At 40.0% G+C, this 528,294-nt stretch overlaps 24 protein-coding genes, 4 long non-coding RNA genes, 1 other non-coding gene and 1 pseudogene across 72 annotated transcripts; 15 read left to right on the top strand and 15 right to left on the bottom strand.

Annotated features, from left to right (window-relative positions):
- Positions 1 to 32,471: 32,471 nt before the first annotated feature.
- On the top strand, positions 32,472 to 38,111 carry LOC120563415. Its single transcript, XR_005639950.1, has 3 exons — positions 32,472 to 32,720; positions 34,159 to 34,504; positions 34,644 to 38,111. It is a non-coding gene; the product is annotated as an uncharacterized LOC120563415 (long non-coding RNA).
- A 10,403-nt stretch (positions 38,112 to 48,514) lies between these two features.
- c2cd4a (C2 calcium dependent domain containing 4A) lies at positions 48,515 to 50,206 on the bottom strand. The gene is made up of 2 exons (XM_039809187.1): positions 50,082 to 50,206; positions 48,515 to 49,967 (listed from the first exon to the last, which is right to left on the bottom strand). Exon 2 carries the CDS (start codon positions 49,938 to 49,940, stop codon positions 48,594 to 48,596), a length of 1,347 nt encoding a protein of 448 aa, XP_039665121.1. The 5' UTR covers positions 49,941 to 49,967; positions 50,082 to 50,206; the 3' UTR covers positions 48,515 to 48,593.
- A 2,593-nt stretch (positions 50,207 to 52,799) lies between these two features.
- On the top strand, positions 52,800 to 134,293 carry tln2b (talin 2b). Of its 8 annotated transcripts, none has more exons than XM_039808504.1 (58): positions 52,800 to 52,940; positions 81,374 to 81,547; positions 81,636 to 81,733; positions 82,013 to 82,142; positions 84,438 to 84,593; positions 85,037 to 85,179; positions 90,752 to 90,879; positions 91,173 to 91,236; positions 91,443 to 91,547; positions 94,027 to 94,182; positions 94,741 to 94,842; positions 94,959 to 95,035; positions 96,106 to 96,289; positions 97,574 to 97,687; positions 98,109 to 98,217; positions 98,838 to 99,046; positions 99,281 to 99,379; positions 100,066 to 100,233; positions 100,579 to 100,873; positions 102,899 to 103,065; positions 103,878 to 104,006; positions 105,976 to 106,089; positions 106,246 to 106,359; positions 106,475 to 106,609; positions 106,790 to 106,918; positions 107,058 to 107,160; positions 108,177 to 108,385; positions 108,817 to 108,936; positions 109,122 to 109,319; positions 109,832 to 109,971; positions 110,511 to 110,604; positions 111,077 to 111,166; positions 111,285 to 111,407; positions 112,002 to 112,145; positions 112,374 to 112,535; positions 112,682 to 112,822; positions 113,547 to 113,728; positions 114,968 to 115,100; positions 115,205 to 115,306; positions 115,431 to 115,601; positions 117,251 to 117,397; positions 119,061 to 119,162; positions 119,302 to 119,421; positions 120,021 to 120,167; positions 121,449 to 121,615; positions 121,981 to 122,164; positions 122,599 to 122,724; positions 124,349 to 124,465; positions 125,000 to 125,185; positions 125,642 to 125,749; positions 127,163 to 127,268; positions 127,808 to 127,813; positions 128,337 to 128,461; positions 130,643 to 130,768; positions 130,871 to 130,933; positions 131,056 to 131,238; positions 131,334 to 131,459; positions 132,364 to 134,293. In XM_039808504.1, exons 2-58 carry the CDS (start codon positions 81,412 to 81,414, stop codon positions 132,490 to 132,492), a joined length of 7,641 nt encoding a protein of 2,546 aa, XP_039664438.1. In that variant the 5' UTR covers positions 52,800 to 52,940; positions 81,374 to 81,411; the 3' UTR covers positions 132,493 to 134,293. The 8 variants fall into 8 exon arrangements, with proteins under 8 accessions (XP_039664438.1, XP_039664436.1, XP_039664432.1 ...); XM_039808502.1 differs by having other exon boundaries at positions 112,374 to 112,559; positions 130,646 to 130,768; XM_039808498.1 differs by having other exon boundaries at positions 112,374 to 112,559.
- Positions 123,176 to 125,071, bottom strand: LOC120563952. The gene is made up of 2 exons (XR_005640035.1): positions 124,972 to 125,071; positions 123,176 to 124,682 (listed from the first exon to the last, which is right to left on the bottom strand). It is a non-coding gene; the product is annotated as an uncharacterized LOC120563952 (long non-coding RNA).
- A 12,384-nt stretch (positions 134,294 to 146,677) lies between the features above and the next one.
- tpm1 (tropomyosin 1 (alpha)) lies at positions 146,678 to 159,623 on the top strand. 14 transcript variants are annotated; one of them, XM_039808386.1, is made up of 10 exons: positions 146,686 to 146,931; positions 147,358 to 147,483; positions 147,674 to 147,799; positions 151,034 to 151,167; positions 151,549 to 151,666; positions 152,710 to 152,780; positions 153,591 to 153,666; positions 153,895 to 153,957; positions 154,082 to 154,151; positions 159,122 to 159,623. In XM_039808386.1, exons 1-10 carry the CDS (start codon positions 146,818 to 146,820, stop codon positions 159,202 to 159,204), a joined length of 981 nt encoding a protein of 326 aa, XP_039664320.1. In that variant the 5' UTR covers positions 146,686 to 146,817; the 3' UTR covers positions 159,205 to 159,623. The 14 variants fall into 14 exon arrangements, with proteins under 14 accessions (XP_039664315.1, XP_039664313.1, XP_039664311.1 ...); XM_039808375.1 differs by lacking the exons at positions 147,674 to 147,799; positions 159,122 to 159,623 and adding exons at positions 154,725 to 154,803; positions 155,831 to 156,638; XM_039808376.1 differs by lacking the exons at positions 147,358 to 147,483; positions 153,591 to 153,666; positions 159,122 to 159,623 and adding exons at positions 152,993 to 153,068; positions 154,725 to 154,803; positions 155,831 to 156,638 and having other exon boundaries at positions 146,687 to 146,931.
- Positions 159,624 to 161,118: 1,495 nt separating this feature from the next.
- lactb (lactamase, beta) lies at positions 161,119 to 164,739 on the top strand. Of its 2 annotated transcripts, none has more exons than XM_039808237.1 (6): positions 161,119 to 161,705; positions 161,821 to 161,887; positions 162,551 to 162,741; positions 162,830 to 163,142; positions 163,243 to 163,408; positions 163,658 to 164,739. In XM_039808237.1, exons 1-6 carry the CDS (start codon positions 161,328 to 161,330, stop codon positions 164,181 to 164,183), a joined length of 1,641 nt encoding a protein of 546 aa, XP_039664171.1. In that variant the 5' UTR covers positions 161,119 to 161,327; the 3' UTR covers positions 164,184 to 164,739. The 2 variants fall into 2 exon arrangements, with proteins under 2 accessions (XP_039664171.1, XP_039664172.1); XM_039808238.1 differs by having other exon boundaries at positions 161,122 to 161,693.
- Positions 164,740 to 165,935: 1,196 nt separating this feature from the next.
- LOC120563825 (pro-neuregulin-4, membrane-bound isoform-like) lies at positions 165,936 to 167,121 on the bottom strand. Its single transcript, XM_039808239.1, has 5 exons — positions 167,034 to 167,121; positions 166,790 to 166,820; positions 166,594 to 166,687; positions 166,261 to 166,413; positions 165,936 to 166,097 (listed from the first exon to the last, which is right to left on the bottom strand). Exons 2-5 carry the CDS (start codon positions 166,797 to 166,799, stop codon positions 166,025 to 166,027), a joined length of 330 nt encoding a protein of 109 aa, XP_039664173.1. The 5' UTR covers positions 166,800 to 166,820; positions 167,034 to 167,121; the 3' UTR covers positions 165,936 to 166,024.
- A 2,677-nt stretch (positions 167,122 to 169,798) lies between these two features.
- On the top strand, positions 169,799 to 199,475 carry tmem266 (transmembrane protein 266). 2 transcript variants are annotated; one of them, XM_039808234.1, is made up of 11 exons: positions 169,799 to 170,421; positions 171,887 to 171,995; positions 180,192 to 180,380; positions 190,515 to 190,669; positions 192,762 to 192,835; positions 193,863 to 193,919; positions 194,139 to 194,277; positions 195,023 to 195,138; positions 195,758 to 195,950; positions 197,520 to 197,582; positions 197,676 to 199,475. In XM_039808234.1, exons 2-11 carry the CDS (start codon positions 171,982 to 171,984, stop codon positions 198,311 to 198,313), a joined length of 1,638 nt encoding a protein of 545 aa, XP_039664168.1. In that variant the 5' UTR covers positions 169,799 to 170,421; positions 171,887 to 171,981; the 3' UTR covers positions 198,314 to 199,475. The 2 variants fall into 2 exon arrangements, with proteins under 2 accessions (XP_039664168.1, XP_039664169.1); XM_039808235.1 differs by lacking the exons at positions 169,799 to 170,421; positions 171,887 to 171,995; positions 180,192 to 180,380 and having other exon boundaries at positions 190,604 to 192,664.
- Position 199,476: 1 nt separating this feature from the next.
- etfa (electron transfer flavoprotein subunit alpha) lies at positions 199,477 to 207,835 on the bottom strand. The gene is made up of 12 exons (XM_039808236.1): positions 207,707 to 207,835; positions 206,378 to 206,527; positions 206,070 to 206,151; positions 205,709 to 205,791; positions 205,338 to 205,437; positions 204,499 to 204,609; positions 203,730 to 203,831; positions 203,522 to 203,590; positions 203,329 to 203,411; positions 201,991 to 202,056; positions 201,353 to 201,433; positions 199,477 to 199,972 (listed from the first exon to the last, which is right to left on the bottom strand). The coding sequence occupies exons 1-12, from the start codon at positions 207,743 to 207,745 to the stop codon at positions 199,937 to 199,939; spliced, it is 1,002 nt and encodes a 333-aa protein (XP_039664170.1). The 5' UTR covers positions 207,746 to 207,835; the 3' UTR covers positions 199,477 to 199,936.
- Positions 207,836 to 209,942: 2,107 nt separating this feature from the next.
- On the top strand, positions 209,943 to 214,679 carry isl2a (ISL LIM homeobox 2a). Its single transcript, XM_039808216.1, has 6 exons — positions 209,943 to 210,130; positions 210,588 to 210,777; positions 211,158 to 211,417; positions 211,965 to 212,251; positions 213,189 to 213,356; positions 214,004 to 214,679. The coding sequence occupies exons 1-6, from the start codon at positions 210,073 to 210,075 to the stop codon at positions 214,118 to 214,120; spliced, it is 1,080 nt and encodes a 359-aa protein (XP_039664150.1). The 5' UTR covers positions 209,943 to 210,072; the 3' UTR covers positions 214,121 to 214,679.
- Positions 214,680 to 216,761: 2,082 nt separating this feature from the next.
- scaper (S-phase cyclin A-associated protein in the ER) lies at positions 216,762 to 279,995 on the bottom strand. 3 transcript variants are annotated; one of them, XM_039808213.1, is made up of 31 exons: positions 279,668 to 279,995; positions 275,611 to 275,728; positions 271,160 to 271,236; positions 270,285 to 270,482; positions 267,677 to 267,777; positions 267,108 to 267,224; positions 266,354 to 266,481; positions 265,964 to 266,250; positions 265,108 to 265,458; positions 263,241 to 263,408; positions 263,060 to 263,126; positions 262,854 to 262,971; positions 262,277 to 262,388; positions 261,698 to 261,838; positions 261,258 to 261,413; positions 261,014 to 261,156; positions 259,206 to 259,287; positions 258,957 to 259,109; positions 257,847 to 257,954; positions 253,815 to 253,951; positions 249,322 to 249,387; positions 248,505 to 248,631; positions 240,620 to 240,735; positions 232,307 to 232,430; positions 230,316 to 230,545; positions 228,501 to 228,656; positions 225,947 to 226,181; positions 224,218 to 224,367; positions 218,200 to 218,391; positions 217,381 to 217,429; positions 216,762 to 217,043 (listed from the first exon to the last, which is right to left on the bottom strand). In XM_039808213.1, the coding sequence occupies exons 1-31, from the start codon at positions 279,833 to 279,835 to the stop codon at positions 216,946 to 216,948; spliced, it is 4,473 nt and encodes a 1,490-aa protein (XP_039664147.1). In that variant the 5' UTR covers positions 279,836 to 279,995; the 3' UTR covers positions 216,762 to 216,945. The 3 variants fall into 3 exon arrangements, with proteins under 3 accessions (XP_039664147.1, XP_039664148.1, XP_039664149.1); XM_039808214.1 differs by lacking the exon at positions 279,668 to 279,995 and adding an exon at positions 278,562 to 279,068; XM_039808215.1 differs by lacking the exon at positions 265,108 to 265,458 and having other exon boundaries at positions 216,878 to 217,043; positions 279,668 to 279,994.
- A 2,087-nt stretch (positions 279,996 to 282,082) lies between these two features.
- Positions 282,083 to 287,107, top strand: rcn2 (reticulocalbin 2). Of its 2 annotated transcripts, none has more exons than XM_039807685.1 (8): positions 282,083 to 282,139; positions 282,649 to 282,789; positions 282,892 to 282,994; positions 283,090 to 283,286; positions 283,363 to 283,476; positions 283,577 to 283,670; positions 283,783 to 283,922; positions 285,050 to 287,107. In XM_039807685.1, the coding sequence occupies exons 1-8, from the start codon at positions 282,101 to 282,103 to the stop codon at positions 285,191 to 285,193; spliced, it is 972 nt and encodes a 323-aa protein (XP_039663619.1). In that variant the 5' UTR covers positions 282,083 to 282,100; the 3' UTR covers positions 285,194 to 287,107. The 2 variants fall into 2 exon arrangements, with proteins under 2 accessions (XP_039663619.1, XP_039663620.1); XM_039807686.1 differs by lacking the exon at positions 282,083 to 282,139 and adding an exon at positions 282,162 to 282,472.
- Positions 285,802 to 292,884, top strand: pstpip1a (proline-serine-threonine phosphatase interacting protein 1a). 2 transcript variants are annotated; one of them, XM_039807684.1, is made up of 15 exons: positions 285,802 to 285,929; positions 287,266 to 287,366; positions 287,463 to 287,537; positions 287,692 to 287,726; positions 287,827 to 287,933; positions 288,063 to 288,125; positions 288,459 to 288,563; positions 289,619 to 289,664; positions 289,887 to 289,966; positions 290,490 to 290,588; positions 290,695 to 290,791; positions 290,986 to 291,073; positions 291,181 to 291,257; positions 291,609 to 291,703; positions 291,794 to 292,884. In XM_039807684.1, the coding sequence occupies exons 1-15, from the start codon at positions 285,900 to 285,902 to the stop codon at positions 291,920 to 291,922; spliced, it is 1,227 nt and encodes a 408-aa protein (XP_039663618.1). In that variant the 5' UTR covers positions 285,802 to 285,899; the 3' UTR covers positions 291,923 to 292,884. The 2 variants fall into 2 exon arrangements, with proteins under 2 accessions (XP_039663618.1, XP_039663617.1); XM_039807683.1 differs by having other exon boundaries at positions 291,606 to 291,703.
- A 178-nt stretch (positions 292,885 to 293,062) lies between these two features.
- tspan3a (tetraspanin 3a) lies at positions 293,063 to 298,106 on the bottom strand. The gene is made up of 7 exons (XM_039807689.1): positions 297,975 to 298,106; positions 296,018 to 296,209; positions 295,575 to 295,649; positions 295,256 to 295,357; positions 294,965 to 295,120; positions 294,647 to 294,730; positions 293,063 to 293,865 (listed from the first exon to the last, which is right to left on the bottom strand). The coding sequence occupies exons 1-7, from the start codon at positions 298,035 to 298,037 to the stop codon at positions 293,773 to 293,775; spliced, it is 765 nt and encodes a 254-aa protein (XP_039663623.1). The 5' UTR covers positions 298,038 to 298,106; the 3' UTR covers positions 293,063 to 293,772.
- On the top strand, positions 298,052 to 307,902 carry si:dkey-24l11.2 (uncharacterized protein LOC100034462 homolog). 3 transcript variants are annotated; one of them, XM_039807680.1, is made up of 12 exons: positions 298,052 to 298,184; positions 303,410 to 304,027; positions 305,184 to 305,243; positions 305,350 to 305,402; positions 305,486 to 305,630; positions 305,766 to 306,148; positions 306,242 to 306,470; positions 306,581 to 306,695; positions 306,909 to 307,026; positions 307,127 to 307,238; positions 307,320 to 307,432; positions 307,663 to 307,902. In XM_039807680.1, exons 1-12 carry the CDS (start codon positions 298,077 to 298,079, stop codon positions 307,730 to 307,732), a joined length of 2,124 nt encoding a protein of 707 aa, XP_039663614.1. In that variant the 5' UTR covers positions 298,052 to 298,076; the 3' UTR covers positions 307,733 to 307,902. The 3 variants fall into 3 exon arrangements, with proteins under 3 accessions (XP_039663614.1, XP_039663616.1, XP_039663615.1); XM_039807682.1 differs by lacking the exon at positions 298,052 to 298,184 and adding an exon at positions 302,710 to 302,863; XM_039807681.1 differs by lacking the exon at positions 298,052 to 298,184 and adding an exon at positions 302,744 to 302,792.
- ch25hl1.2 (cholesterol 25-hydroxylase like 1, tandem duplicate 2) lies at positions 299,022 to 300,041 on the bottom strand. Its single transcript, XM_039807688.1, is given in 3 exon segments — positions 299,022 to 299,586; positions 299,588 to 299,816; positions 299,819 to 300,041. Coding segments are annotated over 3 exon segments (813 nt in total). The 5' UTR covers positions 299,943 to 300,041; the 3' UTR covers positions 299,022 to 299,126.
- Positions 307,903 to 309,218: 1,316 nt separating the features above from the next.
- On the bottom strand, positions 309,219 to 313,412 carry kti12 (KTI12 chromatin associated homolog). Its single transcript, XM_039807687.1, has 9 exons — positions 313,167 to 313,412; positions 312,035 to 312,086; positions 311,893 to 311,945; positions 311,746 to 311,801; positions 311,558 to 311,637; positions 311,228 to 311,387; positions 311,038 to 311,100; positions 310,123 to 310,191; positions 309,219 to 309,421 (listed from the first exon to the last, which is right to left on the bottom strand). The coding sequence occupies exons 1-9, from the start codon at positions 313,315 to 313,317 to the stop codon at positions 309,278 to 309,280; spliced, it is 828 nt and encodes a 275-aa protein (XP_039663621.1). The 5' UTR covers positions 313,318 to 313,412; the 3' UTR covers positions 309,219 to 309,277.
- A 1,495-nt stretch (positions 313,413 to 314,907) lies between these two features.
- Positions 314,908 to 324,854, bottom strand: znf592 (zinc finger protein 592). Its single transcript, XM_039807927.1, has 9 exons — positions 324,707 to 324,854; positions 322,004 to 324,210; positions 321,565 to 321,743; positions 321,312 to 321,485; positions 321,070 to 321,229; positions 319,863 to 320,123; positions 317,850 to 317,962; positions 317,268 to 317,409; positions 314,908 to 317,154 (listed from the first exon to the last, which is right to left on the bottom strand). The coding sequence occupies exons 2-9, from the start codon at positions 324,188 to 324,190 to the stop codon at positions 316,648 to 316,650; spliced, it is 3,723 nt and encodes a 1,240-aa protein (XP_039663861.1). The 5' UTR covers positions 324,191 to 324,210; positions 324,707 to 324,854; the 3' UTR covers positions 314,908 to 316,647.
- A 39-nt stretch (positions 324,855 to 324,893) lies between these two features.
- On the top strand, positions 324,894 to 336,062 carry slc28a1 (solute carrier family 28 member 1). The gene is made up of 19 exons (XM_039807928.1): positions 324,894 to 324,998; positions 328,356 to 328,806; positions 329,019 to 329,098; positions 329,175 to 329,251; positions 329,535 to 329,626; positions 329,761 to 329,950; positions 330,044 to 330,185; positions 330,423 to 330,536; positions 331,320 to 331,394; positions 331,501 to 331,581; positions 331,701 to 331,781; positions 331,950 to 332,075; positions 333,148 to 333,278; positions 333,378 to 333,546; positions 333,926 to 334,123; positions 334,652 to 334,733; positions 334,816 to 334,914; positions 334,994 to 335,099; positions 335,240 to 336,062. The coding sequence occupies exons 2-19, from the start codon at positions 328,803 to 328,805 to the stop codon at positions 335,358 to 335,360; spliced, it is 1,968 nt and encodes a 655-aa protein (XP_039663862.1). The 5' UTR covers positions 324,894 to 324,998; positions 328,356 to 328,802; the 3' UTR covers positions 335,361 to 336,062.
- A 51-nt stretch (positions 336,063 to 336,113) lies between these two features.
- alpk3a (alpha-kinase 3a) lies at positions 336,114 to 351,241 on the bottom strand. 7 transcript variants are annotated; one of them, XM_039807920.1, is made up of 17 exons: positions 350,979 to 351,222; positions 350,394 to 350,715; positions 349,945 to 349,977; positions 349,444 to 349,565; positions 348,825 to 348,942; positions 347,347 to 348,685; positions 341,314 to 343,762; positions 340,772 to 341,059; positions 340,234 to 340,521; positions 339,678 to 339,825; positions 338,994 to 339,121; positions 338,864 to 338,899; positions 338,491 to 338,765; positions 338,292 to 338,380; positions 337,974 to 338,191; positions 337,832 to 337,880; positions 336,114 to 337,740 (listed from the first exon to the last, which is right to left on the bottom strand). In XM_039807920.1, exons 2-17 carry the CDS (start codon positions 350,531 to 350,533, stop codon positions 337,401 to 337,403), a joined length of 6,060 nt encoding a protein of 2,019 aa, XP_039663854.1. In that variant the 5' UTR covers positions 350,534 to 350,715; positions 350,979 to 351,222; the 3' UTR covers positions 336,114 to 337,400. The 7 variants fall into 7 exon arrangements, with proteins under 7 accessions (XP_039663854.1, XP_039663855.1, XP_039663858.1 ...); XM_039807921.1 differs by having other exon boundaries at positions 350,394 to 350,673; XM_039807924.1 differs by lacking the exon at positions 340,234 to 340,521 and having other exon boundaries at positions 350,979 to 351,234.
- A 608-nt stretch (positions 351,242 to 351,849) lies between these two features.
- Positions 351,850 to 361,287, top strand: malt3 (MALT paracaspase 3). Of its 2 annotated transcripts, XM_039809729.1 has the most exons (16): positions 351,850 to 352,023; positions 352,972 to 353,168; positions 353,427 to 353,497; positions 353,592 to 353,713; positions 354,134 to 354,272; positions 354,451 to 354,626; positions 354,822 to 354,918; positions 355,387 to 355,422; positions 355,556 to 355,759; positions 356,658 to 356,835; positions 357,045 to 357,119; positions 357,294 to 357,421; positions 358,786 to 358,935; positions 359,538 to 359,692; positions 360,348 to 360,464; positions 360,596 to 361,287. In XM_039809729.1, the coding sequence occupies exons 3-16, from the start codon at positions 353,455 to 353,457 to the stop codon at positions 360,932 to 360,934; spliced, it is 1,959 nt and encodes a 652-aa protein (XP_039665663.1). In that variant the 5' UTR covers positions 351,850 to 352,023; positions 352,972 to 353,168; positions 353,427 to 353,454; the 3' UTR covers positions 360,935 to 361,287. The 2 variants fall into 2 exon arrangements, with proteins under 2 accessions (XP_039665663.1, XP_039665664.1); XM_039809730.1 differs by lacking the exon at positions 352,972 to 353,168.
- On the bottom strand, positions 357,277 to 363,404 carry LOC120564599. Of its 2 annotated transcripts, XR_005640125.1 has the most exons (4): positions 363,059 to 363,404; positions 359,970 to 360,078; positions 358,756 to 358,915; positions 357,277 to 357,382 (listed from the first exon to the last, which is right to left on the bottom strand). It is a non-coding gene; the product is annotated as an uncharacterized LOC120564599 (long non-coding RNA). The 2 variants fall into 2 exon arrangements; XR_005640126.1 differs by lacking the exon at positions 363,059 to 363,404 and having other exon boundaries at positions 359,970 to 360,129.
- A 25-nt stretch (positions 363,405 to 363,429) lies between these two features.
- On the top strand, positions 363,430 to 363,501 carry trnah-gug. The gene has a single exon. It is a non-coding gene; the product is annotated as a tRNA-His (tRNA).
- A 996-nt stretch (positions 363,502 to 364,497) lies between these two features.
- On the top strand, positions 364,498 to 431,121 carry LOC120563869 (FERM domain-containing protein 5). 5 transcript variants are annotated; one of them, XM_039808320.1, is made up of 15 exons: positions 364,498 to 364,889; positions 409,487 to 409,591; positions 413,031 to 413,073; positions 414,355 to 414,433; positions 416,833 to 416,930; positions 417,701 to 417,824; positions 418,785 to 418,872; positions 419,056 to 419,144; positions 419,780 to 419,843; positions 419,947 to 420,038; positions 420,940 to 421,014; positions 422,006 to 422,074; positions 422,266 to 422,372; positions 425,708 to 426,045; positions 426,225 to 431,121. In XM_039808320.1, the coding sequence occupies exons 1-15, from the start codon at positions 364,788 to 364,790 to the stop codon at positions 426,270 to 426,272; spliced, it is 1,521 nt and encodes a 506-aa protein (XP_039664254.1). In that variant the 5' UTR covers positions 364,498 to 364,787; the 3' UTR covers positions 426,273 to 431,121. The 5 variants fall into 5 exon arrangements, with proteins under 5 accessions (XP_039664254.1, XP_039664250.1, XP_039664252.1 ...); XM_039808316.1 differs by having other exon boundaries at positions 364,499 to 364,889; positions 425,708 to 431,121; XM_039808317.1 differs by having other exon boundaries at positions 364,500 to 364,889; positions 419,956 to 420,038; positions 425,708 to 431,121.
- A 49-nt stretch (positions 431,122 to 431,170) lies between these two features.
- blm (BLM RecQ like helicase) lies at positions 431,171 to 441,024 on the bottom strand. 2 transcript variants are annotated; one of them, XM_039808315.1, is made up of 22 exons: positions 440,445 to 441,024; positions 439,583 to 439,640; positions 438,868 to 439,495; positions 438,618 to 438,753; positions 438,081 to 438,184; positions 437,846 to 437,960; positions 437,112 to 437,752; positions 436,361 to 436,537; positions 436,126 to 436,244; positions 435,915 to 436,028; positions 435,676 to 435,774; positions 435,437 to 435,585; positions 435,235 to 435,341; positions 434,754 to 434,914; positions 433,536 to 433,731; positions 433,125 to 433,315; positions 432,894 to 433,038; positions 432,558 to 432,757; positions 432,249 to 432,441; positions 432,030 to 432,152; positions 431,733 to 431,922; positions 431,171 to 431,599 (listed from the first exon to the last, which is right to left on the bottom strand). In XM_039808315.1, exons 1-22 carry the CDS (start codon positions 440,537 to 440,539, stop codon positions 431,422 to 431,424), a joined length of 4,119 nt encoding a protein of 1,372 aa, XP_039664249.1. In that variant the 5' UTR covers positions 440,540 to 441,024; the 3' UTR covers positions 431,171 to 431,421. The 2 variants fall into 2 exon arrangements, with proteins under 2 accessions (XP_039664249.1, XP_039664248.1); XM_039808314.1 differs by having other exon boundaries at positions 438,868 to 439,640; positions 440,445 to 440,539.
- Positions 441,025 to 443,771: 2,747 nt separating this feature from the next.
- On the bottom strand, positions 443,772 to 447,907 carry ctsh (cathepsin H). The gene is made up of 12 exons (XM_039809038.1): positions 447,749 to 447,907; positions 447,505 to 447,536; positions 447,178 to 447,283; positions 447,020 to 447,090; positions 446,824 to 446,928; positions 446,033 to 446,119; positions 445,859 to 445,914; positions 445,683 to 445,764; positions 445,515 to 445,583; positions 445,328 to 445,434; positions 444,333 to 444,458; positions 443,772 to 444,243 (listed from the first exon to the last, which is right to left on the bottom strand). The coding sequence occupies exons 1-12, from the start codon at positions 447,819 to 447,821 to the stop codon at positions 444,174 to 444,176; spliced, it is 984 nt and encodes a 327-aa protein (XP_039664972.1). The 5' UTR covers positions 447,822 to 447,907; the 3' UTR covers positions 443,772 to 444,173.
- Positions 447,908 to 449,306: 1,399 nt separating this feature from the next.
- Positions 449,307 to 472,883, bottom strand: rasgrf1 (Ras protein specific guanine nucleotide releasing factor 1). Of its 3 annotated transcripts, none has more exons than XM_039809034.1 (27): positions 472,526 to 472,883; positions 468,562 to 468,668; positions 468,083 to 468,230; positions 466,072 to 466,164; positions 465,737 to 465,990; positions 464,842 to 464,921; positions 464,492 to 464,685; positions 463,040 to 463,149; positions 461,813 to 461,931; positions 461,153 to 461,313; positions 460,132 to 460,195; positions 459,677 to 459,819; positions 459,460 to 459,542; positions 459,127 to 459,378; positions 456,830 to 457,200; positions 456,627 to 456,746; positions 455,535 to 455,705; positions 455,212 to 455,318; positions 454,381 to 454,493; positions 454,217 to 454,277; positions 453,361 to 453,464; positions 453,181 to 453,265; positions 452,879 to 453,076; positions 452,703 to 452,782; positions 452,425 to 452,542; positions 452,270 to 452,338; positions 449,307 to 452,010 (listed from the first exon to the last, which is right to left on the bottom strand). In XM_039809034.1, exons 1-27 carry the CDS (start codon positions 472,799 to 472,801, stop codon positions 451,918 to 451,920), a joined length of 3,774 nt encoding a protein of 1,257 aa, XP_039664968.1. In that variant the 5' UTR covers positions 472,802 to 472,883; the 3' UTR covers positions 449,307 to 451,917. The 3 variants fall into 3 exon arrangements, with proteins under 3 accessions (XP_039664968.1, XP_039664969.1, XP_039664971.1); XM_039809035.1 differs by having other exon boundaries at positions 459,127 to 459,375; positions 472,526 to 472,801; XM_039809037.1 differs by lacking the exons at positions 449,307 to 452,010; positions 452,270 to 452,338; positions 452,425 to 452,542; ... (2 more) ...; positions 453,181 to 453,265; positions 453,361 to 453,464 and adding an exon at positions 453,474 to 453,941.
- LOC120564211 lies at positions 468,906 to 478,375 on the top strand. Its single transcript, XR_005640080.1, has 4 exons — positions 468,906 to 469,054; positions 469,831 to 469,947; positions 477,474 to 477,593; positions 477,970 to 478,375. It is a non-coding gene; the product is annotated as an uncharacterized LOC120564211 (long non-coding RNA).
- Positions 478,376 to 517,312: 38,937 nt separating this feature from the next.
- On the top strand, positions 517,313 to 520,854 carry ankrd34c (ankyrin repeat domain 34C). Its single transcript, XM_039807746.1, has 2 exons — positions 517,313 to 517,741; positions 518,662 to 520,854. The coding sequence occupies exon 2, from the start codon at positions 518,712 to 518,714 to the stop codon at positions 520,296 to 520,298; it is 1,587 nt and encodes a 528-aa protein (XP_039663680.1). The 5' UTR covers positions 517,313 to 517,741; positions 518,662 to 518,711; the 3' UTR covers positions 520,299 to 520,854.
- Positions 520,855 to 521,673: 819 nt separating this feature from the next.
- The window catches only part of LOC120563780, an 8,357-nt pseudogene continuing 1,736 nt past the window's right edge, over positions 521,674 to 528,294 (bottom strand).

Raw genomic sequence — 528,294 nt, 5'->3', positions numbered from 1 at the left:
ATGAAAGGACTCTTCCCGTTACTCTCACAATAACCTGAGTGTCTCCGCTCTGCTCTGATAAAAGTTCAGATTGACAGCAGTTTGGAGAAAATAGGCTTTAAGATGCAGTGTTGCGTACAGCTGGCATCGAACGTCACTCTGGCAACCGGCATGCATGCACCGCTTGTTGCGCAACAATTACAAACACCATGCTTTCTGCATGTGATCAGCGGGCAAGCTGCGAGGCGGAACCCCGCCTCTTAAAAGCGGTGCACGTGGACTTTGACATGGGCCTGCCCTCTCAGTACAGAGCCAGACTGCTGATAGACAAGTCACTGATAATACTAAAAAAAAGCACTATGCCAAACACTAATGAACCTATGAATTGATCAAATCATAGAAGGAATATCTCTTTAAACACTATACATCTGTTAAAAAATAAATAAATGTGATTGTATATTAATATTGATTAGGCTGACATGAAGGTCTTTTCTACATGGTATTATTGTCTTCATGAATATTGCCATCATTTACATAACAGCTTGATGATTACATTTGATTAAAACCAGTATGTCTACTTTTACACATGAGCAAAGTTAATTCAATAGGTTTTAAAATACAGAAAGTATACACTATGTTTTTTTCAGCTACCTATTTTCAAGTTAATTTAGTGTTTGCACCTAAAATGATATTATACAATGCTATCATGTATTACCATCCTGCTACTTTCTTTTATGAATAAAGATCACTGACAGACAGCATCAAAATGACAAATAGGTTTGTGTCATGAACTAACCACGACCAAAACAATGCACATACACAACAATGTATTTGACTGCATGCACATCCATTAGCTGTGGTATACGACTACAATATGCTGTTAATTGGTAAAAATGAAAGTAATGTACTTTAAGTGTCTTAGATTTGGTCTCCTCTGCTTAGTGTCAGATTTTTGTTCAGCTTTTGTAACCTGTGTCGACCTTTCATTTATTTGTTGGTTTTGAGGTTGGATGAGCACGTCATTAGTCTAGTGACATCATTTAAAGGAAGGTAAATAGTGTCAAACATGGCAGTGAAACAGAAGTTGAGAGACACAGCACAATCGTTTTGTAATACTATTGTCTAGTAATTAAGTCAACACATTTAAAAATCCCTGAGCATGTGTAGGTGCGAAAAAATTAAAAAACATGAAAAAATAAATACAGTGGATCAATATAAAAATACAGAATACACTAAATCCTACAAAGAGTAAGGTCAATATTTGAAGTCTGGATGAGTCACAGGGGAGGACTTTACAAAAAAAGAATCTGTTTTCATGTTTCCTGTGCGGTGATCCTTGCATGTAACTCACCAGCATGAGTATGATATAACTTTTGGAGCTGTGCTGCGTTGAAGGCCGACTTTTTGACTGAAAGCCAGAAGGAATCTCTCACTGCCAAGCGAAGAGGCCAAGTTCCATTAGATCTGCTCAGCTTTAGCTCCTCCAAATTTACCTGACATCCTGACCCATTGCAATTTGACCTTGTGAACCCTTCTCTCACATTCCACGCCTGTTGCATGTTTTAGCATCCAAGATGAGAAACTTGAACTTGAGAGACGTAAACACCCAGAATTTTACCTCTGAAAAACACCTACAGAAATAGGTGCAATATAATTATACAACAAAAACACACATTCAGGCTAACACACTGTACTGTGTTTAAACCGAAAAGGATGCAAGGACAAGTTTGATGCTGCCATTTTAATTTTTGAGTTAAAATGAATTATGCTGCTGTCCCATTGTTGAGCAGGGTAAGGATGTGGTGGATGTGAAGCGAGTAGAGTAAGCATGCCTGCCTGTGTTTAAAAATGATTGATTAAGCTGACACCAGCTCAGGGGTGCAACACCGCTCTATTTTTCTCCCTCATTATGTAAGGCTATATTTCAAATCAGGAGTGCACTGGAGGAAGACACCAGACAGGACACCCTTCAAATAAAAAGTTTATCAGACAACAGCCAAGGAGACTGATGAGTTTCCCCTCCAATCTTGTCTTGGGAGCAGCGATAGAAAAGTGAGAAAATAAAATGTGTTTGTTAAAAGATGATAAAAAAACATTTGAGCAGTTTGGCAACAAGCACAGTATCCATGTTACAGTTCATTTTGGAAAAATGTTTCAATCTAAATTCACAATCAGGCAGAGTACAAAAGGTTACATGTAGGCTATGATTTTTTTAAATAATGTATTATTTTTCTTCTGAAAAAGACATGTTCAGCTGTGTTTACAAAAATATTGCTCATAAGTTAAAGCAGATAGAGCACTATGAAATTCCCTCTTCTTCTTGTACTGCACTAGTCTATTTAAATAGCATGAACAAAATATGAATTCTCAGAATGTCATTTTTTTCATGCGGACATGGTGACACATCTTTGTTGCCTTACAAATCGGACATCAGAACCCGAGCCCGGCAAACATGTCGTTCTTTGCATGCTAATGCAGTGCAGGGTGCCAGTGTGTAATGAAAGAGACATATTAATGGCCTTTAACTTATTCATGCGTCGGAAATGAAGAGGCACAGTCACATTTTGAAACGGTTGACAGAATAAAGAGCCAACATTGGGGAAATGATTGTATTTATGATTTCACTCTGACAGATGAAGGTATCAAGAGATAGACAGAGTGACACATTTCTGACAGTTCAAAGTGTTAAATGATGTGATGTATGGCAACATACTCGAGCACGGGGGCACCCCGCTCTTATATATTTTCACTTTAAGAATCAGCGCCTTACAAGTGCAGACCAGGGAGGCAGCTGAAAAGTCACTGCTGTTATTTCAGCACACATGTGAAGTACTGTATATTGTACAGTACAGTATACACATAAAGCATAACAATGACAACATTGAACTGCAGGATAGCTACTTATTAGATGGCTTCACACTTTTACGATTTTGGCAAAATACAGATGAATCCAGAGTGTTGCTTTACTCTAAGTGTGTAGCCTCTCCCTCAGAGACAATGCTACCAATAGCACCACCTAGCAGCAGCTTGACCACAGTAACTCACTGTGTCCACACTCAGCCTCAGGTTGCTAACACATTATGTCTACATCTTTGTATAAAGAGGAATCCATTTTCATACTAAATCATGAGTGCATTTAATCAAATTTAAATCTACAATTTCCACAAGTTTTTTTAGGGTCATATTAACAAACATGTAGGAAATAAGAGTGTAATTGGTGCCTCATCTGGTCAGCCTATCCCACATCGAAAGCTGTGATGACAACTGGGATTTACATTTTTGATAACAACTATTCCCTTCATGCAGTTAAATAATTTCAGTACTATCTGCAACCTGAGGATTAAATAAGGATATTTTTTAGGTAACAGACTATTGATATTTATTTTTTCATAAATAGTCTTACTGCATCTATAGTTTAAGATGGGTATATTACACATGATATTCCAAAAAACTGGACTGTGGAAAAAAAGCAAAGAAATAAAGACTTGCGGGTTAGAGTGAACTCTTTTCTGTCAGAGCCAGAAATTGACTCATGGCATGTGCGTAGAGTTCATATGACTAGGGACCGGAATGATTTTCTCAGTTAAAAATCAGGAGGTGAAAAATGGCGTGGTTATTTGTGCCTGACAGAAGTTAAGAGCTTTTCCCTGAGGCCCGCTGCCTCCCTGCTGACCGCAAGGCAGCCTTCTCCTCCGGCATCCACTCACCTTGTGAGATCATACCTCTACACCGGCTGCTGGGATGGCACATCCTGCGACTCCACAACAACTCTACTGTCTCTGCATGAGGACTCTTTTTGTTTTTTTTATTTGTGCTTACAAGTTTGTGTATCACTGTGTCTCTTTTTGTTTGTGTGTGAGCTGTGTACAGAATTTGAATTCTGAGGCAAAGCACAGAGGCAGGTAAATCAAGTGCAAGGTCAAGGTTTTATGCTTGTGTAATTAGTTGTGCGATTGCTGCCTGGTTCTAAGGCTTATCCGAGAATCATGTGTGGCATAAACAAGTCCCACAGGAAGAGATCAAAGCAGTGTCTGGGGATGGAGGATCTCGATTAGCGTTTATGTTTTAAAGGTTCAGATGATAGAAAAATATCCCATAACCAGGACGGAATAGTTCATATGGTCCCATATGGATGTAAATGACTGAACGTGATGAGTTCACCTAACACTACTGAAGAGTGGAGGATCCATCCACTATCCACTCTGCTTATTAATGAAATGGCCCAGAATAACACATTTATGTGCATGTACAATCACTTGAAATAATTCTCATTGTATATCTAATTTCAGAATTATGTACATACATACACAGTGGTTGAGAGAAATAATAGCCACAGAGGACATTATAATGATACCCAAATGTGTTAAATGAATGCCATGTAAGGAGGCACAACATGGCATACATACGATAAAGCAAGTAGGCCCAGACATTACATTTTTAACATAACTAGTACAGCTCAAATATGTTTAGCTTGTTCCTTAGTTTGGTATCAATTATGATGCCAAATCAATGTAATATGCAGATCTTACAGGACAACATTATTTTGACTCGTCAGTCAACAAAGCACCATGGTCGGCAGCCTATACTGTTGCATGTGATGATGAAAACAAGACAGCGGCACACTGCCTGCCTGATCCTATCTGACAATCCTCGCCCATTCGACATCACTGTGCGGTCTCTGATGTTGGGCGGCTGCTAATTTAGCCTTTAGCTCCATGGTACCGTAAATCACAACACTCAGGAAGACAAATGTCAGAACACATGTTGCCAGACTGTGTCTTTGAGCAGAAGATTCCTTTAATTGGGTGTGCAGGGACTGGGTCCAATCCCCAGCACCCTCCTCTTCTTCCTCCTTCCTCACTCTCCCTCTCTCTTTGCCTCTCTCAACGTACTAACAAAAGGCAGAGAGATGAAAAAGACAGCGCCAACCCATCCCTACTTTGTGCCATTATAGAACAGACACACTAGGGGTAAAGAGGTACGATGCTGAACATCAAGGAGAGCTTTATATAACTCTCTTTTTATTCGCCTTGTTTCATGTTTATTTTACTTCTTCAAGCTATCATGTCTGATTGACACTGCTCCCTGTCATAACAACCATTATTCATCGAACCAGCTTATGGAATACAGTGATAGCTTCTGGATATATTTGTCTGAGTTTAGGAAAATGTGTAAAGAATCAAAAATGCTCTCCAAAGTATGTTCGGTGTCATCTCATCATCAGTGTTATGATTCCACCCTTCCCCTTCCTCTGCTCACGCACACTCTGAACTTCAGCAGAGGGAATAGAGATCATAAAGAATAGATATTCAAAGGCTTTAACACAAAAAGACTTTCCTCAAAGCCTGCCTCTCTCTGGATCCGCTGGGCTAGGGAGGGTGAACTGTCCATGCAGAGAAATCACAGGACTCAAGTCAAAAGAAGTATTTAGTCATTTTTAAAAAATTTTTATATTTTTTTTTTTTTTTTTTTTTTTTTTATTTTTTTTTTTATTTTGTTACTCAGATTGTAAAGTGTTTATTCAAATGAAGTCTACAATTTTGCCAAGTTTGAAGTTAAAATGCCTATTTATTATAACCCACACTGTGAAAACATATATTTAAAAAGAAAACTCCTTCAGAAAACTGAAATCGCTTCAGATCTAGTGACCACAAATCTAACTTTAATACACCCCATGACCCAAGTTTAATTATCAGATATGTTTTCCTCTGAGCAATGCCTTCCCCAAAGCTCAATGATTTGTAATAATAATTATAGTAATTGTGTATAATAATAATAATTAAAATAATTCTGTTTTTCTTCACTAAAAGTGTTCATTTAGTGGAATTATTTGTTCAGTGTGCGTGGAGCTCAATGGGCTCAAGTTTGAGTGTCAGGCCATGCAGATTACATGCTGTAAAAGTTAAATGGAGCTGTGATACCGCTGCAGGTAAAAGGAATTTGGAAAGCAAATTAGATATTTCATATACTGTGGGATAGATGAAGCTGTTCTGAAAAAAAAATCATAGCCATCTCATATCATCACTCTCTTCCAGCAAAACCTGCAACTGGAATAGCTTATTTTTGCTACTGCGTGAGAAAAGAGGACATGAAAGGATATGCTACTCACACTGATGTTAATGATTGATTGATTAAAAAACATCACAAATACCAGCCTTTCAGAACAAATATGTGGTCACTCAGACATAAAAACTTTCTTTTTCTAAGCTTTCACAGAACTCCAAATCTAAACAATTAGAAATAACATGAACACTCTGAGCCTCTAAAATGCATTGTTTTGATACATCTGTAGTACCAGCTATGTCATATAAGTCATGTACAGTATGTCATCCATGTACGTCACAAAGCCCATAATATATAGTTTTGTACATTAACCCGGCTATAAACAAATACAGATATTTAAAGGTGGGATTCATAGCCTGTTTTTGTTATATTGTTGTAATATTCCACTGAATCTAGACTCTGTTAGCTTTATAGAAACAGTAGTCACTAGTGAAGGTAATGCAATTGGACCCACCGAATGCAGTTCTGAAGTCAAACTTATTTTATTGAATAAGAAAGCACTCATAGAATGGCCAATAGCGTGGTGTGTTTGGGGCACTAAAGGTTGGTCATTGGGTCACTAAAATCAATAGGTTTCAGTCTTTTTGGAGCATTAATTTGAATAAAAAAGTCTGGGTCTGTATGAGTAGTATATTGTATATTTGTGTTGCCTACAGTTCCATGCAGTTGAGCTTGATTTGTGTAGAAATATAAAAGGTATAGCCCAACTGATACTATTCAATACATCCCTGCTTCTAAATGAACATAAACATCTCTTTGGTACTTCTGTACTGCAGTTTCTTGTCACTTATTGGCATACGAGTTCTGGCACATTTATTTCTGGTTAAATTATATTACTTTTATGTCAGTACATGTACACATCACAGCAGGTTTATTTGAAGCAACTGTAATTCGCAGTGTAAACTATGATAACCCAGTCTAGGGGTCTCAGTGGTCAAAAGTGACTATATTTGTGCATGTGGTGGAATCTCAACTAAATTAAACACTCAAAATGAATCCTACAAGAACTGAAATTAATCGGATTATGTCAGTTTCAAACATGCAGGGTATCAGTTATATGAAATTAATAAATAATAAATGTATTATAAATACAAATAACTTTTCCTGAACTCAAGTGATAGCTCACATTTGCTGTGTTGCAAACCTTGAGCACTGCACTCTTATTTACTGCAATCATCCGACATGTGATTCACATCATCTCTGTTTGTTTAGGCAAGGCCAGGCATAGCAGTGGGGAGCGATGGGCCATGAGCTGCACAGCACCACTCTAATGAGCAGAGCTGGACACAGACAAAGAGAGTCTGGACTCCATTCAGCATCTCTGCCCATTATCTGGCTCTGATCCAATACACAGATATTCATTCCTGTTCCTTTTAGCAACTATGGTTTCAAGTGCATGACGCTGTCCACAAAAGGCTGCACAAACTTTAAATTGTGATATTTTCCATTGTTGTAATCTAGAGAGAGCACTGATTTACTTTCGTAAATTAATTTCACAATAGCTATAACCATCTATCCAGACTTGAACTCTTGATGAATCAGTGGATTTGGATTCATATGCATTCCATTCAACCAGAGAGTGAAAACACTTGAAATGTAAAGAAATTTCAATTTTTTTTCAAATATTGTCAACATCCTTGATGAACACTATCAATACCATCATCTCATTAAAGAGCAATCATCAGTAAAATGTCACAATGACTGACAAACTATTACCTATTAATAATTTTTTTTTTTTATAAATAAGTCCTGCCTGAAGGAATGCAGACTTAAATTATTTTGTTTACATCTTTACAGGCTTCATGAATTGTTCACACTTCATTCTCTTTCAAATAGGTTTCTTTAGCTTAAAGTGTGACCAAAGTTGGAGTTTTTGAAACTATGTTTTTGAAACCGTGTGGGTTGCTAAATGTCAGTCTCAAATTCACCAAGACTAAAATAGACAGCCTGTAAAGAAAATTACACAGAGACAACCGCCAAAGCTGTCGTTTCCCCCAAGGTTTGCTTAAGCCTGAATTGTTCACAGTAATGTTTGTCTTCAACAACAAAACAAGTCTCTTCTCTTTTTCCTAGGTGGGGTTTTTTCCCCCAGCCAGACCCCGTAGTGAGCAGCAGGCACCTTTTATTGATCAACACAAAGTCCCAAATAAATGAGCGAGGAATGAGAGCTATGCTCCAGGGAGTTCAGGGGAGCTGGAGCTCCATAGGTTCCCATCAATTTTAATCACTCCACTAATGAAGAGGCTCCTCTCTGTTGGGTGTCCATAACTCACTGTGCCAGAGCTACCTCCACTACCTCAATCAAATCATTTCTACACAGCCCGCTTCTCTTCACAACTCTAATGACCTTTTCAAAATAAACAATGCCTGCATTAACAGAGCTGAAAAATTGTTAGATATGAATAGAAATTTTACAAAAAGAGTGCACACAGGACAGAGTGAGTTAATCAAGCTCACTTCAACTTGTGCGCCAAGACACAAAGCATTTCTGTAATGCATTCACAATTTAGGCAGAGTGATATTCCTTGCAAAACATTTATCAGTTGTACCAGAAAGAAAACAATTATTTGATTAAAGAAAAACACATTTTGAATTGATGTGCTTATTTTTGATGTGCTTATTTTCTAAAACTGGAATAAAACAATTCACAGAAAAAATATTTCACAGATTGTAATTTTATGCTGTGATTCATATTTTATTTTTCCTTTGTAAAAATTCCAGGATCAAAACAATATTCCACCTGGGCAACACCATATACTGAATATAATATCCTGTTCATATCGTCCACATGCAGTTGCAAATTCCTTTTGTTTCCAATTTGTCATTAAATACAGCTTCAAGCCCTCAAATGTAACTTTTAGATCTGAGCCTTCCTGGAGAGAAGCTCCTCATGCCATGATGGTGTGTAATCTCCTCTGTCTCATCCTTTTTTACCCTCCAAATATTTCAGAAGTTATTGAAACTCCAGAACTCTGTGAACTAGTGCTTCGTGTACACACACACACACACACACACACACACACACACACACACACACACACACACACACACACACACACACACACACACACACACACACACACACACACACACACTCATATTTTACTTCTCGTGACGTCCAGAATCTTTCTCCAGCATCTGCTCCGCTCACTGTAGGTAAGGGGAAAAATCCATCACCTTCCCCCTGGGTTTGCATAAGCCTCTCAAAAGAGGTGAGTCACTGCCATTGGGCTATTTGTTGCCACGTTTGGGGATTTGCCCTGTCTTTTTTGAATTTGATATTTGAACTTTTTTGTGGGCATGCTGGTGAATAATAATAATAATAATAATAATAATAATAATAATAATAATAATAATAATAATAATAATAAATTGAATTTGTATAGCGCTTTTCAAGGACTCAAAGTCACTTGCTCAAGTTCGACCCAGGCTGATGAGAGGCATTATGTGTTGCGGCTTTTGAGGCGTCCTTTCCCGTTGTTTTTGACCAAGCACGTTTACATGAGACGCCAAAGGAGACTTTTAACGTCAAATAAGAACGAGAAAGGCTCCTGACCGAACGTCCTTATTTTACGAGTTGGGTGTGAGAATGTGTTGGTATTTGCATTGAAACCTATTCTTTCCTTGAAAATGTGATAGGATAGTTCTATATTGTATGACTTACGCAGTATACTGTAAGTGCACTGGGACATTTTTTCACACAACATAAAAGAAAGCCGTTATATGCCATTTCATCCAATTTTACTGTGGCAGTGCAATAATATGCACACTATGTAGAGACATTTTAAAAACAGACAACAAAAACTCTTCACTGAAAACACACAGTTTAACTGCAGTACTCTTGGGGTGATCTCTCAACTGGAACACATTAAATTCACGGTGATTAACAGCTTGCTCTGAGAGCGAACATTGATATTTGATCTTTCATTTGTGATGTAGCACATGGGGCACTCTTTGTGTGTTGTTGTTGTTGTTGTTGTAGCCTGTGGGCACACGGCACTGTGTGCGCAGGCAGGGGCAGTGGGCCAAGTGGACAGAGACTTTGCTCTCGTCTCCTCAGCTGGCCTGACCTGTTCATACATCCACATTAGGAGCGGATGTGACCAGCTCCAAGTGTTGCTCTTTATTGGATTGGCAATACTCATGAAACATTGTTGCATTCGAGAAAAAAATTAGTATTAAAAATGAGTTTTATGGTTGTAAAAGTTAGAGTGCAATGGGCTGCTGGGTAGCTCAGTTGGTAGAGTGCATGCCCATATGTCAAAGTTCATTCCTTGTTGCAGAGGCCCAGGGTTTGATTCTGACCTGCGGCATTTTTTTTGCATGTCTTCCCCCTCTCTCTCCCCCTTCATGTCTAAGCTGTATTAAAGGCGAAAATGGCCAAAAAATAATCGTAAAAAAAATAAATATATATTATAGTACAGTGATATCTAATGTATTCCGAGCTAGTTTTGCTATTCTATATTGCTGCAGATATGTTGTGTTACATGCCTTTGACGGACAAGGATGAAATATTTCTCTATGTTAAACTAAAATTAAAGAGTAAGATAATGACTACAAGCTGATGAATGAGTTTGTGTGGCAGGCATGTCTTTGTCAAAGATGCGTTGGTTATTATCGATCAAACTAAACAACCTGATGGAGCTGACTGAAAGTCACCTTGATATAATTCTGGCTATCAATCATTTGGAGTGCACTCTTAGTCATGGTTGGCAGTGCCATTAGCATCACCATGGCATTGTTTGGTGAAGACGACAGGGCTGTTCCGCTGTGATTAACACAATGAAGAATCATATCCTCCTGTCCCGCTGCAGTGTCTATTGTTTCCCATTTAGCTCGCTAATCTCCTCTGGATGCTTCATCTCCGCATTATAACCATCCCAAAATGTCTCAAATGTCACTCGGAAAGTGTTTGTGTGTGAAATATTGTACACTTGCCTCTGCATTTGTATTTTTAAGCCTTGCATTGTCAAGCAGTTGTATCACAATAAAGGAAATCTACCATGGATAATTAGTTGAGAATAAGGTGCAGAGAAGCCAGGAGATTGCTGAAGGTTTTTTTTTTCCAAACAGACCTCTTAAGCCTTTCTTTTTGCTTTTGTAAACAACACTGCATGTTCAAATGGCACTTACATTAACTGAAATTAGCCTGGACCAGAACTACTGCACAGATCAATTATTATGATTGTGTGCTTCATCTAAACAATCTCAGTATCAGATCTGAGCTACTATTTATCCTTACTGTGTAATCATCCTGTTTGTTAGACCACTATTCACAATGCTATAGTCCTCTGGACATAATACCTGGCAATATCTTTTGCTCACAATTATTACCTTTATTATACACCAACATCCAATTACTAGCTGTTCTGCTGCCAATGTTCACAACAGAAGCACAGAGAAGCAACTCGCTCAACACCTGGTGTGGGATCAGGGAGCAGAACACATTTGCCCTCTGGTCTCCCATGAACTGCATTCGGCAGCGAACTATGGGCTTCCTAAAGGTTCTGTGTGGTTGGGAGACATATGGCTTAGCCTGGTGTTATGTAACCCTCAACCCTCACCATCTGCCTGGAGGCCCAGGTGTGCAGAGCTTGCCAGCCACCAACTGAATCCAACACCACTGGAGCTCTGTCATTCATGGGGTTTTTAATCTCGCCACCATACCTTCCCTTGTTTCAATTACCAGACATGCACGTGTACAAATAAGCTGTATTAATAACTGTGGAAGCCCTTTCTCGAATTTGGCTTGACAGAGGAAGGAAGCACTGGAGAAGCTTCTGCTGTGGGTGTGAGAGGGAAGGTGTAGGGGGATAGTCATGCCCGGCGATTGTTGACAGGAGGGCCCAGTGCACAGAGCAGGCTGGGAGTTATTGGAAAATAAATCATAAATCATCTCACGTCAGTGACAAGGAAAGGCCCTCACAGAGCACATCTCCTGTGTGGCTAGTCTGACTTCGTCTGATCGCCTGCTTCTGTAATACTAATGCTAATACAGCTCTAACGAGTATGCACGCACAGCACCACGGAAGGATCATTAAGAAGAAGAACTGAGACATGGATGAGGAAGGAAAACTTGAGTCCCACTAGCTATAATAACTTTGACCTCTCTCTGAGCACCACTAAGAGTTCATGCTGCAAAACCCTCTATGTTCCCATGAGGCATCACGGTTCGTTTCTACTCCGAGGTAATTTAGCCAGCAACTCATCCCTTCAGTATATTGGGTGTGGGGGGGGGGGATCTATAGTGAGCCAAGAAACATTGTGGGTGGCTTTATAGCCAAAGCTCTGACAGGTTTGTAGTCAGAGTGCAAATGCTGCAAAAAAACAACAAATGTATTTGCCTTTACAAATACAGTGCATCCAGTCAGGTGATGGAGCCTTTAGTAAATATCGAGTGGAGGGGTGTCCCAGCAGCGTGGTCTGCAGGTTTATCTGTAGAGAGAGAGTACAAAGATGAGCCCCCATGAGGATTCAGGGAGAGATGGCTTGTGTTTGATCACCCATCAGGTGTCAGCGATGTTTCGGCTGTTAAAAACACAGGAGAGGCTGCCGCTCTTGTTTGTGCCAAGCACATCTCTTCAAAGAGCTCCGGAAGCTCTGTAGCTCCTCATTTAAATGTGAAAGTTTCTTTTAGCTGATAGCGAGCGCTGGTGGATCTCCTGTTGACACAGGACATTTTTTCCTGTGAAAACACATCACTGTTGTTTTTCTGCCTCGTGGTGAGAAGGTGATTAATGACCAATTTTGAGATTCTATCAAAGCAACTGCGCTGCTCTGCAAATCCACCCTAATTACTACACATTGTTACAAGCCTAGGAGAAAGAGAATATCACACGAATGCTGAGACCAGAGGAAAGAATGACTTTTTGTATCTAAAATATATGTTTAAAGATACTTTAATAATGTTTAATCATTTCTACCTAGATAATCACTTAATTTCTTTAGTGATGACTTTCCTTTTTTTTTTCTTTAACCGCCATCTCTGTAAAAATCCAATGCAAGCATGCTCTCAGCACACACTTGATCAATTTTAATTGCCACAGTTCTCACCCCTTCAATATCAACAGAAAGTTAAAAGTAAAAGTAAGAAAAAAGAAAGAATGAAATGAATTCCTGCATACTATGATATGGTAAATGTTAGCGCCTGCTGCATCGCACTCCATATCACTTCGCTCCATATGAAAAATAGTTTGCTATTTTGGAACCCCCTGGCAGCCATAGTGGATCACCACAGACCCAGAGCTCATTTATCTTTTGTCAGAGATGAAGCCAAACTAACGCCATCTCCTGAAGCTGCTAAAGAATGAGGAGGGACGTAGGGAGGGTAAAAATAAACCCGGAGCCCAGGTAGCTACACAAAGAAGTCACTCTACAAGTAATGGGTGGCTTTTGAAAGTGGAACTCTGTTTGGAACTGTCTCTCCGCCTGGAAATGATACTATTTAGTGTCCAAGTTTACTCAATTACCTTTGCTGATTTTTATAAGATTGGAGACGTAATAAAAATGGCTGGACGTAACAGCAATGTTACCTGGCTACATTACCGTCCAGTTAAATTATGATTTTGTTGGATCCCTGCAAGTATGATAAGGTTAGGAGCCAAAATTAAGAAAGCTTCCATAGGCGTCATATTAAATTGCTCCCAGACAAGCTCCAGAACAAATAAATCATCTAAAAGAAAATACACTACTTTAACACTGGTGTTAGCATAAGCACACTTATGCTTTATAAATTGCATCATTATTTGTTTTCTATATTTATATATATTGTATATGTTTAAGTCTAGAATCTTGAAATAATCATTAAATAAGTATTTGAGTTATATGTAGAAAAATAACAGCCATACTGTTTAATCTAAATTACCATTATTTTCAATACTATTTCACAATTCAGTGACCACTTGTTCCACAACTACGTGTTCTCTAAACATCTACATACACAATCCATAAATGTGTATCTTTGTATGCCTCATAAACACTGCTAATTAAGTCACAGTTACAGTAATAAACACAGTTTGGGCTGTACTGAATGTCAATTTTATTTACATTCTAAGCTTTTATAATTAAGACTTGAATGTCTGTCCTCATATTTTATTACGTCATCATAGTGCTCAGTCGTCATCACCCTTAAAAAATATCCATATACAAAATTTCAATAAAGTGACTCATCGGATTAAATGACTTACTTACAAATTTCTTTAATGAGTATAACTCGTCAGTTTCGTCAACATAAATACATGTAGGCAGGAGGCTAATCCAATAAGGCCATAAAATAATGATGAAATAATAATGCCGCCCTTAGGCTTATAGCAACATTTTGCTACGATGGAAAAAATTCTTTAGAGTTATTGGAAATGTTTGGATCACACAAGTAAGAAACAATCCTACACAGCCACCACCGGAATCTAATTCTACAAATAGTATAATACTAATCTTTATCTGCAACAGTGCAGAAATACCTGGCGTAAACAGAATGAATAGACATGCACACACACACACACACACACACACACACACACACACACACAATACACACACACACACACACACATACACAAACACAAAAAAAACACAAAAAAAAACACACACACACACACACACACACAAAAACTGCGCAGCATTCGAATGTTGATTTGGAATTTGAACGTCAACGTTATCAATGATGCTTTGAACTATTTGGTACAGCCCTAAACACAATAGGACCACAATTTCTGACTTACTTTTGCTTCAGTCTGTAACTCTGTTTCTTAGCAGTATAACACACATTGAGTCATGATAACCCCAAAATGCAATTTTCCAATTTAGCAGGGTCACATTGGGGTTTTGAGCTAGCAGACAACATTAGCGTCTCTCCCTCATCTCTACCCTTCCTCTTATAGCACCAGGTAATGTACAAGGACCACACTTGTACAACACAGTCAACACAATGACAACCCAATCCATAAAAACATAGGAACCTGGCAGCCATGGCCATCAGCCATACTCTGCTCAAACTAACACTACTCTAAAACTACTCTTACTTGGTTTTAGCTGTTTACAGAAACCTTTGATACCCTGCAAACGTATATCCCTGTTGCCATGAATAAGCCAGTTAAAAGAATTCCTTTACACCTGCGGTGCCCCAGATAGATCGGTCTGCCAGAAAAAAGACTAGGCCGCCAGCTACAGCCTTCCTCTTTGACTCAGCTCTAGTAGAATTCTTCTATTACAGGGAATATAAATGACAGATCTTGTGGTAATAGTAATAGCAAAAAAACTTACACACCTAGTACATGCAGACTGTTACTGACACCATCAACATTTAAAAGGCACACCCACAGCAACACAACTCCTAGTAAAGAGGGCAGCAGGATTATATTTTTTTCTTTGGGGACATATCAAGTGCAGATATATGCACACACAAACACATTGTCAAGTCTCAAATGGAATTGACGGCTCAACATTAAAAATCAGTGCCCAAAACCGTCCCAACAGTACATCCCAACAGCTCTATTTTAGTATTTATTTCTACTGTCTACAGGTTAGAAACATAAATGGAATGGCTTTCATGAGATAACAGTTCTGGAAATAGCAAATGCACTTGGAGGAGAAAATTCCTACAGAAATACTGTATGTCACAGTATAAATCATTCTCTGCATTCCACACATCCACAAGTCATATGATTAGCCCTCCTGTGCATCTTTTCAACTCTCTACATGATTGACCAGATCTGTGGCGCAATAAACTGTAGCTGTAGCATATCTCTCTGACAAGGCAATGATAGAACAGTCTGTGTCTACTCAGAATGAGCCATCTGTGGGTCCTGGTGGTGGCTGCTTTGCGGACAGTATGACAGTCCTCAGGTATATCTCTCAGCATGGCGCGGGTTGATAGTGTAGTGGGCTGCTGTGATACACTGCTTGGTTACTGTTACAGATGAATGACCCTGATGTGTCTGACTCTCCGTCTGTCTCCACCCCTGTCTCTATCTGTGTACCTCGGAGAAGTTCCACAGTGGAGGCAGGCAGACAAACGCACCCAGAACCAACACACAGCCAGTGGGCTTGTCATTGGGAGAACACACCATGACTTAAAAAGGCCCAGCTGTGATTGCCTCTCCATGCCTGATGTGGTCTGATGATGGCTCATCCCTGGCCCGGAGATGAGAACCTGATGAACTGTCAGGAGGCAAACAGCTTTAAATGAGAAATTGACAGACAGGAGCTGCATATGGGGAACATAATAGACGCATTGGGATGCTTGGACATCTCCTTGCAGGTGGTAATGTGATGGCTTCTCTGTGTCCCCCTTGAATACACTACAGTGCTATACAACACCAACAATATATCCAGATAGTGTCTTGTACCCTCTCTACTTAAATACAAAAACTGGCCATATTTCCATTGCAGTGTCTTGTTAATTATAAAACTGCTGAAACAGACTATGCATTGTTTCATGTTGCACAGCTATTATCAAAGAAATGTATTATTCTTCCTTGCGGTAAAAGATTTCATCACATCTGCAGAGCTCGAGAGCCGTTTGACTTTGATCTTAACGTGTCTTTTTAATCAAGTTCCAAAAGAGACGTCTTCATTGTTGCAGGCCCTGGCCAGACAGCACTGGGAGACATATGCTAAGTTTATCTTCAGCAAATAGATCAGCACAGTGCTTTAATATTTTTGCTCTATAATGGTCTTCTTTCCCATTGCACTGGGCCCATTTGGCATTATTTGCTGCTGGGCATGACTTCTTAATAGAATCGGAATTCCAATTTGACTCTCCCGCTAAGCAGTCTAAATTTGAAGACAGGCTGTCCACAGCCTTGGAAAGTGGAAGGCGGTAATTTGAGCAGACCCCCCTAGCATTACAACTGCTGTATGAAGCATAATTCATGGTTAAGTTTTTTTTTTCTTTGAAGGCTACAAATGAAATAACAGTGTTTTTACTGTTTTCACATCTATTCAGTAAGATTAAACTGTATTGTCTTGTGATATAGGAAGGCAATCTGTTTGCTTGCCTGCCCCCTGCAGAGTGGTCAAGGTACAGGGTCGGAAACAGACGAGCCAGGCCGGGGTTGGTAAAGATTCACACGTTTGCTCAAGGACACTTCAAAACGATGGATGTATTCTGTCATGGGGGCCTGAACTCAGACCTAATGGATGAAGGACAGTCTACCACATCACAAACGTCTAACTAGTATTTTAATTCACTCAGCACAAAGACGTCCAAATAGATTGTGCACCTAAGCTGTAATAGCAAGGGCATCAATAATAAAATATTAGCTTTAAGGCACGAGACACAAAGAGGCTCCTAATTGAGTGTATAATTACCAGAACATGAAGGGAGGCAAAGTGGCTCATCAGAGCACTAACAAGCATGTGACCAGTGGTTTCTTGAGAAGCTCTTTGAGAATTAATTTCTTACGATTGCCCTGGAAGTGAATGCCTCCTAAGGGTGCGTGTGACGACGGGGAGCCAAAAGCATTGCATCTTATGTGCCCTCATAAAAATAGCATGTGGATGTCTTACGAAAAGAGATAATGAATTCAACTTGAGCATTCGTCATTTAAAGATGATTTATGCTATCCATCATACACGTATATTTACACCTAATGAACCAAGTCAATATACTCTAATGTGATCAGTTGTGAATCTGAAAAACAAGGCAGTTCAGTGTGTGGATGGATAAAGAGGGAGAGACAAGAGAGATGAAGAGAGAGATGGCTGCCCAGTCTGCTGGCACTCAGACCCAGCTGGGTTATGGGGAGGCAGTGGCTGCCTAATGAGCCCATCTTACCCCAGAGAGCTCACCCCACTCCTCCCCCTAGAGTCCCTAATATAAGGATGAAGGACTGCACACACTCCATCACTTTCACATGTGTTGCTTTTCCAACACACAGCAGGGGAGCTGATGAAAACACAATCTTCGTCTATAAAACGGCCACTTGCTTACCAGTTAGTGGCCCGCTCATATTGCCTTAAACCACAGGAGAAACAATCATACCCATCAGCACAAATACTTGCACATACAACTAAGCCATTTTTTTAATCACCTCTCTGTTTTCTTCTGTGTCAGCTTTCACCAGGACTCATGAAACATACTCAGGGGATCTGTTTTACAATAAAAGCACCATAATGTCATTACTAATGACCAACACTACGGTGGCAAAGGTGGATGCTGCTTTGTGTTTAACAATACTATGAACACACTTTCCTTGGCAGTTTTAAAATTCATTGCTTGTTCATGAAGTCCATCTAGCTTCCTTAGGCTTGTAAAAACCCTTCTTAATGGCCTTTGCTTTGTAAGGCCAAAGCCATAGTTCAACCTTTGTGGCGGAATACTCCCTAGACAGTTGTAAATTCCAATAAAAGGCTCATGCCAAAGTGAGCGTGAGTGAGTTATTCTGTTGAGGAGGGTGGTGGGCAGATCTCCAGTGCGCCCTCTCCACAGCTCCCCCAGCGCCTAATGGTCAAGGCCTGTCTCTGCGAGGTAAATGTTTATCCTACAATAAGAAAAGAAGAGGCTCACCACAAACAGGAATACAGAGGCCAGCATGGGCAGGGAGATAATGAGCTACTATCAGCCTTTCTGCCTCAGCCACAGCCAATGCTCATTAGAGCCCTGGTGATGGGCAGGAGAGTTGAATGCACTCAGTCAAGTGGTTCTCCACTCTTCCACACGAAAAAAAAAACTGCCTTCATATTTAAAGCGAGAGAGAAAGAATCAACAGTAAAAATATTTGAACAATCTATTCAAACACCTTGTGGATTGTACTGGAGGCAGGCGGCCAGAGAGCAGTTGTTGAGAATGGGCAATGAAGAGATGGCGAAGACTTGCAGGCAGTTCAGTGGGGTTTTTTGTCATTGGCTGCCAAAATGGCTTTGATTTACTGAGGGACCTATTGATAATTAATTGTATCATCTGTTTCCTCCTCCACTCAAGCCAAGAAAAGCGAACCCCAACTCTTCATCAGAGGCCTGGGCACAATTCATACCAACAGAGACGGTGATTGGACCAATGCTGGCTGTGCAATCTGTCAGCAGATGGCAGCTAAAACTAAACAACTCTCAGCCCTGAAGAGAACACAGACTCATGAGCCCAGAACTTTGCCAAGGTGTGGAGGAAACAATTAATAGTCTACTTATAAATCTACCACTCTGGATACTGTTTACCTAATTAAATAAATTGGAAGGAGGGGTGCTTCCTCATGCCTGCCTTAAACTGTAATGGTTGACAAACGGTCTTCTTGATTTAATCATTCCTTAATTCAGCCACTTAAATATAATTACAGGTTAAAGCTATCATCTAGAGTTTTGACTGTCCATAGTTCCTGTCTTCCCGCTGTTTCACACAAACACAGATCCCCCACACATCTACGGAGTGGGCGCTGTCTACAGCAAGCTACAGTACATGGCCGTATATGGAACATACTTTTAGCTCAATAATTCATAATCTTGGAGGGATGCTGAATAATTGAAGTGAACTTGGAGGCCTTTCAGCTCAGCGGAGCTTTGCATGTAGCTGATGGATCTGTGGGATTCAATGCACATTACAGGGGGAGAGGGGAAATATAGTGCTAAGCTGTGTTTCTGTTTTCACTGCACATTCATTGATCAATTATTCAGCCAGGCCCTCTGACTGTGACCTACAGTTCTGAGAAGAGGCCTGAGTCTTCTCAGCTTAAGATGGGTCTGTGACAGCATTTGCTTCTCTTATTGTGCTGCATTTCATGCTCCAGCCAGCATGCTCTTATACAGTGCATCTCATAAAACACACTCAAAACTTCTTTCTGAAACGCTCTCATTTTCTTCAGCTGTGGTGGCCACCGCTTCAAATATTACAGTAACCATCTTTCATCTTCTTAAATGAGTCAAAGTGGTGAGGCTGCTTATGAAATGAGCAGCATGGCATAGCATAGGCAACTTGGTTTTTTCCTTGTTCTTCTCTAGTCTGGGGAAAGAGGTGAAAAGGGGGGGGTTGCTTTTAGAGAGCTGGGGGGGGTCCCCCGACTGAGCGTGGCTTTATCACACAGGCCTTCTCATGATTGCTGGATCTTTTAATCAAAGACATTATTTCACAGCAAAAACCAGCCTCGCAGCCAACATGACTGGGAGTGTCTAATTAACACAAAAGAAAAACACTGTGCTTGGGCAAAGTCCCTTAAAACAGTGACCCCCATCCCTGCATTCTTAGATTCCCAAGAATGCTGTTTCTCACAGTCTGAGGAATTTATGTGGCTATTTTAGCATGTTGAGCATAACTGAGCTTTCTATGCAGACAAACAAACAAATATTGCAATAAAGGCTTAGTTTATTGTTAATCAGTCATGAGCTCATTTAAATTCATAAAAGAACTGTAATGTTCACTGTAGGACTTGAGAAATGGTGCAGCACACTCACTTCTCAAGTCTATCTGAAAAGTACAGCAAAAGCCGTTGGACAAAGCCAGAGATTGTTTGTTATGCAGAATCAGCCCTCTGGGATTAAGTCTGCATTGTTCAAAGCTCAAATAAAGTGAGTATACCTATTGAGGCCAAAAGACATCCACACTGAATCAGAATAGCCTGATATACAACCGTTTAGAGGTCAAGCTGAGCTTTGTCTGCTATGATTTATGATCCACTTGCTCACCTACAGCTGTAGGGGAGAATACATGTCATATAACATTGCTTTGTTAGAAAAACACAGTTTGATACCGTTTTGATAGATGGATTTGAAGTTACCCGGGCTTTCTGACATGGGCTGAGTGTGTTTTAGACAGAGGTGTTTAATCTTCATCCTGACTGGTAGGCTCCTCACGTCCCCTGAGCTCCTTGTTTTCCTGTATTGATTAAAATCTGCCCTATCCACCTTCCTGGTGTAAGAACTCCTTCAAAGAAGGCTCAGTGGGATTATTCACTGAGAAAAACTTACCCCAGTCTTTGTTCTACTGGTTGCTCTACCTTGTTCAATGAGGGCCAATATTGGTACAGAAAAGACGTGGTTATGAACTACGTTTTGTAGTCAGCCCCTTTGTGACTGGTATATTTTCATACTGTATCAGGTCATTTATCATACACTAATGCTACATCACAAAGCTTATTTGGAGGATCTAAACTGCAAAGAGAGAAAGCCAAAGGTGACCTTTCTACGGCATGGACAGCTCCCTGTTATTTCAGTTTGACCCTTGAAGCAGCAGTCTGCACAGAGCAAATGAAGCAAGGATTGAGACAAGGGATTAGTTTGGAAATGAGCCCTGCCCTATCTTTAAACACGGACTGGCTGAGGACTGGGTAGCTTACCTCTTATCTTTTTTTCATTGTTGCCAGAGCTGAGGAAATAATTTGAACACACACATTCATAGGTCCGTGTCTGTGGGTATGTTCTACAAAAGGTATGATGGCAACAACCACTTAATTCGTGATTAGGGCTTTATTCAAAGGCGTGTTTATTCTCCCAGGAATTCATTAGATCCAGAAGCTGCTTCATTTTTTTTTCCTTTCCTGCGACTCATTCCCCCAGTGAGGTGATTTAATGCTAGTCTCTAGGTGATAAAAAACTGAAGAGCATGACCACAAATACACTGAATACATTAGCTCTTTTTTTCCCTACCAAACACAAGGAAGGTTATTCTATCATGCAAATTACCCAGTGCGCCCAACACATTTCTCTTGCGTCTCATTCCGCAGACATCAAATTATTTTAAGTTTAGTGCCAGGTGACTTACCTGTAGTTTTAACATTGCTATTGAGAAAAAAAAATAGTGCTGTTGTTGTGGCAGCTAAAACTATTTGAAAAACATTCTGTGCCATGAACTTTTCAGTGAGGATTAATGTGATATACAGGAGAGAAAGTAAACACTTTAAAATAAAGAAAAAAAAAGCCGTATTCTAAGGTGATACAACTTCCCAGTTGTAGTTCATTCACTTCAACAAATATTTATTTTAACTTGTTTACTGAAACGTTTTACATTTTCACTTGAGAAATGTTGACATAAAATTAATCTATTTACAATTCATACACCGACACAACTTCTAATTGCAATATTTATTATTGTCTTATTTCTCTCAAAAATACTATTTTGTTTGGTGTTTTTCATATCTTAAAAAAATAAATAAAAAGTTGTTTTTTGATTGTAAGATTGTGATTCTAATTCATTAGTATGGAAAAAACAATGGGTGACTATTTTGACTGGCAGATAGCCTATACAGTATAATGAGAATTAACCTGAATAAATCAACAGCTGCACGCTATGCAATTTATATCTTAGATAACATATATCCTGGTATCACCAGTGAACATACTACATGAAATCTATTTCTGTATGAAAATACACATACATCCAAGAGGAGCATATGGGACAGTAATTATTCTCACATAATGAAATGCAGTAAATTCCTAAGGTGTAATTATAATAGGAAAGACTTCGTTCCACTGAAGCCGAGGGCAGAATGTTTGTGACCATGAAGCAGCGCAGCTGCAGAATTCAATGAAGAACTTTCATCAGTTGATGGGATTTGTTCTTTTTCCTCCTTCCTCATTTTGGTGAGCATCATTATAAACTCAAACTATAAGCTGTTATGTGGACAAGCAATTTTGAAATCCAAACAACTTTATTTTCAATTCCAGTCAAGATCAAAAAGTCACCAGATGTGTCACACTGAATCAAAGGCAAACGTATATCAAATGATACACAAGTCATATAGAATATTTCTTTTTGATGTAATAGGGTTCCATCCATATAAACATCACAATGTGTACATAGTTTCACAATTCACATTCACGTTTTTTGAACTCACATAGATACAGAATATACTTTGTGATATTGACTTTTTAATTTCTTTAAAGTTTGAATGACTAAGGGCTTATGGGGAAAGTTGAGGGTAATATTGATAACACAAGCAATCCAATCAGGATGTTATGCAAGACTGTTGTTGTTGTTTTTAACAAAAATAAATTATTTTATAAATATTAATTTGGTCAATTTAACTCCACTGTTTTATTTTAGTTTGAAACCAATTTGGAGTAAATTCACTTTGCACCTGTACAGTAGCAGAGACTGTCCATGTTAGGGAATGATATGTGTGCTGTGAAGGCTATGTTTCCAGACGGCTTTGAGCTGAGCTGCAGTGCACCATCTGTAGGGGCCAAGGGGACAACTGTTGCTCATTAAATTAGCCAGTTCCATCATCCTGATGCATCAGAGGAGGACCTGGGATCTCTGTGACCTTTCTCTCCCCCACAACTAAGCCCTTTCCTTCACTAATATAGATGCAAACTCAAGTAGGTCAAACACCAGGTATAAATCTTCCTTGGCAAGTCGCTACGGCGTTTGCCAGGTATGCACTGCAGGCTGGCGTGACGGACTGTGAGTGGAGGTGTGGCTCAAGCATGAAGTGGGCACGCTGTTGCTGCTGCCAGCAGGCTGGGACCAGCTTGCCGCTGGCCGAAGGGTTTGCCTCCTACATGGGGACCAGTTGGCTGCTACAATGTGTTTCTGAAAACAGATATTTGTTATCAGAATCAGGCTGACGGTGCATTTACTGTATATGAACAGTTGGGAATACAGTGTTGCTGTGAGCACAGATTCTAAGGTTTCAAGAAAACTAAAACTCCTAAAGAAGAAATGTTTGCATTTTTCACCTATGCAGCTCTAGCAGGAGTAAGGTCAAAGTTCCTTTTTATACACGGCCCTTGTTATGAGAAAATAAATAACTGGCATGGCCATAAAGCTTTTAAACTAGTTATACAGTCTATTTCAAACAGTAATCGATTTTGACCTTTGATGTTTAACTGCAGACAAAGAGGTCTTGCCCTCACTGGGTAATAATATAACAATGAGGAGAATCTCTTGTGTGATTAAAATTCTACGGACACTATAGAATAGGAAGTGAGGATACTGATTTACCACAGTAAAACCTTTCTAAAATGTTGCCTAAATGCCTTTTAGGGACCTTTTCAACAAAACTCCCTGCAGTGATTTGCAAATTTGTACCTGCTGATTTAGCCAGACAGCCAGCTGATCAGCTTAATGATGGTAGCCAAAATACTTTGATGTCATGAGCGAGAAATGAAATGTAAATGGCACAATGCTAAAGTTGTAGTGTTAGCAGTTGTATTAGCAGTAAATGTCATAACTGTAGTTATATTCAACAATACAAATTTCTGTACCAATTGTCTAAATGTTTTCAGATTACTGTTCAGACTAATTTACTTTGTGTACGACCACAACACCACACATGATGATGAAATGACAAATGGAAAAGATTGAAAGACATTTTTTCTTGGGAAAGCATTTCAAAAGAAAACTGCCTTTCTGACAATTTCTTATGGTCTTGTGTCACTCTTGTTGAAAAACCTGCATTAGTGACACCTCAAAGTGATCACACTGGCCTCTCTTACACACACACACACACACACACGCAAGTTATGAGTCTTTAAAACTGTGAAGATGAAAATGATAATGATAAGGATAATGCGTAATAACCAATATGTAACTGCTTCACCTTCTCACAGCAGTAGTAATGTTTAGCATACGGTGTCATTCCCTCTCGGGCCTTAAACACATTTAGGAAAGAACCTCATAAACTCAAAAAGTTGATTTGATTTAAGAAAATGATAATGTTGCGCAGCTCATTAAAGCAAACAAGCTCAGACAAGTCGAGCATAGGCTACCTGCCCATGTGCCATATTTTGTTTCACAAAGAATAACTCCAAGCAAAAAAAAAAATTCTTTAGGTGTTGGTGGACAAAATCAGAACCCAAAGGTTGAGTGACACGAACAATACTAATAATATACAGGTCTGTGTAGTTATTTCCGAAACAAACCTGCAACAACATTTTGACCTCTTGAAGATAGATCTATTTCAGAAAGACATCACCTGCATGCTCAGGTTATTCAGGTGCGTATTAATATTAATATAATGCGTATAGGTACGTGTTAACACTGCCTTGCTAGTTTGACCAGCAAGAATGAACTTCAAAGTATGTTCATTGTCCCCCCCCCCCTTTTCTGGACATAGTTATGCTTGAGCTCTCTACAGCAAGGATTAACAAAGCCAAGTCATCGACTACAGACCTATAGAAAAACGCAGCAGCACAGGTAGCAGTCCTGATGACCTCAGCATCACAAGAAGTAGAGGAGCGCGACTAGGCAAGGTGTGATCTCTGTTTCTGTTTTTGTTTTCCTCGAGACCACAGAGGGTGGGGGTTGGGAGAGGGTTTTTGATCTTGTTCAATTGTGTTTGTATGTTCTGTATGTTCAACAATCAAAAACAAAAATAAAATATAAAAATAAGAAAAAATGTATCTTAAAAAAAAAAAGTATGTTCATTGTAGTGAAGGATATATATATCAACAAAATGCAATGATATAGCTTTTTTATTAAATGGGACAGTGTTTTTTTATCCACACTAGCAGCAGTAGAATCTGGAAAAACTTTATTCTTTCATTTAAAGTAAGACTTGTTTTATAAAATGCCTCATTTTAACAATCAAATGGATAAAAATGTTACAAAGAAGGGCACCCTGGTGACCGCGGGGTTAAAGTGCCAACTATGAACCGTACCGTCCTTGTGGACCTTGATTGCATGTCATTCCCCTCCTGTCATGTCTCGATTGTAAGCTATCAAATAAATGCCTAAATTGGACAGAAAAGAAGAAGAAAAACATTTAAAGCAATTCCTTTATACAATTTAAAGATGGTTGTCTGTATCTATGATAAGAGACAAATCACCGGGGGATGACACTGACTGGCCAGAATCTGATATTTCATCAAAAGGCAAACATCTGTCAAATGTATTCACAACTCAAACCCTTTAACCATACGCACAGTAACACACAATGAACAAATATTTATTCCCTTTTAAGTTTCTGAACTACTTCAAAATGGAACACTGACACAAATAAAACTCTGTCTAGAGGAGTGCTCCCCGAGTTTCAGAGGTTGAGGAGAGTTAGCAGAGGTTGCTGTGCTTAGCCAGTATAAAAAATGGAGGCCTGTATTGAGTTTGTAGGCCTGCGGCCTCAGGCAACGGTGATAAATCCACCTGTGAGAGAGCTTGTATCAGACAGGCCCAGGCCACTGGCAGATAAATCGACTGGCCCGTGCCCTGACTGGGAGACGCGTCCCTGTGGGCTTCCCTGCCGCTGAGAGTTATATTTCCAGCTCTGTCCCTCATAGGTTGGCGCAGCGCTTCAGGATACGAGCAAGCTAAATGAAACACTAATGCACCAAGTTTCCCATCAGAAATTTCCATAATTCATTTCCACACATTTCCTTGAGAGCACACTGTGGGATTTGAGGGAGGGGCTGGGAATCTAAATGTACCAGCTGTGTAAAAAGAGGTGTCTGATCAACAGCTCAGTGGCTGGGGCCTTATGGTGAGAGCCAGCCACCTGACCTTACAGGTGTATTCCCTATCTTTCTAACAAGAAGGGTTTTTTTTCACCAGAGCGCAGCCAGAGTTGGTATAGTCAAAATGCGCTCTGCCTCCTCTCTCATTCTCTTTGGATTTAGAGTTTATACAGTTGAGAAGATCTATTATTTTATTTTGCGCATTTCAAAGAAATCCCCTCTCTCAGCCATTTCATTTTCATCAATAAATAAGCCAGATTCTACTCTTTCATTCAGCTCTTCAATCTATGTTGAATGATTTGAGGGGCTTAAAAACTGCTTCAGCAGTTCTCTTTGTGCTCCTGGTTAAAGATTTCCCTCCAGTTTGTTTTTGTTGCTGTTAAATTACTTACTAAAACCATTTGTTATTTGTTCTCTGGAATTCTCTCTTACCTGTAGACTGCAGAGCAATGAAGATATTTCTTTTGATGTTGTTCTCTCAGAACAAATGCTGTTGGTGTCTGTTGGTATATGGAACAATAGCCTGAGATGTCCAGTATTACAGTCTGCACAAAAAGTTCAGAACATATTTCATAAAAGGCCATTTTCAAGCTTAAGATCCTTTTAGAACTGTGGCTGTCCCTAACTCTTTGCTCATGGGTTGTTACTTTTCCATCCAGTGTACAGTTAGAAATAATGTTAAATAAAGGTGAAGGTGAATTACCCTTTTGAGACTTACAAACAGAATGCAATTTCAAAATAACTAATATGTTATAGGTTCTATAATATAATAATAATATTGTTATAATAATATGTTCTATAATAGTAATATCCTCCAAGAATAATGAAGCCATAATGAGGCTTTGCAAGCATTGTTGGATGGAGAACAAATGGTTTGTACCAACAGTGTTTAGAACACAGAAATAGTCTGAACACCAGGTGCTGTAGAACAATATTCCCTGCAGTGTGATGAATTGGTTGACTAAAGAGGGTATTCATCCAAAAGCACCATAGTCTGCAATATGTGATTGCTAAACCTGACACAGTCTAAGAGAAATGGCATGTTCTAACAACTTGCAATACATCTTATTCTTAAAGATTACGATGGCACACCTAATGGTCACATTCACATTGAGCAAAGAAAATAATATTTCTATATCAAATCTCAATAATCCTCATGATTGTCATCATATATTTCCAGTATCAAAACCAAATAGTAGAAAACATGTTACTGATGAAGGGATGTCACTAAAATGACATTCTTTTCCCCGCAACATCATGCCAAAGCCACAGACAGATGGCTTTGATGATAAAATTAAGTGTTCCATTGTCTAGAAAACAATCCTAATAGCATTTTTTTTTCTGTGTTGGTAAAGACCAAGAAAAAAAGAAAAACAATCCTCCAGGGGAGCTTTTGCCCGAGGTAAGACACAGGTGGAAGGAGCCCAGAGCAGGGTCACAGTAAAGATTTATACTATGTACAAAGTAAAGAACAGAAGAAAAATGGCTGTTCATGTAGCGTCTCAGTGAAGCGAGTGAAACAGCTGTTCACGGAGTGAGGAAGTGGTCAGGTAAGACAGGCCTGGAAATAATAATCACAGGCCCATCTGCTGGCCTGGGACTGCATGGCCCCCGGGCTCCCAGCACAGGCCCTCCGTATGGAGCACAGCACAGCCCTCGCCCCAGGAAACCTGGCCACGCCGCACTAGGCTGCTGACACTGCCACATGCTCTCTTTCTGTCGCCGAGCTAGCGTGCAAGCCTGTGTACTGTCTATATGATACACTCAAGTTAAGGTGCCACTGCAGATACTATCTATAACCAACTGACTGCTGTTAAATGTAGTATACATGTAGGATCCTATTTATACTGTATCTGTACCTCAGGGAGAATGCTTAAACTTAAAGGAACAAAACATCCCAAACAAACCTCTGTTATGGGTGATGAATTGTTGTTTTACTACAAGTTCCATTTCAAGAAATGGGTTCACTAGATATGAGGACAAAGTTTTAGAGCAGAAAGACCAACAACAGGGGATCAAGGGCCAGTCTCGTTCCAACTGCCAAACTACTTAATTCTGATCATTAATTTAGTGACTAATAGCAGTGTAAAATGGCATTTTAATGTAACGTTGGATTAAAACACATTTATCATATTAGAGAGCATATCAGTGATTTCCTGGCTGTGCATCCTTGATGGTTTCTCCAGGAACAAATCAATATTGTGCTGTAATTGAGCGATGAGGAGGGTGAGAAGTGTGAACAGCCTAATCATAATTAAAGAGCGGGCTGCTGAATATGAGGGTGAACTAAGGCTCTGAAAGATAAACAGTGTCAGCAAGAGACGCTGCACCAAAAAAGCAAGCTGTGTTACAACTTTCCTGTGTTGTCTGAACTTACTTATGAGAGACTAAATTGGAAAGATCAAGGCTACAATCACCCACCTTGTAAATTCTGAAAAAAACTGCTCCGAAGTTGAGAGCAAGTTAAGGTTGCAACAAACCCTCAATGGATGCATTTATAATGGGTGGAGACATGGAATCAAAAGGGTAACGACATTCTTGTTATTCTTTAGTTCTCTACACACAATTTTACGACTAATCATAATAATGAATCCCCATATTCACTTCACAGTCTGAAATGTGATGCAGATAAACTTCAAAACCACTTAAAGAAAGCAGATGCTTCCTCAAAATCCACCTGCTCACACTTAAAGCAAACGCATATAAACAGGCCTCCACTTAATCACTCTTTTCTTTTCTGTCTCTCTCACACAAACACGCACACATCACACACACATATTCTTTGCTCTATGACACGCCGTCAAAGCACGCAACACAAAAGCACCTTTAATGTATTGGAAGAAAAGTGGTAAACAGATTTGCATCACTACCCCACATTATCTGCTGACACCCAGAAATGATTTGTTTTATGCACACTTGGCCTTGAAGTTTGCAAGCAGGTTGTCAGTGATGATAGAATTGAGGTAAATGGTGTAGACTGAGAAAACAACAACTTTGCTGAGGTCCCCACTTTGAGTTAGAAGGCGAACTGCTTAACGCAAAAGGCAATTTTAATTGTATCGATTCAGCCATACAAATGTAGAATTCTCTACAAAAGTCTGCAAGTCAGCACAGTTTCTGTCTTCTAATGCAGCCAAAAGGAGCTAGTTTATTTTGTAAAGCCCCTCAACCCAAGTAGACAGCACACAATCATAGGATGGGGTTTTAGTTTCGCATTCTCCAACACAATGCTCAAAAGTTATTTGACAGGAAAAAAAGTGCAGGTTGTTCAAAGCCCTTTTTAACAATGATCCGTATTGCAAAAATGCAAACAGCGAGAAATATATTTTTTTGCACTTGCAATTTTATGTCATTTGTCAGGTGGGGAATAGCAAAGTGGCCTTTGTTGCTCTTTTAATAGGTGAAAAACATTCTTATGTTGTGGAACAAATGAAGAAGTTTCAAAGATGTGCTATCAGAAAATAAACCATGCCAGAAAGAAATGACAAAAGCCAGACAAAAAACCTACAATTATGACTTCCAGTTAAACAACTCCTTGTGAATTACAGGAATTAGGATTTCTAGTTTTTAGCTGTAAATTTTCATAACATTGACCAGCTGTTTGAGAGTGATTCACATGCCAATAATATATGCCTTATTGCTATTTCATATTATGTGTCAGATGGTTCTTCGACATGTGAATGGTTTATTGTTCAGATACAATCATGACAGCGTAATGCCCTGGGCCAAGAGGCTGCCTTGGTAATTGATATATATGCAAGCAATCAACCAATGCTAAACAGGAGTAATCACATAATATGAAATGTGCTTAGATTTAGGTATTAGGCTTTGATAACAGATAAGAAATTGTCCATTTTACTTTTTTCGGATAGTGAGTTTGTTTTCTTAAGAATTAAGGTTCTGATTAGTAAATACTTAACAGCAACTAGAATTGTACTAGTCAAAAGTACCAGCAAGCTTCTGAGATACTATTTAAATTCAACTGTGCAAAGTAATAATTAAAAAGGACAAGTGAGAATTTAAACTTCATTTAAGTTTATTGCTTGTACAAATTCCAATGAACACAGTCACTGTAAAATGTAGTTATTTATTAATGATCATATTAAACTCTGTGAAAATGAACCACTGTTAATGCTAACTGCATGGGAGTTTCAAAATTCATGAACAAATCAGTTATGACACTTCGAACCAGTAGTTAACAGTGACATTTTGATTTTATAAGGCATTTGTCTTATTATTTATTAAAATCTATGTATTTAACATCTAGCAGTAAAAGCTGTGGAAATGGGCATTTCCAGGGTAAGTGATACTGTTCCATAGGAATGCACATTCATACTGTACAGCTTCAATTATATTACATACCTTTTTATTATTTTGTCTGTTATATGAGCAGTGGATATTTATGGTTAATTAAATATGGGCATTTATGATATGAAGTCATATGTGTGCAACACTGTATTGGGATTATTTCAATTTTTTTGTGTGCATTTGTGCTTGTGTTTATAAGTGCACACTCTATGTGTATACGCATGAAAGCCTGGGAATGTTTGTGTCTTTGTTTACACAGACAGCCTATCTGACCATATGACGCTGCCTTCCATTGACATGTAGTAGATGACAGGCCCGCTCTGATGGGGATGGTCATTTCCCAGGTAGATCTGGGGATACCGTGAGGGATGGGCTCTGTGTGGCTGTCACAAGATATTACCAGACGGCACATAGTGCTCCACACACTCCATAAGCCCATGAAGATGATCACATTTGATACACAGATGACATTCTTTCCCTGCTGTGACAACACGGGCTCATTTTTCTGCTCTGACATCCGTTGTTGTGTGGGTGTTATTCGAGTCAAATCTATCATTTTAATGGAGAAGTAGTCAGACCTGAGGATTATTTCAGGGATAAATATATCATCGTCTGTTCGTTCGGTATCGACCGAATGTCATTGTGCCCTGACTAACTCTTTCAAGACGAATGCCTTAAGATACCGTAAAGCATACATAGATGTAGGCCCCATACCATAAAAACATCAAGTGAAGAAGAGTAGCACGCTGTAGAACCATTTGCATAGGCTCTGATAACAGGCTCTTTAACATAACCGCAGAGGGATAATGAACAGGGTAATTATGGTACCCTTAGTGGGTACAAAGAAACAATAGACTCATCAATTAAAAATCCAAAAGGACTGCTCTTGTTTAGCCCCATGAGTGCAACAAAGTGAATTGTCCACCATGATTTTAGCTTTTTGTAAATGTCTTTAGCACAGTAGATCTGATGATACTCCAATTTGCCAGGAACCAGTGCACAGGGGCACAATGGAGTATTCCAGCATATTGCTTAAACCATGGCCTCTGAAAGCACCACTAATTGCATCTGGGATTTGGTTATCCAATCCCACAGTGCATTGCAGCCGGGCGAGGAGCAGGGGGGTGAATTAGAGGCTGGCAGGGTGAAGCTTCTGCTTGCTGAAGCCTTGACAGTGCTTTGTACTGAATGATTGTTCTCCAGACAGCTGACGGAGGTAGCGGCGCACGCAGAGTTGTTTGAAAGCCCAAAAGGATATGCGGCTGCATCATCAAAGTCCAGCAAGTCTTCCATGTGTCAGTGAGAGATTAAGCTCTTCCAGAGAGGGCAACGCCTCTGATCACTCTATTCAATCGATGGGATTTGAATAAAGGAATAAAAGATCAGGCATTGTGTATCTGGGTGCTGTGCAACCGCTGGATAGGATTAAGGCATGTTGGAGCTGTAACAGTGACAGACGCCATCAATCACAAGTTCCCCACACTAGTTAGCTAAAGTTGATATTAGCCCTAAATAGGACACATCTGTTTGTTGCTGCACACTCTCTGACTTTAATTAATTCTCAAGTCATTTTATTTTTAGGCACAGGGTTTTTATTTGTTGCTGCTCCTGTACATGTGCACAAAAATGTAAATTGCATCCTTCCTTTGCTCACAGTGAGGGGCTCACATACACTGTGAAACTGCAAATTAAGCACGCACACACAAGTTCACGTGCACAGCGGAGCACACTCGCACACAAAAACAAACAATATGAAAGTCACTGTGCAAACAAACTTTGGTCTGGTGGTCTGCTTCGGCCTCATTTTCCTGGCTGAGTTCTCTATCATCGCCCAGCGTCTCCTCCACAGGCTGTGTCAGATAATAGCTTCCTTTTCTCTACTTTTCAAGAGAGAATGAGTCTATTCCCTGGGAACAGAGTTCAAGGGCAGGTCTGTGTAACCCAGAGAGACAGACTCGTGCCAAGACCTTGGCTTCAGAACCTGGAAATGGCCTAGCACGTTTTGAACGCGTATGCCGCACTGACCAGGAGCACCAACTCTCCCACATCAGGCTGAGGTGCGTTGATCCAGTTCAGGAACTTGGACTGTCCTTGCCTTCTTAACCTCTAAGTCTAACCTACCACTAATTGTTCTGACTGACATCATCTTGCATCAGAAAAAGTGGTAGTTTCTTGAGTTGCGGTGTGTAATACCAACATAACTTGCTCTGACTTGCGTCGTTTCTTTCCCCACTATTGTCTTCTCTCTCTTAGCTCTTTCCTCTTTGTACCCATCATGTCCCACAGTGGGGCATAATTACTAGAATCCTTTGCCTGGCTATGGTCTCCTATTATTAGCCTAGCGTTTAAGCCCTCTCCCTGGTCAGATGGTCAATGCTTGAGGGCAATATGTCACACTACATGGGCACAAAAGGTAGCCAAACAATGCCTATTGAGGACCAGGTGCCATTGCAGTAATACCATTTGGCTGCCATTCACTATTGTGGTGCACAGTGCTTGTTGATACAGTACATTAATTGCTCGTGGTTTCAAGCAACCATCTTAATTAATGCACCCATGGACAAGGTGTGTGCACTCAACTGTCCATAGAAACTATTATGACAGTTGTCTGGATTAGCTAGTTGGCATCCTTGAATGACTCATATAAAGACACAATGGCAGAGAGGAGAAAATATGACTGCACCCCACATAAAAGAACATGCAGTAGCATAGTTGTGGTATCATTACGATGGCTTTTCATCATTATGCTGCATGAGAGAAATGGCCTTTTTTGCAAAGATATTCTTGGCGATTAAGCTAGCCTCCTTAATGATGTTTTGGAAGTTAGTGTTCACTGAAAAGAATGAATTTGATTGGTATTTTTGACATCCAGTCTTTCTTTCATTCTTAAATTGGTGCTCTATTTTCAATATAGTATGACATAAAGCATCAAAATGTTCTGCACTTGATGCTGCATCAGAACAATTGTTTCTCTGTTTCTATCCACATTAAATGAGAATCCAGTGATTCCAATCCAGTGATACTGCAGACATTGGAAACATGCATAATGGTTTATTTGTAACAAGTAAATAATGTGTTGATTATTATTTTTGATTTAATTATTAAAAAACAAAAACAAATACCGCATAAAGCAAGTTTAAATCAGATCGTTTGTCATTTTTTCTTAATAAATGACTTAGGCTAACTTAAAATACAATTAACCAACTATCAAATTGTAACTGTTCTGTCATTTACTCATCAATTGATCTGCTAATTATGTCAGCATAAATATATATTCATGATAATAATAAATAAAAAATAGTTTAACCAAAATTGTTACCTATTCCAAAAACTGTAAATATATTATATACATGTATATATATACATTTTTTTAACCTTATAAGCTGGTAACCTTCAGTACTAGTGTTAAATGTCTTTTTACTGCCATACATGTATTGGTATGTTTTGTGATGCTGAAGTTAGGTGGAGACTGTGGTTTTTCTGAACCCTCCACAGGCTCTAAAGGTGGAGGTAAAGGTGGGATGCAGAAGAGGCCTCTCTAGGTCCGGGTCAGGCCTCCTGCAGCAGCAGCTTGCCTCCTGGATAAGAGCAGCAGACCCCAGTCTCTTTACTTACAGCCCGCTGGAGCAAGAGGTCGACCCACACCTGAACCCTCCCCAGCACACAGTGGGCCGCGGGGCCCGGCAACACACAGGACAGCCGACCTGCTTTGACCTCTTCGCCCCTGGGACCCCCGCCAATAAGCTCAGGGACCACTCAGAACCTCTCTGTTAACACACTCTGCCCCCCCAGCACCTCAGCCGGAGAGCGCTGCACTATTCAAAAACACACACCCACTCAGGTACGTACACATAAACAAAGAGACACATCAAACATTATACAGGCATCACATACTGCCTCATGCAAACACAATCTGTCACACACAGCCATGTAATGCATCTCTCTCCCTCTCTCCCTCTGTGTCTCTCTCACTCACTCAGGCTGTCTCTCTCCCCTCTGTCTGACTGTTTCGTGCGGAGCCATCTAGGAGCTCAGCATTAAACTAGTGAATATCTCCATCTTGTGGACAATGTTTGTTTCATTATGAGAGATGTGGGGCAAATATTCATTGTCTGTTTAAGTACCAGTCAGACAGGGTCAAAGCATAGATTCTCTTTATGTTGTGGACTTATACAGTTCCTCTTTATATAAGCTGCAGCAACACATATGGTTGAGGTATATCAGAGCATCCACAAGGCAAACAGCAATTACTTTTCTTGAAATTAGCATGTGAGCCAATTGTCTCTGTTGTAAACAAGGTATGTTCATGTGTGAAATAATTTGTCCACATCCACAGCCTCCCAGGGTCAAAAAGGCGGCAGGGTGACTTTATCTTGAATGTCACTTTGTTTTTGGTTGGTTAGACAGTACCCTCTCTTGGATTGGCTTCTCGGATGAAGGCACAGGTGAGGCCCACAGAGGAGCAGCCCCCTCTCTCCACAGCTTTTCCTCTGCTAAAACAGCCCTACATTTTAATATGCAACATCTGTGCCGGGAGAGCCTTCCAAAATGGCTGCTCCTTGGAGAATGACGGTAGAGTCTGCTCAAACTTGGGGTTGGGGCATTTGGTACTGCAAGGTTCTGCACAGATGTTAGCATTCACAATGTCACTCTGTCCTTTGCTTCAGTACCCAGGGAGGTCTATTTTAAGGGAGGTTGGTATGTTTTCTTCCTTAGTTCCCTGAGATCGCTTTATCTGTAACTGTCATTGTAACAATTCTACATAGACTTGTTCAACTGAACCGGGACTGCTGTCTCTGATCAGTAAGGTATGAAGGAGCTTCCTGCCTGTTAATTTATCATTCGGTCTGGTCCTACTATATGGTAGCAGTGCTACAAAGATAGACTTGTTCGAAGTAGTTCCGTAAGAGTTACAGTACAAAACATCAGGCAATCACATTAAAAGCATTTGAGGAGATAAAGAGAATGGTAAAGAATGCCTAGACAAAGCCACTGTTGTCTCCCTCGTCATTTCAGTTGCATGAATTCGTAGCATTCGTAACATTAGCTCAGTCGCACAGAGCCGTGTTTGTGTCTATGCCTTCACAAAGAATTGGGAATATTTTCTGAACAGAGATGCCATGACCTAAAGGCTGCTTGTCAGTCAGATTATTCAACTGATTCTCAAACAAGACTCTAGACAAGGCTGTGAAGGATCAGGGGGAGAAAGAAGGGACGAAAAGAGAGAAAGAGTGAAAGCAAGGAGAGGGACATGTAGAGCGCCTAATGCATCGCTTACACAAAGAAGATGCTCATATTTAATGCTCATCATTAAGGCAGGGTTTGAGCATGGAAGACGCTTCTGCTATTTTCCCACACCCCTTGAGCCAAGTCCTTGTGACAGCCCTCCACTGCATCCCGGCAAATTATCCGCATGAGCTGCGGCGAACAAAAACAGCCCAGTGCGGGGGAAGTGAGGCCCAGCTTCAGCTCCACTCCTGTGATTCGGAGACACGTCACTTTGCATCAGCTCCAGCTCTCCAAACCACATCATCTGCAAGTGAGGACAACAAGACCACTCCGTGGGGAGAGGACAGTTGAAGAGAACAAGGCAAATAAGAATAAAAGGAGATAAGACATAGTAGGAATGCTGGAGAGGAGAGAGGAGAGTGAGAAGAGTGTTGAGGCTTTAGGAGACACTTCCTAGGTGAAGTCAATGCTAATCAGTGGAATTGAAACATTGTTAGCAGAGCCATGATACTGATTTCTGTAAAAAATATTTTGGCCGAATGATTCATCATAGCCTTGGGCTGTAACTGCATGACAAATGAATCATTTAGATTTGCTAAGTGAAAACTGTATTCCCCTGATCATACTCCATTATGAAATGAAGACACAAAACAAGTACTTGCAGTACATCAATATATATGATCATAATACAAATAGCACTAAGAATCCCACTACAGATATTAGATCCACTAACTTGTGAAATGCGCATCCTACATTCTACAGTCTTGCTAGTTTCAGCCAGTGGTTGGTGCTTAGCAGTCCTGTGTTAAACAGAGTCAGGGCACTCTCTGCTGGACATTGCTAAACTTGCAGGACCTGTAATCTAATAAAGGTAGACACTTGTGATTTTTTTTGCTAACTTCATTTTAGATGTTTGGAGAAGTAAAGGTGCCTATGGCCTCTTTCTCAAGGATATATTCCGAAGGCCAAGGATACTTGAGAAAAATGGAGTTACACCAAAATAAACCTGTCTTCCAAGATGCATGTGCACCAAGCCTAAATTGGCCTATTTAAAGGCATAACCATAGACAGCCTTTGAATAATATTGACTTGCAAACGATGCTGAGGTCAAGGACAGGAAGCTAGACCACGTTAGTTGGCACAAGAGTGATGGAAAGTAAACCAGATACATTTAGGACCGGTGCAAAGTAAAAAGTCAAGTACTCTAGCTATTTTTACAAATAATGAATGATTGGGTTTCTGGAATGAAGAAAAAAATAAGCTCACAGGAAAAAAACAAAAAAATCATTATGAATATGTGGTAGTATTTTGTGGTACAAGTCAATCAATATTTTATGCTTACTTCCCATGTTTAGGAATTAATTAAATTTCATATTTAAAGCAAAGTAGTGTTACTTTTTTTCGTTTTTAACAGTACATTTCTGCATCATGAATCCATTAGGCCTACTTGTATTGTGTGGTGGTGCTATTTTTGCAAGCTCTAATGATCACAAGAATGATGTGCTTTAGAGGAGGATAAAAAGATTGCAGCAAGCTGAAAAGCCCTAATGTGGTATCAACTGAGGAATCTGTTGTTTCATGCGGTTGTCTTGTGATACTAAATGAGATTTTTACATCTTTAAGAATATAAGAATTAAGTGAGTTCATTATCTTTGACTGGGTATTGACGCAAGAAAACCAGTAACTTAAACCACCAGTAAAACAAGTGTAATTTACATATCAATTAGAAAAGAAATAAAGCAATATCACATCCTTATTTTTTTAATAATATGCTGTGAAATCTCAATTTTTTTTTTCTTTCTCATGAAGCACTTTAAAAGTTGTAAAATGTTCATTGTCAAATAATCCCTATGTTTTTTATTCCTTGACAGCCTAATGATACTCCAGCACTGGTCGAGTATTTATTGAACACACACAGAGTACGTGCAGGCTGTCTGTCTGAATCATTGCTCTCTTGCTGCAAACCACTCTGTACAGCCGAGCACACTATCCATATTCATGTGATTTTTGCCGGAAGGCATTGGTGTCTACTAAAAATAGCATGGTGAGAGAAAGGGTCTCACACTGTGTATCCTAACATGTATGAGCGCAGTCCCTGTGATTGGGTGTAAACAAGTGTCTTTGTCGAGACCATACTTCATGTTGTTGAGTAAACACTTGTAAATAATTGCTCTGGGCCAGAATAAAGAGATATTCAAGGTGCATGCCGTAAATCAACAGTCATGCAATTTCTTTTATTTGTTTGCACACTTCAATAAAGCAATCCCTGGGTGGTCGGTGTATTTGTGTGAAGGGGATATGCTGGTACATGTCCATCAATGTCTGTGTAGTACAAGTATAAGAGCAGACATGCCTGTGCATATACATAGGGTTGGTTTTGTGTAGAGGTGAAATTAGCAAATCTAGCTGTTATTATGTGAACCAGACAATGTAATAAGACAGGCACGCAGCCTATGAGGTAAACCACCAACCAAATTGTTACAGGCCTAATCCTAACAATTAAAGAATTACCATTAGCAAACATCCCCATTGTTGAAATAGGCCATCATCTTAACATACAGTTAAAGAGTACTTACATTTCTCACATTAAGTGCCAAATACTAAGTAAACCAGTACATTTCATATACATTTAAATCCAGTAAAGCACTATGTTTCTTCAACAGTTGGTGAAGCAATACTGTACACAAACATTATATTCTACTTTTAGCTTGGTCAGTCAAATGTACTCAAACGTAACTAACCACAAAGAGGTAATTACCACTAGCAATGTGTAAAGGAAACATTCTGAGTCAAGTTGGGGGTAATTAGCTATTTTAAGCCAAATACTATACAGATTTTCTTGGACAAAAGGGAAGTGTGTTCAAGTGTATGCAGGCACGTACTAATGTGGCAAAGATGCAAGTCATTTCCTTTTTGAAGAAATAAAAAGGTGCCTGGGGCTACAATCTGACTTCACTAAAACCGGACATTGGAAACTGTGACAAATGTGTATGTGAGCCTGGGAGAATAAGGAGGTGGCTGTGTGGGTGTGTATTAGCTGAAAAGGACCAATCCGACCCGAGAAGGACTAGACATATTCAGTAGTGAACTCTTTCAAGTTAAGGACCATATTTACAGTACCTACAGCACAGAACACTAATGTGTTCAAATGAAAATGATATCCCCATTACACTGCCAGCTACAGGAAGTTCAACCCTACTGGCCCTTACTGGCAATGCGTGATCTTTATTTCAGCCACTCAGACAGCTGGGGATTTATTGATGCTAATGATGATGATGTCCCTGTGACTTAGGTTACACGTTTCATTTTTCTCTTGTAGGTCACTGACGTTTGACTTCCATCTCTAATAGTCTTTTTTATGTGCTTCTTCCAAATCTCTCTTTGTTGATGCAGCAACGCCATTATACACATCAGAAGAGGCTGGTCCATAGAGGTAAAGGAGGTTGCTCCTCCTCTATTTTTTGGGAGGCAAGAGGGATATCAAAATTAAAAAAAGTAATTGGTTGAAATAAACCATTATGAAATTTCAGTATAATTTGTAAAATAAATTCTGTCTCTTCTTTGGAAAAAATCCATTATTGAGATTTTGATTACTGTCTGCTGCAGGTAAGAGGGGAAAGGGCAGTCTTGGGGCCAGAGGACAGAGGAGGATGAGTCCCTTCTGACCTCCATTGAGCCATCGTAAGGCGTGATCTCCTACATCAATTTAATGTACAACATTTTTTTTATTGGCCAAAACACGTAATATGATGCTCCAAGGGAGGACGTCCTCCCTAACCAATCAACAGCCAGGATACAAGATTGACATTGTGTTGGTCCAATGATAAATTCCTAGTGTGAGTCACTTTAACTGGCAGTAAACTTCTCTTTTCTTTTTTACAGTCTGGAAGTAAAGTGATTAATGAATGATACAGCAGCATATTAGAAAATGACTATGTGCAAATTAAGAACTAGCACATTAATCACATTACTAAAAATCCATTTTATTTAGTCCTTTTCAACAGGGGCATAATTTTAATTTTTTTCACTCACCTCTCGCTGAACTGTGAACTGACATGTGTACCAACACATGCAGCCTCACATGGTGGGAAACATGTGCCCTGCTGAGATCTGAGCTTTGTGGCCTTTGAAACTCGCTTTCAACTCACTGCATGAAGCAAAGGATGCCCAGCTGTGGAAAACACACAGTATTGTAGCTCTCTGAGACAAACTAGGTGCAATAATTTACCAATTGAATCAATTAAGGTTTAGATCAAAGAGGCAAATTAGTGATTCACTAAGCTTCCAGCAGATTTGGACGCCTGCATTGCAAATCAAAACACAATTTTTTCCATTGTGATAGTGTGGCAGAACAGCAAATGAAGTGAATAATTATCCAACACTTCACAGATACAGTGGTGTGGGATGCTATGTCATATGGAGGCTTTGTCGCACTTAATCAGTCTACAGTCACTGCTGCTTCAGATGTCTTTTGGTTTATACTTTCACTGCCAGCTCCCTCTTGCAAAATAGTGGATGCCATAACAATTCAACATCACTAAGTTAACATCGTTAAGAATGTTGGTAATTGAGCAATAGTCAAAAAACAATTATAATGCAGGTAAGCTTTTAATTATGATTTATGACAGGTTCCAACTCATGGCATGGATTTCTAATTAACTGAATAAAGACTGTGTAGAGAGCTTATGTTTGGCGTCCAGGCTCTGACCTCATCATTCCCCATAAGCATACACCAGGCTCAGCCCAGCAGAGACAGGGAATTGAAATGGATAAAATCAAACCCAGTAATCCTAAAATGCAGCAGCAGGTTAGGACACAAGAAGTAGCGCTTAAATGATTAGTTGATTAATTCTTATGGCTGATTTACGTTCATTAGCCCACTTAATTGGCAGACAATTAATAAACAACCATTTGCTTGTTAAATGGAAAATACTGTTTTTGACTGTTGATCAGACAAAACAAGCAAGTGTAAGATACCAGATGGATTCTGAGAAATATTGATGGAGATATTCCACAGTTTTCTGAAATTTTAACCAATCATGTTTCCAGTTCTATGTTTGGGTTGTTGACAGGGAAGCTTGCAAGTGAAAATGTTACTTGATTAGCAGCAGCACAAAGTGGTTTGCACAATTTTGACATTGTAGAGCTAGCAAAGCAAAATAGCGAGCAGAGGATCCAAAGTTTGAACCACAGACTGTATAATATTAATGGACAAAGCATCCGGTTCGGTGAAGTGCTGCAAATGCGGAAGTGCCATAAACCTGAATTCTATCTGAATTCCAGCGACACGTGCGGTTGCAAAAGAAGGTCGGTGTCTGTAGAAGTCTATGAGAAAGTGACCCACTTCTCACTTGATTTATTACTTCAGTAAACATTTTCATAATGAGTTCATGGTCTCAATTGCTACTTTTAAGTCTTCTGCAATACAGAATGATGTTAATTTTTTTAATTATGGTCTCGTTGATTTTAAAATCGGCAATAAAGCAGGGGGTGTTTTAGGATGCGGCTATGATGAGATTGCCAGTAAAAGTGTGTAACGTAACGTGGCTCCTCCCTCACTCCTCCCTCTCGTCTAAAATCGTCACATCCACAACCAGGATGGCTGCGCCCGTAATGGCAAACTCGGCGACTCATAGCAGATCTCCACAAACCAATGGGTGATGTCACACAGGCTCTGTCCATTAATATTATACAGTCTATGGTTTGAACAGGCCACGCTACTGCAAAGGGTGCGCGCGATACACAATGCAGTGACTAGCATCTTCGTTGACATGATTAAGATTCCATTGCTAATACAATAACTCCATTAAAAAAAATAAAAAAACATACCGGTACATAAATAAAATACATTTGCAGTTTGGGTAATATATTTGAAGTCACTTTTTGTAATTAAACTAAGCTAAAAAGTCATTCTTCATTCTTGCATGGCTGCCACCTCTCACTCATTAGTTTGGGCTACCCACACTTTTTACAAAGCACTGAGTACATAAAAAGGGCCTTGTTTACCAGACAAACTGCGCACACTGTGTGTGAGCACCCCAGACTGACGATTAGATCACAGAATAATGGGGGTTGCACAGTTTTGACAGCCCTTGTCGATCCAAGATTATTTTTGATATAGCAATTCTACTCCTCCAGAGATGAAAAGCTAAACTCTATCCGTAGTTCTGTACAGGATGTTATACCATCACCTGTTTGATAAAGAGATCTGAGATAGTTTTATCCATAGAGAAAATATATTGTAAAAAAGCTTTTTGAAGCACTGTACTATTCATATTGAGACTGCCTGTGGCAGAAGCAAAACAATATGTTCCAAAATGTCATACCTATTTTGAGAAACAACAACATAATTCATACAGTATAGAGGAGTTGGCATTTAAATGTCTTATCATTGTTTTAGTCCCTTGGGGCAAGACATAATTAACATTAACATTAACATTCTGACACTCTGTGAAAAGAATACATATCTAAAGATACCTAATTAAAAACAGAACTTGGATTGTGGAGAAAAAGCGGCACCCACAAGCTCTTTGCTTTCATCTTTATAACCCGCCCCAAGACACCTCAGTCTGTGCAGTATTAAGCAACACCTTGCTCACAACCAAAGTTGAGACATTTTTTAAGGCAGAATCAGTGCTTAAAAAGCAGCCAATTCTTTCCGCATCAGATTTATTGTGGCTGTTATATTCTCTGACATTGACTACCATGGAAAATTAGGCTTATGCTAACTTGAAAGTCAAGTCTCAGAGCTTGGAGTGTGAATGTTTTATGGTTAAACTCAGCCGTCTTACCTAAGGCAAACTCTTTCCTCAGTGCCACGGGTTGTGAAACACTTGTACAAAATGACACTGCAATTTACCCTAGTCTGTATCAGTCGGTTGCCTAGTAAACCAAATTGGCAAACATAGACCCATCACCTAGCTTCCATGTTTACCCTCAGTTGAATAACGTGACTAAAGGCTGTGGACCATTTGTTATCTATTGTCTGTCCTTGATGCATTTGTTATATTTACAGCCTTTTTTATGAATCATATGATGATACTGTATTTCCATGTACCGGCGGGAATTGATTTTCCAAGTCAGTGTGCTTCAAATATTAAAGATGTGAACATCTGATATAGCCTACTGGTTAAGTCATTGTCATTAAATGCAAACTAAAGTAAGAGACATGTGTCTCCGCCACCCCAATACTTAATTCCACCTAATACATATAAACACTAATAACTTCACCATACCACGACCGAGCTTTGGTTTGTGTAATAGTGCTGGTAGACAATGAGCTGAACAAATCCTTATTGAATTTAGAATCTCTGAATTAGGAACAGGGTTTCTGTTTTCATGTTTTTAAGGTACTGCAGTGCTTTGAAATCATAATTAAGCTTTAATGGATTTGTTGGTTCTTCAAAATGCAAGCAGAAGAGCCTGTGCGTCATCTAAGCGAGACTTTTATCTGTCTCACTGGTTCATTATAATGAAAATGGCAATGAATTTGGTGTTTGCGGAACTAGCATGACATTGGATTTCTCCTCTAAAACATGATAATTAAGTTGACAAATGATATAGAATGAGATCATAAATCGACTCTCCGCAAATAAAAAATTTACTCTTCAGTCCACAACTTTTAGAATATTTTAAAGTCAAGGACAAACAAAGTTGAGGGAATCGGGACTGTGAGGCCCCTCTGTGGTTTGGATGTTGGTTGTGTAAGTGGATCATAGTAAGTAGGACAGTTAAAATGACACAGACAGACCTAGATGTGTCTCATAGCCTCTCCCTCTCAGGGAAACTGATCAAGCACCAGGCGGTGGGTGGACTGGGCAGACCAAAAATACTGACCATAATCATCCAATGCAAAGAGCTTTGATCCAAAGTGAGATTTCATCCATTTGAAATTATGTCACACCATTTAAGCTTTATAATCAAGTGTAATTTTATTTAAAAAGACAACTGATAAATGAATTCATTGGTAAATAATAACACATTTGACATTTGAGTCTTGACACTGATTGGTTTTGTTTAAGAGTTCTGTATATGTATACAATTATTGACGTTATAAATGTTCTATCCACCTAGACAAAGTACTTACAATTATATGTAAATGCATATTTGTCACAGAACGCTGTGAAGTATTTACAACGCATAATCCAGACTTTGCCCTCCCACTTCATTTTAGATGCACAGGAAGGATCTATTGGCAGCTGGTTTTGGATACAAGCAGCAGCGTGACTGAAGCTGAGGTGCATCTGAATCAAACAGACAGGGACAGCCTCTATCAACTTATGTGTCGAAATAAAAGCATCTCACACATGAAAGGCAGGATCTCCATGGTTTCCCCTGGAGCTGGGCCTTGTTGCCATGGGAGTGCAAGGCGCTATTGCAAGAGGGGAAAAAAACGCAGAAAGACAGGCGGGAAGACAGTGTCATCTTTTTATGTACAGTACCTAATCATGCACAGTTTATTTTGCCATGAGTTTAAATATACTCATCAGTGTGATGTTATCACAATTTTGCTTTAAGAATAAATGTAAAAAAAACTCTTGTTATTATTTTTTTTATTATATGTTGTGTATTTAATCACCATAATTGTGTTCACATCTGTTAAGCTGGTCTAAAGTTAGCATTAATTCAACAAATGACCTGTGTCGTGGCAGACTGTTTACCTAACTGTTTAATGGCTATTCAGACAGTATTGTGCAAGCCCTGTACTGTTTGTCCTAATGCATTTAACCATCTCATCAGCATGTGTCTGTTCACAAGTGGACTCAAACACATGCACATCACTGAGGGCAACTGAGAAATGAGTGTAACACAAGGCCTCATGAGTTATTATTAGCCTCCACTTTTTACTGACATACTGTCAAGATATCCAATAATCAAACAACTGCTTGTGAGTGATTACTTACCCTGGCCTTCAAACACCTTGGTTCTGTTTATATAGGTCTGATCAGATGAGGAAGTCCAGCATACAGTATGTTTGGTTGTTATGTACTGAACAGGTCACGCTTGGACTCTGCTCCATACAGTGCCTGAGGTGATTGAGTGGGTGCTGTAACACAGGGCAGGTGCACAGGCTAAGTGATGAGTCTGCTACGTGCAGATGCGGCATGATTTGTTTTCAGCTTTATCTTAAACGGAGAATTTCTATACAGATAAGAATATGTTAGGTGGTTGCATCGGGTTGATTTTGTGCCATTGTAAAATAGATGTCACTGACCAGACAGAGGCAGAATGAATGAATGAATGTACACTGTGACACTGGAAATGTCAATAGGGTAGGATATACTTAGTCAAATCAAATATTCGTAGTGAAACCATAATGTCGCTTTTGTCAGTTCTTCCAGTCGTCTCAGCACACAAGTGTCATTCAATCATTTTAAGCTAAGCAGACTATGTTGTAAAAAAAAAAAAAGACATTATATAAAGAAATTAAATTCATTTTCATATGAATTTTTAGTGTATTATTTAAATACTGCAGACTCCAGTGAGTTTGGAGCATCATCAGGCATTGGCAGTGTGTCTGTTTCAGTCAGATCTGGTTTCATCCTACGTGGTGTGTCCTCACACAGCCTAATGACGCAGCTAAAATATAACGTATGAAGCCTGCTCAAGGCTTCCACTAAGGGGGCCATAAACTGTGGTATCATGACCCTGAAACAACAATCACTCACAGCATCCGTACTGACATCATGGAATATTTTGACCTCTTTTTATTTGAGTAATTTGATTAATGCTGTTTAATATGTAACTGAAGATCAAATTTCGTTTGATGACGTGTATGCAGTATGCTCAACCAATAAAAAACTACTTTCTTTTAATGGTCATCTGCTCCGTGTATGCAGTCAATGAGCTCAACCACTTTCCTTATCAGCTTACAAAATAAGTTCCTTACTGTTCTATCAATGTTAGGCATCAGAATACTTTGTCCTGACAACATCATGTCTATGAAAAAAAAAACAATTCACAGGAAATTAATAATAATAAAAAAAAAAAAAAAAAAAAAAAAAAAAAAAAAAACGCCCTTCTTCACCAATCCAAAAAAAAAAAAAATTAATTACCAAAAAAAAAAAAAAAAGGGGGGCAAACACCTACTGGTGGCTACATTGGTCAAATATGTTTACAGTGACATTTTACGGTGTACGTTATATGTTTTGGCACAATATAGGAGCCTGGTAAAACAGAAAATAAGATAAGGAAACTGGTTTAAACAGACTCATTTATGCTGGAAGCTGTGAAACAGACAGGTGAGATATGGCAGGGGAAGGGGATACTTTACGTTTCTTGGTATAAAAACATTGTGTTTCCACTTCAAGAAACTAGAGAAGACTGGAGGTTTTGCAGCAAATAGAGAGCTGAATGGAATTAGGATATTCAAGATATCCAAGTATACCTAATAATTTCTAAATGTAGTTGTTATCGATTCCAGCTCATTACTTTGAAATTGTAAATGTGCATTAAGGCAATGACATCCTGGTGAGTGAAGGTAACCAGGCAACTGTTTTCAGACACTTGAGATTAAGCCAGTGTGCTTCCCCCGTTGTGCGTTTGCATTCATGATGCAGAGGGAGACAGATGTTTCCTGTAGATAATATGAAATCACTTCTAGTAATAAGTACAAAACAACAAATTCAGTACACATACCAAATCTTGTATTTCTATTTCTCAGTCATGCAGTATGTTTGAAACAGGTAAGTGAGAGATCAATCTTAAGTTTATACCAATGTTAGTTATGGAGAAAAGGGCAGTTTGTTTTCCAAAGAAAGGGAGGTGAAATAATTAAAGAAATAGATGTGTGATGATTTTATTGGTTGGACTTAACACGTTGCAGCATGAAATCAATACTGAAGATGGATTTCCAGGATGTAGCCGTTTTCCAGGAGTAATATGAATAGCCAATAAGCTTGATGCTGTTATTCAGTGTCCATTGACAGATTACATTTTTGTATGGGCAGCACTAGCTTGGATCAAAGCCCCTAATGTTGCTGTAACCAATGTGCTGTATAAAACCAACGCTTCTGCCTTTTTTAATGAAGATGGATCAGTGGAAATCCCTCCCAATCCTATCAGTGGTTGACCACCAAGGGGAATCACTAGTAATTCTCATTTATTACAGGGTATTTCACAGCTGAGTCAACACTCAATACAAAAGTGTCTAACAGTATCAGCCTCCTCACAGGATCTGGAACATCCTATTCAGAGAGGTATTGTTGAAAAATGTAGGTTGTCTGTGTATAAGCGTTTCTTTGTCAGAAATGAGATGCTCCTATTACAGTAACACAAAAGCGTGTTAGGGCCTTGTATTGTAGAAACGCAAAACCCTTATTTACATCAAACAATTGAGAAGAGATTGCAGGTCTGAATCTGTAGTTCAAACTGAAAGTGAATCATGAGCTATATTTGTCCAAATGCTTTTTTCAGTGGCCCAATCCAAACTGTAAAATCTAGTGAAATATTTGTAGTTGTAAAGCATGTATCATTACAGACATTGAGCTTTCAAACCAATCTTCCAGCAGATTATGATTATATCTTTGGTGGATATAGCTATTTATATGTATCTCCTCACATTACTGTTTGATGTTTTGTAATATACTGTATAACCAGCAGTTGTCAGTCCCCTATCAGAGCTTTTCTGGGCCCTGAGAAACCTATTAATCTTTAACTAGGAGCTATAGTGGCAGCCAGTGCTTTTAAGCCTGATCTTTATTGCTGAAAACAGCAGGATAGACGCACCATTAGGAGCTCCTGCTCTGTTCAGTTGAGTAAACATGTATATATATTGCATAGAGAGATGCTGTTTTTAGTCTTCAACATAGAGTATGTTATGTTCTGTAGTTGTCTGAAAAAAGGCCCGTTTGAGTTCATACGCAGTCAAATGCTTCATGTTTTATTTAGCCTTTTAGCTGGCCCAATTGATTTTCATCCAGAGCTTAGGGTATTGTACATTGCCATGCCTAGTTTAAGCGTTTTGTAAAAATAGTGAAAGTACCATTTTGAGAAAGTCTTGTCACCTGCATGAATAAAAAAGTGAGATAAAAGGTTTTACTGATAAAAAATATACCTACCTTGACTGGCCTTGAATAATATGTGATTGAACTTGTAGAATGTGAGTTTCTCTAACAGATTCAGTTGTGCAGTCTTCATAAAATATAAAAGTATTAGATACGTATTCTTTATCATAGTGGGGGGCGGGGGGGTAGCTTGCACTGATTTGAATTAGTCATACGGTAAAAACTCCTCTCTAGGGTTCCTGGTCTCTAGTCATATTTTTAATCATTGGGAAGGTCATGAAGAAAACAACAGGCTTAGGAGAAATACGAGACGGTAGTTGTCTCAGGCCAGCTGATGCTTCCGCCACATTGACACACCAAGGTATGAAAGGGTTGTAAATTATTATACACATAATAAGCAGTTATAAGGTTGGGATTCACTTTTTGTTGATGATGGATTTGTTGTTGTTTTAAATTAACCTTATCCTGAGCATTGAATTCTGAAAATGCATGTGGAGAAAATTGGGTGAACTGTTTCTGCAGACAGACACAATTTATCATATGAAACTTATTAGCATATCGTCTTATTTTGAAATGTATTAAAGACAAACAACCTCAGTTTTCCATAATTTAATCATTATAAAATCTTGATTTACAATACAAAAATGTGAATAAATAATTTCATTCATAAATAAGCAGTTAAGGAAGTACTTAGGTTTATGATGTCACAATGCTAGAAAGAGGCAAATCACAGTCACCCAGAAGATAGTCTCTTTTCAGGGTGGACATTTTGTTCACCACTTTAAAGCGAAGGGACCGCTGGCTGAGATCGTCCTCTGAGATACTATCAAAGAAGAAATCCTCATTGAAGATTGGATTACGGCTCTTTCTGATGACTGTGCTGCGTTGTTTTTGGACTTTTCCGGGCACCAGAGAGAGGCTGACGCTGCAGTTGATAATCTTGGGGTCTACAGAGAGCGGATAGAGGCCCTCAGCACTGATCAGTCGAACCCGCAGTCTTTGGTTTTCCGGGCAGTACTCAGCTGAGAGTCTTAGGCTGCCATTTTTCCCTATGGGTGCCATTCTCTCCTTCATTACCTTCTCTCTGTGCAGAGTCAAGTCCATGGGGAAGATGTTGGGTGGTGCCAGGCTATAGCTGCTGGGCAGGCCTTCAGCTAACCCATCTGATGCCCTCCTCATGACATTGGGGCTATTGTCTGTGGAGCTGCCTTCATCTGTGGACAGGGAATTGTTCCTTGACACCATTGCCTTCCTCATGTTCCTTGACAACAGCAGTTCATGGCTCAGTGCTTTGAAGAGGGAAGACTTGGCAGGGCACCTGGCCAGCAGTGGCGAGCTGAAAGGAGAGGATTCAGTAGAGGAAGTTGTATCGCTGTCCAAAGTGGCCTGCCAGTTCAGGGTGTATCCTCTCGGGGAAAGCCTGGAGGCCAGGGTGTTAAGGCTGAATGAGGAAGGAGAGGAGGAGGGAGAAGTGGAGGGGGAGACTTTAGAGCACACGCTGGATCGACTCCTGGGCAGCAGCAAGGGAGAGGAGCCAGGATCGGAGTGGAAGAGCGATTCCTTCCTCCTAGTGTGGGGGCTCTCCAGTAAGGTGCAAAAGCCATAGCAGGTCTGAGCTTTGGCCATGTGTGGAAGAGACAAGGCAGCCTGGCTCTGGGGATCCGCATTGGTGGTCTCCTCATCACTGCAGCCATCATAGGGGCTCTCATCCACACTCTCCACCTGGATAATGTGCGGGTTCATCGCCTCATGACATGACACCTCTATTTCAGGGCTGGCCCCCCCACAGGGAGACACCTTGATTACGCAAGCAGCTCGGCTCTGCTCCGTATTCTTCAACTCCTGCAGGGATGGGATTGTTGGGGGGATGCAGAACTCTGGGATGTTGTCGGGGGTGATGACATTAGGACAGAGGGAAATCCTTTTGGGTTTGTCACCCTTTTCTCCGAACATGATGTCACTAATTTTGAAGCTGAGTTCTGCTGATGGGATAGGCAGGTAAGATCTCTCCACTGACAAGCGGATCTTCTCCACCACCCACATGGGTCCTCTGGTAGGAATGATGAAACTCTGTAAAACCAAACACATATGCTTGTAAGTTGCTCCCTTGTGTCCTGATCAATCACCAAAGAAATTAATTTAATAATATCTACAATCATTAACTTTGTAGGAAGATTTTCTTACCTTAATATTTTGAAATAATGGATAATCCACAATATTGTCCTGAACAAGATGGACTGATAGCTCCAGCTAAAAGTTTAGGCTGTTGTGAAAAATCTCCGAGGCTCTTTTTTACAGCGGGTTGGAGGTTCTCGCTTGTCAGGACCAGCACATATGTGGCTGTTTGAGGGATGAAGACAGTTAAATGAAGCAGGAAACCAGTGGATGCACAGTAACACACGCCCCCTGCGCTGCTCGGACAGGATCCACCCTCTCTCCTTGGCCACTGGTTCCCATGGAAATATCAAAAACAACAACACTGCTAAATGCCCCTGTAGAAACCGTTGTACTGTGTAGTGAGATAAGCGTACATCGAAATTGAACAACTGTTTTTAAACAAATGGCAGGCTTTTGATTCACGTGTTTGTTTTCCATTTTAAATTAGATGGTGTGTATGACCTTGTTCTGTGAACATAAACACGGTGATCTGATAAGATAATAATTCTAAACAATTTAAGAACATTTGAAGTGCCATTACCTTTTAAAGGTAAAAGTTCAAGGGATAAAGCTGGCCCAACTTTAGTGTGTTGAGGAGAGCTATACCTTCCTACTGAAGTCCTTGTGGTATTTAAATAAATGTGGCATGTGCTATTGGTTGAACCATCCAGTATTAGGATATATTTCATACCTGCTCATGCCAGTAGCCTACTTTATGTATGCTATATCACACTAATCTTTAAAAAATAAAAAAAAATAAAAAGAAGATGCTGGACACATTGTTATTGCTGCATCATTACTTCACATGGAAGATTCTAGACAGAATTTGCATCACTACATATAAATATCCCATAATTCAGTCTGATATATTTGAGTGTTGGACTTGAAATTTAAAATGACATCTTGTGGAGGTGAATAAACAATGTCATATGTATATATAGTGAATTCATGTATTCATCGACTAACACTCTACTATTACTGAAGAATTGCAGGGTTGGCAGGGCTGATCATAATGTGTCTTTATCAGAGATGTGGTTTCCGAAAAGTCAACATCCGTGCTAAATAGGACAAGTAAAACATTGATTTATATACAGTCAAACTGAACATTGCTCCTTAGGTCTTCAACCTGTATTGAAACATTGTCATGTCAGTGCTACCCTCTTGTGGTGGGACACTGAGCAGTTGTATTATGATTGATCACCAAAATGAATTTTAGAAAGTTGTATTTGTTGTGGGTCTGTACGTGAACAGCTATAACTTGACATTTACTGTATATCCCAAAGGAAACTTCTTGACAATCGAACAAACCTGTCTCAGTTCTGCTTGATTTCGACAGTCCCTTTACTTGTGTCCCTTGGCTTTCCTTCGAAAGTGGTAAGAGAAAGTGGAGAGATCCTGTCCAAAAGCTTCACTCTGCCCTGGCCAAGGTTCAAGTGGAGTAACTTGGTTACTATGGGTTACCAGGCCCTAAATGAGAGAATGATGGCAGTGCTAACAATATTCCAGGAAAGTGTCCTAAATGGAGAACTTCTCAGAAATGTTTTTCCAAAATGTTCACGTCACATCTGTAATTTAAGTGTAGCCTACCTTGTGCCTCTCAAATCAAGTGTAAGAATCTAACGAATTTGATGTATATTATAAATATGTTATAAAAAATAGAAACTCTATTTATCTGAAAATATTATCTAAACTGAAGTTGATCAGAACACACACATACATGCCTACTTTGTGTGAGTCTGCTCTGTGTTTGTACACAATACCTCAAAATCATGAATACAGTTTTACCAAATTTAATACAACATGCATACTAATTGGCAGGAGGGAAAGGTTTAATTGCAACGTTCTTTGGTTGTCTGGTTGCCATCAATAACAGTTACCAATAATACTTAGGGAGTAGCTCAGCATTTTCTGTGATTCAGAAGAAGGAAAGTATGCTGGCAAAAAATAGCCATGCAAAACAGGGAGACAGATGATCAATCACCTTCTGATGTTTTAATATGTAAAATACTAATAAGGTATATTAATATGTAGTTGATAAATATTGACAGCCCCTGACTTTGTTTTTCTAAGTGTCTGATCTTATCTTTACATGGAGGCCTGAACATCTCCATTAGGGGGCAGTATATGCTCAGATAAAAAACAGTACACCCACTGAGATGATACACCGAGAGGGAGATACATTAAACACTCTCTATTATTTGGCCTGCAAAGATTTGCAAAACTGTAAATACAACCTAAATAAGCGAATCAAATACTGACGTACATGGTATATGAATTCATCATTCAGATTGCAAAATAATATTTCAAAAATATTAACAGGTTTCTGTTCTGTTTCTGGATGCCATTCGTTTGACATATACTGTGTTTTATTTCCTACTGTAGACAGGATGGCTATAACATAATCTTCCCTGTGCCATTGATCCTGTGTCAAGTGCCACAGCAGTAGACTATATGGGCTGTCCGATGGTTCTGCTGACACGCTTTCAGCAGGTGTACTTCACTTTCAAAATAAGAGCGAGCTGAGTCATTCAAATCTTTCGTGCATTGATCTTTAAGCGTTGCATGGTTATCGGGTCTATTTTATCTCGCAGGATTGCTCATCTGTATCAATCAGCCTACTCTTGAGCCTTTAAACCATATTGATCTGGCTACATCTATGTTGATCAGAAACACGATTGACTGTGACGCCGCTTCCTTTTTTTTTTTTTTCGGCGCATAGATATGCGGTCGTTTTTCTTTTTTCCCCCATCTCTCTCCACTGTACGATAAACGAGGAGGGGCTTGATGCCGTGGAGGAGGCAGGCTGGCAGGCTGAGCTGACCCGCTTGCGGTGTGTGTCGCCTAGCCTACATCCAAGCCAGGTCGCATGCATTAACGAGTGATCAGGTAGGATTTCGCCTTCATTTTCTGTGTGTGTTTTTAAAGCCTGGCGCTGTTGTTTCAAGGTGCTGTTCCGCCCAAACGGGCTCACTACAGGGAGGAGGGACCGCTCGATGTTGGCTCAGCAGAAGCGCTGAAAACATTTCATATTAACAGCCTGCAAACGACCTTTTCACATGATTAGTGTGATGTGTTCCACTTCACCATCTCTTTGCTCTTCTTTGGATTTAAGCGATTTGCTTCATCCGGTGCGTTATTATACGTCTGTCAAATCTATGTCTTCGCCTAATGTGTGACTGGCTGCTTTTGACATTGACAGATAAGAGGTAATAAGATGAATATTTTGTTGACCTACTTGTTTGACGTTGTTGCGTTGTTAGTGCTTGGAAGGAGGCTAAATGGCCAACTAATGCTGCCCAGCTCCAGCATCATTTGCTGCTCTGCAAAGAAATGTGCTGTACAGTAACACTTGACCTGAATGTTATCTGGAACGGCTCAACATCAAAGCTAGGCTGTAGTGCGAATGCACTGATGATTTACAGTAGGCTGACAGAAATGTGGGCAGAGGATGCAAGGGATGCTCTGTAATGGTCAGTTTTGGTCAAGTTTGTTAAGACTGCTAAAGCTTTCCAGAACACTAATCCTTTGCCCCAGTGGGGGGATAAAGCTGCTATTATATTGGAGCTCATGTATTTTTATGTAGGAAAATTCCTTTTTTATTTTTTTACCTGACACCTGCCTGCTTGCAGAGGTCAGAGTGCATGCTCACCTGGTTATACTTTCTTTAAGACACCAGCAGACAGGATGTGCATTCCCTGATCGAAGGACATGACTCCTTTTAACTGCTAAACCGCCCCGCTGCCTCGTACAGTTGTGTATGTGCTGCACTTGTAGAGATATTTTATGAGCTGTGACAAGGTTGACAAGGTACTGTTTCTCAGGTACAGGGCGTTACACGTTACTCCAACACAGTGGCTGTGGGGTGAAGGGGCCACACAGTACTGTACACCCCTACGTATCTTTCCATGTTTGGTTTTACATTAGGTTGTGGAACAAATGTGTGAGTGTTGGGCTGACTCGCTATGCCAATCCACATTAGCTACATGTCAGCCTCTTCCGACATTCTCGTTTACAGAAGAAGCTTTTGGCTGCTATGACCAACTGTTTGAAAACAATTCACCCCTCCCTTCTACATTATACAGCAGCTGAGCATTCTCTATGAGAGGCATCTTGGATTTTTAAGGGTCAATTCAAGGATACTCATGCCGTAAGGGGGTTTTCAAACCAATATTGCAGAGTGACATGTATTGCCTGAGTGATGTAACTAGAAGAGTCAAGCTGTATCAGCAGACAGCTGTGATTCTGGATGGCTTTATACAGTAAGGCACCACTGAGGGTGTTTGGGGCTTGATTCCAACTGGGAGTAGCGATACTAAAAGTATACTCCCTGGTGCTACTGTAAGGCACCAGTTAGTGTAGGATAAAAGCATCCACCAATGACACTATAGGGAATGGCATACAGTATGTGCTCCTCAGTAGTAGTAGTAGTAGTAGTAGTAGTAGTAGTAGTAGTAGTAGTAGTAGTAGCAGCAGCAGCATTGTTGCGTGATGCTTAATGAATTCGTATAATTTCCACATAGGCTATCTGTGTCTGTTAAGTATCAATTAAATGGTAGAGGGCTGCATTCTGGTTTCACACGTTCTGAAAAGTATACCGTCCATACAGTGTCCGTACAGGGTTTCAAAACCAATAGGTTGGATGTTGACAGTTGATGGTGTCAAGCTTCACCAATTATGCTTTGGCGCTGAAGTCTGCTTTGTGTGATGGAGTAGAGGTCTTTAGTAGGCCTGCACGATTTGGGGAAAAATATGAATCACAATTTTTTAGCTTAGAATTGATTTCACAATTCTCTGCCACAATTTTCTTCTCACAAAGTGTAATGTTTATTGCACTCATGAACCATAACAAAACAAAACAAATTGGCAGTACCAAACATAGCTCTTTTTTGGCACCTATAGCACATTGCGCATCACCACAAGCCTGTAAACATATAGGTTTCAATAAATAAAGTACATACTGGCCATTTAAGTAGAGTAGGCTAAAAATAGTGACATATAACACATTGAACTAAATATGGCGCTGATACAGGCATCTGAACTCCTTGAACATGTCTTTACATAATTAAAACATGTTAATGTCAATGTCAAATGCTTTCAATAAATTAATTGAAGGAGAGAGAAAAAAAAAGAAGTCATTTAAAAATTTTATCGTGAACAGGGGTGACTCGAGATCACGATTTTTATAATGATTTATTATGCAGGCCTAGTCTTTAGTGTATGTCAACATATTTTCAAAGAGGGTAAGTAATAGGTTCATAGGTGCATCCCTTATAGTTTGTAGTAAAAAGATTTGTTGAATGGCAGATTGGCAAAAATGTGCCAATGGAGAATAATCTCCATATTACACAGTGCTGAAACGGCTTTATGAGTCGTAAATACATTTCCCTTATAATGGAATTGAATATGTATGTACATCTCAGCAGTGGTACACTGGACCTGTTGGTTTACAATATGAGCCCTTTGCTTGCCCATGTTTAATAAAGAAACAGAGACCTTCCCAATCTGAGGATCTGCAATGAGTACTGCACACTTTCCCACAGCACAGTACACAGATATAATTAGATCACAGCACCACCAATGTCACAAGCTTGCATGCAGCATGCATCTGCCAGCGGCTACTGATAAAAGCTTACTGTTCCATCAAACACAACACAGATATTACTCACAGGAACCAAGGTTATAAGAGCAATGTTTGTAATCTTGTGCCAAAAGAAATCTGAAAAGTTTTAAATCTTGAAAAAAAGTAGAACAAACTCGTAGATATCAACATTCGACATGTCCTCTTGTCTAAGCTTTTGAAATATTATATACTGCAATTTCACTTTGCAGTGGTAATTAAAACCAAGCACTATTTAAACGGTGCCTTTTTCCCAGCTATTGAAGAGGCCATTACCTCAGTGATTCCGTATTATGGGAGAGCTATTAAGGGTATCTCTGCTACAACAACTTTAGTTCACTCTTTCAGCTCTGCGCCTCATTTGGGGAATCGCATGAGCCGTGTGCTCTTATCAATTGCTCTTAGTCAGTTTTTTTTCCAATTGTCCAGCCCAGGGAGAAATACACAATCCTTAAACTTTTCCATAAATAACTATAACAAGGTCATGCATTGCCAAGTAAGTATTTTGATCCACAGTTGAGAAAAAGCAATTGTTAAAGACAAAGCCTTAACTGTATATCCGTGCTGTTCATTAGAAAGTGATTTTCCTCTCAGCTGTTACAGTTGCTCCGTCATCAAGAATACATTCCTGGTCGGAATTCCCCAGGAAATGTTCAGCGGGTGGGGGGGGATTGGGAAGTAAGGGTTTGAGAGTCATTGGAGAGTGTGATTGCTGAACCATATTTAATGCATGAGTGTGTAGGAGGTGGAAACTAAAACACACCCCATGCTGTCACTGTGACCCAATCTTTTGTGTTTCATGTTTACCGATGAAATAGATCCCTCCTATGTATTTTCCTGCTGCTGTCTCTCTGTGATCGCAGCCTCTTTAGGGCCTGGCTCGCCTCCAGATCTGTTTCTATAGAACAAGAGGTAGATGTATAAGCTGGCTGCCATTCTCATTCCTCCACTAGTACATCAGTCTGAATTCATAATTGTTTCTGTATTTTTCCCCAGCAGATGATTGTGGCAGGCAGTCAATATGTCAGAGCTGTTATATAGATGTGTCTTTTTTTATTTGCAAGCACTTGATTTGAAGTAAAGTTGATCTCACATCAGATTAAATTGGCTGCACGCTTGATTAATAATTGTTGGCCTTTATATCAGTGTGTATCAGTATTAGTACATCCACAGGTCAGTCAATTGTTGATCCTATAATAGCAGTTTAATGGACTTTTTTTTTTTACTGTTAACTTGCATAATTGATAATGCTATCTACAACAATATGAATTATTTTTTTTTGATTAAAGGTAGAAAGAAAGAAAGCTGTTTCCTCTTTCCATTCATTTGGTGACCAGATCAGCTGATCATGTATGCAGGACATGACATTATTTATTATAATTGAGCATAATGTGATAAACAAACAATAGGTGAAGTGGTCTGAACCAAAGCGGCTGTGCTAGTGATGCATAAGCAGAATCAAGAAGTAGGTAAGTAGATGCCGTCGTGGTGTGCTTCAGGTCAGAGGCAGTGGCACAGGCACTTCTCTTCAGCGCGTCATATGAGATGCCAGTTTAAAGTAGCAGATGACAGGTCTGACTTCCCTGTCATGCACACAGTACATGGTCCCAAATTGGGTTAGTGACAGAAAGGAAAAGATGTGTGATCTGAGGGTTCCCTGAGCACCGGCTGTCGGCTTAAGCAAATAGCTGTCTACTTATCTTTGTATGCTTTTATATAGGAATTTTAGTAAATGTAGGTACATTTTTTCAATTGTCGTTAATTTAATACATTTTCTTTCACCTAATCTCCGTGCGAGCGTGTGTTTGTTTTGAAGAAGGGCTATTTTGTTGAATTTTAATTAAGCTGCGAGCGAGCATCTTACAAGTATTTTTGCTGAAATTTTAAATATTTTAGTACTTTATTGGCATTTATTTGTATTTGTGAAGTGTCTAGTGTGAAGAGGTATGCAATTTACACTACAGTATTTTCTGTTGTTACATCTTTGTTTTTGTGTTACAGGAACACTGGAATGATCAGAAACATGGCTCACTCTGCCTGATGCTTATCAGTGCTAAGGATCATGTGATACCTATGCTAAAGCTCATGTGATATACAGCCTCCTCTGAAAACTAATGCTCTTTTGTCTCTGACATGTTTCTCTGTATAACCAGTGTGAGTGAATACAATTAAGAATTCATAATGCATTGCATTTGACTACACAAGGAACTGATGTACATCATTCTGTTTAAGTCAATATTTTGCCTTCTGTTCTTACAGTGCAAAATGCTACTTTGGGTTTTAGTAGCCACAGAATCCATTGAACACAGTTTATCACCTGGTAGTCTTTGTTCAGTTATAATGGCTGCTTGTGTCACCTTGTTGTAACCAGCCCAGCTTCTTTGTACTTTATTGGACGTACTAGTGTATCTCAGTGTCTCTTTGTTCAAAAACATATTTGAAGGTACATTTAAAAAAGTGTTATTGTGCATTCACTGTGTCTTTTGGCTGTGTTAATGATGCATTATCGAAGAAATGCAATTACTTCTCTAAGACTGTATATGTTAAGAGTTTTTGTATACTTTGTTGTTATTGTTTGTGCTCTGCTTTTGGTAGTGTTTGTTGTGGCCAGTATCACAAAGAAAGCACATTAGAGGCACACTCTCAAAGGCTCTGATGTTTTTGCCCCCTTTATCAGCATGCTGGGAGTGTTTTTCACTGGCAGGGGGTCTCCTAGGAACGCCACAGGAGCTGGAGGTCAATGACAGTGTGGCCGAGATCGAGGCACTTGCTATCGATCTGCATCAGTGATGCATCACAGCCAAATACAGCTGAGTGGTAGGGGGTCCTGCACCACAGCACAGTTCAGACAATAATCACTTGATGAGACAATGATTTGTTTTGTTTTTTACATCTGACACAATTGTTTCACTTATTGATAAAAATGAAAAAGCAGCATTTAGTAATGCCAGAATGGGATGTCCAGAAGCTTACACAATATTTTGGACAGAGGAAACAAAGAGTAGCTGCACTGGGACAGAGGCGAGATGGAATAACAGACAGATAAAGTAAACAAAATGATATTGCTGTTGAATGGCACCATGGATCTTGTTTTAGGGCGAATTGACATGGCAGTAGCTTCACATCAAGGTTAATTGAGGGCAGTCAGGTACTTTGTGTGTATAGCAGCTGTCGGGCTGTTTTTGAGACTGCCTGGGGGAAAGGACTCTCCTGTCGGAAGAGCAGCACTGAAATTACTGCTATCCCCTGCTCTGATCCTCTGCAGGCTGCGAGGGTTGCTGACCGAGCGAGAACTATCTCTCTCTCTCTCTCTCTCTCTCTCTCTCTGCTCAGGGCTACGTAGTGTCAGCACCTTGAGTCTTAAAGAAGAAACTGTGGACTGCTCTGACACACTCTTGTTAAATCATCATTTCACTTTGGCCTGACGGAAGTGGTGCATTTAGCAGCTGGATGCTGTCCTGTGTAAGTGATTGTGTTACTTTAGCCTTGTATTTTCAGCTCATCAGCAGTGCAGTGACCTTGTGTAAAGGGCAGAGTGACTCTCTGGTTACCCTTAGTGGAAGGCAATAGCTAGGATTACATTTGTTGCTCTGTTTTTGGTGATGGAACGATAAAGTTGACTCAGGAGACCATGGCATGATTGGTACTCTTCAAAAAACTTTTCATGACAGTGACCATTTTGAACTTGTACCCCATTTTGGTTGGGAAAACTGAACCTGGAGGTACAGCCCAGATATACCATACTGTGTTGCACCCTCGTTCTGCCGGATATTCCGCCAGATGTCACTCTTTTCGGATGTCCGATTTCGGATGTCTGTTACCTTCCGCTTTCTTTGTGTTGTAATTTTAAACTCTGGTTGATTTATGAGGATTATGGTTAACTGCTCCTCTGATCTCTGCAGGGTAAATCCAGACAGCTAGCTAGACTATGTGTCCAATCTGAGTTTTCTGTCGCATGACTAAAACAACCTTTGAACGTACACGTTCCACCAAAACAAGTTCCTTCCCAAGGCTATTTTGCAGCGGCACCGTGGCTCTGCTCGGCACTTAGCACCGCCCAAGGCGATTGTGATTCGTTTAAAGAAATGCCAATAAATGAGAGCATGTTTTTTTCCCATCCCGGATTGCTGTGTTGACTAGCCAGACCCTCCTCCGCAGCCCTGTAGTGGAAGGTCTGGCAAAGCGAGACTAGCCTCTCTGCTACCAAAGAAATCTCTAGTTAACCAGTAGTCATGGACTTTCTTCGATTAATTGATCAGTTGACTTAACAGGAAAATCTCTCAAATTGTCTCTCCAGTGTTATCATCCTTCCACACATTAAATCAGTTATGCAGATGAATCTGTCAAAATCTAGTGCTTATTAAAAACAAAACCTTTGTCATTTTCTTGGTGACTAATGATTATTAGCTACTTCTCATTAAAGCTGCACTCATGAATTTTTTTTTTTTTATATTAACATTAAATGCCATACCCAAACGGTTTCTAGTATCAGCAGAAAATTGCCTTCAGTGACACAGCTCTATACATACATTGACATATACAATATATAAGAGATGGTGGAGACCAAAACAGAGCTAAAATAGAACGATTGGACTCACATTCTAAAGGTGGACAGAAACACAAAACACACAAATATTAATGCTAATGTAGCTCCGTGTTTTCTACTGTGGATGTGTACAGTAAATAGGCTATTTTTTGCTAACACATTAGCCTGAAAGGTGCAGTAAGCGATGCTGCGCAGAGATTGTTGACTCAACTGCCAAACAAATACAACCCCCCCAATTCAGAAGCTCCGCCCCAGATTCGCAGACAGATAACTACTGGACGGCCGGCACATTCACATGCTTCCTCCCCCCTACCATCAACTGTCGCTGCCTGTTGCTGATTGGCTGGAATAGTGTTTTGTGGCTCGTACACTCCTTTCTATTTGTTTTTCATTTACACAGCCAGGGCTGTGTATTAAAACACATAAAATAGAGAGCTAGGTTACTGTGAGGAGATATTCGCTGAATTTGACAAAAAGTGTATTGGATTAACATCACTTACTGTACCTTTAACTTTATAAGATGATAATATGTCAATGTTTTTTACATGACTTGTTACGCTGACCCCAGGTAGAAAATTGTTTAAATGAAAAATTCAAACGAATGTTGCTTTAAAAAGACTGCAAAAACCTAATTGACAAAATGACCAAAATGTGTCTGTATCGCTGACTCACCGCCAATGAATGACATGTCAGATTTGTTATTTTGTCTACTTGTTCTTTGGTCAGATAACTTCTGATTCAAATCAGAATTCTTATATTATTTACTGTTGACTATGTATTAAGGCTGCTGACGTTCTACCACATTTAATACATGAGAACTTTGGCTAGTGGTTTATAAAAAAAACACGTCTTTAAGTAAGATGAGTGGTTTTGGTATCAGTACCATACACAGATATACCTTGGGCACTAGTGTCAAAACATTTCAAATGATACTCAGCCCTAGTGACCAATTACTTGACTATTTCAGGCTGCAACTCTACTAAGATTCAGCATAAAGCACTGGGAACACTTGGATTCAGGCACAAACATTTTACAAGACTTCTACAGTGAGGGTGAGTACAGTATCTAACATCTGTTAATTTTATAACAGTTATATTCATCTGCCTTCATGAATGTTTTGACTCAACCTTAGTTGTTATGCTGATCCTCTGGGTTGAGTACGACACAAATTCTAAATAGCCGCTGTGGGAATAAGGTCACCCGGCCTGATGGCACAAAATCATTAGCAAAGGAGGAAATTTTAATTCAAGTTAGGCATTAATTATACAAATTATGTTTTATACTGTAAAATTGTTTGTCGGTACACCGTTGTTTTTAGAGCTGAACAAGAGCTGAATATAAATGTTGACTTTCTTCAGAACATGCATTGTCATTGCCAAATCAGAACCAAGAGCTGGCTTGAGTTTGTGTTCAATTTCCTGTACCTATCCCTGTCAGCAGCCACTGAAGTGCGGGAGATAACAACATCCTCCTAAAGCAGATTCTAATATAATCTCTTGTCTCTTAGTGTTTTTTAAACCTATCATTATATCCATATCTTGGCCTGTTAGTGATATTGCATGGCATCTAATGCTGGGTTTGTTTCTCGGGAACGCCTCCTGGATCTTGTGGGATTTTGTGTGTAATTACACTGAAGAGAAATCAGTATTGCCTTTACAGAACAGAAATAAGAAAAAGCTAGCCTTAATTCATCACCTGCAGAGTATAGTAAAGCACTGGGGACAAAGCATGACTCATTGTTATTGACAAGCTCCTTGAGGATGCTGATATTTTTGTTTATACAAGATACTTTCCTAGCCAAACAAGATCTGTATAAACTTAATTCTGTTAATAATGATTTCCACGGGGCTGGGGAGTCTACAACAGATTTAAGCATGGGAATAGTGCGTGGCAGAATACCTGGGGGAGTGGCCATTCTTTGGCATAAGAAATATGATCCACTGATCAGTGTGATAAGGCTGGAGATGGACTGGTGCATAGCAATTAAAGTAGTACATAATAAGAATGCTGTTGTAATTTAAAATGTTTACACTCCTTATGAATGTTACAAAAATGAGGATGAATATCTTAATAGGCTTACTTTTATAAGTTATCTTATTAAAGAATGTGCATATACAAACATATTTGTTGTGGGTGATATAAATGCTGATATCTCGGATAATAACTCAGTATTTGGTCAACACTTTTTCAAGTTTGAAAATGATACGGTGTTCATTTCTTGCTACCATTACCATCTGTTCAGTCCACTATATGACAGCTGTTTGCTTCTCTTTCCGTTGAGTCTTCAGTTTCCTTGAACAGGAGATTGATGGACCTGCAGCCAATAGAGGGTAGCTGCCCACATGCAGTGGATATGCTACCCCTGAGAGGTTATACCCACGAGATGACACCCTCTCACTCTAGTCTGGCTGGGATGGAGTCGTATAACATAGCCAGGTGTGTGTGCCAGCCTGAGGTCAAAGGTCATTCTAGTGCTAATGATCACAACTGGGGATCCTCCCTTTTAGATACAGTATGAAGTGGCTGTTGTGCAGCTTGGTGCCTCTGGTAATTCTTAATTTCCTCTGATTTGTTTCTGCTGTGTCTCATTCATTATCTATGCGTTCTGCCCTTTTCATAATCCAAAATCAAATGTAGTGCTGCCACATGTGGGATTATTGATGCTGTTATTTAATGACTGTCAGGATCTTTGGCATTCATTTGTGATTTACGGTCTACGTGAAGAGCTCATACTGGGAAACATGCACTATATTTACAGTGTGATTTGATTTCTTTGTGCCTGGGAAAAGGCTGTCATAAATTACAGGAATCTCATGGAGTGAGGCCCTGTGAAGCTTTATAAATTCCCCACTGGGAGGTGGGACAAAGAGACAGCGGAGGAGGCTGTGCTCTGAAAGGACGATCTGTATGCAACTTCAGTGGGAGACAGCATCCTCAACACATGGCACAAGCTCAGAGGCATTGCTAAGAATCTGGCTGGCTTGTCATGTAAGGCGGCTCACTGCACTCCGTTAGCTACATCCTGCGAGCTCTCCTCATTCAGCCACTTTGTGCAGATAAGGCTTGCTAAGGGTATTTTAGGAGGACCTGCTTGGTGTTGCTAGTACAGAGGTTCCTGGGTTTATTTATTCCCAGCAGTGAGTGAAACTATCTTTAATCCAAACCAACAGCACTAATGATGGAAAAAAGGGGGGGGGAAAGGAAAGGGTTTTTTTTTTTTTGGTGGGGGAAAAAGGGGGGGTTTTTTTTTACCCTTCCCTCCTTAGCTTCTCAGTCCCATGGGAGTGCACAACTAATCATTTGGAATCTCTGTTTTTCAGAAATGAGGAAGGGTGAGTATATCAATGGTTCTCCTATAAGCAGCCAACTGTATAGCCACTGTTGTTTACTTTTCCATAACATCTCCATAGCTAACGCAGGATTAGATGGCGTTACTCCAAGAGGATCCAAACCTTTTGACCTTTAAAGGGCCATGGTCCCACCACAGCTGGTGCCCAGATGTACCCCACAAAGTTTCATTGCTCGCTAATGAAATAAGAGTTCAATTTAGGAAGTTGGCTGATGACTTTTCCCCAGAGCAAAATATTTAAATTTCAATGAAGTATAAGAATGTATGTGACCTCACTCCACACATTTACTAGATTTTATTATGTTGGTGCAACTTGGAGAAATAGTTTTATTTGGATGGGTCTGTGTAGATTTTATTTGACATTTTGAGGATATTATACTATACTATATACTTCAACTGAAATATCGTTGACAAGTAGACCAAGTTACAATAATGGACCTTTCCCTGCCAATGGTGTGCAGGAGAGGTGTGCGCTAACGCCAAACATTGTAAAATGTCAAACCTGCCGGAAGTCCTAAGCCCACAGCTTAAAATTGTGACAAAGGATATCGTGAAGATTAATATTAAACGCAATTAAACCCTGTTTACTTAACTGCTGGTTGATGTAAAGCATTGTTACAAACATCCACAGTGCAATTATGGCCAGTATTCTGAAATGGATATAGCGCGTATAGGAAGGAAAAATAACACATGCAGGGGAATTTAAAGCAGTGAAATAATACATTTTGTGTCATGCATGTTTCATGATTATCACTGGAGGTCATACTTTACCTGTAACCTTTTTACAGTAAATAGATTTTCTACATGCTTCAATTTTAGTCATGTTATTCAGGTAATGAAAATCAGTTAGGAGCTTAGTAAATCAGGCTCTAACAGTCTTTCATCATAGACGGTTTTACAGTCTATGTATTCATACAACATGACTGGATCTAAATGCTTAACTGCAGCAGCAATGCAAGTATGCTGTACGTTAGAGTGGAAATTCTTCCCCTTTCTTTGCCCTCTGTCAAACATTGGTAAAGCTGTGGTGAAACATATACATTGGGTGTCTTGATCATCCGCTATTATGAATCCCTGCGTCTGTCTGTGGTGCTTTCGTTGTCGCCCTTTCATAAATCAGATTTACGGCTACATCTGTAGTGCCCATGCTAATGAAGTAACACCCAGTGCAGAGACACAGCATTGATTTCATTTCCTGCCTCTCTGGCTGCTCCCTGGGTAGCTAGATGGAGATTACATGGCGATGTCATATAAAAGGAGAGATTAAAGAATCTGTATCCAACTCGAGTGTCACAGATGTGTGCTCAGCCTCACAATTAGATGCAGAAGTTTAAGAGAGAGCAGCAGAGATGGCGCTCAGTACCATTGGCTTCCTCTCTTTTCCTACAGATCTTTGGAGCGTAACTTTTTGTCTTGTTAACTCAAGCTGGATGTGGAGGTTGGCAGGTTCTTTTCTCTCCCACACATCTCTGTCAATGATTCGGATGATGCTACTCCCTGTCAGAGATCTGCGGAGGGGCAACGATGAAATAGATGGGTTGTCCAGTTATTATGGAACAGAGGAGGGCACAATTCATAGCCTGCCTGCATGCTTGCCTGCCTTCATGTGCTCACCCAGTGCCTACAGTATGTCTGCCTGTCTTTTCTATTAGTGGTAGAATGACAAAACAAGGCAAGACTGAATGTTAATAAATTATTTGTGTTGTCATTATGTTACCTTATTCTTACCTGTTAAAAAAACATTGTGTCGGTAGTTGCTTATCTGATTAGGGCTGAAATATCTTCATGTTTACCGCAGTTTACAGAGTACCTTTCTTTGGTTGCATTATTAAAGGCATAAACTGCCGTTTTCAATATGACAAATTTCCAGAAAAGGTTAGTTACATGACACGGACAGTGTGTTGTTCAGTGAGTGCAGTGTGATACAATTTTCGATATGTTGATTGACAGGATATTAATCATAGACCATTTTGATAAGTGATAATTCATTTAAGTAAACTGTGAAGAAAAATTGCCATAGCTTCCAGCTTCCCAAATGTCCCAAAAGCATTGTGGGAACATTTTACATTTTTCTGACATTTTATTAACTAAATGATTAATTATAAAAAATAATCAATATAGCCTATTAATAAATAAAAAGATCATCTTTAGTTGCAGTCCTTTTACAGTCAAACAGCAACATTGTGTTAAAAGTCCCTGTTTAATGCCTCATGCAGGCATGTGCACCCTAATGTCATAGAGCACATTCTGACTATCAATACATTGTATATTCCGCAACACTGGTCACATGAAATATTGCCATTTGCAATCTCACAAATATGCTTTGTCTGTTAGTTTTTGTATGTCTTTATCTGTTGAAATAGCTTCTTGACTTTTTATTTCCCCTCAAGGTACTGTAACGTTAGTGTTGAGGACCAAACGCCCTGGATGTAATTTTTGACGCCCATTATTTGATACGCTTCTGTGGCACACTGCAGGCGGGACATTTGAAGCATTAATACCACAGTTCTGACTCATTCGTCCAATCAAGTTAGGAGCAGATGCACTAAAATGCCTTAAGTGTATTTCTATGTAAAGCCACTGAAAACAATTGGGGCATTTGGAAACTGCACTCTCATGCTCCTAGCACATTAGTGGGTTAAAGCAGCACAAATGCTTTAAGGTTTTTTTGTGAGAGATTCAATTATTCCTGTCTTGAAATAATGTGCTGGTCAATTTGGAAATTGCAGTGTTTACTTTCAACCTTTAGCCCACAAAACTGTTTTCGAGTCTACCTCCTGGCTTACAACAGTATACAGCAGGAATGTCCTAATGATATCCAGCAGGGCTGGAACAAAAAACAAGTTAGAGTGAATGAACTGACACATAATGTGTTCAAATTAATTTGAGTAGCCTACAGTATAATCCTAAACAACACTGTAGAACTGATGCTGTTCCATTCATTCGCTGTGCCACCGCTGAACAGCTGGCTCAGACTTGTTGTCTTAATATTAGTGTGATGCAGTTGCATTTTACAAATTCAGATAACAGCCTTACCGTTATTGTGATTTATAATGGGGGAGAATCCAAAATGCTTTCTTCACATTTGGTCTGTTTGACACAACATGCAAATGTCGTCCATTTTGTATCAATGAACGGAATAGCAAAAGCCTAATTTATTGTATGTAATAGATCAAAGCGACAGTGCACTTTACAAACTTCCCCCAGCTTAAATATAAAATGTTATGAATTTTGGATTCGGACAGATCATTACAGATGAAATATATTCACATTGCAGATAGAAGATTGTCAGCCCTGTTGCCCACTGTTTCTCTTTTTGTTCCAGCCTCGCCTAAGCACAATTTCTGCCCTTCAATATACATAAAAGTTTGTAAATAAATTATTTTGTACAAAGGAGCCAATTAAATCCATTCTGGAGCCTAGCTCATTCTATTAATTGCTAACTTTATTGATCCCTAAGGGGTAAAAACTTTGATACATGAAATGACAGTTTGATGATACCCAGATGTTCTTTAGAATAGATCAAGAGACAAGCAGTTGTTGAGCAGTTAATGAGGATATTAACTGATAGTATGTACTGTATAAGAGAAGCTGATGTTCAACTCGGGTAGATGATCACCTCTCTGATGTCCTGGCTACATAGTTGTTGTTTTTTTTATTGTGTTTGATGTTCTGATTCTTTTGTTTTCACCTGATGTAGTCTTTACTTAAAATGCAAACCCACACACTCTCTCTGTGGCATGAGCATTGTCATGTTCTGATCTGTGCTATAGCTACATTCCTCAATTAACATTACAATGCCAAAAGCAATCAATGAAAATAACATTTATTTATAATCTGCTGTTGATGTAGATGTTGTGTTTACTGTGGATGATGAAATATCATTATAGTAACTCAAAAAGCAGAAATTATGAGAATTGAGGTCCAGCTGGCTGGATACCCCCACTTAACTAATTAAAGTCTGTGTCAGCATTAATGAGTTGTGTGCTATGGTGGCAGAATTCATTGAGGCAATTAGTGAATCTCAGAGAGCATGACACACCACGGCAAATTGCTGAGCTACACAGTAGCTGGGTCACTCATAATTGACAGCAATCAGCAATCAGCTGCCCTAAGAATGACCTCTGGTGGACAGACAGTCAGCCACATGAAAATGTTAAATTTACCATTATGCTGAGACATGATATTATGAAGTGTAAAGTATGTTTTGCTGCAAATGTGGTGGGCAAATCTGTTCAGCTGAGTGAGCAATTAACTTGCCGTGGCCAGAAATCAGGAGCAGATGATGAGAATATGCTATGAAAGAGACTTTTGTAGTCCTCAACATCAAAGTCACATTCAGTTATCTGAAGAATTTGGACCTTTTGAATGAGCTGTTCAAAACATACTGAACAAAAAGTTCTCCATCTGAGACAAATTTTTTCTGTGAAAGAAAATGCATTTTATCAAATAGTTGGTTTTATGCTGTATTGTCCCTTTGAGGGAGCTTTGAGCTAAATGCTAATGTTAACATGTTAACGTTCACTTCTCGCCATGACAATGCTAACATGCTGATATATTCTACCCTATTTCAATCAGGAGAGACTTTGTTGCAGATATGCAAAGATTTATTGTACATACGCATGAACTGTAAAGTACAGTCTTTGGAGATTAGACTCCACCGTTATTTAAAAAATCTAAAAACTTTTAAAAGGGGTAGAAGCCGAAAGATAAAGCCCCCCCACACCCCCCCCCCCCCCACCCCGATGGAGTCTAGACACCGATGGTGGCGCGAGGAGCCCGAAGACCAACAACGAAAACCTGCCCGTAGAGGCCTGCCGGACGAGGACCCAGAAGCCGTGAGGGATGAAGACCGGAGGAGCAGGGGAGGAGGAGGGTTGAGCTCTTATCCTGAAACGACAACTGAGCAGCAGAGAGAGACGGGTTTAAAACAGGGATGTCATGCAGTGATTGGCTCGTGATTTTCATGGCCGCTTCTGATTGGTTAAAAGAAAAGTGAACACCTCTACGGCTGATTCATTTAGAAGAGAGAAAGTGATTATGTTTTAGAAGTCTTCCTGAAAGAATTTGCACTGAGCTCCATTTATTAGACATGCTGCATGACTCTGGGCATTGTAGATCGGTCGGTCCACCATTTTGGTCCAGACTGAAATATCTGTACAACTATACAACACATCATCTGGGGGCCATTCATGGCCCCCAGATGATGACTCCTATTAACTTTGGTGATTCCCTGACTTTTCATCTAGTATCATTATCGTGTCAAAATTTGAATGTCAAAATGGTGGACCAACCGACCTACAATGCCCAGAGTCATGCAGCATGTCTAAAAAATAGGCTAGAATATATTCTTTCACAGTACACCCTCTGTATTGTAAATGTCATCTGTCAAAATCTATAATACAGTATTTTCTTTACATTGTTTCTATAGTATAGAGCCTGACTGTTACATTGGCTCAAAAGTGGTTCTCAGACATTAGTGATAAGACTCTTGTCGTGTCTCTCCTACAGCTCTATTTATTTGTCTGCGTACCATTAGTTAGAGAAAGCTAACCGATGTGTTCAAAACGACATGAGGCTTCAAGTAATTTTGCAAAGCTGCAGTGTCTTACAAATGAACCTGTTGGCCTGTGGACATGACGTGATGAAGGAAACTAAGATTAGCATGACAAGTGTGGCTGGTAGATGTATTTGTCTGCTCTTAGAGTAAGATATATCTCCAACAGAGAGGATTTTAACTACAGATTTTAGAATTGCAAGCCAATGATGTATTCAATATACAGTAGATGCCAGTTAATAATAACAATAATAAAATAAATAATAATACAAATTATTATATTTATTTGTATAGCACTGGTGAAGGAGGCGCTCCCGATCACTCAGGTAATTCAACTTTCAAGCATTTTTTTTTTTTATGCGCTTGAGTTTAACTAACCTTGAGATGAAATGTCATACACTGGCTCTGGGCTCTATTTGGTGTTACGGTATATACATCAGGCACACCAACAAACAACAAACCCACTAAATGGATAGTGGCTTTGTTCCACTTTGGGAGGATGAAGGAAAATAAACCTGCAGGACTCTGAGATAGTAAGTGGTGTGAATCAAGGGATGCAGGGACCCAGACACTGATGAGAAATGTGTAGATTTTTTTTCTCCAAATGGGAGTCACTCAGTAACAAATTCTCTTTTCTGCTTGTTAGCATCAATCAAACCTCATCTTCCTCTGACAGCCCCTTTAGAAAGTGCCATGTGTATCTTTAAATAGCCCATACCAAGGCTGTCTGAATTGTGGCATGTATTTTTTATCAGCATAATGTAGTGTACAATTTATTTTCTTCAAGGACAGGATAATCTCAGTTTCTGTCAATTTAAGAAAATAACTGTTCTCACATTCACCCTGTCCTTCACCAAAAGCTCTGTCTTTGACAGACTTAATTAGACTCGGATTGCAGGGAGTAAAATAACTGCTCCTGTTTTGGTCACTAAACCATCTAAATACCTTGCCCAATTTAAACAAATTGGGTAAAATCCTTGGTAGGGTTACTTACATTAGCACTTATTGTGAAAACTCTCTTTGCCATAAAATGTGAGCAGGAATACTATGAAGTCTACGTATAGATAAAATGATGGGAGAGGACCTCCCACGCTGCTGTTTAAATCTACCATCACTTTGCAAAGTTGTTATGCAGAGTAACTTTGAAAATGACTAGTAGTGCCTTAACCTACACATTTCGTCTTTTCTTGGTGTAGTATGTCCATGTGTTTTTGCTGAAGCATTGCAATTAAATATGTACACTTTTAATTCAGTTTTCTCGGAACGACTGCATGATTATTAAATTGGCTACAGGCTCCTTGGTCATTAATTATACAAATGCAATAATAAACTCGAAATCTGAAACTATTTAGCCTGTAAGGAATCACCAAATGTTTTTTTATATACATATTAGTTTTAGAGCTGAAGATGAATTTCTCAGTGTCACTTGTTTTTCATAAAACTCAACAACAAGCCGTTTATCCAGTTGCATTGATAGTGTTGATGGAGTTTTATTTTCCTGTTCCTTTAAAGCTGTTGTGTGCACCCTGTTAACATGGCTTATCATGACATTTGGTAAGCCTGCAACTAGAATCTGGTCATTACTGTGTACGTTGTACACTGGTGTTTAGTCAACATACACAACTGTCAATATACTAAGATGAGTCTATTAATCGTAATTTAGGGCTGCACCTGGCAGCATAAGGCACAACAACAAAGTGCATCTGGCAGAGTTAGTCCCAGCAAACATTCACCTTCTTGATACTTTTAAACTAGCAACATGATGGACAGCCTGGCAGGATGTCCATGGATGTTTTGGGAATGTATCTAACCTCTGTGTCCCCAGGCACTGGTATTAACAGGACATTACTGTATACTGTATTATAGTGATGTACACAGTCCTTTTCATGTGGAAGAACCAGATGCGCAGGACTTGTCTTAAACTTAATGTCCTAACAATGTGAGGAGTTTGGTATGTGTTGGTGTCTTTGTTGTTGAGGTTTGTCAAATTGCTTTAAATACCTGTTAACCTTTACTGGACTAATGGACAGCTTTGCACGGACAAAATTGTTACTTTCGAGCTATTATGACTCCGATGATCCAATAACAACCTTAACATTTATTAGTGTGCTGACACAGTCAAACTATGTTTATAATAGTGACTAAAGATGGACACACCTTGACTTAAGCATGTCTCACCTGTTTGCAGGAGGCACAGCATGAATTGAATTGGCTGTGTGGTGTGTACTGTTTAAATCAAGGTCTAATGGTCAAAAGTATTTACTTCAAGAGAAGTGATAAGTACACATTTCACCTATAGGCAGGTATATTTATTTTATTTAGCTGGAAACCTTTCTTTCATTTATCCATTTGGACAACTTTTCTCTGAGTTGCCCTTCAAACCTGCTACACCTTTGCCTAGATTGCAATTTCCTCTTCTCATCCATTACCCTAACAATTGCTATGGTCAATGAGCCATCTAGCTATGCTGGGTTTGAGTCTGAGGACGGGCTTCACATTCAGCTGCCAGTGAGAGCGAAGAGAGTGAGCGAGTCCAGTGTGTTTGTCTGCATCCACATTCAATGTCGTGCATCCAACAGTCTCTAAGCTCATTACAGTAATCATGTTAAAGACAGGGGAACTGGGGAGCACTTGGCCTGCAGCATGTTTCCTCTGGACTTCCCCAGTGAGACGAAGAACCTCTCACACAGGCTCCGGCTGAACTACTGAGACCCGGCCCTGCAGACGCTTCCTCCTAATGATCGGCTCCCGCTGCTTCTGTTTATATGAAACCTACACTGGAGTATTCAGCTGCACCCATGCTGCCATACTGACCAGCTTGTAATTGTAAAGCCCTTTTTGATATACAGCCATTCCTTTCTAAGTTTCTGATCCATTTATTGTGGTTGACACTAACACAGTTAGTAAATAGCTAATCCTGCTTACTTCAAATTACTGTGCTTTTGCACAGATGAAGCCTAAACAATGAAGCACCGGTGAAGAACAGATGAGTTTAGTTTATCCTCACAAACCTGCAGAAACAGCACAGTGAAACCGTGACTATTTACAAATGTAGCAAGACTGTGGGTGGAGGAGGTGTTTGTTCGCTTTTGTTGCTTTCGGTTTTGTAGCTTATACAGTATTTTGCTGAGTCACAAAAGCTGTGATTCAGAAGTAATGACAGTGTCTGTCTTGCATATTGCCCCTCCTGTTTGTGCCCTGGTTTTATTTAGTATTTTCAATCGTAGAATATCTACTGATTTGTTTTTAAAGCGGAGTCTCTTTATCTAGCCTCGTGAGAAACTACAGAGCAAGTTCAGAAAAAGTGATTCCGACCCACTTCAGTTGATCTGCAGTGGTGACAGCTTGTCCCTTTAAACGCCAAGTGTGTGTAACCATTAAAGAAACTTTAGTGACCATCTCAAGAAACTAATGAAACTCCGAGCCTTTTATCATTCATCAGCTTCTTTTGCAAACTGCACTGCATAGAAAAGGCCCCATTTATTTGTCTTTGGAGCTGACAGAAGCCACCTGACCTGGGAATCGCCCAAAACCAGGGTTGCCATGGTAACCAGCAGATGTGGAGCATGAAATAGTGAGCCTGTGAGTCCTTAACTAAGCATGGCAGCATCCCTTACATGCTCCACTCTGTATCGTGTGGCTCCTCTATCTCAGTATGGGTCCAGCTGCAGGATTTGTCCAGAGGTGTATTGCTGTGTTTCCCATCCGTCCCCTCAGCTCGGAGAAGAAAGCGTTCCCGAGAAGAATTTAAAGTAGTCAGCGTGGTTCTCGTCAGTTGACCCTGTTGCACAATATGCTTAGGATATTCATGCTGAGTGTGGGTGGGTGGTTAGTTGACCAGATGTTTATGAGGCAGATTTAAGCCAGAGATGTTTGTTTCTAGTAATGAGGAACACTTGGGCGTAGATTTGGGTTGGAAAAGAGAGGGGGGTGGGGGCGTTGGTTTTCTCCCTGTTTTGACAATATAGTTTATCCCATTTGCTGCTGTATTATATGTTTCACATGTCCTAACCAGAGCCCAGGGGTGGAAAGTAACTGATTACAAGAGCTGTTACCATAATTGCAAAATTATGTTACTTTTACATGCACTTTTCTGAGTATACTCTGAAAGCAGGAATTATGCTTTAAATTAGGTAATTTTCACATTATGTTTCTCTCTACTTCTTTTGGAATTGCAAAAGTAACAGAGTGGTCTCCACTTATGCTCAAATGTTTGCAGTTACTATGAATGTTTTTTTTATTGAATTAAAAAACCTGAAATTTGCTCTATTCTTAAACAGATAGTCATATATAAACAGGCAAGCACAAAAGTGAAATGCATTTATGTTATATAGCACCTCTCCTGACTTAGAGGTTTGTTGCAGTAGAAATATACCAGAAAAATCTATCTTGTTAAAAATATGTATGTCTTTGAAACAATCTTCAGAAAAGACTTCCAATTATTGTCAGCCGGCCTCCTGCGCACAGCCTTTTCTTGAAGAACGTTCTGATTTGTTGTATACGCCTTTTCCAGCCAATTTAAACATTAGACTCTCCAGTGCTTTTAGTCCTCGCTGAGAGAAAAACAAAGCTGCAAGGAGTCACACAATGATACCGCGCTTGGAATGTACTCCCAAGTTAACTGAGTAATGTGTTGTTTTTTTTCATTTGCTTTGGCCGTACACAGTTTGCATTCAACTTTTATTGTTCGCTCTAGATGTTGACCAATCCTTCATCATTTTGGGGGGGTACACACACTAGACAGCTGTTTGGTTAATTGCGTGGAGGGAAAAGGTTCTCGCTTAAGTGCTTTCTTTGTACATTCAGTGTCTGCCTGTCGTTGTACATGTTTGTCTTCTTCACGAAACTGTGGGAATCAATGCACCGCTAGAAGAAATCACAGACAGTTTCTCATTCTCGCAGTGCCGATCTCCACAGAAAATGGCAGATTATGTTTAACCTTCAAAAAAGCAGTTAAACTGAAGTGACACTTTCACATAAAGGTATTTTCATGTTTCAGACAGGCTCTATCAAAGTGAATCACAGTCAACTCCCTCAATCTCTTTTTCTGCTGAACATTTCCATGTACTTATGACAGGATAGCTGAGAGGCCCCTCTGGATGAAACTGGGATTGTATAGTCATGTACACAGATAAAGCAGGCTTTAACATTGCCAAAGCTCCCTCTTTGACCTTGTCTGCTTGACATTTAAAAGCTGACTTTAGTTGAAATCATTGCAGAGTGTACCCTACAGCCAGATGACCCTGGAAGCCGTTGCAGCCGCAGACCTGAGAGCAGATTGGATCTGGCTGCTGCTGCTGCTGTCCAGCCTTATATGTCCAGGAAAAGGTGGGCACAGCAGCAGCCATGGCAACTGTGGGCAGAGTTGCTGATCTGGAAACAATAGGCCAACAACATGGCCTCACCCTGAATCTCGTCTCATGCAACAACATGGTTTCCCTCACACCATCAACAGGGGGTTTTATTGTTGGAGATTAATGTGGTTATACAGTACAGTTACAATGTTGGCAGGTGTTGCCTTTTCTAATGCTTAACTAAGCTTACCTATTACAGATAATAACACAAGACATTGTGCAGGAGAAAGTGACTACATCTCTGCTTATGGCTTTCTTAGCTAAATGTTTGGTTTTGCTTAAAGAGCCAGAACAGTGAATCTCCGCCTTTGTATGTCTGGTTTCTTCCTTTACAACATGCCAGAGGATATAAAATGCTGATAGAGTCCTGCTGTGTATCACACTTTGGACAGAAGCCAGTGTATGTCCCGTTCCACTGCGCTTGATACTGTAATCAGCACGCAAGTGGTAGTAGGCTACTGAAGTATGAGAGGGAGAGGCTCTGTGCTGGGGAGGCAGTGCAGACCGGAGATTGGAGTCGCCTGATTTACAGGACATGAGACTCTAGGGAGAATATACTGATCATAGGAGCCAGAGGTGTGTTGTCTTATACTCGGAGTCCACTGCAGGATGATCCATTTGGAATATTTAAGTCAGTGAAGCCTAACGTAAACTCCCACATTCCCCCCCACCTTCTACCTATTGTACAATATTTACTTGTGCTATAATCTCAGGCATTTACCACATGATTTGTTATACAGTTCATAAAAGATTGTGTTCATTTTTCACATGTTTCGTCAGAACTCTGTTGTATGAGAAAGCAATGTGTGGCAGACAACTCTTGCAAGCTGCTGCTTTTCATAAGGAGAGGCTGCATCAGTTTGATTTTGTTGCATGGTGCAAGGAGACACTCGACACATCTTAACTGTGACCTTTTGTAATTGTGATGCAATGATTTCATGAGCCGAGTCTGCCCTGTACTTACATATTCTTGCACTAATTACTGTCACATCTATGGAGTCTTTTCTTAATACTCCTTTATCTGTGCCTGTCTGTCTACATTTGATAAAATAGCATTTAAATTATGTCATACTGTATTGCTGGCACATAGTCCTTCTATCACTTTGTGTAGTATAGTAGAGAGGAGAAACAGAAGGCTTATTACTGCAGTATCCCTTTTGGTTTGAATGACATGGCTGAAACAATCTTGAGTTTGGTTTGAATTTGCAATCTACTGAACTATTTTTTAACAGGGCAAGCTACCTACCGGCAGGATTGAGACAGGGTAGGTGAATTTAAACAATGTCTGAGTTGAAAACGCATCTTGTTGTCTGTTCGTGTTGCACAGACATTTTAATTGCATTTTGTGTCTGTTAAGAGGCACAAAGGCACTCTAAAAGTTGACCCGACATCTGCCGTTTTAGCTCAGTGGAAGCTCGTACACATAGCTGCAGCTACTCCGTGTTGCCTGCACAGATTTGGGTCGTGTTTTTTTCAATCTAAAGTACACACATATTTATAGCAATCAAGATTAACGTAAAAATTGGCCGGAACTCTCCTTTAAATTAAATAATAAAATCCAGAAACATTCACTACGGCTGCTTAATGGTAACTGAAAAGACATTGTGGTTGTTTCTGTATTACTGATGAAATACTGATTGGCCATGGAATGGTTAGGATTGTTAAGGAACAAAAAAGAGGCACATTAAAAAGATAGGCAGATGGGAGGGTAATATAAAAAATACAAGCCATAGAAATGTAAATGTCTGTAAATGTAAATGTAAGATTTTTTGTGGCATTTCTAGGCCTCTAATTCTGACAGGACAGCCTAAACACGAAAGGGGAGAGAGAGGGGGAACGACATGCAGCAAAGGGCCGCAGGCCGGAACCGAACCCACAGCCATTGCACCGAGGACCGAGCCCCTGCACATGGGCGCGCGCTCCTCCAGTCAAGCCACCCAGGTGCCCGAAATGTAAATGTCTTAATCACAAAAGTGTCATCACCTCAGTAAAGACAGCAGGATGTGCAGTCCCACCAATTCATCATATCTCCTAATGTGATTTGTGTGGCGTTTGCATAAAGGAGCTGATTACACTTCACTGATAGCACACAGGTTGCTTTTCTGATGACAGGCCAACGTGTGTTTCCAGGTTGCTTTGTCGTGTGAAAAAAAACAACAAGCATGTCTATATGTACAAAATGCATCTGATAGGAGGAAAAGAAGGCTGAATAAATCATGTCCAGTGTGGACATGCCAGAGTGCTCAGTTATTTTAGGGGTTCAAATTATCCTTTTTGTTTGACAAAGACATTGTGAATGGCAACCCATTCCGCACATTTAAAAAAAATAGATTATGTTTAAAAATGTGGTTGATAATGATAATTAAATCATTGTGGGCTGAGTCCTTTGTTGTTTCGGGTTGATCTGCATCCATCAGTGTATGTAATAAAAGAAAAATGTTTGGACGACATCTGTCCCTGCCCCTCACAGACTGACTGACTGACTAGTTCATTGGTTGACTGACTGCAGCTGCTGGGTGGAGCTCTCCTCCTCTAGTAGCTGTTTCTGTCTCCATCTATTAGAAAGCTCATTCTTTACATCTCTAAATAAGGGATGATGGATGGTACATATTGAACAACTTTGTTGTAAGACTTTGTGAGACTGTTTGGCAATCTCAACCAATAATATCTCAATGGTAATGTAACCAAGCCAAGCACATTCGATACCCACTCTTATAATTTCTCAATTTACTTAGGGATTTGACTTCTAATCTTCGAAAAGTTGAATGGATTTGACTCTGCTGCCAGTGTAGGTATTAGTGAATGTCATTGTTTTTAATGATCAGGAAGAAACTGTTACTGTACATTCATTGCACTGCTTCTGCTTCGGATCCGTTTGAAACAGTGCTGCTGGAGAACGCTCTACTTCGCTGGATATTTTTAGTGTAAGAGGAGCTGCTCTCTCCCTCCCCGCGACAAGGGCAAAATTCATAATTTCTGTCGGCATCCATACCCTCAAATTGCATTACCGCAGAGTGTGTCGCCCAGGAGCAAAGCTGTAGCGCAAAGGTTCATATTAAAATGTAACCTAAAAAAATAAGTCACTGTGAGTGGCTCTACTGTAAATTTAGAGCATGGGTTTGATGGCTTTTTTTATCTGGATCGACAACCAACTGCTTGACTAACGCTCTGTTAAAACTGTATAATAATACCATGCAAGCCACTTTTAACATGACCGCTTGTTCATAGTAATCGTGGTGAACTTTAAATAGCAAGGGTCAGTTCTGCTTCATAATGCTGTCCGGTTGATTGCTGGGTTCTGGTGGAGTAATGATTAATTCATTTATGGAACGTATGGAAGATGTGATAAGGGTGGAGGTGAATGCCTTTGACTTATTAATTATTTGAATTGTATTCAGGTAGACTCCAGATTCAGTGGGTGTTCTTTGTAAGGAAATGAGCACAAGGACATCTTGATGAAGGAAAGAATATAGTCTCTGCACGGCAAAAGAAAGTGGACATTTGGAAATGTAACAGAGGGCATGATTAATTTGATATCTACTATCTGAAAAGAAGATGTGATAATAAGCAGTACTATAATACATGTATTTTTACACCGTCCACACCTTGTTAAAAAATAAACCTGCTCCATCCATCATTCTTTTAGCAGCTTACAAATATTTGAGTTTTTGCATCAGCATACCATAGTCATAGTTCCCTCATGTTATTAATGTGGTGAAGGCAAGTTGACAGAATTATGTCTCTGTTTCCCCCTGTTGCTACTTACATTACAGCCCTGGGCTATTAAATAGATGTATAATAATTTGCTATATGTAAGGTGTAAATCAAGTATGCCTCACACTGACAATAAAGATGTATTTATGGTGAGTGATTAATGCCTACTGTTAGGGCTCTGATTCACCAAATTCAAATTAAGATGTTAAGCACTCACAATGATAGCCCAGCAATCATTACATTTAGAAACCACTTTCACAGCTGGTGGAAATAACACACCTGACCTTGACACAATCTCTCCATTGTGGAGTAGAACAGGAATGTAGTTCCTGGGTTGCAGGAATTTTGGATTTGAATATGCAGATGATCAAAACAACAACCCTTGTTTGCTGTTGTGTGACCCACCACTGTCTGTGTTCCAGGAAATCATAATGGTCTCCAGAGGCACGCTACGCTCCTGCAGGACACTGACCTTGCTTTTAATCAGACAGGGATAAAAGACTGACGCGGTGCTCGGAGTGTCGGTGCAGGATGTAACGAGTAGAGAAAAGGAGGTGTGGAGCAGTTTAGCCAATTCGCATTTTCTTAACTCACGCATGCTTTAATCCTGCTGTTCTCAACAGTCCTGAGAACTGCTGAGGTCGGAATTACTCTCAGCCCTCCATCCGATGCCATTGACATACTACATGCTTAATTTAAACAATTATAATAGTCCACCAGGCTGGAGATAATATTGTGTAGTAAATGGCAATTCATATTTGTGAGGTTACTGAAGGTAGCCACCACAGTTTTTTCCTGCTGCTTCACTTGAGCTTTGTGGTTGTTTTCAATTGCATCACAGCTTGTTAAAATCTAATTGTCATCCTTTGCAATTATTGTACTTGCTTTAGAGTTGCCATTCCAATCTACCTTTTACCCCAGAGTGGATGTTTGTGTAAGTAAGACAAGAGATGTTTGCATCTGCATCCCTATTTCTGTTTCTACTCCCAAATGCCGCTAAAGCAGAAAGTGCATACAAAGCCTTGTTTACCAGGGAATCATTACTGTTCCTCTGTGATCTCAGTTTAATGGGCTGACCTTGAAAATCCTGTGGCAATGTGGGGGGATGGCTTAGATTTGGTGCTTTAAGAAAAAGGAATTACAGTATATGCATTATGGATTTCTTATTATTTTTCATTCTAATGTATCTCAAGTTCCTTTTTTAATTATGTTTTCATCTCAATGTTCTACAGGCTAGTCTGACAGTAATTAACTCAAAAGCACAATGACAAGTGTTTATTTGAAGAACATATCTTGTATTTCACAAAATACAAAGCATAAATTGATTTAATAGACAACAGTACCCAGACATCTGATGTAAATTGCTGTGGACAATCTTGCGCAGTATGAGCGACACATGCAGTACAATAATTGGCATATGATTTTGCGTTGAACATGTTCAAAGCGGCTGTAAAGAGCTTGTATGCTCTTCACAGTTGGAAACCCTGGCGGTGGCTCCAAGTAGCCCACGCGTATCTCTTTCAGAAGAACAATTTATCCTGCCTTTTGTTGTACTCTGCATTTCCTACATCTTCACGTTTACACTACATGAGAAACACACAGGCATTTACTGTGGTATTGATCAAATAAAAACCATTGAAGCCACCCTGTACAGCATTGTTTATGTTATCTCAGTGAAGGAATATTATTTGTTCTCATCCACGCCCTGTTGTGCTCTTTAGGGTCATTCTGCTCTAAATGCTCTTGTTCTATTAGAAGTATTTGGAAGACTGGTCCAGACAAACTGTTCAGGCCTGTACTAACACTTTTTAAGTAACCTCTTAGGTTGTTGTTTGACAGACTGGTGCAGTGATCGCAGTTGTTGCTCTCGGGCTCTGTGCTGCTGCTGGTATTACAGTCAATCATTAGAGCTGTATCCTCTCCAGATGGCACCTGCCTTCCCTGGTCTCTATTGAATTGTCCATGTTCGGACTCCCCAGCCAGCTGCTCTTTGGCCATTTTGATGTCTTAATATTTAGATTAGAGGCGACTAATTCAAAGCAGGACTCTTTTCTGATGGACTAGCGATTGTTACGGGAGATAGTGCTTTGAAATTACATTTCTAGGTCTACCTAGTGATCTAGAAAAGGAAATAAAATAGATAAGACTCAACAGACAAAAGTGAGTTGTTTCTCATTGCTCCTCTCTCAGACGTGGATCCTTCCATGCTTTAAAGCAGAGCTAATGAGAAGCTGGCTGCATTGGAGTGTTTGCACGGGGATCGTAGTGAAAAATGTGCTCTCACACTACTGTAAGCTCAGGGATTATCATTATCCTCCTGGGTTTCATCATGTGGTTTCTGCAGTGCTTACTCTTTAAAGTGACTGATGCTGCTCACAACATATACTAAAGGGACTGTTGCTTTAGCAGTAGACCAACAGTAATCTTTAGCAAATACCCGTCTTCAGAGGTAACATTGGCTTTTTCACAGAGATGGACCTGTCTGGAAATCTGGCAAAACCTCCATAAAAATGCAAACATTTTATCTGCACAATCTATATTTTGTGTGTGTGTGTGTGTGTGTGTGTGTGTGTGTGTGTGTGTGTGTGTGTGTGTGTGTGTGTGTGTGTGTGTGTGTGTGTGTGTGTGTGTGTGTGTGTGTGTGTGTGTGTGTGTGTGTGTGTGGAGATGTTGTTATCTGTGAGTCTGTAGCCTGTTGTGGTGTCAGTTGGGGTCTGAAGTTGCTTGTCTAGAAGAATGTATCTGTGGATGACAAAAACTCGGTGGGGCTTCTCTGCCAGCTGGTATAGAGGAGAGCTCATGTGGCGCCATTTCGCCTTCTTCTTTGTGCTCGTCTTTCCCACTTTGTATGAAGAAAAACTCAGGGAGGTTAAGGGGCTAGTTGAGAGGAACCCATGGCCATGATAGAGCCACAATCACAGGTGGGCTCACTCACAACTCAATTAATGAAAATGTCCCACTCAGACTTTGTCTGCTCCGGCTCAAAAGGTGCCTGTGGATGAGCTGTGAATCCAGAGACTTCCTCTTCACACTTTAACGCATGATTTTCTTTTACGAGAGAACATTTTAATAATGGCTTGTTGATGCCAGCCATAACACAGGCCATCTATGTGTGTAAAGCCAGCAGTATGACTTTACACACTCAAACCCTTACATAATGTTTCTACCTCTGTATTTTCCAGGGTTGTAGGTCGGTGAGGCATTTCTACTATCCACCAAGATGGTGGCTTTGTCACTAAAGATTTGTGTACGCCAGTGCAATGTGGTGAAGACAATGCAGTTTGAACCATCTACGCCTGTGTACGACGCCTGCAGGATCATCAGAGAGCGAGTCCCAGAAGCTCAGACAGGACAAGGTTGGTGAATGACTCAGAAAATGCAATTTACATAATCCAAGTCTATATGCATCTACATTTCAATGCTGTGTTTCACTTTGTGTTTCAGCGTCAGATTACGGCCTCTTCCTGTCTGACGATGATCCCAGGAAAGGAATCTGGCTTGAGTCTGGAAGAACCCTGGATTACTACATGCTGCGAAATGGAGTAAGATTAAGTCATATAGTTTGGGGTGGAGAACTGTCAGTGTCACTTATCATCTCTTGAAGTGATTTACATTTTCTAGAGGGAACTGAGATATTTACAGTATACCTCCCTGATTGCTGGGAGGGACTGCAGTTTACTTGCTTAGAACGATCAGCTCTATCTGTAAAGTGTCTCGAAATAACTCTTGTTATGATTTGATACTATAAATAAAAATGAATTGAATTGAATTGAATCAGCGGGGTTGTGGATGTCATTGTGCTTTCTCTCCGGTTTTCTCAGGATATTTTGGAGTATAAGAAGAAACAAAGACCACAAAAGATCAAAATGCTGGACGGTGCAGTTAAAACCATCATGGTGGATGACTCAAAAACAGTCGGGGAGCTGCTTGTCACCATATGCAGCAGAATAGGTAAGTGATAGTCTCCAAGTTCTGCTAATAGACCTTTTTCACAGCAGACATGTTGACATGTCATAGTAGGAAAAGCACAGGTGTATTCAAAACTAGGGATGCACCGATCCGACGATACCGATGCCAGGGCTTTGTGTATCTGTCGATACCCGATACCAATCCGATACCGTTGCTGAATTAATAATAAACTGTATACCTTCCACCTCATGTTTACTAAAAGCTTTTATTACTAAAGGGTTTGGCTCTCGTTCTCGCGTTCCCCCGCCAGGAACCAAGACACTGCGGAAGACTTGAGCGGTTGCGGTTACATTCGGTCTCGACATATTATTTACACACTCATACTGATCGACAATAGACTCACGCACTGGCCACGGTTACATTCGGTACCCTGGTGGGCGGTCTCCTCATGACAGTCTAACCAACATTCACTTGTAACATTTAACTTAACATAACTACCAAGATAACATTACATGTATTTGTATGTGATATAATACTTTCCCCTTGGTAATGTAGCCTACAAATTTCCATGAACACAATTCTAAAATGCACGAGACATAAACACTTCTGCTATCGGTAACTCAAACTTGTCGAAAACCTAGACACCCGTGATTACATAGACTCATGCATTAGGCACGGTTACGGTCTCTTTCAGTGGCCTGGTGCGCGGTCTCCTGGTGACAGCCAGCCTACCTATCACGTAACAAACATTTAACTTAACATAACTACTAAGATAACATGACGTGCATTTGTATGTGATATCCATCGATAACGTAGTCTATGAATTTGTATGTACACAATCATCTAAGATGCACGAGAAAAATAGGCTTCTGGGATCGGTTGATAACTCAAACTTGCCGAGAACCTAGACACCTGTTTGAATATAGACTCAGGCAGTACCCTCGGTTACGGTCTTTACGGTCTCGTTCAGTAGCCTGGTGTGCGGCCTCTTCGTGACAGCCTACCTACCACGTAGCAACATTCACTTCTCTAACATTTAACTTAACATAACTACCAAAATAACATGACGTGTATTTGTATGTGATGTACTGTACTTCCCCATCAATAATGTGTGAATTGCCATGAACACAATCCTCTAAGATGCACCAGAAACAAGGCTTGGTTAATAACTCAAACTTGCCGAGAACCAAGACACCGCTTGATTACATTAGACTCGAGCGGGCCGGCCGGTTGCATGGTTACATTCAGTCTCGTTCAGTAGCCTGGTGTGCGGTCTAGGTAGCTCATTTCCTGATTGATTCTACCACCACCACTCCAGTGGAGGCGCTAATGAGCTAGATTACTACACACACAGTAGCAGAAGAATACCAGTTACACACAACGGCACGAATGAAGTAAAAGAAAAAAAACAGGAGTGAGTCGGTTCATTGACGTATGGCACTCAAGTTTCCCGGTTCAGTGACACGAGTCAGGTTAATTAACCGGCTCTTAGGTCTGTTCGTCAACACTAGCTGCGACGGAGGAAAAAACAACAACAAATTTTTCAATATCGGGGTCGATATCCGATCCTAATATCGGATCGGTGCACTCCTATTCAAAACCATTAATGATGGCTGCATTCCACTTAGGAGAGGCCCTGGTATTGTGCATGCTGACTCACTGAAATAGCTTACTGGGACACTTGATGGAATTGAGCCATCGTTAAGGTTATCAATTTCAGCTGTGCTTTTCCTACTATGACAAGTCAAAATGTCTGCCGTGATATGCCATATGAGTCTTGTCAAGCCATTACCCAATTCTTGAATTACTCCTCTTTTTTAATCTTTAGTCCAAACCATACCAGCAGCATTTGTTAGCACTTTGGAGCATTCATGTATGCTTGATAAAGTCCTAATCAGGTTTTGTTCAGAGCACGATGGGCGTGATATATCAAGCTCAAGCAAGCTTGTTTCTAATCTAAGTGTTCTTTCTTATGCCCAAACCTTGCCATCCTTGCCTGTCACAGAGGTGTTCCCTAAGCTTTATATTTCAATTATAATGGGCTGCCATCAAGCTCAATTGGGTGAGGAGGAGAGGGACTTGTGCCTGGCAGATAGCTTTATTGGAAAATGTTTGTTTGGAGTAGGTCTTTCTGCTTGGCTTCTTCTCCTCCTCGGCTCCCATTTTAGTTTGCTGGCTCTGTACCAGCTTTCCTTCACTTGTGTTTCAAAGCAGAGAGAAAGAGATAAAAAAAAAAAGAGAATTGCAGAGGCTTTCTCTATGACGGCACTGGTTATGCTGCCAGTTTAAGGCATCTCCTTCTCTGAGAATGCCCTGGCTAACTTGCGTCCTTTTCAGGAATCACAAACTATGAGGAGTACTCCCTCATTCAAGAGGTCACGGAGGACAGAAAGGAGGATGGAATGGGGACACTGAAGAAAGACAGAACGCTGCTGCTGCGAGATGAGAGGAAGATGGAAAAGCTTAAAGCCAAACTCCACACAGATGATGACTGTGAGTGTGAAAAAACCCTCCAGAAGTGTTGTTGATATCTTGATGGCTTTTGCGCCCGTTTTGAATCTGACTCAAAACCATCATGTGGACATGTGCTTTATCACTCAGGTTTCATTTATTGCATGGACATATCAGAGTTGATGAGTAATGGAATTACTGTTATCTTTTGCCCAGAGGACACCAATTAAATTTTGAAACATGCGAACATTTTACAGTATATATAAATTACCCTCCAACTTTGGCTGAACTAGCTTTTTGTACAAATTCCCTGTGATTCCCATTATTCATTTGGTGGATTGTCTATCTAAGCTGATCTGTCTCACATTTTCGGACTACCAGGTTAAACTTCACCATCAGTGTCCTCCTCTAGTAACATCTTTGTTAAGTGAATGTCTATTCATTTAATTGCATGTGGTAACAGAGTGTGTCTATTGATTGGGCAGTGAATTGGCTGGACCACAGCAGGACGTTCAGAGAGCAGGGAGTGGAGGAAAGTGAGACTCTGCTGCTCAGGCGCAAGTTCTTCTATTCGGATCAGAATGTGGACTCGCGGGACCCTGTCCAGCTAAACCTGCTCTATGTTCAGGTAAAACAATTACATACACCTTAAATGCTGGTGTAGAAAAACACAGAGGACAGAGAGAATTACTTACTGTACACCAACAATTTCCCCTGTTACAGCTTAATCTGAAACCTTCAATTTCTTTCAGAAGACCAAAGATTTTAGGCTCAATAACTACATTGTAGCATGCATCTACCTTTTGGCCAGGTCTGGACAGACAGATGTGGGAAGCTCAGATGTGGTCCAGACATGTTTGACTTGTTTCTTGGTTCATACTGTACAGTGACACAATATAAACCATTGAATGAAACGCTTTAGTTTCATATAGAAAAGCTGCATTTTAAAGCTTTAAACACATTGACGAAGTTGATAATATGTGAAAAACCTCTGGATTTGTCATTATAAATGAACCCTTTCACATTACTTATTCTTATTTGAGCCATTGTTAATAAAAAAGAAATTAGTGCAGCTTTAAGTTCCTCTATGATTACCACCATCCAATTACTATTATTTTTACTTTTATATAGCTCTTCTTTAAAAGCCCCCTTCTTCTCAATACACACATGTAGTTATCAGCACCACTGGTATTGCCCATTGTTGGGCTCTAACATTGAGATGGCCAGATATTTTAATGTTGGTGGATTTTCTTTGCAACACCATCTTACCATTCTTTGTGTTTTGGCAAGCTCAGTAATGGCCCTGACACACCAACCTGATAATCGGCCGTCGCACAGTCTGGCGAGGTCAGTGACTCGAGTCTGTTCGGTGTGTTCCTTGCCGTCGTCCATCGGAGGGGCCGCTGGCCTTCATTTTGGCCGACCTGACTTGCTGGGTCAGAGGGCGGGCAGTCGGACTAACCCGGAAATAACGAGCGGGATGAGTGACGAACGCCTCTCAAAATCTGACGAAAATCATATAAACTGACTAAGGAGACTATTCAATGCATGACTGACAAGATATCTTTCTACACCTGACTGAATTAATGCTGGGGTGGGATGGCATTGGTTTTTGCCAATAATATGGCTACAGTTTTGGAAATGTTATCTACTAAACTGTCCAGTTTCTTTCAATCTTTGCAGTCAGAAATAAGCTCTTCAGTTGCTGAAACGTGTTTCATTTTATCACCATGAAATAGAGTTTTCCCTTTAAGTAGCCTAAAGGGTGGATAATCATCTTAATCCACACTATTTTCTATTAGTTTATTCTAACTCTCCAACTCACGATGTTTAGGCTAAACCATTCCTTCAAATGGAAATATTCTAGATGTTTTGAATTTCCTCAACATTCATATTTGGTTTCCTTTGAAACTTAAGATTCCCCACTGCAACTCCAAAGGCTCTGTGTTTTAACAATGACTGTTTGTACTGACTGACCAACCAGTGATTCAGTGGGGGTTACATCTATAGGACAGTAGTTGTTCATGACTTTTTAGGAGTTGTCTGAGGCAGTGAGTCATGTCAGTATCCAAATGCCTTTAGATTGCTGTTTGTAGATTTGTCCAACATGCAGCATATATCTGGTCAGAGAGATATATACAGTAGTTTGGCTTTTTGGAGTGCGGGCTAGATGAGATGATGTGTGTTTTTATTAGAATGTCTTTGCTCTCCCTCTGTCTCTCTATCTGTGTGTGTGTGTGTGTGTGTGTGTGTGTGTGTGTGTGTGTGTGTGTGTGTGTGTCTTTGTTGGTTCTACGAGTTTTTTAAACCGAGGGAGCCCTGTTGGCACTGGGGGTCCCTGAGGGGAGTCAGCTGAGTCCGGTACTGCACTAGTCAGGGTTAGCTCACTGCACACATCATTGCATTCACATTAACCTCTCCTGGAAACAGCAGGGTGTGGAGTACCCAAACACACGTACACACACACACACACACACACACACACACACACACACATGCAGATGTATCTTGTGAGACAGAGGAAGAGTTGGTATTCTCACAGAAACGGTTGCAACATATTGTTTAAAATATTGTTGCTTGCTCTCCCACACAAAATCTCTGCAAAAGCAGCACTCACTTAGAGATATATATACCATGATCTGAATACCGTCTGAAATGTGTGTAGTTGTTTGAATTTGACTCTATTCATTTTTTCAGTCCCTGCTGCATTTCTGAATATGTTCATAAAAGGCATCCAGCCTCCCAGCCTGCTCCTGCTGCTCCCCTGCCTTCTATCTGTCTGGTCCTGTTTCTGCCTCTATTTTTCTTACCCTCCGTTTCCTTCCCTTTCAGTTCGCCTGTCTCAACTTTTTCTCCATCTCCTACACATTCTGACATAGTCGCACACATCCCCACCCTGTCACCCTGGCACACATTACAGCACAGTGCATATCATGCTCTCCTCTCAACACCGACTCATATTTCCTTTCACAATAACAACCCCGCCCCTTGCCCCCGCCTCCTTTTTGCCTCTCCGTTGCCCTTCCCCATCTATCTTTCCCTCGTTCTCTCTCCCTCACACACACACACACGGATTGTTACACAGGCAGATCACAGAGACTCTTCACATGGCAGCGGCTCTAATTTGCCACTGTGTAAAAAGGCCAAACAGAGCCAGAAGAGGGCTCTTTAGTAGAGTGGAACATACCCCCAGTCATCTCTTCCACTTGTACACAGCTTTTTACTCATTACAATTCCTGTAATTCTCAGAAACTCAGGATCAAGTAATTAGATTCATATTGTGCACCCCCCCTGCAAACACACACACACACACACACACACACACACACACACACACACACACACACACACACACACACACACACACACACACACACACACACACATACTGTAATGGAAGCTCTGCCAGTAACAGACTAATCTCCTTTACTACTCGGCCACTCCCTTTCTGTCATGTATTTGTGCTAAGACCAGGATAAACCTCCGTAGCAATAGCATCACCCTGTGTGTGTGTGTCCTCTTCTTTTGCTTTCACTTTTGCTGACATTAGTTGATTCTGAAAGTATACAATTTATACCACGAGACAGCATAGCACAAAGCAGGGACAGTTGAAGAATTGTCTTCAAAATAATATGTATCCTGCTGCCTCCTGTCATGTCATCATGTTTTTTTTCCATAGTTCTGTAAGAGTTTGTAATAGCATTTTAAGAGCTTATTAAGCATGTTTGCTTCATTGGAAAATAAACCGAAAATAAAAGAGAAAGAAGGATGCAAGGCCAGACTGGCCTTGGTTCAAATCCACCTGGTACAGTACTGTAGTTAACTGAGCCACCAGGATGCCCCTGAACCATCTTGTTATTTAGGATTTGTCTTCAGAATAGAACTCTGTTGTCTAATTCACGAAGCTGTCAAAATATTTCTTTACTGACTGATTAATTGCCAACCGTCTGGATCAAGCACTGTGTGCATTTAGTCGCTTTAGTGTTTTCCTATGTCAGCATTTATTTTTAAGGCTGCATTATACTGTGCACGCTCTGCTGGGTGATGGTGAACTGGTTGACCTCAGTTTTGTAGCCTCAGGCTGTATGTGTCACAGCTTCTGATGTCTTGTGCTTCACTTCCACTCATGCAGCTCTATTAAAATGGCCTAGAACCAGCGCCTGTATCACTTGCCATATACGCTCTGAGAAGATTCAGGGTCTGTCCTCACTTGTCTTGTTGACAATCATGGTAGAATAACCCAGCTCATTTGACCAAATATAAATATGTACCTGTTAGTTGGCTGCTTAATCAGATGTTTGCTTATTGATGTGAAACGACCCAGCCAATGATTAATTCAATGTTCAAATATAGCATAGGATATCGTCAGTTCAGCTATGCTCCATATGTGTCCTGCTTGCATTAGCTGATTGTGAAGCATGAATGAAACCGCTGATGTCAATCGCTGGTTTATTTCCAATCATGTTTATGCAGGTGACCACGGTGGCCATTATAACCTGACACTCACTTTACTCTGCCAATACACTCCTACAGTACCAGTACCATCTCTCATAACCTATGGAACATAAACAGACTGGTTATTTACCTCCTTGTATACATAATCCTAATTAGACTAGTATTTGCTGATCATCTGTGTGTCAAAATACTGTCAATTCTGGACTGACTGACCCAGTAATTTAGGATGAACCCACTTCGGTTTCTGGCTGCCTGGCCACTGTTGCATTTACCACTCTGCAGGAGATTGGCTCCTTCATCTTATCCCCAGGAATGGAAAATGAGAGCAACAACTGATAAAATGTATCTTTTGCATTAATGTTGTTAAACTTTCCCTTTCATTTTAGGGTTTAGATCATCATATATATTATTTGTTTCACTGGCAAATGGGAACTGGGGTTGAGGACCTAACTGTGAAACATGTATGAAGTGTTTACATCCAACAGTATCCTACTTTCTATCAGTGCTCCAGCTTGAGTTTCTCAAAACCAGGAAAGGCATGACCTGGTTTCTGAAACCATATTTGCATATGCAAACGCATAACCAGGATACTCCAAAAACATAATAATAACAAGCTTGTGCATGTAACACATTGGTATCTACAGTAGCTGTGCTGTACTCTACGTATCTGTGGAACAAATTGTAAAGTTAATGCAAACCCACTGACCTACATTTTTTTTTCTAAATAACTGGGGCCCTTTAACCAATCAATCTTAAACCAAGCAATACTTATTCAAAAATGTCTAATTTAACATCTAGAACATCCCATTATTATCGTACTTCACAATGAAAACCATCTAGTGAACGTGTGTACCAGAGTGAATGGCATGTGTGAGGGCTAAATTTAGAGTGTCTTCTTGTGTTCAGTAAGAGCTTATGTACTCCACTGTGAATTGCACTGGGCTGGGGAAATTACTTGAATGTGAGTGGAGGGAGATTGTTGTCCTCATTACAACGGTAAGCTAGTTTTTCATTGATGTAATGGGACGTAAGAATGAGTCGAGTCCACGCTGTGCACTGATATGCTAATGCTATAAAGCACTGATGGAGCCTTTCTCACTGGCAGCGAGGCCTCTCGGCTTTTAGAGCCATTAATTTTGCAGCAGTGAACTAGAAAGAGGTAGTGAGAGACGACACAGAGGAAGAGAGGGAGAGCTGACTGCCCCCTGGAGAAAACAGCCCACACTGACAATCATTTGAAAGATGTCAACGAAGGCTTCTCCCTTTCCATCTACCTAAATGGTGAAGATAATGTAGGCAGCCTGGCTGAAAAAGCAGTGAAACATAAGTGATGTCCAAACCGCACCAAACAGGCACAAGCCTTCTTTTTTTTCTTTTTTTGCTCGGTCATTAGATTTCTTAACAACATATTGAGGGGCATTCTATAATGCAGATGGGATATTGTAAAAGACTGAAACATTTATGTAATGTGTAATGTGCTGTGATGACAAACTGTAGGAGCTGTTACATTTGAAAGCCAGCAGAATGGCTTCTATTGTCACAAATAAATCTTATTTGGCTCCCCTGTGTGGATGAGTTTCAGTGATGATGTCCCTGCTCTAGAAATACACTTAGTCATTCACTTAGAAAACATCCTCTCTGAAGCCAGTGCATTTAGAACACACCATGAAGTACTCATTATGAGGCTCTGTTGGGTGAATTTTGGATAATTCTCATGCTTTGTAACCCCATCATGTCTCCTTTAGGCTAGGGATGATATATTGAATGGATCCCACCCTGTCTCCTTTGATAAAGCCTGTGAGTTCGCAGGCATCCAGGCTCAGATCCAGTTTGGACCCCACGTGGAGCACAAACACAAGCCCGGATTCTTGGAGTAAGCTATCCTTATTATGAAGATGCATTAACACCAACATTCACAATAACTCGGTTATGGCGTGTTGTACTTTTATATGTTCATTTCACTGCTGTGCATACACAGTGGTTATCTCCTGCTTCAGGGATTTTCCCCAGTGGAAAGCTCAGGGGTGATGTCAGCTGTTACAACTGTTTTCTGATATGAAGGAAGTAGGGCAAGAATGACCTCATATGTAGAGGTATGTTAACAGAAAAGGAAATGCCTGTAGCTCAAAAGAGTAACCATGTAAAAAATGCCATTTATCTCCGTAGCCTGAAGGAGTTCCTACCTAAAGAGTACATCAAGCAGAGAGGGTCCGAGAAGAAAATATTCCAAGTATGTATTTTACAGTGCTGGGAATGTTACATTTAAAAAGAAAAAATGTTTTTGAATCTGTGTGCGGCCCATGGGAATTATAGTAATTTATTCTCTGTTGAGGCATAAATTGCCAAAATACAAAACATGTAGATCACATGACGTAACATATATGTAATGATCCGTCAATCAAGGAGGTGGAGATGTAACTTCTATTGTTTGTCCAGGACCATAAAGACTGTGGGGAGATGACGGAGATTGAGGCAAAAGTGAAGTATGTGAAGCTCGCCAGGTCCCTGCTGACATATGGAGTGTCCTTCTTCCTGGTGAAGGTAAGATCTAAAAACATGATACTGTATAACAGTTAAGAGGTAATTGGATTCATAAGCACAGTTCACATTCCCACAAATCTCAGCAGTTAACTTACAGTACTTACAGATCAATGTTAACATAACTGAAAGAAACGAGGGCCACAGATATGAAAACAAAACCAGGATTTCCCTTTAGTAATTACTGAGCAATAGTAATTTAAAGTGCCCATATTATGCTCATTTCAGGTTCATAATTGTATTTTGAGGTTGTACCAGAATAGGTTTACATGGTTTAATTTTCAACAAACACCATATTTTTGTTGTACAGCACATTGCTGCAGATCCTCTTTTTCACCCTGTGTGTTCAGGTCTCTGTTTTAGCTACAGAGTGAGGCATCGCACTTCTATCCCATCTTTGTTGGGAGGCGCACATGCACAGTAGCTAGGTTAGGATCACATGAGCTAGCTGTTTGTTTCTACAGCTTCAGTTAGTACAAGGCAGGATTAGCCGGGAGACTTCTTCTTAACGAGGGCGCACTTACAACTTTGTGTGGAATACCTGCAGAACAGGGACATGTAAGTAGTTCTTTTGTAGATTATGTTGAACTAGTGTGTGTTGTAGCAGTGTTTTGCCATTGAGAACGAGCTAGCATGCTAGCGCTAGCATGCTACGGTTAGCCAGCTCGTCTTGGCTACTGATGTAGAAAGCCCTGCAGATTTTGAACATCTCACCCAGAGACTGAAGACCGAAGACATTCAGAAACCCGTATCTGACTCAAAACAGCATGGATGTTTTTTTTTCCAAGTTTGTATGTGTGTGGAAGCACCAGAGACACAAAATAACACTCCAAATCCCAGAAAAAGTGATTTATTTCACAATATGGGCACTTTAATGATACATCTGGTTATAGAAAACAGGCACATAATGCTTCTGTGCTAATGAGTGGCAGCTGTGATTAAAAAGCTGCTCTGAAATGCACTGTGCTGTCAAACAGGTATGAAAGCTTGTTGAATACCACAAAACCTAATTTTCACAACAAATCAGAAGCTCCGGTGTGGAAGCTTGTGCGTTTGCAGTTCAGCAACGCACTCAGTGCTATAAAATACTTGTGACAATAGCAATTCTGTTCTGTTCTGGTTTGGCGAACACAAAGGTGGAATGGAAGTGCAGCATGCGAATGGGATGAAGTCGCAGCAGCAGGTATTATAAAAGCTCTCTGACAGTAGTCCATTTGGTTGCAAACTAGTTGCGAAGAGGAGAAAAGAGGAAGTGTGCAGTTGTCTGCTGGGGTCTTAATGGACAATAAATGGAATGTTTGGCCCTGGAGTTAAAGCAGACTGCAGAGTTCAGATTATCTTTGTGCGGGTGTGTGTGATGGAAGAGTGCGTGTGCATCAACATGTACGGGGCACTGTCTGCGTTTGATGAGGAGATGTAGTGATGGAGATTTCAAGACTCTTTTAAATAATTCACTCCAGCTGCACTCTTGTTCTTGATGCTAGCAGAGGCCAAAGCACAGACCTGGCTTTGTTGAGGCACATCTGAGAGTTTATTATAACCTTCTATTTCTCATCTGTCAGTCTTTAATCACTGCAGGTTCTAGGTTGGCAAGCCCTCTATTGCTGTAAACTTCACAGATAAAGAATTTCTGTACAGGGGAAGTAAAATGAGCCTGTGTGTTTGCTGTAGCCATGCATGCAGGTGTGTACAATACTGTATAAAGCCTCCCCTTCTATTGTGATTTCTTGCACAAGCAGATTTTCCCCAACAATAGTCAGGGTCATACCATTTAAAATAATATCATACCTCAGCTACCCACTTCAGATTAGAAAATCAAACTTCCTGCTTGTATATAGGCTTTGATTATTCTGACGTTCAAGTAACGTAGCCTACAATGGAAGTTTTTAATAACCCTTTGTACAAAGATATCATGAACACTGCGATAATGTTATCTGTCCTTGTGTTTAAGAGCCTTGAACCTAGAAGCTGCTCTACTTATTGGCCTTTGTGTGATTCTCAGAGCTCTCAGTGATAAAAAAAAAAAACAATAGCCCAGAGACATAAAAAGTACATATTTTGAACGCCCTCGACTCTACAAACCACTAATTTTTGTGTCGTCCTATGCACCCCTGGAGGGGAGCCAAGTGTAGGCTCAGTCTCTGAAGTGAGCTGTAATAGATTTTCAGTGGGCAGAGAGTGGAGGACACCAGAGCTTCTCAGGCAGAGAGCTAGTGGAAGCACCATGCTGGTGTGCTAACAGTGACTAAACCCTGTGGAGACCCTGCTCAATAAAGCAGCAGTTAAACAAGGCTGAACTCTGCTGGGTCAGTTCACAGTTGCCCTTCTCCTCCTCCATTCGGGGCTTTAAGTCATGGACACAGCATGTGTATTACGGCAGCACCAGCAGAATGGCGAACGATTTTGCGTTCGCACCTTGAATGAATCATCTGTGTAGGTGTTTAGCATCGACGTAAATGTTGTCTGTTTTCCTATCTGACAGGAAAAGATGAAGGGTAAAAATAAGCTGGTCCCGCGGCTGCTGGGGATAACCAAAGAGTCAGTGATGCGGGTGGAAGAGAAGACGAAGGAGGTGGTGCAGGAGTGGCCTCTGACAACTGTCAAGAGATGGGCTGCCTCCCCCAAGAGCTTCACCCTGGTACTGTGTGACTCTCTGCATCAAGTTTTCAGCATTACTGACACAGTCAGATGTTGTACACTTCTACTGTAATCCTATGCACCTAGTTTTCATTTCCCATTACAAACAGCATCCTAAAAATTGTTGAGACCTCAGACTCCAATATTGAATGTTTTCAGCATGCTAGCCAGCTATTTCATCTAAATTAACAATACATGCCCAGGGAAGAATGTGCAGAATTTAGACATATTATTTTTCTGAAAACCAGCTGCTAGGCAACAGTACTGTCTGTTTTCCTCTCATATTATAAAGGAGCACTCCATTAAAAGATTAATGGATTATGCAAATAAAAAAGGTATATTTGACAGCATTGATTTAACCTAAAAATATTCACCCTTGCATTTCTGTAGAATGCTTTGAAGTGAGCAGTTTTGGGATTCACTATCTAATTTTTTTAATCAGCTCTTTGAAAAAATGGGATGTGCAATAGAAGCTTATTAGGTATAGAATGTTTATGCAATGCCAGATAGATGTTGAAATACTGTCCTGAATCTCTGCTGTCTTCAATGCATTACAAAGGATTTCGGAGAATACCAAGAGAGTTATTACTCTGTTCAGACTACAGAGGGAGAGCAGATATCCCAACTTATTGCTGGATACATTGACATCATTCTTAAGAAGGCAAGAAATTCTAAATTGAATGCAAAAACTTCAATGAATACAAAATACATATAATTCAGTAATCCTCAGTCTGCCCACATTGTTGACTGTGATGTCTGTTGCTTTTTTTACTACAGAAGCAGAGTAAGGATCGTTTTGGCCTTGAGGGAGATGAGGAATCCACCATGCTGGAGGAATCAGTGTCCCCTAAGAAGTGAGTAGTGCTCATGTATTATCTACTGCAGGAGAATGTTGACCATTCTGATTCAGCGAACCCAGTCTAGTTACTCGTCATGAATCCAAACCTCACTGTTTAATTGTGCATGTAATTACATTTCTGCCAGCACAGCCCAAGAGAGGTAATGTTAGAATTAAACCCCAAAACAGCACTTTGAATTTTAAAATAACACTAACACTATTCTTGAAATTGGCGAATACAATTTGCTAAATTGCTTCCTTGTAGAAATCTTTCCTTGTGCAAATCTAAACACAAAACCTGCCTCAAAGTGAAAACACAAAATGTTCATCTTATTTCCCAAAAGAAAGAAAGTTATCATCTCGTTGAAAGCTGTTTTATTCAGTAATTCTTATCTCCGTGTTGGTTGCCATCTCTCCTGATTTTCCTATGTAGCTTTGTAACTGATGGAGAGGAAGGTAATGCTGATGGACTAGGGCTCTATCACACAGAGCTTGAGAATTTGTTGTTATTGTAAATCCACATGGCTCTTGGTGAAACCACTCTCTGACATATTCCTGCTGCTTATGGGCCAATTGACTCATGTTGTGGTACAAAAGTACAAAAACATAATTGCTGCCTCTCCAAACAAGCCATAATTAACCAATGGAGTCAGGAGCATCTGTTGAGCTGGCCAGGAAAACAGAATTTTTTTTCCATACAATATTTTTTCTGACAATGCCTACTCACCGTGAGAACAGTTGTTAGCGTGATAATTGTTTTAATTATAATTTTGTAATTTCCATCATCTAAATTAGAAACCGTTGCGTTATCTTCTGGGACAATTATCTGAATTTAAAGATACACTCACAAGTAACACAAAGGAAAATAGTCCACTCTAGAGCATCTTCGTAAGTCAGTTTGCAAAGCACAATGTTACTGTAAAGACAAACAAGCAGTATTTTACCTCACTGTATGTTACTGATCTTTTCACTACACACATGCTTTTATTAGGTTTCTAAGGTCCTTAGTTTTGAGTGCATCCTGGGCATGTAAGCTGAAAATACATGCACACCAAAACAACTCTATCTCTTTTTCTCCTGTACAAGGTCCACCATTTTGCAGCAGCAGTTCAATCGAGTGGGTCGTGTGGAGCATGGCTCAGTAGCACTTCCAGGTATAATTCGGTCTGGGTCTATTGCCGGCCCTGACACCTTTAATGTGGGTACTATGCCCTCTGCCCAGCAGCAAATCACCACAGGGCAGATGCACAGAGGACACATGCCCCCACTGGTGAGTAAGAGCATTGCCACTTGCAAGCAAACATGGTGTCCTGGACAAATGTCCTATTGTATTCACTACATTTTTACATTAATTGGTAGCAGTCAACCTTGGGCCAATCTGTATAATTAAAATACTCTGTGTGGAAAAATGTAGCACTGCTGCTGTGCTTGATTTTCAACTGTCAAAAATGATATATCAGAACACACAGTGTAGGGCTTTGATTCCAAACTTCGTTATTCGAATATAATTCAACTATTTATAAAAAGAATGATATTCGAACGAATATTAGGCAGCCCTTAATATTCGAACCTGTTATGGGCATTGTTTTCTGTGAATGTGTTTGCTTGTAAACGTTTTCAATTCAGATTCCGAGGCTTTTTCACGCAATTCAAACTCTCGCTCGGCCGTGGCGTGGTAGCGTTGCATTTCCCCCGACTCATTTCCTGGTTCTCCTTCTCCATACAACATGAAATCAAGGAGACGGTTAACTTTTCCTGCTACAGATGTCTCACCGTGGTCAGAAAGAACAGGGGAGACGCTTTGTTCCTCTCACTATGACTCTAGAGTCGCTACTCACTCTGAAGCTAATCACCGTCACTCTCTCACTCTTAACACACACTCCCCCCACACACACACACACACATACGCCGGCTTGATGCACACACCAGCGCACAAGTATAAACATCAGACCACTTACGTAGGCTACGGTGAAAGCTCCGAACTTCCTGTCGAAAGCATACTGTTTGTTAATCCAGGGTCTGACTTTTAATAAAAAAAAACAGTCGTGGCATTGTGTTTTTCTTCTCATCGTTGCCTGCCTATTGACTGATACACTGCCCTCTGGTGGACAGAACATATACGAAGTTTGATACCAATATAAGTCTTACTGAAGGCATTTAATGGTCAAAATATTATTAATAAATATTCAAATATTAATAAACAAACAAACTTTGAATATGATTTTTGGGCAAAAGTCAAAGCCCTAACACAGTGTCAAAGTACATCATGTAACATCATATCAATCTCATCTGCGGCATTTGAAATATAGCTTGTGGTCCCTGCTGTCAACAATGAACCACAGTGAACAATATGAAGAGGGCTGTGAGTGAGATGAGGGAATGAAATGAAATGAATGAAAGGTTCCTCATATTCACACTAAAAGCCTATCTGTCTCCTGCGGTTTATAGACATTAGATTGCAAGACAGTTGTGCACCCACATACAATACACATTGTGTATTTAGATTACTTTTGTCATTTGCAATATGTGTGTCTCTGTTGTTTGTTGTTGTCAGAATCTAGCCCAGCAGGCCCTGATGGGGACCATCAACAGCAGTATGCAGGCTGTGCAGCAGGCTCAGGCTGACCTGGGATATGTAGATAATCTGCCTCCACTGGGCCATGACTTGGTAAGTCTCCTTCCCATTTACTACACAATTTTGAGAAATATTTTAGAATAGATGCAGCATGGATAGATACACTACTCCTCCACATCCAATCCTTCACAGCAGCTCATTGAGCTCCACTTTTTTTAACATTCATGAATGAGTGCTTTCTGATATTGCAGCTAAGCAGCCTCATGCAATGCAACGGCAGATTAGATAGAATTAAACAGTTAAATCACATCAAAGTCCATCATATTTCTCAAATATAATTAGGATACAGAACTGACTGTAAATATGGAGGCTGCATTTAATGCTTGGGTGCTTCCAAAGCCGTAGGTGTTGTACAGCCCTAATCCTTAAATCCTGCACGAGAAAGTTTATGTGAGCTGAAAATCACCCACTGTGATGAAAGCCAATAGCTCTCCTTTTCCTCCTCCACCTAAAGGCATCCAGGGTTTGGGTTCAGAACAAAGTAGATGAATCCAAACATGAAATCCACTCTCAGGTTGATGCCATCACCGCTGGAACAGCATCTGTGGTTAATCTCACTGCAGGTGAGTGCCCAGGAGAATATTTAACAGCTTCAGTATTCATCTATTTCTACACCTGAGAAGGCTGCGCTGGACAAAGCTCTAAAGGAAATTGCCCTGTTATTAATATTGTTTATCTTAACATTATTGTAACCCCAAGGTGTGAATCAATAAAAAAAAAAACTCTGAGTCAGTGTTAGGCCCTCACTGATTATGATCTTTTTAACAAAAGTGCATTTCCAGTTTTTTCCCTGATAGATATTTCTGCTGATAAATAAATCTTGAACTTGTTGAAGCTCAACTAACAGTGTCTCTCGCTGCTCCCCTCGTTGTTTGGCGCAAAGCCAATCAAGTTCCTGCCAGTGTTTTGTAGGGTTTTAATTTCACCTCGCCATCTGTTTGGTTCCTATTATACTCCCTCCACTAGCTAATACAAAGTGTTCTTCTTCATTGCCATTTCATCAATGTGCTCATTTCCGTGGAACCATCTCAAATATGCTCTAATTACGATACTGATGTGTGTGTTACAGCGTATGACACACAAGCTGCCCCGTGGATTAGCTAAATCAATGTGACAGCAGCACAACAAATTAAGATGCACAGCAGAGGTGTAGTTTGTAATGATGGCGGTCCATCCTTCACAGGTGAGCCCACAGAAACCGACTACACAGCGGTGGGCTGCGCCATCACCACCATCTCCTCCAACCTCACGGAAATGTCCAAGGGTGTCAAGCTGCTTGCGGCATTAATGGACGATGAGGTGGGCAGTGGACACAAGCTCATGGGCGCTGCCAGGATGCTGGCAGGAGCTGTGTCAGATCTGCTCAGATCTGTTGAGCCTGCAGCCGCTGAGGTGAGACGCCCACTGATTATTGTACTGACTTGGACTGCATCCTCCACTGTAGTCACAAAGCCACATACTGTGTTGAACTGCATATTTTGATTTTTATCAGTGTCCCAGTGAAGATGAAGATATTCTTGGATGAGTTTTGATCCAGAAGCCTGTTTTACATAATTCATCGTAGTAGGCATGTGTGAGAACAGGCCAGGCCAGAGTAATGAATGTGGTGATGTCATTCTCGTACAGCCCAGACAGACAGTGCTGACTGCAGCAGGAAGCATCGGACAGGCCAGCGGGGACATGCTCCGTCACATGGGGGAGGGCGAGACCGATGAGAAGTTCCAGGTTGGACGCTACCCACTCACTGTTCCTATGACACTGCAGCCAAACAGGAAGACACACACATGCTCTCAGGCCCCCTTTAAAAAAATACCAATACATACTCAAGTAATCACATCAGGCTTTATTATTAGACTATCACTTTATGGGGAATATGTAACAAAGTGTCAGAAGGAGAGCTTTTAGTAGTAACACGACAATATAGTGTCTCAGACATCCAGTTACACAAGGTTGTGTTGTAGCATTCACTGTAGCTGTCTCATTTATTCTTTTACATTGAAATTCATTTACCTGCCACGCACACATCTTTTAGTTCCTAGGTGTCTTCTCATGGCTTTGATCACACTTTCTTTAGTAATAATCCCTGAAAAAGAGGGCTCATATATCATCCATATTCTTAGTCTCATGGACTTTGAACCAATAGTCTTCTACCACACAAAGATCAATGTAGTTTTTGATCAAATTGCTTTAATATATAACATATATTATTTGTTTTCCACCTCCTAAAATTCATAATCGCTACCTGCCTCTACGGTAATTTTACTGCTGTTGTTCCTTGTGCATTAGATGTCCAGTTTTCACACTATGTCAACTGGACAAAATGAGTTAAAAACATTTACTCTCCTTCTCCCTTCACTCAAATGTGCACAGCTGTGCTGTTTTAGTGAAGGACATTGATTAATATGTTGCAGGACACCCTGATGAATCTGGCCAAAGCAGTGGCCAATGCAGCTGCTATGTTAGTCCTGAAGGCCAAGAACGTGGCCCAGGTGGCTGAAGACACCATATTGCAGAACCGGGTGATCGCAGCTGCCACTCAGTGTGCCCTGTCCACCTCACAGCTGGTAGCCTGCACCAAGGTACTGATCTAAAACTTGTTCATCTCAGTAGCCAAGTAGGTAAAGGACCTACCAACAGGCAGGAAATCATCCAAATAGGATGTAAGACACTCACCATTGCAGCTTTGTTACACTATGGAGATGTGCAATATTGAACTTTTTTAAATAGGTCTTTGTCTCATATCTTGTACAAAATAAGTGACTCTTGTATCAGAAACTAATAAATCACAATTTAATGTTTCATTTTAAAGGCCTGAATTGGTTAGATGAAACAGGAATTAATGTGATATAGTCTGTCTAATATTCTAATAGTCTTCAACTTTTGTAATTTCTCTGAGTTTCTGATAATGACTGTTTGTGGTGCAGGTAGTGAGCCCAACCATCAGCTCCCCAGTGTGTCAGGAGCAGCTTGTCGAGGCCGGGAAGCTGGTGGACCGCTCCGTGGAAACCTGCGTCAAGGCTTGCCGCTCGGCTAGCGACGACAGCGAGCTGCTGAAGCAAGTCGGGGCAGCAGCAGGTGTGGTGAGCCAGGCCCTCAGCGACCTGCTGCAGCATGTCCGCCACTACGCCAGCTGCGGAGAGCCCATCGGGCGTTACGACCAGGCCACAGACACGATCATGAACGTGACGGAAAACATTTTCACTTCTATGGGTGATGCTGGTGAGTACAAAATAAGTACTCAAGGGTAGATAACGGTGTGGGTGAAGTCCAGTTATAAAGGTTTTCAATTAAAGGTGTATGGTGTCTCTTCAGTTTCTGTTTACTCACAACAGTAAAAAAAAAAATAACAGGTGATCTCTAATGAAAACCTGCTTTTACTTGACTTGTTCTCATGTGTTTTGAGCACATAAGAGGGCCTTAAAATATTGTCCATATTTGTGTCCATAGTGATCTAAAAAACCTGTGAAAATATTGTCAATGCTCAGGCTATTTGTTATGGGTCAAGCCATGAGGCTGAAGAATTTTCCAACCCAGCCAATTCTCAAGGGATTGTAGGAAACATGTCATCTAAAACCACTACAGAGTTCTCAATCTGGTCTTAATCAGCATCAGGGAGGCTTTGAAACTTAAAAAGAAACACATGACCAGGGCATTTTTGGAAGGACAAACTTTTTACCTTCTAAAAATCAACAAATGAAAGGGAAAATAGAATAGCAATAGTAGTATTCAGTGACTATAGTCCATTCTACAGATAATGTATTGGTTGATTCCCAAGGCCATTCGATGTAGGTTGTAAAGCACATAGATGTCTTCACAGACTTCTCTGGGTGGGTTATTTTGAGCTGGAGGTGGGTGTATGGGAAACACAGCTTTTTATAGGTGTGTGGAGAGATGTTACATATATTCCAAAGACTTTGATTTGTAAGAGAGAGGATGACTCACTAGAAACCTTCAGCTATAAAAGTTCATGAAGGTGAGAACGATGGGACTAAGCAACACTAGTACACTTATAGAAATGTCTTAGTGATGTACGCAAGAGCTGGGTGATATGATTATATATATACATACATACATACATACATACATACATACATACATACATACATACATACATACATACATACATACATACACTCATCTAAAGGATTATTAGGAACACCATACTAATACCATGTTTGACCCTATCCTATCAATATGGGCCAACATTTCTAAAGAATGCTTCCAGCACCTTGTTGAATCAATGACACAAAGAATTAAGGCAGTTCTGAAGGCGAAAGGGATCCCCCACACCATTACACCCCCACCACCACCGCCTGCCCAGTGGTAACAAGGCATGATGGATCCACGTTCTCATTCTGTTTACGCCAAATTCTGACTCTACCATCTGAATGTCTCAACAGAAATTGAGACTCATTAGACCAGGCAACATTTTTCCAGTCTTCAGCTGTCCAATTTTGGTGCGCTCGTGCAAATTGTAGCCTCATTTTCCTATTTTTAGCGGAGATGAGTGGTACCCAGTGGGGTCTTCTGCTGGTGTAGCCCATCCGCCTCAAGGTTGTTCGTGTTGTGGCTTCACAAATGCTTTGCTGCATACCTCAGTTGTAACAAGTGGTTATTTGAGTCAAAGTTGATATTCTATCAGCTTGAAACAGTCGGCCCATAATTTTCCTCTGACCTCTAGCACACACACTGTATGTATATATATATATGTATATATATATATATGTATATGTATATATATATATGTGTGTGTGTGTGTGTGTATATATATATATATATACACATACCATGAGATGATATTACTTTGTCAACGGTCTTTGTCAACAGTCTGATATTAATTAATAATTCACATTAGAATAATTCATATTTGTCCCTTTTAATATCTCTGGTTGTATTAGGTATACAGGATTTTTGCATTATTACATGATTGTCACCCAATTAAATGGGCCCATCAAAACTAGATATTTCCACTGGTTATTTTATCTCTACAGTTTCAACTAAATATCCAGAAAATATTATTACTAAATGGATGATGACAACTCTGAAACGTAAGGGTCATTTTCAAATGACCCTTTCATTTTCTGGCTGTCGAAATGGATACAAATCTACAACAATCTGCACAATACACAGACCTCATTAAAAAAACAAAACCAAATGGACAAAAGACAGAGACTCCAAATCAGCTTTGCTATCCTAGTTGTGTGGGGCACCTGCCTTTTACTTACTGTCTGTATATGTGAACAGGTGAGATGGTGCGTCAGGCCAGGGTGTTAGCCCAGGCCACCTCTGACTTGGTCAATGCCATGAGATCTGATGCAGAAGCAGAAGTTGATGTTGACAACTCCAAGAAACTGCTGGCTGCAGCCAAACTCCTGGCTGATGCCACAGCTCGGATGGTGGAGGCTGCTAAGGTAAGAGTGTACTTTGACAATTTAATGCAATATATATGATCGATGATTTGCCTCAACTTAATAACCAAATTTAATTGCTTTCTGTCATTATTACATTACGTTTTCTGCACTATAATTTAATTAGTACTTTATTCCAAATTAATATAGAAGAGTTAGCAGTTAGTTTCACCCCATTGTAAACTATCAGTTTGATCCACAACTGTTGATATTGTGCATTTTATTCAGTTTTTCTCGTTTTCTGTTAGCACTGTCATGTTGCTTTTTCATGTCTAACTTCATACTAAATGTGTGAAAAGGTGAACTGAACTAAATTGCTTTTGTTTGATAGAATGCACATTTTGGCATTACTGTATGCTCAGCTACCAGCATCATTGCACAACCAAAATAAAAGGGTGCAGCATCAGTGGCTCTTAATAAGCCCCTGGCACTGTTGAGCAGGATACTATGACTGTGAAATACCCAGGCAAGTGAAATGCTGCCTATGGCAAATGAGATGTTTTTGATCTGTGACACATTAATCACCACATCACTGCCATTATCAAAGAGGAAGTGGGAATCAGGCGCTGACGGTTTCCTTGGAAACTGCCAGAGAGCAGACAGAGCTAAATGCTTATTTGCATCTATTGCACAATGTGTGTAACCAGAGTTGATAAACTTTCATTGCTGAGGTCTGATATATATAGATATATACTGTGTGTGTGTGTGTGTGTGTGTGTGTGTGTGTGTGTGTGTGTGTGTGTTTATATGTTTGTGTTTGTGTGTGTGTGTGTGTGTGTGTGTGTGTGTGTGTGTGTGTGTGTGTGTGCTCTCAGGGGGCGGCTGCTTACCCAGAGAATGAGGACCAGCAGCAGAGGCTCCGAGAGGCAGCTGAGGGGCTACGTGTAGCCACTAATGCTGCAGCTCAGAACGCGATAAAGAAAAAACTAGTCAACAGGCTTGAGGTGAGTCATTGAAGTCAACATGTTCTCTCTGTGTGGTTTGACCTTGATCAAAACACAACACTCGTCCTCATTTCTCCCTACCAGCAAAGATGTCACCTAAATATCTCTTTTCCCACATTTTGTTGTGATCGCTTTAGTATAAACATAGTAAAAATAAAAGGAGAGTTTAGACATTAGGCTAAAGGAAACACATGCCAGAGTGCAAATTATGAAATGCCTAAGTAGTCATTTGTACAAATCCGGTCCATTTACTATATTTGCCTGTGTTATTTCTCTTTTCCTGTAGCAGTGAGCTATAAATCCCATTAGAGCTATGAATGAGCTATCGGAGTATAAAGATTTGTGTTTAGCCCTTGGTATCAGTATGCCCCTAATGACTAGCCCCTCTCAGCTCCAGAGCACCCACTGTTCAATTTCCTAGGCACATAAACTATGCATTACCCAGGGCTGGGATCAGCCTGCTATCAGACACATATCTCAGTCCGCCTCCTTGCATCAGATGGTTACATTATTGGTGCTAATGTTTGGCTCCATCAAGGAAATGTGTGAGCCAATGAAGACAATTGAAGTGTCATGATTCTGCTACAATTATCAAAGTCACACCTTAAAGCGCCCATATTATGCTCATTTTCAGGTTCATAACTGTATTTTAAGGTTGTACCAGAATAGGTTTACATGGTTTAATTTTCAAAAAACACCATATTTTTGTTGTACTGCACAGCTCTCTCTCACTGCTGCAGATCCTCTTTTCACCTGGTTTCTGTTTTAGCTACAGAGTGAGATCTCTTTTCATCTTCTTCTTCTGTAACTATCTTGGTTGCACTCGCTTTCCCCTCAGTAGCTCAGATGTAAATCATGTCAGCTAGCTAACTCTAGAGACAGTAAAAGAAAGGCTGTTTCTCCAACTTTGGTCAGTTACAAGGCAGGATTAGCTGGGAGACTTCTAAATGAGGGCACACATGTAAGTAGTTCTTTTGTAGATTATGGTGAACTTGTGTGTGTTGTAGCAGTGCTTTGCTATTGAGAACGACGTAGCATGCTAGCGTTAGCATTAGCGTTAGCATGCTAATGCTAACGGTTAGCATGCTAATGCTAACGGTTAGCATGCTAATGCTAACGGTTAGCATGCTAACGAGCTAACGGTTGCGGTTAGCCAGCTCATTTCGGACTGTGACATCACAGTCCGAGCCGATTTTGAACAGCTCACCAGGAGACTGAAGGCAAGACACATTCAGAAACTGTATCTCACTCAAAACAGCATGGATGGATTTTTTTCTAAGTTTGTATGTGTGTGGAAGCACCAGAGACACAAAAGAACACCCCAAATCCCAGAAAAAGTGTTTTTTTCATAATATGGGCACTTTAAGACCGCATTAAGCTTACCTATTGTCTCCTGACACGCTGTCATTTAGCTGCTGTGCAGATTTGCACATGCTTTTATTTAGAAGTAAATAGGAATAGAATAATAGAGAGGACGCTATACCATAGGTAGCAAATTCTACTCCTACCTATCATGTCAATTCTACATGCAGTTCAGTCTTGTTTTTCTCTCTCTGTATAATGATATCATGTATTCTGGCTCTCTTTCATCATCTTTGCCTCCTTATCTGCTCAACAAGGAATGTCGTCTCTCTCTGTTTTCATTCTTGTCATCACTTCAAAGCTAGTCTTGTGTCTATGATTTAATGTGAGCTAGGCAGTATGTTTTCAGTGCTTTAGTTTTGGAAACATAGCAAGAAGAAAGCAGTGCTGATCATCCCATGAAATAAAGACTGAGCACGGCAATTCCATTTCCCTCTTCTTACAGAATGTTTGGTTTGTGGCCCATCTTAGTTTGATTAGAACAACTCTGTCTGGGTCCAGATTGTGACAGCTTAATACTGCATAGAGCAAAAGTGAATGTTACTCTCAGCCCGGCGCCACTCTCTTACTTTAGCCTAAATGATTTCCATTTGTATCTTCTGAACAGATAGCTGCTAAGCAGGCAGCGGCTGCTGCTACTCAGACCATCGCAGCTGCACAAAATGCTGCTGCTTCAAACAAAAATACCGTCTCACACCAACAGCTAGTACACAGCTGCAAGGTATGATTGTGTACTCTTTTTACTGATGCATTAAAACAATGTAAAATAATGTACTAAAAAACTCAATCCTTATAATGCATATTACATGCAGCACCTTTCTCTTTCAAACAGTATGATGTGGATATAAAGCATTCCTTGTTGGTGTGTTTAATGCAGGCAGTAGCAGATAGCATTCCCCAGTTAGTTCAGGGGATGAGGAGCAGCCAGGCCCAGCCCGAGGAGCTTGGTGCCCAGCTTGCCCTCATCATGGCCAGCCAGAGCTTCTTACAGGTCAGACCTTTCACCATGACACAGTCAGCAATTATCAAACTCTCTTTCATTAGATACACAGACCACTGCTGCTTTTGTGCTTATGAATTTGTTGTTGTTTTTCTGTCTCCATCAGCCTGGAAGTAAGATGGTGACGTCTGCAAAGTCAGCAGTTCCGACGGTGGCTGACCAGGCAGCTGGTATGCAACTGGGCCAGTGTGCCAAGAACTTGGCTACCTGCCTGGCTGAGCTCAGGACGGCCACCTTGAAGGTATCTATACATAACACAGTTAGGAATAGCAGGAGTCGAGTCATCTTACTGATGCAGGAAATGTGTTGCTATCTGCTCCATTCAAGCACAGCATATACAGTAGGCTGGCATCCTGGTCGTGCTCCATAATTGATGGGTGCGTGCCTGTGAGTGAAATGTATCCGTGTGTGTCGTTTGAAGGCCCATGAAGCCTGTGGTCCTTTGGAGATCGATTCAGCCCTCAAAACTGTACAGACGCTGAAGAGTGAGCTTCAGGATGCGAAAATGTCCGTCATTGACAGCCAACTTAAACCTCTTCCTGGGGAAACGGTCAGTACATAGCAACATCTGCTGTGAAGTTCAATTGAAACATTATACTGTAGATATCCAACTGTAGACATATTTGCATGATGAGAAAATCCCAACTGTGAATCAAATGGTTTATTTGTGTGTTCTGTCGCTCCCACAGCTGGAGAAGTGTGCTCAGGATTTAGGAAGTACATCTAAGGCTGTGGGCTCCTCCATGGCCCAGTTGCTGACATGTGCCGCACAGGGAAATGAGCATTATACAGGTAAGAGAAGTGTATTCTACACAGAGCGCAGCTCTCAGAAGCTTAAGTAGCCACTTATTTAAAAAATGTACTTCTGTCTAGAGTAGTTACATTGCCAGAATAGATAGATATAATAAATATATTTGGATTGCTGAATGCATTTTTTAATGAAAAAGGTTGTGTCTTTAAACTGTGCCAAGTGGGAGTGTGAGGATAAAGCAGGCAGAGAAAATTATGACTCCTTTATTTGTGCTATCACGATTGCTTTAAATTTAACCCTTTGAATCCAACATGGTTTGGCAGTTCTGCTGTCAATTCTGGTCCGATTGAGGATCTCAGGGATGGAGAGATGAAGACAGATAGAGAAAAGCATTTCTAACAATGAATGCTCCCAGGCAGCACTTCATGCTGTGGCCCACAGTGCTCCCCGCTACTCATTAATTTCATCAGATTTAACATTCCATCAGGAAATGGCTCCACTTGGCTGGTTAATGCAATTTGATGCAATTTGCTGCTTTTCTTCTCGGCTCTGTGTATAATAAGTTAAGGGCACCTCCCATATGGAGCCATATTTATTATATTAACTCATTTATTTAAACAATGAGAGCATTTGAGTATCACAGTGTGTTCTTGGTGTGGTACGGCTAGCCCCTGCCAGGTGATTTACACAATGCAATTAAAATTGTAGTAAAGACAAGAAATACACATACCTCTCAGTTTGTTTTGCATAAACAGGACTGCTGCAAAGTAAAACTAATGAGATTGAATTTAATGTTTAGTAAAACGTCAGTTTCAATTTCTACAGAAACATGGTTACTCTCACTACATAACAATGTGCAACACCAGAGAATGTGAAGATCATATTTAATTTATATCTGTGCAATATATCATCCATAGTTCAGGCTGTATTTTCCCTTTCAGGTATTTACTGATGCTGATGTTACACTGATATTATTTGGTTTGCGTCATAATATTCTCTTTGTCTCTATGATCAGAATGATTCATTATCATTTCAATGTGTGGCTGGTTGTTTGCAGGTGTGGCTGCCAGAGAAACAGCACAGGCTTTAAGGACATTGGCTCAAGCAGCCAGAGGTGTAGCAGCCAGCACCAAGGAGCCTCAGGCTGCAGCTGCGATGCTGGACTCAGCCCAGTTTGTCATGGAGGGCTCAGCCATGCTGATCCATGAAGCCCATCAGGCCCTGGTTCATCCAGGAGATGCTGAGAGTCAACAGAGGCTGGCACAGGTAGCATAGCTCCCAGTATTATATACCTCAGAGACAGTGATATTAGTCAAGCAATCACATTGTTCCTCAGGCCCCTCTCTCTTTCTCTCCTCTACTGATTTGTAAACATTTCTTCTCTCCATAACAATCATTCCCTCTAAGCGTTGCTATTTTCTCTCTGCTCTGTCTCTCGCCTGGTATTCTTCTCTCAGGAGTGCCAGAGTAAAACTGCTCATTCTCCTGCAGCCCTTCAGGGGATAAACATATTGTTTGGCATATATCTGTGACAGCAGCATAAATTAGTGACACGGATTACTCAGCACCGCTGTGAGCCCAATTTGCATTTGAGATGTTTTTCCCCTTATAGCTTTGCTCTGGGACTTTGTATTGTGTAGCACATTGTTAGAATGACTAATGGCAGTCCAGTGACAGAGCGTTGCGCTGTGTTTCAGGTGGCCAAAGCAGTGTCGCACTCCCTGAATAACTGCGTAAATTGCCTGCCAGGCCAGAAGGATGTTGACATGGCCCTTAGGAGCATTGGTGAGGCCAGCAAGAAGCTGCTGGTGGACATTGTGAGTCCCAACTTTACTTGGGGATTTACTTGACATTTAGTGGATTTGTATTTACACAAACACTGTACTGAACACATACGTTAAAACACCACGCCATTACGGAACAGGTTATTGTCATTTGACTTGATTTTTGATAGTCTGTGTACTACACTATGCCCTAATTGGTGTGTGTCCTGTCTTTGAAGCTCCCTCCCTGCAGTAAGACATTCCAGGAGGCCCAGAGTGATCTGAACCACACAGCTGCTGAACTCAACCACTCTGCAGGCGAGGTCGTCCACTCCTCTCGTGGAACGAGCAGCCAGCTGGCTGCGGCCTCAGGGAAGTTCAGCCAAGACTTTGATGAGTTCCTGGATGCTGGCATTGAGATGGCAGGACACACCCAAGTAGGTTTCATGATCATACAACCCCCTCCACACTCCATTGAAACAGGTAAATGGTAATCCACTGTCACCAGTATTTTTCACACAGAGAGGAGCATTGATGGACAAACGCAAAAGTCTTAAATGCTGAGTGGACAAGGCCTATTCTTGTGTGTCTTTATTACCTAAGCTATTTAAATAATTTGTTAATTAGACATTTTCGTCTAATTTACTTAGGCACATGAATGTGATCAAGAGCACTAACACAGTCAGATGTAATGAGATCTTGTGACGTTCTGGTTATTTTGCTCATTAATTTGGAAAGATCATCTGGGATTGGAGTTGATGTAGCATGACACCCAATCTTTAATCAGGCTCAAAGAGACTCACTGCTGAGTGAGGAAAAGAGGATATAGGTGGTAGGGACGCACTAAATATTTTTTTTAAATACGCCTTGACAGCTGTTGCCGACACAATAAAGTCTCTAAATCCATCTTAAAAATCACCTGTATATTTCTTTTTCCTTTCCTGTGCAGAAACAGGATGACCAGATCCAAGTCATTGGTAATCTGAAGAACATATCCATGGCGTCCAGTAAGCTGTTGCTGGCTGCCAAGTCTCTGTCTGTGGATCCAGGTGCAGCCAATGCTAAGAATCTCCTAGCTGTGGCAGCAAGGTGCGATAAAATGCAGAGAGTGTCATTCTCTTTATTTGTTCTTTTTATGAATATCATACAGTATTTGCTGATAAACTACAACATGTTGTCCTAAATATGAACCCAAGTCCATATTCAAGCATGTAGCAAGTTATGAAAAATTCAGATTTTATACTTAAATGTCACAAAATGTCTCCCTGCTGCATCTGTGTGCCTTTCCCAAGCTGTGTCTGTTCGGCATTGCTTGAGGGAGTACGAAGTAAGAAGCCAACAGCTGGTCCCGCAGGGCTTTAGGCCTGACTGACTTCTCTCTGTCTAATTAGGAAGATGGAAGCTTTGGCCAGGGCCTGTCTGTGCTCAGCAAGGCTGAACACAAACTCAAGACAATCTCGGCACTCCTGTGCAGTGTGTTAGCCTATCGCAGTGAGAGGCCAGCAGTGCCATGCTTGAATAGGGGAGTTAAAAGCATGTGTGAGTGAGTGTGAGTGAAGCCAAGCTGTGTGTGCATGCGGAGGACACGTGAGAGCTAAAAAGCCTGTGTGGCTGCCTGTGTGTTTCAGGGCAGTGACAGAGAGTATTAACCAGCTGATCACGCTCTGTACACAGCAAGCAGCAGGACAAAAAGAGTGTGACAACGCCTTGAGGGAGTTGGAGGTAGCGGTCCTCACACACACTGTACCACACACAGACTCTCCTTCTCTTTGGGCCTGTTTTATGTTGCCTGTACATGTTTTTTTCAGGAAAACTATATGCATTTGTTCACCCTTTCCTTCCACCTATTTTGCATTTAATTACTCCCATAGAGCCATTAATTATAGACTTACATTAAATTCAGAACTATAGTACTTTATAAGTGCATTAGTGACACTGGTTAAACCAGAGCATTTTTCTATACTGAAGCCTATATTTACTTATACTAAAGTAACTGAAAATGACAATCAGGCTGTGCGTTTTAAAGGCTTGATTATCATTATTTATCAAGGCAGTATATTCTCATCAGTTTGATTTATATTTATAGTGTTTCCTTTCTCTAAATTAAGTGGCTGATAAATTGTAATATCGTAGAGGAATGTTCATTTGTGTGTCCATTGTAGTTTAAGTTATTATCATCTCTGTCTGTGTACAGGCTGTCAGAGGGCTCCTGGATAATCCCAATGAGCCTGTCAGCGAACTCTCCTACTTTGACTGCATCGAGAGCGTCATGGAGAATTCGAAGGTACAGGCTTTCAAAATAATTGTGTGAACCATATACTTTAACTGTCAGAGATATTTTAGGTAGTAGGTAGCTGAACATCTAATTTGTACATGTTTTTCTCCATTTCCCTATGCCTCAGGTCCTAGGAGAGTCAATGGCAGGTATTTCACAGCACTGTAAGACAGGTGATGTGCTGGCCTTCGGGGAGAGCGTGGGCGTGGCGTCCAAAGCTCTGTGTGGACTGACAGAGGCTGCAGGACAGGTGAGAACACAGCACGGTACTAACTACTCCCTCTGAGTTACCATGCTTCTGCTTTCATCTGATCTTTCCACTTTCTGCACTCTTTTTTTGCTTAACTTGTTTTTTTAATGTATGCTTAAAATTAATCAACGTACATTTCGATTAGGGAAAGCAAATTGTTGAGCATTTTTTAAGGTTGATACACCCCTTCTAAACAATCATCCATTCATAATAAATGGCATTCAGACTTGCGCAGGACACTTGGCCATTACGGTGAACCAGGTTTTGTTGGAGGTTTTACAGACTCCCATCCCTAAATTTGTAAAATAACACCCTCACCTCCATGCAACATTCAGTAACCTTGTCTGGAAAAGGACACCTCTGACATGTCTTGTGTTCCTTCTGCAGCAAGCTCCCATGTTACCCCCTGCGCAATGTATACAACATATATCTATTCATGTACTTATGTATGTAAGTCAGAGAATGTGGACTGCACGTGGGGGGTGTTAGCTTGTATGTGACAACAAGGGGGATCATGGAGGACAATAAAGAACCTATTTAGTGGCAAACTAATCTATTAATTTATAACTTTGTTTTTGTTTTTTTACCCTGTAGGCCTCATATCTTGTAGGTGTGTCTGATCCAAATAGTCAGTCAGGCCACGAGGGACTGGTGGATCCCATCCAGTTTGCAAGGGCCCACCAGGCTATACAGATGGCTTGTCAGAACTTAGTGGACCCAGCTAGTAGTCCCTCCCAGGTAAGAAGGTAATGTGGGGCTTGAAAAAATTACAGGACCATTATCTTGCATATGGTGACTGCACTTGGGTCAGTAGTGTATATAGATCTCTTGTGACTGTGATTAAACGTTTAAAAACCTAAAATCAACCTGAATGTCGTCAATAATTTACTTTACACACACTACCAGAATGCTTCATTTCATACTCAACCTCTGATTCCTATTTGTTGGTGTGTCTTTGTTTGTTAGATCTTGTCTGCAGCAACAATTGTAGCCAAGCACACCTCAGCTCTCTGTAATGCCTGCCGCCTGGCTTCCTCCAAAACCTCCAACCCTGTGGCTAGGAGACAGTTTGTCCAGTCAGCCAAAGAGGTGGCCAATACCACAGCCAACCTTGTCAAAACCATCAAGGTCAACTCCCCAACTGATCAAAACGTTGAGTGTAAATTTGTTACAGAATTCGTTCGTCATGTGGATGTGTGTATAATTCAGCCGCTTACAAAAGTATGACAAAAATGGAAAGATATTCATATTCACATGTTGTTGTCTTGTTTCAGGCCTTAGATGGGGATTTTTCGGAAGACAACAGAAACAGATGCCGTGTTGCTACAACCCCACTCCTTGAGGCTGTAGAAAACCTGTCAACCTTTGCCAACAACCCCGAGTTTGCGAGCATCCCAGCGCAAATCAGCAATGAGGTATTCATCCATTTTGATGTTTGTAATGCTCCGTTTGGAACGTTCTTTTTCATTTTTTCCGCAGTTCCTAATGATGTAGCTGAATGAAGATGAAAGGCAATCTTTCATCAGGTCCTCTGTTCTCAGAAACATCCAATTAGTCATTTCTTTCCCCACGCATCCTTACAGAGGATCTTGAAGCTACTACTCTTTAGAGAGATGCCATGAATCTTTTGTGAATGCACTCAATCCCCTTTAAACAGACACTTTTTATATGAGCCAACACAGAAAGGTTTGTACAGCGAACATGGGGGGAATCAGATTAAAGGTCCAATTTTCCCTTTTTTAATGTCAAGAAAAGACTCAAAGAGAAAGACAGACAGAATTTTATTTTTCAATCTTAGTGTAACAGTTCTCACACAGTCCTCCAAAAGCTTTATGGCTGTAATCTGTTGGAGGGCAGTGTTTAACGGCACTCTTTCTCAGCACAGCTGCTCTAATCTTCAGCTTGTTAATCTAATTGTCGAGGGAGGCTTTGGCTCGGATCATAAAGACTGAAGGTGTTTCTTCCTGCATCTGTGTAAAGCGCCTTTCTAATCTCATCCCTCCTGTTGATTGCACCTTTGATCTCTCCAAGGTAGTCAAGGAATATTAACAACTCTGTCATACCATTGTGGTAAACTCTTTGCTGTTGAGCTGCTACCTGGGCTGTTGTTTCACCTGCACTATGTTTTCATTTCCACAGGGCTCAGCAGCTCAGGAGCCTATCGTGCGTTCAGCCCGCTCCATGCTCGATAGCTCAACTTACCTTTTAGAAACAGCCCGCTCGCTGGTCCTCAACCCCAAAGATCCTCCCACATGGTCCATACTGGCCGGCCACTCCAGAACAGTCTCTGACTCCATCAAGAGTCTCATCACCTCCATCAGGTTGGTAGTAATCCCACCTACTGCCACATCTGTCTCTGCAGGATTATCCTGAATCAAAGTTTATAATGGTTTGTTCACAGTTAGAGGAAAAAATAGTTTCTGAAGCCAGAGGGCTTATTCTGTGATATCTGCTCAGCTAAGCAATAAATTGCCACATTAGTTTATATCTGCTGAGATTCCCGCTGCCTTGTAATCGATTAGTGAACACTATAGAGCAGTGGTGAGATGATGAGCCACGGTGGATCTGCAGCACATAGTGCCCCAACCAATTCTGTCTTTGTCATCATCCTCCAATCAGATGCATGCACAGTTCTCGCAGCAGCTAAAGTATGTATGCTTTTAAGGAATAAAAGAAAATGTTTATTCGCTCTCTTACCAAGAGTTAGATGAGAGAATGGATGCCAATCTCTTGTTTGTTGCTAAATATGAAACAGAAGCAAACAGATTATCTAGGCTAAGCAGTGTCCGCTGGTTGCCTTGCAACCTCATGCTGATGACAAGACTCCACTGCTCCCAGCCAAAAAAATTATCCTGCACAAAACCCCATGTAAAACCACAACTTGTTGATTTTATGTTTCAGTTTTTCTACTGATTTCAACAAACAATATATAATGTGTTAATCAGTATGCTTTAGAGGTGCTAGCTGTTTCCCCCTGCTTCTAGTCTTTATGCTGAGCTAAGCTAATCGGCGGCTGTAGCTACATATTTTGCTTTCAGATATGATATTTCTGGTATATTATTTCTTTTCTTGTTTGTCAAGCAATTCTATTATGTTTACATTCTTGTCTTTTCATAGTCATAGTTAATATTTAATACTAAGCTATTGTACTGTTCAATCCCTGCACTTTTCACTTTTCCACTACCACCATTGCACACACTCTACCATAGCACCTTATCATGGTCAGTCCATACCAGACCTTTGTAATCACTTCACAAATTGTTAACTCTTTAAATTTCTGTGAGTGATTTTTATGCATGTGAGATATATGTGTGTATGTATGTTTGTTGTGTTATGGTTTTCTAAGCTACTGGATGCCAAAAAGTTTCCTCGGGATGAATAAAGTATCTATCTATCTATGAAAGTGGTGTCAGTGTCAGGAACATGCGAAAAAATATAACCATTTCATTGAATTAAATGAGAATTTCGTACTGTCTTTTTGCATTATTTATACTTATACATTTATTTTATATTGATTTGCATAATATAAAATGTATTGATGTAACATTTTCTGATGATAGGGACAAGGCACCAGGACAGAGGGAGTGTGACTACTCCATTGATAACATCAATAAGTGTATCCGAGACATTGAGCAAGCTTCCCTAGCTGCAGTTGGGCAGACCTTGCCCTGCAGAGATGATATCTCCATGGAAGTGAGTTCAAGTACCCCATTTTGTCCAACAAAAAGAACCTAATGGAATCTGTAGTCTTTCTGTTGTGACTTATACCGTATTTCTCTGCCATTGTAACTCACCAGGCGCTCCAGGAGCAGCTGACATCCTCTGTGCAGGAGATTGGGCATCTGATTGATCCCGTCTCCACCGCTGCCCGAGGCGAAGCTGCCCAACTAGGACACAAGGTGATGGTCTGACCATATATCCCTTCATCCCCTCTGGATTTAGAAAGAAAACCCAATTCTGTCTATTTTTTTATCTTCTGATCCAGTCCTTCCTCAAACAGTTCTCTTCCATTCGTTTTCCCAGGTGACCCAGCTGGCAAGTTACTTCGATCCACTCATTGTGGCATCAGTGGGCCTGGCCTCTAAGCTGCATGACCACCAGCAGCAGATGACCATCCTAGACCAGACCAAGACCCTGTCTGAGTCTGCGCTGCAGATGCTCTATGCTGCCAAGGAAGGCGGGGGGAACCCAAAGGTACTAAGCAGTTAATATAGCTACAGTGTGTATAGCCTGCCATGGCCACCATGTCATGGGTGACCTGAGATATTAAGCTGAATTTCAGCAGGTCAAGACAGTATCTTTTTAAGAGGATCATGAAGAACTATCTTCTGCCTCAGTTTCTGTAATTCTTTATTACTAGTGCAGTGCCCGTTGAAAATATGCCTGTTTGGAACAGGCGATTGTTTGGCCTGTGGTAATGCTGCTTGTAGAATTCTTCAAAACCAAATTGTACCCCAAAATTACTTACAGAAGGACCCCAAACCACTTAATGTGCAACACCACTGTATAGCCTACTACTGACAGTGTAGGCTAAGTCTACATCAGAGGAAGAGATTGTACTACTATATTTACCTGACAGAGAATGCTGCAGATTCAGAATTTAATCACAAAATATCACAATAACAATGTGGAGTAATCAGACATTAGCTTCATGGACTCATGGCAGTGTGCTACCCACACTGCCCCTTATGAGAGCTAATCAGCACATATCTGCGTTAATCAACCACCAGAACGGGACTGTGTGTGCGTGTGCATGTGCGTGTGCGTGTGTGCGCAGAGAGAGAGAGAGAGAGAGAGACAGTGTTGTCTCTTGTCGTATGATCGTTAACGAATTAAACATTTCAGCAGAGGTGTTCATTTCCATACAGGTTTAGTGGCTTGACTGTTAACGGTGAAGTATGGATTTGATTCACGGGGTATTTTGGTGACGGTAATGTTATTAGTGTTGTAAGTTAGCAGTAGACTTCATTAACCCGACCCAGGGTGAGTCTGATGAAAACTGATGTGTCTGCCCGGTTCAACTCTGAGATTTTCTCGCTGTGAAGGAATAATCTCTGAGATTACGTTACAGCAGGAAAAGAGTCCCCCTTCCTCCCACGCTGTTGTAAAGCGTTCTGCATGTGGCGTCTGCGTGTGATGTGTAGGTTACCTTCCGAACACGGACACACGTAGGTCTCGCTGCCACTAGTTGTAGCTGGTTGTGCTTTGCATGTGTGGGATTCTGAAACGTCCTTATATTCGTGAATTGACATTTGTTTATTCAAAGTCAAATGAAACGTCCTTAAATTCGGTAATTGTCGTTTGTTTATTCAAAGTCAAAGACAGTCCAAAGTAGGCCTAGTGCAACTTTGCACATTTATGTCACATTATAGCTGCCAAAGCTCCACTGCTCTCTGTCTCTGGTCCTCAGTGTGAGAGGGGGAGTGGCCAGGGGCTAGAGCGTCAAAAGCCAATGTATGCTTCTTTTACCTATATATTTAACAATATCTTTTGCATTTCTAATCCATACAACGTCAAAATTGGCTCTGCACTTACTCGTGCCCGTAGCAAGACACCTGTCAAGTTTGAAATCCATCGGACCAACTGTTCGAGAGATATGCGCATAACACACACACAGACAGACAGACGTTCCTGTAATTTATAGATAGATAGATATGTTCTTTTTCTCATATCAAACACATGGCATGTGAACTTTGTTAAATTTTAAATTTGGTGTTTAAATTATACACCGCATACTTTCCAGCTGTAGGGACACTCTGGAGCTGCTGTCATGCTGATAAATGTCCTTCTGGCTAGACCAAGACAGTGTCACAGAAGCGTTAATCAGCTGACTGTGTCCCCAGGCATCCCACACCCACGATGCCATCTCTGAAGCAGCCCAGCTGATGAAGGAGGCCGTGGATGACATTATGGTGACTTTGAATGAGGCGGCCAGTGAAGGGGGCATGGTCGGGGGCATGGTGGAGTCCATCGCTGAGGCCATGGGCAGGGTGAGTAAGGTTGTGTTTGTGTATGTTTTGATAGTGTGTGTGTGTGTGTGTGTGTATGATACCATCTTATGGGAAGTCTGCTCAGGTGGTTTAAAATGGATTTCAGGTTGACACTTATTCCCCATCATTTTTGTCTGAAGGCAAAATGAGCTTTCCTCTGTAAGAGTAATTCCACAGCGAGTGTGCCGAGAGTGTGTCCTTGTCAGTGACTCTCATTAGTCCAGTAGATGACAAGTTTTAAATCCACAGCCCACTGGTGATGTTCACTGTCACTCAGCCTGCTGTGGGGCATGTCACTGTGTTCACAGTGCGGTTAATAATTGACAATAATCTGCTCATACTCAGACATATAGCTCAGATCTTATCCTTCATTTTTATTTTTTATTTTTTACCCTCAGCTTTAACATAGGAGAGCAACCATCATTAAAACACCATTAGCATATATAAAGTGGAACCATTTTACAAGAATGCATACATAAAAAAGGTTTATATGTTCTCACTAATGGCTTTTTAATTGTTAACGAAATTATATATAAATTAACAAGTTGTACTATAAAAAGGTTGCGAAATGGTGTGCATCCAACATTGGTATTGCCAGCATAGCTCTATTTATCTTTGTGGTTCCTCTTAATTTAATCAACCTACGTTTGGACTATCCCCAATAATGTACAGTACCTTCTAGATAAGGGCTACATAGCATCAAAGCCACTTTATTAATGACTTAACATTGGCAGCTGCTGATGATAGTTTATTGTAATGTAGAAAAATCCAAAATTCTTTCATCAACATCCATCAATTTGCTATCATAAATACTGCACTTTATATGTTTGGTCTATAGTGTGTCAGATACTGGATTTTGGTACCAATATTGATACTTGAGTGTTCAAAAATAATGTATCAATGTATTCATTTATTTAACATTAGCACCTAACATAAACACTCATTTTTAAGGAGGATTTCTTAAATTTGGTTATTAATGAATTGTGACCAAGATATTTACCGAGCCGGACATTTTTCATTTAAAAAATACAATTGTCAGTGCTCTCTGGTGGACAAACGGTATATGATAAATCATATCTTGGGCATTTCTGGGCTGCAGTTTCATGTTACTTATCAGCCAACACATACTGTACGATAGATAGATTTGAGATAGCTAATATTGGACCATATATTGTCCCAACAGATTTAACGTTCTGGCTGTAGTTTGGTCGGTAGCTTTCTCCCAAAAATGAGAGGGATCAAAAAGTCCATGGGAGGCGTCGATTAATAATACCTGCACAAAAAAAACAAAGCAAGCTGCAGTGGCAGGTGATCAAACCTAATTCATCATTGTACGCTGGGAAACCAAATCTCTGCATATTAAGCATTATCTACTGTATATAGCATTCCTAATATAACACAGAATGCAGAATAATATCATACATAAATTCGCAGCTTCTTACAGAAGCTTTACTGTAGCTGAGCTATTAGACCACACCTTTTAAAAGATGATGAAACAATTATTAACAATTAATAGAATAATTAATTAAAACCTCAAAACCCTTTATACTATGCTTTATTTAGAACATACAGCAAATGGGAGTACCAAATGTAAAAACACATAGGATAGCTATATATATTATGTACTATGGATAGGTAAGTACTAAAGGGCTGATCTTCACAGCTGGATGAAGGAACACCGCCTGAACCTGAGGGCTCCTTTGTGGACTACCAGACCACCATGGTGAAGTTCTCCAAGGCCATTGCTATCACTGCGCAAGAGATGGTGAGTGCACTTTGGCATTATATTCATGACTCTGTGTGTTTTCCATTACATTTCCAATCTTCAATGACAATATTTGTAAGTAGGGCTAGAGAAAGATTAATCTGCCTCTGCTGATGATGTATGTTCTCTCTATCGCCAGATGACTAAGTCAGTAACCTGCCCTGAAGAGCTTGGCGGCCTTGCCTCTCAGGTGACGGTGGACTATGGACAGCTAGCACACCAAGGACGCCTCGCTGCAGCCACTGCAGAGCCAGAGGAGGTGAGAAGCCACGTCTCTGTCCTATGGAGAATGTGGGGGAAATTACATACTTCTTCTGAAGGATTCAACACATCAAGCTCTATATATCTTTGCAATTGTGCCCCTGAAATGTCAGACGGTATTCACTCACCCACTGATCAGAGCAGATGTTTGCTGTTCTTTGAAATGACACCCCTTGCTCAAGGGTGTAAGATCAAACCAAAATATACCCCTCCAGCATCCATCGCTCTGAGCACCCACATAGTCTTTTCTTAAAGCTTTTCTGTGTAGTCCAGAGGACAGCAATGTGTGGAAACATTGCACTAATTAGCATGCAGCTCTTATCAATATCCTGTATATAACAGGCTGCTGGAAACTCTGCTGGTTACCATAGCGACATTGTGCCTCTACAAGTCTTAAAGCCTATAGTGACGCTTATAATGAAGTACCACCCACCTGTGAATCTCAGTCTGTAAATTAAAGGTGTAGTGCCAGCATTCCCTGTCTGAGGGTGCTTGAAATAATCCGCTGGATAAGAGACATGCCAGTTTAGGACATGATTGTACAGTGACTCAAATGGGAAGATGGATGCGTTGTAAGTTGATGGTCTTGGCTTTCAGGTTGGTTTCCAGATAAAGACACGGGTGCAAGAGCTGGGCCACGGCTGTATCTACATGGTCCAGAAGGCTGGAGCCCTGCAGCTCAGCCCCACTGACAGCTTCTCCAAAAGGGAGCTCATCGAGTGTGCCCGAGCAGTCACAGAGAAGGTAAACAGCATCTTTAACTCTTGCAGAAGTAAGCTTTTTATATAGATAGATAGATAGATAGATAGATAGATAGATAGATAGATAGATAGATAGATAGAGATATATATATATATATATATATATATATATATATATATATATATATATATATATATATATATATATATATATAAGCATTAGCATTTTTATTGAACTATTTCATGCATCTCTCAGTACAGTTGCTGTATATATACCTATTTAAATAAAGTGATAGAGAACATATAAGTGTGTGCAACTGCAAGGCTTAAGAAGAAGCAATTCAGGTGTGAAAGTTTGTTTTGTACCGTAGCTGACAGGTTATTATTTATTATTAAGGTTTAGCTTTAGCTTTAGCCTTGATATTGATACGGTATAGTGTCAGAAGACTATAGGGTTAATTTACTGTATGTTATTTTAGGAGTTAATAACTGGTGCTTAACTGTATTATTGCACCAGTCATGCAGGTCATGCGAGCATGCTCTCCTGATCACCCACTGCGCAGGTAATGATAATACTAATGTCTCCCTGCTGTGACCCTGGCAGCAGCTAGCCAGGCTGCTCATAAATTTGTCTTTTTTTGTTGCCACTGTGAGGTTATGACTTGATTCAGGGCTTATACCAAACTTGAAAAATGTGTGGTCTCACGTTGCTGATACGTGAAGCCTGTGCCTCGTTGAGATGTACCTGTCAGGGCTTTCCATTTGTTTAGGAGGGATAGGCAAACAGCAGTCTTCAGGGAAGATGCGAGATTTGCAGAGTCAGGCTCATTGGCTTAATGTGATTGTGCAGCAGACTGTGATTTGATGCATGTTAAACCCTGCTGTCTTTCTTTCTCCCAGGGTCCTCCTTTAATCAAGCTTGTCCAGATCTTTCACTCTAAACATTTGCAACTTCACTCATCCGATTTAGAAAGGCTCCTCCAACATCCAACAAAGAGTAAAAGCTGCTGGTTAATCATTAAAAATGTGCAAGGCGGGGAAGCCTCTAGCTCACCCAGTAAGAGCGTTCGCCCCATGTTGGCTGAGTCCTGTAGTGGCACAGGGTTCATATCCGACCTGCTGCCCTTTGCTGCTTGTTATCCCCCATCTCTCTCCCCCTTTCATATCTATCAATTTTCAAATAAAGGGAAAAGCCCTAAAAAAATAATCTTAAAATAATGTGCACAGAAACTAGGGTTATTTTTAGCTGTTTTTTTACACCTCTGACAACAGCATGTTTGAAGGACCTCTCTGCATATCTAATGGTATGCTTCACATGTTCCAGGTGTCCTTGGTACTGTCAGCACTGCAGGCGGGGAACAAAGGCACCCAGGCCTGTATCACAGCAGCCAGCGCTGTTTCTGGCATCATCGCTGACCTGGACACCACCATCATGTTCGCCTCAGCTGGAACACTGAGCCCTGAGAATGAAGAGTCATTTGCTGACCACAGGTGCAATCACCTTGACCAAGACATTATGTTAAATGAAAACCTCTAATCACCAAAAAATAGATGATGGTTAAAAGCGAGCATATGATTAATAGGTTTCGTGAGCACATGGATAATACAACATATGTTTGCTGTGAGTTAACTTACCAAGATTTAAGTTGTCATTTTTCTTTTGATGACTCACTCAGGAGAAGTGCAGTTTTGTCAATAAAGCTCAGTATTCAGATGCATTTCACATAATGAATGTAAATTGAAAATTGTCCTAACTAAACACACATTCTGTTAAAAAGCAACAGCTTCCTTTCATTTTGCTGGTACTTGAGCGTGGCTGTGATGCAGATTGTGACAAAATGTGTCCCGTCCATCAGGGAGAGCATCCTGAAGACAGCCAAGGCACTGGTGGAGGACACCAAACTGCTCGTTGCTGGAGCCGCATCCAGCCAGGAGAAACTGGCCCAGGCTGCACAGTCCTCAGCCAAGACCATCACTCAGCTCACTGAGGTGGTCAAAATGGGAGCCACCAGCATGGGCTCTGAGAACCCAGAGACACAGGTGACGAAACTCTCAAAGACATTCAAACAAAAGAATGTCTAATACAACCACAGATGTTTCAGCCATATGTAGTCACAGTTGTACGCCTTTGTGTTCCAGCAAAGCTCAGGTATTACTTATTTACTTAATTCAGCTGCACAGAACTTGAAACTTTTTTTTCTGAAATATTAGTCATTCATAATGAGTGTCCTCTATCTTGCTGTACACTGAGCATTAGATTCACTGTGTAATTGCAGATTAATCTGATAGTATACACATTGTGTTTCCTCTTTCCTCTGTGCATTTGACTCTATCTCTGCCTTTCACTAATTCTGAAGTATCATGACTAGGTGGGAGTGATAAGGGCTGCTGTATTAAATCCTTTCCCCAGGGTGCTACTGATAAACCTTTACTCTGACCATTGTGCCGTATTGATTGCAGCTCTATCTCCTCAGGTGGTTCTGATAAACGCGGTGCGGGATGTGGCCAAGGCTCTGGCCGAACTCATTAGCGCCACCAAATGTGCCGCCGGCAAGCCAGCAGACGACCCGTCCATGTATCAGCTGAAGAGCGCTGCCAAGGTAAAGGAATACACCGCTATAACAAATTAACAAATGCCATATCTGGTTTAGCTGTGTATTGATTTCAGCAATGCCAGTCTCCAATTTATTATTCAGCCTATACTTCATCACTGACAGGACACTGCATGTGGATATGTATTCTACAAAATGCTATGTTTAGTTTGACGTATCTTGTAGCACAAAGTAAGGCTTTTCAAAGGAATGATAAGACAGTCCTCATCAAAGTTTGCAAGGTATTCACTTTATCTGTCATATCTGTATGTGGGATGAGACACATCAATAAGATGTACATTGCGTGCATACATATATGTGTGTGCGTGTGTGTGTAAGAGAGAGAGGGTTAGTATGCTTTACTGAGAACTACTGTATCTGTAACCACAGGATTCCCTCTATTGTAACTGTTAAGGAGTATCTGGACTGTCAAGATTGAAGCTTCACATAATTCTATTTGTCATGTCAAGTCAGTTTTATTTACCAAGCTGAAAAACAGAGTCTCAGAGTGCTTTACAATCTGTACAAGACATCTTCTATTATTAGACCCCACATAAAATACTTTAAAGGTGAACAAATGGACAAAACCTTTAAAAAAGCAGCATAGGTGGGCTATGTACAGAGTAGATGGAAACAGCAGTAGTAGAATTACAATATGGAAAAACAAAGTTACAATATGAAAAAAAGAAGAAGAACAAAACTAAAGTTATAATATGAAGTACACAAAATGTGTAATATAAAGCAAATGCAGTATAATATAAAGTACATTTCAAGTTAAAGTTTTAAGAGTTAATATTTTTTTGATCAGAGAAAATATGTTTTCTCCCACCGAGGGCTGGGAGAATCTGGACTGTACATACACAAGAAGGGAGAGAGTTTTTATTTAACTCTTGATTGTCATGACCACTGTCACACCTGCCAACTGCTGAAGAATAAAAACTGGAGATCAGACCTTATGCATCTAATCATGGTGCAGTTGTGATCACTTGAATAGAGAAATAAAGATCAAAGTATTGAATCAGTGACCGAGCCTCAGATACCTCTGAACCAAAGATTTGCTAGTCTTCCTCCTCATATTATTTATGTATTGTTCTCACAACGATCATCCCGAGCGCAGCATGTAACTCTAACTGTTGCGTGGGGTTTCTTATGTTTTCTCATCTAAATGGAATTAGGGCCACCCATGGACCTGGTTATGCTGACAGATTGTCTCTGTTCCTCCAACATATGGTGACCTCCAAATGGGACCCTCTCAAACTCCTAGCGATCATGTTGCTTGAATTCCTAACCTAATAATGTACACTGTGCTGAATGCAGTACTGGCAAAACAAAATGTATCACCATGAATAAAACTTGAATTGTTCTAGGTGTCAGTGAATTAACTGTATTACAAGTAGTAAATCATCCTGATTTAATTTGAAATACATCCCTCAGTCTTCTCTTTCTTCAGCAGCTTATCTTTCATTTTCATTAGAAAAGCACCTTTAACACATGGAACCATTACTCACTTTAATAGAATCAGTGAAGGAGGAGGCCAAAGGAATTTGGCAATGTAATGTTTTGCAGCTGAGGAGAAAGAGCTCCACCTCCTGGTCTGACTGTGAGCCTCATCACGTCTCCCTTCATTTGACAGGTCATGGTGACCAACGTGACGTCTCTTCTAAAAACAGTGAAGGCAGTGGAAGATGAAGCGACTCGCGGGACCAGGGCACTGGAGGCCACCATTGAGTGCATCAAGCAGGAGCTGACAGTAAGAGCGCCTCACAGGCCGAAGCTCTTCTTTACGGTCTTTTGAGAGTCAACTGATAAGACACAGCCTCTCTGAAAACAGGGTCAGGGATATCTATGTCTATTATTCTGAACATAACAGGGGAGCTTTTTGTTCTTTTTCCTTTATTATCTGTCCAGCTCCTTTCCTCCTCCTTCCCTCTCAGCCCCTGCAGGTTTCTCACAGCTCTTATCAGTGTCTGGGTAGCCGGCGCATGCAGAGTGAGAAAGGAAGAAGATTTCAAGAGCTTGTTTATTTGTAATTTACTGCTAATCCTTAACAGAGGACCCCCCAGCCCGAGAGGAGGCTTTGCCAAGAGCTCCAGCCGAATTCAACACAGTCTACCAAACTCCTAATTATACAGCTACCTTTATCAAGAAGTCCTGTCTTCCTCACTTGTTTAGGTGTACACTTCTTCATTTTTTCTCTGAGAATGTTCCTATCTCTATTAGCTTATCTGAGTCCCTGTCATGCCTATTGCCAACTACCTGTGTCTGTGGGTCTCCATCATGTCAGGTGTTCCAGTCCAAGGACATCCCAGACAAGTCCACCACACCCGAGGAGTTCATCCGCATGACAAAGGGCATCACCATAGCAACGGCCAAGGCAGTGGCTGCAGGCAACTCTGCTCAGCAGGATGATGTGATCGCCACAGCCAACCTGAGCCGGAAAGCCATATCCGATATGCTGACTACCTGCAAGGTGCTAATCCACTCTGCCCTGCCAGAACAGGCCTCACACAGACATAACTGGGCTGCCAAGGAACATGTGAGCCCAGCCTGCTGAGAGCAGATAGGACATTAGAGGCTAGTCTACTTTACGGCTGCTCCCGCTGGTAGTGACTCACTTTTCAAAGTCGTGCAGCGGAGCATCAGTCAGGATGTCCTTCAGTGACTGTAAAGCCCTAACAAGACAAAAACATAAGGGTTACAGCATTGTATGCTATGCTTTTGAATATCAAGGTATTACAAACACATTAGTGAAAATTAATTTATTCGCTATGAATGTGGTTTGTGATTGGCACGAGATAATGTGCATATCCCAGACCTCACATTTTCACTTTTATATCAGGACATGTTTTAAATTGTAACATTCAAAAACAATTGTTGTATCCTTTTTTTAAATTCACAATACAACATTGTTTTCTCACCCTTCCAGAAAGCAGCTTGCCACCCAGAAGTGGGTGAGGAATTAAGGAGCAAGGCCCTGCAGTACGGCTCTGAGTGCACCGCTGGATACATCAACCTTCTGGAGCAAGTCCTGCAGGTTAGAATGAGTCACGTGTAATGAATAAAGGATGTGATGGAAGTGATGTGTGTGTGTGTGTGTGTGTGTGTGTGTGTGTGTGTGTGTGTGTGTGTGTGTGTGTGTGTGTGTGTGTGTGTGTGTGTGTGTGTGTGTGTAAGAGTGGATCCTGATATTTACTATTACCAAGTGAGGTTTCACAGGTCTTATCTGCAGGATGAAATCCTCTGATGCTTGAACAAATGTTCCCGGCTTCCTGTCAGTCATGCTTGCGTTTACTGTAGCATCACCTCAGCTAAAAAGTCTGGTGAAATTCTGTCAAGTTTTTTCTCATTTTCAACAAATCCCACAACAATTCATAAACCAACAGTTAATTGATACTACCAACAAGTATTATCTCTATGTAGACCTCTAATATTTTCCAGAAACTGTTAAAAACATATACATTAGCTACACTATTGCACTGGGTGATTTGCTCTTCACTATGAATAACATGAACACTGTAGTTTTTTTCGGATCAATCCCACATACTGTACACGGTCCTGCTGCTGTAAATACTCTGTGTGCTAAAAAACTACAGTACCCAGCTGTGTTAGGAAATTACTCAGCCTTTTATAAATATGAAACTTTCTTTTATTTAGGCTTGTTGTCAAATAAGAAAAATATGGAATGATAATATAATAATAACCCTTAAAATAATAACCCAAACCCTTCACCAATGAATGACAAAGCTGTAGAATATATATCTTACACCACAGTGTATATCTACAGAAGATCTGATTTCATTTCTGAGCACCTTGTTGCTTAAATCGGCATATTAATCAGCAAAAAACTTGTTTTCATTAAAATCTGTAGTTCATAACAACACTCATGTGTTAAGTTAAGTGGGTTGCCATGTAACAGTTGCTAATTGCTGTATTAAGTAACTTAATTTTTATCTTACTTCAATAATTGGGAGTACATCATGTTGATTCTGGCAGCCACTAAAATTACCTTGTGTCATAATTTGTTTGACATTGCCAAGTTAATTATAAGTGTTGCCAAGTTATTTTTTTTACTTAAATTGTTACAGAAGAGATATAAATGCTTTTTTTGTCAGCTATCGCTGGCAGCCATGTGCATGTTAGAAATGGAGTATTCTGGGGCGGCCTCTGGCTCACCCGGTGGGAGCGTTCGCCCCATGTTGGCTGAGTCCTGCAGCCGCGCAGGGTTCGAATCCGACCTGCTGCCCTTTGCTGCATGTCGTCCCCCATCTCTCTCCGCCTTTCATGTCTATCCACTTTGAAATAAAGGGAAAAGCCCCAAAAAATAATCTTAAAAAAAGAAAGAAATAGAGTATTCTTTGCCCTGTAATTCATCTTTTACATTGCATTACTTCTGTCCTTTGTTCGTGGTGTGTGTGTGTGTGTGTGTTGGGCTCTCTTGTATTCTCAGGTGTTGCACAGGCCCCTGCCCGAGCAGAAGCAGCAGCTGGCCTTACACTCGAAGCATGTGGCAGCGTGTGTGACAGAGCTCGTCCAGACAGCTGAGGCCATGAAAGGTGAGGCCACCTTAACACACATGAAAAGCTGTATATATTTAGTTTAAGTGTTTGCGGTACATTATAAAACAGTACAATGGTTGGAAGCAAGAGGCTTTCCATGAGGAGCCAACTCAATTATATAATATATAAAAAAAATAAAATAAAATAAAGGATGAGAGGATTGTGGAGATGTTAGAGATTAGTCAAAGGAGTCCTAATCCTCTTGTGCATGAATCATATTATGGTGTTATTGAGTCAAGCCACCAAACTGTCTGCGTCCGTAATAAAAATGAAAATCCCTTTACAATATTAAAATATGCACCGTAGAGTGATTGCCGTGCAAATAGTTCCAAGTTAAGCTCTGTAGGCTGGTTATGACACGGAGTGTTTGCTAGTGAAGCTACACTGCTGCATCTGACAGGAGTAATAGATTGTGTTTGGATGAGAATTAGATTTCCGTGTATACCCTGAGACCCAGCAGGGCTATCCACTTCACCTCTCTAATGTCCCATGTGCTCTCTCCCTCTCTCTCCCCCTTTCTTCCCTTGCTGCCTCAGATGGAGGTAAGTGGGATATGGTGTATTTTGCTCCTCCAGATCACCTTTCATAGAGTCAGAAGGGGGTAGCGGAGTTGGCAGCTTGGGGGTGGGGGTGCAGAACAGATTTCCCCAGAGCTCAACGTAATCTATGAAAACATCGTTCCATCTGCTTTACCAAGCTGTCCCCAAACAGCTCTGTTTCATGGGCACTTAAAAACCTATATAAAAAAGACAATGATCCATCAAATGTGCATTTCTTCTTACTTTTAGTTTATCTTATTTAACTTTGAGGCATTACTGTCATACTGCAAACAATTCTTTGGAATGTTTAGAGCTGATTAACTTTGCTGCAGCTGAAGTAGGTGGAGATTTAGCATCTCTGTGATGCCTGGATTGTGTGAATGAGTGATCATTGAAGCATAATTTTGACCTCTTGTTACATAAAAGTACAGTAAATGTTATCACCAGAATTATTGCACTGGTGTTTATATTGAGAGCCTGTTCTAAAAAAGCCAACGTTTGAGTATGTGTTGATGGTCGCTTTCAGGCTCAGAGTGTGTGGACCCTGAGGACCCCACTGTCATCGCAGAGACTGAGCTCCTCGGAGCAGCAGCGTCCATTGAAGCTGCAGCCAAGAAACTAGAGCAGCTGAAACCCAGAGCCAAGCCCAAGGTAAAAGTGCCCATTTCAACCCTTTTCAGTCCACACAAACCCACACACAACTTTCTGCCGTTAATCAGCAGGGAGACGATGTGGGCTGAAGGTAGGAAAAGGTGACACTGACTTTGAGGTGGACTCATCTTTTTCAGTGACTGAGCTGCTATCTCTCTGTCATTAACAGAGACGTTCTTTTTTCTTCCTTACACATATGTTGACTCAGACAGCTGGTCCAGTGAGCTAACATATGATGTCGGTAAAACTTTCTTCAAAGGCACTTGTGGTTATTTTGGTATTTTGAGTTGTGTTGCCAGGAGACGCAATTACACTGCTGGGTCCTCAAGCTTATGTTGGAATAAGTTCAAAATGTGTGATGAACTGTTGTGACCCTTTCCGAAAGAAAGGGCCTCTGTCTAATTGAACTTATTTCCTTTGTTTTATTGCAGTGTTCCTCATTTCTAGACTAAACTGAGGGGATATTACAGAGGCTATTCTTCTCCCCCACACACAGTGGTATTGCTTAAAGAACTTTACCGCATAATACACAGAGAAAATAGGCAAAAGATGGGAGATGGTAGTGATAGTGCCTTTGGAAAGTGACGTGACTTTTATGTTGTTCTATGTGCAGTACAGATTTGTGTTTGTGGTGTGCCACTGCATGATTGTGTTGGTTGTTTGTTTATCTGTCTCTGGAGACTGTATAGTTGGACCCTAGTGCTTTTCCTTCTGTGCCTGTAGTGCTTTTCCCCCTTTTCTAAACCTCTTCCTATACACAGAGTGATTGTCAGTTCACTCCTCTGCACGTATGATATACATTAAAGTATATTTAGGTTATCCCACTTTTAATAAAGCCCTTTCAGTTCACCCCTATGCACATATGATATACATTAAAGTATATATTGGTTGCCCCACTTTTAATAAAGCCCATATAATGCTCTGACTCATACTATAATTCCACAGCTACAGACTGTATTTATGAGGACCTTTGTGTTTATGAAAGGGGATTAGTGAGTGAAAGGCTTTGCATTTTTTTTAGATGTCAGTGTCTCCCTCTAGTGATCTAAATCAGCTTTACCAAATACTGATTTCTACTGTTTATTTTCTCATGTGAGGACACACTTTTTTATGACCATGCCTTACCATCGCTTATATTTAGAAACTAGCTAAAACATTTGTCCATCCATCTGTGTTCATGTACTGTGCACTCATAATTATTGTTTAGAGCAATATGATTATTTGAAATCACAATATTTGACCCTTAGTTTTTTCCCCCGAGACAGAGCTAAAAACTACCCCATATAATTCTTAGAGGCATTAAGCTATCCTAAATAAAATACCCCATCAGATTGAAACAGGTGTTATTTGTCTGAAACAGCTTGGATTCTCCTTCCTCCTCTTTACTCCCTCTCCTCTCTGCTCCTTCGTCCCTCCCACCCTACAAGGAGGGAGGGCTCTAGTGCTCCCAGCATGCCTCCTTGCCCTGCCTCCCCCTCCTTCTCTAAGCCGTTGTAGACCTGGAAGCCTTCTCTGCAGGGCTCTGTCTGATATGTTTGATATATTAGGTTGTTATTCAGTCCAACTATATATCAAACATATTCCTACAGTGTCCCGCCCTGTCTCCAGCCACGTGTGCCTTATGTGTTTATGGAGGTCTCTGGTCAATCACATGCTGTTGACTGCTAAGGCAGAGATTTGTTAACTGTCTCTGAACTGATGCACTGGGATCTTCATAATGGTGTTAAGTCCAGGTGTGGGAATTGGGATATCATGTTCGATTGTGCTTTTTGTGAAAGAAAGTTGAACATGATAGGTTATGCTCAAGGCAGTAGCGGACACTGAGGTCATGCACACAGTATTTTGTGAGTTTTAGGAAGCTGGAGGGGGTTACATGCTACAACAAATGAATACTTGTTGGATATTTTACAGGCTACTTTTTATATTCTCTGTATGCCAATTCCACTTCATTTAGGCCTATTAATAAATATATTTCCCCACCAGAAGTTTACTCCTGGCAGTGTAGAAAAGGCTTTGAAACAGCATTTAGACCATCATGTTGGGGAGTAAAATTGACAGAGAATACAGTCAAACAGTTAATGACAAACCCCACAATCATGATTTAGTATTTATAAAATCCTGGTTACGGCCCTAGTTGACCTGGTAGGATGCTAAAGTCTAAATATGTGGTTTTACTTTCAGCAGGCAGATGAGACGCTGGATTTTGAGGAGCAGATCTTAGAAGCAGCAAAGTCTATCGCTGCAGCGACTAGCGCTCTTGTTAAATCTGCATCAGCCGCTCAGAGAGAACTGGTGGCACAAGGCAAGGTCAGTCAATACAGCTACTCAGACACTCAGCAAGATTCTATACATTACTAATAATATAAAACAACATATACATTATGTTTTTTTACCCAATGTCAACCTCAGGTAGGATCCAATCTGGCCAATGCAGTGGATGACGGCCAGTGGTCACAGGGTCTTATATCAGCTGTAAGTTCCCTTCAACACATTTATAATGTATACATGCTGTGTAAACCTTGTTAATGTTACCCAGATTGCAACAAAATGTAAACTCAACCATAGAGCATGTGTGGATTTGTTGCTTGCTGTAGGCACGTATGGTAGCGGCAGCAACCAGTAGCCTGTGTGAGGCCGCTAACGCCTCAGTGCAGGGCCACGCCAGCGAAGAGAAGCTCATCTCTTCAGCCAAACAGGTTGCAGCCTCTACGGCTCAGCTGCTGGTGGCCTGCAAGGTGAAGGCGGACCAGGATTCTGAAGCCATGAGGAGACTACAGGTAACACTGAAAGACAAAAAAAAGTTTGAATGTGTCCATGGAACTGTGTACACGTAGATTGTATGCATGCTAACTTTGAGATGATCTTTTCGAAGGCTGCTGGCAACGCAGTGAAGCGAGCTTCGGACAACCTGGTGAAGGCGGCTCAGAAAGCAGCATTTGACAAGTCTGAAGATGACAGCGTGGTGGTAAAGACCAAATTTGTTGGAGGCATAGCTCAGGTGAGACAAAATCCTGAAAAATGTTTATGTGAGACCAGTAACAGAAATCATTCATATTTTGCGCCTCTGACGGATATGCTAAAATGCCACAGTCATTTTTTGGAGTTTCTGTGGATAAACAGCTCATCAGCCACCCATAGCTGCAAAACATCACATCTCTTGAAGCCTTGTGAAATGGCTTCATTTTCATCTTTGCAAAAATTTGAAAGTAATTGAAGAGTGAGTGTCTCTTTTTCTAAACTCCATGGTGCCACAGGAAGCTTTACTTTTCATCATGATTGATTGGGTTCCTTTTTCAGTCAGTGGTGCACCCCAGCTGGGCATCAGTCTCATTGATGTCTGATTATTGTCGCACTGAGGGGAGCTTTTGACGGCATTGTCTCTTTAACTAATTTAGACTGTGATTGACCATTTATTGTTTTTTTTAATGGCCCAAATAAGTATTATTATGTTCAAAATGTTATAGCCTTATGCTAACTATCTTTACTACTCTTATACATTTTTATTTGTTCATGTTCATAAAATATTTTGATCTGACTGATGAACAACTAGTGATTGACAGCTAATGCACATGCAGTCCAAAAGTTGTCATGAATTTACCTTTTCAAATGTTTGCTGTAATGTTTAAACGCTTCATTTCTACATGCATCACAACCAATCTTCTCCACTTAAAGAGATTTTATGAAATGTTGGTTCATTTTAATATACCCTAAGCCATACTTTGTCTCTATGACATGCTGTTTCCTGTATTTTTCTCCAGTGTGTTGTGCTTGGAGTTAACAGGCTGTACAGTGTGAGCAGAGTACTGTGCATCTGTTGGTTTTCCATATCAAGTTATCCACAGGAATGGGATTATGATGAGTGGAAGGCAAATTTTTCTGTCAGCTGTTCCCCTTCTCCTCAGATCATTGCAGCTCAGGAGGAGATGCTGAGGAAGGAGCGAGAGCTGGAGGAAGCCCGGAAGAAGCTGGCTCAGATCCGACAGCAGCAGTACAAGTTCCTGCCCAGCGAGCTGAGGGAGGATGAGGGATGATTGGCAGATGGGGCATGAGTCACGCTGATGACACCTTCTTGTAATGGGGAGATGTTGCCGATTGTTGTACGATTGGCTGCTTTGCTCTCATATAACCGAGGAATATACAGCACTTGAAACAGGCCCATTTGGTGAGAAAAACAAGTGCCTGTGCTCTGTAGTGTATTTGTGTGTGTGTGTATGTGCGTGTGTGACGTGTGTATGTATTTTTAAGTGAACGGCATTGACATTCAGAGTTCAATATGGAGAAGGTTGTTACAGTTGTCACTATAAGCAAGTTACTGTACAGGCAGTATGATAAAGTTGTATGATAAACGTATCATTGCTTTGTGAGTGTTACTGCATCATGAGCTTTACCGACTGTTACAATCATGAATCGAAGATGTTACGAGTGCAGAAATCCTCTATAATCACTGAATGTTATATAATTGTTGAAGGTTTAGATCAAATAGAAATTAACTGATGATCTCTCTGCAACTAGCAGAACAAACCTAAGGGTCCACAGCTTGTATTCTAAATGTAAAAACCTCAAGGGGTTAATAAAAAGGCAGGAGGGGGACTCCTCATTTCACCACTGGCTTGCATGCACCATAATGTCTATACATATCAATGAAGCTACTAACCAATAGAGTAGTATAGTGTGGAAAGGCACTTGTATTTTACTAATAAAAATGTGAATTTGGGGTTTGCTGTTAAACCAGCAAATCTTTGGAAAAAAGGATTCTGATTAAACTATGTTGTCTAGCTTGACACCAAACAATGAGTGGTTCTGATTGAAGTAAATAAAAAAAATAACCGGCCACTGGCCAACATTAGCTCTAAAGATATTTATTCTTGGCAGATTTTTTTTCTTAAACAGCAGACAGGTGTTGTTCGGAGAATCTGGACTATATCAGACCAAATATGTCATGCTGCTTTTATATCATGTCACTTCATGTAGCCCCATCTGTTATTCCCTCACATACACAGAGCTGTATAGGGAACATATGTTTACATTATTTGTCATGTTTGTTCTCTCTTGTTTAATTCCTCTCCCATTAACACTGGCCAGATTTTGTACCCACTGTACTGTACACACACACACACACACACACACACACACATAGTTATTCTCCATTAGTCACTGCCCTGTCATGGTAAAGGCATTTTCACTTTAGACTGACAGCAATACATTACAGTGAATATCCTAGTGGGATAATTGTGGTTGTAAGATTGGTTATGTGCAATGATATTTGGCTTTTGAATGAAACAAGCATACATTATGCACTGAAGTTGCTCATAAACATACGCACTGAAAATAGAAATTGAAAGGAAAAAGCTTCAAGCTCTGATTGAGGAAACTAATTCAATGCTTTGTTTCTTTAGTATATTAATGTATGGTATATTGGACATTTTAAGCACTTCATCTCCTCAGTCTGTCCATGCCAGTGTCTGGACTGCATTGTGTACTAGTGCCTTACTTGAGTCTGCCCTGCGAGCAGTTGAAGATCAGGCTGAGTGGGAGCCTGAGCCTTGTCCTCTCTGGATCAGGACATTATGCCAGTCTAATCCCCATCGGGGTCTTAATAAACTGTCACCTACTCCTTTGCCATACAATACAACGCCTTGGCTAGTGGCCTACTTGCCTACAATATTATAATGCTGATATAAAAGGGCATCTGTGGATACCTTAGGATTTAGAGACCATGTTGGAAAACTAACACTAGACTGCATTCCATGAGCATGTGGCAATTTGTGTTTAAAGTCAAGAAATTGTTGAAATCATTATGCCAAGTCCCGCTTAAATGTTGGACTTAAGAATTTTTTTTAAAAAAAAAAAAAAAAAAAAAAATATAATAAAAAAAAAAAAAAAATAAAAAAAAAAAATATTTTAAAATTTTTTTTTGGGATATAAAAAAAAAAAAAAAAAAGTTACTTGCTTTGTTATGAATAGGTGTTGTGCTTTCTTTAACAGACTGCATTAGTTTTATGATTTAATGCTGTATGTATAATATTTATCTGGTCACAAAAGTATTTTTTGTATTCACCAAAAATAAAGAGTTTCAGTACCATTAGGATTATGTTGTCCTTTTTTTATTATATCAACGAATGTAGTGGACAATAGAGATATCTCATAGAAAAAAAGTCATCCTGCATTCTTTCCAGCAGATGTCAGTATTATCGTTAATAGTTCAGTCAGAGGGATCAGTGGATGTTAGGAGAAATATCTTCTAGTGGAAGGATTGGCAAAGTTAGCCAGACCAAATATGGACCTAGTGGATGTGCTTTTTTCCCCCCTCCTGGTTCCCAGACCTTGAACTATGCAGCGATTCCCATTTAGATGTTTTGGTCAAGAATGAGAGTTCGCATAACTTTTGCTCTCTGGGTTTCACAGTTACACAGCTAAAACCTTTTCTAGGGCTGTTTAGAAGTAGCCTAATATTGACATTTTGTTGGTCAGCTACTACCTCAAACTTGAACTTAGACCTTTTCTTCCCCAGTTGATACAAAATCTTATTTCACTCTGAAGCTGATCCTCTTTCTGTGTCAGCAGCATATGAGGGCAGAGTGTGTAAACGATGGTTCGAAGTGGTCAGCACAATACACTGAGTCGTCCTAATGAACACCATATTTGGTTGTTTGAGTGTTTTGGTCTCATGCAAGGCCAGGCCACACAGTGGAGAGGGGAAACTGAAGCCATGTGTTTAACAGGGAGTGGCCTTCTACTACTCTCTGTCTCTCTACCTCCCTCTCGCTCTCTGCCTTCAGTCCTAGGGACCAGGAGGATGTTTATCTGGTTTACTTTGGAATTTGTGCAGAGTTATCAAAACCTCGAATAATGTACAGCAGAGACGTGGGCTGGTTGAGTACGTCCTCTTACTGTCCTGAACTTTATGATTTCAGATGGATTAGTAAACCAGGCTGTTATAGCTGTAATCAGGTTTCCACCTTAGTTTTACAGTCTATGGTTTCCACAAAGGTCCTGTATTTATATTACCTAGCATGGTAGCTGGATTCTCGCGATATCACAAGATCACGCGAAAATCCGTCTTGTCAGGCTTCAAGTAAAATCTTTTGTGTCCAAACAGCAGCGAGCCGACCCAATCGGCATCCAGCAAAGAGGCTACTGGAAGTTAGGGACACAGTTAAGGTGTGAGTGACGCCTGCATCTGTTCGTTAAAAACAACAATGGCGGACGTGATAAACAATCAAATCACCTGACAGGTATTTTTTGAACGTGCCTGCCCTTTTCCCAAACAGTTTTCAATGATGGCTTGTCAGATGGTTCTGGGTAACAAATCATTTGGCTCATCAAGTTAGCATTTATAGCCTCTTTTTGCAAAAATTCCATTTGGCAGAAGAAGCATTATGGTCAGCATGATGGTTGAAATGAAAAATATGTCATAAACGTCATCAACTAACCTCAACAACTTTTGGCAGGTCTATTGTTATAAAGTCATGTTGTATGGAGCATCTTTCAGAGCTTTGTAAGGATCCCAAGTCCCATGTTTTAATAATGGTGCAGACATTAAAAATGGCATCTTGATTTAAATATTGAATATTGAAATGAAAAACTGGAACCTAAAAATTCTTTTCTTTTTTTATGAGTTTCTAAAAGTCTTATCACCAAACTTTTTAAACAATTTTTTAAACTACTATAAATTAAACAATTTTTAAGCTTTGACACTTTAGTTGTCTGAAGTGCAGCAGTGAGGCCAGTGTTTTTGTCATCTTACAAGCCCTATTCTAAACTGCTGTTTTTGATCTATTTAGTAAACGTGTCACAATTAAAAAAATAAATAAAATGTGTAGCCATCTTAGATTGTTGTGCGAGGAATTTGAATTGTATTTATTAGAGTCACACCCGCTTGAGTCTGTTGGTTTTAAACAACCACATGCAGCATCTGTAAAGTGAAACATTGAGGTCATTATTTTGGAATTGTAATTGCCCAATCTGAACAGTATTAGTATGTACATCTATGTCTGAATAGTATTTCTATGGATGTTTATTTTTCACATATCACATCACCTCTGACCATGTGATGTGATGACAACAGATAAGGGTCATGGGTCACTGCAATCAAACACATCTGAGGAAGGCCAGATTGTGGGCCATGGGCCTTATTTTGCACTATTAAAGTATTTTTCGGAGCATTAAGCTGTTGTGTGGACTTTACCTACATTTACTTTTTTGTCCTGCACCAGCAACTATATGGATGTGCACTACATTGTCTTTTTCTAAAAGTCTAATGACAAATACCGTAATCCTTAGCACTAACAGTGTACATCTCTTGCATCCCAAATGTTTTATACTTGCTGTGTTGAAAGGTTTGATCTGCAGCCACTGCGACTTGTGCCGTTCCTAATCCCTACAGCCTGGCAGCCGTTTAGTTTCAGACTTTGTTCCATGCTCGACTACTCAAAAATGAAGCCATGTTAACTTGTGGTTAAACCAAATGACACTGAGTCAACTCTCCACTTTCATCGTTTCAGTACTAATTTACTGTATGTTAAATAAGCCATGGCAGAGCAACATCAAATGCACATGGCTTGATATTGGTTTCTTAAATCCATATGTTTATGTATTTCCCAGTGCAAATACCAGACAAGTCGCTGTAGGCTCAGAAGTGATACTGTGCAGGAATGGATTCATGGCTAGTGCTAAGAACAGCCTCAGTGAAATTGAGAGTTGTCACACCGGGAAGCTATGTAGCCAGTTATAGCATGTTAAGAATACTGAAATTTCAATGTTTATCAGTTTCTTAATTTGCCTTTGGGGGAATTACATTTACAGGTATATAACTAGACAAAACAATTGTGAATTCTTTATATATTAATAAAAAACGGGCATAAATTTGACCACAGAAGAAACCTGCATGTAAATTGACTGTCAGGTTGGTCAATGTATTTTTTGTTAGAACCCAGTTCTGTTTTTAGAAGGCATCATGGTCTTTTACAGCATAGAGAGAGGGATAGAGTCTCTGCCCTCAGACAGTTTTCTCCACTTGTAGAGAAATGATGAAAGAGGAAGTGAGGTTTGGGAAAAATGCACATCGGGAAAGGCTTTTGGGTTTTGGGCTGGGCCATTTGTCCAAAGCATGCTACTGAAACTTTGCTTTTTTTACAGACAATATCTCAATCTGAGAGTTACTTTCTTTCTCATGTCTTTGTCTGATCAAAACATTGGTGAATAAAGAGTTCTTGTTGGAAACTTTGGGAAATTTGAAAACAAGTCTTGTCCTTTTTGGCTGCTTTCCAAGCACGCCTGCTCTTCAAGATTTTCATAAAAGTTTACATAAGTAGAGGAAAGAAAGAAAGTTTTTTGTGGTGTTTAAGCAGCTGAGTCAAGCCAAGAAACTTCAAGCTTGCCCAAGCTGATAAAACAGTGGAAATTGTTGAATTGTTCATGTGTTGAATGACTGTAGTTAATGTTTGGCTTTGGTCCATTTTGTAAGGAAGTTTCACACAGTCCAGACAGACCCAAAGATGGTATGGCAGAGATAAGGTAGAAGACACTTAACTAAATGCAGAGGAAAAATTACCAAAACTTTACAGAAATTTCCATTCAGCTTTCTTTTTTTATATTTTATGTTACCTGTTTTGTACATTAAGCTATTGTGACCATATTTATCCAAGTTCCCTTCAACAAGACTCTGAGGCGCTTTATGTTTCAGGGATGCTGCCTGTGTAGAGAGTACATGTAGTGTATGGACTTTGTGTAAACACACTTGCAATATGTTGGCATGTAAATGCTCTGAAAAAGCTGGACAAAAGAAACAGTGGAATATAGCAGTGACTTGGTTTTACCAAACATACCACCCCTCTGTCTGTTCTGAGAAGCAGGGCTTCCTAACATAACCTGAGAGACAGCAGCTGATGGATGTAATTTTAGCGCGGAGAGTCTGGAACACATACTATTTGTATGGCGCGTCAGCAGGGCCCTCTCCTCAGGTGCTCCGTAACCTATCCACTGTATAGCCTTTAAATTTAATGAGAAGTCTCTACAAAGTCTGTAGAGATGACTCCTGTGCTTTCATATCTCAGAACATAGCAATTGTCTATATGTGTTGTGATTGCACAGAGCTAAAACTCATGAGGTGACTGTAATATTGGTCTAAATGACTGATTTCACAAAGATGGTTCACATACTCTTAACTTCTCAGCCAAATGTTATAGAAGTAATATTTTGAATGTCAAATTGCAGAATCTGTCCCACATTCTTGGCCTTTATGTAATGCTACAGCAGACATTATTCACCAATTTCAATGAGATAACAGGTGGGTGGTGCTTTTATGTGAAGTATGAGAGATAGTTACAGTCCCATTCAGAGTGCCCATCCTCTCCTGAGTGACAGTGTTCACTGTCTTTCTCCCATGACAGCACAGCAGCTCCTTTAGCCCTCATGTAAGGAAGGCAGTATTTCTAAGTCAGCAATGACAGCAGGGCTATATTGGGTCTCAGCCGATACTCAAACCCTGGGTGCTAATTTTGGACGACTCCACAAGTAACATCAGAAATATCTCTTTAACGCATTTGTGACTCCCAACACCCGCTCATCCAAAGTCAGGCTTTTCCAAGTGCTTTACAGTGATGTTTCTCGGTTTTGCTCATGTCTTAACAGTGTTGAGAATGAGCTGTTGAACAGGGGAACCGTCGGTCTCAGACTGTGCTGCCGACTGGAACTGATCTGCAGTGTCTCCTGGGATTTAAGCTGTCTTGAGTGAAATGTAACACTCGTCCCTCCAAACCCTCTGTCTTAATAAGGAAACTTTGCTTGACACTCGTTAGAAGACGGGCCACATTTCTGCAGAGAAAAAAGTCCTTGGCTGCTTTTCTTCACAGAATCCTGCGGCCTCCCCGCCCTGTATTAAAGCTGAATAAACAGTCAATCCACTCAATGCTCAGCAGATTTTTCTCAACACTGATGCCAATTTTTAAGAGAGGATTTGGGACAGCCAAGTTGATTAATCAGTGTGACTATTATGTCTTACATGGTCAGTTTGTCTGTTTGCCCTTCTGCTGTATTTACTCAGCCAGAAACTCAGCTGATTTCTTTTGATAGATCCAGGGAGTGATCGAAAAACTTTCTTCAGTCTTTCCCAGTGGTGGAAAGTCACTATGCATATACTCAAGCATTATACTGTTTTTTCCATTGTATGCTACTTTATACTCCATAGCTTGATTTCAGATATCAATTTGACAGTTGTAGTTATTTTCAGATTAAGATTTTACATAGAAAACTAATGATAAGCTTATTAATTACAATACACTGTGAAAACATTTAGGCTTGTGACCCTTTACAAAAAATCCCTTTATCACGATTCAAACAGTTCCACCAAAAAGTGATTTCCCTTCCAAACTTCTCAGATGGTTTTACTTAAAAGCAAAGATTGGAGAAAAGTAACTTTGTGTAGCAGAACTTTGTTTTTGTTTACTTTAGTTTTTTTTTTCTATTGCATTAATCATATTGTGACCCTTTACCTTTATCTTGTGACCCTGAGGGGGGGGGGGACCACTACACTGCCCAACTGTATATAAAGATATTAAAACTTTTTCCACCTCAACCATCTATAACAGTAAAATGTTAAGTACTTATTGATGACATTTGATAATATCATATATAATAATATATTAGTTGCAGTCGCAATATATACTTTTACTTTTGATACTTTAAGTGAATTCTACTCATAATACTTCTACTTTTACTTAATGCAGGACTTTTGACTTAACTTAAGGATCTGAATGCTTCTTCCACCTCTGGTCTTTCTCATTCTTTTGATGGGAGAGATGTGTTCTTTAGGCCGACTTGGAGCATAATTACCCTCTTATCGTACTGTATATTGTTATTTCAGACATCCAAGGCCTTGGGGCAGGAACTAACCAGACCACACCAAATGGATGTCTATTTATTCTCACGTTCCTGCACTCAGACAGTTGTTTTATGACTAACTTTGCACAACTGTTGTATCTAGCTCCCTTGCTGTGTAGTGAGTCTGAGCCTGACTGGAAATCGGTCACGGCATCTGATCAAACGTGGGGCTGCAGAAAGGCTTTGGTATAAGAATGCAGGTGCCGCAGAGCTGTGGGTTCCTGTGGCATTCCTTACTGTAGAAAGACCACTGTGACCTAGTCATAGTTAATGTAGCCTGCAAGGTTTCAAACAGCCACTCAAAACCACACTGGAATGTCTCATCACCATAGATTCTCACACACACTCCACATTATGGGTTTTGTTCAGCCAAGCTATGGTCATGTGGTTTGAAGTTCATATAATTATAAAGTTGATATAAACCTTCACTTTCTCTTTCTAATTTAGAAAACTGGACTTTTTGTTTACCAAAATGGAAATTGTACATGATTATTCTCCTTCAAGGAGAAGTTAGATGGATTTTGTTGTTAAGAAAGGATGTATTAAGAGAAGTTTGTAGTCACAAAAATAAAGAAAGGGAAACTAACATCCTACCATAGTAGTCTAGCCTCCTCTTGCCATTGTTTCACTTCTCTGTGCCAGAGAGTTCTGACAGGCAGGACTGTAACAGGGAGAACAGTGGCTGCGCTGGAAGTGCATACCAAGAAGTTTTATAGCCCTGTGGAATGGAAAGAAATATCGAGTGCGTCTTTGGACCTCACAAAAAGCCCCCGCAACTTAGCCCTCTCCCCTGTCTCCTCTACCTCGCTTACACCAGAGAGCCCATATATGGACACATATATGAAAGATTCTCCCTCTATGTGCAAACACGGAAACTTCTAGCCCTGGGACATGAGGGGCAAAAGATGGAAGGCAAATGTTTAAAGAGGGCTATCAACAAGATACTGGGCAGCTGTTAACTGAGATACAAAAGAGCAAGCAACAATTACGGTATTAAACTGTGTAAGAGGATATCAACGAATAAAAAGCAGAGAACAGTGAGCATTTTAGTCAACGATTTAGAAAGATCTTTAAACAGCCTCTGATCCCTGAAGGAAGAATTTCACACAAGGACACAATTCAAGTCAACAAATGATGCTGTGGAAGGAATCTCTTATCTGGAACTGGGAGAAATTCAAGCTGCCTGTAAACAATCATTTACTCCCCATTTCCCCTCTTGCCCTTTACTGTGTACAAATAAACACAACAGTAAGAAAGTGTTGTTTTCCTAAACTGAAGGCATATTTGTATTGCAGAATGTCAGAGAGATTGACTTTTCTGTTCCAGTATTCATGCTATGACATGTCTGGCCTTTTTAATTTTACACTAGGATTCTAGCATGGCATCCCACATGAGTCTGAAATGAATCGTGACAGTTCCCCCCGAATGCGTTCTCTGCTCCCCTCTTTTAGTCTAAGCTGACTGAGCAGCATCAGATATGGCTGACATTATTGCCTCTGTGTGAGTGTGTGTGTGTGTGTGTGTGTGTGTGTGTGTGTGTGTGTGTGTGTGTGTGTGTGTGTGTGTGTGTGTGTGTGTGTGTGTGTGTGTGTGTCCATCTGTAGAGGGGGAACACAAACAAACAGTCTGGGAGGAGCCCTGCCAAGGCCACAAATATTCCTCCATTATGACTTCTACCCATATTTGTGTTTGCAGTGCTGGAAGCCTTTTGGTATTTTTACAGCTCAGCTTGTTTTCTTTCAATAAGCTGTAGCTGTTTGCATAGTGTCACTGAGGCAAACTTGGAAAATTACATCTTAAGCTCAACTTTGACCAATGCACCTGTAGAATCATGGGGATTTCTGTGAAAGAATGTAAGACTAAAAAGTGGGTACCCCAGTCCTGGTCTGTATGAGTTGCAGGTATTTACAGTCAGAGAGATGACAGATCCTTTCATTTAACAACAGCAACTTGTACTGTAGGCAAAACTTGGCATGAGAAGAATGCTACCCATCTTCAATGGAGCACCTGCAGCTGAAATATTTGACCTTCATACTCTGGAATTTGACTCAAATTATTGGCTAACCCTCAGCATGGGCTGGTGAAAATTGTGAATTTCAAGCAGCTTATACTGCACTCTCAGGTCCTGTTAACTAAACAAAAAGTGTAATACAATTACAACTGACTGAGGTAGACTTTTGTTTGATTTACACTCTCAATGACAGATTTACCACCGTGCAGAACTGTGCGAGTCAAAGTGTCACAGCCTTATTGCAACTATCCATCAAGAACAATACTGTGGCAGGTTCTGTGTGATGGTTATGGTTAGATGTCCACCTGTGCTTTCTAACAGACCAGTTTGACTCTTACGACTACCAGTATATGTCAGAGGGACATTACTGTTAATAAACCCCGAGCAGTAGGTCATGTAGGCTTAGGTTACAGCTTGGGTTGCACCCCCTCTCTCTGGTTTTGCTGTGCTAAATGATTATGCCCCTGCATGGAGCTGTCTAATCCCAGGGGTACCGTCTGAGAGAGCCAAGGAGTTCTCTCTATATATATATCTAGACGATGTCTGCAGAAATCTTCAGATGGTATTTGACAGTCAGCCTGCCAATACTGTGCTACTCAGGGTTTCACTCGGTGGCTGTGCACTCAACACACAGCTATCCTCAATATTCCTTTGCCGTTTTGTTTCAGTTGCAATCATTAGACAAACCACACACATGTCAGAATGCTATAGTGTCACATTAAATTACATAACTTTAGTAAAGAGCAAGCAGTTTAAGATTTTTTTTCCCCTAGCAAAATGTGCCATTTTTGCATCACACAGGAATTGTGACTGAGCCTCAGCAGAGGCAGAGACATACTTTTTCTAATGCAGTAACATTTTAGCCATGAGAAAACTTTAAATGTCTCTCTCGAGGGTCCTCTTATGCAAACATGATTTCAGGAACAACAGCCAAGCTCCTCCCTGAGCAGCAACTGAGGAGGACCGGACATTCCATATGCATAGCGGGTTGTCACTGTAGGCCTAACAGATTAACTAATACAGTGTTACAGTATTAGCATTAATGCTACTGTGTCACTTAAATTGGCAAGATGACAAACTGCACTTCCACCTCAAGACCACAAAGTGATAGAGTTGAAAGTCTGAGAGTTGAGGGGTTCTTAGGTCTCAGTTGTTGATTTCCTGAATATCCGTGTGAAATTTGGTTATTTGACACCTTGTCTACCCACTTTTTTTGGCCCATTACATCTTTATTTACTCATTTTATTGCTATAAATACTTTTCTGGCTGCAAAGAGATTTTACAACCTTTTTTATAACCATGGTTGCCATAAAAAAATCTTACGTGGTATGAAATTGATAATGATAGAGTAGTGAATATGAATTTGCTGCACCTGTTTGACTCAGCTGTCGCCTCATGTAGACGACTGAAGCAGGATACAGAGGCGATCAGGATTCCAGCAAGTCAGAGAATGTCAGATCTGTCCCGAAAATGGGCAACTGTTGTTGTTGCTGTCTGTTTTTATAAAGGCTACCTTATGTTGTGAGTAAATTAATTACTCATTCAGTCAGACAACATCCTCTCAGCTGTTTGCCCTCTCTGAGCATGAATACTGAGAAGACTCTTGGCTTTTTGAATGAGCTCATGCAATCACAACAAAGACAGATCCCTCTAAAGACAATAAAGTCTTCACTAATGTGGCTTTTTTTGCAAAGATTTGGGAGTATAGTAAGAGTAAAGTCACTAATATTTATCTGTTCATAATTCATGTTGTTCATACAAGTAAGTTCACTATTAGATAAGATAGAGTTTTCATGTTTCGGTACCAATTCAAATGCTACAAAATGTACATGTAAATGTTAGGACATAAGCTTACATGTTTTTCAGATGCTTGTTCTGATATGAGTCTTTAGAGGCCTTGAGAAGCAGATTCTTTTTCAAAGAGCACAAAATAAGTCTGGAGTTCTTTTCTTACTTCAGCAGCCATGAAAAAGAAACTCTTGTCTTCAGAATGCGACCACAGCCTAAAAACTGTCTTAAATATTGAAAGACTTTGTTATTGCTGTTCTCATATTAAAAAAAGAAAACTATGCTTTATGTCCTTATTAATGTGTAAGTGCCTACGATTTTCCAATGTAACTCAGAAAGCAGTAGCTTTTCAATAACGTCTGGACAGAAGGAAAGATTTGTAACTACTTTAATCATAGCAAGCATATTGGGCTCTAGGCTATTTTTTACTGTTCCAATAAGTTAAAGGAAACATCATAATGGAGCTTATTTTCATTCCCAGAATGCCACAGCAAATCCAGTGTGCCATCACAACCCTCCCCTGAAGCCATTAAATGAGAAGGCTGTTAAAAACAATTAAGATCAAATTGCAAATCAAGATAAAAACCAGTGCTTTACTGTCAACAGTAAGAAGATAATGAAGACAAGTCATTCTAAAAATTTTAAGTATGACAAAAGCGTAAAATAGCCTACTGTAGTCACACAGTATTAAAAAAACATTTAGTCTACAACTAAATGTTTAATACAGCATATTTGATATGTAAAATGTACATGTTTGAAGCACATGATGAACAATAATGCACACTATAAACATTACTTAAAGCACATTACTTAATTCAGTAAAGCAATGTAGTATCTCGGAACATTCAGAGACATTTCTGTCTAGCAGCAACCTCCAAGCTTTGTACAGTTATTGGTGTTATATTATTTTTACTCACATGCATATTAAGAAATTGAAAAATACTTTTTCCAGACATTCTGAAACCACACATATTACCTCAGACTAATAAAGAGCAAGAGAAAAGCAGGCAGAAATAAGGCCTGTGACCAGTATTGTTCAATGCCAATCACAATTATACAAAATGCCAGTCTATTAGAACATGGGCCGGCCCCGAGATTATCAAAATATTTTTCTATTACTGAGCCTGTCAATCAAAGTCTAAGACACGGCTGATGCCTAAATTACCAGGACAATATCTTAAAGTATAGCAAAGTAATATGATGAGAAACTTGATCCTGATATTGGTCATATTTTACTACTGAAAGTATGCCAGGCGTATAGCAACAATAATCTGTAAAATGGACCAAAGCCTGAGCAAGACATGGATTATTTTAGGGGACATATCTAATAGCATTGGACCTTGGACTCTTGGCACAGAGTCCTAGATCCATATTACAGACGAAGGCAGGTGCAAGAAAAAGAAGGCGATCCTAAAAATATCCTTGAGGATCCTTGTGAAGACTAGAAGACACTTGGTATGTCTCAGTCACCACATGTGTCTGTGTTTTAGCATTTCATTAGCTTAGTACATTAATGTTTTAAAAAAATCTCGAAAAGGGGATTATTGGATCAAATAATTGACTTATAATTCAAGCATTGTAATAACAGAATGTAATAGAATTGTGTAGAATATAATGTTATACATTTATACCCTTCCAGATTTTATGCTACTAATGTATTGCATATAAACTAAAATATTCTTTATTATATTTATAAAGCAGTTAGCATGTCTCAAATGCCAAGTCAATCAGTGACTCAGTTGCTGTAATTGAGGTATAAAACCCATGCTGCCTGGCTGCTGCAGTCAAATAACACTTCAACAGTTTACAGGGAGGATATCGGATACATTATCAGGTAAACACTTTCCTGTCTTGAGCCCCTCAGACTGTGAACAATGCATCGAGGGCTTGCTGGGCTTATCGAAGGCATCTCCTCTCAAACAGCACACTTGCCTTGAGCTACTATAATTTATCCCAGAGGAACTTACACTCACCTACCCACACAAACACACACTCACACAGACACCAGCGGCTGCAAGTTGACAAAATCCTGGTCAAACTGTTATTGCAGCTGCCTGTGGTCCCACTCCCAGCCTGTTACAGGACAAAATGAGACAAATTAACAGGCAAATACTGTCACTCTGAAGATCATTTATATGAAAAGGAAACATGTCCCAGATTTCAGTCACACTACTGGATTTTGAAAAAACTCAAAATAAATTCAATAAAGAGACAAGTATCACATGCTGCTTTTAAATGTGTTACCACAGTGGTAAAACAAAGTGTTGTGCAGAGATTTAATGACGTGCTCATCCAGTAAGCTTCTTCTGCATCTTCTCCATGCATTAAATGGCTTCTGTAACATTACCATTAGGAAGCCTTTCCGTGGGAGCTGCCTGCTTGTCTATCACACCCCATATAAAGGCGTATCAAAAGTCAAATGTTTGGGAGCAACGAATCGCAGAGCAGAGCCTTAAAAAACGCCCGGGGACCCACACACGCCCCCTCCAAAAAAGTATTGGATGTCCAAAGGAATCCAGTCGCCCCCCTTGAAAGAACATATTTGACAGGGCACATTCAGGCAGAGCCTGCACTCCAGCTTAGTGTTCAGTTAGGCACAGACGCTCTAGTCGCTCTCCCACTCTCTTCTTGGTTTTCATTCGGACGTTTTGTTGGTGCCTAACAGAAATAAGCAGCCATGGATGCCATCAAGAAGAAGATGCAGATGCTCAAGCTCGACAAGGAGAATGCCTTGGACAGAGCTGAGCAGGCTGAGGGAGACAAGAAGGCAGCAGAGGACAGAAGCAAACAGGTCGGCTGATTTTTTTTTTTTTTTTTTTGGAAAATCCCAAAGATCCATAGAAAAAGCAGGAATACCAGTAGCAGTGTAAAGATGCTACTATTTAAATGGATCGCCTCCTAAATACGGATTATTTACATTCATGGATAATCCCAAATAAGGATTAAATTAAGAATAACCCATCCTTCTTGAATATTTGGATGTTATAAATCATTCTCTCAACTATTTTGGTGATGTTAATGTAGCCTAGAAAATTATGTTGATAATTTAGAAAGTATGAATTAGAGAGAAATAATGTTTGACAATGTATAATAATAATAATAATAATAATAATAATAATAATGAAATGTAATATATATTATGTAATTTACACATTTAATAATTGCATGTTTATTTCATCTATTTAACTGTATGATGTTTTTTTATATGCATGCATAGTTAGAGGACGATATAAGAGAGTTGGAAAAGAAATTACGTGTTACTGAAGACGAAAGAGATAAAGTGGTTGAGGAGTTCCAAACTGCTGAGGAAAAGCTGCTGACCGCTGACGAGGTCGCCACCAAGGTATCTGATTCTGACATGCATGAGCTTCCCTAACTTCTTTTCTCTCTTTCCCCTGTCCTGTCCTCTCCTCTCCTGTCCTGTCCTGTCCTGTCATGTGTGTCTCTCTGTACGCGCTATTGCGCCTGTGCGCGTTCACGCAACTCTTCGCTGATCACCTCTGAAACTGTCTGGGCACTGAAACTCAACTCAGCTTGAGGACGATTTGGTAGCTCTGCAGAAGAAGCTGAAGGGAACTGAGGATGAGTTGGACAAGTACTCCGAGGCTCTTAAAGACGCCCAGGAGAAACTTGAGCTGGCTGAGAAGAAAGCCACCGATGTAAGTAGGGGTTCACAATGGCACCATTCCTCCACCACGCTTCTTCACACCTTCATTCTCTCATCACTGTGTGGCAAGCGACAGTTCAACACCACAGAGAAACACAGTTCCCCCTCTGTGGTCATTCAAACGTGCACCATCGAAGTCCAAATTGACTTTTTGATCAAATGTCCAATTATTGTTGAACTGTCGCTTTATGTTCAATGATCACTTACAAGTCTGCCCAAAGAAAGTCAGATTGGTTGTTTAACTAAAACACTCATTCTTTATTTTAAATAAAATGAATCCATAGGCTAACTCATCACATTGATATCCCATACTGTATGATCACATGGTGGTTTTAGGTCTAGGCGTGTCCATTCTCATAGGTCTAGGCTGAGGAAGTAGTAAGAGTGAACAGTAATGCGCAGTCTTCCTTAAAGCGCAGAGAGCAAGCGCCTGGATAAATATAGCCCACTGCTTTATATGGTCAAGATAGAGCTCACATTTGCGGGCTGCGCTCTTTGCTTACCACAGGAGAAAAACAGTGTTTCCCATCAAAACGACCCAGGAAGCTAATTTAACAAAACCAAAAAAACATAGGTCATGATCTACGCACAAATTAAATAACAGATAATTTTAAAATATGTCCCCTTTTGGATCCTAAATAGCTAGACCTACATGACAGGAAAACTATGACGCTAAATCATTTAGAAGTAGGCATTTTAAAGGGCGCGACCTGCTGGGTAGAAAATAGCCTAAACTTTACGTCCACGACAAACAATCCCGTAAATGATCGAGTTAGTGTGAGTCGGGTTCAAGTGCAAAGAGTCAATAAGGGGAATCAATTTGTAGTGTGGCTTCCAGGATAACCCGTTGTAATAATCCTTTAATTGGATTCCTCCGGGGAGTAAGGCCCTAGTGTACTACTTTTTAGTCTGCTGAGATTAGCCTGTCACACTTGATGCTGTATTTTATTACCTATAGGCCTATATAGGCTACTGCTGTAGTTTTTTTATTTATTAATATTCCTACAGGAAGGTTTGAGTATAGTTTTCAAATGAGTTTAACTACTAGGCTACTTAATGTTTTATGGCCTTGTATTTTTTTACCCTTTCGTATTCTTGGAGTAAAGTCTAAAACGTAGTCTGTAATTGCTGTATTCAGTGAAGACTTATTGAACGTCCTGTAGTCTGGATAAGTATTTTCCATGTGTACTGCTCACAGTTGACCGGCAGATGGCGCTGTGGCTCTGTTAGATCGCTACAAGCGTGATTATTGCAGTGTATTGACCTCCATGGTTTTACTTGGTGTGTTCTTGTCATTAAAGAGGCATTTTTACTTGCAACAATTACATTTCACATTTTATTATTTCATGGGGCAATGCAGCATATATCACAGTGTAAGGCTTTGCACTAACCATCCAAAATACTTGAAAAAAAGGTCTATTGTGAAATCAGCAGTAGTAGCCTACCTACTTCCTGGACAAATGACAGGCATAGCAGAGTGCGTCTCCAGAAAGCTTGCGCACTCTGCAATGCCTGTCTTCACGCAGCTTTTAGCACAATCAAGGACGTCATCTCGCTCCTTGACAATTTCTCGGAAATTTTGCTGCAGCTCATAGTGTAGTGTTTTTATATCGGCTAGTTGTGCAGTAAACAATGGCCGGAGCTACATCGCTTGATGCAGTCAAACGAAAGATCAAATCTTTGCAAGATCAGGCAGACGGTGCTGAAGACAGAGCCGAGAGATTACAGAAGGAGTTGCTTGCGGAGAGGAAAACCAGGGAACAAGTAAGCATGTTTTACCGCGCGTGCAGCTTATCAAACGCGAAATTACACATCCTCCTCTTGTAGCCTTTCCTTTGTATGTGTGTTCCGCTGAATTGATGCCCAGTGAGACTGCGGGATTTCTCTTGATACACCGCAGTGCTGAAAGCTGAGCTTTACGCTTTACATGCAGTGCCACCGCGAAGTAGCCACTCTACTGAGGGTTTGATAGCCGTCTGCTCCCGGCTAAGCGCTTCTAATTGGTAGCGTTAGGCCGCCGATGCCCAAGTCAAAGTAGTTAAATAACCGTGGCACACTGGATAACTGTTGCCTGATATCCCTACTGTGTTTCACTTGCATCTCCTTTGATGCACTTTGCTGTTAACGGTCCCATTCAAACTGCTTTTCAGTAACTTCCGTTTATTCTAGATTGTGCAGGCACAGGAACAGCCGCAAGTTAAACGTTTGAATAAATGATCTTCAGCAAGGAAGGAAGTTACAGCTAAACTGTGGCAACATTTAAGGTGCCAGTCCGCACTGTGAGCTTATGCTCTTTGACTTGCCCTTATAAGGACTATAGGTTTTCACAGTTACAGAAGAGTGATTTCCCCTCCGTGTGAACATAGCGGCAATTATCTAGACGGGAAATAAATCTTTCTGCAGGGGATTATAGCAGTCTGAGCCTATCTCAAGCTGCTGGTTTCTATTTGATGTTACTCTAGCCTGCTGTAATTTAAATGAAGTTGAAAGCATCGCTTCAGTTTATATTATTAGTAACTTCCTTGTTGTTTTACAACCTCAGATGCACGTTGGTCCACCACTGCACATGTAAGTGCAGGGGAAACAGTCAAGCTTGTGGTAGTTGCAGCCTGTTTGCACTGTGCATTTTCAGGACAGTGCAAGTTTCATACCTGCTGAACACATAAAGTAGAAGTAGCAACAGGTTTGAATAATTATAGAAAGGTATACTCTTTTTCCAATCCCTGTTAATGCATAGTAAATGTTCTCCAAATATACCAGGTCATTTAACCAATTGCAAATGTGAGAAGTTAAATTACACTTAAATGTCCCCTACATTTGTGAACTATCCAGGGAGTCTCCTCTGTGGTTGTGTACCATGTGAGCAGTCATTCACAGTTTAATTGTCTCCCTTTGGCTTGAGCCTTGTTAATGTTCTCTCAGGGGCCTAGTAATGAGACCGGGGTATTCAACCTTCTGTCCGCTTGGGACATTGTAATCATTATACATAGACAAGGAGGAGCACATGCAAGACTCCTGGGAGGGTTTTTTCCCAACAGGTGGCATAAAGAAACACTTTTGAACCCTAAACCCCTTCCACCAAAAAAAATGAAAAAAATTCTAATTTACCATCCACTGTCAATTCTTTGGGCTGACGTGTACGTGTGCACTTGTGTGATTTCCAGGTTGCTTGTTTAAGACGTCGACCTCCACATTTTCTCCTGACTTGCTCCTCTTCTCTCCCTAGGCTGAGGGAGATGTCGCTTCCCTTAACAGACGTATCCAGCTGGTTGAGGAGGAGTTGGATCGTGCTCAGGAGCGTCTGGCCACTGCCCTGACCAAGCTGGAGGAGGCTGAGAAGGCTGCTGATGAGAGTGAGAGGTGGGTTCTTATGAGTAGCGTAGACTCAGTCCCCTAGTCTTTGCCATTTCGCTCGCACTGCCGAGACCACGTGGCAGGGCTGTGTTTCCATCCCTTTGTATGGGGGTACAAGCAGAGCCTCTGTGCTGCAGAGCTGGATGTCAGACAGTATACTGACACACTAGCTGTGTCAGATAGTGCAGTCATTTCCTAAGATCCCAAAATTCTGTATTTTCTTTCATGTCAGAAAACAATTAGCCATTCACCATAGAAGTACAATAAATATGTTTTAACAGCTACTACTACTGTGCACCAGACATGTGTGTCTTCAGTAAGACTGAAGGCTGTCAGGTCTCAGCTCCTGATTTCTAACACCCCTTGACTGTTTGTTCCCTCACACAGAGGCATGAAGGTCATTGAGAACAGGGCCATGAAGGACGAGGAGAAGATGGAGCTGCAGGAGATCCAGCTCAAAGAGGCCAAGCACATCGCTGAGGAGGCTGACCGCAAATATGAGGAGGCGAGTTTTTCAGCCACCCCAAAATGCTTCTACAACATCAACACCCAGTTGCTCAATTACTGCAATCAGCATTTCTGTGACATACTTGTTACAGTTCAGATAATAGCTTGATTTCCAAGATATATCCAATCATGACAAAGTTTTGATTCAAAGTCACCATTCTCATGGTTCTTACTTCTTACTAAGTATAAGAAGAAGAAATAATCTATTACTTTAGCATAGTATATAAACATTTTATAAATTGTTTATAACATACTATAATATAGTTTTAAGCACATACATAAATATATAATGCATTTGTCAACAGCTATAACTCCTAAGTGGATATAAGTGGAGGCTGGTCTGGTGTATAAACATATAATGAATGACAACAACATAGTAAAACACAATAGTAATCAGTGGTGGAGTACTCAAGTACTGTACCTAAGTTCACATTTTAGTCACTTGTACTTTACTTTAGTATACCCATTTTATGTTACTATATACTTTACTACATACAATGTATACAATTAGAGCTGAAACAAGTAGTTGATTAATCGATTAGTTGTTTTTCAGAAAATCAATTGACATACTATTAAGTATTTTTACTTTTGATACTTTAAGTACTTTTTCCTGATTGTACTATACTATGCACTTCTACTTAAGTAACATTTTCAATGCATGACGTTTACGTGTAATGTAGTATTTTCTGTACAGAATGACATTAGTACTTTTACTTAAATAAAGGGTCCTCCATCACAAGTAGTTGTAATAGTATAAAATGTGTTTTCATAGAAGTTATAACTGTTGATAATAATAAACACTTAAAATGTTCTTATATCTGGTTACAACGACATTATAGTGTGTTTATAAACTATTCGTTACATGCTTATGAATGCTAAATAAGGGGGGGGTTAAAGTAAAGTGTTACCAAGTGTAGTTTATTAATATTAGAGTGGAACACTTTCACTTTTGAGGAAAAGAAACACAAAACCACGTCCTAGTTGTGTCACGGTCATCAAGTATTTGTTGTGTTGTAACACTTTGTCGTGCTGCACCTAAAGGTGGCCCGTAAGCTGGTCATCATTGAGGGTGACCTGGAGCGTACAGAGGAGCGCGCTGAGCTGTCAGAAGGGTAAGATGTTTCACCTTTACATTCACTTAATCTGCACTTACACTTGCATGTGCACTGACATTTCAACAGCTGGAGCACTAATACACAAAGTATCAGACTTGTATCCATTTTAACAGCGTGTCCTGTATTCTTATTGTATGTGCTGATTATGTGCATGCTCTTCGTGGTTTGAATGGTTTTGGCTTGCACGCGTACGCCACACCCACTAACAGACGGGCTCGGAGAGCAGAGGAGGAACTGAGGGTTTTGGAGCAAAGCATGAAATCACTAAACTCCTCAGTCACACAGGTACTACAAACAAAAACTAACCCTTATATCTTTAATGAGTGGCTCTTCTTCCTTGCTCTTCTTCCTGCTGCTGAGTGAACCCTCTGCTGTGCTTGTTCTTTTCCTCTTTTATGCTCTTTTATTCTGGGCATGTTAGACTCTTTCACGCCTCTAACATGGCAGAGACTGTGCAAGAATAACGCCTCACATTTAAGCGGAGCATGATATTTAAATTGCAACTCACTACTCTTTGTGTGATCACAAGATTCCCATTGCTATTCTCACAATCCTGCTCTGTTAAGGCACTTTTAAAGTACTTGAGGTTACCTCCTCGTTTAATCCCTGTAGTTCTTATTTATCTTGTTTCATCTCCCCCTCTTTCTTACTTTCCTTCTACCTGTTTTGTGTCCACCTCTGGTTCTGTCTATCCTCGCTTCCCTCCTTTTTCTCCACCCCTTCTTCTTCTTCTTCTTCTTCTTCTTCTTCTTCTTCTTCTTCTTCTTCTTCTTCTTTGCAACTTTATCCCCTCATCTAAAACACCAGCAAATGCTCTGAGCTTGAGGAAGAGCTGAAAACTGTGACCAACAACCTGAAGTCACTGGAAGCCCAGGCTGAGAAGGTAAGTGCGACCTTCTGGCCTACTGCATGCTGTCAAACTCCTCAGCTCCCTGTTAGACTGGGTGGCTGGGGAGCAGAAGAGCCTGGGGAGCCGAATGTCTTCACTTAAGTTTTATTTCATAATCTACATCTGTAAAAACGTAGTAAAATGTGTTTGAATGCACTAGGGCATTCCGATTTAGTCTCCATGCCTATATGTTTGACACCTATCATTGTTTTTGTCCCACAGTACTCACAGAAGGAGGACAAATACGAGGAGGAGATCAAGGTCCTCACCGACAAGCTGAAGGAGGTAAAGTTTTCGCAAGGCCTTATCTGGAGTTGCCGGCTGAGTCCAGGATAATTGAAACAAGTCACAGGTGCTTTATCACACTTTGAGTGTTGGAGTAACTCATAAATCTGTCTCTGTAACACAGGCTGAGACTCGTGCTGAGTTCGCTGAGAGATCAGTAGCCAAGCTTGAGAAGACCATTGATGACTTGGAAGGTATGATTTTTTTGCACCTCACCCCAGAATGCTACTCTGGTTATTTTGAAATAGTTATTGTGTCAGCGATAGTATCTCTTCTTTTTTGCTTTTCTCTTGAGCTCTATTTGTGCTTCCCTCTTAATGCCATCAGGGCTCTTTTTCTCGTACTTTCTCTATTCAGAGTAGTTGATTTGTTTTTAGGCTTCAAGATAGGAAAGAATGGCTTTGATGTTTACCAGAGATATCAGTTCTCAATGTTGACTTAGTGTTCAAGGAGTCGTAGTGAGAGCAAAGGGCTGAGAGTGAAATATATGCTCCATTTCTTCATGGCGCTGACGGATTTTCCCTGACTTTTGCTGCAATTCCATTCTATCATTTTCTGGTGTAACTTTGTTTTCCTTTTTTCCCCCTGTTTTCAATATTTTTCTGTCACCTTTTCCTGTCTTCCTCTCTCTCTCTCTCTCCCTCTCCTTCTCTCTTTCTCTCTTTCTCTCTCTTTTCAATGTTCTGGATGCTTCACCCTTCACCTCCTTGCCATGTGCTACTTCACATTTGCCCCCTCCCTCCCCTGCACCCCTGGCCCACCAATAGATGAGTTGTATGCCCAGAAACTGAAGTACAAGGCCATCAGCGAGGAGCTGGACCACGCCCTCAACGACATGACTTCCATGTAATTTTCAACTTGCTTCGCCTGCTTGTTCTGCCGTCACCCTCTCTTCCCCTGCACCTCTCTCCCCTGTACACCAGCTACCTCGTCTTCATCTTCTCCCTTATTTTTCCTTATAGCCATCATAACTAGATCCAACACTTGTATCTGTTCCTAAACTTAACATGGTTATGCGGCTATGCTTTTTTTTTTTCTATAGAACTTTAATGTCTTAAAACAGACATTGTGCAATTGTGTAATTTGAAGTCCACTTGCAATAATTACAACTCACTCTAAGTGGTTTCCCCCTTCACACTTCTTCATTAGTGTGGTTATGGTCATACTGAATGCCCTTTGTATCAGTATCATCGATGTTTTAGAAAACTGTAAATTGGACTGAAGTAATGTTATGCATTGTTGAGTTTGTCAGTCTATGCATTTTTATAGTTTTATATGAATTTCACATACAGTAGATATTTTGACATCATATTTTGACATCCTAAGCAATGCATGCAAGTTGTCTCTTGAAATGCTAACTGTATTACGAAAGCATTTCAGTGAATCTGATTCTAACTCAAGGTTATGAGTATGAGTAGTTTCCTCTTCTACTAACATGGTCTACTTCTGTCCAGAAGAAAGGCCCTCTATGTGTTTGTGAAATCCCTCCATTTGTTCTGCTCTTGTACCAGTTGATGGTTAACTGTCTCAGTTTAGCATCACTGTGGTTGAGCCCCCAGTTTTGCTAAATTAGTGTTGTTGCTTTAACATTTGGCCATTCTGTGGGAGATTGACAAAGCGCACCGCATTGGTCTGGTCCAGTGGCGCTCCTCCTGTTTTAGCAGAAAGGTCTCCATGTAGTCAAGGGAGGAGTTGGTCCAACCTCTAGTTTGTGTTTGTAAGCGTGTGCTACCTCACAATGCATTGCCATTGTGGTTTTGTAGTGGCGTGCCGTGACTCCTGTGGTGCTGGTGCATTGTGGTGCACGTCTGAAATTCCCGTAGGTCCCACAACAACCCCCCCCGGTTCACTATACTTCTTCTCTCCCACACAGATAAATATTTTACACCTCATCAAAGACGCCTCCTGCCGGCTGAGCGGCATCTGTCGGCTCTCTCCAGCCCTCTCTCTCAATTTCCCCACCCCTTTTTGTCTTTGCTTTCCTTTCCTCCTCATGTTTTCATCCTCATGTCAAAGTTAATTGCATCCCATCACTTGTACAGAATCCTAGAATCTTTCTGCATTGTGTAAAAAAATAAACGTCCTTCCTTCTATGTAAGCTGTATCTCTTTACTCTGTCCTTTTTTTTCTTTTTAATTAATTTATTTTCAAGTGGCTCTAATAAAACCAGGAAGCCTTGATTTTAAGTTCTGTTTTTTTCATTTTGTTTCTGCATCTCAACAAACCATTAGTTGAGCTTTACCCTGCTTTCCTTGGTTCTTGTTTGTATATTTTCTTCAAATATTGTTCTGTGTAGCTGAGATATAAGGATTATCCCAGTAGTGCCATGAGTACAGAAACCTAGAACAACTACAGGTACTTGAGCGAAAGCTGAGCCAAGTTGTCTTCTCTCTTCGCATTTGAGCCTGATGCATGCAAGCACTTTTCAACATTTAGTACTGTGACAGGAGGAGCTGACTGGAAAGATTTGAGAATTGTAGAGAATTAGTGTTGGATTGTTACCGGGAAGATTGTGGTGAAGCAGAGTAAAGGGTGTAACATGGAATACAGAATAGTATGTCAGATTTGTTGAGGCTCATTTGGTTGCTGGAAGAATTGGATGGATCCGTAATTATGAGACATGGGCTTTGTATGATACACAGTATCCTGTCATATATTTGAATAAATACAACACAATCACACATTCTGAGTCTTTTTATTAAAGTCCTTCCCATAAATTCAGACATAGAAAGATAAGCAGAAGTGAGCAATTTTCTGGTGTTGTGTGTTTTGAGACATGATTCAAATGGGACTGCAGAGCATTAGTTGAGCCACATCCTTAAAACTCTTACTCGCAATTTCCACCAACTGTGGAACGGCCGCGGATCGGCTCCGCTGCGTGTTGGCTCCGTGCTCCGCCGTCCTTCAATACACACCAGGTGCGGATTTGTTGCGGAACGGCTGCGGCCATGACTGACTGCTGAAGTCACGAGGACCCACGAGATCTCGCGAATTCACATATGATCGTGCGATATAAAAGGATGTAGTTTCTATAAACAGAACCACAAACTTGTCTTCAGGCCTGTCTCCGCCCATTATGACGTTTTCAAGGTGTACCGTGCGTTCATGCCACCTCGGAATAACAGGCACCGCCCCCCTGGTTACGTTGTTTTTCCGACTGGTAGCGTTCACATGGTCGGGATGCGTGTTCTTCTTCTTCTGTTATATTGGCGTTTGGCATAACAACTTTTTGCATGACTGCCACCAACGGTTGGCCGTAGCCGAGAGCATCAGGTGTGTGAAAACATGGAGGCCACAATAACAGAAGATTCTCTGCTGTTTTCTTATGCGAGCATCCAAACAGCACATCGCCAGGTGTTTGTTTGTGTTATCTGCAGGATAACGAACGGGAAAAGACACGGATAATGTGTTTTTTTTTTATACACAGACATAATATGTTTAAAATTATTCATAAATAGGCCTGTGTATGTTTCTTGGCAGAGGCATTTGTCCACAATAAACAGTTTATTATCATTGAAATATGTTCAGTGAACCAAAGTCGCCTCCATCAAACGTCAGTTGTCAACAACGCGTCACCAACTGGGAAACTCGGTTATCAAAATCCAGCCTGAGTTTCCCACCTCTGATTCCCACAGGACGTTACGTGAATGGTGACGTTTTCACTCGGAAAAACGTTTTTCCGATGTCCATGAACGCACGGGTAGTTGTCAGTACCTGATCCGTTCCACCTGCACAGTTGTCAGTACCCGATCCGTTCCACCTGCACAATCCGTTCTGCGCATGTGCAAGATGACACCGGGTACTGACAGTAGTGCAGGGAAATATGATCTGCCGTGAGCACGGTGTATTTTATTTTGAAAATTAACCGGATGTTTTATTTTGTTTCTGTGCTCGACTTGCGTATCTGCTCCGGAGGGCTGCGGACCGCCGGAGCTGGGACAGAGTCGGAACGCAGCCGTTCCGCAGTCAATGAAAACACACATTGACTTTAATGGAAACCTATTGACTCCGCCGCCGTTCTGCAGTTGGTGGAAAATGGGGGTTAAAAATGTTAGACCAACTTGAGGCCACAAACTGGTTGATTCTCAGTAGCAGTTTATCCAGTTCTGATGTTGTTCAGCCGGATTAAACATTTAGATAAGATGCACTCGATAGAGAATGTTATGACCACAATATCAGATAAAGTGTAGTATTCATTGTTTTTCTATTCCATTTTTTTCCACACTATCCAGTTTTAAATATTTTATTTTAAGCTGCCATTTAAGCCTTTTGACCTGTTATGGGTTGAATCTGCTCATCCTCTGTTTTCACTCTACACACTGTCCTGCCTTGCTTTACCTGCTGCAGAAATAAATCTAAAGAGTGGATAGCTGAAACCCCCTCTCAAAAACATCCAAACACTGTTTGATCATGTTATTTAAAGGCTACTCAGATACTGTCAGTGTGTTTTATAAAGATAAAATAAGTCACTGGTGATCTGTTCTAGAGAAGGTAGGTGTCAACAGGCATTTTCTCTTTCCCCATTTTCCTGATTCCCTGTCCTCTCTCTGTTTTTTAACTTGCTTTCTGACTGCAAAGATCACCTCCACCAGCAAGTTCAGAAAAACCGTCTTCTCACTAATGAACTACGCGTGGCCTTGAATGAGGACTAAATTGTGTGAATGTTTTATTTAAGTTACGTTTGTTTTTGTTAAATGTGTGTGCGACAATCTGATCCAGAGCAAGATCCAAAGCTATTCTGTTTGCATTGTCCACGTACAGTATGATGCCTGCACTGCTTGAAATCTGTGTTGCTGTTTGTTGAAATGTAATTAAAATATAGTGAAAATCAGGGATTAACTCAAATATATAATTTTATAGTCTTACAACCTAGTATTATATTATACAATAATAATAATTTTTATGGATTGTTGTGTTAATGTATATTTTTAGGAACATCACTGTAGACTCTAACCTGTTTGCATGATGGCTTGCACATCATAACATGAGCTTGTATACTCAATGTGTTTTTTCTTGTTTTTTTGTCTGTGAAGTGTAGGTTTAAATCATTTTAATGACTGACCTGAGTGATGTAGCCAGCTTGATTATTAACACAAGCTAACCAACTGACTCCCTTTTGCTCGCTTGTGTGAGATTAAAACTTCTCCATTTGATGTTCTAACAGAGAAACTGTCACAAGCCAAAGAAGAGAACCTCGATATGCACCAGATGCTGGACCAGACTCTAATGGAACTGAATAATTTGTGAAAGCACGGTCTGACCCCACACGCACTGTGGTTTTGGCTTTTTGTACTTGCACCTTGCTTACCATAAACCCCTCTTCTCGTACCTTGCCCGTGGTGGAGATGAAACAGCCAGATTCTATTCCTTTTGCACCGTCCTGCCTGCAGCGGAACTCAACCAAGGAGCAAAGCTAAGGGGGAGTAAAGCTTAACCATTCCCTTTTGATGAAGCCTAAACTGAGAAACAATATTGTTTCCGCAAGCCAGTTTTTAATCTTGTAATGGTGTCTGCCTTTTGCAATCCTTGCAATAGTTTTTTGTTTTCTTCTTTTTTTGATAAGTCATCTGGTGAAATGACATGTGCAAGATTGTTTTCTACATTCACATTGAAACTGATCTGGTACATTCCATTCCACCTTGATTATGCACATACCAAAGGACAAAGTGGAGAAATTTTGCACTTAGTTAAACCTCAACATTATGCACATTTTAAATTCTGTGAGCCAAACTATTTTAATAAAAGATACATGCCCTCCTCCCAGATACATTCCTCACAAGTGTAAGTATACATTGGCTTTTGTCAGCATGTATACTGGTGCTACTGTGTTGTATGACTGAAATGCTACTGCATTACAGTATATTCTTATCTTTAAAACCATGGTTCAAAATTTTTTCATCTTGTCTATAAAGGATGATTTTAGTCATCTGGTTGTGCATTGTTTTAGCATTGTATTAATATAGATGTCTCAAGTGTTTATCATCTGAAATGTACAAATTATGAAAATAAATCAAAGCATGTTTTGAAAGTTTTCTAACTTTGTTTGTGATGCATACATAGCCTTTTTGTCCATCATGGAGGTGACCTAAATTAAAGGCCTTAATAGATTTTTGGGTGATTGAATAAAACCTGATGCAATGCAAAAGGAAAGAAAACTTATTTAATAGACTATCTTCCCCACAGAGGTGTAGAATGTGTTTCTGAACAAATAGTCTGTTCATTCTGCAGCTTTATTACATTAAGCCTGGCTCATTTTTTTTTTTTTTTTTTTTTTTTTAGCTTGACCCTCAATTTGACTTTCAGCTGGGGCAAAAACATTGTCATGTGTTTCTTTGGTTCACTGGAGTACCACTGAACCATATCAGTTTAGTGTGAGAATAATCAAACCACGCTGGAGAACTTTCTGAATGTCTTTAGTTGAGTTGAAGTAGCAGCACAATAGTTGAGAAAAATAAAAGATAGAGCTGTTGTATTATTCAGTTTAAATGTATGTATCAAGGTAAAAGCCTACTCCTCAAGATGCTTTTCATTTGTGTGGAATTATTGTTGCATGTGATGGTGTAATGTATCAGTTGCCTATATTGTTAGGTATAATAATAATAATAATAATAATAATAATAACTTTTATTTATATAGCGCCTTTCACAAAACCCAAGGACACTTCACAGAATTACTGGGGAAACAGAGCTAAGGGAGGTTGTAAGCTGTGGTTAACAGGTGTGGTGTGTGGTGGTGTCCAGGGATGTAGCATTGCGGATATCTGCAAGGAGGGTGTTCCAATCCAGAGGGACAAAATAATCTATACTTTATGTATTTTGCATATCTTATTTAACGCACCATGTTTCCCTTTGACATAGCCTGTAATGGAGTTTAAAAACCAGAAAACTAAAACACACTATTATAGTAGGCCTATAGTAAGGAACAGTGCCTCAAGACCTCATAGAGAGACCAAATGGGTTAAGACCCGCCGTTAAAGCCCAACCTGCTGGCAGCAGAAAACGGTATGGTTTTATTGGTAGGTGAGTAAATTAGATATGTGGGAGAACAACAATACGCATGCCCAAAGCCTTTGTGTCCTGGCATGAGTTCCGTCTCTTTTACAATGGTGTCCTATGGGGTAAATCTTTTTTGCGCGAGTGGCCACTGGGAGAACTTAGCTGCAAGGTTGAGCTGAGCGCACTTCTTAGGGGGCTGGGATGGCTCCATAGCTCTGAGATAAATTATGCTCCCTCGCTCTATTTTGTGTGACTCGTGATTTGATTCATTCGGTCTGGCTCGACTATGCAAACAGGAAGCAAGTTGTTAATTGGAGCTCATTAACAAGGGACAGTTATCGCCAACATAAAGCAAGAGAAGCAGCATAACTAACGATGTCACGATTGCTTTTGCCTAATCGTTTTTGTGCCAAATGTACCATACTAACAGCGCGCGGGCTTCCTTTGTTGACACCGCGAGCAGGAGCGCGAGTCAAGCCGCCGCAGTCCGATAAACTGAGTGCTTTTATTCAACAGCAAAGACGACACGTCGGAGGGTCAAACACAGCGTTTTTTAAATACAGGTCAAAGTCCAGGATTTGGCTATGTGGGGTTGGTGTGGGGATTGCTCTAGCTGTCGCTCTGAAATACCGCGCTGACACAGCCAACACTTCCTGTGACGATAAAGTAAAAGAAGCACAGAGGGCTGATCGATACAGCGATGCCATAACCGTGAGCAGGGACCTTGTGGAGCGGATACAGGTAAGCATAGAGGTAGGCTATGAACTGCTTGGTTTTTGTTTGGCTACATTTTATCTCATTATATTCCTGGGTAATATCAGTGCCACCTGTATCAGTTCAGTGTTTGTGTCTGTCTAATGTCACTCAGGCTGAGGTCGGGGCTCCAGGGCTGGTGGTTGGGGTCTCTGTGGATGGTGCTCAAGTCTGGAGTGAAGGTTGGTGCCTGCAAAGTCCACTTTAAAAGCGCTACATTGAAAAAAAAAAAAAAAATCGCAATAATGTGGCTGGTCTTGTTTGCCAAGCATGCTTTTGTATTAAATGCTAGTCCAGTGTTAAAATATGTTAAACCATTTTCAATCAAAGCAAACAAATGGGGCAACAATGTTGCCTCACATTTAAGATTTGCCTTTGTGAAATGTAGGCCAACAATGGTACCATTGGGGCACATATTTTCATTACCAAGTAACCTGGCAATTTCTTCAATTAATCATTTTGCCTGTATAATGTGAGGACTTAGTTAATATTTATCATTTTGGCTAGTAAAATGACTCCAACGATTAATCAATTCTCAAATTGCTGATTAATTTTTAAATCCATCAACTAATCGATTTATAGATGATCGTTTCCTGTGCAGGTACAATGCTAACTGTATGGCCCACTTCCAGTTGTCAACTTAAGTCTTTTTATTTATTTTTTTTTGTGCCAATGAATCAAGCCAGTATAATAACTTCCTTTACTGAAATGTCTCAAAAATAAAGTGATAGTGGGTTTTCATAGTACATGGGTTTTAAAATGCAACACATGGAATCTTAAACCTATTCCTCTGAAAACACATTGACATTCTTATATGGTGCATATAAATTCTTTATTTGATTCAGGGATAGGTTATGCTGATTTGGAGAATCGAGTGCCATGCAGCCCAGAAACAGTGATGCGAATCGCCAGCATCAGTAAGCCCCTCACATCTGCAGCTGCTGCACGACTGTGTGAGGACGGGAAACTAGAACTTGATGTCCCGGTCCAGAAATATGTCCCAGAATTTCCCCAGAAGCAATTTAATGGACAGGATGTAAGTTAATTCAACAAAATGTCAGAGTTTTCTTATTATCAGCAATAATATCATGCTGTTCAGCTCACATGTACATCATTTATTTCAGGTCACAATAACCCCCCGTATGCTTCTGTCCCATCTGAGTGGTATACGGCATTATGAGAAAGATGCAAAGAAAGTGAAGGAGGACAAGGAGAAAGCTAAGCGTCTTATCAAGCCAGAAAAGAAAAAGGATGAAAAGAGCTCATTCGAAAACAAAGATAAACCCACAACAGAACAGAACACCAAGGGCAAAGAAGCCACTCAGGCTCAGAAGAAGAAAGAGTTTGAGCACGAGGAATACTACTTGAAGGACAACTTTGAAAACGTCACTCAGGCCTTGGACCTTTTCAAGGATGACCCACTCATTTTCAAACCTGGTAAAGTACATATCTGCTTGTTAAACCATTCAAATAGGATACAATTTTAATGTCTTGATGAGTAAGATATTATTATTATTATTTTTTTTACTATGTGCAGGCACCACTTTTCTGTACTCCACCCACGCCTTTACCCTGCTTAGTGCTGCTGTGGAGCGAGCTGCTGGACAGGGCTTCCTGGATGTCATGATGAACATGTTCCGTGAACTGGGAATGCTAAATACTGTGCCTGATGAGAATGACCCTATTATTTACCACCGCTCCAGGTAATCTATAATGACATCAATGTCAAGTCACTTTATAATTTTGAAGTTGTTTTGATTTTCTAAGTGTATAACATGACAAAAAAATCCAATCATGAGTCCATATCAATCGTTGATGCTCCTCCACAGATTTTATAATGACATCAATGTCAAGTCACTTTATAATTTTGAAGTTGATAGATTTTCTAAGTGTATAACATGACAAAAAAATCCAATCATGAGTCCATATCAATCGTTGATGCTCCTCCACAGATTTTATCATCTCAACAAGAGAGGACGTGTTGTGAACTGCCCGTACGTAGACAACTCCTACAAGTGGGCAGGAGGCGGCTTCCTTTCCACTGTGGGTGACCTGCTGCTGTTCGGTAACGCTCTCCTCTACAGCTACCAGGTGGCCCACCTTAAGGACACTGGGGGCTTGCTCCCTGGCTTCCTCAAACCCCAAACTTCCATTGATCTGTGGGCACCAGTTGATAGGACAGAGGCCAGCTGGGATAAGGATGGACTGTATGCCCAAGGCTGGCTGGTAGTGGAGGAACTACAGAAATATGGCCAGTGCAGGAAGCGCAGACACTACGTGTCACACACAGGAGGCGCTGTGGGAGCTAGCAGTGTCCTCCTGGTGTTACCAAGTGTGGAGATAAAGAAGTGCCAAGGACAGACCCCCCTCCTCCCACAGGGGGTGGTGGTCACCATCATCACTAACATGCAGTCTGTGGGACTCAACAGCACAGCACTGAAAATTGCACATGTGTTTGACAAAGCCAGAAGGCTGTAAGAGTAATCTCTTGTTTACAGAAATGTGTGAGTTTATATTTTACTATAAAATATTTCAGAAAAACCTTGTATGAAATTTTGATAACACTATTACATAAGTCCATAGGATGTTTTAGGAAATAAATCCTCCAAAATGTATTTAAAGTAGCAAAGTAAACTCTACTTACTTTCCATTACAACACTTGGCAGGAAAGCCACTAGGTGGAAGCAATTTACCACATTTCTAACAAACAGAAGGCACTGACCTTTGGTATCAGTTTGTTGGCTTAATACAGAGGGTTGTGCGTCTCTACCTTCTCAAAGCTAACACAGCAACATTTTAATATATGTACGTATGCATTTGAGAGAGAAAAGAAATTTCATACACAATGGAAATAGGTTGTTGCCATTTTAAGCAACATGGTACACCTCAAAAGTCACTTTAAGGCCCACCCTGAACAGATATTTCCTCAGAGCAACATGACATGACACGTATGCTGTACAGATTGTGAAGCCTCTTAAAGAAAATTTTTGATTTGGGATATTTTTGCTATATAAATAAAATTGACTTGACATGCTTTGGGAAAAACTATTATTAATCAATAGAGTGACATTCTCACAATGTACTCACTGCTGAGCCGACTTTCAAGTGTTAAAATTGACTTGAGCCACGAGTACAATCCTGACTTTGTATTTTGAATTTAACAGAACAAGAAGAATTCCACGTTGTAATGCCTAGATGAGTGTGCTGCAAAGCTAGTTCACTGATGTTGACAATCATTTCAGAGAATAACTAAGCTGTCAGCAGTCTAAATTTAGTTTTTGCTTCCACAGTTGGTTGTTAGCAACTGTTCGACTGCCCATCAAAATGGAAAGACTAATGAACTATTGGCAATGCAGTCCAACAAGTTTTTAATTCTCTCCTAACCTTGCTGAATTGAACCAGATTTTGATGCTACCATTTTCATTATATATATACAACTCCTTGGATCTCCGGTGCCCCTGTTTTTAGATTTAAGGAGACTGATGAATGGCTTGCGATATGCTAAGTATACAGACTCCCACACACAGTGTGTCGCTAAGTTTGCTGCGTGTGTGTATGGGTTCCTGCATGTCCAGCTTTGTGAGAGCCAATTTTAGTTTAAAACTGCAGAGTGAAGACATTTTTGAAAAGTGAGGTCATCCTGACCAGTCCTGGCTGCTTCAAGGGGCAATTATGGTTTAGGGTTAAGATTAAATTTAGGATTAGGTTAAGAAGGCTATAGTTTGAGGTGAGGATTGAACTGCTGATGGTTAGGGTTAGAGGATGGAGAATGACTAGTCCATCAGGACCCTCATAAATACATGTGTGTAAACGCGCGGTGTCCCACCAGAAATCACAAAGTCAAATCATTTAGTAAGGATCATATATTTACACAATAACAACATATGTACTAATAGCATGTTGAACACATTGATTGATACAAGGGGTTATACAAGATCAATATTTAGAATATTTAAAAAAATATTTTTACATAGTCCACCTATGCTTTGTAAATACATTTCAGGCAAAGCACATCAATTGAAATGCGATTTAACACGAGTAACACCAGTACCAACTTCATAGCAGTGTTAAAAAAAAGGGTGGGTGTATTTTAATTGCACCTTTCTGTAGCAAACGGCATGGACTTGAAATCTCATGAGATGATGATAATCAGTTTAAGATTAATGTAGAAGTTTTCCTCCTGTCTATTGGTCTTTCATAGTCACACCCAAAACAGTCCAACAAGCCAAGTGACACTTATCTCTGAGAATTATTATTCATTAGTTCGTCATCCCACTCAACACAGCCAAAAGAAAAATAAATGTACATCACACAAAAAATCAAACTCCGGGTTTTACTCTCCAATACTGTTGCTGATTGTTCTGTTTGCTCTGTTGCTTGGCTTTCAACATCCTGTGCGTGGACACAAGTAATGGTTATTAACTTTAAAATAATACATTCTAATCAAAGTACAAAAATAACAAGACTGTATAACACATACAACACTTCCACATCCTAATGCTTTTTTTAGATGCCTTGCGAATGCTTGATAATCCTAAATCCATAATGTACTTACTTGTGTATGTAGTAGATAACGAATGCCAGCACCACTAAAATGAGGAGCACAAAAATGATCACGGCTGCAATTAACCCTGCTTCCTCTGCATTGGTGGAGCTGCTAAAGAGCTGGAAATGCTCACATCGGCTGCCTTTGTAATTTTCATTGCACCTGATTTAAGATAGGACATACAAAAATGTAGACAGTCTGTCAGCACAGAGGACATTTTTCAACAATACTGTCATGATGTGACATCAACAGATATTTCCAACATGAAAGTTAAAGGTTCCTAAAGACTTATTCTTGTATCAAAGACAATTGAAAATTAAGTTTTTTTTCCATTCAACTTACACACAGGAGAGTGTGTTCATGGAAGGTATATTATAGCATGTCCCTCCATTCATGCAGTAGGTGGCTTCCTGCCCATTGCAAAGGTTTCCATGATCTACACAGACATAATAACAACATTTCAGGAAAGATTTGGCTTTAAAAGGGCTGAATAGTCACTTTTTAAAGCCATTTGTTCTGCTGTAGTTTTTATCATTACCTGCCATCATTTCAACTAGTCTCGCTGTTTCCTGAGAACACAAGAAACATTTTTGTCTCTGAAAAGGAAGTAATCTCACCACTAAGGATAGCGTGACATAACCAGAAGTTCCAGATACCAATAAAGGAAACATAGCTGCATATATAAACAGTTTTTTTTATTATTATTTGAAAGGCGTCATGAACTGATATTGTGCTTTGAAATGAACACCCTGAATGAAATTAATTAAAAAAGCCATCCTTACCAGCTTGTGAAAACCCCCAGCTTTTGGTAGTTAGTGCAGGTTCCTCGGGTGGATCATAGTGACACTTCACAATACCTCCTAACTGCTTTTTGTTGGACCTCTGAAGACGCTGTTATGTGGGTGTGTTCATCCTTTGTCCCGAAAAAATGTTGTGATTCCTGTTTGTCCACATTGTAATTGGCAAGCTAAATGTCAGGCTACTACCTACTGATTGTAGGTAATTTGTTAGGGTGTCATAAATGGTGTCATTTAATGGCATGTGAGCAATACATACAGAGCTGTAAGAAGTAGAGATGGCCCGATACCACTTTTTGCTTCCCGATACCGATTCTGATACCTGAACTTCCGTATCGGCCGATAGCGAGTACCGATCCGATACCAGTGTGTCATATATTTTATGTTTTAACAACTGTATACTACTATCCCTGTATGGATGTGATATTATTGCTATCTTTGTTGTCGGTCTGGCTCAGGTTAAACTCTTTGTGAAACATGAACAAACACAAACAATGAATGCCACAGAACTTTCTTTTATTATGCAGTCAGGAAAAAGAACATAAATAAACTACTTTAACGTAGATTTTCTTTAGACCATCTCTAGTAAGAAGTCTAAAAAGTCTTACGAGAGTAAGTATTTTGACAATTACATCAGTGTGAGACTATCAGATTAAGACGGAGACAGAGTAAGTACATTACATTTTGTTTTTGTTCTTGGAGTTGCATCATGAGATCAAGCAGAGGATAAGGGCAGTGAGGAAATCACCTGTTGTGCATGAGCTCAGCATGTATGGGTTTGGTAAGATACAACAGAACGATTGGTATGCAAAGAAGGCATGAATGGAATCGTGGGAACATTTTGTAGTCTAAGGACACATCGCACTACTTCCTTCAGACATAATTATTGTTGAATGCTCAGAACCGTTAGTTGACTCATCAACTGATCACTTTTGATTGTTCACTGCATTTCGGTGGTGCTAGAAGTATTCACATGATTTACCTAAGTAAAAGCAGCAATACCACAGTACAAGAATACTCAATTATAAGTAAAAGTCCTGCATTAGAAATAAGTAAAAGTATAGGCAGAAGTATTGGCAACAAAATGTACTGAAAGTAAAAGACTCATAATGCCAAGTGTCTGCTCTAAGTGTTATGCTGTTATTGGATCATTTTAATTGATGTATTAATATGTAAGCGGTACTTTAATGTTGTCATTACTTTATATACTTTTGGTAGTTCAATCTGTAACAGTGGATCATATTTAATAAACTGATCATATGGTTTGTACGTAAAATCTTAATAGCTAAATGTACTGAAATGAAAAGTATAAAGTAGCATAAAACATACTCATATAAAGTACAAGTACCTGAGAAATGTTTCATAAGTACAGTACTTGATTACATGCACACTGCTGCTTTCTTATTAAGAAGTTGTGTTGTTTTCTAGAGATCATGCAATCAGGGCAAGGCTTTTTGCGGGTTATACAGACCTCAATCAAGCAACGTTGTGGAAATGCCAAATTTTGTTGTAGATTTTCATGATTTCAGTTTGAAGCATGTGATTATAGGCTACCAAGGTGTAGGCCTACAATGGTTAGTCTATATTTAATTTGGCTAATAAATTGGTTCTATTTGGGCACCTTTTTATAAAGTTTCTTTTGTTAGTGACTATATAAATAGTAATACATTTATTTACTAATGTTGCATAGATCAGTTATAAGCACTCAATAATTTATGGTTTGCCAGGTTGTGAACAAAAATCCCTTGGCTACAAACTTGCTCTATCTTTCAGATAACTCCATAGTCCATCAGAGTAGCCCTTCAATGGATACTGCAGATTTGATATATTATTGTACAAATCTTTTATCAAACACGTATTAAAGCTATAGTGCGTAGTTTCTGTCTCCCCCATGAGGAGTTCTAAGTAATGACAACAAAACTGTCAGAGCGTCCACATGATACAACCCTTCCGTGACCGCGCACCGCCCCCACTCCCCCTTCACGCAGTTAGTAGCCAAGGAGGACACGGAGGATTAAAAAAACATGATGGACTCTTCAGTAGAGGTAATTATCTTCACTTGAGTTTCTGCGAGGGAAAGTCACCGAACGACACAATCTTCTGAACATAGCCATACTGAGATACAGAGCAATTTGTAGCAACTCATTTGGCAATGGCTTGAATGTAACGGACGTTCATTGATATCAAAAAATTATGCACTAAAGCTTTAACACATAACTGCAAACTTGACGGTTTATCAATAGGTGAAAACCTCATGAACATTTATTGATGGATTACGGACTGTTCTAATTACATTGTTACCAAAAAGAAAGGGTAAACACAAGTCAAATGGATTTTTTGGTATCCTGGCAACCCAAAAGCTTCTGCCTTTTCATGAGTATAAAGGATCTATAAAGCACACAAGTTACAACTTATAAACCCTTTTATAAATTGTTCTTTATTAGAAAATGTGGGCATATTTGCTTTTATACTAATGACAACACACATCATGTTGCCATTATTTTTTCCACTTACCCTTTGTTTGGTGTTTCCGGGGCCTATAAATCCTGTGCTACATTCTTAGGATACAATTCAAATATCTCATCGAGGTGAATATCAAAGTGATTCTGCACCCTGGTAAGTGACATTAAATACAGCAGACTTAATCATCATTAACACATCACAAAAACACTTGAGGTCACTGTAAGTGTTATTAGTGATTTTTTTTTCTTTCTTTTTTTTTCGTGCGGGTGGGTTGTTATCGCGAGGAACTCTGAAGCTCAAGAGGTGAAGTGAAGCGAGTGTTTTTCTACGTCGACGCTTCCAGAGTGGCATTGAAACAGGGACGTCTGCATGTTTTCATGGCTCAATAGGAATATAGACTACATATATGCTTTATTCGATTTTACTGTTACTGTGTGTAAATCGAGTCCGGTTTCCTCTGCGTTGACGGCGCTGCTCGTCAAACATCTGTAGCCGCTGGAATCCTGTGTTCAGCACCTGGACAGCTCCCTGTCGTGAACCTATTCTTCTTATTATTATCGGGCACATGGAGTCCCTGGTGTGATTGTGGGGGAAGCCCTGCAAGCACATTATGCCTCCCTCCGAGGTTTCGTTATCTTCCTGATTCAGTGACAGCCCTCGTCGTCTTCGCTGAAGGATGCTGCTTTCAGACCGGAGTAGGTGTTTTCGTCGTGCGCTGTCTTCTGAGAGGCGATACGGGTGCTTGGTCAACGCAAATTTAAGGGGAATCGCAGCCTACATACAGCAAGATCCGAGCTTCCCTCCCACTGATCATCATCATCATAATCGCCGAGAAGGGAGATATTATTATCATCACTGCGAGGGCAAGGGAGTCACGACCACATTTCACACAATGTAGAAAACATAAGAGGTTAGTGCACGTCTTTTGGAGTCCGTGTTGATTTAAGCGCGCCGAGTAGTTGATGCATTCGTGTTGGTTTGAACAGGAATGTTGTGTGGCCTCTAAGTACAGCGGGAAATGTTACTAGCACCATAACTGTTTATAGCTACGACTTGGTGGGAAATTATTGCAAATGCATCTTGATTAGGTGAAATGCAGAAAGCCTGGACAGAGATGGCCCACAGTGTTTGTTTCGTGGAATGAAATAGTAGAAAGTGCAGCCTTTGTGGACAGCCACCTCCGCTGATGAAGCACTCACTTTAGACTGTAGCCTACTTATAGTAATAAGTGGCAGCTCAAGATGCTGATTGTGAGATTCAATATCTCTGATATTGTGATTTACTCAAGTCCAGAAACTTTCCTCTGCAGTGAATTACATCCAGAAACAATCTTTGATCCTACTTGCCTGTCTAGTCACCTCTACAGGGATTCCTTACAGAAAGTGAAGCACATTGCTAAGTGTTTGGCTGTGGGATTGTCTGCTCATCTGATAGCCAGATACATTTTTTTTTATCATTATTGCTAAAGACCACGATTTATTTTGGAAGCTGCAGTGAAACAGTGTCACTTTCAGCTCTTGAATGACCTGGGCTGATTTATCCTGAGTAGCATTTAATGCTGCTGTGCTTCACAACATTACTCTGCTGTGGTCTGCTGCGGCTGTGAATGCTGACTCCTCACCTCTCCATGTCTGAAGGTTTTCCCTGTGCCTCTGTGTCACACACACTGCCCCGAATCATGAAATATTGTGTAAATAACGAAGGTGAGAACAGCAATGCAAATATATAATCATTGCAGTTGTAATTCATCTCTTGTCGACAGCTGATTTCTGTGTTACTTTTACTTTGCAACACTGAGAACTGGGCTTGTTTTTTGTAATAATGGGCGTTAATGTTAAAGCATTGGTTATGTGTTTGTGACTTCCCTGTCTGCTCATGTCATGTCTGTTCCCTGCAAAGCAGCTGGAGTGGGCTTTCACTGAACGGACTTCGTCATCAATGGCTCTCTATCCCATGGCACAAAGAGCTAGCATCCTGCTATACTTGCTATGCAAGAAGTGTGATGTTCCTCAGCCCCTGATTCACAGAGCGGAGCGTATATTGGAGGATATTTCAAATCCATTACAGTTTAGTGCTCCCCAGGAAAATAGTTGAAGAGAACACAGCTAAAGCTGAAGTTAGGACAGGGCGCCTTCAGGAAAAGCATAAGCACTTATTACTTCATTGATAGTTTTGCATGCATTTGTGTTATACTACTCAACTGTATATAGATAGTTCATGATTGAAATGTTCATTTTTGACCTTGGAAACAGCAATTGGCAAAAAAAACTCACAAAGAGCTCATTATCTTCCTCAGCATATGGAATTTGCCCATGATTTGCTTCATGATTTCCTTTTTCTGTAGTAATTACACTATTATTTTATATTTTCTGTAGGTGTGGTAGAAGCCAGGTCTTTGCAGTGGTGAAATCACATTTCACACTCGGGTTCATTTAGTGTGGACGTCTATTTGCAGCAACAAGACCTCAACATGAGCAACCCCCAGTAAGTATAACACCCACCAGTGCCTTGTTTGAAACCATGTCTGAGAGAGTGTGAAATCTTAAATCTCTATTTATGAACACGCAGTCTTATGCAAAGGGCATCTCAGCGTGGTAGGATATGATTAGCAGAATGGGACCTGCATATTCTCATGCCCCTCCTGCGAATGACTTTGAACAGGGATCAGCGGGAAAGCGGAGCCTGGCCTCATCTCAGATGAGAGAGCAACCGACCATATACAGTCTCCGCTGGCATCTCTTAGCATTCAGGAGGGATGTTCACTTGTCATCTTCTCTTATTAATAATTACTCTGTGTGTGGTCCTCCAGACAGCTCCTGCATTCTGATTACAGCCAGAGTTGGGGCTAAGAGAAGGGAAAAGAGGAAGCAGGGGGAATGGAGTGGAGTGGAAGGAGGTGGAGTGGAGTAGAGTGGAGTGAAGGGTAAATGCAAAATGGGTTCAGTCAGCTGCATCTTCTGGTTAAAGGCACAGGATGCTGCTTCTAACCAGCAGAGATCTCTGTCCGGGCCTCAGACCAGCAGATTAGTGCAGTTGATGGTTGAATCCATTTGAAGGAGAATGTTGGTGCAAAACATCTGTAACCGGATAATATAGAGAATGTGTTGACTGGTTAGTAGTAGAAAGGCATGATTTAATGCTGCTGAATGCCAGTGACTCTCTGTGATGTGACAGATGGGAAACTCCCATGCAGAGAAAGGTCTTTGGAGTTATTTTCACCCCTGCTCTCTTGACTTGATGCTGCTGTAAATCCCCCCTTCTCTCATCCGTGCACACTCTCTCTCCCTCTCTCTTTCTCTGTAGCCCTGTGGCATCTCTGCCGTGGAAACAGTGGGAGGTGGAATGGGGAAATTATTAGATCCTTAAATAAGACATATTCAAAGGGATTTAGCTCACATATTTCACATAAAACTATTTTACATCTTTCTGTCTAAGTGTTAAGTTTACATTCAAAAAAGAGTGCAAAGCAAAAATTACACAGCTTTAAAAGCATAATATTTAACACAAAAGATACAGAAACACTGATTAGGTAGTGCTCTTTCTGTTTGGCCAGTATGAAGCAAAATTCTTATTTGCACACAAAGCGAACACCACACACCCCGAGGAGCCCACTGGCTTTAAAACGGGTCAGCTAACATTTACTGTAACAAACTTTAGTGTCATGTGAGTGCCCCGCTGCTCTTAATTTCTCTCCATAATGAAGCCATCTCTCCAAACACTAGAATAAAGTCAGTTGAACAGCAGGTCACTGCTACTGTAAGCAACTATGTCTATGTTTATGTTTCTAGTCTAATAAGAGGCTCTTGATACTATGCACTACATTTCCAGTAAAAAGTTCAATATAAAGGGTATAATATGACGCTATAGTGTGTGTATTATGCAGTGGACTTTTCTAAAAACATTAATTTATCAAGTATAATTTAGTGATTTAATGAAATATTAAAATATTCCTGGGGCGACCTCTAGCTCACCCAGTTAGAGCGTGCGCCCCATGTAGGTTGAGTCCTTTGCAGCGGCCCAGGTTTGAGTCCGACCTGCGGCCCTTTGCTGCATGTTATCCCCCATCTCTCGCCCACCTTTCCTGTCTATCAACTGTCACTGTCTAATAAAGGGAAAAAGCCCCCAAAAATAATCTTAATATAAAATATTCCTTTTCAAAACATAGAAACAGATCCTTCTTTAAGATAATACATTCAATTACTAAATTAAATCGTTTAAAGAATAGGTCTGGCAATATTCTATTTTTTTTCTTATTATCAACAAATCCTATAAAAAGACCAAAACCAACAATTAATTGTTCCTACTAACAAATATTGTCTGTGTAGCCCAAACCTGATAAAATGTAATTTATTCTTATTCGTCTGTGCCATAGACCTCAATTGTTGCATCCAAAAGCTATTAAAAACACATCAATGAGTCATACTATGGTTTAGGATGACATGTTCCTCCATCATGATGAACCTGGCCGCCGCTGTAGTTTATTTTGAGTCTAGCAGTAAATACTCACTAGCGCATCAAATGTGTATTAATCCTCAGGTAGTCTCACATAGCTAGACCTTACTCCACAGCGCTGTGTGTTTGTAATTCAGGCCTGTGTTTAATGCGTGTGCAACTGTACTAAGAGAGGGAAAATGGTGAATTTCCCCTCGCGGAATAAATAAAGGCATTCTTCTTAGAATAATGACTGACTTACCCTTTAAAGTGTTACTTTGTGTCCAAATCCAACATAGTTGTTGTTGTTTACTTGTATACTGCTGTTAGGATGTCTGCAGAGTAAATATTAATGTTTCAGGCTTCACCTTCTCTGCCTGTTAATTGAAGTGAAATGGACATAAAACAACAGCTGAAGCATTTTCTCTATTAACAGTTAAAAGGAAGACTCCAAAGACCAACAAAACACATTCACTCCTTATTGATGCAGTGGAATTGTGAACTGCTGTAATTTCCCCCTTGGACCTTTGAAAGAGTAGACATTGCCTAAAAGATCTGATCTTACAAATGTACCATTGTGTCAGGAGCTTGTGTCAGGGCTGCTGCTGCTGCTCGGAAATCTGGACGGTGCCCATTTAAGTGATTTGGCACATTGGTCCCGCTTTCCTGATGATATCAGGGCAGTGAATTGCTGTGCACCAAGGAGTAGCCAAGTGTCCGTATACAAACTTATTGGGTAAGACAGATCGGCTGGGTTGTAGGCAGCTGGCCAGAAATACCGTGGCAGTGAGCACTCAGAATAACAATGATACCGATGCCCTCTGCAAACCACCAGTTCATGCTGAGGCAGCACTTTAAAATCCACTGAAGTGACAGGAGCAGAGAATGTATTGCTCAGAATAGGTGATTTAAGATATAATGTGATAGGCAGGAATCTCACCCCTTATCACCTTGATAAAATAGCTATATTATACTCTGTTTGATCGTTGTTGTTGTTGTTGTTGTTGTTGTTGTTGTTGTTGTTGTTGTTGTTGTCCTGTGCTGAAATGCATTTTATTATAATGACCATAAGCTGTTGTCAATGTTTGACTTTATTAACAGTTATTTATCCATGGAAAGTTTGTACAGCTGCTGCATAGTCACACCTGAGTGCTGAAGGTTGAGTGGCTGTGCTGTAGGTCATGCTAGCTACAGTTTTACAGCCATTGTAGGGAATTCTCAGCCACAACTGCCTCTTATCCCAAAAGACTATTATCTGCAAATACAATACAGAGAAAAGTTGGGTGCAGATGTCAGTCATCTCAAACTTCTTAGACCTGTGTAAGAGTCTGTTTAACCAAATAACAAAAAGTATGAAGTAAAATACAAATAATATAACTTAAACACAACCACGAGACAAAAACAGATTCACTAAACACTGATTAAAGTCTTGTCATATACATATTAATATGAACAGACTCACTCTCGACTGACTGTTAACACAGCCCCCAGCTACAGCCCTGGAAGTTAACATTATTCCCTCCTGATGTATCCTATGTCAGCATTGGAACCTCCTTTATGTGCGCTGGTGTTAGTATTCAGAGTTAAAAGATATGATTTAGTTTTACTTTCTGTTTTTGGGGGGAAAAAAAAGAGAAAAAAAAAAAAAAATTTTTATTTAAAAAAATTTTTTAAAATAAAAAAAAAGTGTTCTTTTATTTATTTCCAAGTTACTGGGGAGTGTCTCTGAATGGAAGGTGTTATACGGTTATACCTTATCGTAACTGAAAAGTGTAGGGCAAATGAGAGGAGTTACTTCATTGAGAAACGAGAGATCACAGTACCCTATTATGTATATATGTGTATATATATATACAGTATATATATGTATTGATCACTGCATGATGGGGCGACTGTGGCTAAGTGGTAGAGAGGTTGCCTGCCAATTGGAAGGTTGGTGGTTCGATCCCTGGCCTAGTGCCATGCCGAAGTGTCCTTGGGCAAGACACTGAACCCTGAGTTGCCCCCGATGCTGCGCCATCGGAGTGTAAATGTGTGTGAGTGTTTATCTGATGAGCAAGCCTTGGCCACAGTGTATGAATCTGTGTGAATGGTGAATGGTTCCTGTACTATGTTAAAGATCTCTGAGTAGTCATTAAGACTAGAAAAGCGCTATATAAAAACAGTCCATGATGACTTACAGTGATGTTGGCAATAATTACACACAAGGAGGAAATAGACCTCCTTCAATACACAAATCAGGTTTTAAAACTAAAGTACTCTCTAAAACACAAATTAATATTAACACATACTACATATTCCTAAAATGGTATAATATTTTTGACAGATGCATTGAATTAGGATTACCAGTTTAAATTGCTCTTTTTGTGTACTAACAGTATAATTACTATGATAACTGTACTGAATAAAAATTCAGGACAAGTTAAAGGTGCAATATGTAATATTGTGTGTAATACTGGAAGCTAGCGGTTAAAATAGTTACTGCAGTACAAATTCAAAATACTGGAGAGTCGTTTCCCCCGCCCCCTCCTGCCCAGACTCGAAGTTCACGGAGGTTGCCAGGCTGAGACCGCAGCATTCACAACAATGTTGCTAGATGCTTTTCTCACATAGCCAGACATTACTTCACAGCACAGCAGAGTAGCTAACGTTAGATGCTAGTCTCACATAGCCAGACATTACTCCACAGCACAGCCGTAGCTAAGGTTAGATTCTGGCTATATTGACAGTCATAAAAGCCCGTGCTCATTCGGGGCTCTGTAACCAACTGACAGACACACTTTTCGGTTTAAAATTACAGTATGAACCGCTAAAAACACAACAACCTCACTGTCCTCTCCACACGCCAGTCAGGCACACTTTTCGGCTTAGAATTACAATACGAAACGCTAAAAATAACACTACCTTGCCGACGGAACACACTTCATTGGCGGAATTACGGCAACAATCGCTAAACACACTGCAAACTCACAGTCCTCTCTTTCCGATTTACAGCCCCCTCGCGTGGTTTAAAATAACTCACCGTTGTCGGCTCCAGCCGCTGAAGAGGCTACATGCTGTAAACAGCCATGGGGTTGCCTGGTCCCCCCGGTAACGTTAGCAGTAAGCAGGGTTAGCAAGGCAGCGTTAGCCAGGACCAGTCGGGATCACTTTACTGTCTCAATTGTTTTTGCAAGTAACCAACTTCCGGTACTCTAGCTATATAATTCAATGTGAGTACACAAATGTTGAAATGACAAAAAATGCCCCTAGTAGCTGTGATAAATTAGCCTGAAGCTAATGCTTACCGTTGGGAGGAAATAAGCCAATTCTGCGTCCTTTGGGCTCTAAGCTGTCTCCATCTTTCAAATACATCTCCAATATTTACCAGGGGTTGTTACGTCTCTGGTCACGCAACTGTTAGGAAAAATGCTGTTTTTTTTTTTTAGGTCGGGTAGAATCTATCTCTGTTGATCCTGTTCGTTTGTTTGCTGCTTTCATGGCTGTACTAACGTTACAGCTGTAGCGTGCTGGGGTTTACGTTTTTACGGTATATCTGGCAACCCAGCCTGGCTGTCAAACTGGGCCGTTGATAACAACACACAGATCAAAACATAAACATAAATTCCGTCACGGAATGTAAATTTCAAAAAGAAAAATACTGAAATTAGCATTGTTGTCAGAAAAGATAGTATTTCAGTTTAACATGTTTCCTTAATATCTGATGAGGCATTGGTGTCATTTTTGGATTTATTACAGTACAAATATTACATATGGGACCTTTAAACTATAACCAGGTTTATTTTAGTCTTTTGCATAATAATATAATCAAGCATGTTGTGTAATGACAGCCTTAAGACGTGGCTGTAACCATGTAAAACAGAAACAAACCAGCATTTACTAACATTAGCTAGTGTTGATGCTTTTTGCCCCTTTTGGTCTTCATGATAAGCCTAAACTCTTACTCTGTATGGGTGCGAGATTTCCCCCTCAGCCAAGCATGCTCTTTGTTAACCTTTTTTCTTTCTTGTGGCGTTTGCTAATATCACATGCCTCTGAAAAGATCCCAGCCTTTAGCATGCTACTGGCTGTCCTTGCCTGCATTGTTGAAGAGAGCAGGGTGTTCAGATGTGAAGCCTCCACTTCATCCCCAGGATGGCAACCAGCCACTCCACTGGGCTCGCACATAATGGCTCCTGGCCTACTCTGGGATTGTCTGGGAAATGTGATTTTGATGCACTAAACAGTTTGTGTCTGTCATGACTGATTAGCGTCCTTGTTGCGGTTGGTCAGAGGTGCCAAGCCCAAGATAATACTGGGATGCGCAGTCGTATTTTGTGGCAAGCATCTTAATATATGGGCGTTTGACCCTCGAGCTAAACAACACATCTAGCAGGACACGCATAACCAAAGGATCAGATATTTAAAGGAAGGGGAAGGGCAAGGCATTTTATGTAGTGAGGACACTAAATGAGAGGTTGTGTTCCACAGCCCTATTGTGCCATGTTAAGACAATATAGTTCAGATGATTCTTGTTTTATTGTGAGAATAACAAAATATCCTTTCAAGGGAGTCCATTAAACAGCTATTAGTCAAGAAGTAATTCAGGAAAAAGAAAGACCTAGTTTCCTTTCCAGGCCGGCATACATTACAATTTAACAGCCAGGTGGTCTGCACAGTGATCTTCTACTAACTGTCTCCTCCCACTCGGTTTCACCTCCAGCACAGAGGTTGTCGAATTCACCAAGCCAATGGCCTTTGTTCTCTCTGTCTTGTAATCAATGCCTTCCTCCACTGTTAAGCACTGGAGTTATTGATGTCTCCACACTGGCTGCACTGGGACGGTTGCCAAGCCGTGTGAGGCTCCTGTTCCAGGGTGACTTCTCCTTGTCCGCTATTGGCTGAGCTCAAAGGATCACAGCCCTCCCTACGCATTCAAGTTTCAGGACCTCAATGGCAAATAAAATGACACTTTGTCTGGTTTGGCCGAATATAGCTAACCTCAGAGAGAAAATAGAGTGGATGAATCAAAATGTGAAAAACAAAGCTGAAACAAGCTTTTCTTGTGCCCTCCAGTGTCAGGTATCCCATTTTGAAAGATATTGTTTTGTTGTAGGATGATACTGCTAGTTTGGCATGTTTTCACCCATGCAAACCATAGCCTACAGCACAGTATACCATAGGTTTTTATGTTAATTTCAAGCAGCCATTGGTTTTCATTAATTTCATTATTCTATCGAGTAGAAACTTAAAACCATCACTGCACACAGTCATGTTATTAACTGGTAATGCAGTTTTGAGCATTCTGTGGCCACTCATGAGCTATGTTTTCATAAATGCAAATGCTGAAGAATAAATATAGTAAAAAGAATAATGTCAGTTCGGTTGGCAACCAATTCTGAAATATCAGGTGTTGGAGCATCCTTGAGTGCACCAACAGGGAGAGTTTTCAAAACGGTAACTACTGTCAACTGGGCAAATGCACCACATTGTTCACTGTATGTAATAGATCACTTATCTCAAACAAGTTTCAAGTTTCAGTCTATAGTGATGAATGGAAACCAATGGCTGCCTGGGAATTCATGCTAAACATCAATGAATGCTTTGGAAAGTAGCCTGTAAGAATGTAAAGTATACAGGATTTGTTGTTCAAGCTGATATCTATAATCTTTTTAGTCAAGAAGCTGTTAATATTTATGTTAAATATAATAAATAAATAAATAAATAAATATTATGTGTGGAATGCAAACTGTCATATTTACTGTGGTTTGAGTCTTGCTTCACTGCATACTCTGCTAATGAGAAATGTAGATCAACTTGTCATCACTTGCCAGTTAAATGTGTCCTTGTTGAGGGTGCCAGAAAACACTACAAACAAGAAATTTCGCGCAATTTTTGTTTTCATTCATCAAAATTAAGCGTAATCCCACTATCACACACTGCTACCTGGAGCATTTCCCAAGTAGATTCATTTGTTGACTAATTAAAATAAACAGCACACTTCCATACAACCTTGCACTGCAATGTCTTTGCTGAAGACTCAACACCACTACACAGGGTGACAACATGCAGATACATATTATAACCACAATGTAATGAGGTAAAACATGCCAAACCACCCATGCGTGACACACATCCATCCTCTGACTCTAATGTATGTGTGTGTGTGTGTGTGTGTGTGTGTGTGTGTGTGTGTGTGTGTGTGTGTGTGTGTGTGTGTGTGTGTGTGTGTGTGTGTGTGTGTGTGTGTGTGTGTGTGTTGTAACATAGTGCTCCTCCCAAGGCCGGAGCCTCAGAGCTAGAGGTAATCTCCCAGCAGGTGGAGGAGGACAACCAGTGTGTAGCCCCTGTCCAGCTGGTCAGCTTAACCTACAGAGACTTGCCTTTGGCCGCCCTGGACATATCCCTCGCTGGATCCCAGCTCATCTCGAACCCTGACGAAGAGGACAACAGAGAGGGGTACGTCCCACAAACCCACTCTGACACTACCCTTGACTTTCTGTTGTTGCTTTATAGTTTGACCACAGTCTCCAGAGATGATTATGTTATTAGTAAGAAGTCGTGAGTGGTTTGGCTAGCCTTAAACAGCAACTTGAGTGTGGTTGTGTAGAAAAAGCTCATGAAGCTGAACACTTTCATCATTTGAAGCATATCAAACATACATTTTGAGGATCCTGGAAACAAATTAGCAGCATGGTTATCAATGAAATCTTTCTATAATTAATTTATATACTAAAGAGCCCAAAATGTAATTACATATTGATTGATGTTCCTGATGTTTGCCATCACAGTTAAGAAGATACTAGAAATTTGATGTTGGAGACTTTGTCTCTGCTTGTTGCAGAAGAAGTGCTACATCCATAATTAAGGCAGAATTGCAATTACTACAATCTATAATCTACCCTGGCAGAGAAAAAAGCTCTGCCGTCACTCTCTCCATTGCTCATTATTGCACATAGTAATTACACCTGACGTTTTGAATCACCCCTCATTTTATATTAGAGTCCAGGAGTCAAGGATATTTGGCGATGAATGTATTAGTGTCACCATGTGAAAAGGACAATGTCTCCACTGATGTGTTCATTTCAGCTCAATGACACAGCAATTCCTCGCTACCAGACAGGCTTCTTGTTCATTATGTCGATTTCTGGCAGAAAACAAAGAGTGTTGTTAAGCAACATAGCTTTCCTGAAATGTCAGAGCCCTGTGGCAGGACTGTTTCTGTCCAAGAGGCCTGCTTGTCCAGGGTTTGTGTTGTTTTCTCATCTCCATATCGCCATGCTTCAGGCTCAGTACTCTCAGGACAGGACACGCCCCTGCTAAAGCAGGCCTGTAGCAAGTGTCCATGGCTCTCCACTCATGAAGCGTGACTCACAACCCTTTGGCATGCTGCGATGCTGGAATCCATACAAAGAAAGTTGACAAAAAGCATAAGCTTAATTAGAGCATCCGGCATTTTGCCATCCAAGCCCTGGTGTGTCATCTGACCATGTCCGGCTGGACTTTGCCTGGTCTGGCCCGGTCCGGGCTGATGGCTCTGTGGGACGGAGTGCAGGAACAGATGGGTCCTGTCCCAAACACCCACTCTCTTCTCGTACCGCTTAGCTTTCTCACTCTGTATTGCTCACAAAAGGGACAGAAAACACACACACAGCAATGCCACAGCAGAGGGCAGGATCTGGCAGCCCAGCAAAATTATCATCACAGTGGGCACTCTCACATGGCACCATATGATACCCTGGTCCTCTGGGATTTGGCATTGTGCAGTGGAAAATAATGCAGTGTCAAGACATGTGTCTGAGGGATTTATCAAGTCAACAATGTGAATATTCTTTATCATGAAAATTAAGACGACACTCATTCCGATCAGAGAAATGCCCTCCTGGGCGCCTGGGTAGCTCACCTGGTAGAGCGCACGCCCATATCATTTCCGACCTTCAGCCCTTTTCTGCATGTCATTCCCCCTCTCTCTCCGCTTCCATGTCTTCAGCTGTCCTATAAAAATAAAGGCCTAAAATGCCCAACATTTTTTAAAGAGAAACGCCCTCCTCAGAGTCCAGGAAGCTTGAAACTATTTAGCAGACTAGTGAAAACAATGTGCAATCTGACACCCATGCGAGTGCTACAGCATGTCCAATGAGCTTTTTAGATTGAAATTCCTGATTCTTAGGTCACAGGCATTTCAAGACATACCTGTCATCACAGTTTCATACACACATATATTTCTTTTGGAAGCGCTCTTAAAAAAGCAACAGGTTCTGGCTGCCTTTGTGACTTACTGTGTGTATTATCAGAGAAATGACACAAAGGCTGGATGTGTTGTATGCTGCAAGATTTTAAATTATTTCAAATGAATTAAGACTATCAAAGGCCCTAATGGCCAAGAAATGAACTGATTGATTTACTTAGCTCTGTCAACTCTGTTAACAATTCTTCTCTTGTTTATCGGAATGTGTAGTCACTGAGACTCCTCTGCATACTGTAGTCTGTTTTAGCACTTTGTAGATGATTGTGTACAGTAATGTAAACCCACTTTCATTGTGCTGCAGTGGCTTTTTGCTTCAATTTTGGTGATAAGCAGGACAGCTTGTTTTCTCAAGCTACTATGACTTACATTCCTGAGATGTTTTTATATCTTAGTTGTCATTTTGTGGACGTGACTCTATCCAGTAGATGTATAAGCAGGTCCCTTATAATTTCAATTTGATCATAAACAGGACTGCTGTTCGTTTTGTAAAGTGTATATTGATCTCTGGTCAGTGATTTGGTTTCGGATCTGGACATGGTGCAAGGAAAAGCGTGAAGGTCAAAGGAACAGCTTTATACCAATGGTCAGAGATGTAAAAAGGAAGGGATCATTACTAAATCTTTCATGGTGAAGCCTTGGTTTTGTTTTGTTACATATGGTTGTAAAAAAAGTAAAAGAAAAGCAGAGCAAAAGTATACACACCAGAGATGTGCATTTAGTCTTGCATTGCAGCTCCTCGTGGCTCTTTATCAGGAGACGTGGGCGATTATGTAGGAGGTGGATGTTCTTGCGGACTACAAGGGGCACACGCAGTCCTTCCAGATTCTGTGCGGTGGTGAGCTGGATAGAAATATTAATAGATTTTGGCAGTATCATCTTCTCCAGAACTTGCTGGGAAGTTCAAGATGAGTGTGGTGTCATTTCACATCCACCTTTGGTCACTTAATTATTGTCTCATTTGTATTATTTAAAGATGTCTGCCTTTTAAATAGTGGATAATATTTTTGGAAACTACAGAATATCTTTTTTTTTTTTATGAGCTGAATGCTTTGTCAAGTTTCGATCTTTTGATTCAATTGTCACCAACATGATAGACCTAATAGACGTGTGTAATAAGTGACTACTGTTTGTGTGTGCAAATCATAAACAATCTGACTTAAAATATTTTGGTTCTTTACTTATTTCCAAATTTGGTTAAATACCTTCCTTCTATAGTCATTTCAGAATATGTCATAGATCACAGCATGCTCAGAGCACTTCAATAACGATAAAGCTGTGTATTTTTCTTTCTATATACACTGTACATTTTACGAGTCTGAACAAAAGGTAGTATGTTGAGATTTTGTATCCACCTTAATTCTGACCTGTCATCGTGACCTGCAGACTGGGAGGAGCTCATCTCCCTGCCTGGACCGAGTCTGCACTTGTCCTAGGTTATCATCCCCAGATCAGCCAGCTGCCCACAGCAGCAGCAGCATATGCCGTTGATAGTGTGGCACCACAGCAATGACAGACGGTTCCTATGGGTCAACCTGCCACTTTGACTCGATAAGAGGGGAGGCGGAGGAGATAAAGAGAAGGTTGGAAGGAGGATGACCCTCCTCCACACTTTCATTCACAAAGCTGCCGGCTGCAGATCACATGGAAATGGCTCCATTTGATGAATGTCATATCTGTCCATATTGGACAGTAGTGTGGGATTAACCCTGTGCCACGTTGTATGGTGACAGACACAATTGAAAGCTGATACAGTGTTGGGTGAAATGTTGGATGTTAGATAAGCTTAAGTGAGCCCAGGCCAGCCTGGAGCGATTACATTACTTAACAGTGCTCAGACATCCCCAATGAAATAAAGTTCTCTTGTCACTAAAATGAATTAATATGGAATGGAATGGAATCATTATAAAAAAAATTCTAGACTGTACAATAGCACCTTACCAGGGTCTAGTGTGAAGTTTGGCAGCAGCAATATTTCATGGGGCTTTGGAAACACATCCATACTATACCTGTTCTGTGTTGATGGATGTCTGAAAAGAGAGCACGATTTCTCTCCCCCCACGACTCTATTTCAAACACACAGAGGAACAGTCCTCTTCATCAAATTGGCTCTCTTGCCTGGCACCATGTGCGACACAATAGATGACATTTGAGTGCAGGGTTTGAGGGTTTGTTAATATTCACAGACATGCAAAGTGTGAGATTGCTTTTTAGGCTGAGAGCGAGAGAGATCAAGTGTCCTGGTGAAAACCCATTTATCAGGGACAGCCTGTCTGCTGCTCTGCACATGGAGCCCCATCCATCTCCATTTGCTTAGTATCTGTGGCCCATTTCTCTGGCAAAGATCAGCTCCGAGTCCTCTCTGCTAGGTTGTACCATGGTGTAAGATGTGGAGAGATGGTAGCTGTTCGCACTTGGAAACCAGTGAAAGAGTTTTACTGGAAAGCAAGCTACATTTTCTTAAGAAGATAAAACAAAAATAGTTGTTACTCAGAGGGAATGCTGAAGCCTAAACTTTATTTATTGGCATCTGTAATCGATTAGGCCTTTTCATTTGATTTGTTAATTTACCACAGAAGTGTTTGCTAATTCCCCAGGGGTGAGACTGTAAGAGATTAATAGTGATGAGACATGAAAGAAAAATGTACAATTGATTACCTATGATAACTTCACTTTATTCAGCATATTTATTGCTTAGCTGGTTTCCCTCTCTCAGGGCTTCTTTGCTTCTTTTGGCTGTTTTAACACTGATGACCCAGCAGTCGTTACACAGGAAAGGATTTAGCCAGTTTTTATCCTGGCATTTGTCTTGATTTTTAAGCAATCTAGGCGGATGCCCCACCTGTGCTTTTTCAGGAAACAGAAGCTCTCGAGTGAAAAGAAATGCATATATCGGGGAACAAATTAAATGCCTCTTCAAGGGTATAAAGTAAGTTAAGGAACAGGTGTAACATAGAGAGTTTGAACAGCCTGAATGGAATGAAGTTCTCCAACCTCTACTGTTCCGTAGCCTTCAGGCGCACAGTTGTGGTCCATTTTTCCCTGCCCGAGCCTGCTCGAGTCTGCTGAGTTCAGCAGATTGGTGTGACTTGGTTGAAGTTTATGCTGGAGGAACCAAGGGGCTAAATAGTTATCAGTACAGAGATTTGAGAGGAGACAAAAAAAACCTGAGTCAAATAGTATTATTTTAAAATGCTGCAGTAGTCAGTAGTATCTGACATTGCCCCTTCCACCATTGAAGAGGATACCTTCAATTCAAAAGCTTTTCCCCAGTGTTCACGTGTTTCTCCCTAACAGTCAGAGAGATTCATGGTTCAGGTGTCTGCCACTTGGAGAAAAAACATAGCTTGTCAAAATAATCTATAAAATGAACAAAGTACTTAAAAAAATGTAGGATTTAGGATCTCCCGAACTCAAGTGACAAATTAATAAAAATAAATAATAATAATAATAATAATAATAATAATAATAATAATAATAATAATAATAATAATAATACCTAAAAATAATTTACATCTTTTAAAAAAAAAAGCATCATTAGCCGGTTTTCTTGAATAAATAAATGGCCACCAGGCACAGTGATCTGAGTCTTGTTGTGTCATAAAGTGCTTTGTTTTTTTAGACTCATGATTAATCGTTCTGGAAGAAAATTGTTATAGTGTGGCAGCTGCCACAGGTCTGTACCTTAATGTGCTGGAGTTTTTCACCAAGCAGTTGCTCTGTTGTAAATGTGCAATCAAGACATTAATCAAGAGTTCCAATCAATTATTTAAAGGCGTTCAGAGTGACACTATTTTTTTGACTGTGTGTGTGTGTGTGTGTGTGTGTGTGTGTGTGTGTGTGTGTGTGTGTGTGTGTGTGTGTGTGTGTGTGTGTGTGTGTGTGTGTGTGTGTGTGTGTGTGTTACAATCAATACTTTAGACGAGTTGATAGAGTCTTTCAGACTTCTTCTTTCTGAATGAAGTTTTTTTTTTCCGCCTTTTTTTTTTTTTTCCGCCATCTCTTAACTCTCACCTCAGTGAGCCTTACTTCTGGGCTGGAGCCAAAGCTCTGTCCTGTTTGTGTGAATGGGCCCCAACAGAGTGACCAGACATTCTGCCTGACATCATTCTCAGCTCTGTCCTGTCTGGCCATCCTACTGCGAGGGCCGCTGCAGCCGGTGTCATGTACAGCATGCCTTCACTTCCATCTGAGGCCACTATTGATCGGTCTCATGATCTAATTCCTTCGCTGTGCGCTGCTGTCGGGCGCACTTCGATCTTCCCTCAGTACTGCAGCTGCTGGCCTGATGTCTTTATGAACCTGTCCACAGCACATACCACCCTGCATCTCTCATTTCCTCCACACAATTTTCTTAACTTGGTGTGTGTGTGTGTGTGTGTGTGTGTGTGTGTGTGTGTGTGTGTGTGTGTGTGTGTGTGTGTGTGTGTGTGTGTGTGTGTGTGTGTGTGAGATGTTTGCCTGTGCACACACACATTTGTGCAGCCCTGAAGGTATTGCCCATTCGATCTGCACCTGTCGCAACCCTGGGAGAGCGTGAGGTGATTTCCTTACTTGCCTTGCTCCACCACTAAAGCAGACTCACTTCCTCATAAATACTTCAGGTTTAAAGTGATTTTCCTAAAATTAAGTTTCTAAACTTGAGTAATCCATCACTGCCATTTACTCTGCTTCCAGGGTTTTTCTTTACAGGTTTATTAAATGAATAGCTTTTCTGCCTGGCTTTTCAGTCCTGAGAGTAAGTGAGGTGTCTCTTGGAGCGTGTGCTGCTCATTCCGTCTTTTAACTAATGGTCCAAAAATGTCCGGTGACTGTGTGTTAGGCGTATCATTAGGTAAATGTTTCTTTTTCTTGGCTCTCCTCCACTGGCAGATGGGGTTTGACATTGTTCCTTGGGAACAAATCGGTGCTGGGGAAAGTCTCCATGGTATCTGCTAATGATACTTTACATTACCATCCACAACCTCTTTGTCACCCCAGGTGTTGAGCTCCTAATCTGTTGGCATTAGTGAGGGTTGCCGCAGAGGGCTGAGTGCACCGGTTAGCCTCTGGGAGAGCACTGACACAACGTGGCCGAGCTCAGCCTCTCTGTTGACCTTGGTGAAGGATGGAGGCGATGTGTAGCTGTGCTACACCGGAGGCTCAGCTGCAATTGCAAAATGACACCGATTACTAGAATTCCCTCTCACTTTTTAACCTCATAGGAGAACTTTATTATAGTTCAGCATTATTTTTTATAGTTTTGGCCAAGATTTCTATTCACCAACGTCATTGCCAAAACCAGGGAACATGGGGACATCGTTACAAAATGCAGTCCAATGGGCCAAGAAATAAGAGACCATCAGACAAGCCAACTTTTTTTGGAGTTCAAACCAGAAGTAAGCGTGCCTGAAATGTCAATGATAACCCCTCATTGTACAATTACTGTTGGTCACAGTTGCACCAGATAGTCATTAAGTAATAGTCATAGATTTTTAAAGTAGACACCTTTGTATTCTCTTCCATGTACAGGTCAAACGTAGCCTGACAAGCCAGACCCACATCAAGATGTTGAGTCTGGGAACACACCATTGGCAGGGCTCAATCTGAGGGGCGGGATAAACGGTTGTCTTTCAAATTCCCTCTGCACGCAATAGGATAGCGCTACAACCAGGCAGAGCAACGAAGAAGGCGAGGCTAGTTGATAGATTAAACTTTTGCCGTATCCAGTCGGCAAAACTCCGAACACATCTTCCTTTTTTAAGAATGATTTCTGTGCCGTTCTTTGTTCTTTCTCAAAGAAAAGCTGAACTCCAAGTCTTCCAGAAGACCGCTGTTCCCAGCAGCAGCAGCCATAAGCCCGCCCACCGACTCTATACACAATGTGATTGGCCTGACTAGAGTTTGGTTTTTCCAACTCGCAAGTTAACGGACAGTGCCTAGACCCCCCTGGCTGCAAATCAAATTTGCTGCCGCTAGGGTGCGTCTAGATTTCTAGGCTAGGTCAAACGACTAGTCGGTCAGTCGATGGACACAATAATCATCAGCAACTATTTTGATAATTTATTGTTTGTCATTTTTTTTTTTTATATCAGGATTTGCTACTTATCTTTGTCTCATATCATAGTAAAGGGAACATCTTTGGGTTTTGGATAAAACTATAGACATATCATCAACAGTTTCGCTATTTTCTTTTTTTTTTTAAGATACATTTTTTATTGTTTTTTTATATTTAGAACATACGGACCAAATACAAATACAATTGAATAAGAACAAAAACCCTCTCCCACCCCCCACCCTCTGCGGTCTTGAGGAAAACAAAAACAAACAAATCACACCTTGCCTAGTCACTCTCCTCTACTTCTTGTGATGCTGAGGTCATTAGGACTGATACTTGTGCTGCTGCGTAACAGTTTTGCTATTTTCTGACAATTTATAGACTAAACAATTGATCAGTTAATTTAGAAAATAATCATTGGTTGCAGCCGTACTTTAAAATAAGTTTAGCTTCTTCAAATAATATTGCTACGTTTACAAATCCTAGCATTTAACATAGTTTAGTACCGTTGTAATTTTAGCCCAATAAGACGCGAGTTATAATAGACCGGAATTATCCTTTAACTCAATCTGCATCTTTCTCTGTTCTTTCTTTCTCATTTTTCCTTCTCCAACTCCCCCTCCTTCCTCCCTGGCTCTCTCTCCAGTTCACTTTTGGATGAGTCCCAATGCCTTTGAAACGGCTGCACCACCGTTTCCTCTTTCAGTGTTTGCCTCGTTCATTCTGAGCTAAACCAAGAGGAGAGGAGAATAAATTGCATCCTCTTTTGTCCTCTGACAGATATTGCTGGTAGCTTTCCTCCTATGGGGGACAGGTGACAATGGAAAGCTGCTATGTTCATGGAAACATACTGCCTTTCTCAGTCTTGCCTCAGAGAAAGGACAGCAACCCCCAAACATCTTCCTTTTCTGTACATCTGAGTAGCGTGTGCGTGGAATGCAGAGCTGTGACAGGAAGGGAAAGCCTGGTGTGCCTCCTGGAGATTTGTCATTATTTATTGACCATGAATCCGCAGGAGTGTCAGTCAGTCACAGTCTCTGATTGGTGGAACCTAAATGGGGAGAGTAGGGATGGATTTAAGGCAGATCTGACACTCATATCTTCAGACACAATGTACCTGGACAAGGAGCAAGCACACATGGGACACCGGGACACTTCAAACTAATGGAAAATATATTAGCAATGTGGAGGAATGTGTATAAAGCAGTATCTGCTTAACCAGTATAGGAATGACAGATTCTGGGATCAAGAATTTTTGCTGTCACTAACCCAAGTTTCTCCCTCATTCCTTAACTCTGATGTTCTCTCAACAACCAGCCAGACAGGTGTGACTGCACCCTCCAGATGGTGCACATGCAGCCCCACTGTCACGCCTGCAGAGCTACATCATGCAGTCAGCCAGTTAGCTAGTCTGTCGTCCAGAGCCAGTGAGCTAACTATCTGCCAGGTTTTGAGCAAAACAGTCGCCCAGCTGGGCATTCAGCCAGTAAGTCAACTAGTTTTTCACCCAGAAACCTGTACTCTCACCCAGTGGAACAGCCGGGAGGGGAATTAAACAAAGAACCGCACTTAATTGACTGTAAGGTTATAGATGTGTAATATGTCTAAACAAATAAAGAGAGTATAAGACTGAGTTGGGTATCACCTCCTCTATAGATCTATCTATTAGTGCTCCATACACAAGCATGTTCTGATTAGACAAAAACAAATGCTTTAATGCTTGAATGTGGATTACAACAGACGTCATGTAATCTGTTTCCAAAAATAGGCCAACACAAACCAATGGCTGTTATAGTAAGTAGACTGCACTGCTTGATGATGCACAAAAGAAGAGCTTTAATGGGAAGAGGAAGGTTGCAGAAAAGGCCAGAATAAAGGGTTTTATGAGGAGATTAGGAAAGGGGGGGGGGGGGAGCAATGACACATGAATTCATGAACAGAATCACTTCATATTTATATATCATCTCAGTGCCAGCAAAACATATATTTATGCTTCACATCGAATTTAAGAGTGTAAATTAATTTCAGCATGCATGCTCTGAATTTGTATGCAGATAAGTGCCCTCTGCTGAAAAATATTTAGAAGAATGTTGACTGATAGAAAACGGAGCAAAGTCAAGGTTGAATACACCTCACAATTTGTGTATCTTGATGTTTCTTATGTTTTATTGATTTGACCTTGCTTGCTGCCTGTCAGATCTGGACTCTGTACTAGTGTTACATTTTATATTAAAAATGCAACAAGACCCACCATTTATTTTTCTCCCCTTTAGCTCTTCTGACTGCCTTTTCTCCCCCTCTCCCTGGTCAGGTCGAACTGGCTGAAGCCATGCTGTGGGCGAAGGGCAGCGCTGTGGCAGGTCTGTCTGCTGTCGGCGGGCTTCAACTGTTTCCTGGTGGCCTGTGTCATTCTGGTGGTTGTGCTGCTGACGCTGGAGCTACTCATAGACACCAAGCTGTTGCAGTGTGAGTGGTAGAAACCAAGACAGTGAGACGTCACCTGAGATTATCATAATAATAAGGATGTGGATGTTTGAGGACATGATACTGGGGTGGCGGTTTGTTACACTCATTGTTTATGGTCCTGGCTTGCATTAGCTTTCTTGGAGAGGGAGAAAAGTGGACTGCTCAGCACAATTGTTTACTTGTGAATTGCTATACAAAGGCATTAGGTCGATGCATGGATTCGAGATCAATGACAAAGGAGTAAGTTCACAAGATCTTAAATGGAACACAAACTAAGCGGCAGATAGATCATGTACTCTTCCTCTTGTTACACTGAGCTGCAGTTTGGATGGAAGGGTATCTGGCAAAAGATATATAAATAGAGGTGGTCATAAAGCTATGAAGCAAAGAATGAAAAAAAGAAAAATATAAAACCATTTTCTCACAGTGTGACAAACATCTGTTGTAGGTGAAGGTGTTTCTTTAATTAAGGATAGGCGCCTGCCGATATAACGCAGATAACAGCTCTTACCAATATACTTACGCAATTAACAGTGTTGGATTGAACATGAGCAAATGATAGCAACATAGAAAGTCACCATACAATACAATAATATATAGTATACTTACTAAAGCTATAGACCAAGACATTAGCCAGGCCAATATATCATCCAATATAAGCTTTTTGTAGATATATCAGTATTTAGGTAGATATGCTAGCCAATAAATACTTTTTGAGATTAATTTTTTTTGCTACCAAAAACTTAGAAGTTTATTTATCAACTGCAAAATGTGGCATTGTGGTCCGAATTCTTTGTAAATTTAAGGGATCATCATCAAAAATGTTTTAATTTATTATAATTATACTAAATATATATTTAATATATACCTTGAACCTTTTTTGGGGGGTGGTCACGCCTACATTTAAGCAAATTGACTGTTTTTGATCATCAAACTATTGAATTTAGGCCTAACGGTTGCTAGGATTGATTAAATAATTGGACTGTGAGATTTCTTTGAAGGGAGGGAAACAACATATTAAAAAAAAAAAAATGAATCAGTTCTGCCATGCAGATGACACGGTTTTAATTTTGAAAATGACCAAAAGGACGATGACAGTCCCATCTATCAACACAATATATTCTTATTATAGTATGAGCAGTCTGTGAATGTGCTATGGTCATACCTAATGGTTACATAAATGTTTGTGTGTAAGACAATTCAAGAGTTTTTGGACCTGCCAGAACAGAATAGATGTACAACATGTATGTGAGCATGTGCAGATATGTCTACTGTATAATTACTCTGTGTCACTAATAACCTATCCTGGGACCTGAGGGTCTGATCAATCATGGTCTGGGGAATATAATCCTTCTATTATTATTCCACAGTTAACACAAAATGTCAAGTGATCAAAATACCCATGTCACCCCGGTATCAACTTCATCTACATCATCTGGCATGGTGGAGACGTCTTCATTTATCATAAGTGGAAGGTCAGGGGTCATACCTGTTTGAAGTCACAGGGCTGAGTGAACAACACACGTGACGGAGATATCACTCTAGCAGTATCCAAATGCACTTAAGTCTTTACTATTCCCCTGGGACTGACTGACTGACTAGACGGGGCAGACAAAGGAAAAGTAAGACAAATGTGTGAAGGGAGATTAGCGGACAAAGAAATCAGGCAATACAGAGTTGGCTGGTGGATGAGTATGGGGAGGACTTGAGGAAGATGAATGGACTGATAGACAGATCACTGAACACAGCAAACAAAGACAGATGGGAGGGAGAGGTGACGCGTGAAGAGAAATGCATCAGCTGACAGCCGAGTGCTGTTGCAGGCTGTTTACAATTAGCCTGATGAATAGACAGGAAGATACAGACACATGTATGTACACTTGTGTTGAATTCACATTTATGATGTTGCTTTCATCTCTGTCTGTGCTTTTATGTATGTGTGTGCATGAATGTGCTCATACAACTTTACTGCACCGTGTCAATGTTACACAGCAGGTAACAGCCAAAACAAAAAAAAACTAATTTTTTACAACTTCATGTCACAGAAACTGTCCTTTAAAAAATAATCAGTTATTCTGTTTTATTCCTACAGTTAATAATGCATTCCAGTTTGCCAGCATCATCCATTGGATCAGCCTGGCGATTCTCTCTGTGTTCTTCACTGAGGTGAGTCTCCATCTTTTTCTTGCTCAACACAAAAACAGTCTCACTTACAGCTGATGCAGCGGGCTGTTGATTAATGCTATGTTGTGCAGTATGTGTGGCCAGTGAAGTACACCGATAGATCCCCGTTACAATACTAACAACACCATGAAACTCCCTGTGTCCTCTGTCACAGCTTGATTAGATTCTGATAAGTAGGGTTGGACTTGTGTACGGCTCCATTAAAAGTGTTCTTAACGAAAGTGACTATGAAATCACACAACAAAGATCTATCAGTACTCTGGGGAAAAAAACAGCGTGTGTAACTGCTGTTGTTAAAGCTGGCACAGTCTGTCCCTCTCGGGTTATTCAATTGATCCGCAGCACAAACACTTTAAAATGCAGATTGAGCTTTTTGTGCTGCTAGTTTTAAATAATTTTGAGGCCTCAGGTGTGCTGTATTGATTACCATTTTCTTTACAGCCAGCCACATTTGTCTTAGTTCCCTATACTTGACCACCGCACTGCAAACTTTTTTATAGCTGGAGTTTTACTTATCAATAAAAGCAACCCCCCCCCCGCACCAAGTATTACATTGAAGGAGTAGCAACAGCAGGGAGGCTGGTTTCTGCTCCAGTGCAACCTTGAATTTCTGAAATAGCCTAAGGATGGGGGCTAGGGGATGGCAGAAGAGGAACACAGACAAAGGGAGAGTTGTTTGCTCTCTGCAGCCCCTGCTGCGTCAGCAGAAGGAGCTAATTGCGCTGTCTCTAATTGTTTGGAGGAAATCCTATCGCACCGCCTTGATTGTTTATGAATATGATGTCATTGATAAATTACCAGTGGAGGGATGAAAGAAATGTGAATCGCAACTGCAAATGCCATTTACTGGTTTGGGTTTATTATTGGCCGTGTAATAATGGAAATTACTACCCAGCGTGCTCAGCCTCCAATCATCCAGTCTCACTGTTTAGCTGACATTGTTTTCTCCCATCTCAATCAGTGTGTAACCTCCTCTCTGTGTCCATCTCTGTCCCTCTGTCTGTCTCAGACGGTGTTCAGGATCGTGGTGTTGGGGATATGGGATTACATAGAGAACAAAGTAGAGGTAAGCTCCCATGGGTCCCATTAGACCTGTTCCTTGGGGCCCCTTTCACTGCAGTGTCATTCCCTCAATGTCATACCACTGTGAAAGCTACAGACAACACAGTAGCTGTTTGTGTGTGTGTGTGTGTGTGTGTGTGTGTGTGTGTGTGTGTGTGTGTGTGTGTGTGTGTGTGTGTGTGTGTGTGTGTGTGTGTGTGTGTTTTTTTTTTTTTTTTCTCAGGTGTTTGATGGAGCTGTCATCGTCCTTTCTCTGGCCCCCATGGTGGCCTCCACAGTGGCCAACGGCCCCAGCAGCCCCTGGGACGCTATCGGTCTCATCATCACACTGCGCATCTGGAGGGTCAAGAGGATCATTGATGGTGAGGCTGGGAGGGGCTGGGGGCTGATGTCCTCTGCATCCTGTCCTTTACTGTCAGGTCACAGAGATAGATTCTGCAGTGTGCGGTATCGGCTACATTCGATCTTGAGGTTGATTCTTCTATATTTGTTACTCTTTTTTCATGATGTAGGACATCATCTGTCCTAACCTGTGGTTTAAAGCTCAAACAACAGCTGCTACATGCAAATTGTTTCATCATATATGTGTCATTCTGGTGGTTGTGTAGTAGTATTTTATTTTTCCAGAAGAACGTTTTGTTTAACAGTGTTGCTCCCCCTTGTGGTTTTTGAATATAGTACAGTATGTATAAAACAATACACCACCACAAACTAATGGCTAAAAGCTTACCATAAAATGAGCACCTTTTCTGACACAACCTCAACAAAAACTGAACATGACTGAAATCTCACAAGGGTAGCATCGTTTACAGCATCCATTGTGCTGTTATTTTTGTACCCACCTTGTGTACAGTATCGTAGTCCTTTGTCACGTGCCAGTGAATGTGGAGAATATACGCACACTTTTATCTAAACAAAACAGTGGTTGACTTTGATATTTTGATAACAGTGTGTGCAATAATACACTATCTACAAGATCCACTTTGGTAGGGGGAATGAATTAATGAAGTCAATGTAGTGTTTAGCTGAAATTAAGAACAGCAGACATAAGATTAAATGTTTTTTTTTTTGTAGGAAAACTATCTATAATATGCCCTATTGTTTTAGCCTTTGTGCTGCAAGTGAAGGTGGAGATGGAGCTGGAGATCCAACAGTATGAGAAGGCCAAGGCGGTGAGGGAGGAACAACTTGATCGTCTCACCCAGATCTGCCAGGAACAGGCAGTATGTCTCATCTCACTCCCATCTCTTACCTACTTACAGTCTACCATTTATAGCTGCATGTAACCAGCAGAGGGAAGCAAAGTGCTATGCAAGAACAAAACATTGTACTCAAAAAGACATAAAAGATGCATACAAAATTGATCCCACATTATCACTAGATAATACTTTCACAGAACTCTTGTGGATATCAGATAGCCAGCACTGTGCATTATCTCCAAGCAATCTCTTGACTACTTCATAATTTAATAATAATAGTTCTAATATTGTTTGTAAGTCATATTAGTGAATAAGTGTAACTGCGAGTGCATGCACTGAGTGCTCTATATTTCTCAGATGTCGGCCCAGAGGAGTGTCTACTGTATGCCCAAGAGTTATACTGCAACTGTTAGAGAAGTTGGAAATGTGCAGTTTGGCATAAGTTCCCTGTACTGTATTTGTATGTAAGGTTAACTATGATGCAGCAACATAAGAAAATAAATAAAATGCTTGGACAAAAGTGGATGAAATATGAGCGAGTAAAATATACAGTATGTTGTTTGTGTTAAACAGTCTTAAAATTCAGTGTTTTTACTTTGAAGAGTTTTCTCCAGTTATCCGATTTGTCCCTCTGTCCTTTCAGTTTGAAATCCGGCAGCTGAGGGCCCACCTGGCCCAGCAGGACTTGGATCTGGTAGCAGAGCGTGAAGCAGCCATGCAGATCCATCACATGTGGGGTAAACAGAGCAGCAGTTTCCAGGAGGTGGACGGACTGGCCCCTGGGGCCTCTGAGCATCACGGGCCAGCTAAAGCTAGAGAGCCCGGGGGACCTGCAGGTAACTGTCTGGAACACCCAACTTCATTGTATTACAGTGAATTGTATTGTATTAAAGTTAAATGCAGATACTCCCTCAGTGCCTTGAGCCTTTCACAGTAAGAGATGGCTGAAATGTTAGAGAAGAAGGTTGCAGGTTTAAATTCTGTGGTCGTGTTTGGAAGATTAAATGAAAAATTACTCCTCATCCTAAGCAGGCTAGTCCACATTCAGATACCTTTATGGTTATTGAAAGAAAACATAAGCACATGTCTGTGGAAATAGTACAAATAAAACAACCCCTGGCTCTGAAGCTCCATGCTGGAGGGTAGGACAGTCTATCAATAATTGGTGTCCTCCTTTCAAAAACATTCGTCTCACAATCCACATCAAAATTCTGGTGCCACACCTCGATGGACCATAAACCTTTCATACAGTGACAGGTCATAACTTACAGGACTTAGAACAACAAAGCACTGTCAGTGCAGGTGATGTCAGGGCTCAAAATACTAAACCTTTTCCTTTATCAAAGCTATAAATTATAGTGCGACCTGCCATACATCTGAGCTACGGTGTTTCTAGATAGACATCCTTTTAACTAGGGCTGCTTCTCATATACTCATGTGGTATTGATCATCTGGAGATGGTCCCTGACCCAGTAAAGGCTGAACAATGTGGGCCCTCTTGGGACGGTCATAAAATGAATATGTGAAACCAAATATAAATGAATATAAGCCATCTAACATTCCTGTGGGACCTTGGATAGCACTTAAAAGAAACCCTTAAATTGATGTTGGATGTATGGGAAGTGTTGCTTATCAATGCAAGTTGATTGATCTATTCATAAATCAACATTATTTAGTTATTTATCAAGCAAAAATAGTAATATAAAAACTTTCTCAATTTACCTTCTGTAATATAACAGATGTTCTGCTTTATATGATTGTAAAATTAATACATTCAGGTTTTGGACTGTTGGTCAGACAAAACAAGCAATTTGAATCATATTTTAAACAAAAAATCTCAATAATATATCCCTATACTTAGGTACCATGAACTTTCTATGGTAACATTTTACTTTAAGTCCCCCTATTTAGCATTTGTAAGCAGTATACAAACATGTAATACATGGTTTATAACACTATAAAATCAAGTTGTAAGCAGATGTAAGACATTAAATGTTTTTTTAATGTATAGTATTTGTCAGCAATTATAACTTTTCATATCAAGACAATTTATATTATTAAAACCATGTTTTACTATATTATCATTCATTATCTGTTTATACATCAGCCTACACGTACGGGTGGCCAAAAGAGGAGATAAAGTTATTATTTAACACATATCTGCTCAAAACTACAGTATATTGTGTTATAAGCCATTTATTAAATAAATGCAAAATTAAAGGATTAAAGTAATGTTGCCGCTTTCTATTATCTAACTAGAACCAAGTTGTATGGATTATAAATAATTTAAAAAGTGACACATTGGACTGAAACCCTACCTAGGATTAACTTCTAAATCCACACCGGATTCACTTTTATTGTGTCTGAGACAAATTGCATTAAGTGACCCTTTTTATCCGTATCAGATCACCACGGTCAAGACGACATGAACAACTACATCAGCCAGTACTACAGTGAGCCAAGCAGCGGTGAGCATCTACACGATCCTGCTTCACTCTTTTCCACAGCCATGTAGCCCCACAATATTTCACAGACCTGTACATTATGTGTTGTTCTCGTAGATATGGGGATCCCAGACCCTGCACGTGTCATCACCACAGCAGCCATAGATGTGCACCTGCCGAACAACCCCAGCCAGCTTCCCCCCTCTCTGGTGAGTGCAGACGCAGTGCCATCCAGTCGCTTGCAGCGCACGGGCAGCTCGGTCAGCGAAGCCTCCACCACCACGGTGTCCTGCAGCAGCTTCAGCGCCCGCCAGCACAGCATCAGCAGCCACACGCTGGGCTCCACCACAGATTGCAGCTCCACGGTGAGGGAGGCCTCCACCTCCACAGATTACAGCGACCAACGCTGCTACCCTCCACCCTACAGCAGCCCTCTAGCCCTGGGCACTCAGCCGCGAGGGAGCCCCAGCGCTGTGATGCAGGAGCTGCTCTCCTCTCTGACCGAGAACTCCTGTCTCACCCAGAAGGGCCTGGACCCGGTCAACCTTAAACCGCCCAGCCCGACAGGTTCCACCAAAACCAGCCCTGAGCTGGAGCATAGGGTCAACATCTACAACAAGAGGAACCAGGAGAGCAGAGTGGGGCTGCACTCCAAGCCTCTCATCCATCTGCAGGGCAACGAGCCTCTTCTAGAGGAGAAGTACAGGATGATGGAGTCAGTAGACGCCCCTGTCAACCGTCTGTCAGAGACATAAGACTCTGCCTGACATGTGGAACTTCACTGGACTCGCTCTTCAGATCAACTGCAAAAATTAACGCTTGACTAAACTCCGGTGTAGATGGGAGTCACCGGCATATAAACAGTATGTTTGTCATCCTTTTTGTACTGTTGGGACTGAGAGGATGAACTTGCCAGAGCAGCACACAAACAGAGGGGATGAAAGACTGGAGGAGGCAGATTTGTTATCAGGCACCACTTATCAGGAATTCCCAATTCACTCACAAAAACACTTTTGGAGTTTTATGAAAAACATTACCAAAAGAAACCAGCACCTGGGCTCAAGCCCAACATTTTCAAGACAACTGGTCTACGCAGAAAAAAAAAATAATGTGGCTTTTGATATGGTAAGTTTTGGTTTGATTTGAAGGAAGTGAAACCAGTGAAGGGATGGTGCTGAGGGCTTAGTTCCTCTGATACACTTTGTAGGAATTGGAGATGCTGAACAGATAAGATCATGTATTGGAGGGCCACAAACTGTGAATCACCTCCTGCAAACTACAAGGGATGGATTTATCACATGTGTAGGTGTATCAGCTGTTTCGATGGTCAGTCTCGTCTCCAAACTCCAAACGGTCCTCTTTGATGGGACTGCTGCAGGGTACATTGGATCAGTCTCAACTTCTTTCTAATCTTTGTCTTTCTATATTAGCAATGTTAACATTTTTATCTAAATTCTATGAGTGGAAAGAGTGCTGCAGACTTTTGACTGGTGAATGATTTAAGTGATTCAGAGTTTTTATCCAGGTGCCATGACTGGAATCTGACCAAACCCAGCTGAGTCCACGTTTACTGAGATTTTGCAAACAGCATGTCCCACACGCACCAAATTCATTGAAAAGCTACCTGCACATGATTAATCTGAAAATCATTCAGGTCTAAAATATTACCTTTTATGATGTTAATGTTTGGAAGCTGTGTAGATATTTCTGAATGGGTTAATCACAGCCAAAAATAGTAAGAGACTTAAGTGAAAATGTCAAAAAGAAAATTATAGCATGAACCTTCAAGATTTGCCTCTTAAATATCGCAAACTAACCTTGTTTATTGTTGTAGCGTTAACAAGCATTTTCTAATCTTGATCATGGAAAGAGGGCATTGCACAATGAATAAAATAAAGAGAAAACATGGCAAAATGAGAACTTATTAGTTGTCAATTTAATACATTATTTTCCAAGAGCATCTCAGTGAGTACACATCCTCTAGGTTCGCTTGAAGAGCTAAATCTTACAGTCAACGACGTTAGAGACTTGAAAGTCAAGTGTTCCCAAAGATGTCCTTTGCTGTACCAGAAAATTAAATACAAACTACAACGTGTGTACTACTAAAGGCATAAACATTGCCCCCAGGTAGGTACAAGCTTAATTCTTGATATTTAATGCACGTATAGTATTTATAAAAACTGGCTTTTATGTCTAGATTGAGAATGTTCTTCTGTGTCCAGTCAGAGAGATGTCGGTGAAAATTATTTCTTCACGCAAACACTCACAGCTTCAGAAATGTGTTTGGCAGTGGCTATAGGTGCCGGCGGTCGCCCTCTATAGTCTTCTTACTGCAGGCTCCAGCTGTAAGATGGAAGTTTGTGGGACTTTGTTTCTCCTCACTTCTCCAGTGCTTTAGTCATCTCAGGAACAGCCTGAAGAGAAAACATTGCAGAAACTTAAATATAATAATCTACAAACAATTTTCACTGACATTACGGCAGGACCAAACTCACGAGAATATTTTCTGTTAAGTGTAGTTTCTGCAGGAATTTGCTGCAGTACTGAAAAGTCAAGATACATGTTTGTAATTTCTCCAGTGTACTTTTAAATAAATCACTTGTTAACTAAACTGTGGATATATTTTAGGCATTTACATGACATTCTATTTTACATTAATAACTGCTAAAACCACTTGAAATATTCCCAGGCTTTACATGTGGGAATAAATATTCTCCAGCATCTGTAATTTTATCCCCGGCATATACCATAAAATAAGATTTATGAGTTTATTAAACAAACTGGTGCTCACGGTTTAAATGAGCCCACTGACTTTCATCTGAGATTTAACATGACCCGCAGAAGGCTGCAATCATGTATCACACTGTTCGCAAGGTTGACAAATGCAGAGCGAGATTCTACAGGGGAGGCATCTGGCCCATAAGTTAACACGCTGATAATGCCAGTCGTGTAGTTTTAAAGAAGACAAATTCTAAAAGCATTTTATTGTAAATAGGAGTACAAAATTATTCAAATGGCTCTCCTCGGGAGTCGAGCAACTTCAGAACTGAATCATCAGTCACTGTCTGAGTTGGTCTGTGGTATCAATTGTCCATTTGGGGGAAAAGTAGAAAGCCCATCCATTTTAATCAGCTATCTGAGGAGTGATCACATGTAAGGTGATCGCACCCAGTAGGTCACAACTCTACTGCCACTAGCTATTATTACTAATCACTTCTACGGAGTTAGTCGGGACACCTGGGCTGCACAATGACTACTGAGAGGCTAAATAAAACATGACCAACAGGACACACATGAAAATACAACATACTAGCCTTTCACAAGCAGCACTGGACTCCAGTGTTAGTCGTGCCAACACTCCTGGATCACTATCCTCAAGTACCAGCTAGACACAAGAAAGCAACTGAGCGTGTAAAAAGCCTGGCAAGTAGAAGCTGAATACAAAACTGAAGCCACCTTTTAGTAACTATTGATCACTTTTTATATCGTCTGAGGGGCTAATGTCTTTCTCTCTTCACGGCAAGTGCAGCCACAACTCTCCTCTGATTAATTCAAGAACTTAATAATTCAACAGTTGCACATTTCCATTAGGTGGAATAAGGCATCGTGCAAAATTCATCAGTGAGAAAGCAAATGTTATAGTTTGACTGTCACTCTGCACTCTTGGCCGTCAAACATAAAGAGTAAGTCCAGGCAGAAGGTGCATGAGTGCTGTTTTTGACTTGCTGCTTGTTTTTTTCCTAATGGAAGATCATAGTGACATTGCTGCAGCAATATCAATCCCAGACACTTACCTTGAAAAGATCAGCGACCAAGCCATAGTCAGCCACCTGGAAAATGGGAGCCTCTGGGTCCTTGTTGATGGCAACAATAGTCTAAATAAAAAATAAAACATGTTTAGCACCAAACTGCGTAAAATGTCTCATGCTTAACCAAAAGCACAGAAACAATGATTGTTTGAAAATGTAATAAAAATTTTATTTAGACTTTAATGCAGAATGTCACAGAAATGTGATGTTTTATGACAACAGCCTAACATTTAGTTCTCAATTGCAAACAATACAGAAACATCCACACATCATGACAAAGGGAAGGGCAACCAGAGTTATGTTTGTGGGTGCTGTGTACTCATTGTGTGTGACATATGTAAATGCAGACAGGCAACTTCCAACTGTATTTCACGTGGTACTAATACCTTTGTAGTAAGGCAACAGCTTTTTTTACAAATTCTGCCAAATGTATGTGACCAAACTCAAGAGAGTTAAGGCTATTATCTTAATATCATCAGTTTCATAATATCTATATTAAAAGTGGAACATGTTGTTGCATTTAATATATGGGGGAAAAAACAGGTAAAAGAAAATGCATAGAAAAGAAATTGTACGAAAGGGGAGGTTGGGAAAATCCTTATATGTGGTTCCAATGACTTTACCTTGCTGTCTTTCATTCCAGCCAGGTGTTGAATAGCTCCAGAGATACCAACAGCAATGTACAAATCCTGTGGACACAAACAGAAGACAACCAAACAAGGGTTACTTGCTTGAAGACAAAGTGTAATCTCAGGCCTTTGGAAAAGGTACACTTCAGAACTACAGTACAGCAGAGCTGACTGATGGTATAATGACCACAAGTGTCTAATGTATCAGAGTGTGCTGCTGGGGCAAGTGTGCAAAGGGTCAGCCGTCCGCATATCTCCCCAAACCCACTGGGAAAACCATCTCTGCCATATGAATATTTCAGTGCTTATTTAATGTTGCAGCTGAAGTCTCAGAAGAGCAGAGTATCAATGTGTGAACACAACAGTGTCTCATAACTGCAGACAATGCATAAAGAAACACAATCTGCAAGTGTACACTCTTACATAATCAGTTTATAAAGCTAAACATAAATATGGGATGATGAAAACTCTTGAGAAAGGACGGTTCAAGCAAGGTGCTTTTGGCCATTCCAAACGGATTTTCTTTTTTTTTACTAAAATATCCAAAGTGTGTAGTTCATTAAACATTTTAACACCATCCCTAGATCAGTGAAATCAATAAATACATGTCTGGATTTAATCACCAAGCAGTGGAAGGAATGTCAATGTGATGGCAAGTGACCTGCATGTTACAATTACACTCCAACACTGTCGAGCTGTTTTTAACTACTGTTCAAAGACACTGGATTCTGATGTTTACCCTAAGCTGTGTGATGATAAATTGTACTTTAATCAGCAAAGAAGAGATTATCTTACACGTATACATATAAATTATAAGGAAATCTTGCACAACATTTTTAGATTGGTAGGGTGATGAAAACAAACAAAATCAAGATTTAAATTATATTTAATCAACTCAGCCAAATTCAACAAACTTGTCATAACATTTGGAAAATCCAATTTGAACAGTCTGGCCTGGCCTGGCCTGAGGCTCTGACCAGACATCCACTGCACTCTGCTTTAATGGACCAGCTAAATCATTTAGGGCCCTAAATGTGCCATCAAGTACATTTTGCAGGGCCTAATGTGTGGGTAATCACAGCCGGGGTAACCCGGCTGAATCGCCTAATGGAAAGTTAACGTTTTTAAAAAGGGCAGAGCAGCCAGCCTCATCATACTGAATTGCAACCATGCTGTGAAAAGGCAAACATGCATTTGTCAAAAGTGTTTTGTGCCTTTAACCATGATTTTGAAGGCAACTGTTCACATTTTGCTACTTAAAACTTACTTTCTTGATTTGCTGGACAAGTCAACGTAAATCCAAATAACCACTTCAGAAAACTAATATCTTACCGGTGCTACAATCTTGCCCGTCTGTCCAACCTGCAAGTCATTGGGGACATACCCAGCATCCACTGCTGCTCTGGATGCACCAACTGGGAAAAAAAAGGAATATTATGCAATTTAAACTCTACTTTAGTTAAAAAGATTAAAAAGGTACAAATTAAGGTTATTACTAACACAAAATGAAAATCCCACACTCTACCTGCAGCATTCATCTTGTCAGCAAGGTCATAAAGTAGCTTGAAGTTATCTCCACTCTTCAAGCCCCTTCCTAGGAAAAAAAACAAAACACACCATTTGTGAAACACTAATGAATCCTGAACAAACCCCAACGAACTACTACAAACACAGAAAGTGGTGACATATCCATGGCCATAATTTGTAATTGAGACCACAAAAAGATTTCTGACCTCCTGACACCACAACTTTAGCGCTGGTCAGATCCGGACGGTCGCTCTTTGTCAGACTCTGTTCCAGCCACTCAGAAATTCCAGCGGGAGAAGAAGCAGCAACTGCAGTCAAAAAAAAAAAAAAACAAAAAAATTTTTTTTTTATAATAATATAAAAAAAAATTTTTTTTTTTTAAAAAAAAAAAATTTTTTTTTTTTTTTTTGTTGTATACTGTATCTTTTCTCATACCTGAAAACTCAGAAGGGCTGAAAAAGGCGAAACCCTTTCCCTTCACATTGAACTAACATTGTAGGCTAACAACACAATTCGCTGACAATCCGACAAGCTTGCTTTCCATTATAACGTTAAACATGTTAACAACAACGTTAGAGAAAACAATTATATTGCTGGCAGATAACAGCACTTAGATCAAAACTAATGTCAGTGATTGTGATTGGCTAAATGACTCGCGTGACGTATCACCAAAGATGTTTTATTGTGAAGAAGACCGCAGTAGGTTTTTGAAACTCCCAATTGTACCCCCCCCCCACCGATAAAAACTCTTTGGATCTACACGAATCACGTGGATGACATTTTCCCATTCAAAACGGGGATTTTCACCGAAAAGCGACTAGTATGCAGGTATGTTTTTTTCTTTATAAAAACAACATCAAAAGTAGGTCATCATCATTACCCCACGAAGAATCAATACTAAAACATCCATAATAAAGTAATATCTTAGCATGCACTGTCTCAGAGCTCTCTGGATGAATCTGTAAGATACTGTACCATCTTCTGATGCAGCACTTCCTCCCTCTGTTGGAGCTGCCTCAAAGGACGTCCCTCTGACCGTGAAGACTTTGATCGGCTCATTGCATTTCACGGTGCTGAGAGCATTTCCTATATAATCAAAATATTATTAACATGCAATATTTTTAAACCACAAAGATATCATCAATGAACACTTGCTAGATCCAAATCCTGTTGGAAAGACTGACTAATGTTTAAGTTATATTTGCGTCATATTAAGGTTGTACCAAATCCAGGTAACATGATTAAACACTGAGTGACCAGTGAAGTCTATTAGAAGCACTTTTCCGGTGATGGCTGAGCATACTGTGCAGCCTCAAACTGAGCCTGACGATGTAGATGTGACGTGAGCAACCTGTCTGAAAGTTGTAAGTCTTCTGGTAGCTGTGCCAAGAGAAATCTGAATCATTCCGAATCTTGTGGATGAAGTGGATCGTGGATAAACGTTACTTTATATGAATTCACTTGCCACATACCAAAGTATTTCCAATCCATCAAAACATTGCTGAAATATTTTGTTACGATGCTTTTCATGGACTCTCTATGGGCTTCTCCCTTGACTGTATGCCTCCATGTCCCCCCGATTGCCTGCGAGCTTCTCCTGACTATACGGTAATTTCTCTACTGTGCGATAGAAAGTTGCATGGTTATGACACAATCGTTAGCCCACTTTTACAAAAACGGCTGCTACGGGGCCTTAACATGAGATACAAGGTAATGGAGCCTTTTATACATTGTCGTGTTTCTTTAGAAATAAACAATGGACAAATAAAAAACTAAAACATTTGTTACTTCTTTACCCTGATAACAGTACTTACCAGCATAAATGGTTCTGACAAAAGTGTCTGGAGACTTGATCTCAATGATATCTGAAACTGGAGCAACATCCAACTTGGCAGCCACTCTGGGAAGCAGGTTCTGCAGAACAAAATGGTGAATAAGCAGGGAAGTACGTGATAATCAACTCTGCTTTAGAATCAAGAGGAGAAAGAAAGACTAAAGTTCATAGACTGATAGACTGACAGAGAGTTTTGTGGATTGTAGGATACTTTGAAAAATTAAGATATTTGAAGCATGATTCTAATTTTTGGTAGAATAGTAACTCATTGACTAGTGATAAGAAAATGAATGCATTTCAACATATATAAATTCAAATTAGAAAAAGGTACCACTCTTGTCCATGACTTACCTTTCCGAAGGCAGATGCACCAGCACAGATGTGGGTGAAATTGAATTTCTTTTGTGTTTCCAGGATAAGTGGAGTCAACTCCTCTGGGGAAAAAAAAGAGAATCAGAAAGTTGAAACAAAATCAGGTAGCCTATAGGCCTGGCTATGGCTGCACCTGAGCCACTCCTGTCCAGCTTTAACATACAAACAGGGATCAAATTAAAAACAATCTCCCATGCCTCAGTTACTACTACCAAGATGCCCTTGAGCAAGTCAAGCACTACATCATCCAGCTGTGAATGTGTGACTCAGCAAATAATAAGACAACATGCATGTTCAGTATATATTTGCTCTGTGAGTGAAAGTTAAATTAACAACATACCTGGCAGGGAACCTTTGTAAGAATCATGTTGAGCAACCAGAACCTTCTTCACACCTTGTACTTTGCTGATTTGCTCTACAACCTGAGAAGACAAAAAAATGTATCAAGGCTTCCTGCCCATCTTCTATATTGTCTTCTTGTCTCCATGTAGCTTATGTTCAAATGCAGTTAATAAATGTTTCACTAGTGTTTTTATTTATCCATATATTAATTCAGTATGGTGATGCCAAAATAACATCTACATTATATCACAAATACAAAACGTTTAGTGATCCCTTAAGCAGGCCAATCTAAAAAGCTTTGCCTACCGTTGCACAGTTTGTTCCAGCCACCAGACAAGACACTTCTCCACCTAGCTTACTGGCAGCAGTGATGGCATTGAGTGTAATAGGGGTCAGCTTGTCATTGTTGTGCTCTACAACCACCAAGGTGCTTTGAAACCTTTGGAGGACACCAGTCTGTTGGAAGAAATGTCAACATCTCAGTATTCAATGCACTCATGCATCAGTAAAACCAAAGATCTGGTGGGGCCACGTTGTGAACAGTGTCATATTTGAGTTTATAGACGTTGCTTATAACATTCAAATGTATAGCCTATAAATACAAATGGAGAAGATTAGAACTGTGTATCAATATTTACCACTGAAAACATGTATTTCTTAATCCTGATGAAACATTTTTTTAATAAAAACCAATCAAAATAGTTTTCTGAGCTGTCAATTCTGCTGCCATTCTTGATCCTTAAAGTTTACATGTGATTAAATAGGAGTATGATATTCATGTGTTTGTATTGTAATATCACCCAGCTCTAGAAATTAATTAATTTAAATTTGATTAAACATTGTTTGATTAAAAGAGTTTCCTCACCGCTGTCGCACCAAATGCATGCTCTTGGGAAAATTGTTGGGTCTCTGTAAAATATAGTGTGGTTTACACCTACTCTAAAGTGTGCTGGGATCATTTCTGTTATGATTTGACACTATAAATAAAATTGAATTGCTTGTCTAAGTTTTATAGCTCCAACAGTGCAACCTCTGAACCAGCTGCATCAGGCTATATCAAAGTAAAACAGGATAGTACCAGACTCATCTGGACATGACTTAACACCATCAGTTTATGAAGGTCATTTAAAGGAAGTCAAACAAGTCGAGAAAACATCAAATAACCACATGCTTGGTCACTTAATAAACTAGTATATACTGCTACACGTCTCACGGAATATTAAATGCCTTAGGTAACACTTTGGGAACAGCTGCTTCGCCAATGACAGTTTCACAGTTTGGTAACTGCTGTTCGTCGTTACGAGGTTTCATAACTGCTAGACTAGCTAGCTATGCTCCCACTAGCTAGCTAGCTCATACACAAAACTGTTAACGTAATTATTTGCTTTATCACGATGTATAAGTTTTGTCTGAATAAGTCAAACAACGCTGTCACGCACACATTCACAAATAAAACCACGGCTTGCCAGACGAACACGACTTGCATTATGTCTAATTTAGCTAGCAAGCTAGCAACTGGTGCAAAACACTAGTGAGCTAGCTAAGTGACGTGTGTCACGCTCGTCTGCTATACGTTAACAGATCGATACAATATTTGTGTTAAGTGTTACTAAGTTATAACTGCCAGACTCTTACCAACTGTTTCAGACTTGCTTTGTTAAAAGCTCTGTTCATCTTGAACCTTTGTGGCTGCTTGCTCCTCAGTGCTGCAGGAATAGAACTATGTCAAAGGTAATCTGACGTTAGCGAAGAGTTCTCGCGAGATTTACAACATAACTTCCGGTCTGTCGCTCTTTTTTTCCTTCCATATATCTATGTTCTCTCCGACAATCTTGTAAAAAAATGAAACAACTGCAAAACTTATTCAAAAATAAACAGCAGCTTGATGTTTTATTATAATAAGTTAAACATATGTAAACATTTACGATTCATTGATTCATAACAGTAACACATCGCTGTGGAGATAGGTCTAGCAATAACTACAACAGGCATTCAAGTTATTTTAGGGGTGCATATTTCAATTTCTCCCTCGGAGACTAAATAAAGTAGGAAAACGCTTAGATCCTCGTTGGAAAGCTTATTTTTCTATTCTGATTTTAATTATAGTGCTACTGTTACAGTAACTAAATTGTCTTTTAAATCAGTAGGCTACAATTAATCCGGTAACAAATAGGCTACAGACCAAAAAATAGTATTAGCCTAATTTTCATAAATAATGTTAAATATTGCACATATCTAGTTGCAAATACATGAAAAATCCAATAGATAGACATTTATTGATCCTTTCGGAAATTCATCTTGCACCATACAGCTCATCAAATAGACAGACAACAGACCATAACCAACAGACAACAACAAAACCACCAACCCCTCCTGCCTCTCCACACAACCCTAATACTATATGTGAAATAATATGTGAAAAAAGGCTTCTCTTTTTTAAGCTCTTCTGTGTAGAAAGATACTTTTTTAATGATTGTTTAATAATAATTCAATTATTATTAAACAGTAGGCTATTGAACAGTGAAGCGCACGTAAATATTTAATCAAATTAAATTTTTTAAAACGTATAGCATAACTCTAGAATGTTTTGAAAGATTTTTTAAGCTATAACATTTTCCTCGTGAATCTATAGGCTTTATAAATACCTGATACCTGCATGAAAGTCTTTCAGGTCTGTTAATATAGCAAACATTTGATTCAGCTGCAGGTATAAGCACTTTGTGTTTATAGTGGGTTGCATGTTTCTGCCTGTGAGAGGGGGGTGCAAGAAAAAAGAAGAGAAAACTGGAAAAAATGGAAATCTACAAAAACATGTCCTATTATTTGCTTTGAACGCATGTTATGTGACTCTCTTTCTAGATTGTGCTCATGCTCTCTAACACACACTCCTTCCCTCTGTCTCTTTTACTCTATTCAATAATAATGCCGTGTAGGTGATGGTAAATAGTCATGCAACGTGTCCTTCATATTTACAGTATTTAGCTATTTGTCGTCAGGGCTTACTATCAACTATCAGTCACAAAATGTGAAGCCCCTGTAGGCTATACGAAGTTATGGATAATCCATGCGCTCAAGAAAAAATAATAATCTGTTTTTAGATCTCAAATTCTACAGTTTATTGATCGCTCTGTGGATCCAAGAGCTCTAGGCTTATATGATAGTTCATCCAGTAGAGGGCTCTCTACAGTAGGGTGAGACTATTGGTTAACTATATTAAAGTCACTTACACCAAACAGAAACAAAAGAAAAACGAATAGTTTTAAAGGTTTTTATTATAAACAATCAGACTCTTACCAAAAAATGAATAAAAACAATAATAATAATAATAATAGCAATGTAATAATAATAATAATAATATAATTTTCATTATTTATAAAATAAGCAAAATCATAATCTGAGATATTAAACATTTGTACATGTTCAACGCCGTACTTTGGAGGGAATCCAAACATAAAATGATAGATTTGCAAAAATAACTAACCAAAATAACAACAACAACAACAACAACAACAACAACAACAACAACTATAAAACACAATATCACAGTGATATTTAGGGATAAGCTACCATAAACACGTAGCCTTCTAGATAAATAGCCTATTAAGGGAATGTAATACCAAAGGAAATAACAACAAATGTCTAAAGTCACACTTGATATCACACGTAAGCCCCTACAATTGTGAGTTAACTGGGAAATTGCTTTCAGGAAATAGAGATGGGTCGGCAGCGCTGTGGGACAAAAAGATGAAAAAAATTCTCTCACAGCCAGTCCAAAGAGTCAAAAGAGAAAAAAGAGCAGAGGTCCAGGAGGATATTTGCATGGCACCCTCTCCCCGGACCAACAGAGGTCCAGGTTTGCAGACGTCACTGGTCGAGGATCTTTGTTTTCTCTCCACCTCTCGGTGGAGGAATACAAGTTTATCATCCAGCCAGGGACGGGACGGTCTCCTCTGCCGCTCCTCTCCTCCATCTATCGGCTTGCACTGGGCTATTTCTCCTGTATGGTGGATATCTTGCTCAATACTTCTTTCTTGGATGATATGGGGGATCATTCCAAAAGTAAGTTATTCCTCTTTCTGCTCCTTTATTGTCATGGGGGTTTTGTTGTGAGTTTTTAATTCCCTTTTAAAGACATAGTCTGCCCGGCGTATCTCTTACTTTTGATGATTAATTGCTCGATTTATTTCGATATTTGCAGAATAATATTGAAAACTGCAACAGGGACGATCAACTGACCTGTCCTAACAAAACAAAAAAGCCATTATATAATATAATAAACTGGTATTGTAACTGTGGTGCTCGTGCGTTTAAAGTGACCCATGCAGTTCATTGGGGATATTTTTAGCTCCTGTGGCCGCATTATAATAATACTGTAATATTCCTCGAAGGACCCACATGTTTGTTGTGATACGCGCGTAACATTTTCTCTCCTTAAGGTTAAAGGGGTTTAACAGGGATGTCATGGGGATTAAAAGAGCGCGCGCAGTGTTGCATTAATGCATTCCCCTCCTCACAGAGAAGTCGGGAATCGCAATGTGTGTGGGCTGTGGAAGTCAGATACACGACCAGTACATCCTGAGAGTCTCCCCGGACCTGGAATGGCATGCAGCCTGCCTCAAGTGTGCAGAGTGCAGCCAGTACCTGGACGAGACCTGCACGTGCTTCGTCCGAGACGGAAAGACTTACTGTAAAAGAGATTATGCAAGGTAGGAGTTCAACAGAGTTTTCAGGATGTTTTCCTTTCCTAATTTCAGAGGCCATGTGTTGTGCTGATAAGAAAAGAAAGTGGTGGCTATTAAAGGTGAAACTGAGACGATTTTAAATAATATTATCATGTCCACTTCAATGGCAAATGTGCAGTGTGTGCAAATGAAAGTGCGCAAAATTGTGCATCATGAACTTTAAAGACCTGGATAAGAATTGTGTTGCAGGCAATCGCTTTTTATTTTTATTTTTATTTTCCTGTGACCGAAGCTCACAGCTTTTAACGCTTCTTTTGAACATGAACTTGAACCAAGATTCGTTTAATGTAACAGATTTTAGGGCTATTGCATGAGACCAATACAGTCTTCGTGCTCCTTTTCAGGTTATTTGGCATCAAATGTGCAAAGTGTAACATGGGCTTCTGCAGCAGCGATCTGGTGATGAGAGCTCGGGACAACGTGTATCACATGGAGTGTTTTCGGTGCTCGGTTTGCAGCCGTCACCTCCTGCCAGGCGACGAGTTCTCTCTGCGGGACGACGAGCTACTGTGTCGGGCAGATCACGGCTTGCTGGAGGAGCGGGCCTCTGCAGGGAGCCCGCTGAGCCCGGAGAACATTCATACCAGACCGCTGCACAGCTCAGGTATACACCGGTTGACTATCAACCTATTAAACTAACACAGTGCACAAAAGTAACTGGATAGGCCTAACCTCGTGCATTCTATATTATTATTATTATTATTATTATTATTATTATTATTATTATTATTATTATTATTGTTATTATATTATACAAATTATTAGTAGTAGTATTATTAGTAGTATTATTATAAGCATGTTCATTAACACGACTGCTTATCATCCTTGCAAAAGTATTCGGGGCAATAATTGAGTCATATAATTCACGATTCTATTGTATTACAGGCCTCCATATAGGCCTGGGCTACAGTTTGTCTGGAAAGTTGTATATGAGTGCAGTGACCTTACAGCACCCTAATATTGGGTATTTCTATTGCCTAATATTTACATAAACTGCAGAGGGTAATAATTGTAAATCAATAAGCTGCTTAATTTCGTATTTTAAGTTTACTATAATTTCTTAGACGTAAAAAAAAACCAAAACATGTTCTATTTATTATTTAGCCTATTTATTATTTCTAATTACTAATTACATTTTTCCTTTACCTCAGAACCAGTTTCGGTCCGGCATCCTCCTCATCACCGGAACCACGTCCACAAGCAGTCCGAGAAGACCACCCGGATCCGGACGGTGCTGAACGAGAAGCAGCTCCACACCCTGCGGACCTGCTACAACGCCAACCCGCGACCGGACGCCCTGATGAAGGAGCAGCTGGTGGAGATGACCGGCCTGAGCCCCAGGGTGATCCGCGTCTGGTTTCAGAACAAGCGCTGCAAAGACAAGAAGAGGTCCATCCTGATGAAGCAGCTTCAATCACAGCAACACTGCGACAAAACCGTGAGTTCATGTTTGTATACTTTCATTGCATAACTTAAACAAGAAGTGGTGTATTTTGGGCAACACCTGCTTATGAAGGCATATGTTCTAATTTGTAGAGTATAGCCTATAGCTTACTGTCACTCTTGCCCCGCAAAACATGTGATTTATTCGTCCTCTGGTTTAAAAAAAAAGAAGGTAACTCAAGAAAGGTCTGTGTGTTGCATGTGACCAAAATTATGTTCATGTACAATATTATTGTTACACGTTTGCTCGATAATATAAAGAAATACATAGTGAAATGGCAAATGCTGGAGAGAAACCAGAACAAGAAAAAAAAAAAAAACAGATTCAGTTTGATATTTAAAATTGCTGATAATTATACGTAAACCTTTAAGACTAATTGCTAATTGTGGAAAAAATAAAATGATTCGTTACACAACTCTATAAAGAAACAGCAAAATAACTTCTTCTCGTTTTTTTCATTTTCTTCTATTCCAGTTTCATTTTAGAGATACTGTAGACAGATGATAGGCTAGGCTATACTGTATTTTCATAAATCAGAAAAAAATTGTAAATTGAATTATTTAACTGAAATATTTTTGAATTGGAAAATAATTTCATTTTTGGCACAGCAGACCGCTGTTAACCCCACTCTATCCTATAACTTTTGCAGATTTAGATTTAGGCTATTTTACAGGCTCATATAACTTTAATATGCATTTCTACAGATTAGTGGTGATCATAAAATTAACATTTGTCTTCCTTTTTTTTTTGTCGTTGCACATAATTGCCTGTCAGTTCCCACACAATGACAAAAAAAAAGATTGTTTTTAATTATCTCTGCATCATGTGGCTGAACAGCAGACTATCTGTTATCCTGAAGTGACTTTACACTGTCCAGACTACATCACTGGCAAGATTTGGGGCGAACTGAATGTTTTCGTTCCTCCTGCAGAATCTGCAGGGTCTGACAGGCACACCTCTGGTGGCAGGCAGCCCGATCCGGCACGACAACACCGTGCAAGGGAATCCTGTGGAGGTGCAAACCTACCAGCCACCGTGGAAAACCCTCAGCGACTTCGCCCTGCAGAGCGACCTGGACCAGCCCGCCTTCCAACAGCTGGTAGGATTACATCCAATAGCCTACATTCTATTAAGGATAAATGATAGGCCATTTAAAATAATACAAAGGGGCTGCTAGGCGCACAAAGGAAAAGGAAAGAGACTGATTTGTTAAACTCCAATTAGCCATTTAATAAAGAATAATTCAGATGTAGATTAAGCTGATGGCCTAAGACATTAGATTGATGACCCAGTGGTGGCGATTATGGTGATGGTCTTCATTTAGTTTAAAAACAACGCCTTAACAATTACTTCAACAAGTAATATTGACGCCTTTGATTTCCCAAAGATTCAAGTGAAAACAAGCTGTTTCTCAACCTTGTGTAGGCCCCCACGTGAGGTCACTTGATAAGCTGATGTGGTCTCAAAAGATTTACAAAACTGATAAAATTATTTGTTTACTTATGTAGATATAAGCCTGATACTTTTTTAAAAAAAGGGGAAAAAAAGAAATAGGCCTATACAACTATTTTTACATCCATTTGGAGCTCCCATTAATGCTGGACATGAACACATTCACATGTTGGCATCTCTACGGGGGCACGTGAAAAGTGTGGCACCACTAGAAAGAGACGATCTGTTAGAAAACATAAATCGTAAAATCAGTTTTTGTTGATCTGAATTCTTCTCTTCTGTTTCCTCCGGCAGGTGTCTTTCTCTGAGTCGGGCTCTGTGGGCAACTCCTCGGGCAGTGATGTGACCTCTCTGTCGTCTCAATTACCGGACACACCTAACAGCATGGTGCCGAGTCCCGTTGACACGTGAAGAGGTCCCGAGGTCAGCTGGAGACCCCGAGCGCGCACCCGCGTGCTCTGCAGGGGACGCGCAGAGACCTCAGTGACATTTAATCAAGGAAAAACGAAAATAAGGACCAGGATGGATTATGCTCTATGACACATTCAGGTGCCGACTGGAGGATTGGAGGTCTGACTATTCCCTTTACATTTAGGCATTTTAGCTCACTGTCTTGCTCAAGGATACCTCGGCAGGACGTCGACACACTGTTGATGGACATTATGGGCTTCTAGTTATGGGACCTTCTACCATGATGCCAATGCCTGAACTGTCATAACGTGGTGAATATGTAATGGGATTCAAAGACGTGAGCCTGTATTGGACGTCTGAAGGTTACAGTATGTGTATCAGGAACCCAGAATACAAACTGTAGATGTGCATGATTTGTAAGTTTCAATATAGACTCTTGTAAATGAATGAAACAGATGAGATGCGCATTGTTCGCGTTTTCTCCAGAAAATAAGTTATTATTATTTATTATGAGGACAGACATAGCCGATCTTATCAATAAAACCATAGTTCTAACTGATTATTGCATGTAAATTCCATTTGTTTCGTAAACCTTTAGACCATTTTTTTTAAATAAATCATAAATCATAAATCAGTTTTAAGGTAGCCTATAGTCCTAAATGGAAACTCATCTGCTGCTTAATGCTTGACACTGTTTGAAGGGAAAGAGGAGTTCCCCGTTTAGACTATAATCAACCCTTTAGAAAGGGCAAAATCTCACACAAAAATAGTTAAACACATGCTACACGGTTGGGCTGTCACAAATGAAATATTTGGCAAATTAAAGGGTTACAAATCTTCAGTTGCCTACGTTGTTGGATGCCCTTCTGTCAGTAAGCTTCAGTTCACAAACCTAAGCCCTGCTTATATTTAGGCCTGCTCAATTTCTGAGCCAAGTATCAGTGACTGATGGCTGACAAGATACTATTAAGCATTTCGACCATGTGTCATAGGTCACTGAATCAGACACAATAGAGTGAGGGCTGTTTAATTCGCCTCCTCACGTTAATTTTATTAAATTAAATCATGGTCTTCAAATAGACAGGGCCTATATTTACAGCAAATTTTGCATAATGTCTTGATCCCGTCGGTGATAAAACGATAAAATTGGTCCCATTCAGACAAATGTCACAGTGCCATTCCAACCTGGGGCCCATGGTTACAAGTCTAGACAGGGGACAGGCAGCGGCGGCTGCTTATCTGCGTTTGGCATCACCTGCGAATGACACACTGAATGGACCCAAAACAAAACGCGCAGCCGCGCAAGGCTGAGGGGACTCCCAGCCTGAGGACGCATCCTGGCGTGTCTTGAGTTTATTTTCATTCCAGTAGGAATCCTGAACGTCAAATAGCCGCTGGACAAGAGAGCATTCAGGTCAAGCCGGGACTGACACACTACACCTCAACAATTTGTTGGGGAGGATCGACTTTTATCAATGAAGGAAGTGGAGTCTCATTGAAATTGAAAATCCTGTTAAGTCTTTAGGCATGCTGGTATACTAACCTTTCAACTGTGATTAACAGTGGCAACAATACATTTAAGAAGAAAACGTTAATTAGAAGAAATTAAGAAGCATAAACTTCCCAAATGACATCTGATATGCTTACTATTCATTTTAAAATAAGTGCACGTTTTCCCGTTTTAAATAATACGTCTTTAAATATCAAACAGCTCCCAAATGTTCAACATCAACACTGCCTGCAAACTAAAGCTGAACAAGCTGATGACACAACGAATTTATTTAGCCGGTTTCTAAATGCTGCCTGAAGAAGGATTGTGATATATGTACAGATAGGGGCAGTACTGATGCTGTAGTGATGAAACCTTTACAATAACAAACTAGTACTATATTGTGAATATAGACTATATACACATCAATCTATATACCATACTCCCAATAAATTGATTCAGGGCAGGTACAGAAGAAGATGGCTTCCCGAAAACACTTTCCTGAGGGTGAGAGGACTATAATCTGGGTGTAAATGCACCACACCACACCAGTTCCTATTCAAGTTTTTGAGGTTCAATAACGGAATTTGTGTTCTACAAATTGCATTTGTCCATCAAAAACTACAAGACTCATAGCAAATGTTGATGTTTGTTAACTCTTACTCGTGATATCAATTTAACTTTGTACAGTTTACACAGAATAAAATTGAAGAAAATGCATAACCATAAGTATTTTATTTTACAAGATAAAAAGGTAAATAACTCAATAAATTATATTAATATGTAAGTGCCTCTAAATGAGAGCGAGAGAAAAAAAAAAAAAAAAGAACTGAACTTAAAAAATATAACTCTTAACACAAGTTTGCAATGAAGGCAGGCCATGTCATTTGTAAGGGATCACATCTTGGCCATTCACATTCAAAAATGAGACAGATACAATAAATTAACAAACAGTATTGATGAAAATACTTGCAATTACAGTATAAGTAAATTCAGTTTCAGGGTTTGATGGTCACTGCTTTGAAAACAGATCCATTTCTATCTACAACAGGAACAAAAAAACAAATGGCTTGTTTAGACATTAAATGGAATAGTTGTGCATGTGTTCCAACTGCAATGAACAAACAAGACATTTTGTGCAAATTCCTCTTAAACGTCAATCTGATTTCAAAGAAATCCAAACAGATGCACCAACACAGGATAAGGCTTCACAATCGATACATTTGAGAGTACATTTAAGTCAGGAAAAAAAAACAACCTCTCTTACATTTTTTTTTTTTTTTTGTCGAAATGTTTATACTGTGCTTATCCATTCTGAGGACAGTGCACGACTCCATCACTCTTCCTGCTTCTTGAGAAAAAACTGCAGCGCTGAGTCCCACTGATCTCTTGGAAAGCGGTTGGACAACTCACAGTAATCCAGCTGCTGGGAAACTTTGCACAGACAGAAAAAGAACAACTACATTATACTGGGTGTCCAACACAAATCCTTTTAAAAAAACGGGAAAAATCTGAATTTCATCAAAACAAGCCCAACGTGCTGAGAGGAATTCTTCACAATGAACGTTTTTCATGTCTCAATACTCAAATACATAAAAAATATCATTGGAATTAACAGTCAAAAACAGACTTTTTTCCCCCCCCCTTTTTTTTTTGGAGGCTAACACCTTATTTTTAAATCATTAAAATAACTTCATAGAATTAAATATGAAATCAATACAATCCGTCCAAAATATTTCATGCATTTCATACATTTATCAGAATAACTTACCTGCGTGCTTTATTTTGTTGTCTGAATCTTTCTCATTTGCAGCACAGTCCTAGGGGAATTGATAAGGAGCATTAGTGCCTACTAGAACAGTATACTGCACGTACTAGTAGTTTTGTGTGTGTACAATTGAATCGGTTTCATCAAACATTAATTAAAGCTTCCAGCCAAAACAAACCATAAAATAGAAAGCACAATTTAAAGCTGCTACTACATCTCATTGTAATTTACCTATCAAACTAAATGTTTTTAGTATAACGGGTGATGACGAATCACCTGAATCAAACTCTTTCACTCCGAGGAATGTTGTTGAGGTTAACTCAACAATGAGGGCAGCGGGGCAAGACACCATGCATTATTGCTTTGTTTGAAAGAAATGACAATAGCTTGTCTCCCTTTGAATGGAAGTTAATCGGTGTCTAAACAGTGGTAGTTGGAGAGTGGTGAGGGGCGGGTTGTCAGAGGAAGATGAAGGAGACAAGCTGTTTACTGGGAGTTGAATCAGTGGCAGGTAAATCCACTGTGAAGGCAGCTATTAATCCTTGTAAAAGCCTGCCTGTTACAGATTCACCGGGGCCAAGATGAGCAACTGCTAATCAGCCGATGCAAAAGAGGTTTCCTTCTAATGTGAAAGAAATGGATCTTGTTTGGATATTTCATTTAAAGGCATGAAACAAGGATGTTTTTGATTATAAGTATGTTTTTTTTAATATATATATTCCACATTGGGCTTTTTATAACCTGATTTTTTTCATGTCTCACTCCCAAACATTGTTTTGCGCATACACGTACTGCATGTGTGACCATGTTCCCCGTATTTACCTGAATGAATGTAGCCAGCAGCACACAGCTCATCTCCTGCTGCAGGATGACCTTGTTTTGGGAGTTATTGTAGCAGGCCGAGATGAGGGAGGGGAAGAGCACTCTGACGAGGCGCGGGTGACTGAAGTACTGGAAGGGCAGCTGACACAGTTTCTGCAGCACGCTGGGCTGGCGGCCAGACTGCACTATCACCTGGAACACACAGGGAGCAGGGCAAGTCAGTCAGCCGACCAGTCAGTGGCACTGCTGGTTGTAAATCAACTCCCTGTGTCCCTCCCACATGTAAATCTGCCACTAAAACAACACACAAACAGCTATTAGGAGGAGACCTGGGGGGCTCAGCCTCCCACCACGCAATTATGGGCTATAAAACACAATGATGGGATGTTTTGTTCTTCCTTGGTACCAACGGCAACAGAAGAGCTGTTGTAACATAAGAGGGAAATGTGAACTGATGTCATTATCAGCGGTTAAAACTTCACTTTCAAGTTGTGTGTTAAGCTCTTTGAGAAACACTAAAGCTCAGAATCAGTGCAAAAGCTTGTTACCGCCCCGTAGGAGTGAAGCTCAGGTTGAGAGGGCATTCATAGTGCAACAGGGGGAATGAATGGGTGGGGTGGCGGGTGAAAGGCAGGGTGAGCAGGACTCCGCCAACAGTGTGGCCACCCCCCCCACTTTAAGAAATGAGCAATACCATTAATGGTATTTTCACTCTGCCGACATCCTGCTCTCCATCACAGCCCGTCAATCACACCCCATCACATCCGGGCCACCAGTATTAAAACCAAATCACTCCCAGCCTCATTTGATTAGAAAAGGGGACTGCTGCAAAGGAAGGGGTCCCGGCCTAATGCTCTGGTCATCTCCCCTGAGCCTGGGAAGACCATGAGGAGCCCTCTGAGCAGCCGTAGGGGGTCAGCATGCTAAATCCTGGCTGAGAAAAAGCACTGCACTTTACAGGTACAGAACATGGGACTGGAGGCTCAATGCCAATGGAAACCAGAAGGGCAAGGCCAGGTCCCCAAGTCATGGTGACATAAATTCACCAGATTTACAACATTTTAAAAATACACTCTCAAATACTCTTCCATTGGCTTCTCCTTTGATAATGCACTCCAAGTTTGAGCAGGGGGATAAACAAAGCAATAATTTATCGCTTTTATCAGTTCAAGGTGAAGCTTCTCAGAGCTGCCCTCTACAGCGGTGTTCAAAGGGACACAAAACAGTGCCATTTCCTATTATCATTTGTTTAAAGGATCCACATGGACAGGTCAAACAATCTGAACTTTAATGTATTACAAGTACTTAAAATGTGAAGAGCACTGAATTTGTCAACCTGAAATCTAAGTGTTAATTTTTGAAGCTGGGAAAACACAACTTCTGCTCTGGTGTGTTTTTTCTGCATGCAGTATTGAATTAAGGAATACTACAAAGATGTAGGCCGTGCTGTGAGTGTGTGTGTGTGTGTGTGTGTGTGTGTGTGTGTGTGTGACAGTGGAAGAACAAAATCCCCACAGTTTCACTGACTCAATAAGCGTTTTTCACAAAGGAATGTGAGAATCGGACAGATTCATCCAGTGACGAAGAAGAAAAAATAAAAAATAAAGAAAAAAGGAAAGCTCTGGTTGTTTTCAAAAGTAGAGCTGCTTATTTTCAGTGCATGCAGTTTTAGCATTTTTATGCTACCTTCAACTAAATCCTACATCATCATATTAATCTTGTCTGTTGCAACACTGCCCAAAAGGGGGGGGGGGGTGTCATAAATTTATGCAGCTGAATTCATTAGAAACCATGATTCTGCAAAATCTAAAGAATCTATTCATTCTTGAGTTTAGAAACTGAATATTTATGGTTTAGGTATCATAATTTAAACGACCTAGAAAGTGTTGGATGTTTGAGCTGGGGCTCTGGGAAGATCCAACCCACAAATCACCCAACGATCTCATAATCCTCCACTATGCGCAGTTCCATCTTCAGCTGCCTAAACAAATTGTCGACCCTCAAGTGCCTGACGCAGAAAGACATAAAACAAAACCTGGTGGTAGAGTATGGAGGTTACAAAGAAACCCAGTCCCTTGCCAACTTTCCACGCCTCTACCAGGTGAAGAGCAACACCAGAGCCTGAAATGGTTTCCAACTAAAGATTATGCTGTGGCGTTACCTCTCCCAGCTCAGCTGAAGTATCTGCAGCTCAAAGCCTGACATCATAAAACTAACAACGAGCATCTGAACCCATGCATCTGGCGCGCGTATATAGCAGACCCAGTAAAAACTCAAGTGTCTTGGCTGCTCTGTTCTCTCTTAAGTTCAGAGACCTGGCATTTTCAAACAGTGCCGAGTTTTATGACGCCTCCGTTACATAACTTCCTCACTGTCCACAATGACAACAAAGAGTGTGTAAAGTTAATGTTCTGAAACGCAAACAAATTCTTGGGAAAACCCAGTGTCGGAGCAGAAACCAAAGTTAAAGCAGATTTAAGAAGAGGAAAGAGAAGAGGCGGCCAGCATCCAGCCGTGCATCAAAGCATGAATCTCAACTAGCCTTATTAGCTTGTACGCATGAGGCTGCAGCACTGCTGGATGAGGCAAAGAAATGTTATAAATGTCTTACTACACAAATCTAATCATACATTTTTTTATGTGACAGAAGATAATTGACAATCTTGAATGTGTAGAAGAATCTCCATTCACTGTAGTGTCTAGACAGCTTGAACACCTCAGCGTCAGAGCAGGGCCATATATCGGATATCGTACTGATAAGAGAAGCCGCACAGCATGCACCACAAAACAAAGTCAGTCAAATAATAGTTTAGAGCCTCTTTACAACATTTACAACGGCTGATTGAGACGTGCACAGGACGCTGTATAAATTACCTTTGTACGAGTGGATGCTACCGCCGCAGACATTGACATAGACACTCCAACTTGACTTTTAAGGCCATCGTCAGTTGTTTTAAAATCCCATAAAAAACTGCCGTTTACACAGTGAAGCCTAATAACTCTTTATTTATCTCTATGAGCTGACGCTGTCATTCCATCCCAGATCGTTACTGCTGATAATTCTGCTCTAAAACTAACCTGACGACAGTGTAACAGACAAATGGAAACTCCTCACTGAAAGGTTTGCAGGGATAAAAATGTCCTCAGCTTCACTTAAAGTCAGTTGGACCTGCGCTCACCCTTGAAGCAGAGTGTAAATCATCTACCGAGCTCTCCTGCCAGTCAGTGGAGAGTGTGTCTGTCTGTGTTACTCAGCCTCTGTTTACTCTGCTGGGTGATACAGAGTGTGCATTCCCCAGTGCTGGCTCCCTATGGTCTGCACGAGTTGCACTTACCCTGCAGGCAGCGAGGGCTTGGTTGTCTTGGCTGTAATAGACTGCTGAAGGGAGCGTTTCAACATCAGGTTAACAGGAATTACAGGCCTAAAGCTTTGCTTGGGCCTGCGGGGAAAAGGAAACGCCCTCGTAGAGAATGGGAAGAAGAGGAATGACCCCACAGATAAGGCTGAGCTCTTGAGATGCGTGTGGGATGTGCAGTCTAGAGGTGATCGAGAACTCTTGGGATGCTTACAGGTATAAAGAAAACAGTTTACAAAATATAAGCAGAGTGGAGTCAGGTAATCTCAGGAGCCAGTGCAGAGAAAACGATCCCATTACATTTCTAAAACGTCCATATGCTACCTGAAATTAGACCTGCTTCTGTGTGTATGTGTGTGCATTTGTGTGTAGTTCACTCTGCTTGCGTGTGTGGCCATTTTCCATGTACTGAAAAAAAAGAAGCAAAGTTTTCTTAGGATTTCCACACTCTTAAATTGCTTGTGTCTTTCTAAAAAGCAAGCAAGAATAAGGAGGGTTAACATGTCAACAGTTTACAATTACAGTCTCGTCAGTTCAAAGATTCAACAGATCATCACCACGGATGATTCACAAATGAATCACTGTATTCAAAGAGAAGAAGATTACCGGCACGTATCTCTTTAGGGAAAAAGGAAGTACAGTTACATGTCAGTTGAAATAGGTGTCATTTGTTCTGCTTTTCTTTGTCAAAAAGGTCTCGACGGGCGCACCCAACAGACAATGAACATATGGCTACATGGCTCGGTGGCCCCCACAAGCAGAGACACACTTGAAAAACCCACAAGCCTACATATGTCACTCTCCCAAATGGCTTTTTGTGTGACAAGGTGAATTATTCATGCCCCTAGAGCAGAGGGAATACATCACTACGTATGGTGCTGCTTCAAAGTTCAGCTTTTTATGAGCAGCCTTATTTCTAGAGCATATATATATATATATATATATATATACACACACACACACAAGCTGGTGTGCCGACAGTGAATCAGCAGTCTACACGACCGCACAGGCCTCGGGTCGGGCCGCTTTTGTGTTCTGCCAATGCTTACATTAGTTTGAGAAAAGCTCAAGCTGCTCTAAATATTCTCCTTAACGCCATCCATCCTGGTGCAGAACTTAATGGACGCATTCCAGGAACTGGACCACTGGTAAAGATCAACTCCTTGTGGAGGTTGAGTGGGATCTTGTTTCCCAACAATATATACTTTAATATGATTTCTTTTTTTCTTAAACCGTAAGCAAGATAAGGGGATGTTTTTTGTTGTTGCTTTTTCACAAAACACGCTTATTGGCAGTCCCCAGGTTGTGGAGGAATGACTTTAGCATCAAATTAGGAACATGTTTTTTTTTTTTTTTACCAAATACAGTCAAGCATGGCTGCTCTGTTAACGTCGCTGTGGGTATACAAAGACAAATCATCTGTCACACGCTTAATTTAATCATCAGTCCTTATTCAATATAATATGCAAATTGAATCTACAATGACCAACAGATGCTAATTCTGTACATCAGAATAATTAAATTGCTGAGAGAAAAGGAAAGCACCATAAACCGGAAGAAGATCCTTTAAAATAGAAGTAAAAAAAAAAAAAAATCTGGTAAATTAGAATCAGTAATCAGCCTATAAATTGTTGTGGTGGGAGTTGACTGATCGCACAGACATAAATTACATATAAGAGGTTTGAGACTGAAGCTGTGCCTGCTGCCTGTGTGGGTCAGGCTTAACATAATCAAAGCCCAGCCAACTGTAGCTTGGCTAATCAGGGGCCCGGTAGACGGGCCATGCATGACAGCCAATTACACAGCAGCCAGGTCTGCTCCATCACATCATGCTGACTTCCACAGAGCCCCCTAAGTAGTCTTTACACCGGGCCAGCACACTGCTCTGCTTTACCAGGAAGGAACAATGGGTCACTCTGTGGTACAATAGACGACACACAGACCAAAAGCAGGAAGGTGCCAAGTCATGAATCTTTGAACAGGTGCTTTTTGTTACAATTAAAAAACTACACCCTTATTCTGACAAATAATACATGAACAGACCAATAGTAAGATGATATTATGGGCTCTTCTATCTCAGCAGACATCTTTTCACAACTGAAAGCATTACATGTAACGTGCTGAAACAATTAAAGGATTAGCAGATTGACTGAAAATGTATCTATTACAATTTAGCAATTAAAAGTAGGGCTGAAACAATACGTAGATTAATGTATTACTTGGTGGATAGAAAATGTATAGGCAACAGGATGCTCGTATTTTCCATGCATGAGAGTAAACTGAATATCTTTAGGTTTTGAGACTGTTGATCGGTTAAAACAAGCAATTTGTAGACAACAGATTGAGTTATGGGGAATTACATTGGACATTAAATGGAACATTTTTAGAAAAAAATCAGTGTAACTATATGCATGCAGTAAATATCAAAAGCAAACCACTTTCTAAAGGAATTGTTGTCATAGTAACCTTTTAGAGCTTATATACTAATGAATTAAACAATCAAATCGATAAAAATTGGTAGATTAATAGCAAAAAAACAACTGAAGTTACAGCTTTAACTGTAACAAAACATTCTGTATATCCTAATATTTAGAGTAGTAACACATTTATTTTTAAATTTAATTAATTTCTGTGCAGATAGTGCATGTTCAAACTGGTTTACCTGGTTGTCCGGGTGGTTAACAGTAAAGTATCCCACACAGATGATCACTTCTTGCAGCAGTTCTTCAGAGGAATGCTGGGTACAGTACCAGAGCAGGGAGCTGACAATGTGTCGGAAAGCTAGAGACAGGCCCTCAGCTCCTAGAACAGACTGACAGATCACAGACGAGACGTGTTGGTATGTTTTACAGTAAATTAAGTCAAAATAGCATCAATTGTCTATGATTGTGATTACAAAGAGCTCAATACAATAACAGTACAAAGTAATGAATGACAATATGTTTTTTCTGGTGGGAACATACATGGTGTAAGAGTATAAGCAACTAAAACAGTGTCCCACCATAAAACACCCCAATCCTGCTCAGAAATGAGATGCTAGGAGCAGCTCACAGACAGTATTTATTAAACATGTCGGTGTGACAGAGCACCATAAAATCATCACTATTCCACTGGAAGTTTGGGTGTGTTAGCATTGTAACATCCATAAATGCAACACCTGAGAAGCTAACAGTTGTTTTCAGGACTCATAACTTATGCATGCAGGCAACATATTAAACTCACTGAACCATGTAAGCAGCTGTCAAATGAAACAAAAGCAAATTGAGTATTTAATAATCAACATTTTTAGAATAAAAAAAATAAAAATAAACTTGCATATTGAAAAGGAAAACCACAGAGCAAGGACCAAAAAAAACACAACCAAAAAACTGGTTTGAATGTGAACTTTTTTCACATTATTTTTGAAGACTACAGATTTGTTGCTGCATATTATGCCAAAATGAAACCACTGTAAAACCCAGTTATTTATATTGCATTGAATTATTATTGGGAGCTGAGGCGGCAACAGAGAGCATTAACGGCCTGAATTCTGATCATCCATCCACTGCAACACATATTAGCCGGTGTTGTGCAGGTAATGTGAAACACAAGGTGATTACAACCCCCCAGGCCAAAAAAAAGAAACATTATTTAAAATGTTCATAAAACTCCGGCAGTGAAATGCTTTTATTTCCAGCTGTTTTGAGTTGCCTGAATGTGGCGGGTCAGTGAGAGGAAGCAGCTTCAAAGTAATGACCACAAGACATTAAAATAATTAACAGCATTCTCGCTTGCTGTCGTGCCTTTCCGTCTATGTGGTGACTTAGCACAGTGAAGCTGTCGCCCTCTCCTCCTCTGGGTGGGTAATGTACGGCCCTGCATACAGTGATAATCACTCGTGCTCCATCCTAACTGCTGACCCAGCGGGCTCTATTCAACCCCAACAACTGACCTGGGGTCAGAGGGCACCTGTGTTTATGTCCACAGGTCAGCTTTGTCCTGAGGAGAGTAGCTCCTCTTCTAATGGCTCTTAACAAAAGGAACTAGCATCAATCTGATCATGTATACAACATTTATTAAATCCAGGTAGCATCATTTAAATATATTTGTAGGCATCTTTATAAGAGACAAGTCACTTAAATGACTATTTCTACTGTTTCTTCAAATACCAGTTAGTTAATGTGAAGGTACCAGCTACTCCTTCTACAAACCATGACCTGTAAAGGTCATTCTATGAAATATGTGTGGTATGATATGTATCTACAATACAGAAAACATGCTCAAACAAACATCAGATGCTGAACTGTAAAGAAAAAAGTATCTATGTCAAACTTCTTGTCACCGATAGCAAAATCTGCTAGATCTTTAAGGAATCTTTTATTTGTGAAAACAGAATATATTTTAGATAATACCTGGAAGGCGGATAGGTCAAGCAGGGCAAAATTGTTGAGGAAGCGGATGCCTTGCAAAGCCACCTGGATGACCCCGGGGCTGTAGGGTTCCTGACTTTGGGAAGAAGACTCTGGCGAGAAACTGTGCAGCAGGATACAATACAGAGTGTGCACCACTCCCACCAAGTCTGTGGACTGCAGCAGGGCCGTCAATCCAGTCGGGTCCTGCCGTTTATTGTCAAATATACTGGGAGCACTGGTGAGGAAGAGAGGGGAAGGTTTGTGGTAAAAAAATAAATAAATAAATGAAAGCTATTTACCAGGAAACACTACGTAGCTTTGAGGTCTTTGTTTTTTCTGTCTTTATGCTGCCATTGTTGTACAAAAAACAACCAAAATTGAGTGTTGTGTGTGACATCCCAAGACTGGGGACACAAATAGATTTACTCACCAGACATAGGCTTAGAGATGACTTTCCCTTTAGCTAAGAGATACTACTCTGTTAGTGCTGCTGCATTTCCTGACCTAACTGACTGCTGCGAGTGGAAGAGCACCAAGTTTAAAATGTGTTGCATGTTACATGTTGGATCACAGCTGCTCCTTAAGCCCATCTTCTGCTATTCGTGTGCTTCTGTTTATCTATGGAATAACAGATTTTCAGTCTTTGCATGCAAGGAGCTTCCAATCTGTTGCACTTATTGACTTAACTAGTCAAATTCACCGCCAGCCAGTTTGGGTGCAGCTGAAGAGTGGGACCGTCAAGATTCAAGATCGTCTCTTCCGCTCCCACTCCAGCTACATTAAACATAGTGATGCAATGACGTGAAGCTCATGGCAGCGACTTCAAGCTGGCGGATTGCATTGAGCTGCCTGACAAAGTGCTGAGTGCTCTGGCACATTTAATCAGAGAGGATTCTAGGTGACAGGTTTGTTTGGTTCCAACAAGATGCCACCTTGTTGGTTAAAGGGATCGGTAACATTATCCTTTCATTGAACATCACATTTAACAACAAAGCCAGGGATAATGCTTGACAGTATGGTGAAAAGGCTTGAGTCTGGTTCCAGTTTTAAATTTTCATGCTAGGGGCTTCAAAAGATAGGCATTCAGGTGGAGAATCCAATAATAGAAAATTAACAATTACAACATTTTGAACACACATGAAATAAGTTAAACAGTATTTTTAAATAATAACAGTGCCTACAGGGTCAACTGGAGCACACACTCAACATTACTGCATTATTTGACATAAAAAAAAAAAATTAAATGATTTTAAATGTATTTTTTGTACTTTAATCCTAACTTTTTACTGAATTCCCTGTTGTACAGTGTTTTGAGACCATGTCTTATGGTGAAATTGCACTTGAAATAAAATTGAATTGAAATGCTAAAGAAAATGAAAGTAATTAATGGAATACGGTTATTAATTATTTTCAGTCGCATTGCAGAACCCTCGGCTAGTACAGACAGACAATTTAAGACTACCGCAGCAGCACCAGCTATGATTTGCAGCCATGTAGAATGGAGGGTGTGTGACCTCTGGATGAAACCTACAGTGCATGCTGATACTTGATGTTAGCCAACAGGCTCTGCGTGAAATATGCTGCTAGGCAAGAACACAGCCCCCTAATGCCATTATAATCCCCTGACACAGCAACTGGCATGGCCAAAATATTCTACAAGCCCACTGAGCATTCTTATACATGAATCTTGGCAGGACATACAGTAGCTCGCTAGCTGCTGTATTGATCATAACACTGGTCTCATTTAACCTGCAAAGTCTGACACTGTTTTCTCACAGATATTCAGTGACAAACATGCAGTCCTGCTTAAAACGGTCTTCTACTGTGCTGGTATGAAGCAGCTGGTCATTGTTCCTGCAGCACCTTGCAGCTGGTGCAAGGTGCAGCAGCACACTGGGCGACACTTCAAAACGCAATGACAAGATCATGGTGTAAAGAGGTGGGGTTGTTAAGGAAGAAAACTCAATTGGCTAAATTGATAGCTAGATTCAGTAGAACAATCAAAATGCATCCAAATGTTATTGTAAATGCACGACATCAAAGCATATGTGGCCCTGCTACCATGATCAGCATTTCTGTTCCTATTGAGTGAGGAATGGTGGTACTGATGTCCCTTGGTGTGACTGTGTGCGCGTCGCCTCTCTCAGCGGCGCCAGTGAACCTCGCTGAGTGGAGGTCACTGTAGCACATGTGGGTGGGCTCCCCCCACGCTGCAGGCTAAGGTTTATGGTGAGTGACAGAGCGCTGGGTCAAGTAGATGCCTATCTCTATCGGCAGTAACGACAGCTTAGCCAGCTAGCTGGCTGGGGGAAACGACCTGCTGTCTTTGTTTGTGAGCCCCGTCTTTATAGATCCTTGTGTCATTAAAGAACTGACAGTGACTCAGTCTCTGTCATTTAGACACACAGAGAAAGGGGTGGGTGGGTGTGTGTGTGTGTGTGTGTGTGTGTGTGTGTGTGTGTGTGTGTGTGTGTGTGTGTTTCTGTTTGTCAGAGGAAGATCAAGAGATCACAGAGAAGTTTAAGATGTGTAAGCGAGAAAGAGACATGCTCACCGTCCGGTTACGACAAAACACAGCTTACACATGCTGTGCAGCAGAGCTGAGGCTTGCTGGAGGAAAGCGGACATCTTTGGGTGCTCGTCTACAGGACCTTGGATCGACAAGAAGCACCCGTACAGCTTGTCAATCAAACCCATGTTTACTACATAGCTGGAAGAAACACACAAGAGGAGAAAAAATAAAAAAATAAAATAAAACATATCATGTCATTAATAGCATTTTCTCAAATGTTAAAACAAATGAACTATGGGAGACTTCCTTTGTAAAAAAGCTAATCTCACACAGGCAAACAAAGGCCTTTACTGTGCATACTCCCACAGCACTGCAGCTGAAAGCGGATACCTCACCTAAGCCCTCCACCCCCTGCTATTACTGCCATATCTCCAATTTGTCTTTGCCAATGACAGGTCTCATGATCATGTTCCCTGTACTCTTTCAGCCACAAATCACTGCTAATAGTGTCATTAGAGGGCTGCTGTGGCCCGTGTGCCAGCCCAGCTCTGGGCCCTTGGCAGTCTGCTGACCTGGGGCCGTCTTCTTACAGCTCCGGTATGCTTGGCCCTTCGGGCTCAGCTCAGGCACCAGCAACTTATAGAAATCTATAGAGCACTACAGCTGCCAATCAAGGCTTTCTAGTAGCTGATGTGAAGCCATGGTTCCTCGTCTTAACACCGTCTTGACTCTTCGCTTATTTCACGTAGCCTTTTTGTTAGAACTGTCACTCATTGAGGTCCTCCTAAAACAGGTGATTATGACAGTTTTCAACCTCCACTGCAGGTCATCTGACACTTGAACCAACTCCCATTGTTTTGACTTGATCCTCTTCCACAGCTTTACTTCTGTTGAAAGGATCTTTCCTCACACGACTGCTTTGTTCAAAGCCTGCCCCCTGTTTGACAACCTGCTTGGTGGTCGAACTTGCCACTTGGTGTCTTAACATTTATGATAATGATATGAGACTAAAAGCACTGAAAGCCAAACTGAGAAACTGGTAATGAGGGGAAAGGAAATGGTGATCTCCTCTGTATGTGATATATGGGTTTGCATAATGGGAGAGTGTTGTAAAAGCTAAAAATGTTTTGATCTTTTGTCCTTCCTCACTAGCATATACATTATACAAGGCAGTTGAGGTAAATCTTGTGCCCGTACTTGGGATTACCAGCCTGACGACACCATTTTTCTCAGGCCCTCCCCTGTCTCCAGGGTTACGACTGGGTCAGTGGATGAGAGCAGTGGGCCTGTGCAGCTGCTCCGTCCCGATGAATCATGGCTTGTGGGAGGGATGGTGGAAAGACGGTACTCTTCCACAAGGCTTCATCAGGCCGGGCCTGCCTTTCCTCACAGCGCACATTGCTCCAACATAGCCCCGACTCCTACAGCCCAGACCCACATGGCTAGCTCCAACGCCAGGTTCAAGGAGACCTTTCAAAGCTTTGGACATGCTCTTTGTTTATGCTACTTTGTGCCCCCCCCCCCGAAACGGATTTTACTTGAAATGTGGCACTTCTGTGTGTGGAAAAAGTACAAGCTGGAAAAATGCCAGAATGCACCCTCATTCTCACACTACTCCCATTCTAATAAGACACCATTTGGACCATTTCCAAGAGATCTGACATTTTGTCAGCCTATTCTTTACATAAGGCACGCTGTTGAGGAAATCAGAGGTTGGCCAACTCTCAACCCAGTGAAGAGGAGTGGAGGAGGCATGTACTAAAGAAGGTAAAAGGGTCATGAGATGAGAAAAAGAGGGGCCATGTAGGAGGAGGAGAAGCAGAGTTAGAGTAGTACAGAGCGTTGGATGGAAAATACCTCATCAAGTCTTGTGTGCGACTGTTGAAGGACTCTGTGGCAGAGCTCTTGACCTTGGCATCTGGGGAGGAAATCCACGTGTTTTCGACTTGTCCAGACTCAGAGATATGCGGCCACAGGGACTTCAGGATGGTAGCAATGGTCTGCAGCAGGCCTGTTGTCAAACCCTCAAAGACTTGTTTGTTCACACTGCGCCCAAAAATAGATTTGTCCTCATCTGGGACATATAGCTGCAAAAAAATAAAGAAATAAATATGTTACAGAAGGTAGCCTACCTGTATACGGAGCAATTCATAAAAACTGTGTTCTTTGATAAACCCTTATGCTCATAGGCTGCATAAGAAATCTGATAGCATCCAAATGCTGTTCGACACGACATCAACAGAGTGTGAGAGATCAACAAAGGACAGGTCCAATTTAACCTTCAGCATGCACATTAATGACCATTTAACCATGTTAAATACATAAACACACACATAAACAATGTTTTAAATAATGTTAAATGCCCTTTTTGTAAGCAAAAATGATTTCCCCACATGGTTGGCACATGAGTTTCTTATTCACTGGCTGTCAGACAAAAAGTTGTAGTTTACCCTCCTGTGATTTGTAATAGCCACAATACAAGCATATAGTACGGTAGCTGTTTAAGGTACTTCTTCAGCCACAAAAATTACAAAAAAGCTGGTGTAAACAAGTAAAGAAAGAACAAGCTACATGCTGACAAGATGCAAGCCTAAATAAAAAGGCTGTGGAAAGAAATGAAACAGTGTAGTCAGACGAGCATTTCTCTCATTTGCATTTCCAGACAAACTTCATGAAACACACAAGCAGAGGTCCACGTTTAAAATATAGTGCTACTATGTGAGTGGAGAACCTCTCAAAGGTAAAACCTTCTCATTTGGTCTAATGGTTGGGGTGCATGCTGACAGCATAGGTAAATCCACCGACATTCTCTACAAATCTAATTAAAAAGGGTCCATGCTCATATGGCAGCACAACCCCCACTGCTACACACACACACACACACACACACACACACACACACACACACACACACACACACACACACACACACACACACAGCTGTGTGGACTTTTTAAACTTTGTTGTCTGACGTAAATTAAATCACAATTTATTAGAGCAGGGTGTGGAGAAGCATGAATAATTTCTGAGCCCTATTCTTAATCTGCATTGAACATGTGGAGAACAGTTAGTTTGTCTCCTGCAGTGCTGTTGGATATGTCAGTCAGCAGAGCAGCTGCTGGGATATGTTTTATATAAACTGAAACATACAGGCTAACCTCTCCCTGTGTGCCCTAAGGAAATATGACTGCTTTGGATTGGAACTCACTCACTGGAGAAGGAAGCCCCAGAAGAGTTCATGCATGTACCACAGCCCTGTGCCTGTGCCTTGTCCTGTCTGTGTTGTGAGTGTAGGCGGCCCCAGCGAGCCGCCACTGTTAGATGTTTGGAGTGGGCTGATGTTTACAGTCCTTCTTACAGAGTGCTGAAGGATATGGGCTGACATGTCACCGCAATGCAGCCTGCCTGCCTGCCTGCCTGCCTGCGCTCTCACATTCCCTCAGTCGGGAGGCATCTGTGGAGAGGTTGGGCAACGGTTTGATCCTCGCTAGCTTGTGTCTTGCTCTGTCTTTCATTAACACTGTGGCAGGAACAGACACCAGCGAAAAGGCAGGGTTTTCTCAGCGGTCAAAGCACTGTATATCAACAGATGAATGTAAAGACAACAAGGAAGGCTTAATAAAAAGGCTAACCGTATGTGTGGCTACATTAGAAATAGTTAGTTTGTTCACGCCTTGAATACTCTAAACATATTCAGCATCTCCTTTACATTTACTGAACTTTATACAAATTGAAATCATGCTGTTGGCACAAACGTATTACGGTACACAAATATTGATTCTATCATTTGTGTAACTGTTTGTTTGTGATGGGAAATGAGGTCTCGGTCAGGTGCTGCATATACTTACTGTTAACTGATGCAGCAGCAGGTCCATGAGGAGCGCTATCTTGTTGCTAAACAGCACATAGGAGCAGTTGAGCGGGCAGCAGGAACATGCCAGGTAGTAGGTATTTACAGCAGCACAGAGGGATCTAAAACAAAAAGATGACAAACAGTTATTAATCACAATAAAAAAAAAAAAACACACACATACACACCTCAAGGCTGGCTGCTACTCCCCTTGCGATTTGTTAAAGAAACACTATTACTGCGATGTAAATGTCTCGCCCCGGGCACTGACAAGATCATCTGCAGTCATCAGGAAACCAAACACACTCTTCTGTATTTGTGGTTCCTTAAGGGTGCAGTTTGTCTTCACAAGTCAAAAGCATATCTCACTGACAGCGCGAGTAAGGAAGCTGATTCAAGGAATAAAACACTCATTTCAGCTACTTATGGGGAGACTCCCCTCACTACAGCCACCTTCAGAGGAGCTGAGCGCAATCTCAGTCCCATCTTGGCTGAGATGGTGCAGCATTTCCGCTGGAGAGATAAAACTACTCCTCTCAGCAGCTCCTCACAGCCGCCAGGCAGCGGCCAGTGCTGAGGCAGTCAGCATGCCTCTGTATTATGTCTACTCTAAAACAAGCCCCAGAGAAGATTAATGCTTCAGATAACTGACCAATCATTCTGCTGTGACTACTACTCCCCCTCGCCCCCGTTTCATCATTTAATATTTTTTGACAACTGTATATTTTAGCCATTGGCGAAATGGCGTGTCCTATCTGCTCGCTGGAAGAAAGGAATCTGCCTCTCCAGTGCCTAAAGTAGGCCATGTTTATTTTAACTGGTAAACATTTTGATATCTACCGAAACCTTCACATCTGCTGCGCGTTTTCGGTCAAACCACGCTGGCATAGGAAAGGAAAATAGATTAGGTTGAGGCAGACCCAAGTCTGTCAATAACTTCCTCTATTCTTTGCTCTGCATTTGCTAGTGGGCGGATCAGTCGTTTCGCTGTATCGTTATTGACATTGCAGAGTAAAGCTGTCAGACATGGAATGTGGTGTTAATGTGAGAAGCACTATATTTTGAGTGATCGGATAGTGTCCAAATCTGACATCAAAGCTTACTTCCGTCCACCTGAAAACAATAACAGAGCAGAGCCCTTTTGCAAATTGTTAATGTCCTATATGGCAGCTATATTGACAGTAATTTTATTAAAGCATAAAGACGTTGGAAAAAGTTAAGCCATAATGGTTAAGTGCACTGATTGAGCAGTCTGTGTGGAGCAAGAGGTGAGGTAACATGAGATCCCAACCAAACTATGCTTTGTGCAGCCATGCTGCATCAGGACTCTGGCTCTCCAGTGAACATCGGACAAAGATCAGCTTCTATGCAAATACCAAAACGACAACTCAACTACTTTTTCTCAAATATTGTTGTAAAATTATATGCTTCACACAGCTTATGAAATTCAAGCTGTGGTAGCTGACATGTACATTCCTTTAAAAAGGACAGGAGTTACTTTAGGTGCTTTAAGTCACTATTCTGGTATTTAAGATCATGTGCCTATTGAGTAAAGTAGTGCACAATAGTAGGGATATCATATGACCTATCAGAGATAAAATGACTAGGCAGGACTGACTTGATTACAGTCAAAGAGCGGTTTCAGAACGGCCAGATAAAGTTCATCTTGGTTAATGGTACCAGTCAGGTTACACCTATGACAACTGAGATTTGGTGCTCTCTTCCTGACAAATGTTCGTTGTACGTATTTTATTTTTATTTTACAAAGTAAAACCTAGGAAGCGGTAGTGTCACCATTTATTTTATAACTGCTTCAATCCTCCTTGGAATGCTGCCATGACAGTCCCTATAATGGGATATTCAATCGTTCCTTCAAGAAGAAATGAAGAAGGCTGTAATCTTCCTTGAACTCTGAACTTCTTGTAAAGTTTTGGATCAGCAGACTGGAGAGGCATTGCAAACATTCTGAATCAATAAAGGCTAACATGCCCAAAAAAATCGTAAAAAAATGCTAACTTTTCTCCAGTCTAAAACATGTTCACGAATGGCAAAAAAAAATGTCAAGACCAACTTATCAGGTTGTGCAAGGCAGTTTCCACATGGAAGCTTTGCCATAAACATTAACTTTGGCAAACAATGAAATTATCAATTCATCAATTGTGTTTTGGTAGTTTTTTTAATGTTAAGCCGTTTTTAACTGTTGCTCTATGTTGGACACCTTTTGACCAAATGCATGTCCATGTTTGGCATTTGGTGCAATGATTGAAGAGAGTGTCCCCCTTGTCACACACACTACTTACGAGTATAAACAGGGTATGGTAAAAATCACGCTTTAAAAAGAAAGAAAAAAACCTTTTATTACAAAAAAAGGACAAATAAGAAAATAGTATTACCTACCAGTGCTTTTTGGGCTTTGAACATTTTAATTCAAGGCACTGCTGTATTTTCTATCTACAACATGACAAGTATTTTTCTAATTAAATCACCTGACTTCTGTCAAGACAGATCGGGCCCTCTGGCTTTCCAATCAACTCACTCAACTGCTCATGTAATGAGCATGCAATTGCTTTGTAACACAGCTAATCAGGCTCGTCTTTGGTTGTCTCTGAACAAATGAGGAGGCTTTCAAAAGGCATGTTTGAGTTATGCCCTTACACCAGCTTGTACAATGAACCATCACAGTGATCTGTCTTTGGTTTCCTCCCACCTAATTGAGCTTGATGAGCATGACACCTGATATTCCACCCTCTCTGGGATTCTCACTATCTCAATACCCCTCAATGACAGCTCCAGTCAAAGATTTTGCAGAACAATTTGTTAAAGTGCCACACCACCCGGTCTCATGTTGCACAAAAACTTTGTGGGGACTGATGTGTGCCAGTCTATCTGTGCAGGCAACATTCCTCCACCTACAGCACTATGGGGTTCTCATTACACTGAGAGATTGTGCTTCACATGTTCCCAAAATGACCACAGACACTATCCATCCATCCATCCATCCATCCATCCATCCATCGTATTACCACTATCACAGAACAATTCTGCTTTGAAGTTGGACTTGAGAAGGAACAGAAAGAAAGTAAGATGCAAATAATGAGCAATGTAATCTGCCCATCTACACTAAACAGCTTAACCTCACACCAGCCAGGGAATACCATTTTACCTGTAAAGCTATTTAGATCCATAGAGAAATGAGGCCAAGAGGTAGACGGATGGAGAACATCTGATCCTGTCTCGCCCCCCTAGAACCCTCTGGGGGCTCTGCCTGGGTGGCCAACAGCCCTACACATGATAAGGTGGAGGCTTGGGAGCAACTGACCTCGGAATTTAAACTCCTAATATTCAAATATTACTTAATTTCAGATAAAAGCTGATAGACAAGCCCAGAACAAAAAGACTAAGAGAAGAAGAAACTATTCCTGAAGGTCAGGATTTGTCCACAATACGACTCAAAAAGCATCCAGACTTCACTGCCTGGCTAAACTCTCCAGCATACATCAGAGGGAAAACCGATAAACAAGGTTTCCCTAGTAGTGCGATATACGGTTATTGATTTTGTCCATCTTTCAACATAAAGCAATTTATTATATTCAATAGCCAACTCTCAATTGAGTTGACAACAAGACAACAAGCATGTAAAAGGCTCTTTATGCTTTTTGTCACTGCCTTGACTTATCAACCCTGAGATCTGTGCTTCTCAACCTGAGTCTCACATTTCTCGCCCTCTCTGTGCGTTTCCTATGTGCGCAGTCAAGCCTGACTGGAGCAACGCTGGAGAAATCTGACCAACTTCCAGATCAGGTTGAGTCCCTGCCTCTTAAACAGGGTAAATTTGTGTTCAGGAGAAGAAAAAGAATCCTGAGCCAAAATAAAAGGTGAGGAGCAAATCCATTTCCTTGTGCTGTCAAACAATCCCTTCATTCACTGCTATCTAAATGACATTTAATTTGATTCTGCTGTTGATCTCTCCGATACCCTGAGTGCTTCCAAGACATCTACTCTGGCTGCCGTGCCACACTGGCCAGGTATGAAGGGGGAGAAATCTGATGAGCCGTCACACAGCATCACGCACGGGAGAATGAGTGTGTGCACACACACACACTCTCTCACAAATGGTGGAAAACATCCTGAAATAAAACCACAGGTAGCAGGTCTGATTTCACAGGATACACCAGGTCATGTGAGACAGTGGTGGAAATACAAATTGGGTTAACACGCAATGTCCAAGGACTCCTAAACCCTCCTCTGGAGATCACCTGTTCAAGTTAACGTCATAGCTCTGCTTATCCTTTTACAATGGAAATTGTCAACGTACAGTACGACCAAAACATTAGAATATAAACTTTATAATTTGATTTTTGCTCTGTCTCAGGTCTCTTTGTTGTTTGGTTTTTAGCAAAAAGTTGTGTACAGGCAGATGGAGCTGAGTGCTGAGACCATTTACAAGCAGTACATAAGTCTTTCTTACCCCCTTCTCTTCAGTGACCCCTATTGGAAGAAGAGAAAGAAAATAAAATCTAGTCATCTCTGACACTGGTTTTGGGTTTAACTGATGTTATCATAATGGAAACCCAAAAGGATTATTCCATGCAAACTAACTACTGAAACAAATACAAGAATTGGTCTTTTTTTTATTTATTATTATTATATATTTTTTTATTCGGTCCTTACTAGTTAAACAGTCTGAGATAAAACCGCTTCAACTACACTATAGTGCTCATACTGTACAGTATATGTTACTGGTACAAACGCTGGTACAAATGCTGGTACATATGATGGGTATAATGGGTAATTCACGGAGTAAAATATAGGTATTACCCGTCCCCCCCCACAGGGCACTACAGGTTCATGTTACATTAAGGTACATCATGGACTATATACCTGTACATTGCACAAACTATATCTCCTGAACTTTTTGCACATTCATCAACATCTTTGCAAATCCTGCAATAACCCAAAAAAACCTTCTTCTTTTTTTTTACAGTTATATTGTACATATTTGTTCATTTATTAAAGTTAACGGTTTCTTTTTTATTATTTCTTCCTCTTTTTTATTATTATTATTTTTGGGCATTTTAGGCCTTTTTTGTAGGGCATTTTAGCTACCCCGGCGCCCTTATTATTTCCTTTTAATAGGTTTATTTATGAATGCACCATCCACCAGGGCAAATTCCTTGTGTTATTTACTTGGCAATAAATCCTTTTTTGATTTTAATAGAACTCAATTTATAAGTACCATTTCATATTTAAGTCACCTTAATAATAGAGCTGAAACAATCGGGAAAATGGGAATATTTTACGATTTTCTTAAACTTCAATGGTAGTTAACCGAGTACCTTTTGGTTTAGGACTGTTAATTTGATAAAACAAACAATTTGAAGACGTCACCTTGGGCTCTGTGAACTTGTGATGGACATTTTTCACAATTTTCTGACATTTTATAGATAAAACAATTACTTGTGAAAGTAATTGGCATATTAATAATGTTAAGAAGCAGATACAAATATGTTCAACAATGGTGTTAAATTATTTAAGCATATCAAAAGCCATGAATATGTCAATTAGACAAATAATTAACACACTGAAAATATAAACAACTAATAAAATGAATGTGAAGTAAAATGTATTTTGTTTACAAAAAACTATATGCTAACATTTGAGAAATCATTCTTGGTTTTGTGAGATATCATCTCTCCAGCTGAAGCTAATGATAGTGGCTGCATAAACCCTGATCTAGACATTCCAGTGACCACAGGGTTACACCAGGACATTAGCGGAGCCTCGCAGAGGAATTAGCTCATTAATGTAATGGTAACAATATGGAATCGGCCTCCCCGGGGAGAGATATGGCAGTAGAATCTCCGCAGCTGCCTTTTTTGTAAATCACTCAGCTTATCTGGTTGGAGGAGGTGATCAATACAGCAGCATCACTGTAAACAGATAATGTAGCGCACTCTGGGGCGAGCGTCTGTATAGCAGCCCATTAGGCCACACAGCCATCCAGATGACCGACAGTGATAAGTAGACAGTCGAGCTACGTCCTTGCGTTGTATCTCATCACCAGTTCCCGACTACACTGACCTGACTGAGGTGCATCACAAGGTTAAAGTGTGACCTCTTTCACACAGTTCACAAAACACCAGTGACATTATAGTGAAATTGGGACCATTCCAATCTGCACATGAATTCATAAAAATAACAGCCTTTTATTTTCCTACATTGTAGCCTACTACTGTACTGGGTATGTTCTTTCAATCTAAACTACAGAGCATACTGTATACAATACATGTGCTCAGAATGAATGTCATGGACATGCAATGGATTGATGTGTTCATCAGGGGGCTTATCCCCGCTTCAGTTCTCAGCTGGCAAAGCTCTTAAGGGTCCAGCGGTATTAGCAGCACAGGACTAACTGAACCAAGCTATCAAGCTTGATTCTAAACAAATTATTGAAATAACCTATTAGGCTTTAGACATACTGTAGTGTGACTACTATTAATCTCATGCATGTGTAAAACTCCTCTGCAGAGAAACCTGTTCAGCCATGGGGGGAAAGGTTTAGTTATGAAAGTAAAGCCAATTCAAGACCATACTTTTATAACTATACATAACTCACTCCAGAGTTTGATTGAGCTAGTGTGCAGAGGATAGTAACACAAGCCTAATCTTCACCTCCCGTTCCTTCACCAGAGCATGTCAAGATGTCTTAAAAGCCAAGGAGGTAGTGTATGCACTTAAGCGAACACACCGTCATGCACGGATGTGCAAACAAACTCAGCAAACAAACGCTTCTTTCCAAGAAGACAGTCTCTCCATTTAAGATAATAACATTTCTTCCAATTCAGAAGTCTGCTTGAAATTCCCTCAGATTACAATGATTAAGGAAGAGAGAGTACAAAAAAAAAATCAATATACATGTGATGCCCTTTAAAAGCCTTATAAATATAAGAAGCATTTGTCCATTAGCAGAGATTCAGAGACCAGTAAATGCTAATGAATGGGAGTGCAAGGCCATTCGAGTCCATTACAGAGTCCCACTAGTGAGTATGGCAGCCTCTCTGAGGTTATCTACTGGCAGGCCATGCAAACGCCAGACCCACAACTCAAAAATACTCTGCACTCTAAATGATAAATGGGACACATGTGCTTTTTGTGTTTCGAGAGAAAAGAAAGAACACAAATTGATTACGGAAATGCTCTCCATTTCTAGAAGGGCAGCGCTGTTACTTATTAATACATTTTGAGGATATTTATTGAGAAGAAGCAATTATAAACAATGATGAAGTAGGTTAGTTGAGATTAGCTCACTCACTTTGGGCAATTGCAAAAACAATCCTAAAGAAAGAGGAAATAAAGAAGTGTGTTGTCAGTAGGGTCAGAGAAAGGATACAGTCAGAGAAGTCATTGAGAAGGACAGTAACAGCTGTTTGAGGCCTTGTGAATATACAGCACGGAGTCAGCAGACATTACATCTTCCTGTACTTTTAAGTTTTGTAAACACAATCAGAAGTGCAAAAAATAAAATCTGTTAATACTATTTTTGTTCTTTCAACATTTGTCACCACAAAAAGAGCAGTGTATTTGTCCACAGTCAAAGAGAAATATATATGTAAGAATGTGTTTACATTTTTGCCAGTGAAAAGGTGTACTGCCAGTTATAAATAACCTAATCCATTTCTGTTTCTTTAATATTTACTAATTCTAGAGTAATAAATACTAATACAAATAGAACCTTTTTTTTTTTTACTAGTAAATACATTAAGTAAGCCAGCTCATATGTGTTCATATTCTATTAGAGTACAGCGTTGATAGTAGCTATTGATGTATTTAGTCTAATAAGGCATGACATTAGGTCATTAAATAACATTAGATAAACACTATGGATCAACATTTATTGAAAAATAAGTTCTGATATTGTATATGTGTTTTTAGTGGGGTCAACGCAGGCTCATAGGAAATGTATCTGTCATTGCAGAAAATCACTCCACACCTACATTTATTTTTACAAGATTACTCTCACTTGTGGCTTATGTCGCAGCTGATCTAAACAACAACTGGTCAGCGTTTCAGAAATCAAACTGTTCCAATTATAACCTAAAGAGACAGCTCACCCTGCTGGCTTGAAACAGAAACTTGATTAAGTCATGATCATAAACAGGGGCATAGCAATTGTTTTTTTTTTTTGTTTTTTTTTATTTTGAGTGGGGTTGTTAAATCCCAGAAAAATACCTGAGCATCCAATTTTATGCATTTAAACTATATCGTTAGGTTAATTAAAATGTAAGAATTTCAATTCAGTAACAGTACTCACTTGAGAGGAATACGAGGAACTGCAGTGGGTGTGGAAGCAGCAGCGAAGACCTGCAGTATTTGTTCCAGAGCAGACAGGCCACCGCCTACTTGGAAGGCCACTTGGTCTGCATTGTTCTGTTGAGACAATATGAGAGAGAGAGAGAGAGAGAGAGAGAGAGAGAGAGAGAGAGAGAGAGAGAGAGAGAGAGAGAGAGAGAGAGAGAGAGAGAGAGAGAAAAGGAAGAGAGAGAGAGAAAAAAGAGAGAGAGAGAGAGAGAGAGAGAGAGAGAGAGAGAGAGTCAGGGGGACAACGAGCCACAGGCTGGACAGGGGATTACATGGCTCTCACCAGAGAGGGAACCTCTCTTTCTCCTACAGGGGTGAGGGATTGAAATCTAAAACAAAGTGATCCCAAAAGTATTCCTGTTTAATCTCAAAAGTGCACAACCTGACTCCGCCCCACAACAGTCAAGTTTCAGTGGAAGGCAAATGCTCTGCAGGCTCCAGTTAGCACCGGGGTGGTCTCAACGGATGACCACAGACTAAGTGAAACTGAAAAAAATGCCACTCGGGCAAACACAGAATGAGGCTATTAAAGAAATCTTAAATTAAGACATTCAATCATTATATTGGGTTAGGATACAGAAGAACATTAGATTCTTATCATAATCAGACCTAAGTTGTTAATGCATTAGATCTACTGAGGTAATAAAGATGCAGCATTAACATTACTTCACCTATTGTGTCCGCATTGACAGGGATTAAAGAGCTATGTAATCCTGTTCAGAATTTTTTCTTCAACCTTCAACACTATCCAGCCTCACATGTTCGCAGAGGAGCTCCTCTCACACTTTAGTTACTTTAGAAGTGAAAATGTTGCACTGATGGTAGACTTTTCTTGCAACCTGATAGTGTGTTTGACTTAATGGTCCCATCTCAAAGTGTTGCTTTAGCTTTAATGGCTTTGTTCAAATTCTCTTTTTTCTCCTTTCACTGTCCTATTCATTTTATTTTAGACTAAAGATCTTAGTGCAGACAGTATGTCGGACAAAGGGTTTTCAGATATGCAGATGAGGGGCAACAGTGGACAGTGTTATGCCATTAAACACATTATTTGCTAGAAATTAAAAGGTTAAAAGGTTTAGACCAATAATAAGCCAATATATTTTTAAAAGGGTACGTGTGTGGAAAAAATATTTCTGTCAATATCAGGTTAAAAAGTTTAAGCTTTCAAATGTGCCCCATTTATGGCATTTTAAACTTAAAAATCAATATTAAACTGTTGAAAATATCCAGTCTACAAAGAGCAACTCACTCAAATGTTAAAAGAGACATGTGATGAGGGAGGTTAATGTCATTTGACTTAGAGAGGGTATTTTAAATTGCACTGTAACTCGAGTAAAACTACCAGTAACACATTTATCGGTTGCACAATCAAAATAGTTAATTTTAACATTAAACTATTATTATGTCCATAGAAGAACTTTGTTTTGCATTTCCTTATTACTCTCTAATAATAGGGCCCACTCCTATTAGATTTTTTTATTTTTAAACAAACTAATGGTCTACACTTGTATCAGCTATATTAGGTACACATCCCTGTCACACACTTCTTGTTCCTCCAGTCAGTGAGGACTTTAGTGAACTAAACTGCCAAACATTTTTACTCAGTGGTGTAATAAACAAAATCAGCAGTAGTGCCATGGGTGAGGATATTGGTTAAAGTACTTAATTTCATACTACCATGTTGTAATTGCTATTCATTTTCTGTAAACTTAACTTGGTAAGGGTATAAAGGATTTTTTTAAATATCAAGTTAAGTTCCTGTTGTTTTTAAGTTCTTTTTTCTCACTTTACTTACTAATATATTAAATAGATTACAAATAAACTAACTTCGAAGAAAAAAGTTAGTCGGGTACATTAGATTTATGTACACATGTAAATAGTTAAGTCCTGCCATCCTGTGATGATAGAGTAATTGGCAGTAGGTCAGATGCAGTTGCTACAGTGTCTTATAAATCAACAAGTACAAAGCCAGGAGCCAGCGCTGACGATCAGGCATGTTTGTGCCTGGGTCGACAGGGAGGAAAGGAGCTAGAGGGGAGCCGCTGATGGAGGGCCTTCTTCACACAACTGCAGAGGGCTGTGTTACAGTGCAGGTCACTCCTCTGCCTCCACCTAATGAGGCTCCTCAGTGCTGTGACAGTACTAAAATCCAGCCACTTCACAGCGCTTTTGTTCCGCAGATGGGAAGTTGCCAACAAGCCTGAACACATTGAGAGAGAAGCGCTTTACCAAATTACAGATAAGCTCTTCATCTGTCATGCATGCCGCTGCTGAGGTAACTGCTCCTTGATTCCGGTGTTAGACACACATAGAAGACGCACGGAACAATCATTTAGGGTTTGGGACAAAAACATTTTCAAACACGCCAAACACCCTTTGCCTTCAACATAATTAGAAATGTCTCAAAGACTAAGCAGTGTTTGGAAAAGACCTCATTATGACTTCCTTTCTGTAGGTTGCCAGCAGTTTCCATGCCTAATCAATTGGGTCTCAGTCACTGAGCTTGGCTTAACCCCTCTCTTAACCCTCCCATCAACACACCTACCTAAAAGCTTCTAGGCAAAATGAGAAAAGGCAGCTCTTTCATAGCAGCTTATCAAATGGTATTAAAGAGGGTAACTGGGACCTGCCCAGTCCTGGCTGAGTTTCTTGGCTAGTCAGTGCTTTTTTTTTGCGCTGCTGACAGATTTATCTGTTGTGATGATGGAACAATACAAGTGAAGAGGATTAAGTTCAAACTACCTGACATACTATCTTAAGGTGGTCCGTGCATGCAATGGGCCACAAAAACAAAGCAGGCACAAGTCATGCAGAGCAAAAGGAATCATGTTTGTATAGAATTACAGGGACAGTTTATGTTCACAGTAAGCTGAATTTGAATAAACTCTTAACAGGATGAAAACAATGTTGTCACCCTGTGCTCTCAAACGGATACTCAGACAGAAATACACTTGTTTGCAATCAAAGTTAAATAAGATTAGTTATCAGTTTCCTTTCTGTATTGCGGCTACATTTAGCTGAAAATTGTAAGATTTGCACACTCCGTTAAAAACAAATCAAGAGACTTTTGATGCATAGGTGGCTAGCAAATCTTAGCATGCTAACACGCTAACCTAGGATGGTGAAGATGGCAATCCTTATTACATCAGCATGCTGACGTTAGCATTTAGCTCAAAGCCCCACTGTGCATTATGTACAGTGTGGCTGTAGACTTAGTTTAGAGGGTCACTGCACGGAGTACTACATAGCCTTTGAAAACAGCTGCATAATGTCTTTTCTGGTCTGAGAAAAATGAATGAAGTGACTAAATAGCTCTTTTAATGTAGGCTAACAGTTAACCCTTGTTCTAATTGTTTGCGCTAAGCTAGGCTAAACATGTTCGAGACCTTCAGCTGATGAAATTCATTCATATAAGACAGCTAACAATCGTATTTCCCAAAAATGTAGGAGTGTTCCTTTCCTATCGGTCAGTGCCTTGCCAACATAAGCTACAACAAAACACAGTAACAGGATGAGCGAATAATTTCCCCTCAAACAGATAAAAATAAATAAAAGAAGAGCCACCACTAAGAGCTGAGCATTCAGACACAAGTGGGGAGGATGGCTCCTGAATAATACAACATGGGGAAATCTTATCCAATTACTGTCCAGGGTGACCATTGTTACCCCAGCTGATGGGAGGCCCGAAGCAGCTGGTAATTCATGAGGCAGTGTCCGCAGACCAGCAGACCTGCCAGATTGCACTTTGTAGTCTCCTCCTACCAGACACTTTAATTAAAGCAGAGAGGAGGGCACAGCCTCAGTCCTGCCCCACCAACAGATGGACAACAACTGGCAGAGTTCATTAAGAACTGGCTTCAACTTTGATATGTACCTTCAAATCACAAGATCACTCCTTCACAACTAACTAACTAACTAACTAACTAACTAACTAACTAACTAACTAACAATGACAAAAAGGAGTGTGATCACCCTCTCCTTACATGAGTTTCATCATTATACAGCCTTATAGAGAAGTGGTAAACAAAGCTCTGTGGGTCGAGTTGACTGTACACCACAACAAGGCTGCTGGAGTAAACATTTTAAGGTTTAGTATAAACTGTGTGTTTACAAGACATAATGGCATATGATTTAGTAGACTATGTGAGTGCAGGGCGAACATGGAAATGGATAATTCTACAAACTGTGTTTATTCTATCAAATGAACCAAGATTAATCAAAGGCCTGTGTGGCGCAAAATCAAACCTTCCACAGAAACCACAGACAGCCTCTAGTTGTAACAAATACACCAAGAAGCTTAGAACCATTTCACTCCCTATTTGTCTTGTGGTGAGGAAACAAACATGAGGCTGCCTGGGAACAAATGACAGTCTACAATGAGAAAATACAACATTAACCCCACAGTCACATTAGCTACAAGAGACAGAGACAAAGCGACAGGCTACCATTCATTTTCAATGGGAGTGGCCGTTTGCCAGCGACAAGCGACGAGCTCGCCGCTGCCACGAGCAAGGCGGTGCCAAAATAGACAAGAAGTCTATTTTATGCCAATGTGGAGCGATGCGACAATGTGACAGCCAATCGGAGTGAAGGGACAGCGTGACGTAGGTCAGTGGCTCGAGTCGAAGAAAATAATTCAAGATGGCGGAAAACGCCATCTTGAATTTCTTTACGTATTTCTGTATATATCTGATATGTTTGGCATTTTATCTCATATATTTAGTTACTTTTATGGAGAAATAAATACTTTTAAATCCAAAAACATCGTTCTTGTGACTTAACAATACCTCTGAAGTAACTTTTAAGACGTGCTTGAAGGTAGCACCGGAGAATTTCTGTTTACTGTTGCCAAGCAACCAGGAGTAGGCTAGGCACGCCCAGGAGTGCTCACAAGCGAGTGCATGTCGCTCTCTTTTGTAGCTAATGTGACTGTGGGGTAAGAGCTGAAACGATTGTTTCATTAATGTACAAGTTAATTTTATCAATTAATCATCTGATTATTCAACAACCAAATAAATGGAAGCTTCAAAGATAATGATATACATGTCTGATAAAAAAAGTCAAAGTAGTTTAGTCTAACAAAAAATGTGATTAACTTAGGGCTGAACAAACAATAACTAACAAATATTCTATTTCATTCATTTGATCAATAATTGCATCTAAAAATGACAAATAATGGCATGTACGTCTGTTAAAGAGGCCAAAGGAATGTTAAATACGTTACACGGTTAAAAAACGTAAAAGGTTTAAAAAAAATAAATAAAAAATGTGAAGCTAAGAAAAGTAAGGAAATTTACTAGCAAATCCACAAAAGCTCTAGCTTACAAATGTTTGTTAGTTTTGCTTATAAAGACTTCAGTGATGAATAATTTTTTAAAGTTGACAGAACAATGAATCGACTATTCAATAAATTTTTTTAAATGACTAAAACTACATATTCATCCATAAATTTGCAATCAAGTTTAAGATAATGTCAGGATTGCTGCTTTTGATATCCTTTGGTAATGGTCCATGTCAAACTCATAAAACAAATAAGGAATATGGTATCATTATTGACAGATAGAGTTATAAAAACGGACAACCCTAACTACCAAGAAGTAATGTACAACACTGTTACACTTGAATTCAAGTGTGGCAGAAGAATATTTAGCTTATAACGTTGAAAGATTTCTAAACTGAATAGCATGTTGCTCACTTTTGCAGTCAATGGCCAGCGAGTGACAGAGTTCTGACACTGCTAATCTGGGCTCTGTCAGTCAGTCTGCTGGAGGCCCAAGCAAGAAACCTTATTATCCTGCCACGCTGCCCTTCACCTTCCCCCAGTCCCACTGGACGGTTCAACAGCTGGCAAATGAAAATGCTCTCAGAGCACCATGCTCCTGATTGTTCCTTACCTGCCATACATGTTTTCCTTTTCTAGACAGGCTTAAACTGAAAGCAATGTTAAAAAATGTGGGCAATATATAAATACAGGCGCTCAATAATAGGGCCAGAAAAGAGCAGCACATTGGGAAAATTGGTATTCTCAAAAAAAAAAAAAATAAAAATAAAAATCAGGTTTGACACAAAATAAACCATTAGAGGCCACAGCGGGAGAAACACACTGGGGTCAGAGACTAGACGTAGCCTAGAAAGCAGGGGAGGAGTGAGGGGGGTGGGACTCAAACAGCAGTGCAGGAGGGGGAGTGTCGGGTGTTGTCCAAGGAATTAGCAGAGAAAGTCGAGACTGAATCAGATATGGGGGAGAAAAACAAACCTCTAGGTGAGTCAATGACATGAGAGATGCTTGTTAGGTCAAATAATCTAAACGGTCCCGACTTGATGTGACTCAGGGGCCAGACAGCCATGCTGACGGAGACTCTATTTATTTGACTTTGTCCAGGGATTAGAGAGGGAAGTGCTCCCCAGGCTGCCTCATTGGCCAATCACATTGTTCCACTCAGTGTTGGGTGGATATTTCTGTAAGAAGCTGGTGAAGCAGAACTTGACAAAGCAGTTTAAAATGGTGCTTTTGAACTGAGGTAAAAGACGAAGCAAAAGCCCCCGGACAGAGCTGCCTCCTTTCCAGCCACACCACTGTTGAATAGAGCACATCTACTGTGGCCCACTGACCTCTGACCTCCCACTGGGAGTATGTGGAGCTGAGGGGAGGAGCCCTCATGTAGTGACAGCTTGTGAGCTACTCACATCACACTGGTCTCCTCCTCTCTCCTTACAGCACACTGTGCCACCCACCTCAGCCACCTCTTTCTTTTCCTCTCTGGGGAAATTCGGTTAATAGCCTCTCCGGCCGCCCCCCTCGTCACTGATGGGACACCATAATCTCTCTATCCTCACGCCCAGAGGCATGCACAGTGGGATGTTATGATGGCTTGAACCACAACTTGGCAGGAAATTTATGCCTCATTACAGGAAGTGGACTGTATATTCTCCTCATCATAAACATGGTGGCAGGTGTTTTAATTCCTCCTCTCGTTCTCAAATTGATGTGAGTTTTACTGTTTAAAAAAACCCCCAAAAAACCAACTATACGGTCATGCAACAAAACCTCTGGAACAGATGTTTATATGTTATGTATATATATATATATATATATATATATATATATATATATATATATATATATATATATATATATATATATAAATACACACACACACACACACATATATACACACACACACACACAATATATATACACATACACACACAGCTGTAAAGAAGTGTAAGGGAAAAGCCAGAGCTCAAATTTGCTTGCTTTTGTTCATTAAAGTCTTGTGCATCCATGGCATTTCATCTGGAAATACAATTTACTATTGTCTAAACCAGTGACATCCGAGTCGTGCAAGCCACATAGACACGAGACAATGCTTGTTCTTGCGCTGGAAAGCTCCTCTATTGGTACCATGTGCACAATGCAAACACAGTTATCTGGTCTTCATTAGCCAATAACCAAAGGCAAGTTGGTTTAGAGTAAGTGATACTCTGCATTGGGAGGGTGAGACACAGGGAGACACAGCCAAACACAACTCACCACTGGAGAGACATGCCAAAGGGCTGGCATGACCTGTGCACTGCTGCAGACTGTTCAGTCGACAGAGAAGCAACAAAGCAGACCAGCACATAATGCTCCAAAAAGGATGTGAAGAGGTAATCGGCAACTATAAACCATTGTGATAGACATCTACGTTAAAGAAAAAGGGTATAGGGGTATAGAAAATGATTTGATCGTCAATATACAACCAATATATTAAAATAATAAATCACTACACATCACACAATCTACATAAAACTCAATCATATTGTCTACTGTATCTATGATCTATTTGTTGCTCTACCTGTTTCTCTAAGATGCGAGCGATCTCTCCCAGAGTTCGGTCCAGACCAGACGCTTTGTTGTTGGCCCACTGGCCGCTGTCTTGGCCCTGCAGCTGCTTCAACAGGTCCTTCACCAGGCGCTGCAACCTGAACATACAAGAGCCACTAGTTATTCTGAATCGGTTTACAAACACAAGTTCTGAATCCATGTTTCCAAGCTACTTCCAACTTTTATCCACCACAGAAGAGCTGAAACTATTAGTCTTAAGTTAGTTAGTTAAATGATTAATCAAATCAAAAGAAAATAATAATAAACAATTTTGATGATCAATTAATTGTCATTTTTCAAGCAAATATTATAAATGAATATCGCTAAAATGTGTAAACCAACATAACAAAACAGACTGCAACAATTTGGATAATTATTTTAAGCTGAAATGCCAAAAACAAACCGCTTGATCCAACCTCTCAAATGTGAATCTTTGACAGATTTATTTTACTAAAATAAATCAAATATCTTTGGGTTTTGTACTGGTCATGGCACAAAACAAGCAGTTTAAAGATGTCACCTTGGGCTTTGGGAAATTGTGATTGGTCACAAATAATTATTAGTTGCAACCCTGAAATAGGAACACATTTTGGAAAGTTTTGATGAGGATTTTTACCAATTTTCTTTTTCAGATATAAAAAATAAAATAAAAAATACTCAATTGTAATGTTAGTTAGTTGCAGTCCTACACAAAAGTGTTATAATCATTAGGGTAAAAGATTTAGAATGAAGAAAAACTATGAAACTTCAAATTATGAAGAAAAAAAGAAAGAAAGGAAAACACTCACTTGGCCTTGTATGGCGAGTCAGGGATCTGTGCCTTTGCCTCCATTGACGTCTCATATTCCTTCGCCCTGCAGGTGGAGAAGTAGGAAAAAGTCTTTGAATACCAGGAAAAAAAGTGTTTTGCCTGTCAGTAAAGAACACAACAGATGAAAGTGTTAAGAGAGAGAGAAAAAGTTCAAACTGAGTCTGTTTATTTGGCCTGTCAGCCGCTCACCAAGTAACTTGGCTTAAAATAATCAGACACCGGCTCTGTAGGGACGAGTGTTTAGCTGGCATCGACTCATATTATGAAGACTTAATTCTACCTTTAAATCCGCCTTTCTTTGAGTCGTTTTTAACGAGGGAGGCTCAAGTTCTTCACTTCACTCCCTGTCAAATAAACAGTTAAAGGGGGTCACAAGCAAGGCAACCTGTGTTTTGAATGTGTGATCTTCTAAAAAGGTCATGGTCATTAGGGGACTGGGATCTCTGTGGCATTACTCCAACAGCCAGACTCAGAGAAGACGCCTGAGAAACACAAAGTGTGTGTGTGTGTGTGTGTGTGTGTGTGTGTGTGTGTGTGTGTGTGTGTGTGTGTGTGTGTGTGTGTGTGTGTGTGTGTGTGTGTGTGTGTGTGTGTGTGTGTCTGTAATTGGGTGGGGAATTCTGTCAGTCAGGTATTCCTAGACATGATAAGTAACTATTGATCAGAGTTAGATTGAGTGCCTTCCGGTTACCCATCTCTACACTGATAGGATCAAACACTTCCTGGAAGACGACAGGTGGATATGTCCCAGCAGGCCAGACGTGGACCGACCAAAGCCCCGTTCTCTTTTTACAATCTCTTGAATTCCAGGGCAGTCATCTAACAACAACTGATAACTCACCTCATAGCTAGACCAGGACACTGAGATACCAAAACCCTTCCAAGGGCATATATTCTTGCAAAAATATATTAGTGTTATTACTAATTTGTTGTTTGTGGTTTTAATTGTTTATTTAACATCTGTATAGATGTAGCGGCTACAAAACTCTTGTGGGGGCAAGAAGAAGAAAAATGCAGCCTTGTCTTATCATATACTATACTCTTCTATATATTCTAAATTAATATTAAGGTAAGATTTAAACAAGCAATATACAAGATCAGCCATATTACTATAAAAAAACAAAACAATAGACATTTATTCCAGATAGTCATTTTCCATGTCCTGTGACCAGGATAAATGGGTGGCGCAGACTAGCTTTCAGAAGGGCCTGAACTATATCTGCCCAGTTTGTCATTCATGATATTACAATATTAATCTCCAACAGAACAATTTATTATTGTCAGAAGCAGCCCATGATAAATGGGCCTCCTGCAATAAATACAGTATCAGTCATCAACATTAAGAGAGAAAGCACAAATCCATAGTGCAAGGCTGTAAGCTGTTTATAACAGATCAACTCCTTATACCCTCATTTCTATTCCAGAGACACATTTCTCTCCAATGCTACAAAAATACATGATAACAATATACACAACAGAGACCTAGAAAATGAAGCCAGGCATCAGTACACAGTTAAGTTAAGTTAACCAAACCGCAAAAAAAAGAAAATAAAAAACAGTTTTGCCTTCCCAAAGCACTTATTATTAGAAGTTAGCCAAACCGCAAAAAAAATATTTGGGTTAAAATGTGTGTTCACTGCTTTATGACAAAGGCTGCAATGTTGTGAGAACCACTCACGTTTTACGGACACCATACGGTGTTCCAATAAAACGGTACATTTCCACCCGGTGGTGAAGCAGCTCACCTTTATGTTTACTGGGGCTCTGTGTTATTTATGACCTCTGAAAGCCTGCTGCCTTTGAGTGCTAGTCTCAGCAGGGCTGGTGCAGGAGTGACAGTGAACAGAGACAGATCATGTTGTCACTTCCTCAGTACCACTGAGCCTCACAAAGCCAAAAACAGCAGCACTGAGAATAAAGCCTTGTAGCAGAGTTTTTCAGCCTGTATCTGCCTCTTTGTTACACTTTTGAATATATACTTGCTCCTGAAAAGCATAATAATATTAATTAATTCTCTCTTTTTTACTCAGGGTCAAATCCACAGGTCAATCATGATAAGAGGTTGGACGCTCTATTAGGATCATTAAGTCTGCCTACACTCACAGGAGGACATTGACCTCTGTGGTTGGAAAGGAAGAAATGTACTCCAATGTAGCCAAACTTAAAATGGCAAGAGAAACTCACATAAGAATCAAAAGTTTGAAAGAAAGTTCAGGTCATCTTAACAGGGCTGCTCACAAACTAATTTGTTTCCTAACCATACTGTAAAATAGATAACACAAAACAATGCAATTAAGAGAATCAAAATGATTGCAGGTGAATAGAAATTGGCTTTTTGCAGATGATATACACAACTGATGTTAGTATTAGAAGAGTGCATGGACCAACAAAAAAAATAAAATCACATCTTTATTCTTAATCATGATCCCAATGAAGATAATAAAGAGCAGACTCTTTGCAATAAGTCAGTTAGTGTTATCATCCCAAACCAGATATTAAAGATTTAATACCCTAACCCTACGTTTATACATCATAAAACTCATGATCTAAATCCCTTTAAAAGATCTTTCAGATACACAAATAAATGTATTATTATCATTATCCACAAAAAATTCAACAGTTATTCCAGTAGCTTCATGAGTCAGTGGAAGGCTAGTCTCGCTTTGCCAGACCCTCCTCCAAAGCGCGCTGAAGGAGGATCTGTATACTCCACATAGCATTCAGGGATGGGAGGAAAATGTGCTCTGGTTTAATGGCATTTCTTTAACCAATCAGAATAGTCATTGGCGTCACTGAGCGTCGCACAGAACTCAGATTGGACAGATAGTCTAGCTAGCTGTCTCAATTTACCCTGCAGAGATCTGAGGAGCAGTCAACCATAGTCCTCATTAATCCACCGAATTTAAAATTCCAACTAGAGCTGGGCAATATATTGATATTATATCGATATCGTGATATGGGACTAGATATCGTCTTAGATTTTGGATATCGTAATATGGCATAAGTGTTGTCTTTTCCTGGTTTGAAAGGCTACATTACAGTAAAGTGATGTCATTTTCTTAACTTACCAGTCTGTTGTAACAATTCTATTATTTGCCTTTACCCACTTAGTTATTATATCTACATTACGGATGATTATTTATCAAAAATCTCAAAAATATTTTGTGAAAGAACCAATAGACATTACAACTACAATATCTTTGCGGTATCAATAGAGGTATTTGGTAAAAAATATTGTGTTATTTGATTTTCTCCATATCGCCCAGCCCTAATTCAGATGGAGAATGATATTTAATGAGAAGTACCGCCCTATATCATTCCCAAGCTAAAAACAAAAGTGAAGTCCGTATTAACATTAAAGAATTTTGCAATGTATTTGACTGTTTGTGTTTACATTATGTTAGTGAACCCTAAGCCATTGATTGATTTTGATAGAGGCCGTATCTTACTTTATGCCTTTTTAATTCATTTTAGTATGTGAAGTTAGTCTCCGATATTTATATAAACATATTAAATATAAATTTTGCAGCACCATCTGCATGGAATCAGCTTCAGAATGAACTACAGTTGAATGAGTTGGTCTCACTTTATTCTTTTAAAGGCTTTTTAAAAAGGACCTTGCAGAAATGCAGTCTGTCTGTCATTGTTTTTAAAATCGATTTAGGACCCAGATTTTTTTTATGATGACATTGTTGTTTGAATATGATGAGTGAAAGTGTGTCTATGTTTTTACTTGTTATTGTCTTTGTATTTATTTGAAACCAAGCTGCTGCCACTTGCCAGGACACTCTTGTAAAAGAAATTTGTAATCTCAAGGAGTTTTTTTATCCTGGTTAAATAAAGGTTTGAATGAATGAATGAATGAATGAATGTCATCCTGTTTGTAGTGGAATACTTCCAATAATCTGTTATTGATGCAGACTGCATCAATAACATCTTACAGTAAGTATTGTCAACATCGTGTCTCTTTCCACTCCTCTCCTTCCCTGTTGTGACAGCCAGTTAAATTGATTGAGCTCGGGTCCAGGTTCTGAAACACAGCAGCTCTGCCTCCTATTTGTTGATTACTATTGATTTTCTTTGATACTTCATTTAAAAAAATCAATAACGCAGAAGAAAAATAGGCATGGCTCATACATACTTTAACATACATTCTGTACACAGAGGAAGGCCTCAGATTTGGCAATGCCATGGCAGCAATTTGGAGGAAAGCTCTTTACAGGTGAAAGCCGGGGCCCTACAGATCGATTTGCAGTTTTGCTCCCCAATCACAGAAAGTGGTCATAAATTATGCTCATCAGTGTTACCTTGTGGACAGCCAGGATGCACATAACATCTGCGTTGCATCTCCTTGTCACTCATAAAAAAATAAAAAGTCCCGTCACAGTTTTGTCCTCTGTGCCTCTGAGAGGATGCACAGGGAAAAACGGGGGGAGAGAGAGAGAGAGAGCGAGAGAGAAATTGTATCACCTGGAGTTCATCCTCGCACGTAGCTTTTTCGCTTTCTTCCGTGCCTTCTGCCTCTCTTCTCCATCCTTCATGCTCTCAGAAGACACAGAGCTGTCCGTCACTATATCCACAATGTATTTCTTCAAGGAAAGATGCTCCTAGAATAGACAAAATGAATACATTAAAGACACTGCAGGCAAATGTGTGTACCATTACTTATAACACACTTCTAAAATAACTATTGCATCTGTTTTTTGGTGCAAAACAAGGGAAATATAATCTATAATTTAATTAACAGCTCTAGATTCTAGTTACAGATCAAGATTTCATTAACAAAACAAGTAATTAGCTTATAAAATACATTATCATGCATTGTTATAGATGAAACTACAGTATACAAAATAGGTAAAATTAGCTTTACCTGGTCGGCTACAACATTAAAATGCTGATTATACATTAAACCTAACTACTGTAAAGAAAGGAGGATGGAAAATGGCAAGAGGGAGACTATATTGCCTTATTCTAGGAAGAGTTGTGTCTATTGTACACTATTAATCATTAAGAAGTTCTTCGCAAAATGAAATAGAATGGCAAATATAATACTTGTTAAATGTCTTCAAGTAGAGATTCTACACTTTGGATGTGGAACTGAATAATATATTGTATGACATGTAGATCTACACCTCTCAATAACACCATTGTACCCTGTAATTACCGCCAATGCTCTACAGTCTTTTGAAGCCACACGCCCATGGACATGCTAAAAGGCTGAAGGTGTTGCCTCCTGTCTGGCCCTGTCAGATGATTCTGATATTTCCACCAGGAGACGGGGAATGTAACCCAATTTGAACAGCATGATGCATGTGCAAGAAACTAATTACCCAATTATGCTGTCATCCAGCACCCCAGAGGATAGGATGGCCTCACAGATAAAGGGTTTCCATTCAGCACTCGAGCTAACCTGTGTGTGGGATGCCATACCCGTTGGTTACAAATGTTGTCAGTGCACCTGCTGCCTGAATAGGGATTCCACTTTGGAAAAACAGGTGTCCTTAGGTGTGCGAAAGTGAATTAGTGCCAAATAACTACGGCCTGAATCTAAAAGGTTTCTTTACCGTTTAACTTAAAAGGCCCTGAAAACCTGTTTTCTAAATGAGCCTTACTATGAGTTTATATATACACTATGAGTATATGTATGTATGTATGTATGTGTATATGTGTATATATACACATTTTAATTTTTGTGTTTGGAAGTGGGCAGGACTCTATTGGGAAAAGGTGAGGTCATATTTTCATAAACAAATCAATATTTGAATCCAAATGTGATGACTTGTTGTGTGCTTATGTAGCCAACAATTTCAATCAACTCAGAGTATAATTAGTTTTTGGGTGTTCAACTTTTGATTTATTAAGAGTTTGAGTTTAATTGTTGCACACTTAGTAATGAATATTGAATATTAATAGAGAAAGATATAACATTTAAACCAACATTTTCCTGAGCTTTATTGTTGATCAAGTAAATAAGCTGGTAACTAACTTTTTTTTTTTTTTTTTTACAGCCTTAAAGTAACAAGAGTAAAATAGTAGAAAGGGGACAATGATAACTGCAAATGAGACTTAAGTTTTCTTGGAAGGATGTGTGTGTATCTGGATTAGTATGCGCACACTTCTGCCCTCTACTCTACAGGATACCATAGGTCAGTCATGACTCATGACCGTAGCTGTCCCTCTCTTGGGAGGCAGCTGTTCAGTAATCTCTCTGAGAGGCTATCCAGTGCACAAGCCACTCACTTAATGGAATTGTTTCAGTAACACATCCAAATCATCTTTGCAAAATCACACTGGTAACATAAAAGGGTACCTGAAATATTAAGCTGTCAAATATAGTATAATGCTGCCATACAGACTGTGATCCTGACTAAGAGAGCTAATAAATATATAATGATACATCCCATTTCCTGTTGCTCGGAGGTGAGACTGAATGGAAGTTGTGTAGACTGAGTGTTTGAGACAATCAGACACAAAGACAGACCGGTGTCTACCACTGAACCACTGTAACAACGCAGCAAAGACGCTGGCCTAAGAGCATTGCTACCGCACAAAACCACCGTTTGCCTCTGGTGGAAGTAATATGATACCGCTCTACACATCCCTCTCTGACACAACCAAAAATCAAAAAAGGTGGCCAACACCAATACAGATATGTTCATCCACTGCCTCTTTTGTCACATACAAAGGCCTGAGAGGTAGGCTTTTCTTTTGGCGTGAAACATGAGATATGACACTACACGCTGGATTGAGTTACCATCACTACAGTGGTTTACATACCATTTTTGAATTGAACTGCATACTATCAGTGACATTTAAGGAGGGGACAAGTCACACAAAGACAAAAAAAAATAAAAATGATTAATTGGTTGTCTCCTTCAACAACAGCTTCACTGCAATAACTAGACAAATGTCAGATCTCAAAACAGTGTGGGGAGGGAGAAGCTCGCTTCAGCTGGCAGTCTGGATATTTCATCAAGGTTCTCAATTTGTAGCTATCAGCACTGCTTTGACTACAAGACCTTTATGACTATTCAGTGCCTTTGGGAGGTCAGCTCTGATACCGTCTGCTGCCTGGTGATCCCTCTACTGGCCATGTTTGTGGAGCACTACAGACAAGCAGGACAGAAGAACAGTATTTCCTCAGAGAAGCCACCAGTTTTTTTGAGCTGCCGTGTCTAAAGGTGATCAATAAATAAAGTCCTTATGTCAGAAGCCACGGGTCTTGGATATTACTTGCATCATATTAAACCAGGACAGATGGCAAGTGAAAAAAGTGATTACAATTCTCAAGCTCTCTCCCCATACATCTATTCATCCCGGTTGATAATCATATTTTCTATTTAATTCGCAAGTCTGAAAGAGGAAATGACCAAATATGAAGACACAGGGCATTTGCTGCCCGCTTTCTCTGAAAAACTATGGAGTGACCTCTGCACAATTGAACCAACCATCTTCATTTTAATTAAAAATCTTTCATTGCAGGAAGAGTTATGGAGCCGCAGTCCGGAAAATAGTTGGCAGTGGTATGAACGAAATTGTGGACACCGAAATTAGGTTTGTTATAAATAACAAGGGGCAACTTAAGTCCATCTAAACAAAGTCTCCAGGCGCAGAGCTATTGGGCAGCTTGATGTACTTACACATAGAAGAATAGAAAAAGTAGTTCTGGACATCTAAACATTATCTATTAGAGATACTACAATGACTAATATCCCAATCCAATAATAACATACTTAATACAAACTGTTCACATTTAGATTTAGCCAGATGCAGGATAGGACAAGGATGACTTTGAGTTCAGCAAGTGTTTACACTTTGATAAGTACTGACAAAAAGAGAATATGAAAGGTGGGAAAAACAGTAAAGCCTCAACATTATGGTTATTGGTAAAACTATCATATAGAAGACAAACTGCAAATGTATATAAAGTAGTCCTTATATATGGACTGTTTATAGTGCTATATTGGTGAAGTGCTTCTCTCCATTGCCTTGTTTATCATACTGTCAATGACCTGCATTGGGAAAGGAAATGATTTAGAGCAAAGGAAGGAGGGGGTATCAATTATTCCCCGCTGAAAAAAGCTTAAAATGAAGGAGCTGCTGGGGCCAAAGGTGCTGCGTATAGCACCAACAGTTGTCAGCCTCACAATGAGCACTGCTGAAAAGCCAATCTCATATTGCAGCCTGAGAGGTTACCATGCACTTCCCATGGAAAAGCACTCCATGACAAAAACAGCCTGGAGACAAGGGGGTGATGTCACCCCTCCACTGAAGCACTGAACCCTAACTGTGTACATTTCAAGGCCCATTTGTAATCACACAAAGCCAGCAGCAGAGCCGTGGCAGTATACAAGGGGGTGCATAAACAATAATAATGACCACGTCATAAAAGACAACTACGGTGTCTCTTTGTCTTTTTACATGACACATGTAGCAGTAGGGCAGTATTCTTTGACAGGATGAGTGCATGTTTGTTCCTGGCAGGGTGTGGGTGATACGCACCACTTCCTCGTCAGAGAGCTCCCGTCCCTGGATGCTGCTACTGTCTCGCACCGCCTGTTGGTGCCTCTTGCCCTTGGTGTGGCTGAACAGGTGCACCTCTGAGGTGATCTGCAAACACAAACACAGTGGTCAGAGGTCACTGCTGCGGACACAATGGAGACAGAGGCAGGAAAGGGTCAACAGAGCCCCATGGGACTCTGGTGAAACGATACACCCCATTCAATATATATAATGCATATATTAAAAACAAAATAAATGCCCAAAATGCCTTAAAACATTTTAAATACGCTTAATCTGCTTGTCCTACAATGCAATTCAGTCAAGCAGTGTAAGTTGTGGACTAGATGTCTAAATAATAGGTCTGAGAAATGGACACAACAAGAAACAGGTGTACAGCAAGCAATGTTGTTCTTCCATCTCTGGAAACAAGCCCCTTTAAAATGGGTTGTGTTTCATGTCATTAAATCAAGTGCTTGCTGCTGACCCATCTATGATCTCTGGAGTCAGATGTTGGCCAAGGTCATCCAACATTTTAACAAGATTCCCTCTTTCACCCCAAAAACCTCCTCTTCATCCGATTCTGGTTTTAAGACTCAAGGTGTCCCACGCTTGTTGCCGTGGTAGCCCGTCCATCAGAGATAAATGCGTCTGCTTATGGATTTGTTGCCTGACACTTGAAAAAGAATAATCATGCTCAGTCATAAATCTCTATTTAAGAGTCCATGTTTAATCAATGCAGTTAAATGCTCATTTAAAATGTGCCCTCTTCCAAAAATCCTCTGAATCACCTTCCTCAACATTTTAATTTTAACAGCCTGCCAAATAATACAGAGAGTTTTCCTAGAGCTTTTCTGCTGCAGCATCTTTGTCTTTTTCCCGCTCACCCATGTGTACTAAATACACACATTAGTTCAGAAGAGTAAGATAATTGAATAAAAAGGTTGGAGAACAATTAAAGCCCATTTGAAAGTAATCAGGCCTTTTTGACATCCCATCTCTACAATAATAGAAGCCATGGAGGTTGTACTGTTCGATTCTACATAGTGTATATACTGTAAGTTGCGGACACCAACTTGAGCTCCGAGACTGACGGGATGAAACTGCACATACCATAACGCAGCACAGGGAGCACTGTTTCTTGCGCTCATACGGTGTCAGTTTGGGGGCGTAGTCTGTGTTAGCATGTCGACCACTGCTGAGCTCAGCTGCCTTCTCCTTCCTCTGCTCGATTTGCTCCATATGCCTACGGCTGCTCTCATCATGCTATGGAAAAAAAAACAGAAACCAGGGATCATATGGGAAACTGGCACACCTGTATGGTGTGGATGGAGATTAAAAGGTGGCACGGTATCAACTAACCTTCATCTGTATTTTCTTCTGCAGCTCCTCCATGGCCTCCTGTTGAGCAGCACTAAGAGCAGCCAGACGCTCCTCTCGATCTCTTCAGAGGGCAAAGAAAAGTAATGTAAAACAACTGTCCATGTAAATACAAGTCCCACATTTATCAAAGTGACATTTTGAATCAAATCAGACACCCGTTTATATACACTCGTCTGCAACTTTATTCGGTACACCTGTTCAACTGTTCGTTAACGCAAATATCTAATCAGCCAATCACATGGCAACAACTCAATGCCTTTAGGAATGTAGACATGGTCAAGACGATCTGCTGAATCTCTCTACTCAAATTTATTTATGGTTTGTTTATCTATAGAGGTTTTATTGGTACTTTTTCGCGCCATCTCTTGCTGCTGTAACATTATGAATTTCCTCGATTAATAAAGGATTTTGAATTGAAGTTCAAACCAAGCATCAGAATTGTGAAGAAAGGGGATTTAAGAGACTTTGAATGAGGCAAGGTTGTTGGTGCCAGACTGGTTTAAATATTTCACAAACTGCTGATCGGATTTTCACACACAACCATCTTTAGGATTTACAGAGAATTGTTCAAAAAAAAGAAGAAAAAAAATCCAGTGAAGGGCAGTTCTCTCGGCGAAAATGCCTTGTTGATGGCAGAGGTCAGAGGAGAATGGCTAGACTGGTTCTAACTGATAGAAAGGCAACAGTAACTCAAATAACCACTTGTTACAACCAAGGTATGAAGAAGGGCATCTCTGAGCACACAACATGTCGAACCTTTAAGCAAATGGCTACAATTGGCACAGGCTCTCCAAAACTGGACAATAGAATATTGTGAAAAACATTGCCTGGCATGATGAGTCTCAATTTCTGCTGTGACATTCAGATGGTAGTCAGAATTTGGCGGGAACAACATGAAAGCATGGATCCATCCAGCCTTGTATCAACTGGTGGTGGTGTAATGATATTTTCCTGGCACAATTTGGGCCCCTTAACTGAGCTTGAGTATTGATTCTGACCACAGTGTTACCATCTTTTATTGACTATATCCAACAGGATAACTCGCCATGTCACAAAGCTCAAATCATCTCAAACTGGTTTCTTAAACATGACCGTGAGTTCACTGTACTCAAATGGCCTCCGCAGTCACCAGATCTCAATCCATAGAGCACCTTTGGGATGTAGTCATGACCAAAAGAACAACATCCCAGGTACAAGCGAGGATGGCTGGCGTGTCCCTTAGAGATAGGGTGAGAAGCTCAGTCGTCTGTGAGGAACTCGAAGTAGAGCCGCTGCTCCTTTGCATCGAAAAGACAGTTGAGGTGGTTCGGGCATCTGGTAAGGATGCCCCCTGGGCACCTCCCTAGGGAGGTGTTCCAGGCACGTCCAGCTGGGAGAAGGCCTCGGGGTCTGTCCTGGGAACGCCTCGGGATCCCCTAGTCAGAGCTGGCTAATGTGGCTCTGGAAAGTGAAGTTTGGGGTCCCCTGCTGGAGCTGCTGCCCCCGTGACCCAACCCCGGATAAGCGGATGACGATGTATGGATGGATGGATGGACCTTTGGGATGTAGTGGAACGGAAGATTTGCATCATGGACGTGCAGCCGACAAGTCTGCAGCAACCGCGTCATGCAATAATGTCAATAATATAGACCAGAATCTCAGAGGAAAGGTTCCAGTCCCTTGTTGAATCTACGCCACAGAGAAGGCCGTTCTAAAGGCAAAAGGGGGTACAACCTGGTACTGGCAAGGTGTACCTAATAAAGCAGCAGGTGAGTGGATACTTTCATACTGAAGGAATTTGGGACTACCTGGCCCTTTCCCGTGCTGCATCTTCCCTGGCTTTCTCTTTGTCGTGCCTCTGCTGTTCAATACGAGCCTCCTGCTCCTTCCTCCGCACCAGCAGCTCCTCCACCCGTGCCTGCCGCTCAGCTTCCAGGACCCGTTTACGCTCCTACAGAGGGAGTAGAAGAGATTGTTGAAGATGCATCTAAATGAGAAAATTGTTTGAAGTAGAAGAATTCAATGTGAATTGAGCATTGGTTTTTGGAGCACCTGCACAGCCTCATCTCTGGCCTGCTTCTCCTCCTGTCTCCTCTGTCTGTCCTCCTGCAGCTCGTTCAGCCGTTGCTCATACTCATTTAACTTGGCCAGGACATCATGCCTCTTGTTTTGGGCTTCCAGAGTGTTGATGAATGCGATTTCATTCACCTGTACAGACATATTTACTTATGACCGAGGATACAAACACACACACAGGGTATATCATATGTAAATAAACAAAAATGGGGGGTTAAAGAAAATTGTAAAAAATAAAAAAGGAATAATATTTCAGCTAGAATTAACCCAACTGACAACCCCCAATCCACAGCACTTTCTATTTTTTTGGGGGATGTGTATGTATGAATGACTTGAAATAAAAACTGTAAATGTTCCACTTTATTCAGAAAATTCCACAGCTGTCACACACATATAGTAAAATGTTCCTCCTCTACCTTGGCCTCTTCTTCTTGGGCCTTCTTCACAATCGCCTGGAGCTGCAGCTCTCGCTTTAACTCTGCGTGTAACAGCTTTTCGTCCATCATCCTCCTACGCTGCTCCAACAACTCCTCCTTCCATTTCCTCACCTCTTTTTCCTGCAGAGAGTGGAGAGTGAGAAGCAGAAGCAAAAAATAAATAAAAAGAATAACGTACATTCTCTAGGACAACACAGACAATGGATTCTTAATCTATCAGTTGCTACCCTCTCCAGTGTGTACACATGGGGATTAATGTGAATATACTCCACCTAATGTTTTTATGTGGTTAATCCTGATTTATTCTAGGACTCCCTCATCTTGCCATGGCCCAGAGAACAAAAACAAACTTCATGAAGGGCTGTTGATTTTGGCCAGGGGACTCTCTCATGACAGTCTGCGGCCAGCTGGCCTGGATGCGACTGGAGGGGGTTATAATATTTAGTGATTCTATCAGGCAGTGTGCTGACAAAACCTCTCAATACGAGCCAGGCTGGGCTTAGCGTGCACTGGAGTTTCTACAGGGTGCTTTCCGTCAACTCGGCATGTCTTACTCACCCTCTCCAAGAGCTTCTGCAGTTTGAGCGTCTTTTCCTCCTGCAGTTTTTCCCTCAGCTGCTGCGCCTTAAGCTGTTTCTCCTCATGTTTCTTCTTTGACTCTGCAATGGTTCTGTCAAAAACATGGAAACAAATCATTCATCTCTTTCGGTTTTCTCCTTATCAACAAAGGCAGACAGACTCTGATAGGCACTGGGGCCTGATTAGGCGTTCTGGGTGGTAACCTTAAAATAAAGAGGTAATAAGGCAGTAAGTGGGTCTTTGACTCTCAGGCTAGTGAGTTGAATCCTTGTCAAAATAAGGTGAGGGGGTACCATGTTGGTTTCAAACAGTGTTTATTACACTAAGCGTATTGTTACAACTTTATGTAGCCAACAACAAGAAAGAACTGGCAATGTCATGTTTGTATGCAATACTCTGAAAAAATAAAAAATAAGGTGAGGGGAGTGCAAATGAGTAGATTGAGGTGCTAATTGTACTGTGGGGATGCTATCAATGTGTTAGAAATCAATGAAGCAGGGAGTTGAAAAAGGCAGGTGTGCTCAATCAGTCACTGCATAAAGAAAATGTTTTGCACCTTTTGCGTGACGGGGAGGACAATTTCTCGTGCATGTGGATCCCATGTCCAGGAGGCCGAGCAGGTTCTTCTTCTACTATGTCCCCCCATGAGGTACTCTGACGCCATGGCTCACGAGCTACAGGAAAATAAATAGACTTCAGTATAATGTTTGCTATTACAAAAGAATGGGAGTTCCGTTTTCATTTAGATGTTGACCTTCATACCGTCATAATCTGCCAGCATGTCACTCCAATCCATATTGACTCCACAACCTCCACTGCCGATACTAGCCTGTGGTAAACATTTGTGTTTTTTATGTCAACATACAATCAAGTAAAAACTTTAGCCTGCTGTCAAAAGAAGGGGCAAAACATTTACAGTATAAATGAGCATGATTAATCTTACAGAGAAGTCACTTTCGTTGTCAGTCTCCAGGTCGTTGTTCTCGGCCTGAATCTCTCTGGTCAGCTGCTCTTCCTCAGCGATGGCACTAGCAATCGCCTCCTCATTGGCCTTCTCCAGTCGGTCGGCAAGCTCCTCTTTTTTGGCCAGGACCTCTGCCATGGACTGGGGCTGAACACATAGGACAGATAACACCTCACACACACAGCATTTCACCCTTTATAAATGTTAGGTTTATACAAACATCCACTGAGTAACCAGAAAAACCCATTACAGGCACACTGGTAATATAATACCAGTATGCCTTTTTAATTTTTTAAATGGATGTCATTATGACAAGTCACAATTAAAAAAAACAAATGAATGGTATAAATGGTAAAATTAACGATGGCTCTATTCCATTTAGCTGCTTCAGTTTCCTAGTCCTGGTATTGTGCGTGCTGGCTCACTCTCACGCCTTATCAGGAGCCATCTTTATATACACAAGTATGTACCTAGTTTTTTTATTTTTTTTTAAAATCATGCTTACATTATATCTGAGAGGTGTTCTGCTGCTCCCTATGTGCAAGTTATGTTGAAAAAATATTTTAAACCCCTTAAAAGGAATACGCCACTGTTTGTTGAAATAGGGCTTATCACGGTCTACCCTGGCTGTAGATAGGTGGGCCAACGCATTTTTTGTCTCAGTGCAAGTAATTAGGTGTTTTTTTTGTCTTTTGTTGGCTCACTTTTACTCAGAACATGCTAACCGGCAACATAGGATTCCATTCACTACGCTAAGCTAACTAGCGGCGGCGCTGCCGGTGTTGCACCAGACTAAAACGATGCATGCACAAAAATTCGTTGGCCCACCTATCTACAGCTAGGGGAGACCGTGATAAGCCCTATTTCAACAAACGGTGGCGTATCCCTTTAATGTAATGCAATGCAGCAAAACTACTAAAATAGAGCAGATGTTTCTATTCTAAATATCTCTAATTGTTGATCTGATTTACACTTGGGTGCACGATCCAAAGACTGAGGAAAACACAATATCAACCCAATCACAGTTTGCACCAAACAATCATCACAAGAATCACAAGTGAGAAAGCATTCAAGAGTCATGCAGGGCACATTTACCGTGAGGATGAAGAGATGGTGGAAGGAGGCAACTGATGGTTTTGCGCTAGCAAACTATTTACTTCAACCTTTTAGGTATTTTGGGAGATTTCCTGCCATGGCAATAATAATTGAATGGCTCACAGATTACTCCAGAGCAGCAACTACAACTACTACTACTATTATAAATTATGTTATCAATTATAGAGCCATTCCAACAGTGGGTCTTTTACATGAGGTATGTATGGGAAGGTTAAATAGTTCTGGATCTAAATATTAAGCACACATGTATTGCGTGGACAAGGTCAAAGACAAGACGGGTGTTAAGTTTGAGGCCTTCACTGCAGATTTCAGCTGACGTTTTTTTTTCTACCACCTGTCAAAATCTGACTGTATCCCACTTAGAGGTGTAGTCATTCTTGACTAGGCATACAGAGCTTTGTATTTACACACACACTTCACGTCTGATGCTGGGTTGAATACAAACTGTAAGAAGTGGCCAAAATAACTAAGTTGAGATTTTTAGAGAGATTTTTTTTAGTTTTAGGCAACACCCTGGGAGCACTTGCTTAAGTACAAAAGCCATCTACTCACAGCTATTCTTTACAGTGAACAGTGCTATAACAACACTACGCAGAGGTATGCAGTCTTGCCTGCACATTTGGTCTGGAGGTTTCTTAAGATTGACTTTGTTTAGGCGGTGAAGTACCCTTGGGGATCCCTGCCCCCCGCTCCCTGCCCTCCCTCTGCTCCTCCATCTCTCAGCACTCACAGTAGAAAGCTCTGTGGGGTCCAGCACACTCTCCAGTTTCACCGCTGCCATGGGAGCCTCAGCCTGTCCTGGAACAGATGTGGCCATGCCCTGCGACGCGCCACCCTCAGCCCCACTGTCCCCCAAGGCCAACAGTGCATCGAGCCCATCCGTCTGGGGAAGGTCTGGGGATGTGGAGAGGGCAAGAGCAGGGACTGGGACTGATAAGGTAATGTCTGTTGTTGGGATTGTGGCTGACGATGGGGGGGGCTCTGGGGCTTGGGAAGGGGTAGGAGCTGGTATGGGGGGAGGCGCGTCTTCACAGGGTGCGTCGATACACACCCCCAAGTCTTGTACACTCTCTGCTGGGGGCTGCACCGACAGTCACACAAACACACGCAAACCCAATTAAAGACATGCATATTTCAAGCAGTTCATGAGAGCAATAACAAACAAAAATCAAACCAGTCAATAGTCAACACATTGCTGAAAACACAAATCATGCAGGAAACCTGATACTGACATGCCCTAAGCATCCAATTATGATTAAAATAAGCTGATAGGAAATACTGATCTGCATTTCAAAATCAACCGATGGCTATAACACACTCTTACCGAGCGTGTGTTGAGGCATCGACAGAGTATTTATTTCATGAAAGTGAAAATGGGTTTTCTGACTCTGAAATGTCAGTGTACAATCAATCGCCTTAAAAGTTGATATGCCTGTCTGGACAGTCTGTCTATGAATACCATGGAGCCCAAAACACAAACAAATGTGGCTGATAAAATGGTCTAGTGTTACTCTGCTTCTTGTAAATAATTGATATCTAGGGACTGCTATGGGCGAAAGACGTCACAAGGTACTGAACCTCAGTACCTCCATCGTGTTTCCGTTCTCTGGATGTCCGATCTTCTCCGGGGGGTCAGGCTCCACAGGGACTTGCTGCTCAGTGTCCTTTTGGGCTGTGTCGTTGTCCGGGGGGAACTGAGGATGGAGGTGTTGCTCCTCCTTTGGCGGCAGATGTGACTGGTTACACTTGGCGCTGTCTTGCTTTGGGGGGACATGAGCCAAGACAGGACTGATCTTGGCAACTATGGCAGCAGAGCGAGGTTTGGCAGTACGTCCTCGCTGGACGGTCTCCCAGCCCTCAGCATCCTTTTTACCTGGAAAACCCAAGAGGTACAGCGTTACTGTGCTCTCCATGTTAGAAGTAAGCACGTTCTCTCAAAAGTACGTTCTGGGTCTGTGCAGGAGGGGAATTCTTACCCAGTTTTTCTACCGGGGCAGTGGTCGGTTGACAAGAGCTAGGGACGGACTGAGTGCACTTCACTCGGTCCGCCCAGCTGGGGCCTGTGTGGGAGAGCCGGGCTGCAGCCAGCGTAGGTGTAGGACCACTGAATGAGAAACACACACATCATGCATTAGAACAAACAAATGTGCACATGTACAATGAAGCGTTAACTGTCGTCAGGTGGGATTTCCATGAATCTCTGAGAAGCTCCTACTGTGCTGCCTGTCTAAGGCGCTTCAGCGGTCTGTAGACAGTGCCTATCTAACACCCCAGCACACTCCACTCTGAGATAGCATGGCACTGTATTGGAAAACAGGCCTCAGTCATGATCAATATCCATTTCCTGCAGCATCCGATTACAGAGCAGTGCACATATTGAACCGATGCTTCAGCAGTCTTTAACTGACACTTTCATCTACACCTTCCACTGATTCTGTTCCCAAAGAGTGAGAGACTCAACAAATTGCATTAAACAAATGCTTCAGTAACAGGAATCAATGGCGGTATTGTTAGATAACGCAGTCTGCATTTTCTAACCCCTTCCAAAAACAGGCAAAGTGCATCATTTTAAACATTGATTGGTTAATAACATGATGCCTTATGATACAATTTTAATCAAATAAAATGTTGTGTTGATCTTTAAAACAAAATCAAATGCTTAATGGGGTTTGGTGCAGCATACAGGCCTTAAAGCAAAACTCGAGATAATGACAGTAAGAGAGAGCTTACCCAAAGTTGAGAGGACGACGTGCACCGGGAGAAGGAACCATTCTGTCTGCTGAGGGGCTTGGCATCACATGACGTCCCGGAGACATCTTACGGACCTCCCAGGCTAAAGACGTGGGCCTGAACAAAGTGAAAGTGGCGAACGTTACTTTACTAACATAAATTACAATTCCTAGATGCCAAACACGCACAGACTTGGCTCACACTTTGGCAAATCAGTTAAATGGCTGATTCACTTGCAGCGATTTACACAATAAATGGAGCATGTAAAAAGTTTCAGGGTGTCTTATTGATTAATGGTACGCTTTAAATGAACAAATTGGGAGGCAGCACTGGAATTTTCATTTCTTAGTGAATTTACGGTTGCAGTGGTCACTGTGTTAAAGAGAAGCCAATAAACTCATGGATCTCTTTGAATTAAAGCCAAGGCTATTGATCCATTCTGTTTGTGACTCAAAGCCAGGGACAAGACACCGGCACTTCCAGTTTTACCTCAGGGAGCAATTGAAAATGGGGAGTGAATAAGAGTGAGAGATAAAGAAAGAGAGTGAGAAAAAGAAACTGAAGAGCACCTGTTCTGGGCATCTGTTTTCTCCAATTTCTCCTGAAGCTGGATCCAATCTATGAGAGCTTTGAAATCCCGTACGTAGTTGTCCAACATCATCAACACTTCCTAAAGACAGCAGTTACAACAGGATGGAGAATGATTACACGGAGATTATAAACACAAACATTTGAAGAATGGTGCAATTTACAAACCAAATAAAGGTAGGTTTAAAAATAAATAAGTCACTCGTGCATCAGATTTCACTTTAGAACATGTGTTGGGCAATATTTATGTAACAAGCAGTCCATTTTGTTTCATAAGCCTAAAAAATACAAAGACAAATTTTTTATTTCAGCGTTTATAAAATGCAGCACTCAAACACAACAAAATTTGACCTCATTTAACCGTTTTCATAGATTTTGTATTGATATTGTTATATCTATTACATAATGTAAACATAAAATGATGCATTATATATTTGTTAGTATTTGCTACTTCGGGCTTGTGATATTAACTATTTCATCAGTTAGGTAAAACAAAAACATAATTTTTTTGCAACCAAAACCAATAACGGACCAAAAACGGAAAGGGGGAACCATCGGTAGATCTTGAGTGTTGCTGGCAAGTAGGAGCTGGCCCACACATATTCATGTGCAAAGAAAAACACTTGATTGAAAAGTTTAACAAAAAGGCAAATTCCTAATAGCAAATGCCTATTATCTGCACTAGGACTGGCTCACAGTGTTGGTTATTCAGAGTTGGTGGGCCGTGTGGAGCTTTTTTCCCAGAGCTCTAATGAAACGAACACAACTGATTGATGGGGAGCGTGAAGGGAGTGGTAATTGAGAGTAAAGCTTCACAGTGCTTTTAGTTAATAGACAAGTCAAGCCAGTGAAAGATGTGTCCAGCAGCAGGTCTGCTGATTAGAGCTGGTTAACAGGGAAAGACCACCGCTAAGGCGTGGTGTTCATTTGGTAATGAAGGCCGAGATGGATAGAGGTTTGCTGCTCCTCTGACAGATAAACCAACAATGAGTGAAGGCACCATAAAAGTAGCTTTCAGCATGTTAACAGGCGTACTTACCTAAATACACCCCTCACATAACATTTCATGAGGAATGACAAAATGTTTAACCTTCCAGAGGCATTGCCATAAAATAGGATGGGCAGTAAAAGCCTGTGGTCTATACATAGAAACAAGAATGAAAAGGTACAGCCTAGGTTAGAGCAACTGACCTCAAGTAAATAATTCACAGTTTTGATAGTTTTTTTTTTTTTTTTTTAAGTTAAATCGTTGAAGACCAGAATACTCCATTTTCGTTTGCTTTAAAAATTATTTAAATTAAAAGAAATTCAGAACCTTTAGTGCTTCCAAGACAAAAGGAACACCAAGTACCTTTCTTGCCTGGTCCGGATGATATTTCTAATAAATCAGGGATGGGATAAAGGAACAGTTGATAGGAACTAATTAGGTCTGGGGGCTGTGGGTTAAAGAGTTGTGGGCATTATTAATAAGCATATATGAATCATTCTGCTGGGTGAACAATTTCCCTCTGAGTGGGAAAACGTATTATATCAGCACTGAGGTTCTCATTCAAAATTACACAAAGCATTACAGTAACATAGCCTTATCTGAGAATTAGTTAGAATCATTTCCTGACAATGGTTATGTTAATGTACATAAGTTATTAGGTGAAAAATTGGTAGCAATTTGTGTGAGAGCACACAATGCAGATTGCCCACAGCTACACTGGGGGTTTGTGGCTGGGGGCTATCAGAGCACTCTGCTTCCCCTCAAGATGACTCCATCATCTATCAGTGTCCATTAAATCCAAGCTGGGTGGGATGGGGGATTATGAACAGCACCCAGCTCCATGGCCATTAGACAGCATTAGGGTGTAGAGAGATACAGTGGTATGAGGAGAGAAAAAAAAAACACCTACCAGCCAGATGTCTGACACAGGCCAACTGACAACATGCTGATCACACCACAGGGAGCTGCGCTGTGGCACGGACAGCAGGCCAACCACACCATAGGGAACTGGGCTACGGTACTGACCGCAGAACGTCACCAGAACCATGCTCAGCATAATGCAGCATGGCAGAATAATCAATAAAACACAGCAGTATCAAACCAATATGCACTGGAGCAACATCACAGTGTCACTCCAATGCTGCACCAAAACAAAGCACACAGATCCACAATACAGAGAATGTAAAAAATGCTGTTGTACAAGTTTTAGACCAAAAAGAAGCCGAAATGGCCCAGCGCCATTTCAGCAAATGCCTGTGGACAAACACAATCCATATACAATATTGTTTACAGCCATCAATATTTAGTCCAGCCAGCCAGGCCCAAGAGAGAGTCCTGTGATAAATCTTTCAGCAGTGAGCCTTCAGAGAGCCCCTTTGACATAAAGCAGAAATCAAGAGGAATGCAAGCTGTGAGGGAATTTTTTGTTATGATCTCAATGTCCCCCTCTAGTGTTTATAAATCCTAACACCTTTCAGTCTCCAAAAAGAAGAACTTCCTGTTGTGTCAGTTTAGATCATAAATCCACTGATCCTGAAACTAGAATTTGCATTTCTACATGTTTTTATTTATTTTTTTCTCTCCTCAAAAAGCATACTAACCTTGCATTCTACGACGCTCTGATCAGATTCACAGGTAACGTAAATCTCATCCACGGCTCGACGCAGGTTGTCGAAGAGGAAAGCCCAGTAGCGTGCTCGCAGGTCCACCTTGCGGGGCAGTCTGGCTTTGGTGGGGCTCTTCTCTGCCCCCTTGTCCAACAAGGCACCAGCTGGGCCTTTACTTTCCAGACCAGCATTCTGGGGAGAAGTGTGGACCAAACATTACCGTAACAATGACAAAGTCATTGCAGCGTCATGCAAGTCTTTAGTTGTTTAGAAATAGCGGCCACAGCACTTGTTTCCCATTGGCTGGGGCAGGAGGTTCAGCTATTATATGCTTTATATTACCAACAATGAATATACAGTACAGCATGAGGGGAAAATGGGGAGATTTAAACCCTTGTGGCAATGTTGGCGCATGCATAAACCCAGTGGTCTCAACCCGAGTGCGACAGAAAGTCAGTGAGATATTGTTGTTGGCAACAATCTCGCTGCCACACCATTACATAATGTCCCCTTTTATAACATTATCCTTGTAGCCTGTTGCAATCTAACACCCATCTTCTTCTAAATTTTGCAACCTTAAGACATCTAATGGGCATAAGGCTATAAACAGAAAATGATGAAGATCCGACTTAAGATGTTTTTGGTTAGTGCAGCGAAGGTATATTCAGGCACGTCACACACTACACTGTAGACTGGGATTGGTCACCTTTTTCCCCTTTTCTGTGTGAACTCATCTTTTCCGAGACTGACTTACAAAACGCAAAAATAGGGAGTTTCATGACCATCACAGATCCACTTGCAGTGTGAGGCAAAATAAATAGATGACTTAGTGAATGGTGCCCTCTAGTGGAAGAAGATGATACACCAACCTGTTTCTTATTCCTTTGTTGCCCGGAGTTGATCCTCTGGGCCCTGGAACTGCCAATGGAGTTACTCTTGGACTTTGCTATGTGAAGAAGAAAAATTAGGTTTATTTAAAACAATATATGAGATGATCAAGGTCATAGTAATGTAGTTTTTAAAAACATAAAGGTGGACAAAACAATAACCATAATAGGAGTGTCGAAAGGTAAATGACTGACTATCTGGTTGCGGAAGATGCATGTTAATGAATCCATATGAGCCCCAAACTGAAAGAGTTCTGGCACAAACTCAAGAGCAGCAAATCAGCCTTGAATAAAATAACTGAGCTGACCCAAAAAGAAAGGGGAGAGCCAGAACATAAGTGAGAAAGTGTGATAGGGTATGTTGAAGTCAGACGCAGGAGGAGGAGCCACAGTCGCAGCAGGTCTCTTTCAAGAGACAGAGGCAGACAACGTTCTCATTCCAGAGACAAGAAGTGCCCAAGATCCATCTCGCAGTCAAGGAGTCGTTCCCGGTCTAACGACAGAAAATGAGGACCTCAAACGATGGTTCATCTGCAGGATCATGCTATGGTTGGGGAAAATAAAAATTTTTTGTAAACCTGTTGGTCTAAAAGGAGCATTATTTTAGTATTATGTGATGAGCACTGCCATGTTATACAGAACTACAGTGGCATGCAAAACTTGACCAACTGCCACTTTTCTCGTTTGAAAGCCATGATGTCTGTCTCTCTCTTTCTCATGGGTGGGCCAAATTCTCTGGGTGGGTAAAGCAGAGAAAGGGGAGTTAACCTTGCTCCTTATGACCTCATAAGGAGCAAGATTCCAGATCAGCCCATCTGAGCTTTCATTCTCACACACACACACACACACACACACACACACACACACACACACACACACACACACACACACACACACACACACACACACACACACACACACACACACACACACACACACACACACACACACACACACACACACACACACACACACACACACACACACACACACACACACACACACACACACACACACTTTTATGCGAGAAATCAACTATATAAAGCTCAAATATGGGCCGTTTTATGAAAATGGATGGCTAATTGCAAATTTGGTAAGACGTGTCGGACTATAGGAGCTCCACATAGTCTGACGAGAAAGTGGCAGCCTGCTGGGCTCCATACCCAGCGCAAAGTCACCCTTTGTGGATTACTGCACTACCGGGGCTCCGCGGCCGGCATAACTATAATATATTTACGGTTTGAATTTCATCATGGCACTTATATCACAGCTACCCCAAGGTGTTACAAAGCTAACAAAAGCTAACAGTCCGATTTGAATTTAAGGCATTTTTATGAACGTGAGGGGTTGTTAGGAGGAGCAGCTAGCTAGCTATGTATCCCATCAATACAATGGGAAAATATGGCGGCACTTTCGGCATAACTATAGTATATTTACGGTTTGAATTTTGTCACGCCACTTATATAACATCTACCCCAAGGTCTTATAAAGCTAAGAATGGTGTCTCACAGCAGGCCGGGGTCTGTGAAGGAAGGCAAGCCAGGCGGCGAGGCAGCAAGACAGGCAGCACCGGCCGCTGAACTCCGACACAGTCGGACAAAATTTGCAATTAGACATCAATTTTCGTAAAACTGCCCATATTTGACTTCTACATAGTTGACTTCTCACATAAAAAAAGTCTCAGAAGTGAATTTAATGGTAAAATAGCAGTTGAACATACAATTTCTGAGATCTGCACGACCTAGATTCAGAAGACTACCTGATCTCAGGTCAGTTGTGTAACCTATGTAAATGTTGGGACGTGACAACGAGAGAGACTAGACCAAATGAGGAGGAGCCGCCGAGTTGACGTCAACTAGGCGACTCGTTGAGATTTGCCCGTTTTCAGAGGCAGTTTCAAATTGTGAGATTTGCAGAGGAAAGAGGTGTCAATGGGATTTTGAGGTTCTATGTATGTCCTAGTTACCCACTAAACTGTCATTATTCACCTATGACAAGGTAAAATCAGTTTTGCAGTCTATCACCCCTTTAAGCAAGATTCGTTTGGACTATTATTTGTTTTGTACAATTATGGAGTGAAAAAAAGGAAAGTAGCACCGTGCAAAGGTTTGGGCACCCCAAGACATTTGAGCTCTCAGATAACTTTTACCAAGGTCTCAGACCTTAGATTGTTAGGGATATGGCTTATTCACAATCATCTTTAGGAAAGGCAAATTTTACCGCTTTATAAATACTCTGACTCTTAAAAACCCTGGCCCAACAATCAGCAGCCATGGGCTCCTCAGCAGCTGCCTAGCACTCTGAAAATTAAAATAACGGATGCCCACAAAGCAGGCGAGGGCTATAAGATGACAGCAAAGCGTTTTCAGGTAGCCGTTTCCACCGTTCGTAATGTAGGCCTAATGCTAAAACATTGCACAAACATAAAATTTATAAAAAACACTTTATTAAAAAAGGATAGGATGATGAGAAGAGATTATTGTGAAGGTGGGTTATTATACTGACTGTACTGGGATGGGTGATTATAGGGTGATGGGTTGTTTGGTGCAAAATGTTTGGTAGGTGTTTAAAATGAATATATATTTGTTATCTTACTATGCAATATAAAATATATCTGCAGGAACTATTTAGAGTTGAATGAGGGGTGGGAAACAAGCTTCGGCCTGCTCCTTTTCAGACATATTGAACATTTTGTTTGGTGTGTTGCTACGCACTTATTGCAGTGTTTCCCATTAATTAACCAGACTGTGGCACCCCGCCATAGTCTAATTTGTCCCCCCCACAGTTTCATAATGAACCAAAATATTTTTATGCGCTTCTCCTAATACCATTAGAGATCGCTCGTTGTGTTTTGTTGCTTTTATATTTTATTTTCTTATTATTTTTTGTTGGAAAGAAAGAAATTAAGAAATGGCAGTTAACAGGAATGGTGGAGGTCAAGTTGAGGTCTGCAAGAAACTTTTAGTGAGATTTAGCAGACTCTGGAGAAGCGGTGCACTGTTCTACTGTGCAGCGATACCTGCATGAATATGATCTTCATGAAAGAGTCAGACTCACCACAAAATTCTGAGTCAGAAGCTTGCAAAGGAACATCTAAACAAACTAGATTAATTTTGGAACCAAGTCCTGTGGACTTACTGAAGAAGTTAAAACATAATGTTTAGAGATAAAAGGGTGCAGAATTTCATGAAAAGAACATATCTCTAACTGTTAAGCACAGGGGTGGATCATGCTTTGGGTTTGTGATGCAGCCAGTGGCACGGGGACCATTTCACTGGTACAGGAGGGAAGAATGAATTTCATTAAATGCCAGCAAATTCTGGAAGCAAACATCACACCCACATAAAAAAATGGATAGGATAAAATATATAAAAGATATAAAAAGGAAAGTGATCCTAAATAAACCTCAATTCACAATAGACAACCTCAAGAGGCGTAAGCTAAAAGGTTTTGCTAGGCCCTCACAGTCCCCCGACCTAAACATCATCGAAAATCTGTGGAAAGAGCAGCGCATGCCAGACGGCCCAAGAATCTTACACAACCAGAAGCCTTTTGCAAGGAGGAACGGTCAAAAATCCCCCAAACAAGAATTGAAAAACCCCTTAGCTGGCTACTAAAAGCATTGTCAAGCTGCGATACTTGTCAAAGGGGGTGTTACTAAGTACTGACCATGCAAGGTGCCCAAACTTTTGCGTAGGTCCCTTATCCTTTATTATTTTGAAACTTCAAAAGATGGAAATAAAAAGTTATCTTCCTTAAAATATTAGAGAATGTGTCATCTTTCACTTTATGTCTTTTGGAAATCAGGTCATCTTTTACTTGCATAGGTATACACAGAAAAATATTTTTTATGGCATTTGTGCCTGTATTTGACAGAGGACAGTGTAGAAAGGGGGAATATGACATGCAACAAAGTTTCCAAGGCCGGAAAGAAATCCTGTAAATTTAGCTTATATGGATTGCGCTGTAACCACTCTGCTACCATGAACCACAGGATAGCAGTATGTTGTGCCACACAAAGTATAATGTTCTACATAAAAAAAAAGGGACCAGGCATCAATGTAGGCTTTAGCCAAAATAAGAGATTCTAAGTACTCCTTTATCATTAATCAGTCTAACCATGAGATAAACTTGTATTACAATGAACAGCACTGTCTGGTTTGGGTAGGATCACAGACTGTGAATGATATTGCCAAAGACGGTCACTGTAATGCTCTACAATAAATGACTAAACATCTTCTATTAAAGATATGGAAAATCATCTGAAGTAAACATCAGCTGCAACACCTAACACCGCACAATGAGGACCTAAACAATACAAATGTCATCCTTTGTTGACTCTTGTGATGTTAATATGCCAGTAATGTGAAAGCTGCCACAGAGCAGAATAATAGCACAAGCACAGAAAGTTTGTTTTGCATGCAGCTACCAACCTTCCTCCTCTTTGTTCTCTAGAGGTACACTCCAGGCAATGAGGTTTCGGGCAGCACGGCCCTCTTCAGCAACTATTTTCCTCACTTTGTCATGGCTGTTGGAGCGCTGAAAAGATGCCTGTGTGAGAAACAGATTCAAAACCTCAAATTTGCACTTTATCTACGAAATAAGGAAATATGGTGTAGAGTAGTACGACGTGATATATGTGACAATAGATAGAATAGAGTGGGATTCACGAGATGACTTGGAATATATCACAAAATGCTGCCCAAGATAAGGCTTTCACATAGGGCTGGGCAATATATCGATATCATGATATGAGACTAGAGATCATCTTAGATTTTGGATATTGTAATATCTTAATATGGTATAAGTGTGTCTTTTCCTGGTTTTAAAGGCTGCATTACAGTAATGTTACATCATTTTTGGAACTTACCAGACTGTTGTAACTGTTCTATTATTTACCTTTACCCACTTAGTTATAATATACACATTACTGATGATTATTTATCAAAAATCTCATTATGTAAATATTTTGTGAAAGCACCAATAATCAACACTACAATATTGTTGCAGGATCGATAGAGGTATTTGGTCAAAAATATTGTGATATTTGATTTTCTCCATATCACCCAGCCCTATTTTAACAGCAGGCATGATGTATTGCACGAAAAAAAACACAAGGTGTCACAACAAAGAACCCTTGGATTGTAGTCAGTTTAGAAGATATGTCTGCTCATACTCTATATTTTTCTTATTGTCAACAAATCCCATGAAAAGATCAACATGTATTTTCTGTGTAGCCAAAGCTCCAATGTTGATGGATCAATGAGCCATGACATGGTCTTTTTGCAGTAAATATTCATTATTAGCATCCCAAATCTGGAGCTGATTTGGTTGAAATAGTCCCAACAAATACACTATCAACACATCAAACAGTGTGTAACAGAGTGCATTTAAGATACATCATTTAAATCTAAAACAGATGTAAATGCACAAAATGCAAGACTTTTAAATGTTAAAGTAAAGAGAAGATACATACACCTATTCTGTGCTCATGATAACAAACCATTTCAATATGTGCAAAATAAGTTTAACAGTAAAAAATTCAAAAGTACTGATTGCTATTAAAAAATACTATATTAAATTCCTAATCCTTCCATTCAACGAAAGATATGAATACTACTCTACCACAAGAGAGCAATTTGCAAAATGCTGTAATTATTTGTCCCATCCCTGGTGTGCGGTTGTAAGCCGGGGTTGAAGTCACAATACTGCACACATTACGTTTATGGAACGTGTCTACTAGCACAGACTGTGACAAGAAACAGCTAGAGGCAGGAGCTCTATACCCACTTTGTGCCCAGCATGCGTCCTGGTTGACCTACACATTGACTATGCATCAGTGAACTTGACTGTAACCTCGGGTGAAGCAGAGACTGTCAACCAAAATGAATAGTGCAAGAAGTCATACATCACATCTTCACCTCTGGGACATTAAGCTGCCCAGTGATGAAAAATGGCATCAACAACTCTCTGCATCCTAATCTCACTGAGAAACATTCGGTCACATAACAGTTTGGTCAAACTGCTCATGCATTAATGCATAGACCAAATCTGTTACACACCCTATAAGCAATAACATCTACAACTCAATTATACAATGCAATGACAAAGACAAAAATACACAGTGTACCCAACAGTATACTTGATATAATTTGCCTTTGTAATCTTACATAACTAAATAATCGGACGTCAATCCGGTTACAAAACAATACAGAAGCTAACACCTAGAGGCTTATCATTCTGGATCTTCCACTCGCTGTGTTACCTCTCCCAGCAGAGTAGTCTGTTCTGTGCTATTCATAAATGATTTAATCTAATGTTGACTAACGTCCAGAGCAAATTATGCTATTTTGGTCCAACAACTACTATAAGATGTGGTTCCAGACTTAAAATACATTGTTACCTGAAACCAACACAAAACTTGAGAGCCAGTTCTTCTCTTAATAGCAAAATGAGTCATGGAACAAACCGTCCTCTCTTTTCCTGGCTGTCTCTCACTAGCAACACTAATCAGACAAGAAAGCTTCAGAAAAAAAATAAATAAATAAATAATCTCTTGCAACACACTGCATTTGGAAAGAAGTTCACATACAATTTATCTCTTAGCCAAGGCTTTGAAGAAAAAAAGTGATAATTAGGCCTAGGTTTATGTAACATAACATGTAACAATCTTTGCAGACTATCCAGTAGAATGTGAACATGGCTCATTAGGCGTTACACGTGCAGAAAAAGCATCCGTGTATTGGTCTGATACTATTTAATGTCCCTAAGGGAGATACCCAGCTGACCTACTTTTGGTGAGCAAAATTCTTACATGTCGAGTGGCCTGGGCTTTATTCTGCCAGTAGAAAAGGACTACAAAGAGATAAAAGAACATCAAACAACACAGGCTGAGCTAAAATGAGCAAGAAGTAGTGACGTAGGTCAGCATCAATGCACCATCTACAATGTAAATATTTACTCTGCGTTTTGTGGGCTTGGAAGCCATTTGATGACCGATGAATGCTGGGAGAATACCTTACCTACTTACAACTGATGGCTAACTATGTGCAGCAGACTGAGGCAAAAAAAGACTTACAGCAACATTCTCTTGATCCACTTAACCAGCTGTAAACAAACTATCTCCTGGGCTGCACTGTAGAAAAATACGAAACATTCATTGTGGAGCATAACTTCTGTAATGTTCTCTGGCAGAGCAATCCTTCCCCATAAACCAGAGCGAGTGCTTATTTTCTAGATCTTGCTGAGTAAGGGGCAAGTGTAAGGTTGCCCTTTTAGCAAGGTCTACAAACATAATGCAAGTAGCAAGACAGTGGGTGAGATCTCGCTCATTAGGAGAGACACAGATCAAAATTCAGAAATCAAAAGATTAGAGGATACATACAGAATAGAAGTACAGTCTGTAAGCAGGTTCCTCGTCCTTATCCACCCCTGACATAATTTTGCAGCCCACTTCAGGCAACCTGTTCCCCCTCACCAGCACTGCCACTTGTGCAAGGTGACATCGTCATCTGAAGGCAGGACCAAAATAGACTCCTACTGTGTAGTCCACACTGCTATAGCAACTTGCCCAGCTGTGTCAATTCCTCTCCCAGTGGCGATTGAGAGAGACAAGTGCTCAGCAGTCCGCCCGTCCTGCCTTCCACGACTGTCTGTAATCTAGCCTGAGCCCTCTGCAGAGTTAGCAGCCACTTCTTAGGCCTGACTCTCTGCCTGCCACTGTCTTCTGCTCTCCACTGCATGTAGCTTCCTATATGTATTGCTTCTCTCCTCTGCTTTCCCTGCTCTGCATCAGAGCCCCCACTCACTCACTCGCTCTCTCTCTCGCTCCTTCTGCCACAACACTGCGCAGTCATGTGCACACAGCAGGCCTGCCGTTCTGCCCCCCATCCTGTGTTGCCAGTGATGATGAGAGTAGCTGCAGGCTCAGAGACAGTGTGTGCTAATGCAAGCTTGGCTGTGCATTAGCAACACAGGGTGATGCTGTGGATCTTATTGGACTCGGCATCCGATGATTCATGGGCTGCTGGGGGGAGGGAATACAAGCCCACATGGTTTGACTTCCTACAAATGATACAAACTTACAAAGTCTGCAAGAAGAAGTTGGGACAAACAGGGAGAGCTTAACGTCCGATACAGACTTGTTCCAATTACTCCCTACTCCTGCTGTCACATTCTTGCTATACTGATGACAATACACAATAATCCTATGATGCATTTTTAAGCCTCTTCTCACAAATCTCACAAAGCCATTTATCATAATTTAGTATTACGAGTGGGTGCTGGTGGAAGGGAAAACATCACAATAACACACACAGAACACAGAAGGTATAAGGTCACCCTAAAATGCTCCTTTTCTGCTGAGTGAACCTTAGATCATCCAGTCACTTAGCTCAAGCTAGCTAGGAGTGCATCGCAATTCCAAAGCTCTTGACTAAAACCACGGCTGTATTTCAGCTGTTAGCAACGAGCTAAAATGTCATTACGTACCTTCAAAGCGGCCATGGATGCATTCTTGCTTTTGCCTCCTCCATGCGAGGAGCCTGAGCTGTTGCTACCAGACCTCTCCCTCCCGTCCCCACCTTGGCTAACTCTCGGGCCGAGACGGTGCTGCCCAGCGCCACGCCGTCGTCCATCATGGCGGTTGTCTTTGGACATCGACCCCGTGTTCAATGCTTAACTAGTCAGCGATGAATAAAAGTCTACGGACACTGCTGTCTTGTTGTCAGAGTTGATGGAAAAACATGCCAGATAAATGCATGACAGCGAGGACAACCTAACAAAGCAGGAAGTCTGTTGCGTTTACATATTTGACTGGCGATGAGATTATCCAATGAAATCACCTTAATATCGACCCGACATACGCGTCAGCCAATAATGCAGAGTACAGTTTAGGTCAAAGGGTGTGTCCGATTTTCTTTGGGCGGGACTTCAAACTGTCTACCATAGCAACAAGCTCGGGCGGGACGTTTGGTTGATTTCTCAGTATGCGTCAAGTGTCATCTACAGACAGCAGGAAACCAGAAGAGAAGGGAACCTGCCTTCAAAATAAAAGAGGAGTAGACCCGAGACCTTCCCCTGTGGAAACTACTAAAATAGATAGACCAAGCAGAAAAATATTGCCACACACACTAGTACTTAAACAGCTCTCTCCTTCAATGCCTTATTAAGTATGTCATCTGAGCACTATTTGTTACCGTGTAGGTTACACAATTTACAGTATCTGTTTGACCTGTTTTTAGGCAGTGCATGTTTTCAATGTTGTTTTTTCATCTCTGTGTGTGTCAATTTATTCACCTACTTGACTACACATACATTACATATATACACATAGCTTATGTTTGCTTAATTTCTGATCAGCTTTGTTATGTTCAGTTTAGCTGTATGACTATCTTCCTGTACAATGTTTTTGCTTCTGCAATAGGCCTACACTGAGAGCCTCAGGAAACCAGGGTCAGATATCCCTAAGATATATAGGTACTAGAAAGACGATTTGTATCTAATTGTATATAAATCCCTAATTGGATAAGCTCCACAATATAGCTTTCACAAGCTTGCACAATATGAAAATGCCAGGAACTGTCCTGGAACTGTTTGCTTATTCATTCACTGTTGAGCAATAACAAAGATTTATGAGCTTTAAGTTATATTTGCCACGTGTGGAACAAATTACCATATGATCTAAGGTGTGCCGAACTATGACCACCATTAAAAGGGGGTTTAAAACCCTATTAAATCAGGCTTGCCTCTAAATTTTAATAGGCGACGTGTATATGTGTTCATTTTTATATTTAAATTCTCTTTTACAGAAATATACACAGAAAACTTGGTTTGAGTCAGTAAAACATTTTCCCCAAGGAACGAGTGTATCTAGGAATCCAACATCCAAAAGTGATCAAATACACTCATATCAATCCAGGTATAAACTCTCAGTGTCAACATTTTCTTTTGGCTTGCCCTATCTGCACACAAACTCACCTATGTTATTCAGATAGCTTAGATAACTCTGTAAATATGCATTGTGAAACAGCTCGTCTTAAAGCCAATTCGGCCTCCTAAACATCTAGTTAGAGAGAATTACATTTGTCAGCTGCATAAACCCTGAAGTTAATAAAAATGTACGGTGAGATATATTTTAAATCTTTTTTCATTCAGCTAGTCCATTTCCAGTCTGCTGCTTGTCTAAATCAGTGTTTCTCAAATGGGGGTATACATGTACCCCTAGGGTACTTTGGAGGACTGCAGGGGGTATGTGAGATATTAAACAAAATGTTTAATAGTTACAAGGCTGTTGTCCAGAACATTGTTCCTCTTTATGTAGACTTTTTTTTTTCCTACCAAAAATGTGACATTTGTATCGCCTTCATTGGAACTATTATTGCCTTCCTTCTACTGTCCTTCTACGTTTTACCGCTTTTTATTTTTATGTTACTGTTTTTGAAGTTTTTGATACTATTTTTGACCTATTCTTGCCTTCCTTCCTTCCTTCCTTCTACCATCTGTTTCCAAGGTTATGTCTTTGTCTCCTTTTTTCATTAGCATTTAAATGTTTTTTTCAGTTACAAGGCAGCGCTGTACTGTTCCTCTTTATATAAACTTTTTTTTTCTACCAAAGATGATTGGCGCTGGTACTTGGCTTAAAGAAACAATTCAAATGGGGTACATTATTGAAAAAAGTTTGAGAACCACTGTTCTAAATAAGGCCACCAAACCTTAGACTGGAAAGATAAACTGAGTAGGCTACATTTTGTTGATTTATCTTTGTATATTCTTGTGAGCCCTGTATGCATGACATCCTAGATAAACCGGTGGATTTAGATGCATTAGTTGGATATTAAGTTCCAGAAGAGTTTGACTTACGCCAGAATAACAAAACGTTTGATTTGAAATTTGTGACCGGAAGTACACGTCTCCTCCAGGTAAATGACTGGGTATCAACACTTGCACGGAGGACTTTCCACGGTAATGACAAAACATCTTCCGTTTGTTAGCTTTGTCGTAGTTACTTTATTATTCGCTTGTGTGCGTTGTCTTTAACTGTGTCTAATTTTTTGACTAACGCTGTTGATTTTGTCCTCGAATCTGTCTCTGTCTGTCTCATTCTCTCTGTAACACATTAAGTATAAGTATAAACAGGAATTAATTAAAACTACTGTAGACAAGTAGTAGGCTATTTCTACTAGGCTTTTTTTGCCTCTTTGATCCTCTATCTTCCTCTTAAACACGTTTGTTCCTAGTAGATTTTACAGGTTTCATCGTGCAGGACGAGGCTCACACACAAAGTTTAGTTTGTTGGTATGAACTTCCACCAGCTGTCCACAAGGTCGCACAGTTGCATTGTGGCAGACTGTCTTGCCTTGGTCATTTGAGTTTTCAACTAGAGAACTACCCTGGATACCAATTAATAGCACTTTGTAGTGTTTTCCGTTCATTCACTCATTTGTTTGACTGTTATTTGTGTTACGCAACAGATGACATCCTCTGCATTGTTGGTATTGCTGATCCTTCAGTTTGGATTTGGACAAAGCTCTCATAAACATCTCCATGATGATCATTATACTGGCCAGCAGCACAACCCTGAACATGACATGAACATCCTGCTGCGAGATGAGGTTATTATGCTTTTACTTATTTTCTTACACTCTTTAGCCCAATTACTAATCTTCATTCATCACCTGCTCACTCTTTGCTCTACTTATTTTATGCACTTCTAGGACACTGAGGAGATAAAGAAACTTAGCCCAGCAGAGCAGGGGAAAAAGATGATGGAAATTGTGAAGCGGATTGATACAAATGCTGACCATCTGCTAAATGCAGGTACATTTATGTCTCTCTCAACATTTGAAAAGAAAGCAAAGATCAACATAGGCGATGAAAGGTCATAGGCTAGTCTGCTGTGTTTTTATCACCAGAGGAGGTCACGCTATGGATTCAGCACGTCTACAGAAAATATGCTCTGGATGATGCAAAGGAGCGTTTCCCTGAGTTTGACACTGACAAAGATGGTGTTGTTACATGGGAGGAATACAACATGGTCGCTCATGACCAGCTCATTAGTTTTGATGACAGCGATGTACTGGAGGATCCAGAGCAGGAGTCTCTCAGATACGTAGGTGTACTTTTATTTTCCTGTAAGGAATCCTATTAAACCGCAGCCTGATTTATCTGTTATGTATCCCCATTAGCTCCACCTGAAGGAGAGAAGGCGCTTTGACTTTGCTGACGTGGATGGCACACCGGGGCTTAATGTGATGGAGTTTCTCGCCTTTACACATCCGTCTGAAGTGGATCATATGGCTGTGAGACCAGTTTAGCTCCTACTGCTGCAAAGCCTGATATGATAATGCATTCTTCCACCCATTATAAGAGTGCCCTTCATTATTCTTTTTTTCCTAATAGGATTTTGCCATTGAAGACGTGTTGAGTGAATATGACACCGATAAAGATGGACTCATCAGTCTGAATGAATTCATTGGAGATGTCCGTGGTGATGGTAAGACCACAGAGATTATTTTAAAACATAGAATGATCTGTTTGTTGTTAGTTTCCTCTGCTATGATCAACTTCCATCCCCTGTGCAATGTTAACACTTTTTCTGTTATCAGAGGAGTCCCCGTCACAGTGGGAAATTGAAGAAACTGTGCGGTTTAAAGACCTCTATGATCAAGATCAGGATGGCAAGTTGAATCGAGGCGAGCAGCTCCGCTGGGTGGCGCCCAATAGCTACGGCTCAGCAAGAGAAGAGGTAAGACTCAACGTGTGCCCAGATTTTGTCTGTGTGGAAAAAAAAGTTCTCTCAGGTTCAATTCAGTGGCTGGTTCAGATGATCAGTGGAGACAGAAGCTCACAAGAAGCTGTAGGATTCTCTCTGAATAGAATGAGTTTTCTGGTGCTGAGAAGACATTCCCTCACAAAACTATCTGAGTAGATTTGCATATAGACCCAATACCGTCTGCCCAAACTATTGAAAAACTGTCCTTTGTTTAAATGAGTTGGAGCCAGCTTGGGCTCTAAACAAAATGTCTCACTCACAGTGACCAAAGTACAATGCTTTAATTGTTTTAAAGTGCTCATATTATGCTTTTTGGCTTTTTCCCTTTCCTTTATTGTGTTATATATCTTTTTTGTGCACATTATAGGTTTACAAAGTGAAAAAGCCCAAAGACCACCCCAAAGGGACTTAACATCGCCAACAGAAAACACTGTTCACAAACTGCTCCAAACAGCTCTATTGTAGTCCAGCCTTTACTTCCGTGAAGAACGTGCGTCACTTTGTAACACACGTTATGATGCTCGCCTAGCTGCTAGCGTGGCACGCCCTCATACTCTGCTTCTGACTGGCTAGTTGACCTTACCTAGCTACAGCACATGTGCGACTCCCTACAAAGATGGTACAGAAGTGAGTCACTCTGTAGCTAAAACAGAGCGCTCAACACACAGGGTGAAAAGAGGAGCTGCAGCAATGTGCAGTACAACAAATGTATGGTGTTTTTTGAAAATTAAACCATGTAAACCTATTCTGATATAACCTCGGAATACAATTATGAACCTGAAAATGAACATAATATGAGCACTTTAACACAGGCAGACACTAAAGTTTGTTGATCAGAGAAAATAATAGGAACTTAATCAGTGAACAGGAAAGAGGATATTATGATAAAATTAGACTAAAACTGGCAATTCATGTTCTTATACATTAGCATAATATATCAATATCAATACAAAATTCTTGAGTTTTAATACATGAGAAAATAGATGCTCTTCTACAGTAGCTATTGCATCTAGGAATGTATATAATTTCTCTCCATGATGGCATGGCAGCATATTTGCTGATTTCTTTTCCTTGTTTTTTTTCTCTCATGTCATCAACAGGCTCTTCACCTCATCAAGGAAATGGACCACGATGGAGACGGACAGATCTCAGAGGCTGAAGTTTTGAAAAATCAAGAAACGTTCATGAACAGTGAAGTGACAGACTATGGCAGACAGCTGCATGTATCACATGATGAACTATAACTGTACTTTATGTTCTTTTCTTTTTTTTGTCATTTGTTTCCAGGAAATTGTAATGATATTTATTTCCTGTGTTGTACTTCGACAGTAGTGGATTAGCCTCACTGTTGATCTTGTACGCTAACAATCATTTGCAATATTGAATGAAATAGACAAAATAACAGGGAAACATTTTTCACACAACACTTGGACAGTTACGCACCTCCCAAAACATTTACAGTGGTGTGCAAATTCTAAACATCAAACGCTTTACAAAATAGTTTGTCTTGCAGGCCTGTTATATTGTATTTCATAATATTGTAAGCAGTTCCTGTTATTTTGTCCATTTTACATTCACATACTTCTGAAGAACAGCGAAGATCAACTGGGTGAATGATTGTAACCACTTTTTAAGGACGAGTTTTTTTTGATTACATTTTACAGCAGGTTTGTTGAGCTATATCATCATTAGTGATTATTTCACTTGTGCCAAAACTGAGTTGACGCATGTATCAGTCCAGTTGTGGCAACCGCTGGCATGTTGCAGCTCTTCCTCATTTAAATCAAATGAGTAAGCGAGTGAGTGTTGCAGCTTGACTGCTGGTTTCCTGAATGTGTCATGATCTGTTTCACTTGCATCGAGCCACAGCCTGTTACACTGCTGGCTGCTTTAAAGTGATTTAAAGTTGAGTGGATTCTCCAACAGGGACTATTGTTAACCACTGCCAAGATGACATTACAATTTAAAGATGCCTTTTGGGTGAGTCGGTGTGACGCTACTAAGCCATACTTTTTTTTTTTTTTATGTTTATGTTCAGAGCTGAAGTTGTCCATGCGTTTTTACTCAGCTGTGAATGTCAGTGTTGTTGTATTTAGTATGTTCACTGGGGTTTTGAGGTAATATCTGTCATGTGCCTGTCCACTTCTACTGTATTTATGCCTTTCATTTTGTCTGGACCGTATCTACTCTACCATATAGGCTACTAGTAATGGATTTAGTTATCTGTATATTTTACTACAGTTGGCTGAACACTTTGTCTTATCTTTTAGAATTATAATCTTTGCTTTCTTTCCTTATTCTACCTTTGAAACTCGCTGAACAGGTACTGAATTGTTGCTTGGATTAAAACATTAACTATGTATGTAGTCTTGATCAGCAACATTTTTTTTTTATCTCTGGGTTGTGTACACGCTCTATCTATAACCAGGTGTGTCACAAACTAAACAGCTCTTTCTCTGTACAACTTTTTAAAACAGTGTTGTTGTGGTGGTTGTGGTGGTTTGGTGATTTCTGCATAATTATTGAGGGTTTCCTGTTAATCTCATCTCCCCCATGGGCCCCTGATCTTCTGACTGCCTTTTCAGAGACACCTGTTACTGTAACACATGTATGCAACAATGCAAAAGACCACAACTTAAAATGTATATATAACTATTTGCTAACAGTTACACATTTTCTACCATAACTGTAAGCAAAACTGAAGGAACTGGACGGTCAGAAACAACAATCAGTTGAACTCTATTGTAGTTTAAGTTTACATTGTGAAGTTGTATGCTTCCTTTTTCCTCTTCATTATCACGCCGTTATCAGTACCCCTCATTTAAAATGTAACCCAGTAACAGTATAAATTAACATTAGAGATGTTTGTACAGAAGTCATTTTACTTCCACATTAGTCAAATTTCAGCCAAGTGAGACTACTTTTACGTGAGAGGGGGTTTTTGGTACATCTGTCACTTGCTGCTTTCCATTCAGACCCCAGCAACAGCATGTAACATTTTCCATTCTTGATGAGATACCCCCACAATACCTCTTCATGGAAAATCTCAGAAGTCATCAAAGTAAAACTTTGAGTATCATTTAAATCATCAGCTATTGCCTAAAGGAGATCATTTGGGTTTTATAAATACTGAGCAATAAAGAAACGGTAACATTTTATTTCCAAGGGATACAAAACATTTTGTATTAACAGCATTTATTTGGACTTTTACTCCAAAATGTAAAGTGTGTGTTTTGTATTAGGGCTGAGATTCCCTGTGAACATTTCCCTTCTCACCAAAAGTATGAGTATCATGGTTTGGTATTTATGGTTCCAGGGAGTGGACTTCATCAGTAATATTGGGTTTGAGACTATCAGTCAGAGACTTAATGATGGTCGACGGACATGCAAAGACATGGAGGAGCTCCTGAAAATGAGGTGGGCTCACTAATTTCTGATGAATTGTATTTGATGAATGGTTACAGTGACCTGAATATAATGTAGTTCAGCTCTATTGTGGTTGTGTCCATGTAGGGCATCAGCAGAGGAGAAATATGGCAAGGAACTGGTCACAATCGCCCGCAAGGCTGGCGGTTTATATGAGATCTGGTGGGTGTATGCATTTGAGCATTGATATACTAGTATGATATATCAGTATGTATAAGTATACCTTTCCAAGCAATACATTTATTCTGAACTATTGGACATGCAGAAAGCATTACATGAGAAAATGCATTACATTTCGTTAATTTTGTTTTCACAGCACTTTGAAATCATCTTTTGATGAAATGAAAACACGTAAGCACAGGATATATTTCCTGCATTATTTTTTCCTTTGCACTTCATACATGCCTCAGTCAGTTCTGAGTTTTTACTGGTCAGTTTTGGTGTTTTTCAGAAATTGAAAACGTAGGAAACTTGCACATTCAGCTTTCTGGATTCCTCAAGGAAGAAGTGAAGAGAATGGAGCAGTTCAGAGAGCGACAGAAAGAACAGAGAAAAAAGGTACCAATGAACAGCCTTTTTTTCTTATTTGCATGAAGAGGAAATCTAAAAAGGGTTGCCTACCAGTGTGGTTTTCTGATGACTGTGTGTGTGTGTGTTTAAAGTAACATAACTTTCTTTACTTTTTAGTTTGAAGTTATCATGGAGAAGGTCCAGAAGATAAAAGTCTCCCTCTACAAGAAAACAATAGAAGTAAGGTCAATTCATATTATCAGAGATTTCACTTTCAGCGAGTGTATTTATATTATTCTTCATAATTGTGGTTAATCTCAAGAGCAGTTGTAGTGCTGCTACGTACATCCTGCATGTGCATTACGAGAATTTTTTTTTAAAAAATAACAGTTTTTCATGCAGAATCAAATACATGAGACATACCTTTTTCTTGACTGAACCCATCCCCCCCTTCCCCCCACACCCCTCCCTCACACACACACACACACACACACACACAGGAAAAGCAAAGTGCTGATGTACAAAGCATGGGTGTTATAGTTTCATATGGTTTCTGTTCTGTTTCCCTCCTAGTCTAAAAGATCCTATGAGCAGCGCTGCAGGGAGGCAGATGAGGCAGAACAAAGCGCTGAGAAGATGGGCAATTCTCCCACAGCCACTCCCAAACAGATCGAGAAGGTAAATCTGCACTGTGGTATGACTCATTAAAAGTCCAATGCAATAATTCTATTCAGTAATGAAAAGCAAGGCTTGTAAAAGGATGAGTGCTATTTTTTCTCTTGAAAATACATCCAACCAGGGTGCCCTGGTAGCTCACCAGGCAGAGTGCGTACCATTAAGTCCCTATCACAGCGGCTCTGGTTCAAATCCAGCCCAGCGCCAAGTCCATTCTCAGTGTACAGTATGTGCACCGGAGGATTAAAGTTTCCACATCACATTTGTGTGTTGCATATTTGACCATGATTGGCTTCCAAACTAGATATATTACTCACATACTTGTACGTAAACTAAACTAAGGTTTAAGATGAGCACAGAGAATGTTTCCTTTTCAGCAGATTCATTTAAAAACAGTCAAAGCACAGTGGAGCTCCGACTGAAGTATCAATAAGAACATCTCAGTCTTTGCATTTTTCACACAAAGGCCTGGCCCCTCATTTTTTAACCACTGTAGACATTTAACTATTCAAGTCTGTTAAAACAATATTTCAAGAGTCAAGAGGAATACAAAATTTAGTAACCATATTGTAGACATTGTACAACACTCTGTATGGTGCTAATTAATTGTGTCTATCAGAACTGTCACTGGCATTTGAGAGTATACTGGGCACCCTATTAACAATGCATGCTATTAACAAATGCTAACATCAAATGTAGGTATGTTTTACATGCTATATTATATTACACTATATTTGAAAGTAATTGCTGTTGGTAGTAACCAGAGGGGATAGTTTCTCAAACAGAAGTGAAAGTTATCCACAACACTAACAGATTGGGAAATTCAATTAGCTTTGCCCTTGAAATTATTATCTAATGTAGTAATTAATAAAAGGGGTTTATGTTCCTAAATAGAGTGTTATTTAATAATAAATTGAATTTATATAGCGCTTTTCATGGACTCAAAGTCGCTTACAAAGATAACGTCAGAGCACACAATATAATATATTTTCTTTTATTGGGAAAACTACAGGTTTACAGATATAAACCCATTGTGTAATTCTTTTTTTCTTTTTCAGATGAACACCAAATCCAAACAGTGCAGAGAAGCTGCAGAGGAGGCTGGTAAGGACAAATAACAAGCCAAGTTCTGTTCTTTGTCATTTTATAACGGAAGCCACTATGGTCTACCAGAAGTTTCTTTCTTTGGTTACATTTCCTTCCCTTTTATTGAGGATTCTATACATAGTTAGATGCAGTATATAATTAAACCTCAAAGTTAAGTTATACAAGATCTTGATTTACTCTTTTTTTATTTTTAACAATAATTATTTTACTTGTCTTTAGAGAAACAGTACATGTCAAACATTGAACAACTTGACACAACTCGTCAAGAGTGGGAATCAACACACATCAACACATGTGAGGTAAAGTAGAGCACTGCAAGCTGTATTTCTCCTCTCACTGTATTTATCAAGTGAGAAATGCACACTATAGATTGACGCATTTGAAAATGTACAGACCGAGAGTGGTTGGACGTGTGATACTTCCTATAAGCAGACTCTAAAGTGAGTTACTAATCTGCTAAATTGTTTCCTGGCAACAAAGTCTTCCTACATGTGATAACATCATCAAAGCTAAGGCAGCCATTCAACTAATTTGCTATCTCTATTTATAAAGACCAATTGTCTGTGGCATGTTGCAACACAGGACAATACACTTACTGTACACACAAGAAACCAGGAAACAAAAAAGGAAAGACTTATACATATAAGACTATAAAGCATTTAAAAGCACTCAAATGACAGCTATATATACCTTTGAGTTGACAGATTGCACAGAGAGTAAAGGACATGCAGGATGCTTTTGTTGTGCAAGATGTTGCCAGTTATGTACATAATCAGTATTTTCTAGATTATTTATTATTTTTACAATCACACTCTTTTGCAGATATTTCAGCAGCAGGAAGAAGACCGCATCAGCATACTAAGGGATGCTTTGTGGGTGCACTGTAACCATTTGTCTATGCAGAGTGTGAAAGATGATGAGGTGCGTGCAGCTGTTTTCACACGTGTGGGTTGGATCTTCAGCAAGCCCTTCCTATATGTACCGTATTGTATATTGAAAATTCACTCTGGACAAACTGCTCTTTTAGTGTTACGAGGATGTGAGAAAAACACTGGAAAAGTGTGACATCATCGCAGACAACAACTGCTTTGTGGAGATGAAAAGGACTGGCTTGACCCCCTCAGGTAGGTTCCTGCCCTGCGGTTTTCCTGATTTGGATTTGAATATGTTCCGAAGTGGAAATTTTAATATTATCTCTCAGCTGCTGCTAAAACACAACAGAATGACACATTATGAAACAGGTGATGGATTGTGTAGGGCTTTACCCATGAATCATTGGTTTTTATTTATTTACTGAATTTCAATGGTCTTTCTACAGCTCCAGTTGAATACCAAAATTACTATCAGAAGAATGCTACGGAGGACAGAAATGGAAGTGCTGGATTCGTAGGGGGAGTCATGAAAAAGTCAGAATTACACAATGGATAGTACGGTTACCAAATCAATGACGATGAAAATAATGATTATTACTTAATGTTTTTTTTTCTTACCAAGTACTTTCCCCAATTTGTAGGTTTTCAAGTCTTCTGCAAGGGAACTGTTCCAGTGGCTCCAAACTGAGCATTAATGAACAAGTTACACAACCTACTGGTATAGTACCAATGTCATTTAAGAACACTGCAATTTCCAAAATGATGACAGATATGACTGTGAAGGCCACTTGATCCTTGCAACACAAAGTGTGGAGAAACTTAAGTCACATAATTATTCTTCTTCACACCAGTGTAGTTGCAATTTGGTAAAAAAATATATATATCCACATTGCTGTTTGGGAAGAACATTACAAACACAAACATGATTATAAAATGTGTTCAGCTTGCCAATGATCTGATGACATGTAATACTATCAGATTAGTCGCTCGTTTGGGAAGAAAGCTGCAAATTACAAGTGGCTTCCCACAGTAAGCGAACCATTGCTGATTATGTCATAATCCTCAGCAGCAACATCGGAAGGAGTTTATGCTTCAATTCCTGTATGTCAGGGGTCACAGCTGAGCAGCGAGGGGTACCAGGTCGTGTATGACTATGTGGCACAGGTCAGTTTCTATATGAGACACATTCAAATGTTCGAATTCTAGTTAATTTTAAGGGATATCTGTTGATTGAATGTTTCTATCCTTGTTCAGGGGGACGATGAGCTCTCTGTGTCAGTCGGGGACGTTGTGGTTGTCATAGATCAAGGTGAGGATGGCTGGTGGACGGTGAAAAGAAATGGCCTTACTGGATTGGTCCCAGGATCTTACCTTGCCAAATAATGAGTCAGCCATAGTCATGTAATATTTTGTAAATGCTTTGTCATTTAAAATTGACTCATAATTAGATTAGATTTTAATTGTTTTTATACTTGTTTTGCTACAAAACCTCATTCTGTTAGAATAATTTGAAAGACACTTTTATCACATAATAATCCTACAGATAGAGTCTGTCACATAGGCTACAGTAGCATAAGACTGTTGAATAAATTATTTATTGCTATGGCACATATTCATATTGCTTTGCCCTTACTGCTGGTGTGTTGAGTCCTCCTCATACTCATGACAGCTGGGAGATTAAGTGATCTGTTGCACAAGACCACTGCACTAAGTTTATTAATATACTGTTGTATTGTTTTATATCTGCGGTCCTAAATGTTGTGCAGAACATTTGATTTCTGTTGTTGGCCCGTTTATAAGTTTTATGTATGGTTATTGTTTCTATTCTGAATGCTAAAAATAATAATTATATGTGCATTTATTTGTTATTTATTCAACATGACAGAAAAATGTGTTTTGTTTTTGAAACGTTGTTTTCAGCCACCGCTAATTAAGAAAACTATTTGGCATTATTGCTTTATTTTTTCTCGCTATTCTTAATTTGGATTACAAAAGGACCAGACCAGAACAATCCAACAAAGCAGCTGTAATACAACTGGGCACTATTCTTGGGTCATGTTGCTAAGCAATCTGCTCTCTCTGGTTCATTGCCTACCCCCTAACCAAAGCTGAGTCTATTAACTACCATAAGTGTCCACAATGCATGTTTGGTGGTCACAAGATGTTCCAGAAGCAGATACAACTACATCTAGTGATTATTCTAAGAGCTATTTAATATGCATACATGTGTTATGAGTCAATGGGAACCTAGAACCTAGTTTGAAGACATAAAGCTACAAAGCAAAAAATATTAAACCTCCTGGACCTGTTACACCCCTCCCTCATGGTAAACACCTGAACTTTGACCACTCTTTTTTTGGACCAAGTTGACTCATTCTTCCAATGAAAGCAGCCAGTGAATATGAGCTTTGTTTGGACGAAAAAAAAGAAAAAGAAATCACACTTTGTGCAGCAATTTCATCTCTTTGTAAAGATGTGAAATTTCAGAGAAATTAAAACAATAAACCAGAAAATACACTCACATAAACCTTTCCCACATTTAATTTACATTCTTCAGTCTAGCTATTGCTGCATTTCAGCAAATCAAGTTCTACAACTACCATCGTAGACTGTTGAGACAAAAACAAACACAGCTATAGGACAAAGTCTATCTTGACTTAAGAATGCATTACTACTTGACAAATCCCACATACTAAACAGGATTAAAAAGTTTGATTCTTAAAAGAAAGACCAGGTAAGCAAAAGCCAGTTAAGTTACACAGTTTACACGCAAGAACTTGCCATTGGCTTGGGCTGTGGTGTCCACTATTTCTTGACGGAATGCTGCAGGTGAAAGGTGACTTAACTAAAACTGAGCTGTAATAGTAGAAGAAGAATAGTAGTAGCAGCAGTAGTAGTAGTAGTAGTAGTAGTAAAGGATAATATTATACAGTCTTTCACTGAAGTACAGGATAGATGTAAATATAAAATATTCAAAGCCATACACATAGTGCAAACTAACATGAAAAAATTACCCTGTGTGCATTTCACTCCATACACAGATCGAGGTTTTATGCCCTCGTGCCTATAGCCTATTTGGTCCATAGCTTTTTTTTGGGGGGGGGGAACAGATACAATATATCACTTTAGTGTGGTTGGTGTTTTAAGGTTAGTGTGGTAATAGATAATTGTCATGCTCTCTCCGACGCCACATTAATTGTGAAAGTGTGTTGTGGTGAGAAATGTGTTCTCCTTTATGCATAGGTGCCCCCTGTAATAAGAAGCTCATAGGCAGGATCTCTGCTTCTGCGGCACAGCACGACACATGCACACAACATCCCCAGCATCTAGAAAAAAAAGAGAGAGAGAGACGCCTTAGTGGTTTTGGGTTTACTTTTCTTTTTTTTTTATAGTTGTTAGTCAGTTACAACCCTTCAGAAATGATTGGGCCTCATCGTAGTTGTGTAACTCACGCTACTTTGTTTGGACTTCAGAATTATAGTACCAACAGTGAGACGAAAAACAAATAGACCAAAATAAATAAAAGGAATAGTTCAAACATTTTGGGATAAGTTCCTTGCTAGGAGTTAGATGAAAAGATCAATACCATTCTCGTGTCTGTATGGTAAATATGTAGCTGGAGCCAGGAGACCGTTAGCTTAGCGTAGCACAAAAACTAGAGACAGGGAAAAAAAGCTAGCCTGGCTCTGTCCACCTACCAGCACCTCTAGTTTAAAAACAAGAAGTTGTCGTTTTATGGGGTGTTATATGTCGGACTATATTTTGGCCAGGTGCAGTGCTAAACTAAGTTAAGCCTTATGTTAAGCTAAGCTAATCGGCTGCTGGCTGTATAGCCTTATATTTATCAGACAGACATGAGAGTGGTATCGATCTTCTCAGGCATATAGAAAAATCTTGTAGGTGCTGTGATTTTTAAATCATTTAGCAAGTATGACTCTTTTATAAAACACTGAGGGTGATGCTGCTGACCACGGAGCCTCTTGCTCAACATCCTATAGAATTACAGTAAATAAAATGCGGCATAGGTCCTGTAAATAAGAGAATACAGATTCTACTGAAAACTGACAATGTTCTACAAAACGAGGTATCTTGATGAACGTTACATACCTGAATAGCAGCAAATGTCAGAGCAGTCCAGATGACATACATCATGATCTCCTTCAACTTCTTCACAACCAGAGCTTCACAACCCTACACACACACACACACACACACACACACACACACACACACACACACACACACACACACACACACACACACACACACACACACACACACACACACACACACACACACACACACACACACACACACACACAAAAACACACACACACACACAAAATTCAGACCTCAAACTGGAACGAGTCACTCTTCTTTACAAATAAGAGGTGTTTGGTATGAAAACTTGACAGGTGGTTTTACTTCTTGGTAGAGATCTTCAGGATGAGTGAGGGACCCTGTGCAGCTGCTTCCAATGTTAGATATGCAACAGCTGATGGGTACGCTGTTGTTTTTGGACTCTTCATACCAGTGTGTATTCTGCCAGTCTGAGTAGTTGTGGATCCCACAACACTGAAGCTGTGAAAATGAAAACAATAAAAACTCAAGATTACTTTCAACTACTTGCTTAGTCAGAACAAGTCTAGCACAAATGCGGGTGAAATGACAATCGGTATATCTGATTTACAGAGGAGACAGTATTTCTGTCCTCACCTGTCTCTGGATGTAGTCGATGGCACGGCTCTGGGCATTGCTGTTGGTGCCATTGTATTCATCATACACTTTCTTGATAGAAATATTAACTTCATTTTCAACCTGCCAAACGTTTAGAAGGGTGAGACTAAACATTTGATGAACAGTACGCACCAACATGATTGCAAACACAAGCAGATTGGATTAGGTTATCTATGGCAGACAGATTGTTCCTGCTCTTCTGGGTGAAGTTATTTGGAAGATCAGCTGAGTTACAAGTTAAGCATCAAATAAGGCCAAGAAAAATAAACATGCAATGGCTTGTATTTGACTTTCTCACCTTTGCTCTGTAAACATATCCGAGAACCACAACTGCTACTTCCGTCATGAAAACCAGCACGAGAATGACAACAAACTGTGGATTGAATTTCAAAATGTAATCTACACAGACAACAGACAATTAAATGCAGAAAAGTAAAGTGTGGATTGTCTGACACTTTGGCATGTTTAAAGTTAGACATAATACTACGACTTATGAGAAAAGGCTTGAATGATAGGCTTTTTGTGCAATGTATTTTGTTTTGTACTTCTGCTATGTATAATTATGTATGAAAACTGAACATGCTTTTGTCAAATTTGATGTTAATGCCCTTTTCTAACGCATCCTTAGACCCCACTTTTCTCTTAATAATGTTTCACAGTTCATCTTAGATCAATTACTCACTATACAAGGGCTTTAGTTCCCTCATTTATCGCGTTAAACTTGTCAACTGGTTCACTCACCGTTGTAAGACCACAGTAGCTCTCTCTCACTGTAGCACAACATCCAATGAGCCCAATAATGAAAAGGAGGGCTCCAACTGCAATAATGGTCACTGCTGGGATGAGAGTGTACACGTCTTCAAAGAAGTGATCGTAATCATCGTATGTGATGAAGACGTAGGCTCCGACATAGCACAGGATCCCAGCGGCGGCCTGAGGGTGACAAAAACATCAACATTTTTACTCAAGGTTATCCATAAAGGGGAAGGAAGTGGTAACATACCAGAAAAGGGTTTTCAGTTTTTTGGTTTTTGTGATAAACATTTATTTATTTATTTTTTAAACAACATACAAAACATACAATTTGCAACAGCAACAGGTTTTCACTTTTTCAAAGTGTCTGGGTTGGGTTCTGCTGCACCACTGACTAGTCTACAAGTAGCCAGTCACAAATGGCTCCACCTCAAACTGCTGCACACTAAAACGCTATTTATGTATTATTTATGCATCTGTAATGAATGATAATGTAGCAATATTGTGTATATATATATATATATATATATATATATATATATATAATAATTAAACACAAAAATAAGTGTACTTAATACTTGAAGTACATTTTGCTGGTGAATATTTTTTACATTTGCTTTACTTTTACATGTAAAGGAGTTTTAGAAGGATAAAACTGGACCTGCAGTTTTACCAGAATGACCTGAGGACCTTTTATCAATATAAAATAAACCACTACATTAACTAAGCTGTCTTCTTGTATTTTTTATATTTCTGCTGCTTGGTGGATTAAGATTAAACTGGGGGGGTCAAAACAGTGATTGCAAACAGCAAACAACACTCAGTGGTGAAAGAAGTACTCTTTAAGTATTCTTTACCTGAATAAAAGAATACCGTAATCCAAAAATTCTCCATTCGAAGTAAAAGTCTTGAATTTAAAATGTTACTTAAGTAAAAGTACATAAGTATTATGTATTGGCAACATGTATACTGTAAGGTATCAACATTACTCTTTATTTAGAATAGTGTTATATTATTATAGAATATTATATTATTCTGTTTTTATCAATACAGTATATGATGTAAGAGCATTTTGATGTTGTACTGCATCAATGTTTAGCCAATTTTAGATACGTATATACTACTGGGTACATTAGTAGTATAGTACTGCATCATATTATATAAGCATAGAGTGGTGGATGAAGTATTCAGATATTTTACTTCAGTACAAAATAGCAGTACCACAGTGTAAAAATACTCTGTTACAAGTAAAAGTAATGCATTCAAAATCGTACATCAAAATATACTCAAAGTACCAAAAATAAAAAAGAAATACTCATTATGCTGAATGGCCCATTTCAGAATATTATACATCACTGGATTAAAATAATTGGTGCATTAATGATGTCAATTTAATGTTGCAGCTGGTAAAGGTGGGCTACTTTGTATACTGCGGGTATTTAATTTTTTTGTATGAATAATCTAAATCTGCAAAGAAACTAACTAAAGCTATTAAATAAATGTAGCGAAAAACAATATTTGCCACAAATATGTAGGCCTAGTAGAGTTCATGTAAAAAGTAGCTTGAAAGGGAAATACTCAAGTGAAGTGCAAGTAGGCTACCTTAAAATTGTACCCGGTAGCTACATAAGTAAAAGTACCGTAGCTATTTCCATTCCACCACTGAATACTGCATTTTTCTAAGCAGGCAAATGGTCTTTTTTTTTTTAACTATAAAACGTAATGAAAGGTACTTCATTTAAAAATGACAAATCATTAAAGCTTAGATATTATATATCTTAAGTAATGTCTTTTCCACTGCCTTCTCAAACTAATCCCTCCCTGGTTAAACAAAGGTCGGCTGCCGCAGCTAGCCGAGCAGCTGACTGCACACACAGCTAACACAGCTACACACAGCTAGCTATAGTGACGCACGTTTAAAACTGTCAAAAACCTCCAAACTTACCCAAAATATCAGGTTCAGAAAAACCAGGACAGTCTTTGACGACGTGATGCCGCACTGCCCCATCTTAAACACGGGGTTTGGTGCTGTACGTGTTGGAAAATAATGCAGGTTTCTACTCAGACATGTCCCAGCCAGCTCCACCACTCATCCCAACGCTGCCTGTCACTGGATCTGGCTGTACTTGCACCGAGGCGACGCAGCACAACCAGGGTAACAACAAGCACTCTAGGAACAAATAACTTACCCACCCCAAACTGTAGTCAATAGTAGGCTATAGTTACCAGAATATGATGTATTCAATATTTTTCTGTTGTTAGCATTTGATATATGTAGTCAACCATTAAAGATGAAGCCTATGTTAATTAATCTAAATGACAGTTGGAGTAACTTCTGATACCTAGCTAGTGGTGGAAAATATAATTCGACTTTTATACCTAGCCTACTTGTGCCTTATACATAAAACATTTTATCAGAGTATCAGTACCACCAGTATCACCACTCTGGGATTACTGGTCAGATTACATGATATTAATAATACAAGATATACTGGTGTCACAATAGAAATCCAAATATAGGATAGGTTGAAAATGAAAAGGGAAAACATAGGCTACTAACCCTGAGTCAACGGTCACTGAATCATCAATATGTAGGCTACACATTGTTGGGATTTATACATGTAACTTGATTATATAATTTATACATAACTATATGTAGAACCAATGGCACCCCAGCTATGACGATTTAAAGTTGAAATGTAGTCACATAATAGCCCCTTTTTTCTTTCCTGGGATTAAACTGGTAGAGAGAAAAAGTGAGAGGAAAAGTGTTGCGTAAACCATGTCCAAAGCTCAGGATTACTTTCAAAGTAAAGAAACCAGATACACTGGGAGACAGAGGCATTTAGGCATTATTTAGATTGTGCACATATATAGTTCAACTGATTGAACATACTATATTATTTGTTTATTTGCTCATTATCATGAAAGCTACATGAAATATCTTTTTTTGACAGTGTTGTTTCTCAAATACAATACAGTAACATGCAGCAAAAAGAATATGTTCACATTTTAATATCCACATGATTTGGAAAAACAAACACAGACACATACAAGCAATCTATCAATAGCTGTTACCAATGGTGTTTATAGCCTTCTATTTCATAGCAGAAAAGCTGAAATCAGCATGCGTGCCAACATTTTTATCCCAGTGGGTAAAGTGTGGTGCAAAATTGGTGTTGGGTTTCTGATGGTGCACATCGTGTTTGCTGGGCCCTCCATAGATGCCGAACGGTATCAGGCGTGATGTGGACCAGGGGAAATCATAGCCACAGTGATCCTCAATAGAAACGTAGACATGCAACACCATGAAGGCCCATGTGGTGAGTTGGTGACACCTCAGGACCATAGGATTCAGAGTGGTCCAAAAGCCCACTGTGACCAACTCCCATCCGCCAAGACACTGAGTGGCTAAGGCAAAGGGAGATGAGTAATTATGATGGATGGCATGGAAAGTGACATACAGCCAGCGGATCCTGTGATGGAGCAGGTGCCAGATGAAGTACTGGAAGTTAAAGAGCAGGAGGTTACTTATCACCCCAGCAATCAGCTCCAGCAGGTGCCCGGTCCGGCAGGTCCACAGGTGGCCTCCATGCCCACTGGGCCACTGATGCTGGGAGCACAAGAAACACGTGGTTGTACAAGGTGACACCTGCATAGTGCAGCAGTGTAGAGGCTGTGGGACGACAGCTAGGTTGGATCTTGAATTGCTGGACCCATGCCCACCTTTCTCCCATGATGTCGCAAACAAGAAAGGGAAGGCACAAGACAAAGTAGGAAGACACAGAACAATAGGAAAGAGTGGAGATTGCAAATAGTCTCTGTAGTTGAGCATCATATCCCACACAAGCTGCAGCAAAGAGTCGTCTCTTAAGCATATCCAAAGATCTACGCTGGTATTTGCAAGATCCATCCTGAAGTAAAAATCACTAGGATATCCTATAAGGCTACGTTCAGACTGCAGGCCAAAGTGGCCCAAATCCGATTTTTTTGGGGTCAAGTGACCAGGTCAGGCTTCTTCATAAGTAGTGTGAACACTCAAATCTAGCCCAGATCTGATTTTTTCAGATCAGATTCAGGCCACTTCCACATGTGGTCCTGAATCCGACCCAGATCTAATTTTTTTCAATGCGACCGCAGTGTGAACAGCCAAGGCGGATTTGATGTGACTTTTACCTCAAAAACCCTTGCTGCGGCCACTCTCCCCGCTGGGAGGGGCGGGGCCCCCTGCTTTTAGTGCGGCTGTTAACCGGGGGCGGACTGTCCTCAGTGTTCCCCAACCGCGCGTCGCATCGCCAGGGCGGGGATCGGCTCACGTAAAAACAGTGTTGTATAAAGTACTAGAAAGCAATACTTGAGCAAAAGTACAAGTATCGAACTAGAAAAAGACTTCGGTAGAAGTGAAAGTTACCTTAAATATTAAGTAAAAGTCTTAAAGTATCTGATATATACTGTACTTAAGTATCAAAAGTAATTTTCTGATATTTAATGTACTTAAGTATCAAAAGTAAAAGTAAAAGTTTTTTTTTTTTAAAAGCAAGCGGTTAGAACTTTTATTGTGGCTTTCTTATAGTAAAGCATAAAGCATATTCAGGGACTTTTCAGACACAATTCTCTTAAGTTCAAAGAACAAACAGCATATGTTTAGAGCTGACATCAATGTACAGAAACATTTCTTGCAACACGGGTGTATGATGTTATCTTCACCACTACCCTGTTCACCGAGTTCACCACTATTGTCGGGGTGGTCAAAGGGCTCAACATAAAAAAAAATCCCCACTGGCCCCCGGGGCCAGTAGATCAGAGTTTTGCTGGCCCCTTCTACATTTTTACTGGCCCTGAAAGAAATATCATAGGTGTGATTGGAAAAGGACAAAAAAGCAGGAAAAAAGCTAGCCACTGCCACTGGATGTTGTGCCATTAGCAGCAAAGCTAGACCAGGGGTCATCAACTACATTCAAATAAAGAAAATAAAATTATACCTAATACGCATCATCTTGTCATCTTGATATTTTCACTTTCTTACTAAATTAATGCTATATTTTTTACATTAGTAAGCAAACCCCTAAAAACATGGAAAATCCATAATGATAACTAGATAGGCTACTTAACTAGAAAATGATCTCAGATTAGTCCTGTATGCCTAATTTGAAATAAGACGATTCTGTTGCTAAATAATACAACCGGCAACATCGTCAACAATGAAGAACGCGTCATTCACGTGCATATTAAGTAGCCACGTGTATTTGTTTTGGTCTTAAAATACATCCATAGGTTTACCGCTCCAGCGAGAGGATGGCTCGTTTAGAAATCAGCTACGTTTACAATAGTTTGTCCAAAGTTCAAGATTGGTTGCAAATTAAGACAAACAATTAGACTACAAACTGACATCTTTCATTTTAGCTCGTTTGTAAAGTCGCTGTTTGCAGAGTAGAGCTGTGTTTGCACAGCGCGGTGGACGAGAGTGGACAGCGCAGACTGAAATATCGGTTTCTACGTGTTTCTGCCTGTAGAACAGGTACGTGGGTTATTTATAAGTTGACTCTTTAATCATGGAGGTTTTATTGTAGGCTACCTACTTCCAGTAACGAGTGTAGCGTTAGTTCATCTGCGCCCTAATCCTCGGTAACGTTTCCAGTCAGTAATAGGCTACATGTGCTGCGTGAAGTAACGCACACACCAGTGACTGTGGCTGCAACCAGCCCGACATACGTTTTTACTGGCCCCGGGCGGGCCATCGGGCCATTGCTTATGTCGAGCCTGGTGGTCTACGATAACGGGAGGTCCTCCAGTAGGTGCTCGGGCTTCCATGGCGGTTTGCAACAAACAAGCGCTGAAATAGAGCGCGCGGTGTGCGGAGCGTGCGTAGGCTAATGCAACCTAGGAGCAGTGATTCGCCAAACCTCCCTTATTGCAGTCGCACACATTTCTTCTAATTTTAATTTTTGAGTAACGAGTAACGAAGATGCTTAGTGGAAATATAACGGAGTAAAAGTATACATTTTATCTAGGAAATGTAGTGGAGTAAAAGTGAAAGTTGACATAAATTTTAGGCTATTAGCGAAGTAAAGTACAGATACGTGAAATGTCTACTTAAGTACAGTAACGAAGTATTTGTACTCCGTTACATTACAACACTGCGTAAAAAGGTGATGTCAAAACAGTAATTGTTTTCCCAAGTAAAGAATTAACTTTGAACCTCAGCCTTTAAGCCAACATGGGTGAGGTCTTTTAAGTGCTCAGAAAAAAAAATGGAAATCTACAATTCCATTATGACCTATTTTATATAGTCATGAGTATGACTGAGCAATTTCCATCTGCTGATAACGATCATGTGAATATATGATTAAAAATTCCAGAGCAGCTTCTAAATTCACTTTGTGACAGCTGTTGTGTCCAAGTCAAGAATCAACTTTGAACCTCTTCACGTCCATTTCACACTCCCAAACGGTAGAGGGCGACATAACACATTTATATTCAGAGCACCTTTCGACAGTAACTAAAATATTCCGAACCACCATTTTTTTTAATTTATGTTTTTATCTTTATTGCAAATAAAGTACAATGGCAAATTCCAAAATACATATATACCAGGGGTTAGGAGGTATATAAAATATGAAAGAGTTAAAATATATATATATAACCTTTCGTCGCACGTAATGACGTAAACGACTGCGCTGTTACGTACGGATACGTTTCTTGTTGCACGTAACGGTGCAGTCACTTGTCACTTGAGGTTAGCTATATACTGTCTATGCTTGAGGTAATGTTAGCTTTTTAACACTTGTCATTACACGGAATAAGCTTTAACGCGGATCCTTGTGTGTACTTGAGGTGATGTTATATTTCTTATTTGATTTGAATGAAGTGACTTACATAGCAAAACACTTCCCACTATCAGCGGTACCTAGCTAAAGTTTAGCTAGCTAACGTTAAGCATAGAACTAACGTTACTGTCACGTGACGTTAGGTATTTTTTTGTCCATACAACGCTGAGCTGATCAACATTAAAGCAAAATGCCACGCTATTGTTTGGAGGTTAGGTAGATACAATTTTCAACATAAAGAACAAAATAAAGAAATTGGGTTCCCAGTTTGTTATGGCAGAACTTGAATGTCCTTATTGCCCAGTACCCAGACATATATATCGCTATCTGATCTCTTGTGGCTGATGAATGAGAGCAGATATTTGTATCCAGGTTTCAAAATCTTGTAGAAAGTCTTCTCATAAGATTAGAGGCGGTTCTGGCAGCCATATTAATGTCCATATTAATTACAAATGGGTGTTTGTGTCCAAATACTTTTGCCCTGTAGTGTTTACATATAAGTAAATAAGTAGATACATCTGTTTAATCTGTGTTACTGTACACATTCATTCAGGTGTTAATAATGATGGAGGATGGTGAGGGAGAGAAGATGGGTGAATCAGAGCCTGTGCTCCATACACAGCAGCTGTGTCGCTTCTTCTCTCAAGGAAGACACTGCAATTTTGGGAAGAAATGCAGATTCCTACACATAAGAGATGATGCCAAAGCTCATGAGAAGAAAACCATCAGGACACCCAGCCAGTCAGACGTTGCATCTCCAAACTCAGAGGTCCCTGGAGGAGATGTGGGGCACAGGCCTCCTCCCATTAGTAACTCCAGGGTTGCTCCAGCAGCTAGCCGCCGCCCCTGCCGCTACTTTATCTCAGGCCACTGCACTATGGAAGACCGATGTCGCTTCTGGCATCCACCACAGTTGCCCCCACTAGATGACCAGCCTGTTCCTGGAAAGAACCCAAGACCTGCACAGAGGATGCCACCAGTACCTCGTCCTGGCATCCTCCAAGAGGTCAAGCTGTGTGACCTGACAGAGAATGTCGCCATGCAGCTACGAGACACAGAGATCGAGCAGTTGAAGAAGCGTTTTCCCAAAGACCAGCTGATTATTCAGGAACAAAGTAATTGCAAAGTTACTTATTACAGGGTGGCTGTAGAGGCCACTGATCCAGACTGGGTAAACCTTTTTTTCTACCTTCTTTCTCTTGTCCTCCCTCGAAATCTTACAGCAAAAATCCACCCACATATTTTTTCTATAATACAGTAGAGCTCAGTTTTAATTGGAGAACTTGAAAAAGTCTCTTCTTCACTCAAACACAGAGTGAGAATGTATTTGGAGACAAATGCTGAAGTCTCAATAAAGTCTGAAGTAGACAATAAATAGTAAAACCATACCTACTATGCTGTGACGGCACCCATGGTGATTTTACTGTCAAAGTGTAATTGTTAGTGAATAATAGAGGTGTGAATCTTCACTGATCTCCCGATTCGATTTGATTACGATTATCATGTCAGCAATTCACTTCGATTTGATATCTCGATGCATCACAATGCGTCAAATACATTTTTCTATTAAAGCCATGTAGGATATTTAATTCATAGCTTTTCACGCTTCAAAAACAAAACCTTCTGCAGTGACTAAATAAATTGGATACATAAAACTACAGCACTGAGCACATGGCACTTCCTGAATGTGCAAAACATAAAAGAATATGTAAACAGAAATGTTGTTAGGCCTACATTAAATTGTAAACAGAAATAATCGATTATGAGCCTGCCGATTATTGATGCAGCATCGTCCATGTCCACGATTCGATGCATCGATTATTTGGTTAATTTCAACACCTCTAGTGAATAACATGGGATATTTATCAATTAAACTGCACCACTGTGATAAAATTAGGCCTATTTGTTATATGAGAAATGGGGTAAAATAGTGATTCAAACTTGGCTATTTTGGCTAAATTGGAAAACAAGTTATTTAGAAAGATTAATTTGCAATTCTACTATTCCCTTGGATTAGATTTGATAGACTTTATTGATCCCAAATTGGAAAATGTCTTACAGTGTTGCTTAGCCAGTGCCAGAATAAGGTAAGACATAGCCAACCATTTGACTGAATACATCTTACTGTCATATCAGAACTATTAATCCACTTTATCAGCATTGTTATAGAAACCATAATCCACAAGTTTCACACTCCTGTGAATCATTAATGAACCAACCTTTTTTTGTCATGCTTTGGTGTGATAATAGGTTACATAGATGGAAATTACCCTACTACAGTACTATCTGGTCCAGATGATATACTAACTGAGCATTTTAACTTCTAGCCCTTTGATCTGAAAGAAGTCGACATCATGGTGAGCTTCCCAGACAGTTACCCCAAAGAGGTAAAGACCACTGCTTCCATTTTCACTACAGGTTCTGTAATACACTATACAGTAAATGGTTGACATGAAAAGAACAGTTCCTTATCACCTTGATACATTTTCTTAGATTTTTACATTGGACATACCGTTGGACCAGGAGCTGCCGCCAATAATGGCAAGGTAAAAGCATGTACAGTTTATTTTAAACATGTAATGTTTGGAGTCATTGGTGGTGACATTTATATAAATCCTTGGCTATGTAGACATGTACAGCAAGCATCATTGGAGTGGCTTCAAGCCAAGCATGCAACCAATCAGCTTCTGGGAAAGGTAGAGCTGCTCTTCCGGCCTTTTCTTCGCTGGCTCGATCGTAGTTTGGAGAGACTGTTCACTGAAGGAGCCCGGCAGGTGAGACTGCAATCTGCACGAACAGAAGATTGTGAATTGCGTTTTCCCTTTTGAATTTACCGAAACAACCTGTAAATATCTGCTTTCATTTTATTTTCCCAATGCTGAAAGATTTTCTCTTGAATGTTTTTGCAGTTAAAAAAAGACATTGATTTAGAAAAAGCTGGATTGCAGTTCATACCGTACCAGGAACTCCAGGCAACAGTATGTGAAAAATCTGTCAACGATCATTCATCTGACACCGCTGCTGCAGGTGAGGATGTCACTGATGAAGGAAAACTGGAAAAGACAGATAGCGAGAGGAAATTGGAGGGAGGGAAGTTAGTGCAGCAGGAGGGTCCAGGTGGTGATGAAGGGCAGCAGCAGGAGGGGGAGGAGGAAGCCAGTCATCTGGTGGAGAACATTAAGATCAGTGATCCCCGCAGAGGCACAGAGGTAAAGCTGCTGGGACTGCGGCTGGGAGAGAACACAGCCACCGTAGTGGCCAAACAAATCACTGTTTGTCTTCAATGTAACAGGTAAGGACAAAGCGCTAAATGTCATATATCAATTTCACAAATTAGACCGTTTAATCAGAATGACGCACTTGACTGTTCCTGTCCTGTCTGCAGGTGTAAGGTAACTGCAGACCTGACACTGACTGGGAGGGCACCCTGCACAGCTCAGTGTGAAAAGTGCAGTGCAAGCATCAATGCTGCATTCAGGCCCTGCATGCTGCACCATTACAGCGATGTCCTGGGATACCTGGACCTTCACAACGCTGCACCTGCTGACCTTGTTCTTCAGGAATGTGAACTCATTGTGGGCTGCCTCAGCTGCTCCCAGGAGGGCCCTGTGCAGGTGATGAAACTGGTCATGTTCAGCACTGCACATCTGTTTTGTTTGAAAATCAGTACGAAATATCACCTGAAGTGAAATATGTCATCTCTGAAATTGCTTATTTTCATCAGAACCTTTCCTATGGTCAAACAAAGGAGTTTAATTGTGAGCACTGCCACAGCAAACTCGGGATTCTGGCTGAGAGCACAAGATTCCAGTATATTCAGCCACGCGCCAGCAAAACAGGTCCACCTACACCCAGCTCACCTACATTTGCTATCAAAGGAATCAGCAAAAGTTTAAGATCTTACAACAACAAAACTGCCAAAGTTTGCTCTCTCACATCACATTGTTATTTAAAAAGCTACACAGTGCATGAAACACAGTGCATGAAACCCTTTCAGACCAGAATATAATAATGTATAATAAAGAATAATAATTCTTGTCCCCTTTGTGCAGGTCCAAGTGCTTGTGCTGTTAATTGTAAGACGATAAGAGATCCTGCTGTGCAAAAGGGGAAGCCCCTGCCAGAAAAAGGAGTATGTAAACATTACAGACAGAGCCACCGCTGGCTAAGGTACCATCGTCACTATGTCCTATCTCATTTCACGTGTCTGACATGGAAGCTCTGAGAAGAGCAAGTATCGTGAAAGCTTTGTGCCACTGCCTGCCTTCAGGTTTCCCTGCTGTGGCCGGGCTTACCCCTGTGATGGGTGCCATGATGAGGACCAGGACCACCCAATGGAACTGGCCACCAGGATGATCTGTGGCTACTGTGCCAAAGAACAGGTGAGCTAAAGACTGCTTTAGACTGCGGCAAATGTTAGACTTTGCCTCTGAATTGAAACTTTGTATCGTTTGTTGTTGCAGCCGTATGGCAATGGAAAGCCTTGCATCAGCTGTGGAAGCATGATGACGAGAGGTGCACGCACCAGCCACTGGGAGGGAGGACTGGGATGCAGAAACAAAGTCAAAATGAGCAGGTACATCTATATCTAACGACACTAAGGTCCACATTTGTCTACTTTTACGTTACTGATTACATTACTGATGAAAACATAATGGTACTGTAGTTGTAATGGCTTTAATTATTAAATATTACAAAGCACTGAATAGCTCCAACTCTAGTAGCAGTTTTTTTTTTTTGTTAAAAAAATGTTTACTTTTGTTGTCAGTGGTTAAAAGATTAAGTTAGTTTTTTGTTTATTTTCAGAAATGATCGACATAAATATGCCAACACCAACAAAACGATTTCAAGGAAGGCCGTCTGTGAAAAGAAGTAGTTGGTGAAGAAGAGCATTATCCCCCTAACTTATGAAAAGACATTTATAAATGATTTCAAAGAAATTATTGCACATTTTCTCCATTGAATCATGTTGTTGTGATTTTTCAGTGTGATTGTGAGAAGTGTTGAAATTGAAAAGTCTGTCAATTGAATGTGGATTGAATTGGATGACTTGTGAGTTTTATTTTTAAGATTTCTGTAAATCAAAATGAGGGTCTATTCTGCAACTCGGATTAGAAAACTATCTGGAGCATATTTCACTTTTACAAAAAAAAAGCGTCTTTGTCCATGTGCAACATGACCTCATGACTTGCTCCAACTGGACAGGCGGCCAACAATGGGATATGTTGGCTAAGAGCTTCATGACAGTGCTGTATAACCACATATTCTTTGTTCTCCTGGAATAATTGGCATGTTCATACTACCTACACCAATACTGCCACATGATGCTCAACTCTGTATGAAGTATTCATTGATGGACTTGGACTAGCTGTACTTCTCCTCTTTGACAGAAATGATTAACTATAATTAGCATTTTATACATCACAAGCATTCACAGCTTTACCCGTGGATTCATGCAATCCACCATGAACACATGGTGCCTTTTTTCTTGGTCCACTGAGCAGCTCGGCATCCCAGAACGAATGACTGTTGGACCCAATTATTTTAAAGTGTCACACACTTTCAGTTTTTGCGAGCAAAGCAAACCCCAAACAACTTCCTGTTCTTTCTTTTCTCACAATGTAAATACAAAGTCTTAACCTTTTCATATTTTGCTTACAAATCCCACAGAGGAATAATAAGCTTTTGAACAAGAACACCAAGTACTGTTTGTCAGGCTTTCGCCAAGAGGTCCAGTACAATACAAAGGGAATAAAGGATAACCCGTACTTGACAAAGTTCTGAGCTTGGACTGGATGTTAGACTGACTTGAATGTAGAATACATTACAAATAAAATGACACAGCAAAAAGGGGATTCAAAGGAAAAAAAACTGATGGAGATACTGATGCATGTGGAGGCCAGGAATGATAATTGGTATCATGTCTTATGTTGAGCTTGAATGTTTATGCTATTTGCCGACCGGCTGCAGTAGGACATCCTGGTATTTTTGGCATACTGCATTTGACATACTGTGCATCGGTACATACTATATAATTTCTGGCATACTAAATAGTATGGTAGTATGGGTATTGGAACACAGGGTTACTTTCATCTCCATGACAACTGGGCAGCTCCATCTGCTAAAGGCCATAAGATACACAGAGCAAGTGGACTTAATTAAAAAGGTTTTTATTTTATTTTTTTCAAATGTCTTTATCAGTCCTTTTGGTTTTACCTAGGTGGGTTCAAAGATTGCCTTTGCAGCTGTTGTGCTTGCTGTGTCTAGAAATCAATTTATATACAAGTACTGCATGACGGTTTTTGATAAGTTATCTTTTTTTTTTTAAGCTGAATCTTTATAAAATGACACAAACATTCAAATATTTTAATATATTTATTTTTTTTACCCAAAAATAAAAACAAACCAATGCTATAAAATTTTAGTGAAGACTCTTATTTAAATACTGCACAAACATGTTAGATATGTGTCCCGAGTTCTCTGTTGGGTGCATCTTGGTGTAGCTGATGAACTGGCGCCGAAGTTTCCTCAGCTCTGCCATGTTGATGCTCCTGGTGAGCTCGATGTTAAACATCAGGTTAAGGACATTTGAGTACAAGAAGAAGACAGAAGATTTGCCTCAAGTTTTCTGCAGCACAGCTGAACAGTGAAGAAGCAATAACTAACGGACCAAAAGCATCTAAAGGTCACAGTATTACAGTATAACCTTTAAGGAGAACGACACAAAGTACTGTTACTGACATCATCTTAAATGATGCACCACGCAATTAAAAGGTTGACCAGTGAAAAGTTAGTTTCTGCGTGGAATGGCACGTTCAAAGGGAGTAAATTAAACAGTTTCTTCTGAGGTCTGACACAGTACACCTGCATTTGATGTCTCTCCCCCCAATACGTATCCCACAGCATGTTGTTACAGGCAAGACCTTTAACAGTGATTGGCTGCTTTGCCCTTCATTAAAAGTTCTTTGATGGGCATGCATCCATGCCCCCTTCTCATTCAAACAAGTAATTTGATGCAGAGTACTTTGCCTCCTGCTGGTGAGGGAATATGACTCCTTAAGAGCTAGAGGATAAAAATGAGTCAGCACAAATTAACAGAGGTAATACAAATTAGAATCAGACATTCAGTCATAAGCTGTGAAAGATCACTGCTACCTGGACTTGTGGCATCCCACATAAAAACCTAACTACTAGAACCTGTGAAAGGATTCTTCAAAATGTGAGTTTTAAATAAAAAGTAGACATGTAAATGTGTAAAAAGGATATCTTCTCTGTAGCTCCTGGAACTGGAATGAGATCCCCGGGAACACTTGTCTTCTGTGCGTTAAAAATTGCCTGAAAATTTTAAATGACCTCTATCAAAACACAATACATACAAAAAAAGTAGTGTTTCTACTGACAAACACAGCTCCCCAGGTGCTTTGGTTTGTAGGGAGTTCGAGATCAGCAAAGTGGGATCTGCACACTAAGAATTAAATGGACTGATTAATCAAAATGACGAAGGTACTTGTTCTTCTAATTATTCAATTCATTTACAGGGCACTTGTATATAAATCATTTGAACAAAAAAAAGGTGTACTCAAAAGCAAACCAATGGAGCGAAACAGATGATTTCTTATTGGCTAACACCAATTAGCAGACATAACCCATCACAGGTAGTAAAAGCTAGATAAATAATTACAGGAGCAAAAGGTATTTACAAAACAGGACACACAAACATACCATTATCAAAGTAACCTTCCACAGCATCACGTGACGAGATCCACACCGCCAAATTAGTCAATGAAACCTTGACGTTAGTGACCTAAATTAAATGGTCCCCACTTCTTTCATGTAACTATGGCCTTCAATATACTGGTAAAACAAGTAGACAACTCAAGTCTCAGAATTGATTAACCTAAGCCTTCATCTTGACATTGTGTGGTATTGCTATGATTCTTCCCAGCTGCAGGGAAGTGAATATAGAAATAAGAGGACTTCATTTTTTGTGCATTTTTTCTGAATAGGACTCCACAGTCCATTATTTTCCATTTTCAATGTGTGCGTCTCACTTTGGTGATCTTGAAATGTAGTGACATGACTCAAAAGACAGGCTGGTTCCAGCGAAAACAGTATCCCAGGAGAAAAATCTGCGTGACTGCCAAATTAACAGAAAATCGAAAAGAACATATGTAGACATACCAATAACACATCTTGTGTGATCTTGTCCAACTCGTACAAGAAGCTTGCAGATGACAATGGTTGCTGCAGAGAAGAAGAATATCTCTATTGCCATCAGATGGTCAAAAAGGCAGCATGACACACAGAACATACAGCTACATCTATTAAATGCTGTATGCTTGTTAAAAAACAAAAACAGCATGTATCTTACACTCTGTGTAGACTGGTTAGGTGGGGGTGCTTTTCGTTTGAAAAGCGCGTCAGAAATGCCTTCATATGGAAGCGTGTCGTCTTTCAGGATGGTGAAGAGAGGACTGTCCCATCGGTTTCTGGAGTCTGGAGCTTCAAATCTCAGCACTAATGCATCAAAGCTACAAGAGACAAACCAGATGTCAGGTCAAATACAAAAACCAAAATTAGACAATGTTAACTTTTGACAATGACAGTCATAGAAGTATTTTAAAATCCTATCCAAAAGGTAAAGACAGTCCTAGCAGACTGACATGCACCTGCACTGCATGTATAGAGGCTTCTCACTCACATTTCCTGGGTGTACTGCTCTGCAGCCTCTCTGTTGGTATTCCACGTTGAGCTCACTTCATCTGATGTCAAACAGTATACCTTCATTGAAAGAAAGCATATGATTTTGACTTGTGTTATTAATGTTTGGGTGATAGTTTTTGTTTTTAGATCTTAAAAATCCATTAGGTATTTCTCTAGTAAACCTACCAGGCAGTGTGGTGTCTGTGCATGTTTGATGAGGCAGAAAAGTTCATAGCGGTAGCCTGTAGGTAAAAAAGGGAAAAGCATGAACAAATAATAATAATGTTTTAACACAGAATTTGCATCTGCAAAGCTATTGTTAACACGATTTACCTTTTATGTAATTTAATGAATCCAAAATTACAATGTCATCCTTGTTGAGTTTCCTAAACAACAAATAAAAAAGGTAAAAAAGGGATGTGACAGTAAAACATTACCAATGAATCTCATCCAAAAACAGATCTGAAAAACCCACCTCTCTACTTCAGCTTTCAGAGATGCTCGGACATTTTTTTCCTTTTGGGAATCTGCAACATATCCAATAAGGTTTACATTACAGCAAGAGAATGCAAAAGTCCAAGATTACTTTTTTAGGAATCCAGTCTTCTTGAGACTTGAGTGTTTATGTTATCACTATTATTATTACTTCAAACAGCAGTTTTGCTATTAACAATTACCAAATATTCTTATTGCCAATTGATTAGCCAATTATTTTCTTGATTAATCAATTAAATAAATTGTGAAACATTCCCTGCCCATGTTGACATCTTGCTTTTGCAGTTTGCTTGACGGTCTGAAAAACTGTCCATAACCCAAAGATAATTAATTTTTTATCAGAGGACAAAGAAAGGCAGACAATTTTCACATTTGAGAAAATGGAACCGCAGTGAATGTTTTGCATTTTCTTCTTACAAAATTATCAAAATTGTTGACTAATTTTATTCCATCAATTAACTGATATATAATACTGTTACGCTTTAATTTCTGAAAAAAGGTTTAAAAAAAAAAGAAAATAAAAATACTTTACTGCGGATATGATTTTTTTTTTAAATTGTGGCGAGAAAATTATCTTTCAAACCAAATGTAATACCCAATATTTAAGTCACGTATAGTATGTAAAAGAAGGTAAAAGAAGAGATAACTATAACGTTAGTTTATCTTGTAAAGAAAATATCGACTGTAGGCTATGTAGTTTATAGGAAGATTCTCTACCATAGGACAGTGTAGACACCTGCACGCCAAACCTCATTTAAAATACTATTAAATGAATGCTGGCAAAAGCCTCGAAAAGAAACACTCTATGGTACACGAATGAAAAACTAAGGATACGGTATTTTTTTCAGTCGGCGGCACACCTAACAACGCTATCTTTACGGAATTATTTTAATTTTAATATTTTAATTAGGTTGTAATCATTAAAATTCCCGAGCCTCACTTCGCACAGTAGCGTGAAATATTGCGGTCGCATAAACAATATGAACTGTTTGGTGCAGACTTTCCAACAGGACTCTATTCAATAAAACTGAACTGCTACAAACACGTAATAAGCACCTAACGCTAAATGAAGACATAGCTAGCTAGCTAACTTAGCTATGCGTATGACTTGCCTGCGTAAACTGTGTTTTTCTCAACGCCCAGTGCTCCATCTCCTACAATATGAACCTTTCTGTCAGTGTTCCGTTCAAAGCACACCTTCAGTTCTTCTGCTTTCTGTGTTTTACCACTACAGGGGTAGCCACACATCACTATTAGAGGCATAACTATTGACAGTTATCAAATACACAAACTTATCTTAAGATGTGATGAAAAGCATGTTTCCACTTTCACCCGGATATAATTACTAACGATACATTACAAACACGACCTACTTTTACTTTTCCTAGGATGGCGAAGGCATGATCCGCCCGACTCTGCCTCTGATTGGCTTACCCTGGTATTTTACACTAATCCTAACCAATCACACTCCTCATGCCTAAACCTAACCAATCCAACCAACGGAGGCAACGAGTACTAACCAATCAGATGCAGAGTAGGGCGGGTCGTGCCGTCGCCATCCCACTAGGAAACACTGACTAAATTTGCCTACAGGAGGCGCCACAAAGCTAATTATTTTAACCCTTATGTAAAAAATACTTTGAATAGGCTAACTCATATTTTGTATTACATTATTTACTATTTTTTAATAATGAAACAATAATATGTCAACGGAAATGTGAAAATCTCAAAAAATGATTGACAACTGATCTAGCTTTCAGTACTAGTTTATTAACAGGTGGCACAAATAATTAATATTAGGTTCAAATAACTGGACCCAAGAACAAAGCAGTGCAGATTGGCATCACACTGCAATATACAATGTAACATATCACATTAAAAAAACGTTAACATATTTATATTAGAGCTCATTTTTCACAAGGTTTTAAGACTCCTCTTCATCAGAAGGATTTCATATTGTGTCAGGGTTGGTTGTAATGTTCCTTAAGCAGGATCCCCTCCTCCTCTAAATGGATAGAAAAAAAATCAGTTGTGCAGTTGATGAATTTATACAATAATGAAAATTATAATAAACGTACATGTCCAATGTCTGTTTCCGTTGTGTGTGTTTGGTAGTTTTCAACATCCGACTGAGCAGTGTCTGCAGGTCTTCCCCTCGGTACAGAGGACTAACAGCTCTCACTTCATTGGGAACATTTGCATCTTCAAAGGCAGACTTCATAAAGGAACTATCCACAACACTTTTCTTGCCCATGAAATGCCCTTAATTAACACAAAATACGTCAATATAAACTGTCATATATATCAGATAATAGCACAAAAACAAAATTTGCCAGAATAGTGTTATTTCTCTTACCTGTTGCCCACAGATTCCCCCTTGGATTCACCTTGATCTTTGAAATTTTATTTCTCAGCTCAGTTAAATCAAGAGTCATTGAAGATGTCATGGCAATGTATGAGATAAGAATGAAAGAAAACAGGAATCCTGCTCTGCAGATCTTTGTCAAAGTGCCTTTCATTCCTCAAACTTTTAATGCAATTCGGTGCCGGTTAATTAAAATATCTCTGCTCTTCTGTTACATTGGGGTAAGGCAGTTATACTCAGATAGGGTGGGCTAAATATTCTAATGGGATGAAGTCATCCATCTGTGGTTGGTTTCCCATTGGATAAATGATGAACATCACAGTGCCTTGTGTCATTCTGACTTGCTATGACGACTGTAAAGTGACCTCAGTGCAAAACCACTAATTATCCCATCCAAGTATCATTAAACACTTTCTCCCATACATCCAGTACGTTTATACAGACGCAAGTCTTTAACACAAGACACAAGACAAAAGACAACGAAGAGGTATAATAAATGCACCTATTTATTTGTAAGTACTTTGACGTAAACATTACAGCAAGGCACATGGGCCACTGCATGCTGAACAGATGTAATGGCTTAAGTAGTGCTGTGAATCCAGGGTTCACTAGCCACTGTATGTACACGGTAACTTTCCTATACAAGTCCTCGCTGTACACAGTATCAAAAGTACAAATATCTTGCAATAAGCATTACAAAAGAACAAGTTGTGAACAAGTCATTCTTTTCAGCTTCTGCAGTTTAACAGCTGAAAAATGTCGTAAATTAGGGATTTAAGATCAGAGGAATAAAGAACTCACATAGCACTTAAATAGAAAAGTTCACTTGCTAGTTAAGTCAATATGACCATATAGCTTTAATATTATACCCAAAATAATTTATAAAATTTAATAATGTGGGATAAGACACATTTTATAAACTCATTTTTACATTGCACTGAGATTACCTGCCACTCCTTAAAGTCCTTTGTCACTTAACAATCACTGCCATCCACCATGGAGGTAGGAACTGTCATGTATTAGATACAAAACAAGAGGTGCTGCTTTACAAATCAGGACATACAAACAAGAAGTGCCCTATGATCTAAGATTTCTTTCCTTTGAAGTCCTCATGGATTTAACAAATTCCAACAAACTACTAGTATTATTATCCTCATGTTAACAGGTCCTGGTTCATAAAACACTATCTCCGATATGCCACCAAACTTCACTTTCACACCTGCTCTGGATTATCCAAAACAATGTACCCTGATTTGACATTACATCGACTGTTAACTTGCCTGAAAAATACACTTCTGGCAATTTGAGGTATTTTCAATACTGCTGCACCGCACATTCAATACCTCTCCATGTTTCCCATTAACACTCATTCAACAAAAAAAAGAAAGAAAGATCACAAAAAAAAAAGGCCAGATCTGGGACAACATGCACCCACAAATCAAACCCATCCAATAAACATAGAGACAAAAGCATTTCAGAATGCTTAAATAGTAAAAAGAAAGTCTCGTTCTTATGTGTAGCCTAACTTTGGTAGACTTTGCTTAGCAAGGAAACTCACCTGTATTTAATCTCACAGGATAGTTTTATGAATAACTGTTCACCAAGAATGCAGAAATCCGTCTTTAAATGAATACCAAACTATATAGTATGTTTTGAAATAAATGGCAACTATAACTCTAGCATTGTACTGCAAATAAATTGCAACACAGTAATGTCATCAAAATGGCAACCTGAAACATATTCAGGTAATAGTGTGTAGCATTAAATACTTCAGACAAAATTCAAGCAATTAAAAAAAACAAAAAAACGTTGACTTTAAAGACAAAAGCCACCTCTTCACTATTACATCAATGTACACCAGACCTAAACACTAAAAGACATTCCTGAGTCTCTTGTCAGGGCGGATGGAACATTTGGGTAAAAAAAAAGAAAGAAAAAGCTTCAGCTGTAATATGTGTGCAGTTACAGTATATCTCAAAGGCAAGATGAATATATTAGCATGCAAAGGTAAATAAAAATAACTGAAAAATGTATATTTATGTGATTTTCATTTATGAAAAATACTGGTATTCATTAAATGTTAAGGATCTGCTTGAATATACTGCACGGCCTCTGAATAACTTGAGAGAAAATGAAAGGCCCAAACACTTCCAGGTAGAACATCAAGCATCCCCCCGTTACTTTCACATGAAAACTGAAGATATTAAAGCAGCTTTAAAGAGGTGTCACTACCGGAGAGAGACTGCTTGTGTCTGAGAGGGAGTGCTCAGTTTTAAATTACAGTCTGAGGTCTTGCCACAGTGCCGACTTGCTGGCTCTCCAGCCTGATGGAGCTCAGGTTCATTTAGCTCTGGTAACAAGTCATTGACCTCATCGGTATCTGCCGATCTAACTGGGTGATTAACCTGCTCGTTCTCCCTCACGTCAGCCCCGTCCTCCGCTCCTTCTTTATCGCCTTCCTCAGGATCTTTGACTTTGTGTACAATGAAAAGATGTCTGTTGAGAGACAGCACAGATGTGAAACACAAGCCACAGTGAAGGCACTGAGGAGTGTTTTCATCAGTTTTATGCTGTGGTATATGCTGCTGGAACTGTGCACTGTCCTCTGTGACGAAACCACATTTTGAACAGCGTAACTGAGTTTTCAGACGTTTCGCTGGAGGAGACTCAAGACTAAAAGTGCAATTCTGGCCCTCCTCCTGTGTGTCCACCGCAGGTCTTTCTGATACATGCCCCTGCAAATCACAGAAAGCCACACACTTTAAAATGATGTAAGATTCCTAACATTTGTATTTGTGCCTGCAGCTATGAGGTTGTTGTTTGTGTTAAAGAATTAATAATAACCTACCTTGCCCAAAGCCTTTTTTGATTCTTGGATCGCTGTTTTCGACATTTGGCCAAGATCAGGATTTTTGATTCCATGCATTAGACTGATGTGGTTCTTCAACATCACACTCGTCGTGAATATTGTCTTTGTATCTGTGCAATACCTAAAGTGTAAAGTATTTCCTGGTTAATTTGGTAAAACATTAAAAGGTATTGTGGGTAGGATTGTGAAGATCCAGGAGTCTCAGTCCCTCCCCCCTTTCTGCGAAAGCCCAAAACGGTCTCCTAAGCACCTCCCCCCACAAGGGAGAATTAATGCGTGTGCATAAGCAGCGATTGACACGCAGTTACACCCCCCCCCCCACCCCCGGCCCTGATTGGAGCATCTGAACAGGGAGATGTGGATTTTTGCAAATCGCACTACAGGCTGTAGGTGGTGCCAGAGGAGCCAAATTTGTCTTTTTTAATTATCTGCTTTATGTAGTTCTACTGGAACATAGGGTCAGTTTCAGCAAATATGACAAAGTTAGTTTTATAAGTCTTACCTACTGCACCTGGACTGTCACAGCAATGATTTGTTTATTTTCAAACATAAAAATCTTACCAGCAAGTGTAAATTTTCTTTTTTCCATCGTGGTCATTGCGAAGATGTCTTCTCAGACTGTTTGTAGAGTTGAAAGACTGCTCACAATGTCGACATGGATACTTCTTCACTGACTGTTGGAAACAAAAACAAAAGAGAGGTAAAAATATAACTGTAGAAGAAAAAAAAAAAACTGTGACGATACAAGCTTGACAAAAAGGTTTCTTCAATGGTAATTATGAATAATGCGTTCATAATTCACACACAAGTAACCACTTAGAGATTATTACTTTGATTTGAGGCAATTATAACCATAAATAATAATCTTAGTAGATTTCCCAGGATTCACATTAAACAACATTTCAAATGTGCCACAATCTGCTACAAAGAATAACTGAATCTGTATTACCAGGCCGCTAAAAAAAACAAATACAAATCTTGAAGACCAAATTTAAGCAGTTAAACGTGATGTCACGTAGCTGAAAATTAACAACAAGGAAACACTTGGGCAAAACCCTTTGATACGATTCACGCTGTCTCATGCCATAAAGCTTCAGTCCATTGAATCAACACGCTCTCTGACCTCAGGTACAAGACTCCCTGTCCTCAGAACTATTTCCTCATTTCAGCAGGGCAGCTTGTGAACAGCTTACAAGACAGCGTTTGGCCAAAGTGTCTTAGATAAGCCCGACTGATCAGAAAAAACACCCAAACCGTTGATCTGGTTAATGTTAACATAAATTTCAGATAGACAACATGACAAGTACGCAGGTAGAAAATGGGGGTTTGGGCTTTTATTTTATTGGTTCAATTATTTTATTTACCCTGACGAACAGAACAAAATATGCTCACAATTAATCTGAAAGCACATTGTGAAACTGGAGGCGTGGCTCAATTGTTGTACATATAGTTCAGAGGTTCACAGCATATAAGGCATGTCCACACAGGAGGCGTTTCAGCCCATATGCAGTTGTCTGTCTTACCTGCGTTTGATATAACAAATAGACTTCTATTTTAATCAATACAGGTATCTACACAGGCTGCATAACAGCTCAAGTTTCACTCATGCTTTAATACATACACTATAAAGTGTATTTTTAAGTCTATTTTCTTTTGTTTTACGCTTGCAACTATGTTGATTCATGTGGTGTTGGGCTTTGCGCGCAGCTGCCAAACACAGGTGACCTACACTCAATACGGTGCTTAAACGCATCTTGTGTAGACCCCAGACGGAGGACTGATGCTGCTGGTCTGCCCATGTACTGCTTTCGCTACACAGCCGGTGTGATTTGAATAGCTGTCTATATGGATTACGCTTTACTAGATGCCTCAAAGAAAAAACCTACACTGGGAGCGTGAAAAATGGGAGAGGTTAATGTATTGGTGCATGTCACACATGTCCCTCTATGAGTCTGTGTGGACTGATATATTAGTAAAAATCTCCAGAGCTTTACCACAAATCAAGAAGATGCTGTATAAAAATTTTTTTTTTAATGAATTAATGAGGTTTGATCCATTTGAAGACATAGAAAGGTATCTGTTCTGTGAGATGGACAACTGGCGAACGTCTACTAAGTTCCAGAAACACTTCAAATAACTGTTGGTCTGGATTTCCCTCTAAGCATGCTAACTGAGAGCACAAATACCTTCATTAGTAGAATCCAAACAGCAGATAAAAGTGAATCTGGGGGCTTGGATAAGACATTTAGCAACTTGACATATCAGGACACAATGAACATCAATATCCAGCGTTTCCTCCATGTTGATATTACCGCAGCTGCACGCCATGGTAAAATTTCTGCCGCCACGATAGGGCAGACACACAACAGGGTTTCCACTATGTACACCGCGCACCGCCGCTCCTTCAGCGGTTTATGAAAAGTCATGCAGTCATAATTACACGACTCTGCAGAGCTGTGTGCTCTACTGAATTTTCGCATTGCTATAGTATTCTATTACAAGCAAGCGCAGCAGTCATTCATGTTTTGGTTGAACGCATACACATTCCAGCATGGGAAATTTGTGATCTCTCACCCTTCCGTGGTTGGTCTTCACGTGAGAAACATAGGAGTCTCGTTCAGGGAACCACTGGAGACACTCCCCACACGTCCAGCCGGTGGGCTTCACACGAGGTCTTTTGTCCTGCTCAGCCTTTTTTCTGGGACTATCTGTGTGTTTAACAGGGCTTTGACTCATCGGTTGTTGGACAGAATGAGAATCCTGGTTCCAGTCAGGATTGTCGGTTTGTTTACTTTTCTCCTCAGTCTCTGCTGTTGTGTTTCCTACATGAACACCCTGCAAAACAGAAAATACATGGGGAAAAAAAAAAATCACATAAGGTAACAAATTAAAAGACCTTGTCCTCTCTCTTTAATGATCATGCACTATAGGTCATACGTTATTTAAAAAGGTGCTGTAGGTAGGATTGCAAAGATCCAGTACTTAGCCAAAAAATGTCAACATCGACAACTTCTCGGTGCCTCCCCCCTTCCTGCTAAAGCCCAAAACGGTCTCCTAAGCCCCTCCCCCCACAAGGGAGAATGAATGTGTGTTCAATGAGCAGTGATTGACACGCAGTTAGACACCCCCCCCCCCCGGCCATGATTTGTGCATCTGAACAGGGAGCTGTGGATTTTTGTAAATCACACTAAAGGCTTTAGGTGGTGCCAGAGGAGCCAGATTCTTTTTTTTTTAATTACCTGCTTCATGTAGTTCTACTCGAACATAGGATCAGTTTCAGCAAATATGACAGAAAGTTAGTTTTATAAGTCTTACCTACTGCACCTTTAATGCAGAGTACTCATCATTTACTAAACAATATTTTACTTCTCTTTTGCCAGTGTGGTGAAACAACAAACACTTAACTGTGTTGCTGGACTGTGTTGATTCAGTATTTACAATGTTGTTTTCTCTGCATCATGTGCACGGGTTTGTAGATTGCATAATCTGACAAAATCTAACATTGCACAACAGCAGCTGATCTTTGCTGTGCAAGTTTAACAAGGTTTCCAAAGGCTCAGGTTAAATGTAACTTTTTGCACAGTAATTTTCATTAGAATAATGGAAATCAGTAGCCAGTTGTCATTTGTTTTTTCATTATACAAGTTTCAAATGGGTAATCAAGAACATGGATAATGTTTAAATTCACAATAAAATTCTACCCACAAATACATGCCAAATCAGTCACTTGCAGGGACTTAAAACCCACATACAAAATGTCTATATAAAAATCAGGCCTAACCTTGAAGTGCTGCATTAACAGCTTCTTTTGTGAAAAGACAGAGTTGCATTCTGGACACTTGAAGACACACGTAACACGCTTGTTGGCATTCTGATGGAAATGCTGAAACAGTAACTGCTTTTTCTTGAAAACTGTCTCACACGAACACTTAAATATTAACCTGCAAAAAAGAGAACACTGTTCAAATTAACTGAAAAGAAATGTACAACTTTCAACTGTCAGATCATGAGGTGTTGACTTACAGAGGGGATATTTTGCTTGCACTGTGTTTGTTTTTTAAATGCACTTCACAGCTGTGAGAAGTCTTGAAGGCAACTGGACAGATGGAGCACCTGTAAAAGACTTGACAGTGTTTCTCCTCAATGTGAGTCTTTTGTCCTTGAAGGGTCTTGAAAACCATATCGCAGTGAAGACATCTGGAAGAAAAGGACACATGATGCCACTTTTCACTGTACTGTATGTTATAGGGCCTGCATTTTAGGCTTCCCTACTTACTTGTACCAAGCCTTGCGAGCGTAGTGTAGACAGTTTTCCTTGACATGCTTTTGTATGTCTGCAGAACGACTCAGGGCACCACACTCAGGACAGCAGTAAGGGGACTTGTGTGCGTGAATGCGTTGGTGAGCTCTGAAGCTGCATTTGTTGGGTAACAACATTGAGCACACCTTACACATCTGTTTTACAAAGTAAAACGAGAGAAAAGTCAAAAAAGACAAATGTGAAAGATGACAAATACATACTGGTCGTAGGGCCTTTAACAAGTCTGGTCATTTTCTATATTTTTCTAATTGTCAACTAATTCAATGACCATTTTTAAAGATTCATGCCTGGAGTAGAAACGAATGGGCTTGGGGTGAGTGTCACAGACAGGGTTTTTGGATTTGTTTACAATAACAAAATATCCTTAAAAAAATTCAACAAAACATTTACTCACGAGTCCTTCGACATCATCATCAGACGGCCTCTGGTAATGGCCTGCAAGTGCTTTGTAGTCAGATAACTGCTTGTTACACTCCAGGCAACAGAGTCGGTGGCGATTGGCATTGTCTGGATATAGGGGCAGGACAGGTTGGCTTTTAGGTAAGGGTGAAGTGTAAGAGTCCATGTTCACAGCACTCAGGGGTACAAACATTTGTTCCTCTGCTATTGGTTTCATATGGAGCTGCGTGCACTGCATCACCATGCCATTGTTCTTGTGCTCCCGTGCATGTGCCAACAAGGCACACTTGTTGAAGAACACCATCGTCTTTGCACAGTGTGTGCATCCCACTTCAATGTGAACACTTCTCCGGCTGTAATGATATGCAAGACTCCTCTCCACCCCAAAAGAGTCCCCACACTCGAGGCAGCAGTATCCGCGTGGTGGTAGGTTGATATTGCTCTCCGGAGGGGGGTTCAGGTTGGGCACATATGTAGGCACAGGGTTGGCATTGTTCAACAGTCTGTTTAGGGTTCCTGCTGCTGTGTTGGGAATTGACGTACGGGGATAAGGGTTGGCTGTTTTGACCTGATGCACCAGTGGGACGGTGCTGCACACCGTAGATGAGAGCGTGTGTTGGCTTTGTTGATGAGAGGTGGACCGCGCAGCTACTGAAGCGGCAACACTGTGAGGGACCAGGTTCAGACTAGCTAAGTGCATCGCTTTGGGAAGGAAGTTGGTGCTAGTTGTATGGCCTGTTGTGGCTGATCCTTTCTTCGGTTTCTGCATCTGATGTGCAGCAGATCGTTTGACAGGACTACTAGTATTATGGAACACTGTTGCGAACTGCGTTACTGTTCCTGACTTCCTGGAGTTAACCTCTGATTTGTTGCGTAAAACCTTGGGTGAACATGTACTAGCTGGGGTGCCTTTAGTTTGAACTTCAACAATGCTATCAACAGACACATTTTGAGACTGATGAGGAGACATATTACAGTAAGAATCTTCACTAATCATACTCTGCGATGGAGAGGATTCATATGCAGAATGAACTTCTGTTTCTGAATCAGGCAGCACACTGGTGACTGTTCGCTTGATCTGCCCAGATGTGGTTTTAATGGTTTTAATTCTGACCCTGGGTATGGCAGGGGGTGACCCAGTTGCCACTGCGGGGGATGCTTTGCCACTACTATCACTGCAAATGCTTCCAGGACTATTAGAGGGTTTCATTAAACGTTTCACAGCTTCAAGTGGACTTCTGGGGCTTCGTGGGGATATAGGCACGTTGGGGCTTGCTTTCATGCAGTCATTTCGAACCGCTGGTGACTCTCTGGGATTAATCTGCTCACTGGGATCGTTTCTAGCATTCAGAGCCACCAAAGCCTCAAGACAAGAGGATAATTTAGATGTATCAGATTTGACATGTGGACAAGAAGTGGGAACATCCATTGTGGTTCCTAAATTGCAGTTGGTCTCAAAGTTCTGGTTACCGCTTGGTGGGGGAAGTGCACTGTGTAATCTAGGTGTATCTATGTCAAAGGACTTCTCGCTTCTACTACTTTCTTCTCTACTCCAAGTGTTTTGGGGAATATCAGAGTCCTTTGGACAGTCATCAAACATGTTGAAGTCCAGTTTTTGGGGATTTTCTGGGAGTGAAGGTTCAACCAAATCTGAAGCTTCTGAGAAACAGGGTGTCTCTTGTTTTGGATACATTTCATCTGTACTACACTGAGTGTCTTCAGACTCAGGACTGGAGATGGGACTAAAATGAGAAAGTGACTGGGAAAATATTGGTGTTCCATCAGGTTTGTGTTGAATTGGTGCCTTTCCAAGGAGCTCTCTTGAACTCCCCCCGTTTAAAGCAGATACAAATGATTTGGAAAAGCCAGCGTTGGTTATCTCAACAGGGTCAATGGATGTCTCTTGTCCATTGAATCCATTTTGTAATGCTTGTTCAAAACCTTCCAACGACTCCTGGCGACTTGTGTTTTTCACAATAACACTTACAGCAGGAATATCTGCTGTTGTGACAGCTTGGTTATTTAATAAGCTGTCCTCCAGACATATCCCTGTGTGTTTCAGCTGACTCTCTGTCTCCTCATGACTCCCCTGGATGGGCTCTTTGGCATCCAACCCTGTGGCATCTGGGATGTCAAAGGCTGCCAGAAGATCATCAAAATCTGGGGTTTTCATGTCACCCATGGCTGCACAGTCTCACAAATCTACAGAAAAACACACAGAGTTAGCTTTAATATCAATATATAATATCAATTTGTACAGTGGGCACTGCAGGCAGGGATTAAGAAACTGTTGTCAGCACAACAAAATAACCTACAATCTGAATAACAGCTGGGTGACGTCCTCTATGCTAACGTTAGCTTTAGCTAGCAAGCTAAACGTTAACAAGATCTGTTGGTCTTCGTCTATGCAGCTACTATTTTGTACCTAAGCATGCATTAGCACATACATAAATGAGCAAATAAACATTTGCAACTACTGAGCGTTACCAAATATGAACTCCTTCATAAGCCGAACCACGTCAAAGTTGTTTTGCTGTTAGCCTAGCTAGCTAACATAGAATATAGCTAACAAGATAGTCATAGGCGAGCCAAGACAGAAAGTTAGCAATGTAGCTTAGCAACATGCCATTGCGTAAATCATTTAGCTAGCTAGCCAAGTTAATAAACTAGTCACTTATCGATGCAGGAGTGCGCTTACCATTTGATCCGGTTATGGTTAACAGCTCTACTAAATTAGCTATATATACAGTTAACTGTGGGCACTAGCTATGTTTTGCTGTGGCAGGTTTTCATAGCTAGGCTACAAGCTACAAACGTTAACTTCGTTTTCTTTTTCCTGTGTGATTAAGCCCTCGGCGCTGTCTTACAGACAGACAAGAGGCGGTGCCATGGGCCGCTTGAAACGTTAGCATGCACCTCAAAATAAGGCGAAATGCTATTTATTGTATCCAGTGGCTCAGCTGATATGAACGTTGGCATTATTGTATGTGGTAAGTATTCATGCAGGTAGGTAATGCGTCATGTTACGACATAATCAATTATGAAACTGGCATGGCTGAAGAGATGCCATGGACGATGGACAATGCCAACAACCCGAGGGCACCCTGAGGGTAAAATGTATTATGCTTATGAGCCCTATAACTAAACGTTCACCGTGCAACCGTCTTTTCCTTTGCTTGTAAACTTGCTTTCAGTGATAGAAAAAATATGGCTGCAATATCCTGAATTTAGTCCCTAGTAGGCCTATAGGCCAAGTCCCCAAAACACTGGATCAAACAATTTCCATCTCAAGCATCTTTCCTTAGCCCTCCCTGCCTGGTGAAAGTCCAATGAGTCAGAATCAGAAATGGGTTTTTTTTCCAAGTAGATTTTGACATACAAGGAATTTGCCTGGTGGTGTCGGCCTATACAATAAACATATTAACAGGAAATAACAAATAAAGCAAAGTATTGCAATAGTAAAGAACATAAATATAGAATAGAAAAATAACCATACAAATATGAAAAAGATACTATTAAAATACTATTTAACATAACTATTAGGCTACCAAATGTGTAAAATGATTAGGTTTGATGATGTGTTTTAGATTAGGAAAGATGTAGTTTTTTTGCAGGATGTGAAAAAATATATTAACAGGGGATGTGCAAAAGTTCACAGAGACGTATGGGGAACATTCACTTTACATTCAATGAAATACATTAATATAGTGTTAAATAGTGTGCATGATCAAAATGGCTTTAAATTAAGATTGTGTTACAGTGAGATTTTTCTGATGTTCTACAGGCTGTGTTGTGTTCTGCTTAATTTAAAGTAAGAGCTATTTATCAAAATCACAGTCTCAGTTGTTTACTTAGCAGCAAAACAACCCATGTATCCATTGTTATGCTCAGTATCCACCAGTCCGTTGTGACAGTCAGTGCTTTAATAGTGTTTTGTCAATCCTTGTCAATTTATAATCAGGGTGTAAATAAAGGAAACCAGGCATCAATTCCACTGTTTGTTCTTGTTAGCAGACTGGATATACTGTAAAGCATATGGCATTACACAGAAAGATAAGGTAGCCTATTGTTTTACTGTTTAATTTTTACACACAGACGAGAATTTCCTTGCAAGCTTTATTTATATTGAGTGGATAATAAGATTAACGATGTAACTGGTACAATATTTGCCAGCTTTCCATAATGTGAGACATTACAATTCATACTGTGATCTGGAACTGGCACTAAACTGGAACAGTCTCATTTGGGGAGGAGGTTTTTAGATTCTCTGGAAGATCCATGACCTCTGAGTTGGGAAAAAGCACACACATATCTGTATATGGTTCATACAGAATATCCATATTTATTCTGTTTTTTATATATTATTTATTATTAATAAATAATAATAATATATTATATATTCTGCTAATACACTGCATATATCTATATTATTCTTACTACTATTATAATGTCACTGCTACTACATTGCACATATCTGTACATGTTGTTCATACATTGTTCATATTACATAGCCATATTTATTCTGCTCTTATAACACTGCAATATATTTCTTGTCCTGTCTATGCACCACCTGTCGATACTTGAATATCACATTGCACTTTTCTGCCTTTTTGCACTTCTGGTTGGACGCAAACTGCATTTCTTTGTCTTTGTACTTGTACTCTGCACAATAATAAATTAAATTAAATTAGTAAGCTAGTTTTTGATATCCTGTAAGACACAGGTGAGGGACACTAATATTCAATACTATTCCTTCCTGCTAGTGATCAGTACAGTGGTGACACCTTATATACTGTCTATGGGTGACACCAATTCCTGCACTTTGGTATCAGATAAAAAAAGAAATAAGCTAACTGTAAACAGAAGCAATTATGTTTCGGAATTATTTGAGAGATGAAACAAACAAAAGCTGAGTTTTTTTGTATTGTAGGCTATGCATTGAAATCAAACTTCAACAAGTGTTTTCTCAATCACAGCTTTGACTGTCACATCTAAAATGTCAAATTAAAACTGTTGGCAAACGAGTTGATGTTGTCCATAAAAAAAAAAACCACCTTGGGTTATTGAACTAAGGTGTTTAATGTTGTGCTACAAAATCTGTTATTAAGTCATTAACCTCTGCTAATGCATTTTATGGTATGCACGGCATTCTGAAAATGTTTAAACAAGAATACATTTTTGTTTTTGTTTTTCGTTTTGTCATATCCATCCAGACAGACTGAGCCCCTTTAAGTGTTATGAACCATGGATAAACAGCATTTTATGAGGAATCAGAGATTTTTGTGTGTGTGACAAGATCAAATTTGAACAGCAGCGAGAGGAACAAATAGCTGCCATTATATCCAATCATGAATCATCACCCTGAAAGTAAAGTACAAATTGCACTGCAATATATTTAATGGTCCAGATAACAGCTATGACTATTTTTGAGGCTAACTGATTCTGCAGTGAATCCTCAATGTGCTTCATTTTCAAAACAAGCATTTAAAGATATATTCTGTCATAAAAATACAAGATAATTTCACATTACACAAAAGGTTCCATGTGTCTGTCGTAGCACATGTACGCAGGAGCATTTAAAGGTGGAGTCAGCGATTCTAATCCAATACAATTTTTGTTTAATTCAGGGAATATCTCTTCACAGTCTGCTATCTGTCCGTTATGTATGTGTGCACTAAAAGAAAATACAGTGTTCACACAGCCAATGTCAACACAGTCTGTCAATGGGAAACAAACAAAGTGGCTTGGACCAAGCCACACATTACCATTCCGTTCGTGCTTGTGCATAGGACAGGGGAAAAGCCATGGATGTATGAAGAGAAAGGCAGTGGGAGCGAGAGGGACGGACGATAAATTACGGACTCCACCTTTAATAACGTCACATAGTTATATAGTATAGTCAAAGTTCACATACTTATCTTTATTTTACTTGAGTAATGTGTTCTCTGACATGATCTTTCTATTCTAACCATATAAAATGGTTATAGTATATGATGTTTCATGTTCTTTTTGTGCGCACAAAGTAAAATGTTACTTTAATTCAGTAAAATTCAAAGATTTTTTTTTAATTTGAGTTAAGTCTTAACTTATTCATCATTTTGTTGATTCACATGCTTTTAAGAAATGTGTTTTTCATAAAATAGTAGCACAATTACTTTTTTATGACTAACTTAAAGCTGTGGTAGGTACTTTATTTTGTGGCGTCGGTGGGGCAAAAAATTCCATAATAATCTTTCAGGATATTGTAATTCAAGTGTTCTGAGAGAAAACTCTTCTACACCTCCTCTTGGCTCTGCATTCAGGCTTTAGATAATCTAGACATGACGGGAGACTTTGGTCAATTACAGGTCAGAGAGCGTTCCTGTTGGCTGTTCTGCCCACGTATTGCCCGTGCGACAGAGAGGGGAGAAGGAGAGCTGCAGGAAGAGGTCTTCCTCCTACAGATAAGCTCATTCATGATTAATCTGCTATGTATCCGCCTTTATTATCACATATTGGCTTTAAAAGCTCAAAGTCAGACCCAATGACTTCATATCTGTTAACAAGAATTCACATCTTATCATCTGTTGCTCCAGTAATTTGTCAAACTTGCTTAACATCACGTCTAATCAAATGTTGCTTTATGACTCATTACATTATTTCTGTTGTATTATCACACTATGTGTACTTCCTGGGACAGATACATAACACTTCTGTTATTAATGATTAATTGTTTCATAGAGGGCAGACTAGGTTTTCCCGCAGTGTGTTTTTTACAGCACAGCATTTGACAGCCAGGATTAGGAGGACGCACAATGAGTAAGCCATTAGCTCTGTTTTTCTGGTATTTTTGCGAACCATTATTCACAAATTAATCCACAAGGACTCTATGGATTTATTTTTTAATGTTCTTTCTTATCTCAGTACATAGAAACACAGCTTCTTACTTGCTTGGCATTCCATGTTGTTAAGTTAAAGCATGCTCTCTCAAAGGCTGCTGCATAGAAGTGAACAATGATTGTGTTTTTCAGCGGAAACCGACGGTGTCCAGCTCAAAGATTTAGCCCACACAAACGGAAATGGTGTGGACAACCAGGCTTTTGAAATAGAGGTATGTATCACATTTAATTTTTTAAAGAAAATGGCACATGTTTTTGTTTTAAATAAAATGCCTTTTATGTTCCTAGGAGGACAACATTACTGATACTAGCAGCGTCAAAAGGCAGACAAAAAAGACAAAAAAGGGTTTGGGATCATACTTAAGGTGTGTGAGTTGCACTTTGTAAAGTAATAGTTGTTTTATTTGGGGTGCAATTATCACAGAAGGTGCACAGCATTAAACCTACGCAGTTTGGATTATGCTTATACTTATTAGTACTGTATATGTACAGTACTATGCACATATCATTATGAAAAAAAATATGTGCAGCTGTTTACTGTGCTACTGTGAACTTTGACTCGATATAGAATCTATAATTGAAATTGAATGTGAAAGACTTTTTTCCTTACAGAAGTGGACATTACATATAATTTGTCCTGTATTTCAGCCAAGTTTCCAAGCCGATTAATGCCACAGAGGATTACATCAAGGCTCACTCAAAAACCTTCAAATACGTTGTACTGGGCTTACTTGGAGCAGGTAATATTAAAAGTCTGTTCATTTGTGTTACAATCAGTCGTGGTTTGTTTATGTGGAATGATATTTCTTTTGAAGACAATAACAAGATAGGAATAATCATGTTTTTTGATCAAACGCTCTGTTCTGTCCTGTAGGTTATGTGGCATACTTCATTGCAGCCTGTGTATTGGATTTCCAGAGGGCCATCGCTCTTGTAGTCCTAACCAGTTTGGCTGTTGTTGCTAAATCATATGAACTTTTGAAGGAGTACAAAGGACAAAGCATCAGTCAGTGTTTTAGACCCACAGTTAGATGCTTTAAATCTAACTTGAAATGGTTAAAATGGTGAGTGGATGTCTTGTTTTCAGTTGATGATAATTGAGCTACACATTATGGAATTTGTTTATGAGTGAAGGTGTGTTTTTTTTGTGTTTTAAGGGTTTTCATCTTAGCAGCTGTGGTCCTGCTTGTTCTGTGGCTGGCTTTAGACACACGCCAGCGTCCTCAGCAGCTTATCTCGTTCGGAGGTGTGTGCATGTTCGTCGTGCTTGTGTTCCTCTTGTCAGCACACAGGACCGCGGTGAGTTCTGTATTGAGTCAACCACTGACTCTACTGAAAGACGAATGATGACTAGGGTGGCAACTGTTTCGAAATGGACGATTATCGCCAAGTTATCTGTGGCCTGTTTTGCTAAGACTTTGGATATCATTTGGCCTTGTGCCCCTATCATCTTCAGGTTTAGCAGCTTCCTTGCAATAACAAGGTTCTATGGAGACACCCTGATACACTAACTAACTTTCAAATAATCTTTCTTAGGTATCTTGGAGGCCTGTGTTTTGGGGTCTCGGGTTGCAGTTCTGTATTGGCCTTTTTGTTATAAGAACGGAGCCTGGACTCATAGCATTCGATTGGCTTGGAGCCCAAGTGCAGGTATTAAACTTGGATGTTTTAACATAAATATTAAACTTTGTTCAAATGAAAAAATAATTGAAACATATTCCTAGTTAAGTAGGAGGAACAAGCAGGTGTCAGCTGCAATTTTATATGAACAAATACTTAGGCATGTGTGTGACCTCAGTATATTGAATAATAGGATACACACTGATGATTATTACACAAGATACAGTTCTCCTCCCCCATTAACATCACAGATATTCGGTATACATCTCCCAAATCATCAACAAACATAACATTAACAGGTATTTGTACATTATAAACTCACTTATTTTATTAGGAATATGGATTGAAATACCATCCATTTTATATTAATAACATCCGAAATGTACATTTATATGCAATGTATCTAGGAATTGTATTACGATCTAAGTGATCCAAAAAGCTCTTGGGTCTGCACACCAGACTTTGCTCGTATTGCATACAGTGTTCGTTATCTACCAAGGCGCAATATTCTTTACTTGAGTGGATCATACATGCTTATCTTTAGAGCTACTTTATTATGCTGTTCACTCTTATTCTTGAGTCAAGGGTTGAGGGAACAGAATGTGCGCATAAGCATGTGGTCTGTTAATCACTTTTTAATGTGCAGTTCAGCCTACTGTCTCTTCTTAGTTGCCACTTTAGTTCCATGACTTCCTATTGTAAAATATGAATGAATGTGTAATTGTGACATAATAGTCATAAATGAATGGATTGAAGACAAATAATCATTTGAAATGATATAACCCATGTTTCTTCTTTGTATTTTGATTACAGATATTCCTTAACTATACCAAAGAAGGGTCAGGTTTTGTTTTTGGGAATCTGATCGAAAACATTTTTGCCTTTCAAGTAAGTGGATGACGTTGTATTCTTTCTTAAATATAAGCACTTAACCAAGATTCTAAGTCATTGGAATTGACCATGTCAAACTTGAGTTTTGTGATTACCTCTCCAGGCTTTGCCCATTGTTGTGTTCTTCAGCAGCGTGATGTCAGTCCTTTACTTTTTGGGGATAATGCAGTGGCTCATTCTAAAGGTAAAGAAAGGTTAAAGTTGTACCTCACTGTATCATAGGTTCCTGTAAGCCTTGGTGTATATTGCTTATGCCTGAAGTGTCATACTATGACCAAAAGCCATGTGTTTTTGTCCACGCAGATCTCATGGGTTATGCAGATAACGATGGGAACCTCTCCCACAGAGACCTTGAGTGTGGCAGGCAATATATTTGTTGGACAGGTACTCTGAGCAAGACTTTGATGTCTTTGTAATAATATCTTTGACACTAGTCTGACTATGTTTTGCTTTGAAATTTCATGAGCTACAATCTCTGACATTAATAACCGCAGTAAAAAAAAAATCTACAGTTACTCTGCTTGTTTTCTTTTGTTCCACTTTGTGCATCAGACCGAAGCTCCGCTGCTGATCCGCCCTTATTTGAAGGACATGACCAAATCTGAGATCCATGCTGTTATGACTGGCGGATTTGCCACAATCGCAGGCAGCGTCATGGGGGCTTTCATCTCATTCGGGGTGAGATTAAATTATTTTCATGCCACCACATAATACATACATACAAAAAAAAAATATATATCTATATAGCACATTTCATACAAAAAGATGATATCAAAAGAGACAATAAATAAAAGAGTTATTTAAAAATGAATAGTATATGAATAACAATCTGTGGGTGTGAAACAAAGTAAAGGTGTGAAGGTAAAAGCAGGTTTTCTTTTAAATTTTAGAAGTGAGGTGCACATTCTTAAATCTATAGTCTGGGGCCTCATAAACTAAATGCAGCATCTAAAACCACTTTACTACTATCAAAGTATACTCTCAGATTCTTAACAAGAAAATAAAACAAGGTTGTTTCCTTTGGCAAAAATCTTGAGCCATCTAATTTCTTAAAAACTATTTACAAGGCTTTAGACAGGGCTTAGATCAGAATAGAATGGAACCTAGGACTGAACTTTGGGGTTTACCACAATAAATATTTATTCTTTCTGAACAGAACTCCTCAATTAATACAATGTAGTCTCAACCTGTTAGGTAATCTAGATCTGTGCCCAAAAGCCCAACCCATGTTTCTTCAAGTGGAGCTAATAAAGTAGTGTTGTTGTGGCATCTAGAAGAGGCCGTACCAACTCGGGTCACTGAATAACACCTGCCTGTAAGGTTAATATTTTACAGTATATCTCTGCTGACAAGCAGTCAAAAAGCATCTTCAGATAGAGCTGCTAGCCATCAGATCCAGGGCACAATTAGTAGACGGGAGACAAAAGACTACTCTGCTCTGTTGAGCAAATCAGCATCAACTACATTAAAAAAAGAAAAGATGGGATAGATTTGACTAACATGATCAGTGTTGCGTTTTGATAGTATTTCTGATCTAATGTTAGATTCTCAACTAAAACGGCAATAAAAACTGGACTTTTGGACTTTTTATAATTTGATAATGGTTTTGTTTAGTTGATTTGCAGTTTTGGTATTTTAATACTGTTAATTAACAGTTATGCAGAATATTAAATACTGTATCTGTTGCTGATTATTGCAGTAACTCCACCACAGCGCCATGAATTAAACGACATTTCCTTGTATTTTGCAGATTGATCCATCTGCCTTGATTTCAGCCTCTGTAATGGCTGCTCCTTGTGCCTTGGCCATCTCCAAACTTTCTTACCCAGAGACAGAGGAGAGTCCCTTCAAGTCAGAGAAGAATATTAAAGTGGCTTGTGGGTGTGTATGTCTGTCCTTTAATTTCATCTCTTCTACCATCATGATTTTTCTACTTTTTTAATTAAATTACTTTATTTTGTTGTTGTTAAAACTCCCTAGGGATGAAAAAAACATCCTGGAGGCTGCTAGCAGTGGAGCATCTGCTTCAATAGGTCTTGTTGCTAACATTGCAGCAAATTTGATAGCCTTTCTTGCCATCCTTGAGTTCATAAATAATGCTTTGATTTGGCTTGGCAGTATGGTGGGATATCCTGAAATCACATTTCAGGTACGTTTCAGCAGAAGACTGATAACTTATGGTTGACATTTTGATGATGTGTGATTCGTTTTTTGGATTTTGAAAAAAGAATGTTTACACAATTGTAATATCAAAAGGGGTTATCCAAAAATGTGCAGATGGTCAAAAGATAAAAAGAGCTTACAATTAAAATAAAAGCTCTGTTAATAAAAAAATTACAACCTCATTCAAAAACAAAAATGAGTAGATATTTAATAAATAAACATTTAAATAAACATTATTTGTTTTGATTATGTATTTTCTTATTCATTATTTGGACTTACATATATTTATATATGCGCACATTTCACAGATTTTGTGAGTGAGTCTAACAATATCCAAATAACTTCATGCCTCCCTGTGCTCATAGATGATTTGCTCCTATGTATTCATGCCTGTGGCCTTTATGATGGGAGTACCATATGATGAGAGTTTCACTGTGGCTGAACTAATTGGCACTAAGCTCTTCCTCAATGAGTTTGTAGCTTATCAGAAACTGTCTGCACTGAAGATCAACAGACTCAACGGACTTGATGAAATTGTTGGAGGCAAAAGACAATGGATATCTGTGAGTAAATGTTCTTAATTGGAGTGAGAGTGGGTGTGCTACAATTATAAATTCATAAGCACTGCACAAAAGAATTAAAGCTATAGTGCGTAGTTTCTGTCTCCCCCCATGAAGAATTCTAAGTAACGTCAACAACACCGTCCGCGCGTCCACATGATACAAGTCTTCCGTGATCGTGCAAAGCCCCCGCCCCTCCTCCACGCAGTTGCTAGTAGCCAAGGAGAACACGGAGGATTACAAAAAAACACGATGATCTCTCTTCAGAGAAGATAATTATCTTCACTCGAGTTTCTGCGCGGGAAAGTCACCGGACGACACAATCTTCTGAACATAACCATACTGAGAAATACAGAGAGAGTTGTGTGGAGCTGATAGTCTTAATTAGCTTTGTAGCAACTCATTTGGCAATGGCTTGAATGTAATGGACATTCATTGATATCAAAAAGTTATGCACTAAAGCTTTAAAAGGGAAATTATTTTACACAACACTAAATAACATCACATGATTGTGTTTTTTTCTTGTTTCAGGTCCGATCAGAAGTAATCACCACTTATTCTCTTTGTGGGTTTGCCAACTTCAGCTCACTGGGCATTATGATTGGAGGCCTATGTGAGTATTTTATTGATCCATTATCATGTTTTTGTCCTGCCATAGGATACTCTCTCAATAATGATTTTTCTTTTTCTCAAAGCCTCTATATGCCCATCCAGAAGAGGTGATGTCTCGTCTTTGGTGATGAGAGCTATGCTCACTGGGACTTGTGTATCTCTCATCAATGCTTGCATTGCAGGTAGGGGCTTTTGAATTGAACTGGCAGTGCAGTTTCCTGCTGTGCTGTAACTGAGTAGCTTTTTTGCTTTATTTCTTAGGGATCCTCTTTGTTCCTCCACTTGACTGTGTGGAGCTGTTTAAGGCAACTGCTTTCAATGCCACAGATGCAAATTTACAAACTTGCTGTCAAGACCTCTTTAAAAGGTAGGCATGTACATTTTCATTACGGTGACTGATTTAAAATGCAACATACAGGGTTAATAGATTCTTAAATGTGCACTCAGGTAGTTGAGTATCTCTCTGTGTGCAATTTGGACTTACATCTCAAATGCATTTTTTTGCAGCACTATTAACAATGGGACCATCTTGTTTGAAGGATCATGGAGCACCGTAGCAAATGTCACTGTGTTTTTCTCTAAATGTTGTCAGTGCTGTGGTCTTTCTAATGTGGCAGTTTGTAATTAGAGGAGAAAAATACATATCAGTGTCTGGTTTTCTATTGTAGTTAATTACGTGCCTGTATGTTTGTATATTTGTGTTACAGTTAATGTAAAAATGTAAAGCCTATATGCATCATGTATTATATTGTAAATTAATTCAGATATTGGCTTTTATTTAAATCCAAAGATTAAAAGGACACACCTTCAGAAATATACCTCATGAAATATTCAGGCATCAAATGTTTGAATGTAAATATTTCAAATAGAATTGAGTGACTTAGTTATTTTGTTATTGATAATTATATATACAGTCATACTTTTTAAAAAAATAAAAACCTATGAAAATGTCATCTATGCTTGGACACAAATGTTTTACATATTTATTAAAAAAACATTTGCTGACATGACATAACAAAGCACACATTGTAAAACACATTTATTTCTTAATCGATCATTCATTTACTCACTCACTCATTTACAATTTTTCTTCACACTTAATGCACACATAAACACAATACGGTTTGTTGGCATGACACCACACATTAACACCATTCGCTCCTTTGTCAATATTTCAACCTCATTTCAACCTCTTTTTTGAATTTTTCTATCATAAACAATCATGCAATTACAGTGATGTAAAGTAATGACAGCTGAAGTTTAAGAGCGGAGGACTTTGAAGATTCTCATTGATCATTAACCAATAATTTATTAAAGGAATTTCTAAAGATATCTTGCCAGTTCTTCAATATTTGTAAAAGACAAATGACTCCTGTTGGAATTTAATCATGAATACCTGTTGAAACTAATGAGATAACTGAATACTTTTTCATTCTGATTCTTATTCTGCTGACCAACTGTACACAAGCAACACTCACAGCTCTCTTGTTCAGCAAAGGGGATTGTCAGATGCTGTACAACTTTACAGATGTCATTCACGGAGCCTTACTTAGTGATCAATAGGCTTCTGAAAGTCATGAGTCTGCTCTTTTGGTTATTTTGTTCAGTGTGCTTTTATTCGACCCAGAGTCCATAGGTCAGATCCAAATTACGGTGTGGTACTCATTCATCAGCTTTCCTCATCGCTCGTGTGTTTGCATGTCAATGAGCATGAGCATACCATAGTTAAAGACTTTACTGGTAAGCCCCTTACTGCACACTGCTTTGCATTCACCAGCATAGTTCTGAAATACTAGGAGAGGACTGATTACAGACACAACAGATACAAAGTACTCAAAAACTAGTAACCAAAAACACACAAACATCTAAAAATGGTTCTGTAATTCCTGTAATGCTGCATTTCTAATGCAAGCCATATATAACGTCTCTAAAATGATGTCCTACACACATACTGTACATCACAGATGAACTTGAAGTGTTTAATATGGACACATTTCCTCAACCCCCTCTGTGGCTGTGGTTTTATTCTCCCTAACTCTTGAAATCAAACCATGAAAATGTTGACATCTCTTCATTTAAAAGGAAAAAGCAAAACGTCACTGCATATTTCACAGTGTGAAGTAGGCCTACAGTTGATTTTTCAATGATGATGATTTTGAGTTGACAGGTATTGCTTAGAAAGGTGTTTGTCCAGTAGTACAGAAATAAATAGCTCGCACACTGCAGTGCTCCAATATCCACTTATTTATTGCACCTATAGGTGACGTTTCGAGCACAATTGCTCTTAGAGTTGTTTGTCCACTCATAGAGCTGATACTGTAAGACTCTGAGGCAAGTGTTTCAAACTATTTAATAATGTTATGTCAACTCTGTGTGACCCAGTTTTACTTTTCACACGTTAAAGTTAAAAACACATGCTTTGCTGTTTGGCATTTAATATAAGCCTTTCAAGTACAGTAGCTGGAGGACGGATGTCTCCTACTGTAATTGTAATGGCGACTGAGAAGTTCACAGTAATTCTTTATGACAAGTCAGGTCAACAAACTATTCCTTTTCTTATTATCTCGCTCTTCAAGACCTTGCTGGTTTTGGTAACTGGAAAGAAACAGGTAATACTAAACCATTAAAAGCAATAAAATTGTGCTTGGCACAGTTGAGGTGCTTCTTCCTACCTCATTTCAAGAACATCAACAATTTCTGCAGGTTTGGGTTTGGCACCTGATTTATTGTCCTCTGTCTCCTGAACTTTTCTAGTCACCTTTGGGCTAGAAGAAGCCTTTCTAGACATCTGAGGGCTGTGTCCTTTCCGCTGCAGCTGTGGGCTGTTAGAGCCCAACTTGCGGTTGAGCAGGGGGCTCTTGGAGCCCTTCATCTTGGTGGGTTGCTGCAGACTATCCATAGTTTTAAGTGAGCGCAGGCCAAGAAGTCCACAGTAGTAGTTGCACTGATGGTGTGTCAGAAACTGTTCGAACACTTCAGGAGAGCCATGTTCTGTTAGTCCTTGGTATCTGGAATACAGGGAACACATTTTTATTCCAGCTATTCTGATAGAAAACAACAACAACGATAACATTTGCGTGTCCTGGTTTAGATACAAACCCTTTTGACTTGGTCACAACTCTAACATTTGTAATCTTTGTTTCAACACCTGCAAAAATAAATCACAGCAGATTATTAGTATTATCATTCCTACAAATAGATGAATGATTGCACTCCTTATAAACTTGTATGTGTGTCTTACCCTCCAGCCGAGTGACCAGCAAATTGCCATGCGTCCACTGATGGATCCAATGCTGGAAGGTGCTGCATTTCTGCTCCACCTCCGACATGGTTCGTGTAATCAGCCTGCCTTTAGCATCCATCATACAGTACTTAAAGAAGACACCCTTAAGATCAGCCTCCACTGTAGCATATGGCACAGAGTTTGCAGGCCGGTACATCAGATACTGAGGTATCACTCTGTGGACAACACAAACCATTAGTCGGTTGATCAAAAGCAGGGTTGTACATTTTAAAAGAAATCAATTATCAGATACTGTATAATAAGCATAATACTTACTCTAGCGAAAAGCCAAAGCTCTCAATAACTCTTGCTTCAGCCGAAAAGATTTTACAGTATTCTCGAATCATGTTTTGGACTTTGCATTCCTGGCAACACAAATAATTTAATAAAGCAGATCAATACTGAAATTGTAATCACTAGGGATTTATTGGGAGCAATTTACCAAAGATTCTTAGACAAGAAATCCACCACTCACTTGCTTAGTTATCTGTAGATTTCTCTCTGTGAGGTTGCTCTCCTGTGTGGTCCCGTAAGGGATGGGGCTTTGAACTTTGATGATGCAGGCGCTTCCAGACTCAAAGACGGGATCCAGGCCGTAAATGACCTTCACTCTGCTGGCTTTGTGAGCGCAGCCCTCCCCGAGCTGCACCGTCTCTGTCATGATGCGGCCAAAGTACTTTTCACCCCAGCTGCCACAGTCGGCCAGGCCTTTACTGAACAGCAGCGGGGTCATCTCGATCTCCTCTCCAACTAAAGAAAAACAGAAACACATATTTACAATGAGCAATAATTTACTTAATCTATCATAAAAAAGGCTGATAAGTTACATAGCTAACTGAAAAATGTACCTTCCAAATCATCTTTTAGTAGTATCTCAGACAGAACTGTAAAATAGAAAACAGAAAGATCTCATAAGATTGTTATTTATATATAAAAAAAGTTTTCACACGTGATTTTTCCAGGCATACTGTAGCTTACCGTCTACGCTGAGCAGGAAGTCAGTGGTGTCAGTCCCATATTCGTTATTGATCGTACAGCCATATACTCCACAGTCATAGCTGGATGCTAGAACCACAGCCAGTGCTACTTGGCTTTCATCTCCTCCACTTGAGGGCAAGAAAATGGAAAAACACAAAATCATTGAACACAATCAAGTTGAGTTGTACCCAACGTCAAAGATTCAACAACAACCCACAAGGTGTCACTGTAAGACAGATGGCCACGCTGTGTGGCAGCATTGTGCTGACACAGCAGCCAGTGGCACATATATAGACTTTTAATGCCCCCTGGAGATGGGAAAAATAATGTGTCAGGTTACAGTTTCTGTGTCTAGCCAGAGATTCACCTCTCTGTGTCACAGCTGTGGGGCTCACAGTCACATGAGCTGGACGTCTCTGCAGGGAGAATATGAGAATGACAGAAGGCCATGGGATGCACTCTGAGGCCCAGATAAATCCTGTTCATCCTCGTAGCATTATTGTTTCACATTTGGAACCTGTCCAATTTTACCAGTCATGTCGACTGGAAATCCTCAAAACAATAGCAGTGGGGCAAAAAGGTGACAAGTAATACAAGTTGAACACCACGATGTGACAAAGCTGTTGATTTGTGATACAGGTAATTAGAGTAGTGTTGACGTTGTAAGACACAAAGGGGATTTACCTTCTCTTCACCTCTAGAATTTCCTCCTCATCTCTGTACCACTTAATGGTGGAGTCACTGAGCACGTTGAAGAACTGGCACCACAGCTTCAGGTGTCCGGAGGCATCTGGGAACGGCTCTCCCCTGATCTTACGGATGACCTGTGGAGCTGGTGGTGCATGTGATGGGGGTGGGGTGGGGGTGCCAAACAAGGGGCCCAAGGTAAATATATACTGTACTGGAGAGTGGAGAGACTTTCTAATGTTTCCACTTCCTCAGGCACTGGTGTACTAATCACACTCATGTGTTGACAAACTAAGTATTTCACAGAACCATTTGTAATTATGGTATTCTGATATTTTGTGAAAACTACACGAAAAAGCAATTTAACAGCTTATCACTTGTGATTCTTTTTTAGCCATATTGTACATACATGTTATGGTTTATATTAATTAAGGTAAGTAAAATTATAAGTACTGTAAGTTATTTTGTAAATCTCAAATTGTGCAAACAAGTTGACACTGCTCTTTTTGGAAAACATGCATTTATTTATCAAACATATATTTCTATTCTTTACCTTTCAAAGGGTCTAGCTTCTTTTCAGCTGGTTTCTCCTCTTGTTTGGTGCTGACTGGCTCTTCTGTGGGAGTCTCCTCTGTGACTTTTGGAACCTCCAAGGTGGCCTTTCTGCGGCTTAGCAGCGGAGAGCGCCTCTCCATTGGTGGGGTATTTTGTCCCGTGGGGGCTTGTAGTAATGCTGCTCTGCGAGCCTGACTGGGTGACATGTAGGGGGTCTCCTTCTTACCTTGAGTATCTAGCGCACCAACCACTGCTCCCTCTCCATCTTCTTTAGTTTTTGGGAAAACTACAGGAAAAAGTCAAACATGTTACACTGACATTTAACAGCTTATCACTTGTGATTCTCCAGAGCCTGAGTATTTAGACATATTGTACATACAGTACATGTTCCGGTTTATATTAAGGTAAATAAAATGATAAATACTGTAAGTTATTTTGTAAATATCAAATTGTGCAAACAAGTTGACACTGCTCTTATTGGAAAACATTCAGAACTTGTTCCCACAACATAATCTTTATATATTTCTATTCTTTACCTTTCAAAGGGTCTAGCTTCTTTTCAGCTGGTTTCTCCTCTTGTTTGGTGCTGACTGGCTCTTCTGTGGGAGTCTCCTCTGTGACTTTTGGAACCTCCAAGGTGGCCTTTCTGCGGCTTAGCAGCGGAGAGCGCCTCTCCATTGGTGGGGTATTTTGTCCCGTGGGGGCTTGTAGTAATGCTGCTCTGCGAGCCTGACTGGGTGACATGTAGGGGGTCTCCTTCTTGCCTTGAGTATCTAGCGCACCAACCACTGCTCCCTCTCCATCGTCTTTAGCTTTTGGGAAAACTACAGGAAAAAGTCAAACATGTTACACTGCCATTTAACAGCTCATCACTTGTGATTCTCCAGAGCCTGAGTATTTAGACATATTGTACATACAGTACATGTTCCGGTTTATATTAATTAAGGTAAGCAAAATGATAAATACTGTAAGTTATTTTGTAACTATCAAATTGTGCAAACAAGTTGACACTGCTCTTATTGGAAAACATGCAGAACTTGTTCCCACAACATAATCTTTATATCTTTCTAATATTTACCTTTCAAAGGGTTTAGCTCCTTTTCAGCTGGTTTCTCCTCTTGTTTGGTGCTGACTGGCTCTTCTGTGGGAGTCTCCTCTGTGACTTTTGGAACCTCCAAGGTGACCTTTCTGCGGCTTAGCAGCGGAGAGCGCCTCTCCATTGGTGGGGTATTTTGTCCCGTGGGGGCTTGTAGTAATGCTGCTCTGCGAGCCTGACTGGGTGACATGTAGGGGGTCTCCTTCTTGCCTTGAGTATCTAGTGCACCAACCACTGCTCCCTCTCCATCTTCTTTAGTTTTTGGGATGAAGATTTTGCGACGAGCTCCGGAGGCCAACTCCTCAGGTGTGGCAGAGCGTATCAGCGACAGACTGTCTCTGCGCTTCAGACGGGGACTGCTCTCACGGGAGAGGGATGATGTTGGTGTTGAGTTTCCACTCAGAGTTTCGTCTGCTTTTTCATTCTGACGGTCACCCACAGCGATTAGGCCTACGTCGGAGTCTGCAGCAGCTTTGGACATGAATTTGCGGAGACTGGCTGGACTCAGTGATGGATGGGCCGGCGGTTTAGCGCAAAGTCTCTCAACAGATGATCTGTTTCTTTGGAGGTCCTCAACAGACACAGAATTCTCTATCTTGGCCTCTTTAAGGGATTTTGTCTTCAAGACTTCAGGGACAATGTTGTCATCTGTTGTTTTACTTAATGATGGCACATTGTCACCAAACTTTGTTATTAGAGCTTCAAATAGCAAAGCAGGAGTTTTGTCTTTTATACTCTTTTCTGCCATTTCTTCTACGTTCTGTTTTGTACTTTGAGTTTCTCCAGGCATAGTGTTGTCAGCATCATGCTTTGTTCCTCTCTGTGTGGCAGCTGAAGTTTCAGTTTCTGTCAACTCACTTTGAGTGGGCAGACTGAGTACAGAATCACTTTCATGACAAGTGACAGAGATCGGTGGCACCACAAACAAAGGCACCGGTGGAATTTCAAAAGGCTGCTGTGTATCTGAAATATGGGTGTTTACGAATACATCATCCTCCTTGTCATCAGTGCATGAAACATTTATAACAGGAATTGAATCATAGTCCATCTGAGGGAGCTGTTCACTGCTTTTCATGCGTGGCGGCTCCCGCTTGATAATTTTTGTCTCGTCATCTAATTGCGTAACTTCCTTTACTTTCTCTGTAGGTAAGAGGTTGTTATCATTCTGCAAGCCTGGAGAATCAGCCACACCCTGGTCTTGGATTATTACCTCAGACACATGAGTTGCATCATGTTGTTGCAAAGTAGCAGGCCCTGATTCTTGCTTGTTTAGTGCCAAAATAGTTAGAGGGAGAGTGCACTCTTTGAACTCAGGCTCCATTATTTCAATTTTTGGGATTATAAAATGTTCATTTGGGTTTACACCTGCAACAGTTGGTTTAATATCTGGGGTGTCTTCAATTGTAGATATTTGGATTTGTGGGATATTCACAGAGGGCCAACCCTGCTGTCTCTCACTGTTGTCTTGATGTGCAACATTACTGTGCTCCTCCAAAACATAGGCATTACCTTTCTTGTTTTGTGTTACTGAGAGGCTCTTCGACTCATCTAACTCCTCTACTTTTACTGGATTTCTCTTTTCTGTCTCCACCTCAAACTGTAAACTCTCATTTCTTGCTTCGGTGCTCTCACCTTCTAAAATCATCTGTGTTTTTAGATTGTTACAAGGGTTAACTTCTAAATCTAAAGCAGAAATCAATACCTCTTTCAATTTGCTTTCCTCTTCACCGCTTCTAAAACCTGTGTTTGAACTAACATTGTGGAGTTCACGGCTTTCCTCTACTGTAGAAGGAGTGCATTCTTGCTGTATTTTTAGGTCACCCTTCTCTAAACTCTCAACCATTGCAGTGGGCGGAAATCCTACATTCATTTCCTGAATCAGTGAAGTACATTCAGTATGTTCATTTACATGATCTCTCTCTACACTGTATGTTGCCACAGCAGGCAGAAGCAAAAGCACCTGATCTGGCGTTTTAGATTGACATGGCTCTATTCTTTCTTCCATTGAACATGTTGTTAATTCAGTATTCTCAGATCTGTTTATATCTGAGCACGGCTGTTTCTTTGATTTCACTTCAGCTTTCTCACATATCTTATTGGAAGAATGGCCCTCCTCTTTGCCCATCCTATCAACACTCTTCTCTTCTCGTAAAGTTTCAGTGGGTGCTTCTCCAAGGCTGTGGCTGTTTGACGCTAAGATAAGATTGCGAGGGGAAGTCCAGCATTCCTCCAAACAAGTGAGGGTGGCTGCGGGGGAACATTCCTCTTCATAAGGGCCGTGGGTCTGTAGCAGGACAGATATTTCTTCCCTGAGTAAAGCTTCATCTCTTGCAGCCTGGTGATTAGACTGTGGTGCAACTACGAGGTAATCTTGCTGGTGTATGGGAACCTCTTTGATAACTGCTGCTATCTGAGAGTCTTCCTCTTCAGCCTGATAGAAAGTAAACAAATAAAGCATTTTAGTACTTCAGTGCATTTGCAGCAGTGTTTGTCTTCCACAAGGAACTCCATTAACCACACATGCCTTACACTGCTGGTTTAACTTCTTATGCAAAACAAAATATATATTTTAAGAGGCTGATTTGTTAGTGGCAAAATGGCCTCACAACGTACTGGAAAAAAAACACTTAGTGTCATGTTGAGGAGTTAGAAGCTCGTTGAAGCAAACTTACTGCAGTGACCTTTCACACAGCAACGCTTTTAGACTGAGACAGGTTTTTCTTCCATAAATTAACAGAATCATGAACAGTGACAGATTCTGACAAACATTATATTGGAATGCAGTGTTATTTCCCGACAGAGAGGAAGAGCACTGTGGTACAACTACAGTACATCAGGTTATTCTTGTTTTGTTTTTTTATATCACCTGTCAGCCTATTTCAGGATCTTCTATAACACATGTCATGTGCAAGGTAGCTGAAACCAAGTGTTTACACATCTTTATAGTCTATGGTTTACACGTGCAAGGGTCCAATTCATTTTTTGGGTTTTTGAACAAACAGGCGTTATCTTTTTTTGGTTTAAAATTGTCTGCATTAAGCCATGAATACATTTTATACATTTAGGTCGATGATTTAAGCAATTAAAGTTTCAAAGTGCTTGTGTGCTTTGCCTCTTATGTTAAAACACAGACAGGGGAATTCCCACATGATTGACATGTGCTGTTTACACAGAGAACTTGCTGGACAGTGAATGAATGATTGCTTGTCTCTCAACAAAAGACTAGTCATAACATGATTTGCATAATTATGTTGTCATCATCAAGCTGGTGAAGAAAGAACAAAAACAAAACAAATAGCTTAAATTTGAGAGTGCAAAGTACCAAAGAGAAGATGTATAGGTAAAGCTTCAAGCTACATATAGAAGTGTTTTGGGGGTTTTCCCCTCACTGCCCCATGTTTTTACTGTCCACGCCCTTAAAATGAATGCAGAAGAGTAACAAAGCCACACGTTTGGCCAGCAGTGACTACTAAGAAAAAAAGAAGTTGCTGCTTTCGATGGAAGAGAACTGGTATCACATTCAGTCTAAAAATGAAGCTGTGGTCATCACTACACCTCGGTGTGTAAATAGATGCAACAGCCATGTGAGAAAATACTGTTCAGATATATCGTTTGACTTCCTCCAACCACTTATCCACGAGGCTTCCCATTTTACTTAACATTTTTTTCTTTATTTATACTGTATTTTATACTGTAATTAAGTTGAGGATTAGATGAGGTGAGCAACATTGTCTGTTTGAGGGTATATTCATATTGTTTTAAAATTTCTGCTGTATTTATTACATTGCTACTGTATTTATTAGATTTATAGGGTATTTGTATTGATTTTTGTATTTTAGGGTGTCTGTTAAGACCTGGCTAGGGACAACAGATGGAAATTAGCACTTGTAGCTAACTCTGGCTTGTTTATAGCAAGTAATTTGTCTGTTGATCAATGAGCATTGTCCCTATCAAATAAATAAATAAATAAAAAAACCACCACCATAGCAAAGGTACAGTTGTAGTTCCACATTACGGACAAACAATCTCTCTGCAGATGGATAATGTTTAAACATAGACTTCAGTTTCATTTTCAACATGTGACTGTGCACAATGAAACTATAGGTGAATATAGTGTTTGTGCACTTCAAGAAGAATTCACGAAACAAAGCAATTCACAAACTCAGAATACATTTACATACAAATATTTAACTTTCAAGGAAATGTTGGTTTTGGTGGCTTAAAATAAACTTTCAGAACTTTCAACAAATTCTTTCCAACTTCCTCCTTAAGCATGGAGAATGAGGAATCACATTCTAATAACTAAAACGTTAGAGTGATTTTGATATTTAGATTTTTTGAAAATAAGTGCATGCCTGTACAGTTTGACCATTACTTTAGTGGATTTCAATTTAATATGGCCACTGATTTTCACTCTGGCATCAACAAAGACAAAATCATTTTATTTAAAAAAGAGATTGAGGTCAAATCTGAGAATTTAAATTCTCTCTTTGTTTAATATTTGAGAAGAAGACATAGGCATGGCTTTAGTTGGAAACACATGGCCATGTATTTGCAACATAAAAAAAGAGTTCCAGCCTCATCACGTCAAAGAAAGTCATGAAACAAATCCATATAAAATGGCCAAGAGCCTCACAGTCACATGAAACTGAATTAAAGCAGTCCAACCCGGAATATAGCAAAAACGATAAATCGCTGCCGCTATCAGCTTCCTTACTGTAAGGGCGTAGACAGCACATTAATCATAGTATGATTGTCCTGATTCCCCACACATGACAGACATGAAACAATTTACCAAGCGGAACACTGAGATGAACGAAGTACTGCCTACCTCCCTGTTCTCTAGATGAGGAAGAGGTTTATTTTAAGAGCAGGGAGGAATGTGTCCAATGTGACGAGGCCCTCCTTTCATGCCGAGACCTGCCGCTCTACTCCTGCTCATCAAGACCACACGGCCTCCTGTCATGCAAAGCCCTGTTTGTAATGTGAGAACCACTTCTGACATTCAGGTTTCATCATGATCTCTGACGCACTGGTGTCCCGCCAGTGTTGTAATGTAACAAAGTACATATACTTAGTTATTGTACTTGAGTAGAATTTTCATGTATCTGTACTTTACGTCGTTATTTATATTACTTTCACTTTTACTCCACTACTTTTCCTAAATAAAATGTATACTTTTACTCTCCTCAGCGTCTTCATTACTCGTTACTTACAAGAAATGTTCGCTTGTTTTGCTTAAAATTCTGTTCCTGTTTTTCTCTTTGTTCATGTCAGACTTATATTTATATATACATATTTAAGAAGGTGTGGAAACCCTGAATATTATGCTTTGTTATGAGGAAGCCACAATAAAGTTCATTATCAAAGTTTTTCTTTACTTTTACTTTCTTACTTACTTGTACATTTAATACAAGAAAATTACTTTTCATACTCAACTACAGTAAATATCCCATACTTTAAGACTTTTACTCAAGTAATATTCTAAAAGGTGACTTTAACTTCTACCAAAGTCATTTTCTGGTAAGATACTATTGACTTCAAGTACTTTATACAAGACTGTGTCCCACTCATCACAGCCAACATCTGAGATCCGAGCAGTGTAGATCCACAACTTCCCCCCCACCTCCACACATATTTAGTACAAGTTGCTCAGTTCCCTATTTCTCCAACACTGTCTTGTTTGGCTTGTCGCTCTTGAGTGATACACAGTAAAGAGATGCAGTATAACCACAGCCTCACATGGCCAGGCTGACTCACTCCTCCAGTTGCTGACCACTGATATTAATCTGTATGCTTTAAAGCGGTTGTATAGTCCGACTAACCCACACTGTTCAATGAATATAACAAATGTAACTATGAGTCGTATGCTTCTTATCTACCACATTTGCAACCAGCAGCAGCTAACATCCTAAACTTTGACCCTGAAGTAGCTGTATTATCTTTTCAAACAAACGCAGCCTATATTTAACTCTCAAGTGGCAGCCAGCTGCCCTTCAAGACCATTGTACGTACCTCAGTGAGAACTTGAAGCCCAGACAATGACATTTCTTCACCTGGACCGTTGCTCTCTGGCCCCACAGACACCTCTATTTTCTCCACAGCATCGGCTGCCTTGACACTCTGCCCTGTGGACTCCTCTATGCTCTCAGGTGGCAATTTATGAGCTAGTGGCAGGTCTGTGTGTCTGTCTTCATGCTTATGTTCATGTGGCTTCAGTGACACTGACTGTTGTTCTGTATCAATAGTTTCTGAAAGCTCCTTCAGTGTATCTATTTCCATAGGCACAATGTCCTCCGTTAGAGGATTGCACACTTGATTATGCTCTGGTTGCAGCCGAAATGATGGCGGCGTTGAAGCAGGCGAGTGGTCAAACTCTCTCTCCTTGTTCTCAATGTGATCATGAGAGTCCTTCCTGCTCTTACCAAAGAAGAAGTCTTTGACTGTGTGGAGCACAGAGGAGATGGAAGCCTGGATGTTGTGGTGGTCGTGATCCTTATGAGCCTTGCTGGGATGTTTGACTCCGGAACCATGTTTTGTGTAGGGTACTGTATGCGACATCTCCATCTGCCTTTCCCTTTCTTTCTCCCTCTCTATGGCCAATTCTTCTTCTCTCCTTTTCTCTCTCTCATACTCTCCCTCAAGTGCTTTTTCTTGTTCTTCCTTCACGTCTCGCATCCCCTCTTGCCCTCTCTCTTTCTCTCTGCTGGCACTTACAGTAGGTATATCCATCTCTTTAGGTTTCTCCCCTCGAGATGAGTTCTGTTTCTCCTCAGCAGCCTGGGACTGGAGAGTCTCTGCCAGAAATTGTGCCAGACCAATTCCTCCATCATAACAGTTTTCCCCTCCATTTCCCATCATATGGCTTCTGCCATTGCTGCTGTCGCTGGTGCTACCCCCAGAATCTACACAATTTAAGATCTTTATTTTCTTTTTGGCCATAGTTTCCTCAACTGGCGATATCTCCTGCTCCAGGTCTTTGGATGTCATAGGGGCTGTTTCCTTGACTTCAGCGCTAATACCATTAGGTACTGCAGCAGCTCCCAGTTGTTCCACAGCCTCAGGTTCCTTGACCGCTGGCCTCTCCTCTGGTGGTGGGATGTGCCGCTTCCTTTGAGGACGTTCTGGGCTACACTGCGGTTTCTCTTTCTGAATGTTTTCTTTATCCACCTTCTTGGTCTGCTCCTCCTGATCTTTCTTCTTCTTATCTGCTTTCTGCTTCAGCTTGGCAAAGAACCTCTGGTGGATCTTGAACTCGTTCATGGTGCCAACCTCCAAAACTCCCGAACAGGAGACAATCCCTTTGCTATTGCTGGCTGAGACCTGATAGATGGCTGCATCATCCAATGTGCAGCTAAAAAAAACAGAAACATCTATTTAAATCATATTATAGGTACACTGACTGTGTTACAATTCCAAACATAAAACAAAAAGCTGCATTTCTAATAATTTGTTTTAATAGATTACTATTCTTGCAAGGTTGTATTACATACTTGTAAATATGGAGGGTGTGGGTTTTTCCATTACGATGAATTTCATATTTTGGAAGTCCACAATACCGGTCCATTTCCATATCATCTTTATACCATTTAAGTTCTGGAGCTGGGTAACCTAAAGACATGGATAGATTTTAATGAATGGATTGCCTCTGGGTTACAAACATTACACCTCTAGTGTAACAAAGTACTATCTATAAATATTTGAAAAGACTTAAGTCTTTAGTTTGCACTAAATATCATTTTATATGGGAAATTATACAGTAAACAAAATGCAGTGTAAGAAGCTTTGGCATGAATGTGTTTTGAGGCTGTTGCATCATGTTTATGATGTGTCAGCTGCTGGAACAGCTGCGACTGTTGGATGGGCCCACCCATCCAATCTGCCTGCAGTTAGAAACCCAACATCCTGAAAAGTCAGCTTGAATATGACATGGTCGATTGTGTCTAAGGAGCAGTTCTGGAAGAATGAAGCTTTTAATTTGGTGCTTTCAAAGTGAAATCCTTGTTTTGTTTTCAGATTAGTCACATCCTGTCTCTTCATCACACACAATCTGAAAAGTCTCAGTTACTCCAAAAAAACAACAAGCTCAGGCATGCAAATTGACAGACCTACCTGAAACCACACAGTTGAACTTCACATTACAGTTTTCCGACACTGCCTTTGATTTCAAGGTGGTCTCAAAGGACGGCTGTGTATCCTCGGTCAGCTGAGCCATGACGCTGCACAATGTGCTCCTGAAAGCAAACACTATGCATTAGAGTGTCAATTTCTTGTTTTCAAATCGTAGACACAAGTATCATTCCAGTGATGTCTTCACCTCTGTGCAGTTCAATCCAACAACTTGCTTAATAAGGAAAGATGTTAATGGGAATGTCTGGTAGTGACGAAAGGAGTGACGAGAGTGTGAAAGAGTGACAGAGAGACTTGTGAGATGTCAAGCAAAACAAAATTGTCAATCCAACACGAAAAACAATGTTCATCACTAAAAACTGAACGCAACACTTGACAAAACCGGACACTTACAGTTCAAACGTGTAGGTTTCATTCTTGGTGTAAACCAGTTTTTGTGGTTAAGATGTTAGTTGGGAAGAATGTTTGAAAAGTGTGGATTACCTCGTTGGCCTGTAGTGAGAATACCTTGAATAGCTATTCAGAGGAGAGGCAGATAAAGGGATGTCAATGATTCCGTGCTGTGTACATATAACCCACCTACATGAAATAGTTTAATAACTGCCCTCCTCTTTGACAAAAGGAGCATATTTTTTGTTCATATGGTTTGTAGATTGGAAACAGAAAAATGCATAATTGATGTGTGATTTGTGACCCACAATGTGATGTGCTAATCAATATGGTAAAAATCTGTGATTTAACTTATCATTTACTCAAGCTAAATACATTTAAATATAGAAAGATAATGTTATGTGATTGTTTTTTACTTAATCTACCTGACCCAGATACTTTCTCTTTATCACCATGCAATATAAATCAGTTTTTTTTTTTTAACACAAATCTGCTTCATAAGAAACATCCTCTATACATGGATTATAGACGAGGCTGTCTACCTGTTTTCAGGCCTAACATTTGAGAGGTAAGGATTGCGGCTTTCTGTGCGGCCATTGGAAGAGCTGCCCTCCTCTTCACTGAAGCTGCTTGTCCTCCCATTAGCAGAGTAAGAGCGAGTCATTGGCCTTCTGGAAGTCATCGTCCACTAAAGCAATTCGCAGCAAATGTCAAATCCAAAGGTAAATGTATCACCCACAGTATGAAACTACTCCGTGTTCACGTCCACAGTTTGTCAAAGTCCAGGGCTCAAATTAAATGGTGTTATCCATGTAAAAGCCCCTGGAGAAGAAAATAAGTAACACTTCAGAATGGTAACAGAACCTGTTGAAAAAAATAAAGAAAAAGTTTAGGGGTCATTTGCTCATATAAAAGAGAAACACACTTAGACTTAATGCTTGTTCTTTCTCACCAAGCATAGTACTTTGCATTGGAGCAAGTTATAAATAGGATATCAGCTACCGGGTCGTGGAAGGGCTGTTAGTGGTCAAACACAAACCTAAAACGTGTTATTTAATTAAACGTGTTAGTGATATAATTCAGGTGTTACTTGGTCACCTTAAAACCAGGTATATTTTCCAACTTACCATTGAGATGTTGTCAGTGTTGCTTTCGAGCCAGAGTCTGTGAAGAAAATCTCTGTAACTGCCTATCATAGAGACGCATGTGTTGCCAACAGGGGCCTATTTATAGCAGCCCTACAAATAGGTGCAAGAGCACATCAGATTTTCCAAGACTTAGGAAAGAAGTCTAAAAACTAAACTAAATGTGAAGTAAAAGCTAACCATTCAAACTAGATCACATAACTAAAAATAATTTAATTAATGGTCATACTGTAAAATGTCACTGCTTTATTTTGATACATGTTAATAAGATGGAAAAAGGGTGTCCCACATAGTGAGACACTGTAGTGGAGTGGATGTGGACTTGCAAAACATGTCTGTGTCTGTAGCTGATGACAACCAATGGTCTATGTCCTATGCTTTGCATAAGAGTTGCTAAAGGACAGCCCCCCTCACTTTGTATTGCAACACATGGTCAAAACATATACATACTTGCTGCTCATGTTTCACATCAATTAGACATAAACAGGCTCAGCTGACAAAATATATTCTTTGATTTAATGATGTATGACACATTAGTTATGTTATTGTTTTTGATTGGTCTTATTTATTTTTGTGGTTTTACACTGTTCTTGTCAGGTTTACATGGACTTTCAGTTGGTTTTCATGGATTTTCAGTTTGTTGTCATGGACTTTCAGTTTGTTTTCCCATTCACTGTCATCAGCACTCATTGTTCACACCTGCAGTCCATGGGCACTGATCACTCACACCTGCACGTTGTTAAGCCACGTCATCAGTTCACCACCTGCACCTCATCAGTCCACCATCTTTATAAGCAGCAGAGGCACATTCATTTTTTGTCTGGTCTTGTATGTCTATATGTCGAGGTATGTCTATGCGTACGCTTGTGGCACGACTTTTAGACTCGCTCTCATTTCCTACCTGTTGGAGTGCTACCTGTGGACCTGCTCTCTGTTCCGTCTGTTGGATTTTGTATAATGAAGTTCAACTTCACTTACCTCCATCCTGACTCCTGCTCCTTCCGTGACAGTTCTTGAGTTGTTGATGGTGATATTTAGTTTGTTTTTAGAATGACATCTTTTACACAGTTGTATTAGAAATTGTATTCATAATTTTATAAGCACATGTCTATCTAATACTAGTTTTTCTTCATTACTGTTCAATCTTGGCCAAGACACTCTTGAAAAATTATATTGTAGACTTTCCTGGTTAAATAAAATAAAATGTAGCTTTAACAAACAAACATAAACAAAACACACCTGTAAAAAACCTGGCAAATATCTTTATTTAAACCAAATACCCTTTTGTAAAAAGGCCATATAGCCTACCTACTGTATATATCTGAATTGTGAAAGGGATGCTAAAAATAATATAAATATTAAATTATACTTAACTGTAGAAAATATTACATATTGTATAAATATATTTTATGTTTTAATAAATAGTCAATTAGGGATCATAAACTCCTATAAAGGATTTAAAGAATATATTTCAAGACATCTAAAGACAACACATGGACAAATATATTGTTGTGTTACCCTTCTACACTGAGACAATCTAAAAATGTGCTCCATATTTTACACATAATACATGTGAATTTACAGTAAGATCATGTGCCACGAATTATTAGAAATGTATAGGTGTGGAGGAAAAGCTTTTTTTTCTATTCAAGATTTCATATTTAGTATAGGGACGGTGTTTTTATTTCATCTATTTTTAATCACAAATCAGGCTAAATCTACAATAGTAGTACTGAGTTTTTGTCAGTTTTAGGGGTTAACCCGTTGAACCCAGTCTGTGATTGTACAAAACCTGAAACGGGGTCATATTGCTCATTACCGTAATGTCTAGACACGTGGCTCCACTCACATCTCCCTTACATGATTCACATCGACTTAACCGGCGCAGGGTTTATCTTTGGTTTGGATGCTTTTCAATTGAAGGCGTATTGATAATTAAAAAATAAAATTAAAACTCAATATTTTTCCTGTGTAGGCCTACCAAAGCTGAGAGACTCTTTTTGTTCTACGAGATGCTCCCATATTATAGGCTTACAGGTAGTGTATGTGTACGCTGTCTCATTCCGGGAAAGGGAAGTTGTCGATATAATTTAAGTTATGAAGAATGAAATGAGGAAAACATACACTGCCTGAGGTCCGACAGCTGCTCAACGCGTATAAGGCTGACGGCAGGTAGGCTATACACTACACATGCGTGTTTATGATAATTTGAATGTCTACATTAGGGACATTTTTAACTGAATAGGCCTATTGTTCACTGCGGTGTACAATTAAAGAAAACTTCACTGGAAATAAGAAGTAGGGCTTAGGCTAGAAATTACATTTACAGCCGTTTCCCTATATTATTCATTTTGTAGTTTTTCGATTTTGGGCGGTAGCCTTCTATAAGGTAGTTATTAAAACAGTCATTTTAAACTCAACTTCCTACAGTCTGTTATAAGAAGAAGAAAATGCACTGATGACTGCATTCCGCACCAAACCCTGTCAAATAATGATCGGAGGTATGTGTCTCTTTACCACACCATATATTGTGACTTTTCAAACATAGAGACAACAAATTTTAGATGACTGAGATTCTCACTTGATTTGTTTCAGAAATTCTCATAGTTCGCCATCCTTTTTCTGTGTGTGTACCTGTGGACCATAAGGTGACCCTGAGTGTCCGTGCTGAGGGCACAGGTATCCTCAACTACCAGTGGTTCACTGATGAAAAGGAGGTATGTGGATTTTACATCTGCCTATGTGTATGAGTTACTTAACAACTTTGAAATTAAAATATATCATTCCTTTTGAATAGAAAATAGAAAATTCCTTTTGAAGGTTTTAAAACAGCATTTGAATGGCACTTTTTACTTTTTATTAATGTGGAAATATTGTCTACTGTGTCTGACAATTGCCTGTTGCTGTGAATTTCTGTGTTTGTTTATGCTTGTACTGAACATGTTTATTCTGGTGCACAGCTGTCTTAGTCTCATTGAAACCACCAGTTTAAATTAAGGATCAACTAGCTATGTAAAAAGACAACTGAAATTAGTTGAACGTCATTTTGAGAATATGTTTGACACAGTCTTGCACTGATCTTAATCTTTTCTGTTTCTGTAATTAGTTATAATTAACATTTTGTTTGTGTATTCAAGGTGTCTGGAGGCACTGAAGCAGACTTGACCATTAAAGCTAAAAAAACTAAGCTCTATGTGTGCCGTGTGAATGATCACTTTTGTAACTGCGTGTTCAGCGACTGGGTGAAAGTCAAGGTGTTGGACATTGATAAATCAGGTATGCATTGTGAAATTCTCATGTTGATTTATATTGTAGTAGTGTGGTGTACTTTTGGTTGTTTTGCAAATTACAACATAGCCACTGCCTGTCAGTTGGCAATAAGTCAGTTTGATTAATATTGCTAGTTGATTGCTGTGATTTAGAATCTCTTTTTTTTTAATTATTATTTCATTAGGGCTGCCAGTATACTGGCAGGGTGAGCCACACATCGCAGTCAATCCTAAACCCCAAACAGTCCGACAAGGGTCAAAACTCACTCTCCGCTGCGCTGCCTTTGGCATTCCTGCTCCAAACTATCAGTGGTACAGAAATGGACAGCCGCTGCTGGACAAGACTAGTGACATGCTGCAGGTAAGGAAGGAGCGTTTACTTACCTCAGTGTTGACAGTGATTGTTTACACTGTGTCATTTCACTGGCTCTGACTAATGCAGCCTTTGGTTAATATTTTGCCAAAGTTTTGATTTGTTGATAAGTAATCTTACATGTGGGGGAATAGCCAGAAAGACAAACAATGGTAGGAATTTAATCTACTGTGGTATCTGCAGATTGACCGTGCAACAGTCGAACATGGAGGATCATACCTGTGCTCCATATCTAACGTGCTAGAAGAGACATGGACTGAACCAGTCAATGTTGACATTGGTAAGTCATAACTGAAACTACTTTTATCAACTTGGTTAAAATTTCCTTTTCCCAATTTTATCATTGTTTTTCAGACTTTACTTCCTCAATTTCCAATGAAAGGGCTGTGAAGTTTTAACACTCCTTTCATTCCACTGATTTAGCACTTAGAAGTTATTTCCATTATGCTGCAGGTACTTTCCCATTTCTAGACTAAAAAGGAAGTTAGACTCCAAATAGTACTTGATCCGAGCCTTAGAAACACAACAGGAAAGTGATGTAAAGTGAAACTAGTTCTTGCAAAGTTTCTCTTGTTTGTAACTCATATTGTGGTATGTACTGTACAGTGTAGCTAACAAAACAATAGTTGTCCAATTTTTCAGTTGTACTGTCCTGTATGTGTCCTCTGGACAGAATCGTAGTACTTAAGATCAGATTTTCGATTAAATAAATAATAATTTTGTACTTCTCTTTTTTTATATCTTCCAGTGCAAACTGCTCAGCTTCCTCCTGCAGTACCCACAGGTATGGTTTTATGGAAAGAAACTTTGTCACCCCTCGCTATTTTTTGTGTGCTACTGTAGAAAACAATCACGGTTATGATTGATAATTTCCATGTGTTGCTATAATTAGAATTCTACTTCAATCTACTTTTTAGCCACTGATAAAGTCGCCCTACTTATTGGCAACCTGAATTACTCCAACCACCCTGACTTAATGGCCCCCATTATGGATGTGCATGAGCTGGCCAACCTCCTGCAGCAGCTCGGCTTCAGAGTGGTTTCTCTGCTGGATCTCACCAGGGAGGAGATGCTGGCTGCTATTGACAAGTTCATGCAGCTCCTTGACAGAGGAGTTTATGGTGATTATATATTTGTTTTCTAAATTAGCTACATTTGTCAGTTGATACATTATTTTAACTGTTGCTGTCATTTCAAGATGTTTGTGGGATCTGAAATATAACATTGTAACTTCCTCTTTCTTGTTCTGTGGCTCTTATCTGTTGTCCACGTGTCATGGGTCACGAATCTCCGAGTGGTTTACAGTAGTGGTATATTGCTTTACATGTATGTATGGTTAAGTGGGAAGATGAGGGGTAAAAAGAAACATAGGCGTTTTTTAACTTTATATACCATGTATGGCACTTCCTGTATGCTTGTAACACTGAGAAAGATTTATAAAATATTTGAAGAGGGTCATTCACAATCAGACAAACACATTTTGACTAAAAGTCTGTCTTTCTGCTTGTAATAATCAGTTAAACAGTGCTAAACAAAGAAGAAAGGTGGCATTTTAGTGTATGAAAACATTCAGCTATCAATAACTAGAGTATACAGCTTCAACAAATTCATACAACAAAGTCATATTGTTCAGGGGAATTAGGACACTACTGTTATTTAAACAGCAGACAGATACACAAGGACAGTAATGATAGAGCTGTAATATGAAATTATAAAAGATAAAAGCAATGATAAGAGAACTGTCATGCTGTATTAGAATGATGCTATCTGTTATGGTGCTACTATTCTCTGTTCTCTTGCTAATAACGAAACAAAGATGGAAAATTGAGAAAGCATGTCTTATGAAACATATCATAATCATACTGTATAGAAATCAGGTGTCTATTTGCTTCCCAGTGTGACCTTTCTTTAAGCTGCTCCAAAACATTGCATATTATTTATCCCAGGATTGTGTATGTTCGGTGCAAAATGTGATGATTTTAAGTGGTAACTACATGTGTATTTTATCACTCTTGACAGGCCTTTTTTACTACGCGGGTCATGGATATGAGCATGCTGGTAGGAATTACTTGGTGGCTGTTGATGCTCCACAACCGTATCGACCTGAAAACTGTGTCTGTGTGCAGAGGGTCATGCTCAGCATGCAGGAAAGACGGACTGCACTGAGTGTTATCCTGTTGGATACCTGTAGAAAATGGTAAGTGCACTAATTCATTTTTTAATTCACGAACAGAAGACAGTGACACATAGATTTCTTTACATTTATTTTTCTAAACTTGTGATCAACACACTGTAACATACAAATGAACTAAATATTATTTACTGTACATTTGAGTAGATGTGGTCATAATAAGCAAGGTATCAGGATTTATTTTGATTGCTTTAACTGTATTTTACTTTCTAAAGGTACAACCAGGATTGCATTCCTTCAGGCATCATGCCATTGGGACCCAGTGGGAACACTGTTTACGGTTATGCCACGTATGTACTTTTTATTAGTTCTCTTGATATTTAATTACAACTACAGAAACCAATACATATTTTTTCAAATCAGTGAACATTTTGTGGAATAGAAAGTTATGTTATGTATTTTAAAAAGCAGCACTAAATATTTTGCTATCTGTTTGAATAACATTTCCTTTATAACCAATGCAGATGTGAAGATGCTGAGGCGTTTGAGGTCCAGGACGGGGGGAAAAGTACTGGAATCTTCACGAAGTACTTGAATGCGCACATCCTGCAGACTGAGAAAGTCACACATGTTTTAGAAAAGGTGTCTGAGGGTAAGTTTTTCAAACAAGGCTGTGGTTTTGGTTTTTGAGAACCTGATGATAAATCTAAAATGATGATGTAGCAAGGATAGGTGTAGTTTTTTCGACCATGCTGTGGTTTTAAGTAGTTAAGTAGAGCACCACAGAGGAAGAGTCGTTACAAGTGAACAAATGTATGGCTGATACTACAATCATTAGTTTTTATTTTTATTTTTTTTAAACTTTTATCCATTCACAGTTCTGGCATATTGAGAGTAAACAGATCTGAAGGGAACAGGTTGTCCTTTGGTGCGCTGGGTGAATCACACACAAGTTTTATAATCGTTGGCAATTCATTTTAGTGTTGTTTACTCAGGAGTTGTAAGTATAGTTGTGATGGACCAAGGTCGTGAGTTATCAAGTTGACCCGTCTTGAGAATGTGTTTGTCTGTTTGATGGGTCTCTGGTAGAATAATTTTTTTCGAGGTACCATTAGCATGTGACCTCATTCTCTGGAAATTCACACTGTTGGCAAGAGAACAGCAAGAAACCTGAGAGCTGCAGAGTGCAAGACAGCTGCTCCGCCGTTTGCGCACCCCTGCCACTGCTCTCATGGGTTCACAGGACGCCCTGCTGACAGCACTCAGCACGGTGTGTCTGTGTGTGTGCATGTGGACACATTTAGATGAACCAATACACCAATGATTATAGCATTTTCACAACAGGTTTTACCATCTTTTATGTTTGTACTTTTTATTTAAAATCCCAGAGCGACAATATGGGGCAGTAACCTCTGTTTTTGATATCTGCTCATCTTGTCTGGGACTTATTTAGGAATGGAAAAAGAGCTGTTGGTGATGAGCTGCTGGTTGCTCATCCATTATAGCGAAGACAGCTTGCCCCAAATATCCTGGCACCAAATCTTCTAAAAGAGCCATGCATTAATCTATATTAAATTATTTTATCATAGTTTCACTACTGGCTAGCCATCCCACCCTGTTAACCTTTTGAAATGATTCCTATGTTTGCATGTATTAAATCTTGTGAACAGGGGTTTCCCAAAACTAATTTAGTCCAGTCAATTACTTTGACTATTAACTAACAGTTCCTCAATGTCAGCCATGTAAATCCTATGAACTTTTTCTCCCTGCTATTGCAAAATTCCAGGCTGCCCCATGAGCCAAAGAGTAATAGACACAGGGTGTTGTAGTTGGTAAATAAATATAAAGGTTTAAGTAGTTAATGAAGTGTTGAATTTCTCAGTATTGGTCAAAGTGGAGTAGTGGACTGAGTAAAGTATGGGGAAAATGTGTATGTGAAGTTGCTGTAGAGGTTTTTTTTCCAGATCTTACAGGCATCATATTTACCTGCATTTTTCTCCCTCTTCTCTACACCAGATCTAGGCCGAGACCCTCTAGTCACAGGCAAGCAGCAAGTGGAGATCAAACACACCCTGAAGGAACCTCGATCCCTTGCAGACCCAGTACGGACCACTGGCCATACAAGGGAGCTTCACCTGCGAGATGCCTGCTGGAGACAAGCAAATGGTGAGTTAAGGAACATTTCCCTGAACCTATATGTGAAATACATCCACTTTCCAAATATAGTTTATTTTCCATCAGGTAAATTCCAGTTCCATTTCTTGATCTGTTAACATTTTGAGTGTGAGAAAGAGATTATTCTGTTTACTGTTACTCACACCTCCTACACGACAGCATGTGACAAACCAAGTGCCGACATTGTGGTTTGATGTGATATTTTCAGCACCGTTATAAAAAAAACTGCTACGCATTGTTTTTGATCAATCAAAACAGGGAACTGGCACATTTTACATTGAGTATTTTCCTGTTTCATGGAAGGAAATTGGCTTTTGATAAATTAAGTTCCTCAGTCTTACTTTAACCCTTTGATAATGGAGACATGAGTTAATTTGAGAATCTCCTCAGTCTCCTTCAGACTAGATGAAAGATAAAAGTCTGCGGCTTAAATTAACAGAGAAGCTGAAAGTCCTTAATGTGGTTAACCAAGGATTCGGCAAAATCAGCTGCTCTCTCAGTAATTTAATACCATAATAATACAAAAGTATGTATGTGCAACATGTTATTTGTTATCATTTAAAAATATATATATTTTTCATATTGCCTTTCAGAGCTACCACGGAAGAAGCAGCTGAAGTTTGTTTGCGGAGTAGAAGTGGAAGTCAGCTTCTCAGCTTTGTTCTCTAATGTCTTGGTGGCTTTTGCCACTGTAAAGACTACAGGCCCCCGAAACCAGGACTGCACTGTCACCCTGAGTAGCATACCTGTAAATATTTACCTTTTACTTAAAATGATCCTGTTAAGTTTTAATCTCACTCATAATAGGAGCCAAGTGACATTCTTGAACCAAGGCAGTTTTAGTTTTAACAAACAAAACACACTCTAGGTGAAAAGGAAATGTACAGTATACAGAAATGCCAGCAATAGCTTCGTTTTTTTGGCAATTCACTAAAGTCTGACTTTCTCTTTTAAGAGTTACCAAACTCAACATTTGGTTTAAAAACTGCTATTTGTATCTACATCATAAATTCCATGTTGCTCACTGTAGAATGCTGATAGTTTCCATGAGCCAGCAGGAATTTCTCAATGATGACCGTTCACCCCCACATTTCACATGTCTGAGGATGTTCTGGCCATATATAGACTTCCAGCCTGCGGTAGCCAAAAACAAACACAAAGCAGGAAGTAAGAATAGTAATCTGCTGTACTAGTCTCTTAGTGTAATACATACATGCTTCTGAATGCAGAGTCTTGGCCCATACTGACGCCTAGTGGCTGGTTTTTGAATGTGTCAGTGTTAAAGTGCATTTCTATCAGTGAGTCAGTGCCAGACCAGTGTAAATGCAGGACATGCTTTTTGATATGGTTGGTTAAAATTGTGATAATGCTGACAAAATGTTTTTTATGCTCTGAATCCTTAGCCAATACAAGACATATTTTCCGGCCCTGGCAGGTCAGAGGAGATGGACTCTCTACTATTTAAGACATCTGATAACCCAGACTGTACTCTGCGACTTTGTGCTCTTCAAAAGCTTACGGTATGCAGTTATAATTTGTCTCCTGATTCTGTTCCTATGAAGTGTTTAAAAAAAAAAAAAAAAAAGAGATGAAGTCTACAAGAAAGTCTGTACAATAAATGGACATTTTGTTCATAATTTCCCTTTGTTAGGAATCGCTGGTGATCAAGGTGGATCTACACTATACTCACATGGACAGTAAGCTACGCCAGACAGAAAGCCAACAGGTGGACATAGGAAAGCCTCTGGTGGCATCCTGTAAATTGCACAGGAGGAGTCATGCAACAACAATCAAGAAACAAGAAGGCGCTTCTGCTCAAAGTATGGGCAACATTTCAAGCAGCAAACCACAGCTGCATCAGACTCTGGCTGGTCCGTGTCGCCCTTTCACCAGAAAGGCAGTGTGTGCTGCTAAAGTTGCAGTTACATGGAGCAACGAACCTGAAGAGAATGATGAAAATGAACTGCAAGACTTCACTCTCCGACATTAAATCTTTTCGGTGCTATTGTAAATACTTGTTTGGAAATGTGATGCTTTTTACTGATTTGATTAGAAATTACTCCTTAGTTCCTGATCATACATCTTGTGTGTGATTGATGATGATGATGATGAATGAGTGAGGTTTGTTTGGTTTGCATTACCAGTCTTTAATGCTTAGCTCAACACTGAAGAAACATTAACACTTACTTTTGCTAACCACTGATTTCATCATAAATTGTATAATACTTAAAGAGACATATTACTTTTTATCAGTGCCAAGCTGGTTAGCCTAATTTATCAAATAACGACCATTATGGTTAATAATTTATCTAATAAAGACCACTACTTTTATCACTATTTTAATAAACCTGCAAATCGGTTATTTCTTTCTGTCAAATCAACTGTTCAAATGGATTACAACGTTTTATGATTGAAAAGACTACAAGTAACAATTATGATGCTGAATGCTGGTTTGTATAAAACCTGACTGAGAGAACAAGTGAGTGCATACTACTTTTGACCAAATTGCATGACTTAGGTCCAAATTTACTAGCTTCATTATGTTGACAAAAACAAAAACGTCATCAAGTTTAGTTATGGTTAGTTATTGTTCTTGGTGTGGACGAGCATTAATGAGGAAAATATGATACTTCCTATTTGGTGTAAAAACAATGAACGTAACTGAAGTTGGCGACGGACCGGTAGCTGTCACATTAATGTTAAGTTGAAAATGCATCTAGTTTTAACGATGCTAAAGTTGGCTTCCGATTCGGCAGTTAAGGGGAAATTTAAAGGAAACTTAAAGCTGAAGTTAGCTTCCGATTCACAGCGTCCGATTCATAGACTGTATAATATTAATGGACAGAGCATGTGTGACGGCACCAATTGGTTTGTGGAGATCTGCTATGAGTCGTCAAGTTTGCCGTTACGGGTGCGGCCATCCTGGTTGCGGATGTTACGATTTTAGACGAGAGGGAGGAGCCCTTACACTCTATGTTATGTTACACACTTTCACTGGCAATCAAATCATAGCCACGCCCTAAAACACCCCCTGCTTTATCGTTGATTTTAAAATCAACGAGACCATTATTCAAAAAATTAACATCATTCTGTATTGCAGAAGACTTAAAACTAGCGATTGAGACCATGAACTCATTATGAAAATGTTTACTGAGGTAATAAATCAAGTGAGAAGTGGGTCACTTTCTCATAGACTTCTACAGAAACCGACCTCCTTTTGCAACCGCATGTGTCGCCCCCTGCTGGAATTCAGATAGAATTCAGGTTTATGGCACTTCCGCATTTGCGACAAATGCGGATGCTTTGTCCATTAATATTATACAGTCTATGGTCCGATTCAGCAGGGAAACATAACTTACATTGCTGAGTGACTGATCTTCCGTTTTTTTAACCTCTTACTGTAATGAATGTGTGTCATTGAGGTAAAGTATTAATTATGTCTAAAACACAATTTTAGATTTGTGAAAACTGTATTGTTATGCAATAAAGGGATATTTCACAGATTATTTTCACATGATGACAACTTTAAGAACAATGTCCACATTAAAAACCATAGACTAATCAAATCTGGACTAAATTATCCCAGAGAGGCTAGACTCTTTCAGATTTGTGAAAGCCTTGTTCAATTTGTGAAAATGCAATAAAGGGAGATTTTACTATTTTTGTTCATGTAGACCACATTGACTAACTGATCTGAAACTATGTTTTTAAGAATCGTTAGCCTCTCTGGGATAATTTGGACCAAATTTGACGAGTCTGGGTACAGTAGTTTTGGATCGGAACCTGGTCCTATGTGGTCTATATGAAAAAAAACATTAAAATCTCCCGTTATTGCATTTTCACAAATACAATAAAGCTTTCACAAATCTAAAAGTATGTTTTAGACATAATTAATACTTTACCTCAATGAGTAACACGCCTTCAATACAGTAAGAGGTTAAAAAAAACGGAGGATCAGTCACTCAGCAATATAAGTTACGTTTCCCTGCTGAATCGGAAGCTAAATTCAGCGTCGTCTAGTTTAAGCATTTTGCAAAGTTGCAAGTTAGCGATTGCGTTAACATTATATTGAATCAATACGAGACGAAATACCAGGTTAATACAAGGGTATTACCGTTAATGTCAGAACAGTCTTGATGTTTACAGTTTGCTATCTTAAAAACCGCTTGGCACAACAACGTTAGCTAACTGTTCAAGTGAACGTTACACGTCTTCAATTTAGGTCCAGCAGCTAACGTTAGCTGACCTAGCTAACGTTAAGTTAGTAAACTTAAGCTAAAGTTAGCCAAATGTTAACTATGATAGCAAGCTGTTACTGTTACATTTCTAACGTTAAACTGTAATTTGGTCACTCAGGCTTCTAACGTTACAAAATCAAGTTTTTGTCCAGTAATCTTTTTACATAACTAGTGTAATAATTCCTGTGTCTAGTGTGTTACTCTTATAGACAAAATGGCCAACGGCAGCACCAGTCCCCGCTAGCTCGCCGTGATCGTATAGTGGTTAGTACTCTGCGTTGTGGCCGCAGCAACCCCGGTTCGAATCCGGGTCACGGCAGAGAGTCAATAAAACGGGTTACAATTTTGGATTTCAGTAATTCAGATTTTAGAATATTCCCAACGCCGAATCACAATTATACCCATTTGTGTGTGAAATGTACTATGCAGCATACCGTATGCTGCAATGCAGACCTTGGAATTTCATGCAAAAATAAACAATGGTCTCCCATTGATAAATATTTGGTCAACTCTGTTGTGTGAGTAATAAGTGGAAATTAAATAATAGTAAAATTACACCGCCATTTATTTAATCTGGAGATCCTTCATCGCTTCAGAGACCCCAGAGCGTCCTCACATCAAACCGGGTGGCATAATTAACTGAGGGGCATTGATGGCCGTTTTAAAAACGCACTATCTATGACTGGTCTACAGGTGGCAGTATCATTCAATATTCACCCAATATATGATCTAGGAAAAGGTATGATTAAAAAAAAAAGCCTTTTCCCCATAGAACGTATGCTTGCCTTTCCCCCTTTTTAGGATGGCTTAGACAAAACTATTACAACCCCACTAGTGCTTTGACAACTTGGCCAATGACCAATGGCACGGCTTTGGGTTGAAAGCCAGTTAGTCAGTCCCACATTTTCTATTTAGGTATTGATTCAGGAGCTTCTTGCAGCATTTGCTAAGGGGATATTATGTAGTCAGGCTTAGTCACACTCATAATTAGTCATAAATACTTCTGGATTGAATACATTTTACCATCACAGCTTTTGGTTAAAATGGGGTAAGGGGTGAGACACTGCAGTCATCACCTATAGCCTAATTTGCAATAAAAAATAAAAAATAAAAATAAGACAATATTCTATGAATTGTAAGTCTGTGAAGGATATTTTAAAAAACAGAAGCCAATTTGAATATTTTCTGGACCTAGGTAGCTGTGTGTCGGGACAAATTGCGGTGTGAGAAAAACAAATCAGCGCAGAGAAAACGCCACACACTCCCGTTGGTTCTTTTCGACGTCACTTTTCATTGGGACCCGCCCGCTTGCTCAAGTGGCAGCGGTGAATGGTGAGAGATAATCCTCCGCTCTACCACACAGACACACAACAGGGCTGAGCTGTCTCTGGATCTGGATGCGGGCATCCTTGGATTCTGCTCTTAGCAAGGGCCCACTGCACGAAAACTTAACGGGACAACAATGGTGTACGCCTCGGCGACTAAATCCGTGGCTGCTGGTCGTTTAGGGGACCGGGGATTGTGGTCAATGTGACATTCACTAGCACGCTGGTGTTGAGTTTATTGTTCTGGTCCTAGACGCTGAGCAGCGATTCTTCTGAGAAGATGTTGAGCCGATTCATGAGTGGCAGCATCAGGAATCTTGAGCGGGAATACAGCTGTACCGTCAGACTGCTGGATGATACGGAATATACGTGCACCATTCAGGTTAGTCACCTGTCGACCACATATTCACTCCGCAGAGCTCTGAATAGCGATGCAATTGTGTCTGACTTGGCAGACAGGAAAAGGCGACTGTTTGAGCACAGGGACAGATGGTGTCTACCCAGAGACAATATAGACCCTAAATAGGATTATGTAGAGTTTTGTAATTTTAAATAACACAAGGCTGATGTATTTCCTTCAAGTGACCTACTATTGCCAGAATATATGGGTGAATTTAGTGACAGGCTTTCAGGGAGCTTTGTAGGACAGACAGTTCCCTCAAGCTCAGGTTGATGGGGTATCAAAAGCATGTTACACTCTGAAATCCATGACAGAAAGGGCGTTTTTGACAAGATTGTTTTTCTTATGTGTCAGTTTGTCTCTTTGCTTGAGGTTGCTTGCTGGAGTATTGCTTGTTGGTATTAATTACCATCATTTAGTGTTGCTGCTCATGCAGTTTCCCTTGGACCTCTGACATCAATAATGCACATATAGGGTATCCCGTTGCTGCTTTGGAAAGCATGGCTACTAAGTTACATTATGTGGCCCTTGCAGATCCACACGTAAAAGCATAGCTAAAATGTGCTGTTGATGCAGGATTACATGTTGTCATTTAGTGACCACAGCATCCCTTTGTTCATGAATAACATTTTCTTTTTATAAAAATGGTCATTTACCACAGTGGAAAACAAACAGCTGATATTGTCAGCTGAGACATATTGCTTGTAAAGATGAAAACAGGCCCTAATATTAAAATGTATTTCTCTGCCTTTGATCTCACTTCTACAAGCATTGCTTTGATGATTGTGCAGTTTTATGTTCATGATGATTTCATAAAAAGTAGGTGAGGGGGCCTGTCACATCAATTACAACACAAAATCGTTCCCTTTGTATATGCTGTACAGTTGTAGTGAAGGGGTGTAAGTAAATCCTTAGGGAATTCTCTGAGTAGTCAGCAACATGTACGCGTTGAAGCCGCCCCAAGACATACCCAGGAAACATTTAACCTGCAGTGTGAAACAATAAAACATTAATAAGACATACATGATTCTTGTTACTTTGATATCTTTGTTATCAGCAGCAGGCTGTACTGCAATCGCTCCTCTTTTCTCCCACGAGCAAGCGTGAAATAGATACTGCAATTAGGATCGGGACTGTGTGCCCAGGTTGTAAACAGACCTGCATTTTTGAGCCAGAGATGGAGCTGGGCCAGATTGACTGGGAAGCCACAAGCCAGCAGGTGTGCTGTTTCTGTTTGCAGCAGAGTCGTGTGGTCTGGGTGGCTGACGTCAGCAGGCTGGAAGAAGGGGAGTGTAGGGAAAGAAGAGAATGCTCCAGCTCTGCTGTGACTGTCTGGTGTCCTGACTGTCTTTGTGTCTAACCTGGCCATGGGAGGGAGCAGGCTAATCCACATGACTAGCCCCACCGCTGGAGTGTATTCCTCATTTAGTTTAAACTTTGCCCTTCCTTCCTTCCAGGCTTCTGGCCTGCCAAAAACCAAACTCACCCAGGATACCTAGACTAGGGAATGCAAAGTAAGAGGCATAACTGGGTCATATATTCTCTGTGACTCGTGATCTCTCTCTACCTCTCCATGTTTTTCTGTCGCTCCCTCTTTCTCTTTTTCACCTTCCTATCCTGTGTACAGTGTGTTGGGAATTTATTCCCAATAGACCTGTTTCCATTACACTCTGATTGTTTCCCTGAACTGTTTGATGGCTCCAAATTCAGATTTGCCCCTGACTTACATTAGCCTCCTTCCTTTGTTTGACATTGAATCAGTTATCAACTTCCTCAATGACAGGGACATCCCCATGGCGTCTACATTTTTAAAGCTACTTTCAGCAGAAGTTACGTCTCCAGCTGAAATATGATAAACAAAATGCACCGCAGCTGAGCATTGAGGTCTTTCAAAATAAAGGCAGAACATGTGTCCATCTTTTTAAATCAGTGGCAGCTGTAATGCATGAACTTAAGTTTTGCTTTAATGAATTATGAATCATTCCGCTGTGTTTGGACGAGGAAAAAGTGAGCACTCATTTCACAGCCCTGTAGATTTAGCGCTCATCTAGTCGCAGGTTGATGGAAGTGCCTGAAAACCCTGTGTTGCCCTCAAGCCTCTTCTGCTCTGATTTTAATGCAATGTTGCAGCAGAGAGTCAGACTTCAGCAGTGCCTCACATTTGTGTCATGTCTGATTATAGGATAAATCACATGATGAAAATACCATAATCAAAGACAACACCAAGTGGATTCACTCACTATAAATTATGGCTGTGGAATTAATCGAAATTTATTTCATGATTATGATTTCGGGCCCCCAATGATCACAAAAACAGAATAATCGAGAAAAACAATTATTGATCTCATTACGTTTTACAAGTATACTCTTATTTTCTCTTGTGTTCTGAATGAAAAAATAAAGTTTAAATAGGAAAAGTATTAAGGCAAATTTCACAGTTTTGTTGTTTTTTTTACTGTTGATTTATTTAACTTTTTCCACTGTTCAATAGTTCAATAATTGCTTTCCAGAAGTCAACGAGTAATCGTGTTAAATTATCGTGATTTCAATATTGACCGAAATAATCGTAATTCTATTTTTTTCCGTAATCGAGCAGAGCATAAAGAAGTCCCAAATATGCCACTGTATACAAACATGTCAATTGCCAGTATTTCTTCTTCATGTCCATTTCTAAAGTGGCTATGTCTGTCACAGGAAAACAGTTAAAAACGTATTATCTGTTTTTGTGTGGTGGGGTAAGGAGGCAGAAAGACAGTGAGAAAGACAATCCCTGAAAAGATAGTTTGGCTTTTTGAGCAGCTTATTTTTTTAATTTTTTTTTATTACATTTTAAATGTGTCCGTGTTTTTGCTGAATATTATTTTAATCAGGAGAGACGAGTAAATTAAGTAGGATGAATTATAACCGATGATATGTGATATTTAAGTCTTGGTAGAAAGTCTTTGGCGCTTAGACTCTACAGGGAGATTTGCCACTGAGGGGTGTCAGTCCTGAGCAGCAGCAAGATAAATCCCATGGAGTCCAGACACTAGTGGGGGTGGTGGCATTTGTGACGAGCAACAGAGAGCAAAACAGATTTAAAATAGCATAATAGCTGTAAACCTCTACATGCATAACAGCAGCATGAATTTACTAAAGGCAGAGAGAGAATCATATTTAAACAGAGGCAGCAGCAGGACGATAGGGTTACAATGTAGATGTGCCGCTGAACTATTGAATAGATGAGATCAGCTAATGTGAGCAGCTGATAAGATAATTGACAGCCCTGGACAGGACAGCAGGGAACAATGACGGAGCATATGTGTGAGGATTGATTGCAGATGTGAGAGAAATACAGAAGGTCTAAGCATGCAATAGTATAGTCTCTATGACTGAACTTATGTTATAGCTTCATTTCTTCAAATGCTTATAAAGAAAAAGATGATCATGGAAGACGTATTGTATTTATTTTCTTTTCACTTAGTGCAAATCTGTTATGCATTCCTAACACTTCTTTTCTTCGTTGTGCTTCTAATAATTACGGATTTATTAAATGGCTGTTGGCCCACTCTGTTACAGATACAGAGTTAATTATAGCTTACAACCTGTGAAACCTGTGATTTCCCTTGGTTTTCTAATAACTATTTTGTTTGAGGAAACCACAACCACCAGCTTTCATGTTACTAATCAACCCAAAAGTAAGAATGTAAAAAAATGGGGTGTGTTCTGAAGATTTTAACTAAGATATTAAAAACAGACTGCTGGGACCAAAATCAGTGCTGAACAAGTTCTCCTGAGGTCTGCTGACATCTTGGTGAGAAGAGTGCCGGGGGGATGGGGGTCTGTGTGTGTATTGTGGGGTGCCAGGGTCTCAGCTGTTGCTACGGTGACTCCACAGTTACCCTAACAAAACGTGAGATCACTCACTGGTCAGGATTTCCCTTCCAAAAGCCCTGACAAAGACTCAACTCAGTTTGCGCTCACAGGAAGGTAATTTATTTCCTTAATGCCATTGGAGGGCCGTGGTGGTGAGGTGACTGATGCCATGGCCCTTCAGAGATCCCTGGTGACTGCAGGTCTTTGCTGACTTTACACTGTCAGGATCTTCAGAAGTGTCCTGCGCCAGGTCTATAGGCATACAATATGTCAGCCAGGGACGGAAGACTGCATAAGTTCCCTGTGTATCTATGTGCAGGTGTGTGTCAAGTCAACTCAAGTCAAGTTTAGTTAGATAGCACATTCAAAACAACCAAAGTTGACCAAAGTACTGTACAAATTGAAGTGCACAACACAACCACTAAAATCAAGCAAAAGGAGTCACAACAAAAAAATAAATAAATAAATGAAATATAATAAATGCAAGAAATACAGTACAATAGTTTATTAAGATGCTACAAACCTATAAGAGAAACCAAAGGCCATTGAGAACAAATATGTCTTGAGATGTGTTTTAAAACTGTCAATGGAGGGGGAACATCGGAGACAAAGTGGGAGACTATTCCAAAGCTTTGGAGCTGCCACAGAGAAGGCACAATCTCCCTTACCCACTAACCTCGATTGAGGAACAGTTCAAAATAATTGATTCGAGGATCCAAGAGGTGTGTGTTCAGAGCTCACGGCTGCTGACACACTGTTGCTATGCTTCATATGAATGAATAAAATGTGTGCTAGGTCTGAATGTTTCATGAGGAGTAACCTCAGGATAACGTCACTTGTGTTTACCAGCATCACTGCACACCAGCATCACGATTGGCTGAACCTGTGGCGCATGGCTGGTTGCGATTAAGGATTACATCACTGTAACGTCTATCTACACAGCAGAGCAGGGCAGGGCAGTCCCAGCTTGCAGCCCTCTCCAATCCATCTCATGGGGAATTGACATGTGGGAGCAGCCACTTGCCAGTTATACTTTATCAGTCACGTCTTGTTGATAACGAAAGGGCTGGTGCATCGTGTCAAGGTTGCAAAGGGCTGCTGCTCTGTTGCTGTCTTTGGATGTGGTCCTTAATCTTCACCCTTGTGTTCCATTGCTGTCTCACACACATTGCTCTCATATTCCAGCCGGGTATTACTGGCAAATTAAACTTTGCCTGACCTGCATTAGTTTACTGGGATTCATGAAAGAGCTAAGCTGAAGATGAGATGCCAAATGTCTCTTTGGCTTTGCACTCATAAAAACAACCCCACAACATTAACCCTTTCCTCAGTTTCTTGCACCGCAGTTGTATCAAGATGCTGAGGCCACTAAATGTGGTTGCAGAGCCTCTTTGGGTTTGTCTCACCAAATGGCCCTCTCATATTCCCCAGTGTCTCTTTGTGTTTGTGTGTCTGTGTATGTGTATGTGGGCTGGCTGGAGAGCAGGCCGGCAGTCTGTCAGTGTGTCGGTAGCAGTCTGCTGAGCCCTCCATTGTGCTGTCTGGGATGTATTGTGTGACACAGAGGGGCCTGAGGTTATGCTCCACCTTGAAGCATGAATATTAAACCTCCTACCAGAGCAGTATATTCATTTGATGACTGGTCTACTAATAAGAAGGGGACAGTGTTGATGATCCTGCTCTACTATCAGGCAAAGGTTCACTTTAAGAGGAGTTAGCCTGGAGCCATATTAATGCAAACAGATTGCTAAGCTTATTGCTGATATTTATATACTTCAGTGGCCTCATAAATGAGTTAACACGGTACAGTGCAACTCTTGATGGGGATTGCGAAAGAGAGAGCCTTGGATAGCTTAAGTCATTTCAAATGAGAAAAACAGTGTTGAGTTGAGCTTTGATCAATTACAGATAATAAAGAGTGTGTGTAACCTGCAGTTATGATGAACAGGAGTGATGCACCACCTCAAGCTAGAGAATCAGATGGGAGCTGTCTTCAAACGTCAACCTCAAATGTTTGTGAGCATAATTTGGTATCTATTAGGATTTTATTTGCAGTGTCATATCAGGCTCAGCATTTACTGTAGCAGGACAACAACAATTGATATTGTGTTATGTTTTATGATGAGACACAATTTAGTGCGGAGCAATTTTTGTTGTAACTGTCATTGTGTAACAGCCCTAATGTTTTTGTATTGGAACCACAGCATGCTCAATCACAGCTTTGCAGACCGCTGCTAATGCAGGGAACAAAATATATCCGTTGTGATATAACTGATATATTTTTGCTGCTGTATAACTGTGTTCTGTGTACTGTGTTCCTTCAAAAAGTTTTAATAGACAAAAGTCACAGTGCTGCTATAGTCAGACTCTACTTTTTGTCCTCTCCTTTCTACTTTGTCCTTGTCGCTCTGGTCCTGTTTGTCTTTGGTCACAGGGCTCTCTGCTGTATAAGAGAATCCAGTCTTTGTCTCGCTCTGTAATTCGAGGTCCTGTGCCTCTGCAGACTAATGAGGAAAAACAGGCATACGCTCCTACTATCACACTTGCAGTGAAAAACAGCAGAAGAGCACTTTTTGTTGACATTGTTGCAAAACAGCAGGGTAAAAATTTTGTGATTTGTGTGTATTTGGATTCCTATTCTATTATCAGCTATGTAGGGCCACAGAGCATGCATATATTTAGTCTCTGTCAGTCCAACAATGTCGTTACTTGTGAATAATCCTTGGTCGCGCTCTCCAACACAAAACTTGCTTTGTGATGGAAATTGATAATAATGGGGGTGTCATCAGCTCTCAAGACAGGTGCTGAGCTGAAATCAGATGTGTTCTGACAGCCGTGACACTCTTCTGTTGGCCAACAGAGCAGTGAAAGTCACAGAAGTGCTGTTAGAGTGGGGTAGAGAGATTAATTTAATCTTCAACTCTCAGTTCAGTCTTCATTGCATCACTTAAGTTTGATGTGCTTCTAGGGAGAATTTTTTAAGAGAAAAAGTGAGCCGTTTTTATGAAGCATATTTCTCCTTTCTCCCCTTTGGTCTCCTGCTATTTCTCTCTTTTATCCGGCTCCATGGGTCACCTCTTTCTCTCTGTCTGTACCATCAGGCTTGTGGTTCTGCTGCACACAGCCTCACTGCAGGTTTTTTTTAGCTAATGATTGCCGTCCCTACCGTCCGTCTTCTAGCTCCCTTTTTCCTTTGTCCATGCCTCAGTGTCTCGTGTCTTATTTGTCTCTTCAGCAGATTAACCTACTCAATATGCTCTTTGAGATCTTGCCTCTGTAATGCTTTCAGTGTGGCCATTGATGTTCAAGGAACAGATGATTTTTTGAGTGTTAACTGATTTATGAGGCTTTTTTTTTATTGTTTGTATGTCGGTATATCCATAAGGTTTTAGAAGGCTTATTTCAAGGTTGACGGTGTTCATATAAACTGGATTTGTGGTTCAGCTGATTTCCATAGGGCAGCTCGATTCATGGATCCTATGGGATTTCACTTCAGAAGATGAGATATTACTTACAGTGTATTCATTTGACTGGAAGGATGACTTTGTGTTGGCTGGATAATGTCACACATAATGTATTCAGTATCAGGTAAGAAGCTCCTTAAGCGAAGAGCTGTCAGGTCCTGCAGGCTTTATGTTAGGCAGTTTAACAGAATTACTGCTTGGTAACAGCATATTTTATTATATAAACGGAACTTAACCACTTATTTTCCGATTCAAATCAATTTTCATTTGTGAATGATCCGATATTATTTCTAAAACTCCAGAATCGATCTCTGTCTGTATATGAAACTAGAAGACCTAAGATATCCATTGGTTCCAACTATGCCATGCTAGCTTGTAGCTGTAGTGTGTAGATTTTTCACTTTATTGTGTTGACTGCTGTAGTGTGTTCAGTAAGGGTTAATGCCCGACGAGGTGTCCATTATCAGGTATTAATGGACGACGGTGAGGCATTAACCCTTACTTAATGGAAACCCTGCAGCCAATCAGAATCGAGTATTCACCCAGACCATGGTATAATGTTAAATAAAAAGTACATTAATGTAACTGCCTTGAGGTCAATTCTTAATGTAAACATTGATACTTTTAATAATGCATCAGGTTAGGGGGAACCTTGTACAATTGTAGAATTTCATATCCAAACAAAATTGGTTTTGCAACTGACCAAAAATTGGTTTTGCAACTGACCAATATCCCTAACCAAATTGTTATTGAATGGAATCGGAAATTGAATTGACTCGGGACCTTGTGAATCAGAATCAAATTGATTCAAAAAATCTGTGACAATACCCAGGCCTAGTATGTATATGTGTGTGTGTGTGTGTGTATATATATATATATATATATATATATATATATATATATATATATATATATATATATAGGTATATAGCTGTATATATAGCTGTATAAATAAACATAAATATAAAGAATGCAAACAGGTTGAAAAGTTCAGCAGCGGCCTAAATAGTACACATAAGTTCCATGTTTTGTAGAATATGATAATTGCTGCCACATGCACAAGCTTCTGGCACCTAAGAAATGACTGGTGTCCTGATATTTGACATACAATATTAGTTTGCCATGAGTGGGGCGATAAACAAAAAAAAAGCCCTTTTGGAGAGGTTATTCAAGTTAAAGCTTGGTGCAATCGTGACTTGCACAACCTGTCCACCGCAGCTGGAGAGGACAAGTGAAGTTTCCTCTCCTGCAGCTAAAGACAAGAATGTAAAACTACCGAGAGCTTGTGATTGCAGAACTTGGAAAATGGAAATATCTAATGCACTGACCCAACTATTTGTCTGCCAATACTTGAGAATTTCAAATCTGTATATCTCACTGCTTGGAACTCAGTGGGATCATTTGTATTGCTGTGACACAAACAACAGCTGTGACTGAATGAATGTTGGAATATTTGAAAATATTATATCTGAATTCTACAATGACATTGACAAAGAAATTGTATTTAATGTGGATCAGTCATGCCATGGCAGACACCCATTCTACTTAATCGGGTCATTAACCAATAGGAGCCGGTGTATGAGATTGGGGCATCAGTGCATACTGTAAACAGGTGGTTTAACAAATCCAGGCGTCTGAACTAAAGTTAGTTAGAATTTGATATAAGCAATGAGAATTCTCGCTTGTGCCAAATTATGATCGTTTTAACACCAGTTCATGCTTTCAACAATAACAATGAAAATACCTCCTTAAAAAAATAGGTATAACAGCACTTTATCCCTCTTTTTTATATGTTTTACTACATATACAAAGGTTATCTCCTGTAGCAACGGCAGCCAGCAGGTTGCTGCTGTTTACCAGGAGGAAGGTGGTTGATCTTAAGCATCATAGTAAAAGTGCCCCCTAAGGAAAGCCATCTGCACTCTCACAAATGAGTGTCTAGCTCTAAGGGAAATCAAGATCCTGTGATCTTGGTACAGATGTGGCTAGGAGCCTGTGATGAGGGCCACTTGAGCTGCACTGAGAGTACAAGGTCTGTTCTCTCTCAGCGGGTCTCACTCCTACTCTTCTTTACGGTCTTTTGTCTCTCTGTTCAGAAGAGTGACAATACATAGCGTCTCTCAGGTGTGCCACTGCACACAGTTGAACAAATCCGCTTATGAAAACAAGAAAGGCAGAGAACGGAGGAGCTTGAAGAGAACCGTGTGTATTGGTGCAACAAGATGTTCAGACAAGGCGGGCTGGTTGTTTTTGTTGTTAGAGTTGCAAAATCACCCTTTGAATGTTTAATTTATCTAAGTCTAATTTGCCACCCACTCTGAATAATTTCCCTCCAGAGAAGGAGTTGTTTTTTTTCCGCTGTGTAGATAGATGACAGGCTAAGTTGCTTTATGAGAGTCATTATTTGTGTGTTAGCATCATAGATGTATTATATTAACTGGATACCGGATCACAAAATGGTGCCTATTCAATCCATCGGAGTTGCTCGCCTGGTGCATACTTCAAAAAAGTTTCTAAGCTTCCGGGTTTACTTCCGTGATATGCGGATATGTTTCCCCGCTGGCCCCGCCTGTCAGTTCTTGCTTTGCCCATTGACTTTTGAGGTTTTTAAATCGCTTTTCTCGGCTAGAGGGAAGTTTCTCAAACCACGGATTCAATATACAGAATAGAAAGAGTCACAACTGACCTTGTTTGCAGTTCAAAGTGCCCTGGCCGCAGTTTTACGGACGTCTCTTTTACAATAGCGGCATATAGGAAAAAAACATTTCTGGTTCCCAGAGGGATTTTTTCTTGCAATACCGCGAGTTGGTTAGAATAAAAAAAAACTGGGCAGACACCCATTGTATCACGTGTGTCTGGGCCTGCATATTACACTTACAGCTATTCATGCACGCAATCAGTCTCCTTTCCCTTTGTGTGTGTGTGTGTGTGTGTGTGTGTGTCAGTGCAGCAGTCAGAAGAGATGAGTGTCTCTGGAGAGGAGATAGATGAACACACACACAGGAGACAAAGAGGATGGCCATTGGAAATACACAACAAGCCACAGACACAAAGCCAGCTGTCCACTGCAGGTTCTGGGTCAATTCAAAAAAATTCTTTTGATGATTAAAAACAGTAACAGTAGTGTTTGTCAATAAAATATTTTTCCGTCCAGTTTGTGATGCTATTTACGTTTTGAATGCAATAAATGAGAATAAAGGTTCTCCCATCACACAGTTTAATTTAGGTCTGTCTTTTCTAACACTTACTATAAGGGCAGGCATACATGTGCTGATCTTGGATTTTAACTTGGTCCTTGTTGACATGTATGTCTGCAACAGTGTTTTTCATAGTTTAACTTATGTACCATACATTTCTTCTTCTCCTGGAGCCAAATGTCACCCTCAGTTGCATTAGAAGAATACTTCTTACTTCTTCTGAAGTCATGGATAGTCAGGATATATTTAATTTGCAGATCAGTAATTTTAAGATATTTGGTTTACTTATAAAGCAATCTTACAACATAAGATATTTGATCTCAAATTTGAGAATATGATGCTTTTCTGTCTTATATGATTGTATACTAAAATGTTTTGCCATGGTACTGTTGGTCAGACAAAACAAGAAATTGGAAGATGTCACCTATGGCTTTTGGAAGTTGTAATGGCCACTTTTCACCATTTTCTGGCATTGTATTAAGAAAACAATGATTGATTAATTGAGAAAATAATCAACAAATAAATTGATAACTTTAAAAAAAAAATAGTTGCAGAATTCGCTCTTTGTGCTCTTGGAGATTGTCTCGCTCTCACGTAACCGCATTACAAGGATAAATCATAGGTAATTTATACCTTCATATCATTACTTCTCTCAATTAATTCTGTGGAATGTCTTTCTGAGTCATCTGTTCAGTTTCTGATTAGCTGGCCAACCTGGAAACCAGCCAGGCCGGCCCTTATTGGCCAGGACAACCACTGCTTGTCACAAGATATTTCCGAGGTGTCTTTCTCTCTTAGTCACAATAGCTGCTCGAAATCAGTTAAGGAAAAACATTCTCATTATTCCTGGTTCATTAGGTTGTGTGTCTCGATATATTAGACAAGAAGCCAAGATAAAGACTTGTTATCTCCTCTCCTCTCCTCTCCTCTCCTCTCCTCTCCTCTCCTCTCCTCTCCTCTCCTCTCCTCTCCTCTCCTCTGTGCCCTTTGTCTCCATTTGCCTGGATGCCTTGCTGACTATAGTGGAGAATGAGTACACAGCAGTCGATCACAGGCATCTTTTCATTTGGTTCAGAAAATTCCATTTTGTGCCCTATAATGTTTGTAATTGTAACAGTATAATTGTGCTGGATGTATTCCCACATCCAGCACAAGAAAATCACATTAGGAACAGCTTAAGTACTAAACAACTGCATTGCTGTCTCGAGGAAAATGGGTTTTCAGGCCAAGTGACATGGGTTTAGGATTTAACGGTTGTGCATATGATTGTCACCGTGATTGTCTCTCTGGGGGTGTTTGTGTCATGACTGACTGAATAGAGCATCTGATATCTTCTGATGCCATCAGATTGCTCTCTGTTATGTAAAACTAGAGATGAGTTGTTTCTATTGTGTCCTGTCTTGTACTTTGTCTATTTCAAACCAAATTTCAAATTGAGAGCTCTCATTGACTACAGTCTGATGCCAGCATTGTCTGTAAGATTACCCTTTGGAAGAATTGGATATGGAATAATGGTACTTAAAAGTCATTATTTGCACAGTGTTCATTGTTAGAATTTACTTCAACAACCCATCAATATGATGTCCTCAAGTGCGAAAGTCAAATTCATGAAAGCTTATGAAAACGTTTAGAATTTACAACACGAGAATCTATAAAATCCTTTCAAAACTGTAGAACAGTAGGTACAAAATAAAAACACCAGTATAACACCAACATCTTTCAAGTGTCCATTTTTGTGGGATGCACATACTCCATATATTGTGCTCTCCGATGACTGAACTTGTTATTGTTATTGAAAACAAATAAGAAAGACTTCGAAATCACCATTCAAGCAGTGATATTCAATAAGGGACCGTTCGGTATTTATGGAATGGACCACCGGAGGAAAATAGGGGAGGGTCGTGTTTTTTTATTCTTTGTTGACGGGAGGGTCATCCCAAAAAATTTGGTCCAGAGGGTGGGGTGGGGCACCCAACTTTTGTATTCATAGAAACAGCAAAATTTCAAAGTGGCTTGTTTGGTGCATATTTTTCCATGTAGCCCACAGTCTCGGCCCTCCTTCGCTACCAGATTGGTCTGACCCATGAGTTTGCTGTGGGGCAGGGGGAGCACTGCGCCCCCCCCCCCCACCTCCCCCCCGGTGGCTGAAACAGGTAATTGCATTGTTTAAAAAATTAGTGGAATAATTACGTCTGGCATGACCAGATATTTTATAAATATCTTAAATAACACAAAACAACTAAATAGTGGTAGGTAATACATCTGATTTCATATACTGCTTTAGTAAAAAAAATATTTCCTGGCTGACGATGGGAGCAGCAGGGCGCAAAAACCGAAAATGACTGTTGCTAGTCTGTACATCTTACCGTGCCAAGGTTGCAATAAAGGTTTCCTAAATTTGATGTCAGCTTAGTAATTGATTGCGGGTTTTGTGTAGATTTGGACTTATGTTTATTCCATTTTGTTTAAACGGCAAAGTGGAGGAAGCCTAGTGACGAGTCCATAGCAACCAGTTTGTGTGTTGAATGTTACCCAGTGTCCTTTGCTGAATGGTCTCAATGTTTTATTATTTTATTTCATGTGAATACTAGTTTACTAGAGGAGTAACTTAGTATTTGAAGTAATGCAGTACTGCAGGAAGTGTGCATTTAGTTTCCATGCTTATTGTGTTTCCACAACAACGTTAGTGAGTAAATCTACTGAAATGGCCACCACACCGTAACAGAGGAGTGTGATGCGTAAGATCATGTGTCATGTGTGCATAGCTGTAAAAAAACAATGGGAATCTGTATATCTTTGCCAAGTGCAAACCAGTGCAGAAGGTATTGATAAATTGTTGGGGGAGGGTCGTGCCTTTTTTCTAAATTGGTTTTGGAGGGTCATAGAAAAATTATTACTGGCGAGGGGAGGGTCATGTCTATTTTGACTACAGGTCCCGAAACTCCTCCAGTGGCCCCTTAAATAAATAATGAACAGTCCATAAAAGAATTTGTAGAATTTGTTCCTCATTGTGTGTTGTGGTCATATGATATGAGATGTGGTAGTACTGAAAATCTGCGGAATTTGTACAAAGAAAAGACCTCAGGAAATAATTTTAGCCGTCGTTAGCAGTTCTGTGTTTTTGTTTTAGCTGAGTACACAGACAGAGGTGTGCCATATGGCAGCAGAATAGCAATCTGGAGGGGATTGTTTCAACAGTGGTGCTTCCCTCTTAATAAATGGTGTTCATGGAGCTCCCTACTGTCCCCAGGGTGGGAGACAGGTGCCGCTGAAGGGAATAAAGGGCTGTTTGCACAGCTACCCAGCACGTCAGTCTCCCAACTCATTTGGAAGGGAAGAGTAATTGTTTGCCCCGGGCCTCTTCGGCTGCACATACAGTGCAAGTGGCGAGGAGCTGCGTTAATAAAGTCTACACACATCTTCTCAGTTGTTTCTGTTTGCATAATATTTTGTAAATATATTGGCATATATTAAATATTCAGCGTTGGTTCTCTTATATTGGGATTATTGTTTCATCATTTGCAGTGGCTTGCCTGATATGCCAAAGGTGGTATGATCATTATGAGGCAAAGCTGTAAATCTAAACTGCAAATAGAGCTTGTTTTCCAGTATCATAACAGTCCATGTATCATATGAGCTCTCCTAACTGAAATCCAATTACGTGTAGATCAGTCCAATCAATACGGAGATCAATTAGGTATCCTGTGGGCTGTGGGTATATTGATGATGCTGATCACACTGTAGTCCAGTTTATGGTAAGCGTAGCTATTTTTGGCACAAGTCATTCCTCAGTGCAGGTACGGAGAATAAACTCTACAGAGGAGTTGGCCTAGCCAAAACTGCCCACATGCTGCCTCAAGCACAATGCAAAGCTAATGAATCATGAACACATTCTGTGACTATCATTATCTGATCTGTACATGCCCTGCGTACAAACACACTTGAAAGATTCAGTGATATATCTTGGAGTGATTGTGTTGCTCATACTGTTGTATTGCCATTCAAGCCAAAGGAGTCTTAGAAGTTGAGTAATGTGTAGCTTCAAGCTTGTGGCCTCTTTTTTTGATAGATTGCTCACAACAAGGCACAACAGAGAAACAAACAAACATAAAAGAAGCAAATTTTTTAACACAATTGCCATGTTGACAACACAAATCGACAAAGAAATGTGATGCAAATACAGATTTAACATTCTGATATTGTTGGATATATTGGCTCTACACCTAATGTTAGCCTTTTACTAATTACTAGCTGGCTAGCTAGTGTTTATCAGTTTTATCGTGTATCATTTCTATCGTGTTGTAACCTAGTAGTGTAAGATGTGCAGCTAGTTTCTCTATCTGCTTGCTTATTTGCAGCGTGTGTCTTTGTGTTTGTTGTTCAAATTGGTACGCGTGTCTCTTTTTGCTTCTGTTTTATTTATCTACAGTGTTCTTGTTTTTCTGGATGTGATGCTTGTGTTGCCAAAATAGTGAATATGTTTTCTTAATTTGATGTATTCTTAATTAGCTTGTAATGCTTTTCTGCACTGTGTATCTGCTGTATATTGAGAGCTGCTAAGAACCGGGGTCAAATTAACATGCTCGGCCAATAATGATGACTCAAATTCTTTGCAAATGGTAATTGGTTTGAGCATTTAGCGTTATGTGGTGCTGTAACATTGCTGTAAGGAATATATTCTGGCTTGCAAAAACAAAGCAATATTGTCACCACAAGACATTATTGATATTAATATTACTGAGGTTGATCTACTCCTGGACATTTGGTTTATCTGTGTTGCTTGACTCAGTTTATTGCTCATATCTTCTCAGTGTGGGATTCAGCAGAGAGACAAGTTACTCTCCCTACCTACCAAATGGCTGAGTTTTGCTGTAGGATATTCATTGACAACTGCTCTCAGTCCCGGCTCCTTTGGCCTTTCCTGAATGGCTCTTATACACTAGGCATTAACTTGCCTCTATAATTAATGAGGGTAGCTAATTGAAGAGTGGCAACAGAGCTTTATGGAAAGACCCCAGGAGTGCCCTTCAGGACATCCCATTACCCCCTCTCTGGTGGGAGCAGACTGTTGTTACTGGCTTGGTAATGATGTAGTACGGTGGCTGTAGGAGGTACAATCAAGCGAGATTAATCAAGAGATTATTATTCTTCATTATAGCTCCAAATGTAGTGTAACTGCTGTCAGTATTATTCTTCTATAGCTGTGTACTTTTCATCCCTCAATCGCCAGTCTCTCTAAGCTTGTTTCCTATCCATACAATAGATAAGTCATGATCTGTACAAATCATTGCAAAGAAACAACAGTGAAGCAGGTTTGACAGTCACCATTTCAGCCACCAGAGATGTGATGAAATCGTAAGATGATGTGGTACATCCTCTGTTATGTTGCATTAATTACATCATTGCCTCAGTCAGACTCTCTCTTAAAGTTGCAAGCTGCGAAATAATAGATGAGTGCATATATAAATGATTTATTTTTTACTGAATACTGGGGATGTTTGATATTCAGATATTACTATGCAAGGACATTGATAATGCACTCCCTTTTACATTAATTAAACTAAATATGGGCCACTTCTCCTCGACCAAAGCCAATGTTGGTTATTGCTAAATTGGCAGAAATCAGCATATTGCATGTCTCTGGTATTTTACTGGTCATATTTTTGAACTGTTGTGCAGGCAAAATAGTATTTGCCCTTCTGTGAATGGTGGAGTAATTACCACCCAGCTGCCAGGCCCTGTTTGCTCTGTGACAGTTGGCCAGACTTTGCAGTCAATACTTCACTGCCCGCTTTATTCACTACAAACATCACCTTGATTTGATTTATCGCTAAGACTCTTGTCTTTAAATCAAAGCACACAGGACGAGACTGGTGGAGGATCAGCACAATTTTCTTTTGCGGTTTGCTTGGCCTTTCGTACAGCAAACTTTCTTACTCAAAACTTTCACATCTTGACTCGCCAATCATAGGTGTGTCAGTGCCACTGAATTGTACATGCTTGCTCACTCGTATGGCTTACTGTTACACCTAAATGGAACAGAATCATCATTACTGTTATACAGTTGTGGAGTGGGATGAGTTATTTTTCAGAAGCAAAAGTCCCATTAATTTGTTGCATAGACAATGACTCACAGTTCTTGAAACTCTCACAGTTTAATCATCAGTACAACATATTAACAACTGTTTAATTATATTATATGTTAAATATCTGTTTCTTTAAAAAGTTGAAGTTACCAGCATGTGCACATCAAAACTCATAGGGTGGAAGTTGAATACAACTATCAAGGTGCATTTTGACAATAAACATCCAATCACAGAGCATAACATTCTGTTACATGTGGTACTAACAGCTATACTTGCTGCTGTTGAGAAAACTAGTTTTACAATCTGCAGCTTGAACCAGTTCACTTTTAATTTCTGGGTCACAACTAATTATGAATTTAACAACTATAGCAGCGACCACTCTGGTATGATCTCTGACTGGCTTCTTTTCCATGACAACGGTAGCCAAGGCTTATACATATATATATATATATATATATATATATTTTTTTTTTTAAGATTTTTAAGGGGAGAGAGAGTGGGAACGACATGCAGCAAAGGGCCACAGGTCGGAGTCCGGGCCCGCTGTGTCGAGGAGTAAACCTCTATATATGGGCAGAGGTGTCAAGTAATGAAGTACAAATACTTTGTTACCTTACTTAAGTAGAAATTTTGGGTATCTATACTTTACTGGAGTAATTATTTTACAGCAGACTTTTTACTTCTACTCCTTACATTTTCACGCAATTATCTGTACTTTCTACTCCTTACATTTTAAAAAATAGCCTCGTTACTCCTGTTTCAGTTCGGCTTGTTTTCATTCCGGCTTGTCATCGTTCAAAAAAACCACACAAAAAACAAAAACCTATCCAGATAAATCACACCATCCGGATAGAGTGAATTTGATTGTGGTTGGATGAGAAGTATAAATTATACCATTCCGACACCCGCGATCCACCGCACCTGCTCCATCTTCAACCAGCTTTCAAATCTGCTGGCAGTCGCTGAGTAATCTTCTCCCCCTCCCAGGAATTCGTCACGCTGCCACTGAGTGTAAAAGTGCGAAACGCAGAGGCTTGTCCCTCTTCGGCTAATGTATTTCAAAGATGGCGGCGCAACATAGTAGAATACATAGGAGCGAGTCGCTCCTATGTATTCTGAATGATTCTGAATGGCAGATTTCACGCTTACGAGAATACTTCGATTAGTTGGTGGAAGTAATTACACATGAATGAACACATATTTGTGAAAGAACAAAGGTTTTTTTGCTAAGAATCAACTCAGAAAATTACACAATGGAGCTTTAAATAATATTAAGGGCATTTTTTAAAGAAATGTTTGAAATGGGAATTGGGGAAAACAAGCTGGCCCTCCCACTTTGCAACTCTAATAGTTACACCTGTGATTTTCCTTTTATGACAAGTTCAAAAAAGGTCTATTAGAATCTGTTCAATGGCACAGTTATTGCTAGACAGTCAGTATCAGTGGAGACTGATGCATATCTTTGTTAATTGCGCAGGCTTTCTGCTGTAGCTCTATGATGTACATTACGTCTACACCATGGATGTATAGCCCCCAATCATACAGAGCACGTTTTAGCACCCTGGGGTAGCACTTTGAAATTGTTTTCAATAAGAGTGAAGCATCTTGCTCGTTGCTTTTGCGTTGCTGAGCACCTTGCGTTTAAAAAAAAAAAGCCTGACATCATTTAACTGCACAGCAAAATAACGGTTGGCTAATGGTTGCCTAGCAAGAATCACAAAAAGACGCAACTGGTCTTGTTGGGGCATCTTCAACAAGAAAGGCACTGTGCCTTGCGTTTTGCAACTTGCAAATGTGCTCTGTCTGATCGCGGCCTTAAACATAAGATGGAGCATCTAAACCGAGAAGTCCATCCATTCTAGTAAAAGCTGCTTAACCAGCACAGAGAAAAGGTATCCATCGCTTCTAACTTATCACTGATCATTTATTTGAATGTATATGATGCACATTTTTTGTAATGGATGATTATATGGCAAAGAGTCTTTCTGGACACGAGGCAGTCAGGTGAACTGTAGTTCAGGACTAAAATGGCTGAACACCATAGAGCTGTCATTGGAGGCTTGGTTTATAAGCACAAAACAATTTGTTTTGAAGCAATCTGCTCCTTTTCTGTCATAACTGGACAGTAATTTATCAGTAATACACAGTGATGTAATACTTGATTTGCACACAGTTTCTGCTATTTGAACATAAAATGAAGACTTCTTCCTATCTACAGTACTGATTATTTTATACTGAGTGTCCTCAGAATACATGCATTTACTCTACAACATGATGTGTTCAACATAAGCATGTTTCTTTGGCCCAATTCAAACAGGCACAGGCATTTTTTGGCAGTAATATACATGCTGCACATTGTAGTTGTCCCTCAGGACAGTGCTTGGCATATTGCACTGCTCCACTTTTCCTCCTTGTATAGCTACTCTACACAACAGATAAACGTGATTTTGTTTTTCCTTATGAGTGACAGTAACTCTTATTTATTTTAACACACACACACACACACACACACACACACACACACACACACACACATATATATATATATATATATATATATATATATATATATATATATATATATATATATATATATATATAACAGCCCTCTACTGTGTGAAACCCAAATACATAAGGTTGACAAGTTTGTTAACAAGACTACAGCACCTCTCCAGTAAGCCAGGCATAGTATGAAATTTCTTCTAATACTATATCGAGTCAGGCAGTATTACGTCTCTGTAGTGCACCAACCCACAGGTTTCATCAAATTCCCAGGTAGATTGTTCAGAAGTGAATACTGAATATATAAATGTGGAGATCTACATAATAGGGAAGATGACAGATGGAAGGAAATGAAGGCCAATTCTAAAGTGCTTTGTAAATCTGCTGAGTGTGGGTGTTGAAGGTCATTTGTTAAGGTTATTGCCTGATGAGTCAAGGTGGAGAGGCAATGAGAGAAAGGGAGAGGGGGCACAGCAGACTGCCATACCAACAATATAATACTATTTAAGCACGGCCACAAATCCTTCAGTATGTCAACACTGGAGGAAGACAGATGGATGCCTTATTCCTTTTAGATAATAAGGTCAGTAATGGCAGCAGAAACAAAGTTATCAGAGAATTCAATATAAGTGGTATTGAAGGCTTATATTAAACTGCTATCTATCTTTTTTTATACTGTCCTTGGAAGTAGAAGGTTTTGAACACTCATACCCCATAATCGTCTCACAGAGTAGATGTTTTCCCTTGAGCATGAATAGCAGAGAGATTGTTGCATCTGTGCAGGTCTAATTCAGGTTTTCTTGCTGTCTCAAATATGCACTTCCCTCTGCACATATACCTTTATGTGTAGATCACAAGCCACTCTGCAGTTTTATTTCTCTGTGGCTATGTTCTGATATCCAGTAGTGGATTATTTCTCTCAATCAAGATGGTTTATGTAACCACTAGCCTGAGAGGATTATAGAAAAACATTCTGCTTTTAGAATTTAGTCCAGTGAACCATTAAGATGCGGCCCTATACTTTCTGTCGTATGTTGCATGTGAATTATAATCCTTCTGGTGTGGAAATGTGGCGGGTTTAATGATTCTAAGGCATCATTGGACATGTAAACATATCTTTATCTTTTAAGAAATAAATATCAGGAAGAAATAAAATGTTTCTTGATTTCCTGAACAAAATACCTTTAAAACCGCACTGTTTCAAAGGACATTTGAATTGATGTACAGCAGCTTCAACATGCAGTTGTGTTGTAATTCATGTTCTCGTGTATCTGTGGTGTTTCTGAGTGTCAGCCACTGAAAAATTACATTTCTATGTCATTGGGATGCTGTAGCACCTCATCACCATGGCAACTGCTCATTTCGTCATTGCTCCCCAGGTGTGCTGTGTAATGTGCGCCCAAACTCTCTCTGCTCCCAGCTATGTCTCACCGCATGTTGCACTTCCGCGCTTACCTCACATAACACTACCTTTTTTATGACAGTGCTAGATGTTATTGCAATTATGATTTAATGATTATCCCTTGTTTACGCTAAGCTTTTCCTTTTTGTTTTCTCACCATATCACCCAATTTGTGAGTCATCACCAAAGGTGACATGCAAACTGGGTACCAGACCTGTTATCTCTGAGATTTTCTGTTCAGCGTGCTAATCAAACTGCTGTCTACCCTTCTTGTATTTACAAATTCAGCATGCACACCACAGTCAGCAAAACAGCCCGCAGATGAAAATCTGCTTGTTGTGGTACCATAATTAGTGCCTGAAGGGTGCAGCATTCTGTTAATCCAGCGCTGGTGCTCCAGTGGGCTCAGGGCTAGGAGAGTAGGACTGAATCCCAGTGGAGCAGATGGATGACGTGATCCGAGGGAGGCTGATCATTAAAAAGGTTGATTACATGGTGGTAATGAGATCAGCATTTTGGGCTCAAGGCTGGTGATTTGCAAAGTTCTCCCTGGGCACAGCAGAGTTTAGAGGACTTTTGTCTGAAAGGGGCTTTACTAGTGAATTCGACTCAAGGTCATGGTTCTCAACAGGGGATTTGTTAACATATGCACATTGGGTTATGACATTGCCTTCATTAACCAAGATCACAGGACATCATTCGATGTAAACCCGTCATATGTTTTGTTTTGTGGCTAAAGCAACTTTCATTTTTCTCCCATACGGCCATATTGGAAACAACTTGGGGGTTTAGTGTCTTACTCAAGGAGAGTACGACATATGAGCCTTATAATTAATGGCTAACTTGTTATGAGAAATTTCTCTTTTGATATTATGAAGGTCTGCATAAATGATGATGATACTATTAATACTTGACTATATAATGAGTGATTATCTGTCTGTTGTTAATTTTGTTTTGATTATTACTAGTACTGTGCCCGTTTGGAACGGGCCGATTGCTTGGCCTGTGGTATTGCTGCATGTAGAATTATTAAAAACCAAATTGTACCCCAAAATGACTTACAGAACGACCCCGAACTAGTCTGGCTATCAAATTGCTGGCAGATCGGGCTAACCCCGAACTACTTAATGTGCAACTCCACTATATAGCCTACTACTGACTTACAGTGTACATCTATATCAGAGGAAGACATTGTACTACTATATTTACCTGGCAGAGAACGGGGTAATCACAAACTATCACAATGAAAATGTGGAGTAATCAGACATGTCTGATTGCAGTTGCCTCATGGACTCATGGCAGTGTGCTACCCATCTGGCATGTTATGAGAGCTAATCAGCACATATCTGCGGTTAATCAACCACCAGAACCCTGTGTGTGTGTGTGTGTGTGTGTGTGTGTGTGTGTGTGTGTGTGTGTGTGTGTGTGTGTGTGTGTGTGTGTGTGTGTGTGTGTGTGTGTGTGTCTTTGGCCGGTCAGCTGAGCTCCGAGATTGTCTCGCATGCGCTGTGGAGGATCGAAGCTCCAACATGATGTTCTTCCTGTGTTTAGAAGTGGTGAATGTAGGCCTACAGCTCACAGCAACTTATTACGATATAGTGTCTGGTTTTTCTTTGATATTTAGTGTTGGCAAATGGCTTTTTATTGAGTTTCCTGTAAAGAGAAATAAACACCGAAAAGCCAGCGATACATAGCGCCTTTTTTTCCAACCTTATCCAAAAGCGATTGGATTTGCGATGTTCCGGTCAGCTATCCGCTCGTGCTCAGCTTATTGTTCGGCCGTTTAGTTTTATTTTTAATATCCAATATACAATGCTGTCCAAATTGCTCCAAAATCCAAACCCCAAGTTCATTGGGTACCCAGGAAACGCAAGTGTGAAGTAGATTGGATGAACGGTTCATGAGATATTTCAAAAACAGATGCAGAGACGCAAAAACATAGGCTACATACATACACATACACAGAGGCGTCCCGCTTCATTAGATAGATTATCACAGAATCACATCAAGCGATGACAGTTGTTATTTAAATAGACAATGCAACATCCTAAAGACCTTTTTAGCATACCTTCATTCATCACTGTCACTGGACCAGACAGCCGGTTACACATGGCTGATGTATGTGCATGTGTGTCTTTTTTTGCCTTCTGTAGCACAGAGAAGTTTTATATGTCCCTAACGATGTGCCCATAAAAAACATTGACTCTCTCTGCCTTCATTGAATTCAAATAATGAAAATGAATGGATGGCTTTATGCTGCTTTATTCATCCCAGAACAGGGATTACAATTTTGATTACAAGTTATTTATTAATTAGAGAAAGTAAAAAAGAAGCAAGAGCCTCATTTGGCAGGATTAAAACCGATTTAGTGTCTGTGTAGTTTCTGTGGGATTGAAACAACTTGGCTCTATTCAGTTTAGAAAGTCAACCCGAACGACTTATTTCTGTTTTGTGTCTTGAAATTTCCTGGAAAAATACTGCACTTTGAATTATATAGTAACTCAAATAAAACCCAGCATCCATTTGACTTTCAGTTGACTTTTTAGTTGTTTCTTTACAGGTTATATATTTCTCAAACCTCAATCAGATGTGTCAGCGTTGTCATTTCAAGTGTTTCCAGGATTTGTGTACATGTATTTTTCATTCATTACGGTGAATCCCTTTTCCCTGTCGTTTTGATGGCGTGCCATCTGAGCCATAAATTCAGGTATGCTGACAAACCAATCAGCATACTTCCCAGTTGCAGTTTTCCTTTGCTGACTAGGGAGGTTCTCATCTTATTGGGCTGTGAGATTTTTTATTTTTTTTTACAACAGCTCATCCATCTAGAGCAGAACATCGACATCAGCACCACCACAGCGGGCAAAGAAGGTGATAATAATGTTGAGATACCATTTGCTTCTGGGACCACTGCGCTCTGTTCATTTTAGTCTGAGCTAATGGATCTTCTCTACCAAACACTGTAAATGTAATGTTCAGCTCAGTACTACCCACCTGTGTCATGGTGTGTTGACGGGTAACTCTTTATTTAGCTTCTAAGAAGAGATGTTACCAACATTCATACACAGTTATACTGTGTACAGATGGAGTTATTTATTTCCTTAGCCCACGTTTAAATTTTCTGTTGATAGCACTTGCTAAGTGCTTCAATTTGTGATGCATGAGAGCACACCACAGATGCATCACAAATTGACATTAAGGATGACTAAGCAAATTGTTCCCATTCAACCATGGAAAGGCATTTTGTTTTAGCATTTATATCAAGCATAGAGCACAGGGAATAAACACGGGAATATTTCAGTCTTTCTTTAAATCTCAGACTTTTAGTGAGACTCACCAGAGGCTGCCCACTACCTGCAGCTGAATGACATCATAGCTCGCAGAGCTGCATGACCGAGTAGAGGTTGGAAAGACAGAGGGAAATGGCCTGCAGTAAAAAGCCTCCCACGCCACCCCGGTCCCAGTTACACCAGACAACATGCCACCCTGTGCAGCCAAGCCATGCCATTCTTGCTTCCCCCTGGGCAAACAAAGACCCCTTTCAGGCCAGTCCCTACTGTGATCATGCAGAGCAGAAGCAATCTGTTCCTCTTGGCTGCTCACTGTGAAGTGGCCCAGCCTTTTCCTTGCTACACCTTTGCTGGTTTGTGCAGTGCTCAACCAGCAAGGCTGATTCTGTTTTTTTTTGTTATTTTCAGCTTGCTCCTGTCCATCTTTAAAAGGGCATGAAGGCTGAGATTAGCCATCCCCTCAAGTGTCTGTGGGAATGCATCAGTGTTTCCAATGTGGGTTTTGATCTCAGACGCAGAGGTTCAAAACGTATGGCCTCTAAAGCAAAGCACAAACTAATGATAGTGACATCTTTAAGGAAAACTACAGTTTATTAAAACATAGTTTCTTTTCGTAATTCTTTTCGTAAAGGTAAGCAGGAACGACAGTGAATGAGCGGTTCTGTTCAAACTGCCCTTCATTCAGCTGAGCAGAGTCAGTATGTTGTACTATTGCAGAACAGTGACATGGACACTGAGTGTAAACAAGTAAACCACCAACCTCACGATAGACAGGAATAACAGCAGTAACTATGGTAACTGTACACAACAAAGATGGGGACAGCTATAGCCTTAAAATAGTTAGAACAAAAAAAAATGCATGACAAAGGTGAGACTAAAATTTCACTAATGTAAACTAGTGTCTTAAGATTAAAAAAAGAAAATCAAATGACTAAAATTGGACTGAAACTAATATACATTTTTGTCAAAAGACTAAAACTAAATCAAAATCAGGTGCCGTAATTATCGGTTTTTACTAAGTTAAATGCAATAACTTGGAAGCATGTTCCAGTCTTCTAACCTGATGAGCCAGATGATTTGTTACACAGAACCATCTTTGAAGCAGTCATTGGAATCTGTCTGGAAAAGTTTCAAAAAATACCTCGCAGGTGATTGGATGAACCATCTGTCTATCACGTCTGCCATTGTTGTTTTTAATGAAGAGTTGCGGCCGTCACTCCACCTAAACCATGCCCGTAGCTGCCAGTAGCTCCTCACCAGACTCTGATTGGTTAGGTTCGCTGCTGTTCGGACACGCTTTTACTTTTAGCCTGAGAAGATGGATTTTTGTGTGATATGTGATCCCACGATTCTCGCGTTATCTCATGATATTGTGAGAATCCAACAGCTGTGAAAGGTAAACAGTCTTCTGCCTGTATGAGAACAATGAAAAACAGAAGTTGGTTACTTAAATCTACATTTATAGCATTGTAAATTGGCATTGAAGGATCCATCACATTTATCACACATCACATATGTTGTCCATATCCTGCAGCCTTTGATGATGTGGATACTGAAAGTGGAACAATAGCTGAATGTATTTCACTGATATTTTTCTAAAATGTACCTTCCTTTTGATGGTTTAGGATGCTCCAGGGCCAGAATGCTATTTGTTTGACTGACGAGGTCCAGACTGGGCAGTCTGGACCAGCATGCACCTGTACTCCCATCAGCCCTCTGGGCTGATGTCACGTCTCCACTCTGTCAGTCAGCGGACTCCCACTTTCTTTCTACCTGCAGCATCAATCCACTGGCCTCATTCAGTCTCTCTCTCAGCAGTAGTCAGAGTGTTCAAGAAGCTAAAAAGCCTTTGAGCCCCTAAGACATTTTTAAGGTTGGAAGCTTGGCTTGGCTGTGGCTCAAGAGGTAAAGCAGCTCGTCCTTTTATCGCAAGATTGGCGGTTTGATCCTAGGCTTGTTCTGCTTCAAGTCAAAGGGTCCTATCTTGCACTCAGCGCAATTGCCTTTGTACACCGACGCATGTATCATTCCTATTTTGCAGCCGACGCACAGCGGACTTTTCCCTCCACAGAAGCACGTCGGTAAATTAGGGAATGTATTTGCGCTCCTGGGGGCGGTTCAACGAAAAGAGAAGGCGTGTTCCGGCGCAAACGTTACTTGATGCTATTCTGCAGTTTCAGAAAACAATTCCGCCACTGACCAGGAAAAACCTGGTCTAAAGTCAGTAGCGCGTTATTCAGATGCTATTTTAGGGGCGCATGCTTGGCCATAATGTAGCGTGTGCACAACGCGCATACACTTCTCTCATCTAAATGGATGCAGCAGTTCACATTTTTGCAAACCATACATAATTACAAAGGAAACTATTACTGAAAATGCGCTTCAGGTGTTTGGATAGGTCAGGAGGCATTTTACAGTACAATCCTCAAAAAGTCGCAGCATTCTTTGTGGCTTGTTGTGATTTACACAACATTTCCATGAATCATGGATGTGTTGATGACATAAATGAGGAAATATTAGAGGACTTAAGGAGACGTGATGTTGAACTACGGCGGGATCTGGTCCGGGAGTAATGCGCGATGTGCTCCTGGTGGATCGGGTGGACGGAGATGGAGTGGGGGGAAGAGGAAGGGGCACAACAGGAGCAGGTGGTGCGTTTGGAGGTACGCTCCATGGCTGCAGCAATCCTCTCCAGACTTGAGGAGATGCGCCCGAGAGGCCGTAGCAACATCGCCACCCGGACAAGACGGGCATTTATTACTTTGCCGCATCTCGCATCGGCAGCTCCCGCTGGCGTGCGCCAGGCAAATCCGCCGTCATAATAGAAATCCGCCATGGAACAAGCGCGCCTGCTCTTAAAGGGAATGTGAGATGACGCTCTGATTGGTTTATTGCACGTTACGCCCAAACCACACCTAGCTACTTCAGACCAACCCATTTTAGATTTGCGTCGGGCGCAAGAGTCATTTATCCCGCCGGTATAATAGCAACAGCGCCCGAGATCCGCCCACAAAGCTACTTGCGTTTTGCGTTTCATACTTGCGTTTCAGATCGTTAAAATAGGGCCCAAAGTGTCCTTGAGCAAGACACTGAACCCTAAGTTGCTCCTGATGGGGCGATGGGCGGGCCAGTTCCTTGCATGGCAGCTCCGACACCATCGGTGTAGGAATGTGTGTGTGAATGACGCACTTTGTCTGGTTTGGTAGAAAGGCACCATGTAAATTCATTCGTTTTGTTTGCAAAATGAATACATTCCTCATGAAAGGACTATCTGTTTTTATTAGAAAGTTAAAGGGGGAATAGAAAGTAAAGGGAAAAAAACATGGAATTATAATATTTCACTTTAACTCTTCCATTTAACTCTTCTGCATTAACCGGTTGTGTGTTCAACTTTCACGCTCTCTCTTTATCACTCTCTTTATCATTTGGTAATTTGCTTCTCATCTATTGTGAAAAATAATCAATAGCTGAGCAAGATGTATTTGTCAGGGTATTGACTTGTTGGTTTACAACAGTCTCTTCATTCTCCATGTTCATTCATTCTTCCTGTCAAAGAGTTTCAGCTTTCAGACAAGTGAACAGAAAACCTAACTTATGTAACCCTGTAATGATTTCTTTATTATTCCCCTGAGTATTGATACATCAATCACTGCATTGTAAAGGCTTAAGGAAAGACTGATCTAGCAATAAATTAATGATGAATATTTAGCATTTTGCATGAAAAGAGTTTTTGTGCTGACATTACACCATCTCAAGTCTTTATCACCTTGGTGGATGTGGGAAACTTGGAGTCCAAGGATAAGCATGACAAAACACAGCAAATTCTTTCCTTATATAGTTATGTTCATTCTATTGATTTTCTGAGTTTGTGAGAATTCTTTTTTAGTTGGAGTTGGGTATTCAAAGAGCTCTACATTTTCGGTCACATTGACACCGTGCTTTTTCCACTGTTGTATTACAATAATGTGGCCAAGAATCTAATTTTACTCAGTGAAGTAGAATGTTCTTGTTAAAACACTTGTTTTCAATTGTGAAGGTGCAACTATCTTAATTAGAGGTTCAAGAATTTCATCACAGAAGAATGACAGGTGTTGCTGTTATTTAAGGGTTTGACTTGCATAAGATGCAATGTTTTCACTAGATTGTTACTGCTCTGTCTTGTATGCATTACTGAATCATTTGTTGTGTATTTTCCTGTGTATTCATTATTCTCGGAAGGCTTATGAAAATGTTCAGGTAAAACCTTACTGTACCTGTGTTTGTGGCACACTGTGATCTGTTTTTATGTGCATATAGTTTTTGTTTTAGCATTTATCAGAAATGTCCTTCCTTTTATGAACAAAATAAGAATGTTTTCAGCAAAAGAATATGAGAAGTGTGTGCGTGCGTGCGTGCGTGCGTGCGTGGCGTGTGTGCGTGTGTGCGTGTGTGCGTGTGAGCGTGTGTGCAGAAGCAATGATACTCCAAGCAGGTGAACATGTTACTGAAGCTGTTGCTCTCATTTGCAATGTTATGATCTTTCAGTGTCACTTTATGTGTGTGACACCCATTCAACTTATTCAACTGTTTAACTAATTTATGCCAGATAATACCAAACCATGATACATACAAATTATTCAAGCTTATTAAGAAAACATTTACTTGAATTTACATGGATGCTGCTTTCTTCTTTCTCAATTCTTTGCTCAAATGTTCAGTTTTTGGGGAGGCATGTCAAGGTGAGGTTCGTGCCTCATTGTTTTGCTTTAGCCAAATGAATGTTTCTGAACTCACTCTTCCCAACTCTGAGGCGTCAGCTTGCTGTCATTTTACAGATCTTTGATAAGATTAAAATATTTTATTTGCTAAGCTATTTAGAGTTGCGTCTTACTCACTTGTTTTTCCATTTGAAGTCTGGCACACTCAAATCAATACCTTATGTAAGCTGCGTGGGAGACAGCTGAAGATGAATTCGAGACTCTGTTACTGAAGAAGACTGAGTGCTATCTTTACATTGTGTATGTTCTGCAAAAAGTCGCCTACCTTTCAAAGGGCATGCATTGAAGACTAAGGCCCTGAGTAAGTAAGGCTTAGTAAGAAGTGTTGCTAATGGATACCGCTGTTGCTATGAGACTGTCGGAAACGTGTTTGAAGCACAACTCTGTTTTAAGAAATGTAAGAATATGTTCACAACTAATGTTTAGGCCGTTGTGCATAAAAATATGCTAAGCCCTCTGCTATGAATGTGGATTAGTTTGCCCATTGAAGGCAGCGGTAATAAGAAACCAGTGCTGTAAAAGTACACTGTATGTTGTAGGACTGTGCTCCCCTCCTGTCTCTTTCACTGTCAACTGCTGTCTGATCAGCTTATGAGGGACTATATTTTCACAGAGCATGCATAACAGGGAGCGAAAAGGCCATGTAAGTCCCTCTGGGTTTGTGTTAAGAGGTTGAGGGAAGTGGTTATTGGAATACACTCATATTGTCAGTATTGGTTTTGGATTGTGTTTGAAATGACTGTGTCTACTAAAAGATACATGACACAATTAATCACCTGTGCTTCTGCGTGTCAGTTTTGTAAACTCTTCTTACCTGCTCAGCAATTCGTCGTTCACTGCTGAAAAACTGCTGGAACGCTTAGAGACACAATCTCTGCTTTGTCTTACAACATGATGATACTGGATCTTATGTGATTGCATGGGAGGTTTTTAACCCTCGGTCCCTGTGGGGCCATAAGACAATCAGCACCATGTCTCCCCTGAGGAGAATAAGCTAAGCTGCTTGGACTCATAGCTAACTAAAAAGCGGCTAAAACTGTTCTCATAGCTGCCTTTGAAAGTTCTATTTTTTGCTCCACTTCTGAAGATTTATCCTAAGAGGCTTAATTTATATTAGCTGTACAATCAGATTGCTCTCAAAATACCAGCTATTAATTAAGCATGCAAACCACTTAAGTCATGCTCCTCTTAGCTTTTCCCATCAGACAAGGTTAGTAGCTACAGAGGGGTCTACTGTCCCAGGGTTCTTTCTACTCAGATTTATGAGCCTTTCTAGTTTAAAGTTTACAAGTTGAAGCCATGTCAGCTCATTGAAAACGTCTGCATGCAAGTGACTTATACACACATTAACAGTATCTGTCAAAGCTGGTCATCTCCTGTGTCTCTTTGCAATACATGACTATGCTTCTGTTATGTACATGGCATTAAGGCAATTTGCTAAGCAAAGCACTTACTTTATAAGATTTCTCTATAAAAAAATGTACAGTACGCTAGTGGGAGCATGTAGATGGTGAACAGAAGAGGCCCAAGAATGGAGCCTTGGGGAACTCTACATAATTTTTGTATCAGTTGTGTTATTACCAATCGACACAAAGCAGTCCCTGTCCTTCAAATAGGATTCAAACCAGTTAAGTACTTTGCCAGAAAGTCCAACCCAGTTTTTCAGTCTGTCTAGTAATATGTTGTTGTCAACTGTGTCACATGTAGCACTGAGATCTTATAATACCAAGACTGAAACTTTTCCACTGTCTCTGTTTAAATGGATGCCATTCAAGACCCTAACAAGCGCATTCTCAGTGCTGTGGTGGTCGAAATACTGACTAGAAAACATCACAACAATTGTTTAGGGCCAAGAGGGTGGTAAGCGGTTGAAAAACCGCCTTTTCAATGATTTTACTTAAAAATGGGAGGTTTGATGAAGTATCATTTTTGAGAAGAGATTGCACAAACTGGGATCAAGTTCATTCTCACATTTTCTTTGTTTGATGGCCACTTTTTACTATTTTTCTTCCTCATTACAACATTGATCAAAGAACATATTTCCAGTGTGTCATATTTAGTTCTAACAATGTCAAGGATTAGGGAGTCGGGAGACTCCTCCATGAAGCCTCATAAGTGACATCACAGTAAATCTCTCAAATAAGCTGTCACTCCAAATCCCCTGCCGACGATTCAGCAGCACTTTTTTTTTTAGCCTGTCCTGCCTCGCTGTTTGGCTGCCAAGTACAGCACAGTGTGTCGCAGACAGCAGCCTCCCTCACTTTCATAGTTCAACTTTTCACGGCTGTCACACTAGATAATCAACGAAAATAACACAATCTCAAAGAAATTATTCTGCTCACTAGTGTCTCTATAAGAAGGTGAAAAGTAAGTAGTGTGCTGCTCTGCCCCCAGTCCAACTCGGCAACCTCCTCGGGACAGTTTGGAGTGTGTAGTGCCTTCCATAAAAAGTAGCCAGATTATATCACATAAGATTACATCAAACAAAACAGGATTTACAGATTTTCTGAACGTTACTCTGTTGAATCTCTTTAAGGTAAAGCAATGATAAACTTGCTCTATTCTGTAATAAAATAAAAAAATTGTGGTTTACTTTTATGTCTGTTTTTGATGTAATCCTCCAAAAAATATTTTGGGTAAAAATTGTAAAATGGTCATGACAGTGGGTTTGATGAGGCATAATGACTTTGTCATCTACAGAAAAGGACTTGCTACAGTGTCCTCTGAGAGTTTTCAAAGACATGGCCCTTTGTTTCCCAGTTGGCGATGCAATTGTGTGTGACCAATATGATAATCTCCTAATTTTCCCCATTACAGTGGAGCCTGGGAATTTGTGTCTTTATTGAGAGTTTCTGACTTTTAAAGGTTATTTTACCATAGTGCACCCCTGATAGCAATAGACGTCATGTTTTAGCCTATGTACTACAAATCATGCGTTCTTAATATGTCTGCTGACCATTGTTTGAAGCAAACGGCAGTGTTTTAAAGATTTGACATGCGTTTTAAAAATTAATTTGCAGACTTGCCTCAGTTCGGCAATTCTTTGCAATGTTTAACATTAAGGCTGAAACTGATGATTGCTTTAAATATTGATTAATTTGCATGTAGAATATTTTCTCAATTAATTGATTAATAGTGTGGTCTATAAATGTCATAAACTGAAAAAGGTCCTTTGCAATTTCGCACAGCCCATAATCAAATGGCTTAATATCTCTGACCAACTGTAGGAAAACCACCACATATTTACATTTGATAAGCTAGAAACAGTTATCCTTTTTAATATGCGTTGCTTAAAAAATACTTATATAGTAGTAATAGTTAAGTGATTATTAGAATTGTTACCAACTAATGTCTGTCGACTGCCTGCCTATTCGAATAGACTAATATTTGCAGCTCTACTGAACATCTGGTTTTATTGTTGTCACAGTTACATGTAAGTGCAGATAGATTTGAAATGTCTACTCTGTAACACACACTAATAACATACTTAACTATTACACTGAATATTAAATGCTCACACAGCCTCTGACTCCTATAATACAATTCTCAACTTTGTTATCTCTCTGTGCTAAGCTGCTACTCCTGACTCAACTGAGTCAGTCTTCTCTCCAACCATTCAGTACACCATTTAGGGACAGGAGCAGGAAATTTGATAAACCACCAGATTTACCCTTGCCATAACTAGGTGGAATGACATTCTACGAAAGCCTGGTTTCTCTGAATCATTTATTGAGAAGACTGCATCTCCCTTGGGCCTCCATTAGAGCGTTGACACACAGGGGCAGTGGTGGGCCTTTCACGCCTGTGTGCACAGGCAGCTAGTCTCAAGGGCCAAACAGCTTTCTGCATTTTTATGGCTGGATTCACCACTGGAAAGTGATCTTTCCTGGGGCTCTGGATACAATGGAGAGGGTGAAGTGGCACCATGGAGGGCCCCTCTGCTCAGCATGAGATGTTTAAAACAGCCAAAGGGTAACAACTCTGAGAAATGGACATCTTCCCACCTGTCAATTAGCCAGCTCATCTGCCAGTCACACAAGTACTGCTCCTACACTATATACCCAGATAGTACGATACATACACGTTACAGTAAATCCGTCGAGTAGACAACTACTGTGGTAGCTGTTTTAACATTTTTTAACATCAGTGGTTTACTTAAGAGGCCTAAACAGAGTCAGATTTACACACTCTAAGTGCCTCTAGCATGCTGGAGTCAGATGCAGCTGCAAAATATGTGGGAGGTCATCATAAGTACTAAAGGCACACTGAGTGAAATTCAGGCATCACTACAGTGAGGGGGCAGCTGAATGCATTTTACAAAGAAACAATATTGAATAGTTGTGTTGTGGGACATTGTAAAGAACAATATCTTACAGCAGACTTTTTCGTGTAACGTTCTCATCCTCTGTGTTGCATTGATTGTGTCTAGCTATCAAACATTTAAATTTATTTATCCAATCTGATAACTTTGAATAAAATATCTTATTATCAGTACTAGGGGTGGGTGATTTATACCGAAAGACAATATAGATTTGTGTACCATTTTATACAGTTATGGTACCATCACAGATTTTGCCGTTCCATTTATACCTCAGTAGCTAGCCATTTAACACACACACACATATATGTATATGTGTGTATATATATATATATTAGTATTTGCATCAATGATGTTGATGTGATAAATTTGATTTTGATTGCTTTGATTAGTCAGGTATTTATCCAAAACAGACAGCCTTGTCCAGCTAATTGACAGTAGGCCCATCAACAATTTCTCACTTAGCTTTCCAGAAATCTAACTACTTCATATCATGATATCTCAATATATCAAGATTTAAAATATACATATACCATGATAGAGGATTTTATCCATATTGCCCATCCCTATTATGTACTCTATTTTCACCATAAACTAAGAAATATGTAAGCAGAATATAGAAAACAGCAAAATAAATTGACATGTTTTGTGTTGTATGATACAGAATACTAAGATGACTTAAAGATTTAAAAAATCTTTAATCTCTGTCAATTTATTGTTGGTTGACTGACAATGGCTTCCTCAGTGGGTCCACACTGGGTCCACACTGCAAAGTCACTTTGAAAAACAGGCATGTATGTTGAGCAAACATTATTCCATCTGGAAGTGAATTCATCAGCAGAGCCAGAAAAATCAAGCTTCCACCTATTTGTTACAGAAAAGCTTGAATTCCCTCAAAAGGAATCTGCTGCCATTGCCTCTTCTTTACAGCGGCACTCTTAGCACTGTGTCCTGCTGGCAAATGTGCAGTTTGCTTACATTGTCAAATAATAGAGCCTCTGTGTGCTTTGGGTTTTACAAAGTTTCTAAAGCCATCTGTCGCTGTATGCTGCACAGTGCTATCGGTGTGCTGCTGTTTGCATGTTTTTGCTCCATGGAAAGTAGGAAAGTTGGAGAACTTGTTTGCAGCTTTCACATTAGCAGCTCTTGCATTTGCTAAGACACAATATTATTTAAATTCCACTCCTTAGGCTATGCATGGCCTTTCCAGGAAAAGAGGCTCTCTGAACACAATGACTGTTATTGTACATCATTTTATCCGTGTTCTGCAGATATACCAGAGATAACAAGAAAGCAGCGCCTACGTCTGCAGGTGTCAGTCAAGCTCTTTGATTGGTTTAATTGGTTACCTCCAGAGCAAACAATACACCAATGACACCAAAGTCCATTCAGACAACAAAGGATCTCTTCTGGAATGTCGGCCTCATAATCTCACCATTATTTACATTCATATACCTGTAATGAAACAAGACATAAGTAGGTCCCATCTTACCTCCATTATGCTCTTCTAAAGCTATTTATTAAACCACCCTAGACTAGTTGATGTGCCTGGTCAACACGGGTTCTAGGCTCTCAGATGAGTTGACTGTTTTGGACAAGGTAGCCTCACATTTCAACTTAATGTGACAGAGGAGGAGGGAGTCTCAGGAACAAAAATCTCCATGGAGCCCTGAGGCTTCTTCTTCACTGCAACCCAAATGACTCTGAAGTGCACAACTATTCTTCAAATAGGTATCCAAACACAACACAAAGCAATTGTTCTGTATTTTTAGGAAACCGCTGGGAATAATAGTAATTTGCTATCCTGGTCTAATATTCAAGATGCAGTATTTTTACCATTTACTGTGATTCTATTGAAAAGATGGCAATTCTCCTGTGACTTCACATTCAATCAGCCCACTTGACAAAAATAGGAGAGGCTGCGGCTGGGAAATATCCCTATTCAATAAAAATAGAAAAAGACCAAGAATTCAGAAGGGAAATTACAGTTTGACAGTAAAAAGATAAAAGTGTCTCTTCTTCCCAGAAAGCCTTTTTCTCTCTGCCCTCTATCTCATGCAGTCTTGCTTTTCATTAAAGATCTGACGGCAACCGTTTATTGAAGGAGACACACAGTGCTTTAACCAGCTGTTTTGTTTGTGCCAACAGATTCTTTAAGTAGCAGCAAAAAGGACAGTTTTGTGAGCAAAATGTTTTGTGAAAAAAACAGGAGGAAAATAGAAAGTCAAGTCAGTAATGTGCAGATTAAATGCTCTGACACAGGAAGACATTCAGAGTTTAGTGTACAGTCGGGATCGTGAGACGAAAGCAATGAGTGTGCACCCTCACAGAAAGGGGTTTCGCATTATCAGCACAGTATCACTGATAATCGTGCCAAACAGAAGGTGTCATGGTAGTGGAACAATTAGGCCACAACGGGTGTGCTCATATATCTTAAAGACGGAAGGCTGGAGAGAGTGTAGACTGCTAGTTAAGCTCCAGCTACCTTTTCCTGAGCTTTGTAAAAAAGGATGATGCTGGAGCTCAGAGAACTGGTTGCCTCATTGTTAAAAAAATAAATGCCTAGGTCTGGGACATAGTCTCTAAGTTATAGCCTGAAACCAATTAGTAGATAATGTAGCTTTTAACAGTAACGTCTCACAGTGAACCTGCTTGGAAATAGTTTTTGTCGGGGTCTTATGTTCTTAAATGTCATTTATAAAATAAAACACTAAAGGCTCAGAGACATTAACAGCTGCCCCTGCCAAGAAATCCAATAGTGCAGTGCTTATGGCTATTACACTGATAATCAACAGACATTAGTCAATGTGTGAATGAGTCTTTGACAGCAACTCAAATGTGCATGTCTGGTACAACTCGTCACGCCTGTGGGCTAAACCTAGAGGTAGTTATGATAATAGTGCATGCTGTAAAACTGCCCAGTTCTCATTTCATGTAGAGGTTAACAGTGCATGCGAATAAATGTCAGGTCTGAGGGGCTGATACAGTCTAAATTAGCGACACTGAGTCATTGCCCGACAGCCTTACTACACTGGGGGAGACCAAACTGGCGCATCACCAGCAGAGCTGTGCAAATGCCAAAGAAATTAAGCATTGTTTATATGCTAATCCCCAAGCATAACACCAATTGTGCTGCTCATTCTGTTTTGGGTGTATTTGTCACACTTTTTAGTAAGAAAACCTAACTGTTGTACAGAGGGGGAGCAACTCCAAGCTCACTAAAATGTATATGGTAACCAGGGAAAGACCAATCTAATGCCTGGGTGATTTCTTGTGTTATCCTTGCTTTGTTTATTTAAAACCTAGCCCTGCACAGGGGTATACAGGGGCTATATTTTAATATAGTTGTACCCACAATGCTCAGCTGTATATGTAGCTGAGAGATGTGACAGAAAAGCTGTTAGAGGCAGGCTGGCAGTGAAATCAATCACTGGTGGGCTGAAGGACTAATGACTCAGAAATCCTCATTGAGATACTTCTTTATTTCCTAGTTCCTGCAGGAAGGGGCAGTGTCATTAAGGCACACGTCACAAACAATTCTTCATCAAATCCACATCTAGAGCCACTTTACAAGGGCCGAGGGTACATCCTGTTTGGTCTACCACTTTGGTCCAAACTGAAATATCTCACCAAATGCAGGATTGATTGCAATGAAATTAGGTACAAACGACTTTTACTTTAGCGCCACCATCAGGTCAAAATTCCAATTCGTCCAATGCTTATAGTTTATGACCAAATACCTGCAAAGCCAATTACATTCCCACCATTCTGTACTAGATGTTCAGTGCTAATCGCCAAAAGTTAGCATGCAACAATAAAACGATGGGGAACATGGTAAATATTACCCCCAATTTTCAACAACTGCGGAATGGTTGCGGATCCTGTCCGGAACGGCGGCGGAGTCAATAGTTTTCCATTAAAGTCAATGGCCCTCATTTATCAACCTAACCTAGAAACCAGCGCAGATATGAGCGCAGAAATCATCTTACGACAGGCTTCACGTGGGATTCATGAAAAGTTCGTATCACACCAATCAGAGTGTAAGAATGGTCGTACATTGATAAATGAGGCGGCTGGAAACGATCATCATTTAAATAATACGCCCCAATATATTCTCGGTTTTGAGGCCTCGCCCCTACAATTTACGACATGGCGAGACGTAATCCGGCTGAGAAGCGGAACTTTTCAGAGGTGGAGATTGAAACCCTGATCTCAGGTTCATTTGCACTAACGTGTGTGCTATTTGTCAGCCTGAAAACTGGTATTAAAGGCTGTAGAAAGAATTCGGAATGGAAGGAGATCACTGATGCGGTCAACAGTGTTGTCGTAGTAAATCGGACTCCAGCTGAAGTTTAGCCTATTTAATTTATACATCCTTGATTTTTCTATAGTCCTAATAGTAATATACAGGCTTCTATTGCAATCTATTAGGCCTACATGTAGGTGTACCTATAATTAAATAAACACACGGTAGCGGAGTTTATGCAGTGTCTTTTATTTCACTCTTTCTTCACTGTTTTTTTTCATGAGTCAGAACGAGGCAACAGCGGAGGGAGAGCGCGTGTCCTCCACCCCCCGTGCTGGACCACCACCTCGACCCTGTCTCCTGACAGCAGAGGGGCTGGAAAAACAAGCCGAAATAACTCGGTCAATGGCAGAAATAAATCATTCACTTGAAAGAGAAACAAAAACCTGAAGAATAAATAAAAATGTTGTGCATCGTCATGTTTCCTGTATTGAATATCATTGCCAAACATAACACTATAGGCTACCTTTTAAAAGTGAGGAATAATATCCTGTCTCCTTCGTATAGCCCCCAGTTGGGGCTGTTCTGGACACTTCTCTCTGGGCATCGGGTCATCTGGCTCCATCGCTACATTTATGGCACCGTGTTTTCCTGTGCGATGTTGTGCAGAACCCCACAGGCTAAAACAATGTTGCAGACCGGCGCATAGAGGTCTTCTAAAAGAGCCAGATCTGCCATTGCTGATACGTGATCAACTGATGACTTCTCCTTCTCCTGTTAAACTGATTATATGCTGCACCGCAAGTCCACACTGACTCCAAAACTTGGGTACACGAGTTCAGACCAGACGTGAGATTTGATCGCAGCCTACGCTCACGTCCAAATTGATAAATGCCAAGCTTTGTGTAGGAATCGGCGTACGCCCGTCATACGCCTGTTTTAGGTCGTACGCACGTTTCATAAATGAGGGCCATTGTGTGTATTTTCACTGACTGCGGAACGGCTGCGTTCCGGCTCTGTCCCAGCTCTGGCGATCTGCAGCCCTCTGGAGCAGATACGCACAGCTTCTGTTTTTGACGGATGCCGGAGAGCTCCGTACCAATTCAGCACAGGGCAGATAGTGTGGGACTGTAAGTCGAACACAGAAACAAAATAAAACATCCAGTTAATTTTCAAAATAAAATACACCGTGCTCACGGCGGATCATATTTCCCTGCACTACCCCTTGAAAACGTCATAATGGGCGGAGACAGGCCTTAAGTCAAGTTTGTGGTTCTGTTTATAGAAACTACATCCTGTTATAGGTGCCTTTAGTCAACGGTCGTAGCGTTGCCTGGAAGGACACATTGGGGGCTTAAAACACCATCGAGCATGTCAAGCAGTGTAACAGCTAAACATATAAATTATGAAAATCTGGAAGAGATGCCTTGGCATTTGGTGTAATAGAACATTCTTATCTCATGAATTCCTCTTTTAATCATAAATGCCAACTCACATTTCACCTATTCAAAATGTCCACCATTGAGAAGCTTTAAAAGCAATTATCCATATCGCTCTATCCACAGCTTTCTTTTGCTTTACTTATTCTCTTGATTCCTCACATTTCTGGGGCAAATCCTCACACATTCCCATCATGTTTGGATAGCCCACTTTTCGCCTGGTAAGATTGTGCTGGAAACTGTTACTCTGGTTCACAGCAGCATCTTGTACTAAGACTCAGTACAACTGCATCACATTGTATCTGTGCATGCCATTAAACCAGTCTATTTCTTATATGAATCAACACCGTTAAAATATATATATATATATATATATATATATATATATATATATATATATATATATATATATATATATATATATATATATATATATATTCCTCCTCAATAGCTACAGACACAGAAATGGCACATCCTAAGGAAAGCTCATTGTGGGAAAGCTAATTGTGGGACTGGCTCTTGTGGCTGTAATTCTGCACCAAGGCTGAATTTTGGGAAAGAGACTTCAGATACAGTATTAGGGGACCACTAAGGTCTATATAAAAGCATCCAAAGAGCACCATGTCATGGGACCTTTAAATCTTTAAATGCTTTGCACTTTATGCTGTATTGTTCCTCGAGGCATCACTCTAACATTGTGGTGTCTCTTTGTCAATGTTGTCCTGTCCCTTTCACATCCCTATTTCATGATTGATGATTGAGAATAGTCTGAGTGAAGCATCTTAATCACTCTTGAGCTATTCTGTCACTTTCTATTACATGGTCTGTGTCTGCTTCAACCGCCCAGAGTTACATATAAGTTAATAACCCTATTTAAAGGATGCCATTGAGCTACTGCAATGACGGCAAAGGTCTGACCATTTGGCGATCAGTTGGTTCCACACCTTAGGGAGATGAGCTATTATGCTTAGTTGCATTTTATAGAGTATTTGGCCTCACCATTTCTTTTAGATATCTATTTGGGTGCAGTAAATCGTATTGTGTGACATCAGGTAAAGCTTGTAATTTATTTCACGCCTACTGACCAGTGGATTGCTGTGAGGCTGATGTTGTTTATTAAGTTATTTCCTCTCAGAAATCAGTTGTGTTTTAAAACCCAGATTTCTTGGCATTGATTGTTAGATATACTGCTGGTGGAGGAATCTGAAAATAACTCAACCTGGTCTTGCTTTTAATTATTTAGACTAAATCATAATGGCCGTGGGAAATTTGGTACTTTAACAAAGCAGTGTGCCTTGAACTGCTTTGTGTGTCATTGCTGTGACATCCAAGTAGCACATTGTTTTTTCTGACACTTAGCTAATTTTATATAAAATGAATATCCCGCTGTCCTCACCAGCTTAAAAATAATGCTATAAAGTGGCATGGCATCAATTCTTTCCTTTTCAAAAATTGGATTTCTAAAACATGTTTGAAATCACTGTTGGACATCTTTTGCTTAATACTGCAACAGCCTGAGGCAATATGTTGGTTTAGAGTGACATAATAATGTATGCAACTAAAATAGTTGTAAATGCATAAACACTGTTGTGACTTCTACTGTTTATGTGTGCTGTAATTAAAACTTTAGTGCGTAACTTTTTTATTTTAATGAATGTCCAGTACATTCAAGCCATTGCCAAATGAGTTGATATAAAGCTATTTCTCAGTATGGCTATGTCCAGAAAATTGTGTCGTCCAGCGACTTTCTCATTTTTTTTCTCCTTGGTTACAAGTAACTGCGTGGAGGAGGGGTGGGGGTGGTGCACAATCACGGAAGGCTTGTATCAAGTGGACGCGCCGACAGTGTTGCTGTCATTACTTTGAATTCCTCATGGGGGCGACAGAAACTACGCACTATAGCTTTAAACCATAAATCAGTTAATGACCTGAAAGAATAAGACTTTCATTTTAACTGTAAGTGGTTGTGGGTTGGCCTTTCTGTGCTCCCAGTCCCAGCTGAAGTGACAGGGTCATGACTTGAACTCCATGCAGCTCGGTCAGCACACTGAATCGCTGTGACACATTAAACAGTGCAACCACTCAGCCTCCTGGGACAAAAGAAAGTAATCTGCTTATGAAACTAAATAAATCACCTCAGGGTTTTAGGTACCTTTTAGGTAAAGTGATACAATCTTTTATTAATGGTCTGTGCCCCTGCGTTGACATGGAGACCATTTTAATGATTAATCTGAAAAGAAAGTGCCCATTGTACACTGGGGGCTCTTTAGGAAGTAAATAACCTCTGCGTTGTTTTCAGTTAAAGGCACGTCAGAATTATCTTTTTCATTATTTTGGCTTTGTGAGATGCCCTTTTTGCCTATATTGCCTCAAGATCAGGCACCAACATCTCTTGAATGATTTTGCTGTTTGAGATTTATTATTTCAATATTTGTCGGTATAACAGGGACATTTGGCAATTTGGTGATTTCTTAGTCCATAAATCCATCCCCATAACAAGCTTGCTGTTACATTTGCATTATCACAATTTATCCTATTGGTTTCTCACAGTTTATTTATTAAAAAACCCTTTTGTAAATCTGTCTAGGCTCTTGTAGGGCTATATTGAGATGCCAATCTAAGCGAGGAAAAGGTTCATTAGTGTTAATTAGAAATTTCAGGACATCCTTTCTCTCCTGCTATCACCTCAATCTAGTAATTAGAGAAACCAGCGGGGGAATAATGCAGCTGTGTTCGGAGTGGGGCAGAGACGGAGGTAGGGGGCACCGGGGAGCAAGGAAGGGGGGAGAGGGAGGGCGATTGGTGGGAGTGCTGTTGAATACTAACAAACTTGCTCTCTCCGTGCAACAAAAGAGCAGATGTCTTTTCTGACTCAGTGTGTCCTCTCCATACGGAACCTTTTTTTAAATGTGTGGTTGGCTTTGTTGTTTCCTATTGCTCCCTCTAGAAGGGTTCTCAGCCCAATGATAAACCCACAGGAGGAAGCACGCTTTACACTTTAAAAACATAACAACTTTTTGTCTTTTAAGTGCATACAATCTGAACATGTAATTTAATTTGGATTATGCATGATTGGCAGATTATTTTATGTGTATACTTGACAAAGAAATTGTCTTTCTCCAGGGAAAATCGTCTTTCTCTAATCCCCTACTTTGGTTACTGAGACAGGTTTACTCATACACAGGACGTTTTGCGAAATCAGGTTACTGTAGAAAGCCACCTAAATTCTAGTTACTATTTTATCTGTCCATACATGTGTCTGTGATCCTTCAAAACGCTTCTTCATTTTATCGAGGCCCTGTAAATTAGCAGGCATGTCAGATTGGTTAGTGATGTTACAAAGAGGGAATAATCTCGAAGTGACAGTGGCGAGCACCCATGACGCCCCTCGGCCTCGCTACAGAAAGGTCAGTTACGTCCAGTAGCGGAGCTCCTATCAACATTTTGTAACAGAGAGTGAAGGCGGTTACCCAGGCCTTTGTCCAAATGAAGTGCCTTTTACTGTATCTGCAGCCTGAGTGATGACATGGAGGAGAGTGCTGCCAGTGACACTTCTACTTGCAGTCAGAGGGCATACGAGCAGAGAGAGAGAGAGAGAGAGAGAGAGAGAGAGAGAGAAGGGATGAGAGAGACGGCCGACTGTGGCTGTCCAGCCTTGGCCTTAGCTGACCTCCTCATGAGCCATTATGAGGACTGAGAGTTGAGTGCCCATCGATCTCAGCTAATGTGATTTAATCATGGTCATGAATACAACTGGGTTCTGTTTTAAAAATGTTATACATTAGTTTTAGGAATATAAACAAGTTTTTCTACAAAACCGTTTTCCATTTGTATGAAACACAAACAGTTTAGCAAACAATTAGCAAAGTTTCCCAATTTACATCAGAAAATATCTGATCAACGAATCAGTAACAAGACTATTAATCTGATCAAGCATTTGTTTCCGATACCTACTGTACCTACTTTTAAATCCTTGATACACAGACATATTTTGGTTGGTATTGAATAGGTATTGAGGTTTAATACCCAGCCGAAGACACGATAATTTACATCTTAAACCTGCATTCATTGATTTTTATGAGCCATTTTAGGGTAGGGCAACACTCTATAAACACAACAATGAAATATTATCCCATTCTGAAGTTGAAACTGATGTCTATTTACACATTCACAGAGTAACATTAGCATTTGCAGTCATGTTTCTGGCCCCCTGATGACCATAAGTCCAAAATTCTTGTTTTGGTCTCAGCCAACTGGGAAATATCTGACTCTATAGCTGCTAAATGCTTCACTATGTTCACCAACTAGTCGCTTTACTTTGTCTCCTTGCTATTTGGGTGGGAAGCGCACAGTGGGTTTTTAAGAGCTTTTCTTGCTGAAAACAACAGCTTGGTGCGAATGGATATTAGGTCAATGAGAGCAGTGCAAGTAAATCAAAACAGTAAAGTTGCGGGCCAGGAAACCAATAGTGATGATGAGCCTATAGATGCTAAAATGCTATATAGAGCTGAGGGGAACTGCAGAGGTGGGTTGGTTATACGAGCGATACCTGTAGCGGCAGCTTTAACAGACGCATGAACATACAGTAACTATATCTAACACACAGTTGTAAAGATAAGCAATACTCTGAATTAAAAAAATAGCACTTCTTTCCATTAGATGAAAAGTCGCTTTGATAGTTTCCTCCAAATGCCCAGAAACAGTATGACTCCTCATTGGCGTTTGGGTTTGTGCTGACTGACGCATTAAAGCACTCCTCCAAAAAATTCCCCTATTGAGATAAGTCTGTGATGTGGCACATGGGCATGACGTCTCCCTGGCATGGAGGGAGACAGTGCACAGTAACCGCACTGGAGTTTCATGTTTGCTGTCTTCCTGATACTGATTAATCACACCCACCTTCTAACCTCACATACATTTACTAGAAATATGCTCACATGCAAGGATTTAATGCCATAGAATTCAAGATGCTGAAATGTAGCAGACAGCAGTTTAACATACTGTATTTAATTAAAACTATGTTGAGGTATGTAACCTCCCAAAGGCATGGCAGTTTATGATATCCAGTCTTGTGGATTTGCTTAAAATTTCAGTTATTTCGGGTATAATGGTACAATATGAGAGTTTGTTATGTTTCCTTGTCAGTCTGAAACGTTCAGACTAGATTCTAGCTCTTCACAGTGACTGACACTGATTTGCACTGTGTGGCACCTCCGCAGCTTTCGATTAGTCAATGAGCTGTCACTTATTACTGTACCTGGCTCGCTTCAGTGATGCACCCAGCTGTAATCATCACTCTTAATGTACTCATGCTAATAATATCTGCATCCCTCATAGCTGTATACAACTCTTCTAGAGGAAAAGCAATTAATTATGTTGAAGAGCAGCACTTGTTTCTGTCCATGCTATCTTTTGAGAGGAGTTCCTAAACAGTGAATGCTACGTTTTTTTTTATTTAACAGTATTATGTGGTACTGTTGGATCTCTACAAGAAAATCTGTTCCAGTCTGATCCAAATGTTCTGGTTTGAGCCAGGGTGATCAGCAGTGTTATGCAAATACATTGTTGTGACCAGGAAGAGGGGTATCAGATATTTACTGGACACAGTGGATGACGCCCAGGTTTCTCTCTGTGCTGCAGTATACACAGGTGTTTCTATGGGAAGCGTCCTCATGAGGTTCAGAATGCAGAGTATTAGAAAAACCCCAGTGAGATTTCAGCATATTTAATCCATCCTCTCTTTGAGCTCTTCTTTTAGCTGTGGATGGGGTTTATTCCAGACACTTCAGATGGCTCTGGCTGTGTATTAATATTGGATGAAGCTGAGATATCTCTGGCAGGGTTTTAAAAAAAAAAGTCTGAAGCTTATTCTGCGAGCAGGAAATTATATCTCATGTTTGCACTCAGGACAGTACCTTTTCTTGTGTTGAATCTTTTCCATGCCACATGTTCAAATATGTTTGTGATTTGTTGCTGCGGACATGCTTGCTTTTGATATTTGATTTTCTTCTCTTCTATTACAGCGGGATGCAAAGGGACAGTATCTGTTTGACCTCATCTGCCACCATCTCAACTTGCTGGAGAAAGACTATTTTGGCATCAGATATGTGGATCCAGACAAGCAGCGGGTATGTGTGTGTGTGTGTGTGTGTGTGACGGGGCGCATGGCTGCCGTCACGGTAGCGATACGCTACCTATTTTTATTACAAAGACTGAGTGAAGAGGTTGCCCATATGTATGTTGGACGAGTCTATATGTTCGGTTTGTATATTGTATATCATTTATCAAATTTCCCATATTAATCCCGTAGTTTTGTGCACTGGTTTTTAACATCTACTACTGCGGTGATTTGTTATCTAGGCCTAGTTATATTTATCTATACGTCGTTTGTTGTGTAAAGCCGTTCAGATTTTCACAGACATCACTTGGTAGAATAACCATTCAGCACTTAAGTCTTTGGTAATTAATGTTCGTTTATTGAGTGTAAAAGTATACAGAGGGTCAAATGTGGGCTTACCAGCATGTGCTCTTTTGTTGTGGGGGAAGGTTTACTGCTGTCCTTTTGTTTGAATTATCTGTGACTTCCGGGGTAACAGGAAGTTGACCTGTATTTTATGTATTATATTTTATAGCCAACAAGATGTCTTGTATTATAGATTGTCTTAATTGTAATGGCCATTGTATACATTATATGCTGTATTCTGTCTAGATTTTCAGCTATGTGTATTTAGGCTGTATTAAGCCATTACGGCCTACTCACCTGAGCCACCCCTGTGTTTTATAGGTTGGTATGTTCCAATTTGAGGGGTGGCATCAGGCTATTTAGAGAGGCCGTAGTATTTGCTCGGGACAGAGCTGGAGTATACGTGAAGGTAGTAGGACGTAAGTCTGATGGATGATTGCCATGTTAAACCTGATTTAAGGTCTACTAGTGAACAGTTTTGTATTTATACTTCTGATTGTTTTGACTCAAGTCAGTTTTAATTTTCTTTTTTTTGAAAGTGCTGTCTAGTTACTTTTCTTAATTTTGTTAATTTTTATATTATCATTTTTGCCTATGGGCCTTAATTGGGTCACTGATAATAAAATCCATCATTTTTTCACATCACCTTTGCCTCACCCTGAGTGTTAATACCTGCTCAAGGCTACTCTCCGCATCTACCCTTCAACAGTGTGTGTGTGTGTGTATGTGTGTGCGCGCACGTGCGTGTGTGTGTGTGAGCATGACAGGGGTTCTTTGTGTGCATGCTTATGTGTGTTTGTTTCATCTATTTAATAAGGTATTTTCAATAGGAGTAAAGTCCAAGTAGTCCAAGTAAAGATTTTTAAGAGAAAAAAAAGAAGAAAAGCATATCCACTCAATAGTACACAATTTACTTTCTTTGCTTTCTTGACGAGAGTTGGATGAAAGCATTGATACCACTGTCATGCCCTTTTAGTATGGAGCTGGAGCCAAAGGCGTTTAGTCTAGCTTAACATAAAGACTGAAAGAAAATTAACATGCAGCTCCCTTTAAAACCTGCTTTATGCTAAACTAAGATAAAAGCTTCCTGGCTCAAGCTTTGTATTTAACACACAGACATGAGAGTGTCAAGTATTGGAACTATGAACTATTCATTTAATTGTCTGCATTGGGCTCCAAAAATAGACACTTGTTGATAATAAAAGAAATGCACATAGTTCCTACTCCTGTTGTTAGACCAGGTATGGCAAACTTTAAATGGAAATTGTGAGTATGAAATCTGTCTTGTTATATCCACTGTGTCCAATGTTTTGGATGCATTGGATAGTGGTTGAAGTGGTTGAATGTGAACTCGGAATGACTTCATACAGGCGTAACTGTGTTGCTTTGTCTCCATATAAAAGTCACTTTCATGGCTATACTTAAAAATGGATCAGGTTTGATTTAGTTGGAAGAATGAGACTGTGGGCCAGAGTGAATAGTTGTGTTCTTCAGTTTCTCTTATTCACGCCACCTTTCAGACTCACGGTTGTTCCATCAGGCTCTTCTGCTGTGAGGCATGTAATTTACTAGCACTGCTTGATTCATGAAGTATTCACATGTTAACGGATCATGTTGTAGTCCTGCAGACAAGAGCCAAGTCCTGCTGATGCTGCATTTCCTATGCTGTCACTCAGGACTATTTTGGTGGTTGTTGCTGTGGGTGGGTTTGGTTGGCGAGAAGACAACCTGGGAGAAAGACGGAGAGAGAATATGCTTCCAAAGAGAATGAAGAATCTGAATCTGGCTGAACTGTATAGACACACAGAGCCTGTGTAACTGTCACTACCAGCAGGAGCTCATTGTTAAGTCAAAACCTGTTGTCTCATGAGCCTTCCTGCTCTAACAGTGTCTCAAGAGACCGCCGCGGTCATTTTTTGCAAATTCTTAATATTCGATGCAGCTTTGGTGTATTGCTCCAACAGTGCCAATGTAACACATACCTCTCAAGTCTCACGCATTGGGCGTGAGACACACGCATTTCAACCCATTCACGTGCTCACACGCCACACCTTGTATTTCTCACGCAGAGAAATTACCAGGATAACGCCACCAAGTTGCGCCGCTATTTTAAGTGGAACAGGTAGAGGAATCAAGTGAGTTCCCCATAGAGTTCAGAAGGCCCTGCCACGCACCAGCTGAGTGAGTGCGGATTTCAAGTTGCGGCTTTCGACGCTGTTTGTGACTTTGCCTAAGATTGAGTGACAAGTGTACTCGCCCTGTTGTTTATTTGATTGCCATGACTTCGCGAGAGAGAGCGCATGACAGTTCGCTTGAGTTCAGTAGAGCACACGGCTCTGTAGAGTCGTGTAATTATGACTTTATATACTACATGTACATAGCGGAAACCCTGTTGTGCGTCTGCCCCTATTTAGATAGATACTGTGGCGGCAGAAATCAACATAGAGGAAACTAGCTTTTGCGCCTATTATTATTATTATTATTATTATTATTATTATTATAGCTACATGTTGAATCGGCTGCAGGGCTACTCTGACAGTTTTATATTTTTATAAAGATACCCATTTTATAATAGGTCTACCCATAATACTTTTATAACAATACACATAATAATTTGGAATATTTTATTTTTTCTTTCCTTTTATTTTTACCGCACAACCTCCCGGCACCCATTGTTCAAACCTTTGGCCTAGGCTAGTTCATTATATTTTATCCAGACAATGTATAGTATTAATTATTGCACACACACACACACACATACACACACACACACACACACAAACACACAAAGAAATGCTGAATTAAATAAACATTTTTTTATTTGTACGAATTTATGTGTCATTTATCAGATCAGACCCCCGTCCGCACCCAAACCCCTGCCGCCAAAATCTCACTCTGAACTCTGTTCAAAACTTGAGAGCCCTGGTAACACCATATGTGGCACAAACAGGTTTCCCTAGAGAACCGTAGTAACAGCTGAAAATGATGGCAACTAGTATTCTAAGTGCCAGCTAAATGATTTGATGTGTAGATTACTCAGAGACACTTTTTTTGTGACATTTGATTATTTACATTTATCTGTTTTTCTGTCTTTCTAATTGCAGCACTGGTTGGAGTTCTCAAAATCAATTGCAAAGCAAATGAAATGTAAGTACTTTGGGGTTTTGTTTATAATCTTGGACGCTGGGCGATTGAATCCCTCATCCTCAACATGAGGTCTGCACTGATGTTGAATGATTTACTGATATTTGATCCATATAATTTACTGTGGAGTTGTAGCAACAGAACAGTTAACAGCACAAACACTGACAATTGATTAGTCATTTAAATAATTTATCCAATGAAAACACCAAACATTTGCTGGTTATGGAATGTTACTAATTCTCTCAAGTATCAAGCACTGTGCGTAAAATGTTTAGGTACTTTACTCTAGTATTTCCATTTTATGCTACTTTTTGCTTTTGTTCACTACATTTGAGAGGGAAAAATATACTTTTTACTTCACACAGTTTGCAGAATAACATTTTACACACAAAACCACAGAGGAGCTTGTTAAATATGATACATTGTTAGAGATAACATTAGTGTATATAAGGAAGTTAAGACTAGTTTCACCTTGACCAACTGCAGCACTTGATGCTGCTTACAAACATTTACAGGGGCATTTTTTCTGCATAATAAGTAGTAAATAAGTAATTTTACTTTTGATACTTTAAGTACGTTTTGCTGTTAATACCTTTTATTCTAATGAGTATTTTTATACATTTACTATTACAACTTGCTTTCTTTTTTCATTATTGAAGTCAATTCTTTTGGGTTTTCTAACTGTTGACCAGAAGAAGAAAAAAAACTTCACTTTGGGCTTCTGCACCTTGTGTTGGGCGAGTATCATCATTTGTGACATTTTATAGAGTAAATGATTGATCAAGAGGACATTTTGATTTATCTATATTGAAAAATCTGTAGTGTATTTATGTTTAGGATGTATTTCTGACAGGGGTGATGCACGTTGATCAACAGACTGATTCCAAACAGTTGGAAACTGTTTCCATCTGTTGTCCTTGGTCCTAAAAATAGATCAAAACATCATATCTTATACAATTAATGTATACAACATAATACATATGCACAAGATAGTACAGTAAACTACCACCAATAAATAATGCCACCGTATAACACATGGTAGCTACAATCCATTATAAATAAAGTAAAAGAACAAAAGCATGCAAGGAAGGGAGATAGCAGGGCACTGATCAAGACAAACAACTACTGTAGTTACTGAGCTAATAGGATTTTTGAAACTCTACTCTAAATTTGTCTGTCTGATTCTCAAAACAGTCCTGCTGTCTCCCACAATCGATTGTTTGATATATTACAATGAAAGGATTCCTGTGTGTTTCTTAAATGTTTTGTGTGTGTTTCCTCCAGCTCAACCTCCATTCACCATGTGTCTGAGAGTCAAGTTCTACCCTCCTGAACCCGCTTCTCTAAAGGAGGAAATCACTCGGTATGACCTCCTGTTGTTGCCTTCACTTCAGATGAATTGATAAGGGCTCTTATACAGCTTCAGCTTACATTTGTTTCAGTTTAAAAGTAAGGAAGAGAGGCCGTGAAAAGCAGCTGTGCTTTGTCCTTGTTTTTCTTTCAGATGTTCCTGTTGTACAGATTGTGCTCTAAAAGTTTCAGACAGAGCAAACATCTCTTTCTAAACATTATTTATGGGCCTTCATAATTAAATAGCCTGAGTACTTTAGTGTCTAAAACATTATGATAAATATTACACAGAACACAGTTTGCAAAAGGAGTTGTAAAGCAGAGAGGAATGTAAAAGGCTTCACTCCATTAGAACATTAAAGGCAACATCATGCCAGGCTGAGTGTATAAATGCACACATTTCTTTCCATGGCGATCCTTCCTAAATGGGGTTTTGATTAATAAGCAGAAAGGTGAAAGTGACAAATTAAAAACGTGGCGAGCACAGAGTTTACACCGAGTTTACACTGCTTCCAGATAATGCTGAGAGTAGCCAGCTGGTTTATGTGTGTGCATGTGCAGTTTACTGATACATCCATCACTGACTAGAGGGAGAGGAGGCCACTCACTCTCTCTGAGGTTTAATGAGATGAAATGTGCACCACATGTAGAGTACAGGGCGGATAGAGGAGATAGGGGGCAAAGAATGCTGCATGTTAATGCCACATTTAAATTCTATAGACACCACAAAATAGGCAGCTTTTCCATAAAATATGATGATGCCTTTGGTGTTATAGGCCTTTTTCACAGCAGACATTTTGACTTGTCCTAGTAGGAAAAGCACAGGTGTTATTAATAACACTAACAATGGCTCCATTCTAGTCAAGCATCCCAGAAAGCCACGACAGAACTCAAACTGAAGGCGCTACATTGAATTCAGCCATCATAAATTGCATTATACACACCTGTGCTTTTCCTACTGTGACATGTTAAAATGTTCTCTGTGAAAAATGCCTGTTCAATATAGTCAACATGCTTTCCAGGTGTGTTTCTCAAGAAATGGGCTGACTAAACTGCTGATGTGTTTCGGCTCTAAGCCCTCATCAGAGCATGTATGACAGCATGTATGCAGTCTGCAGGAAAGCAATTACACCTGTGAGAAGATCCATATGACAAAACACAAACAAGGAAAGAAGGGGAAAAAATGAAAGAAGGGGAAACTAATTGGGACATTTTTGGGTAACACTTTACTTGAAGGTATCTACATAAGAGTGACATGACACTGTCTTGAACACATGGCACTGTTATGACACAGTCATGACACATGAACCCTAACTCTAACCCTAACCCTAACCATAACTTGTCATGACAAAAACTGACTGACACTTACTAAAAGAAGCGTCATGTCATAAACGTGTATGACTTCTTTATAATGTTTATGACTCGTTCATGACAGTGTCATGTCACTCTTATGTAGATACCTTCAAGTAAAGTGTAACCCATTTTTGTTAATTTACTGAGAACAAAGCACATTAATCAACGCTGACATTTTAAGAACATCGATGTTAATGTACCAGGGTTAGCTCAACAGCTAAATTGTCCCTGTAGTTCAAACAAATGAAATAAAGATTAATAAGAAATTCAAATAAAGAGGGAAACATAAAATAAAAAAGGAGCACCATGTAAGTACTATAAAGGTGAAATAACTTGGCAGAAGTGCTATGTGTGAGTGCATGTTTGCTTTGTACAGATGTTTTGTAATACAGCCCAAACATCAGCAGCCATCAGCTCTTACTGGCTGTAAAATTATTACCCATTAGTTGTACTCGTCACACCTTCACATGGGTCTGCTGCTGAGTGAACAATGTGGGAAATGTAAGCAGCTTTTTAATGCATCTCTCCGCACGGAAAGCGTTGTTAGCCTTTGTGGAAATGGCCTAGATAGAGAGAAGCAGGTCTGTGAGGCTGATTGTGAAAAACAATGAGATGAATGTTGGATTTCCTGTTAATGGTTTGGGGGGTGTAAATAAGAATTTTAATATCCCACCTCTAAAAGTGATAATAACAATAATGATAATACAGTAATAGTAGTCATCGTCACCATCATGGTATTTTGCCTCAGATGTCGTCTCTGAGGAAATTTCATGCTTCAGGAGCTGAAGGGTTGGGTGAATCTGAAACTAGGCTGGAGGCTCTAACAGAAGCACAGCGTCAGTAGCAGCTTTTCCCTCAGGGCCTTTCTCTACCCTCCTTTCCCCAAAACAAAACCCTCATTTCAGCTAAATCAAAAAGAAATATTCAAACCAGCCATAGGAAACGTGAACTCAACATCTCTTGAGGTTTATCAGGTTTGTTGTTTTGCAGCTCATCAGTATTCTCATACTAAGCAGGCCTGTTAACAGTCTGACGTGATTTTTGTCCTTTCCTTTGTAGATATCTTGTCTTCCTGCAAATCAAGAGAGACCTCTACCACGGTCGGCTCCTGTGTAAAACCTCGGACGCGGCCATGCTCGCTGCCCACATCCTTCAAGGTAATGGAAGGTGACAGATGGAAATGACTTGCACCACTCTCCGCTTTGACCTCTGTCTTACCATGCCCTGTAACTCACCAGTTTGATAAGTACTTAGTAATTAGGTGATAGCCTGGGAATGTACAGTATTATGGTCCTCAAAGAATATGCCTGCAGTGACTTTTTCAACACAATTGTTTATGCTTTAAGACATGTAAAAGGCATTTCACACTCATCGAATGTGATTTCATGTACTGATATTGACTCTATATCCGTACAAAATGTAAGATAATTCTGTACTCTGTATTATAATTAGTCCAGTGACTTGCACACTATTTCATAAACAAGACGCCACGCTCAATTATAAAGACTTTGAAGTAAGTGGTTATCTGCCATCTTATCATCCTTTCACCACACACACACACACACACACACACACACACACACACACACACACACACACACACAGACATAAACAAACACAACACATAGAGGTACGCTAGCACAGCTAACATCACAGAAAGCAGAGTGTTTGAGGAGAGGCAGGTCCTCTGGAGGAGGGGCTGCTGATGAATTAAAGATGGCCTGCCTGGTCAGCTCCTCCTTGCAGAGAGAAATCAGCATCAGGGTCATCTGAGGGAGTGCAGTGTGGCATGAAGGAACACAAATAATCCTGGGCATGTTCATCCTGCAGAAGCAGCGCTGTGCTGAAAGCTGTAGACATTGTTTTAACTTTTATTTGCCCTTTGTGAATCTGTTTAACATTTAACTTTTTCTGATCCTCCCTCCAGCTGAGATTGGTAATTACGACCCTGGGAAGCATCCTGAAGGTTACAGCTCCAAATTTCAGTTCTTCCCTAAACATTCGGAGAAGTTGGAGCGCCGGATTTCAGACATACACAAGACAGAGCTGATGTAAGAGCCAAAATATAAAACTGCACTTTTAAGATCAATATCTTTCTTGTTTTCACATGCCTACAGATCCTGCCCTTATACAGGTTGAACAAAGACCAGACCTCCTTTGGCTATTATGTGATTAAGTGCATTTTGAGCAGATAGCGGAGAAACGCGCTCTCTTCTCCACTATCCAATCAAATAACTCAGTCAGATTGTCTTAAGCTCATTACCTTCCCTTTATTATAGTTATTAGTGTGATTAGTGATGAGTCCTAGCCCAAGCTTCAACTGGAAGAGCAGCAGAGTGCAATAATAAAAGTTAGCAGACAGAGCAAGTTCACGCACACACACACACACACACACGCACACACACACACACACACACACACACACACACACACACACACACACACACACACACACACACACACACACACACACACACTACTCTCACAGACAGCAGGTGAGCTCAGTCCAATTCCCCCAACTGATTGATTTTTATCATTTCTAATATGAATGAGCTGATGTGCTAAGGATGTACTGTTAGACACAATACAGGTAGAAAGGCATCAACAAAGTCCAGTTTGGATGATGTAGGAGCAGAATGAACAACAGCATGAGACTTTGCTGCCCACTGGTGGTTTCTTCTTTCTTCACCACCAAGTAAACTCAGTGCTTCACTATGAATACTCACATTTGACAGCCTGACTGTAACAGTTGAAGCAGAGATTAACAACAACTGCTTTTTAAATATATCATGACATATTTTCTTTGCCTCAACTGATCTCGTGTAAATGTTTGATCTCCATAACCTCTGTCTGCCTCTTTCAGTCTTTCAAAATGAGTGTATCACATCATTGGAAATTAATTTGTTTGTGCCTCTCTCAGAAGTGTTTGGCCTTTCAAGACTTTTGTGTTGCATTTTTTATGTTTATGCTGGACTGACACAGATGTTCGGTGTGTTGTTGCTCTCCCTCAGTGGACAGACACCTGAAACATCGGAGCGAAATTTCCTGCAGAAAGCCCAGATGCTGGAGACATATGGTGTTGATCCACATCCATGCAAGGTTTTTCAGCACTGCTGTACTATTTTTAGATAGTAAACCTTTCAGAAAACAGTTCTGTCCAACTTAAACATTGAAACTCATGGGACATACAGCACCTTCTAAAAAATAGATATGTCTGATTTATATTTTATCCGTTTTTAAATGTAGGCGTTCAAGTTATATTTTGAAATGGTTCTTTTTCAGGATGTGTCCGGGAACCCAGCTTTCCTCGCCTTCACACCATTTGGTTTTGTGGTGCTTCAGGGAAACAGGAGAGTTCATTTTCTTAAATGGTGAGCCAAATATGCAACATTTTCTTATGTGAGCCAAAGACAGGGCACTCCTCGAGTACTCGCAGAATGTAAATAGACAAACACTGTGCTGCAGGCCTCAATTTTACCTGATCGGACATACATGCTCCATATGCAGGGCGTTCTATGTGAAATAGCATGTGCACTACAGCTGGTTGTACAGTAATACTCAACAAAGCTCATCCACCTGCCTCTACCTGGGACAAGTGCCGGGGACTAGCATGTGCACAGATAGCTAATTATGCCATCTTAGGCCTACTGATTTGAATTCAGGAAGATGCTTTACTGATAAATGGAACATTTTTACAAGTATATTTAACATTTGTGTTTTTGTCTGTATGCTTTTTACTGTTTCCTGTTACAATAATAAAGACGGACTTATTATGTTTGCAGTATTTATACTGGCTTTGTTTGTTTACCTTCAGAAGTGCTCAGGTTACCCTCATTTTCCGTCCATTCCCAGTCTGCAGGGAATATTATCAGTTATTTGTTTAGTCAGCCAAACACAGTTCCATTGCTGTTTATGTGATCTCAAAGTGGTTGTCGTGAATATTTAAAGAGGTTGTGGTTTCCTGTTTCTGCTGTGTGTGACTGTTGCTGCGCTCTCTCCTGGACAGGAACGAAGTGACCAAACTGAAGTTCGAAGGCAAGACCTTCCACGTACATGCAAATCAGAGGGAGGTGAGAGCATGAATGTTTAGATAAAATTTCAGCAGGGTTGAGTGTGGTTTTCTGTCTCAGTTTGTTATATTTTCCTGCACGATTTCTCATTTTCAACGTGCAGGACAAAAAGATCATCTTGACATACTTTGCGCCCACACCGGAGGCATGCAAGCACCTTTGGAAGTGTGGAGTGGAGAACCAAGCTTTCTATAAGTGAGTCCACAAATTTCTTCTTTCATTTAATTTCAATGTTAACTTCTTATTTCCCCGTGCTGTCATGATTTAGTTACCTGCTCTGCATCCTTGAGGGTTGCCGTCACGGTACCTTGGTGTCCTTAAAAGCCCCCAGGTTGTTTGTCAGCGGGAAAATGAGGTGTGAGTTGCCTCTGACCTTTAGTGAATGAGTGTGCACTGGCACGAGACTACAAGCACTTCAGCGTTCTCTCTGAGATATCGTTCCCCTGTCTAAGCCATGAATAATAGTGTGCTCCCCTCTGTTCTCTCCAGCTCAAGAAAAGTGATTAAAAACATTAAAAAAAGATAAAGGGTGTGTATAGGGGTTAGCAGATGGAAAGAGAGGGGGCACGGCAAGGGCAGAGCTTAGCACGTGCATTGGAGCTAATATGTTGTGACCTTTTGATGACTCTCGCAAGTGGCAGACTGATAATATTTTATCAGCCTCCCACTTATTAGAACTGTACTGTAATAAGGCGTCTGTGAAACTAAATGGCAAAAGGACATAGAATAGATAGTGATAGAAGAGAAGCACACATATCCCTTGGAAGCAAAATGAAACATTAAACATTAATGTCTCACTTACTATGACAATATAAACATATTGAATACTGTATGGAGTTGTCTGCGCAGTGCCTATACTGCAAGGAGAGGACATGCATAGATTAATAGCAGGGAATGTGATCCAAGTATCTTCTTTGTTCTGGGATTGAGAAAGCAAGAATTAATATTCACGCTTCAACCGTGTAATCATACGAAGAGCATATTCTTGCAAGAATGAGTAGGACATTTTAAGTTCATACTTGTAGTTTGCCTTCCTGTTTTCTTCATTTAGGTGCAGTAGGCTTAATTTTTCTCTCTTTTTCTCTTGTTTCATCAGGCTTGAGAAGTCGAGTCAGGTTCGAACGGTGTCCAGCAGCAACTTGTTCTTCAAGGGCAGCCGTTTCCGTTACAGGTAGAGTACACGTCAAGACCCTGTGACTGATGACAGGGAGGGGAGGACACTGCAGAAAACCCCCAGCTGGAAGTGAAGAGAAGTGTTCCCAGAAGATGTGGCCTCCTGGCCTTCTGTGCTGTAACGTCAGCGTACTTTTGCCCGGAGGATAGGACTGACACCTCACAAGAGGACACAGAGAGTAATAAATAAAGTGGACTGATCACTTGAGGCATTATCACCTTGTATGAGCTGTAAAACTGTAGTATGGCCAAGATATTGTCCTTTATTATAGGGTCAGTTCACCCAAATTATATAAAAGAAACATTTCTCACTTATCTTAAGTTGAATCTAGCTTGGTATGACTATAAGGTTTTTGTTTTATTTGCTCAGATTTTGAGATATCCTTCTCTGAGATTTTTGCCTCTGGGGGTGAATGACATTTCCTTTGTTTTCCTTTCCTTTCTGACATCAACATTCATTTTCAAAAACAATGTTACGGTTATTCTGGATAATCCACTAGTATAAATACTTTATACTAAAGATATTAGCCCATTGGATATCTCAAACCTCAGCTGTTAAAACCAAAGCTACTAGAGGTAAATAAAAAAATAAAAATGTTTAGTTTGGATGAAATGGCCATTTGAGAGGGAAATAGTTATATTTAACTGTTTAAAGGTCAAGATTAAAGGGATGGAAAGTAATTTTGCATTAGAAATATCTGATAATATTCATATATGGAGACTGTATATGAAGTGAGATCACAAGCCCAGTCAGTTAAATGTTGAGTTTACTATTGACTGGTAGTCATTTAGTTACACAAAGCTGAATTCACCAGGTTAATTCAATCATGATGCTCATGCACTGTACTCATCCACTGCAGTGGTGGCTGTCATGGCTTTGGGTGACACCAGGGTGCCTGGTTGTGTGTGTGTGTGTGTTTGTGTGTGTGTGTGTGTGTGTGTGTGTGTGTGTAACTCATCCTGAGCATCGTCTCTGTGCTTTATAACAGTGGTCGAGTGGCAAAAGAGGTGATGGAGCAGAGTGCCAAAATCAAACGCGAACCTCCAGAAATACACAGGTAGAGTTGTAAACTCAGGAGAGGTCAGAATGTCCTCAATCAGATTTTTGTTCCATTTTCTTAGGTACCAAGCTACTGTAGATGACTTTATATCAGCAGCACCTAATCGCTACAGTATAAGTTACCTCTGCTCATAGCTGTTTCTCTGTGCAGTGACGTTTGTGCATTTGTGTCTGTGTTTATCTCTGCAGAGCTGGCCTCGTGCCCAGCAGAAGTTGTCCATCCATCACACACGGGCCTCGCCTAACCAGTGTGCCGCGCACGCGTCGGAGAGCTGTGCACATATCTATCATGGAGGGTAAGAACTGAGCTTCACCTCCATTCTTTACCAGGCCTAAGCAAGCAACAAATCCTCTACCTGCCATAGAAGTGCCGGGGCCAAATCTGTGTTTTCCCAAGACATTATATGTTCTGTAGAGGCCTCATAGTAAGTATGGTATTATTTACACGTCCTCCTCATCCACTGAAACACGTCATTTGTAGTTTCGGTACCATCCAGGAAGCGATTATGATCCATCTCTTCAGATATAATCGTGGATAATGCGTAACTGGCTGGTACAAAATCTTAAATGGATCAGGGAGCTATTAGTCCTATTTGTGCAAAATCCTCCCCTTCTTGAGAAAACACACTTCTGCATACACACACACACCACACACACACACACACGCTGTAACTTGAGCCATTTGGCCCAGTTCATGCTTACAGTGCTGGTGGGACATGCTGCAGGTGTGTGCGTCAGTCAGCTTGCTCCACTTCAATGCAGGGTTTCAGCTGTGTGTGTGTGTGTGTGTGTGTGTGTGTGTGTGTGTGTGTGTGTGTGTGTGTGTGTGTGTGTGTGTGTGTGTATGTGTGAGCGAGTGTGTATTTGGTGTGCCAACACAGTGGCAGCTAATGTCACTTATTCATCCCACCTGCAGGCTCTTGGCCCAAAACCGGTGGCCTCACTTCCCCTTTTACTGAGATTGCGCAGCGGGTGTACTGTCCTGCATGGCTCTGGGTAAAACCAGCAGTGACACGCTTTGACCCTACCTTTCAAGTACATACTGTACTGTATCATATAGGTGTACTGTGCATACTGATGGTCTTTGCTGTGGGTTCAAGAGAGCCATGAGAGCTTCCCACCCCCAGTGTGTGCTGACTGGGTGTCTTACAGTGGTATTAATACCCCAGCTGAAAATAACCTGGGTCTTCTACTCCATGTATGTCACTGGACTGGGTGGGGCCAAACCAGGCCAGGCCAATACCGACCATTGTAGCACTGCTGCAGAAAGACACTGTTTTACCTCACACACTCCTCTCTGCAAATTGCAACTAAGGCAGAATCCTTTGGCCTTACACACACAAAAACACACACACAGTGAGACTGTGGCCTGGACTCCGGGACAGGGACCAAAAAGACGGGATAAACACGTGCATGCGGCAACCATGGTGAAGTGTCTGATCCGTATCACCACCCGGGTGAACGTCCACCTGCGTATGATCAACCACTGCTACCGGGATGTGAAGGTTCGCGTGCTGAGCTTGGGACCTCGTATGCTGGGCAAGGCCCTGGGCGTCCTGCCCCTTTATCCTGCCCTGACGGGGCAGCAGGAGTCTGCCAGCGTTACCCCTCTACCTGGCACTCCACTGCCCTGTGTTCAGCCCAGCAACCCTCCAGGTAAACTCGCAGAGCCAGCCAGGGATGTGCTTTACATGGAAGTGCCAACTGCTTTCTCTATTTTAAATCAGTCTCTGCCTCTGCAATGTTGGCGGGGAGGGAGTGACACCATTCTTTTGGTTGTCTGTGCCTACTGGAGGTCTTAGTTGCATTTATTTAATTTTTCTTCTTGGTGCTTTTGTGAAGGTCATTTTGTTGATTTAGATTAGATGACTCTTTATGTGGCAGCGCTATTTAGTTCCAACCAGTTTACAGTATTTCAAGAGATATGGTTTGTTTATTTGGTGTATGTGTTTCTTTTGAAGTTGGTGTTTAATTAATAGCTCTAAACATTTTCTGTTTCGCTGCCTCACTCTTGTAAGCAAAACGTAGGACAAGCTGAGGCTGATCAACACTGAATAAAGATGGCTGCTGACAGTCACTCAGCCTTCGTGCCTTTTATTTATTTCACTTGACAGGAGTTTCATGTCAGCAGAGGCTTAGACACTGCACACAATTGCTCCTATTTTTCCTGCAGTTTAAAAAAAAATGATGATGATGATCATGATGTGCTTCCTCATCAAAAGCTGGATTTGAATCCCTTTCCTTTATAGTGAAGGTATAATGTTGCTGCTTTGGCATTCTGGAGAATGTGATATGGTCAGCAAAGGGCTCAACCGCAGCTCATCGTCACTGACATGTACATACTGTTGAGGCTCTCACATACGGTACTGTTACTTCTGCTGCAGAAGGAACAGTAGAGTTGTACAGTAGCAGTAAAGTATATGTCATGCCTTGAAGCTAATGCATTGTTGAATAGTATACATATGTCTCAGGTTTTGCTATATAATTTCCACCGACATAGCTTCTGTATCCCTTTAATATCTACAGTTCCATAAGACCGTTGTGGGCAATGTTGCAAGCCAATGAGCATTACTGTTTTATGGCAAAATTGGATTTCTGAATGATTTTAGCATCAATCTCAGAAAGTAGCTTGAGGTGTTTAATCTGATCAAATTAGACAAAACTATTTTTCCTGTCTTGTTATTTATCCATAAACACATTTCATATTGCATATACTGTAATAGCTTTAATTAGCAAAGAATCTTTGAGTGGTTGGTGCTGATACAAGCAGGTTGATTATAAGTTTTCTTTAGGCATTTTTGTTCCCCTATGGGCATTAAAATATTTTTTGTTTCTGTAATTTGCATATATATATTTGCAATAGCATGCTTTTAAAACAACCAATACATATCTCATATCTGTTTGTTTAGAGATTAGGGCTCCGAAAGTGCTCGTAGAGAAAAGGCGAGGATGTTAGCTATTTTATCAGGACACAGGCTTGGTTTAAAGTAAAGTATACTTAATCTTTTTTTTAAAGATTATTTTTTGGGGCGTTTCCGCCTTTAATGGACAGGACAGGTGAAAAAGGGGAGAGAGAGGGGGAAGACATGCAGGAAATCGTCACAGGTCAGAGTCGAACCCTGGACCTCTGCGTTGAAGCATAAACCTCTAAATATATGTGCGCCTGCTCTACCCACTGAGCCAACCCGGCCACATAAAGATTTAATCTTAAAAGGTTTCTACACTCTGTGGTTGGAAATGGGATCTGCACTTCCAGTGCAAGTGGAACATAAGGATTTCTTCCATTAGAGATGATGATTAGGCATCACATCAGCTCAAGAGCATTCTGTACAATGACAACACTCCCCCCTGTCTGCTTGACTCTGGGGAAAGCATGATCAGATTTCTGCTCTCAGGTTGGAGACTGTGTGGCTGTGCTCTGTAACAGACCTCTGCTGGACAAACGGCAGAATAGACCTCTCAGCATTTAGAAGCAGAACCACAGTATAGTGTGTCACTGAACGCCACACTAGTATATATTATGAATGGCCACATCATGTCAGTAATTTCATCCATGCTGTAAAATGTGTGTAATATTCCTTTCTTCCTGTCTGTTTCTCTCCTCCTCTCCTTCCCTGAACCACTCCACAAGGTCTGGAGTCATTGCGTGACAGTGCCCACTCTACACCGGTGCGTTCAGTGTCCCATGGGGACTGCTTCATGCCACGCTCCCGGAGCCAGGCCACGGACGCCAGTGAGAGGACTGCGGTGATCTCAGACGAGGCCTACAGCCCGTCTGACAGCGTCCTGCCCACCCCGGTGGCCGAGCACAGCATGGAGCTGGCTGTCTCACGCCAGATCAACGGGGCGCCCTGCAGCATCGAGGAGGAGAAGGAGTCGGAGGCGGGCACCCCGATGCGCGGGGAAGGGGGGGATTTTGGTGCAGAGGAGGGTGCAGGGGGGGACTCGGCCCTCAGCGAGGTGGAACAGGTGAATAAATTTGTCTTAAGTGTCCTCCGTTTGCTCCTTGTGACCATTGGACTCCTCTTTGTCTTGCTCCTCCTCCTCATCATCCTCACCGAGTCAGACCTTGACATTGCATTTTTACGTGATATCCGCCAGACCCCCGAATTTGAGCAGTTCCATTACGAATACTTTTGTCCCCTCAGGCGGTGGTTTGCCTGCAAGCTCCGCTGGGTGGGCGGGTTGCTCATTAACAAGTGAGAGTGAGGTCGTAGAGTTCGTAAGCCCGTTCAGGGGTCTGAGATGACGGTTTAGGACTCCGGAGTGATGGAGGGCAGCCTCGTCCCAACCATGAACCCTGCTTGTCTCATCGTCCTCCTGCAGACATACAGCTTGGACCACTCCTGGTAACACCGGGCCTGATCTCTCTTCCCCTCCTCCACTTTGAGTTAACCCCCCCTACCCACCCAACCACCTCCTCGTTTCGCTTGTTTTTTTCTTCTTCTTTTTCTACAAAGCCTAAGGACTTTTTGTTTTTGCATTTTTTTTTTAATTTCAATTCATTTCAGGTATTTTATTTTTTCAAATAACACAAAGGAAAAAAATTAAAACAGAAATCAAAGAACTTTTTACAGGAAGATTTTGTTGCAACGGATGAACGTTGCCTTCATTTATTATTTATTGCTTTTAAACATGTATTTGCATAAGGAAAGGAGAAAAGATGAACAGCAATCGAGAAGTTGATTTGTCATTAAAATGAAGATGGAGGTTAGTTTTGTTAAGAGTTGATAGGCCTACTGCTGTGAAGTATATGTGAGGCAAAGTAGTATAATATCTTTCGATATTGGTTCATCCCCATCAGAAGTCAACTAGACAAACGTCAGATTCAGTAAAAGCAGAACAATCTGAAGGGAATAAAACTGATAGCAGGCAGGGTGATTACCAAATGCCTTTTTCAAGAATAAGGCACCAAGCTACAGAAAAGGTTGATTTGTGGATTGTGTACAAAGTAAACTGATGAAGAACAACGTTGTATTTCTAACATTTTATAGGGATACCGTCAAATAAACCAGTTTATATTCCTGAAGAGCAAAGATTCGCTGGCACCAATAGATAAGTCTAGATAGATGTGCAATGCTCATATGGTTTTAATAATGAAGTACTTTTGAATGTGCTCATTTGTTCAGTTGTTCTGTTATTTCTCCATTTAATTTGATTTGCATTTTTCTCATCAAGTTGAAATTCGATGAATTTCAATAATTTCTTTGTATGAAGAGTTTATGATTTATTTTGGTTTCATATCAACCTTGCACTTAGGTTTATGTATCATACTATATTATTATTAGAATAAGAATAATGATGTACTTTTTGTACAAATTAGTTTGTTCTAGTAGTTTTCCTAATATATATTGACAGGTTTTCCATGTATATTTTAACAGAACTGAAATGTTATTTTGTTATTGAAGATTAAATTATACCTTTTTTAGCGCTGTGTTTCAAGTAAGGTCAGAAGCATTTATGGAAATGTGGAAGTGGGGACTAAAAAAACAAGGTTTTTATCCAGATCCATTCAACACTGATCACACCTCTCATCAGTCCACCAGCAGTGAATCAGCCTTCAGTGTGCGCATCATTTTAATGATAGTGTTAATGAACATGTATTTGTACAAGAACCAAATAATCCAAAAGCACATTTTCACCTTTCATAATATTTACTATATACTTTACCATATCTCATTTTACTATAAGAGTTTGGAGAGGTGACTGTGAGCCTGACTGATACTGGGTCTTATCACTTGATCCTTGAACCATGGTCTATCCTCACACTGAAATTCATTTAAAAAAGTAATAAAACAGAACTAAGGCTGAAACAATTCGTTAATCGATTGATAGAAAATTAATTGGCAGCTTTTTTAATAATTAGTAGCCATATTTCAAGCAAAATGGCAAATATTTTCTGGTTTCAGCAGAATTTCTCTGTTTCATATCATTGTAAATTGAATATATTTGGGTTGGAGAGTGGTAAAAACAGATAAAAAAAAAAAGTTGGCCTATTTTGAATATGTCACCTTGGGTTCTAAGAAATCCTAATGGATTTCTTTAACTATTTTCTGACATTTTATTGACCCAACAATGAATGTATTCATCTAGAAAATAATGGGCAGATTAATCAATAACGAAAATAAGTGTTTGCTGCAGCCCTAAACAAAACATTTTTCATTAATAAATGAAGAATTAAAGGGGACCGGAAACACACCCTCTTTGGTGGAGGTAACCTTATGCACTTTGCTTGCACACAAATCTTTTTAATTACGTACTTTAGTTATTTCCTTACATTAATTTCCACATCACCCAAAATAGAAGCAGACACAAATATTTCTGTGAAAAGCTGATATTGGCGAATAATACCTGTCCTTAGATTTGTCTGTCAGGCTCGAGACTCTTCGGTCTCACAGCTCCAGGAAGCAATAACTGCCACGGCTGCTGGATTCTGGGTAAAATCTGTTTTTTGTATTGCGTGTATACCTCCTGCACCAAGTGCAGGTGTAAGTGTTACTGTGTCTGTATGTAGGAATGGAAATGAGATTAAAGGTTGTAGCAGTGAAGGATTAGACGGAGAGGTAAAAAAGTAATTTTAAAAAAACTTTTGCAAAAGGCGAGAAGGACTTAGTGGAAGGAAAAGAGAAAGGAAATACAATGAGAAAGAGGTAGAGAAGACTGAAGAATATCAGAGTCCTTCAAGAGGTTTTTGAAAGTGGGATTTAAAAAACAAATTGGGAATGTAAATGTCACTTGGTGACTCACCACTTCAATGGCTGCACGGGGTTGCTTGTTTTTTGGCCTGCTAATTTAAACGTCACACTCTCATACCAACACCTGCAGCTGCTCCACTAAAGGCCCGATGGTGCTACCTTCTTTGTTTGCTGTATTGCTGTATGTGTAATCCGAGCGTGTCAGGCCTTGGCTTAATTTTAGTCCTGACCATAGAGTAGCATGCACTTTGGCGTTGTGGCTGGATCCACTCCTGAAGCTCATTATCCTTCACTAGTTATCTGTGGTGGAGGGAGCACCACTGATATTTCTTAGCGCAATGCTAGAGGGAATGCCAAATCATTAGAGCTACCTTGGCAAGAAACCTGTCATATATGCAGTGTAGGAGCTTATTTATGTCAAGATAATAATTTGTAACTCGGATACAACCAGTAAATGGCGATGCAAAGATGAAGACATTTTTTCCTAACAGGGGTTGGAGCAGGGTGGGTGGGTTGACTTTTTTTTTTGTACATTCATACTTCATATTTATTACTTCTTTACTGACCTAAAGATCAACATGACCGACCAGTGCAGCCGGGCTGAGTTGTTAGCAGGACATCTTTTAAAGGTCAGTCTGCAAAGGTGTTTCTCATACATCTATCAGCATTATGTAGCTTCAGTGGTCTCTCTGAACATGCAACAATAAAAAAAGGCAGCATTATTCAAGGAGCAATAATCAGCTGTAAGAGCAAAAATATGTGATTTACAAACTTGTGTATGAAAATCCAACGATGAGTAAGTCAAATATGTCCTTTCTGTTTCTAGAAAACCACTTACCAAATTGCTGTTGTGCTGACTCTAACAATCATGTGACCACTGAGACACTTACTGTTGCATTCATATATAACATTTTATAAAAAGAAAAAATAGATTTTTCCTTAGAGACCTCTGGATATTTGTTCTGCTGTTTTCTTTGCTGCTTTATTGTTAAGTGACAGATTGTTCCCTGTGCCTGGATCCTAACTCTGCAGTTTACCAAAGTGACAAAGATGAAGGAATGGAGAACGAAAGACACAACATCCCTAACAACTGTACTACAGACTACTCCATCCTTAAATCTCCCAGGCCAAGCAGGAAAAACAGTTGTTTGTAATGTACTGGGCACCCCGAAGTCTGTCTTAATTTGTCTTTACAGGTTTCCTGTGACAAACCTGACTTTAATTTTACATTTCATTTGCTGTGTCATGTTTACATATTTTGCAGTTCTTTTACGTCATGGGAAATGGCTGCAGTTTTGGCAAGATGTGTGACTTTGGATGAACTTTTGATGTGATTGTCATCCATGGTTTACAAATCAGTAACAGCCTGTCCATTCTTAAAAAGCAGCAGTGAAGGTACAGCCATGCAAATACAGTGTGGTGCATTGGAAGATGAAGCATTGATTTTTGTTTAAATTTAATATACAGGGGGTGGACTCAATAACAGAAACACCCACATGATATAATGTAACAACCAAGCAACAAAATCTACCATTTGTGAAACTTATATTGTTATTAAGGGGTGGTCAAAGGGATGTTAAGGGTCATTTCTGAGGTGGTACTTTGTGGTGCTTTTGTACTGGACTGAACTTTACTGTGAGGTGTTTTTGTTGTTTTGTCTACGCCCTGTATCTTGCTACATATTTTCAACCATCATCAGATGTCTTAATAAAAGTCTCACAAACCAATATATGTATGACATAATCAATTAAGTTAATAAGTTTAAAAAATTGTTATTGGCTGTCCTTTAAATACGTTTTTTTAAAAGGTTTATGTTATTTATGTGATGAAAAAGAATTACATATCCAGTTTAGATGATCAAATCAAGTGATTTATACACAATCGGCTACCTAAGTTTAATTCCTGGCCAAAATCCCTGTCACATTAATATGGATGATGCATGTAGAACTGAGGAGTTGAGAAATTAAAGTAGTCATAACCGAAGACACCTTGATGTGCTTTTTTGGCTCTCTGTCAGCTCCCAGTCGGCAGACACTCCCACAGCTGTGCATACACGTCAGTAAGTGTATATGCATCCATGTCTGGTGGCGTGTTATGTAGTCTGCAAGGTTCTATCATGGGGATTGGAGATTGCTGTTTAATTACATTATATATACAAGTATATATATATATATAAATCCATGTGCCAAATCCAGTTCTTGTTCAGTCTGATCCATTCCGAACCCATGTTTTTACTGTAAACTTCTGTACAAGTCAGTATAAAATATTGTTTCTCTCCAATAGTCCCTTGTAACTGGTGCCATTGAATAAAACTATTCAAACTTGAAATAAACATTGAATAAAAATGTGATATGGCTCCCTTTGGCTTTGTGGTACAACACAGATTCCGCACAGCAAAAAATGTTTCTCTGAAAAAGGTTTCTTTAATAACAAAAAAATTGACAATATAATGGAAAGTAAAAAAGTGGCAATTTACAACTGACACACATCATGACAATAACTGTACAGAACATACATATTTAATTTTAGCAGTTTCAATAAACAGTTGGTAATATAACCGGTAAATACAACAATTAATAACATCAACTGGTTTGAAAATGTAGTGAAAAATGAGTCCGCTGTCCTTAAAAGTCCAATCCAGAGGACAGTTCTAGCCCAAGTGTGAAAAGGCTGGCTTCAAGAAGGGTCGCTGGTTGGTTTGAGGGGTTGGGACTGTCAGGAAGCCCGGCCTCCTGCCTGCTGACGCGTCTCCTGCTGAGCTCCTGGACCCCTGGCCTGCACCTCTGGAGCTGGACGATGACCACGATTTATTGCTGCTGTAGCCACGACTGAATCCACAACACCACAGCAAGAAAGAAGATTGGGGGGGGTTGAAATAAGGTTTCAGCTATGAAGTGAAGCTTATTGCTAAATATGATTCCCCAGCTACATGATAAAATGTGAGACAAACAGATTACAGACCCTTTAGAGTTGCCACTTGTTTTTTTCTTCTTGGAATAGTTGAAGAATGGAGCTTTCTTTCTCTTCTGTCCCTGTGCAGGCTTACTACGGAAGTACGTGGAAGACTCTGTGTTGTCCCCGTCATCTCCATACGTGCGGCCCTGTGCCGTGTCTATCCACCCATCTCCACCATTGTCAGTCTGTTCCTCTTCTACAAGACAGTGTAGGATTAATACCACAATGTGCACAATAAAAAAAAGGGTAAAGCAGTCAAGGAAATTAAGAGAATTATGCAAAACAATGAGTTGGGTCTCTTACCAGGCAGCTGCCACTCAGAGTATTTCTGTAGGACCTGAATGACTTCAGCTCCATACTTCTCCAGTTTGTCTTCTGTCACACCATCAATTTGTAGGAGGACTTCGGGGTCTGAAGAAAGCTTCTCTGTTCATGTGAAAAAACGGTTTGACAAGTTTAAAATGCTTGTTGTATCTTATGTGCCATGTAAAGCAAAGTCTTAACAATTGTTTCAGAAATTACCAGATATCTTTTTCAAGGTGGCAGTGGAGAAGATGTTGTAATAGTGAATGCCAAACGCTTTCCCCAGCTGCTTGCACAGATCCGTCAGCTCCTTCAGACACTCCTGAACTTTCTCTTCTCTCTGGGAGATATGAGCCACAGCGGCTTTATGTTTCCTGACGCTAGACGCGCTCTCTGTCTCATAGAACTCCACCTGCGGTGAGACAAGTGCCAGTTAGTGTTTAATATCTTGTCTTTACACTTTAATAAATGCTACATATCTAGCTCTTCATGCTGACATACAGTAATATACTGTAGATGTCAGGTTACCTGCATGTGTCCAGAAAGAACGGCCATGGCTTTGGATCCAGCAGAGATATACACCACAGTTTGGCCGTTGTTAGTGACGTAGAGATCCTCCACCAGGATGTTGTCCAGCACCAGTTTTTTGAAGAGACGGTCAGCATTATGCCTAGAGTAGGCTCCTCCCATCCCAAACATTCCTGTCTGTACCTTGGCAGACTTAGACCCTGACAGAAAGAAAACAATTAGCCCACATCAGACCATTCTCAGTTCTTGCCACATGGAATATGAAGACGTCCGCATAAGACATCACGCAGGAGTCACAGTTGCAAAATGCCTTTTCATTGCAAGCATGTACTTTACCTACAAAGATGTCCACCAACATATTCAGCGTCAGTCGGTTTTGCTGAGCAGTCTTGCCAAACCTTGCTCCAACTTTCTCGCAGTTCTCCTGGACAAACTTCACAATCTTCTTCACATCTTCGGTGACATTTCTCATCTTGTATTGCTGCACACAGGTATATTTAAACTCAATTAGAAAAGGCCAGGTAGGTTTGGAATTTGTAACAAATAAAAGAATGAAAGGATTCCTACGTTGGGTTTGGCACAGTTGTCACAGCTGACGTCTGCATGGTCCTTACAGAAGCTTTTGTTGAACTTCATCTCCCCAAAGTATGCGAGCAGCTGAATTCTTCTGCACTCCATCATGTTCTCACAGAAGTGCACCATGCTGTGTAAGTTGTTGAAATGAGTCGCCTTGGTGTGTCGGTCACCTTCTTTGTCCACTGCGATTTAAAAAAAGAGCCATCTGAGTCTACATGATTAATATTTACAGTTAGTCATTAGGAAAGTAAATATGCTTAGAATGATTTCATAGATTTAGGGACTGACGGAGACGAAAACATATACTATATGAAAAAAAAAAAAAATTAAACAGATTCTTTAAATCACACAACTGAGTAAATTTTCCATGCAACAAGAAAGGTCTATATTTTGGCCACATACGGTTGATAATCCTCTTGATGCGGTGGACGTCAGCGTAGGAGTAGAAGAGAATACAGTGAGAGATCTCTCCATCTCTTCCAGCTCTCCCAGACTCCTGGTAGTAACCCTCCACTGACTTAGGCAGACTGGCGTGGATCACGTAGCGAACATCTGGCTTGTCAATGCCCATGCCAAAAGCTATTGTGGCACATATGACCTGGCGGGCAAAATGAAACTGTGAAACAAGAGCAATGTGCACTTTAAACAGCTACTGGTTTGCAAAATGTTACCTTTATTTTTATGCTCATTGGTTTGTATCCCAGTACCATCTATTATGTATCTTTATATTACATCAGTGAGCGAGTGGTAGGGTTGGGTACCGACACCCGGTGCTAATACGGCACCGGTGCCTTAACAATCGATATCTAACGGACGGAATAGTAACGCGGATTTCGGTGCCTCATTTCGGTGCCACTGAAATGCCAGTGCTTCCCTCTGATGCTCCTAAACGGACGTTAGAGTGAACAGAAGCATCGCTGCATGTGACGCTAGTTAACACAATACACATGGCAGCAGGTGATGTTAGCCTACCGTTAGCTAGCAGCTGGATTAAACACGGTTAAAATGCTGACAGCTAACGTTAAACGGTGTGACTCTATTTCACTGTAGAGGATTCCAACACCGAGACGTAACAGGCCGCAGCTGCCGTTGTCAGAAAAACACAGATGGTGCGTTCACTTGAAACTCGCCTCGCGGTGCATTCAAAGTTATTGTAAAATACACTTTTTCCCCATCTAGTGGTTGTTTTTGTCGTGTACCAGGAATTTACTGGGGAAATAAGTTATTGTTATAAGTTATTGTTATTACATTTTTAACAAATCATTTAATTTTGGGAGGAGGCTTCGGGGAAGATCCAGGACTAGGTGGAGGGATTATATCTCCAACCTGGCCTGGGAACGCCTCGGGATCCCCCAGTCGGAGCTGGTTAATGTGGCTCGGGAAAGGGAAGTTTGGGGTCCCCGACCCGACACCGGATAAACGGACGAAGATGGATGGATGAATATGGCCTTAGCAATAAACAAGCCGTTCTTAAATGTCGCCGACTGTTGTTTTGTGCTCCTTTTTCAAACACATACTGTACATATTTTTTAAAATCTTTTTAAAAGTATCGGTTCAGGCACCGGCACCGTTTTAGCACCGACCCAGACGATACCCAACCCTAGCGAGTGGGGACCTCACCTGGCAGCCGTCCTGGTTGATCCACTGGCTCTGCACACGTTCTCTGTCACCGTCACTCAGGCCTGCGTGATACGACAGAGCTAATATCCGCGCTCTCTGCAGACTCTCAGCCATGGCATCACAGTCATTACGGGACAGGCAGTATATGATGCCAGAGTCACCTGCAACATGCAGAGACGCAGGTTAATAAACAAAAGACAAAGTCAGAAGTGGGTCTGTAATCGCACACAAAATATTCCCCACTGGGATAATTCAAAAACGGTCATTCTTTCATTTATTACAAGGCTACTTACAAAAGCAATTAAGCATGAATGCTGAATAACTTGATATGCTTCATATAACTGTCGATTCAAAATTATTCAGATATGACAGACCTCAGAATGTGTTCATATACAAATCTGAGTTGAATTTTCAACAAAATAGCTACAGCAGTGTTCTGAAAATAACCGGGATCAGAAAAAGGTACTTTTAAATTATTTACATGGGTAGTACTTCTTGATCCAGCTGATGCAGTCCTCGTCAACCTTTTTGGGTTTCTTGGGCAGGACAGCGTACTTCAGGTTTGTTCTGTTGAAACTCATGGTGAACCTGAAAATAGGGTGGATGTAAAGCTGTTGGCCGTTTGAATTCAAGACTATAAAGATGGAACTCTTAAAAATCGGAGCATGAGATGGAGCACGTACACCTGCGGCCGAGTCATATTCAGCTGGTTGAGGATGTCTTTCTGAACACGGGGAGTGGCAGTGGCTGTCAGGGCCATCATCGGCACGTTAGGGAACTTCTGACGCAGTTCATGCAACCTCTTGTAGTCGGGACGGAAATCGTGACCCCACTGAAAGATTTAAGGTCGCAGGATGAGTCACAATGGCTGTTGCAAAAATGAAAGCATAGTGCAGATTGTGTATAAAGCAGAGGAACACACCTGACTGACACAGTGGGCCTCATCTATGACAAAGCGGGCCAAAAGGCCTCGCTCGTACAGGTTCTGCATGGCGGAGATCAGCTTGTTACTTGCACTCACCTTGGGTAGAAAAAACATGCATCAGTCTTGTGTAAAAAAATCAATAAAAAAAAAAAAATCATAGTTACTACTAACTTTATCTATAGAAAGCAGGAAAGCAAACTCAGAGATTCCATTTAAAAATCATTCTTTTGTTTCACCTTTTCTGGAGTGACATAGAGAAGTTTAATGATGGGCTCTTTCCTAGAGAGCTGCATATAAATCCTCCCTGCTTCACTGTCACTTTTAGCACCAGACAGGCTTGTTGCTGGGATCTGAAATGGGGGACATTTCAAAATACATCTTCTGAGTACCACACATGATAACAAGGTCATATATGCATACTGATCCAATAGGAGCAAACAAACTTACATCCAGTGTAGTGAGTTTCTGGACCTGGTCTACAATAAGAGATTTGAGTGGGGAGATGACCACAGTGACGCCTGGTAACACGCAGGCAGGCAGCTGGTAGCACAGGCTTTTACCTCCACCTAAAAATACCATCAGTTACAGAGAAATGTGGAATTTTTACTGCAGTTCACATCCTTATTCTACAGTTACAAGGCTAAGATAAAACTTCTTTTTGAAACTTTTGATAACTACTAACCTGTGGGCATCAACACAAACGTGTCTTCTGCCAGAATTGTTGCATTAATTGCTTCTAGTTGATTGAACCTGAATTGATGAAGACCAAAACGCTTGTGAAAAATCTTCATCATCTCCTGTGAGTGGGGGAAGTTGAACCCTCTGAAGCGATCGTGGGCTGGGTTTCTGAAGTTGGGTTCTGCATCGGAAAGCATTAAAGCCAAGTCAGTAAAAAGCACCACAAGACTGCCGTCAACGTACTCAGGGCCTGTATTTATCGAGTGTATCATTTTTCAGGTATGCATCATTTCAGAATCACACTTAAGGTGCTCTAAGCGATGTTGGGTGACGTTACTTCTTGTTGACGTTCAAAGTATTTTCAATCAAAACGAGGCTCTCGACCCTCCCTCCTCAATATTCAATTTGCTTGTTTTGTCCATCAGTCCAAAACCCAATGACATTCAATCAAACATTGCAGACTAAAACAGCAAATATACAAATTCCAGTGATTTTTTCTTGCTAATAAAAAAACACAATTATTCAATTATCAAGAAAGCTGGTTAATTTGTGTTCTTTTGATCAGCTTATCGATTAATCGACTATTGTTTTAGCTCTAATGATCTGTGTTTAATTAATGACATCTTGTAGTTTTAGTGTGTAATTAACACATGCAAAGACTGACCAGGTTTTTGAGAATATACCTTGATGCAAATAAGCTTGTTGGACACATTTCTAAGACTAAAAACACATTTTTCCATGTCATGCTGACTTACCAGGAGAGGAGATCTTTGAAGGCTTGGGTGTGGGAGCAGGTGTTGTTGGTTTCTTCTCCCACGAAAACTTGCTTGGTCCCCCCTCTTTCGCCGTTTTAGTCACAGTGCTGGAGTTTGGGGGTCCGTCAAAGTAATCTGGGATATCGGAGTCATTTAGGTCATCTATGTCAAAGTCGTCAATGTAAAAGTCATCTGGTTCTAGGTCTTCCGCAGCTGTACTGGCTGCTGGGGTATTACATTTGTTCTGAACAACAGTCTCTGGATTTTTGGGAGAAAAGAAGAGATCTGAACCATCCAGGTCTCTGCTTGTTTTCTGAGAGAAATTAAAAGATGGATTTGTGAGGCTGTGGGTTGACGGACTCTGATTCTTCATATATGTCGCGCTGCTCTTACTGTGCAAGGGCTGCATGTTAATAATACTGTCAGAGTGATCAGAGTCATAGTCCACAGAGATGACTGAAAATCTCCCGGTCTGAGCAGGCTTCTTGGAGTCCAGGAGCACAGAGCTGCTGGATGACAGAACACTGGACATATCACAGCTAAAAGAAGTTTTTTCTTTAAAGCTCGGTTCAGAAATCATAGTGCTGTCTGGCTGCTGCATCCTCAATAAACCGCAACCACCAGTTGCAAGAATCCTCTTCCTGCAGGCGAAAGGCAGATGATTGCAATCACACCAGTATATCATTAAATATCATAAATATCAACACAGCTGTTTTCCATTTAAATGTACACACCTTTGAGCCCTCTTCAGCAAAAGCTCATTTCCACAGGCCAGAGCTATCACTTCATGTTCAGGGATGGAATCAACCAGCGAACAAATGGACTGCATGATACTGAAGAGTTGCTCATCTGTGACATGATCAGAAGAAAGAAACAACAACATTAGTGAACAGGGACAAATACCAGAGTGCTGATTTGCTTATTAAAATGTGAACAAGGTCTGGGCAAATCAGAAAAAAAAACACACACTTGTTTTGTCTTTTGAGAGGTGATCAGAGGGTTGATTTAGTGTTGTGATGGGTCTCTTTGATTGCACAGGAATATCTCTGCTTTCAGCATCAACTGATTTCAATCTGTTAAAAAAATAAAATAAAGTTAAGGTCAAATCCATCTAATATCGAGTTTAAAAACACATATGAGCCTATAATAACTATTACAGTAATACAAATGTTGTGAACCCTTGGCAGCAAAAATGCACCCACTATAACCACTGCACTATCAAAAGGTAATATGGTTTTCATACTAACCTAACCGATGCCTTTTTATTCTAATTAGAATTCATAACCGAAAACACCAGCTGGGAAGAAGAATGCGTGGAATATAAAAGGATATCGCTGCTACCTTAATTAAAAAAATGTTTTTACTCCATTAACACTACAACTCATAACTGTTCATACTGCTTTTGATTACAGAAAATACACATCTATTTTAAGGGTCATCACATTCAATACCATGTAGATGCATGATCTTGTATGAACAAAAAAAACATAAATTGAACAAACTGGCCTGGTCTCCAATGCAGAGGTAGTATAACAGATTTCATCAGGGATCGGAGAAGGGGGAATGTAATCTAGGTCATCTTCAGGCTCTGAGTTGTCCTCAAGCTGTATTACCTTTGGGTCAATCCATTTTTTCTTATCGTCTAAAAAAGGCAAAAAGTAGTCCGTGTTTTTTGTACAATTAAATTCTCTCCAGACACATATCTTCCTGACAACATACAAATAGAATATAATAGCTGCAACAAAAAGCTTGTTACCTGTCCGTCCTTTAAAAGGCTCATGCAGATCACTGTTGTCCTCTTCACTATCACTCATGACAGACTTCAGATAAGCAGGAGGAGGAGGCCGTCTTCGGGTCCTTTTAATTGGAGAAACCTCAAACTCTGCCGGCTCCTGATTCAAACTAGGTCCTGGTGAAACTGCAGCTTTGTCAACACTGTATTCCAGTTCATCTGTTTCCATACAAGATTTTTCACTTCCGGAAGGATCCTTTTTGTTTGCAAAACTGTTGCTCAACTCTGGTGTCACAAGAGAGAATTGTGTTTTTTCTTCACTAAAAGATGACACTGGCTTGATGCTCTTCCCAGATATTTCTGAACTGAATGAGTCATTTGTTGCTCTGACAGGAGTTTCAAAGTCATCCAAATCATCCCAGTCATCCACCGGGAATCCAAGATATGAATCCAGACTTGTGGAATTGCCTCCATTGTCTTTAGTAAACTGGTTGTCAGATTTAGTTGGAGCTGTCGTCACCTTAATAGCAGACACTGCTGAAGGAGTCTGGCCTGCAGGAGCACAGTTACCTGCTGGGCTGATGGAGTCTGACTTGCCTTTTGAACTTACAGGGAAGAAGTTGTTGATTTTGGAATTTTGAGGTCTCTCAAGCTTGTTTGAAAATGCCAAAGGAGATTTAGTCACCAAACTGTTAGGAACATTGACATTCCTGTTTGCCAAAACATTAGGGCTAATTACCTTGGTCGGGACTTCCACCTTGGTTGTACCTGATGACTTCTTTTTGAAAGAAAAGGCCCTGAAAAATAAACCAGTGAGAAATTATGAAAACATAATGTAACATGTGTACAGTTAAGAGCAAGGGTGTAATGCCCATCCCATTTCATTGTGTAAGAGGATAGGATAGATAGTTTTCATCTTTCTCTTTTAATTTGGAAAACCTGGTAAGGCCTGATAAACATAGCAGCTAATGGTAACAACTGCTAACAATTAGCTTGGCTTAAGAATTAACATTGACATGCAGACTATCCAGAGGCACATGGCTGATTTGCTTTGAATGTCACATTTCATTTTAATAGGAGTGTCCAGGTACCGGAAGATGCACAGCAGTTGCAGCCACAGGATGTCAGATCAGTTGATACAAGTGAGTACAGCCAAATCGTTAATGATTTGATTCAAAAGTGTTAGGTGCATAGTACATCTTCATTATATGAGTTAGCAGCTGCAGGAAATACGTTAACATACATGAACATTAGTTGAACAGAGACAATTAAATGGTGTGCAGAATAGTACAGCATTTGTTAACACAAACATGCTGAATCCACACAGTAAACCAATTCAGTCTCAGTCTAGCTCACTGTCATATCGAGTTGTGAAATTACTTGTTCTGGATGCATGAGGCCCTTTGCAATCAGCTTTGGACTTTGCACAATAAGTTATATCTAACAAAGCTAACATAACTAACGTTAGCTAAGAGCTACCTAGAGTGGTTCTCAGTTAGCACAGCTGACAGCTAACTAAAAAAAAGAAGCTCAAAGCCAGGTTAACTGTCAGCTTTCTGGTGTAATTTCCTTACTGTATCATGAGCTCGCGGTAGACTTACCCCGTTTTGGGTTTAGCCAGAGACAACTTGCTCTGAGCGGCATTGCTGTGCCTCGCCAGCTGCTCCTTCAAGTTATTTTGTGGAAGACTAGACATTATCGGTAAAAGGCTGAGCTAGCGAGTGTTAGCTATCTAGCTATCAGTCCGAGCTCAGTTCAAGAAGTGGCGGCCAGTATCTTCAGCATTGCTCGCGACACGAGATGGATGAGACAAGTGAGCGGAGCCCGCGCTAAGTTTGTCTCGCCGCTGAGTTGTAATTTATTAATGTTCATTTAGCCTGGTTACTAATTCAACCTCTATGTTTACTCTCTTCGGAAATGTGAGGAAGACCCTTCCATCCATGGGAGACCAATTTGCGCCCATTTAACAAACTAACTCCTTATTGGCCGAGGTTGAGCAGGAATGAGGATTCTGGGAAATGTAGTCTTACGACATGGCTCCTAAAATGAGTTTCCGGTTTCCCAGAACTTCTTCTTTCGGTTTTACGGCGGTTGGCAACTAACTTGAATGGTGCATCGTCGCCATCAGCTGGACTGGGGTGTGGTACTGGAGTCTAATGGTGCGTTCTTTTTGTCTTGTTATCGCAACTAGTAGCTCGAGTGTGACGTCACATCCATGTCGGAAAACGAGTTACCGTGGGTTGTTGCGTTCTTTTTGTCACACAATACTACGAGTTGGAGAAAAGATGGATTTTTGTAACATTTTTAGTAACATTTAGGATTCTATTCACCCAGTTATTGACATATTACACAACTATATTTCACAGTTTGATGCATGAAAATTACGTTTTGATTAACGTTAACGTTAGGCTACTGCTCTGCTTTCTGCTCAAGGCTCGGCTTAAAGCCGTTGTTGTCATATAGCAACCGAGCGTCTCAGCTGCACAAGCTACAAAATAACTGATCAGGCGGCATTTAACTCCTAATAAGACTGTAGCGACATGCCTATAGGTAGCAGTATACAGCGCTATGTTTAACTCCTAATAAGACTGTAGAGACATGCCTATAGGTAGCAGTATACAGCGCTATGTTTAACTCCTAATAAGACTGTAGAGACATGCCTATAGGTAGCAGCAGAGGTTAAATTGGGCCGGAGCGCACCGGAGCGCAGCTCCGCCTCCTCAGGTCCACAACACACCCTGCCGGAGCTCAGCTCCGTCTCCTTCAGCATCAAACATTTTGCCGGGGTTTCAGCCCCGAATGTTTTGAGTGTAGCCCCGAATGCATTTTGAAAAGTTGACTGACAAATATGAAACAGGACATCGTTTAGTTTCCACTCTCGCTGTAAAAAGCTGTGCAGCTTCCGGTTTATGGATGCACTCTGCTGTCGACGTGCTGCGGCAGATGTTTCGCGTTTGAGCTCCGTGCATTTCTTCCATACATTTCGGGTTTCCACCTCCGATGTAGAGCAGCGTACAGCCACTTCCCTAAACGTCTCAAACGGGGCTCTGTGTCTGTCAGACGGTCTGAGATCTACCGTATCAGCAGAGCAATCATGTAATGCACAGCAGACTACGGTGCATTATTTTCTGAAATATAGTGACTTTATTCACGTAATAGCTCGTAATTATAAACTTTATTTTTTTCACAAAATATCACAACTCCTCCAAATCTCAGAGAACACAGATGGGATGAGTTATATTTTCAATGTGCACAAAGTTTTGGACATGAGCAGAAATCTTGCTCAAACATCTGAAATATTACAGTCCAGAGGTTTATTAATAAATTAAATGAATAATGTATCACTAAGGTGAATTATTGTCATATGCACATTTACGGAGGTTACTTCCCAAACAAAAAATAAATGATGCCTAGGCTACATGTTTGCTGACTCAGATATAATTTGAAAAGTCGATCTAAAGGAGAATAAATAGATGAAAGCAATACAGCTTACAGCCTTACTGCAATATTTTCCATTATGTTTTTAGACTTGTTTCCCTTTACATAACGATATTTCAGGCTTATTTATTCAGAAAAAGGTAGTAGAAATAGGTGCATAAAAACTCACCAAAATGCAGGAAATGAAGTGTTTAATGCTAAAAAAATTCAAAAGCAAAACCTTGGCCTTTGGGCTGCCAGGCCAGTTATTATCAGACCAAATGTTGGTGCCGTCTAACAAACTGGAAGCTTAAATTAACATACACTGGCTATTAACAAGCTGGGCCAGCCAATCACTGTTAAAAAGGCTATAATAGTGGTTTCTGATTCTCTTAAATCAACATAATGTTCTTGTTTAAAAAGATTTTTACATCCATTGCCTGCCTGTTAACATTACCCTATAAAAGGTAAAAAAATTAAAAATAATAATAATAAAGTAAGTGAATTGTAAAGTATTTCTCTTTGTTTGAATAACTAATCAACCCTACCTTACACATTAATACTGGAAAAAGAGCCCTTTGGTGTCAAAACACATGAAGTCATTTTACAGCGCGATTTTGAATGATGACCATTCCCCATAGGGCTCCCCCTCCCTACAAAAGCCAATTAAACTACTGGGTAGCAGTATACAGTGCTATGTGTACGACTTCTTCATTTGGTTACAACAAAGACAAAAGTACTTAAAATTGTAGAAAACCACAATGTTTACTACGTGTGATGCACGACGTAGCCATCTTTGAAAGTGAGCTCGGGGTCCTCTGAGTTCAGACGACTTGACGAGTTGTAAATACGACCTCGGGGGCGTTCTTTTTGCAACTTCCGGGTCGTAACTCCGGAAAACAACTCGTAAAACGACTTCGGTGGACAAAAAGAACGCACCATAACCTTTCCAAGTATGATTAAATAATAATAATAATAATAATAATAATAATAATAATAAAACAAAACAAACAAACAAAAACCAAAAAAAGAAAATTAAATTATTTTAATTAGTCCTGTATTCCTCAGGAAGCTAAATACATATTAAAAACATATTTCACCTGAGCTTCTTTGTAGAAGGTCCTCTAAATTTTACAACTGTTTTCCTTGCAATTGTGAGATTAATCTTTGTCTTTCTTCCTGATATTTAGGACAGTGTAGAATAACATGCTCTACAGACTCTGGACTACCACAGAATTCACAGTTGCTATCAGCATGTTTCTTCATTATTAACAAAGTATTATTTAACCTTGTGTGTCCATACCTCATTCTTGAAAATAAATCCTCCTCCTTGCTTTATTCTGGATATTATAGAACTGTCTTCCAGTCTGCCCATTGTCCCATACTGTTTTAGTTTCCCATAATTGTTTAAATGTATCACAGGTTTCTTACTGGTAGTAAATATAGTGGGATGTAAATACACAGAAAAAAATAATATTATTATAAAAATAATAATAATCTTGGACTCAATATAATGTCAATATTTTAACCACCAAATTACTTTATGTTAACATGCAATGTGTTTTGTGTAATTATGCATGTCATCATGGATTACACTTGCACACAGCTGCAATATAGTGTGATGAAAGACTCAAACGACAAAATGTAATAGATTGTATTTGTTAATTTAACTACAATGAATTGAATGGACTGGAATTTAAGTGATAATTTCAGATTTATTGATTAATATGACTTAATCTATGCTATCATTGTGCTTCACTGGAGGCTAAGATTTACTCCATTGTGCAAAAACACACTGTACATAGAATAACAGTAGGATACTGATTATATAAAAAAAATCAATCTTGATTATAAAATTAAATCTGGACTCTGCTCCCTTTTCAGCCCTTTTATAGTTTGCTATCATGCAGAAATCACACCACTGGGAAAGAAGAGCAGGCAGCAAGTCCACACATGTTCTTCCCACGCTCAATGAGGAAATATCTGTAAGAAGAGAACATTGTTATTATCTTTCTCCGGTTGCAATACATTTAGTGATATATTTCCTGTATGTGATTAAATAGAAGACTTACCCGCCAATCCCCCAGCCAGATCCCCATGAGTTCTTAACTATCCAGTAAGGAGTGCCACTATCCTGTCCATACCCGACTGCTAACACAGCATGGTTAACCTTGTCTGTGGTCTTGTGGCATTTAGTGCTGAAAGAAGGAAGTGAGTTAGATCCAACTTTATACACATGACTGTTTTGATAAAGAATGAGGAACTAACCACTTTCAAGTCTTACAGCTTTACTGACAAAAAAGGCCTGTGTATGGGTGCTTTAAATGCATTGTACAGACAAAATGTTATAATAAATATGTATTAGCCACGATTTTTCCAATCCTTATTTATGTGACATAGTTGGCGGTAAATTTGGCAGTATATTCGATTAAATTTGATCCTAATTAAACTCAATTCATGTTGTCGAATGCACAAGTGAGCTGGCACACACTTGTATTATTATGTATTTATGCATGTGTCTAAAGTGCAGGGTTATCTGATACTGATAAATGAGGGAAACTGTTACTAAAGCAGAAACAGATAATATATCTAGCTGTGACTGTGCTATTATATCCATGTCCCGAGTCTTAGTTGGAGGAAGTTGGATTTTAACTTGTAAAATATTCCTTTAGATTCTAAGGTATATATTACTATAACAAAACCTAGAAACTTCTGGCTCCATCAGCATGTGTGGGCTTTTTGTAAAGACAGAGTCACCTGTATTTGACATTTATTTAGTGATGTGAGCTACACCTCAAAGCTAGAGAAAACCAGAATGGGAAAACACTAGATTAACCAGTTTCCCCCCCCTATGGAAGCAAACTCTGTATAATTTATATTAACCATTTAGCATAGTGTATATTACCATATAATGGACTGTATGCCTTTGTATACTGTATCAGGTGGTATACCCTCCCCACTCATGTTTATTGATCACAAATTTACAGTATAAGTGTAAGCATGAAAACTATCAGACAAATCAATTTCCAAGAGCATACATGACAATATTTCTGTGATGTCTGCTCACCTGGTGTACACGCCCTGGGAGTAATGCATGAAGTCAGAGGTCACCTCAAAGGCCAAGCTGACAGGATTGCGTGTAGCGACAGCGTCCACCATCCCCATCTCGTCGTACTGAAACAGAAAAACGTTATCAACCACAGACTGTTCAATAAAGACATCTATCTGGAGGACAGACTCTGATGTTCACTCACCGCGGTTATGTTCATCACCTCCTTCACAAAAGCAACTGCTAGTTCGGGTTTATATGCACAAGTACCTTCCTGAAAAGCCATTAAAAGCCATAAAATATGTGACTTCAAAATCAGTTTACTTATTATTTAGTTTTGTTTATGCTGTAGGATGGCAAATTATTTAGTTACAAAAGCTGTATATGGGTAGTCCTCCTCTGTCATCAGTCCCTTGTTGTACATAATGTATTCAAATGCTTGACTGGGAAGGCCGCTAGAAGACAAATTGAGATCTTGTTATAAAATTGTGTTCATGGTGATGCAGGGAAATTATCAAAAGATTAAGGAAACATATGTTTGACTCTCACCCGTTACATCCATGGTTGTTGAAGTCCTGAGCGCAGTCTACCAGCTGTTGTTCTGACTAAATAATTAGTAAATAGTGAAAATATTACAGTAAATAACCTGCACTCACTATGACATTGGAACTATATTTTTTTTACAAGAGCAACAGTTTTAAAAGTGAAGTGAAAGAAAGTCACCAGTGGTACAAGCTTCCCACTGCTGATGGCGGTAACAGACTCCAGACAGCCGGTTGTGGAAAAAGTCCAGCAGCTACCACAACCCCCCTTTGGTACAGAAAAAAGGTTAAACAATAAGCCATTTGATATATGGAATGAAACACATTCGGAGGCCATTTTTTTTCTTTACAGAAAACATGTTGACATGTCACAGCAGGAAAAGCACAGGTACAACTAATAACATTAACGATAGCACCGGTCCAGCAATTACTGCAATGCATGCAGTAATTAACGTTCTTAGTTACACCTGTGTTTGACACGTCATAAATTGTCCCAACTACATACAGCATACTAACTGTATACAGTACTAATCTTTATAGTATACTGCTTCTTAAATTAGTTGCAATAACAGGGAATGATATGCACTGGCAGATGTCAATCAACCTTCAACTTTAAACTGCCACTGTCAATTAAACTTAACAAAGAGACAGCAAAATATTCTTTTTTCACCACTATCCACAATAAGTTTAAGTATTTATTTCCAGCGATGAGCAGCTCCTCTATTTCCTTTTTGCATTGCATTGTAGAAGTTTGTGTGTGTGTGTGTGACTGTTTTGAGTATATTTTATTTAGTCACTTTTCCAGTGTTAACACGTATGTATTTGGCAATTTGACAATTGTAGTTGGAGTTATCAGTTATCACCAGAAACTCTTTTAATCTGCTGTTTTACCCAGCAACAATATACTGTACCTTTGAGCTCAATAACTGAAAATAAAATGTGTGTGTGGATGTTAGTGCAGTTAAACTTCACCTGGTTCTTTACATCTGTCACATAGTTTCCTTTCTTTCTCCAGTCGATGGAGTCTGGGTGTGGGCCGTTGCTGCTGAAGTAGTTCCCCTTGGTAGCAGAGCAGTTCTGTAAAAGACAGTATGCTAAATAAAGACCCTCACTGTTAGAAAAAAAACATCTATGTAAATGACTTCCTGTATGTATGGCAATACTGTACCTGTGGCTCAGACCAGAGGAAAGACTTTCGAAATTCACTAAATGTCATGTCTGAAAACTGGTTCAGCGCCACTGCAGGAAAAGATGAAACAATGCCAAAGATATTTTACTATGGACCATATGAAAACAATAGAAAATGCAATAACAAGCTATTCCTACTTGTGAATGTGTGATTTCCTTCATTGTGTTTGTCAATCCTCCTCTTGTTCTCAGTGAATATCTGGAGTCTCTCGTAGTACTCCTTCATGCTGTACACTCTGTTGTGCTGTACATGGGGGAGTTACTGCTGTTAATATTGCTACATACAGTATATTTTAAGATTAATTATGGGCATACATGAGTAGTGATCAGCTTATACGTTGTAATCATACAGTTCACACTTGAGCATCACACTTCAGAGATGTGCAGGTAACTTCCTCTCATAACCATATACTGTACACATTATGTTACACAGCGTTTGATTGATATAACTGATACATAACTCACCTGTGCCATCCATGACTTGAAGTGAAACTCGTCTGAAAACAATCCACATTGTCAAAATGTAGCCAATGTAATACAGAGAATTAAACAATGAGAACAAACTTAACACATGTAACGCCATGGTAGATTATGAAAGTGAAAGTAAAGCTTTGGTAAACACCGATGGTTAAAACATAATTCAACGTCAGTAAAAAGTAATTGTACTGTAAACAACAACAACAAAAAACGTACGATCGCAGCAGCTTACCTCGTTCAGATGACAGGTGAAAAGCTGAAGCTGCCGACAGCAAAGCAAACAAAAGCAAATTAGTGTTCATCATGATCGCTTAGCTGCGGTCGGTGCAACAGAGAAGGCGAGTGAAAGTGAAGTGAAGCAGATAAGTCACGAGGTGAACTGCTGCTGCCTGTTCAAATTCCCCTACTGACAAAAATACAATATCATGTCAGTGAATTAATCAACCAATCAGTGTCAAACATAACACCCATAAGCTTTATTTTCTTCCTCCTCTATTTAGGATATTTTGAGCGTTATACTGCATATTGTAATCTACCGCGTAAAAAACCTACATGCACTTTAATTCATCTTTTTTTCATCTTAATTAGGTAAATGGGATATTTTACATTCATTTTTCGAAACCTCGAGAAACTTGTAATAACCTCAAAATGCCCTTTGTTAGTTTAAAGGCGCTATATAATGGTCAAATTGTGTACGTTAGGTCAGGGTGTTATAGATAGGCTAATGGTTGGATATATTAGTTTTTTCTCCCATAAATAACTAAAGTAAATAGCCTAAACTGTGCACAAAAGGGTAAAATTAAGCCTTAATTAATCAAGTGTACACTGACCAGTTGCTCTATGAATCAACCAGCGAATACATCCCTTTAAAAGCCCCTTACTCTATTTTTTATTTTAATTTTAATATTTTAACAGAGAAATAAGGCCATACTATGTAAGGATATGTTTGGGTGAAATACAAACTGTAATAATGTTTTGGCTTAAAGGTTAAAGGAAAAATGTAAGCACCATTGTTCTACCAACTTCTCAAAATGCTAAATGCAAGGCCGGATTACCAACTGGGCAACAGACCCGTGGGCCCAAAAAGCCACTGATTCACTGTTTGAACTACAGAAGTATAAAATCACCTAAGGTGGGTCCTGCTTGTTATGAAGAGGGGCCCCTGTGTCAAAATCTAGTTTTATTTTGAGTTTATATTGGGGTCACATAATCCTAAATAAAGTTGTATTTAATCAAACTGCCTCAAACTAATTGACACAAAGAAAACCTGGGGCCAGGTATTATTCCAGCATAGGAGTGGTTTGGATCTGGGCATGTAATAAAGAAGGGAGGCTCAACGATAATGTTTTGCCCTGGGGAAGGTTAATCCAGCCAACATTTATACCATATATTGACATTAAAATATGTACAAAATAAATGAATACAAAGAGATAACAAACAGTGACTGTAATTGCTCCCTCCAGAACTAAAATTGAGTGATTTTCAAATTGTGAAACTCTCTCATTGGCCCAAACTATGTGTCCATGTATTTTAACTTGTAACTGCTACATGTATCGAATGTATATTTTATGCACGTTTATGCATTTGTGAAAACTATGAATTCTGAATATGGCTGTGTTGTTTCCTTTTAGATACAGGTGGAATTTTACACTTTTGTCCACTACATCATGGCTTGCTAGGACAGAAAGATGCTGGTGATGTTAAATACTTTCAGATTATATTTTATTTCATTCCAAGAGAGCATGATGTCGACTGATAGATGATCTACAAAAACACTTGAGACAAAATGCCCCTGATATAAAATAGATTTATTAGCAAGAGGTAACTGGGAAACATATTTGTTTATTTGTTGTTTTTATTATCACCATCATATATTTTCTTTTGTTGTCTTTTCATTTTGTTTTCTTACAAAACTGGGAATATTTCTGAAGGTGTGGAAACATGAGGGTTGAAAGATAATTTTCATACCACTGGATATTGCTAACAGCAAAATGTTTATTTGTTTATATACCTTATAAGAGTATGTGCATGTATAAGTGTATACAGTATAAGTATATAGTATTATTCTGTTTGTGAAGGTGTTGCATGCCTGCCACATGAGCTTCAAAAGTGTACTGTACATACATAGTAAAAATACATACAAATATTCACAGAATAAGCACTACATTACTATATTCCTGCTAACAGAAATGGTTATAGCCAGGATTACAGTATAAATGCAAAACACTTTGAAGTTGTCTCCTACCTCTAAGTCATGGTTTCCACACTGTTGTAGCGTTTTGTGTTTAAGCTTGAGATACAACTCTTTTTTGTTGAAAGGATTACACTGTTCCACATGAGAAATATGCAGGGTTGCATGTACAAAATATACAGCACATCTCAGTGAGGTGAATTAACAACAAAGTACAAAATACTTTCCCATGTTCATATAAAGAGCAGGTTACTCTCTCTTATACTACTACAAAAATAGTGTTTGAATGCTGCAGGCAGAGGTCATTCACATACGTTTTTATCATAGTTTTAGTAAACAGCAATGCATATAACAGAGTGATATACAGTCACGTTCCACAATCACTGGAACAGCAAAAAAGGACAGATTGTCTTTTAATTACAGAAGAGCAACAACCTTTTACTCTACAGAAGTATCGTCGAAAACCTGAAGTACAACACTTTCCACCGCCTGTGATCTTTTTTTTATGAGTTGAACTAAAAACCAGGAAACAAATGTTAACGTAGACAGAACTCACTGTACTGTATTGGTGTGTTTTAAGTGTAACTGTAAATTCAGATGACTAATGCTTCACCTTAAATCACAGCAATCTAAAGAGTTGCAACCTTTCTTTATGATTTACTGTGTGTTGTCGCACAGCTTTTAACAAATTAGATAAAATATACTGAGGTGAGTTTGTGCACCTTGTGTGACAAGAGGCTAAAAAGAAAAGAGGTAATGAAGACATGTGTCTTAAAACAGAGGTTCCTGACCCCTGTGGACCATTACCAGCCCTCGGAAAATGTGTTACCGGGGAGCAAAGAAACTGTATGATTCTCTGAAAAAAACCTTAATAATTATGAAAGAATGTCTGTTCTGCATTTTTCATCAGCTCCAGTCACATTCTCACCAACAACATATAGATTTTTAGCTGTTCTAGCAGCATGGCTCTAGAGATGGCAATGCTCATCAATCTGTCACCAACACTTTGATCAAGACTGAAATATTTCAACAACTACTGAATTGCATTGAAATTTGGTACGGATATTCACAGTTCCCAGAGGATGAAGCCTACTGACTTTAGTGCCCCTTTCACCTTTTCTCTAATACCACCACAAGGTTTACACATTTGATTTTTCAAGTGAAAAGTCAACAACTGTTAAAAGAAATTTGGTTCAGATATTCATGTCCCACTCAGGTTGAATTATGATAACTTTGGTGATCCCTTAACTTTTCATCTAGCGCCATATTCAGGTCAAAATTTTAATTGGTCCAATACTTTATGATCAAATATTTGCATAACTAAACGTACTTTTTGTTTAGTGCTAATGTTAGCATGCTAACACACTAAACAAATATGGTTAACATGGTCAACATAATTATGATAGCATTGTCATTTTGAGCATGTTAGAATGCTGATGTTATCATTAGGGTCAAAGCACCACTGTGCCTAAGTAAAGCCTCACAAAGCTGCTAGCATGGCAGTAGACTTTTAGTCGTGTTCATTAAAGGAATTCATGAGTATGTGAGGTAACCTTTCCGTCAACAGCACATTGAGCACTTAACCAGTGTTAATAGTTCAATTGTTTTCCCTTCAGGTTTCATCCCAATGGGCTGGTCCACAATAACTCTGTCAATATAAAAGCGGTTGGGAACCTCTGACTTCAGAGTAGTGAGCAGAAATTAAGAAACAAATCCCTCTTGTTTTGGTTTGGGAAGAGACAGAGACAGTTATGCTTCAGGTACCTCGCTATCATCTCCACTGATCATCGTTCCCTATCTTTAAATCAAGTGCTTCTCCGTACTTTTACCTGATTTGATGCAGTTACATTTTTACAATGCTACATTGGTTGCAGAGAAACTCAGTCATCGATAAAACTCAAGAAACGGCCGGCAGCATGAGTGCTCAGAAAGTGCAAAGTCAAAACAGTATGAAATGATGCAAAATAATGTCATTGGTCACTAAGAAAACACAGTTGTGTGCACCTAAAGGGACCTCTGTTATTATGCTTGAAATACCCCAAAGGAAAAAAAAAAACTTAAAGCAGGTGGCATCATGGCAACAGTAACAAACAACCTTAAACATCTACTGTACAGAAGAGCAAATATCTTAAACATGTACAACTATACAAAAGTTGTTAACTGGTGTGTAATATTAACAGAGAAAATGATGTGGAGGATGAACTTCCCCATCAGTTGGGCACTTTAGGCTCAATTCTGAGTGAGGCTTCGTACATGCTTTCTTCATCCAGAACAAAGCTATTATCCAGTAGATACTGGGTTACCTGGAACATATTAAAAAGAAAAAGGTTAAAAAAGGTTAAAAAATGTTTTTCATTAAAATAAATCTTTACACTTTTCAAACAATACTAAACAGCTAAGGCAGCCACTATTGTTCATTGTCTACATCAGTGGTTCCCAACCTTTTTGGTTCATGACCCCTTTAAATAAAGCAATGACTATGCATTGCAGCTTTTCTTTAGGGTGTCACAAGACAGAATGGTTGCGCACCACTTATTGTATACAGTTTTGGTATTCATTTACCTTTGGTTGCAGGTCAATCTTGTATGCTGTTTGCTGAAACTGCCTGATTTCTCTGATGATGTGAGAAATCTGTAAAACGTGAGAAACAGGATGTCCATTTCTGACAGTAAAACACACACTTGCACTAAGCCTCGACAGGACACTGAAAATCTTACCATTCTCATCTTCGAGAAGTTGACCAAGTTGTCTTCGGTGTAGTTTGGTGTTCCCTCCTCAATGAAAGCCAGGTCTGTGAGGTACATCCCCAGATAGGGCACACAGGGAGGATCACAGCTGGTGGGAAAAACACACACACACACACACACACACAACACACACACACACACACACACACACACACACACACACACACACACACACACACATAATTCACTTGCACTGCACGCTTGCTTTATTGATCCAGTACAAAACTATGTCCTTGAACTGAACTCACTTCTTCAAAGCCTCTCTCAGGTTTTTGAACCTTCCCTCTGATGAGACCAGCTTCTGCAGCTTGTCAATCAATCCTTTTGTCTGGAAGAAAAAAGATTATCGAGAACACAATGAATGATAACTCTAAGCACATTAGGAGGAAAAGGCTTAACACACAATACATAGACAGATACATACCTGCTTGGAAACCTTAAGCCAGGTCTTCTTGAGGCGAAAAACAGAGCTGCGGTTGAGGGAGGAGGTGATCTCGAGCACTGCGTTGTAGTTGTGGAGACAGCGACAGATGTCGGCTACAGCCACCCATTTTTCTATGACCACCACTCGTGTGACCACGTCCTCGCAGCGCAGGATCTCTGTGGCAATAAGGTTGCTTATCTTGCAGAGGAAAGAGAGAAACAAATGGTTAATTATAATTATTTGACAATCACTAAAAGTTACAGAAGACGCGTTGCGTAAGGGGTTTGTTGATTAAAACATACATCATTGAAGTGCTTTGTTGTTCTCATGATGTACGGCGTCTTCTCATTTTTGTCATTCTTCATCCAGCCTTGTCCAAAGAATTCCCTGGTAACAGATTAACAAAAAGAAAAACACTGAATTGGTCCATGTGGTCTTCTTGGCCACAGACATGTACAGCTGAGATGTGTGATGGCACTCACTCATACGGGATGACCTTAAACACCAGGTGGTCCAGCAGAGTGAGCTGTTCTGCGATCTCTAATGCAGAGTGACTCTCAAAGGGCTCGACCTTTCCTTCTCCCATCTAGGAGAAAGAAAACAGAAAGGAAATGATTAAATCTGTACCAGGCAACCTAGCACAAAGTGGCATGTAAGTAAAAAACAGAACATGCAGTAAATACTTTACAGTTAATATGATGTTGTTGTTAAATGACACCAGAATGCTCATGCTCACGTGTGATTGCTTTCTCCCAAAACACGACGACGTTTGTCAAGCTTTCTTTAGACTTGGCAATGCTTTAATGATTTAGATTTTTCACTTTCTCTTGGTAGAGGAATGTATATACAAGACCTTAGAATTTCACTGCAAGTGTGCAATCTGCTTCTCGGTTAATGTTGGTAGAGCTGAAATTACTTGTTGATTAATTAGATTAGTCGAGAAACAGTTTTAATAATTGATCAAGAAACTTTTTTTTGTTAGCAAAAATGCCACAGATTCTCTGGTTCCAGCTTCTCAAATGTGAATATTTCTTGGTCTTCTTAGTCTTCTTTGGATTTTGGACTGTTGGTCAGAAAAAAAGGCATTTGGAGATGCACTTTTTACTCATGGAAATCAGCCATTTCATAGACCAAGCGAAAAACCGATACAGAAAATAATCAATAGTTGCAGCCCTAATGTAGATAAGGTGCTCTTCTCCATCATAGCCTCACATTATGCTGTTGCTTGACCTGTATAAATGTGGATGTATTTGAATATTTTTGTTACAATCTTACCTCCTGTGGCTTTTAAAACAGCTCCACACTAAACATTTATTAACAGCAGCTGACTTCACTCACCAGTTGTGTCACGTCTTCAAGGGTGATCTGATTGTCACTGTGATCTTCCTGAGTTAGAGTCCTGACAGACAGTAACAGAAGGTCAAGCGCTATAATATGTAGCTACAGTATAATACACATTTTTAAATGTTGGGTTTAATAAATTGTAGTCACACAAACGGTACCTGATTATGTTGGCTGCTGCTTTCCTCTCCTGGGTCAACAGCTCGGGGTCATGCATCACCTCTTCCAGGAAGACAATAACTTTTGTCTTCAGCTCATTGTTACTCTCAAAGTCCTGGAGAGGGACGGACAGCACACATACAGGTGGCTTGAAAACTATTGTATAATTACTTTCATCATCAATCACCAATTTTTAATATTCTTTGCTTTTTAGATTTTATTTTAAAATGTGTTCTACTCTGTAGCGACCCAATTTTGCTTAGCTTTTTTGTTTACTTCATCTGTTATTGACAAAAAGGGACATTCAACAGTCTGCAAAGAAAGGGCTCTCTGTGCAATATATAACTAGGTGGAACGTATGCAATTTTGTATGCAATGAAAACGTGTTCTGCATACCACGTTACCAAAGATACATGAGATTATGCACAATGATATCATTCTTCACGGTTCAGCAGCTATTTTTTTTTATCAGCCAAAGGCATCCTGGGACATGCATGAAATCACTACAGTTCTGAGGAATCTTCATTTTTATTTAATTTCACATTATTATAAATTTTTCAGTACTTTGTACTGATTGGATGATGGAAATCAAGTTTTATGTTTAGACAAAATACATGATCGTTTCTCCACTTACACACATATAAAGAAATTGAAACATTTTGTGTAAAATTCGAGTTTCCCTGCTACAAAAGCCAACTTACAGAATCAACGTGAAAAGAGGAAATTAATCAGTATATGAATATGTAAACAAATCCAGTGTTAACATGGCAGTGTTCCAGCAGGTTACGAACTGTTCCTATAAATGTGCCTTGAAGTGTGTGGGGATGTTTTACCGGAGAGTGTTTGGACACCCAGTGCCTCAGGACATTCAGGACTCTGTTGGTCGCTGCTCGTCTGATCACAAACTCTTTGTCTCCATTTCTCTGATCTGTTGGGAAGCCTGCAGAAAACATATCAAGTATTTTTATTACATAAAGCTCTCATCACTATGATACATACAGCTTTGGCAAAGAGCAACAAAGTTTGGAGAATCCATATATCTAATATCAGTTGACCTGACGTGGTGCAGTTTTGCAATTTTTGGCCGCCTGGTTATGTTAACCTGTAACTGAAACTGGAGATTAGGCCTAATGGAATAGTGAATTGGTGCGTGTACCAGTACTGGCTAGGGACATCCGCCGATATTTTTCCTTTGTGGGTGTGCCCTCATTGGCTCCGGCTGTAGCAATAGCAAAGGCAGAGGCAGCCGACAGGGCACTGCGATTGCTGTCCAGCTCTCGACACGAGGACATTACCATGCCGTTGTTGTAGGAAAACAGGGAGAACTCTACAGAGAAGCACAGATGAAGAGAACATAACTCTCCAGAAACTGGCAAGGGCTTGATTTTGGTGGCATGTAAATGAAATGGGTGGTTAGTTTAAGGAGGGACATGTAACTCAAAATGTACAGAAGACTATTATTTATATTACTGAGTATAACTGTAGAGACTGCAGAATGACCTGCTTTTGTTACACAAGCGTCCGCTAGGGGGCACTACAGGCCAGGACAACAGTTTCCCTCCAGACTTTCCTTTACAAGAGGCTTTGATATTCAAGATGGTTGCAGCTAAATATAGCCACCAAATATCAGCATAACAGAGGAATCAACAGATTCTCTGCAGTCTGCTATGTTTAAATCCTGGGAACATAGACAGATCATGAGCAGCTAAGAACTCTACACCGCTGCTTAACAATTTCATTTAACTCTTTACTTCACACGATAGATTCCTTTCAAATCTATTGTGTGATTTTGTTAGATTTAGAAATCACAGATCATCTTGGCTACAGTGAAAAAGCCTCATTAGTGGGGGCGGAAGGGAAAATGTGCTCCTGATGTAGTTGCTATGACACAAGTTTCCCTAACACCTACTGAAGCCAAGCATTTGCTTTCCCCACATGATCATAACCATCAACCAATTTATATTTGATATGAATTACGCTTGACAGTGGCAGGTTGTTGTTTTCTTTAAACAAAGTCAGGGCTAAAATTTCCATTTAAAACAATTAATCCACAACCTACATACAGTAAACTTTGGCCTTTTTTTCTCTCCAAATCTAAGAATATTTTCAGCTACAAGCTTTGTTTTATTACGTAGTCTGTTACTGTGGTCAAACAAAATGTGTAGAGGGTTCTAATGAATGTGGAACTGGCTGGTACACTGGATTTGTGGCATGTTATGTCACTGCACATGTTTAGGACACAATGTACCTGAGGAGTTTTTGCATTTGATGTTTTTTGGAGTGGTTGGTGATTTGATAGGAGAGGCTTCTGGGTCCCCGTCATCACTCTGGTTTTGATCAGTGTCACTTTCTTCTCTCACAGAGTGATCTGTATCATAACAAAATTACACAGATCAATAAAAGCATTAGAACATGGATTCATTTGCTGATGACTGGATCTTGCTGACCTACCTTGTTTGCTCACTAAGGTATCCTCCACCTTGTCCTTCTTGTCTTCTCCCTCATCAGGGATTTTGCTTGAGGTAGGGCTGGACACATACAGTTTGTTGATGTCCAAGGTGGTCTTGCTGAATGGGGACATGGATGAGTACATGCTTGCATAGCCATTTGAGGAGCAGCTGAGGGCAGCAAGGTCAAGAGCTTTGCCCCCAGTGATGATAGGGATGTTGAGGGACAGCTTGCGCCGGCGGTTTGGGGATGAATTCTTGGCGATAGCGAGAGGAGGTGGGGAGGAGAACTTTCTGCTGGCCCTGGGAGAGCTGGGAGGCTCTCCATACAGGAACTTACTGTTCTGGCTGCTGGCAAAGAACAACTCCAGGGACCTGCATCAAGGGATGATAAATGCATTTGAATTTAGGATATAGGAATATGTTTCCTTGATATTTGGAAAATATTCTCTATGTTTTAAGAGCTTAGCTAAATACACAACATCTCCTAAATAATTCATGCAAACCAAGTTAGCATAGCAACCAGTAGTCTCATTGTTTTAAAGCAGGATACAAGCTGCAGTGTTGCAGAAAACCTCTCCCACTCCCTGCCACCCTTCTGGCGACCTCACGGGTTCCCATAAATAGCACAGCGAGTGATAGTGCGCATGGCCACTGCTGACACAAGCAGCCAAGTGTAGGTGTCTCACACAGTGACATGACAAGCGCCACGGGAGAGCATGCTGCAGGGCGTGGGCATGGGGAGCTCCCTATGATCTGAACCCCACAGTGGGTCCCTCGCTCTAGGCCTGTGGAGCGGCGAGTTAGCCCCGCTGCAACACTCCGTCAATATTTCACACTATGGATCTTTTGCAGACAAGGAGAGAGGGAGGGAGGGGAGGAAGGGAAGGGAAGGGTGGGGTCCTGCAGCACCGATGTTGGTTGCCATAGAGCGACAGAGCCCAGTTGAGACACTCCCAGGCAGGCAGGAGAGACTGGACCCAATTACTGCTTTCAACCACTGAACACACAAATACACATGCACACACGCGTGCGTGTAAGCACACACACACACACACACACACACACACACACACACACACACACACACACACACACACACACACACACACACACACACACACACACACACAGGAATACTTAAGCATCATGGAGCTGGTCTTCCTCTACTGCTCCATCTGCTGCTTCTCTGTGCAACCAACAAAACAAACTCCCCAAATGCACACAAAGCTTTGGAAATCACTGGACTTAACCGTTCCAGTTTCACATACAGTATGTGAACACTAATTCTGTCAAATGTAACGCAACAATAAACCTGGCACACTATCTTAAAAAGGATACATTCTTCTTCAGTTAGCTCGAGGCATAGGCTTATTCAATTTAAGGTAGTGCATCGTATTCATTGGTCTAGGGTGAAACTTGCCAAGATATTTCCTGACTTAGACCCCACCTGCCCACGCTGTGTTGCAGAGCCAGCCTCTCTCTTTCGTTCTTTCTGGTCCTGTTCTAAGTTATTAAGGTTTTGGGGGGGAATTTTTAGTTGTATCTCAGAAATCCTTATCACAGTAATAGATCCCAACCCATTGACAGCTTTATTTGGGGTCCTTCCGGAAAATGTTAAACTTACAGCTTTAGAGAGGGATAATATTGCACTTTGCACACTGTTGGCTAGAAGACTTATACTAATAAACTGGAAGCTGCCATCTCCTCCAACCTACCGTCAGTGGATTTTTGACCTACTTTTTGCCCTCAAATTTGAAAAGATTAAATTTGGAGTTAGAATGAAACCCGAACTTTTCTTGAAATCTTGGAGCCCTTTTTTGGATTATTTCAAGGAGACAAACTCTGAATAAAATCTATCTATCTATCTATCTATCTACAAATAGCATAAAACAACAATAGAAAGAATTCTATTGTTGTTTTATGCTATTTGTAAGAGCTGCTAGACAGTAGCCTAGAACATGTATTGCCTTCATGATTGAAGTGAGATTCATCAGGTGAAACTAACCTTTATATGTAAAAACTGAAACAAATTCATCACTTCTGGCTATAAAAACAGTAAGAAATAAGTCATATTGCTGCAGTAAAACCTAAAAGTTCAACCTGCAAGCTCCTTGGTTCCTGCACATGCCTTGCATTCATGAGAGGATGACAAATATATCAATCTCATATTTATGCAGCATGGTAAAGTCTGGAGGGATGCCAAGGTATCAAATACTGTAAGATGTGTTTGTCTATTTTTACAGTAGTGCCATCAACAACTTTACAACATTCAAATCTGTCATGTGTAAAGTGACTCACCGAGCAGGAATGGCACTGATGGGCTTCTTGTAGATGGTGATGAGCTTGTCTAGCACCACATCAGCGGTGGTGAACACACGATAGGAGTGCAGGAAGGTGTTGAGGAAGTCGATGGAGAGGAAACGAAGGTCGGTCAGTCTCTCCAGCAGGCGCTCAACACTGGCGTAGCGGATCTGCAGCACCTTGCAGGAGTTCATCATCTTGCTGAAGCGGATGTCCACATCATCGCAGTACAGACTTGAATCTGACCTGCTCAGAAAATAAAAAAGACAAACAAAATTTGAAATTAATGCAAAGGGAAAGAGTTGCATATACAAAAAAAACAAGGCTTACTTGATCATCTGTGGCACTGTGACTTTGGAATTGTCTTCGAAGGCGTTCATCATCAGCCCATTGCAGCGAATGTTGTCTATGCACTGTGGGACAGATGTAGTAGAAGTAAAAAGAAAGGACATAAGAAATGTTAGTGAGTTCTGTAAAGTGCAGGCTTCCTGCCGACATCTTCGGCTTCTCCTCTGTCTACTGGAGACTGTGATGCGTGTTGACGTGCCTGGCTGATGTCACTGTTCCATGCAGACTTCTCCTGCCTCGAGGAGGCCACCAGGATGACTGTGAATGACTGGCTGTCCTTTGGTTCCACGACAATCTTGAAGTCCAGGTGCTCCATGTCTTGGCCACTCTTGTCTGATTTGGCTTTGAGGCGAACACAAAGACATAACTAGATTTCATTTTCTCTATCTCTCGCTCCCTAAAAATGCATACATTTCAAGTGTTTATACTGTATCTGCATTAACATCATCATTTGACGTCATGTTTCATGTTGAGTCTGTATTCTTTTCTAGTGGCACTGCCTGCCTTTGGAGCACATTTGCAACTGTTCCAAATATGCAATATAAAATATTAATAAATTCAGGCACACACTAGTAATCCTACATTATATACATTAGCACACATGGTAGATATTATGCATATCTCTGTAAGCTACTACATGAATAAAACACTCACACTCATCATCTGTTCCCTCGGGGTCCTCCATAAGAGTGCAGTCTATAAGCGAGACTACTCCATTCTGGAAACAACATACAATACAATGTATATTTAGTTTCTTCACTCATCCTCTTACATTGCAGCTATAGTATACTGTACATTTACACTAAAAAGTTCAAGGTTCATCGTTAGGGTGCTATACTGTGAATTTTAGAATTAGAAAAAGGCTCATCAGCAACTCTACTGCCTATATGAATGTAATTAAAACTACTTTTACCTTTTCATTTATATGCTGTTTCTATCCCTTTGTCAAAGGGACAAGAATCAAATGCAAGGTGTCATTAACATCAGCTCTAAAATTCTTACCAAAACACACTGAACGAGTGAACAGTCGTAGCACATACCAGTTTTCTTTCTGTATAGATTGACAAATGCACTTGAACCTTTGTTGGGCAGAAAACGGTTGGCCAGCTGCAGACTGGGCCACTGCCATCAACCCTTGTGTCTTTCAGCTTTTTTTCTTTCTTTCTCTGATACCTGCTAACAAGTTTGCCATATCAACTTGAAAAGTTATGCCAAAAAAAGCATTTATTGATGTTGAAACATCTCACAAGAAGAATATAGTTTTACTGTAACTTTATGTAAGGCCTTCAGTTGAAAGCTTTTTGGTCTCATCTTGGACCCCAAACCACACTCTCCGTTTGTAATGTTGAGTAATGTGGAGTAATAATACACCACCACTCCATTACACTACACATCAAAGTGACATCAAGCAGCTGCTTTCAAACATGTGAGCCTGTGTGTGTGTGTGTGTGTGTGTGTGTTTGTGCAGGCTTGTGTGTTTGCAGGCTTGTATGAGTGTGTAGCTCCAGCGGTCATTGCCACTGATAAAAGCCACAAAATCGCTAACCCTGTAGCTTTCATCTCAGTTAATCCGTTCAAATTAGCTCAGAGATTCCAGGGTTTTTGGCGGCGCCGTAAGATTGTGATGTTTGAAATGAGAAGCAGCTCCAATGCTAGCTCAGCAGCGCAGGCACACCTTGGTGAGATGAAGCTTTCCCCCAGAACCCCTGGTGCAGATGATTAAATGCTTGGAGAAGAGGAAGCACTGCCTCTCTCCTTCCTTCTTCAGAGACAAAGAGCCTAGTCGCCCACGGGTGATCTTGCCCTTCTCACTCATCGGCACCTGGATGAGAGACCCTGTATGTGGGAATAAAAGAGTGTATAAGTGAAAAAGAGGCAAGGACAGGGGATAGAAAAAAGGAGCATAAGGAGCTGGCAGTGGAGGAACTGAATAAAAGAAATAATCAATATGACATTGCTTGTCTAGCCTTCTTCTACATATGAATACATGTAGAGTCACATGAGATACTAAGGATTAAATAATGTACCATTTCGTTTTTCCCTCTCCTCATCCATCAAGGCCTGTTGGGGACATTTACAGTCCCAGATTCATCATCAGTTTGCCTCTGAACAGTCTAATTACACTTGGAAATTAAAACCTGTACACATTGTTCCCCAGAGAGAGAGATATCTTCTTTGTAACTCAGTATTTTCCCCTCAATACAGTGCTGAAGATGGGAGATCAGGCTGTCAGACAGGTAAGGAGGGACAGGAAATCCCCCCTCTTACAAGTCTGCTTTTCTGTGGAATTGGAGGTTTCTTTGCTGGTATCTAAAGTACAGCAGGCAGGCATTACCTTGTCTTACAAATGTCTGGCTGGTGTCGAGGAGAATCTCGCAGCCCTCTATGATCATGCGCTCTATTGCCAGGTTCTTCCTGATGTTCTCGGTCTCGCTCACTTCATCGTGCATGATTCTAGGGAAAAGGAACATTTAATTATTCTCATTTAATCTATATAGGACTCAGTAACCCTCAGTAAAATCTGAGTCAGTGACTGTCCATTTGCTAAATTTCTAATGCGATAAATAATATGTAATAAAGTTAATACAGTCATCTGGGTAGCCTTTAGTTATGCGGTCATTTACAGTAAAAGGCAAGTGCTTGTCATACTTTCTTTGCCTCTTTGGCAACATAAAGTTTGCCCTGCAGATACAACTTTAAAAAGTATTACAACCTCTGCATGTTTTTTACGGGTAATAAAAGAATAATTTACTCCATCTTTTTATATACAGTTAAACTTCTCCTATAAATGTTTTATGTTTTTTGTTATTACCATTATTACGGAAAACACGATAACTAGTTTCATCATACTGGTAGTTTGTTAAATTATTTTCTAGATTTTTGTAAATGTATATAAATGCACGACATAACATTTATGCCCTTTATGTCGTGTAAAGTGATGTCGCTCATTCGAGATGCCATGCAAGTCTTGACTCAACTTTATTATATGGAAGGGACTGTCCTCCCCTAAAAAACGACCCCATTATATACCCATATTCAGGTATATTGTGGCTATGGCCTCTAGTGGTTGTAGTAATTATGATGGACGTAAAGGAGGAAGTCAAGTAACGTAAGATAAAGAGTGACAAAGTCTGCGTCTGGAGTAGGTTGCGGTGGAGGGGTCAATCAAAGGACTTTCACCCAGGAAAAACTAAAAGTTAATGTTGTGAAAGTACTTACATAAGTTAAGTACGTAACTACATTATGCTATGTAACATTACACTACGTCACGTACATAACTGAAGTTACGTAACGAACATATTTATTTTGACCAAAACCACAATCTTTTCCTAAACCTAACCAAGTAGTTTTGTTGCCTAAACCTAACCAAACTGGGACCTTTTCACAACAATAAACAGACCTTAAAACTGCAATGGTTATGTTAAGGTATGGGGGTGTGTTGATCTCCTGCTACCAGTAGGGGTGCTTATTTGGGAAATGCTCCTGTGGGTCGTATTAGATGGTAGGAACAAATTACCCATGTGGTTGAATGAAATCGGAGGAATTGTTGATACAGAAGTACCTGGAAAGCTCCTCCAGCTTAGATTTGGCGTAGTCCAGACTGTTTCTCTCTACGTGTTCATGGGGAGTGTGGGCCAGAAGTTCGTGGAGCGTAAGAATGTAGCGGGGAATCTACAGAGACAAAACAGAAAGCAACAGGGGAGTCACACTCAAATATAAGAGCTTACATGCACGTGCCGACATGCACGCACACTAATGAGAAGTAGATCAGTGGAGAGCACAATCTACACTCATCAGCAAAATTTATTATCAACACAGCACAGCCTGCAGTAGGCCCCAGCAGAGGGGACTGTCGGGAAACTGCGTGCCTTGCCAGAAAGGAGCCATTATTAAAGCCTGAGCTCCAAAAAACAACCGCTTTTCATAGATATGAAAAACACTACAGGGATATTCTGAGCAAAAGCAGACACATGCCTGCTGTTTCTGTTCTTGAACAGTGATGCTACAATATGGGACATAACTCAGAGAGTAAATGGATCGGGTCTTTGGTTGAGCCATGATGGCCAGAATAGAGCCCAGAACACATGAAATGGAAATTCACCAATTTGGTTACAATTATTGTTAAATCCTATGTGGTATTTGCCATTTGACATATTTACCATGAGTTGTGCAGCAGGTTTCTCCAGAGACTGGGCTCATCTTTCATCTTAACCTTAGATTATAGAGCAACTGAAACAGTGCATCTCAAGGTTATGCACTGCAATTTAATTGTAATTAAAATAAGTCTATGATATGCTTTGAGAGCAATAAATAAAAACTGAAAATTGCTATTAACATGTATTAATAGCGGTGGAATAGAGGTTAAAATGTGGGCAATTCGTTGTCCAATGTCAGAATATACTCTGGTTAAGACACGTTTACAACAGATCATAACCAAATGCACTGTATAACTTTGATGTTTAAAAGCATTAGAAAAACATGAGACTGGGTTGCAAACTGACTAAAAGGAATGAATAGTCAAAAGTGACATTTTTAAGATACATTATAAGAGAGAAGCCTAAAATGGCTATGGACTTCAAAACTAAAACTAGCAACCATATAAATTATAGGTACAATATATAAACAATATTCAAGAATATTTATAGTTAACATGTTTTGGAAGTGAGAGCAGATTCCACTTATAAGCATGTTGGTGACAGGCCTGTCCTTTTGTTTACATTTGAATCACAGACAGTGCCTTTAATAGACATCCAGCTTTGAATATTGAGAAAACAAAACCACATTACAGACAGCTACAACTGGGTTTTATTGGCATAGCTATAACCAACTAGTATTGAGTTGGTGAATTATACGGCCCAAGGGTAACATTTCTATATGGAGGGAAGAACTTGGCCCAGAATGGCGGCAAGGGCTCAGAATTAACGCCCAAATCTGGCTCCAGGCTGCAGCTCTGCAGCAAACAAATGGGTCTGCCTTTATTTCTTGTGTATATCTGTGAGACAAATGAGCTCACCTGGAACATGGGGTAGGTGAGGAAGGTCTCCAGAGTCCTCTCCTCACAGTCGGGCTTGGCCTCGTACTGCTTCAGCAGCTTGTCAAAGTCTCTGTTCTGCTTGCAGTGAGCCAGGATCTGCAGGCTGTACTGGTGGTTCCTCACAAACTCCTGGTAGATGTTCAGCATGGGCAGCAGGATGTCGAACAGGTCGGCTATAGAGGGATCAATACCAAGATACTTTACTGTCACAAGGACACAAACAATACTGTGGAGTAATTCACCATTCATCTTTAATGATATTTGACAGTCACACTGAACCAGCTTCACAATGGTTATGAAAAAAGTCATGAAATGAAAATGTTTCTTACCCAGCACTAATGTTGGCCAGCTCGCTATTCTGGCTTTTAGACCTTGGTAAAATATCTGATGTAGAAACATGATAGTTTCGCTGACAAAAAAAAGAAAGAAAAAATGATTAACTTCTCAAACAAATACAGAATTTGTATACATAATTCTGCCCAAATCCAGTGAAGTTGTGATGAAAGAAATCCCTGACACCAGACAGTGTGTACGAGAGCATGGGTGTGCAGGTTTTGAGCATGAATGTGCTTGGTTGAGTGCGTGGGTGGATTTGGAATAGGCCAATAGGGGTGTGTGTGTAGATTACTGTCTTCATTGTAATGTCTGTGTGCTTGGCAAAGATTTGTCTAATGGGACACAAAACTCAATCTGGAACCTTGAACTTCATATAAGAGAATCCTAGATAATCCAATAGACTGCATATAGCTTGTACAGCTCATATTTTTTCATTTCTGATCTTTCTTCATAGGAATTTTGCTTATATTGAGGTTAAAATAGAATGTCACTAAGTCTTATAACCTTTAAATATTTAAATGTTGTTTTTTTTACTGTAAAAGTATCACGTAAGAAATACATTTTATGTATCCTTGAGATCATACATCTCCTTCCTTACAAAACATTTGAAAAGGTGATTTGTGATTTTAAATCTGCATTGTTTACATATATTTTGCTGGCTAGCAGTCTTCTTCGTTTCTTGCCCATTACTGCCACCAATTGGCGTTCCGTGGAATAGCGCTTGTCCAAGAGATATAAACAAATCGAGCTTCCTCTCACAATAACATTGCTCCATAATGCTAATAGTGTTAAAAAAATTAAAATAAAAAACTCCACAGGGTACCTTTAAGATGACTATGTTTTGTAAGGCAGTTAATGGAAGTGTTCTGTGGGACAAGAGGATCCAACCTGTTGAGGAAGATGCTGCTGACATCATCGTGGGTGATGGGCGGTTTCTTGGAACTGGCTGCCATGCGGAGGGGCCTCAGGAAATTGTTCACCAGGATGTGAAGCTGCTGGACATATTCGGCCTCTGAGTCCAACATGCTGAACACCACCTGGTTCCTCTTCCTCATGCTCTCTGCATGTGGTGAACGGATGTAATCCTGGATGATTGTCTTCCACTTCCTCCTGCAGATCCAGCCTCGCAGGAAGCTCTGGACCTGGAATTTTAAAGGCTGTAGTCAGTTTCTCAGCATCTTAAGATGTAAAATTTAGCAACAAGTTTTAATTCAAGTGTTTACTTTTTTGATTTTCTTGATTTCTGAGTCGTCATCTGTTGGGGCGGCTGCAGGGCTGTCGTGAATCTTCTCGTTGTCTTTGAGCATCCCAGAGATCTGCCGTGGAGGCAACCACAAGAAAGACTAATCATTCCCACTCACACACTTCTCACTTACTGTACCAGCATGTAAGTGACTGACTCAACAGGACAGGACCTGTGAGCACTGTCAACACTGAGACATTAGCCTGACTAAACTAGCTGTGTTCACTTGGCTGGTACCTCTGCACCAATATTTATTTATTTACATTGGTCATGTAAATGGAACCAAACTGTCTTGCATGTTGACATGAGGTAATAGGCTGCTGAAAAAAAAGATTGGAGCTGCCTTGAACTGTTTGAAGCTATCCATTTACATTGTAGACGGCAAGAGAGTTAATTGTCATTGCATTTCATAGAAGTGATGCAATTTAAAAGCCGTGTTCATGCATATTCAGCACATAAATTGATTTCAAGCATCACATTTGCACATTAAAGTAAAATGATTATTTGATCTGAAGATTACAGCCGGGAACGCAGCCCTATTGGAGGCATTGTTTCTGAGAGGAGATGCAAAGTGGAGTGTGGTTGGCCTGAACACGTCTCTCTCTGTGACAATGCAGTGCTTCCATTTCTGTCCTCTTACACTTCTTCATACATATGTGACAAACATAACAATAATCAACATAATCCATCATTTTCCCAATGGTTCAGCTGTTACTTGCTGTGCTGGTGCGATGAGGAATGAGAATAAGTTGTAATATAGTATTATTGTGCCAGTTTAGGAAGTCTATTTACAGTAGGTCTGACTGATACTGTGTGTGGCTGCCACACATCCATTTATAGATAGAAACCCTGCAATCCTTGCTTATTGTGGTTTGGTCAGAAAGGACAAAATGCTGGATATCAGAAGAATACAATAGCCCAGACAGATACTCTTGAGTAGGGATGTAATGCTACTTACTGTATCTGTTTATCTTACAATAATATGTGTATTTGGATTTATACCCTGGTGTTAAATTGTTTTCTACTACCATTTATACTTGTCATACATATATGTACAACTGCCAACAAAATATACAATATAACATAATATTTGTATCCATTAAATAATAACATGACTTTTTTTTAAATCAAAGATGTGTTTGTTAATTGTTCAGGTGGAAATTAATAATCCTTGTGGAAATAGAACAGGAGGAGAACAGTAGGGAAATACAAGTCAGTGGGCTATAATGCATTATTGTTGTTTATATTTTTCATTCTATATATTTGGAGAATGATAAAGTTGATCTAAAGCATCTCTGATAAAAAAAGAGACAAAAATGAGACAAAAATCTGAAAGGCTTTCTCATTCTATTAGCATGCACGTTTGTGACGGTCCCTAACTTCAGCTCAAGTAACTCAAGGTGCCAGGCTTCAGTATCGGATGATGATGATGATATGAAAGCTGTGGGTCACCAGTCAAGCTTCATCCTGAACTGCACAACAAATCTGGTGAGGAGTGGTGAGAAGTAATTGAGGGTAAACCTCAGTGATCTGTGTTTTTAACCTTTAACCTTTATTTACATTCTGATACATTTTCATCAGGAAAATCGTGCTGGTTTGTCTACTAGCAGTTCATGTTCATACTGTACAGACAACAATCCACTGGATTACTTTGATAGTGAAGAAAAAATTATAATAATGAGCAAAAAGCAATAAGAGCAATTATAAGTTATAAGGAGCGCCTTTTTTCTATTATTTCTAAACAGATTTACCCTCAATGCACATCAGAGATCCTGACACTGCTGTAAAGAGTGAATTCAGCTGATTGTGACAAGGTGTGTTTAGATCTGACTGAGGTACGACTCTGAGAAGAAGAGTTGTGATGTTTGTGGGAAAAAATGTGTCAATTGGCAGGGGGCGTTTGCGGTTTGTAGCCGTTCAAATCTGAATAATGTATTCACATTTGTTTACATCCCTACTCCTCAGTGTAAAGGCATCACAGTGAGTATTACCTCTGACTTAAGCCTTTCAATCTCTATTTCCCCATCTTCTATCTGTTGTCGAAGTTGCTTAGCAACTGTTTTCTCCGTCTCCACAATCTGAAGCAGATGAAGATACTTCTGCATGAGAGTCTCATGCTCGTTGGCCAAGTTTCTGTAACTGTAACACACACACACACACACACACACACACACACACACACACACACACACACACACACACACACACACACACACACACACACACGGTTATGTATTGCAGCTTGAGTAATGAATTTCACATCAGTGTGTGTAGTTTCATCTCACATCACAGCAATCAGGTTTTTCTTGTGAACAAAGCATTTTTCTGACATCTCTTTATATTTTAACCCCACTTATGAAACCATGGCAACATCCCCTACAGACTGAGCAGCACAAGATTACTTACCCTCTACTGACTAATTCATCTTATAATTGCCATGTCTGCACATTTCACTGATGTGTGCCTTTACCTGGCGTGTGATATTGCAGCCACCCATTCATCGCAGTCCTTTACATCTTCTGTGCGTAACTCAAGCGCCTTTTGGTTTTCATGGGTAAAGTTGACAGTGAAATAGTACTGAAACAAACAAGGGAGAAAGGGTGTGTAGTTCTTGTTAGAAACAACAGGACTATCATTAACCTGACATGTTATATGTTCTGCACAGAAAGGAGCATTCGTTATTGCATACCTTCTAGATAAATCTATTATATAGGGGCTTAACTGAAGCTTCTCCACTGCTTTTGTCTTTGTGTTTGTTCCACTGCCTCGCTGCTACAGACATCAAGCGGGTGATTTAAAACCACACAGGGCCTGGGGAAGCCACATCTTTCTCGCCCACCACTGCAATTCATGGAGCTCACTGAGGGAACCCTCCCCCAGCTCGGTTCCTGGGATGTCTCTGGTTCCCAGGAGGAAATGCCATAAGACATGGAGGCTGGAGCCACGGCCAATTACATAACTGTGTGAGACCTGTTTCCTAGCAACTAAAGCTCAACTGAAAATAATGTATTATTAGTATTGTTATTATTGTTATAATTATTGTTACATTAGCATTTCGCATCTTTTACTTTGGTTTCATAGATTATGCATGGGTCATTGATAGGGTCAGATTTCAAATTTTTATTTGGAATTTCCTCGTATCGTATTCTGCATAATGATAATTACTTTTACTTTTGATACTAAATAACATTGTTGCTGATAATACTTAAGTACTTTTGCTTAAATAATTTTTTTTACACAAAACCTTTACTCGTTACAGAGCATTGCTATTTTTACTAGGATTTAACATTGATGCTACCGATGGTGAAATGACACAATGCTGTAACTATTTGGATAAATGTAACTAGAGCAAGCATTACCTTTACACCAAATATAGTGATCCTTGTGGGTTTGCAAAGTGGGTACAAGTATGTTTTACCCCACAATAAAGTGTCCAAACGGATGCTAAAAATAGCTTATAAATAGATAAACAAGTAAATAATAATATTATAAATAACTTATCTTACAGTACAGATAGTGAAAATAATTACATTTTCTCATGTCAAAGAAAGAATAATACATCACCTGCATTTATAAATGCAACTTTCTTTTAATTCTAAATGTAATAGTTCTTGGGTTTATATTATGTTTAAGAAGGCCTTTTTGATGAGAGCAACATATGGAATATTTGACTTATTAAAACATATTAAACATAATAAAGTGAACCATGAAATGTAATTTTTCCTGTGGACTGTTCCAGCTGTGCTAAGGGAGACCAGACTCTAATCTTTGGCCTGGACATGTTCAACAGGCGCCTATCAACCTGCAACTGATCATTATTCATGGCTGACTGCTCTTCCATCTTCACATTCATTAGGTATTCATCCTACCGTCAAAGAAAATCTATTTTTGGCAGAGAGGCATGCATGTTGTTGTAGTTTTCCCTCATGATCTCTCTAAGAGCGTGGTGAGTGTCTGGTGTGAGGCAATGTTATAAGTGCACTGTCTGCTTCCTGCTTTATGTTTATGGCTGAGTCATGCACCTTTAAAAATCATTACTGATCAGAACAGATATATATGAGATTGATAAAGCATTGATAAAACGTATCATATAGATCCATGAGTATTATTTGCTTTTATAGCCGATAATCTTTTGTTATGGGGGCAACACTCACTTGTCAGTCTTGCTGTGCTGTGGATATGAGTGGTAAATAATTCATTAGACATGAGTGGAATAATTCTTTTGTCTTGTATAATTGCTACTGACTGATAAACAGCTCAGTTTTATTGCTGCAATACTGAAGGACTTTCCTGAATCCTATAATGAGATCTATACGGTAGTATATTCCCTGGAGCACTAAGTGTTGGTTATCACTCTACTTGCATACGCTTTCATTTTGAGTATCTTTAGTTTGGATGTTAGCCTTCACCATGCCAACATCACCAGGTTGTCCTACATCACTAGCACGTATTAGTCAGATCTTTTGATTTACAGTACAGTTTGTATCAAATCAACCATCTAACTTCGTGTGCTATCGGTCAAAGTGCTGGTGTTTCCCAGTGTGAGCGAGGTGTGTTTTCTATAAATGGACACTGACCCCTCCAAGGTACTGCAAGGAACAAATTTAGCCCAGATAGCGCTCGCATGAATAGGAGAGATGCGAGACACTACTTCTATCCTCTCTGTTACCCCGCCACTCCCAACTGCATCATTCTTTAGGATGCAAATAAGGGTTGCCATAGAAACCTCAGGCTCAAATGCGTTATTATTTTCACGCTAAATGCATTTGAGGATAAATATAATGTAGGGATTATGGTGGATTGCTAAAACGTTTGCACAAAACCATGAATCAAGGTGGGGATAGGAGATGGAGGTGATATTTTCTTACTCTTATTTGTCCTTGTTAAGGATGGTTGTTTGTTTACACTGAGCGGTAACTCTTCAGCAGCCTGTAATATCAGTCACATTAGTCATTCATTATTTGTGTACCTCTCAGTGCTTTCACTCTCAGCAAACATGATTCACAGGAAAAAGCAATCAAGCGTCTTCCTTTAAGTTTATCATGAATTCAGTCCATCGATGGATCAGGCTTTTCTCAGCATGTTCATGTTCACATTTATGCATTTAAAATAGCACAATGCATTGGAAACAGCACTGCTGACAAAAATAAAAAATAATCCAAATTCTTTCAGGGAGGTTTTTTGGGTGCCTTTAAAGCAACTGTGAGAGCACAACATTAGCCAGTGTGTTGCATTCTGCTTTGTCAGCACAAAGGCAGCTGTTCACAGGAAGAGCCAGGACTCACGTTGGACTGCAGCCCTACCGACAGAGCCAGGCACAGAGCCTGGAGAGAGGAAAGGAGAGCCAGTGGCAGTGAAGCATTATGTTCCCAGACGGGTTATATACAATAACAATGTCAACAGACCTGTCAACCTTTCTACTCCTCGCTTTCATGTTTTGCTGTGTTAACAAGCAGCCAGAGGAGTGTTTTTAAGATCGAGTGGATACTTCATTTGCAGATACGATTTAAATGTATCCTGCTATATGTAGTCTTAACACTGTGTGATAGAGTCTTCCTTAAAGATTTGATACCACTAATAAGAAGTGATACAATAATTACCATCTATAATGCTAATTACAAATTCCGGTATTAGACTGAATCATTTCATTCAGGTCATCTACCGTAGATGAGAGCTGACTGATTGCTGGCACCCTTCTGTTTTTCGCAGCTTCAGCTGTAGTTTCATCATTTCACCACAAGATGGAAACCTTGAGGCAACAACTTTTTTTGTGTGTGCATGTTTTATTGGAAGGAGCATTAGATATATCACTCTCCACCCTAAAACGTCAAAAAGATAATGACTGAAAGTCAAAAGCAAAATATGTGACCAACTAGGATGCAAATGCATCATCCTGAAAAGAACAGAAATCCATTTACATCCATTGCACCAACTATCCCATCAAAAATCATCAAGCTCGGGTTTGCTGCAACCTAAAGCAAAACACTGCATAGCCCAGTGCAAGAACTGTTATGTTAATATCACTAGGTGTAAGTGTTACCTCATCATTAATGCCATGCATGGATTACATAACGTGCAATACAGAAATCTGGAACCTCGTGCTATTTTGCTGCGCTGGATTTTAGGTCATCATGCTATTGGATATAAGAAGAATATATGCATAAGAAAAGCGTTCTGTTCGCGACTAAAATAGTTCAAAGGCGTTTGCGGCGCAGGAGCTAATTTTACACCCAGTGTTGCACCTCGTCAATATATTTTAACACAAAGCCTGAAAAACAATAAAGCAGTGCTAGAGAGAGGGAGAGAGAGAGATGTGTGTGTGTGTGTGTGTGTGTGTGTATGTGTGTGTGTGTGTGTGTGTGTGTGTGTGTGTGTGTGTGTGTGTGTGTGTGTGTGTGTGTGTGTGTGTGTGTGTGTGCGCGCGCTCTCCATACCTGCTTTTCCAAACACTCCTTGGCTGACTGTGAAGGTTTTGGTGAAGGCGCCCTGTCGCATAAGCATCCCTCCAACAGGTATAATCCCGAGGGTCGAGAGCTGGACTCGTTCTCAAAATAAAAGAGCATATTTTGTAACAAAGCAAACCACTTTGTGTGCCATTTCGTGTTGTCTGAGCTTTTTTTGCTCAAGCACCCTCGTCTTGTACCATCCTTTTTCGCCATATGCCCCAGGTAGGTGACATGACCATCATTAAGTCGTATTCCCTTCTGCATTTTGATGAGAAGACTTCAGCTGCGCAAGGTGGATCGGTCGTTACATCCTTCTGAAGTCGCTCCAGGGAAAATAGAATCCAGAAAGCAAAGGAGTTTTGCAGCTGGAACAACGCGGATTGTCTTTGCGCGCATTCGCCGTCTTCGACGCATTTCCAGTTTTGGGAAAAAGAGAAAGAAAAAAAACGAAACAGAGCGCACAAGTCCAGCATCCTAAAATCTTGTGTCATACTCCGAGCGCTTTGAAGGTCCACATTATCCGATAAAAAAAAAGACGGAAGGGGGGGCGAAAAATAAACACTCTAAACAACGCAAGATGAGAGGGAAAGGGGTTTGGGTTTCGTCCTTTTCCTCACATGAAATCTCCAGAAAGCAGCAAGCTTGGTGCTGAGCTCGGCAGTGCTGGGTGAAGTCACATGGCGCATGCTTGGGAAAGCAGATTTCAGGACCTTGGACAGCAACGTTCCCACAAGATGTTGAGTTTCCTCTCAAGCCTGCAGTATTAAGAAGTACTGGGGATACAAGAGGGAAAATAATGGAGAATCACATACGTTCAAGAGAAAAAAAATCCACTTTATTCGAAATCAGCCATTTAACATCCTGCTGAATAAAAAGATGTCGACCTTATTTTCTTTTTCACTGATTCACCGTTCAGCACATTCTTCCTGACAAAGTAAATAATCAGTGTAGATATTTTGAGTTTTAAAGTGGTTACATAAAACACTAAAAGTAGCTCTATAGGAGTCAATTTTTGTTGCAGTTCAGCCTCTGGAGGACAATATTTTTTAGTTCACAACTTAAAATCGGAAAAACTTAAATATATCTCAGTTTAAATGCTACAATGTGTGTCTGGGCTCCACTTATTGGGTCTTTATAGAGCTTTCAACTGCATCTCACAATCTTCATCCACCTGGTAGTGGGTTTCTTGAGTTGAAATTATTTTGTCACACGTTAAGGTCACGAATGAACTTCCATGCTAAAGTGACATACCAATAAAAATCAAAGACAAGAAAAAAGTAGGCTAGTCCTTTACTCAACAGTGTTAATGACTATTGCATGCTTTGCCCATTTACTACAAACCCAACTAAAAATCACAAATACTTTACATTATTGCCAACAATTTATGCCATGATATTTTATGTTTTTATGTGTTTAGGTTTAGTTCAGTTACAACTACCAGTATGACATGGCATAATTGTGGCATCACAATTATGTTGCATTACCACTAAGTAGACTATTTTCACTGAAATGGCTTACTAATAACGTCAAGTCTCTGCAAGCTCATTTTCATTCTGTGATCACATGAATGAAAACAAGTAGGCCCTCTTCACTGCAGACTTTTTGACACAGGTGTTACTAATAACATTAACAATGTCTATGTTCTACTCAAGTGTAGTGAGCCAGCCAGCATGCGCAGTACCATGACCAAACCAAAGCAGCTGAATAGAATTCAGCCTTCATTCATTTGAGAAGTTACACCTGTGCTTTTCCTACTGTGACATGTCAAAATATCTTCTATGAAAAAGGCTTATGGTTGCTGGTAGTTGTGAAAAAAACAAAACAAACAATGGACCTTTTTCGACTTGTCATAGTAGGAAAAGCACAGCTGAAATTGATAACCTTAATGATGGCTCAATTCCATCAAGTGTCCCAGTAAGCTATTTCAGTGAGTCAGCATGCACAATACCAGGGTCTCTCCTAAGTGGAATGCAGCCATCAGTAATGGTTTCGAATACACCTGTGCTTTTCCTACTGTGACATGTCAACATGTCTGCCGTGAAAAATGTCTATAACGCACTCTAAAAAAGGATTAGCTGCACTGGTAAGTTCTGTATGTAACTTGCAGTGTAAATAGGCCAAAATGTTCAAAAAACAACAGCATGGTCCTGTTTAAGATCAGTTGCTGCTGCGTTTTAAAGAGTGCAGTCAGTGGCAAGAAGAAGATAGTAGAAGATAAACTGCTGTCCCATATTGGCTGTGTGGTATCTCACAGTAGGATGTTGACTCTCGAATTCAGTATAGCATTGGTCAGATTTATTTTGCAAATCAGATACATGGGTTACACTGAAATAGAAGCACCACGTTAAATGTGAAACATTTGAGTATTTGGGAGAAATGATACAGTACAGAAACACATAATAAAGACTTCACCTTGATGATGTGAATGAACACCATATAAATAATTGCCGAAACAGAAACTCACTCTCAGATTACAAAAACCCATTTGGGTTGGTCCCCTTATGTTTTATGTCATCCCCTTAATATACTGTTAACCTTGGCTCTGAACACTGCTTCCAGCTTTTGCAATACAGGGTGAGACAGCAGTTGATAGGTCAATAGTTAGAGAGGGTCATTGCAAAAAATAAATTTGCAGCGTGAGCTTGTTTAAACAACATGATGTCATGTTTGAACTGTAAGACTTGTGTGTCTCAGTGGTTACAGAGCTGCATTATAAAACATGCTCGAGCACACAGCCAATATGCCTCTTTGAGCAGTCAATTTGTTTAAAAGGCACAGTCTCTAATCTGCTGCTGTCAGTCCTCCAGCTACTTCTCAGAGAGGAGATTTATATATTACTCCATCTCCATTGTTGTCTGCGCTCTCTCTGATCTTTTCTGCCATAAACCTCTGCAGGCTCTGCAGCGTCTTCCTGAACAAGCCCTTTTTTTCTTCAATTAGTCACTCACTAGTTAGATATTAACCAAATATTTAAACAGGTGGTCAGTGACACCCAGGCTGAGATGTAGAGAAATCAATTGTTTTGTAATAAACTGACGCAATGCCAGCCACATGTGCTGTGACTAAGCAACTGACACTGCCAAGTTTTGAATAGATTTGCATTGACACACATGTGAGAGGCTGATAACACTGAGGGTATTTTTGGTCTGTACTGTGTGAGCCAAGGTGCAGCACAACAGGGCTGTTGTGCTTAATGTGGGGATTTTCAGTCCATCCTGCTCTGTGGATCATTGAATCGTTTCAGATGTGTCTGAAAGTAACCCTTACTATGTAGATACTTCAACGAATTTGTGCTATCTGAATCAGCAGCACCTCAGTTGCTTTTATCAAACTGAGGCTCAGCGTCTTTGCTGGAGGAAACCTCTCACAGAGGAGGGAGGGGGTGTGTTGTTCGTGAGTGTCAATAATGACTGCTAAGGGTGTATTTCTGTTTAATGAGAAGAGCTGACATCTGTGCTGTTCACTTTTCCAACATGAAGATTTTTCCCCCCATAACTGATCATTGCATTTAGTATAGTGCATTAATATAAACAATTTAAATCAAAATGTGATTTTTGTATTCTGGTGAAATGGTGAAGTTAAACTGGAGCAGCAATTAGCAATTATTTTCAGCATCGATTTATTTATTGTAATTATTTAGTCAATAAAATGCAAGACAATTGTGAAAAATGCTGAGCTGTAGGTGACATTTTCAAATTGCTTGTGTTATCCAACCAATATACTTGAATATTATCATTATTATTATTATTATTATTATTATTATTATTATTATTATATGAAACAGACAAAAGCAGCATATTTGAGAATCAGGTACCATCAAATATGTTCCATATTTTGCTTGATAAATGACTGAAATGGTTAATCGATTCTCAAAATTAACGTTCTGTAGATCTACCAATTAATACAATGACTTACAGTTTCAGCAGTCATTAATGTGGAATGTGGAAATCCACACTTGAATTGCTTTTGAATCCTTTTGGACACTTTTATTCATGAAAATGGGAAATTTATTTATTGTCCAGCTCATTTGTAAGTATGAAATGTATTTTGCTCCATTAGAATAGGTTTTTCTAATTGGAAGAGAAAACATGAAAAACGTAAAACACCCAAAAGTGCACATACTAACAGAAATGTCATTTTAAATTGTTACATACACACAACATAAAATATTACTAACAATTTAATTTGATTTAAAAATGATTTCACATTATGGAAACCCAAATCTTCAGTATAAGCTCAAACGTGTCATCACATCTGACATTCACGACATCTGGTCAGATATGTGAACCAAGAGAATAAGAAAAAAACTACAACAGTCTGTGTGTGTGTGTCAAATGGTGTTTTCTGTAACAGCTCGTAGTGCTGTCAGTGTTCAGCAGAGGATGCTGCTGTGGTGTCCTCGTCCTTCCCTGAGCTTCCTATGAAAAGGCTCCAGTCCTAATTACATGATCCACCAGGCTTCTAATTCGCCATACTCCTCTCAAATGACATTTACTAATTACTCCTTCCTTTTTTAGAAACAGCGTTCTGGATTTGATCCAGGCTCCCTCATGCTCATTGTTGCATTGTCATGTAGGAACAAACAAGTTGGCTGTTGTGGCAGTCACAGCCTATTTGATTGAAAGTTAGTAAGCAAACATAAAAATGGGCGTCTGAAATCCCTTTAAAATAGGATGCTGTGTTAAACAATCTGGATTATCCGTAATGAGGAATTAAATAATTATAATAGCACAAAGCAGAGTAGTCAGAGCCCACACAACTTCTTCAAAGAGGGCAACCAAAATGTTGTTCCCAGTGATGCTCCAGCCATATGTGCACAGTTCCCTTGGTTATAATATGGTGGAGCCACATCCACACTGTATGCAAATAGCTGTGATGTGTGCTATTGTAACATATCTACTGTATGTTAATGATAAAAGATTTTTCTCTTCCCAAGACGAAACCCGGACTCTGCGATAGATATGAGACCTGTCTGGGATGCTTCAATACCCCCTGCCCAGTGCATGATGGGAAAACCTCTGGCCGGTGGTGTGCACAGACTCTCTCTGTGGCAGTGGTGAGAACTCACGCAAAGGGTTAAGGGCCACCTTTTAAAGGGTTTCTAAGTTGTAACTAATGGTTAATAAATAATTTAATGTTTGATAGATCAAGCCAATAATAATAACAACTTTTGTGTTGAAAAATTACTTTTGCTGTTTTTGCTGTTGTTTCTCCTCCTCAACAAAGATTAATGAGTCTAACATTTTAATGCCATTAATTCTGCAGTTACAAATGTTAAAAAAGTCCCTAAAACAGGGTCATGGCTTTTTATTTTTCCAATAAACCAACAGGGCTAAAGTTAAAAAGTTATAAATCAAATATTTTTTACAATAATCTCTCAAACTGGAAGTTGTAAATGTTAATAAGTTGTTAATACATTTATTTTGGTCCAGATTCACTGCAGATCCTTTCCCAGATGGTCGGAGGCCAAACAGTCTACCGGAGGGATCTTCCTGATTAAATAAAAAGCTACAAAGATAATGCATCATCCCAAAAGTTCTTGTTTAATTACTTATAAGTGATCTACAAAGTTTTAGTATATACTCTATTAACATTAATAAAGCCTTCAGCTACAACATATACAAGAGGGACATTTTGAAAGTAGTAGCGGGTTATGGTCAATTTATACTCTTCAGGTTGCATCAAAGTAGCACTTGAACTACCCAGAGAGCACTTTTAGGAGCACTTGGGCAGCCCACTCAAGGGGTGAGGGCCCACTGAATGAATGTTTGAATGCATAAATGTTAATTTTGATGAATGACAACAATCTTGAAAGAGAAGATCTGTGGTTGAATTGGAGGCTGTGCAAACATCCTTTTTTCTGCCATTAAATTAACATACTGCAGAAATGTGTTCATTTTCAGTTTGTTTCTTTGTTTTGCAATTCCTCTCTGGGTTGCAGTACAGTACAACACAGTTTAGGGACTTTAACCGGAATATAGGCTGACATGTCTTGCTGACGGTCTCCAATGTGGCAGGCAGGCATTGCTCCCACGGCTGCTCCCTCTCAACTCAGACTGATTCTCCTGTGTCAAGATCGGTTAGCTGGCCTGCCACTCACAGCTCATGAGTGGGGGAGTGGGAGAAACTGGACCCACCAGACACTGGATGCTGGATGATACTACTGACCATGGCACACAATATCTAACATTCAAATAATGTGTGTTTAACAAGTAAAATTTTCAGGACAAATACTATGCTTTTCATCTTGTTATCAGAGGCCATATTGTTGGCTGTGGCCTTTTGTGTTGTTCACTGACACTCCCATCGCTTACAACTGTTGTGTAACAGCCAAAGAGATGTTCCAGGATCCCCAGGGGCCACAGCATCTTGGTCACATGTAGGAAGTCTGGGCTTGTGTACACGCAGAGTTCACGTCTGCCTTGTTGAGCCTTCACAGACCAGAAAGATTTCACTTCTATTTAAAGTTTACCCTCCTATCAGCCAGAGATGGGGACTCGAGTTTGAGACTCAGACTCGAGTCGCACACACAGTGACTTCAGACATGACTTGAGACTCATCCTCAAAAGACTTCAGACTCAACTCCGGACTCGTGAACAATCTTTATTTTTAGGAATGGTATTCCCCTCCCTGCATAACCTGTAACCTACCCATGTAACACGTAATACGTAACATTTCTGATGTGCACGGCCACACGTGAGCAAGGACAACAAACATGGCGACCGCACCAGCAGCAGCTGTGGCATTCATCTGAAGCTTTGGCTTTATAAACTTCATTCAGCAAGGCCCACACAAAAGAAGTGCTGAATGCTTAATATGTGGACTTTAGCTCAAATAATTGAGACTTGACTTGGACTCCTAGCTCAAAGACTCAAAAATCTCTGACATCAGCCAATCCAACTTTGATTTGATTTCTGGTTGTGTACAGAGATGACAACAGAAATTGAAGCACATGTCACTGTATACATCATATTCTCAACATTATAAACCACAGTCATCTCTAATGTGTCAATATAATTAAGTCAATTTTATCTATAGAGCTCAATATCACAAATCAGGGGCCTTTACAATCTATTAAGCATATGACACCCTCTGTCCCTTTAGACAGTCACTTCAAATAAGAAAAGAATCCTCAAACAAACCCCTTAAATGGACAGGAAGAGCAACTGAGTAGGGATCCCTCTCCCAGGACCGACAGACGTGCAATAGATGTACAGAATAGACCAACACAATACAATTACAATATAGACAATCCAAATTACAAAATTATACATGTGAACATGAATAGAATCCCATTCCGCAGCTTTTTACTCCACATGCATGCTTCTATTTTTGCAGCCACCGATGAAACAGTGCGTACTGTTCTAGTACTCTATTTTAGGAGCAGGACATGAATTATAGAGCAAAGTGGCCAACAATGTGTATTGCATTCCCTTTCTACTGACCTAAGTGCACTGAGAGAGAGACGCGTGGAGAGTGTCTGTGATGAGTGACCATGAGCTGCTCTTGGAGTGTTGGTGGGCTGTGTGATGGCAGAATCCCAGCTCTTGGCAGCGGCCCAGGCCATTGTGATTTGTGCTCGATGCTGCCTACAGGGTCGCCACCTGGCTGCCGCTTCCTCCAATCTCCCTGGGTTACACAGAATGCATCCACAGCAGGTCTGTAATTGAATTTCACACATGTCACAGTCAGCTTAACTGTGTTTTCTGCAAGGTGCGTGTACCTTGAAAATTTCAATATGCTTGAGTATGATCGTGATGAGAGATAATGTACTTCAGCTCCTCTGCACACTTTGAACTACTGTCGCTAAAATAAATGTAGGTAAGTATGGGGCCAAAACAGTAAAAACCTACAGTAAGTGCTGACTTTGAATTTTCGGAGGGTTGACCTGTCTAATGTACGCCATTATCTGGATGTAATATTTGTTTTGTGATTAACAATTTGTCATTTGTTGAGAGTCTTTATAATCTTAATAACCGTAATATAAGACACTAACTTTCACTTCATCGTACAACAAGACGTCATTTTATTTTCCTTTTTTCACAAAATTATGTGCATTTGTACGAAAAACATTAAAACAAAAAATATACATGTGTGAAATGAAATCGGCAATTCTGAAAAAGCAGGATGATGTATTTCTGGGGATAGTTAAAGAATATTTTGTTTTTTTAGCCTGGGTAACTGTATTTAAAAAAATGGTTTAACATTAATTTTACAAGACTAATAAGACACTATACAGTTGGGGGCAATTTAGCAAGTTGCTACTTATAGCTATAAGATTATTCCATTTAAAAAGAAAGTTTGACACCATCTTCCCAAATGGACACACTTTACTGTTGAAAGCCTCTAGTCAGTACAGTACGAACCGGAGCAGCTGTGGTTCTCCACAGGTTAAAACTTGTTTTCCTCTGGCATTTTTCGTTATTATATTTTTGTGTTTGCACTTACACTTACACACACAGATAGTGTTTTTTATTCATTTTCCCTATTGTACAATTCTACATGAGACACAAACGCTTCTCTCAAAGTAGGCCAATTACCAGTCACTTCAAAGACATTAATGCAATGTGACAGAGCCCAAGAAGAGCAGCAAAGGCAGGGTGTCTTCCTTCAGCTAAAATGAACTCATAGGGGACACGTAAACAAGTCCCTCTATTACATAATCAGTCCCTTTCTCCTTGGTGCATGTTCTCTTATTTTATACACCCATACCCCGTTATGTCTTCTCTCTGCTCGCTGGCTCAAGCAGAGACTGAAAATTGTTGATGTTGTCTAATTTCATACTTCATGTGGCGTTAAAGCTGCCTCATTACTTCCTCATGGTCCCTAGAGGATGAATCCTGCTGACTTTAGTGAACCCATGACTTTCTTCTATCACCACAATGAGGTTGACAATATCCTGACAACTATTGGATGGATTGTTGTGGAATTTGCTGCAGATATTCAAGGTCTCTAGAGGATGAATTCTAATGATTTTGATGACCCTGTGACTTTTCTTACAGCGGCACTAGCAGGTCAAAGTTTTCACTTATTGAGTAAAATAGCTTGACACCTACCGGATGGATTGGCACACATTTAATTTATGAATGAAAGAAAATATATCCTCATGACTTTGGTGATTGTTTGAATCCTCATTTAGCACCAGCCGTTTAATTTTCAGATAAGCAAAAACTCTGGTTTATGGTTAGAACTGCATTCACAAACAATAGTGTCAATTACACCAACATGATTCACTGAAAATAAAACACACTGAGACCAAAATGTTGACCTGATACGGTACCACACATTGTGAGTTTTAGTTTCTAAAAGTTATATTTTTGGATTTGGGTGTGTAAAAGACTGTAACTGCAAGTGGAAGACTAACATGAGAAATTGAAGGTACAAACCGAAATTGAAGGTACATGGCCCAAGTACCAGACTGTATCCACTGCCTAAATGAAATGGGCACAGGAGAAGGTTGTGCCATAACGGGTGGCAGGCACAGGTTTCATCTGGAAGAAGAGGGGCAATGAAGCGGCCCGCAGGGGTTATTGCCAATATGGTCTCTGCAGCACTCAATCACTGCTAAATTAAATCTAAGGATGACAGATTATTAACAGTGTTAGTGAGGTCAAATTAGGATCCATATATAACCTGACCTTTTCATTGGCTGGTTCCTTTCAGAGTGCCTATCATCAGGGCTATCATTAGGGACTAATGAGCCATAATGGTCAGATCCTGGCAGAGTGCCATCACTTACACTACAGCCCAGTGCTCACCAGGCCCAGGCAAGGTTATACCACTGTTGACGAGTGCTCTCAATAAAAATGCTATTATCTCAGCTGTTGCAGTGCATCAACGGCTCCTTCAACACCCCATCGCCCAACCCAGCATGAACCCATCTTCAAGCTTCTTCAGTATGTTTTTCTTGTCTGGGTGACAGCACAGATTTCAAGGAAAAGGATATGTCCCGTATTTTGTGCACACCCTACTCTAATTCATATACTACACCACGTTTGAATCGAAAAGTTCAAACTTGAGTGGGTCCTTGTGGAGGACTGTGTGCCCTGTAAGGTTTACATACCTGCCTTCCTGTCCAAACAGCACAACTGTCTGTGCCAGAAGTCAGGGAGACACAGTCTATCCCAGAGTCCATGTTAAGCGACTCATTTGAAGGATGAGGGAGCACAACATATTCAGCACTGTAATCCCTCTTTCAGTCATAGATAGCATCAATCAACGTTACACTGTAGCCTGCCTCTTGGGTTATTGCCAAAATGGGCCCTTAGTCAAAGCCTGGGCAAGCATGTGCTACTCCTAGAACCACAGGGCCAGGCAATATAACCAAACTTTAATATCATATTATTTTATATTCAATAGTTATATATATATATATATACATATATATATATATATATATATATATATATATATATATATATATATATATATATATATATATATATATATATATATATATATATATATATATATATATATATCACTGGCAGTGGGAAAATAAGTACTAAAATGTAAAAAAAACCACACAAAGTAAAAGTCCTGCTTTGAATATCTTACTGAAGTAAAAGTACAGAAGTATTGTCAGTAAAATGTATCTAAGTGTCAAAAGTAAAAGTACTGATGCAGAATGGCTCCTTTCTGTGCTACACTATTATATTTATAGTATTATTACTGATGCATCAAAATGTAAGCAGCATTTGTAAGCAACAATGTTGTAGCCAATGTTGAGCTGTATATTGATTGTTGTGTTGTAATTAACTGTTGGTTAGTTTACGTAATAACTATGACATCATTTTGAGCTTTCTGTTTCAATTAAATGCAATGTCTTAATGTGCAAAGTAACTACGGATATAGTGTAGTAAAAAGTATAATATTTCCCTCTGAATTGCAGTGTAGTTAAGGCAGTCACACTATACTATACTTGAGTAAATGTACATAGTTACTTTTTACCTGTGATGACTGGGAATGGCTACTGGTGCCTTTATGAGGTATCTACACTCAAACATTTTGCGGGAAAGACAACTTTACAGGGGCTACAATCGATATTTTTGTATGAAATGACAATGTGAAAACAGTGTGTCAATGTGAAAGTTGTCTGATGAACCTAAAGAGTCATCAGCTGAATCTGCTGCCTCCAAGTGGACAAAATAAATCAGTTATTGCAGGTTTAAAGCTTTGTTACATTGTGATAAACAAAATACCATATTTAGTGTCATATCAACATTTTATTGATATATTAGCCAGTCCTAAGTATGTTTGATGGTTATTGTTGTGACTCACTTCATGAACTTGAATGTATTGTTTTTTTGTTACTTTTTCAAATGCTAGGGTAAACAGAGGTGTGAAAGAGCTACTTACAATTTGGTAAAGTCATTGTCATGTCATTAATACACAGTGCTATGTGTAGGCCTAGTTAATGTTATCCATAATTTATAGATCCCACAACAGTTATGGTCAGTAATAAAAACCTTACCCTCAACTATAAGACACAAACAGCCAAACTTCAATTTAATTACTCCAACAAAAAATAAACAAACCATTCTTTAAAAATTAACCTGAATTTATCCTTCTAGTTACGAGAGACAGCTTCCTGCCATGACTGTAGGTGTAGGAAGATCTAGAATTGCATGCTCATTGTTTTAATGTTGAGTTTAATCAAATACTTGAATTTAATCAGATGAACTGTCCATTAAATGACTGTGAAACGATGATGCATTAATTCATTTCCTCAGCATTTTTGGCTCTTCAGTTACTTGTGCCTGCATAGAGAGGTATTTTGCCGGATGACTCAAACAAAATAATTTTTTTATATCCCCCAGGACCCCCAGACCCCTTGCTTGATTTGTGTCTCTCGGGCATCAGGCCGCTGAACAGGTGCCCCTTTGTTTTTCCACATTGAAGATGACAACCCTACCATGTTCCTTAATTATGATGAACATGGGAGCTGTAGTTTATTCTGAGTAAATCTCATGTACACCGGCCTGCTGCTGTAAATACTCACTAGAGCACTAAATGTATATTAATACACATCTTGAAATAGTCCCCTACAAATACTCAATGCTTATGTTAACGCAATGTTTGCAAAAAACTACAGTGCCCAGCTGTTTTACTAAACTACTGAGCCCTTTTTTTTTTATAAAGAAACTATATATTTGTGACCTGTTTTTAATGATTTACATCTTTAGTCAAAAACAATGGCCTCAGGGCTGAGAGAGCCACATACAGGTTGGGGAAGTCAGAAAGTTTTTTAAGAGATGGACTAATGCCTTGTTGTTTTCGGTCTTTTAATGGGATTTGTTCACAATAAATAAAATAAAGACAGCAGCCTTATCCTTTCATCTGATGTATATAAGCATGTTTGTACATTTCGTTTGGTCACTACATGTCAATTCATTTTGCTGGAGCGTTCCTCCTGGCGAGTGTGTCGGTTACAGGCGTTTGTGGTTGGTCTTGGTGATTTTACATGACAACCAACATAATAGTGATGAGGGATGACCCTCTCACACCAAAATAATCCACTGAGTTAAAACTGTACCTGCCAAAATCATCGGCTTGGACATCTCTGATTGATATTTGTTTATCAAACTGGTGCCCTTTTCTTCTGCTAATGAGATACAGATCATTAGGTGTTTAATTTGTCATTCATTTGTCTAGGTTTTTTTAAGGGCCACTTAACAGGAAACGTGGCAAAACAAAAGGGTTTTAATCATAATGACAATCATGAAACACTGTAAATGAATCACTCTTTTTGCTCCTTGCTCCTCTTCATCTTTGTTACCTTCTTGTTACTTCTGTTTTAGCAGAAGTAATCGTGGAAGTAGAAACTTCCTTGTGCTCTCTCACTGCAGATGGTTATCTTTAGCTTTTATCTGTACTTCAAAATGCAGTTATGAACAAATGTGGACACTTGGGTGAGCTTTTATGCATCGTAATACAAATGTGCAGGCTCACCAAGGCTTGCACCGAGTGATTGAGCCATGAACTGTGAAAATGTCAGTCACTATTAATAACAATGCTGGATCAAGTATGCTGGATCTTATCATCTGCACTCCATCCTTTATATTTATATGATCAACATTAGAAGTCTATTTATGTCACACATTGAGTGAATTTTTTCTTTCCTGATTGTGGCCTTCAGAGTAAAGCTGCAGCCCTGGGATTAATAAGCCTCTCTCAGTCTGCCTCGGTTAGACTCAAAGCCACAAAGCCACAAGGAAGCCGAGCAGCAGCCGCCTGCAGTGCATAACAACAGCTCCAAATCTGATAGAATTGGACAAGTCAATGTGAGGGTGTAATTTTTGTGCAGAAAAAAAATACTGTTTCGTTTTGTGCATTGCAGCTGTAAAATTACTCAAATGACAGAGACTATCTCTAATAACTTGTCATAGGGCGGCAACTAATAATTACTGTTAATATTTTAGTCAAATTAGTCATTTAATCTATGAAATGTTAGAAAGTGGTGGAAATGCCTATCACAATCTCTGAGAGTTTAAAGTGATGTCTTCATGTGTCCGACCAACTAAAAACCAAATATATTCAGTTTATTAGACACAGAAAAGCAGCAGATCCTCACAACTGAGCAAATTATAGTTTTAGTTGTTTATTTTAGTGTTTTTTTGCTGGGAATATGACCACAACAATTACTAGATTATCAAAATAGATGATACGTTTTCTGTTGATGGACTAAGTGATTAATCTAGGGCTTTGGCATTGATCACTTGAGCAGGAGAAGAGATAAAGTGGTAAAGACTGTCACTGTACTGATCACTGTAAATAGTCAATGATGTTGTGATTTTTGTTATATTTCTTTGTTAAAAACAAGTGCCACACCATCTTATGAAACAGTTTTAAAGGGAGCCATATCACATCTTGCCAGGTCAGATCTGTTTTGACTTTTCAGGCTGGATTTCTTCCAACAGCATTGACGCAAAGCAATGCCATCTCGGTTCACTGGAGAGCTCCCTAGCAGTATTTGGACGCATGCATCTATTTATTTCAGCCTACACTGTGCACACCCTGCCTGAGGCCTAATTACATTTGCACAGTTCAGAGGTCCTCCACTGTCGCCTTTTTGAGAGAACTCCCCGACACAATGGCAGAGAAGAAAATATGTCGAGATTTGCAGACAATGAAGCCTTTAATTGTGATCTATCTGTAATGAACACACAGCTCATAGGGAGTTTAAAAATTGCATGGCGCATGAACATATTTACACGTAGCTCAAGGTTCATCTTCAAGGATGTTTATTAGCACGTCTGAGATGGAAACACACTCACATGCGCGCACACATGCAGCGAGGGCCATGTAAGATACAGAAAGAGACACAAAGAGGGAAGCACAGTTGACTTCCTCTGTCATTACTCACACCTGCAGTAGGATGCAATCTCCATAGCAACAAGACTTGGAAACACTGTGCAGAGTTGATATTTGAGGTTGTGATCTTTAATACCTCCTTTTCTCTCTCTTTTCACTGCAGTATTTTGTAGAAATGCATTTATCTGTGTGTGTGTGTGTGTGTGTGTGTGTGTGTGTGTGTGTGTGTGTGTGTGTGTGTGTGTGTGTGTGTGTGTGTGTGTGTGTGTGTGTGTTTTTTCCCACCTTCACTTTTAATGTGGTAATGTGTCATGACTACCAATAAATTAACCTTCTGCTGTCATCAATCTGTCATCTGGAAATTGTCATTTAAGTAAAATAAGCATGCCAAATCAAGCTCATACCCAGGAACAAACTGGTATAATTATTAGTTTGCCCACATTTCTTACTTCCTGGCTGCCTCAGACCCAGTACTGTTTGATGTAAGGCATGTAGCTCAAATTTGCATATTGTGCTGGTTATATGATGCCGTTATCGGTTCAACCTGTTAACAGTTGTTCCCATATTTTCAAAACATATATTATATGTATTCAAAACATGTGTGCAATATGATCTACAATCATTTACTCAGGAAAGTCCGTTTAGCAGGACAACCTTGTTTATTTGAAGTCAGTAGAGAAGGAATGATTAACAGTAAATGTGACACTGCAGAATTATTTTATTTGCTCAGCACAAATACATTTCATGTTTTATTAGAGTTAAAAGAACTGAACACATCAATTTTGTGCTTCTTGTAAAAAGCATTTCATAACAGATGCTGTATGCTTCATTTATTGTGTAAGCTTTGGCGCTCTTAACACATCTTTCTCCTGATTGGCCTCCATTTTTGTTATTATTTGTATTCTTTGTATTATTTGAATAATTTAAAATAAAAACTGTCAGCAGGTTACTTGATTAGTGTAGTTGTTCAAATCTGCACTGCTGGATTGCCATTCTTCTTCATGATGATTTTAAAGTATATATGTGTATTATGTATCATTATTACATGCTCTGAACACTACTGACAGTAACATGTTTTTATGCGCTCTGATGTAAGCTTGTCCAAAACCTTTAGTTGTAATCAGCTGAAAAACCTTATACATAATTGAAAATACAAACACTGTGAAGGAGGTCACAACAACATGGCAGTGACATTTCCTTTGAAGATGAGATATGATGTTGTTCTAATGAACAACATTCATAACACATAACCTTAAAACCATCTATGATTCGGGGCGGCCTCTAGCTCACCCAGTAAGAGCGCTCACCCCAGTGTGGCTGAGTCCTGCAGCGGCAAAGGGTTTGAGTCCGACCTGCTGCCCTTTGCTGTGTGTCATCCCCCATCTCTCTCCTCCTTTCATGTCTATCCACTTTCAAAAATAAAGAGAAAAGCCCCAAAAATAATCTTTAACAAAAAACATCTATGATTGAATCCATGATGAATATAGAAGCTGCTGGTTTTCTTTTTTCACAATAACTTTGGAGGTCCACTTGTGTTGAATTTGTTGCTACTCAGTTTGTTTCTTATATCCCTCTTAAATATTCATCTAATATTCTGCTTCTTTCAAGAAGTGCAGCCTCATCATGTACTAATAATGAGCCTGGTGGCCATGCAGCTCCTACCCGGCTGATGGTTGACTTGACGCTGCCATCTAGTGGTCATACAGAAGGAGCAGGTCTTGGTAGGCATCAGCCAATAACTGTCCATCACTGTTCCATCCATAAACAGTTAGTGAATAGTTACAACACATTATAACATAGTTATAAATATATTATAGTATGATAACACATGAGCAAACCCTTACAATGCATGAAGCCTGTCTTAACTCTTTTATACATGTCTACAAATCATTAACAGGCACATTCAAAACGGTTGTGTTCACAACTCATATCATTATACTTAATTACAAATATATTATATTATCAAGCATTCAATAAATGTTAACTCACGAGTTCTGAAATGTTCTTGATAAATACATTAATACACATTTTAAAAGTTGCCTTATTTGCTTACAATTACATTATAATGTGTTTTATCCTTTTTGTACACTCTGCTTCAATCAAATCAAACCTAACTCGCAGTGTTTATTGAATAAGGGACATATTTATGAAGAAAATATAACAATTAAAACGTTTTTTGGATGTGACAGTTGTGACTTGTGTTTTCTACAAAAGTGGTTGAACAATTACAGTTTTTTTCATTTGCTTAAGCACAATTTTGAAAACAGGGACAGTCTTTTTTAAAACACTACACACAATTAGCACAACCACACACCCAATTAGCAGAACACCTCAGACCCTTTGCAAAATGAAACATTCTTGCAAAATTTATAAAAAACATATTTTGTTACCATATGAAACACACGTTCCATATGACTTAATCCTGTTTGAACCAGTTACACACTGCTGTTACTAACCTAAAACACTTTTAGCAATTCTACTTCTCAGTTATTAGAGTACTGTAAATGAACTACACAGAGAAAGTGCAAATTTACAATAAGTTCACCACACACTACACTAGACCAATGCTGCAGACTGAGGAAAATCAAATTTATTTCTCTCCCCAAATCAGTCAACATGTCAACATGGAGAATCACAACAAAACATGTCCCAGTTTTCATGCTATTACAGTAGTGTGCATAACACTGTTAGCTCAGCAAACAACAGACAAACATAAAATACGGTATCCAGTACAGGTTACAATCACAAAAATACACAGAAATACACAGAAAAATACTAGACATTATGTCTTTGCCTAGCTGGATCTGACCAGAGAATTTCATCAACATCACAGGCAAACATCCTCATTGGCAAGACAACCTATTAAACTTGATTGGTGTGTCTACAATTACAGTTTTTTCCAACTGCTTACACACGTTTTCAAAACTATGTCTCCTTTTTTCAAAACTCTACACACAATTCCCAAAACTGCACACACAAAATGCAAAATGCCTCACATCTCCTTCAAAATGAAACACTGCATTCAAAATACCATAAACACATCTCAAAATGAAGCATTTGCATCAAATGGCAAACACTTTTTTCATAATAGTAAATTTTTGGATATACCATGTACACACTGTTGTTCTAAATCTAAAGCTCTTTTGTCTTTCATAGGCTTATATCTACAATGTTCTAGAGAGAAAGTAGTCTGCTGAAAGTGGTTGAAAAGTGCACTGTAAAAAACAATGTAATGTTACAGTAAAACAGAAAATATTATAAGTATTGGGCAAAACATTACGTCTGCAAAACATTACGTCTGTAAGAGTAGCCCAGTGTTGTATACAGTAGCATGAAACAAGAAAAAAAACATAAACATAAACATATGTAAACCAAAGGTATCATTTTTAGAATAAAGAATATGTGTGTGTGTGTGTGTGTGTGTGTGTGTGTGTGTGTGTGTGTGTGTGTGTGTGTGTGTGTGTGTGTGTGTGTGTGTGTGTGTGTTTGTGTGTGTGTGTGTGTGTTGTGAGTGTTTGTGCGTGCTTGTGTGTGGGCGGGGGGGGGACAGAATTGTATGCACTTTGTGCACAACAAAGTCTGATTGATTTGTAATGCTGAAATCGTCATTAGATAGTTGCATGCAGTATGGACGCCACTGTAAAGCTACTCAAGATGGGCTTCTCTCCCTGATCTCATCAGAGAGGCTCTCCTTCTTACTCTTCTTCCTTCCTCCTCCTCCTCGTTGTTATCCCCTGTCTCTCCCTCCTCCTCCTCTTACTCTCTGTCTATTGTTGGCATCCATTGTTCCAAACAGGTAATCTGACCTTTGGCCTCTGTATAGGCCTATACTAAAGCAATGATTGGTTAGTGTTCAGTTATGACATAATGTGTTTGCACATGTGAGGAGTGTGTGTGTGTGCCCTGGTAAATAAGTGTAGCATTTTGGTTGTGTTTAGAAATGGATAGCAAGTCACTTCTTGTTAGATTTTTGTGTCTTAGGTAGAGAATTGTGTTTAATGTTTTGAAAAAAGTGTTTTATGCAATTGAAAACTGAGTGAAAGGCTGAGAAATAGCTTATGGTTTTGGAGATTTGCTGTGTAGTTTTGCACTTTGAGTGAGAGGTTTCAAAAATCGTGTGACATGAAAAGATTTTGTGTGTAAGCAGTTGGAAAAAACTGTAAGCAATCATGTGTTTTCATACCCGGTGGCTGTTTACTGTAACCAATTGGTTCATGGGTGTGTTATTTTGAAAGCATTTGCTTCGAAATTGCAAGGAAATGACATCATGATAAATTTCTGTGTCAAATGCTTACAAGTGTGTTTAGTGTTTTGCAAATCCCTGTGTGTGATGTTTTGCAAAAAGTGTGAAGCTGACAATGTGCTTACAGTTGTGCAGATCTAGGCTAGTGTTTTGCTTCTTGAGTGTAATGTTTTGCTACTTGTGGGAAAGTTTTAATTTTAGTGTGTAAGCAATTGTAAAAAACTGTAAGATACTTTTGTTTTGGATGAATTGTTAAATATGTTCATCTTCATTGGTGACCCTTTACCAACAAACAAAAGAGAAAAAACAGCCATTGGCCTTCATCAGGGCTATCCCATCCTCCCACTTCTATCCACCTTCATGCTGCCTTTAGGCCGTGGGGGAGATCCAGTCATTGTGTGACAAGTCAGTTCATCAGTACACATGTATGTATGTTTCTGATTTGATCATGATCTGTCTCCCAGATCAGTATAAAATGCTTGTAAAATTACAAAAATAAGCAAAGAGTTAACAATAAATGGTGTCATATTTTTATGAATTATAAATCTGTTATGTTTTCTGAACACATATAAGGGTCACATTAGTGTTGGAGAAAAAACAAAAACAGTATGCAAAGTTTATTCCTCTTTGTTACACAACACACACACACACACACACACACCACTCTCTCTCTTTCTGGCTTCTTAAAATGCATACCATTTCCTGTAACAGACATTTTGTTGTCATGGACACAGATAGAAATAAAGGTAGAAAAAAAGAAAACATCATCTGTGTCCATAGCAACTGAGTCAAGTTTAGTGCTGCCAAAAATGGTTTAGGCAAAAGTCTTCTCAGAGATGTGAGATATGTGTATTAGATGCCAGCACCCTGTATGGCACATACAGCTACCAGTAAACTAATCTTACCCATTCAACGCTACAGTTTTATCAGAAGCAAATGCATGTAACAGCATCTCACCTGGCAGCCCATAAAAAGATCAAATCAAAATAATGCTGCTATAGTGCTAGGTGAACACTATGACACAAAAAGCATGCTAAAACCATCCAACCTACAATTATCACTGTTGCTTAATTCTCAGGAATTGATAAATGGCTGCTGCACAGTCTCCTGTTAGTGCTCAGTCAAAGAGCCTTTTTTGTCCTGAAAACAGAGCAAGGCATCCTCAGGAAGCCTCTAATCCCCTTTAGAAATCTTAGTCAACTACTATAAATAGAAAGCATCCATGGTGCCCTCTGCTGGAGATTAGTTTGAGCCACTGATGTGCACTGTACTGTATTTTGGAACATCAAGCAATGCTGCAGGACTGTTCACAGGCTGCGTTCATGTACACAAGACTATGCTGTGTTTCCTGCCAAATTAATCACAAGGCTGGCACTTTTAATTTTCACATTGTCGCATTGATCAGCGGCATCTGTGTGAATTTTGAACACATTTTCCCACATTCCTACCTGCATCATCCTGCAGTCAGCCAATCACCAAGCTCTCCTTGTTATCTCTCATCATTAGTGGGAATTACCTGGTCTCCCAAAGAAAAGTCTAATCAAACCTCCACTAAACTGATCTCCTCTTTTGTTTGCAGACAAAATAACGCAGTGGAAATCCCCCTCCGCCATGTCTCAGGCTAATCATCTATCGTTGTTCACTGTAACAATATGCAATCATGACCCAGGAGGATGCAGCAGGGTTACCGTGGGGATGTGAAGTCTTTAGAGTGGCTGAGGAAAAGACAGGGAAGATAAGTGATAGATGGTGGTAGTGGTTGGATGTGTGAATTTATTTCATCAAATGTGCTGGGAATCAAGAAGCTTCCGGCCTTTGCTTTTGGTTCTAATAACATTTCTGCAGAGATTACGTACATACGGGACATTTTTTGCAGCTCTTTTTGCAAATGAAGCACTACCTATTATGGCTATACAAATAAGTGCAGTTCTCTTACTTTAAAATAAGTTATCATAGCTTTATAATTCACACAGTGGCTGCGTGTAGTTTGACTCCAGAAATGGAAGATTTTGCTTTGTATTGCAATCCTGCAGCCTTTCAGCGATATGTGATGATGTGTGCACTGACCTCTTGTTCATACAATCTGATCCATCGTCCCCAGGGCGGGTGAGAGGAGAGGGTCTTTGTCCTGTCAGTGTGGGAAGGATGCAACAAAACCACAACCTTTAAAAACGGTAGTACTGATTTAGTACTGTGTGTGCATGTGTTTGTGTTTGTGTGTGTGTGTGTGTGTGTGTGTGTGTGTGTGTGTGTGTGTGTGTGTGTGTGTGTGTGTGTGTGTGTGTGTGTGTGTGTGTGTGTGCGCGTGTGTGTGTGTGTGTGCGTGTGTGTGTGTGCGTGTGTGTGTGTGTGTGTGTGTATGTGTGTGTGTGTGTGTGTGTGCGCGCGCAGTCAGTGAGACAGAAAAGGTTAAACTAGACTGGTGTGAGTCTGTGGGAGACAGAAAGACAGAGAAGAGAAAAAAAAGGAATTTTGGTGTGTGTGTGTGTTTGTTTGTTTGTATAGACGCCCCCGACCCTGCCTACACTGAATTGTGTGTGTGTGTGTGTGTGTGTGTGTGTGTGTGTGTGTGTGTGTGTGTGTGTGTGTGTGTGTGGCGCGTGTGCGTGCGTGCGTATGATGGCCCTGGTGCTGCTGATGGTGGGAATGCAGTGCAGCTAATCCCAGAGGAGAGCAGAGCACTGCAGAGGAGATGCTTGGCAGATCTCCTCTCATCCGTGTGACTGCTGTTGGCGGCTGGTGTGGAGAAGAAATCCGGAACTGGATCAGAAAGCGAGCCAACCGTGTTTTATTTGCACGGGACTTTTCACACCGAGGGGAGGAACTAGGCAGAGATAACTAACACCAAAGCATACAGAGACGTCTGCTGTCCTTCCTCTGCCAACTGCATGCCCATGAGATAATATAGATAACAGCCAGAAGGGTCAGAGTGTGTCAGTTTACTAGTTGTGAAGCCATCCTGTGTGATAGGCATAGTAATGTGATACCTTGACACAAAAAACTATTTACTGCTCATTTTTTAAAGACAGGAGATTAATAACTAATATGTACTGATGTCTAAATACCAGTTTCACAGATTAAGCTGGCTGCTTCTGAAATAATAAAAAATTAACCTCAGTTAATCATTTATTTCTGATGTACAGCAATTTGGATTTAAACTTGATTGAATCAAGCTTCTTCACAGATTCCCTGTGTAGTTTCTACTAATATTTCCACCTAATTTGATTATTATTACGATTTTTTGTCAATTACTATATTGATATTGACAGAGGTGGAAGAGGTATTCAGATGTTTTACTTAAAAATAAAATAAAATAAAAATACAAAATACTACCACAGTGTAGCCATACTCTGTTACAAGTACTTGTTGGGCAGAATGGTCCCTTTCAGAGAGTTTATATTATTATATATTAAAAGGCCGATCAATATTGGATTTGAGACCTTAATTTCTAGAATAGTTTGACAATGTTTTAGTCTAATGTTAAATATTCTTTATTATTATTTATTATTATTATTTATTTAGAGTTATTTGTTTAGGAAAGCAGCCTTCTGATTACCTTTGCATTTGTCATATCGGTTCAAAATCGGAGCACAATCCACATAGAAAAGGTCTATTATCCTTCCAGCTCAAAAATTTGCTATATCGGCCGCCATGTCCGTAATCAGGTAATTTTTTGCCTCTAAAATCGATATTGGTATCATATGTTCATCCTCAGTCAATTGCTGACCACGCTCTGCTAAACAGAATGACACCATTTCTAAATCACCCCAAGCATTGTTTTCTGCATTATATGTTCTGTAAAAAAGTTTTCATATCGGCACATATTGGACAACATATACGCAGAAATTGATAGATACTGATATGTCTGTGATAGGCCAATATCAGCCGATAAAATCAGTTGGGCTCTATATTATTTATATCATACTATTGGATTATTATTACTGATGCTTTAAGTAGCATTTTACCTTTTCTCTTACCACTTATGACTATAATATATAACAGGAATTACTAATATCATCCTTTCCTGGGACAGAGTCAGTCCCCTTGCGCCGCAATGACTTGACAAAGCACAGACCAGGGAGTGAAGAGATAATCTCAGTACTCATTTTCGACCAGTAAGAGACAGGACAGCAGCAGGGATGAGGTGGGGCCAGAGTGACATAAAACGGCTCATGGGACGTGTCCTCAAAGTTACTTTGGCCTGTTGGATGCAGATGTATGCTAAATGGACACTGAGCTGTGCCAACATGAGTGGACAGAGACTGCATCTGGACGGAATTTTGTTTCTGATGATGAAGTGATGCAGCGATCTGCTTCCTCTGAGGACACTTGTGTTCATCAACGTTTAATTGTGGACAAAAAAAACAACCTTCATTAACGTTTTGGATGACCATTTTGGGGTAATAATATGAAGAATGAGTGAGACGTTTTATAATGTGTTTTTTATTTTTATTTTTCTTTGACCTTTGCTAAGGTCAGTTTATGTTTTTCATTATTGCTTTTTTACTAAATGTTGTTCAGGTTATAATGTTGTCAAGCACATCTCCTTATCACTTTTCCAGCCCAGCTATCTATCAAATGTTTGTTGGACGGAGAACTGATAAGGGTATGTGTCTGACACTTTCCATCACTAATAACTGGACACAATATGCTGAAAAAAAAAGTTCACTACATGAACCAGTGACCAGTGGTCATTAGGACAACCAGGTCATAACCTTTTCAAGTTTAATCTTAAGAAATATTGCATCAGTGATCGACTTATTTGGCCACCTTTGTCTGGCTCTCTTTTACCTCTTATTGTAATATCATTGTACCATGTCATTGCTGTGATACAAAAACCTCATAAATCTAATATTTGATGAAATTCTTGTTTTAATTTTTATTTAAACATTTTATGATCTTCTATGTTTTAGGAAGAATTCTACCATATGTATAAGATATATAACCATTTTAAAACAAAGTTAGAGTCAAATTGGAGGCCATTTAGCTATTTGCTTATGTTTGTTAAATTCTATGGAACATCAGTATATATGTAGTAGACTTTTTCATTGTTTAATGTGAGTAATTTTGTATTCAAGAGAAATATATTTAATTATATTAATATTTGCCAATATGCTCAAATAAAGAGTTTCAATCAATTAACTACCAAATCCTAGCACAGTGGTAACTACAAATTTCATTTATTGTATTCATATTTTTGACAGGGACAATACAGGGAAATGAAGAGCAACCGATGAGTGCATATGGGACTTCTAGCCGTAGCTAATTTGTAGACCTTGTCTCTGGTTTGGCTTTTAATAAATAAAACACATAATACCACAGTCTAATACAGGCATAGACATTCACAATAGAACAGACATAGACAAACCGCCACTGCAAACAGTAATTCAAAGCAACAATGACAAAAAAAAACAGCTATTAAGACTGAAAACGACGATTAAGAACCGCAAAAAGAAATTAATACATGTATATTAAACCCATGTGTTCACAGATTTGCCTTTGTTTAAGCCATAGATTTGCCTTAGAAAATCTCTTAATGTTTGTATTTCTAATGGCATGGTGTTCCAAATCTGTGGGCCTTTAACTGGAAAAAAGGACTGACCAAATGTAGTTTTTCATTTTGCTGGTTTGCAATATCCACTAAGTGCTCCCCACATAGTGGCTCCTTTATGTCAGCATGAGAAGTTTAAATCCATCCCATTTTTTTTCTATGGTGGTGGCATATTGTTAAACAACCCAGTTTATCAGACGGGTGTATGACATCAGGATTGTTTAATTTACATTTAATTTACATGTACTATGTAGACATGGAACACTATATAATATCTCAGTGTACTCTCACACAACAATGATGCAGGTGCAGCCATGATTTAAAGATGAATCAACTCAACATGTTTTCAGGTCAACATGAAAATGTGATACTGTCGAGCTGCTCATGGACTATCTGCCTGTCACCTAATGTGTCCTGTAATAAGATCCCCGGCGCCCTGCCAAGTATAAAGAAGAAATACGAAAAGTTTGGATACATTTACATCCTGTTTTCGGTTCCTTTTTTGAAAAAATGCTGCAAAATACTGGTTTGCAAATGCTTGCAATGCTGCTGCACCTTTATTTGAAAAGATGAGACAGAATAGATGAGATCTGAATCCTAATTGTGTCCCATATTTATGCCTCAAAAACTTTTCTCTGACATTAGAAGCAGAACATTTTCAACAACTTAGTTTTGGCCTTCATGAAGCCAAATTGTGGCTGCAACATTTTTGTATTATTTGTGCTTTTTCAATCGGCCATAGTTTTAATTGCTTTAACTTTTCATTAAACATGATTAGTGGGATTCAAAATGTTGTGGCAAGAAGATCTAAATATCATATATCTAACCATATTTACCAACATATTTGTGCATCATGTGGATCATAATATGCACTTGAAGAAATGCAACAATACAAAAATGATAGGACTTATACGAGTATCATACATAAACATACTTTGCAGAAATGACCCCTGATCTGGTTGACCGAGCATGCTGCTACATCAGTCGACACAAGAGGGCATTGTTCCATTACTTTTGCAGAGCAGCTCACTGGTCGTAGGTAACAGGTGGAGTGTTGAACACACAGGACACACCAATGATAAACCCCAAAGCTCGTATTGTATAATGACATCCCTGAGAAGAGAGAATGTAATCAACTTAGATTAGAAAAATCTAATTCAATGACCATTAATTATGTCAAATATGCAAGGTCAGACAATGTCACCTGAAGTCGATCCGTGGAACAGTGCAGACTTTAGGCTCTGGGATTATTAACCTGTGCTTTAAGCATCCACACCTGCCAAGTAAAGGACCCTCCTGCCTGATGTGTTTGCAAAATCTTGAAAGGATCACTTGGTTACGCAAGATAAAGCTTTTGAATTTTCCAAGAATACCTCTTATAATTATATTTATTAATAAGGCCAGAAGGATATTATGTGCAGCTTGGGGAAAAAGTACTTCTGGGGAAATATTTATAGATATATAGAATATGTATTAGATTAAGTGCAGTACTGTGAGTATGTGTAGCGCAAAGATTAACTAAGTGAAGCAAAAGATTAAAGTGTAATACACCTTCTAATAGGACAAACAGACATGCCTCACCTTATTTAAGAATAATGAAAAAAATGATGCTGCTTTGAAGTCTCCTTTTTGACTACGCTGCCATCAAGCTGCCATTAAGCTGCCATTATTTATTGTAGTTTAGAGGCAATTAGGACTGTGTTTATAACTGTGTTTATATTTGCATGACAATAACTGGTGTTTTTCTCTCAGCTTTGATCAAGAGCCTTCCTCTCTTATGGCACCTTGGACTGTGCAGTTACCCCAAATTATTACCAAAGGTCTCAGTAAAGAAATAGTCTGAAGTATTGAAATCAAATTTAGGAATGAGCTCAACTTTAAAAAGGTGATGCTGTCCCTAAATGTCACCGCCATGATTAACAGTCACATAATGTTACCTCTAATAGGAGCCATGGAAAACATGACGTGAAAAGCCATGTTGAAACTGGAAAGCTTTGGCTCATCCTTTTCCTATTCTGCCGGTAACTATGGAAACTATGTATTTTAATTAAGAACTTGATTTTTGATTGCTGACACACTCTGGGATGAATTTTGGATTTTCGCTCTTGCAGAGATGTACATTTTAACAAACAAACTTGTTTACTGACACAAGTGTCTGTCAGCAAAGGTCACACAGAGTTTAATTGTGAAAGTGTTCACACACTTCCATCACAGAAGGAAGGATCCTCTCTCAAAGTGTGAGTACATCAACGATAATAATAGTTTCACTCAATGTTCTTTCTGATACTACTGGTGTCTATCCACATGTGTTCTGTATGTTCTTTGTGGCTGCATGTGTGTGTTTCTAATTAAAGATTGACCGTTTGATGACGACGCGAGGAAAGGTATTGGGAGAGAGGTGTTCTATGATCTGAGATAGTCAATACATCTAAAGCCCTCTCTTTAATTAGACACTAAGACGAAAACCCATCACCATGACGACACAATAAAAAGACAGAGGCGAAGTAAGACGGGTTGGTGTGGCTCTCTGGAAGCAGAAAGGGCACTGCATATCACCATACATTTGGCTATAATTTTGTGATATGATCTCCGTGTCCTATTAATATCTGCTGCTAATTTATTTTGACATGGTCTTCAAATCGGCCACGACCACATCGTGACACATGGTGTCCTTATGAATGGATGGCAGCTCTGCACTGGTCAAAATATAGAACAGGTAATGCTATATGATTACATCCAGGATATTGAAGAGATGAAAAATGGCCTGCTCATAATTATTTTAAAGAGGAAAAGAGGGGAAGAGATAAAGCACACCTTAAATTGAGTGGGTAGCACATCCCCATCATCTCGAGCTATAACACCAGAGCTCCCACTGAAGCTTGGAGCTCCCCACCACCATCTGTTGCCATGTGCTAAGTGTTTACCAAGGCATCCACTGCCTCAAATGCCACAGTGATACAAAACCAGCCCTTTCAGACCTGCATCATCTGAACACCAGCCAACCACAGGGGGCAGACGGAATGACAGATCCCACTGTGGGTGGGTTCAGGAAACCCAGAGAAGGAGCCCAGCAATTAATTTTTGGAGAGCAGCACTGTGCCTGTTGGGACTGGTTTGTATCCATCTGTTTGGTGTGGAGCTCAGCAGTTACTATGGCTTGACACGTGACATTGCGACTGATGGCACTAGTTGCACTAGTCGCTTACGTCAGAGTCTCACTCCCAGGAGGAATCTATGACTCCGAAGATAAGACTGCAGAGCTGGGACTCTACGACAGCAATTTAGGGTCAATTCGGAATGCCTTTCCTTTGTTTGTTGTGTATATCTCAGCTCCCCAAAACTCTCTCTGTATTTCTCAGTATGGCTATGTTCAGAAGATTGTGTCGTCCGTTGACTTTGCCACGCAGAAGCTCAAGTGAAGATAATTACCTCTTCTGAAGAGTCCATCATGATTTTTTAATCCTCCGTGTTCTCCTTGAATACTAACAACTGTGTGGAGGAGGGGTGGGGGCACCTGTGCGATCACAGAAGGCTTGTATCATGTGGATGCCCCGACAGTGTTGTTGTCATTACTTAAAATTCCTCATGGGGGAGACAGAAACTACGCGCTATAACTTTATATTCTGTACCTCGATAAAGTCATTTCCGTCTAATAAATTGAGTTTTGGAGGTACCATGTGGTCCCCAGCCACTCTGTGACACTGGGTTTGCATTTTTTCCTCCTTCATATGCCAAAGGATGCTGCCAAGACCTGTGAAGGTGGCTTTATGACTCTACGCGTCAGCGTTGACAGGAAGGCTGGCAAAGTTGTTAATAAGAGATGTTCCGCTATACATATATATTTTTGCAAAATGTTCTCATTTCATATGCCACCAACCAGTAAATTATAACAAGGCAAGGAGGGCAAATTCAAACCCAAAGATGAGCCACCACCCAAGTAGAGGAATGAATTAAACTATTGCAGCTCTCAACCCTCCCCCCCGCCCCCCCCACATTTGATATCTGGATTTCTTTAAAAAACAAAGTACTCTCCATTGTGATTTATTGGACAGTCTAAGTGAGGGTAAGGGACCAAAGAGCCTCCCCTCCAGGATGCATGGCCTTTGCCATTTACCTTATTGACCTTTCACAAACCAAAAGCAGGAATCTATTGACCTTTTCAACTGCATATGACATACACAGGACAGGTGAACAAATTGTGTCCATCAAAGTAGAAAGAGGATATGCTTAAAAGCTTTTTCAAGCTGCAATAAAGACTGTTTGAACCCTGAAACATGTCACACATATCACTTATTTCAGCAGTGTTACACAGGTAGTTAGGAACGTAAGGAGTAGGTTTTTCTGTTGAACAGCTGCCACCATGGCAACAAGTGACAATTATGGGATGATGGTAAATGCTAAAACATAATACGATACGATACAACTTTATTGTCAGCCAAAGGCTGAAATTCTTTGTACATCCCTGGGTAGCTCGTTTAAAAATGAGGACGTACACATACATCCAAACAATGAATAACATACACACGCATCCAAAATGAGGACATACACATACATCCAAAAACTTCCAAACATACATGGGATTAATAACACCAACAGACATACATGAAACATTACCACAAATTACATAAACTCCAAAATAAGGAAACAGAGAAAAACATATATAACCACAGTACATGACATGAAACATACATACAGACAAAGTCTTGGAGATGTATATCCCTGAAATAAATATTGCACTGGGTTTAATGTAGCCGGTTTAGCAATAGGATAGATTGATGAATGAAGGAGTTTTTAAGTCTAATACGATTAAAAGAATGAACTCTAAAGCGTCTGTTTGAAGGCAGAAGCTGATATTCACTGTGCAAAACATGTAAAGAGTCATTTGAAATATTTCTGGCTAGTCTAAGCATACTATTATTGTGAGCCTCCTCAAAGGAGTGCACTACAGGTAGTCCTATAATCTTTGCGCAAATTTTAATCTGATTAAATAGCTTTGTTTTATTTTTAACTGAGAGGCTACTTAGCCAAGCAGTACTACAGTAAAGCATCATACTCTGAATTACTGATGTGAAAAACAGAGAGATGATTTGACTACTAGCTCCAAAAGATCTCAATCTACGAAGAAAATAAACACGCTGTTGTATTTTTTTGCAGACAAAATCTATATGAGAAGTCCATGAGAGATTGTCGTCTATCATGACACCCAAATATTTATAGACCGAGACTTGACTAATTTCTGAGTTATGAATCTTCACCAAGGACAGTTGACAATTCTGAGTTATTCCAGAAATGATTTCCTCTGTCTTCACAGTGTTAATAATGAGAGCATTGTTATCACACCACTCAACTAACCAATCCACATTGCCCTGATACAGTGTAGGGTCATCACCTTTGTTCAATAAGGTCAGGAGAATAAAATAATTGTATTAGTATATTAAAAAAAAAAAAATTTAGAAAAAAAAAGGGCAAACAGACGTATATAAAGTAAACAACACAGGTGAGCTAATACAGCCCTGGGGTACTCCAACATTAGTTGTCTTTGGAGAAGAAAGTTTGTCATTTACTTTGACCAGCTGGACCCTATTTGAAAGAAATGAGTAATACCAAAGGATAAGATAAGACTTAATCTGAAATCATTTTTGATAAAAGTAAATTTGGTTGAATTGTATTGAACGCAGATGAGAAATCAATGTTGCAGTAGTAACAAGAAAGCAGAGTAGTTAACTCAGTAAACAGGCCCAGTAATGTCTGTTACAGAGCACTATGTATGTTTACTAATATTTGCTAACATTAGCCAGCTTAAAGGGGAACCATGCCCCTTTTTAAAAATTCATAGAATTTGGTTTTGTCTATGGTCTAAAACAGTCCAAAAATATTAGTAAACAAACTATGAGCAAACAAAACATCTCTCTCAAATCCAAAAACCAAAAACTAGAATGGTAAAAATGTAAATTTGTGATGTCATCAAGTACAAAGTATGTCTTTAACTGCTCCATAAACAATGAAATGGGAAAGATGTTAGAGATGACACAGTGAGCACCCAGGCCCCAGGGGAATGCTCTTAGTATAAGGAAACATTTTCTCTTTCAGTACTGAGAACACTACAAAAGAATAAAGCTCACTGGGTATGAAAATGTAAACAAACATTCTGTGGGTCCACAAAATCAGCCTCCTATTCATTGTTTATGGAGCAGCTCCAGACTAGCCTAGGCCATGGGAATAACATATTGGAATTCTTAATTTAAGCTACTGATCATACCAGACCAGGTAGGACTGTAGCTGCAAAGTGGATTGAACGAAGAAAATGTGTTTTATTATAACTGATTTTAACTTTTCATTTGTAAGAGGAAGATTGTGTTGTTTCTTATTTTAAAAGGTGTATAGTGTCACTTTAATTAATTGGAACAACACATTTTGGAGGGTATTTAGCCTAACCTCATTGATATAAATGTTGTGGACAAAATAATAGAAACACCTCTCTAAAATGCAACACAATTCCAGAGCACCACAAACTACATCCTACATCCTCAACATACAGTTGAATCAATACCTCTCTAAAACATATTCATCAAAAACTGAATATTATAACCTTCATAAAGGAAGGATTCATTGCAGGATTGTTGGATTAGACTGCATTTGTTTATGTAGTTGTGCCTAATAAACTGAGAGGTATATATACAGTACAGGCCAAAAGTTAGGACACACCTTCTCATTCAATGCATTTCCTTTATTTTCATGACTATTTACATTGTAGATTCTCACTGAAGGCATCAAAACTATGAATGAACACATATGGGATTACGTACTTAACAAAAAAGTGTGAAATAATTGAAAACATGTCTTATATTTTAGATTGCTCAAAGTAGCCACCCTTTGCTCTGATTACTGCTTTGCACACTCTTGGCATTCTCTTGATGAGCTTCAAGAGGTAGTCACCTGAAATGGTTTTGAAGGAGTTCCCAGAGATGCTTAGTACTTGTTGGCCCTTTTGCCTTCACTCTGCGGTCCAGCTCGCCCCAAACCATCTTGATTGGGTTCAGGTCCGGTGACTGTGGAGGCCAGGTCATCTGGTGCAGCACTCCATGACTCTCCTTCTTGGTCAAATAGCCCTTACACAGCCAGGATGAATCTAAAATCTAAGACATGTTTTCAGTTATTTCACACTTTTTTGTTAAGTACATAATTCCATATGTGTTCATTCATAGTTTTGATGCCTTCAGTGAGAATCTAATCTAATAGTCATGAAAATAAAGGAAACGCATTGAATGAGCAGGTGTGTCCAAACTTTTGGCCTGTAGTGATTTATAGACTATGATGACAGATGTGCTCAACCATTCAACTCTCGTAAACATCTCAAAATAATCAAAAACAATAATATATCAAAAACATCTCAAATATATTAAAGATAGCTGTAAGTTATGTGAAATGAAACAAATGTGTATCAGGCAGACCTGTGTGCTGAAATTTCATCAAAAACAGGCTAATGATACAGCTGTACCTCTCATCATTTGATGTCATATTTGGGTGTGAAGTAGCTCTGTGGAAGAGTGTTGGCACAAGACTGAATCACCTCCTCCCTCCCCTTTAAACATTAACCAGCCATAAATAAATAACAAACAGTACAAATCTGAGCATCTTCAATCATGTGTAAGAGACATGTCAGATGCAGCTCATCAAGAATGTGACATGTTCAGTTTTACTTCTAATCTACTACTTTTACTCCTGCTTGACCCCACCTCGTCCCTCCCCAGTTGCTCATTGTCACTTTCAAGGACAGCTCAGCAATCTGGAAGAGCCTAAAGTAGATCCGCACATCCTTAATGCCCCTGTTTCTTCTTTGTACCTAATATCTGCAGTAGCATGCAGTTTTTCTGACTCCCATCAGCTCTGAAAAGGTATCAGCTTAAAGACTGCTGGGAAAACGCCTGGTATTTGGAAGAAACAGCAGCCAAGCACAGCAAATCAGCGAGCAAACTTGCCAGTGTGAATAAAGCCATGGAAAAGACTGGGAAGCAAGGGGAAATGGCTAGCCTAACTCAAAAAGTGCTGATGGGTGGAATTTTATTTCTTACCTTTGGACAGAGCCAGGCTAGCAGTTTCCCGCTGCTTCCAGTCTTTATGCTAAGCTGCATCTGCTGGCTGTAGCTTCATGTTTACCTTACAAACATGAGAGTGGTGTCAATCTTCTAATATAATGTAAATTTCTCAAAACCTTAAGAAAAACACAGTCAAGCACAAATATTGAGTTCACATTTACAAGGATTAAAACACTTTTAATTTAATCCAATTTGGACATTGTCAAGAACAGTAAATCCGGGATTCATGTGATGATGTCCATGGAATAGATCAATGATATGTTGTATTTTCTATTCAAGGAAACAATTATAATGACTTTGACGCACAGCAATCTTCTGGTTATTTGCCAGCTATCACATTTGAAAAGTTGAAGAATATCCTTATGTAAAAGGCCTTTGTGAGGAGTCACAGGTTAGTTTTTTATCCACTTAGTGGGTTTTTTACATAATGTCGGCGGGTTCTACCAGCTTCTTTCTAGGGTAAGTGGTTTTTCTTTGGTGATCTTTTAAACAATACATGCTTTTTTATTTTTGGGGGGTTAGGAGGGTTAAGAAAAAATAAGCCAAAGAAAATAAATGTGAGTGCAAGAGGTTGCCACTTTTTAAGATGGCTGTGGCCGTGTCTGTGGACATCACAGTCTTAAGAGGACTGTGTGAGAGAGGTGTAATGAAAGCTTTGGCAAGCTAACACATCATTATCCAACAAAAGCTTGATAAGATAAATTTTTTTTTTCTATTTGGAGATACGTGTTTTGCTATTTTAGAGCCTGCATGGGCTGCAGAGCTGCAGTTTGCAGGAACAGATTGTATTGTGAGCCTGCTCGCTCTGCTTGTTTCTTGGTGGTCTCATCTGGATGTGTGGTGCAGCGTGGTGGTCATCTCCCCTCAGAGACGTGATCAGAGCACTGCTTCTCTCTAATGATGCTATTCTGGGCTGACTCACCTCCCAGCTGACAGACAGTGCTTTATTAGTTTCTTCAGGATAAACGTCTGCCTTTCTACCCCTTCCAAAGCCACATCTCAAGGGTCACTGACGGCACCGTCCTTTATTTGGTTTATTTATAAACCCTGTCCCTGTGCCTCGCTGAGCTTCTCCACACACCTGACTGTGCATGGCTGATCACATTGATCGAGCCGAACCTCTGCTAACAATGTGTGCTCAACAACTGCAGCAGCAACGTGTCTTGAACACCTCCAATCCAATGTCTTATCTGTTTTAAATGTCCTCACACCAAATGTCAATATTATATCTGTTGTCAAATGTGAGAGGCACAATGCACCAGTGTTGAGATAAAAGGTTAGGATATGTTTGGACAGTTATGAAATCCTTGTGCATGTGAGATAAACAAAATTCTTGATTACTCTTTTTCAGCATAAACCTGACACGTAACATACAAGGACACTGCATAATGCATTATTTATACACAATGTCAGGCACTCATTTATTTAAGGGTCTGAATGGAAATTTGCAGTATGTATTTTTTCTTTTTGCTGAAGGGAAGTTAGTATGAATTGTTTGGGATTTGCATATTTTTATTTTATTTTCACCTTGTGAGATTTATTGCAAAAAAACAAGTAATTTAAGGTATTATAATTCAAACAGGTACATCAAAAAGGCCACGGGTCATAAAGGTGTTTTTACATCAAACTCAACTAGTAGTTGAGTAGTGGGACCATTATGTCAGTTTTGAGAGACAGAACAGACATGGATCATTGTAGTTATTTGTTATTGAGTGGTATCTCTCCAGAGAAGGTTTCATTTTCACCATCCTACAGAGGGTAAGAGAAAGTGGCAACATTTTCATAATTTCTTATGTTTAATATTAAGTCAAGGGAAGGGTCCAAAGAAAATATTAACACTGGGGAGGTTCTTACTTTTTTTAGACACACTTTCAAGCAACAGCATCAGTTAACCCAAACAAAACAAAACCAAAATCATCACTCAGGAGCATAAAACATTCACAGTATTTAAGCTACTTGGGGAATAACTGAAAGAAGATTGCTCCTAGTGGGAATCAGCAGCTCACCTCAGCTTTAAGAAGCTTTATTGCGATTTTCAGCTCATTGTTTCCGTAACTTTACTGTTTTGGTTCACTCTCACCGCTCTGATAATGATACTACACCAAACAGCTGACAGACACAGTTCTGGTGACCACAGTGGAACATTGGGGGCTTAAAACACCGATAAACAGCATTTAGCAGCTAAAGAGACAGATATTTTCCTCTGGAGTTGGTGAGACCAAAAACAGAGCTAACAGAGAGTGAATATTGACTTATACTTGCCAGGTGTACACAAACACGACTCCAAACAAATAAGCAACTGTTTGCTAACAAGTTCCCCATCTGAAACTTAATTATTGTTAACGTAGTTATTGCATTGCAGGTTTAAACAAAATTAAGGATGAAAAAAGATGTATCTCAATTCCCTCAAGAAGTAGAGAAAAGCGCTCTAACACTGTTTCGCTTTCGGATGGCCCAATTCAGTTCCATCCACAGTCCCTCATGGATTGCGCTCGCTAGTCGGCTGTCCTGGATTGGGAATCACATTAATCATCCCTAAAAATACACAAAGACAGTGCTCTTGTTGGTGTGAAAAGTTCATGATTTGCTCTTCTGTGTTCAGTAGCTGTTACAGGAAATCTGACTGTCTACTTGTGAAGTAATTGGCATGTTAGGGGTCAGAGGGCAAAGGCAGAAAATCCTGTATTACGTAGTGATATTGAGGATTACATAAAGCTCTTGAAAATTTGCAGGATGTTTGATGTAGAGTGTTTACTCCATTCCCTCTTTTCATCTCATTTCTGCTTTGCCAATCATACACAAATTAATCATACACAAATGAGTTGCATAAGAATGTACTGTGTAATAATGCATTTGTGACATAGATGTCATAGTGGCAACATTGTTGTTGTTGACATCTACAGATTTATAAATGCATTTAAAAAAAAAGATTACCATCATTAATAGCATAATTTGCTGAAAGCTCAGTTGTCAAGAAAGTCATTGAGTGTGTTGGAGGGAAGAGTTGTGAATATGAAAGGGATATTAACAAAATGAACAGCTCACAATCAGGAAGCCTAAAGCTCCCTTTTTCTAGCTTACACCGGGAAGATTTCTGTTGAGGCATTTGGGCTTTAAAAGAGCAATTAGATCAATAGCATCAGTAGAAAGCAGCAGGAGGACCAGGAACTCAGCATGGCTACTTACATATTTATTTAGGGCACATCCCCTCCATCTGTGCCTGTATCAACAGTGATAGTGTAAAACAGCCACATGTTCTCATGACTGTGGAAGTGATACAACAGATTTTGAGCTGGCACATGGAAAAGCCCACAACCAGTTAAACTTGAATTAATATCTGCCAATAGTCACGATCACAGCAACTAAGAATGGATAGTAGTTCTGCATTAGCAACGATGTAGTAGCAAGTGGCATTTGATAAATCGCAGGTTTGGAGCTGTGTTGTCGCAGTGCAACTGCAGAGCGTGTAATTGATTTCACAGTGATGACCCAAAATCTTCCTCCCAGAAATCTACTAACCAGTTTTGGATGCAAAGACAACCACAACTGGCTGTGAGCACAAGAGGAGTGAATATTTCTAAGCTTAGAGAGCTGTACCCAGATCAGTCATAACCATGCAAAGACAAGGTCTTCATGAAGCTCAATGATGCCTTAACTGCTACATCATTTCCTAGGAAACACAACTTAATGTCCTCTTGTGTGGATCAGATTTGTTGCACAGCTGCTGCAGATTATGCTTTGTGACCATTTTGTCGAGGCACACTCGGATAATGAAAAGCTCAGTGAACCCTTTGATCAGCGCTAACCAAATCAGGATCCCACTCCATTCAACATTCAGTGCGTCCTACAGAATAGAGAGCAACATAGCCGGGCAACACGCAGCTAATGTGTTGCCAGAGGAGACAAATTATATTAAATAAAAAAGTCATTAAATATCACTTTTCTTAATCTATGTATGTTTATTAAAATAGATGTATTATGTATTTTACACTAAGACACTAAGTTATATTAGGAGGAGGCACAGCAGGAGAGAAGATGATAAACAAGAATCACAACATTGTGATAGTGACACAATCGTGCCATGGGAAACATCCCAGCAACACTCTGGGTTGGATGTGTGCCTTAAAAGGAAAAGAGGATCTGGAATTCTAGAGAATAAGACCCTGACAATAGTTATAAAGTTAAATATTAGAATTTAATAAATCATCAGCAATGTTATGGTAAAATAAATAAAACAGAAATATAAACAGTATCAGTAAGCCCAGAAGAGGAGCATCATTTCATGAATTTCAGAAGAGGAATTTTCAATTTCCCCTTGAAGCCAGTTTTGAGGTCAAGCCCAGCCGAGGTTGATCCAATACTTTTATTGTGTGACCCTGCAGAATGAAGCAGTGCCCTGGATTAGCTCAATACTGAGCAGATAGGAAGTCTTTATCTGGACAGAGTGGTATACCTTTGAAAATCTTTAAAACTGAGACACAATGCCGTCATTCGACCACACAAGATATTGCTCTCAAAATGTGCCAACTGGAGCTCTCTCCCCCTGAGTTTAGAGCCAAACCAAACTGACTCCTCTTCACACAAATGCTGGGAGAGCCCAGAGTAATGAAAAGGGCCTACAACAGTTTATCCTTCGTCTGCTCAAAGTAAAAAAACTTTAAATCAATATTTGTATATGTATCATATGAGTATAAGTAATGTGAAGGAATCAGCACCAAACTCTAGTTCCCTTCAGCAAGAAGAAGTCTTTTCTCCTTTGTGACTTTCATATTTATGCAGTTTTGTCAGCAATGGGCTCATTACATGTATTCTGTCAAATTATGTCACATGTTAAAGTGATTTCAGAATTTTCCAAAGCTAAATATAATCATCTGTATTCAATAATACGTATATACATCAAGTTCAAAAGTCCTGAAAATGTATTTTCTCATCAGCCTCTTACTATGAGCGATGGAGTCCTATATGAACACACAGCTTTCAGCTAAAGTTTGAACAATCTTTGGTTATTTTCCATGAAAGATATATATATAGGACAAAACACAATATATATATATATATATAGTACAGGCCAAAAGTTTGGACACACCTTCTCATTCAATGTGTTTCTTTATTTTCATGACTATTTACATTGTAGATTCTCACTGAAGGCATCAAAACTATGAATGAACACATATGGAATTATGTACTTAACAAAAAGTTTAAATAAACTGAAAAAATAGTCTTATATTTTAAATTTTTCAAAGTAGCCACCCTTTGCTTTTTTGATAACTCTGCAAAACCCTTGGTGTTCTCTCAATGAGCTTCATGAGGTAGTCACCTGAAATGGTTTTCACTTCACAGGTGTGCCTTGTCAGGGTTAATTAGTGGAATTTCTTCCCTTATTAATAAAAAGCAAAGGGTGGCTACTTTGAAGAATCAAAATATAAGACATGTTTTCAGTTATTTCACACTTTTTTGTTAAGTACATAATTCCATATGTGTTCATTCATAGTTTTGATGCCTTCAGTGAGAATCTACAATGTAAATAGTCATGAAAATAAAAAGATAACGCATTGAATGAGAAGGTGTGTCCAAACTTTTGGCCTGTACTCTATATATATATATATATATATATATATACAGTATATATAGTGTTTTGTCCTTGCTTTTTTCATTGATAAAAAATGGGCAGTGCTAAATTGAGAAAAGGTGATGTCACATATTTTCGTGCACTAATCAGAGTACCAGCCAGAGTTTTTCAGCATTCAAGTTTGAAAAAATATCAAATTTGAATGTTGCTGTCATGAATACTTAATGTTAAATACTTAAAATTTCAAACCAAGACTTTGGGAGCTTTAGCAATAGGAGTTTGATGTAAGAAAGCATATAGTTTGAGCAGCTTTAAATCTGTTGCACTGTGGATGAGACTAATCAAACACTGGTCTAATTGCGTTCAAGAGATTTCAAGAGATGTTTTCTTTACATCAGGTCTAGCTGATTTTACAGCAGGTTGCTGCACACTTCACTGCTTCATGATTACAGTGCACCTTCTGACCTGCTGAATAATGACTCAAAGTGCCTGGCTAAGATAATAACAGCAAGCAGCATCTATTTTAATACTCTACATCTTAACTTTCATTTAAGAAGAAATAGGATATAAGCTCTCAAAGTAGGCATTCTTATTCAAAAAGTTAATAAAATGTTGGTGATTTTAAAGTCACTGTAGATGGAAGTTAGAAAGACAAAAAAATCACAGGCGGCCATGTCTACTAAGAAAGGTGATCTCCCTCTGGGATGTGGAGTGCTGTGAGGCAAAGATAACTGGTTCTTATCTCGATGTGCTCAGTCAGGTATGAGAGCTCCTGGCCCAGTGGGAACACAAGCAGGGATCTCAGTGCTTTGGGCCTTACGAGCACACTAGGAACCAGGATGGAGATGAATTTTCCTTCCCTTTAACTCAGTGCTGTGTATTTTAATTATGTATATTATCTTCCTCATCTTAAGTATTTTTGCCAGCAGGCTAGTAGCAAGATCGCCGTGGTGATGTATTATTGTCATGACTGTTTTGAATTGAAATCAGACAGGAAATGGGAATTACAACCAGGGGAGTTCAGATTCAAGCAAAGAGAGCCCTCGCTCGCTCTACCTCCTGTTGGAAACTCTGATATCAGACCTGCCTGGTCTGTGTGCACAAGCAGACCACAGACAGCTATGCCAATTGAGTCAGCTAAACCGCTTAGATTTAGGAGTAATAGAGTATGTGAGAGATACACAGGTGAAACTATGCTTTTAACACCGGAAAGCTGATGTATTGCTCTTTAAGACTTCTTGTTTGCTGGTATGCAGTCATTTGCCATAAAAATGTATCTTAAATATGAGGTAACCTTCCTTTAGGTCAATTCAAATAAATGGATGCTTATTGACATGACTATGATTGACTGAACAGGGATGTTATGCCTTCAGTCTGGACATTTTAACCGAGGCTAGTGGGGTGGTTCCACCACTTTGGTCCAGACTGAAATATCTCAACAACCTTTGGATGGATTGGCATGACATTTCATACAGACATTAATGGTTCACACAAGATAAGACCTACTGACTGGTGATCCCCTGATGTTTCATCTAGCGCCACCAGCAGGTCAAATTTTTCACTTTCACTACTGGCACTATAGGCACCAAGTTTTGTAGAAACATGCGTGGTTCCCAGACATCCTATTGACTTTGGTGATCCCCTTATGTTTCCTCTAGCATCACCATGAGGTTGACATTTATGGTGTTGAGTGAAATATCTCAACAACTATTGGATGAAATTAGGTACAGGCATTCAGGTCGATGAATTGTGGTAACTTCTGTGATTCCTTAACTTTCCATCTAGCGCCATTATCATGTCACAATACATTTGTCCAATACTTTGACTTCTAATCCCCAGTCCCATTATTTATTGCTGAATAGCAATTCTTAACAAGCTAACATATTATAAGGTGAACATGTTATACAAACATCAGCATGTTCAAATTTTACTACACTGTGTGCCTAATTATACAGCCCATAACAACATCAAACAGCAAACCAGAAAGTGTGTGTAAGAGTGGTTCATCTCTGAGGAGTTGGAATGCATTCAGTGTGACAACTTTCATTGTCTCCCAGCTCTTTTCTTTTTTCTTCTTCTCTGGTACCAGCCAGCTCTTCTCACCTCCTAACACAGCCGATCAGATCCTGCTGCAACATGCTTGTCCCGTCTTCCTGCCACTTTTCTTATCGGCAACCTGAAGAACAATCAGCTCTTTGAACAAAAGCTCCATTCACCAGCCATTCCTTATTGGAGCAGAGTTATGGCTGTTTATATATTAGAGGAGATATATAAATAGATGTAATACAACTATAGGTTGATATGGTTCATTCAGTTGCTCAGTGACTAATTATGTATGTAGCCAGTGGAGCAGGATTCAGTCTTAAATGAATAGGTGGCACGTATTGTATTCTTCCTTAAAGCCATGTTTATGAAGCTTCAGATCTATTGTTAGTTCTGTCACCTAGAGAGGACTCATTTTTCCGTGGCCTGGCTGGTCCTGTTCAGTACAGTCATGTGTGATTGTGCAGATGAGCCCTGACATCCTCGAGGACGGACAGGAATTATTTGACGTCACCAACAACAGACACAGAAAAAGCTCTTTCCCCACCTTGTGCTGCAGAGGAGGTGTATTTTGGTCAGAGTGCCTCATGGTGTCAAAGACGTCACAGTCTCAGATGTGTGAACCATGAGCAGAGTGAAGTTCTTTAACTCACTGTCAGAACATCCACTCATCCATGCTGATGAAACTACACACTCTGACAGACCCAAAATTCTGACAGATGCAGCTCTGAAACAGTCTATGATGAAGTCACAGCACAAAACACTGTTTGCACTGAAATTTATTCAAAGCCAACAAAATAGAGTTGAAGGCCCAGTAATCCCGATGCACAGATAGGTAACCCTGGACATTTATTGATGGCTGTGTATTTTCTTTGCAGTGTTTTATTTAGATACCTTATTTGATAGCAGGGAGAGTTTCTGCTGTCCGCTCGCTGGGGGGACAGACACAAGCTTTTGATTTGGTGGTGTGAACAGAGGTGTGACAGATCCTACCAAAGCATCAATTTTGCCACTAATTACTTTCATAGGCGGTTGTATAGAAAATCAAACTCTGCCCGAAACTACACAAGATAAATTGTGGCAACACTTCTTCAGACATGAAGAAGAAAGTGGGAGTGCATGAGTGTTTGTGTGGATATTAATGGCAAAATTCTTAATGACGTTAACAATACTTGTGGCTGTGGCTATATCTTGACCACTTGATTACTTACAGGCTGTTAAGGTGCTTCATATTACAATATATAATGAAAGGCTCCGCAGCAACTCCTAATAAGTGGGGTTTAGAGTTGATAAGCAACCAATTCTGACGTTTCAGTCCCTTTGCTTCATTAGGAGGATGTTGAGCTAAAACTGAAAATTCAACACGGAGGACATCAAAGTGCCCACTCTGAAAAATGAGTAACAAACTCTTTATTAGATATGCACCAATCTCCTAGGATACAGCCGACATACACAATGATCACCCAGCAAATGTGTTGCCTGTATAATGCTCTTGAATAATGCTCTACTCAATTTATGCTCGCCAGAAGGGCAGGTGTTGGTTTGCACAACAGAAGGAGTGATGAAGGAGAAGGAGGCAGAGGAGGAGTGGAACCATTTCAAGATTTAAAGTATAAGAAAGTAGCACTTCTCAATGTGAAGATCAAAGTGTCTGAAAATGTGTTATACTTCACGGGACATAATCATGAGTAGATGAGTTAAAAAAAAAGATAACTCACAGCATATGTGAGGGGTGGCAGGTTTTTAAGCTGCACTGGAGGCATCTTTTCCTAAATCTGCCGAGGAAGGAGGAAGGCATGGAGCAGTCCGGTGCAAAGCTGCAGCAGGGTTCGTGCCAGTTCATTGCTGACGCAGCCCACACATTCGCTTGATACAATCGCAGAGACACCAAATGCCATGAGAATGTCAAACTCAGTCTTTAAAGAGACAACCAGCACAGAAGAAGGAACACATACAGCACCACAACAACAGAGGAAATAGTTGTCAAGATGGAAAAGATGGGCAGGACTAAAAAAAGATCTCCCTCATGAGTTAATTCTATACAGTAAAAACAACTTTTTCTGTATTCACAACATCAAACATCCTCTGTATGACAGGCGCAAATTTCCTATGACAGAAGATTGAGACGAGGATGTGTCTGCGCTCAATTTAAATTATGGAAACAAGGGAAACAGCTACAAAGACCAAGGTGCAGGTGGATTTTGTTAACTTTGGACAGAGCCAAGCTACCTGTTTCCCGCTGTTGTCACATTTTATGCTAAGCTAAGTTAGCAAGTCCAAGCAATGAGTGCTCATCAAAGTCTGGTTGTGTCTGTTCTTCAAACTGCCTGTGTTCATTTGTTTGTTATAATGCCTTTTGTAAACCCCTGTGAAGACAGAAAGGTTTGTGCCATTGTTTTACTTGAGTAAAACCTGATAAAAAATTCAATTTTGCCAGATTTGTTTATTGATTGACTATGGGGTTGTTGTAAGTTTTTCCCAGTTTCAACAGAAACTTCACAGATCTCATCAGGTGAATACCTCCATATTTAAAGCTAATAAGAGGCTTTGAGAGTCAGTTATATGTATGTGGCATGGGACTGTAAGGGTTAAAGTCTTAGTGTTACATATCAGTAAACAATTTCTCAAAGATTTACTGACATCAGTGAAGCCAGACTTTTAATTAACATACCAGTGGCCAATTCAGGGTCTGGTACCAGAATAATCATTTGCAGGTTTCATATAATCATTTCGAGCCTATTTCCATTTTCATTTTTACTCAAATCCATTTCCTTTCTTTTTTCTTGAAACATTGCCATTGATTGGGAATTGAGACCAGACATCACGTTTTCTGTTGCTGACTACTTCAGGAGACATTGTGATCAGATAACTGTTGATAACTTTTACATGTACTTTGACAGGCTCTATAAATAGTCTCTTAACTACTGTAGTCTGTTGAGTAAAAATCTCACAATGCAGACGGAAGGAAATGATATATTTAGAAAGGAGGAAAGGAAGAGCAGCAGCTGTGATGTAAGATATCTGAAAATGGAAACTGCTCCCAGGGGTGACAGCGCTTATTCTCTCCACTTTAATTATTTCTTTTCCCTTCAATAGACCGCCAACGACAGCATCGTTGGGCAAAAGATCACGCTGCATGAGGATTGCTGACGTTTCTGTGGCTCCCAGTGCTAATGAGCTTTGGCTTTGGTCTGGTCCCTGGGCCATCATGTCCCTGTTGACGCTAGTCGGTCCATGATACAGGTCATTTTCAATCAAGTGCACAAAAATTCTGCATTATACACCATTTAAATAACAGTTGCATTTTAGATTTTCTATGCCCAAATATGTTGAGACAACTAGTTCTTAGAATAAAAAGGAATAATTTAAGGGCATATTTTGCAGGTACCTTCAGGTTGCTTGATACTTACAATGACATCAGCACTCTTCAAGATATAAAAACAAAGTCTTTTATATAAATGAAGATATTTGATTAAATTTAGACCGGATTTTTGCACAGACCTTTCTATTAAAATGTCTCTTGAATGGAAGGGACACAATCTTTTGACTTGGATGAAAACTGGAAGGCTGTTTTATAAAACCACCTTCTCCATGTGCCTTGTAAACAACATGTCTCTGGGGGTTGAGAAGGCAATCATAGGTGAGAAATGCCAGCATTGACTACTAGAGTCCTGAGACGTCAAGTGTTTGGATGCATCAGAAAGTGATTAGTCCCAGTCTCAGAGGAAAAGAGCAGGGGTCAGAGGGCTAATGATTGAACGTAGTGATGGTGGTGGGTTGAGTAAATGCCACAAAAGCCTTGTGGTCCTTGGTGGAATGTCATGTGTCTGATTTACCTGCTCCTTGCTGGGCTGAGAACATCACTGTTCTCATTAGAAACTGCTTCTGTGCTGTCTCATAGCAACCTAAAAATAGAAATGTCCCCATTAGGCTGTATAGCTGTGTTGGCTGCTACAAGTTTTTGGCCTCTTTAATTGTGCAAGTAAATATATATAAGTGTGAAATATTTGTGCTCCATCTCTTCATTTATTGAGCAGCGAAACAAGTTAATCAGAGACACAATTGGTTGGAAAATTGTATAAATAAGCTCAAATATCATTGTTGTTATGTTATGGAAATAGTCACTGCTAATGAAACGTGATCTTTGATTTGAATGCGTAAGGAAGCCCATGCATTTACCATATTGGCATGTCCTGCAAGAAGCAGTGTGATGGTGATCCAGAACAGATTCCTTTCTCAAATTTTACAGCTGAATTGTCTTCGATGTGCCCTTTATTACATGGCAGATAGGAAGAATGTCTTTAGAAAAGTAGAAAGGTGGAACTTAATTCCACTTCACATTAGAGATTGTGCAAGCCTCAGCAGTTTTAAAATGTCCTTAAAGACTTGGCTGAAGGCAAATCAACTATGTGATCATTGATCTTTTTATAATATGGAATGTATATTGTATACTGGGTTATATGTTATGTAATGCTTGTTATATGTTGTTGTTGTATTGTCTATATTGTCCATATTGTCCTTTTATCTCCCTTGCCCAGGGACCACAGATGTAAATTAGCTGTATAGCTAACTCTACAGGGCTTGAACTGTGCATGGTCCCTGACAAATAAACTAATAAACTAAACTAAACTGTATTCTAACAACTGCCACTGATGTTCCACACTGCATAGATTAAATTATAGTTGATTTATTGCAGAGGCTTACTATTTGAGGCATGAATTCACACATTTTAAATAGGATAAAAGAAGAAGTAACCAGCAAAAGTATTATTACTTAATTTTCTTCATGAGTACGCCGAACATTGTCAGTTGTTGTTATTTACAAATTGTCCTTTTGAAATAATTTAAATAAAATACACACACGCAGAGCATTTACATGTGTTTGGGAGCTAACACTGTTTTTTCTTTGTTTGCTGCAGATACATCCCAGTTTCGTGACTATTTCACGAACTGCCGTGAGACTGGGTTGGCAGATATGAAGTTAAGGACAGAGGTTTTCATCAGACACAAATTATTTTTGGTCGACTCTGACGTCAAGAGAGTACACGTTTCATTCAACAAGCAGGAAAGTAAGTTATTTATAACCCGCAGCATCTCCAGGTTGTGATCATTGAGTGCGCAGTGAAAGGAATCCTCCCCGTTGGACTGATGTAGTGAGCCTCCATAACAAAAGCCACACAGCTCATGTGCTATGGTGCCAGAAAGGTACGGCGCCCTGTAACCTAAACTAGGACGCGTCGATGGCAACAGTCGCGGCTGAAAAAATAGGGATATTGCGAAGAATTGCAACAAACTTTCTCTTCTGAATGATACATTTTCTCCCGATTCCTTCCCTCTTGCATGACAAAGCACTGGCTACTTTGAGCATGGAAAACCTCTCCTCAGACTGGGTAAGAGAATTAGCAGACATTAAGTTGTTTTGCAAAATTAATGAAAACGAAGATTAATGGATTCAACTTTGTCGTTATCTTGCGTATAGCTGCTTTCTTCATCTTAGAAGAAGGCTGATAGAAATAGATGGACATATTACATCCATACTTACCATATGACGTAAGTATGTGTATGCTATAATGAAAATGAATATTTAGATAAAAAACACAATTTCTAATGTTGGATTTAACGGAGAATTAGACGTTTGGAATGCAGCGTCTCCAAGTTATCCAAAATCAGAACCATGGACAGCGACTCTTTGGCCTCACACGGTGCCGATATTTAATGTCGCCTGTCACTATTTTAATTTTAGATATTAACATAAAAACACGTTGTTGTAGCCAGTCAGTTAGATATTTTCGAAAAAGATGAATAAGGCTGGTGTTTTTGCGGACTTATAGGTTTATGGATTCTTATGTTCGTCGTTCTTCGTCGCTTTCATAAATATATTGGAAAAAGACACAAACGAGCTCCTGTCTTGACAGAGATAACGAGATAAACTTTGATCTTGATATCAACATATTATGATCATCCATCCGTATATGTTTGTGAATCTACAATCTAACAGGTGCTGTTAACCACGCTGTCTGCTGCACAGACATGCTTTTTTGGCATGGAAATGATCAGTTTCCATTTTGGAAAACTAAATGTTTTTATTTTATAATTTGCATATTACCATCATCTGAATTATTGTATAAAGAAAGTATTTCCTGTATCAGAAATCTGTAACAGTAAGTTATATGTATAATCTTTAAGTGTAACAGACTGCCACCTGCTGGTGGTGATGATTTAGCAAAACATTAAAAGATCAAACAATATGAGTCTTAAATTATGAGGATTTTGCGATGTAAGCTGAACTACTTCAATGCTTTGTTCAAAGGACTGTGAGCTGTAAGTTCAACACTGAGAAGATCTGTGATTGGCTGGGAGATGGAAGATATACTGGAGCTGCGGACAGATGGAAACTCACTCCTGAAGGCGGTATGGCTCAGACGCTTGAGACTCACCAGGCTTCTGTTGGAAGGAGGTGCATACATCAATGAGAGCAATGAACGTGGAGAGACTCCACTCATGGTGGCCTGCATGTCCACACACACTGACCAGCAGAGTGTGAGCAAGTCAAAGCTGGTGAAATATTTGCTGGACAACCAGGCAGACCCCAACATACAGGACAAAGCCGGCCGGACAGCTCTAATGCACGCCTGCATCCACAAGGCTGGGCACGAGGTGGTGGATCACCTGCTGAGCAATGGAGCTGATCCCAGTCTAGAGGACAGGAGCGGGGCCTCAACCCTGGTCTACGCCATCAACGCAGATGATAAGATAACACTAAAACTGCTCTTGGATGCATGCAAAGCTAAAGGCAAGGATGTCATTATAATCACCACAGACAAGTCGCCGTCCGGGACTAAAACTACCAAACAGTACTTAAATGTCCCCCCATCACCAGAGCTGGATGAGAGTTCCTCCCCATCATACTGCACCTCTCCGTCTGATATTAATGTCACTGCATCTCCCACACCTGAGCATGATCAACAAAACATAGTCTTCAGTTTCCAGACCAAGCTGAAAACCTCTAGTTCAGCTGCAAAGCTCGTCAACGGGCCCACGTCTCCAACACGCCGGCCTGCGAACCCCAAACGTGCACGTTTGCCTCAGCTGAAGAGGCTGCAGTCAGAGCCTTGGGGGCTAATCGCTCCCTCAGTCCTTGCTGCAGCTGTGGCCCAAGAGGAGAGTAAGAAAGCCAGCTCTGATGAGGATGTTGTTGCAGGGGTAAACGGACTCTCTCTGAGTAAGAGGTCAGCTTTATCTCGACAGAGCAGTGTGGATGGGAAGGACAGCTTATTCCCTCTGGTGGGTGAACAACCATGCAAAATGACAACCTCGCTATCAGTTCCTCTAACGTCCAAAGCATCATATGAGAGATCTCTTAGCCAGCAACAGCCGCTGGCACGGCGCAGTACTGTGCCCACAGAGCAGGACAGCAGCTGCAGTAGTGGACTCGTCAGTCTGAGAGACACAATGCATAGGAGACGTCTGGGGAACGATCACTATGACTCAGACTCACAGCTCTACTCAGACTCTGGCATGTTAGACTCTCCTAAGGTCCCGATGGAGCGAAGGAAACTAAACACTTCTCCACTAGCGATGTTGACCAGCTCCAGAGAATCTCTAGACATCAACGCCAGCCCGTCCTCTCCCAGCACAGCACACAGGCGTGCACCTGGCCTCCTAGAGAGGAGAGGCTCGGGCACACTGCTGCTGGACCACATCTCCCACACCAGGCCCGGCCAGCTGCCCCCTCTCAACATCAACCCCAACCCTCCCATTCCTGACATCGGGGCTAGTAGCAAGCCCTCCTCACCTCTGGCCACAGGTATTAGATCTATAGCTCCAGTAGCACCAAACACACCAAAGAGAGGCTGCCTCAAGTCCAAGAAGAAACTTGTGAGAAGGCACTCTATGCAAGTGGAGCAGATGAAACAGCTTTCTGATTTTGAAGAGCTGGCTCATTAGTTAGTAATGGTGTTTATGCAGCACATATTGTGGGTGTAGAAAATGCTAACACCATAACTTGTCAGGAAGTACATCCATAGGTTAAACTGTGTAGACTCACAGCCATCTAGATGTTGAATAATGTATAATTTATATAAAATATACAGTATATATAAAAATATATATTGAAACTAAGCAATATAGATAGACTTCCTCCCTGTGTTACACCCAACCTTAAAACTATTATCTTTTGACTTCAACACCTGCTGTATATGTATTACAATTTTGAATGTAAATGCCAATACAGGGTACTATTCTTCTAAACTAGCTCTCTTAAGGCCCTGACACACCAACCGGATAATTGGCCGTCGGACAGTCTGGCGAGGTCAGTGACTCGAGTCTGTTCGGTGTGTTCCGTGCTGTCGTCCGTCGGAGGGGCGGTCGGCCTTCATTTTGGCCGACCTGACCTGCTGGGTCGGATGGCGGGCAGTCGAAAATCTTTTAAACTGACCTTTGTCGATCTGAAATGAAGACAGATTCAGCAGCTGTATGGCTTATTTGGCGTTTCAGTGAACTATTTTTGTAAAATACGAGATCGTAAGTCGCCATTATGTTCGGCTGGAGAAGCCAGACCCACGTGACGCATTTGTCATTTTTGGGCGACAATACAGATTAGCATCGCCTACTGTTATGGAAACATATTACGTCTCATGCATGCGCAGAACGCATGCTCAAGTCGGCGTCGCTTCAGTGTGTTCCGAGGCACTTTTTGGACCTCGGGGAGTCAACTGATCAGTCCGACTGCCTTTTCTGCCGACGGTCGGCTGTCGGGTTGGTGTGTCAGGGCCTTTACATGATAATGTAATCCGTAGGGAACATACAGGGTCCATTTGTAGCCAGCAGGCCACTTGGGTGCACTTTGTGCATATGTAATTAGCACCATTAATGGACTTTCTTTTAAAAAGAAAGATGTGATGCACTTGTCTGAGATGTAGCTTTGAGTAAGATGAAAATTGACTGTTTGTAGCAAATGTGTACAAAGTGCCTTCAAGATAAAGAAACCTAAAAAAGAAAATAAAAAAACAGTGGACAGATACATTTATTGTGTTAGGAGCATTTTGAATTCATAATGATGTACCCAAAATGTGTTTTATTTCAACGTGATGTGAATGAATGAATTATGCCTTAAGGAACAGGTAAAACGATGGGCTATGTATAACAGCACTTTATTGCCCAGGAGGAAAAAAAATTTAAATGTTGCTATTAACAGTGTTACAAAAACCTTCAAAGCACACATAATTCTAGTAACATTGAATGACATTCGAGCCCTCAGTCAACGTAGACATTGGTGAAACTTGTCAATTAAAATGTCATTTCATGCTAATGGCAATCAAAACTAAAGATCATAAAGCTTCCATGTAACTTACCTGTGAAGCAACTTCTGTTTAAGAAAAAAAAAAACATAATGAAATCCATAGTATTTTTGTAAGTAGTTTGTTGTATATTCTAAATAAATGTCAATCACTTGTGAATTTCTGTCTGTTTTTGTCCCATTAAGTAGGATCTGAGCTGATAGTAGCCACACATACACTCATTAGAAAGAGTACCAGTCCTGCCTCAGGCCACTTGGCAGTTCTTTGGTACTATGAAGATGATGATGATGACGATCATCATCGATGTCACTGTGATTATATCAGACGAACCATAGAGGCACTTAGATCCCACAGCTTCTTGGCAGCTTCATTATCCAGACCCTGAGGGACCGCTGTAATCAGAGCAGAATTTAGTGTTAGAACAAGTTTTCATTCAGGATACAATCAATAAGCATGGGAATCACAGGGCAACTTACAATATAGTGATACTGCAAAATTTCTCCAATATTTCTAATGATGGTTATTCAGATGATTTTGTGTTAAGCAACATATTTTCCTGTCTATAAGGAGGAAGTACTGTATTCCATAGCCAGCGAAATCATTTTTCCACTATACAAGAATCAATTAATATTTTGTATTAATTATCCTTAAAAAGCCCCAGATTTACTAAGTGGCTATTGGTCTGTGAAAATTTGATTAACTGTTATTTTGTTTGGGAATATGCACTACTAAAGCACAATATCCACTGACTTGATAAGTTGAGTCCTGTTTTTTTGCCTGATATTGACACAGAGTCTTGAAAACCAGCCAGTATCAAACAACAACTTGGTGACTAGGTGAAGAACAAAGTTGAGCATTTAGCAGGTACAAAGCCAGAAATGTCCCTTAGTAGTCAGTGGAGAGCAAAAAAGAGTGAATATTGGACAAACATTCATCAGGTGCAGAGGTTAAGCACGGGGACAGCACTTAATTTTTGCTCTGGGGCTCCCATCAGGTTAAACCGGCCATGATTGTACTAGAACATAAAGTGTTATTGCTGCCAGTGTATCGACATCGACTCTCAATATAGTGAGATATTTTGTATTAATAAAGGCTGTCTACTTGCGTTCAATTTGTTGTTGTTTGTTAAGGACTCTTGTAATTATAATTGCACATTCTATATTTTTTTTCTTCTCTTCCTTAGGTAATATTCCTTTTATAAGCCCCTAGGGGTTTTCTTAATCTCACCTGCACAATCTTTTTTTTATTACCTTATTTTCTTGTGTTACTGTTTTATTGTGCAAAATAAACAAATTCAAATGTCTCACCTCTAATAATTACGTTACCATCTGCTGATTTACTAGTCTCTAGATTTACTAGATTTGCCAGACATTCCTCCACTGCTGCAGAGGGGGGTCTGGCTAGTCCACATGGGAGAAAAACGTGCCCTGGTTTATTGCCATTTTAAACCAATCACAATCGTCATGGTCGGCGCTAAACTCCGCTCGGAGCCACTGCAAAATAGCCTCGGGAAGGAACATTATTTGGTGGAACCTGTACATTCAAAAGTTGTTGCAAGAGAAAACTCAGATTGGACAGATAGTCTAGCTAGCTGTCTCAATTTACCATGCAGAGCTCTGAGGAGCAGTTAACCATAGTCCTCATAAATCCACCGGAGTTTAAAATTACAACACAAAGAAAGCGGAAGGAAACGGACATCGGCGAAAAGACATGCATCCGGCAGAATTTCCTGTGGCATCTGAGCAATCCCGGAAGTGGAACGTCGAGGATATAGACTACTGTTTTACTGACTAACCTGTAGTAGAGTCCACTTTCATTCTCCCGGCTTTCCTCCACAGCGAAGTAGATGTTGGTCTGAGCCCCTTCTGTTGGAGCCTTGACGAGTAATTTGAGTGGTATATATACACTCACCTAAAGGATTATTAGGAACACCCTACTAATACTGTATTTGACCCCCTTTCACCTTCAGAACTGCCTTTATTTTTCATGGCATTGATTCAACAAGGTGCATTCTTTAGAAATGTTGGCCCATATTGAGAGGATAGCATCTTGCAGTTGATGGAGATTTGTGGGATGCATATCCAGGGCACGAAGCTCCTGTTCCACCACATCCCAAATATGTTCTATTGGGTTGAGATGTGGTGACTGTGGGGGCCATTTTAGTACAGTGAACTCATTGTCATGTTCAAGAAACCAATTTGAAATGATTCAAGGCTTCGAGCTTTGTGACATGGTGCATTATCCTGCTGGAAGTAGCCATCAGAGGATGGGTACATGGTGGTCATAAAGGGATGGACATGGTCAGAAACAAGGCTCAGGTAGGCTGTGGCATTTAAATGATGCCCAATTGGTACTAAGGGGCCTAAAGTGTGCCAAGAAAACATTCCCCACACCATTACACCACCACCACCAGCCTGCCCAGTGGTAACAAGGCATGACGGATCCATGTTCTCATTCTGTTTACGCCAAATTCTGACTCTGACATCTGAAAAATCGAGACTCATCAGACCAGGTAAAATTTTTCAATTGTCTTCAATTGTCCAATTTTGGTGAGCTCGTGCAAATTGTAGCCTCATTTTGCTATTTTTAGTGGAGATGAGTGGTACCCAGTGGGGTCTTCTGCTGGTGTAGCCCATCCGCCTCAAGGTTGTTCGTGTTGTGGCTTCACAAATGCTTTGCTGCATACCTCGGTTGTAACGAGTGGTTATTTGAGTCAAAGTTGATCGTCTATCAGCTGGAATCAGTCGGCCCATTCTCCTCTGACCTCTAGCATCAACAAGGCATTTTCGCCCACAGGACCGCCGCATAATGGATGTTTTTCCTTTTTCAGACCATTCTTTGTAATCCCTAGAAATGGTTGTGCGTGAAAATCCCAGTAACTGAGCAGATTGTGAAATACTCAAACCAGCCCGTCTGGCACCAAGAACCATGCCACGCTCAAAGTTGCTTAGATCACCTTTCTTTCCCATTCTGACATTCAGTTTGGAGTTCAGGAGATTGTCTAGACCTGGACCACACCCCTAAATGCATTGAAGCAGCTGCCATGTGATTGGTTGATTAAATAATTGCATTAATGAAAAATCTTACAGGTGTTACTAATAATCCTTTAGGTGAGTGTATACACCACCATACAACTCTCTTCCACAGGGACATTGTGGACCAGAAGTGTCGGCTAATCATAGGACATAATGTTTCACTTTATTCACAAACTCTAAGAGTTGAAAGGTTTATTAAATACTGAAAAATGTCTGGTGTGATATATAAAAAAATGTCAATACCTTGCTGCCTGTTAGTCATCTCCCTTGTAAAGAAGGTATTAGTTAATGCTCAAGTAATGCTGATGTATGTCATCAAAATAGATTTGACCTGTTGAGTTAAAGCAGTATTTACATACGTGCTATTTAATATTAAACACTGAAACGAAGCCATAGAAAGAATAATTCGATAAAATCTCTTGAAGTGTAATAGAAAATGAGAAAAACTGCACCTCTTTCTGTAGCTTTATTAGCTCTGTCCATATCTCTACAGGCCAGAATGACTCCTGCACTTGAAACACAGCAGCAAATCTTGTACATTTCAAATGAAATTAAATATTTAAAGGCTAGAATATGAAACCAGGATAAGTCACTAACCCCTTCTAGCCAGGTCAACAGCATTTTATTTGCCAATCCCAGTGTTGCCTCCGGTAACCAACACAGTTTTTCCAACCAATGACGCTTTGCTGCAATACGCTTCACCTGATATCCAACTGTTGACTGCAGCGTTTTAATTTTGTACCAAAATATTCTCAAATGTCAAGGTTTCACATTCAAACTACTGGGAACTTTTTTGATAATCAAATAATTTTTCAAGCAAAAATGACAAATATTTTCTTGAAAAAATTACTAAAACTGAAGCTTGTCTCAGTATCTCAAACAACTGCTGTTTTTTTCTGTGTTTCTTTTTATCCCTGTAAATAGGGTTTATAAAAAAACAAGCTATTTTAAGACATCATCTTTGGCTCTGGGAAATAATCATGGACATTTGTTCAATATTTTTTGACATTTCATAGATTAAACGATTAATCAATTCATCAATTGATATGATTAAAACACGTCTTATAGGCCTACTACTTTTACACAAACTGTAGAAATAAAAGTCTGTTTTCTGCCTTTATTGTTCAAATAAATCTATTCATCTATCTCTTCATCCCTCTATTAACAACATACTTTACATCCTGTGACCATATAACAATCAAGGCAATAATCAAATCAGTCATTAATAATAATAACTATAATGGAAGATCACATTGTATATTTAAACTATGGGCTAGTTGGATATATCCATCCATCCATCTTCGTCCGCTTATCCGGTGTCGGGTCGCGGGGGGAGCAGCTCCAGCAGGGGACCCCAAACTTCCCTTTCCCGAGCAACATTAACCAGCTCCGACTGGGGGATCCCGAGGCATTCCCAGGCCAGGTTGGAGATATAATCCCTCCACCTAGTCCTTGGTCTTCCCTGAGGCCTCCTCCCAGCTGGACGTGCCTGGAACACCTCCCTAGGGAGGCGCCCAGGGGCATCCTTACCAGATGCCCGAACCACCTAAACTGGCTCCTTTCGACGCAAAGGAGCAGCGGCTCTACTCCAAGCTCCTCATGGATGACTGAGCTTCTCACACTATCTCTAAGGGAGACGCCAGCCACCCTCCTGAGGAAACCCATTTTGGCCGCTTGTACCCTGGATCTCGTTCTTTCGGTCATGATCCAGCCTTCATGACCATAGGTGAGGGTAGGAACGAAAACTGACCGGTAGATCAAGAGCTTTGCCTTCTGGCTCAGCTCTCTTTTCGTCACAACAGTGCGATAAATTGAATGTAATACCACACCCGCTGCGCCGATTCTCCGACCAATCTCCCGCTCCATTGTCCCCTCACTCGCGAACAAAACCCCAAGGTACTTGAACTCCTTCACTTGGGGTAAGGACTCATTCCCTACCTGGAGTAGGCACTCCATCGGTTTCCTGCTGAGAACCATGGCCTCAGAAATAACGGTGCTGATCCTCATCCCAACCGCTTCACACTCGGCTGCGAACCAATCCAGTGAGTGCTGAAGGTCGCAGGCCGATGATGCCATCACGACCACATCATCTGCAAAGAGCAGCGATGAGATCCCCAGCCCACCGAACTGCAACCCCTCCCCACCCCGACTACGCCTTGATATCCTGTCCATAAATATTACAAACAGGATTGGTGACAGAGCGCAGCCCTGGCGGAGGCCAACCCTCACCTGAAACGAGTCCGACTTACGGCGAGAACCTGGACACAGCTCTCACTTTGGTCGTACAGAGATTGGATGGCCCTGAGAAGAGACCCCCTCACCCCATATTCCCGCAGCACCTCCCACAGTATCTCCCGGGGGACCCGGTCATAAGCCTTTTCCAGATCCACAAAACACATGTAGACCGGTTGGGCATACTCCCAGGCTCCCTCCAGGATCCTTGCGAGAGTGAAGAGCTGGTCCGTTGTTCCACGACCAGGACAGAATCCGCATTGTTCCTCTTCAACCTGAGGTTCGACTATCGACCGAACCCTCCTTTCCAGCACCTTGGAGTAGACTTTACCAGGGAGGCTGAGACGTGTGATACCCCTGTAATTGGCACACACCATCTGGTCCCCCTTTTTAAAAAGGGGAACCACCACCCCGGTCTGCCACTCCTTTGGCACTGTCCCAGACTTCCACGCAATGTTGAAGAGGCGTGTCAACCAGGACAGCCCCTCCACACCCAGAGCCTTGAGCATTTCTGGACGGATCTCATCAATCCCAGGGGCTTTGCCACTGTGGATATGTTTGACTACATCAGTGACTTCCGCCTGGGAAATTGACAATGATCCCCCATCATCCTCCAGCTCTGCCTCTAACATAGTATTAGTCGGATTCAGGAGTTCCTCAAAGTGCTCCTTCCACCGCCCTATTACCTCCTCAGTTGAGGTCAACAGTGTCCCATCCTTACTGTACACAGCTTGGATGGTCCCCCGCTTCCCCCCTCCTGAACAGTTTTCCAGAAGCACTTTGGTGCCGACCGAAAGTCCTTCTCCATGTCTTCTCCAAACTTCTCCCACACCCGCTGCTTTGCCTCTTTCACGGCAGAGGCTGCAGCCCTTCGGTACCCTGCAACTGCCTCCGGAGTCCTCTGGGATAACATATCCCGGAAAGACTCCTTCTTCAGTCGGACGGCTTCCCTGACCACCGGTGTCCACCACGGTGTTCGTGGGTTACCGCCCCTTGAGGCACCTAAGACCCTAAGACCACAGCTCCTCGCCGCAGCTTCAGCAATGGAAACTTTGAACATTGTCCACTCGGGTTCAATGCCCCCAGCCTCCACAGGGATGCACGAAAAGCTCCGCCGGAGGTGTGAGTTGAAAGTCTGTCGGACAGGGGCCTCCTCCAGACGTTCCCAATTTACCCGCACTACCCGTTTGGGCTTACCAGGTCTGTCCAGAGTCTTCCCCCACCCCCTGACCCAACTCACCACCAGATGGTGATCAGTTGACAGCTCCGCCCCTCTCTTCACCCGAGTGTCCAAAACATACGGCCTCAGATCAGATGAAACGATTATAAAATCGATCATTGACCTTTGGCCTAGGGTGCTCTGGTACCAAGTACACT

This window comes from Perca fluviatilis, chromosome 8 (genome assembly GCF_010015445.1).
Source record: "Perca fluviatilis chromosome 8, GENO_Pfluv_1.0, whole genome shotgun sequence".
Lineage (NCBI taxonomy): Eukaryota > Metazoa > Chordata > Actinopteri > Perciformes > Percidae > Perca > Perca fluviatilis.
This window is presented reverse-complemented; position numbering and strand designations above follow the sequence as displayed.

Excerpts from the sequence above, each read along its gene's own strand:
- c2cd4a (XM_039809187.1), bottom strand. The coding sequence starts at position 49,940 with ATGTGGGTGGTGGAGAAGATCCGCTTGTCAGTGGAGAGATCTTACCTG.
- tln2b (XM_039808498.1), top strand. The coding sequence starts at position 81,412 with ATGGTGGCTTTGTCACTAAAGATTTGTGTACGCCAGTGCAATGTGGTG. Across the intron at positions 120,168-121,448 it reads CCCGAGCAGTCACAGAGAAG|GTGTCCTTGGTACTGTCAGC; the intron begins GTAAACAGCATC and ends CACATGTTCCAG. Across the intron at positions 122,725-124,348 it reads AGCTGAAGAGCGCTGCCAAG|GTCATGGTGACCAACGTGAC; the intron begins GTAAAGGAATAC and ends TTCATTTGACAG.
- tpm1 (XM_039808386.1), top strand. The coding sequence starts at position 146,818 with ATGGATGCCATCAAGAAGAAGATGCAGATGCTCAAGCTCGACAAGGAG. Across the intron at positions 147,800-151,033 it reads CTGAGAAGAAAGCCACCGAT|GCTGAGGGAGATGTCGCTTC; the intron begins GTAAGTAGGGGT and ends TTCTCTCCCTAG. Across the intron at positions 152,781-153,590 it reads CGCGCTGAGCTGTCAGAAGG|CAAATGCTCTGAGCTTGAGG; the intron begins GTAAGATGTTTC and ends CTAAAACACCAG.
- lactb (XM_039808237.1), top strand. The coding sequence starts at position 161,328 with ATGTCACGATTGCTTTTGCCTAATCGTTTTTGTGCCAAATGTACCATA. Across the intron at positions 161,706-161,820 it reads GGATACAGGTAAGCATAGAG|GCTGAGGTCGGGGCTCCAGG; the intron begins GTAGGCTATGAA and ends AATGTCACTCAG. Across the intron at positions 163,409-163,657 it reads ATTATTTACCACCGCTCCAG|ATTTTATCATCTCAACAAGA; the intron begins GTAATCTATAAT and ends GCTCCTCCACAG.
- LOC120563825 (XM_039808239.1), bottom strand. Across the intron at positions 166,414-166,593 it reads ATGAACACACTCTCCTGTGT|GTGCAATGAAAATTACAAAG; the intron begins GTAAGTTGAATG and ends ATCTTAAATCAG. Across the intron at positions 166,098-166,260 it reads GTTATCTACTACATACACAA|GATGTTGAAAGCCAAGCAAC; the intron begins GTAAGTACATTA and ends GTCCACGCACAG.
- tmem266 (XM_039808234.1), top strand. Across the intron at positions 190,670-192,761 it reads AGACACCAAGCTGTTGCAGT|TTAATAATGCATTCCAGTTT; the intron begins GTGAGTGGTAGA and ends TTATTCCTACAG. Across the intron at positions 197,583-197,675 it reads CTACAGTGAGCCAAGCAGCG|ATATGGGGATCCCAGACCCT; the intron begins GTGAGCATCTAC and ends TTGTTCTCGTAG.
- etfa (XM_039808236.1), bottom strand. The coding sequence starts at position 207,745 with ATGAACAGAGCTTTTAACAAAGCAAGTCTGAAACAGTTG. Across the intron at positions 203,412-203,521 it reads TGACAAGATGAATGCTGCAG|TTGGTGCATCCAGAGCAGCA; the intron begins GTAGAGTGTGGG and ends TTTTTTTCCCAG. Across the intron at positions 199,973-201,352 it reads TGGTCGCTGATCTTTTCAAG|GCTGTTCCTGAGATGACTAA; the intron begins GTAAGTGTCTGG and ends TTTTCTCTTCAG.
- isl2a (XM_039808216.1), top strand. The coding sequence starts at position 210,073 with ATGGTGGATATCTTGCTCAATACTTCTTTCTTGGATGATATGGGGGAT. Across the intron at positions 210,778-211,157 it reads TGTAAAAGAGATTATGCAAG|GTTATTTGGCATCAAATGTG; the intron begins GTAGGAGTTCAA and ends GCTCCTTTTCAG. Across the intron at positions 211,418-211,964 it reads CAGACCGCTGCACAGCTCAG|AACCAGTTTCGGTCCGGCAT; the intron begins GTATACACCGGT and ends CCTTTACCTCAG.
- scaper (XM_039808213.1), bottom strand. The coding sequence starts at position 279,835 with ATGTCCAAAGACAACCGCCATGATGGACGACGGCGTGGCGCTGGGCAG. Across the intron at positions 230,546-232,306 it reads TGCTGCTGCATCAGTTAACA|CTATATGTCCCAGATGAGGA; the intron begins GTAAGTATATGC and ends ATTTTTTTGCAG. Across the intron at positions 224,368-225,946 it reads TTGACCTATCCGCCTTCCAG|TCTGTTCTAGGAGCTGAGGG; the intron begins GTATTATCTAAA and ends GTGATCTGTCAG.
- rcn2 (XM_039807685.1), top strand. The coding sequence starts at position 282,101 with ATGACTGGGTATCAACACTTGCACGGAGGACTTTCCACG. Across the intron at positions 283,287-283,362 it reads AGCAGGAGTCTCTCAGATAC|CTCCACCTGAAGGAGAGAAG; the intron begins GTAGGTGTACTT and ends TATCCCCATTAG. Across the intron at positions 283,923-285,049 it reads ACGGCTCAGCAAGAGAAGAG|GCTCTTCACCTCATCAAGGA; the intron begins GTAAGACTCAAC and ends TGTCATCAACAG.
- pstpip1a (XM_039807683.1), top strand. The coding sequence starts at position 285,900 with ATGACATTACAATTTAAAGATGCCTTTTGG. Across the intron at positions 287,727-287,826 it reads TTTTGATGAAATGAAAACAC|AAATTGAAAACGTAGGAAAC; the intron begins GTAAGCACAGGA and ends GGTGTTTTTCAG. Across the intron at positions 287,934-288,062 it reads AGAAAGAACAGAGAAAAAAG|TTTGAAGTTATCATGGAGAA; the intron begins GTACCAATGAAC and ends TTTACTTTTTAG.
- tspan3a (XM_039807689.1), bottom strand. The coding sequence starts at position 298,037 with ATGGGGCAGTGCGGCATCACGTCGTCAAAGACTGTCCTGGTTTTTCTG. Across the intron at positions 295,121-295,255 it reads TCGACTACATCCAGAGACAG|CTTCAGTGTTGTGGGATCCA; the intron begins GTGAGGACAGAA and ends TCATTTTCACAG. Across the intron at positions 293,866-294,646 it reads TGACATTTGCTGCTATTCAG|ATGCTGGGGATGTTGTGTGC; the intron begins GTATGTAACGTT and ends TTTTTTTTCTAG.
- si:dkey-24l11.2 (XM_039807680.1), top strand. The coding sequence starts at position 298,077 with ATGCAGGTTTCTACTCAGACATGTCCCAGCCAGCTCCACCACTCATCC. Across the intron at positions 298,185-303,409 it reads GGCGACGCAGCACAACCAGG|GTGTTAATAATGATGGAGGA; the intron begins GTAACAACAAGC and ends ACATTCATTCAG. Across the intron at positions 305,631-305,765 it reads TCACTGAAGGAGCCCGGCAG|TTAAAAAAAGACATTGATTT; the intron begins GTGAGACTGCAA and ends ATGTTTTTGCAG.
- kti12 (XM_039807687.1), bottom strand. The coding sequence starts at position 313,317 with ATGCCTCTAATAGTGATGTGTGGCTACCCCTGTAGTGGTAAAACACAG. Across the intron at positions 311,802-311,892 it reads TTCATTAAATTACATAAAAG|GCTACCGCTATGAACTTTTC; the intron begins GTAAATCGTGTT and ends TTTTACCTACAG. Across the intron at positions 311,101-311,227 it reads CTAACCAGTCTACACAGAGT|CAACCATTGTCATCTGCAAG; the intron begins GTAAGATACATG and ends TCTTCTCTGCAG.
- znf592 (XM_039807927.1), bottom strand. The coding sequence starts at position 324,190 with ATGGGTGACATGAAAACCCCAGATTTTGATGATCTTCTGGCAGCCTTT. Across the intron at positions 321,486-321,564 it reads GCTCGCAAGGCTTGGTACAA|ATGTCTTCACTGCGATATGG; the intron begins GTAAGTAGGGAA and ends CTTTTCTTCCAG. Across the intron at positions 320,124-321,069 it reads TGTTAATGCAGCACTTCAAG|GGTGTTCATGTAGGAAACAC; the intron begins GTTAGGCCTGAT and ends TCTGTTTTGCAG.
- slc28a1 (XM_039807928.1), top strand. Across the intron at positions 329,627-329,760 it reads ACTGGGCTTACTTGGAGCAG|GTTATGTGGCATACTTCATT; the intron begins GTAATATTAAAA and ends TCTGTCCTGTAG. Across the intron at positions 331,395-331,500 it reads AAAACATTTTTGCCTTTCAA|GCTTTGCCCATTGTTGTGTT; the intron begins GTAAGTGGATGA and ends TTACCTCTCCAG.
- alpk3a (XM_039807920.1), bottom strand. The coding sequence starts at position 350,533 with ATGACTTCCAGAAGGCCAATGACTCGCTCTTACTCTGCTAATGGGAGG. Across the intron at positions 341,060-341,313 it reads GGAGCTAAACCCTTTGAAAG|TTTTCCCAAAAGCTAAAGAC; the intron begins GTAAATATTAGA and ends TTTTTCCTGTAG. Across the intron at positions 338,381-338,490 it reads ATCTACAGATAACTAAGCAA|GAATGCAAAGTCCAAAACAT; the intron begins GTGAGTGGTGGA and ends TTGTGTTGCCAG.
- malt3 (XM_039809730.1), top strand. The coding sequence starts at position 353,455 with ATGACTGCATTCCGCACCAAACCCTGTCAAATAATGATCGGAG. Across the intron at positions 357,120-357,293 it reads ACTGTTTACGGTTATGCCAC|ATGTGAAGATGCTGAGGCGT; the intron begins GTATGTACTTTT and ends TAACCAATGCAG. Across the intron at positions 357,422-358,785 it reads TTTAGAAAAGGTGTCTGAGG|ATCTAGGCCGAGACCCTCTA; the intron begins GTAAGTTTTTCA and ends TCTCTACACCAG.
- LOC120563869 (XM_039808316.1), top strand. The coding sequence starts at position 364,788 with ATGTTGAGCCGATTCATGAGTGGCAGCATCAGGAATCTTGAGCGGGAA. Across the intron at positions 414,434-416,832 it reads CTAAAGGAGGAAATCACTCG|ATATCTTGTCTTCCTGCAAA; the intron begins GTATGACCTCCT and ends TTTCCTTTGTAG. Across the intron at positions 421,015-422,005 it reads GGCAGCCGTTTCCGTTACAG|TGGTCGAGTGGCAAAAGAGG; the intron begins GTAGAGTACACG and ends GCTTTATAACAG.
- blm (XM_039808314.1), bottom strand. The coding sequence starts at position 440,539 with ATGTCTAGTCTTCCACAAAATAACTTGAAGGAGCAGCTGGCGAGGCAC. Across the intron at positions 438,754-438,867 it reads GCCTTTTAAAGGACGGACAG|ACGATAAGAAAAAATGGATT; the intron begins GTAACAAGCTTT and ends TGCCTTTTTTAG. Across the intron at positions 435,775-435,914 it reads TCTATGTCACTCCAGAAAAG|GTGAGTGCAAGTAACAAGCT; the intron begins GTGAAACAAAAG and ends TTTCTACCCAAG.
- ctsh (XM_039809038.1), bottom strand. The coding sequence starts at position 447,821 with ATGATGAACACTAATTTGCTTTTGTTTGCTTTGCTGTCGGCAGCTTCA. Across the intron at positions 445,435-445,514 it reads AGGTGATGAACATAACCGCG|TACGACGAGATGGGGATGGT; the intron begins GTGAGTGAACAT and ends TTTCTGTTTCAG. Across the intron at positions 444,459-445,327 it reads TCCCAGGGCGTGTACACCAG|CACTAAATGCCACAAGACCA; the intron begins GTGAGCAGACAT and ends TCCTTCTTTCAG.
- rasgrf1 (XM_039809034.1), bottom strand. The coding sequence starts at position 472,801 with ATGCAGAAGGGAATACGACTTAATGATGGTCATGTCACCTACCTGGGG. Across the intron at positions 460,196-461,152 it reads GAAAGCTTCATCTCACCAAG|AATGGAGTAGTCTCGCTTAT; the intron begins GTGTGCCTGCGC and ends TGTTGTTTCCAG. Across the intron at positions 459,820-460,131 it reads CGAGGGAACAGATGATGAGT|CCAAATCAGACAAGAGTGGC; the intron begins GTGAGTGTTTTA and ends TTCGCCTCAAAG.
- ankrd34c (XM_039807746.1), top strand. The coding sequence starts at position 518,712 with ATGGAAGATATACTGGAGCTGCGGACAGATGGAAACTCACTCCTGAAG.